At 45.3% G+C, this 529,291-nt stretch overlaps 4 protein-coding genes, 3 long non-coding RNA genes, 3 other non-coding genes and 2 pseudogenes across 14 annotated transcripts; 5 read left to right on the forward strand and 7 right to left on the reverse strand.

Moving 5' to 3' along the window:
* Nucleotides 1–39,038: 39,038 nt before the first annotated feature.
* NOL11 (nucleolar protein 11) lies at nucleotides 39,039–61,845 on the reverse strand. Its single transcript, XM_005887766.3, has 18 exons — nucleotides 61,667–61,845; nucleotides 57,452–57,565; nucleotides 57,287–57,343; nucleotides 55,732–55,880; nucleotides 53,998–54,055; nucleotides 52,236–52,380; nucleotides 50,701–50,889; nucleotides 49,295–49,371; nucleotides 48,019–48,142; nucleotides 47,423–47,511; nucleotides 46,871–46,945; nucleotides 46,241–46,425; nucleotides 45,999–46,124; nucleotides 45,486–45,716; nucleotides 44,974–45,052; nucleotides 44,134–44,226; nucleotides 42,397–42,504; nucleotides 39,039–42,251 (listed from the first exon to the last, which is right to left on the reverse strand). Exons 1-18 carry the CDS (start codon nucleotides 61,805–61,807, stop codon nucleotides 42,135–42,137), a joined length of 2,157 nt encoding a protein of 718 aa, XP_005887828.2. The 5' UTR covers nucleotides 61,808–61,845; the 3' UTR covers nucleotides 39,039–42,134.
* A 760-nt stretch (nucleotides 61,846–62,605) lies between these two features.
* Nucleotides 62,606–62,687, reverse strand: TRNAS-AGA (transfer RNA serine (anticodon AGA)). The gene has a single exon. It is a non-coding gene; the product is annotated as a tRNA-Ser (tRNA).
* A 25,889-nt stretch (nucleotides 62,688–88,576) lies between these two features.
* On the reverse strand, nucleotides 88,577–352,678 carry PITPNC1 (phosphatidylinositol transfer protein cytoplasmic 1). Its single transcript, XM_005887768.3, has 10 exons — nucleotides 352,488–352,678; nucleotides 220,642–220,790; nucleotides 202,744–202,832; nucleotides 201,688–201,695; nucleotides 175,317–175,388; nucleotides 128,870–128,965; nucleotides 105,360–105,515; nucleotides 101,826–101,889; nucleotides 92,363–92,481; nucleotides 88,577–88,719 (listed from the first exon to the last, which is right to left on the reverse strand). The coding sequence occupies exons 1-10, from the start codon at nucleotides 352,533–352,535 to the stop codon at nucleotides 88,714–88,716; spliced, it is 807 nt and encodes a 268-aa protein (XP_005887830.1). The 5' UTR covers nucleotides 352,536–352,678; the 3' UTR covers nucleotides 88,577–88,713.
* LOC138984011 (small nucleolar RNA SNORA43) lies at nucleotides 248,153–248,286 on the forward strand. The gene has a single exon (XR_011461372.1). It is a non-coding gene; the product is annotated as a small nucleolar RNA SNORA43 (small nucleolar RNA).
* Nucleotides 257,809–258,516, forward strand: LOC102281580 (coiled-coil-helix-coiled-coil-helix domain-containing protein 2 pseudogene; annotated as a pseudogene).
* On the reverse strand, nucleotides 299,584–304,150 carry LOC138992050 (RNA-binding protein 4B-like; annotated as a pseudogene).
* On the forward strand, nucleotides 327,698–327,815 carry LOC138983971 (5S ribosomal RNA). The gene has a single exon (XR_011461334.1). It is a non-coding gene; the product is annotated as a 5S ribosomal RNA (ribosomal RNA).
* A 10,746-nt stretch (nucleotides 352,679–363,424) lies between the features above and the next one.
* On the forward strand, nucleotides 363,425–385,747 carry PSMD12 (proteasome 26S subunit, non-ATPase 12). Its single transcript, XM_005887769.3, has 11 exons — nucleotides 363,425–363,614; nucleotides 371,743–371,802; nucleotides 371,890–372,018; nucleotides 373,325–373,432; nucleotides 375,103–375,207; nucleotides 378,132–378,281; nucleotides 378,364–378,498; nucleotides 379,512–379,624; nucleotides 380,259–380,433; nucleotides 382,214–382,291; nucleotides 383,213–385,747. The coding sequence occupies exons 1-11, from the start codon at nucleotides 363,507–363,509 to the stop codon at nucleotides 383,420–383,422; spliced, it is 1,371 nt and encodes a 456-aa protein (XP_005887831.1). The 5' UTR covers nucleotides 363,425–363,506; the 3' UTR covers nucleotides 383,423–385,747.
* On the reverse strand, nucleotides 365,955–391,237 carry LOC138992124 (uncharacterized). Of its 4 annotated transcripts, none has more exons than XR_011468016.1 (4): nucleotides 390,870–391,237; nucleotides 390,125–390,243; nucleotides 387,559–387,598; nucleotides 365,955–366,964 (listed from the first exon to the last, which is right to left on the reverse strand). It is a non-coding gene; the product is annotated as an uncharacterized lncRNA (long non-coding RNA). The 4 variants fall into 4 exon arrangements; XR_011468015.1 differs by having other exon boundaries at nucleotides 365,955–368,833; XR_011468013.1 differs by having other exon boundaries at nucleotides 365,955–368,869.
* A 99-nt stretch (nucleotides 391,238–391,336) lies between these two features.
* LOC106700951 (uncharacterized) lies at nucleotides 391,337–392,033 on the forward strand. Its single transcript, XR_001351548.2, has 2 exons — nucleotides 391,337–391,494; nucleotides 391,749–392,033. It is a non-coding gene; the product is annotated as an uncharacterized lncRNA (long non-coding RNA).
* A 90,219-nt stretch (nucleotides 392,034–482,252) lies between these two features.
* LOC138992031 (uncharacterized) lies at nucleotides 482,253–484,704 on the reverse strand. Of its 2 annotated transcripts, none has more exons than XR_011467836.1 (3): nucleotides 484,082–484,704; nucleotides 483,862–483,946; nucleotides 482,253–482,936 (listed from the first exon to the last, which is right to left on the reverse strand). It is a non-coding gene; the product is annotated as an uncharacterized lncRNA (long non-coding RNA). The 2 variants fall into 2 exon arrangements; XR_011467835.1 differs by having other exon boundaries at nucleotides 482,253–483,032.
* An 8,224-nt stretch (nucleotides 484,705–492,928) lies between these two features.
* METRNL (meteorin like, glial cell differentiation regulator) lies at nucleotides 492,929–508,217 on the reverse strand. Its single transcript, XM_070390115.1, has 4 exons — nucleotides 507,831–508,217; nucleotides 501,688–502,073; nucleotides 494,707–494,766; nucleotides 492,929–493,750 (listed from the first exon to the last, which is right to left on the reverse strand). Exons 1-4 carry the CDS (start codon nucleotides 507,989–507,991, stop codon nucleotides 493,428–493,430), a joined length of 930 nt encoding a protein of 309 aa, XP_070246216.1. The 5' UTR covers nucleotides 507,992–508,217; the 3' UTR covers nucleotides 492,929–493,427.
* Between the last annotated feature and the right edge of the window lie 21,074 nt (nucleotides 508,218–529,291).

Genomic DNA, 529,291 nt, shown 5'->3' on the forward strand with positions numbered 1-529,291 from the left:
TTGACCACTCTCCTCGGTTTCTTTTGTGGACTTATCTCCTTCCACCTCCTGGCTCCAATGGCATTATCCTCAGGCTTCTGTCCTACTTACACATTGCCTGGACACTCTCCCTGACTTCTGTGACTTCAGTCACCACCCAAGAAGCTCATGTTTTCCAAGCCATCATCTCTTGTCCAAACTTGTGCTCTGATCACCTCAAGCGATCATTTGATTAGTTTACTTACTTCCCTAGTACCAGAGATAAAAATCCTCTGAATTTAAACACAAATATTCTGCTCACCGTCAGTCCTCATTTAGGGAGGAACACAGCCTGGCTCCAGCTGAGAAAACAAATGTCATTTGGGCACCTAAATAAAATGCTTGCACCTTTGGAAGTATTCTGGGCATTGAGTTGGGGTCACCAAAGTGGGATCACCAACAAGATGGGGTCACAAACTTATCCCAATTTGCCAAGGACTTTCCCAATTTTAACACTTAAGAGTCTTGCATCCCAGGAAATCTCTCAGGTCCAGGCAAACGTGGTGGTTGGTACCCCCACCCCACCATGGAGGTATGCCCACTGTAAACAGAGAAGGTCTGGAAAGAATGACTGGGTCTATAAGTGTAGACATCTTATGAATACTGGAGTGGCTGGGGAAAGCAGACCTGGTCTAGCTACTCCCTAGGGCCCCTAGAACATTTGCAAAGGTCTGCAGGAGCAGGTGGGGGCAATGAGGCAGAGAAATTTGGGTACGAGTTAAACCCACAAGCTGGAGATGCCAGGGGACTTTTGGAATATAATTACATAGCCAAGATGACACCACATACACAATTTTGTCTTTTTTTTTTTTTTTGCCATGCAACTTGTGGGATCTTGGCTCCCTGACCAAGGGATCAAACCTGTGCCCCCTGAAGGGGAGGCACAGAGTTTTAACCACTGGGCCTCCAGGGCAGTCCCTGTCTAGGGCTTTTGTATCTGTAATTCTACAGTACACTTTCACAGTTTAATGGCTTCGTAATATTCCAAGAAGATTCTGAATTTTCTTCCATTTTTTTCCTATTACAAATAACACTTCGTGAATGTCTTTGTGCTAAAAGGGTTTTCTGTATTAAAATGTTTTTCAACAGTAACTTAAAATTATCATTGATGGAACATATACATTTTGAGATATTATCTCATTTAATCCTCTATATTAAAGCACCTCTGTGGAGCAGATATTCTTTTCCTTAGGTAGGAATTGGAGCCCAGAGGCTATGTCATTTGCCCACAGCCAGTGCATGATGAAGCCAGGACGCGAAGCCAGCACCACTCTACATCTTTTTAAATATGCTGCTGATGAATTTTGATTAGTTCAGGGCCACACTGTTGCTTGCCTAGGTGTGCTGCACTGAGCCTCCTGAGCCTTGCGTGTGTATCTCTTTATTTCTGGTTGTATGCGTTGCCCAAGTCATCACGTGTGTCTCTCCTTTGCATTTCTCCCACTGTGTTGATTTAATATTTACTTGTTTACACATTTGTTCCACCTGCAAGCGGGGGAAGCACACCCCGAGGGTAGAAATGCACTTATGTATCTCCTCCCAACGTACCCAAGCAGAATGGAGTAGAGACGAGAGATTTGTTGTTGAATGTGCAGGAGGAGAATCAGTTGTAGTTTAAGAGTGAAGGATTATTACAGGATTGAAGGGACTGGAACATCTTGATGGGTGAGGACTGGTGGTCTTGTATGTGCTCAGGGAAGGTGACGTCTCAGGGGCTGGGAGGGAGGGAGGAAGGATTTGATCCAGGCAGACTAGCTAACTGGACTCCGGGAACAAGGAAAGCAAATCTAGGGATGTGAGAAGGTCCATGGATGCCTTAACTTACTCAGTATTTACAGAGCACCTACTGTATGCCTGAAGTATACGCAGTACTACTTTGGGCGGGGTGGAAAAGGCTTCTGTGGGGAGGCAACATTTTAGTTCTAATCTGAACACTAAAGAAGCCATCTGCTGAAGATCCGAAGAATGTTCTGGACAGAGTCTACCCAGCATGTTGGGGAAACAGTAACAAGACTAAATGTGTAGGGGCAACTCTAATCTGGGGCAGGTTTCTTGATCTCTATTTGTCATAGGTAAAATGGGGATGATAACCCCACTGTACCCATCTCAGGGTGGTTATGAGTATTAAATAAAAGAATGCACACGAGGAGCCCAGTACAGTGCCTACAACTTGGCAAACAATGAAGCTTAGGAATAATAGTAATCGTTATGATCCTATAATTATTTATTATTCTGTTAATAGAAGAACACTGAGAAGTGCATGCAAAGTCACGCAGAATCGTCCAGTGTTAATACTCAGGAGTTGGTCGGGCCTGGATTCAGCCCTGAGGCCACGACATAACAGTGTAATTTGCATTTTCTTTTACTTCTCTAAGCTGTAGTTTTCTCAGCTGTGAAACAAAAATAGTACTTATTGCATAGGATGGTTTAAGGACTAAATGAAAAAAATACACACAAAGCATTTAATACAGGGCCTGGTCACATGAGTTCCCAGAAAGTCTGTTTTTGATTATTATCACTGAAGTACACGGAGGTTGACTCTCTATCATCCCATCATCTCCCAAGGAAGAACTCTGTAGTTTACATCAGCCCTGAGCCCTTCTCTGACTTAACCCATAAAATCTTTTACCTAAGTGAATAATCTCCTGTTTGCAGTAACAATGCCTTAGATAGGTTTTGTTCTTTACATTCAATGCACTTATTTTGTTAGTCATTTTATTAGTTATACGAGAAAAGAATTAATATGTTCTGATCAAATCAGCAATCCTAAAGAAATCAACCCTGAATATTCATTGGAAGGACTGTTGCTGAAGCTGAAGCTCTAGTACTTTGACCACCTGATGCAAAGAGCTGACTCATTAGAAAAGACCCTGATGCTGGGAAAAGATAAAAGGCAAAAGGAGAAGGGGGTGGCAGAGGATGAGATGGTTAGATAGTATCACCAGCTCAGTGGACATGAATCTGAGCAAACACTGGGAGATGGTAGAGGACAGAGGAGCCCGGTGGGGTACAGTCCATGGGGTTGCAGGGTCAGGCACGACTTAGCAACTGAACAACCACAACACAACCTGATTTAAACAAAACATTATAAAATTCAAATCTAAATCACAATGAGATCCACTAGGATGGCTGAAATTTTTATTTAAAAAAAAAGGAAAACAACAAGTATTGGTGGATGTGGGAAAATTAGAACCCTTATATATTGTTGGTGAGAGTGTAAAAAGGTGCAGCCCTGTGAAAAGACATTGGCAGCTCCTCAGAAGGTTAAACGTGAGTTGCCATATGACCCGGCAATTTGACCCCTAGGTCTATAGCCAAGAGAACTGAAAACATGTTCATGCAAAAACATGTACACAGATGTTTGCAGTCAAACATAATTGTCCAAAAGTAAAAATAACCCAATGTCCATCAGCTAATGAATGGATATATCCATACAATGGAACATTAGTCAGTCTTTTAAAGGAAGGAGATGCTGACAAATGCTGGAACATGGATGAACTTTGAAGACGTGCCACGTGAAACAAGCCAGACACAAAAGGATAACTGCTATTCAGTTCCCTAGAACAGTCGGATTCGTAGAGACAGAAAGTGGGATGGTGGTTGTCAGGGGCTATAGGAGGAGCAAAATTGAAAGTTAGTGTCTCGTGGGGACAGAGCTCCAGTTTGTAACGATAATAAAGCTCTAGAGAGAGACGGGGATGATGATCGCACAACTGTGTGAATGTACCTAATGCCAATGAACTCTTCACTTGAAAGATGGTTAAAATGGTTGGGGACTTCCCTGGTAGTCCAGTGGCTAAGACTCTATGCTCCCAATGCAGGGGACCAGGTTCAATCTCTGGTTGGAGATTAAGATCCCACATGCTGCATAACTCAGCCAAAAAAATTAAAAAAAAATTTTTTTTTAATGATTTATTTTTGGCTCTGCTGGGTCTTAGTTGCTGCGAGGGCTTTTCTCGAGTCGTGGTGCATGGGCTTCTCACTGAGGTGGCTTCTCTTGTTGTGGAGCACGGGCCCTAGGGTGCGTGGGCTTCAGAAGCTGCGGCTCCCCGGCTCTAGAGCACAGGCTCAGTAGTTGTGGCTCATGGGCTTAGCTGCTCTGAGGCATGTGGGATCTGCCTGAATCAGGGATCAAACCTGTGTCTCATGCACTGGCATGCAGATTCCTTCCCACTGAGCCACCAGGGAAGCCTCTGTGAATTTTTTTAAAGTAAATAATTGGTACAAGGAATGGGAAAAAATATGTATAGATGATGCTTTGTCTTCTTTAATTAGTTCTCCTTACCCTTTCAGCAACAAAGTTACTCTCAGTGAATACTATTATTATCAATTAGTAAGGTTTCTAGTCCCTTTTCTAACATTTACCTATGTACAGCTCCAGAGAAAATATGCAAGGTTAATTTTTATACTCTAAATTTTCTCTTTTAGTGTATCTGTGGTTCCACAACTTCCTTTTTTCCCTCCCCTCTATGGACTTTCCTTCTGCCTCATTTGGACTCTGCTTAAATTGACCTAGTTTCCTCTTTAATCAAATCTTCAGGAACCAATTCATTACCATTAAAATGATCTAACAAGCTTTATTTCGATCATTGCTAAAAATTCTTTTTTATTTTTGGATAACGCAATCACAAAGAATGTTACTTGACCAGTAAAAGACAACGCTTCTGAATAAAATTTGAAAAACATATGCCAGCAGGCTTACCTGATGATAAAGATGATTGCAGCTGAAAGCTGCATCTGCCAGACAATGGTTTTAGATTTTCTGTGCTCCCTGAAAGCCGTGAAAAATGTATCACCCGGCATCTTGATAAAGAAATCAATTACCTACCTCATTCTGAAGGAAGAGAAAGAGAGGATTAAAAAACAACAACAACCCAAAACGGTAAGAATAAAACAAACTGGGAAGAGACATATGTTTCAAGGTAGCATTGCATTTCCTGAAAATAGCTTTTATGCGTTCAGATATTCAGGGTGATTTTTATTCCTTTATTCCTGAGTCCTCGGAAGTCACTGGAAACATTTATCCTCGAAGCAGCTAGCTACCAACCTTCAACCACACCCAATGTCATTTTTCTTAGCTTGTCAGGACAGTTATCCAGAGTTGCCTCTGCCCTTCCCCACCACAGGCATCCCATTCAAGAATTCACAGCCCCTGCTGGCCTGGCAGTAGAAAATGAATTTAGTTTGCAGGAGAAAGCTACACATGATTTTTTTTTTTTTTTCCTGAACTGGGTTTCTATCATAGGAGTTACTCCTTTTGCCCCTCACTGCTCCCTGAACAGCCCTGGTAAACAGAAAGTGAAAAAAAAGCACAGGTTTTTCAAAGCTCCATTTAGTCTTCTTAACAGGTCATTTTCACCAAGCAACACAGGGATGGAAAATTTTTATTTCCTGATCAATTACAAGTTACCCTCAGTAATTTCAGCCATTTCATTATCTTCTCGCCCTCACAAATGCCGCCTTCCCGGCCAGGAGGCTATAAAGCCAACGTCTTAGGAGATTCAGAATTTTATTAAACATTTATTTGCTTTACTCAAAAGTGAATGTATGTTAGCTTGATCGTAAAACAAATGACCTTTTTTGGGGGGCGGGAAGGAACGTGGTAAATGAAACATGGGACTCATTTGCTAGCTGATGCTGAGGGCATGAAATAAATAAGAGGCTGGTGGTGGGGAAGCCTCTCACACCTTGGCTAGGAGAGTGCATCCATGGATTGAGAACTGAGGCTGGAAGGAGAGGATCTGCTTTGCCCTGCTCTGGGAACACACACACGCACACACACACACACACACACACCCCACACACACACTAACTGGATTGATCTCAAGGGTAGCCATGGCCACAATGCACCTAATTTCAGAGGCTCTGCCCTCAGCCAGGGCTACTGTAGTTTTAAAGCTGCCACCATCCAGGACAGAACCTTGCTTTACTGATTCTCTACCTTCTACCATGTTTAGAAAACTAGACCCAGGTCACAGAGGGAGAGAATAAAAGCTAGTCTTACAGACATGCCTCAACCCATTTGTATAGACTGAGTCCCCTGACTAGGACTGTGGCCCCAAAATGAATGAACAGAACCTGGAATGTAGCAAGAGGTCTCAGACCACCTGTATTTCTGTCTTCTACCTGATCCCTCCACTGGGGGACTGGTAATAGTAGCAGTGTTAGTTGCTCAGCTGTGTCTGACTCTTTGCAACCCTGTGGATTATAGTCTGCCAGGTTCCTCCATACATGGAATTCTCCAGGCAAGAATACTGGAGTGGGTAGCCATGCCCTTCTCCAGGGGGTCTTCTTGACCCTGGGATTAAACCTGGGTCTCCTGCATTGCAGGCATACTCTCTACAATCTGAGCCACCGGGGGACTGGGGCTCAACATAACTGAGGAGGGGGCTGGCCAGGCTCCTGGGCACGGGGTGACTAAAGTACCACTGGCTACTCAACCTGGTCCCACTTGCAACGCTTCCCTTAGTAGAGGTCAGACGTGTCTTTGCCCTGGAAACACCCAAAGCGCGTTTTGACCAGAAGAATGTTTCAGATGTGTCACGGAAGGATTTGTGGGAAAGCTACATTCAAACGTTTATGAAGAAACTGGAGTGTAGTACTTAAAGTCTATATCATTCTGGATTTGAGGGAATGGGAGTTAGATTTCAAGCTAAGCCTTGAGCAGTTTGAAGACACAGCAGTGGACTTAGGCTTGGGCAATGCCCCTGCTCTCTTCAGGAGGTGATGAAAAGGTCCAGCCTAGGTTTCTGGGCATCCTCTTCTGTTGGGTGGTATCCTCATTCTTTTTTTTTTTTTTTTTTTTAGCTGCACTGAGTAGCATGTGAAATCTTACTTCTCCAACCAGGGATCGAACGCATACGCCCTACAGTGGAAGCTCAAACTCCTAACCACTGGACCACCAGGGAATTCCTGACATCATCCTTCGGCCAGACCTGCAGAAGCCTTGGTCCAGCAGTTCCAGACCAACAGCAAGGGCGCCACCTCCAGGCCGATCTCCAGAACTGAGGTGCTGTGACCCGGACCGATATTCCGGGTCACGTTCATTCTGGGCAGTGTATCCTGGGCAAAGGATCCCGGCTTCTGGGTTGGGGACATCCTCCCCCATACAGTTCTAGAATCTAGGGTTTCTTGGGACTCAAGAATCTAAGTGGTTCATCCATACTTTGCCACCTTTTTTGACCTCTAAAAAGAGAGGAGTTTCCTCAGGTACCAGCCTCGCTGTGTATTTGGTTTCAGGGATTAACAACTTTTTGTTTTTAACTTTACTTTGGCTTTCCTGAAATTACCCTGGCCTGACATCCTCAAAGCCAACCGTTCCAGCCTGTTTCAAGGACTCCCCAGCCTAAGTGACTTCCTCCCTTGTGACCCCATGTCAAGAAATCCATGATGGCTAACATCAGTGACCTTGTGGGGAAGATGGAACTGCTAGGCAGCCATGTGGCCTTCAAGGAGGGGTGTCCTTCACCTGACAGCCAGGCGTGCCTGAGACACACTCGGCTCTTCTCACGCCTCATCACAGTCTTCAAAGGCTGGGATTCTCACATTGGCCAGCTGAATAAAACTGTTTAGCAGATATCCTGTCGCAAGAGCTGGGGAAGGCAGGGAAGTCCTACGCCCACAGCCCCACGGCCTGAGAACTTTGCAGCCACTCCAGGTTTGCTGCTGGTGGTCTAAACAATTCTGTAAGACCACCATACAGCTGGCTGAGATCCTAGTCTCCCCAAAGGTAAGGCAACAAATGCACAGGGTCCTCTTCCGCTTGAATCGCCATCGGTGCCCAGGCAGCGGGAACCTGCTGGGATCAGATGAGACACTACTCAGCACGCCGCTGATGGTCATTCACAATCCTGCACATGGTCCAGAAGAGCTTTTGGTGGGGCTTCCCTGGTGGCTCAGAGATAGCGTCCGCCTGCAGTGCAGGAGACACGGGTTCAATCCCTGATCCGGGAGGGTCCCACATGCCTCGGACAACTGACCCCATGTGCCACAACTACTGAGCCTGTGCTCTAGAGCCCGGGAGCCACAACAAGGGAAACCAGTGCAATGAGAAGCCCAAGCACTGCAACTAGAGAAAAGCCCGCATGCACAGCAACAAAGACCCAGCACAGCCTAAATAAATAAATAAAATTAATTTTTTAAAAAAGGAGTTGGTTTAAAAGAAAAAAAAAGAACTTTTGGTGGCCCTGCAGTCTGGAAACTGTCCCTGAAACCCTGAACTCTTGAGGTCACAGGTACTGTGGCTAGGATAGACAGCAATGGTCCTGAGGGCTAATATACCCTCTGCAGGCCCTTTAATGCCCATGGGCATCACATCATCATGGTGGACGAAGGGGATACCCTGACTACGTGGGTGACTTCGCCCTCTACACTGGACCCTTCTTCTGGGTTTATGGTGGAACACATCAGTCAAGCTCTAGAGAACTCTCCCTGCTCCCTGCCACAGGGAAACATGACTGTACCACCCACCTTCACTGTAAAATCTGCGGACAGTTCAGCACATTCTTAGGTCCAGAATACACAGGCACACAACTACCACAGCTTCCATTTCTTGAAACTTCTAAATAACCAATCATCTCACCAGCAAATGCTTAGGACCCCAAAGGCTTGCACCCTAGGGATGTACGTCAGAGTCACCGGAAGAGCTTTAGAAAAAAACAGAATTCCTGCCACAAATAGACATGTATGTGGTTATTTGATTTTCAACAAAAACACCAAAACAATCCTGTGGGGAAAGGAAAATGTTTCCAACAAATGTTACTGGAAAACTGGACATCCATTCCAGGTGAGAAAACAAGCAAACCTCTACCCCTTATCTCGTGTGAATATAGTCGCTCAGTTGTGTCTGACTATCCTGCAACCCTATGGACTGTAGCCTGTCAGGCTCCTCTGTCCATGGGATTTCCCAGGCAAGGATACTGGGGTGGGTTACCATTTCCTACTCCCAGGGATCTTCCCGACCCAGGGATTGAACCCACGTCTCCTGAGTCTCCTGCACTGGCAGGCAATTCTTTACCACTGAGCCACCTGGGGAGCAACCCCCCCACCCCCCGCTCCCCGCCACTTACCTCACTCCATACACAAAAATTACTCAAGAAGAACCCTAAACTTAAATATGAAAGCTAAAACTATAAAGCTTCTAGAAGAAAACAGGAAAATATTTTCATCACTTGAGTGTAGGCAAAAGTTTCTTAGGACACAGAAAGCAATAACCATAAAAGAGAGACAAATTAGACTGATCCAAATTTAAAACTTTTGCTCATCAAAATACATCATTAAAAAAAATACATCATTAAGAAAATGAATAGATGAGCCACAGACTGAGTGAAAATTATTCTCAAAATATATATCTGACAGAGGAGGTATCTTGAACATTCAAAGAACTCTTAAAACTCAATAATAGGGCTTCCCTGGTGGCTCACTAGTGAGAAAAAAATCTGTCTGCCAATTCAGGAGACATGGGTTTGGCACGCCCTGGAGCTATGAAGCTGGTACGGCACAACTATCGAGGCTGTGTTCTAGAGCCCGGGATCTGAACCCGCTGAACCCACATGCCGCAACTATTGAAACCTGAGAGCCTAGAGCCTGTGCTACACAAGAAAAGCCACCACGATGAGAAGCTTTGCACTGTACCTGGAGAGTAGCCCCCACTTGCCACAACTAGAGAAAAGCCCACGCAGCGATGAAGACCCAGCACAGCCAAAAATAAATAAATTATATATTTTTTTAATTCAATTTTTAAAATAGGCCAAGGATTTTAAAAGACATTCCACAGGGGAAAACATATGAATGGCCAAAACGTACATGAAAAAGTACTCTCCGACATTTAGTCATCTGGGAAATACATGTTAAAATCACAATGAGATACGTCTATACTCCCACCAAAATGGCTAAAATTCAAGACTGAAAACACCAAATGTTGAAGAAGTTAGTAGCGTAACCAGAGCTCTCGTACATTTTTTTTTTCCTCCAGTATATTTTTGGTGAGAGTTTAAAACAGCACAACGATGTTGGGGAAATGTGTGACAGATTCTCATAAGATTAAACACATACCTGACCTCAAACCCAGCGAATTTATTCCTATGTATTTACCCAAGAGAAGTGAAAACACGTGACCACACACAGACACACAGTTGTACAAAAACATTTATGGAAGCTTTCATTGCAATAGGCAAAAACTGAACATATTAATAGTTCAGGTGTCCAGGAGACTGACTTTAAAAAACTGGTGGATTTTCTTGTTTAGTAATCCAAACAATGGATTACTATTTACAGTAAAAAAGGGACAACTGCTGATCCATGTAACAATATAAACAAATCCCCAAAATATTAAGTTAAGCAAAGGAAGCCAGATACAAAAGACACGCCATTTCACTGAAATTTTGTTAAGTTCTAGGGCAGATAAATCTATGGTAAGAAAAAATAATCACAATAGATTTTTACCTCTGGGGAGATGAGGAAGGGACTGAATGAAAAAGGGACTGAGTGGTGATATTCTGCATTTCCAGAGCAGTTTGGGTTATATGGGTACATGCTTTGTTAAGGTCATCAAAGGGTATATTTAATATTCATGCATTCCATTGTATATGTTTGAGCTAAAATTTTAAATGTAAAATTCATAAGCAAACACACGACATATATGATGAAGTATATGGATGTTTGTAACACTTGACATGCATAAAAAATAAGATGGGTTGATGGATGAATAGACAGGTGGGGAGATGGATAGATATGTGATCAGACAGATATAGAATCTTAGGTACATTGGTAATTATTGCACATTTTTTTTTCAATTTGGGAAGGGTGGTAGGAACGATAAACTGAATATGGTGATTTTTGTTTCTTAAGTGGTAAATGTACATGGGGGCTTCCCTGGTGGCTCAGCTGGTAAAGAATCTGCCTGCAATGCAGGAGACCGGGGTTTGATCCCTGGGTTGGGAAGATCCCCTGGAGAAGGGAACAGCTACCCACTCCAGTACGTGCATGGCTGTTTGTTAGACTTTTGACATATTTTTGTTCTCAGAATGTTCCATAATTATAAATTAACAAACACATACATTAGAGTTACCAGGTGGTTCTGACACTCACTCCTGGCTGGGAACTGCTGGGCTCTGAGCACACAGAGGTCTTTGTGTGCAAAGTGCTGAGGAGCCACACAGCACTCACCTGGGGGGAAGAGATGAACTTCCTATTGCTGCAGGAACACCATAGATTCGATGGCTTAAAACAAATTAATTGGAAATTCCTTGGTGATCCAGTGGTTAGGATGCCTCTTTTCACTGCTGGGACCTGAGTTCGATCCCTGTTTGGGGACCTAAGATCCTGAAAGCTATGCAGCCAAAAAGAAAGCAACCCCCAAATTCTGCAATAAACATTCTTATTTAAATTACTTTAGTTTCCTCTTGGATTTCTAGGGACAAATTCCCAAATGTGAGATAACTGGGTTGAGGTGTTCATCTATTCCTGTTTTTGTCTGACATTCATCCTTCTCCACCGGGAGCATGCCCTCCTCCACTGTAGAGTTGTCATGTGCTTTTAAGCAAAAGTCCCCACCCGTCCTGTCCCAGGGGTGGGTGTTTGAGCCAATTTGTTCATGGGAGATTGGTAACGACAAAACACAAATCTCAAGTGGTTTAGCACAGTCAGCTTTTATTTTTTGGTGATAGAACTCTAATGGCAGAAAGTGAAGAGAAATTAAAGATCTTTTGATGTGGGTGAAAGAAGACAGTGAAAAAGCTGGCTTAAAACTCAACATTCAAAAAACGAAGATTATGGCATCTGGTCCCATCACTTCATGACAAATAGAAGTGGAAAAGTGAACGAAGTCATGGATTTTATTCTCTTGGGCTCCAAAATCACTGTGGACAGTGACTACAGCCATGAAATTAAAAGCTACTTGTTTCTTGGAAGGAAAGCTATGATAAACCTGGACAGTGTATTAAAAAGCAAAGACATCACTTTGCCAACAAAGGTCTGTACCGTCAAAGCTATGGATTTTCCAATAGTCATGTACAGATGTTAGTCACATACAGATGTGAAAGTTGGACCATGAAGAAAGAAGGCTGAGCACCAAAGAATTGATGCTTTCAAACTGTGGTGCTGGAGAAGATTCTTGAGAGTCCCTTGGACTGCAAGGAGATCAAACAGTCAATCCTAAAGGAAATCAGTCCTGAATATTCATTGGAAGGACTGATGCTGAAGCTAAAGCTCCAATACTTTGGCCACCTCATGCAAAGAGCTGATTCATTGGAAAAGACTCTGTGCTGGGAAAAATTGAAGTCAAAGGAGAAGGGGTCAGCCGAGAATGAGATGGCTAGATAGCATTACCAACTCAATGGACATGAATTTGAGCAAACTCTGGAAGATAGTGAAAGAGAAATGTAGTCTTCTCCTGTGTCTGAGAAGAAATGAACCAGTCCGGTCACCACATAACATGCTGCTGCTGCTGCTGCTATGTCATTTCAGTCGTGTCTGACTCTGTGTGACTCCAGAGATGGCAGCCCACCAGGCTCCCCCGTCCCTGGGATTCTCCAGGCAAGAACACTGGAGTGGGTTGCCATTTCCTTCTCCAGTGCATGAAAGTGAAAAGTGAAAGTGAAGTCGCTCGGTTGTGTCCGACTCTGAGCAACCCCATGGGTTGCAGCCTACCAGGCTCCTCCGCCCACGGGATTTTCCAGGCAAGAGTACTGGAGTGGGGTGCCATTGCCTTCTCCACCACATAGCAAAGTTTTTGTCAATTAGAATATCCCAAACCTGAACGTATGTTCACTGGAAGGACTGACGCTGAAGCTCCAATATTTGGCTATCTGACGCAAAGAGCCAACTCATTGGCAATGACCCTGATGCTGGGAAAGATTGAGGGCAGGAGGAGAAGGGGGCAGTAGAGGATGAGATGGTTGGATGGCATCACGGACTCAATGGACATGAGTTTGAGCAAACTCTAGGAGATAGTGAAGGATAGGGAACTCTGCAATGCTGCACTTCATCAGGTCGCAAAGAGTCGGACACAATCTAGCAACTGAACAACAATACCCGAATGTTAGGCTTCTCAGCGATGGGCATATGACCTAGGCAGACTGATTACTGTCCTTCTAGGGAATTGTTGTGGATAATGGGAGTCTCGTAGGACTAGAGATATGCAGCTCTCCTTAGCATAGCACTGGCAGGGCTTCTCCAGGACAGGGAAGGGAGGAAGGCTACCAGAGAACAAAGGCAGAGTCAGGGACGGTCAAGGAGCTCAGATCCCGAGGGCCCTGCTTTGAGCTTCTGGATCCAGAATCAGCTCCTTTGGATAAATTCCTTTTGTTTCAGCCAGTCTGTGTTGGATTTCTGTCACTGGCAACTAAAGAAGTCCTGACTAATAATGCATAGCCCAAGGGATAAAAAGTTTTACTAAAAGTGTTTGAAACATCTTTTCTAGATTGCTCTCTAAACTAACCTAGTCATGTAGGGCATTTCTATTTTCCCAATTAAAAAAAAAATTATTGTTTTTGGCTGCACCTTGCAACTTGCCGGATCTCAGTTCCCCAACCAGGGGTTTGAACCCAGGCCATGGCACTGAAAGCACCGAGTCCTAACCACTGGATCACTGGAGAACTCCTTGTTGTCCCAGCTGTTGTTTTTCATAACTTATATGTACTTCTTTCTTCTCAATTCCTATGTATTTTACTTTTCCTTCTTAGAAAACTGTGGCAAGTGTTTCTACTATAGCAAGCACTAAATTAAGTTACATTAATTAAACTATACTATATTAGGACATTTTCGTTTTACATTTTAAGAAATTTCAACATGTTTGAAAATTCAAAGCTTGCAGATAAAAGTGAAGTGAAAAGTAAAATCTTTCCTCCTTACCACCTCCCCCTCTCCCAAAAGGCAAACAGCTTTTTGGGCTTTCGTCCAGAAAAAAACAATAATTGTATATGCAAGAATGTGATTAATGTATGTGTGTGTATGTGTGTGTGTTTGCAAGCTCTTGATTATATATCTTTTTATAGCGGTTTTTAGGTATGATGATTCTAAGTGAAGATTCAAGGTGTGAGAGGCACTCCTTAAGCCCTTAAGCCATGAACAGATGGGAGAGAATGCATTCACCCCTCCAGAAGAGAGGCAGGGTGCAGGGGGTGGGCCTGGGGGTATCTCCCAGAAGGAGCCCTGCTTGAGAATTGAGCAGAAGGACATTTTAATGGATTGACACCACTGGTTCATGGTTATTTTGCAAGAATTCTGCTCTTTCTTTGCAGCCCATTATCCCTGAGTTAGGAAGATTCCCTAGAGGAGAGCATGGGCACCCTACACCAGTATTCTTGCCTGAGAAATCCCATGGATAGAGGAGCCTGGTGGGGTACTGTTGATGCGGTTACAAAGAGTCGGACACGACTGAAGCGACCAACTGTGCACAGCATGCTGGTTTTAGGTCCTCCTTAGCATTTGCCATTTCATCATAAACTGCTTTCTCGATGGTTGCATAGCCCCTCTTATCACCATTATTTCTTCTCTGATTAAAAATACGTATTGGCAGGACTTCCTGGTGGTCCTGTGGTTGGGACTCCATGCTCCCAATGTGGAGGACCCTGGTTTACTCCCTTGTCGGGGAACTAGATCCTACATGCCACAACTAAGACCCAACACATTCAAATAAATATAGAAACTTAAAAAAAAAAAAAAAACAAACAACTTATTGGCTAAGGGACTTCCCTACTGGTTCAGTGGCTAAGACTTGGCGTTCTCGTTACAGGGGACTTCGATTCGATTCCTGGCCAGGAAACTAGATCCCACACGCCACAGTTAAGAGTTCAGAGGCTGCAACTACAGACCCCGCCTGCCACAACTAAGACCCAGCCAAATAAATAAATATTTACAGAAAAACTCATTGGCTAACACGTGTTCCGGAGAAGGCAATGGCACCCCGTTCCAGTACTTTTGCCTACAAAATCCCATGGACGGAGGAGCCTGGTAGGCTGCAGTCCATGGGGTCGCTCAGAGTCGGACACGACTAAGCGACTTCACTTTCACTTTTCACTTTCATGCATTGGAGAAGGAAATGGCAACCCACTCCAGTGTTCTTGCCTGGAGAATCCCAGGGACGGGGAGCCTGGTGGGCTTCTGTCTGTGGGGTCGCACAGAGTCAGACACGACTGAAGTGACTTAGCAGCAGCAGCAGCAGCAACACTTGTTCACAAGTCTCGCTTTTTCTGTGATATTTTCATTTGGAGTTCCTTTCCAGCTTTCTTTCCCCTTTGTGGTGGGCGCCCTGGGGGCTTGGAATGCAGGGATGCCAGGGCGTGTACATCTGCCTGGAGTCTCGTTGCCCGAGTTATCTACTGGGAAAGAATGACTCCTGGAGGACGACAGCTTCAGGCAGACAAACCTGGCACCTGAGTGAGCTTCAGGTGGTAGGATGTGGAGGTCGTGCTTGTCACACTTACCCATGTCGTCCCTGACCAAGCCACCTGGAACCCAGGATCCCTGGCTTGAACTGTCTCAGTTTTTAGGCTCCATATGAAGAAATCTAGCAGAGCTTTTTCCAGTATAAAGTGTATAAGACATAGGACCGGATGCAATCATGTTCCCTCTCATCATGTCCATGTGACAAAGCGTGTTGGTGAAGTATGGAGAGTGGCCTTGCTCCCCACGTCTGTGTGCGCTTATCATGGAAGACAGCACGCTTCGGCCTGCTGAATTTGTCAGAGAACATGAGGTAGCTTTGGCCTTCTGCTCATCGATGGTGGTGGTATTCATTGTTGTCGTTTGGTTGCTCAGTTGTGTCTGACTTTGCCATCCCACGGACTGTAGCCCCGCCAGGCTCCTCTGTCCATGGGATTTCCCAGGCAAAAATACTGGAGTGGGTTGCCATTTCCTTCTGCAGGGGATCTTCCTGACCCAGGGATTGAACCTGAGTCTCCTGCGCTGCAGGCAGATTCTTGACCACTGAGCCACTGGGAAGTCCTGGTGGTATTCTTGCATGATGGTTATTTCCACCTATCAACCTGGCTAAGCTGTAGTACCCAGTTATTTAGCCAAACACTCATGTAGGTGCTCCTGCAAAGGTATTTTGTAGATGTGATTATTGAGTTTAAGTAATTGAGATTATCCTTGATAATCTGGGTGGGCTGCATTTAATCAGTTGAAAGGCCCCTAAGGACAGAAACTTGTCTGTGGATTGTAACAGCAGCTCCTGCTCCTTATCAGAGCTAAGCTGATTCCTGGCAGTAGATTTCTTTATACACCTTTCCTACTGGTTCTGCTTCTCTGGTAGAAACCCGATAGGTATACCATGGGAGGGGTGGTGCCAAGGGGAGGCTGTGGTTGGGGCATTTTGTGGAGTTGGCGGGGCCCATCTTGACTGTGGGTATCAGACAGCATGGCAAGAAGAGACTCCACACCTTTTTCACTGGCGGTGGGTGTCAGTAAAAACAGGGTGGAGAAAAGAGCAGACTCCTTGAGGAAGCAGATAGCACTTGCTGGTGAGCGTGAGCGCACACACACACAGTCTGAGGATGCTCGGAAAGACCCCCGTGAGACAGAAGCGGCTGGAGGCCCTTCCTCCTCAGCAGCGGTAAATGTGGAACCCAAACGAATGTTAGTCTTCTTGTGACCCCATTTGTAGCCTGAGGATGGGGTGGTGCCAAGAAACACAGTGCCTGAGAGTACAGGAAGCAGGTGGCACGCTCAAATTAGCACCGTGCAAGGGGGTCTGACAGACTGTCTACTCGAGGCTGGGCGGGATGTAGGGACACCACGAGGAGCAGCCCAGTACTCCCGGGCTGGAAAGAGTCCAGCTGTTACTTCCTCTGGGCTGATGGGACGAGATGAAAGATGCCCGGAAGCTGGAAGCACAATTGTGTACAGAAAGTTGTCCTGTGAGGAACCTTCCCTGGAGGGACAGCCAGAGCAAGGCAAGCTCTTAGGGAGGGAGCCGAGGAAATAAATGACTCTGATCTTCCTGTTTCTGGGTCTTCACTGGCTGTCCAGTGGTTAAGACTCTGAGCTTCCAATGCTGGGGGCAAAGGTCAATCCCTGGTAGGGGAACTAAAATCCCTCATACCTTGCAGTGTGGCTAAAAAAAGAAGAAAAACAACAAAAAAGACGATCTTAGTCTTTTTCCTCCCCTGGTCTCTTGTCCAGGGCTCTCCCGACCAGTAGCCAGCGTCCTAGGAGCCCATCTGTTTGGTCCATGTAGGTCAGCCTCGAGGCAGAGAGCAGGATGGAGAATGATGAAGAATGATCTGGAAGGGCAGAGAAATGCTGTCTGGCCCACACAAATTACCCTGGAATACTGAACCTGAGGGGATCTTTCCTGCCTTGGGAAAGGTGTTTTTTTTTTTTTTTAAAGTATTATGTTACATTTATAGTTTCTTTTTGTTCTGGTGATTCTCAAGCAGGGACGGCAGGGCTCCCCTGGAGGGTAATGGAAAGGTGTGTGGGCAGTTTCTTTTTTCTCTGCTTGTCTCAATGACTTGGGGTTATAGTTGGCATTTTCTGGGTGGAGGCCAGGAACACTAAGTGCTTTGCTGTGCTAAGGAAGAGTCCTGAAGAATGAAGAACTTGTTGAAAGCCCTGGAGAGTAGGTTGGGCTCAACCAGGGGAAGGAACCAGAAAGCATGGTGGCTTGAACTGGAGCATCCAAAAGAAAGCTGGCTATGCCTAAGGGTAAGATCTTGGGTGACTTATAGCTACATGGGCAGCTGGAGGTGCCGCCATGTATGAAAGAGACAGGTTGGAGGTCAGGAGCTGGGACTGACTCGCACTGCCCAAAGGAGACAAGATCCATGGGTTCAACAAGCAAGACCCTGGGAGCCTAGAGTCAGGCTAGTAGATGCATCGGGGACATCTGTGGGCAGGGTTGGCCTGTGGGTTTATACCATAACGCGAAGGTCAAATCCAGAGTAAGGAGGGCACTCTAGGTCCATATGGTGCCAGCATGGATGGATGCTGTCCTGGGCTCAGATGGAGACGGGCTTCCCTGGTGGCTCAGATGGTAAAGAATCTGCCCTCAACATGGGAGACCTAGGTTTGATCCCTGGGTGGGGGAGATCCCCTGGAGAAGGAAATGGCAACCCACTCCAGTATTCTTGCCTGGAGAATTCCATGGACAAGAAGAGCCTGGCGGGCTACAGCCCAGGGGGTCGCAAAGAGTCAGACACAATTCAGCGACTAACACACACACAGATGCGGACACCAGCTGTTTGTCTTCTCTGCTGTCCCTGTGGGGTTGTCCTCGTCAGGTGGGTTCAGGTAAGATGAGCTTTAGAATCTGACAAGACGGGAGGTGACAAGGAGGGTCAGGGGCTGGAGATCCCGCCCCCTTTATTTCTGTGTCCTTGAGTTGGGGATAGAGCGGTGGCTCTAGAAACGGAGGCAGCGTGAAATGTGCAGGTGGCGGCAGCAGGGGCCGCTACTGGGTCTTCTAGAGGTGGGAAATTGGCGAAGTCAAAGGGTTGGTTTTATATAAAGTATATTGAATATAAGATGCATCTCAACTTCAGAGATAATATATGAAAAAAAGAATGTCTTAGAATTGACAAAATACACAGTCCTTTTACTTGATTCTCTCGGTAACCTTAAGAAATGAACAGGGGAAGCCTGGAGTGCTGCAGTCTATGGCGTCACAAAGAGTGGGACATGACTGAGTGAACTGAAATGGATATCTCCATTTTATCAATGGAAAAACTGAGGCTCAGAGAGAGTGGGTAACTCCCCAGGTATAGGGCTTTAGTCTAACAGGAACATATGTCTCCTAGAATCCCTGGAGCCAGTGATGCTCTGAAATTTCTATCTAGCAGGGATTTGGGCACAGCAAGTGGGTTGGAAGGAGCCGGGAGCCAGCTTGTCTTGAGAGCTACCTGGGAAAAATTACACTTCTTGCGTGGCTTTTTGGAGGACAAATGGACATTATGGTTGTTGTTCCGTCAGTCAGTCGTGTCTGACCCTTTGTGACCCCATGGACTGCAGCACGCCAGGCTCCGGTGTCCTTCACTATCTCCCAGTGTTAGCTCAAACTCGTGTCCATTAAGTCGATGATGCCATCCAGCCATCTCATCCTCTGTCGCCCCCTTTTCCTCCTGCCCTCAGTCTTTCCCAGCATCAGGGTCTTTTCCAGAGAGTCGGCTCACTGCAGATTATGGTGAGCGTGCAAATCCCCCAAGCCACTCCCTCCAGCTGTCAGTGCTTAGAGCGGTGAGCAGTACTCCCAAGGTTTGTCTTGTATCCAGACACCATCAGCCCTGGATGGGGACTCGCCCCTTACCTGACCCTCGCAGCGGACCCCAGTTTGTCTGATGCCACTGTGCTCCCCAGCTTCACTGGAACCAGGTCCCAGATACCTCAGGGCTGTCTCGGAAATGCTGAGGGCTTGTGAGGGTGCCACAGAACCCACACAGCCCAGCCAGTGCCTGCTCTCTGCCTGGGGCCACTCAGAGATCCCGGGCAGGCCCCACGCCTCCACGAGGCCACTCAGTCTCCTCTGTAGCCGAGTTTAAAGTGTCTAAGTCAGGAAGCCAGGACCCTGGGCCTGGTCCCCACAGGCCCCAGTATCTCTGCTCAGAAGGAATTAGAGCTCCAGGCTCTGTTCTTTTGTCTTTAAGCTTTTTTTTTTTTTTTAATGTGGGCCATTTTTAAAGTTTTCTTGAATTTGTTACAGTGCTGCTTCTGTTTGACATTTTGGTTTTGTGCCCATAAGGCGTGTGGGATCTTAGTTTCCTGACCAGGAATTGAACCCTCACCCCCCGCATTGGAAGGCGAAGTATTAACCACTGGACCTCCAGGGATGTCCCAGGCTTTTGTTCTGGCCTCGTGTGTCACAGAAGTGTCTGCATGGATAGATAGATCTGAGAGAAAATCAAGGCCCAAGCAGGTCTCTCAACACAGATGCCTGTGCTTCTGACAAGGCTGCATGGGGCATCTTTTTCTTGTACAAAGAAAGTGTTTAGCCTCCATGGCTTATTTCCGGCTAAGAATCTACTTTAATCTAGTTTCAGAGACTAACACTTATTTTTAAAATATTTTTAAAATTTACTTATTTCTTCGGTTGTGCCCAGTCTTAGTTTCCGCATCCGGGCTCTTCACTCTTTGTTGTGGCCTGTGGTATCTTTAGTTGCAGCATGCGAACTCTTAGTTGAGGCAGGCAGAATCTAGGGAATTCAGGGAATGAACCTGGGCCCTCTGCATTGGGAGCACACAGTTTTAGCCACTGGACCACCAGCGAAGTCCCTCAGAGACTAATATTTAAGGAGACCTAATAAATTGGCCACCTAAACCATAAACTCCTAGTTCCGTGCTAAGTCGCTTCAGTCATGTCCAACTCTTTGCCACCCCATGGACTGTAGCCCACCAGGCTTTTCTGCCCATGGGATTCTCCAGGCAAGAATACTGGAGTGGGTTGCCATGTTTTCCTCTAGAGGATCACCTTGACCCAAGGATCAAACCCTCAAACACATGCATTTAGGGTTTAGGTTTCTTTATGATTTTGGAGGAGAAGGCAATGGCACCCTACTCCAGTACTCTTGCCTGGAAAATCCCATGGGCAAAGGAGCCTGGTAGGCTGCAGTCCATGGGGTCACGAAGAGTCGGATAGGACTGAGTGACGTCACTTTCACTTTTCACTTTCATGCACTGGAGAAGGAAATGGCAACCCACTCCAGCGTTCTTGCCTGGAGAATCCCTATGGGGTCACACAGAGTCGGACACGACTGAAGCGACTTAGCAGCAGCAGCAGCAGCAGCAGCGGAAGGGCTGGCCACCTTGCCAGTTCATCTGGACCATAAAGAAGGCAGAGCGCTGAAGAACTGATGCTTTCAAATTGCGGTGCTGAAGAAGGCTCTTCAGAGTCCCTTGGACAGCAAGTAGATCAAACCAGTTAATCTTAAAGGAAATCAACCCTGAATACTCGTTGGAAGGACAGATGCTGAAGCTAAAGCTCCAATACTTTGGCCACATGATGTGAACAGCCTACTCATTGGAAAAGACCCTGATGTGGGGAAGGATTGAGGGAAGGAGGAGAAGAGGGCAACAGAGGATGAGATGGCTGGATGGCAACACCGATTCAATGGACATGAATTTGGGAAAACTCTGGGAGATGGTGAGGGACAGGGAAGCCTGGCGTGTTGCAGTCCATGGAGTTGCAAAGAGTCAGACACGACTTGGTAACTGAACAACAAAAACAAAGCTCCCAAAGGCAACCTGAGGTTAGAGGAAGCCCAGTGGGCTTGGGTCTGGCATTGGAGAAAAGACCTGGAGCCCTGTGAGGGTCATGATCAACAGCAAACATCTGTTGAATTACTGGTGTTCAAGACAGGCAGCCAGAGTCAGGTCTGAGTTTTAAGAGAAACTATTCCCTGATCGGTCTGGAGGCCAGAAATGCAAAATCAAGGTGTTGGCAGGCCTGTGCTGAAAAGCTCTAGGGGAGGACCCTTCCATGCCTCTTTCAGCATCTAGAGGTTGCTGGCAATCCTAGACATTGCTTGGCTTGTAGACGCACCACTCCATACACACCTAATCTTCGCACGGCCTCCTCCATGCGTATCTGTGTCTCTTCTTCTATGGACACTTGTGATTGAATTTAGGGCCCATCCAGTATGACCTCACCTTAATCTCATATACCTCCAAAGACTTCTATTCCAAATCATGTTCAGGGTACTGGAGGTTAAGGTGTCAACAAGTCTTCTTGGGGACGCAAGTCAGCCCCCAACATGACATAGTATCCAAACAATGTCAGGAAATTGACAACCATCCAAAGGAAACATGTTCTCATTTTCTTTTGTTTCCCAGGTCAATGGAATAGTTTTCCTTGTCATACACTGTACTCCTTCCCTTTGCCTTTATTTTTTTTAAAGAGAATAGTGCTTTTCTTCATTATTCGGTTGGCCAAAAAGTTTGTTCGTGTTTTTCCATCGCATCTTATGGCAGGACATGACTGTTCATTGCAGAATATTTAGAAAACAGAAGTGCACAAAGATAATCCTTAATTGGGAAAAGAATCTAAAAAAGATTGGATTTAAAAAAAACAGAGTGGAGATATATATATACACACATATAACTGATTCACCTTGCTGTATGACAGAAACTAATACAACACTGTGAATCAACTATACTCCAATAAAAAGTTTAAAAGAAAAAAAAAGAGATAATCAAGTATTTTTCCATGTATAGTTTTTCTTTGGATAAACAGTATCACATTACATAAATTGTTTTGAAGCCTGTTTATTTTTACTCAATGTATCATATGTATTTTCCTAGCCAAATAGGAAAATATTTGGATATTATACAACATGATTTTTAATGGGTCTATAGAATGTCTTCTTATGAATTATTACTCCTCTATTATTGGCTATTAGCTTGTGTGTGTGTGTGTGTGTGTGTGTGTGTTTTGCTACTGTAAGTAACACTATGATGACCATCCTTTTCACATAGGTCTTTGTATATGTATCTGATAAGTTCTTAGAAATGCAACTGTTAAAGATATCCACAGGTTAAGGTTTTGGGTGCATATTGATAAACTGTCCTCCAGAGAGACTATACAACAACTGCATATGAAAATGCCAATGTTAAATCACATAGGGTCTCCCTGAAGAAACCTGTCCACTATATTTTGAGAGTCTTGTTAAAAATGCAGATTCTGAGTCTGTATACAGGTCAGGAGAGAAGTGAGGACTGCAGTTCTCCATTTCCAACTCCCTAGGGGTTGCTGCCACTGACAACCTGCTGACTATGCTTTGAACAGGATTTAGAGGACTTCCAAATCATACAAGTGGATTAAATGAAAAATGGCCTCGCAGTACCAGCAGATCCCAGGAATTCCTTGGTGGTCCTGCAGTTAAGACGCTGCGCTTTCACTGCCAAGGGCCCAGGTTCGATCCCTCATGGGAGAACTAAGATCCTGCAAGCCCAAGAAGAAAACTCTCTTAAAAAAACACCAGAAAATTCCAATCAACAGGCACTTGACTTATTCACCCGAATAGAAGACAGGTAAGGCACCAAGGTTCTCAAGGCAAGAATACTGAAGTGGATTGCCATTCCCTTTTCCAGTGGACCACGTTTTGTCAGAACTCTCCATGACCCGTCCATCTTGGGTGGCCCTACATGGTGGCTCATAGTTTCATTGAGTTAGACAAGGCTGTGGTCTGTGTGATCAGTTTGGTTAGTTTTCTGTGATTGTGGTTTTCATTTGTCTGTCCTCTGATGGAAAAGGATAAGAGGCTTATGGAAGCTTCCTGATGGGAGGGACTGACTGTGGGGGAAACTGGGTCTTGTTCTGATGGGTGGGGCCATGCACAGTAAATCTTTAATCCAATTTTCCGTTGATGGGAGGGGCTGTGCCTGTTGTTTGGCCTGAGGCCAAATTGACCCACCAACATCTCCATTTAGACTCCTGGACATTCACAGGCAAGTCTGGCTCAGTCTCCCGCTAGCCTCCAAAGTCAAGTTCCCTGGAGAGTTCTCAGTCTGTTTGCTGGGTGCCCAGGTTGGGAAATCTGTTGCGGGTCCTAGAACTTTCTTAAAAATGCGAGAATTTCTTTGGTATAATTGTTCTGCAGTTTGTGGGTCGTCTGCTCAGCGGCTCTATGGCGGGGCAACCTCCTCTAAGAGGGCTTATGCCACACACTGGGTGACCCAGGTCTGCTGCAGCCAGAGCCCCTGTCCCCATGACAGGCCACTGCTGACCCGTGCTCCCACAGGAGACACTCAAACACTCAAAGGCAGGTCTGGCTCAGTCTGGAGCTTAAGTTGAACAGTTTTATGATGACCTACAAGACCTTCTAGAACTAACACCAAAAAAAGATGTCCTTTTCATCATAGGGGACTGGAATGCAAAAGTAGGAAGTCAAGAGATACCTGGAGTAATAGGCAAGTTTGGCCTTGGAGTACAGAATGAAGCAGGACAAAGGCTAACAGAGTTTTGCCAAGAGAACGCACTGGTCATAGCAAACACCCTCTTCCAACAACACAAGAGAAGACTCTACACAGGGACATCACCAGATGGTCAACACCGAAATCAGATTGACTATGTTCTTTGTAGTTGAAGATGGAGAAGTGCTATACCGTCAGCAAAAACAAGACTGGGAGCTGACTGTGGCTCAGATCAGTTCAGTTTAGTTCAGTCAGTCACTCAGTCGTGTCTGACTCCTTGCAACCCCATGAATCACAGCACTCCAGGCCTCCCTGTCCATCACCAACTCCCAGAGTTCATGAACTCCTTATTACCAAATTCAAACTTAAACTGAAGAAAGTAGGGAAAACCTCTAGACCATTCAGGTATGACCTAAATCAAATCCCTTACGATTATACAGTGGAAGTGAAAAATAGATTCAAGGGATTAGATCTGATAGAGTGCCTGAAGAACTATGGATGGAGGTTCCTGACATTGTACAGGAGGCAGTGATCAAGACCATCCCCAAGAAAAAGAAATACAAAAGGCAAAATGGTTGTCTGAGGAGGCCTTACAAATGGCTGAGAAAAGAAGAGAAGCTAAAGGCAAAGGAGAAAAGAAAATACATACCCATCTGAATGCAGAGTTTCAAAGAACAGAAAGGAGAGATAAGAAAGCCTTCCTCGGTGATCAATGCAAAGAAGTCAGTTCAGTTCAGTCACTCAGTCGTGTCTGACTCTTTGAGACCCCAGGGACTGCAGCACGCCAGGCTTCCCTGTCGATCACCAACTCCTGGACCTTACTCAAACTCAAGTCCATCAAGTTGGTGATGCCATCCAACGATCTCATCCTCTGTCATCCCCTTCTCCTCCCGCCTTCAATCTTGACCAGCATCAGGGTCTTTTCCAATGAGTCAGTTCTTTGCATCAGGTGGTCAAAGTATTAGAATTTCAGCTTCAGCATCAGTCCTTCCAATGAATATTCAGGATTGATTTCCTTTAGGATTGACTGGTTTGAACTCCTTGCAGTCCAAGAGACTCTCAAGAGTCTTCTCCAACACCATAGTTCAAAAGCATCAATTCTTTGGTGCTCAGCTTTCTCTATAGTCCAACTCTCACATCCATACATGACCACTGAAAAAACCATAGCTTTAACTAGATGGACTTTTGTTGGCAAAGTAATGTCTCTGCTTTTTAATATGCTGTCTAGGTTGGTCATAGCACTGTAGGATATCTGGCTCCAGGTGAGTGATCACACCATCGTGGTTATCTGGGCCATTAAGATCTTTTTTGTATAGTTCTTCTGTGTATTCTTGCCAGCTCTTTTTAATATCTTCTGCTTCTGTTAGGTCCATACCGTTTCTGTTCTTTATTGTCCCCATTTTTCATGAAATGTTCCCTTGGTATCTCTAATGTTCTTGAAGAGCTCTCTAGTCCTTCCCATTCTATTGTTTTCCTCTATTTCTTTGCATTCCAAATCAGGAATTTCTTTGGTTCCAAATCAGGAAAGGAGAGTATCAAAGCTGTATATTGTCACCCTGCTTATTTAACTTATATGCAGAGTACACCATGAGAAATGCCAGGCTGGATGAAGCAGAAGCTGGAATCAAGATTGCCGGGAGAAATATCAATAACGTCAGATATCAGATGCTGCTGCTAAGTCGCTTCAGTCGTGTCCGGCTCTGTGCGACCCCATAGACGGCAGCCACTAGGCTCCTCTGTCCCTGGGATTCTCCAGGCAAGAACACTGGAGTGGGTTGCCATTTCCTTCTCCAATAGATATCAGATGACACCACCCTTATGGCAGAAAGTGAAGAAGAACTAAAGAGCCTCTTGATGAAAGTCAAAGAATAGAGTGAAAAAGCTGGCTTAAAACTCAATATTCAAATAACTAAGATCATGGCATCTGGTCGCATCACTTTATGGCTAATAGATGAGGAAACAATGGAAACAGTGAGAGACTTTATTTTCTTGGGCTCCCAAATCACTGCAGATGGTGACTGCAGCCATGAAATTAAAAGACGCTTGCTCCTTGGAAGAAAAGCTATGACCAACCTAGACAGCATATTAAAAAGCAGAGACATTACTTTGCCAACAAAGCTCCGTCTAGTCAAAGTATAGTTTTTTCAGTAGTCAGGTATGGATGTGAGAGTTGGACTATAAAGAAAGCTGAGCACCAAAGAATTGATGCTTTTGAACTATGGTGTTGGAGAAGACTCTTGAGAGTCTCTTGAACTGCAAGGAGATCAAACCAGTCAATCCTAAAGGAAATCAGTCCTGAATATTCATTGGAAGGACTGATGCTGAAGCTGAAACTCCAATACTTTGACCACCTGATGCAAAGAACTGACTCATTGGAAAAGACCCTGATGCTGGTCAAGATTGAAGGCAGGAGGAGAAGGGGATGACAGAGGATGAGATCATTGGATGGCATCATCAACTTGATGGACATGAGTTTGAGCAAGCTCCAGGAGTTGTTGATGGACAGAGAAGTGTGGCATGGTGCAGTCCATGGGGTCTCAAAAAGTCAGACACGGCTAAGTGATTGAACTGAACTGAAGGCACCAGGGGAGACATTGTAAGGTGAAGATGGTGGAGTAATCCTAGATCCATTCGTACTTTTGATGCAATTTATCTTCTGTGGTTCCTTCTTTCTTACAGCTGACTCCACATTAGTCCTCACCTCCAACACCTAGGCCAGTTCCCTGGTATCAGTCACAAACTCCATGAACACAAAACTGTTTCTTCCTAATGGAGTCACAGTGGTCTTGACTGCATTCCTGTGAGCCCTTGGCCCAGCCCAGCACCCTCATGTTGGGGTCCTCAGAGCATCTATCCTGGACCTGCCTTTATTGCATCAGCAATGCCTGTAGGTTCTCTCCCCTGGCCCAACCTCCCGCTATTCCTAGCTCAGTGAGAAGGAAATTTGTTGGCAATGAAAGAAAAAGGTACTCCTATGAGAAAAGGAATTTCAGCAAAGAAATTCACAGCCTTTGAGTTTCCTCTATCTGTGTTCCATGACTCCCTCCAGCCTAAGGGCCTGGGTGAATGCCCACTGGGAGAGTCCTCCATGCAGAACACCTTGGAACCATTTGATCCTCAGTCCCACCAGCAGTTTGCCAAGGCTGTCCTTGGTGAATTCAGAGAGGGCCTGTAGCATGAAGGTGGGCACCCCTAGGGCACTGCGGCACAGATGACCCCTTTGTGACAAAGCTGAAACCATTTATGACATTGCCAATCATCCTCTGAATCCTGCCAATGGCAGGAATGACACCGAGCAAAGTTCCAAGGACAGTCCTATTCCAGTGATGTTCCAAAGACATACTGAGCACAGTGGTTCAAGGGACCAGAGCTGTCTCTTAACCCTGGAAACCTGTGAGATGTGGCTTGATCGTCACCCTACAGATACATTCTTTTACTGACATTTACTTCATTCTCTCAGAGTCCCCTCTGAGACTCTGAGAGCTTCAGTCTCTCAGAGTACCCGTCTCATGGGGTGGGCTCCATGGAGGCAGCCCGGCCCCATGCAGCCCTGGAGTTGGGTTAGTTACCCTGGACAAGTCACTCGACTCATCCTGCGTGCTTCTTCATTGAGTTTTTTAGTGTCTACATTCCTCAAGGTGATAGGGACAGAGTAGGTGCTTAAACAGTTAATACCACTAGGGGATTATAAGTAGAAAAAGTACAGGAGACTCCTGTAAGTTAATGATTACTTAAGAAAGCAGGTTTGCTTAACCATAAAACCAACAGGCTTGCTTAGCAACAAAGCCATACAGCAGAAGTGTGAGACAGACCCCCAAACAATAAAAGAATGCTGGGATGAGACCCACATCCTGCAGAATGAGCTCGATAAGTTTATGATCTTCAGCACATGTGATCCCTAGGACACATCAATGAAGACACATTGCAGCCAAGAATAAAAAAAAAATTTTTTTAATTTAAAAAAGTAAGTCCTTTTATTTTCAAGTATCGAATCAGAAATCAACCTTCTGTTTCATAAGCATCATATATTGTTTAGGTTTGTTTGTTTAAATTGATACATCTTTTATGTCTCTCAGTTTATAGGTTACACTTCCCTCTATTATTTTTAATTTTTTAAAATATTTATTTCTATTTATTTATTTGGCTGTGCCAGGTCTTAATGGAGGCATGTGGGATCTAGTTCCCCAACCAGGAAACGAATCCAGTCCCCTGCGCTGGGAGTGTGAAATCTTAGGCATTGGACCACCAGGGAAGCCCCCCCTCTTTATTACACCCTTGCAATGTATTTGGTAGTGAAAACCTAAATTATATTTTTAAACATGCTGAATTAAAATTATCTTGAGATCATATGTTGGTCTTAAAGCAAAACAGTATCAGTCAGGAGGGGGCAATCATTCATACTTTCCACTCACTTTTGTAATTAAACACTGATTCCTTTACAAGGGAATACTCAGTAAGAAGACAGTGTTACATTGTAAATTCAGGTGCATGATGGGAATATCTCTTGAAAATTTTAAAAATTTTGTGAACCAGTGTTTAAGCAATCTAAACGCTACAGAGTTACTCTCTTCACTGGAGATTTCCAAAGGGAAAAATAAAATCACTGAGTCCATTTTCTGTGAAAGAACAGGGTACACAGTAACTGCGAGGGGCAGCACCCAGGGCACAGGGCAGAGAGTGTTCTGCAGGGATAAAAGCATGCAAGTGCATAAAGATCAGCTGCTCTTTATTAAGCGGCTCAAGGCTTTGGGGAACATGAAAGTTTATAAAGATACCTGGTTGTTGTGGCTGCACAAAGTAGAGAACAGAGACAATTCTCATTCACCTACAATGAGGAGAAGGGTTTGAGGGGCTGCTTACATCTCCAGAATTGCTTTAATTTTCCGTTATCGTTGCAGTTTCTGTCTCCAGCCTTGGCTGAAGTGCTGAGGTCCCAGGGGCTCATCTTGAGGGGCAGGGGGTGGGGGGCCAGGGAGAGGGCTTTCTTTTTTCCTCTCTTCTCTGGGCCCTTTCACCCCCTGCCCTTTGAGTCTTGCCAAGACACACCCTGCCCTGAGAGAGGGTGGTTCCTGGAGAAGAGCCGAGCGGCCGGGTGGCTGGTCAGAGGCGACTGGGTGTGGACTCTGGTGTGGACGACACCCGGGACCTTCTGGCCCTGGGAACGGAGCCAGGCTGAATTAGTTTTCTGGCTATTGCGGGTCTCAGTGTACATTCCCTTCTCTAGTCCAAGCTGAAAATTCCGTTGTACTGAGCATGTGTATGTGTGTGAGCACGTGTGTGGTACGAAGAGCATGTAAGGAGAGGCTGGAAGGACCCGTGTTTGTGGCCTCCTCGGCCCTGGGATCCCAGCCCTCATCTCCAGGGGCCAGGTCTCCGGACTTTCAGGAAAATTGGCCGTAGAGCAGAGAGAAGGGGCCCTCACTCCCCTCCAGGCTACCTGGAAAGGGCAGTATCACCTGACATTAAGTGAAAAAAATCACAATAATAGCAAACCTGATTAAAGGCTTATGACCATAGCTGGGCATTTTCTATGCATTAATCATTTCATTTAATTTGCACAGCAATCCCCCAGGTAGATGGGATTGGATTGGAACAAAGCAAGCAAAGGGAGCTTCGTGAGGCTGAATAACTTGCTCCAAGTTAAACAGAGTATGAAGATGTTTGGCTTAGTGCTTCAGCTAAGCTGCGACTCTAGGCCAAGTCATCTGGCCTCTCTGAATCTCAGTTTCCTCATCTGCAAAGTGGAAATAATGGGAACATCCACCTGGGGAAGTTAATTAAAAGGAAAAATGAGCTAATGCATGGAAGACCACAGGGTGAACTAGAGCATAATGGGAAAATATGGTAAGAATGTGAGAAAGCTGCTTGCTCAGCACAGACCCAGTTGTTTTCCTAGCAATAAGGCACACTTTCTTTGATGAAATTCTTCTAGTCAATAAACTAGGTTACCTCATTGTAAGAATATCTTGTCTCCTCATAGCATTCAGTACAGCTCATGTCATCTAGACAGAGAGCAGAAAAAAATGAAGCCTGTAAACACTTGAATTTTTCCTGAATGAGCCTTTGTGCTAAACGAGGGGAGCTCGCTGCTGAAGTGGTGCATTCCTCAGAGGCAGGCCAAATTTTACATTCTGTCACCAGCAGCTTTTAGCCAAGTCCTAAACACAAGTTAGTCTCCTGAGAAACACCTGCTTGACGTGTACATACTTTCTCCAGTTCCTGCCCATATGACCTTACATAGGTAGTATGCACGTTTTCCTCTATTACAAAGTTCAAAAAGAGGGTCCTGTATTCTTAACATTCAGAGCTTCATTCATTCATTTATTCTACACTCAAAATTTAGTTGCTGGGTTTTTTTTATTCATTCTGTAATTTTTGAGATTGCAGTATCCAGGCGCTGTGTAGGTTCTGGAAATACAGGACAGACTTGGTCCTGTTCTCATGAGCTCACATAGTTTAATGGGGGCAACAGAAAAACAAGCAAACAAGTAGATACTGCTGTGATCAGTGTGAGGAAGGAAGCAAAGAGCTGATGCAGAGATGGGGTGGGCAGATAAGGGCCCTCCACAGTGGAGAAGGAGCCAGTCCCGTGGTGGAGCTGGCGACAGAGCACCGGTGGGGGAGCAGCCCGAGCAGAGGGTGGAGGCAGGCATGGCAAGGCTGCGCGGAGCAGGCCTGCAGGCAAGGCTCACAATGTGAGCACGGGCAGTCAGGGGTCACCATGCAGGGCTTTGTGGACTATGGTAAGGAGTTTGATTTTAAAGACTGCACTAAGAAGCCATTGACAGTTTTTTGTTGTTGTTGTTAATTGTGGTAAAATTCATTTAACGTTGTAATTTGAATTTCTATTCCTCCCTCTACCCACCCCACCCCCACCTCTGGCCACTGCTAATCTGCTTTCTGTCCGTATGGATTTGCCAATTCTGGCCCTGGGTTGGGAAGATCTCTTGGAGAAGAGAAAGGCTACCCACTCCAGTATTCTGGCCTGGAGAATTCCACGGACTGTATAGTCCATGGAGTCACAGAGAGTCAGACCCGACTGAGCGACTTTCACTTTCATACATTAAGTGGTGGCACGTTTTCTAGGGTCATCCACGTCTGCCCTTTGTGAAGGGCAGTGTGAACCCATCTGACTTAGTTGTAGGATCACCTTCACTGCCATGGAGAGGATGGATAGAAGCCAGAGGGCAAGTGGGCAGATAACCTGCGATGGGGAGGGTGAGAGGAAATGGAGATGCGGAAAGATGGCTGCAGTGGAAATGGAGGGAGGGGGCGCTTCCAAGTCCCCAGGAGGTCCAGGCAGGGGGAGCAGATGTAGAGGGAAGCCAAGAGTTCTATTTTGAATATCTTAAACTTGAGGTATCTGAGATGTTAATTAGGCGATGAAAATGTGACTCTGGGAATTAGTAGAAAAGTCAGAGCTGGATGCAGATAGAATTTGAGGGTCATCAGCCAGGAGATTGAGGCTAAATCCAGGGGAATATGTGTTAAATTATGTGCATAATAACAAAGAGATTTCCACCCCCAAGGGTGACCAAGAATAAGGTCTGTAAATCGAATACTTCTCAGCTCCTAGCTAAAAGTGGAATAGTCTGCATCTGAATGAGTGCTCAGCATTTGCAAAGACAGAAGCTGGCATCCTCCGGTCTGAATTCAGAGGATTTTGCATCTCTATTGCTTCTGCAGTCAGTCAGCCCTAACAACCAGTAACTCCTGTTAAGGGTGTTAAGTGAGAGGATACTTGCCTTTCAATTAAGAAATCCAACCAAGGGTCTTCCCTGACGGTCCAGTGGTTAAGACTCCGTGCTTCCACTGCAGGGGGTGTGGGTTCAATCCCCGGTCAGGGAACTATGATCCCGTAAGCTGTGTGGTATGGCCAGGAAAAAAAAAAAAAAAAAGAAACCCAACTAAGTGGGATGTCTTGGCACAAGTTAAAAATGAATGCTTTGATCACTGAGGTCACTTAGATAGAAGAAATCAAAGTTGTTTTTCTCAAATTTTTGTCTTAATTGAAGGGAAACATATATTCATGTTTTTACATTGTTATGTTTTCAAGTATTTGACCTTCTCCGGATACACTGTACTGTTTGGTGGAGGATTTTCCTAATTGCTAACAAAAACTCTCTAGGAGGAATCCTGGAACCTACCAAGTACTGGACAACTTTTGCTCAAACAGGTGGGGAGGAGGGACGAGGTGTGTTTCAACAACTGTCCGTCCTTTGCTGCCCACACCTGTTCATTTCCATGACTGTAAAACAGAGATACCCTGTGACTGTTAGCACAGGTCTGAGGTGAATTAAGAAAAATTAGGGCAACATAACAAGTACTTCTTAAAGGTTAATTAGCAGAAAAAACTGCCAACAAAGGTCCATCTAGTCAAGGCTATGGTTTTTTCCAGTAGTCATGTATGGATGTGAGAGTTGGACTATAAAGAAAGCTGAGCACCAAAGAATTGATGCTTTTGAACTGTGGTGTTGGAGGAGACTCTTGAGAGTCCCTTAGACTGCAAGGAGATCAGACCAGGCAATCCTAAAGGAAATCAGTCCTGAATATTCACTGTAAGTGTTCCAAGAAGGGGGACCCCCTGCCAGGGCCCGAAACTGGGCTCTTGTCTAACACTTGGAAATGAATTGCCTGAGGAGACACATGTGCTGACAAAGCGAGAGATTTTACTGGGAAAGGGCACCCGGGTGGAGAGCAGTAGGGTAAGGGAACCCAGGAGAACAGCTCTGCCTCGTGGCTCGCAGTCTTGGGTTTTATGGTGATGGGATCAGTTTCTGGGTTGTCTTTAGCCAATCTTTCTGACTCAGAGTCCTTCCTGGTGGTGCCTTGTTCAGCCAAGATGGATGCCAGCGAGGATTCTGGGAGATGGTCAGACATGTGGTGTCTCCTTTTGACCTTTCCTGAACTCTTCCGGTTGGTGATGGCTTATTAGTTCCGTGTTCGTTACCAAGACCTCCTGTTGTAAAACAACTCATGCAAATGGTTACTATGGTGCCTGGCCAGGGTGGGCGGTTTCAGTCAGTGTGCTTCCCCTAACAGAAGGACTGATGCTGAAGCTGAAACTCCAATACTTTGACCACCTGATGTGAAGAACTGACTCATTGGAAAAGACCCTGATACTGGGAAAGAGTGAAGGCAGGAGGAGAAGGGGACAACAGAGGATGAGACGGTTGGATGGCATCACCGACTCGATGGACATGAGCTTGAGTAAGCTTCGGGAGTTGGTGATGGACAGGGAAGCCTGTTGTGCTGCAGTCCATGGGGTCGCAAAGAGTCGGACACGACTAAAGTGAACTGAGCAGAAAAAAAAACCTTGGCAACCTTATGTCAGATCCCAAAATCTTTTGGAAATTTTACTGATTCATCAAGGCCAAAGTTTGGACTGTAGACTTCTTGGTTAGAACTCCAGAAACACTGCTGGTCAGTATCACTCACACAGCCTTCAGGGGAACTCATATTGTAATCTGCTTTTGCTTTGAGGTCTCTCCCGCTGCATAGTAAACACATTTAACACAGGATTTTTTTCTCCCACTTTTTGTATTCCCCTTGCAGGTGCTCAATAAATATCTGTGGACATAAAGGCAACATCTCTCCCCACTTTTCTGACTAAAAAAAGGCAACTCTTCTGCCTTTTATGTTTAATAATTCCCTAAAAAAGTCTAAATTAAGAGTTGTGGGGTTTCAATACAACCTGTTTGCTCATGATGCCTGTGGGGAAAGGAGATGGGCTGAGCCTCTCTAGATGGATGTTGGCTTTCCCACCTGCAGGGAGATCAGGTGAGGAATCTCCTCTCAGGTAAAGTTCCTTTTATCTCCCCTAGGCCCCCAGAGACTTCAAGCATCTTTGTCTAACCAATGAATGCCTTGGTTCCTTACTTAGAATCTGGTTTTGAGGGAACTCTTCTTTCATCCTGTAGATATTTCTCACTCAAACTGTCTTCTCCAATCCTTCAGTAATCATTTAATGAGCATGTCCTCTGTGTCATCTTCCTATTTCATCTGCTAACAGCTTCTAGCTCAGGTCGATCCTGTGTCTCTTCCTGAACAATAATCCAATTTGCCCTGGCACCAGGGCTCAGCAAGGAAGGCCTAAGCCCTTTAGCCAGAACCTAAGGTCCTAACTGTTTTCCCCAGGCTTTCAGGATATTTGCACAAAACTTAAAATATCAATACTTATTTTTAAAAAGATCTAAAGGTTCCCTGTGGTCTTCTGTCTTTATATTAAGAAAAACTACAGAATTAGAGAAAAAAAAAAAAAAGCAGAGATTTGAAGAAAAAGTGACTAAAAAAATCTATAAAAGAGACCAGGTAAAAAATCTGTAATAGGAGATCAGGTAAGAAAACAAACATTTCAGAGACATTCCACCCTATAGCAAATGCAATCAGGCACTGCCAACAGAAACTATGTTAGAGAAATAAATACACAGCTTCAAGAATACAACAGGAAACAGTACCATTTATTAAACGTGTAGGTATAGACAAAATTTCCTTTGAAATCGTAGGGAATATAGTTTTTGAAAACATCAATTTAAACATACTTACCGTCATAGAAGTAAACTTACATTAATTTATAATTATGGTATCCTGAAATGGTTCAATAGCTTATTTAAAATTATACACTGGGACTTCCCTGGCAGTCCAGTGGTTGAGATTCTGCTCTTCTACTGCAAGGGGGCATGGGTTCAAATCCTTGGTGGGGATCTAAGATCTCACATGCTGCAGGGTGCAGTCAAACCAATTCAAAGGAACCAGAGTCTCATAAAGTTTTTATATCCAAATACCAATTTGGAGGAAATATGAATTCAGAAGAAAATGTGAAAAATGATACTATGAGGAAATAACCAACACAAGCCAGACAGGAAATTCTATAGGACAAATGACCTAATTTCACAAGAAAGAAAAAAACGAGAGATAGTAAGAAAATCTACAGATTGAAAGTCATGAGACATCAGTCACAAATATGCAAACATCACTTTCCTGATTCAAATAACTTATAAAATAAATTAATAACTGAAATAGAGATGAAAAGTATTTGATGGCTGGGATGAGAAGGGAAGTAACTAGAGGCACAGATAAAACAAGACTGGGAAAATATTGATAAATGTTGAAGCTGGGTGATATATGATGGGACTCAATTATACAGTTTGGTCTACTTTTATATGTGTGAAATTCTCCACAATACAAAGAAAGAAAGAAAAAGAGGAGGAACTTACAAAGTAAAAGCTTAAAACTTATAATCAGGTAGTTTTGTGAGCTTAAATTAAAAATTCATTGACTTTTCCAGTTGTCATATTTGTACCCACCTTTCCTGGGCGCAATTTTGTATTTCTGTTATACTTGCTTGTTCATTTCTCTTTGAGAGGCAATGTATAAATAAAAAACTTTACACCAAAATTACAGAAATCTTAAGCCTCTTGATTTCAAGAGAATCATGCACCAATCAAACTGATGAAGTGAAAGTGAAAGTTGCTCAGTTGTGTCCAACTCTTTGCGACCCCGTGGACTATACAAGTCCATGGAATTCTCTAGGCCAGAATATTAGAGTGAGTAGCCTTTCTCTTCTCCAGGGGATATTCCCAACCTAGGGATCAAATCCAGGTCTCCCGCATTGCAGGTGCATTCTTTACCAGCTGAGTCACAAAGGAAACCCAAGAATACTATGGTGGGTAGCCTGTCCCTTCTCCAGCACATCTTCCAGACCCAGGAATCGAACCAGGGTCTCCTGCATTGTAGGCAGATTCTTTACCAACTGAGCTATTAGGGAAGACCTCAAACTGAGGGAAATGGTACAAATTTCATTTGTGGAGTGTAAACTATTGTCTTTTATATGCTGCTGCCCAACCTAGTAATGAAACAGGGATGGTGCATATGGTCTGTGCAAATCCAAAAGGCTTTCATTGAGTATGTGGGCTAACCTGGTGGCTTAGACGATAAAGAATCTGCTTGCAGTACAGGAGACCTGGTTTCAATCCAAGTCAGGAAGATCCCCTGGAGAAGGGAATGGCAACCCACTCCAGTATTCTTGCCTGGAGAATTCCATGGATAGAGGCTACAGTTCATGGGGTCGCAAAGGGACAGACATGACTGAGTGTCTTTTCATCAAGTATGTACTTGGGAGTACTTGGGATCCAAGTTCATTTTAAAGTAAAATAAAACATCAAACTTAACTGATATACAGCGTAAAACATAAGACATTTAACAATAAGGCAATAAAATATCCAAATGAACCAGAAGGAATTGTAAGCCCTGTGGTCTGAACATATCCTAACAAGGCATAACAAATTTGGCGCTGACAACCCAAATCAAACAAGTTCATCCAGAAATGAAAAGTAGCCAAGGATAATTAGGTTAACATGAAATTACAGCTTTAGAGAAGAATTTCAATTTGTTAATTTATGAGGATTCTAGGAAACTCATCACTTCTCATATCAAGTTGTTTCTAGGAAAGCAAATCAATGTCATTTGCTTGCTAAGAACAGAATTAGAGAGGGAAAATACTTGAAAAATTTCTTTTTGGAACAATGTGCACCTCTCATAGCCTCCCTTCTCTCCCTCCAGGGCAGTATGGTTTTTGGTTTTCCACTTAACAAGTTGTCCAAGTTCTCTAACTTTTCCTGTATAAACACCACTACATTTTTTTTCTCTGACTCAAATCACTCTTTTCACCCTTAGACTAATGGAACTTTACTGGTCTGTGCCTCAATTTCCCCAACAGTAAATCCTACTTCATGGGACTGATAAGCGGGCTTAGGACTATTATCAATTAATATTTCTAAAGCATTTAGAACAATGGGTGGCACACAGTAAGTGCTATATAATCAAATATATAGTAGCTTATATGTTATCTATCATAAATTTAAATGGTAAGTATACAAATGTATGTTATTACTAAGTTAAAATACAAATAAAAAGCTTATATTCTAAAACTGAGCATAGAATGTCACAGCAACGCGGATGTGAAATGCATTAATATTATATATACACTAAACATCTAATACACAAAAGTCACAATTCTAATTATTGGCTGTGCTAATCTAGGTAGTAGTATGTGACCTGAAACTGAAAGGAGAACCTAATGAGACAGTTATTACACTGCTTTCTTAGGGATGAAAAGGCTCTGGGGAGGTTCTTTTAAATAACTCCAGTCTCTCCAAAAAAGCTGTTCAGAATTTTGAGTAGTTTTCTCCTTAAGAAATTTGTCTGTAGCAAATGAAAGCGATTCCCAAAATTCCACTGATGCGGGTATGTGCTTTAAAACGCATCCCAAATTATACTGATGATGATTAAAAGAAGTGCAAGAGTATAATCTAAAATCACATTTCAGCTTTGCTAAAATAAAGATGTGGGAACTGGCTAAGACACTTAATGTTTACGACTAAATTTACTGGTGAGCCTTCTCAGCTCTAGTTTTTTGAGACTGAAACTTCTATGAATCAAAACATGTTACCTATGTAAAAACATGTTTTTATGAAAATATTAAGTGAAAAAAGTAATCACACACTGTATACTCAAGTGTGATTATAACTATTCCATCTGTGGAATATTTCCATCCATTTTTATCTGCTCATCCATCTACGTATTTAGAAAGTAGACTGGAGAGAGAAGAATGGTGGTTACGTGGCACACAGCATTCCACTTCAGATTGATGCCGAAACAATTTTTACATTTGCAACCATAACCACCACCAAAATAATAATCGAGTCCAGCAAAAATTACCCACGGATTTAAAACCATCACTGGGGAAGAATAATATTCCAGAACAGGATTAAATACTTAGGTTACAAGAATGAGACAAGCTGGAAAACCCTAGCTTAACTAAGTGGTCCAATTTAGCATCACCAGTGATAACCCACACCAGCGCCTCCTGAAGCTGTGCCTTCTCTGTGGCGTTCTTGTCAGAAATGTCTAATCTGAATCTAATCATGTGGAACCGAGACAAACTGAGGGACATTCTATAAAATAACTGGCCTAGGTTCTTCAGAAATGCAATTATCTAGGAACTGTTCTAGATTAAAGGAAATTAAAGAAACATGGAGACCAGATGCAATGCATGACCCTTGAGTGGATTTTAGGGAGAAGAAAGTCCAATTACAAAAGACATTACTGGGACAATTGTGGAAATCTGGAGGAGGCCTGTAATCATTCTAAATAGTACTATATTACCATTAATTTCCTGAATTTGGTATTGCATTGTGGTTATGTAAAATTAATGCTCTTGTTTTACAGGATTAAGCTTAAGTATTTATTGGATTAAATTATGAGATTGAACTGTTCAGAAATAACCCTCAAACGAATGAGGAAAAAAGGAAAAAATATATAGTATAAAACTATTAATAACATGGCAAAATGTTACCAAAAGGCAAATTCAGGCTAAGGATACAGGAGTACTCATTGTTTTTCTTGCAATTATTTGAGGATTAAATTGTTTAGAAGAGATGGGGCAAAAAAGTCCATCTTTGTTTTAAAATTCTACACGATCCAGGATGGACTCCACTACAGTTTACAGTCACCTGAGACTTACTAAGAAGGCTAAAGAGGCAAAAAATCAAACAAGCATCTACTTTTACGTAGTAATGATAACCTGTTAGCTCACAGTCCCCTCAAAAACTAATACGTTACAGCAGAAAACTATTTCCTAGATGGAGAACTTAAGTTTAAAGAATGATTCTTGGGAATTCTCTGGCAGGACAGTGGTTAGGACTCAGTGCTTTCACGGCTGGGGCTGGGGTTCAATCCCTGGTCAGGGAACTAAGATTCCATAAGCTGCCCAGTGTGGCAAGAAACAATTACACAGATGTACTATATATAATCAGAAACAAATCCGAGGCAAAGTTTAGTTATAAAAAAATCAAAGTCTAGGGGCAGAAGATACACTGCCTAAATGTGAACATAGAGGATTTACTTGCCAGAAAAAGGAAATATTGCAAACCCTCAGAACCTATTACTCAGTAACTGTATTCAATAGTCATTACTGAACACTGACTATGTGCCAGTGGTCCTCTGCTGAGGTGCATAAAGCGTAAGACATAGTCCCCACCTTGAAGAACTCAGCCTGTAAGAGTCTCCTGTCAATTATACCTCAATTAAAAAAAAAACTCTTTATAAAATCCTTAATTTCTAAACTTAGTCTTAAGACTAGTCAACCTAAAGATAATTTGCAACTAGTATTTAAAAGCCATTAAAATGTTCTACTTATTTTAAAAAATGGTTATTTGCTTCCATAATATTGACAACCCAAATTATTTATAATAAAGGCTTTATAAGGACCCTATACAGAAGCTCCTTCGAAACAGACCCAAGTCTGAGGGCAGAGGAAATCTTTCTCTCACTCAAAGGCCTCTACTTGTTTGAACCCTGACCAGGCAAGTAAGGTTTCACTGCAGAACCTGTCTTCAAGTACAATTAACTCAGGAGACATGAAGAGTATACCACCTATAAATTTCAGTTGTATTCTCTGACTGAAAGAATTCTCAGTTAACTTGAGATTCATCTGTTATGGGTTCTTGTAAGTTAAATCATAAATAACTCAGAATCTAAAAACTGAATATCCTGAATAATCTTACCCCACCATAAAACGATCTCTAAATCATAATGGATGTGCTATTCTAAAGCTCAAAGTTTTGTTATTTGTAAAAATTTATTTATTTTTTAATTGAAGGATGATTGCTTTACAGATTGTGTTGGTTTCTGCCAAACATCAACATGAATCAGTAAGTAAAGTTCAGGAACCCACAATTTTATGTCTCAGTTCAGTTCAGTTCAGTCACTAAGTCGTGTCTGACTCTTTGCGACCCCATGAATTGCAGCACTCCAGGCCTCCCTGTCCCTCACCAACTCCCGGAGTTCACTCAGACTCACGTCCATTGAGTCAGTGATGCCATCCAGCCATCTCATCCTCTGTCGTCCCCTTCTCCTCCTGCCCCCAATCCCTCCCAGTATCAGAGTCTTTTCCAAAGAGTCAACTCTTCGCATGAGGTGGCCAAAGTACTGGAGTTTCAGCTTTAGCATCATTCCTTCCAAAGAAATCCTAGGGTTGACCTCCTTCAGAATGGGCTGGTTGGATCTCCTTGCGGAAGGGACTCTCAAGAGTCTTCTCCAACACCACAGTTCAAAGGCATCAATTCTTCAGTGCTCAGCTTTCTTCACAGTCTCTCACATCCATACATGACCACTGGAAGAACCATAGCGACTAGATGGACCTTTGTTGGCAAAGTAATGTCTCTGCTTTTCAATATGCTATCTAGGTTGGTTGTAACTTTCCTTCCAAGGAGTAAGCGTCTTTTAATTTCATGGCTGCAGTCACCATCTGCAGTGATTTTGGAGCCCAAGAAAATAAAGTCTGACAGTGTTTCCACTGTCTCCCCATCTATTTCCCATGAAGTGATGGGACCAGATGCCATGATCTTCGTTTTCTGAATGTTGAGTTTTAAGCCAACTTTTTCACTCTCCTCTTTCACCTTCATCAAGAGGCTTTTTAGTTCCTCTTCACTTTCTGCCATAAGGGTGGTGTCATCTGCATATCTGAGGTTATCGATATTTCTGGCAATCTTGATATCAGTTTGTGCTTCTTCCAGCCCAGCATTTCTCATGATGTACTCTGCATAGAAGTTAAATAAGCAGGGTGACAATATACAGCCTTGACGTACTCCTTTGATGTCTGTAATTCTTAAATGGTTCATAAAAAAGAGGATGAATATTTTAGAGACTTGGATTTTTCATTTCTGCTGAGAAGTTCTGTATCACTTAAACTGTCAGAGCAAAAGGTCCCACTATGTTAAGAGAACATAACTCTTAATATATGCTGTTATTTTTGGTACTGCTTTTCCCTCAGGATTCAAAGAGAAATTAAGAATGACTAAGGAATTAATACGACATTGTAAATCAACCAGACTTCAAAAAAAAAAAAAAAAAAAAAGACTAGGGAGACCCTGTTTGTTCAACTTCAATAGTTTTAACTAAACTTTATATAGAGTGCCTGACCTAAAACGAAGCCCTTATCTACTGAAAATTAAGTTAAGCCATCAGGATTCTGGAAATATGGGCTCAAGAACCACATGTGAACTTATATTTATGCATTAGAATTTATAGGTATTAAAAAATACACACCTATATTGCAATTCTTCAGTTTAAAACAGGTTTTAAAATGATTTACTCAATAATAAGAGACTTTCATAGCTCAGAAATGTTTTCGGGAAACTTAGTCCATCACTTGAAAAAGTGATTTCACTTTTAAGAAAAATAAATTTGAGCTTATTTTTAAGAAACAAAACTTTCTATTTCTTCTATATACAATCTTTTGTTTCTCCTAAACTCAATGAGTTAAAACAGGAAATTCTATGGTCAACCAAACTATAAAACTTTTTGAGAAGAAGACTATTTTTACTACCTAGAAATATTCAATACATATACTTAATTAACTAATTTTATCTTGGTTGTGTTAGGTCTTTGTTGCTGTGCACAGGCTTTCTCTAGTTGTAGAGTGTGGGCTTCTCCTTGCTGTGGAGCGTGGGCTCTAGGGCACATGGGCTTCAGCAGTTGCGGCATGAGCCTGTGGCTCACAGGCTCTAGAGCGTAGGCTCAGTAGCTTTGGTACACCAGCTTAGGTGCTCTGTGGCACGTGGGATCTTCCTGGACCAGGGATCAAACCCATGTCCCCTGCACTGTATCACCAGGGAAGTCAAAATATTCAATATAACCAAAATCAGCATCTCATCACAGAGGTAATGTGAGGGATAATGTTCAAGTCCTAGATACGTACGGTGGTACAACTAGGTAAAGAACTGGAGAAGATGCAGGAGATAAGCGCATGTGTGTACCAGGCCCCTCCCCAGCCTGCCCACGGAACTGCCTTCTTCTCTCCCCCATGAATGCAGATGAGGCGAGACAGCTTCTGACTCTGATAAAACTGTATTTTTCCTAGAATTACTGTTTCTCCAATGGTGATTTTTTTTATTAAAAGAACTATTCAAACAGGTGGTAAGAAATTAAACTTTTATCAATACACAAATAAGTTTACTTAAAAGCAGCTCAGTTCCGTATTTTAAAAAGTTTCAGGATCTCACCCCGCCAATGTCCATAACCTAGAAGAGGCTCTCGTGAAACCTGAAGCCCCACCTAAGAGCATCAGCCAGTGATGGTCTAGGTGCTTTCACATGCATCTGTCTTGTGATCGAAGAGAGAGTCAAAAAAACACATCTCTTGCCTGGCTGAGGAGGAAGAATCCACAAAAAAGAGCTTCATAAAACGTCCATGAAGGGAAACTAGTAACATCAGAAGAGTTCCAGCACTTCAATTGAGTATAATTCTCTATTATTCTTTTCTTGATTTAATTTCTGTAGCTCACGAAAACTTACTTCAATCTTGTTGAGCTCGGAACAAATGCTTATCTAAAGAAAAAAATTCCAAAATAAATTTTTACCATAACTTGTACAAATAAACCCTCCACAATTACTTAGAGCTATTCCAAGAAAAACTAATAATAATGCTTCTTGGTTACAAACAGAATTCAGTATATATAAAATAATAACATACCTGGGATTTCACAAATTTGTAAAGACTTAACAGTAGCCTTTTTGCTTCTGGTATCATTACCACAACAGTAAAATTAGCATCCAGAAGTAGACATATCCAATCCATAATCTGAAGATAAACAGTGAAAAGGGAAGTTAAGATTTTACAAAGTCTATGATTATATCAAGCAGTTATAAGAAAAATAAGCTTTCTTTACAGAAGTCTGAACATTTTAGTTTAGAGATGAAGGAATTTCTAAGCAATCTAAAAAGGCTCTTTTCTGCTTTCGTATTTACCATTTTACAAGCATAATTGTGTATTTTCCATCAGATAAAGTCAGTAAAAAGAAAGCCACAGTAGTATTTAATCCTAGGGAAAGTGAGCATATTTTATTTAAAAATTTTTTTTGATTTAACTACTGGCAGCTATAAAAAAAGAACCCATTCATCTCCTATTCTGAAATATACTACATACATTATGACGCAAAAATAGGGTGTCATGTATTATAGATGAAAGGCCAAGAACTAAAATAAAATTACTTTATACTTACTTAAGTATCCTACATCTTCAAATGGTGGTGTTAACATGAAAATATCATTCATGAAAAAGCATTAAGGAAATCAATTATCCATTTGCGGGAGGGGGGAAAGCAGATCCCTATATACCCTCTACATCAAAATAAATTTTATATGTATCAAAGAGTTAAACACAGGAAAAGAAAATAAATGTATTACAGAAAAACACACGGTGGCTATTTTTATACTCAGAGTGGGTAGGGCCTTAAACATGACACGGCCAAAAAGAAGCCACAAAGGAAAAGCTTAACAACTTTAACGGCATGAAAATTAAAAACTCATCTACGGTAGAAATGACATTAAAGAAAGTAAAAAGATAGTGATAGGAAACGAGTATTTGTAATACTTTGACAGAAACAGATGAGTATCTCAATAGACAATAAATAACTTACAAGTTAAAATGAAAAAGACAGAAAATGCAATGGAAAAATGGACAAAGAATCTGATTAGGCAGTGCAGAAAAAGAAGTATAAATGGGCAAGAACTGATGGTCTATCTTTCTCATTACCAAAGAAATGCAAATTAAAACACCCATCTGTTACCTACTGACTGGCCAAGAGTAAGGTCTCGGACCTTTGTGGCCATAGTACCTCTTGTCACAACACTTGGAAAGGCAGCCTGGCATGCTCAAAACTAAAAATACACGTACCCTTTATCCAGTAATTTCACTAATGAGAATCAACCCAATAGGTGTTCTCTCATAATACATAATACAATACAAGAATATCTGTATAAAGATGCTCACTGAAGGTTCATTTACAATAGCAAAAAACTGTTAACAGTTTAAACGCTGATCAACAGGGGACTAGCAAATTAAGATTTTCTATAAAATCAAATGGTGTGCAGGTATATATCTTGATCCACAAGATACACAAAGCGTAGTACTGAATGAAAAACCTGAACTGCAGAACAGCTTGCACCTTATGATCTAATTTATGTCAGAAAGATACAAGAAAGATAAGTTAGTGTAAAGACAGAAAATTTCTAGACTAAAAGCAACTCTGAGTATTACTTATCTTTAAGAGGGACTAGGAATAGATTATTCAGAGGATACTTATTATCACCCTCTCCCAATGAAGGTGAGGAAATGCTTGAAAAGGGTCACAATAAAGAATCAGAAATTGAAGTTCTAAAGATCTATCATTCTTCCCAGCACCAGATCAAAGTAAAAAGATTATCTCACCTGGCTCAAGGTTGGAGGGTGTGTTCCAGGAAGAGTCATTGTAGCATTTTCACTACACTTCAGATATAGGAAATACAAATACTGGAGAAACAGCTGGGCAGACGGAAAAAAAGACAATCACTTTCACAGAAAAATTTTCTCTGTAAAAAGCTAACAAAGAGACTGCAAAGAATTTTAAGAGGCTACTGAAATTAACTGTACATCAAATAAATATGCTATAGACATCAAGGACACAAAAAACAAATCAATGCACTTTCTGCCATCAAAGAGGAGTTCATTTGGTTTGGGAGAGGTGGGTGAAGAGCTTATTTTGTTTGCAAATAATAAGCAGAGAAGACAGACTCCTTCTCTGGGCAATTCCTTTTAGTTTCTGTGCTTGCTGTGCTTAGTCGCTCAGTCGTGTGTGACTCTTTGCAACCCCACAGACTGTAGCCCGCCTGGCTCCTCTGTCCATGGGGATTCTGCAGCCAAGAATACTGGAGTGGATTGCCATTCCCTTCTCTAGGCGATCTTTCCAACCCTGGAATCGAACCCAGGTCTTCCATATTCCATAGTATTCTTTACTATCTGGGCCACCAGGGAAGTCCTTTTAGTTTCTACTCAACTGTAACTTAGATGGATGAACCTAGACTTCCAGTTTGGCACCCGAATCATGTCAACCTCTGCCTCCTCCAGATCACTCTAGCCTCCTAGGCACAATTTTTCACCTTGAGGGCTGGGAAACCTCTTACTCAGATGAAAGAACTCTACAACCTTTTGAATGCTCTAAAAGCTGGGTACTGTTAAGCAGCAACATTTAAAACAGAAATAAAATCCTGTATGACCTGTAAGAACACTCACAGTGCTGTGCTGTGCTGGGATGTCCTTCAAATGAGGCAGAAGAAACGTCTCACTGTATGCTGAGTGAAGAACTGCATTTCTACTTAGGAATAAAGGAAAATCTTCAACAAATAAAGGCTTTTCAACTGAAATTACAAGTAACTCTCTTCCCCAGTGACATTTTTTCTAAATGGATACAAAAGTTCTACTTATCTAGAAGAGCTCTATCACGGAACATTCTCATCACTAGAGATCATCTTGTATGCTTCACTATTATAAATAACTGGTATTTATTCAATATGATAATTTTTAGAACTGACAAAGCTTCTATCTTAGTACAGCTTCTTAAATAAGAAGGTTTAAGTAAGTTGTTTAAACACAACATTGAATGGAATCCATTTTCAAGCAGAATCTGAAAAAAAAAAAAGAAAAAAAACCCACCTTAAACTATCTAATTACCCCTTAGTTTTTGCTTGGTATTGATTACATTCCTGGGAAAAAGACGATACGAGGCAAACTGTTTCAAAGGATACAAGAGCGCTGCTCTTTTCGGGGTAACGGGACACGAAGTGCTCTCGTCTGCTGTGGCCTGAGGCTTCTCCTTCAACTTCTGAGCACAGCTGTCACAGTTATCTTCCTCAGGACTGAAGCCATTCTGAAGAAATGCAGTTTGTTCTTCCATTTCCCCATCTTGCACAGGATCCATATAGTCAGAAACTGACTCCATATTGATATCTGTGTCTTGAAGAGTGTCATCACCAATGCTATCATGTTAATTGAAAGCAGGAAATAATTTTTATAAATACTTGAATTTACTGGCAAAATTTTCATTGTCAAAGTTTTAGAAGTCAAAAAATACAATAGACTAGAAAAGCAGTGAAAGGGAATTCTGTAGGGACCCAGTGATTAGGATGCCATGCTTCCGCTGCAGGAGGCACGGACTCCATCCCTGGTTGGCGAACTAAGATCCCTCACGCCACATGGTGCGGCTAAAAAATAAGGGGGGGTGGGCAGTGAAAGAAAAGGAGCATCAGCTTCTAACTTACCTCAAGAAAACTTTTAAGCAAGCGCAAGTGACTGACTCAGGGATGTCAGGGAACTGCTGTAGGCAGAGTTGTAGGATCTGCACGTCAGTCTTTTCTAAGGCAAACTCCATCAAGCCAGGGCACAGGCTAGGACCAAAAACATGAATTACTTTTATATATTAAGGAACTCTCAACTGCAAATAATTTACAAGGCTTTTTCAGAGTATGAAAATCAGAACTGTAGAAACCACAGAAATATTTACCTGTAAGAAAGCACGTGCGTTTGGACAAGCTGCATCAGACAGTTGCGGGGATAAAATGATGGCTCTGCTTTACATCTTCCCAGAAGTCCTATTATTACATCCCCAATAATGGTATGAAAGTCAGGGGTCCTCTTAGTAGCCAAAAACTTACGTAGTTCTACTTCGATATGTTTTTCTGAATCTTTCTGGAAGGGCAAAAGTAAACAGTTTAATACGGTACCAATTAATAAATGTCACTCTGTACTTGAAAGTTCCTAGCTCAGCATTTTCTTAAATCACTAACAGCATTCATGTATTCTTGTGAAACTGGAGTTGATATGACAATTTACTGCACAAAGACAAAATGCAAAGAAAAAAATAAAAACCACAAGGATTTAGACATCAAAACTTCTAAGAAACTAAATCACAAACATTTAATGCAAAATTGAATGAGATACGAGGCCACCACCATCACATTAAACTCACAAAATGCTTGGTGTGAGTCAAAGTATCACTTTGACAACCTCAACATACCAGACAAATGTTAGCCATAGCTCTAAAATGATCACAAAAGGAAGAAAGATAAAAAGTACATGGCATTTCTTTTAACTGTGAATTGATTTTCCATATTTCTAATATTTTAAAATTTACCTGTATGGTTGCTAAGAGTTGTGTGGAGGCAGGAACCTCTGGCTGTACACTCACTTCAACTTTTCTTCTCCTTAACTGGAATTCAGTAAATTGATTAGGATCTCAAAAATGATACAAAAGATCCAATAGACATTTAGAAGAAAATAAATGTCCCAAAGAGACTGGGACACTTTTGCTCTAATCACAAACTTTTTTAGGGTTTAGTTTTCTTAAAGTGAAAAGTGGGTCTATTTCAAATTTTAACTTAAATATCTTAAAGAGTTTAAGGTTTTCACTTTTTAATAAATAAAATAAAATCACTATGCTCAGGAAGGTATTATTACTAATTGCAAATTGGTCTGTTTTTACAGTTGGGTCTTATACACATGCCTAAAAAACTACTAGATGACATGTCATTTTTTAATAAGGGCTGTTAGGGTTCAAGCTTCAAATCACCCCATCATTAAGAACAAGCTGTAAGAAACTAGTACAGATATCAATTATTAAAATAATTCAGCCTTTTCTGGTTTTTAACATTTGTACTAAGATTTCTATTTAAACTACCAAACTTACAATTCTCTTTGACTGCTCTGAGTTCTGAGATCCAAGTCCACATCCCTGTGATGTTTCCCAGTTTACAAAATGAGGTGTGGCATGAATGCCTAAGAAAATACAAAACACACAATTTCTGGAATTTTTTGACCTATTGATATTTACTCAGCCAATCAATCAAACAAAGAACGCTGAAAAAACCACCACTCCGGCACAATCCAAGAGAGGCTTTATAGTCCATTTCATTCTACCAATAACAGATCAGTAAATGATGATATCCTAAAGGCCATGTGCCCACCGACATTAAGCCAACAGATGAGGCTACTGATAAACCAGGGAGGAAAAGGCATCACTGATTTTGTCTGCAGGACTTTCCCATTACCCCTAAAGTCAGAACACTGCTGTTTAAAACACAGTGTAGCTCTTTAGCCTGCAGCAGTATCTGCAACGTGGACTGTTTGCAAGGTAGCTTCCTAGACCAATGACATTTCAATGAACAGTGGCAAATTTCAACATTAAGAGCAGATTATGCAAACTGATAGCTGTGAAAACCTACATATCAAACTATAAGTTTATACGATGGTCTTTAGTTAATAAAACAACATTTAAGTTCCTACCTGGATCTTGACTATGTTTGAGTTTTCCAAGAGCACCTGCTAATGACGACACTTCACACTTGAATGGAACTACAGTTAGAAATTTTCCATGTAGCATGAACAGATTTTCCCCATAATACCAGAGCTACAAAAACAGAAGTTATCAAAAATATAAGAAACCCTTTTTCTAAGATCTGATTCAACAGAGCCATTTTTGTGGGGTAAGGAATCTTAATATGACAGAAAAGGATAAGGCAAAGGTAAGCAACTTTCTAGAATAATCTCACACGTTCAATTCATTAATTAAGGTAGGTTTACAAAGCTCTTACTTTTGCCCATGTGTGAATAGAGCATAATTTAGAGAAAATTTTCTTTCAACTCATAAAAATCTGATCAATACATATATTTAAAACAAGTGAATTGTCACTACTACACATCTGTTAACGTGAAACTCACGAAGGCTCCTATAACATAAGCAAACTGTTCTGATGTACTAAAAAGAAAAAAGTAGAATTTAATATTATTTCTATCTCATGATCTTAATTATAAAATTGTAAAAATGAGAAAGGTATAAGAATAAAAAGCTCACATGAAATCAAAAGTGAAGTCTGGAAAAAAAAAGTGAAGTCTGTTAAAATAGCAGAAGTGTGAAGTGTTAATTCTGTTTAAATATAAATTAGCATTCTTTGCTGAGAAATCTAGTCTCCTTATCCTCTAATTACAATGATCAACAATGTCCTACATCTTGATTTTCATGTATCTTATATCTTGATTTGAGTGAATATCTATTCACTGGGCAACCAGTACTTATTGAGCACCTGTTAGGTACTGGAGATATGATGAAGAACAAGAAAGACAGGGACCCTTGCCTCAGATAATTTAGTCTGGTCAGCTTAAGCTTTAATTCTTTTAAGTATTCTTATGTAATTCCATGATATGTTTAACATGTAATTTAAAAGACTAATTTATTAGGCAAAGTAACAGCCCTTAGATATAGTTCAAAATATGAAAGCAAAAGATCAAACAAAAGTGAGATTAAAAAGTTTTATTAACTAGGTAATTGTTCTCTCCTGATCTAAAATTAGCTTCTAATTTATCTTTTGAAAGTGACAAATGTAAGGAAACTGTTAAAACAATAGCCAAATTAAGTATAATCTTGTAGGTAGAAAATATTTCTTAATTTATTTTAATCAAAAACTGACAAATATTTAGATCTGTAGAGGTCTCTTCCCTTACAATATATTTAGCAAACACAAAAATAATTAAAAAAAAAAAAAGCCAAGGTGAAAAAACTTACTTGTCCGCTGGTCCCTTGTGGTAACTCTTTTGAAGTCTGCAGCGTTTGAAATTTTGTATTCCATACAGAGAGGCATTCTATAAGGTAAGACATACAAATTCCAAAGTTTTCCAAGTATAAGTATATGATGCTGGGTGGGGGGTGGGGTTGGTGGGGAAGGCGGAAAGTTATAGTTAAACACAAAAGTCTTACTTTAGTAAGTATAAAAACGAGTAACGAAGATAGAAAATCAAAGATGTGAGATCTCATGGTAAGAAGTGGACACGTGCAGGGAGGGGGTATATGGGAGTCTGTGTATCCTTCCCTCAATTTTGCTGTGAGCATTAAACTGCTCTAAGAAAATAAATTTTTTTAATTAATTTTCTAGTGAAGTATACTTGCTGTACAATATTATATGAGTTACAGGTGTACAATATAGTGATTCACTATTTATTTATTATAAAATACTGGCTATATTCCCATGTTGTACAACACATTCTTGTAGGTTATGTCACACACAGTACTCTGTACCTCTTACTCCCCTCCCTGTTTTGCCTGCCCCTCTTTCCCCACAGGCAACCACTAGTTTGTTCTCTATCTGTGACTCCGCTTCCTTTATCTTCACTAGTTTGTTGTACTTCTCAGACTTCACATTAAATGATGTCATACAGTATTTGTCTGACTTATTTCATTAATGCCCTCCCATTCCATCCACGTTGCTGTGAATGGCAAAATTTTCACTCTTTTTAATGGCTGAGTAGTATTTCATTGTGTGTATATGTGTATGTATGTATGTACACACACGTATCACTTCTTTGTCTACTCACCTGTTGACAGACACTTAGGTTGCTTTCATATCTTGGCAACTGTAAATAATGCTTCTATGAACATTTGGGTCCAAGTTTTTTTCTGAACTAGTTTTTGCTTTTTTTGGATATATACCTAGGAGTGGAGTTGCTGGGTCGTATGGTAGTTCTACTTTTAGCTTTTTTGAGAAATTCTGTACTGTTTTCCACAGGGGCTGCATCAATTTACATTCTTACCAACAGAGTACGAGGCTTCCCTTTTCTCCACATCCCTGCTAACATGTGTTATCTGATGACAGGTCTGAGGTGGTATCTCACTGCTATTTTGGTTTGCATTTCCTGATGATAGCAATGCTGAGCATCTTTTCATGTGCATACTGGCTATCTGCATTTTTTCTTTGGAAAAATGTCTATTCAGGTAGTGAGTGATATGAGGAAATGTTTTAGAGAAATTGATCAAGGTAAGATGAAGTCAAAGACCTATTTAAGAATTAAGAGGCTACAGTGGGAAGAGAATGATTTTGGGTGGTAATAAATAAATGAAAAAGAAAGAGGAGACTAAAAGGTACACTTTGATGGAAAAAATCCAAAGGACTTCTCAACTGACTGAATTTCAGTTACCCTTAGAAGCTGGCAGTGGTGCTCCCAGGACTGCTATGTGATCTTGATCCAGGATGGCGAGTGCAACACCATTTCGAGCACTGCCAGACACCACAGACTTGAGCAACTGCGACTGAACTAACCTCTGATTTTTTTCTGGTTTGCTCGGATGTATTGGTATCAAGGTTTCATATACACATCCATCAGAGCCTGTTGAAAACAAGTATTTATTGCTCATTATTGGATAAGGATAGTTCTATTATAGCTAGATGTACTAAGTTGTTTATAAGATTTTACCAATTTGATAGAGGATTTAACCAGAAAAATAAACAAATGTAACAATGCATTACTCTACAGTTTCCTATAAAGATTATACTACAAACTTAAAGTTGAGGAAGAAGAAATAGTAAAAATCTCAGTAAGAAATGGCATAATACCATGAAATGAAAATTTTAAGTATCCGTAATAACTTAAAACAGGAGGAGACAGCCACGAATATAGACAATCTAGTCAGTAAATGGCTATATCTCTTATTAGAAATTAATTAGCATTCTGAAATAACATTACATTTCTTATTACTCCATCACTCTGAAAACCCTATAAAATTGGCTGGGTTTTGCAGGTCAGCTGTTGGCGATTTCCCATGGTTCTAGCTATGTTATATGAAGATTTTATGACCCTTTGGTTCAGACTCCTTTACTTCAATGTTCAAAAGCTGAAACATAAGTCACAAACTTCTGTTCAACAATAAATATGTCCTATAAGCCAAACTTTAAGAAAACCTGTCCCTCTTAAGCAAAGGTAGTAAGCAGATTCCAATGATCCTCTAGACATGACAAATGATAGGAGCCTTTTTCTTAACAGCCAATGTAAAAATCTGCACATTGAAAAACTTCACAAAGATTTGAAACTGTGATAATAGGAAATGCTTCCTAAATACTGCTCTTGTTTCTTGCCCCCTTAACCTTCTCAAAACAACTTCAAAAGAAGCCATAAAGGATGCGGATGGAGAGAATTACTGCAAAGGCATTTTCCCCCCTAGATACAAGACTGAGATTAAACTTTAGAGGATTAGGTAAAGGTAAATTCCAAAGCAATAAAAACAACAACAGAAACTGTAAAATGCAGGCTGATCCAATACTGCTGTTAGTGCCCTTCTGTCTCCATCACTGTTCAAAGACGGGCACACCATACCGTAAGGCTGGAAAAGAGAAAATGGGAGTACCCACCTTAGGTACTAATTACAATATATCAAAAAACCTGGACTTACCATAAAACGTGATTTACCCTTTTTTATTGGTGTTTTATTATTACTTATTGCTTATGATAAATTTTAAGACATAAAAATTACCTGCAGAGAACTACTGACTTGCAGAGAACTATGACTACACGTGGCAAACTGCAAAAAGCGAGGGCATAAATGCTTGTTAAAAAGCATGGAAAGGCAAGTACTGCAATAGAAAACTGTAAAATCCAATGACTCTAACTTAAAAGGAAAATATTATCATGCAATATACTTTTATTTATAAACTCTGAAAGTTTAAAGAAATACTTACTTAATGACATTAGAGAGATGAATTTCCGACCTACAGATGTACTAAAACTCTGTATAACACATTTTTCTTCTTGACCAAGTAAAAGTGTGTATTTGCTTAGGATACGTGAGTTAAACTTTTGTACATAAACAAAGTAGTTTCCATGCTGCAAAAAAAAAAAAAAAAAAAAGGTTATTTTATTTTAAAAATATTCCCATTTTTACCAACTATATTTAAATGTTGAGACCAGTTGTTATCCCACTGTAATTACTTTAATGAATGCTTAAACTCTTCTCCAACTAAATCTTAGACATTATAAAAATGTTTAATTCAGGCATAGAAATAATGATCATTATAGGCTTTTTAGTATTTTAAAGATATCAAAGTCTTCTGAAAGAAATACCGAAGTCCAATTTTAGTTTTTTTTTTTTTCATTTGCTATTATTTTCTCCCATTCTGAAGGCTGTCTTTTCACCTTGCTAATAGTTTCCTTTGATGTGCAGAAGCTTTTAAGTTTAATTAGGTCCCATTTGTTTATTTTTTGCTTTTATTTCCAATATTCTGGGAGGTGGGTCATAGAGGATCCTGCTGTGATGTATGTCAGAGAGTGTTTTGCCTATGTTCTCCTCTAGGAGTTTTATAGTTTCTGGTCTTACGTTGAGATCTTTAATCCATTTTGAGTTTATTTTTGTATATGGTGTTAGAAAGTGTTCTAGTTTCATTCTTTTACAAGTGGTTGACCAGATTTCCCAGCACCACTTGTTAAAGAGATTGTCTTTAATCCATTGTATATTCTTGCCTCCTTTGTCAAAGACAAGGTGTCCATATGTGCGTGGATTTATCTCTGGGCTTTCTATTTTGTTCCATTGATCTATATTTCTGTCTTTGTGCCAGTACCATACTGTCTTGATAACTGCGGCTTTGTAGTAGAGCCTGAAGTCAGGTAGGTTGATTCCTCCAGTTCCATTTTTCTTTCTCAAGATCGCTTTGGCTATTCGAGGTTTTTTGTATTTCCATACAAATTGTGAAATTATTTGTTCTAGCTCTGTGAAGAATATTGTTGGTAGCTTGATAGGGATTGCATTGAATCTATAAATTGCTTTGGGTAGTATACTCATTTTCACTATATTGATTCTTCCAATCCATGAACATGGTATATTTCTCCATCTATTAGTGTCCTTTGACAAAATTCAACACCCATTTATGATAAAAACTCTCCAGAAAGCAGGAATAGAAGGAACATACCTCAACATAATAAAAGCTATATATGACAAACCCACAACAAACATTATCCTCAATGGTGAAAAATTGAAAGCATTTCCTCTAAAGTCAGGAACAAGACAAGGGTGCCCACTTTCACCATTACTATCCAACATAGTTTTGGAAGTTTTGGCCACAGCAATCAGAGCAGAAAAAGAAATAAAAGGAATCCAAATTGGAAAAGAAGAAGTAAAACTCTATTTGCAGATGACATGATCCTCTACATAGAAAACCCTAAAGACTCCACCAGAAAATTACTAGAACTAATCAATGATTATAGTAAAGTTGCAGGATATAAAATCAACACACAGAAATCCCTTGCATTCCTATACACTAATAATGAGAAAACAGAAAGAGAAATTAAGGAAACAATTCCATTCACCATTGCAACGGAAAGAATAAAATACTTAGGAATATATCTACCTAAAGAAACTAAAGACCTATATATAGAAAACAATTTTAGTTTTAATACTCATACTCTGAAATGTCACAAAATGGGCCAGGAATGAAAGATATCACTTACTTTTTCTGTAATGAAAATTAGCACAGGATGCCTAAATACCATGAAAAACTTTGTCCACCTAAAAAAAAGAAAAATTATAAAATGCCAAATGACCAGTTGAGAGAAACACATCTTCATCTAAATTTAAGAGTTTTTTTTTTTTTTTTTTATTAAATAGTTTCCAGAGCCAGAGAGAGAGCAGAATACACTTAATTCGGTGTTTCAAAATATCTACCACAGGAACCCAGGAGGCATTCCTCTGTTAATCATCCCTGGATTAAATCAAGTTGCCAATGCTTCCAGAGCTTTAAAGATAATAGCATGAATTAAAGGCGTATGAGACCAGACGCAGTGTTTTCTCAAACTTTTCTGACCTGTCTCGTTTTTTCAGGGTCATTTTGAGGACTGGTGTTATCAGGAAAATATTAGCATCTCACCTTTCTTTTTCAAGTGACGTTGGGAACTGAAGCACAGGGAGGGTAACAGCCTGAAACCAAAGTTGCACAACCATCTGGCAAAGTGGGGATTAGAACCCAGATTCTCTACCTGTATCTTTTTTTTTTTTTTGGGGGGGGGGTGGCGGCGGGTAGGCCTGTGCTGCAAGCCTTGTGGGATCTTAGTTTTCCCACCAAGGATTGAACCCGGGCCCACGGCAGTGAAAGCATGGAGTCCTAACCACTGGACCGCCAGATAATTCCTTTTACCTGTATCTTTTCCCCTAAAGATTTCCTCCAAATACAGTTGCTGACACTTCAGAGGCATTCATTAGTTCTAAGATTCCCTGATAGCTCAGTTGGTAAAGAATCTGCTTGCAATGCAGGAGACCCTGGTTGGATCCCTGGGTCGGGAAGATACACTGGAAAGGGGATAGGCTACCCACTCCAGTATTCTTGGGCTTCCCTTGTGGCTCAGCTGGTAAAGAATCCACCCGCAATGCGGGAGACCTGGGTTTGATCCCTGGGTTGGGAAGATCCCCTGGAGAAGAGAAAGGCTACTCACTCCAGTATGCTGGTCTAGAGAGAATTCCATGGACAGTCCATGGGGTCACAAAGAGTCGGACATGACTGAACGACTTTAAAAAAAAAAAAAGATATAACTGGTCAGGATCCACACCGTTCACTGACTACGTACAAGTCTTTGCTTGGAGTTTTAGATACTTAGTTTGTATCAGGTGCACCTGGAGGGGCAGCAAGTTAATTAAACAAGAAATGTGATGGAAGAATGGGGATTGGAAAGATATGAAATCAGGACATTTCCTTCTATCATTTTAGTGAGTCATTTTCCCAGTTTTATCCCAGACTTGGGAAAAGAGGAGGTTCCAAAGCACTACTGTGATTCCACTAACAACAAGCTGCCCATTTCTTCAAGGGAAGTGGGCTCTGACCTTGCAGTCAGGGCTATATGACAGAAGATTCCAATCTTGCGGGACTACTCACTTCAAGTTCAAATAACTGACTGACCAGTTGTGTCATTAGGACAGGACTCGTTTGGCCCGAGATTCCTCAATCGCTATCACACCAAAGGCTTTTGGAGGATGTCATTCTGGCTAAGGTTCTACAGATGGTTTTTAGCAAGTTTTTTTTTTGTTGTTGGTTTGTTTTTTATTTAAAAAAAATTTTGGCTGTGCCCCAAGGTTTGTGGGATCTTAGTTCTCCAACCAGTGATCGAACTCTTGCCTCCTGCATTGGAAGCTATGAGTCTGGAATCCCCAGAGTGCATTTTCCTTTAGTAAAAATTGTAAGTATTGGAACGTACTTAATCACTTCTTCATCAGAGATAACAGTTTCAATTTTCTGCTGGGGCTCTGCAAGCAAAGCTTCTAAACCACGAACTGCACCTTCCTTGAACAGCACCAAGGGTTCTGTTCCCTGTATTGAATGTATTCTATACACCTCAGCGGACAACTAGAAGAACATAAAAACATTTAAATTTTTATTACAATGCAATTGCCACCTAAAAGAATAAGGACAGTTAGAGAAGGCTTATCTTTAAGGTACTGATTTATTCTCATTTTGATTCACTTTTGTTTATGGTTCCAAAGTCAAATCTACAACATACAGTACATTTAGAAGTCTAACTTTTGCTCCCATTCTCTCCCCTGCTCCCCCCATAAGTAATCACTTGTATTCATTTTTGGCTTATCTTTCCATTATAAATACCGGAGGTTAGTTCACAAGCTGGGTCTCTCAAAATTGGAGGCGAAGAGAAGTACAAACCAAATCATTAATGCAGAGTTATAAGTGGTTCTGGTGTTAGAAAAAGACCGATGCCATACATAAATACATGCACGATGTAAAAAACTGACCTGCAAGCCCAAAACACCATACGGGGGATTAAAAAAAAAAATGTGTAAAATTCAGGGTCATGTTACTGCAGGGTAAACAAAAAGACTGGAGCCAACAGGCAGCACACATAGCTAGCTAGAAGTTTCAAGGGTCCAGGTGACAACTGCCATTATAACGGTATCAGCTCCATTGTGAACCACTTCTAAAATGTGCCAATTATATTGAGAATTCGGAGAAGGCAATGGCACCCCACTCCAGTACTCTTGCCTGGAAAATCCCATGGGCAGAGGAGCCTGGTAGGCTGCAGTCCGTGGGGTCGCTAAGAGTCGGACACGACTGAGCAGTTTCACTTTCACTTTTCACTTTCATCCACTGGAGAAGGAAATGGCAACCCACTCCAGTGTTCTTGCCTGGAGAATCCCAGGGACGGGGGAGCCTGGTGGGCTGCCGTCTATGGGGTCGCACAGAGTCGGACACGACTGAAGTGACTTAGCAGCAGCATATTGAGAATTAGACACTTAAAACCAGAATGAGCTTTTGAGATTAACATAGTTAAAGATCGTCATTTTATAAGAAAAAGTTAATTAACATACTGAAGGGTCATTGGGAGAAAAGGCACAGTTAGTTGATCATGGTGCTTTTTCATTTCATCATGTGCCACTCTTAAAATGTATAACTGCATGAAACGTGCAGAGTCTGTTCTACCTATTTCAAGAAAGGGATCAAGTTCATTTGTTCTTGCAAGGGACACACCACAAACATTTAAGTGCATGGAAATAACTATAAATGTGTCATTCGTTAATTATTTAAATTACTTCAGTATCATATGAAAATAACACATAACATTTTCTAACATACTCAAGTTGAGACATTTTACCAAGATATACTGTACAATAAATAGAATGAAAAAACGATTATAACATTCATGTCATGTTCACAGACCCTTTAAGATTAATAACTGCCACATTACAAATAATTCCATCTCACCAATAAACTAAATAAGTATGTTGGATCCAAAGACTTACTGTTGCTTTAAATACTTTATCCAGGTTGACGTCTTCATTATTCCATATTCTCAAGACCTTAAATTAAAACATACAATTTAAAAAAGCATTCCAATATCCACTTACATACAACATGAACAGTTAATAAATCAACATTTGTTTATATATATAGTTTTGAAAACTCACCTTATTATCATGTACAATAATATACTCGCCAGTTTGAAAGTTGCACACAGCTGGACATGTTATAATCTGCCCTTGTTTCACTGACCAGCTCCCCAAGGGTTTCTGATCAGAAACCTAATGAAATGAACATACGATATTTAAAAAGTCAGCTTCAGATTTTAAAGCAACTAAATTTACAATAGAAACAAAAGAAGAAATCATTAGAATGACAGCATTTAATAAAGCTCCTAAATTAAAAAATAAGAAGACAAATACTATATGGATTCCACTTAAACAGAAAGTAGAATAATGGTTGTCTGGGGTTGGCAGAATTGGAAATTTAATGGGAGTTTAATGGGTATAGAGTTTCAGTTGTCAGATGAAAAGAGTTCTGGAGACGGATGGTAATGACATTGTACAACAATGTGAATGCATAACCTGAACTGTGCACTTGTAGTCATTAAGATATTAAATTTTGTTATGTGTATTTTACCACACTTTAAAAGGTAGTTAAATTGAAAATATTAGTTTCCAAAATGCAAAATTAGTAACCACACACTTTGATAATGAACAATATTAGTACATTAAAAAAATTGATTTCATTGTGTTCTTGGAACAGAGGCATGAGAAACAAAGTAAGGATAGCTGGAATAATGCCAATTCCAATCAGCCACTCCACTCCTACGCAAAACTACAAAAGGTCCCCTTGACAGCCAGGTAAAAACCAATGGTATCAACAGAAGCATCAAAAAACAGTATAGGGAACTGTTGGCAACCTGTTCCCCAAACTTCAAAGCAGGCAGCTAGCTTTCTTTTTAAATTGAGGTATAATTGCTGCACAATATTATATAAGTTACAGGTATACAATATAGTAATTAGCAATTTAAAGGCTGTACTCCACTTACAGTTATTATAAAACACTGGCTATATTTCCCACGTTGTACAATCTATCCCTGCAGTTTATTTTATACAGAACAGTTTTCTCTCTTACCCCCCCACCCCTATTTGGCCCTCCTCCCTTCCCTCTCCCCGCTGGTCACCTCTCGTTCGCTCTCTGCATCTGTGTCTGCTTCTTTTGTTATCATCACTAGTTTGTTGTAGTTTTCAGAACCTAGTGCTATCAGATCGCGTTTGCCTTTCTCTGTCTGATTTATTTCACTTAATAAAATGCCCCCAAGTCCATCCACGTTGCTACGTGCTGGGCTTCCCAAGTGGGGCTAGTGGGTAAAGAATCCACCTGCCAAGGTAGGAGGCGTAAGAGACACAGGTCCCCCCTTGGGTTGGGATGATTCCCTGGAGGAGGGCACTCAACCCACTTTAGTATTCTTGCCTGGAGAACCCTATGGACAGAGGAGCCTGATTTTTGGCTACAAATGGCAAAATATTGTTTTTTATGACTGAACATTATTCCATTGTGTTTGTGTATGTATGTATAAATACACTTCTTTATCCATTCATCTGTTTATGGATCCTGAGGATGCTTCCTTACTTTGGCAATTGTAAAAATGCTGCTGCTATATACACCGGGGTGCATGTATCTTTTTGTGTTAGTGTTTTTGGGGTTTTTTAGATAAATAGCCAGGGGTGAAACTGCTGGGTCATATAGCTATTCTATTTTTCAGTTTTTTGAGAAATCTCCATACTGTTTTTTTGAGAAATTTCCAGCAAATTTGGAAAAAACAGCAGTGGCCACAGGACTGGAAAAGGTTTTCATTCCAATCCCAAAGAAGGGCAATGCCAAAAAATGTCCAAACTACCACACAATTGCACTCATTTCACATGCTAGCAAGGTAATGCTCAAACTTCTCCAAGGTAGGCTTCAACAGTACATGAACTGAGAGCACCCAGATTCAAACTGGATTTAGAAAAGGCAGAGGTACCATAGACCAAATTGCCAATATCTGCTGGATCATTGAAAAAGCAACAGAGTTCCAGAAAAACACCTACTTCTGCTTCATTGACTACATCAAAGCCTTTCACTGTGGACCACAACAAACTGGAAAATTCTTAAAGAGATGGGAATACCAGACCACCTTACCTGCCTCCTGAGAAACCTGTATGCCAGTCAAGAAGCAACAGTTAGAACTAGACATGGAACAACAGACTGGTTCCAAATTGGGAAAGGAGCACGTCAAGGCTGTATTTTGTCACCCTGGTTATTTAACTTATATGCAGAGTACATCATGAGAAACGCTGGGCTGGAAGAAGCACAAGCTGGAATTAAGATTGCCGGGAGAAATATCAATAACCTCAGATATGCAGATGACACCACCCTTATGGCAGAAAGTGAAGAGGAACTCAAAAGCCTCTTGATGAAAGTGAAAGAGGAGAGTGGAAAAGTTGGCTTAAAACTCAACATTCAGAAAACGAAGATCATGGCATCCAGTCTCATCACGTCATGGCAAATAGATGGGAAACAATGGAAACAGTGACAGATTTTATTTTCTTGGGCTTCAAAATCACTGCAGAGGGTGACTGCAGCCGTGAAATTAAAAGATACTTGCTCCTTTGAAGAAAAGTTATGACCAACCTAGACAGTATATTAAAAAGCACAAACATTATTTTGCTGACAAAGTTCATATGGTCAAAGCTATGGTTTTTCCAGCAGTTACTTATGGATGTGAGAATTGGGCCATCAAGACGGCTGAGGTCAGAAGAATTGATGCTTTTGAACTGTGATGTTGGAGAGAGCTTTTGAGAGTCCCTTTGACTACATGGAGATCAAACCAGTCAATCCTAAAGGAAATCAACCCTGAATATTCATTGGAAGGACTGATGCTGAAATTCCAATACCTTGGCCACCTGATGCTAAGAGCCAACTCATCAGAAAAGACCTTGATGCTGGAAAAGATTGAAGGACAGGAGGAGAAGGGGATGACAGAGGATGGGGTGGCTGAATAGCATCACTGACTCAATGGACATGAGTCTGAGCAAGCTCCAGGAGATGGTGAAAGACGGGGAAGCCTGGTGTGCTGCAGTCCATGGGGTCACAAAGAATCAGACATGACTGAGCGAATGAATGACAACAAAACTTTCAGTTTTATGAGAACTCTCCATACTGTTTGTGTCAATTTACATTTCTCGGATACACGGGTTCTTTATTCTCCACATCCTCGCCAACATTTACTGTGTTCTTTTTGATCACGACCATTCTGACAGATGTGAGGTGATATCTCATTGTGGTTTTGGTTCACCTTTCTCTGATAATCAGCAATGTTGAGATAGCGAGCTTCTTAAAGACAGAGAAAACTATGTTCAGAAGCTCACATAAACACACTTTCTACACGACCACTAAAAGCAAAGTTTAGGTGTGCTTTAGCAACCTAGGCCAGCACTTTCCAACCTTTTTGGCATCAGGGACTGGTTCCATGAAAGATGGTTATTCCACGGACTGGGGTGGGGGATAGTTTCGGGATGATTCTCATAAAGAGGGTGCAACCAGATCCCTGGCATGCACAGTTCAAGCTCCTTTGACAATCTAATGCCACCACTGATGTGACAGTAAGCAGAGCTCAGGCAGGAATGCCAGTGATGGGAAGCAGCTGTAAATACAGATGAAGCTTTGCCTGCTGGCTCACCTCCTGCTATGGAATCTGGTTCTCAACAGGCCACCAACCAGTCTGTGGCCCAGGGGTCGAGGACTGCCTAGGCTAGGCTGAAAAGGGGGCGGAGAGTGTAGCCTTCAAGGAAAGTAACCCAGAATTCACAGGGTGAACCATAGGTGGCAACCGACATGTCCCTCAGAATCAGGATTCCCACTAAGCTGCCCCCAAAGCAAAAAACCAAAACAAAACACCGACAAAACTTTCCTCCCTCATGAGCGGGTAAGAAGTGTAGTGATACACTGCTAAACCATTATTCTGGCAGTGACATCTCCCAACCAACCAATCTCAGTTCAACCCTTCAGCGGGCACCTGGGGTGACAGAGACCCCAGAAAGGGATACTTAGCAAGGCTATCTCCGGGAGATTCGAAGCGAAAATACAGGTTTCCTTTCCGAGTCTAGTCCACGTGCACATAAACGCTCTGCCGCCTGCAACTCGGAAACACGCCTCTCTCTAAGGGAAAACAACCCAGTCAAGTTCTAGACCTCATTCAGCGTCCCGGAGAGGCCACGCCGGCTCTCCGACGAGTCCCCTGCACGAGCTCTTTCTGAAGTTGTGAGAAATGCGAGGTTCGGGCTCCGAGCTCAAGGGACGAGACGGCAGCGGGGGCACTCCGATCCTAACGCTCTCACCTTATAGAGGATGACGGTCCTGCCGCTGTCCGTCACTAGAAACTGGTCGGTTTTGTCGCTTTGCTCCACTCCGAGGGGTCCGTCAGGCCCGGAACCCAGGGGTACCGCAGTCAACGCGAACCCTTCCTCCAGGTCTGCCATTTTGGCCCAACTTACGGACGGCCTAGCGTTGCTCCCGGCAGGCTTCGCGCTTTCTCTCGCGAGAACTAGGAGGCCGGCTGGATCTAGCACTCGGAAACTGGGATACCTGTTCGCAGAGCCTGCGACCTCTGCCGGGCAGAGATCGCTAGCGGCGCTGAGAAAGGCGTCGGGTAGGCGGGGCCTGGAGTTTGCGTGAAGGCTCCGCCTCCCAGGCCACTCCACCGAGTCCCGGATGTACCGCTCTGAAAGGGAAACGCTGGGCGGGACGGGGAGGTCTTACCTGTTAGGAACTTAATCCGCCGATTCTTGTGCTTGAGGGACTGAAGGGTAGGCGTGGCAAGTGGCAGAATATAAATAAAGTAAATCTTTTTAGTGGAAGTGAACTCTCTAGGAATTCCTACCACGGCTTCATGTAACGGTGTCTGCAAGGAAAATATTTTTCTGTGCAGGTTAACTACCGCTAACGTGCCGTGGGGTCGTGCTCAGTGTATCCCACTCTTTTGCGACCCAGGCTCCTGAACGTGGAACATTCCAGACAAGAATACTGGAGTGGGTTGCCATTTCCTCCTCCAGGGGAATCTTCCTGACCCAGGGATCAAACCCGTGCCTCTATTCCACTCCTGTATTGGCAAGCAAGTCCTTTACCACTGCGCCACCTGGGAATCCCTGAAATAAAGAGCGCAATTGGTACTCGTGGAGGCTTTCAACATCAAACATAAAGAGCCAGGCTGGAGAACAATCCAGTTTGTCTAAGGCAACAGCATTCTTCCTCAACTATGTCTCAATAGAGAAATGTGCCGTAGTCGGCAGGATTTGAACCTGCGCGGGGAAACCCCAATGGATTTCTAGTCCATCGCCTTAACCACTCGGCCACGACTACATACTGTACCCAACTGAAAAAAATGCTTAAGTCCCGCTACTTCTCAGAAAAGGTCGAGTCTCTGCAGCCTTTTGGGCCTCCTGGGTTGACAGACAATGTTGACAGGCAAACGGGGAAGACAGACAATGTCTCTCCTGTTTCGAGCACCCATGTAGAAATCTCTCCAGCCTATAAGAAATTCAAACTTGTCTGATGAAGCAGGTGATGTGAAAGGTTCCCCTGGGCAATTTTTTGGGGAAAAGACCATTTCCAGGAGAGATTTTTAAGATAAACATGACTGATTCAGTCAATAATGTATCACAAAAACTCAGAAAAGAGAAAGTGTATATGTTCTTAGGGAGAAACCATCTAAACAGGTAATTATTGAAATATGTTCTATGTGCTCCAAGACAGGGCAAAATACCTCCACATCAGTTTAGATTAAGCATCCACAGAGATCATCCCTTGTGTGTGTTTGCTTGTGGTCACAGCATTACAACATAGGAGAAAGGAGACTATGCAGCTCTCAAAAAAAAAAAAAAAAAAAAGTGAAAATCGCTCGGTAATGACCAACTCTTTGCGATCCCATGGACTGTCCATGGAATTCTCAGGTCAGAATACTGGAGTGGGTAACCTCTCCCTTCTCCAGGGGATCTTCCCAACCCAAGGATCAAACCTAGGTCTCCCGCATTGCAGCGGATTCTTTACTAGCTGAGCCACAAGGGAAGCTCAAGAATACTGAAGTGGGTTTACCTTCTCCAGGGGATCTTCCTGAACCGGGGTCTCCTGCACTTTAAGCAGATTCTTTACCAACTGAGCTATCAGGGAAGCCCAATGCAGCTATCATGAAAGAATTAAATACCTACTGTGAATTTTTTTCTTTTTGGCTGTGCTTGTGGGATCTCAGTTCCCCCACCAGAGATCCAACCTGGGCCATTGCAGTGAAAGCCCCAAATCCTAACCACTAGGTAACCAGGGAACTCCCCTACTGTAAATCCTTTCTGTTGTTGTTGAGCCAAACAAAAGTAGAAAGTCAAGAAATACCTGGAGTAACAGGCAAATTTGGCCTTGGAGTACAGAATGAAGCAGGGCAAAGGCTAATAGAGTTTTGGCAAGAGAATGCACTGGTCATAGCAAACACCCTCTTCCAACAACACAAGAGAAGACTCTACACATGGACATCACCAGATGGTCAGTACTGAAATCAGATTGATTATATTCTTTGCAATCAAAGATGAAGAAGCTCTATACAGTCAGCAAAAATAAGACTGGGAGCTGACTATGTCTCAGATCATGAACTCCTTTGCCAAATTCAGACTTAAATTGAAGAAACTAGGGAAAACCACTAGCCCATTCAGGTATGACCTAAATCAAATCCCTTATGATTATACAGTGAAAGTGAGAAATAGATTCAAGGGATTAGATCTGATAGATAGAGTGCCTGAAGAACTATGGACTGAGGTTCCTGACATTGTACAGGAGGCAGGTATCAAGACCACCCCCAGGAAAAAGAAATGCAAAAAGGCAAAATGGTTGTCTGAGGAGCCTTACAGATAGCTGTGAAGAGAAGTGAAAGGCAAAGGAGAAAAGGAAAGATATACCCATTTGAATGCAGAGTTCCAAAGAATAGCAAGGAGAGATAAGAAAGCCTTCCTCAGGGATCAGTGCAAAGAAATAGAGGAAAATAATTGAATGGGAAAGACTAGAGATCTCTTCAAGAAAATCAGAGATACCAAGGGAACATTTCATGCAAAGATGGGCTCAATAAAGGACAGAAATGGTATGAACCTAACAGAAGCAGAAGATACTAAGAAGAGGTTGCAAGAATACACAGAAGAACTGTACAGAAAAGAACTCATGACCCAGATGTGATCACTTTAGGTGTGATCACTCACCTAAAGCCAGATATCCTGCAATGCGAAGTCAAGTGGGCCTTAGGAAGCGTCACTATGAACAAAGCTAGTGGAGGTGATGGAATTCCAGTAGAGCTATTTTAAATCCTAAAAGATGATGCTGTGAAAGTGCTGCACTCAATATGCCAGCAAATTTGGAAAACTCGGCAGTGGCCACAGGACTGGAAAAGGTCAGTTTTCATTCCAATCCCAAAGAAAGAATGTTCAAACTACCACACAATTGCACTCATCTCACATGCTAGCAAAGTAATGCTCAAAATTCTCCAAGCCAGGCTTCAACAGTATGTGAACCGTGAACTTCTAGATGTTCAAGCTGGATTTAGAAAAGGCAGAGGAACCAGAGATCAAATTGCCAACATCCGTTGGATCATCGAAAAAGCAAGAGAGTTCCAGAAAAACATATACTTCTGCTTTATTGACTATGTCAAAGCCTTTGACTGTGTGGATCACAACAGGAAAATTCTTCAAGAGATGGGAATACCAGACCACCTGACCTGCCTCCTGTCAAATCTGTATGCAGGTCAAGAAGCAACAGTTAGAACAGGACATGGGACAACAGACTGGTTCCAAATCAGGAAAGGAGTACATTAAGGCTGTATATTGTCACCCTGCTTATTTAACTTCTATGCAGAGTACATCATGAGAAATGCTGGACTGGATGAAGCACAAGCTGCAATCAAGATTGCCGGGAGAGATAACCTCAGATATGCAGATGACACCAGCCTTATGGCAGAAAGCAAAGAAAGACTAAAGAGCCTCTTGATGAAAGTGAAAGAGGAGAGTGAAAAAGTTGGCTTAACACTCAACATTCAGAAAACTAAGATCATGGCATCCGGTCCCATCGCTTCATGGCAAATAGATAGGGAAACAGTGACAGACTATTTTCTTGGGCTCCAAAATCACTGCAGATGGTGACTGCAGCCATGAAATTAAAAGACATTTGCTCCTTGGAAGAAAAGTTATGACCAACCCCGATAGCATATTCAAAAGCAGAGACATTACTTTGCTACCTGAGGTCCATCTAGTCAAAGCTATGGTTTTTCCAATAGTCATGTGTGGGTGTAAGAGTTGGACTCTTAAGAAAGCTGGGTGCAGAAGAATTGATGCTTTTGAACTGTGGTGTTGGAGAAGACTCTTGAGAGTCCCTTGGACTGCAAGGAGATCCAACCAGTCCATCCTAAAGGAAATCAGTGCTGAATATTCATCAGAAGGACTGATGCTGAAGCTGAAACTCCAATACTTTGGCCACCTGATGTGAAGAACTGACTCATTTGAAAAACTCCTTGCTGGGAAAGCTTGAAAGTGGGAAGAGAAGGGGATGACAGAGGATGAGATGGTTGGATGGCATCACTGACTCAATGGACATGAGTTTCAGTAAACTCTGGGAGTTAGTGATGGAAAGGGAGGCCTGGTGTGCTGCAGTCCATGGAGTCTCAAAGAGTCAGACACGGCTGAGCGACTGAACTGAACTGAACTGTTGAGCCATGAAGCATTTGGGGTCTTAGTTCCCCAACCTGGGATCAAACCCATGCCCCCTGCATTGGGAGTCCTAACCACTGGACCAGCAGGAAATTCCTTATTGTAAAAAAAAATTTTTAAGGTGAAGGCAGCAACAGAGGATGAGAAGGCCTGCCAGGCTCTTCTGTCCATGGAATTTCCAAGGCAAGAATACTGGAGTGGGTTGCCATTTCCTTCACCAGGGTGTAAATTCTTAATAAGATTAATAGGTCTTTTATGTTTCAAAATGACTAATGTGGTTGACATTGGATTTGTGGCCCCTTTGTTATTTGGAAAAGAAATACAGTAAGATTCAGCATAGATATCCTGGCCTCTCCGAAACCTTTCTTTTCCTCCAAGCCTCTTTCAGCTTCCTTGGTGGCTCAGTGGTAAAGAATCTGCCTCACAAATAGGAGACTCAGGTTCAATCCCTGGGTTGGGAAGATCCCCTGGAGAAAGAAATGGCAACCCACTCCAGTGTATCTCGAAAGAGTTGGACACGACTTAGCTACTAAACAAAAACAACAAAATCAGTCTCTCTGCTGAACTGTGTTTTGCACCTACTACCCGTGTTTGAGATGCCAGCCTAGACACCTCCTCCTCCAGGAAGTCTTCTCTGACTCTCCGAGACTGGATCAAATGTCTGATTCAGGACACCAGTGTGATTGAAATGTTCAGAACGGGGATGTGCCAGTGACTTCTATATTTCCCCCATTATATGTATTTCTTTGAAGGGACTCTAGATCTGTCACAAGTGTCTGGCGTAGCGCCTGTCCCATAAATATTCGTGGGACTAATGAATTAAGAGTGCAAGTTTACTCATTCTTTTGTATTTGTGCTTTCCCTCATCTTCAGCCTGAAGGCTTTAAAACAGGGATTCTCAAACTTTGTGTTTTCAGGATTCCCTCTACACTCCTAGACATGGCCGAGGATTACAAAAAAACTTCTATTTTATGGGGTATATATATTGATAGTTACTATATTAGAAGTTAAAGGTGAGGAATTATGAAATATGTATTCATTTTTGTGTGTGTGAAAGTCATTCAGTCGTGTCCGACTCTTTGCGACCCCATGAACTATACAGTCCATGGAATTCTCCAGGCCAGAATACTGGAGTGGGTAGCTGTTCCCTTCTCCAGGGGATCTTCTCAACCCAGGGATTGAACCCAGGTCTCCTGAATTGCAGGCAGATTCTTTACCATCTGAGCCACCAGGTAAATAACAATCAATTCATTACATGTTAACATAAGTAATATTTTCATGAAAAATAATTTGAAAAAAACAATTTAGTGAGAAGAGGGACATTGTTTTACCCTTTTGCAAATCTCTTTAATGTCTGGCTTAATAAAAGATGGGCTTCCCTGATGGCTCAGGTGGTAAAGTGTCTGCCTGCAATGTGGGAGACCTGGGTTTGATCCCTGGTTCAGGAAGATCCCCTGGAGAAGGAAATGGGAACCCACTCCAGTACTCTTTCCTGGAAAATTCCATACATGGAGGAGCCTAGTGGGCTACAGTGCATGGAGTCGCAAAGAGTTGGACATGACTGAGTGCCTTAACTTTCACTTTAATAAAAGATAACTGGATGCTCATATCTGCTTCTGTATTCAGTCCCTCATGGAATCATATGTCATACCACACCAAAAGAGCTCCAAACTGTCCCCACCAAGGGAAAATAACATCTGGACAGTTTGTGTTCCTGAACTCCCTGAAAGGGCCTCAGGACTTCCAAGGGTTATACCTTGACTTGTACTTGAGGACCAAGCATAGTGATCAAGTTTACCTGCCTGGAAAGGGTGAGATCAAAGTTCCTGGTTCAAGAAAAGAGAAATAGAGCAACCTTTCCTGAGTTCTGGAGTCTGAAATGGGTGTAAAGACGCTGAGGGAGTCAAAATAAGAAGAAAATATGGGAGGGCTTTCACCTCAGAAGTGAAAACTAAGCCCCACCTTCCTGATGCCCAAGAGATCTTAGGATAAGTAACAGAACAGCTGCACTGGGAAGGCTACTGAACTCTTACAGATGCTAGAATTGGAACAACTTCTGACTCATTTTTAGCCCTAGAAATGATTATGAGACTGGAGATGTGCTAAGTCGCTTCAGTCATGTCCAACTCTTTGTGATCCTATGGACTGTAGTCTGCCTGGCTCCACTGTCCATGGGATTCTCCTGGCAAGAATACTGGAGTGAGTTGCCATGCCCTCCTCCAGGGGATCTTGCTGACACAGGGATCAAACGCATGTCTCCTGGTCTCCTGCATTGCAGGTGGATTCTTTACCCCTATCGACACTTGGAAAGCCTGGAGATAGATTTAAAATTTTTCTTTGTTTCTTCCTTTTTTTTTTTTGGATAGATGTCATTGGGCTGAATTGTCCATCCTCCATCCCCCATAATTCAATTTATCTGTTTCCTTTTTTTATCACAGTTTTTACCTATTTTAGTAATTTGTGGTGTTGGAGAAGACTCTTGAGAGTCCCTTGGACTTCAAAGAGATCAAACAAGTCCATCTGAAAGGAAATCAGTCCTGAATATTCATTGGAAGGGTTAGGGTTAGGGTTAGGTCTCCTCCTATACTTTGGCCACCTGATGTGAAGAACTGACTCCCTGGAAAAATCCTGATGCTGGGAAAGATTGAAGGTAGGAGGAGAACGGGATGACAGAAGATGAGATGGTTGGATGACATCATCAACTCGATGGACATGAGTTTGAACAAGCTCTGGGAGTTGGTGATGGACAGGGAAGCCTAGTGTGCTGCAGTCCATGGGGTGGCAAAGAGTCGGACAGGACTGAGCACCTGAACTGAACTTACCTGTTTTATCTGTTTGCTCACTCACCTAAGCTTTCCCACTGTATCATAAGTTTCTTGAGGGTAGAGGGGCCCTGCCTGTCCTATTTCCTTATGCATCCCCATTTCCTAGCACTTTGTAGACAATCAGTAAAAATGTGCCATTTGATGGAAATGAATGACTTTACATCTTTGTATTCATGGCACCAGCAGTTGTGTCTGATCCATATAAAGAGTTTCATATATGCTTGTTGAATAAATCATGCTTACATGGCAAGCTGTTGTAATAAATGGGACGTGCACTTGACCCGTTAGGATAAAGGAAGACTTAACAGATTGAGAAGCCCGGAACTGCCCTGGCATGTTTGTTCATAAATTTGAGTCTGAGTTTGGTAAGCAGTTAAAGGAGATTGTGGTCCTTTTTGGAAGGACACCAGCTGTAATGAATGAACTAGGAGTCTTTTGCAACCTAGCTTAAGATAAGAACGGGTCAAAGCATTCCTCTTCCAAGATGAATCAATCAAAGTCAATGAGCAAGAACAAGGCAGGCTATCCATCTCTGGTTAGAGATGTTTAAGAGTTGGTCTTCAAAGGCAGCTGTGACCCTGTACATTTTTATGTGAGCTGTGGATGTTCATTCTGTCTGGATTGCTTGTCATGTTTATGCTGCTTGGCTGCCTAGCTATGAAGGCTGGGGAAAAATATCGCCTCTCACATTCGATTCCTAGAATAGAATCAGGTGATAAATATACAATGAATAAGTCTAATTATACAGTAGGGATGCCTGCCCATATTCAAAAGGGAGGATGTTACCCATTATAGATTTTTCATGGAAGGTTGACAGTTGATGACTTGTGCATTGCATGAGTGGGATATAGTAAGTGCTTTGCCAAAGGAACATTTCTAGAAGCACCATTCTGGGAGCAGGATGGATGGTAATAGATATATTCTACCAAATCTCCAATGTTATATAGAAGCTGTAATGGTTCTTAAATCAAGATCTAAGATATCCTGAGATCTGTTTTCCAGTTTTAGAATCTCAGAATGCCTCGCGGTAAATGTCAAGACCACAGACGGGAGCTGGACAATATGACTGGCACTCAGGCAGGCACCTCTGAAGATGTTTACCACAGCAAATATCAGAGATAAAGGAAGAATCTAAACTCTTCTGTCATAATCTGTGTACATTTCAATTTCATGCTAGTGCCCTCCCTGTGAATGCCAAACTCCCAATGGGTGTGTTTGGAATTTGGGGTCAAGCCAGCACTTGTGATTTAATTGTAACAGGATACGGAAGTGGGAGAGAAGACCTGGGTTGAGGGGTTTCAGATAGGTGAACAGAGTCGAGTGTTCACAGAGCCCAACAATCTTCAGGAAGAGTTTGGGCAACTTGTCATCTCCAGGGGTCCAAGCTGAAGTCTGAGAAGCCCTGAGCAGTGACCAGAGCTCTGGAAAAGGGAGTACTTGCAGGTGAATGAATAAGCAACCCAAGAAAGGTCTGGTCACCGGAAGTAGTTTCCAGGCACCGGGCTGGGGATGAGGGTGAAGCAGGAGCAGGACAGAGCTTCAGATCTGGCTGGATACCACTGATACTTCTTATCCCTCGTCTCGAAGATCTAAACTGCTCCAGTGCATTTATCTATTTCCCGAGTGCTGATGAGTGCCTGAGTGCCTGCCTGCTCAGTCGCTTCAGTTGTGTCCAACTCTTTGCAGCCCTGTGGACTGAAGCCCCCCGAGCCCCTCTGTCCATGGGATTCTCCAGGCAAGAATACTGGAGTGGGTTGCCATTCCCTCTTCTAGGGGATTGATTCAGAGATCGAACCCGTGTCTCCAGCATCTCCTGAATTGCAGGCAGATTCTTTACCCACTGAGCCATCTGGGAAGCCTGATGATGTCTAGGAACTGTGTATTTTGCAGTGAAGGAGACAGGGGAAGTTCCTGTTCTCAGAAAGCTCACAATCTAGCGATAGGAGACAATCTGCTCAAGAAAAGTCTCCTGAAAGATGAGACCTTTCCAGGGACTTCCCTGGTGGCCCAGTGGTTAAGAATCCACCTTGCAATGCAGAGGACACAGGTCAATCCCTGGTCAGGGAACTGCCACAGGGCAACTAAGCCCACTCTCCTTAACTACAGAGCCCATGTGCCACAACTAACCTCTGACACAGCCAAATAATTTTTTTTAAGTCTCCCTAAAGATAAGATCTTTCCAGTGAGATTTGATAGACAAGAAGGGGTCAGGTAAGGGAAAGAATGAAAGACGATGAGGCTGAGAAAGGCAGGGACCTTTGATCTTGTAGGGCTCTCTGTAGGCTAGAAGAGGAGTTGGTATATTCTAAATGTAATAAGAAGTCACTGAAGGGTTTTAACCTAAGGTCTGATTCTGTTTTGAAAAGATCATCCTTGCTCCCAAGAGGAGAATGGTTTAGAGGTGAATAAAAGTAGAAAGAGAAATAGCAGTTTTGAGGCTCTGCAGTCTTCTAGATGCAATAGATGGTGGTTTGTGGTGGCTGATAACAGTGGAGAGAGAAAAAAATGGATCAGTTCAGAATGGGATTTAATGGGTAGAGTCAACAGGATGGAGGATGGATTGAGTGAGAGGAGAAGCGGAATTAAGGGTGTGTTTGCCTTGAAGGATCAGGTGAATTGGGGTGTTCTTTACTGACATGGGGGAGGGTGGGCAGGGGAGATGGTTTCACAGGGAGGCAGAGCCAGAGTTCTATTTTGACTGTGTTCAGTAGGAGATGCCAAACAAGTTGGTAGCCCATCTGAGCCTGGAATTCCTGGCAGACACTCAGGTTGGAGATGTGGATTTGGGCCTCATTCGCACTTGGAAGGTGTCTAAAGCAGTGGGACCTGAGTAGATCCCAAGTGCTACTGATTTTATCTTCTAAAAATCACTGCAGGGACTTTCCTGGTAGTCTAGTGGCTAAGGCTTTGCCCTCCCAATACAGAGCCCCAGGTTTGATCCTTGGTCAGGGAACTAGATTCCATATGTCAAAACTAAAGATCCTGCGTTCGGCAACCAAGACCTGGCACAGCCAAATAAATAAATACACATTTTAAAAACAATAACAAAATAATGACCACATTTGAAATTAAAACTAAGAAATTAAAAAAAAATTCCTCCAATTGCCCACCTCTCTCCTCCACCACCACTCAAGTCCAAGTTGGCCACTGTAACTGCTTGCTTGTCACCTGCTTCTCCACTTGCCCCCTTCCAATCTGTAGCCAGTATGATCTATTCAAAATTTGAATCTGATTATGCCACTCCCTGCTTAGCATCCTTTGATATTTTAATACCTTGGTCTCAGGATGAACCAGATCAAATCCTTACCTGACCCACAAGTAGGGTTGCCAAATAAGACACAGGATGCCCAGTTAAATTTGAATTTCAGATAACACATAATTTTCTAGTGTAAATGTATCCCATGCAATTATTCATTGCTTATATGAAATTAAATTCAACCTGGCATCCTGTATTTTTATTCACTAAATCTGGCAACCCTACCCACAAGGGCTTTGTAAGATCTGACTTTGGGCATCATCTCTCATCAAATGTCCTTTGTTCTCTGACTCAAGCTACATTGTTTTGGAACAGGCTATGCCCTTTCCCGAGGTTCCCTTGTGGCTGAGTGGTAAAGAATCTGCCTGACAATGCAGATGTGGGAGATGTGGGTTGGATCCCTGGGTCAGGAATATCCCCTGGAGGAGGACAGGGCAACCCACTCCAGTATTCTTGCCTGGAGAATCTCACGGACAGAGGAGCCTGGTGGGCTACAGTCCATAGGGTTGCAAAGAGCTGAACACGATTGAGCACGCATGCATGCATGCCCTCTCTCACCTCAGGGGCTTTGTACCTACTCTTTCTCTTGCTGGGAATGCTTTTAGCTCCTCCTAAATCAACTAACTGCCACTCACCTTTCACATCTCAGTCTCCACATCTCAGTCCTCTATCCTGAATTCTCTGCTCTTCTAGAATGATGTAACTCTCCTTCACTGACCCTGTATCGAGTAGCAATGACACATTTATTTGTGTGAATTGTAAGTACTATATATCTTTTCCACTAAACTACTAGGTGAGAGATCAGATTTATTTTTGCTCCCCTTTATGTCCCCTGTGCTCTCCTAGTGTCTGCTACATAACAGGCACTGTGAAAGGAAAGAAGGAATGAAAAGGGAGGAAAAGGATGAAAGACTGTATTAGATTATAAAATAAATTCTATCAGGATCAGAATGAGGACCAAACAGACTGGCTCTATGACCCAGTTTGCAGGGAGGGCTGGGAGGGAATGCAAGCGAAGAGAAAGCACTCAGGTCAGCCTAGGAAGAGGTTGACTTAATAGTCTGTGCCAATACATTGAGGGGGTGCGGCTGAGGAAGAGGTTTGAGGCTGCTTAAACCTTTTGAACTGTGGTGTTGGAGAAGACTCTTGAGAGTCTCTTGGACTGCAAGGAGATCAAACAGTCCATCCTAAAGGAAATCAGTCCTGAATATTCATTGGAAGGACTGATGCTGAAGCTCCTATACTTTGGCCACCTGATGCAAAGAACTGACTCATTGGAAAAGACCCTGATGCTGGGAAAGATTGAAGGCGGAAGGAGAAGGGGACGACAGAGGATGAGATGGTTGGATGGCATCACCGACTCAATGGACATGAGTTTGAGTAAACTGCGGGAGTGGGTGATGGACAGGGAAGCCTGGCGTGCTGCAGTCCCTGGGGTCACAAAGAGTCAGACACGACTGAGCAACTGGACTGAACTAACTGAAACCTTTTCCACCCCAATCTGTATTTGGTCTGGCAAATCGGGCAGCCTGGGGGCAGTACTGGTGAACTTCTTTGTAGAACTGCTGCTAAGGGGAAGGCCAAGTGGGCCTGGACTAGGGCCCTGTTCAGCTGTCTGGGAATTGTTCCCCTCCATGCCATGTTCCATGAGTAAGTATGAGGCTGTGTGTGGATTAAAGAAAAGCAATGTGATGCAATTAGAGACAAACAATGCACTAAACCCCTCCTTCTCAACCAGCTCTCCAAAATAATTTCATTTTTAAAATTATTTTTTTGGGGAGTCACATGGTGCAGTACATAGCATCTTAGTTTCCCAATCAGGGATCATACCCAGGCCCCCTGTGTTGGGAGCACAGAGTCTTAACTAGTGAACTGCCAGGGAAGTCCCAATTTCATCATTCTACTCAACCTAAACTTTTACTTGACTACCTTTTTTTGGTATAAAGATAGATTTATAAATTGCTTAAGTTTTGTCTTTGTGACAAATGAAGTAATGACGTCAATAGGAAGGAAGCAAGAGAGTTGGTGCTCTTGACAAACATTTCCATTTTTCTGCTACACATGTTGGGGGCTGTCTTCATGGCAAACGTTAGCTATACCTAGATCTTTTTTCTTTTTGTCATCTAAATTTTGATAACTGGAGATAAAATGGCTTAGAATTTTGCAGTTTACATAGTATTTTCATACCAGGAAATTATTTTTAATGGAATTAAATGAGATTAAATTCCTGTAAAATTAAATTCATTATCTCAAACAGTAGATGACTTCTTCCCTGAATTACATCAAATTAGTATCTATAAATGTTGTTACAAATATGCATATACACAAGGAATCCCCAAACTCTGGAAGAGTTGTGTTCCCAAAGGAAAAATTACTTTACAATGTTACAAAATAATTACTTTACAACTTTGAGGGTTGGTTGTTCAGAACGTGGTCCACATTTCCTCACGCTCTTTAGGGAAACCAGGCCAATCTCAGCGCAGCTGAAGGACCAGCAATATCACTTTATGTTAGTGTTTAAAACCCTAGTGACCGTGGTTCAGTAGGAAAATGTTTTAAGAGTTTGGGATGTCAGAGAGACATCTTTATCTGCTAGTGTTTAGACAGGGGTGGCGGTTTCCATTGTCTTGGGGGTTTGGGGGGTGGGGAGATGGGTTTGAGGGAAGGTCTTGGAGACCCAGTGGCCAGCATTACAGCAGGTGGGACTAGGATTAGAGAACCATTATGTGTATTGGTCATGAACAGGCCAGATGTTTGGGCTGGAGAGGAAAGTGAAATAGCAAAAGCCTTGGAATGGGCGAGAAGAGAATACCATATGAAATCTTAGGGGTCCCTTTACGGGTTTCAGTGCTTTCACTGGGAAGAAAGACTCTAAGATTGTCCACTCAGAAGATAGCGAGATGGTCTACTTTTTAACGCACCTTTCCTTGGTTTTCTTTTTTTAAAAAAATATTTATTTTTGGCTCTGCTGGGTCTTCAGTGCTGTGCAAGGGCTTTCTCTAGCTGTAGCGCTCAGACTGCTCACTGCCATGGCTCCTCTTGTTGTGGAGCACTGGCTCTAGGGGCTTGGGCTTCAGCAGTTGTGGCTCGCGGGCTCCAGAGCGCAGGCTCAATTGCCCTTCGGCATGTGGGATCTTCCTGGACCAGGAATGGAACCAGGATGCCTTGCATTGCAAGGTGGATTCTTAACCACTGGATCGCCAGGAAAGCCCAATATTTATTTGGCTGTACCTGGTCTTAGTGGCGGCATGTGGAATCTTTAGTCATGGCATGTAGGATCTAGTTCCCTGACAAGGGATGGGACTTGGGGCCCTCCCCCACCGCACTGGGAGCTTGGAGCACCAGGAAAGTCCTCCCTCTTCCTTTGAAGAATCAAGAAAGATGCAGAGAGGAGGGAAGGAAAGGAACTCAACCAAAGCAATGAAAATAGTTGACTCCTATTTGGATTCAGATTTGAAGATTCATTTTTAAGCTATGAATGCTTCTTTGGGTACTTTTGGTTCAATTTTATTTAAAAGGAATCACTGAAGAGTTTTAGCTGAGGTGCTGGTATTCAGCAAAACCAATTAAAGTCTTGGCCTTTCTTGGTTGAGTTTTTCTGTGTATTAATCAGATCTGACTTAAAAGTTGTTCATCAGGTTGGGGAAGGTCTCATTATGCTAAGAAGCTTTTTCATTTAGATCTAAATTACACCTGCAAATCAGAAAAAAGGGAACTTTTGGATATTTTTATATTCTGAACAGAAAACATATTGCTCAAAAGAATGTGAATACAACACAGTGTTAACCCACCGGATACACAGGTCAGTTTGCTGCTGTTGTTATTTAAAAAAACCAAGTGCCCTTTGTATCTAAAGTGGATAACCAACCAGGACATACTGTATAGCACAGGGAAGTCTGCTCAATGTTATGTGTCAGCCCGGATGGGAGGAGATTTCGGGGAGAATGGATACATGTATATGTACGGCTGAGTTCCTTCACTGTTCGCCCGAAATTACCACGACACTGTTAACCGGCAATATCCTAGTGCAAAATAAAAAGTTTAAAGTTGGGGGAAAAAAATCCACATACCCTCATTTAACCCTCTTTACTTGAGTAAAACAATTATTTTACAACTTGCACGCATGAAAATGAAGCAGGTTTTGCGGGTCCGGCTTCATCTGTATAGTTTTTTTTTTTTTTTGAAGCAGAAATGTCTTTCACCTTATTCTCGAAACATTTTCACTTGGGATGTTTTCAATGTTTGTTGAAGTCCTGGAAAGGAAACACAAATTTGCATTTCTTCCATTTGTTCCCTTTGGCAAACTTGTGTCTATAAAGGACATTTCAACCTACTTCCCAACTGCTTTTAGTCACCTCCTGTGGTTGAAAGGAAGAGACTCACTCAAAATAGACTTGAAATGAAAGGAGCTTCGCATAATGATGGAGCTCTAGGAAATGGCCAACGTCTCTTTCTCATGAGCTACCTCATCTTTCGCATGGGGCTTTTGTTCGAACTTGTTTGTACACTCTCTTTTTCTCATGGTTCTTCAGCAGCAGCTTCCACAACCAGGTGGCAATCTTATTTTTGCATACTTGCCATTGAGCTATAAAATATGCCACTTACTGTTACACTTAAAGAAAGGAAGGCTGGGCGGCCCTGGTGGCTCAGTGGTAAAGAACCCACTTGCCAGTGCAGGAGACATGAATTCAATCCCTGATGCAGGAAGATCCCACACGCCATGGAGCGACCAAACTCGTGTGCCACAACTATTGAGCCTGTGCTCCCCTGGGAACCGTAACTACTGAGCCCACGTGCTGCAGCTACTGAAGCCTGCATGTCTAGAGTCTGTGCTCTGCAATGAGACGCCAGAGCACCGAAACTGGAGAGCAGCCCTGACTCGCTGCAACTGGAGAAAAAGCCCTTGTGGCAATGAAGATGCAGCATAGCCAAAAATAAATAAACTATTTTTAAAAAAAGAAATGAAGGCTCAGAAAGATGAAGTGATTTACACAACATCACACAGCTTTAGAAAACTTCTGTTAAAAAAAAATGGAACACACGGGAAGGTGTGTTTATCAGCCTATCAGATATATTTCCAATAAAATAATCCTTTTAAAATGTCTGACACATGCTTTAAAATGAATGGAACTTGACAACATTTTGCAAAGTGATACAAGCCAAATATTGTATGATTCCATTTATAGCAAACATCCAGAACAGGCAAATTTATAGGGACAGGAAGTAGAATAGAGGTTATCAGGAGCTGGAGGGAGGAAGGATAGAGAGAGAGTTACTGTTTATCTACAGAGTTTCTGTTTGGGATGATGAAAAATTTCTGGAAATGAGTGCTGGTGATGCTCACCCAGCATTGTGAATATACTTAGTGCCACTGAACTATACACTTAAAGTAGTTAAAGGGATAAATCTTATGCGGTGTATGCTGCTGCTGCTGCTAAGATACTTCAGTTGTGTCCGACTCTGTGCAACCCCATAGATGGCAGCCCACCAGAATCCCCCTGGGATTCTCCAGGCAAGAACACTGGAGTGGGTTGCCATTTCCTTCTCCAATGCATGAAAGTGAAAAGTGAAAGTGAAGTCGCTCAGTCGTGTCCGACTCTTCGAGACCCCACGGACTGCAGCCTACTAGGCTCCTCCATCCATGGGATTTTCCAGGCAAGAGTACTGGAGTGGAGTGCCATTGACCACAATAGAAAAATAGCCTAATAGAAGTTTGAAAGCTGTAATGAGCGTGTTATAATAGAAAGAAAAATTGATATGGCTATTTCCCCCAGTGAAATATTGTCTTTGTTTTTAAAAGTTTTGTAGGGACAGGGTGAGGGGGGGGTGGCGTGGGGAGATGGGGCTTGCTTATAAAGCGACAGTATAGGGACTTCCCTGGCGGTCCTGTGGTTAAGACTCCGTGAGTCCAGTGCAGGTGGTACGGGTTGATCCCTGGCTGGCGAACTAAGATCCTACATGCCACTTGCTGAGACCTAAAATAAATAAATAAAGGGACAGAATGAGGGAGTTCTATAGTGATGGAGTAGTTCTGTGTACTGAGTGTGACAAGAGTTACATGAAGGCACACAAGTGATAAAACCGCATAGAATCATACACACACACTTGCACACACATCAACGAGTGTGTGTAAGGCTGCTGAAATCTGCATAAGCTTTATGGATTGTATCCCTGTCAGTTTCCTGGTTGTGACATGGTATGGTAGTTATATAAGCTGTTATCACTGCGGGAAGTTTTAGACCATCCATGTACCTTTCTTTGTAACGTCTTTTGAATCTGTAATTCTTTCAAAATAGAAAGCTGACATCAACACACAACACTGACAGCAAAAAAAGGAAAGACTGCAGTCAGATTCCAAACTAACCCGAGGCTTAATTTTATACCTTGTCCTTGTTATGAGTGAGAAATGGCCATCCTCCTTGAGAAAAGATTCTCTGTCCCTCCAGAAGGACTCTCACGTGGCTCACGAGAGGAGATGCACTGTTACCTTCCTTTTTTGGAGCACACGTGTAATCCATCATCACATTCTTTCCAAGTTAAATGAGAGACTTTGAAAGGACTCTGTTCTGTCCTTTAGGCAGGTTCTGTTAGAATCAGGAAATCACTAATTCTAAAGGAAATTTCACGTTTTTACTCCCTTGGTTAAACAAACAAACAAACAAAAAAAGCAAAAAAACTGGATGGCACATATATGGTGGTTTCCAGGAAATCCTCGAGTAAAAAAATGCATTCAGTGTTTGTCATCAGTGAAAAATGAAAACAAAATGGCTTTACATTTATGTTTGTTCAGAAACACAGTCACAGACTTTGGAAACAAACTTATGGTTACCAAAGAGGAAAGGCTGGGCGGAGAGATGAACATACAGACACTGCTGTAATATAGGCTCGATAACCAACTAGGACCTCCTGTGTAGCACAGGGAACTCCACTCAGCACTTTGTAATGACATATTGGAAAAGAATCTGAGAAAGAATGAATACAGGTATAGTTGGGCTTCCCTGGTGGCTCAGTGGTTAAAGAATCCACCTGCCAATGCAGGAGATGAAGGTTCGATCTTTTCTGGGTTGGAAAGATCCCCTGGAGAAGGAACTGGCAACCCACTCCAGTTATTCTTGCCTAGGAAATCCCATGGGCAGAGGAGCCTGGTGGGTTATAGTGTATGGGGTCACAAAAGAGTTGGACACGACGTAGGGACTAGACAACAGCAACAAGTAATCGAATCACTCTGCTGTTCATCTGAAAACTTCTATAACATTGTAAATCGACTATGAAAGAAAGCAAGCAGCAGGGTGAAAGTGCCAGTCACTCAGTCGTGTCCGACTCTCTGCGACTCCATGAACTGTAGCCCACCAGGCTCCTCTGTCCACGGAGTTCTGCAGGAAAGGATACTGGAGTGGGTTTCCATTTCCTTCTCCAGGAGAATCTTCTCGACCCAGGGACTGAAGCCGGGTCTCTGGCACTGCAGGCAGATTCTTTACCTTCTGAGCCACCAATGTATGTATATTATGCTCCAGTATAAAATCACTGATGTATAGAACAGTCTTATGGACTCTGTGGGAGAGGGAGAGGGTGGGAAGATATGGGAAAATGGCATTTAAACATGTAAAATATCATGTAAGAAACGAGTTGCCAGTCCAGGTTCGATGCACGATACTGGATGCTTGGGTCTAGTGCACTGGGAAGACCCAGAGGGATGGTATGGGGAGGGAGGAGGGAGGAGGGTTCAGGATGGAGAACACATGTATACCTGTGGCGGATTCATTTTGATATTTGGCAAAACTAATACAATTATGTAAAGTTTAAAAACAAAATAAAATAAAAAAAAATCAAAAATAAATTTAAAAATTGATGCGTTTATTCAGTTAAATGCAATTCCTTATGCTTTTGTTTCTATAGCGGACAATGTTTCTAAGATAGGGAAGCCACCGAATATCTAAATAAATCAGAGGACTTCTTTGTTAGGTTTGTCCTTCCTCACAGGAACACCCAGAAAGAGAGTATTAAAGATATTAAATGAACAAAGGACTTATGTGGGGAATGGATGCTTGCCACTGCTTAGCGAGTTGAGAATCGCAAATTTTTAAAACTGCAAATACTTGTTTAAAAAGACACATGTTCTCACTCATATATTGTCAGTGGAATTGTAAACTGGTAGAATTTTTCTATGGAGGAGATACTGGCAGAAAATACTCAAAGTCATAAAAATATTTATATCCTTTGACCCAGTGTTCAATTTCTGGGAACTTATCCAAAACAAATAATTAAAAAGAAGACATAACCTATATTACAAAGATGTTCTCAACAACCCTATATATAATAACAAAATCCAGAAAATAATCTATATGCCAAATAATAAGGAACTATTTAAATGACAGATTTCCAACCAAAGTGAAATATTACACAGCCATGAAAATGACGACCATGCTATACACCAAATGTAGTTTACAAAATAATTCAAAATTCTTGAAGTGTTTGGTAGAAAGATATGCATCTATGAGTTACCTTCCCCAGAAGGGCAAATTCCAAAGTACTTAATGAAGGTGAAAAGAAAATTCACAATCTGGGTCAAAATGCAAAGAAATGGAATAACGCCAAGATAGGAGTGGGAAAATTCAGGCTTGTAGACATACTTCTAAATTTTCAAATTGTGCTCTGGGAAGAAGCACAGCACACATTAATACTGATGATTGGCTTGAAGAACAGACTGGACAGAGAGCAGCAAGCTATCTTTGGACTGCTCTGAATATAATCCCCCTGTGTGCTGAAGATCACAGAACGATTCCCAAGGGTTGCTGAAGAGCAGCAAACTGCCAGCAGCTTGCATGCAGAATCCCTTGGGAGCAGGAAAGTTATTTCAGAATACGACTTTTTCAAAATCACAAAGGTCCAGATCTGGCTGTCCTTGAACACCCTTAAGTGACAGATGACCGAATCTTTCTATAAATTAAAAGAGGGGAAGTGAGGACTCCTGGTCGTTTGTGCCTGCCTTTAGTGCAGACGATTGTACTTCTAGTTAAACATGAGTATCCCCTAAATTCCGGGTGTATGATTCAGTGGTTTAATGTTGCTGTACCGAATGGCTGGACTCTCGTAGAACCTGAGGCCATGTCCAGTTTCTTTGGCTACTTATTAGCTCAAGTCCTCCATGCTTGGACCAGGGCAAGGACATTAAGGCAAAGTTCCAAGCTGTTTCTCCTTTTCCCAGGCGAAGGAGTAGTTAAATGTTTGGACTTGAATGAGACATCCTACTAGGTTGGATGCTGTAGAAAAGGGAGAATTTATGGGAGTGTGGAATAGCAGAGGGCTAATAATTAAGCAGAGAAAGTCAATACAACAAACTGGAAAACAGCTTGCCTGGGTCAGCCACATAAGTTACAGGCTCACACACACACACACGAACGTACATGTACACAAGGTTGATTGTTGTTTCAAAGCCATCAGAACTTCGGGTTTGACACTAACGTTTTTGTAAAGGGATATTTCAGATTAGGGCTGGAGAAACGACACATGATTTATCTTCAACTCAAAAGGGCAAGGTACAGTTGGAAGCTGGAGGCAAAAAATTCCAAGTGAATGTAGTGAAGTAAACAGGAAGTTTTAGAAAAGAACTTGGGTGTTCAGAAATGTAAGAGTAACACTCAAATGAGATAATGTCATGATTAAAAGCTGACCAGGAGAACTGGGGGTGTGATAAACATCTACGCATTCAACATCAGGCATCCAAATATTTACTCACCTATAGAGTCTGTGTGCGTGTGTGTGTTAGTCAGTTAGTTGTGTCCGACTCTTTGCGGCCCCACGATCTATAGCCTGCCAGGCTTCTCTGTCCCTGGAATTCTCTAGGCAAGAATACTGGAGCCAGGCTTCTCTGTCCCTGGAATTCTCCAGGCAAGAATACTAGAGTGGACTGCTTTGGCCCCAGGAATAAACAGCTAGCCTGCCTGTACCAAGTTGGCTTTCAGCCAGCAACTACATGTGGGAAGTTTATGTGCTTTGAAGAATGAATTAAGAGGCAGGGCAGGAGTGGTAAGTAACTGAATTAGTGTTACATAATTTGGGGAAAAATAGTCAGTCCTACCGGAGAAGGCAATGGCACCCCACTCCAGTACTCTTGCCTGGAGAATCCCATGGACGGAGGAGCCCGGTAGGCTGCAGTCCATGGGGTCGCATAGGGTCAGACAGGACTGAGCGACTTCACTTTCACTTTTCAATTTCATGCATTGGAGAAGGAAATGGCAACCCGCTCCAGTGTTCTTGCCTGGAGAATCCCAGGGATGGCGGAGCCTGGTGGGCTGCCGTCTATGGGGTCGCACAGAGTCGGACACGACTGAAGCGACTTAGCAGCAGCAGCAGCAGCAGTCAATCCTACAGGAAATCAACCCTGCATATTTACTGGAAGGACTGATGCTGAAGCTCCAATACTTTGGCCATCTGATGCGAAGAACCAACTCATTGGAAAAGACCCTGATGCTGGGAAAGATTGAAGGCAAAAGGAGAATGGGCGACAAAGGATGAGATGGTTAGACAGCATCATTGACTCAACGCACATGAATTTAAGCAAACGAGAGATAGTGAAGGACAGAGGAGCCTGCGTGCTGCAGGCCATGGAGTCGCAAACAGTCGAACATGACTTAGCGACTGAAGAACAGTCACAAATTTGGGGAAAATCCTCAGTGTAGTTGTGGTGTACTGTTAGAGGAAGCTGTGGCCTGACATGATGCAGAGATCAATGCACATAATGTGGATGTTCCTGAACATATGCCCAGAGAAAACCATAATTCAGAAACATAGATGCATGTCTATGTTCATGGCAGCACTATTTACAATAGCCAAAACAACCTCAGTGTCCATTGACAGATGAATGGATAAAGAAGACATAGTACTTACACACAAAGGAATATTACTCGATCATTAAAAAGAATGAAATAATGCCACTTGCAGCAAATGGATAGACCTAGATTATCATACTAAGTGACTTAAGCCAGAGAGACAAATACCATAATCAATATCACTTATATGTGGAATCGAAAATGTGACACAAACGAACATATGTACAAATAGAACTCACAGATATAGAGAACAGAACTGTGGTTGCCAAGAGGGCGGGGGGATGGCGGACAGAGGACTGGGAGCTGGGGATTAGCAGATGCAAACTATTATACTAATATACTAATATATGGATGGCTGAACAAGGTCCTACTATGGCACAGGGAACCCTACTCAGTGTCTCGTGACAAATCGTAAGAATATGAAAAACTGGAAAATATGAAATATGGAAAATAATATGAAAAAGAATATATATAATGGAATCGCTTTGCTGCACAGCAGACATTAACAACATTGTAAATCAACTACACTTCAACAAAATAAATACGGACATTGACATTTGTTACAGGGTTGAATAGAAGAGGAGGGAGAGCTCTGGCTAAGCTCCGAGGCGGCTATGGAACAAGGAGGGTAAAGCATTTCTGTGCTCACTCTTCCATCCCCAGAGGACCCTTCTGTGAACAACAGGAGCTACTTGAGTTGGAGAAACTCTCATCAGATCAGAGTGATTTCAGCTCAGCTCAAACTGGCTTGCTCTGCTGTGGAGAGAATCTGGTGTTCCCCTGGGGTGGTGTTCCTACAGATTACCTTGGGGAGATTTTTCTTGGTTATCACTCAAGAATGTTGCCTCATATTTGATGAGTGGGAACCAAGAATCTGTCGGGTGGTCCCACTAGGTTACAGACTCACTTCGGTGATTTTTTTAGCTGGATAGAACTGGCACCTAGGCATTTCCTACCAAGGGCTGAGCCCAGAAGATACCTATTAGACACTTCTTTGCATACAAGTCGCCTAAGAACCAGCCATTGGCTTGTTCTTTCTCCCTTGATAGCTTCTTTCCCCATCAACCCACAAATTCCCAATTTGTCAACATTCCCTTGGAAAGAGCTGAGAAAGAGAGAGAGGAAGATACACTTGGAAAGAAGATTGGTTTGTACTTTATTTACAACAGAATGTAAGAAAAAGTAAGTTATTATCAATAATAAATAACTGGGAAAAAAAAACACAAAACGGCTGCAAAATGACATAGGAGGATGGCTTCCTGGCACAGTTAAGATGTGTGAAGATCAACTTCTGTTTGCTTTGCTGTCTATCACACTGTGCATTCCAGAACTTGGTCCTTCAGCTGTGGCAGTGGTGTATTGACCATTTAACTAATCAAGATCCCAGTTCTCGATGTAAACACTAAAATTGACACTTGAAGCTACATGTAAGCAGCACAGGTACAACATCAGCTCAAACAGCCCCTCTTGGAGACACACAGAAACTGAGGGGAGACTTGCAACTCGACAGACAGGCTTTTGATTTTAAGCAAAAACACTGAGAGAGGCTTATCCTAAAGCGTTTGTTAACAACAAAATGATAATTAATAACAGCATCTGGAAAGGTCTCAACATATTCACATTCTCTTATTGCACTAACTCCTAAAAAGCTTAAACACTTACATTTCAAATGAAACAGACTGATTTGAAGGTAGAACACAGGAGAACCCAGTATGCATTGCCTCCATAAGCCATTGCTGTGCTCTTCTGTAACCTTTCATTTTCAGCAGGAAAGAATAGTTTTAAGCAGTCTATTTATGATCAGTTGCAGTTGTTGGACAGATTTTTTTTTTTTTAAAGAATTATGGCTCAGATGGCATATTGTCACCCAGCCTACTGAACCAGATGATCAGAAAGAGACTAAAACTATTTAAACAATCCTTCTGTGTTGGGAGTATCTGAATACGCATCACATATGGAGTAAAATTATACTCTGGCCCTTCTGAAAAGTACAACTGTTGTTGACCTATGCAAGCCAGTGCAAGTTGTCTTTGGGCCATGAAGAGGAGCTAAGGTGAGTAGGATTTAAAAGTACACATAAATTCATTAGCCATGAAATTTTCATGGAAAAACGATTTCTCGAGAAGTGTCAGAATCTACTCTTAGGTCACTGTTTATTATACTGTCTTGGAAGAAAACCATATAATAACACTTGGGAGTCCTGTTGTGTTTTTTAAGAGTCTACATAAGACATGCACAATTGCGCTAGTTAGAGATTTATTTTCACAACCAAAAATGTGGCTAATGCCTTCAAATAAATTAAAGCCATTTTCCCCACACCCAAATGCAAAGCCAAAACAGAAGGGTTTATAAATTAGTTCATGAATAAATGCATATTGTTTCAGTTACAATGTGGTAACTGAAGAAGGTCACGGACTCCTCTGTTATGCTTTTTTCTTTGCTTTGCCTTATTCTAGCTCAAAAGTAGGAAAATGAAAGGTCTTCAGAGCTGACTTCTGACAAAGTTTATGCAGTAAAAACACTGAGGCCTTCTTGTCCTGGAAAGGCACAGCTAAAGCAATGATCTGTTTGCCAGCCAATGAAAAGCACAGGGGCACTTTCTAATTTGAAGTCCATCCAAAGTAATGAAATTTATGTTCATCTTGATGGTCTCCACTAACACGAGAGACAAAGATGGGGTGAACATAAATGTTATTCTGTGGATTATTTTAATTTGGCTACTAGAGACTTAAAACTGATGGTGTTGGACTTGCCATACTATATTTATATATATACAGGTATAATACAATTTTGGTGAACAAAGTTGAAGGTTTCCACATTGCAGACAGAGGCACTGAGTTAAGATTCTATTTTTTCCCCAAAACATGCTTAATTAATTCAAGTTTCTGGTTTTTTTCTTCTAAGTTTCCATCATGCAGCCATTTAATTTCCATCCTTATAGGAATTAGTAATGTTCTATATACACATTCATTGCAGGCTTGTACCCCACAAAAAACAAATCCATGTATGAAGACTGTGAAATGACACTTGAAAATCAAGATAGATAAAATATTGAAGCCATTTATGCCTTGTGATGACTGGATTAAATATTCGAAGCAGCTAAAAGAATATTGGCACCCCTCCCCGCTTTGAAAATGCACGCGAACCACATGTAGACAGAAAAACTGAACATACTCTAAGACCACACATATTTGTTGGCTAAGAATCACACTATCTGTGGTAGTTTTGCGAGTAATGTCTGTGGTATTATACTGGCTATAGGAGAAAGAAAATTCACAGTAGGAAACCAGGAATTAGCTTTCTAAAGCATATAGAACTGTTGACTTTGATAGAGGAAGCTACTTTACAAAAATGGAAAATGAGCTATGGCATCGACAGAAAAACTAGGTGCCAGATGTGTTAACAACGTGCTCAAAACAAATCCATTCCATGCGAATATCATGATCCCACCCCATCCTGATTTCAGCTTGCAAATGTTAAGCAAATACATACGCTATGCAAGTGTCTTCTGAAAGGAGAATTTTGCTTCCTGAAGCCAGACATTCTTGTTAAGTACTACTGTGTTGAAAGGGAGCCATTGAGAAGTCCAAGAGCTCTGGATAAAAGACCGAGTTTCCCCACAAGCAAAAATCATGCTACCGTACCATGCAAAGAGGGCATCTTACTGTGGCACTATCCTTAGGGAAGAGATGCACTGTTGATCTAAGCTAGTTGCAATGGGTTTCCTTTGAGTTCTGGGTTTATTTATATGTTTATTAAGCTACGTGTCAACCTACAGGTTACGAAATGATCTTGACAACCTGACATACGACTTAGAACGCTTGGTGCTGGGCTCCTGGGGCCAGCACTTGCACCTTGGGAGAGTTTGTAACTTGAAGAACACTACGCAGAGTGCTGGGCACGAGAGAGAGAAGCAGGCAGGGCCCCCTGGCTGAGAGCCTGTGTAAGAGGAAGAGGACGCGCTCCTTGGTCTATGTGGTTTCCTTTGGAATCTGCGTTTGGGGAAAGTCCCTTTCCTGAGGTCGGAGGTTATGGTCAGGAAGGCTAGCTGGGGCCTTGGAGTTGCCCAATTACCTTGTTCTCTTCCTCCCTTGGAGGACAAAGGCTAGATTCTGTTTACTCTTCCTTCTATGTTTAAAGGCAGTGAGGTGCAAAGGTGGCAGGTTTTCTCTTTAGATTAAAAGCGAGTTCTCTTTCTGCCACTTTGGTGAATGATCTTGTCTCCCGTCAACCTTGAGTCTAATCCTGCATTACCAAGACCCTCAGAAAAGAAAGCTGGCCAGAGGGGCATCTTTTATAACTTCTTTTCACTCTATAAATAAGAGTTAGCCGTTCTGCTCACTTTCTCCTCCCACCTGATGGTGTTGACTCAACTTTTGCCATCTTCCTGATATTTGGATTTCAAGTAAGGAACAAGAGAATGACAATCTTTTCTAAGGTCCAGTGATGGTAATGTATTCCAGGGAGGTCCAGATATTATTAAGAATATCCCTGTCCCATTAAAGGGATGGAGACAAGTCTGACAGTGTTAAAGTCCAGGCAGCTTACTCTACCCTGAACTTCTCTGAATAAGCAGAGTCAGTGAATTCTACTCAATTAACTGCAAATTCTGAGAATCTTAACAAATGACGTAAGGCTCGTTGATACCTGTAGGGAAAAAAAAAAAGACATTTGCCTCACCTGGGTCTCTTGGTTCCTAAACCAAACCATTCAATATCAGTCTGTTATGGTCATATTTATCCATGTAATTCTTAAAGATTTCTGAGGCCACAAGGGCACAAAGGGGAAGTTATTAAAAGACTGAAACAAGTGGCATTTTTATTAAATTCTATGAAAGGTATCAATAAGTTATTGTTAATTGCACTTGGAGCCTCTACAAGTTGATAATTAAAATTTCCAAAAAATTTAAAGAGTTAATTAGGCCCCAAATCCTGAGTCAGACTAACCAAAATAGGAATCTTAGTAACTTCTGGTATTCAAGTATTGATAAGGAGCAGTTCAAAATTTAACAATTAGGTGTGTAATGCCTGAGAAAATTTTTGAGAATTCCACGTTTGATGGGAGGAAACTTAACTTCATTATTTTACTGTACCTTGTAACACAGTGGTGTAAAGTTTTCATTTATTTACCCTTGAAGTCCATGCCAACCTCATCAAATGCCCAATAAACAAGGCTTCCTCCCTGGCGACCAGGTGCGGCCACAGATCTCTTCTGTCCTTCGCAAGTCTTGCATTTTACATCTAACGTGACACCCTGTGGCAGACTTAGGCAGTCATATTCTATGTGAAATTACTTAATCACATGCACACTCAAGAGATCAAAGGGACATGTCTGAGTGACAAAGCAGTCTTTTTCTATATCAGAAGATCCTTAAAAACAAACAAATAAGACCCAAAACCGAAAATATAAAACCCCATGAAATATTCATGTGAAGTTACTCTGATTTGGGCCGACATGGCTTATCTGAAGAGTGGATGCCAGGTAAATTCAGGGTGGCTTTTTTCTCAGGGTCTGGAAGTGTGAGAGTTTCTGGGGCAGACTTTTTCCGGGGCCGATCTCTGGGAACTGACAGGAATTCTGGTGCGTCAGTGGACAGAGGAGTGGATGGAGCGCTTGAAGGGGCACTGCGGACTGAAGACGGCAGCAGGGGGATGCTGGAGATAGAAATGGCAGGTGGGAAAACGCCAATTTTCTTGTTGGTGGCTTCCTGAGTGGCTCGTTCAAATTCTCGGACTTCATCCATTGTCATGTCTTAAAGGCAAAAAATAGAAAGAAAAAAAAATGAGCACGTATTTGGAAGAGACACAAATGGATTCATCTCTCTGCCTTTTTAAAGGAGCTATTAGAATCCTATGATTAAGGGGGCTCTCCAGATTATTAGCCCAAATTAGCATTGAAATGCTAAACCCTGAATTTTTCCTTTTTACTGAGGCTGACCTCTGAAACAATATTCCTTTAGGAACATCCATCCAAGATTTTCCAAAGCACTTTCAATGAGTACTTTAAGTATTCTGAAGACGAGTTTATCAGGCGAGCACAAAACCACACCAAGCTGTGTGTGTCTGTACATCCGTGTGCTGTGGACAAGGCTGGTATATGGAGCTATTATTAGACCTGGCCATCTTTTCTACAAAAGGAAGGTAATTAAAGCAATCAGTGGCCCCAAATGATACATATTAACAACTACTTTAGATCATGAAAAGACAAGTTTACCTTTACAGGGTAAACAGACAGATGATCAGAATTTCTCAACATGTTATCCTCTTGTTCAATAAATATACTTTTTGCATTCTAGGAGTTACTTGTTTCCTAACTATGCATCCATCCTGAGATCTTTGCAGATGAAAAAACAAGTAAGATGGGACAGCAACAACAAACTTTTCTAATTATCCACAAACCAAGGAAACAAAACAGTTTGTCAAGGAAACATAAGAAGAAAAAGAGCAGAGAAGAAAAAGAGAGCAACACAAAATCAGTGCGAATTTCATTTAAAAGAAAAAAGAACTTTGGCATCCAAGAAATAAATTCAGTGACGCCTTATTTAACGGGCATTGTCAGATGATACAGACTTGCCAAATGTCCGAAATGTTCTTATGTGAGAAAGTTAAAAAAAAATTCTTTCAAAGGCAAAGCCTTCCCTAATGTAAATACATTAAATAATGTATTACACACTTACTACCAATTAGACATAATATATGGAAAGAATATCACTGTGCTCCAGTACAGTGGTGACTCATTTCTTAGGACTGATTTGCTTTATATAGTGAGGCATTTCTTCTCTCATTCTTAGGCACTCTATTATTACTCTCAGTCTGGCTATCCTTGGTATCCTTTGCCAATTTTGTTACTGGTAACTGGGAAACTAGGTAACTGGTCTTATTAAAAAAGCTCTGAGTGAAGGCCGACAAGCTTGTCCTGGTGTAAAAGGTGAAACCTGCTGACCATGGGCTTCTGTACCTGTTTTATCTTCCCAGAGACCCATGTTTTCACTTGTGTCCTTTCCCATGAACTTAGCTGGTGAGCTTTCATTGGATGACACTACATAAACCAGTATGAAGCATGCAGGCACTTTGGAAATATTAACTATGGAGTGAATATTCATAACATAGTATTAGTCATTAAGATAAATGACCTATAGTCATATCATAACATAAAGCAAACCAGAAATGTGTTTAAAAAAATCCTTAAGAGTATTTATTGGGAACAATTATTAAAATCTTCTGGAAGGGAAAAGTTTTTACAAAGGAAATTAAAAAATTATGCCCATGTTGATAGAATATAAAATTCAGAATATAGCAAGAACTGTATCTGTAAACTTACCACTTAGAACACTAAGGCTACTAGATAAGCTAAGAAATAAGATTAAGTTCTTTAAAGAGAGGTATTTCAAAATAAAACTGAGACTCAGCAAAGTTTCAGTGAATTTCAGCAAAGTTTATCTTTGAAAAATCAGGTTTTCTTTACAAGTGGCTGAATGGTGCACTACTCCACACATCCAGCAGGGGGCAGAAATCCCCCAAAGTACAGAATTTTGATTCTACACTCCTGTTCAGTCTCTTAGAAGTTCTCTCCCTTGAAATGTGTTGAAACTGCTCAGTTGAAAAGGAGACTGTTATTTCCTTATTGCTGGGGCCATGGATGTTCATTTTGCCCAGTTTCAATATAGTTTGTCTCTGCTCAGAAAGTACATCTAAATTTATTGAGCACCCATGTAATTTTGTGATGGACAGCAGCCTCTTGGTTTCAACTTTTTCATTATGATAGAGAAGAAAAATATGGAAAAATCAATGACCCTTCCCAATTTAATGGAATTTCAAAGAATAAGGCAAGTGTGGTATGCATTTAAAGATAACCACATTGTGTAACTTCTGAGGAGACGGGCATTTCTGACACTGAAGTTATGGGAAGGGCTCTGAGTTGCAGCCAGAGAATGCACGGGCTTTCCCGTGGGGAGACCCATTCCAGGTATCACCATCTAAACGGTAAACTGACTTTCCAACAGTAATAATCAGAGTAAAATGGAAAGAAAACCAAACTAAGAGTCTTAAGCTGTAAGCTGTAAAAACTTAGGCTGAGGAAAGCGCTGTGTAGTATCCTTCGCTACGTGGCATCTTCCCCCTTCCTCTGGTTTCCTTTGTCATGCTTATATAGGGAGCAGCTTTCAGACAGTGGCTGAGAGGGGACAGGTATCAACATTCCTGAAGAAAAGGTAACCGAGAGTGATGGAAATTTAAGGACGGTTTCCTTACGAGCACTTCTAACTTTAGAACGGGGAGAGAGAAAGGGGGAAGCCCTATAGGAACTGGCCAGCGTCTCCAGAGGAACACTTCAGTTAAGTCTGATCCAAACAGCTTCTGCAAATCCAATCACGGCATGCAAGAAGAGTTAGGGCCATTTCAGCCTCAAGGGCTGCCACATGCAGCCAGAAGCAGCACATAATGCCTGACAGGGCACACTCCCAAGACATGCTCTCAGTTCACTCGACATTTCCAAGGTGCAGCCAGAGGTCTTCACAAATCTAGAGCATTCACAACAAGAGCCAGCTCTCAATTTTCTGAAACTACCCTGTCAATTTCTTACATAGCTGATATGCATTATTCTGGGGCTGACAGACAAGCGGGCTCAAGCTGGCACCCAAAGAGACCACAGCTCTGGCCAAAGATACATGAAAATGACTTGGTGATTACATTTTCTTTGTTATCTGTAATTCTTCCTCATAAGCGTGGATGACTGATGGAACTATATTTAAGATGCTGGCATGTAGACAGCACACTGTCGGCTCCCAGTCACCAACGTGCCATTAAATACCCTTGGGCTCTCCGAGGCTTAGGCCCCAGCTGGACCTAGCTCACCCCACCTCACTGCTCAGCCAGTGTGTATGCGTGGGCAGCAGCCCCATCTGGACAGGAACCTAAGTAAAAAGGAACCAAGGGTAAGACAGCCATAAAGAGCCGTGGAAAGCATTTCAAAGCAAATGCAAAGAAACTGAAAATACCAGATGAGCCAATAGCCCTCCCTGAAACGAAGGACTGAACGTTAACTACGTCTTTAAAAGTTACTGGCACTGATGTTCTAGCTTTCGTGTGACATCCGTTTCTAGCCCTCTGTTCTTCTGTGGTGCAGGCCACAAAATGTTTCCATTCTCTATACTCTTGGTTTTATGACCAAGACAACGTAACCTCTGAGTCAAGCGGCTTTAAAGAATAGAAATGTCTGGAAGCAAGAGGTAACATCGCCCAGTTAAGACCCAGCTCAGGTTCTTCGCCGACAGCCTCTGGGCTACAACGCTTTTTTGTGGAAGTTTGAGAACTGATGCGTTTGAAGTCATTTCAAAGATCGGTTTATGGGTACGTTTGGTAAAGAGTGGGCAACATGTTTTAAAAATTCTACATACACTTGTTTGGGCCTGGCTCTCTATGTCATCCACAGTGGAGGAATGCTGATTGCAAACTTTTATGTTGGTTTGTTCATGCATGTTTTTCTCGTATTCCCGAACGTCATCCATTGTCATATCTGAAAGAAGGTCAAGACGTTGGCAACTTCCGTTATTAAAGGTGAACTTTCAATGGGGGAGACTTTAGGGGACGATGGCAGCTTAGCAGAAGCCAAAGAGAGGAGTAAAAAAGCGGGGAACTCACTAACTTTATGAAGAGTTAATCATAAAGTTAGCTAAACCAGCCAAAGGCGGAGTGAATACAAGGGAGTTAAGTCAAAACAGTCTTAGAGCTGAGAAGAATGGAGATTATTTAGGGGTGATTCTTGTACAGTGAGTTAGGTGGGTAGGAAGTATTAGCTAGGGTTACAGCCTGAGATCTCCTAAAAGCATGGTTAGAAGATCCCTGTAAGGGACAGGGTCAAGCTTGTGTGGTTTAATACTTACCTTTCATATACCTTTCAAAATAGATCTGGAGATTCTTTACAGCAATGCGTTCAACAACAGAAAGGACACTTTCATTGCTATTGTAAGAGACATGGCATTAAGGGCAGAGAAACGATGCCCACTGCTCCTGGTGAGATTTGGGTGCAGTGCTCACACGGAGATGTATTTTTGCACAGAACACATGGTGCCAGAGAGTGCAAGTCTACCCCGAACTTCAAGTCTAGCCTAACAGCATGAAATGGGCTGCCACTACTCCCACCCACACAGTTCTATAAATAAAACGGCACATGACATTATGACTTTTGGGCCTGATTCTGCAGATTTTTCAGGATTTCAGAATAATAATTTCTTAAATCCTGTGGTTCTAAACAGGGGACAGTTCTGGTTGTCACGACAGAGGTGGAGGTGCTACTGGCATGTGGCCGGGAGGTGCCAGGGATGTGGTAGCACAGGCCTCCTCCCTCCCCGACAAAGAATTATCTGGCCCAGAATGTCCGTGGTGCTGAGAAGGTTGAGAAACCTTGTCTAAATCCAAGGGATAAAAAACTTCAACAAAGAACCTGTTATCTTCGGTATGTGCAATGCATAAAAATAATAATTAGTGTCACTTTAAATGTTTCTGTTGCTTTATCCTGCACTCCCCACTCCACTCCTTGGAAATTTTACAACAATTCATTAGCAGTTTCCCCAGATGGGGATTCCTCTGCCACTCTCCTGGCGGAATTTAACTTCATGCCTCTTTACAATGAATGGTACACGCTCAACAATAGGTTAATCAAGCTACCATCTTGATCACTAATTAGCTTGGTGGGGATTTAGAGCGAGTATTTACAGCTGGAATTTTTCCCTTAGTATTTTCTGCATCATGTGGTCTGCTGTCTTTTTATATCAGCCCTTGTGTGTCACGTGAGAGTCTCTTCAATTCCAAAGGGCAGACTTGCGAGAAGTTTATGAATTAATTCAGTGTGGTCTGGGGCCAAGACGGAGGGCAGCTCTAAATCCAAACCTGGGTGATATTATTTAGCTGGTGACACCCCCACACCCTGAAACCGTTAATTAAAAATGCCATCCATAAGCAATGTAGGTATCAAGAATGCTAAGCAACAGTCTGGCCAAGCGCAGAGCATGCTTTTCTTTTAGAAAATCAAGGTAACTGCAAAGCAGTAAAGAGATGCTGCTTTGTGAATAGAACAAAACATCTTTGTTAACAATAGTAACATCCTTTCAATACAACCACTTTAATTTCAATGCCGGGTTATCAAAAGTTCTTAAACCCAAATATACCTGGAATGAATACTGAGATCATTTTAAATTAAGAGTTTAAAATTAAAGAAATTTCTTTATACATACGTTCATTAGACACTTTATTTCCCCCCTCACTGGCATGCTAGTGATTTTAAAAACAAAAACAAAGGAGGCTTCATTTCTTTGTTCTAGTGAATCTCAACGGAAATCATTCTTTACCTTTAATTAGCTCAATGTTAACAGGGGCTTAAACTGTGTGACTAGGGACTTTCAAAGATTTTTATGGATGTGAAGAAAGATTTAATAATGAAGATACTCATTATTAGCTTGTTCATAATAGTGAAAAATTGAAAACAACTCTGGGGCCTGATAGTATTATGCAGCAATTAAAAATGATGCATAAGAATATTGAACACTATAAAGAAATGGCTTTGGTATATTGTTAAATAAAATATTGGAGGTAAAAGAAATCATTTTTGCCAGAAAAAAAACAAATGGATACACTTCTAAATGTTAACAGTGATTGTTTTGAGGAGTTGAAATTTTAATTTTCTCCTTTTGCTTATCTATATTTTCTAAATTTTCTACATCAAATCTGAATTATTTCTGTAAGAAAGAAAGAGTGTTAAAGAAAAAAAAAGGAAAGAGAATGCTATTTCAAAATCAATTATTTGGGGTCCTTAGAAGATGGATACCATCAATTTGCACTTGTATAAGAAGATACACTTTAGAAAAGAGTATTTGCCGATTTTAGAATCATGATCCCCCCCTTTTTAAAATGAAGAGTTTAGAAACAGTAGCAGAAAACTTCATCTTAAAGAAAAAAAATCTCTCAATTAGACCACATAATAATGAACATTTCTAGGGAGTTTCCTGGTGATCTACTGGTTAGGATTCAGTGTTTTCACTGCCATGAACAGACAAAAAACAGAAAAAAGAATGAACCTTCTAGTACAGGGTGTTCTCTAAAAGATAATGATAATTTGGTCCCAGCCAATGCTGAAGGAAAATGTTTGTCTAAATCGTGAACTATCCTCTCATACCATGCATGCTTATGGAAATGATGTCAATATTCCTCAATAATTTATGGAAAGCCTAATCAAGTGAAAATGTTCTTATTCAGGTTATCTGATAGAATGCACTACATCTTGCTTCAGCAAAGTGTATTACCTTGAAATCTATAAATGAGTCAATTTTTTAGTAAATTCAATTACACATGCCCGATGATGGATTATACTTTTGGAGTTGATTCATCTTCATTACTAATTGATTTTCAAGGATCAGAGCGACTTCTCACAGTTTAGGTTCAGATCTCTTTGTCCCCAGCAAAACAGTGCTTATGTATATCAGATAAACTCTTAAAGGAATCCTATGTCAATTATTTTGCAAATAACTGAATTTAATTATCCCTTAATTTACAGATCTGAAAGGTCATATTTACTTTTTTCTTGTAGAGTTTCTTAAATGAAGTCTTCTTAAACATGTAATACTGGCCTAATGGCCTGATTTAAGAGACTACTGGACCTAGTTCCAAAGTTCTTCTGATAAGGAAGCTGTATCCCAGTATCTTTGACACTTGGCCATTAGAGGGTGACTGATCATCTGGCGGCATAAATATTCTCTTTGTTTCAAGACTTCCTGTCTTTGTCCTCTTGCAAGATCGTTTCTGTCCTTCTTTTTCTCACCCTCTTTCAGGTGAGAGAATAAGCAGACCCCAGTCTTCTATTCCAGCATGTGAAAGTGAAAGTGAAGTCGCTCAGCCATGTCCGACTCTTTGCGACCCCGTGGACTGTAGCTCACCAGGCTCCTCCGTCCATGGGATTCTCCAGGCAAGAGTACTGGAGTGGGTTGTGACAGTCACACTAAATTGGCCTGGGTAGAACCCTCTCCTCTACCACCAGCCCAGCTTTATTATAGAAGCTCTGGACTCAGAGGATTTGTTAAGAAGCTCCTTCAATTTCTTAAACCATGAACTAAGCAAAATATACCTCTGTATGAGTCTTGGTCTGCTTCAACTATTTTCTGTTTTGTTATAAAATGTGGATTTCAATTATTATTTACTTACTGAATCACTCAACTAATGTGTGAATTCTATTCCATAGAAATAATTCAAATAGTACTGGATTATATAGAGAAAAGAGTTTGATCTCTTTTAACTTCCTGTTTCCTATTCCTTCTGGATATAACCACTGACAGGTTTTTTCCTATGAATTTGCATGTGTTACACATGCACATTACACACACACATACAGTCTCATTTATTTTCACATTTATGGAATCATACTATAGTCTACTATATGATACAAGTTGATCTGGCTCACTTTTGCCACTAATGGAAAATGAACATATTTCCATACCAGTACATACAGAACTACCTCATTCTTTTTAACACACAATACTTATCATATGAGTGGTATCATAATTTACTTGACCATATTTCTGTTGAAGGACATTTACATGGAGACTAGATTTTAGCTCTTATCAGCAACACTACACTGAATAGCTTTGTATTTATATTCAGGAACATGTATGTGCATTCCTTAAGAATGCGTATCTAGAGCTGGGATTACTGGGCCACAGATTATTTATATTTCCCATCATCAGTTTTTATGGAAACTGTTAGTGTGTTCTCCCACCTATACAAAACTGGATTATTATCGCTCGTTTTAAATTTTGCTATCAGATGGGCAAATGTCATATCTTCTTGCTATTTTCATTTCTTGTGATTAGTAGAGAAGACACTGGTTATTTGCATTTCTTCTTCCATGGTTTACCTATTCAGGTTGTTTACCTTTTTTCTAGTGAGTGCTGGATTTTTGATTTATAGGACCTCTCTGTATATTGTGGATATTAGTCCTCCGTTGGCTACATATATCACAAATAGCTTCTCTTAATCGTTCAGCTTTGTTTATGGCGGCAATTTTCTTTCAATCATTTTATTAAAGATTTCACTGGAAGTGGAGGCAAGATTGTATATCTGAAAGGCCTTTAGGGTAGAAGTCAGCTGAATGTACAGAGATGCTCCAAATGCCACCAAACAAAATGTCTGCAGTCAGAAATTTTCCTTCATTATACAGTTTTAATAGAGAGTCAGATTCATGTTGATGTATGGCAAAACCAATACAATACTGTAAAGTAATTAACCTCAATTAAAATAAATAAATTTATATTTTAAAAAATTAAAAAAATTATATAACTTTCAAAAAAGAGTCATATAGCTTAATTCAATGACCTAGCCAATGGCATATTATATTTTATTTCCTTCTACAAATATTTTCTCTCCATTTCCAGACCTGTCAGCCTAAACAGAAGTAACTTTTTCTTTTGTTGGTGTTCTAGTCAAAATGGAAGTCTTAAACAAGTGGCTGGGTTAGAGGAAGCTCCAGCAATCAAGAATTATGTCTGATACCCCTTTGACTTCAACAAAATGGTGGCCCATCCTTTGGGAAGCGCTTTTTTTTTTTTAAAAAGGCTATAAATTCAACAGGTGCTTATTACAAACAATTTACTTTTTTTTTTTCCTGTAGTGAAAGTAGCTAATCCTCAAGGCTTGGTGTATACCCTTTCCTTGTGATTCAGATCACAAGATCTAGAATTGTAATCTACAGTTATGATTTTTCTGCAGTTCTTAATCTGGGGAGGTGGAGAGCAGAGTCACAGATCCCTTTGAAAATGTGATGGAGTACAACGGGTTCTTTCCAGAAAAATGAATGTAAGCAGATACACATAAAATGCTGCCTAAGAGACATGGGACTTAAATTCATGATTCAGGAAACCTGCAACCATTAAAAAACGCTGGCTTGGTGAAATCAACCAGCTAATGCTAGCCTTTGAGTCAGCTTCTTTCTCCAACTTCAGCTTGATTCTTTCACTGTTAGATTGCTCTTGGGACTCCAGAATGATCTCTAAGTCATTTTTGTGAGGGAGTTTCATCTGTACTAGCCAGAACAACCCCCTATTTTTTGGGAGGGTCAGGATTCATGAAATTCCACTCAATCACAGCCTCCCTTGGGCAACCCTCTGTGTTCCTCTCAAAATACTGTCAGATTTGTGAAGCAAAACCAAGCTTTGGTGAAGCTGGGCTGCCTATTTTTATTCACCTCTTCTTTTACCCCATCTTCTAAAATATGCAGTTGTTTTTTTCTGATCAATCAAGACCAATCAAGGCTTTGAAAACCAAACCCAACTACTCCAACAGTAGAGACGGTTGTACTTTAGGACAAACAAGAGCAGAATAAAATCTGTTTAGGGAAATAGTTTATTGGGACAGTCAAATGCTAAAATTCAGGAAGGATACAAAATTAATGCTTGGGCAAGAAATGATTACTGTCATTTATAGTGTCCTTTTTAAAAAAACAAAACAAAATACAACTCAGTTAAGCACATGCACTGGAGAAGGAAATGGCAACCCACTCCAGTATTCTTGCCTGGAGAATCCCAGGGACGGGGGAGCCTGGTGGGCTGCCGTCTATGGGGTCACACAGAGTCGACACGACTGAAGCGACTTAGCAGCAGCAGCAGCAAGCACTGGAGGTGGTGAGTTTAATTAGGGAGAAAGACATCATACAGGGCTGCCAGTGTATAAAGATATACAGTTTGGGCACTGTAGGAGCACAGCCCAGGGTCAACAGAACTAAAATTCAGCGCTCAGCCGACAGCACCTGCTGAATCTGCTTGGAAGGGGTGCCTTTTTGTAAGGTTTACAAGGCACCAGAGTTTAGCAGTTGGCCCTGAAGACATCTACCATTTTCTAGTCTAATTAAATTTGGACTGAATTAATTAAACTGTCCTTTCAATCTGATTTAAAGTTGTTCTTAAAACTTTTGGGACTTCCCTGGCGGTCCAGCGGTTAAGACTCTGCGTTTCCAATGCAGGGGGCTCGGGCTCAATGCCTGATTGGAGAACTAGTGCCGTGGCCAAAAAACGAAAACAAAAACCAAAAACCGAAAAACAAAAAAACCTTTGGGATTCACCTGGAGGGCTTGTTAAAACACAAGGGGGTGTGCCAGGCTACACCCCCAGAATATCTGATTCAGCAGGTTTGGGGTGGAGTCTGATAATCTGAAACAAGTACCCCAGGGATGCTGACGTTGCAGGCCCAGGACCTCACTGGGAGAGTAAGTGCCATAAGCTATAGGAAAGGGTTTCTTTACTTTGAAGCCTTTCCATGTTTACTAGTGAAAGCCTCACTGAGCCTGTATAGACCAAAGAAAAATAAACAACTTCAGGTACCCAAAACTGAAGGGCTGTGCTGGTGGGCGATGACACACCCGTTTACCTGAGAGGCTTGCAGTACACAGCATTACCTTGAATAAGGAAGAGGTTGTGGGCAGGGTTCTTAGCATTTAGTTGATTGAGTATCTGCATCTGTGTAATGAAGAAGCTACCACTTTCCTGGCAAGCCGCTCAGCTGGGGACAAGGATGCCAGTAATTTACATGAAATTGATGGGGCAGGTCTCAGACCCTTCGCGGAGTGAAAAGGCTGCTTGTTTTGGTTGGGGCTAGGACTGTATATACAGCGGGTGGAGGCCTTCTCCGGGGAGTACACGGCGCCCTGATGATCTACGTCCACTAAACCACATGCTGTTTTTCTGCACTCAGATACAGAAAGGGCTTTTTGTCAGTAGGCTCCTTGAGTTAATTCCTGTCTCCACCTCTCCATCTTAAGTAGGTGTTCTCTTTTTAAAGGCCTTCCTTTGATGCCTTATTCTAGCTTTGGGCCCTTGTAATAGTCTGAGATTTTCTTTTTTTTGGACTAAAAGTCTTTAAGTCTCTTGGTTGCTGAGGGCTTGGTTGAGATGGAAAAAAAATCGGCCCTTGTCCTCTGCACCCCAGCTGTTCCTTTACTAGAGGCCTGCCCACATTTTCTTGTCCTTTATCCTGCCTCTACTCAGACTCTCTTTTCTGGTCAATAGGCTTGCAGTGTTTTGTCTTCTTGGTTAGGGTGCAGCTACCCTTTTCCATGCTGCCTTTTCCTCGAAGGCCTCATGGTATTCCAGAGAAATCTATTACGTTGTCCTGTCTCCTGGTCTTCAAGATGGTCGAGGTTTGGCTCTTCAGGCTTCAGTTCACTGACCAAACTTCTCACCAGTTTGAGCCTATTATTCTTTGACTATCCTTTTGAAATTCCCTTAGGACGCCAAGAGCGTGGACGAGTGCAAGTTGGGGGAGACCAGCAGTTGTTAACCTTTGGGGTGTCTCTAAGAATCTGTGAAAAGCTCCCCAGAAAAAACAACCAGAAAGATCTGTTTAGTGATCTGGGGAAGTAATCACGGGAGACTCTCCCTCCTCCCATCTCACAACAGACAACCACAAAGAAGTGCTGGGGAGACTTGCGACAGTGTGGCCAGTCGGTGTAGAGCTGCCTGTGAACAGCATCCCGGGTCCTGGGGAGGTGTGATTATTGTTCTCTGGTTGCTGAGTCGTGTCCAGCTCTTTGTGACCCTATGGACTGTAGCCCGCCAGGCTCCTCTGTCCATAGGATTTCCAAGGAAGAATACTGGAGGGGGTTGCCGTTTCCTTCTCCAGGGGATCTTTCCAACCCAGGAATCGAACCCAAAGTCTCCTGGATTGGCAGGTGGATTCTTTACCACTGAGTCACTAGGGAAGCCCAGAGACATGTGATTAAGAGAAAGCAAATGGTGATCTTTCAAAAGCATCTCTTCTAGAGGTCTGCATTTGGGCAAGCCAAGGAAGAGGCAAAGATGTATTTGCTTTTCAGCAAATCTGGGAAAACTGTGCAAAAAAAGAAAAAAAAAAAAAAAAAGCACACCCATAGCCTACAAAACCCTATTTTGAAAAATATGGTTCAGAAACAGCTAACGGTCACTGTCTTTGTCTGTTCAGTCCACTGTAACTTTTCACTTTAAATTTGATGCCTTCAGCTAAGAAGAGAGAGGGCATTGGTGAAACAATGATACAAAGGCACCAAAATGCAATCGAGGTTATGCTGAGAACAAATTCAATGTGACTTAGGAAAAGGCCAAAGAGAAGAGCATTTTCATTAGGCAATCAGATCTGACCCAAGTCACCAACTGGGTGTGTTTGTTTCTTTTTATAGTCAAGGACTCAAGCCTCTGATGACTGATTCTGGGAATGTAGGGGATTCACGTGGACAAAATGATAGCACTGCAGATATGGAAAATGTGGTTCATCCATCATGGGATGAAACAAACCTTGTTTCTTTTCACTTACTGGAAATATACAGAACAGGTTTAATTCTTCTCAACTCATTTTTTAAAAGCTAGAACAACAGTCTCAGTTAGAATTAAGGGGTAACCAATTTCTTTGCCCTTGAATCCCTGCAGAGTCCTTATATTTTTGGTGAGGGAGTGTTTCAAAGGACTCAAGTCAAAGGACTGCTTTCACCTGATATGGTGCTTAATGACAAGATCAAGGCAGCATTGATCTTGAGGTCTGGGATAAATTAGAGGGGTTTGAAGCCAATCCAACAGAGGATCATAGAACCCTGCACTATCAAGCATGCAGGCATCAAACATATTGAGGTCCTACTTAGTCAATAATTAAGTGCTGTGGTTATTTTATACCAAGCTTCTATCATTACATTCTTCTTCATTATGTCCCACGGACAATGCTATTTTCAATACAGGAAGCAATAGCTCTGCCTTTGTTGTTGAATTTCTAGGTAGCAGTTGAAGCCAGATGGACTGAAAGTCCAAGCCAATGTGTTATGAAGTTGTTCTATAACTGATTTTGTGGGAGTTGACTTACCATACCACTCATCAACCCAAGCAAAAGCCTGTCTATGTCCAATCAGAAGAATATCTCGAACCACCTAAAAAAGCAAAAGAAGGAAGTTGACAGAATACCAGGTTTGATTAAAACGATCTGGAAAAGGAATGGTTTCCAATTCTAGGAAACCTGACAGTTACAAATTTCTGCATCCCTCTGTCCATATGGGATGACAATTAGAGGAAGACATACTTACTCTCAGCCCTTTCCCATGGTGTACACATACACTTGCTGTAAATTAATCTCTTTATCTTATTTGAAAGTTGGGCTGGAAGCTGTTCAAAATAATGACAACCACTTGGCAGTCACACAACAGTGACTGGAACGAGTCTCCAGGGCTGATCACCCTCGGATTTTTCTCTTCATTTATCTTTACCTAAAACAGGTTCTACTTTTCATTTGTGGAAGGGTGCATCTCACAGGCGCCAGGAGGTCATAAATGTTGGAAATCAAGCGCATTTGTTTGGACAGAAAAATCACTTCCAAGACCAAAGCACTTAGAACTCTCTCTTCTCTAGTGAAGTATCCTATATATTGGTAATTTTTTTTTTTTTAAGTAATTGAAGGTGTGGGATTCAAGATAAGTAAATATCTTTCTAAGCTTGGCTTTCATGTATTAGAAGTCACGGGAGGGAGCAGTTTAGTCAGCTATTATGTTAACTATTATTGAAAGTCATGAAATAAGGGACCTGAACCAGAGTAGAACCTAATGGGAATGATGAACTTGACTGGAGATGAAAGGAATGAAATTATTTCTTATGGTGGCACATAATGGCAATAGAAGATTAAGAAAAATAACTGTAAAGAGTTTGTGTGTTATACCATTTATGTGCTTTTATTTCATGGCATTCTTTTTTTTTTTTTGAAGTTTTGAAAACTTTTATTTTATATACAAAGAGCTAGTATTGTTTCCGCCTAAGGTTGATGTGCTGGATGAGCCATCTAAGGAAGTTTGGTTAGTCCAACTTAATGAAGCTGATGTCCTTCGCATACTGGCGGAAACGCTGGCGGCACATATTGAGGCCGTATTTCCGGATCAGACCGTGTTCATGGCATTCTTTTTTCGGCCTTCTATGGCTATTAATACAGCATGCCTTTTTACCTTTCTTAAATACTCAGTACTGTCCTTCCAACATTTCCTTCCTCCTGACAAACAAATCTAGCAATTGTCAAAAACCTCTTGTAGAAGGTTCGAGCATGTTTCAAGAAATGAAGGATTTTAATTCAGTGAATTTGCAGAAACAAGGGAAGCCTTCATAATGAAGTGTTTATTATTCCAGGCCTATGGATATCTAGTGAGGCTTTTATGATTTGGAAGGAGGAAACATATAATGAAACTAAGAAATAACATGAAGCCATGCACACTTGAGTGCTGAGTGTGTCAAATTCATGGGAATTAAAAGAACAGCATTGAGGCGTCAGTAAATACGCCCTATTGCATTAAGCACAACACAGCTGTCTGCTGGAAACAAGAATCCAATGATGTGCTAATGGCTCGCTTTCGAACATTTTTTCCCCCGTTAACTGTGAATAGATTCTTCAAAAACAAAAGGTGTTCCGAGAAAGGCATCCCTGGCACTTGAAACCCACGCAAATACGAGCCTCAGACTCTCATTAGTGGCTCGTGTGCCACAGCAGGTGTGTTTCGGGGGTGTTGATGACACTTCATTATATTTGGAAATGGGCGATGGGAATGCCTATTGCTAGAGTGTAATTCTTACAGGTATTTTAAAGAAACGGATTCTCAAAACTAGAAACACAATGACCCCTGTGGCAATCTGAATATGTTTTGTGAGAAGACGAGATAATGAAACATACTATGGTAGTGGCCCCAGTAAGAGGAGATCTTTCGGGGTTTTTTAAAAACAGGTGGGATGTTGTAGGAAGTCAAGAATATACTGCCAGAGACAGTCGCAGAGCTGAGGCTGGAAAATATTTACTCTTGGAGTCTGGACTTTCTTTCTTCTTAATAACTGGGACACAGCAGGAAAACAGCAGGTCCCAGAACTTGATTTCTATGCATGCCACTTGGCTCTCACCCCTGGCTGGGCAAAAACGGATTCTGGAGCTCAGCAGATTAGTACATTTCTCTGTCTCAAATTTGCTCCAGGCCCTGCTATTATCAGGAAAGCAAGTTCAATCTATTTCTTGGACCCAAATTCAAGATTTACACATTTTACTATCAATTGGCTCCCTAAGCTCAGTAGACAAATCCATCTAAGTAACAAACAGCTCAGTGCATTAAGGTTAAATTCCAGTGCCCCCAAAAGAATTTCAGAAAGCTATTCTTTATCAGTTTTTAAATGGAAAAATAAACAGATATCTAGCCTATCTGGAATGTAGAGACAACTTGGATAGTACTTATTCTCATGAAAATAGGAGTTACAAAGGGCAGTGCTCAGCACTGCATTTCCAATTAATTTCCATGAGGATAAGAGTTATGTTCAGTTCAGTTCAGTGCAGTCGCTCAGTCGTGTCCGGCTCTGCGACCCCATGAACCGCAGCACGCCAGGCCTCCCTGTCCATCACCAACTCCTGGAGTTTACCCAAACTCATGTCCACAGAGTCAGTGATGCCATTCAACCATCTCATCCTCTGTCATCCCCTTTCCTCCTGCCCTCAATCTTTCCCAGCATCAGGGTCTTTTCAAATGAGTCAGCTCTTCCCATCAGGTGGCCAAAGTATTGGAGTTTCAGCTTCAACATCAGTCCTTCCAATGAACACCCAGGACTGATCTCCTTTAGAATGGACTGGTTGGATCTCCTTGCAGTCCAAGGGACTCTCAAGAGTCTTCTCCAACACCACAGTTCAAAAGCACCAATTCTTCTGCTCTCAGCTTTCTTTATAGTCCAGCTCTCACATCCATACGTGACCACAGGAAGAGTTATGTTACAAGCACCCAATAAACTTAAATCATCGCTAAATGGGTTCCTGCTACAAAATTAACATGTTTAGCCAAAGGAGGTATACAACTAAAACCTGTGTTTTGAGCTTGCCAATAATTCTTTGGTAACAGAGTTATTAAAAGGGCAGAAATGCTGGGGTACATCATCTAATGGGACCACTGGGGTTTCTTCTGTCTCTTGGGGCATCTTTTACTTCAGGTGTCTGCATTTGCAGGATCTTTTGAGTGAGGGCTATCCTTGGGGGGACAGTGCACACGGATAAACCCTGTGCCTCTGCCTGGAACCTGAGTGCCCAAGCACCAAGTACAAGAACCTCTCTTTGAAACTAGGAGAGCCCAAGAGAACCATACTTTGAGAGCCCAACTTCCTGAGCATACTCACCCAGTAGACATGGAAGTCACAAAATGAGGGATGAAGTGCAAGATATCTGTTAGTAGAAGAAAGTTAAACAGTAGGCAAAATTCACTTTTATGGAAACAGTGTTTTCTAGATGCAGGTAACTTGTGTTGGTTCAGTGCCTATACATCTGTTGGGCACTGGGCACTCCGGCTCACAACAAAGACAGTTACTTTGCCCACAGCCCGGGAACTGCCAACCATTCACTTACCTTGTGTACAAATTGTTCCACTCTGGTTTGAAGCCCCCAGACCTCGAACTTCACGGTCACCAGCTTATAGGAACACATGATGGGCTGATGACTATCTCTCCAACCTTCCCTTAACTGTCCTCGTCCTGTCTTCTCTGACTTGAAGTGTTTAGGATCCTGGAGGAAAAAATATATCAAAGAAATGAAAACTTAAAAGTTCAACCATCATTTTTATGAAATAAATGAATACAGAAAGCTAAGTGAAAGAAACCAGTCACCATAATAAGTATCTCAAGGAAAAGAATGCTTCTGGGGAGGAAAGGGATGGTGATCTCGAGTGTGGCTCTGTAGCCATTTTTGAATCTTCAGTACCAACTGTGCCATGCTATCACCTGAACCAACCCAGGAACTGCCATTGAAATTACAGGTATAGGCCTGGGAAGATTACGAGGATAACGTTATATATGAAAAAAGCATAAGCGTAGAGTTTGGCCCATAGCAAGTGCTCAACTGATGTTGGCCATTATTGTACTTCCCAAGGCAGTCAGTGAAGCCTCTGATGCTCAGCCCTACAGTCCAGGGAAGAGACAGCAATGCCTTTCCAAAGCACCCTGGAATTGCTGGTAAAAGCTGATGTTTAAGACGATGGGACTGTTTCCTGCCTGACTTGTGTTCTTACACCACAAAATGCCAGCAGGAACAAAGAGAGGAGACCAATAAATCAAAAGAATACCACGAGATTATAGGAGATAACCTCCAAAGATGGCCCCCACTCACTCCCTCCCTCACTGTGCCTGCGTGTTGTTTCTCTCATCAAGTTGTGGAGAGTACTTCCTCTCCTCATGAATCTAGACTGGTCTGTGACTTGCTTTGACCAAAAGAATGTGGCAGAAGAGACACTGTGTCAGTTTGGGTCTTTAAGAGAAGCTGGAAACCAGAAGTCTGCCACAATGCAAAATGTCTTGTTTGATTATCCTGAGACCATGATGGAGTGAGGAAACCCAAGCCAAGCTTGCCACATGGAGGGCCACGTGGAGAGAGGCTCACTCATTCTGGCTGAGAAGCCACGCACATGAGCGATAAAGCCATCTTTAATATTTTAGCTCAAGCCTATACCATGAGGAACAGGAGATCCTGTCCAGCTAAGCCCAGTTGAGATGGCAGAATTGTGAGAACTACCACACTGTTGTTTTAAATCACTAAAGTCTGTTTTCCTAAATGGCTAGTCAGTCATCCTATTACTGGCTTATATATCTCTTCTTTTTTTTCCCCACACCAGGCCGCTTGTGAGATCTTAATTCCCCAACCAGAGATTGAACCCAGGCAGTGAAAGCACGGAGGCCTAACCACTGGACCGCCAGGGAATTCCCATAAGCTGCTAAATTCTGGGATGAACTGTTACTTAGCAAGAGAACAAAACAGAAACATCATGTGGATTCCAAGCAGATGTAATAACTGGATCTCCAAAGACAAAAGGGAAGGAATGCTGCTTTGTTCTTTCCCAGCACTCTCCAAAAGTTCGTACCATTAGCTACATCCATAAAAACTATACACAAGGAAATGCACACCTGCCAAGCCATTCCTGCAACTTCAAACACAAAAGCTGGAGTTAAACAGGGGACGCTGGTTTCTTTCCCCATCTGCCCTTTACTTTCCCACAAGAGGGACATGATGGTGAATAATGAGCTCACCACCAACTATCTGGAGGCTCAGAAGACATGGCTGCCACATGGTGGCCGAGCAGAATATACAAAGGCAAACCCTCATGAACCTGAGTGACGGTTGTCCTACTCCAGTTAGCAACTGGGTAAACAAAGGATAGTTGCAGAGCCAGCAAGCAGTTGGAAGCCAGAGGCCAAAGCTCCTGGCAACCCAGACATGTAAGGGACAAAGGACCCGCAAACAAAGCAAGTGCGGCTGTGGCCGGAGCTGCCTTCATTTGTCTCGGGTCCTGTGCAGTGGGCCTGAGAAAGGCCTGCAGGTGGAGGCCCCCGGGTCAGCTGGGTGCACCCCCACACTCGCCTTCCCAACACTAGTACCTGACTCATGGACTGGCCCCAGCTTGTTCCTTCAGCTGACCACTGCGGAACTTGAAACGATACCTATTGTGGAATCTTCGTGTAGATTCCAGACATCTCAAGAATAAAATAAGGCTCTGCTGTATTAAATGTGAAACACTGGTAGACTGCATTTCCAAAGTCGTTAAAACTTGTGGGGCCTCACAGCAAACTTCGGATCTGAGAAAGACCAGAAAAGTACTGCCTGCAGTGTGAAAACTATGGAGACACTTAAATTTGTGTGTGGTTCCTTTTCCTCGTGGAACTACAAAAGTGTACAATGATATCAGGCTATCATGAAATAAAGCTTCGGGCAAAGGTTAGAAGAGTGTATTGTATTTTCAAGATGCAGAATGGGATTTTTCAGTTGGAAGTGGTAATTTGACTTCATACCCTTGGTTTTATGGATAAGGATACTGAGGCCTCAGAGAAAGAAATGTTTTTTGTCCTCAAACCATAGGCGCTTAGTAACAGGTTTGGGACAAGAATACTAGCCTCCCCTAGTTCTAGCCCAATGTTCTTTCCACTACATTGAGTTTTAATATTAAACAGAAAAAGAGTGTTTTTGTTACAGCCAGATGCCAAAGAAGCAATTAACAATTGGGCTTTTTATGGCAACAGTGTGTTGATTTTTTGAGAGTCTGGTGTCACATCCACAGCCGCTGATTTCATCTAGTAAATCTCATACATGGCCTATAATTAGGGATTCACTTTCAAAGAGCTGGAGGGAAGTAACGGAGAAGGATTTACCAGAGGACTGCATTAATTCAAAACTCAAGATCAGAAATGAACATCCAGCTGAATGCCTCTGGATGACAATAAGCAAAATAAATAAATATACAAATAAAAAATTTTAAAATCCAACCCAAACACTAGGTATTTGAAGTATTCTGGTCACTGCAAATGTCCCCCTTTACACAGTTTTCCTACCTTTCCCCTAAGTACTCATTTCTCTTGAAATATTACCTTCGAATCTCATTCTCTCACTTGGGTTTGCGAACATGAATACCTAAACTGTCCCACTCATACAGCAGTTGACCTTTCTTACAACTTAACAAATTTTTTTATTTTTAAAATTTCTAGTTTGTTTCTTTCCATGGCTATAGTATTTTGTATTCTGATTGTATTTCGTATCATATAGTAAAGTATTTCGTATAGTATTTTGATTCTGATTCAAGCTCAGTTATATCATTTATTTTTTAATAAAATAACTGGATTGTTTTATGTTTTAAACTTTCATTTCCAGGTTTTTAAATTTTAAAATAAAATTTATAAACCTCCAGCTTCATCTTGATGCCGAAAAGTTGGCCTCTGTGCGACGGTGCTGAATCAAATCTTGCAGATAGTTTTGGGTGAAGTAGAAAAGAACAGCTTTATTGCTTTGCCAGGCAGAGGGGAGCAAAGCGGGCTTGTGCCTCAAAAATTGTGAGTTTCCAACCTGGGAGGATTTGGTGAGGAGTTTTATAGCAATGCTTTAAGGGTGGAGTTGCAATAAGGATGGGGTGTATGCAGAGCCCATAGTCCTTTAATCTGACCTTAGATAGTCTCCTGATGAGTTTCTTCAGTTCCTTTAATCTGGCCTCAGGTGGTCTCCTCCCTTGTTTCTGCATCCCCTCCCATTCCAGACTGTTGTTGTTCAGTCGCTCAGTTGTGTCTGACTCTTTGTGACCCCATGGTCTGCAGCAGGCCAGGCTTCCCTGTCCGTCACCATCTCCTGGAGCTTGCTCAAATTCATGTTCACTGAGTCGGTGATGTGACCCAACCATCTCATCCACTGTTGTCTCCTTCTCCTCCTGCCTTCAATCTTGCCCAGGATCAGGGTCTTTTCCAGTGAGTCGGCTCTTCACATCAGGTGGCCAAAATGTATTGAGCTTCAGCATTAGTCCTTCCAATGAATATTCAGGGTTGATTCCCTTTAGGATTGATTGCTTCCCCATCTATTGGCCATGAAGTGATAGGACTAGATGCTATCATCTTAGTTTTTTTGAATGATTTGCAATGGTTAGAATCTGCCCTTTGGGACTCAGGGAAGGTAATGGAGGTTGGAGTCTATTCCTTACACACAAGAAAAGGGGACAGAAAAAGGCCCCTCAAACCACGGAACTCCTGGAGCCAAGAGAAGCTAGAAGAGGCAAGAGGATTTTCCCCTAGAGCCCCACTGTCACTAAGAACTTCTGTTGTCCAGAAGTGTGAGAGAAACCTCAGAGGATGAGGAGTAAGGTTAAATCCCCATTGACTCTGATCAAATTTGTCTTGGGTGGGGTCTCTGCATCCAGCATTTCAGAAGCTTCCCAGGTGCCGAGTTTAACCACTACTCTCAGGTACAAATGTCATCTCTGTGCTCCAAACAAGGAGCCTGAAGTTCAGAGATAACAGCTGACATATCCACAGTCTAGGACTTAAGCTCAGGTCAAACTGACTCCCAGACCTGGGCTCCCTGCACCTAGACTATGAAGATTCTCATCTGAAATTCTGGCACAATCTGTCAGAGGGGAGCTTCAGTCTCCTCATCTGCATGAAGGTGTTAATACTAACTCCGCTGTGGGACTGCTGCAGGGCTTAAGTTGGATAATGTCAGGAAGTCCACAGCCCAATACCCAACAGGTGACGCATGAGACACAGGAGATGTCCCAGAGTGATAAGAAGCATATGATACTGAAACATCCTTGAGAAATAACACAATTCAATTTCCTCAAATCTCATGAAGCTCCTCAGAAGAAAGGAAACAGGAATATCTTCAGTGCTGTACGATTACTTCATTGTTATCCTGTGGTTGAGTGTATAGAAAAATGATTGCCAAAAAATATGGCTGTCCACCATCATGCTGGTGTCTTTGTGCCAGTGAGAGGCAGTTGGGCATTTCCATTTTCTGGAAGCTGTTGCCCATCAGTGTCCATAACAATGGTGGTGGAAGAAATCCCAAGAAAAGGGTTTTTGCTTATTGAATGCTTATGACTAGGTTCTGGGCCAAGTACAAATGACAGTCTTCAATATTAGAATCAATTCCTTTCCCTCTTTCTCTTATGTTTCAGGAACAAAGTTGACAAAGCAGACAGCAAGGGAGATTGCCCCACTGTAGGCTGCTCCCTTAGAGGAAGGGATTGTACTGATGGCACCAGGTTCTGAAACTACATGAGGGCACACACAGGAGATGGTCTATCCAAACTGGGAGCTTCCCTGGCAGGTGGACACCCTCGGCGGCTATCTCCCCATGTTGGGATGGGCCAGCCTTGCATCAGACAATCTGAGCATCCTCGGGGTTATTAATAGCTTTCCTCCTGAAGAGCTGAGAGCTACACAGAGATAAATGCAATCCTTTCCTTTCAGTAATCTTCCAGGTAGGGTGGAGCTTGTTTCCCTAACAGGGAACCCAGCTGTATGTAAGTTTGCTAAGGTGGCCGTTCAAAGTACCACAAACGGGCTGGGTTGAACAGCAGAAATGTACTCTCTCAGGATTCTGGAGGCCAGAGGTCTGAGATCAAGGTGTTGGTGAGGTCGGTTCCCACCGGGGGCTGTGAAGAGGAATCTGTCCTGCCCCTGTGCGCTAGCTCTGGTGGTTTGGTTTGCTGAGAAGTTTGGTGTCTCTTGACTGGCAGATGTGTACTCTGGTCACATGGTGTTCACTCCATGCGTCTCCACATCGTCTTCCTTCTGTGCATGCCTGGCTCTGCATCTAAACTGGCCCCTTTCCTAAGGACGCAGTAGTATTGGATTAGGCACAGCGAACCTCACTTTCACTTGATTATCTCTGTAAAGACCCTATTTCCACATAAGGTCACACTCTCAGGTATTGAGGGTCAGGACTTCAACATATCTTTTTTGGGGGGCACCCAGGTCAACCTCTAACACCGTCAGAGAAGTTTTCACAAGGGAAATCTAGGTTCCCCTCTGACTCCTCCGTAGCGTGTTCATCCACTTGGTCAATGCTCTTGCTTTGAGGGCTCCGCCCCACAGTTGGCTAGCTGGGAATGTGCCAGTCTGCAAGTTCCTCTGGGTGGGGGCTTCTAAATTCATCCACAGCAAGAGCCCTGGTTCTGAATCTCATCTGCGCTCCCTAGGCCTGGCAGATGGCAAATTGGACGCTTGTTGTTAAAGCCCATCTGTATGGAGGGACCTGAGCTGGTGCCAGGGCTTCTCCCCGGGGCCAGATGGACCATACTGGCCACGCTTTCTTCAGCGCGGGTGCATCTTCTTTAGAAGGCTTCCTCCTTCCTCACTCCGGAGGTCAGTCACACCTTCAGGTTTCATCTATCTCGCACTTGGACAAAGCAGAACAAAGATGACGCTAAGGGCTTTGATTAGTGCAGCCAACATGAAACTGTGTCCCTGCGTTTGTCAGGATCTGTCTCATACCTGGGAGGTGCAAGGAGAAACCCGCAGGAGGTCTCAGCCTGGATGGAGCACAGTTTGCATCTCCAAGGCAATATTATTGGCCGACATTCACTGAGATATAAAGTCTCTGTGATTAATTACTCTTTCAATCTGAACCACAAAGGACTATAGCCAACAGGGGCTTGCCCTGTTAATTGAAATTAGAAGTCTTTGATAAATGTTAAATGAAAAAGGGCTAAGCAGTCACTGGCTAGGAAATGCTACATTATGTAACTACAATGCTCAGCCCTCAAGTAAGGATGAACTAACCCATCTGAAAGACATCAGATTTTTTTCCTGCATTTGGGGAACTTTTCTTGAAGACTCCAAGGTGGTGTTATTTTCATTCCCCTTTAGTGAATGGCCCTTTCAATCAGGTTAAGATTTAGCCCCTAATTTGGACCAACATTTTTTTTGCACAGCTTGCAGGATCTTAGTTACCCTACCAGGGACTGAACCCCGGGCTCTTGGTAGTGAAAGCGTGGAGTTCTAACCACTGGACTGCCAGGGGATTCCCTGGACCAACATTTCTTGAATTTGAATCCTAAAAGGGATGCACCGAAAAATTAAAGAGCTTTCAAAGAAGTTAGTCCCCAAAGACCACATATTAAAGGCTTCTATTCATATGAAGTGTCCAGAACAGGGAAATCCAGAGACAGGAAAATTAGTGACTGCCTAGGGCTGGGTTGGGATTGAGGCTAAAAGAGTAAGGGGTGTGACAGCTAAAGCATACAGGGTTTCTTTATTGGGCTGGTGAACATGTTTACAATTTGATTGTGATGATGGTTACCCACATCTGTGAATATGCTAAAATCCACTGAATTCTATACTTTAAATGGGTGAGTTGTATGGTACATGCGCTGGATCTCATAAAGGTATTTAAAAGAAAAAAAACCCCAACAGAACTAAGGAACTTTCAGTGCACTTGAGAACTGACCAAAAACTTTACTGAAAGGTCACCTGCTATGCATCAGTTTAAAAAAATAAAACCCTAAATGCAAATTGTGGCCAGAAGCAGCCACTTCTTGCTTTGTTAGCAGTTAATACCTAAAGTGCTATTTTTAAAGCATTTGCTCTTGGCACTAGCGCGCACAGCACACACACAGTGATCTGTGCTAGTCCTCTGCAGAGCGACTCTCTTAAAGGAACTTGACTCAGAAGGTGTGTCTGACATGCAGAAAGGCAGAGAAAAAGGTGGCTGTGGTGGTGGGGGGAGTGTTTTGGTGGGTGTTGTGAGCCCTTCTCGGTTCTAATTCAGGGCCAGAAAAACTCAAGACTCTCTACTTGAAGAAGAGGAAGAGTGAGAATGGAAAATTTGAGCAAACCACAAAACCATTGAGTAGTCAAAGGCCTCTAGCCTTGAGGGTGATGCCTTTTAGGGGCTATGGAAAAGACGAAGGCAAAAGAGACCCCTGAGAGAGGTGGTCAGGAGAAAGTGGAGGATGGAAGGAGGGAAAAGTCACGAAACTAGTTAATGCTCATCAAATACTTGCTGGGAACCAGAGTCTGGATCCAGCACTTTGGGTACACTCTCTTATTTAATCTTTGTGATAGAAGAAATACATGTGAGGTGACTCAGGGTGCGGTCCCTAGATGGCCTCAGGATAGGGCTGGGTCTCAGAAAGATTGTTTAGTCGGCTGTCATGTGGGGTGGGGAGAAGAGAGAGGCTGGCGACTGAAATATACAAACGCTTGACAATGAGATCTGGAGAGCTTCCGGGTTGGTGAACACATCTCTGCTGGGGCCGCGGGTGGTGGGGGGCATGCCTGGAGAGGGCATGCAAGCTTGTACCTCCCTCCCTTATACTTGCTTGCCCTATGCATTTTATCCACGTGGCTGCTCCTGAACTGTAGTCTTTCTGAAAAAATGAGTAAATGTAAATCAACTGTTCTCCTGAGTTCTGTAAGCCTTCCCAGCAAATTCTCGAATGTGAGGATGATGCTGTGGGAGGAAGGGAAAAATAACCATAATGTTGTGGCCTTGGGCTTGTGACTGGCATCTGAAGTGCAAGTGGTCTTGTAGGACTGCGTCCTTGAACTTGTGCTACATGATGCTAAAGCCAGGAAGTGTCAGAACTGAACTGAATTATTGACACCTGGTTGGTATCAGAGAATTGGAGAATTTGTGGGTCTCAGAGCAAAGAGAAATTCCCTCACTACAAAACCTCTAAAGTAGTATGCTATTATCTTCATTTTGTATAATGTCCAAAAGAATGCCCCCTTCCTATTTCCAGACTCACTCTCCACAGCTCTGTCTCAGCGTCCTTGCCACAGGCTCCTTCCACAAGCCTCCTCCTTCAGAAATCTCCTGATGGGAAGCAGGCATCAATCAGTCTCTACGTTCCCCTACAATCTTCTAGGGCCACTTTGCAGCCTTGCCCCAGACTCATGAGATGGCAGAGTTGCATGTGGATCTGCAGGTCCCCAGCTTGGCAAATAGCCCTTTTTTTTTTTTCCCCCCCACCAGATACTCCATGGGGTTGCAAAGAGTCGAACATGACTGAGTGACTTTCACTTTCACTCCAATTTCTGTAATTAATTCTCTTGGAATACTCCCTTCACATGGCTTTGGGGTTAGGCAAGGATGCCCCAAATGACTCTGGGAATTCCCCTCCCCCATCTCCAAATACGGACTGGGAATGGGGGAGAGATGCAAGACAGGCGCCATGGCAAGAAGGCCAGCTGAGCCACCTGGGCCAGTCCTGGGGTACCAGACCTCAGTGATAAGCAGCTGCTGGGGAATGTGGAATTACAATTTCTCCTTGGCCCCAGCTTTGGGCCTGGTTCCCAATTCCAGAGCAACAAGAGATGGCTCCCTATTATCCTGTTACACAAAGCGAATCTGCTCCTTCAGGCAGAGATGACTTTTTATGTATAAGATCACCTCTAAGCAAAACCAGTAAAGTTATTCAAGGGCCCACCGGGAGAGGATCCCCTGCCTCACTACATGTGACAGTGAGAGGCCAGGCACCAGCTCTCCTAATAGCCTGGAAGCCAAACTCTTCCCAGAAAGGAGTGCCGTTAGGACCTGGCTCTGTTTGCAGACTTTGAGCTGGGACTGCATGTTGTGGACTGTCCGCGCTCACTCTCATCTTAGCTGTGCTCTTTGGACACATGGTATGAACATAACTAACCATATCATCTATCCATCCTGAGGATACACAATTTGGCCCATAGAGAGCATAAGTTCCTGAAATCAAAAGCTGATGATAGACTAACAAATATTCTTGATGAGTTGCAACATGGCAACAGTGATCAGCACTGGATTAACTGTCCCTGAATCTAAGCTTGCTCCTCATACACGGTATTATTTTGGGAAACCTGGACCTCCAACTTGTTGAACAGAAACTGGGGTAGAGATAGTGAATAAGCTCTGTATTTGGAGGCAATAAAAGATTCCCATTTTTAAAGCTGGAACAGATTTCAAACTTATTTTAGCTTTGGAACTCATTTTGTTTTTCAAAAGATCATATTATTTAGGGGACTGCCCTAGTGGTCCAAGGGTTAAGAATATGCCTTCCAATGCAGGGGATGCGGGTTCGATCCCTGGTTGGGGAACTAATATCCCACATGTTGTGGGGCAACTAAGCTCATACACTGCAACGACAGAACCCATGGGGTCTGGAGCCCACACACGACAGCTAGTGAGAGGCCCATATGCTGCAACCACGACCGGAGGCAACCAAAACTAATTAGCTAACTAAACAAAAAGCTACAAGCTGCAGCTTATACAAAACACTATTTGGAATCCCAATATATCAAGTAAAATCCCAATATATCAGGTAAAAATGAAGAGTGGATTCCTTGTACTATTTCAACCTTCATTATTTGAATTCCCTGGCGGCTCAGATGGTAAAGAATCTGCGTGGAATGCAGCAGACCCAGATTTAATCCCTGGGTCGGGAAGATCCCCAGGAGAAGGGAATGGCAGCCCACTCCAGTATTCTTGCCTGGAGAATCCCATGGACAGAGGAGCCTGGCGGGCTACAGTCCAGGAGGTCGCAGAGTTGGGCACGACTGCGTGCCCACCACTTTCACTTTCACGGCATTGTTTCCTGGGCTCAAGAAGCCCCTTATGGGGCCCTAGGTTCTGTGGAGCAGAACTGAATGGGGGACCAGAAGAGCTGTGGAATGAGACACCCATGGGGGAATTTCTGATTCAGCAACTACTACCTGGGTGAACCTGGGCAAATTATTTAACTACAGGACTGCTGTGGGGATGATAAAAATAAGAAGAGGAATGCTGCCCAAACTGGAAGTTGGTGGGTGTTTTCTTGAGGGGCTATGACTTTTATTTTGTCTTTAATGGGCTCCTGTATTATTCAATTGTGGGATGGCCAGGTTTTTTTTTCTTTCCAGACAAGGTCTGCTTTAATCACTATTATTTACCTATAAGATGGGGAGTCAATTTTCATGAAATCATTAAAGCTAAGGAGGGGGACTTCTCTGGTGGTCCAGTGGCTAAGACTCCATGATCCCAGTGCAGGGGGCCCAGATTTGGCCCCTCGTCAGGGAAATTGATCCCATATGCCACAACTAAAGATCCCGAGTGATGCAACCAAGACCCTGCATAGCCAAAATAAATAAATAAATATTAAAAAAAAAAAATTAAAGAGGATAACCAAGGGACTGGAAAGGCCCTTCCTCTTACTTTGTCTTTCCCAGCGATTCCCTACTCACTGGGTCGTTGAGATTTGGGGTTAGTGAATTACATTTCAGAAGGAAACAAATATCTAGACTGTTTTTTAAAGACAGACAACAGTGTCTGTACCTTCAACTTTGCCTGAAGGAGCCAGCTTGGTGGGGCAGGAGGAGCACAATCTTTGACATTTGAATCAAGGCTTCCTGAAACATTGGCAAACTACTGAGCCTTTCTGAGCCTCAGTTTCCCTATCTGTAAAATGGAAACAATATCTATTCTATTTTGTAGTTAGCATTAAAAGATACAATTGAATAACAACTTAGCAAGGACTTTTCTTTTTCTCGAAAGTTAGTTCCTGTCCCTCTGAAGTCGGGTTTAGCAATTCAGTGAGAAATCCATTAAAACTTCTAAGGCCCAAGTTAATGAGCTGGTAATTGTATGTCTTTCTTTGGGTCCCTTAACAGTAAAAGATGAAGACAAGCAACTTAATAGCACCTATTCTTTCCTGGATATTTTTGGAGCAGAAGCTGAACAGTTGTACTTGGAGTCTGCAAAAAAATTAGAAGTGGAGGAGGCAATCACTGGGTCAGGTCTTATTTCTCAAGGTAAAAAATACCACTTCCATCATCCCAGTCACAGCTCTTAGAGCTAGTTGGGAAATGGCTTGGGCTAGACCTAGCCAGAGGATCTGATGGACACTGACTGTTGTTTTTAATTAAAGAAAATAAATTTGGATGATCTGAAGACGGCCCCCAACTCAGAAGCAACTTAGGAGAAAACTGCACAAATGTATATTATAAAAACACTATTGGCTGGCAAGGAAGGCATTGAGTATGACTCTACAGATGACAGATGGGATCAGATTCTCAACAGATGGAATGAAATTCAAAGGTACTGACCCCTCCCTCGGTAGGGGAATGGGCAGTCTTCCAGGCTTACGTTGCTGTTTCCTTTTGCCTCTACAAAATTAAGTAACGATAAAATGCTTTTAAAATGTGAGCATGGTAAATGCGTCTCTTCTAGGCAGAATTTCCTTACCTTGAATGGATAATAGATGTGACAAGGTACTGGTTCCCTTGGTCCCTGGGTGAGAAGACTGGGCTTCCTGACCCTGCGGGTGGTCCTCTGTGATGAGGAGCTCCCGACATGCCAGTCAAAACTGATCATTTTCTATGTGCATCATGCCATGAAAAAGGCTGGGATGCTCTGCTCAGAGGGTTTCTTCCCCCCTAAACCTGGTGCATTTATCCTTGTTTCCCATCTTACTGCATCTGGTTAGGTGGGTCCAGAGAGGGTTCTGGGTATCTACATTTTTTGGAAGCTCCTAAGGGGATTCTAATCTGATTTGGGAACTCTGCTCTAAGGGTCAAGAAGTTCTGGTGTTTTAATAAGACAAAAAAATAGCAGGGGCTGATGTAGGTGACCCAAGTTCTGAGCAAGGTGTGGATTTAATGCTTGCTTTCTTGAAAGACTTCCCTGGTGGCTCAGACAATAAAGCGTCTCCCTACAATGCTGGAGACTTGGGTTCAATCCCTGGGTCTGGAAGATCCTCTGGAGAAGGAAATGGCAACCCACTCCAGTACTCTTGCCTGGAAAATCCCATGGACGGAGGGGCATAGTAGGCTCCTACAGCCCATGGGGTCGCAAAGAGTCGGACACGACTGAGCGACTTCACTCTTCTTGAAAGTACTCAGGCAGGTTCTCCGTGAGATGGGACTGAGGAAGAGCCTGGTTGCATCTGTTCACTTTTGGTTGAAAGCCTTGGGCCCTTTGGACTCTGCTTCCTTCTTTTAAAGTCTTAACTCTTATTCTCCTAAAATACACTCGGGGACTTCCCTGGTGGTTCAGTGGTTAAGAGTCCACCTGCCAACGCAGGAGGCATGGGTTTGATCTCTGGTCCAGGAAGATTCCACATGACGCAACTACTGAAGACTTCACACCCTAGAGTCCATGCTCCGCAACAAGAGAAGCCACCACAATGAGAAGCCCATGCACTGCACCTAGGGAGAGTAGCCCCTGCTCGCTGCAACTGGAGAAAGCTCACGTGCAGCAACAAAGACCCAGTGCAGCCATAATTAATTAATTTTAAAAAATTAAGTAAAACACACCTGGTAAAAGGCTTATGGCAATCAGTTGATAAAATGCTCAAACTGCCTTGGGAAGCATCCTGGACCCCAGGGCCACAGAGTGTCCTAATTTGGCACAACAAACAGTAAATGTAACCTCTAAAGTTTCTTAGGGGGTGAACTATCAGAGGCACATGCCAGTCTGAATTCAGGTTAAACAATAACAGAAGTAATAATAACACATTTTAAAAACAGCTGTACAAATGGCTGTACAAATGGCTCTATTTCCTGAAGGATCTTGCTATACATGCAGCAAACTCTGTCATCTTGTGAACTGGAGTGACTGACATCAACTCTCTGCTTCTGTTCTCCATTCATGCCAACAGGTAAAAAGCAACATGCAAACTGATGTCCACAGCCCCGCTCATGGCAGCCACTTTCCAAAGACACTTGGTTTCTGCTGAGCAACCACACCAGCAACACACCTGCAGATCTCAACGCCAGCGTCAAAACAGGGAGAAGGGAACACATTCGTTAAATGTTAACTATGTGCTGGGACTGGGTATGTTAATGCCTTGCCTTTCACATCATCTCACTGCATCTCATCTCATCTCTCCATCCATCCACTCATTTGAATGGAAGAAGAGATTCAAAATGGTGAATGATGAAGCCCAGTGGCTGTGATCACCTGGGAGGCCTCCCTAAGTGCATACCCACGGATACAACAATTTCACTTTTAGAAAGTATCCTACAGAAATATTAATACCAAAAAAAATATAGCATGAGGATGTTGCTGCAGTACTGTTAACAGCGAAAGGATGGAAACACTCTGAATGGCAATCAAACAGAGTATGGCATAACTGTATACTGGCACATTATACGGTTGTTACAAAGCCTGCCAGAGAGATGTGTGCTGCCCCAGAAAGACAGAAAGCTTATATCATTACTGAGAAAATGAATGTTGCAAAGTTGCATCCTATGAGCTCAATTTTATAAAATAGTGTTATGTTTAAGTATGAACACCACAAATACCAACTTCAACAACACCTAACTCTGTGATTAGGACACAGGACATTTGCTTTTCTGATGTTACACATTTATGTCATGTTGGGCTTTTTTTTTTGGCTGCACCCTGCAACTTGTGGGATTTTAGTTCCCCGACCAGGGACCAAACCTGTACCCCCTGCACTGGAAGCATGGAGTCTTAACTGGACTGTCAAGGAAATCCTGGACTTTTTTTTTTTTAAACAAGGATCATGAATTATTTTGTGAACAGATAAACAATAAAAGTAGACATTATTTAAAGGCCCAGTTCAGATTTCATTACTCCTATAAAGTCCCTCTTGACCACTTCTGTTTATGGGGCTGCCCCCTTCTTGATTCACGCAGAGATGGCAGAGCAGAGGAATTTTCAGGGCGTGAATCCCACATGGTGAGAAGGCCTTTCTCCTGCTGCCTGAGGCTAGGCTGTCATTTAGCCTCTTCAGCCTTTATCCTCTCAACCAGATCACGGGCTTCTTAAAGGTGAGGGTGTCCTACTTTTCATTGATTGTGTCAACACCCAAGGTCTCACATTGCGTCTTCACAGAGGATATGTTCTCGAAGATCATGGGAATGGCAGACTTCTCTGCAGCCTTGCTGGGACCAAGTCTTCCTGGCTAAGGTGATGGGATCACCACTCCCACACACAAAGGGAGCCACTCAAATATCATCGAAGCCTCCCACTGGGTGGGCTACCCATTGCTTTTCCAGTGCCATCCACCTGGATTAATGAGCAGGACATCATCCAACTTGCAAAAGGGAGGGCAGGGGGAAGGAAAGGCAGTTGCCCAGGAGACGACTCACACTGTCCTGCACAATCAGGAGGGCCCTTGTAATGACAACATGGTCAACACGTTGTTCTCCTGGGACCACTGGAGGCATTTGTGCTGTCACCCAGGCTTCGGAGGAAGCAGGTTAAAAGAAGCTCCACTGAAGAATGTTCTTTTCCCAGGGCTTTCCTTCTCATCTACTGCTCTGGCCACTTTCAGAGGCCTCCACAAGCTTCCATCTCTAATGGAACTGGCCTTATGGAGACCCTGTGATGCAGCAGCTCTGGGTGACCCTTACCCTGACCCTTTCCTTGCAGACTTCCTGCCCCAGCGTTGGTGGCTGGCATCAGGGAGCACTTTGGTGGCAGGGGCTTTGCCCCACACCAGTGAGGGCAGCCAGCTCTTATTCTCCCAGAGGTACCCAGCACTGGTAAATTGGAGCCCATCACCAAACAGCTGTGTTATATTCTCAGAAAGAAACAGATGAACGGAGGGAAAAGAGAAAAAATGATAATAACAATACAACAACAAACTGAACTGCACCATGCACCCCAGCGGGAGGCAGCTGTGTTAAATCTGCGCATTTGGAGATAACTGAAAACTCTGACCACCCTCAACCGCCAAGATGCAGACTGACATGAAAGTATTTTTAATTTGAGGGAGCAGAGTTATTCGAAAGAAGCACTTTGCACTGAAGGGTACAGCTATGTATGACAGTATTTGCTCATTTCATCTCTTTGTTCCCTTCTGGGGGCCCGTTGTACCCAGCAAAAAGCATTTAATCTCTCACCCTTGACAGTTATTGGAAAAGTTAGACACATCTCTGTTCCCTTCTCTCTCCCTTAAGAGACAACCCAGCAGATAAATAATTTACACCGGTGAGACCAATGAGCTGGCTGCCAAGGATTTCTTAGTTCAGAAAAACTCTAACCTAGGGGCCTGGAGGCTGAGTTCCAAAGAGCCCCCCAGTTAACCAACTCAAAGGGAAAGCTCTAAATCAAATCCTGCCTAAGACTCCCTGTAGCCTCCTACCTCCAATTATACCAGGGCTGCTTGCTTCTCAGACAGTCTCACATTCTCCTTCACTGATACCCAAGTTTAAAACACTGTGAGTTCCTTTAATTTCTCCATTAGAATTATGGTGCTCTTTATCACTGGTAAATGGAGACTTCTTTTACATCTTCCAAAAGGAATGAGAAATTTCCTTTTTCTATTAAAAAAAAGGAAGATCAAATTCAAACGGTGGTGGAGACTGGTGAGATTATGGCCTTTGTAGCTTCAGGGCCTAGCACAGAGCCTGGCACACAGTAAGCACTTAATAAATGCAAACGAGGGACTTCCCTGATGGTCCAGTGGTTAGGACTCTGCACTCCCAATGCAGGGGGCTTGGATTTGACCTCCGGTTGGGGGAAACTAAGATTCCTGCATGCCATGTGACAAGGCCAAAAAAATCAAAAATCAAATCAAATCAAAGTAAAAACAATTGCCGTGAATCGAGGAGGAAGAGGGTTGGACTTGAGCCAACACAAAAGCCTCTGAGTCAGAGCTCCCTAAGCCTGACTTTTGGAGATTGTCTAGGCTCAACCAGTGCTGGAGGCTGGTTGTCGAGATTTGCTCCCTCATCCCAAACGGCAGCTCAGCTTAGCAGGTGTGGGCTTGCTGCCCGTGTCCTCCGAGCGCGTGCTATGACTTATCGTCTCCAGTTCCTCCTTCCTGGGCTGGGATCTTCACCTTGAAATCTTGGCAGAGCATCAAAGGGATGGACATCTTGGCAGAGGAAAGAACCCACGTGTCAACCACATAACAAGTACAACCTACTCAGATGTTGGCTTCACTTCGTCTTTGCTGCTTGGGTGTGCGGAAGTGACTTGATCCAAAGAGTTTTATGATTCTAATGGGCTCAGGGCCTTGGCGGGGCTGCGTGGAGACTCATAGAGGTGCCCTCTGTGCCTGAGAAGTCACACTGATTTTTTAACAATGCAGCGCTGCCCTGCAAAGTCCTGCTACATGTAGGAGAGCAAAAAACTTGAGATTGAGAGGCTCTTGGGAGCTGCAGTTCAGGTCCCTGATGTGGCTGGGAGACAGTGGCACAATGATAATAAAGACAGAGCTGGGCTGGGCTCTCAGCGGATTCTGAGTCTCAAGTTCTGCTAAAACTCTGGTCAGTGGGGGCTCTTATGCCACCAGACAGAAGGCACCCTGTGGAAAATTTCCAGCTCCGGTCACCTTAATGAGAGAGGCATTCTTGCCTCTCATGTGGTTTGGAGGTTTCCAGGGACAAATGGAAAAAGAAGAGAAAATGCTTCAATCCCCTGCTTAGTCCTGGGTGGCACTGTGTATGTGAGAGAGAGAGAGGGACACACGGGAGCTGAGTGATGACCCAGATAACCCTGGTCTGAATGGATAAACCTCAAAAATCTCAGAACAGATTGAGTCCACCAGCATTTCAGCCTTTTCTGCAGAAAATGCGTTTCCTATTTATGATGCTGACATAGTCAACTTATAAAGATGGATTGGAAGAAAAAGCTCATAAAGCTGTAGACTTCAGATTAAAAAAATATATATATGGAACTGATGCACAACTGTTAGCTTAATGGCTACAAATGCATTTTCTTTGATAGCACTCATTCTGAGATTGTCACTGCTAGAAGAAAAAAAAATAAAGCCCATGGTTTTCACTCATTCATTCAACAACTGTTCTGTGAGCAGCTGCTATGCGCTGGTGCTATCCTATCTGCTGGGGTACAGTGATAAGGAAGACAGCCCTTGTTTTTGTGGAGCTAGCATTATCCAGAAACCACAGACCAAAGCTCTTGCTCCAATGGGTAGCGAGTGGGGTGCCCAGGAAGCCCACAGAGTAGAAGTCACGTTTGATGGAACTCTAAACACTAATGACTAGAAGATTTCCAATTGAGAGGCACAGAGGTGGTGAGGGTCAGAAAGGGGAGAAGGCAGAGGTCCATACTAAGGGATGGAACTTTTAAGCAGAAAATGACAAGGTTTGATTTCATTTTAGAAGGAAACTCTTGTGGTGGGGAGAAGGATGTTAATTATTTACAGTGTACAGAGGAGAAATTTGTTTGGATATGGTTTGACTTCTAAACCAGTTGTTTCCCTCATTCTCAGTTCAGTTCAGTCACTCAGTCGTGTCCGACTCTTTGCGACCCCATGGACTGCAGCACGCCAGGGTTCCCTGTCCCTCACCAACTCTCGGAGCTTGTTCAAACTCACGTCCTTTGAGTCAGTAATGCCATCCAACCACCTCATCCCTGTCGTCCCCTTCTCCTCCTGACTTCCATCTTTCCCAGCATCAGGGTCTTTTCCAATCAGTCAGTTCTTCGCATCAGGTGGCCAAAGTATTGGAGTTTCAGCTTCAGCATCAGTCTTTCCAATGAATATTCAGGGCTGATTTCCTTTAGGATTGACTGGTATGATCTCCTTGCAGTCCAAGGGACTCTCAAGAGTCTTCTCCAACATCACAGTCCAAAAGCATCGATTCTTCGGTGCTCAGCTTTCCTTATAGTCCCACTCTCACATCCATACATGACTACTGGGAAAACCATAGCTTTGACTAGATGGACCTTTGTCAGCAAAGTAATGTCTCCGCTTTTAAATATGCTGTCTAGGATGGTCACAGCTTTTCTTCCAAGGAGAAAGCATCTTTTAATGTCATGGCTGCAGTCACCACCTGCAGTGATTTTGAAGCCCAAGAAAATAAAGTCTGTCACTGTTTCCATTGTTTGCCCATCTATTCGCCAGAAGTCACGGGACTGGATGCCATGATCTTAGTTTTCTGAATGTTGAGTTTTAAGCTAACTTTCACTTTCATCAAGAAGCTCTTTAGTTCTTCTTCGCTTTCTGCCATAAGGGTGGTGTCATCTGCATATCTGAGGTTATTGATATTTCTCCTGGCAATTTTGATTCCAGCCTGTGCTTCTTCCAGCCCGGCATTTCACATGATGCATTCTGCATAGAAGTTAAATAAGTATGGTGATAATATACAGCCTTGACGTGCTCCTTTCCCAATTTGGAACCAGTCTGTTGTTCCATGTCCAGTTCTAACTGTTGCTTCCTGACCTGCATACAGATTTCTCAGGAGGCAGGTAATGTGGTCTGGTATTCCCATCTCTTGAAGAATTTTCCACAGTTTGTTGTGATCCACACAGTCAAAGGCTTTGGTATAGTCAATAAAGAAGAAATGTATCTTTTTCTGGAACTCTCTTGCTTTTTCGATGATCCAATGGATGTTGGCAATTTAATCTCTGGTTCCTCTGCCTTTTCTAAATCCAGTTTGAACATCTGGAAATTCTTGGTTCATGTACTATTGAAGCCTCGCTTGGAGAATTTTGAGCATTACTTTGCTAGCATGTGAGATGAGTGCAATTGTGCGGTAGTTTGAGCATTCTTTGGCATTGCCTTTCTTTGGGACTGGAATAAAAACTGACCTTTTCCAGTCCTGTGGCCACTGCTGAGTTTTCCAAATTTGTTGGCATATTGAGTGCACCACTTTAACAGCATCATCTTTTAGGATTTTAAATAGCTCAACTGGAGTTCCATCACCTCCACTAGTTTTATTTGTAGTGATGCTTCCTAAGGCCAACTTGACTTTGCATTCCAGGATGTCTAGCTCTAGGTGAGTGATCACACCACTGTAGTTATCTGGGTCATGAAGATCATTTTTGTATAGTTCTTCTGTGTATTCTTGCCACCTCTTCTTAATATCTTCTGCTTCTATTAGGTCCATGCCATTTCTGTGTTTTATTGTGTCCATTTTTTCATGAAATGTTCCCTTGGTATCTCGATCCCTCATTCTCAGTCCCTGGCTAATGATACACAACCCAACAGCCTTGGAAACTCACTCTCCCCCTTCTGGTTGGTTTATACAGCAATCTGGATTCTAGAAGTCGAATGATGGTGGGTTTGGGTTGCAAGGGAATCCCACGGAACACACTTTTCCTATAGTTTTATTGCAGTTCCCAATTATGCTCTTTCTTTTGTGGTCTAACTGCCAGAGAGAGTGAGAAGAAATTCTATGTGTAATATAGGTTGGTGACTGTTTGGGAAGCAGTGCTTGATAGAATCTGCAGGGTCGAGCCTTCTGGGGCCCCTTTTCTCCCACATCCATTAAGTAACCCTAAGATTCCAGGACAGGCAGGGGTGGCTCTGGGTGTGACAGCAAAATCCAGATCACCAATGAATGAATGAATGAGCGAAATCCAGACCTCCAATGAATGAAATCCAATTCATTTCCAATGACCTTTACTCTCAGGGCAGGATTTTCCAGCCTTGGCATACTGAGGGTTGGGATTCTCTGGTGGCTCAGAGGTAAAGAATCTGGTTGCCTGCAGTGCAGGAGACTTGGGTTTGATCCTTGGGTTGGGAGGATCCCCTGGAGAAGGAAATGGCAACCTATTCCAGTATTCTTGCCTGGAAAATTCCATGGACAGAGGAGCCTGGCGGGCTACAGACCACGGGGTCAGAAAAGAGTTGGACACAAGTTAGCGACTAAACAACTCTTGTTGTGGGGGCTGTCCTGTTCATTCTAGAATGTGGTTAGTGGTTGGTAGCACTCCCAAGTTGTGACAACCAAAAATGTCTCCAGACATTGTAAGCATCCTTGTGGGGTAAGGACGTTTTCAGTTTAGAGCCACTGCTCTTGGAGACAGTTTTCCATTCTTATCTTATTTGATTTCTCAGCAGCACTAAGCATAACCATTCACTCTCTTCTCTTGAAACTTGCATTCCTTGGTGCTCTCTTCTTGTTTTCCGTCTAATTCTCTGCCCAGTTCTTTCCAGATTCCTGGGGCCTCTCCATCCTCTCCCTGATCTCCAAACACTACTGTCCTAATGTGATACCAGGACCTGAACTCCCTTCCCATTTTACTTTATGCTTGTTCACTCTCATTCATCCTCAAAACTCTAAATTCTTCTATTTCCAAAATACTCCCCAATTTGTCTCCAGCCCAGATCTCTTATCTAAGCTCATTTCTGTTTGTTCTAGATGTCTCACTGGCATCACAATATCCATTCGTCTTTCTCCAAAACCCATTCCTTTTCTTCTCTCACCCCCATCCATCTGTTGTCCACACAGAAAACCTTAAGGTCATCCTGCCTCTTCCTTTTCTCTTATCTTCATACCCAGTTTATGACCAATCCCTGTCAATTCTATCTTCAATAGATTCCTCAGAACCCTCTGTTCCCAGCCGTCCAGCTCAAGTTACCATATAACCTAAATAACCAACAAAGTAGATAATTCCGATGACCTCAGTGGTTTCCTGACTTCCACTCTGCTCCTGGACAGTCCATTCTCCGCCCAGAGCAAACTTGAAAAAGCATAAATCAGAGCATATGATGCCCCAGCTTTAATTTCTTCAGAGGCATTCTACTGCAGGCGAATAAAATCTAAGCATCTTAACGTGGCCTCATCCTCTTTCCCAACCTCCCGTCCTTCCCTTCTTCCTTCTGCTGCTGCCGCCACACTGGTCTCTTTCGCTCCCTCACAGATGTCACAGTGGGACTCCCACGCAGGCTGTCACCTCCACCTGGAGCACTGACCCCAGCTCTTTTCTTCCTGCAGGTCACGTCTTCCCGAGCATCTTTCCTGATCCCATCATCTTATGTTCAGTTTCCTTATCATGGTCTCTCCCTGCAAACTTCCTTAACTCCACATGTTTATTACGGAATTAGTTCTTTATTGTCTGGCTCCCGTGCTAGACTGGAAGTGTTGTAAGGGAAGAGACCCTCTGTTCTGTTCATTCATTGCCACATCCCCATCTAAATATTGTCTGCGACACGCAGTGAGTACTCGGTACATATTTACTGGATGAATGACTATTCCTCTCTCATTTCTTGAAAATGTATCTTGAAAAGATACATCAACTGTATCTTGAAAAGAATACTTTATGGCCTGGGAAAATGAATGACAATGAAGCCTGAAAAAAATGTTCCTCGAATATCTGTGTCAATGAGGAAAAGCTTTCCAGTGGTGGTTCTTGGGAGCACAAAGCACAGGGAGATGAGTCAGGCACTGGCTGACTAGAAATGAGTCTTGCTGATTTTGTCATTAGTATTCTGTATCTGTGCTAAGACTTTCCACTGAATCAGGGGATCCCCGATGCCAGGCAGGACCACACTGAAGCCATCTAAGAGGAAGAGCTGAAATCAGTTCAGAGTGTTCTGGCAACACTGCCTTTCTAGAAGGCTTGAGCTACCAAAGGGACCAGGATGTTCAGGTAAGACAACAGCCCCCCAGCCTCAGGAAGCCACAGAGGCGACAAGGCAGTGGCTTCACCCAGTGCACTGCCTGATGCTTTCCCCGTCACTGAAGCCCCGGGAGTACTGGTGGCCTTGAGATGAAACCACAGAAAAGGAAGACAAGGGGAGGCCAAATTTCTCTTCTTGAGCAGGTCCACAGTTATGCAGAGAGCACTTTTCTTTGTTTTTCTGAAATTTCATGAGTGTGGCTGGCTGCAACGTATAATGTAAATGGATGACGTTCAAAGGCTCAGCCTTTGAGTCCCACCAAGAGTCATTCCCATCAGCCTCTCTCAAGATTTGAAGGGACAGCAGCTGCAGAGCACATGCCTGCAATTAAGCAGCTAAGCATTCGCTAAGACTGGGTTAGACTCTGACATCCAAATGAATCCCAAAAGGTGGAGGCAAAAAAAGTCTGAACCACACTCAGAGCCCAGCATCTGTCACGGTGGAATTCATTCTTACCGGGTTTATTTATTACATCTTAAATCAGCCTTAATGAAGCCGAGGAAAGAGTTTCAAGGTCCATGTGTTCCCGCTCAAGGACGAGAAGAGGGCCACGAGTCCAAACATACTGTGACTGGCTGCATGTTGCTCAACAACAAAACAGCCCAGCATCTGTCGTTGCAGGGCTGGGACGTTACTTACACGGGGTCACCCAAGCTCCATCAGCAGCCGTTAATAAAAATGCTAACAGGCCGTAAGTGGGGACATACACTAACAGGATAAACGTTTGCACCGAGGCAAACAGTGGATTCTGGTAGGTGGGAATCATATAGAAAGATACTCTCTTAAATTTATTCTCAGTCAAGATTAAAAAAAGAGAGGGCTTTATGCAGGTCCTTTCAGTTTTGAGACAAAGCTTCTGTGCAGACACAAGCTGCCCAAGTTTCAAAATTCACTCAGGGATGACTCATTGAGCGTTATCTTTGTGTTAGACCCCAAAGATATAAATAAAACACAGCCCCTGCAGAGGGGAAGACAGGCTAGCCCCAGGCCTGGCCAAACAGGAAGCCAGAGGTGGCCGCTGTGTTTTATAGGCCAGTTATCAGTTGGGTGGTTCAGCCTTGCGAGTTATTTTGCTGCCGAGAATGATGGCAGAGGTGGGGAGACTGAAGACTTCACTGAAACTGAGTGGCAGCTGGGGTTAATGATGGGCTCCAAGAAGTAGGAACTCCACTCTGAGACTCGCAGTAAAGAATTCAGTAAGAGGTAACAGCAAATTGAATCAACAGAAAGACAGATGGACATGCCCTGGGTCAGGGTGGACTTAGTAAAAGTTTGTTGAAAGAATAACTCTCTTCCACCTGACACCCCGTCTATTGCTCACCTCAGATTCTTTGTAGTAACGTTCTGGAATTTCATCACAGGCAATATCGATAAAGCAAACTTCTCTCTCCAGATCTTTGGCTTCGTTGTCAAAAATCTGAAAGAGCAGAGCAACAAATCAAAGGTTAGTGACGGTGGGTGAGATCCTCAAGGTGCCCGCAAGTTGGCCCAATGGTGCGTGAGGCAGAATAACTCCCCGCAGAGCATCTTCACATGGCTCAGTGCCCCTGGTGAGAGCTTTCCGCTGCCTCAGAATGTGCAAGAATCATGCGAAGCTTTTATTCATCGCTTACACTTTGTCACATCAGAGGCAGGTGTAGCATCAATCACCGCTTGGTGAGGGGAAGAAGATAAAACAAGCTGTTTTTAGAAGTTCAAGAGTGAAGAAATAAATCTCTTCCAAAAGTCTCTTCCAAAAAGGAAGTCTGCTGATTTTTGGCAGTTAATCTAAACAGGGAAAGGGAAGAGGCTAAAAAGGTTCTGGGTAGATAGGAGACAAAAAGCAGTGATACAGCCTGAGATTTAGAGAAGAAAAATAAGGTTTTTTTTTCCATTAAAGTGTTTACATATATTTAATTTTGGAAATAACATACACTCATTGCAGAAAATACAGATAAACAAAAAGAAGAAAATAAAGACTGTCCACAATTCCATTACCCAGTGTATTATTCTTGATCATTTAAAAGCACGATTTCTTTGGTACATACAGGGGTATGAAGGTGGAGCTTGAAAAAGTATTGAGATGCCTTCTTGTCAATCTAGGCTTGGTTCTACTGGCCCAGAATGCCCAACACTTGCAAAGAAATAGGTAAGAGAGCCACGTATACAGATATACACTCTGGTTCCTCTACTTTTCCCCACTGCCATTTTTTTCTGACCTTACAGGGATATCTTCTCATCACTTCTGAAGGATAGTAAAAAGTTTGCAAATCACTTCATCCTTGGAGAAAGTCTTAACCGTACCCCAATCTCACTGTTAAGCTGATTCCTACAAGGGAATCATCTGCTAACACTAATTAAACCTGACTCTCCAGAAGAGAACGAAATATTTTGGAAGAAGAGGGTGGTTGATGCCTAAGAACATTGTCTTGCCACAAATTTGGAGCCTATTAATAACACGTTCTCCCCCAGGATAGCATCTGGAGGGCTCTTTGCAAGTTGAAACTGCTAGTCCTTTCCAAATGCTTTCTGAATAATATTTGTGCTGGTAATTATCTGCCCAGGCTGCTGTTTGCTCTGCCACCAGTTTCCTTCTATAATGGTCAGATACTGGACTCTTCAGATCTGGTCAAGGAGACTGACTCTCCGGTCTGAACTGAGGAGGCCACTGCATTTTCCTAAAGGCAGAGGAAGACTGGTTCCTGGATCAGCTCTGATTCCGACCACGGCCCAGTGAAGTCAAGTGCATGTAGACACTCGCAAAGTGTTTGGGAGGGATAGGTAGATTGCTTTGAAATGAAATGAGGAAATGGTGGGAAAATAAGTTCGAGTGGAGAAATAAAACACGAAATGAAACACCGGGTCTCAGGGTGTTTGTGTGTTTCACTCTCTCTCTTTTTGCTTGAATCTCTTAAGTGTGTGCGAGAGAAGACGTGCCTCATTAAGAAAACAAAACAGAACGGAACACCCCAGAGGCAAATGAGCTGCTAGAGAGTAAATTACAAGAGAAGTTAGAGAGCTTTGACATTTATTGGTGGTAAAATTTATGGGACTGAAAGAAGGGGAAATGAACAGGGGTTAAGGGAGTTATTGACAGATTAGGTGGCTTTTCCTAATTTAATTCACATAGTTTTGGATCACCCATTATCACATTATTACATTATTGCCCTTCTGCTCCAAATTCACCCTTTAGTCTCTGCTCTAACAGACCAGACCCTGTAAGCACTTCTTGACAGCGAGGATGACACTAAGCCCGTGTATTAGAGGAACCCTGCAGGAAGAAGGGGGCTTCTCTTCCTGGTGTGAATCTTATTCATGCTATACAATCTGTTGGGGGGAGAGGGGAATGAAGTGCTGCTCTGTCCCAGTTGCATGTCCAGAGTGCACAGCTGCTTGGTGACTTTGGAGTCCTGGCCTTCACTGTGGCCCTTCTGATGTAGGTACCCCTCTGCTCCAGCCGCACATTGCCAATGGTGCTCTGACTCTACATTCTTGCCCACCAGTCTCATCTCACTTGTACCCAGAGGGAACTTTTCTGCCACCCAGCAACTGTGGACCACCTCTGATCCAGGAAACACAGCAAACTTCTCTGCCATCCAGTGGGCTATGATCACAATCTCTGCAAGGAGGTCAAGCTCCAGCCATGGAGATGGGCCCTTTCTGAGTTTGTTCTTCCTAGTGTCCACTTCTTCAGCCTTAGGTATGCTTTAGACTTCTCTTTACATCTTTATAATTACTCTTATCAAAGTTTCAGTTCAGTCGCTCAGTCGTGTCCGACTCTTTGCGACCCCATGGATTGCAGCACACTAGACCTCCCTGTCAATCATCAACTCCTGGAGTTTACTAAAACTCATATCCATCTTGTCAGTGATACCATCCAACCATCTCATCCTCTGTCATCCCCTTCTCCTCCTGACTTCAATCTTTCCCAGCATAAGGGTCTTTTCCAATCAGTCAGTTCTTCGCATCAGGTGGCCAAAGTATTGGAGTTTCAGCTTCAGCATCAGTCCTTCCAATGAATATTCAGGACTGATTTCCTTTAGGATTGACTGGTTTGATTGCCTTGCAGTCCAAGGGACTCTCAAGAGTCTTCCTCAACACCACAGTTCAGAAGCATCAATTCTTGGGCACTCAGCTTTCCTTATAGTCCAACTCTCACATCCATACGTGACTACTGGAAAAACCACAGCTTTGACTAGACGGACCTTTGTTGGCAAAGTAATGTCTCTGCTTTTGAATATGCTGTCTAGGTTGGTCATAACTTTTCTTCCAAGGAGAAAGCATCTTTTAATTTCATGGCTGCAGTCACCATCAGCAGTGATTTTGGAGCCCACGAAAATAAAATCTGTCATTGTTTCCATTGCTTTCCCATCTATTTGCCATGAAGTGATGAGACTGGATGCCATGATCTTAGTTTTCTGAATGTTGAGTTTTAAGCCAACTTTTTCACTCTCCTCTTTCACCTTCATCAAGAGGCTCTTTAGTTCTTCTTTGCTTTCTGCCATAAGGGTGGTGTCATCTGCATGTGTGAGGTTATTGATATTTCTCCCGGCAATCTTGATTCCAGCTGTGCTTCATCCGGCCCAATGTTTCTCATGATGTACTCTGCATATAAGTTAAATAAGCAGGGTGACAATATACAGGCTTGATGTACTCCTTTCCTAATTTGGAACCAGTCTGTTGTTCCATGTCCAGTTCTAACTGTTGCTTCCTGACCTGCCTACCGATTTCTCAGGAGGAAGGTAAGGTGGTCTGGTATTCCCATCTCTTTCAGAATTTTCCACAGTTTGTTGTGATTCACACAGTCAAAGGCTTTGGCGTAGACAATAAAGCAGAAGTAGTTTTTCTGGAACTCTCTTGCTTTTTCGATGATCCAACAGATGTTAGCAATTTGATCTCTGGTTCCTCTGCCTTTTCTGAAACCAGCTTGAACATCTGGAAGTTCACGGTTCATGTACTGTTGAAGCCTCACTTGAATAATTTTGAGCATTACTTTGCTAGCATGTGAGATGAGTGCGATTGTGTGGTAGTCTGAATATTCTTTGGCATTGCCTTTCTTTGGGATTGGGATGAAAACTGACCTTTTCAGGTCCTGTGGCCACTGCTGAGTTTTCCAAATTTGCTGGCATATTGAGTGCAGCCCTTTAACAGCATCATCTTTCAGGATTTGAAATAGCTCAGCTGGAATTCCATCACCTCCACTAGCTTTGTTCATAGTGATGCTTCCTAAGGCCTACTTGACTTCACATTCCAGGATGTCTGGCTCTAGGTGAGTGATCACACCAATGTGATTATCTGCACTGTGAAGATCTTTTTTGTATAGTTCTTCTGTGTATTCTTGCCACCTCTTCTTAATATCTTCTGCTTCTGTTTAGGTCCATAGCATGTCTGTCCTTTATTGTGCCCATCTTTGCATGAAATGTTCCCTTGGTATCGCTAATTTTCTTGAAGAGAACTCCAGTCTTTCTCATTCTACTGTTTTCCTCTATTTCTTTGCATTGATCCCTGAGGAAGGCTTTCTTATCTCTCCTTGCTATTCTTTGGAACTCTGCATTCAAATGGGTATATCTTTCCTTTTCTCCTTTGCCTTTCACTTCTCTTCACAGCTATTTGTAAGGCCTCAGACAACCATTTTGCCTTTTTGCATTTCTTTTTCTTGGGGATGGTCTTGATCCCTGCCTCCTGTACAGTGTCACAAACCTCTGTCCATAGTTCTTCAGGCACTCTGTCTATCAGATCCAATCCCTTGAATCTATTTCTCACTTCCACTGTATAGTCATAAGGGATTTGATTTAGGTCACACCTGAATGGTCTAGTGGTTTTCTACTTTCTTCAATTTAAGTCTGAATTTGGCAATAAGGAGTTCATGATCTGAGCCACAGTCAGCTCCCGGTTTTGTTTTTGCCGACTGTACAGAGCTTCTCCATCTTTGGACACAAAGAATATAATCAATCTGATTTTGGTATTGACCATCTGGTGATGTCCATGTGTAGAGTCTTCTCTTGTGTTGCTATGACCAGTGCTATGGCCATGCTCAGTAAATCTTTAATCCAATTTTCTGTTGATGGGTGGGGCCCGATTCCCTCCCTGTTATTTACCTGGGGCCAAACTATGGTGGAGGTAATGAAGATAATGGCAACCTCCTTCAAAAGGTCCCATGCATGCACTGCTACCTTCAGTGCCCCCAACCCTGCTGCAGGCCACCACCGACCCAGACCTCTGCCGGAGACTCTGGACACTCACGGGCAAGTCTGGGTCAGTCTCTTGTGGGGTCACTGCTCCCTTCTCCTGAGTCCTGGTGTGCACAAGGTTCTGTTTGTGCCCTCTAAGAGTCTGTTTCCCTAGTCTTGTGTAAGTCTGGCGGCTCTATGGTGGGGTTAGTGACGACCTCCTCCAAGAGGGCTCATGCCATCCCCAGGTCTGCTGCACCCAGAGCCCCTGCCCCTGCGGCAGTCCACGGCTGACCTGTACCTCCACAGGAGACACTCAAACACAGTTCGGTCTCAGTCTCTGTGGGGTCTCTGGGTCCTGGTGCACACAAGGTTTGTTTGAGCCCTCTGAGCGTCTCTGGCGGGTATGGGGTATGATTCTAAACGTGATTTCGTCCTTCCTACCATCTTACTGGGGCTTCTCCTTTGCCCTCGGATATGTCCTCAAAGTCGCTCCAGCACTGCACAGCTGCTGCTCCAGTGCCCATCAAATAATTCTAATTAATAATTAGAATAAATTAATAATTCCTTATATTACACTCTTCCTGTTCAAATTTTTTGTGGTGTAGGCCTCCTAATGAGGCCCTGATTTATACACTCAATTGCATATGAAATACTGCCCTTGGCTTTGAGGGCTGCAAAAATAAGGGTTGAGTTCCTGTTCTTCACAAATTATCATCTAGTGAGAGAGACAGACTGGGAAGCTATTCCCCAAAATACAAGGTGAATTAAATATTTGTTACAAAAGAAAGGACAGACTGTCAGGCCAGAAGAGGAGTCATTTATGTTGACTCCACAACTGTATGGTCAGGATAGTATTATTATTTCCACTTTTCAGATGAGAAAACTAAGGCTCAGGAGACGCAGGAGACGTGGGTTCGATCCCTGGGTTGGGAAGATCCAATGGAGGAGGAAATGGCAACCCATTCCAGTACTCTTGCCTGGAGAATCCCATGGGCAGAGGAGACTAGCGGACTACAGTCCACAGGGTCACAAAGAGTTGGACACGTCTGAATGACTGAGCACGCACGCACAGGAAGTAAAGTGCCTTGCCCGAGGTCACACTGCCTGTTGGCAGAGAAGCTCAGAGTCAGAGCAAGCCTCCAGGCTTCCCGATCAGACTCCTCCAGTGATAAAAAGGCTGCCTCTTGGCACCCGACTGAGAAGATAAATATCAATCAAAAGTGCTTCCTATTTCTTTCCAGAAAGATGAAACTAGAATCTGGTTCTCCTCCTGCTACTGAAAAATGTATGTCCTGAGTAACTGTTATTGGGAACTCCCCAATGACTTCGAGCTTTTCTGTTGAGACTGCAGTAGAATCTACTTAGGTAGTTTTTAAGTTCCAACTCTGGACTCTTTCTTTAATATGACACTTATTCTCACACCCAAGTCCATGAAATAACAAGCACTTCTGAAGTCAATGTTTCAGGGTGGGGTTCTCACCACCTGAACAAAGCTACAAAAAAATCACTTTGAGGACCTCAACATTCTCTTCAGGCTTGAGATTACAAAGTATCTTAATTTCCAATAAATAATTAATCTCCCAATGATTAGAGCTTTTAGAAGATGCTCATAGGTGCTCAATACATGCTGCTGAATGACTGGAAGACATTTAGCTTCTATCTTCCAGAGAATAATCTATGGCAGGAATATTGCTTAGTAATTGATGTTAGGTTCTTTTCATGAGTCCCAGTTCTATCTGCTGGTAAGCACCCTAACTTTCCATAATTCCCAATATAGACCTCAATGGAGAGTGGAAACCTCTTAGTATTGGCTGACAGGTCCCACAGTGGAAATCAGGAGAGCTGAGTCTGAACTGAGTTATCTCCCCTATGTGACCCTGGGCAAGACCCTGCATCTCCTTCGACTAGATGGATGGGTATCAGGGAACTGTGAAATATCCTGGAGCTGTACCCAACATCTGGGGAGATGCTTTCTTTCTGGCAACAGAGTTTGACCACTTTCACCTGATTTCAGAGAGATCTGTGGCTCTAATGAGGTTGAGAGCAAGTGACCTAGATGACCACTAGAGTTCTTTGCAGTTAACGTGTCAGTGATATTGAGTGACTTCCAGGTTTTGTTAGGCTCCTACATCCTGTTCTTTGCTCCTTCACCCCATATCCAGCTGATTTGGGTGGTGCACAGAGGGGAAGCAGGAAGTGGCCATGACATAATGTAATCAGAGGCCATGGCAGGGGTGAAACACTCTCATCTTCATGCTTAGCTTAGGGCACCATCCAGAATTAAGCCAACGCTGTTGCAAACAGAGGCTTAGCAAGGTCTCAAAGAAAAACAGCAAGAGTAACTATTCACTGGGGCTTCCTCAGTGGCAGCCGCCACAGCAGAAGCTGTCAGAACTCTGGTCCAACCACCAGCTCTTTGAGGTGGAATAAGAGCTCTGCTGAGACAGCTTAGGACCGAGACACATCCTCATGTTGGTGTGCATGTGTGCTACGTCGCTTCAGTTATGTCCGAGTCTTTGTGACCCAATGAATGTGGCCGCCAGGATCCTCTGTCCATGGGATTCTCCAGGTGAGAATACTGGAGTGGGTTGCCATGCCCTCCTCCAGCAGATCTTTCTGACCCAGGGATGGAACCTGCATCTCTGAGGTCTCCTGTACTGGCGAGTGGGTTCCTTACCACTAGCACCAACTGGGAAGAAGCCCCTTAATGTTGGAACATTAAGCCAAAGCTCCACCAGGCTGTCACCTGACACAGGTGCTAAGCGCCTTCACGTCCTTGGGAGGTTCTTGGGCAGCATTTGTCCCTTTCTGAGACGGGAGTTGGGTGTGGGACTCAAATGTGGTACCTTCTCTATACCTCCAATAATAATGCTCCCCTCTGTGGTTACTTATCAGACATATCCACCCACAAGTCATCTGTAGCGGGTTTCAGTGCCAATCTGACTGACTCTTCTGACCTCTGCCCCCTTCCTCCCCAACTAGGCAATGAGCACTCAGTAAACTCCTTCTTTTAATCTGAACTAAGCAATATTACCCAGAAGGCAAATTTCCTGAGTAAATACTATCTTACAGATTCCAAAATGAAAAGGGGGTAATTTTCTCTTTTTTGTAAGGCCTTATGAACATTAAATATCAAGTATTTTTAAAGTCTTCACATACTTTGATCTGGTGAACTTAAGCTTTGATAATTCATCTTAAGGATCTTAAATAAATGAAAAGCTTAACGCACAAAGATTTTCATTGCAACATTAATGTAATGGCAAGAAAAAACAGAGAGAAAGAGGGAGGAAAAAAGCAAACAGCCAAATTATTCCAGTATGGGAGAATGGCCAAGGAAATTATGATAAATCCATTCGATGAACCATTATGTGGCCATTAATAGCTCCATTCTTAAAAAAGATTTTTCCCAGGAGGGTAAACAAGGGTGTGGGTGGGATGCAGAAGGGGAGATGCCCCATATTTAATACAGACAGATGCTGAGTCATGTCGTCATAACTCACACAACTCAGAAGGGAAAGGTACGCTGATAAATGTGGAATGTGTTTTAAGGACACACTAGATTTCTTCCTTGAACTGCAGTCTCTTTCTAGATTTATTTATTTCTCATTTTGCTTTTAGGCGTTTCTAGATTTTGTGGTCTCTCTTGTGACTGTCCAGTCAGGGAGAGCACTGTGTACAGCAGCTTTTCAGAAATCCATGGTCCTGAGGATCATGGGTTTGTAGCCCCTTTTAGCCCCTTTCTCTATAACAGTAAGTTCTGTGGTTTATGATCCAAGTTTAGATGGGAACTGTCTGTACTTTCTGCACAATTTTTCCATAAACTTAAAACTGCTTTAAAAAATAAAGTCTAATATTAAAAAAAAATTGAGGTGGGGAGGGGGGGCAACCCAAGCTTCTTCCTGCCATCTGTCTGAACTACCAAGGATGCAAGGTAGGGGTGGCTAATCAGTCATCCTGTTTTATGCTTCACATATGATTTAAGGGACGAAGAATCCCAGTTAAGCCACTGTTCTGCTCTTTTTTCAATATACTTGGGAGGTTTCAGGGGGAGGCAATTGACTAAGACACACTAACAAAGAATAGGTTCAGTAAGGAGGAACACTGGAAGCAGAATTATTGTTTTAACATTGCTTTCATTTCAGTGCTCTGGATTTGCAAAGTGGCCATTTGGTTTGGTGCAGAGGATGTGGGTCCCTGGTTAATACGTTAGGCATATGGGGCTAGAGTTGGTTCATGATTTTTTTATTGATTATTCTCTAATGGCAGCATACCTGTAGGGAGAGCCTGAAAAACACTTATGGCCAGGAAAAAAAATAGTCCCAGTTATTGATGAAGACAACCATCATTTCATTACCCCATCTCTACTCATATTCCTACTAAGAACATTTTCATGCCCACGCAATTCAGTGGTGACCATTTCATGAATGTGTAAGCTAGATGATCCAACCTCAGAATATGCAACTTGTCTTCCCCATTGCCATTAACATACAGATTAAAAAAAAGGATGGTTTTCTTCCATCTCTTTAAAAACATTTCTGCTTCTTTCCAACTCCCAGAATAAAGAGCTGTTGTTTATTCTATTTTGTTATAGTGGAAAAAATAATTGCTGAAGGTGGACATACTTAATAACAGTTTTCTGAAGAGAAGAGACTAGGCTTCAGCAATCAACAAATCAGCAAATAATTACCAAGCATCTGCTATGTGGTCAACAGGGCTTCCCTGGTGGTTCAGATGGTAAAGAATCTGTCTGCAATTCAGGAGAATTGGGTTTGATTCCTGGGTTGGGAAGATCCCCGGAGAAGGAAATGGCAACCCAATCCAGTATTCTTGTCTGGAAAATTCCATGGACAGAGAAGCCTGGCATACTACAGTCCATGGGGTTGCAAAGAGTCAGACATGACTGAGCAACTAACACACATGTGGTCAACAATGTGCCTCTTAATGTGTGAGATAAGGTCCACTCTCAAGCAGGCTTATGATTTTGCAGCAAAGACTTGATTTGTTGCAAGATTTAATTAACAGCATCATGAAAGTGAAAGAAAAAGTGAAAGTGAAGTCGCTCAGTAGTGTCCAACTCTTTGAGATCCCCTGGACTGTAGCCTACCATGCTCTTCCGTTCACGGGATTTTCCAGGCAAGAGTACTGGAGTGGGTTGCCATTTCCTTCTCCAGAGGATCTTCCCGGCCCAGGGATCAAACCCGGGTCTCCCACGTTGTAGGCAGAAGCTTTACCATCTGAGCCACCAGGGAAGCCTTAACAGCATCATATAAGATATTATATCTGTTACTAAGTAATAAGTACTAAAAGCTACATATTATCAGACAAGAAGTACTTCACTCCGAATCCAGCAAGGGAGAATATATGTATATATATGTGTGTGTGTGTGCATGACATTCTTTTTCAGATTCTTTTTCATTATAGGTTGTTACAGGATATTAGATATACACCGTTCCCTGTGCTATGTAGCAGGTCCTTGTCGGTTATCTATTTTATATATAGTAGTGTGTATATGTTAATCCCAAACTCCCAATTTATCCCTCTCTTCCCCTTTCCCTCTGGTAACCGTAAGTGTTTTTTTCTATGAGGAGAGACAAAATTTTAAAAATAAACTTTATAGAAAAGCTAGAGCTTCCCTGGTGGCTCTGACAGTAAAGAATCTGCCTGGAATGTGGGAGACCCGGGTTCAATCTCTGGGTTGGGAAGATTTCCCTGGAGAAGGGAATGGCAACCCACACCAGTATTCTTGCCTGGAGAATCCTATGGGTAGAGGAGGCTGGCGGGCTACAGTCCATGGGATCACAGAAAGTCGGATACGACTGAGCAACTAACATTTCATTTCAGGGCCATCTCGTCATTCACACACACAGATACACACACACACAAAGACAACTCAGCACCTTTAGTAAGATGTTGGTCCTTGTTTTTTCAGACTCCCTGCCCCTGAAACCATCTTTTTTTAAATTGATTTCTGGGGGAATGCATAGTTCTATGAATTTTAACACATGTATAGATTCTTGTAACCACCACTCCAATTGAAGACTCAGATCAGTTTCACCACCCCAAGAAACTAATTTTTCATCACAATCTCCCTACACCCCAACTCCAGGCAACCACTCCTGTGTTCTCTAACCCTACAGTTTTTGTCTTTTCAAGAATGTCATACAAATGGAATCATGTAGGTTTTAACCCTGTGAGACTAGGTCTTTTTACTCAGGACAGTGCCTTTGAGATTTATCCTGTGGTTGTGGAAATCCAAGTGCATTCCTTTTTCTTGCTAAGTAGTATTCCACTGTATGAATGTATAGCAATTTGTTTATTCCCCTGTTTAAAGTTTGGGACAATTATGAAGAGAGCTGTTAAAAGTATTTGTGGATACATTTTTGTGTAAATACAAGTTTTCACTTCTTTAGGGTACATATTCAGGAGTGGGATGGCTGGGTTATAGGGTGTTATGTTAATTTTTCTTTACGAGCAGATGAATCAATACTCCTGAAACGAATTGACTAGTATCTCCCCCAAATTCCTGCCCACCCCAAACCTCAGACTGTGACCTTATTTGGAAATAGATTCTTTGCAGATGTTGTTAGTTAAAGATTGGTATGGACTTAATGTTTGTATCTCCCTGTCCCAAATCCATTGAAAACTAATGTCCAGTGTGACAGTATCAAGAGATGCAGCCTTTGGGAGAATGAGGGTAGAGCTCTCATAATGGGATTAGCACTCTATAAAAAAGATCCCTCAGAAAAAAAAGACTCCATAGAGGTCCCCAGTGGAGAAGGAAATGGCAACTTACTCCAGGTATTCTTGCCTGGGAAATCCCATGGACAGAGGAGGCTGGCGGACTACAGTCCATGGGGTCGCAAAGAGTCGGACACGACTGAGCGACTGAACAGCAGTAGCATGGAAGTGCCTAGACCCTTCTTCCATGTGAGGACAGAGGGAGAAGTTGCAGTCTGCAACCCAGAACCCAACCATGCCAACACCCTGAAGTCAGCCTGTCTTCACCAAGTGTCATGAACAACTGTTTTTTTAACATCGACCAGTGGTGGAGATTTGTCCTTTTCCTTTCTCCACCCACCTCAAAGGTTGCAGAAAATTCAAAACCAACAGGCAGAAATCTGACGACAACAGTGGAAATGAAGGAAAGGGTAATGTAGGGCGTTGCTCATCAGGGAAGTTCAAAGCCAAAAGCTGCTGATAAACACACCTGAGGCTGAGAACACAGAGAGATGTAAGAGGAAAGGATGCCTGGGGAAGGGGCTGGGCAGAGGCCTAAGGGTCAGAGGACATGACACAGTGGACAGGAACTCACAGTGTGCTCCCTTTGAATACAAGAACACTTCTTTCTGTCCTAGGACATGCATCTAGAAACAGTGCCAGCAAAACTAGTAGAGAGTTGAGAGCCATTTGGTTTTGTGACCTGAAGTCCCACACAGGAAACAATGGTGACCCCTGGTTCATCTGGGTGAGACAAAGGGTGAAGACAGTTCAAGAGACAGTAATCAAAGTGACACGGTGACTGCTGAGAAAAAGATTTGGACTGGCAAGACAGTGTTCTCATAAGGTGCTCTGATCACGGTAACTAATTAAGAAAGGAACAAAAAAGTACATTAAAACAACCCAGAAGGGTCACAAACGCTATGACTCAATTCATTTACTGAAAAGGCTTTAACGGCACAGAAACGCTTCTAAGTTACGGTTCCCAGGGCAGCTGTAACAAGGCTCTTTTTATAAGCTCCGTCTGATTTCAGCACAGAACAGGCTCAACCTGAATTCCTTCTGTGGCCACAGCCCCCTTTGGACCCACAGGCTGTGTCATGAGATCAAACCAGGACTTCACACGGGCACACATGGATGCTGGCTCCTGGCACCTGAGCACACACACGGGTTCCCTGCAGTATGATCAATAATGCTTCCTAAAACACGTCCCAGAAGCCGGGCTTAAAATAGCTTCAATTTCTCCTTGTTCCTTCCGATTTTAATTCACAGGGTGGTCTCCGGGAACTAGAACTGCTGGTTTTCCCACAAGTTGAAGTATGGCTATTTCATCTGGAAACACTCTGGGGCTCAAGATGGGCCAGCCTTCACTAGCCTCAGTGTTTGTCAAGGTGATGTTGATTCTGTCCTTCTTGAAACCTTTCTGAGCCAAACAACGAATCCTTTGCACAGAGAGGTAACATTCCTGATACGCAAAAACCACCTGTACTTCTTTTTTTTCACTGAGAAGCTACTAACTCAGCCTGGAGGGAAGGGACTGAAATGCTGAGGTAGATGGCTTGCTGAGGCCTTGTCTGGTCTGGCAGCCATACCCGGAAGTCAAAAAACAATGCCGAGAGTCCCAAGAAGGCTGCCAGGACTCTTACTCTCTAGAGGCCACAGTTTCCTTCTCTTGTTCCCAAAATGAGCGTCCTGAGGTACTTCAGGACCTTGTGTCTCTTTCTAGCTCATTCCTGGCATGCCTTTCTGGAGGCACAATGAAATGGGCACCAGCCCAAACGCACTGAGGAATCCTGATAGATCGCATCTACTGTCAGAAAAATCGAGGAACAAACGGTTACATTTTCCTGGTAGGTTGTGTTGTTTGGTTTTTCCTTTTGCCTGGACTGGTGTTAAATACCTCCCCCAAGGCAAAGTCGGGGTACGAGGCAAGGCTTCTGGCTGAGCTCCACAGACTTGCCCTGGGCGGCTGACCGGAAGGCTCCAGAAGGAGCTCACGAGGCGTGGGTAAGGCAGACAGGGGCCAGCAGAGCGGAGGGGGCTGCTTCCTGAGCACTGTTCCAGCTCATGGCGTAATTAGACCAGAGGCCCTCGATAGGGCCTGTCGTTCCTGTGTGCTCCTTTATTATGGAATACAGAATCAGAAAATGGTGGCAAGAGAAAATACATTGCAGTGGCGATAAGCCCAGACTCCAGAGTCGGTGGACTGGGCTCCATGGCTCGGCTGGGCGACCTGGGGGCGCTGCTGAGGGTGACCTGACCTTACTCTCCTCAACTGTGAAGGAAGGGCAGTGTTGGCTCCTGCCTCACCCGGCTGCAGCGAGGACACGATGACATAGAGCAGTGATGACAAATGGAAATTAAAATGGAATAACCGCAGTTAAGGAGGAGAAAATGGAGCCTGGTGGCCATGGAGAATCCGGTCTCAGACATGTCTCTGTACCACTGAGAACCTGAACTTTCTTTGAACTGTACCTGACCCAAGGACACTGCCAGCCATACTCAAAACAACACCTGCCAGCTGCAACCTTATGGTCTCAAGGTCTCCCTTTCCAGCCATGCAACAATTCAGATCTCAACCAATCTGTCCTTACCAAACATGCTTACTCCTTGCCGGCTCCAATTACAATTCTTGAGAAACAATTCATGTAAACTCACTGTAACCTTGCAGCTTTTTGCTTTCATAAGCCTTCCCCGTTTTGTAGTCTGGCGGAATACAATTCAAATACTTCTTTGAATCTGTGACTCCCAGGCTGAACTCCAATACATACCTTTTTATTTCAATCAGGTCTCTATTTCTGGAATTTTGGTTAATGGCAGGTAACACCCACTTTATTTTGACCTGGTGGTAAGTACCCTGGTGGTGTTAGATGTTAGTATCACTAAGAGGGGAAAAAAAAAATCACAAGGCTAGTACTCATTTTTAAGGTATCAATCACTTTTCACTATGCAGGTGTGGCATAAATGAACACTCTTTCACTATTAAGTGTTTAAGACGTTCCCTTTTTTGTCTTTTCTCTTTTTTTTCACACTGTTTATATTACAGTAAACACTTGTAATAAAATGTTAACCTTTGATTGCTAATGACCTAACAAATCTCTTGTATACCCCAGACACTATTACTGAATTCCAGACCTTTGGTATCAACTGACTATTGGGTACCAGTCTCTGGTTTTACTCAAAATTAATATATTCAAAATTATGAACTTATGGTTACCAAAACTCCAGGAGATAGTTCAGGAGAGAGAAGCATGGTGTGCTGCAGCCCGCAAGGTCACAAAGAGGCAGACATGACTTAGTGACTAAACAACAATGGTTACCAAAGACGAAATGTGTGTGTGTGTGTGCGTGTAGGGTAAATCAGGAACTTGGGGTGGACACGCACATGCTGCTATCACTACATATATAAGACTGACAACCAACAAGGACTTACTATGCAGCACAGGGAATTCAACTCAACATTTTGGGATAATCTATATGAAGAGAAAAGACTCTCAAAATATATAATGAATATATATATATATATATATTTTATATATATATATATAAAAAACTGAATCACTTTGCTGTATACCTGAAACTAACCACATTGTAAATCGACCACATGCCAATAAAATTAAAATTACCAAAAAATTAATGCAGTCAAAGTTACACTTATTGTCTTCATCACTACCCCCTTGGCTCCAAGATTTGAATCTGCCCTTCCTCTCTTCCTCTGATGGTCCTTGAATTATCCAAGGTAAAAACCTGGGTGCCATCCTAGGCTCTTCTTTCTTTCATATTCTTGCATCTAGTCAGGTAGTACGTGCTCAGAATTCTTCTATATCTGCCTCCATATCTCACCAATCCATCTCCCTGACAGACCTTTGTTCTCTATCTCACCTGGACAACTGCAGAATCCCTAATATCCTTTCTCTTGATATTCAGGTTTCCATCATCCATCCACCTACGTATATCTACCCTTGAGTTTTCTTCCCATTATGCTAGCATGGTTTCTTTGTTGCCCCTGGAACATATCAGTTTATTGTGGGAAGGGCAGACCCTAAGAATCAAAATATCTGGGTCTAATCCTGTTTTCATGAGTTGTGTCAGCCCAGAAGCTGCTTCAGACCTCCATTTCGTCATCCAGAAGTGAGCTCTCTCTGTGTCCTGCCCCTTCACTGAGCAGTCAGCACCAGTTAAGAGAAACAGGCATGAAAGTACTTTGCAAACTCCAAAATGTTACACAAATGTACGGAGTTGGTATACCTGCCTCAACCTGTCAACTCATGTTGTCTGGTGTTCCTCCTTTCTCTCATCTTTGCTCCAGGCATGCCCCACTCACCCCTGAGTGTCAAACTTCCTAACAACTCACTATTTCAACTTTCCACACCCTGGCTTTTGCTCATCTTTTTGCCCTAAGGCTCTTCCCCACCCTATCTGCCTGACTCACATCAACTCATCTTTCAAGGTCGTGCCAAGCCATACCAAGCCTTTCTTGATAATATTTTAGTAAAGCAATCACATGTATAATTCACTATTCTGCATAACATTTGGTTATGGTTAAATTCTAGGGCTCCCAGAAATCACGATGCATATCTCCTGACGGACCTGTCAGGGGAAACACTACTTCTAGTAAGCGGTTTGTCTCAGCTGTTGCTACTTTGGTTAAATTAGAAGCTCATAAGTCATTAACACTCAGGGCTGAACAATTATCTTTCAGCTCCTGGCTTTTGAAATCTCTCCAAGGAAAGCGAAATCAAGCAAGTGGCAACAGATTCGTTGTGATTTTTGTTTTAAAAAACCATTAAATCGGAGAATCCGGAGGAATGTCCTGGCTGCACTGTTTTAGATAGCTGTCTGGACATGGAAGATGAAATAAACTTGACAGGTGACAGCAAAAGGCTTTTATTTCACTGAATTCTACAAATAAGGATAGGTAGCACTCCAAAGACTCTGGTCCCTCTAACTGTCCCAGCACTATGAGCCTATGTGGTCTCCAAGTAGGCAAAAGGCTGCAGCAAATTGTATCTCATTCATCAGTGCATCCCTCAGTCTTTCAATGTCTCATATATCATCAAAGCTCAACAGTTAAGTTTTTTCTTATTATTTTCTCCTGTTGTGGAACTGAACTGTTGGTCTAAATACCACCAACGTTGAGTTTTAACGTTAGCATTTGTTTGCTGGTACTTGGTTCATTTTGTTGACTGCTAGCAGATCACATCATTTTAGCCAACGAGTAGTAGCAGATGTCAAAGTTTAGAAAAAAAAAAATTGTGCGAGGAAAAAGAAAAATTGAGAAAAAGCCCATCCATGAAATTTCCTTCTTTCTTGCGAATTGGAAAAAATAACTGCAAAATTTAATTTTAGACACTGAATCCCTTGATGAAAGAACAGTTTGAGATTCATGCCTCAAAACCAACAACAGCAAGAGCCTGAGGGGCAACGTAAGATCTTTCCAGCATATTCTAAATAGCACTTCCTGATGTGCATGTAAATTACCCGGGGAAACTTGCTAAAATGCAGGTCTGGTTCAGAAGGTCTGGGGTAGGGTCTGAGGTTCTAACAAACTCCCAGGTGATGCTGAAGATTCTATAAACATCTGATACTTGGGAAATAGTTTGAGACAGGGAGTATGAAATTAAGAAACCGTAGTGGTGAGATGGAATTCCATCCTGGCAGTGGAGGCCACTGCGACATGATCACATTTGGGGTCTAAATGGATCTTCCTCAGGCAGCTTTGTGGGAGATGGCTTTAGTGAGAGACTGTTCTAGAAAGAGGTAAGAAGCTAAATTAGGGTAACAGCAGGTAAAAAGGAGAAGATAGGGTGGACATACTATTTAGGAAGAAAAGCATCCAAATGGAATTCTCCAGCTCAGCAGCTTGGGTACAAAAGACAAATGGAGGGAAAGAATTTGGCCTCTGTTCCCTCAAAAACCATCAGATCCACTTCTGCTCTGAAGGAGCCTATTAGGGCTTCATCAGCGTTTGCAGAAGGTAGAGGTCAGCTCAGAAGTCCGTTGTTGCCCCTGCTTTGGGATTTTCCTGCTCTCTCTCTTGGGTCAGGCAGCCACAATTTCTTCTCCAGTCCTAGAAGGCATTAGCCTGAGCCTCGACCAATGAAGACCCCACACAGTTGCCCCCCAACTCCAGCTCCGTGATAAATACAGGCTGGAAAACTGAAAGAGGCCATAGTCTCCTCAAAGGCCAGAAAATAAAACAGGAAAATCACACATGTCAGGGAAGGACATTTTGAAAGTCCACCAAGACCCAACGTTGCTTCTATAGAATTTTCAAAAATACAAGTCCGAATTTAATCATGAGACCACAACTAGGAAAACCCAAGAAAGAAGGACATCCCCTAAAATGGCCTGTGTTTTTTCAAGATGCCAGTGTCATGAAAGACAAAGAAAAGTAGAGAAACTGCTCCAGGTTAAAGAAGTCCAAAGAAAATAACAACTAAAAGTAATGGGTGTGCTTGGATGAACACACAAATAGTGAAGGTTTTCTATGGTTGTTCACTATAAAACACATGACCAGGGCAATTGGCAGAATTGATGCTTTCGAGCTGTGGTGTTGGGAGTCCCTTGGACTGCAAGGAGATCAAACCAGTCAATCCTAAAGGAAATAAATCCTGAATATTCATTAGAAGGACTGATGCTGAAGCTGAAGCTCCAATACTTTGCTCACCTGATGCAAAGAGCCAACTCATTAGAAAAGATCTTGATGTTGGGAAAGACTGAAGGCAGGAGAGGAAGGGGACGACAGAGGATGAGATGGTTGGATGGCATCACTGACTCAATGGACATGAGTTTGAACAAGCTCTGGGAGATGGTGAAGGACAGGGAAGCCTGGTGTGCTACAGTCCATGGGGTTGCAAAGAGTCAGACACAACTGAGCAACTGAACAACAACAAAAATATGACTCAATATCAGATAATAGTATTGCATCAATGCTAAATTTCCAGAATTTACTGCAGAGTGACCATGTAAGAGAAAGTCCCTGTTCTTAGGACATGCACACTGAAGTCCTTAAAGGTGAGTGACGTTTGCAACTTAATCTCAGAGAATTCTGGAAAAAAAATAATAATGTGTTAATATTTAGGGAGAGAGACAAAGTAGATGTAGAAAAGCTTAACCATGGGTGAATATCTAGAATCGTTGTGCTATTCTTGCAACTTCTCTGCAGATCTGACATTTTTTAAAATAAAAAGTTTAAAAGAAAGTCATAACCAATCAATCATTTTGCTAGTTTGGAGAAAGCTGCTAAAATGCCAGAAGCAACTGCCAACAGGAAAACTGAGCACAGCACCCACTCTCAAGAGTTACTGTACTTGCAAAAGAGAACACCGGCCTGCCTGTCTGCATGCCCTGGATGGGGCTGGCCAGCCAGTCCCATGGATCTCTTAGAAAACGCTACCTCAGCTCTGCGGCATCATGAAACCCCAGGGCTGGCTCCATCTCCTAAAATCTCAAAAGGCGGCACCCCACAGGAAGCAGCTTGTTAGGAAAAAAGCTGTCTTACAAGTGATCTTACTGGGCCCCATGATTGAGGCTCACCCTTCTGGGGAGTCGCTTCCATCTCCTTCACATTTCTTACTTAGAGCTCTGCAGGGCAAGAAGGTAGCAACTCTGAATTTTTGCTCAAATGGAGCTTCCTCCAGCTCCAAGTGGAAAGTGGACCTTGCTGACCACTACTTCCCTCTGTTGGAGATAACATACCCCATCCTGCACACGGGCCAACCGAGGACAGCCAAGGGGGGCTGGTTGGAAGGGTTTCCGCCAAGACCATTTTAAGGTCAAGCAACTGCCAAGTTTTCAAACAAGATAGCGGTTTGTTTTTATGCTTATCTGGATACTGCAGGAGAACCACCTGAGAAAGGATTGCTAAATAAGAATTCTCCTGTATCCTTCCTCTTTTTTTTTTTTTCTTTTGGTTCTTTCTCTTTTTATTATTATTTGTTTAATGAAAAAAAAAAAAAAAAAAAACCTCTCCTGGCCCAGAGCCTAAAATCTCTTACTTGTGATGCTAATCTCTCCTCCCTGGCTCCAAGCCACTGCTGCTGGCTCCGTGCCTGTTTAATATCGTGGTTGCTGATAGCACGTTGTGTCAGCGTTTCCATTATGAAGCTCAGCTTCAAAAATATTTCTGAAATGGACATATAGTCTTCCAGGCAAAGGGTCCTTATTCTACACCTGGTCTTCCAAGTGTGGGCCAGGCACCTCCAGCCTGCATTTACATACCTTTTCTCTTCATGGCCACTTAGCAAAATATAAGGGTGCTTCGTTGAGCTTTTTAGAAAAGATGGTTTTCAATGCAATGCTTCATTCTTTAAACATCTCTTTGAAGGTATTTAAATTTGGTTATAAAAGGGTCACTTGTCTTAGCAATTAGAAAAGGAGAGAGAGAAATACCAAGTTGGGTGTTTGAGGAAAGAGTGTTTTTCTCCAAGGCTTGATAAAGAAAACATTTTTATCTCTTTACTCTCTTCTCTCATTTCTCTCAACCCCATTTTTCATGGCTTACGTAAGATCTGTTTACATATTGAAGACTTTTTTAACCAACTACTGAATAATTCCCTCATTTATCCCCCATCGTCCATTGTTCCATTAATTCAGAGGAGCCTGGTTAGGGCAGAAAGCTTCCATCTGATGCTTTCCCACTGAGGTCCACTCTGGCCCTAGGATCTGCTTCTTGGCAGCTGAGGTGGAGTGTGGAAAGAGCAAAGAACACACAATCAAAAGACTGGGGGGGACCTCAGTCTTGTCAGTTATTAATTGTGTGGCCTTGAGCAATTTATTTAAACTTCTCTCGGCAGCAGTGCCCTCATCTGCAAACTGATTATAACCATACCTACCCTTGAGATGTTGTGAATGTTCACTGAGATAATACCCTTTAAATGTCAGGTACCATGCCTGGGTGCTGGTACCTAATAGGAGCCCTATGAATGCCAACTGAACTCACCTGATTTCCTGGTAACTGCCAAAGCCATTTTTCTGTCTAGTGCTGGAGGAGTTTTCCGACCTGGTTTTAAGAGCTGTTTTCCTGCCCATTACTTATTGTTTTATTGTCCATTATGACTCCCAGGCACAGCCCAAAACAAACACAAGGACTTACTGTACTACCTTCATAACCATTAACATAATAGAGAAGGAATGACAGAAATACATGAGCCCACTAATGCAATTTCTCCTAACTAAAATCTTCATTAAGAAAAGACTGGGAGGTTTTCAGGATGAATATGCAAAACAGGGGAAAGTCACAATAAACCCAATGAAGACTCTCCAGCCTGGAGGGCAAGGTCTGTCCCCAGGCTGGATGGCGGCTGCCAGCTGGCAGGCGGCATATATCCAAAGTATCACACAGACTATGGAAAATCCATAAACAATTCAGGACAAAGGCTTTTGCAGAGCAGTCTCTCTCTCCACGTGGTGAGATATGCTGAGTAGGTTTGGCTGTGGGTATTTTGAGATGTCCTTTGGCACTTGATCTCAGCTGAGAAAGGCACGTGACTAAGGTAGGGACAATAAATTGTTCAGACACTGGGCTCTAGGAATAGAGTTCTTGGTTCAACTGTGCTTCTTCAAGGAGCCCTTGAGTTTATCTTTAACTGATTTCCTTTGCCTTTGTCTCTAGGGCCGGTCTCTTTCCCACCTAGATCTTCTTTTTCTCAGAATCTAGTCATTTTTATCCCTTTCTGTATGTGCCACCAGCATCTTTCTACTGGCTGAACATCCTGACCTTCTAATCCCAACGTAACTGATTGGCATGGCCCCTTTACAAGGATGACGTGCAAATTAGTGAAGCATTCCATAATTATTTTGGAGAAGGAAATGGCAACCCACTCTAGTATTCTTGCTGGGAAAATCCCATGGACAGAAGAACCTGGTAGGCTACAATCTGTGGGGTTACAGAGTCGGACATGACTGAGCATGCATGCACATCTGACTGGCGCCAGATTCGAGATGACCCAGCTCTGTCCCACCACTCATATTAGAAGATATTTTATACAAAAACTGAAGATAGGGTTGGAAAGCAATCTCTCTGACTATCCCAGCTGATAAACATGCCTTATTAGGCTCTAAACCTCTGAGAAAATTCCTACTAATAGAGTTTTTTAAAAAACTGAGATGACAAAGGATATCATTAACATGACAATTCCTTTCAGGAAAATCTACTGTTCTGAAAAACTTGGAAAGAGAAAAAAAGTTGTTTTTGGACACTGCTTCTGTAACATGGGAACAACTATTTCCCTTTCCTCACAGTGAAAATTTAAACCTTTAACCAGGCTTTAAAAACTCAGGGAGCAGATTCCACACACACAGTCTCCTAACTTATTTTTAGAGCCAAAGAGAGTATATTCATTATATGAGAGCTTTGAGACCAAACCAACCTAGAATCAAGTTCCAGGTCTGGCATTTGCTAGCTCTTATCGTGTGCAGACCACTTGCTCTCACGAAGCCTAAGTTCTCAGCTGTAAAATGGGGATAATAACACTTCTGAGGATTTAATAAGATCATGGGAGGTGTCCCAGGTGGCTTAGTGGTAAAGAATCTGCTTGCTAATGTAGGACACACAGGCGATGTGGTTTTGATCCCTGATTTGGGAAGGAGGAAATGGCAACCCACCCTAGTATTCTTGCCTGGAAAATCCCAGGGATGAAGGAGCCTGGAGCGTTGAAGTCCACGTGGTCACAAAGTCAGACATGACTGAGCACGCACACAGGCATCAGGACTCCTGGTCCAGTGCTCCCTTGACAGTAGGCCCTCTGCCTGAAGAACTGTGGATGGAGGATTGTGCTATCGTACAGGAGGCAGTAATCAAGACCACCCCCAAGAAAAAGAAACGCAAAAAGGCAAAATGGTTGTCTGAGGAGGCCTTACAAATAGCTGAGAAAAGAAGAGAAGCTAAAGGCAAAGGAGAAAAGGAAAGACATAACCATTTGAATGCAGAATTCCAAAGAATAACAAGGAGAGATAAGAAAGGTTTCCTAAGTGATCAATGCAAAGAAATAGAGGAAAACAATAGAATGGGAAAGACTAGCGATTTCTTCAAGAAAGTTAGAGATACCAAGGGAACATTTCATGCAAAGATGGGCTCAATAAAGGACAGAAATGGTAGGGACCTAACAGAAGCAGAAGATATTAAGAAGAGGTGGTAAGAATACACAGATCAGATCAGATCAGTCGCTCAGTCGTGTCCGACTCTTTGAGACCCCATGAATCGCAGCACGCCAGGCCTCCCTGTCCATCACCAACTCCCGGAGTTCACTCAGACTCACGTCCATCGAGTCAGTGATGCCATCTAGCCATCTCATCCTCTGTCGTCCCCTTCTCCTCCTGCCCCCAATCCCTCCCAGCATCAGAGTCTTTTCCAATGAGTCAACTCTTCACATGAGGTGGCCAAAGTACTGGAGTTTCAGCTTTAGCATCATTCCTTCCAAAGAAATCCCAGGGCTGATTTCCTTCAGAATGGACTGATTGGATCTCCTTGCAGTCCAAGGGACTCTCAAGAGTCTTCTCCAACACCACAGTTCAAAAGCATCAATTCTTTGGCACTCAGCCTTCTTCACAGTCCAACTCTCACATCCATACATGACCACAGGAAAAACCATAGCCTTGACTAGACGAACCTTTGTTGGCAAAGTAATGTCTCTGCTTTTCAATATGCTATCTAGGTTGGTCATAACTTTGCTTCCAAGGAGTAAGCATCTTTTAATCTCATGGCTGCAGTTACCATCTGTAGTGATTTTAGAGCCCAGAAAAATAAAGTCTGACACTGTTTCCACTGTTTCCCCATCTATTTCCCATGAAGTGATGGGACCGGATGCCATGATCTTCGTTTTCTGAATGTTGAGCTTTAAGCCAACTTTTTCACTCTCCACTTTCACTTTCATCAAGAGGCTTTTGAGTTCCTCTTCACTTTCTGCCATAAGGGTGGTGTCATCTGCATATCTGAGGTTATTGATATTTCTCCCGGCAATCTTGATTCCAGCTTGTGTTTCTTCCAGTCCAGTGTTTCTCATGATGTACTCTGCATATAAGTTAAATAAACAGGGTGACAATATACAGCCTTGACGAACTCCTTTTCCTATTTGGAACCAGTCTGTTGTTCCATGTCCAGTTCTAACTGTTGCTTCCTGACCTGCATGCAAATTTCTCAAGAGGCAGATCAGGTGGTCTGGTATTCCCATCTCTTGAAGAATTTTCCACAGTTTACTGTGATCCACACAGTCAAAGGCTAACAGAAGCAGAAGATATTAAGAAGAGGTGGCAAGAATACACAGAACTGTACAAAAAAGATCTTCACGATCCAGATAATCACGATGGTGTGATCACTCACCTAGAGCCAGACATCCTAGAGTCCAAAGTCAAATGGGCCTTAGGAAGCATCACTATGAACAAAGTTAGTGAAGTTAGAAATTCCAGCTAAGCTATTTCAAGACCTAAAAGATGATGCTGTGAAAGTGCTGCACTCAATATGCCAGCAAATTTGGAAAACTCAGCAGTGGCCACAAGACTGGAAAAGGTCAGTTTTTATTCCAATCCCAAAGAAAGGCAATGCCAAAGAATATTCAAAGTACCACAACTGCATCTCACATGTGAGCAAACTAATGCTCAAAATTCTCCAAGCAAGGCTTCAACATTACATGAACCGAGAACTTCCAGATGCTCAAGCTGGATGTAGAAAAGGCAGAGGAACCAGAGATCAAATTGCTAACATCCATTGGATCATAGAAAAAGCAAGAGAGTTCCAGAAAAAATCTACTTCTGCTTTATTGACTATGCCAAAGCCTTTATGTGGATCACAATAAAATGTGGAAAATTCTTCAAGAGATGGGAATACCAGACCACCTTACCTGCCTCCTGAGAAATTTGTATGCAGGTTAAGAACCAACAGTTAGAACCAGACCAGGAACAACAGACTGGTTCCAAATTGGGAAAGGAGTATGCCAAGGTTGTATATTTAACTTATATGCAGAATACCTCATGCGAAATGCTGGGCTGGATGAAGCACAAGCTGGATCAAGGCTGCTGGGAGAAATATCAATAACCTCAGATATGCAGATGACACCACCCTTATGGCAAGAAAGTGAAGAGGAACTAAAGAGCCTCTTGATGAAGGTGAAAGAGGAGAGTGAAAAAGCTGGCTTAAAACTCAACATTCAAAAAACTAAGATCATGGCACCCAGTCCAATCACTTCATGGCAAATAGATGGGCAAACAATGGAAACAGTGACAGGCTTTATATTCTTAGGCTCCAAAATCACTGCAGATGTTGACTGCAGCCATGAAATAAAAGATGCTTGCTCCTTGGAAGAAAAGCTATGATCAACCTAGACAGAATACTAAAAAGAAGAGACATTATTTAGCCGACAAAGGTCCGTCTAGGCAAAGCTATGGTTTTCCCAGTAGTCACGTATGGACATGAGAGCTGGACCACGAAGAAAGCTGAGCGCAGAAGAATTCATGCTTTTGAACTGTGGTGTTGGAGAAGACTCTTGAGAGTCCCTTGGACTGCAAGGAGATCAAACCAGTCAATGCTAAAGGAAACAGTCCTGAATATTCATTGGAAAGATTGATGCTGAAGCTGAAGCTCCAATACTTTGGCCACCTGATGCGAAGAACTGACTCACTGGAAAAGACCCTGATGCTGGGCAAGACTGAAGGCAGGAGGAGAAGGGGACGACAGAGGATGAGATGGTTGGATGGCATCACCGACTTGATGGACATGAGTTTGAGCAAGCTCTGGGAGTTGGTGATGGACAGGGAAGTCTGGCATGCTGTAATCCATGGGGTCACAAAGAGTCGGACATAACTGAACGACTGAACAGAACTGAAGATGATCATGGTTATAACAGGTTAGCAGGATGCTAGGTTCATGCTCAGTAATATTCCTGAGAATACACACAGAACTATCATCATCATCATCATCACTAGCCATTATCCACATGATTTACCTCACGATGATGAAGGTGACAATGATTACTATTACCACTACAGCCATTCATTCTTGAAGAAGTTATTTCCTAGTTGGGGTCTGCTGGTTAACCCTCCACCCTCTTTGCCTTCCTTCTGATGGGCAAAGGGGCATCAAAGAGCTGCTTTGTTCCACCTGTACTTTGCAAACGGGCCATTAGGTGGGGCCCTCCCATCACCCCCCCAAGTCAGCAAGTGGCTCTGATTCTAGACTTTGGAGCCTGAGGAAAAGGTTAAGAGGGCTACTGAATTCTGTGATTATTGCTTAGATTGGCCAAAGGAACCCACAGGCTCTGGTGGCTCAGACGGTAAAGAATCAGCCCGCAATATAGGAGATCTGGGTTCACTCAGTCCCTGGGTTGGGAAGAGCCCCTGGAGGAGGGCATGGCAACCCACTCCAGTATTATTGCCTGGAGAATCCCCATGGACAGAGGAGCCTGGTGGGCTACAGTCCATGGGGTCTCAAAGAGTCAGACATGGCTGAGCGACTAAGCACAGTACAGCACAGGATCTGTCACCCAGCAAACACCACAGCCCCTGTGGGTTGGCACATGTCTGTAATAAGCTGGGTCACCAGCCTGAAGTACAAGAGATGTGCTCCCTCAGGATACAGAGCTCAGTATTGAGGCAGTGTATTTAGAATCGCTAATACAGTCACTTTCAGAAGATGCTTGAGAGAAAAGTCAAAAGCACATTAAAATTTCTAGAGATTATAGTGGTCACTTGTAGAATGATTGGTGCTTTGTGTGTGGGGGTCCCCTCCTCCTTTCTAGCCACATGGTCCTGCTGACCGGTGTTAGTTATAGACCACTGATCTGAACACCCCAAGCCCCTCATGTCAGAGAACATCATGGACCACATTCCAAGTTCTGCTTTACCCCAACTCATGCCCACATCTATAATCTCAGTGTCCACATGGACAACCCATGCAACACCACAGGCTCAGCCTCCCAATTCCTCTTCCACGTCTCCTCCAATGACCTTTACCTCCCTTCGATCTCCTCCCCCACTTCCTCTCCCTCCCCAAGTCCCACTCTGGACTTGAATCGCCTGGAATTAGTCCACTTCTGAAATCTGAAAACTCTAGGTACCGCTTTCTTAAACTCAGACTCAATCTTTTCATTCCCAGGACCCTTCCTTCTTGACCTGGGTTAGTTCTCTGATCCCCGAGAGCCTCCACTGGACTCATGGTTCACAATGACCTTCACTTTCTCACTCCACTTTTCCATACCCTGCTGAACCCTCCCTGAAAGCAAACCTTGAGTCAATTTCACCATTTCCTCTGCCCTGACATGCAGGCTGCAAAGCACAGCTGGGAAAATAACACCAGTACTTAGGCTGGTGGCACAGCTTACTCAGAATTTCCCAGATCACCAGACTACCAAACTTTCAAGTGATCCTTTTTCTCTTCTGGAGTTGGCTCCTTTATCCACTTCCCTTTAAGGTTATCTTTGACCTTCATCCTCTTCTCTGAGTCCTTTTCCCTGTCTCCTTCCCTTTCCGTAGATGACCTTTCTTCTCACATCACTGGAAACTGGAGCCCATCAAGTGTGAGGCCACTGACTTTCCCTTCCCTGTAGACATAGCCTTACCTGCCCTGCTCTCTGCCCTCTGCTTTTTATTTTCTTTTTAGGGGCTCATGAAGACCATCCACCCTCTGACTTCTGGGAACAGGCCCTTCCTCTTCTACTTCTAAACTCTTATTCACCTTCTGGCTCCTTCCTCTTAGTATTCCACAGTCACGAGTTAATTTATAATATTTTATCAATATTGTTCTCCATAGTGATTGCACTGTTTGCTATTTATTTTTTAGAACTCTTTTATGTTTCTGTGCTATAAACTAGGTTGTATTCCTAAATACCACCTTCCAATTTATACTAATTATGTCTTTAGTTGTGTCTAGAGTTTATGTTATCTATGGAGCCTTTCATTTCAGTAACTGAGCTCCTAAATTTCTAATCGCTTCTTTTTCAAATCTTCATTTCTTTTTTGGTAAGTTTTGTTTCTTAATTTCTCTTTTATTTTTGTTTTTGGCCACCACATGGATTGCTTGTGGGATCTTAGTTCCCCAACCAGGGGTTGAACCCAGGCCCTTGGCAGTGAATGCAGAGTTCTACCCATTGAACTGCCAGGGAATTCCCTCATCCTTTTAAAATGGACATTAATTCCTTATTTTCTTCTTTGAGCAGCACAAACATATTATTTTAATCAGAGCCATCTAGAAAGTTTTAAAATTTGCACTCAATTCGTGTTTTGATTATTGATTATAGTGGCTATCTTACTTTAAAAAAATATATAGATGCATATTTCTTAAAAAAAAAAAAAATTTATTTGGCTTCACTGGGTCTTCATTGAGGCGTGCAGGATCTTGGAGTCTTTAACTGTGCTTTAATAGCACACGGGATCTGGTTCCCTGAAGAGGGATTGAACCTGAGCCTCCAGCATTAGGATCCCAGAGTCTTGGCCACTGGACCAACAGGGAACTCTGGCTATCTTTCTTAACAGTTGGTTTGGGGTCTTTTTGAGTGGGAAGCTTCTTTTCTTCTTCTTTTTTTTCTGGTTGGTGCTACTATCTTTCTCCATCTCCAACTCATCTCCCACTCTTCACATCAGTTGTTAGGTTTTACCATCGCCTTTTAAGCTGTGGCCCAGGAAGCAATCATAGAAATGCTTTCAGCCTCCCTTTTACCAAGAGAGATGCTTTCAGCCTCTTCAAACACTGAATCTGGCTCTCATTCCTTGTTTGTATGAAGCACTTTTCATCCCATTGTCTTATAAGATCCATAAACATCTGCCCCCAGACTCAGAGTCCAGCCACTCCAGGCATTCCAACCCTCCTGAATCTCTGTCCTGTTTCCATGACTTAAGTGTTTAGAACAGAGGAGAGGCATTTGAACATGAACATGACTTTCCACCAAGATGGGCTTCTCCCCTCAATCCTGAGTCTCATTCTGATTCAATTTCTTTTCTTCTTTCCACAGCTAACCATTTCAGAATTCCTCTTTGGTACAATGCAAGCTGGGTTCTGCTCTACCATTTCACTCATTTTCATAAAAGTCACTAATGACTGGCTTATTTCTCAATCTCAAAGTGCCTTTAAATTCTATCTTCCTGAACTCTGCTGCTACTATCATTGATGACACTTTCTTTCTTGACTCTCTCTTTCCTGGGCCTTTGTGACTTCCTGGCATCCCAATTCTCCTCCTATATCTCAGGGACCCCTCTTCTTACCCATCTTTATGGGATGCTCTTCCACTTCCTTCCCCTTACATGTCAATACTCCCACAAGCTCCATCCTTACCCCTCACATATCCTTTGGGTAATATTCTCTATTTCTATGGTTTTGAACTACCTCTGCTTTATGACTTTCAAATCTGTATCTCTCTGGATTTATAGGTCCAATTTCTCTCTCTCTCTCTATATATATATATATATATTTTTTTTTCCACTGCTCTGGGTCTTCGTTGCTGCCCTTGGGCTTTCTCTAGTTGTGGTGAGCGGGGGCCACTCTCTAGTTGCAGTGCTCGGGCTTCTGACTGTGGTGGCTTCACTTGATGGGGAGTATGGGCTCTGAGCATGTGGGCTTCAGGAGCTGCAGCACATGGGCTCAGTAAATGCAGCTCTTGGGCTTAGTTGCCCCAAAGCATGTGGAATCTTCCCAAACCAGGGATTGAACCTGTGTCCCCTACACATTGGCAGGCAGATTCCTAACCACTGAACCATTAGGGAAGTCCTAGATCCAATTTCTTGTTATTTTCAAATTTTCCATAAGCACTTTAGACTCACCTGGACCAAAACTGAACTCACCAACCTCTCCCAAACCACTTAAAACAATTCCTTGTCTTAGTTGGCGACACCACCACTGATCCATGACAAAACCTTGAATCGCCAGACCCCAGAGCCAGCTGTCCCCAACCCATTCCTATTCCCTCTTCCTCTTCCTAATTAATCCTCTCCTATTTCTTCTGTCAGTGCTTGCATTCTCCCTCTTCCTGATTAATCCTCTCCTATTTCTTCTGTCAGTGCTTTAAATTTTGGGCTGCATTCTCTCTCATCTGACCTATTGCAAATCTCCTGTTTTCTCAACTAGTCCCTCCTGGCACGACAATCCTGCCTTTCTTTTCAGTCTCATCCTCTACCCTGTGTTCTCTGGAGCACCTATCACATCACGCTGCTATGACAGTATTTGTCTCCCCAAACTGACAACTCCTGGTACAAAACAGATGCTCGATAAATGTTTCTTGTATGATGAATTAATGTGCTATTGAGATCATCCTCTCCTTTCAATGCAGAATAAAGGTTGTCTCGGGTTCCCGCTGGGAGGTTACGATGAAAGGATGGAGGAAGAGAATTGGTATTTACTAAACATCTATTACCTGGAGGAACTGGGATAGGTGGCTTATATCAAGTATTTGGTTCAGAACATTCATTGCCTTTCTTAAAACTGTTCCAAGGGAATAAGGAAAAGCCAAGGGCAAGAATCTTTAAAACATAAGAATTTACTAGACCTCTAGGGAATAAGGAACACCCAAGGGAACAGTCTTTAAACCAGAAGACTACACGTCCTTGTCAGTTTAGAATAATGACTGGGAACAACAAGAGTAAATCCAGATCTGTTGAAAACAGCCACAGCTCCTCTGTCTCTCGAGGCTGTTGCAGATTGTCCCCGAGACTCTTCAAGTTCATTACCCCACCTGTGCAGCAGGGAAAAACCTGTTGAAGTCTCTGAATGTTTTGACCCAAGAATCACTTTTTGACTTTGTCCAGTGTTACTCAACAACTGTTATCTGTAGGGCAATGGCTTGGTACAAGATAAAGCAAACAGATGGAAATGTGCTTTATGCTCGACATTCCTTTTTGTACACTGAGTAACGATACGTGGCACCCATTGTACATTCTGCCCCTCAACACCCCATGGTGCAAACTCACAAAGTGGGTACTAGAAGGCTGTGTTCAGGGCAGCTAGAGAACAAACCCGGCATAAAAACATAACTCTCAAAAATCTGTACCCAAAAGGAGTCACTAATTAATTTTTATCCTTAATTGAATGAAAGAATATTTTTCCCAGTAGTAAGATTTTTTTGAATAAAATGTTAGAAACTTTAGAAACAAGAAGCAATGGAATGATATGAACTCTTAGCCAAAACAGAATATTGAAGTTATCCTAGATATCCTAGTTTTTTTTTTTTTTTTTTTTAGAAAAGCAGTGTTTTCTATTTCAAACTATTACAAAAAGTCTCAACAAAAGCACCATGTGTGCAACTGGTGTAGCTGGTTTAACATCATCTATTTCAAGAGACCCAGATGGTTCTAAACAAATTTAGCTGGATGCTTAAAACAAGGCTTCACCCATAGATCAAAATTAAGTTGCTAGAAAAATCAATCTTTCCCGTGTCCTTCATTGCTGAGGTCCTTCCCTAATATGTTTCATATTTCATTTCAATATTTCACTCTGGTTTTGACATGCCAACCAAGGTGAAGTTGAATTAATAACAAACTCAAACTCATGACAGATTTCTGATTTCCTCTGAACTTAGGTATACCTGAGTGATAATAAAAGATTTCAGCACCAAAAAGTCAATTATTTGGTTCCACTCCCGAGTATCCACCCCATGATGTGGCATTTAGTTGATGCTTTTCAACATCTACTTAATAATCTGATGGGCATAGCCAAAGAAGATTAAAATTACTCCATTTAATGGTCTGCATATTCCAAAGGTATTTATGACTGTCTCCTTAAAGGGCTGGAAATAAGATGAAAGATTTTCAGATGCAGCTCCATGAAGTTTTTATTTACTAAGTTTATGTCCCAAATGGCTGTAAAGCCTGATGGACTATAAACAAGTCTTCAATAGGTATTAGTTGGGAAATGTGATTTAAATTTAATTTAACAGCTTAGTATTGTTCAGACAGAAGTACTATCAGTCTCAGAAGATCAAGTACAGAATTTGGTGGGCAACAGCTGACACACTGCTTGATTCAAATACAGAGTCTGTGTACACACGGAGGAGCAGATGGAAGCAATGCTTTTGCTGCATCAAAAGGAAAAAATTGCTTTGAAATCATGTCCACTGGAAATCATTAACTTCTTTTCTATAAGGTCAGCTCCTATCATCATCCCCTTGCAACACTTTTTTCCCCTAAAGGCTAAAATACTAGTGGAGATTTAGTTCTAGAAGGTATTCATCAGATAGATGACATCCAGGGATTTTAGAGAGAAATCTGTTTTATAAACATGACGGCTCTGAACCTAAAAGTGGGAAGATTCAAGTGCTCCTTTTTTGGATCTCTATCAAGTCCTTTGCATCATAAGGAAGCAGATCGGTGCCCTGGAAAAAGTTAACAAACAACCTTCCAGGCCTGGATGACTGAAGAGCTTATTTATTCAATGACTTTTCTTTGGCAGAATCTGGTACTGTGTTCACACTTTACATGCAAACACTCTTCATGGCTTAACTTCGCTCACCAGACATCTCAACATCCTGTGCAAGAAGAGGTCTCACGCTGAATTCATTGATTCTAAGACACAACCAGTTACATTTTCAAAAAAGAAAACTGCTGCCGCTGATCGTTGTATGATGCCATTGACAGTTACACGTTTCATTTTTAGAGTTGTTAAAACATAAAAAATAATGGCCACCTTGGAGTTGATATCAGTTAACAATAACACATTGAGTAGGACTGGGTGGACTACAGCACTGTTTTGAGTGCTTTTGAAGATTAATACATTCAATCTTCACAAGTACCCAATGAGTAAGGACTATTTTTAAATCCATTTACAGGGGCACGAAGAGCTGAGGAACATGCTGAACTAGCTGCTAAGTGGCTGGCCCAGGAATCAAACCCAACTAGTCTGACTCCAGTGCCTGCAGCCTTCATCTCTTCACCATTGTGCCTCTATCCTGATGGAAACACTGATGACCACCGTGAAACAACAGGACAGGTGGCGGTCACCTCTTGGGGCCAAGATGTGCCCATCAGGATTTCTTTAGGTCAGTGAGAGCCAAGGAAGGATGGTTTCTGAAATCAGAACTTCCAGGCAGGAGGCTAACTGGTGGAGGGTCCAGAGCTCCAGCCAGTGAAGGCCCCTCCCAAGTAAACTCAAAAGCCCCCAGAAATATGTGCCTTCCCAACTTATGTCTGAGGATGCCCCATTCCTGGATGATGGAAAAGGAGTAGAAACTACAGGCTTTGGAAATGAGAACTTAGCACCTTCCTTCCAAAAGAACTCCCCTGATTAACCTGCCCCCTTGCAGATCTTGCACTTGCAAGCATCTAACTCTTAAGTAGTCTCCACAAAGCATAACCGAAGTTAAAGAGAAGAAAAGAACGACTGTTATGGAGTATTTGACATGCACCATCTCAATGAATTCTCCCAATCATCCACTGAATGGGCATTGTTCTCCGTTTCACTGTCGGGAGGGAGTTCAGAACAATCAAGTCCTATTATCATTGAATTCCCAAGTTCTGCTTTGGACCCTGTTTGGTCTGAGGCTGGTGAGTTCTCTGAATCTAGTACAGCATCCTGCTAAATGGGCCTGGCCAGCTGCAAGCTTTTGGCAGGTTCCTAAGGTGTCCTCATTCAAATGGCTCCAAGATCCAAAGGTTGTTGGTCATCATCTGTTGTGAGCAATCCATTCTCTGAGGTACCAAAACTGGGCTCAACAAATGTCAACACAAAACTCTAGGTAAATAAATAGGAAAGCTGTGCCTTTTTTAAAAGTGAAGTACATGGTTTCCCCACAGTAATTAGGTATCTTATGAGGGGGAAGAAAAGCCAAACATTTAGGAAACAATTGCAAAGTGACGTGAACTGAGGATGGATTACAAAAAAAGAAGAGGTTTGAGTCTCATAGAATAGAAGAGTTGGATGATATAAACCATAATGTAAAAGAATATGAAAAAGAATATACATGTATACGTACAACTGAATCAACTTGTTGTACAGCAGAAATTAACACAACATTGTAAATGTATCCTGGGCTCTAACCCTTTGGAGGGTTGTGCACTTAGAAATCTAGTCTGAATCATGTCCACCTGCCTTTTCAAAACTTCACAACACAACCTAGAGTGTGAAATTACAAGAGAGAAACTAGGGTTTCTGCAATTCAAAAAGTCCCCTCTTTATAAACATCTTTTGGGTGAATGGACTCAGTGTTGATGCTGACATGGTGACAATATTTATGACTAGGCTAATTATTTTGCTATTTCACTAATGAAATCGGGATACTACCAAAAGAGAGAAGACTGAAAGCTTCTGCTTCATGACTACAAAACAACAACAACAACACACAACTCATTGTGTAACTTCGAAGTAAGTTATTTGACATTTCATTGCAACATGTGAATAGTTTCTTAATTTTATAAGATTTTTTTAAAGAAGGAAAAACATACACATATAAATGTCTTTTTGGCTGAACCATACGAGAGTTAGAGTATATTGCATGGTACTTCATAAATATGTCAGCATGCATCTCCTAAAAACAAGGAGATTCTCCTACATATCTGCAATATAATGATCGAAGGCAGGACATTCAATACTGACTCAATACCACACTGCACTAGTATCGAATGTATGGTCCAGACTAAAACGTCCCCAGTTGTCCTATCTTTTCTGTGTCCTGCATAAGCTACCCCTTTCCTTAATCCAGAATCTAAGCAAGGATTAGGTGTTAAATGTACTTGTCAAATTACTTTAGTCTCCTTTAATCTAGAACAGTCCCCCAGGTTTTTGTTTTGGTCTTTGGTGACAGTCTTCTTTGAAGAATTTTGGCTAGTTGCTTTGTGAAGTGTCCCTCGATTTGGATTTGTCTGATTGCTTTCTTCCCTGGTGTCTCAGACGGTAAAGCATCTGCCTGTAATGCAGGAGACCGGGGTTCGATCCCTGGCTCGGGACAATCCCCTGGAGAAGGAAATGGCAACCTACTCCAGTACTCTTGCCTGGAAAATCCCATGGATGGAGGAGCCTGGTGGGCTACAGTCCACGGGGTCACAAAGAGTCGTCGGACACGACTAAATGACTTCACTTTCTTTTCTCCTGATTGGATTCAGGTTAAATATTTTTGGCAAGGATGATCCATATCATGATTTGTGATGCTGCATCCTCAGATCAGATCAGATCAGTAGCTCAGTTGTGTCCGACTCTTTGAGACCCCATGAATCGCAGCACACCAGGCCTCCCTGTCCATCACCAACTCCCAGAGTTCACTCAGACTCACATCCATCGAGTCAGTGATGCCACCCAGCCATCTCATCCTCTGTCATCCCCTTCTCCTCCTGCCCCCAATCCCTCCCAGCATCAGAGTCTTTTCCAATGAGTCAACTCTTCGCATGAGGTGGCCAAAGTACTGGAGTTTCAGCTTTAGCATCATTCCTTCCAAAGAAATCCCAGGGCTGATCTCCTTCAGAATGGACTGGTTGGATCTCCTTGCAGTCCAAGGGACTCTCAAGAGTCTTCTCCAACACCACAGTTCAAAAGCATCAATTCTTCGGTGCTCAGCCTTCTTTATAGTCCAACTCTCATATCCATACATGACCACAGGAAAAACCATAGCCTTGACTAGACGAACCTTTGTTGGCAAAGGAATGTCTCTGCTTTTCAATATGCTATCTAGGTTGGTCATAACTTTGCTTCCAAGGAGTAAACGTCTTTTAATTTCATGGCTGCAGTCACCATCTGTAGTGATTTTGGAGCCCAGAAAAATAAAGTCTGACACTGTTTCCACTGTTTCCCCATCTGTTTCCCATGAAGTGGTGGGACCGGATGCCATGATCTTCGTTTTCTGAATGTTGAGCTTTGAGCCAACTTTTTCACTCTCCACTTTCACTTTCATCAAGAGGCTTTTGAGTTCCTCTTCACTTTCTGCCATAAGGGTGGTGTCATCTGCATATCTGAGGTTATTGATATTTCTCCCGGCAATCTTGATTCCAGCTTGTGTTTCTTCCAGTCCAGCGTTTCTCATGATGTACTCTGCATATAAGTTAAATAAACAGGGTGACAATATACAGCCTTGACGAACTCCTTTTCCTATTTGGAACCAGTCTGTTGTTCCATGTCCAGGTCTAACTGTTGCTTCCTGACCTGCATACAAATTTCTCAAGAGGCAGATCAGGTGGTCTGGTATTCCCATCTCCTTCAGAATTTCCCACAGTTTATTGTGATCGACACAGTCAAAGGCTTTGGCATAGTCAATAAAGCAGAAATAGATGTTTTTCTGGAACTCTCTTGCTTTTTCCATGATCCAGCGGATGTTGGCAATTTGATCTCTGGTTCCTCTGCCTTTTCTAAAACCAGCTTGAACATCAGGAAGTTCACGGTTCACATATTGCTGAAGCCTGGCTTGGAGAATTTTGAGCATTACTTTACTAGCGTGTGAGATGAGTGCAATTGTGCGGTAGTTTGAGCATTCTTTGGGATTGCCATGAAAACTGACCTTTTCCAGTCCTGTGGCCACTGCTGAGTTTTCCAAATTTGCTGGCATATTGAGTGCAGCACTTTCACAGCATCATCTTTCAGGATTTGAAATAGCTCAACTGGAATTCCATCACCTCCACTACCTTTGTTCATAGTGATGCTTTCTAAGGCCCACTTGACTTCACATTCCAGGATGTCTGGCTCTAGGTCAGTGATCACACCATCGTGATTATCTAGGTCGTGAAGATCTTTTTTGTACAGTTCTTCTGTGTATTCTTGTCATCTCTTCTTAATATCTTCTGCTTCTGTTAGGTCCATACCATTTCTGTCCTTTATCGAGCTCATCTTTGCATGAAATGTTCCTTTGGTATCTCTGATTTTCTTGAAGAGATCCCTAGTCTTTCCCATTCTGTTGTTTTCCTCTATTTCTTTGCATTGATCGCTGAAGAAGGCTTTCTTATCTCTTCTTGCTATTCTTTGGAACTCTGCATTCAGATGTTTATATCTTTCCTTTTCTCCTTTGCTTTTCGCTTCTCTTCTTTTCACAGCTATTTGTAAGGCTTCCTCAGACAGCCATTTTGCTTTTTTGCATTTCTTTTGTATGGGAATGGTGTTGATCCCTGTCTCCTGTACAATGTCACGAACCTCATTCCATAGTTCATCAGGCACTCTATCTATCAGATCTAGGCCCTTAAATCTATTTCTCGCTTCCACTGTATAATCATAAGGGGTTTGATTTAGGTCATACCTGAATGGTCTAGTGGTTTTCCCTACTTTCTTCAATTTAAGTCTGAATTTGGCAATAAGGAGTTCATGGTCTGAGCCACAGTCAGCTCCTGGTCTTGTTTTTGCTGACTGTATAGAGCTTCTCCATCTTTGGCTGCAAAGAATATAATCAATCTGATTTCGGTGTTGACCATCTGGTGATGTCCATGTATAGAGTCTTCTCTTGTGTGTTAAGGGAAGCACATGATATCATTTGTAAAACTTTCTACTGCTTGTAATTAATATATAATGTCTGTAGTGACACTTTGAGGCAGTGTGAATTCCTGTTCCCTAGTATTGTTTCACACTCAATGGTTTGGTATTCACTGACGACTCCTGCTTGAATGAACTGTTACTCAGGTAGCTATGAAATGGTCATCTAGATCTTGATACTTGGTACTGCTTTTCTGGCTCTGCCCACTGGTTTCTTAACCGTGGGATTCAACCTTGTCCCTCTGATTATGCCACTTTTGACCAGTTTGGTTAACTGTCTTCCGAAACCATTAGTACCAATAGGTCAGCACAGCCTGGCTGTTTTTAGATATACCACAGCACCAATGAGCCAGGCCTAGACAGAAAGCAAATACTACTTTAAGCTATACCTATTAATAATAATGATTATTACCAATTAGCTCTAGCTATCCAGAATGTAGAGATAACCTGCATAGTGACTCTCCTCAACCTGAAAGCTAGTCCTCATGCTGGATAGATGCTCTTCTTACCCACTCTTCCCCCCACTACATCCAACTCTCAGATGGCAAACTGAACTACAAAGAGCAAAGACAACATCTTAAGGAATCAAATATGATCTGTTTTCCACTGTCCTCAAAATGATACATTAGACACAGACTGAGTAAGGACACTGAATTTCCATTTCATGGGCCATTGTGGATAATAATCCTTTAAAACTGCAAATGGGGGTGTTTTGTGCAAACTTCTTAGCATTACCGACTACTTATTAGAGAAAATTGCAGATTTTGTAGGTGGCTGGTTGTAACAATCTTAAGGTTAAAAACAGAACAGTACATCAGACATGTCTAAAAATAAAGCAAATGCTTTTTTCTTTTTATAATCCTCAATTAGAAACCATTTAAAGAAAGGATAATCAGCTTGAGAGGCTTGTAAATATGGATTCTACAGTTCTCACTGGCACCCCTGCTTTACAAATTAATTTTAGAACATTTCAAAATGTGTAAATAAATTATTTTATCCTACATCTACCCATATTGCCCTCTTGATGTTCAAAATACTAATATCGCTAATGAAAGGAATTTCATGATGACTATAGCAATAACAAATCCTCAATAAATAGAGCTCTCCTTAGATGGTAAAATTCCCTCTTTGTTGGTTGTCGGTTGGTAACATCCAGCGGGAACTATTTGTGGTCAGGAGGAGAACTCTTGGCCATGTCTCCAAGGCAATGCAAGTTGAGACAAGTCAAAATACTGAAACTTTCACTCAATTCATCCAAAGAAGGCACCTATCCAGGGGAAGAGACTCAGTTTCTCAGGTGGACCTATGTAGTTGACTAAATGATTTAATCTAACTCCCTAAAACCAAGCACAACTCAGTGATTGAAAGTGACTTGGTCTTAACCAAGGTGATAAGAAAATAATCAGAAGCTAGATTGAAAGCCATGGGAAGGTCCTTCTCAGGACCAGGGTGCTCTCCATCCTGGAGCAACCATTAGTTTCTTTTCTCTGTCATTCCTCTTCTTAGATAACCTCACTTATTTCCATCTCTGAACCATGACTTTACACCTCTCCCTGAACACCATATTCATATATCCAACTCCTTACCTACCATCCGCTTGGAAGTCTCCCTGGTACCGCAAACTGACTGTGCCCTAATGGGGCTCTTGACTTCTTGCTTCTCCTGCACTATTCCCCACTCCCCACTAGGGTCCATGGACAAATCTAGAAAGCCTGCTGCTCCCTGCTAAGTTGCTTCAGTCATGTGCAACTCTTTGCGCCTCTATGGATTATGGCCTGCTGGGCTCCTCTTTCCATGGGATTCTCCAGGCAAGAATTCTGGAGTGGGTTGCCATGCCCTCCTCCAGGGGATCTTCCTGACCCAGGGATCATCTGGATGCATCTCTTACATCTCCTGCATTTGCAGGCGGGTTCTTTACCACTAGCACCACCGGGGAAGCCCAGAAATCCTGAGGTCACCCTTACTTTGCTCCCATCTAATGCATCAATACCTAGTCAGTCTGCTTCCAAAACACACTGATCTTTATCCATTGCCCTCTCTCCAGATGAAGCCACATCATCTGTGAACTGGATTCTTGCCCTTGCTGCCAGCTGGAATACCTGCTTCTATTCCTTCTGTCCTCCCATCACTCTTGACAGAGTGGCCAGAGCAAACACTGAAAAACATGTCACCCAGTGTGATATGGTATCCTAAAATGGACACTGGGGGACTTCTCTTCCCAGTCCAGTGGCTGGGACTCTGTGCTCTCAGTGAAGGGGCCTGGGTTTGATCCCTGGTCAGGGAACTAGATCCCATATGCTGCAACTAAAGATCCCGCATGCCGTGACGAAGATGGAAGATCCCTGTGTGCCACAACTAAGACCTGGCACAAATAAAAAAAATTTTTTTAAGTGGTAAACTGAATGCTGGAACAGAAAAAGGATTTTGGTCATCCTCATGTGGTTTGTTCTCTGTGTGTGCACATCCCTAGTTTTGGGTATTCAAGTTTTCTCTTCTTTGAAGGATACCAATCAGCTTAGATTTGGCCCCAGCTTCACAGCCTCCTTTTAACGTGGCGGTTTAGTTGCTAATCATGTCTGACTCTTGCAACCCCACAGAATGTAGCCCACCAGGCTCCTCTGTCCATGGAATTCTCCAGGCAAGAATACTGGAATGGGTTGCCATTTCCTTCTCAAGGGGATCTTCCCCACCCAGGAATTGAACCCTGGTCTCCTGCATTGCAGGCAGATTCTTTACCGATGAAGCTACAAGAGACTCCCCTTTTAACTTAATCACCTCTTTAAAAGCCTTATCTTCAAACATAGTTATAGTCTCAGGTACTCCAACATATGAATTTGGGGGGATACAACTAAGCTTACAACAGTCCCCTTGCCTGGACAACCCTTCAGAGGGTCGGCTCCTTCCCAGCCTCAGGTCTCACCAGATTTGTCACCTCTTGTGAGAGGCCTTCCTGATCATATGGCTTCTAGCTGAGCTCTCCTCCACCCTATTTATTGCCTTTTCAGCACTTCCCACAGTTGGAATTCCTTGTTTTCTTTCTTATTATATGCTTTTCCCCATTCCATGAGTAGTGAAGACTTGTCTATCTGATTCCTGCATCCTCATTGCCTCTTGCAATGCCTGACACATAGTAGGTACTCAAAATTTGCTGACAAGAAATGATTTATTGACAATTCAGACAAAAGAAGAGTCTCATTAGAAAATCCTCCATAATGCAGTTAATCCCAAGGTAGGACCGTAACTGAAGCAAAACCTACAATTTGTATAGCACTTACAGTTTATGAAGTGCTTCCAGGTTATGAATTAACCTGGATGAATCCTCCACACTGTGATGCAGACATTATTTACTCTGTTTTCTTGATAGAGAAGCCAAGACCCCATAGCTTAAGTCATAGAGCTGGAGATTCAATATGAATCTTTTCATTTCACAAAGAACAACTCTGTGTTTTCCCATTATAACATAACTGAACTAGAAACTAAATTATCAATACTTCTTCTAGGCAACTTCGAAGGAGAGTTCTGTGAAGAACAGAACCTCGCTCTTCAAGGAATTAAACTGGACATTCTTTCCATCTGATCAGAGAAGTTTTGTTGCTGAGGAATAATGGCTAATGAGAAGAAATATGGTTCCCTCAGGCCCCTTCATTGTGTGTGTGGGGTGGTGGTGGTCGTTATAAATATGTTTTGTAAACTTTTATGTTTTCAGAGGTATGAAGAAATGAAGAAATTTGGAGAACCTGATTTCCTAAGGGTTCACTTTGTTAGGTAGGCAGAATAGGGAAAAGGAGTACAAAATGGCGGTGGCTAAAAGACAAAGAAGAGAAAAGCCCATGAAAATAGAACAAAAGAAGGTCCACGGACTGGAGTGAGGACCTCAGGCAAAACAAACAACACTCCTGGCTGGCCCAATTTACATAGGACAGGCCCAGGGAGAGATAAACATATAAAAAGAGGAGCCAAAGCTCTCTCTCTCTCTCTCTCTCTTCCCCCGTGCGCTGGGGCGCTCTTCTCTTTGCGTCTTTGGATCAATGTGCCCTCACGCCTCAGAGATGGATTTTCCTGCTATCTTCTAAATAAAATAGAGCTGTAACACTGAGCTGTAACACTGATTTGTCTAAGAGCTATAACATGGTCCTTTCAAGACCTGAGAGCTATAACATGGTCTATCCAAGACCTGAGAGCTGTGACACGCCGAGGGGGCTTTAACGTCCGTCACTCCAAATCTTTGTTGTGACGAGACAAAGAACTGAGGAACATACACTCGAGTGACAACTTGGTTTGGTTTTACATAGCACTTCATATGGAGAAGGCAATGGCACCCCACTCCAGTACTCTTGCCTGGAAAATCCCATGGATGAAGGAACCTGGTACGCTGCAGTCCATGGGGTCGCTAAGAGTCGAACAACTGAGCAACTTCACTTTCACTTTTCACTTTTATGCATTGGAGAAGGAAATGGCAACCCACTCCAGTGTTCTTGCCTGGAGAATCCCAGGGGCGGGGGAGCCTGGTGGGCTGCCGTCTATGGGGTCACACAGAGTCAGACACGACTAAAGCGACTTAGCAGCAGCACTTCATATTTTCTTTAAATCTGTAGTTCTCAGCCTTAATGGCTCTTAGGTTACCCTGAGGAAGTGCAACAAATCCCAGTGACTGGACCCCCATCCCAGATAAATGAAATCAGAATCCCGGGGAGTGGGATAGTGGCATCAGGGAATCTAAAGCTTCCCAGGTAACTTTACTCTGCAGGCAGGACTGAGAACCAGTGGCCTAGATCCTCAAGTGGGGTGGGGATGGCCTATCTTATACCCTCCAAAGAGAATGAATCAGGTTTGACCAGAGGGTAGACTCTACAAGTCCACACACTTGTGACTGGCAAACTCTGTATTCCTAGAAACACAGTGTAGGAAGCACTGCCCTAGACCAGTCTGCTCCCAGGACCAATTAAATCAGAATCCCAGGATGGGCAGAAATCAGGCAGGAGCTAGGGTTAGAGTTTCTGAGTCCAAGATGCAGCCAAGGCTGAGCACCACTGCTTTAACTGGTACCTGCTTTGTTTGAAGGAGGAAGTGAAGGCAGGCCTGCCCCCCCGTTAACTGCAGGGAGTGACAGTAACCTGGCAGCGGCCGACACTTGAATGATAAGCACTGACTCTCCCAGATCTAGATTTATGGCCTTGGACAAACAACAGAGCCTTACTTTGGCATGGTGCCGTCCTCCCAGCACTAATTAAAGCCTAAATAGTTCTCATCAGCGGGTGCATAAAATAAATGGGCCTCAATTTAAGACAAGTTCCCCATTGTGTCCTGGTTAATATAAGCACGGTTTATAGGTTTTCACATTCATAAATATACTAGCTTTATTTTAACAAGGAGAAATTATTTAAATCTAGATATACCGATTTCTATTTTTTTTTACCTGTGGTATTGGGTCACGTAAAAAGATGACATAGGTGGTGATTGATAAGAGGATAACAACATGGACTCTATTCAATCAGTAATCAATATGATTATCAGTAGTGTTTCCAATTTAATTATTGCTTCTTATCGTCATCCATTTCATTAAAGTTCTGGCAGGTAGGGAGAGAAACAGGATGCAGATAGCAGTATGAAGAATGGTAGCTGAATGATAAGACTATATACCTAGAAAATGCAAAGAAATGGCCTGAGTTTATTAAATACTTTGGCAAAGCAGTGAGACAAGAGAAACATCCACCACTGCACTGCTTTCTTTAGCAATTCTGCCTCCCACCAGAAACTCTATACTCATCCCTGGACAGAAAAGAGCATGCCAGCACACGCCATCTGCTTAAGGCTCTAGCTTTGAACCCCTGGACAAAGCGATCTTTTAATAAAGTATTATTACATAAATACATATTCCTCATGTTCTGATTTGGAAACGTTAACAAGTGTGAATGAAAACCAATGAAGTCTTCCTTTTCTGCCTCCAGGGACCAAGCTTGAACCAGCTGGGTGACCAACAGCTGCTGCTGAATATGGAAATTAGAAGGCGGCAAACTGGCAAAGAAGTCTAATTGAGCTGGAGCTGGCTTGTTTGGTCCAATGGCTCAGAAGCGAGACCTGGGGATATATGGATCAGAGCCAGGCCGAAGCTGGGCAAAAACACTTAGTGAACTTGGACTTGGGCAAGGTGGGTGCCATGACAGAGATACAGAGCTGGCTGCATGGGCAGTCTCAGAGCCAGCAAGTTGGGGAGAAGGAGGCAACACAGGGTGCGATAGCTGGCATTTCTCCCAGAGGAAGCAAACTGTGCTGACAAGGACTGCTCACAAGTGCTCCGGGGTTCACTGCTTTTCTTGCAGGCTGGCCTAAGTCTCAGAGAGAATTGGGCTTTGGCTTGGGTAGAGAATGCTGGCTCTAGGCATAGGTCCTGACTTTAGGATGGCTCACTTGGTATTTTAAATTCCTAGGAGAGTAGTGACAAAGCTAAATTCCTAGGAGAGTAGTAAAAAAAAAGACCTTAGCGCCTGCCAAAAATGGGACACAAGACAATAAATGATAACCATGTGATTTTTTTTTTTTTGGTTAGACTTGAGCAGAGGATAAACCAGAAGATCACACTGGTCCTACCAACCTATCAGGCTCATGGTGGGGCCACACATCCATTCCAAACCTCTACAAAGGGAGTGGGTTATAACTATCTGTGAAGACAGGGCAGCACCATAGAGAAAAAGAGAAAGCAAGACAATCTGTCTAGAAAGACTAAAAGATGTTTTAACCCCTATTGCTTCCCTCAACCCCATGTTTTTAGATTGTGCCAAGAAAAGCAATTAAGGCATGTTTGATCTCTATCATCCTTTTCTTGATGGTCTATGCTGCTACTGCTGCTGCTGCTAGGTCACTTCAGTCGTGTCCGACTCTGTGCGACCCCATAGATGGCAGCCCACCAGGCTCACCCATCCCCGGGATTCTCCAGGCAAGAACATTGGAGTGGGTTGCCATTTCCTTCTCCAGTGCAAGCAAGTGAAAAGTGAAAGTGAAGTTGCTCAGTTGTGTCCGACTTTTAGCGACCCCGTGGACTGCAGCCCACCAGGCTCCTCCATCCATGGGATTTTCCAGGCAAGAGTACTGGAGTGGGCTGCCATATGGTCTACAGATCCATCAAAATGGTCATACCCACTCCCATATTCAGTGACTGGCAATTGTTTAAGGAAATACATTTAAGTAGGGAATGCAGGGTAGCTATTAAAAATTACTGGGAAGGATATTTTGTGACATGTTAAAAACAGGATGTTGTATGATTCAATTTTAGTGAAATTGGTTGAAAAGTAAATGCATTAATATTTTGCAGGATGAACCAAAATGCTAACAGCAGTCATCTCTGAAGCATGAGATTACTACTACATGGTTTTGCTTTACTTCTTTTTTGTTTTCCCCAAGTTTTAAGAATCATGTGTTAATTTTCCAATCAGAAAGAGTCATTACTTTACAAGAGTTCAAGTTACACTGTGCAACACTACTTTAGACCACAAGACTTTGCTGGAGTTGGCCCCAGTGAAAGTGAAAATCGCTCAGTTGTGTCTGACTCTTTGCGACCCCATAGTCCATGGAATTCTCCAGGCTAGAATACTGGAGTGGGTAACCTTTTTCTTCTCCAGGGGATCTTCCCAACCCAGGGATCAAACCCAGGTCTCCCGCATTGCAGGCAGATTCTTTACCAGCTGAGCCACAAGGCAAGCCCAAGAATACTGGAGTGGGTAGCCTATTCCTTCTCCAGGGGATCGTCCAGACCCAGGAATTGAACTGGGGTCTCCTGCATTGCAGGTGGATTCTTTACCAACTGAGCTATCAGGGAAGCCTGATTTCAGGCTATAGACAAGGAGATGGGACTAAACGTTTCCTCTGAGGTCACCCATCACCAGGGGACGCTACCCACTGACGCTCCTGAACTCATGGGGGGACAAGCACCCTTGAGGGGAGCAGTCTTTTCTTCTCTGGATAGTTTCAGGAACTCTGGAGTTGGCATTCACCTGGGACAGATCTATCAAGTGGTCAAATCTGGAGACCTGGTGGGTGCTGTTCTGATCTGAGTCTCTCTAACCAGGCAGGGGTTAGAAAACTTTTTTTCTGTAAAGGGCCAGAGAGTAAATACTCTGGGCTTTGTGAAGCACATAAGTTCTGTTTTAGGTACCCATTCTGCCACAGACGAATGAATGTAGCTGTGTTCCAAAATACTGAGTGGATGAACCAGTGTCCTCTTTCCCACGCTGGTGTGAATTGTATCAATAGTTGTCGGGTGACCCCTCCTGGGAACCACTCAAGCTCTGGTCCAGCAGACTCCACCTTGATTGGGACCATCTGAGTGCTGCACAAATGCATCCATGTCTTCTAGAAGAATCTGTTCTTGCCAAGGGGAGGAACCTTCTGGAAGATGTTTCTAGAAGCTGTTAACATGATGAAACACAAAGTAGGCCTGGCCAAAGCTGTAAACTGACAATGTTTATGTCGGACATGACTGAGCGACTTCACTTTCACTTTTCACTTTTATGCATTGGAGAAGGAAATGGCAACCCACTCCAGTGTTCTTGCCTGGAGAATCCCAGGTATGGGGGAGCCTGGTGGGCTGCCGTCTATGGGGTCGCACAGAGTCGGACACAACTGAAGTGACTTAGCAGCAGCAGCAAGAGAAGTTGGCAAAGTGACTAAGCATAGCATAGCATAGCATGAGCCCTTAGATACTTCTTTCTGGCACTTAGGCACCTCCAAAACCTCCTGCATCTTGTTTTGTATTTCCTTAGCTCAGTGAAGGCACCAAAGGGGTCACTTTGTCTGGAGACTCTCTCTCGTTCATTTCGATACAGCCTCAATTTTCATTCACTCTCCACAAATGCAAAACATGTAATTGAGGCAGAAATAAACAGGTGAAGCCTTGCAGCTTCTAGATACAGAGTCTTCCCTCATGGGTCCTGACTGAACCCACAGCTCAAGGTCAGAGTGAGGTTGCTGTAGGTCACATCATCCACTCATAAAGGGAAGGGAATTTAGAAATGTATTGTTCTGACAGAAAGAGGTGGGGTAAAAGCCAGGTCAGAAGTGAAGTTTAAGCAATACTAATCAACAAAGTTCTTGACTGAAATTTAGCGACAGTCAGAATGCTTCATGAGGAAAACATTCTTGCAGGAGGGTTACACTGATTTTTAAAGTGGGATTTGTGGGCACGTCTGAGTGTGTGTATGTGAACATATGCATAGCCCAGAAAATACGTACAGCATGCACACACACATCTGATCGTATTCATCCTTCTAAGTAAACGTCAATTGCCATGGAGAAAATGTGTGTTCAATCCAATGGCCAGAAATCAAATTCTAGACTCTGAGGTCCCCCTCATCCCTCTTGATCCCCGACAACAATCACTCCAGGTGACAGAGATTTCTGCATAGAGGCCCAGAGAAAGTACATAAAAATGAGAAGAAAAGCCAGAGGTTCTCTGAGGTCCCAGGCACAGATGGTGGGGCTGGCTCCGTCCAGGGGGGGAGAACACAGTGTGGACTGGGGCGGGGGCGGGTGGGGAGAGCAAGGGGGCTACTCACGCTGTCGTTGCTTCCTTTGTTGTCCTCATACTTCGTTTCTATGTGAATGGAGAATTTCGGCAGAAAGGAGCACTATGGGAAAAGAGAAAGGTTTCATCAGCATACCAGTTTTTTCTCTCTTCACATCTTCAGCCTAGCCTCTGCATGCTCTCCTGGCCTTCTGGTTGTGACCACTGTCCGAAACCAGAGATGTTAAGACACTAAGTCCATATCCAAATGTAAGCAAAGCTACTTTTGGCGATGTGAACACAATTTCACCCAGGAATCAGGCCAGAGAGAATAACTAGGCAATGAGATAAGTTGGCTGGAGAAGGCAATGGCACCCTACTCCAGTACTCTTGCCTAGAAAATCCCATGGATGGAGGAGCCTGGTGGGCTGCAGTCCATGGGGTTGCGAAGAGTTGGACTCGACTGAGAGACTTCACTTTCACTTTTCACTTTCATGCACTGGAGAAGGAAATGGCAACCCACTCCAGTGTTCTTGCCTGGAGAATCCCAGGGATGGGGGAGCCTGGTGGGCTGCCATCTATGGGGTCGCACAGAGTCGGACACGACTGAAGTGACTTAGCAGCAGCAGCAAGAGAAGTTGGCAAAGAGGACATTTCCTAAAGGAGTATATTCTGTGAGTCCGACCACAGGCTTTATAGAAAACCAACCCCCTGAAACAGAGACAGTCCCAATTCCAGGGTGCTTCCCTTTAGGGAGCAGCTACCACGGCTGGATACCTGGGGGCCAGCCTTAACCATTATATAAATATTCATAATAAGCTGGAGGTGGTAGAGTAGAGCTTTACGGTTATAAATTATTCAGGTCAGACAGACCTGGCTTTTAGTTTGGGGTTTATCACTTGATAGCCATGTGACTTTGGACAAGTCATTGAACTTATCTGAACCCCAGCAATATTGAAACAGAGACAGCAATGATTACTTAGCAGTGACATTGTGAGGGTTAAATGAAACCATGTGCGTAAAACATATCAGTTCTGCATATCGAGCAAACATTTAACCAATCAGTATAAGGCTGCATGTGAACTTGACATGAAAGACAGTCTGTCTTTCTGCCGGCACGGGGGAGAAAAACCCCAAATGCACATCACCCTGACACCCGCATCTCACTGAGCCCATTCCACGTATTCAGTAGATGAAGGATTAGCATAGCTTGAGAAGAGGATTTTGATGGAGGTCGATGTGGCCTTCCTCCTGCTGGCGTTGGCCCTGAGCTGGGCATTAACCTTCCTGACCTCCAGAGATAGGATCACAGACTACAAACTAAAAGGACCCAGCAACCCCACTGGGAGCTGCAGGTATTGGAGGAGTAAGGCTTGGGTCCACATGCTCCCAGTTCCAAGAAGTTGCCTCTTTTATTTATCCAATGTACATAGACCCGGCACTGGTCTCAGTGCTTCCAAGTTCTAATTCATTTATTCCTTCTAACTATCCCATGAAATAGGAACTATTATCATTATCTTTTTAAAAAAAAAATTGGAATATAATTGCTTTGCAATGTTGTTTTGGTTTCTGCTGTACAACAATGCAAGGCAGCCATAATTATTTGTATATCCTCTCCTTCCAGAACCTCCCTCAGCCCTCCCATCCCACCCCTCTAGGCCATCATCACAGAGCACCAAGCTGAGCTCCTGGTGCCATACAGTAGCTTCCTGCTAGTTCTCGATTTTACACATGGTAGGATACAGACGTTAATGTGACTCTCAATTCAATCTCCCGGCTATGTCCCCAAGTCTGTTCTCCATGTTTGCACCTCTCTTCCTGCCCTGCAAACAGGTTCATCAATGCCATTTTAATAGATTTCGTATATGTTTTAATATACATTTGTTTTGCTCTTTCTGACTTACTTCACTCTGTATTGACAGGCTCAACTTTCATCCACCTCACTACAACTGACTCAACTTCATTCTTTTTATGGCTGAGTAATAGTCCATTGTATATATGTGCCACCTCTTCTTTATCCATTCTTCTGCTACTGGACATCTAGGTTGCTTCTATGTCCTGGCTACTGGTTAAGTACAGGGCCCACGACCACACGGCTAGTAAAAAGTAAAGTCGTGATTCAAAGTCTGGTGGCCTGATCAGTGTCTATGCTCTTGATGAAGACCTCACTGGTTTTCAGGATGAGATTGCTGAACCTGTAGCAGCAGCACCCTGGAACTTCTAAGAAAGGCAAATTTCTGGGCCCAGTGCCGGACCCACTGAATCAGAAACTCAGGGGATGGGGCTCAAGCATTTTTCTTTGTCAAGCCTTGCAGCATGCTACTGCAGGTGTAAGCTGGAAGACCACCCCACTATATCACGTATGGGAAGGAAAGAGAGAAGATGCATTATCTAAAATCCCGTGGTCCACCATACACACCCTTGCCCCACTTGGTCATCTCATGGTGGCCGTGATCCCCTTTCAGCTCCACTGAGTTCCCCCAAGTGGCATCTGTTCAAGAAAGCAGAGGCCTTCGATGTACCATTGATAATTCTCCTGACATCACATGTCTGTGTGCATTCAGCGTTCATCTGTCTTAATCCGAGTGAAACAAGCAAGCTGAACCGTGACTAAGGAAACATGGAAACAATCAATCCCAGTAATTGCCTTTATGGAGAACGAAGCTGTGCGATCATTCATTAACACCTTCTTTGCTGTCTCCTCTCAAACCTCTCGCTGCACAACTGCTGCCCTCACATCCAGACCCAGGGAGTTCTAAGGAGGGGCCGCCTGTCATGAGCCAAGAGCCCCACCACAGAGCTCTCAATAGCCTTGTGAACTTGAGAACATGAACCTGCAGAGACTTTTCAAAATAACAAGCTTCAGGTGAACCTATTTGTCCTTTTTTAACCCATCATTTGGCTTCTCCAGTGGCTCAGCCAGGGAAAGAATCCGCCTGCAACACAGGAGCCACAGGTGACATGGGTTTGATCCCTGGGTCAGGAAGATTTCTTGGAGGAGAGCATGGCAGTTCACTCTAGTATTCTTGCATGGAGAATCCCACAGGCAGAAGAGCCTGGCAGGCTACAGTCCATAGGGTCCCAAAGAGTTGGACACGACTGAAGTGACTTAGCATGCCTGCAACCCAAAATTCATGAGGCTCAATCCAACGTGTGCACAGTACCAAGCAGCAAAAGAACAGAGCTGTCCAGGGTGGGAGGTGGGTCTAGGTGAGTCAGAGTGGAACCTGTAAAGAGTTTTTAATCAGCTGAATCTCTAAACCACTTAACTAAGGTCAAACAAGTGAATTTTAGCCTTCAAAATTCAAACAAGTGAATTTTGGATATTAAACCCAAAATACGAAATGCAAAACTCTTATGCAAATTAACAGATGTTGTTATTTTTGAGTCAAGGGACTTAGGTTATTTTCATGTCAGAATGGCAATCCTGCAAGAGGCTTGAAGGGTACTTGGTTTTGGCAAGGCAATGGGAAGACACGGACAGGCCAGCCCCAGGCTGCTCAGCTCTATCTCCTTCAGCAGTGGTTTGGGACTGATAATCCCCTTAGGATATCAACGGCTGATTCTCAGAGCCCTGTAGTATACATTGCTTCATGTTAAAATCTGAAGCGTCTCTGGCTTGGGGCATTTTTGACACTATCACTAAAATCTTTCCAACTAGATGTCCATCTTGAGATCAACTCCTGCTTCTCCCAAGTAGGTTAGCTTCCCTAAAAATCCTAATCCTCAGTCAGTCAGTTCAGTCAATTAAGTCACGTCTGACTCTTTGCGACCCCATGGACTGTAGCATGCCAGGCTTCCCTGTCCATCACCAACTCCCGGAGCTTGCTCAAACTCATGTCCATTAAGTCGGTGATGCCATCCAACCATCTCATCCTCTGTCATCCCCTTCTCCTCCTGCCTTCAATCTTGACCAGCATCAGGGTCTTTTCCAATCAGTCAGTTCTTTGCATCAGGTAGCCAAAGTATTGGAGTTTCAACTTCAGCATCAGTCCTTCCAATGACTATTAAGGGTTGATTTCCTTTAGGATGGACTGGTTGGATCTCCTTGCAGTCCAAGGGATTCTCAAAAGTCTTTTCCAACACCACAGTTCAAAAGCATCGATTCTTCGGCGCTCAGCTGTCTTTATAGTTTAACTCTCACATCCACACATGGCTACTGGAGAAACCATAGCTTTGACTAGACGGACCTTTGTCAGCAAAGTAATGTCTCTGCTTTTTAATTCACTACCTAGGTTGGTCATAGCTTTTCTTCCAAGGAGCAAGTGTCTTTTAATTTCATGGCTGCAGTCCCCATCCACAGTGATTTTGGAGCCCCCCCAAAATAAGTCTCTCATTGTTTCCATTGTTTCCCCATCTATTTGCCATGAAGTGATGGGACTGGATGCCATGATCTTAGTTTTCTGAATGTTGAGTTTTAAGCCAATTTTTCACTCTCCACTTTCACTTTCATCAAGAGGCTCTTTAGTTCTTCGCTTTCTACCATAAGGGTGGTGTCATCTGCATATCTGAGGTTATTAATATTTCTCCCAGCAATCTTGATTCCAGCTTGTGCTTCATCCAGCCTGGCATTTCACATGATGTGCTCTGCATATAAGTTAAATAAGCAGGGTGACAATATACAGCCTTGACATATTCCTTTCCTGATTTGGAAGCAGTCTGTTGTTCCTCTAATCCTAATCGAGTTTAAACTGTTGAGTAAGGCTTTTTTTCCTTTCTCCCTAGCTGGCTCCCTATTGTATGTCACCACTGAGGTTATCTTAAACCCCTTCCCTTCTCAAGACCCGTGCTTGGCTTCACTCTTCCTTCCTTGCAGTTGATAATTTTGGTTCATTGTTTAACAACGACACAGATCAAGTGACAGGAACACCTACTTTTTCCCTCTCCTCCATTGTCGCAAATCTTCTTCTTTATGCTGCTTCCTATTCTTTGTGAATCAGAGAAAGATGCTGCCTTCTTTATCCCAGTGGGGGAAAAAAATAATATAATGATCAGAACTGAGACACAGAGGAGTCATCAGACCTGAGATGTATCGACTTGGGCAAATTATTTTCCCATCCCCAGCAGGGACGATTTTTTTCTACTCTGTAGGTGTGCTTAGAAGATCAGTGAGGATCATTCAGGTAAACCCAGCACAGTACCTGGCACAGAGTAGGTGCATGGTTAAATATATTTGTAAGCTTCTCTGGAAACTTGTTTCATTGATTATTTGCATCCTCTCCCTGCTTCCTTCCTACTGCCTAAACATATAATGAAAAGGGTCATACTCTTAAAAAACAAACAAGCATCAAATAACCTCAGTTATGTTTCTTCTGATCTAAAACCAATCCCACTCCTCCTTGTCTTCACAACCAAACTCTATTGAAAGAATAGTTGATGCTTGCTGGCTCTACTTTTCCACCTCCTATCTTTTTTCTCAAGCAGCGCAATATGGTATGGAAGGACTGATTACCAGAGAATTTTCAAAGCAGCACTGCTTCTCCGTCTACACCCCGTAGGCCTCCCTAAACTGTTTTCTGTGTGTGTGTGTGTGTGTGTGTGTGTGTAAGTTGCTTCAGTCATGTCCGACTCTTTTCGACTCCATGGACTATAGCCCTTCAGGCTCCTCTGTTCACGGGATTCTCCAGGCAAGAATACTGGATTGCCATTTCCTCCACCAGGGGATCTTCCTGACCCCGGGAACGAATTCGTGTTTCTTATGTCTCCTGCACTGGCAGGCAGGTTCTTTACCACCAGTGCCACCTGAGAAGCCCACTGTTTTATACGACTCAGCAATTCCTCCAGTGACAGCAGCTCTCGTCCCTCCTCTGGTCCTTCAGTGAAAGTGGTCCCTCAGGTTCTGCCCTCCACCCTATTACTTGCTCCAATTGAGCTCATCTGTTCCTGACTTTTCCATGACCCATTTTTATGAATCCTCCGTAACTGACATGTCTCACCCGGCTGCCCTTCTCACAGGTCCAGATGCCCACTGGCTGTCCCCGACAAGGGTCCTCTAGGCACATCAAACTTGAAACATCCATACTGAATCTGAATGTTCTGCACTGTACAAGTTTCCCAGAGCTGTCGAATTACCATGAATCTGGCGGCTTAAAACAACAGAAATGTATCTTCACGTGGTCCTAGAGTCCAGAAGTCTGAAATCAAGATGTTGGCAATGTTGTGCTCCCTCTGAAGGCTCTAGGCTTCCAGTGGCCTAGCTTCTCCCACCTCTCCCAGCTTCCAGTGGCCCCAGGGGCTCCTTGGTCTGTGGCTGCAACTCCAATCTCTGCCTCTGTCTCCATATCACCTTCTTCCCTCCATATGTCCCTCTGTGTCTTCTTATAAGACAACAGTTATTGGATTTATCCTACCTTAAATCTAGGGTGATTTCATCTCTCATCTCAAGGTGCTTAACTAATAACACCTGCAAAGATTCTACTTCCAAATAAGGTCACACTTGAGGTTTTGGTGGACATGAATATTAAGGGGGACATTATTCCACCTACTATTTGATACACTCACCCATCACAAACAGTGAACTTCTGGGTCCTGCTGACTCAGTTTCTCTCCTTGAGGGGAAGACCTGGAGTCTTCTGCTTCTGACCTGAATCTTCTTTTCTGGCTTTGCCTGGTATTCATCCCATAGCCCGTCACAGAAGATCACTTCCCATTTCATTAAACACTCTGGCTGCCATGTTTTTTGCCCACAATGCCCTTAGCTTGATATTTCTTTCCTAAATCTTACCATTTCAAACACCACTTCAGAATGATTATCTGGTGTATACAGGTAGCATCCTGTTTGTATTTTTGTCACAGCATTTACCTCCTTTTCCATCACCACATTGAGCTGTCTGTTTGTCCGGCTCACCAACCAAATGACAAACTCCAATGCTATTCCAGTAAAAGGATCCCTCCCCTACAACCCGCTGCATTAGGAATGGTGGGAGTCACTGTCTCCTCAGTTATTCAGGCATCAAAGCATCTATTTTACCTCCAGGTTGCCTGCATCTGCTTTCTGCGACAAAGGGCTTTGCTTCAGCTGGGAAGATACCACCTAACCTAGTCATTTTCAAATATCTAGGGGGTGGGGAAGGGAGCACCCCATCTTCCAACCATGGACTTTCTCAAAATACATGCTATCCCCTAGGGATTTGGACACATTTCCCAGAGAGGGGGATTCCATATCACTGAGGCAACTGTCAGAAGTGTGGGAGTGGGAAAAAAGTTGGGAATCCTGACATAACCAAACTTGCATGATGCAAGAAGAGATTATCAGGAGTGTCACTCATTGGCTAAAACTGTCTATCAGATCAGATCAGTCGCTCAGTCGTGTCCGACTCTTAGCGACCCCATGAATCGCAGCACACCAGGCCTCCCTGTCCATCACCAACTCCCGGAGTTCACTCAGACTCACATCCATCAAGTCAGTGATGCCATCCAGCCATCTCATCCTCTGTCATCCCCTTCTCCTCCTGCCCCCAATCCCTCCCAGCATCAGAATCTTTTCCAATGAGTCAACTCTTCGCATGAGGTGGCCAAAGTACTGGAGTTTCAGCTTTAGTATCATTCCTTCCAAAGAAATCCCAGGGCTGATCTCCTTCAGGATGGACTGGTTGGATCTCCTTGCAGTCCAAGGGACTCTCAAGAGTCTTCTCCAACACCACAGTTCAAAAGCATCAAAAACTGTCTAAGGGATTCAGAATACTCCTATGTTCTCCATGTCCCTTGGTTGGCCCACAGCAACATGGTGGTTGTTGTTCAGCTGCTAAGTCGTGTCTGACTCTTTGTGACTCCATGGACTACATGTAGCACACCAGGCTTCCCTGTCCTTCACTATCTTTCAGAGTTTGCTCAGATTCATGTCCAATGAGTTGATGATGCTATGGAACCATCTCATCCTCTGTCACCCGATTCTCCTTTCACCTTCAATCTTTCCTAGCATCATGGAGAAAAGACTAAAATACTCATGGTAGACAGAGTTCTAAGATGGTCTCCAAGATTCCCAGCGCCTGGTATAACTGCACATCTTGCATAATCCCTCCCCTTAAGTGTAGATGAGACCTATGAATAGAGACTTCCCTGGTGGCTCAGACAGTAAAGAATCTGCCTCCAGCAGGGGAGATCTGGGTTTGATCCCTCGGTCAGGAAGATCCCCCAGAGAAGGGCATGGCAACCCACTCCAGTATTCTTGCCTGGAGAATTCCATGGATGGGGTAGGCTGGCTGATTACAGTCCACTGGATCCCAAAGAGTTGGACATGACTGAGTGACTAACACTTTCACTACTCTTCTGAACAGATTACCGTGGGGATCAGATAGTGTGGAGTGAAGTCGCTCAGTCATGTCTGACTCTTTGTGACCCCCTGGACTATAGAGTCCTTGGAATTCTCCAGGCCAGAATACTGGAATGGGTAGCCATTTCCTTCTGCAGGGGATTTTCCCAACCCAGGGATCAAACCCAGGTCTCCCACAATTCAGGCAGATTCTTTACCAGCTGAGCCATCAGGGAAGCCTCCTGGGGATCAGATAATGTTGCATTATATAAGACTTCATTTTAGAAGCAGATCTTTTCTTTTATTTTTTTTGCTATTCTGGGTCTTCACTGCTGTGCTGGCTTTCCCTAGTTGAGGTGAGTGGGGGTCACTCTTCATTGTGGTGTGCGGTCTTATCTTGTGGCGCATCGGCTCTAGGGCATTCAAGCTTCAGTAGATGCAGCTCGCAGGTTTAGCTGCTCCACAGCATGTGGAATCTCTTGGACCAGGCATCGAACCCACATCCTCTGCACTGGCAGGTGGACTCTTATCCACTGTACCAACAGGGAAGTCCAAAGCAGCTTGGTTTTGAGGAAGTAAGCTGCTATGTCCTAGAGTGCCATGTGGCTAGAACCTGAGGGAAGTGTCTAAGAGCCAAGAGTGATGCCTGGAGGCCAGCCAACTAGAAAACCAGACTTCAGTCCTACAACCACAAGAAACGGAATTCTGCCGAAAACCAGTAAGCTTGGAAGAGGACCTTGAGAGTCAGATGACATTACAACTATGGCTGAGATTTTGATTTCGGCCTGATGAGGCTCTGAACCAAGGACTCAGTTAACCTGAGCCCCAGTGGAAACACTGAGAAAATAAATTTGTGAAGTTTTAAGTCACCACATTTGTGGGGCATTTATTATACAGCAATAGAAAACCAATATAACACACAACCTCAAGAATACAACCACTGCTTCCCTTCCTAATCACTCATTTGGCTCTCATCTAAGTAAAGTGTCACGGACTTTGAGATTTGAACATATCTAGGAAAACGGGATTGGGGAATTTGTACTCTTTCTAACTTAGTTCCATCTGTAATATCATCCCCTCTGTCAATGGCCACTGCTAACTGCCCAGGGTGATATTTGCTAGAAACTGATGCCATGAAACTTGCCACTGATTGTTGTCCAGATGCAGCAGTGTGCACCTAGCCCACAGGGGGCAAGTGCGGTTGCTCAGTAGAAAGAATACAGGTTTTGGAGTGAAACAACATTTAATTCAAACTCCGGCTTCTTTTCAGAAGAAACTGAGACCTTCGGCGAATTCCTTAATCACTCTGAGCTTAAGTTTTCTCGTCTGTAAAATGGATACGATACCAATCTCTTAGCTGTGGAGTGAGATAATAAACGTCCAAAGCCAGGCCAAGGTCTGGCTGAACAGATACTACAGAAACGTTGGTGTGCCTCATTGTACTCCTCTGCATGAAATCCCACGGCCCAGATGGGGACTAAATAGAGATGGCATGTGTGTAGGGAGACTCCTCCACTGTGTGTGTGTGTGTGTGTGTAAGGATGCCTTGGGAGGCTGTGAATTTGTTGAAGTGGCAGCAACAGTGTTCACCTGATCAGTCCTTCCTGTGACATGGATGGCGGCAGCTAAGCCAAGGAGCAGGCTTGGGTCCTTCCAGCCTTGCTCTGACCCCTAACTTGTTGTATTTTGAGGACACATCAACACATCTTCCAGGTCCATCCTTTTTACTGTCTTCCTTTTCCTAAAGCAGCTCCTCTTTCTGCACAGGGGCCCTTTCCTTTCACCTCTTCTCAGACTTCCTTGACCCCTTTGCCAATTTCACACAGGGAAACAAGAATACTACCAGAATTTCCATGAGTTACTAGATCTTAAAGCTTTATGCCTGCTGGTTCACTTAGCCTTATTTTAAAAAACTGAGGCTGAGAGAAGCTAAGAAATAGCATCAAAAGACAGCATTTGGGAGCCCCAGAGGGTCCCATGAGATGAGCCTGCTCACAGGCAGAGGGCTGGGGCAGTGATTGCAGAGCAGCACAATGAAGCAGAGAGAGGGCCGTGAAATAGCCTCATCCCTCAGAGTCTAGGGGACATTAATGAGTTCATTTCAGCCCCTCCTCTGCCCTCTTCCTCCCCTGGGCCCATTCAAGATCTAGAACCTTCTCCCTCATGAAAAATCTCTTTCTTTCTCTTGTTGACTAGAAAAGCAGCTTGGCCAGAGGATCGTTAACAAATATTCCCTTTATTAGATCCAGGGTTATTTTGCCTCTGCTGCTGCTGCTGCTGCTAAGTTGCGTCAGTCATGTCTGACTCTGTGCGACCTCACAGACGGCAGCCCAATAGGCAACTCTGTCCCTGGGATTCTCCAGGCAAGAATACTGGAGTGGGCTGCCATTTCCTTCTCCATTGCATGAAAGTGAAAAGTGAAAGTGAAGTTGCTCAGTCGTATCTGACTCTTAGCGACCCCATGGACTGTAGCCTACCAGGCTCCTCTGTCCATGGGCCCCTAAAAATAACACAGGTATCATGGAGAAATCGGGGAAAGGAGGAAAAAAAACTCTTGTCATCTCCTCTTTGATTTTCTAGCTTAGATCCTCCTAAGCCAGAAGAATCTTACTAGTGTTGCTCTCATCTGCTCCCCGCCAGGACTAACTTCCTTTGTACCCAGCATCTGAGCATCCTTAATTTGCCTTCCAAACACAATGTGATCCACTGGAATGAATCTCTTACTGGAAAGTGATCATCAGGTAGCTGTGAAATCGCCAGCATCTGAAACCGAATGTGCAGGAAAGTGATGCTCCCTGTTAACATTAAAAACATGTACTTGTATCTCTTGGAAGTGATAGGGGGGAATCTGCAGTCAGGAAGAAGAAATCCAGGAAAGATGAGTGAAGTACCTGGGCTCCTTGCAAGAATAATTCCCAGACACAGACACACCCCAGTTCAGTGTCAGGAAAGGAAAGCAGCATATGCAAAATGCACGGCAGAGCTCAATTTTCTATTCACTACAGACATGCTTTGGAAAAAAAAAAAAGAGCTATTTTTAGTCCAGTGATTGATTAGGGTTGCTATGGCAATAAGAATCACTTACAAGAAGGAAAGTGAATGTAAGCGAGTCTTAAAGTGAAACAGGCAAGTGCACTGGAAATTTTATAGTCGGTTTCTGGGTGGTGCTGGGAGCCTGGCTGCATTGTCCACACCTGCCGAGGGAGAGAAGGGATGGTGGCTGCAGAGAACAGGCCAGGGAGACAAGTCTGAGGCTCTCTGGGGGCTCCATACTTCAAAAACATGCAGACGTGAAACTTCTGGAAGACCTGCATTATCCACTTTGAGATCATCATTATTGTCATACTATATCCCCCACACTGCCCAGTACATGGTGGAAACTGCAAGCTAAAGGGTACTAATCCCTCCCATACCAGTGAAGCAAAAATCGTATTCTAAAAGTATGTTTCTAAAACTTCACCTCATCTGGTGGGGTTGTTAAAAACAGATCCCAGACTCCTTTCCTAATGACTTGCTTTCAGAAAGTTGGGAGTCCCAGAGCCCAGACCTGAACCTAGAACTTGATTTTTCTTTTTTAAAATAGCTTTATTCACTCCCATGTTATTCTCTCATTTCAAGTGTACAGATCAGTGGTTCTTAGTCTATTCATAGAGGTGTGCAACCGTAACTACAATCTAATCTTAGACTATTTCATCACCTTAAATAGAAGCCCCATACCCATTAGCAGTCACTCCAACCTCCTCCCCTACCTCACACCTGAAGCAACCACTGATCTACTTTCTGTCTCCGATTTGTCTATTCTGGACATTTCATATAAATGGAATAACATAGTACGTGGTCTTTTGTGTTTGGATTCTCTCAGCGTCCTTTTTATGGCAGAATAATATTCCATTGTATGGATATACCATTTTAAATGTACCCATTCATCAGTTGATGTGCACTTGTGTCCACTCTTTGGTTATTATGAATAATGCTGCCACGGACATTCTTGTAGATGCTTGGTGTGAACATGTCTTTTTGTTTCTCTTGGGTATATACTTAGAGTGGAACCATTCATCATATGGTTATGTTTAACTTTTTGAGGACCTGCCAGATGCCATGGCTGCACCATTTTGCATTCCCACCAGTCGTGTCCGAGAGCGCCAGGCTCTCCATAACCTTGTCAGCACTTGTAATTGCCCAGTGTTTCTCAATCCCAGGAAGTTCTGGAATAACTTTGGGTCAAAATGATGATCCGAGGTAACCATTCCTCAGTCCAATCTGAGACACACAGACATGACTCAACACTGAGGTAATAATGTCAAAACTATGGATACTGTACTATCATCAGGCGCTGTCTCAAGTATTTGGTATATAATAATTCATTTATTCACTCCTTAACCCTCTCATACAACTCTGTGAGGGTCATTTTACAGACAAGAAAACGAAGGCAGGGAAAGGTTGAATAGTATGCCCCAAATCATACATTTACATGATGGCTCTGGAATGGACTAACTCAGGCTGTCTGGCTCTGAGTTCAAGCTCATGACTCCACATCCTGCTGCCTGTTGAGTATTAGGAAGGCACATGAGTGTTTCCATTGGAGTTTAGGTGCTCAGTTGCGGGTAAGGGTGGTTAAGGTCCCTCAGTATGTCCTGTGGCCAATGACAGCAGATAAAACATGTGTGTGTGTGCATCCATCTAATGTTCAGTTCAGTTGCTCAGTCATTCTGACTCTTTGTGATCCCGTGGACTGCAGCATGCCAGGCTTCCCTGCCCATCATCAACTCTCGGAGCTAGCTCAAACTCATGTCCATCAAGCCAGTGATGCCATCTAACCATCTAATGATAGATGTGCCTACTTTAAATAAGCCCAAAGAGGCTTATTCAAATAGGAGGCACCCAAAAGATATATTGGGGAAATAATTAATAATTTAAGAAATTTACAGTGGTACTCCTTTAAAATGTCAAAATATCCTAGTACCTTTAAAATACAATCATTTTAAAAAATTCAAATGTCAATATGATGACTTAAGATAACTCCTACTGTGGAAGTGCTCTTATTTTAAAAAATTCTTTTTTGGCCATGTGGCTTGCAGGATCTTAGTTCCCTGACCAGGGACTGAATCCAGGCCATGACAGTGAACACACCAAGTCCTAACCACTGGACCTCCAGGGAACTCCCCTGGAAGTACTTCAAAACTACTTGCCCAGAACCAGGAAGGGCATGAATTCTCAGGTGTGAAAAAAATATTACAGGTGAACAAATTTTCATTACTGCACCGTTGGTCCTATAAAGGACAGGGAAACAACCCCAAAGTCCACCAGTAGAATGCTGGTTAAGTACATTGCCGTGAACTCTGAAGGTTTTTAAAAAGCAAAGAGCAAAACAGAACAACCTCATTTTTGCAAAAAGCGGGGGAAAAAAGCATGTTAGCATATGCACAGAAACAACAGAGGAATAGATATCAAAATATTTTCATAGAGGAGAAAAGTTAAATTATGGGCCCCTTTAATTTTCTGTGATACAGTTTCTTGTAGGACTTGAATTTTATAATAAATATCTACTTTTTCAGTAAGCAGAAAAAAATCAAATCCAATTAAAAAAGTACATAAACACATCCATGATATCCCAAAGTGACTATATTATCTCTAATGGAAGTCACAAGATGACTAAAAATTTTCACTGTTTCAAGTGGTTCCTGTATCACACTTTTATGGAGTCTTAGAATGAGGTGGATCTGAGAGGTGATACAGTTCAGTAGTTCAAACCACTTTTTAAATGGCATCGAGTTCTTTCTTCAAATAATATGTTAGGTAAGTATCCGGTGGCTAGTGAAGCATATTCATGGAACTTCCTGGACCAAAAGAAGAAAAGTTTGGAAATCGCTGACTGAGCCCAGTAATACAATGCTTTATTTCTGGTTACCAGCCGAAATTCTTCCATGTCTGACAGCCAGCATTTTACAAGGAGGCTTGGAGTCAAGAAAATTAAATGTAAGAGTTGAGACTCTGGCTTGGGGCAGATAAAGTACTTATAGGCTTTTAAAAGATCATTTCCTTTTAGCATTTATCTGGAATTCAATGCATTCCTCTCTGACCATCTTGTTCCGAAACTCTATCAGACTTGATCTTCTCTCTAATGGAACCCCCATGAAGACATTGATTCTCTGGTACTATATTCTGTATTATCATATTAAATATACTCCAAGGCCATAAAGGGAATTTCAGCTTGAGAAGGGATCATTCAAAAAACTGAACTTGCAAATGCCTCGTCCTTTCAATAACAGGAGACTTACGTTCAGATTGTTCCAGTGAACCTAGTGAAATAAGCCTAACGGTTAAGATTTATTATCTTCTAGGAATTCAGAGCTGGAGCCTGTGCTATTTGTAAAACAGCAGACTGTGGGTGGTGAATCTGTATGTAGAGGCAGTAGACAACCTAGATTTTAAAGTACCTTTCAACTTTTAAAATTCTTCATTGGAAAGTTTTTACCCTTTCATTTTGACTGAAGATTTGTCCCATAGTTGGAAGGTAATATAAACTCTTCTGTGCATAGAAAATCTTTAATAGACACAACAGTTTCAAGAAGGTGTATGTCTGGCTGTCCCACATCTATTCAGAATCTCAGTCATCCTGCAGGGACTGATATAAATAAAATAAGGGAGATATTTGAGCTTTCTTGGCTGTTCTGGGTTCCCAGGGTCATGTATGACTATACAATCTAGGTGGGTGGCCCTAATGACAGAGTTAGTTAAAAAAAAATTGCAAAGAAGACAGGTCCAGAAAAATGAGAAGGGGAACCCAAGTGGAGAGAAAAGTAGAAGAACGTTAAAGCAAAGAGAAGGCAAAAAGGAACAGTATGTAAGTAAGACTGATGAGGATGAACTGGAGAGCGGTTTCCCCAATATAGGCTGCATCAGGAGAAAAATGTGGCCAAGACGAGCAGTGGGACCTGAAAGAGAAGTGGGGGAGGGTGAGAGAGAAAGGGGGTGTGTGGAAGGCAGAGCATGGAAGTACAGCAGGAAAACTGCTGTTTGTATTCCAGCCCACAGTGAGGAAACGAACGCCAGCCTCTCCGCGGCTTTTCACTAGCCTGCACCCTACACCGAGGCTTCTGTTCCTTCATTAGTTCCTCCACTGATGGAGCCCCGTCCCTCTTCTGATATGCTGAGTAACAGCCACTCACTGGAGAAGCAAGGCCAAGAGGGAGAGGGAGCAAATGCATGAATGAAAGTAAGTTTTCTCAATGGGAAATGGTTTGCTGCTGGCGCTTCTATGAAATTGAGGAGGGAAACTAAATTCAGGCTCATTCAATCTACAGTTGGACCTGCCAAGGCAGAAATAAGCAGAGGATGATGGTGAATACCAACAGCTACACATGATAAAGGCAGGACAAGGAGCTAAGGAGCAGGTGGAAAGCAACTGCATGTAAATGAAAAAGAACTGTATGTAAATAAGAGATTGGAACAAATCCGTGACTCCCCATATACAGGCTGGCATACGGCCAGGTAGGAAGCTTTCATATTACAAGCCTTCCCAGTTAAAAATGGTTAACAATCACCCGCTCTTAACCAACTGGGCACATTCCTCACCTAAATACATACTGTCATGTAGTTCAGGGTATCTTAGTGATTAGAAAGGCCGAAAGATGTGGGGACAATTTTGATTCACTTTATTTAACCACTGAAATGTACTACTTCAGTGTATCCGTACTTATATGTGTTTAATTTTATTTTTGCAGAAAGAAATCTGCCCACAAAATCTTCCCGGCTGTATTATTCTGATCGCACCAACTTGAACTGAACACAACTCCATAGACATCAATAAACTGTATTAAAAGAGAAATCTGATTTTCAGTATAAGTAGAAAATAGAAAAGAAGGAAAAGAGTATGTCTTAGGGAAGTCTTCTTTGGAAAATGCCTTTCAACAAATATTTTTTCCTTTGGTGATTGTCCTCTGTTAAGTCATTCTTCTGGACCTAGCGATTACCATACTAAGTAAAGTAAGTCAGAGAAAGATAAATATCATATGATACTGCTTACATGTATAATCTAAAACAAAAATAAAAACAAAAAACTTATTTACAAAACAGACTCACAGACACAGAAAACAAAATTATGAGGACTTCCCTGGTGGTGCGGTGGATAACAATAGGCCTGCCAATGCAGAGGACACTGGTTCAATCCCCGGTCTGGGGAGATTCCACATGCCAAGGAGCAGCTAACCCTGTGTGCCAAACTACTGGGCCTCTGCTCTAGAGTTCGTGAGCCCCAACTACCAAGCCTGCGTGATGCAACTGCTGAAGCCTGAGAGCCTAGAGCCTGTGCTCTGCAACAAGAGAAGCCACCAAAATGAGAAGCCCATGATCCGCAATGAAAAGTAGCCTCCATTCACCATTTCTTTTAGAGAAAGCCCACACAAAAGCAACAAAGACTCAGAGCACTCAAAAGTAAAATAATAAATAAAAATTAAAAAAGAAAACAAAATTATGGTCACCAAAGGGGAAAGGGGGGGATAAATTAGAAGTCTGGAATTAACAGATATACAATAGTATATGTAAAATAGATTAACAACAAGGTTCTACTGTATAGCACAGGGAATTATATTCAATACCTTGTAATAACCTATAATGGAAAAGAATCTGAAAAAGAATATATATATATATATACACACATATATATCGGAATCATTTTGCTGTACACCTGAAAGTAACACAACGTTGTAAATGAACTATGCTTCAATTTTTTAAAAAATGCAAATAACTTTAAAACACTACCTTATGGTAAAGAAGCATATTTTAGTTTCTGCTCTCCCCCCACTGCCCCATACCCAAAAGTAGCTGAATCAATTTTTGTACAAAGAAGAGACTGGGAGAGCTAGAGAAAATGGAAATGGGATAAACTGGACAACAACGCTGGTTGTTCCAACGTGCCTGCTTCCCCAGGTGCCAAGTGATTGGGGTGCTGAGATGTGGAGACAAGTATGAACCCTGAGCAAGGACTGTAGCACATCTGCGAATAAAGCTGGTTTGTAACGGGGTCACTCGTACAACCAGCTCATTTTCTAAATTGAAATAAATCAGAATGCATAAACTCACTGTCATCCCCACGTACTGCTGCCTTGGCTGTTTGGTCTAACAGAACTGATTTTGCTTGAAAAGGAAACTTGCAGGTTCTGTGTTGCTTGATTCTTCAAAAATCCATTACAGTTGGGAGCTCTTAAAAAAACCTCTGGTGTTTTAGTCACAGTAATCTTTAGACAACATATTAACCCACTAAAACTTAAGAGAAAAGTAACATTGACTGAAATAGAATTAATCCAGTAGTCTATTTCAGTTCAGTTCAGTTCAGTCACTCAGTCGTGTCTGACTCTTTGAGACTAGTCTATTTAGTGGGCACGTAATAGCTCTGACCCTGAGGGAAGCTTCTGGAGCATCTCTAAGTTTTAGAAGACTGGCTTTGCAAAATCCAAGGTCCTATGGACAAATAAGTGTGGGAAGTATTATATACTACGGCTCCCTTTTGGAGATTCACAATGTAGCTATTCTGTAATGACAAGATCTATTAAAATCTGTATAACCAGGTGTTTCCCTTACTTAAATGGCTATGAACCATCTTAGTGGTGGTTATGAATGGTTCTAGACTGTATCCAGCTAAGCTGAAGCTCTAATACTTTGGGCACCTGATGTGAAGACCCAACTCATTGGAAAAGTACCTGATGCTGGGAATATTGAAGGCAAAAGGAGAAGGGGGCGGCAGAGGATGAGATGGTTAGACAGCATCACTGATTGAATGGACATGAATTTGAGCAAACTCTGGGAGATAGTGAAGGACAGAGGAGCCTGGCATGCTGCAGTCCAAGAGGCCGCAGAGTCGGACATGACTTAGCGACTGAACGACAATAACAATTCTATCTTAGCTTACATAGTAGCTTAGATGGCCAGATTGTCTTCTAATTGCCTTCCAAACAAGACCAATTCCAGGGTTCAGGTATAATAATGTACCTTCCTTAGACTTGTAACTATTTCCTAGTTATGTAATTTTGGGGTTTCTACTACCCTTGGCTGGGACTCAGTGAAAGGTGGGGGAGGAGAAGCTTAAGATGGATGAGAGGACTTGAGAGGAATGTACACACAGCACCCATCAGCTCTTTCATTTACTGGAGAAACTGATGAGGTCAAGATAGAAAGTGAAACTCCTATCCAAGACAGTTTGCTGCTTTCAGAAAAATCCCTCAGTCTCCCTAGTGCTACACCTGGGAAGATAGGAGTTCATCCTGGGTGACTGATGACCCAATTATGAGTAGCCCAACTCTCTTCCCTGGCTGGACTAACCCAACTTGAACAACTCTATTTCTCATTGTGGCTCAGTGCTATTGGAGGTTCTCATGCAACACTCATTTCCTACTCCCTGGTCTGTTATAATTGACTTTTTCTACCTCTTCAACTAAATAAGTAAAATGTTGGGTAGCACCGGACAGCCCATTATTATCTTTGGGGAACAGTCAGCCCTTCCAACTAAGAGAAAAGGTGCTTTGCATTTGTCATCACCTCTTCTTCAGATTCTTATTAAAAGATGTTTTGGTGGAGTGGGTGGTCACAGTAGCAAAATATATACAGCAACTGTATATTCTAGGTCACGGCTATTGACTTACTATAGGCTTAAGTTTTCAATTTCTTACAAATGAGAAGAAAGTCCTTTTTTCCCCCTGCTTCATTACTACCAAGGTTGAATTGATGCTGCTGAGCTATGTTCATACTCTAGAGTGGCCTTTTTTTAGCCCTAGAAAAACAAAATCGGCCACTTTGGAGAGCAGCCAGTCTCCTCGGGCACCTTCCTCTGTGACTTTATAAACTTCAGAAGAACCGGCAGGTTTTGAAGAACTGGTTAGATGATCTGTCTTCTGGAAAATTGTCGTCATGTCATTCTTTGTTTACTGTATAATTAAGATTTCTTTTTCCTATAACTGAGCTAAAGATATTTTTTTCCACTTCCTGTGCAAACGGCATTTTCACATAATCCTAAACACACACAGTCACTCATAGTGATGAAAAAGCTTTTACGTCTTAATAACTGTGATAATACTGAGGCCCGAGATGACCCTAAAGACAAAGTTCTCTTGGCTGGATTTCTCACAAATGAGGGCAGCGTGAGCTCTCAATAATAGGCTGGGCAGTCAGAAATAAGACCCAGGGGATCCTAGGAATAGACATACACTGCTCTGGACTAATCCTATGAGGAAAGACACCTGTCTGGAGTATTATCAAGAGCCCCTCTGCCTCCCTGAGCAAGGGTGGAGTGTGGTGACCCCAGTTGGGAGTTTGGCTTTGGGGTAGCTTTGCTTTGGGGCACAGACAGGAAATATGGGTCTTGGAATGACATTAAGAAAAGATATTCAGGATTAAAAGATCAGGGGATAAAGAGCCCACTGAAAACGCATTTAAAACAGGCGAAAAGATGGAGACAACTGAAAGCATCTGTCCTAAATCCTGGGAGCAGACCCTGTCATTAGAGAGAAGAGTGGGCTCTTCCTCCCAGGCAGAGAGTGTGAGAACATGGCTGAGTCTTAGTCAGGAGGAGGGAGGCAGCTTCAAAATCAGAACTGTGGGCCTAAAAGTATGCACCTGCAGCCAGAGAGGAAAAAAGCCAGAGATCCTCACTGGGGAGATGGAAAGAAAAGCTGTGCTATATTTGGGATGGAAAATAAAAGTGGACTAGCCGGGAACAATGTTGCTTCCCTACGGAGAACTAAACCCAGACCTTGCCCTGAGACTCAAAGCTACCATGACCTGCCCTCCATGTGTCTGGGGAGCCAGGATCCAGAAAGATCACTTGCCCACTGAGCCTGGAAAGACCAGGTGGTGGACTGAATGTTTGTGCCTTCCCTATATATGCTGAATCCCTAATTCCCAAATGTGATGGTGTTTGGAGGTGGGGCCTTTGGGAGGTAATGGGATTTAGATGAGGTCATAAGGATGGGGCCCTAACGATAGGATTAGTGTCCTTCTAAGAAGGGACCAAAGAGCTTGCTTTCACTCTCTCTCTGCCATATGAGGACACAGCAAGATGCCTGTCAGCAAATCAGGAAGAGAACTCTCATCAGGAAATGAACCAGCTGATATCTTGATAATGAACTTCCCAGACTCCAGATCTATGTAAAATAAATGTCTGTTGTTTAAGCCACCCAGTATACGGTGTTCTGTGATGCAGCCCAGGCAGACTAAGAGCAGGTGTCTGCAGGTGGGGGTTCCACTCTCCCCATGGTCCAGCTCAAAGTGCACCTGCTCCATGAAATCTTCGCACCTTTCTCCCAGGCAGAATTTCTCTCTTTTTTGCACAACTCTCTGTTTGCACTTTGACTCTAACACTTAGCCGTAGTCTTCCTTGAAATACTGACAGCTATGTATTAATTTGTTCTCACCTTATTTTCCCCTGCTCAAGTCGCTTCAGTCGTGTCTGACTCTTTGTGACCCCATGGACTGCAGCCTGCCAGGCTCCTCTGACAACGGGATTTTCCAGGCAACAACACTGGAGCGGGTTGCCATTTCCTTCTCCAGGGGATCTTCCTGACTCAGGGATCGAACCTGTGGCTCCTGCAGCTCCTACTCTGCACCATTTAGTCCATTTCACTCCCTGAGCCAATCCTAACTGAGGCAGGAAGTACTAACATTGTCCTAATGTGTCACTTAATTGGCCCTAACATGAACGTGGCCTGTCAGCTGCAGGATAGCTTCCGGGTTTCAGAATTCTCTCTCCTCTCTTTTCCTTGGTTTATCAATGTGCCCCTGTTCTTATAACCTGAGTTTTGTATATTAGTTTCTGAGACCACTTCTGCCCCACTGTCAGCCCCGCCCCATAACAGGTCTGCCAGATAAAATATGAGATGAGCCCTCTTTTAGGATAAGTATAGCCCGTGCAATATTTGAGACATACCAAAAATTTACTTGCTGTTAATCTGAAAATTCAAACAACTGGACATTCTGTATTTTTCCTTGCTAAGCCAGCAACTTTCTCACCCTAGCAGCTCATGACCAAGTAACCTGTGTAAGAGGGGAATGTTGTCTTCTTGCCTGTACATCTTCTTGAGGACCACAGTCCTGTCTATGAAGCTTATGGCCCCACTCCAGGGGCCAGGACTCTCCTTTTCACTCTGTAGTTGCTTGTCTGGCTGGATCCCAGTGCCATTCATTCTGCCTGTTGGTCTGAACCTCTGCCGTGAGCTCAGTTCAGAGCTCATCCAGGTCTGAGCGTCAGCCTGTCCTCTGAGCTGTTGCGATGGCCTGTCCCATTTTGCCTTCAGAAAACTCCACGACTTGCAAATGATTCCCAGGATTTAACTGGAATATCTAACTATTTCCCACCAGACTGTGACTCCCCCAACGGGCCAGGGATTACTGTTTAATGAAACCTAGCACATGGCATGATGCTTTACACATTGTTGGTACTTCATGATACATTACTGTTAATCTAAAGTTAAAAGATGGTGTTATAGGTTAAATTGTGTCCCCCCTAAATATATGTTGAATTCCTAACCCCAGTTCCTCAAAATGTGATATTATTGGGAATTAGAGTTGTAGCAGATGTAATTAGTTAAGATGAGGTCAAACTGGCATAAGGCAGGTCCTTAATCCAATATGACTGATTCCAAAGAAGAAAGACTTCCCTGGTGGTACAGAAGATAGGAGTCCATCTGTCAATGCAGTGAACACAGGTTCGACCCCTGGTCCAGGAAGATTCCACATGTCACAGAGCAACTAAGCCCATGGGCCACAACTACTGAGCCCGAGCACCTAGAGAAACCACCACAAGGAGAAGCCAGCACCCTGCAACAGAGAGCTGCCCCCGCCCGCCTCCACTAGACAAAGTCCACACACAGCAACACAGACCCAGTGCAACTAACAGTGAAGAAATACAATTACACAGGATGCTCGGGGCTGGTGCACTGGGATGGCCCAGAGGGATGGTATGGGGAGGAAGGTGGGAGGGGGGTTCAGGATGGGGAACACGTGTACACCCGTGGCGGATTCATGTTGATGTATGACAAAACCAATACAATACTGTAAAGTAATTAGCCTCTAATTAAAATAAATAAATTAAAATAAAAAAATAAAACAACCTAAGTTAATAATAATAACAAATACAATTATAAAAAAGAGAGACACACAGCCAAGAGGATGCTAGCGAAGACACGGTCACACAGAGGGAAGACAGCTATGTGAAAATGGAGGCAGAGATTGGAGTCGTGCTTCCACAAGCTGAGGAATGCCAGAGGCCACCAGAAGTTAATAAGAGACAAAGAAGGACTCCTTCCCTACAGGTTGCAGAGGGAGCACTGCCTTGCTGACAACTTGATTTAGACTTCTAGTCTTCAGAACTGTTATAAATTTCTGTTGTTTTAAGTGACCCAATTTGTGATACTTTGCTACGACAGCTCTAGGGAACTACCTTAAGGATTACATTATGGACCCAAAAAATGAGAGTCTAGAAGAAATCAAATAATACTAGAGAGTTAGAAGGGGCTGACTATGAGATTATACAACTATAACTTCTTTATGCGTTGTCTCCAAATTTCCTCAAACAGAAACATCATAATTTGTGTTCCTTTAAAAATCTGAACCATATGATTAGAACTACATGAGTACTATGGGTCAGAGGTTGGGCAGAAGTAAAGGCTGTGAGTCCCTCAGAAATCCTCCGTGGTCTGCACAGAGGTGGGCACAAGAGACCAAGATCCACGGTGAGAGAAACTGGCAAGAAAGGTTTGGGAGGTATATCCCTGTGGGGTGGCTTTGTCAGGAACCACGGTTTCCATTCTGTTGCCTTCTGTTTTCAGAACCTCAGTACTTTAATATACACACTTAAAAAATGAAGACAATATCACTAAACATTTTTCATACTTCATTTCTTTGTTAATTATTCCCACATTTCATTAGCAGTGTCATGAGTTTATGAAGAATAAGTGCTACTGGTTGGGTCAAGCCAGAGTGACCAAATTCTAAGGCAGCAAATAACTATCTCTGTGTAGTTATAGGGACAAGAATTCTCTTGGCCATGCAACTATGGATTACATTTCAAATGAGAAGTCCATGCACAAGCTTTTGGAGATGTAGGAAGTGGAATAACACCAGCTACCAATCAAATCAAATCAAATCTTAGACAATCCTAATGAGCCCAGTCTGCACTGAGACACACCAAGATATAGTCCAATTTATTTGTCCATAGAACTTCCATGGACCTTTCATTCTAGCACTGTATGATATATGATAATTTGTGCATCTTCAGTCATGTCCAACTCTTTGCAACCCTATGAACTACAGCCTGCCAGGCTCCTCTGTCCATGGGATTTTCCAGGCAAGAATACTGGAGTAGGTTATAATTTCCTGCTCCAAGGGATTTTCCTGACCCAGGGATAGAACCTACGTCTCCTGCATTGGTAGGCAGGTTATTTACCACTGCGTCACCTGGGAAGCCCCATGTTATATAATAATAATGATGTTTATGGCACCCCACTCCAGTACTCTTGCCTGGAAACTCCCATGGATGGAGGAGCCTGGTGGGCTGCAGTACATGGGGTTGTGAAGAGTCAGACACAACTGAGCGACATCACTTTCACTTTTCACTTTCATGCATTGGAGAAGGAAATGGCAACCCACTCCAGCGTTCTTGCCTGGAGAATCCCAAGGATGGAGGAGCCTGGTAGGCTGCCATCTACGGGGTCGCACAGAGTCGGACACGACTGAAGTGACTTAGCAGCAGCAGCAGCAGTGAGTAGTCACCATGCACCAAGGACTAGGCTGAGAGTTCATATGGATTATTTGATAAAATCTTCCTATCACCCTCATGAGACAGGAAAGAGAGACTTAAAAGGAATTAATCTGCACAACTGTTAAAAGGAGGCAGGATTCAAAAGTTTCCAAAGTCTTCCTCTTGAAGACTGTACAATTGATGGCACTGGGAGTCCTGCTGGCGGGGAACCATTTAATTTCCTGCTCTTTACAGGCAATATGCTAACAGTCTTCCATCTGCTAGATCAGGGGTTGATAAACTATAGCCTGGGGACCAAATATGCCCATGCCTATATCTCTACATATAGTCTCTGGCTGCTTTCTCAAGGACAGAGACTGTTCAGCCCACAGACAGAAAGCATTTACTATATGACTCTTTACAGAAAAAGTTTTCTGATCACTGTGTTAGATCGCTGAATCGTTTTATTAATACTAACAGATCTATTAAAAAGGGATTATCTCAGTTTTAGAGATGAAGAAACTTAGGTTCACAGAAGTTAAGCTCTTGTTCTAGAACAGTGTTTCTCTGATTTCCAAAATATAAAAGTTGTATTTTTCCATAGAATTGCCTTTTGTCTGCCAAAGATTGGAGATGGTGCTAAATGTGTATTCCTCCATTTCATGAAAGAAAAGACATTTTAATATCCAAGAATGAGCATTCTAATTACCAACAGTTCTTTTAGTGGAATAAATTTAATTTTATGAAAAGCTTTTTCTCACCCCATTTTGTAAAGGGTGGGTGAGAGTGCAGTCATGGACCAGCATGAGTTCAAGAACTGGCAATTGAGGGTGACTTCCTTAAGAAACTCATCTAGTAAGTGGCAGAGCCAGAGGTCTCAAAACAGGTGACACTTTCGTATCCGTTGGGACTGTCCATCTACCTCTGACCCATGCATTTCTTCCGTCTTCACTAGAGCGGGGAACCATGCTCACGCCAAGGGAGTCATGCATCATTTTTCTCCATGTCTTTCTTACCATCTCTCTTTCCTCTGGCTGATTTTTGTTTGTTTTTGTTTTTGGCTGTACTACACTGCATGTAAGATCTTACTCCCCCATCCAGGGATGTGTGGAAGTGTAGGGTCTTAACCATTGGATTGTGAGGGAAATCTCAACCTTTGGCTGTTTTGATTAAAACTAAACACTCAGGACTTCCCTGGTGGTCTAGTAGTTAAGAATCCTCCTGCCACTGCAAGGGACATGGACTTGATCCCTGGTCCGGGAAGATTCCCACATGCCTTGGGGCAACTAAGCCCCTGTGCCACAAGTACCAAAGCCTTTGCTCTACAGCCCGTGCTCCACGACAAGAGCAGCCCCCACAGTGAGAAGCCTGTGCGCCGCAACTAGAGAGCAGCCCTCACTCTCCACAACTAGAGAAAGCCTGAAAGCAGCCAATGAAGACCCAGCACAGCCAAAAATAAGATAAATAAGAAAATATGAATCTTTAAAAGAGACTCAGTCTTTTTAAAATTAAAGTAAAAAATACTCAGTCTTTGTTCTTTAATAAAACAAATAAAAAATAACCCCCGCTTATTTTTTATCTTGCTTTTCCCCACTTTTTAAACTTTTTATTTTGTATTGGGGTATAACTGATTAACAATGTTACAATTTCAGGTGAACAGTGAAGGGACTCAGCTGTACATACATATGGATCCATTCTCCCCTAATCTCCCATCCCATCCAGCCTGCCACATAACATTGAGGAGAGCTCCATGTGCTATACAGGAGGTCCTTGTTGGTTATCCATTTTAAATACAGCAGAGTGAACACTCTGAAACCTGACTGAGCTCAGTTAACCATTTTCTTTTTATGACAGTTTGATCTGTTTGCCATTGAGGAAAATGATCCATATGAAAATACCAACACAATGACATTACAGACTTCTTTTTTAGTGTAAGCCACGATGCTAGAGGCTCTTAGGACAGGAAGAAATTAAACGACTTTATCAAGCCACTGAGACTGTCCAATCTGAGTAAAATAGTTTGAATGTATGTCTTTCTAGTTTCAAGGTCTTTCTATAAGGGATCAGATCACAGACTATAAGGAAAAGCCTCGACCTCCATCGATAATTACCATCATCTCTTTAATACCACATTGCTAGAAATTGTTCTATTATAGTGAACTACCACAAGTAGAGCAGTCAAGCTATTTAAAAATACAAGCAAAAGTTAATAATGTAAAGTGACTATGAAGGCATTTTAAATTACATTCATATTCTTGAACAAATGAGAACATTCAAATTATTGCACTGTATATAACTATATAATGGCATATATTTAAATATTTCTGATTCTGAACTATTCCTCTATTTTTTAAATTACATTAATAAGATGAGAAGTACAAGGGAAGTTCCAATTACTCCTCTGATCTTAGGCTGAATATTTTTAAATGACTAAATGAAACTTACTGTGTATTCTGGTCCCAGACGTTCATTTGGGCAAGACGGAAAAGAAAAAAGAGAAAATGATGATTAAGACCACACTTATATCCAATATAAAGCCACAGAACTAACAAATATTGCTGAATTATAATTATTAAAAATGTGGCAAAGAAACCTTCTGAGAATTAAACTTTCATAAACACTAAGTGTCTCCATGTTTGCTCTTGAAACTCTTTCATATGATACTTCTGCGGTTGGGTAGATAAGGAGTGTAAGACAAGATTCAATTAGCCTATAGGTTTGTGGCTAATTAAAAACTAAAGAGTTGGCCTTAGAAAAGCAGAATTAAAGACTAATAATTCCAGTAGAGCATTTCATTAACCACAAAGGAAATCTTTTAAGTGGAAAAGCAGCTTTTAAAACCAATAAAAATAGCTTGTTAGGCTGATATTCAAATGGGACCTTGAATTTTCATGTGTTTGAGGTCAGGAACCAAACCTTTTAAATTTTTTGGCCAGTTTTTAGCTCAGTATCAACATTTTGAGTGTCGTTATTACTCCACTACAAGTTGAGGAGGAAACTGATTTTCATATTATCTGATTGCAAAGGAAGTGGTTTGGAGCAGAGGGACCCAACAGAACCTTTTATATAAATTATAAAAATAGTCAAGTTTTGTTCTGTGTGTGTGTGAGGGGGAGGGTGTCTGTAAAGCAAAGAAGTCAAAATAAACAACTTGATTGTGAACAAACCACACCTTAAAATTACTTAGGGATTATTGAGAAAAGAAGGAGAAATAAGGATAATGAAACCTCTAGAAATGTCACTAAGTAGAGCTTCCTTTTTCTTCTCTATATGCTATTTACAATGATCACTTCAAGAAGGAAGATAGAATGGTTTAGCTTAACCCCTACAACCTCCTGCTAGGAAGAGTGTTGACTTAAAAGTATGGAGACAAAGGGTCAGGGAGGTGTCACAGGGCTCCTGTGAGTCCCTGCTGGGATAATCCATGCTCAATCAGTGAATCTGAATCCCCCTATGTCCTTGCATGGATGCTTGTAACATATTGGGTGTACAAAGACTTACCCGTAATTGTGTAGGGATAATAGTTCCACGCCTTCTCTGTTACATAAAATATTTTGGGAACAACAGCTCTAGCCCAACTAGGCAGTTTGCTAGGAGGAAAGAAAGAAAACGACAATTAGAGTCTGTCCAGTGCCTCACCCTGCTACCATATCTTTCCAGAGAAATTGACTGCTAGAGAAATCAGAGGACTTTTATTTCTGCTCTCTCCACAGCAACTTGGTCCCTATCTCCCTGGTCTTCATCACGGTTAAGCTGTCCTCTGTTGGTATTAGTATTTAGGCCACGTAGGATGACCATAGACAATAGAAGGCAGGAAAGAGGTTCAGAACAGATTGGTTCCCCAGAAGGAACCAACACTGCCAATACCTTGATTTCAGACTTCTGACCTCCATCCTGGGAGAGGATTAACGTGTGTTGTCTTAAAGCCATCCAGTTCACCGCATTTGTTACTGCAGCCCCAGAAAACTAAGGAAACGACAGAGCCATTTCTCTGGAACAGGGACCCGGGCAGCCATTTGCAAAAAACATTCTCAAAACAAGGAAAACCCTAGGGCACAGGTCCCAAGACCATTAGTAACCGAGGACTAATTAAGTTTTGCTTTGCTTCATTCTGTTTTCCTTCTGAGGCAAACTTCACAGCTTTCTGCAGGCCCAGAAAATTCCTTAAATATTCCTGTAATATGTTTCCATGATTTCACTGCCCCCCACACTCTACTCTGGGGCTTTCTGTTTTTCCGGCTGCTACTATCTGGTTTTTCTCCTGTGCTGGTGCCCACAGCTAAGTGTCTGGGACACCAACGTCTAGCAGTACGTCAGACCCAGAGAGAGGACACAGACTCTTGGCAGTTGACAATAAAAAACATCAAGAAGCAGTTGTGAATTGCAGGCTGATCTAGCTAAGAGAGTGGGGACCCCAAGGTAACAAACCCCATATCCCCTTCTTGGACACGGGGTTTAAATGACATCCAGAGCCAGTAAAATACTGTGCACCTTGTATGTCTTCCCAAATTGCTTCTCTTCTTTCTGACAGTACCCAGGACCTGCTTTTTAAAACACAAATACATATCTCTGATGGTTGGCCAGACCTAACTCAAAGAAAGCTCTGAGCCGTTTATCATGGTTAAAATAAATGGGGAAATCAGAGGCCCCCCCTGAAGCCGGGTGGGCATCAGTTGAAGGACACTGTTCATAGGTGCGCTGTGAGAGGCATGCAGAGCAGCATTATAATTCACAGGCGAGTTCTTTTTGCTGCTGTAATGCAGAATGTCTCACTCTCATAAAATCGTTTCTGCAGTAAATGCTCATTTACCTTCCCTTTGCTCCACTAGGAAGGAAGAGACGTGCTTCCCAACAGAGGATTTTATAGCTTTTGCCTAGGATTTATTCTTTCAGTCACTGAAGCTGGAGGGTAACTGGGATTGATGTTGAGAGTGGGAAAGTAGCGCTGGGCTGGCTTGTGGGAAGTGGTCACGATCACCAGGTCCCCGGGTCCCCTCCTGCTTGCCTCCACACACCAGTGTGATATGCCATTGTGTCAATCAAGGAGATGTTGATTCTACTCATAGGCAAATTGGTTTCTCGTGCTTTCAATGGATTGAAATGGGATTGTAGAAGCTCCCCAAGGTAAGCTAGGCATTGTTCAGCTTAGACCAAGTACTTTTGTCTCCCTTCAAGCGTTAGAAACCATTCTCCACTGTTCCGTCTACACTGCACACCCCCCACACCCCGGACTCATCAGCCTCTTGATAGTACTTTGGGGTCCAAGTCTTCCTCCCTTCATAACTCATTCCCTGTATCATTTAAAAAGCCTCCCAGCAGAACCATATTCCTAAGCAACAATCATTTTCTGGAAGGAAGATGACAAACACCAGTCATTTTCCATTCATGTTGAGACTTGTCCTATTTGTAAATGATCAGGACTACAGGCTGTAGAATCTTTATCTTAGCTGTCTCATCTGCCAACGTGTGCAGAATATGCCACACTATCATCAAATACCCTTTCTAAGGCACCCTAAAACAACATTTAGCCAAGATGGCTGATATGATTTTATGTGACTCTTCTACATAGTCTGGGAAGCAGGCCCTTCTGGAATAAGCCATTTATTAGGGCAGGCACAGGAGGCATTGGAACAAATTCCACGATATGTCATTTAAATATTTTTAAGCCTACTACAGACCTTCTCTTAGCCCCTGACTTCCCCAGAGCACATCATTACTCAAATCGTTTTTGTCTGAGAAAGTAAAATTCATTTTTCCCTGCAGCAATGATTTATCAGGGCTGCAAAGGAAATGGAATTAAATTAGACTCCACTGCTGCTGTCACTTTTATGATGTATACTGCCACACAGCCTACAATTCCAAGGAGAAGCCTGTCACTCAAACTTGCTACCTGGCGTCAAACAAGAATCTCTCTGCTGGAAAGCCGGCATGACTTGAATCACGTTCTGTTCGTCTACTGGCAGAGATCAAACCCCCCAAAATCATCTCACCATGGCTCAGGCTTGAGACACTGAGTAAAAACACAAAACTCTAAAATACTGCGTTTCTCTAAAACCTTTTCCATGTCTCCCAAGGACAGACTTTTTATATTGTTTCATTTCTTATATCTTTATTTTGCATGAAATAGAACATATCAATGACAGCCAAGTGGTCAACTCGCCCCGGGTTACACGGGACTGTCCTGGTTTTAGCAGTGAAAGGTCCTACATGTCAAATTCCTTGATCATGAGCAAAATGGGAAGCTGGTCATTCTAGAGCAGTGGTTCTCATTTCAACAGGAAAGAGGTGAGGGAATTTCCCCCGCCAGGGGCTATTTGGCAAAGTCTGGAGACATCCTCAGCTGTGAGAGCTGGGGGGTGGGGATGGGGAGCAATGCTGGCCTGGCATCTAGTAGGAAGAGGCCAAGGATGCCCCAAGGCAGGCATAATCTGAATTTGCCTCAGGTTAAGAATGTTCATCTACTTCATAAAGAGTTTTTGGAACTGAATCCTAAACCATCTCTCCCTTCTATGGTTTTACAATCCAGATTATCACCAAATTCTCCAGCATATCTAACCTCATTTTGCAATTTATGTTCATTTGGGAATATTTTTTGGCTTCAGGGGTTCTTGAACATCATCAGGCCAAATGTGGTCCAAATGGAGTCTAATTTCATTTTCTCAACAGGGGTCAGAATTATGACAGTCTCAACTAGACACTTTGAACTTAAACATTCCGGGCAGGGAGTCCTTCTGAGTTCACAAAATAACAGTGCTTTGGGAAGAACTTCCTGGGGTCCAGTGGTTGGGATTCAGCATGTTCACTGCCAGGCCTGGGTTCAATCCCTGGTTGGAGAACTGAGATCTTGAAAGTCACGTGATGCAGCCAAAACCCCCACCCCAAAACCAATCAACACACAAACAAAAAAACTGTGCGTCACACAAGATTTTCTGCCGAACCGCATATCTGAAACTAGCCACTATCTATGCTAAGATTAGGCTCAAAGAACTGCAGTTCATTTAAGTGACTTTTAAAAAATAATTTTATTTATTTATGGTTGCACTGGGTCTTCACTGCTGCGTGCGGGCTTCCTCTAGCTGCAGTGAGCCAGGGCTCCTCTTCGTTATGGCTGCTCTCGTGGTGGAGCGCAGGCTCTGGGCTCGCTGCTTCAGTAGCTGTGACGCACCAGCTTAGTTGTGATGCGGCATGTGGATTCTTCTTGGACCAGCAATCGAACCCATGTCCCCTGCATTGGCACGTGGATTCTTATCCACTCTACCATCAGGGAAGTCCCATTTAAGTGTTTCTTAAAAGGTCTTAGCTACCTTCATACCTCCATTTCCCACTGGTCCAAGACGGATATTCTGATCTTTTCTTTTTTGTGCCCAAATCTGACATTTAACAGTCGTTTGATAATAATCAATTGTCCCTCTCCAGTTGTGTATACAGTGATTTCTGAGGTCTTTAAATTTCTTTTCCGCTGCTATGACTTACTCATTTGCTCCTTAATGCATTGGTTTCTGGCTGGTCTTTTCGTTCTGATCTTAATGTAATTCTTTATACTGTAGCAAAGAGATGAACAGAGTTTCTGGACTACAGCCATTACCTGTGGGAGATAAGGCTGCTGGGGCATCACCCACAGAAGTTCCTTGAACTTGGACACTGCTGCCACTCTTCCTATAAAAGGATGGTATGTTCTGGATTCTGGGAAAAGAAGCCTACCTTGTGTCAGTTCTTAGAAGGCTCCGTGTGTGAACAGCGGGAGGCTAATGTGGCAGGGGTGCTGGGGAGCACCTAGGGGAGTCGACCACATGTGTCGGCATCACTGGGTAGGAGCGTGGCAGAATCACGGTGGAAACTGCTTGACAGAATGACCCTGAAGACCCCAACCAGGCCGAGACATCCCGCTTCTGTGGCTTTTCCATGGGCGTAATCAAAGGGACAGAAGGCATGGGGCCCGGCAGCATGAGAATGCCTGATGTGTTCTTAAGGATTGAGATGGGGACCAAATGAAGAGCGTGGACTGAAAGGTACGTCTGAAAGAGGGCCCTCACGTGTTCTATTTTTTCTAATGTATATTAAAAATACTATTAATTTATTTAATATTATATGCAATAGACATGAATTGAATATTTATTTAGGATATATGACTAAGCATTCTAAAATATATTATGTTCTTATACAGATGGCTATTGTGTACTGCCTGTTACCCATAACTAGAATGCAAGTCACACCAGGGTACAGATCTTTGTCCTCTTCACTGCTGCTCCCCAAGCCAGCACCTAAAATGATGACTGGCACACAGCAGGTGCTTAATAAATATTCTCTGAATTAATGAAGATCATCTCTGGATATTCAGAAATCAATAATAACCATGAGGAGTCTTTCAAAATAGCGTGGGAATAAGCTCTTAGGTCAGAATCTCTGGCTCCAACACTTCCTCTATGACCTTTTGCCTGGGCAGTGGGCTCTCCCACTGCCACATGAACTGTGGCTCTAGGCTCTTACTTTGGGGGAAGATCTGGGAGAACAGGAAGAAAAAATGAGAAAGAAAGACCCAAGCCACAGCATCAAGGCTCTACCAATGAGCTGGTAGGTAAAGTGACCATCTGGTGGCTTTGCTTATCCAGGTAAACAAGATTCATGGCATAGGGAAGCTGTCCCCTTTTCTACCCAGAGCCACTAGAAGCCAGGAGAGGTTGCCCTGGAAGGCAAGAGCCATGTAGTGGGAGAAAGGTCTTCGCCATGCAAATCATTTCAGGCATTAGGCGGAATCACCGTTAGAAGCTGGCAACCCTCCCTGACTGGCAGCTGCCAGCACAGCCTAATTAATCCAGCAGCCATAGTGGAGAAGAACATGACACTTCATGACTGATAAACAAGCCTAAAAATAGGCTCCATCTTTTCTCCAATTCCCCTCCACCCCCATCTGCTTCTCTCGTGAGTTTCAGTGAGAGGGGACCGGAGTGAAGCTAGGAATGAGGTGAAAATGAAAGGGGACAAAAGAAAAGCTCCATCCTCGTAAGATTCTGGATGATAGGTTTTATTTAGAATCACTATTCCAGATTTGTATCTTGACTCTTTTCCCCAGACGCCAGTTGAAATCAGGATTTTTGCAGACAAGCCAAGAAACACCACTTATTTGGTTGACTGAACTGGACTGAAGGCCCAAGGACAACCACCAGATGTACTAATGTATTAGTACTAATGTAACGTTCTAAATGCATTAGGGCAGCCACCCAAATGTATTACGCACAACAGTGTATCAGACACTATAGGAAGGGCCAGAGAATGGAGTAACCCCACAATCCAGGGAGCTAAGCGACAAGAACTAAAAGGATAAATGGCATTTGAAAAAGACACTACACTCAATTTAAAAATGGGCAAAGGATTTCAATAGACATGTCTTCGAAGAAGACATATAAATGGCTAATGAGCACATGAAAAGATGCTCAATATCATTAGTCATTAGGAAAATGCCAATCAAAACCCAAACAAGATACCACTTCAAACCCACTAGGATGGCTGTAATCAAAAAGACAGACAATAACAAGTGTTGGTGATTATGCAGAGAAATTGGAACCCTCATACATTGCTGGAGGGAGTATAAAATAGTACAGTCACTTTGGAAAACAGTCTGGAAGTCCCTCTCCCCACTCACTAGCAGCCAGGCTTGACCTGGGAACTCAGTGGGATGTTTATGCCTGGAATTTTATTTTATTTGGCCATACTGTGCATCTTGTCAGAGAAGGCAATGGCACCCCACTCCAGTATTCTTGCCTGGAGAATCCCAGGGATGGGGGAGCCTGGTGGGCTGCTGTCTATGGGGTCGCACAGAGTCAGACACGACTGAAGTGACTTAGCAGCGGCAGCAGTGCATCTTGTGGGATCTCAGTTCACCAACCAGGGATTGAACCTGGTCCATGGCAGTGAAAGCCTAGAATCCTAACCACTAGACCACCAGAGTTATTCCCTATGTTTGGCATTTTAGAACAAAGGCTAGAAAGAAAAAATGGACAGCTCAGGCCTACCCACGGCAGCCATGATGGTAATGGCAAAATGAAAAGGTCAGTTTCACTGAAGATGGTTCATCATTGTTGTTCTTGGCTTCTTGGAGCTGCCCTGAACTGATAGCTATCCAATCTCAAGCTTCCAGATAATTCTGTGGACCACTAACATCCTTCCATGAAATGTCCTTTCTGATCAAGACAGACCTGGGGAGGAGGCCCTGATGACACAGCCATTGAGTACTTCCAGTGCTCCAGATAGTTGCTCTGGGTAATAAATCGATAAAGCAGTTTCTGAATGTGATTTGCCTTGCCATACACATTGATGTAAAGAAGGGAATCTATTACTTTTGCCAGATCATGAGTTCAGGTCCATAGGACATTGATATTTCTGAGCACCGGAACAACTTAGTAACTTCCAGTCCAACTTTTAGAACCCACTTACCTGTGGTCAGTGAGGGGGTCCACAACACGCTGCAGTGACATCAGCATTATTTGAGCTGAAGACATTTGAGAATCCAACAGTTGCAGGAAGACATTTTTTCTGAATTCTGCTTATCCTCATAAAAACAGAGCCTCCCAAAAGAATTCAACTGTTATAAATCCCCTCTCCAGGAGTTTTGCAACCAGAGAAGATTGACTCCTATCACCAGAGACAAGAAGTAAGCACAGGACAAGAAAGCACCTAAACAGACATTGTCACAAACCTATCTTCTCTCTCCTGTTCTCCTGAGGCCCCATTTATTTTTCATACAAGACACTTCTTTTCCCATAAGTCCCTTTTCTCTCCCTCCCCTATTAAAATGGTATATAAGCCCCAAATTCTAACCACTCCTTTGAGTCATATTTTTCTGGATGCTCTTGCCTATGTACATGGATAAAAACGTGTCTTTTCTCCTGTTAATCCATCAGTTTCAGTTTAATTTGCAGGACCCGAACCATCAATATGAAATGGATTACAAACAGCTGAGAAAAGAGAATCGAAAGGCCAAGGAGAAAAGGAAATTCCCATTTGAATGCAGAGTTCCAAAGAATACCAAGGAGAGATAAGAAAGCCTTTCTAAGTGAACAATGCAAAGAAATAGAGGAAAACAACAGAATGGGAAAGACTAGAGATCTCTTCAAGAAAATTAGAGATACCAAGGGAACATTTCATGCAAAGATAGGCACAATAAAAGAAAGAAACAGTTTGGACCTAACAGAAGCAGAAGATATTAAGAAGAGGTGGCAAGAATAAACAGAAGAACTGCACAAAAAAAGGTCTTAATGACTCAGATAATCATGATGGTGTGATCACTCACTGAGAGTCAGACATCCTGGAATGCATCCTGGAAGTCAAGTGGGCCTTAGGAAGCATCACTACGAACAAAGCTAGCAGAGGTGATGGAATTCCAGCTGAGCTATTTCAAATCATAAAAGACGATGCTGTTAAAGTGCTGTAGAAGGGAAGGGCAATCCACTCCAGTGTTCTTGCCTGGAGAATCCCATGGATGGAGGGGCCTGGAGGGCTACTGTTCATGGGGTTGCACACAGTTGGACACAACTGAAGTGACCTAGCACAATATGCCAGCAAATGTGGAAAACTCAGTAGTGGCCACAGGATTGGAAAAGGTCAGTTTTCATTCCAATGCCAAAGAATGTTCAAACTACCGCAAAATTGTACTCATTTCAAGTGCTAACAAGGTCATGCTCAAAATCCTACAAGCTATGTTTCAACAGTACGTGAACTGAGAACCTCCAGATGTACAACCTGGATTTAGAAAAGGCAGAGGAACCAGAGATCAGATTGCCAACATCCACTGGATCATAGAAAAAGCAAGAGAATTCCAGAAAAACATCTACTTTTGCTTCATTGACTATGCTAAAGCCTTTGACTGTGTGGATCACAACAAACTGTGGCAAATTCTTAAAGAGATGGGAATACCATACCACCTTACCTGCCTCCTGAGAAATCTGTATGCAGGTCAAGAAGCATCAGTTAGAACCAGACATGGAACAACAGATTGGTTCAAAATTGGGAAAGGAGTGCATCAAGGCTGTGTATTGTCACCCTGTTTATTTAACTTATATGCAGAGTACATCAAGCAAAATGCCAGGCTGGATGAAGCAAAAGCTGGAATCAAGATTGCTGGGAGAAATATCAATAACATCAGATATGCAGATGACACCACCCTTATGGCAGAAAATGAAGAGGAAATAAAAAGCCTTTTGAGGAAGGTGAAATAGGAGAGTGAAAAAGTTGGCTTAAAACTCAACATTTAAAAACTAAGATCAAGGCATCTGCTCTCATCACTTCAGGGCATATAGATGGGGAAACAATACAAACAGTGACAGATTTTATTTTCTCGGGCTCCAAAATCACTGCGGATGGTGACTGCAGCCACGAAATTAAAAGACGCTTGCTCCTTGGAAGAAAAGCTATGACAGACCTAGACAGCGTATTAAAAAGCAGAGACATTACTTTGCTGACAAAGGTTCGTCTGGTCAAAGCTATGGTTTTTCCAATAGCCATGTATGGATGTGAGAGTTGGACCATAAAGTAAGCTTAGCGTCCAAGAACTGATGCCTTCAAACTGTGGTGTTGGAAAAGACTCTTGAGTCCCTTGGACTGCAAGGAAATTGAACCAGTCAATCCTAAAGAAATCAACCCTTAATATTCATTGGAAGGACTGATGCTGAAGCTGAAGCTCCAATACTTTGGCCACCTGATTTGAAGAACTGACTCACTGGAAAAGACCCTGATGCTGGGAAAGACTGAAGGCAGGAGGAGAAGGGGACGACAGTGGATGAGATGTTTGGATGGCACCAAACATTACCAACTCAATGTCCATCACCAACTCAATGGACATGAGTTTGAGCAAGTTCCAGGAGACGGTAAAGAACACGGAAGCCTGGTGTGCTGCAGTCCATGGGGTCGCAAGGAGTCAAGACGTGACTGAGCGACTGAACAACAAAAAGTGGATGGAAGAAAAGTTTTTCCTCCTTGACACCACTCATAAGATGGACAGCTGGACTTACAAATAATGAAATCAGTTGACCTAGGCCCTACTTTGATCAGAATACAAGGACCATGTCTTACTTATTAAGAGATTCTTAATACCAGAACAATTTGTTACATATTGTCAATTTCAATAAATATTCAATTAATGAATTACAATTATAAAGCAGCCTCACCATAATGAGAGTCCCAAGATCTCTGCATGCAGGATATGTGTTAGCCTGAGGTGGGTTAACTCTAGTTCGTAACTACAAAGTAGTGAAAAGTGTTCGTTGCTCAGTCATGTCCTATTTTTTGAGACCCTGTGGACTGTAGCCCGCCAGGTTCCTCTGTCCATGGGATTTCCCAGGCAAGAATACTGGAGTGGGTTGCCATTTCCTCCTCCAGGGGATCTTCCCGACCCAGGGATTGAACTTGGCTCTCCTCCATTGCACATGGATTCTTTACAGTCTGAGCCACCAGGGAAGACAGTTTACTTTTATGATTACGAAAATAGGTATTTTATAGTTATGTCAAGCATCAATTTTTTTCTTTTTTGTTACTAAACCATAATCTTCCTGGTTCTGAGATAAAATAACGGACTTACTTAGATTTGTGCAAAAGGAGCTAAAAGTACTTTTTCCTGTGCTTTGTTGGTTACTCATTTACGTGTGCTGGAGGAGAGTTGGAGTAATGTCTGAAACATACTTCAAGCGTAGAAAATTAGGATTCAAAAGGATCTGAAACGCTATTTTAACTGCCTACTTGATGTCTGAAACTGCCTGAGAAGTGAGTATTCTACTATGCTCAAACACTCCCAGCAACAGCACAATGTACTATATAAATCACCCTACTATGTTTTCTGATGGCTTGAATACTTAGATTTCTTCCTTAAACTGAGCCTAAATCTTTCTCCTGGCATTCTCACCCACTGGTCTTAGTCTAATTGGTCCTCTTGAGGTCACACAGAATACATGGGCCTAATTATTCTTCCACCTGATCACACCATTATATGCCCTAATATAGCTTTTCCAGGTTAAATGTCCTTGGCTTCGTCCAGTATTCTTCACATCACTGGGGTTTCTAATCCTAAGATTCATATGAAGAATTTTGGAAAAGTTCAGTAAGTAGGAGAGACTTACCCTACCAGACATCAAGACTATTTATAAAGCTATAGTAACTGGGAATTTTAGGATTATATCCTTAAATTCTATCTAAAAACAACCTTGTTGGCATTTTAATTAGATCTACTTTAAATTTATAACGGACCTGAAAATTGATTGGAACTTTATAATGCAGCATGTCCCATTCATGAATACTCTCATTTGTGCAGGTTTTTAAAAAATGTCCTCTGTTAATTGTTCATATTTTCTCCAAAAAGATTTTGTGTATCTGTAGATTTTTTTACTGGGTACCTTAAGTTTCCTTTTCTCTTATAAACGGAATTTTTAAAACTTATTTTTTCCACTTATTGCTCCCATTGTGTAATAGTGCTATTGATTTTTCTATTATGAATTTTATACCCAGCAATCTTGTCAAATTCTCATATTAATATTAATGAACAAAATCTGATCAAGTCATGAATTATTATTACTATTATGCTGCTAAGGCTCTTCAGTCATGTCCAACTCTGTCCCATAGATGGCAGCCCACCAGGCTCTGCCCTCCCTGGGATTCTCTAGGCAAGAACACTGGAGTGGGTTGCCATTTCCTTCTCCAATGCATGAAAGTGAAAAATGAAAGTGAAGTCGCTCAGTCCTGTCCGACTCTATGTGACCCCATAGACAGCAGCCTACCAGGTTCCTCTGTCCATGGGATTTTCCAGGCAAGAGTACTATACTCTGAAGTATTTGATTAGCTAAAGTTTCATGTAGGATTTTCATGTCTACATTCTTAATTGAAATTGATCTGTTAAGTTTCTCTTTGTAATGTTATTGCTCAGTTTTGTTATCAAGATTCATGTAGTAGGCACTACTTGTTGCCTTCTCAGCCATCACCATGTGTTCCTCATCCCCTTTCTTAGAAACACCTTGAATATCTTACCCTTTTTAATCATGGAGGAAAATCTCACATCTCATTGGCTGAACTAGGTTACACGTCATCCCTAGCTGCAAAGGTGGCTGGGAAATTAAGTATCTTATCTGACATTTTCAACCCATTAAATGCTTAGAAACGTTTATATTTCTATATGTTGTGGGAGTTCACTTATTGTTTTTAGTTCAGTTCAGTCGCTCAGTCGTGTCCGACTCTTTGAGACCCCATGAACCGCAGCACACCAGGCCTCCCTGTCCATCACCAACTCCCAGAGTCCACCCAAACCCATGTCCATTGAGTTGATGATGCCATCCAATCATCTCATCCTCTGTCGTCTCCTTCTCCTCCTGCCCTCAATCTTTCCCAGCATCAGGGTCTTTTCCAATGAGTCAGCTCTTTGCATCAGGTGGCCAAAGTAGTGGAGTTTCAGCTTCAACATCAGTCCTTTCAATGAACACCCAGGACTGATTTCCTTTAAGATGGACTGGTTGGATCTCCTTGCAGTCCAAGGGACTCTCAAGAGTCTCTTCCAACACCATAGTTCAAAAGCATCAATTCTTTGGCGCTCAGCTTTCTTCACAGTCCAACTCTCACATCCATACCTGACCACTGGAAAAACCATAGCTTTGACTAGATGGACCTTTGTTGGCAAAGTAATGTCTGTTTTTTTAATATGCTGTCTAGGTTGGTCATAACTTTCCTTCTAAGGAGTAAGCATCTTTTAATTTCATGGCTGCAATCACCATCTGCAGTGATTTTGGAGCCCCCCAAAATAAAGTCAGCCACTGTTTCCGCATCTATCTGCCATGAAGTGATGGGACAGGATGCCATGATCTTAGTTTTCTTAATGTTGAGCTTTAAGCCAACTTTTTCACTCTCCTCTTTCACTTTCATCGAGAGGCTTTTCAATTCTTCTTCACTTTCTGCCATAAGGGTGGTGTCATCTGCATATCTGAGGTTATTAATATTTCTCCCAGCAATCTTGATTCCAGCTTGTGCTTCCTCCAGCCCAGCATTTCTCATGATGTACTCTGCATATAAGTTAAATAATCAGGGTGACAATATACAGCCTTTTCCTATTTGGAACCAGTTCCTATTTGGAACCTATTTGGAACAAATTGTTCCATGTCCAATTCTAACTGTTGCTTCCTGACCTGCATACAGGTTTCTCAACAGGCAGATCAGGTGGTCTGGTATTCCCATCTCTTTCAGAATTTTCCAGTTTATTGTGATCCACACAGTCAAAGGCTTTGGCATAGTCAATAAAGCAGAAATAGATGTTTTCTGGAATTCTCTTGCTTTTGATGATCCATTGGATTTGGGAATTTGATCTCTGGTTCCTCTGCCATTTCTAAAACCAGCTTGAACATCTCGAAGTTCACAGTTCACGTATTGCTGATGCCTGGCTTGGTGAGATGAGTGCAATTGTGCGGTAGTTTGAGCATTCTTTGGCATCGCCTTTCTTTGGGATTGGAATGAAAACTGACCTTTTCCAGTCCTGTGGCCACTGCTGAGTTTTCCACTCATATGCTGGCATATTGAGTGCAGTACTTTCACAGCATCATCTTTCAGGATTTGAAATAGCTCAGCTGGAATTCTGTCACCTCCACTAGCTTTGTTTGTTGTGATGCTTCCTAAGGCCCACTTGACTTCACATTCCAGGATGTCTGGCTCTAGGTCAGTGATCACACCATCGTGATTATCTGGGTCGTGAAGCTCTTTTTTGTACAGTTCTTCTGTGTATTCTTGCCACCTCTTCTTAATATCTTCTGCTTCTCTGTTAGGTCCCTACCATTTCTGTCCTTCACTGAGCCCATCTTTGCATGAAACGTTCCCTTGGTATCTCTAATTTTCTTGAAGAGATTGCTAGTCTTTCCCATTCTATTGTTTTCCTCTATTTCTTTGCATTGATCACTGAGGAAGGCTTTTTTATCTCTCCTTGCTAATCTTCAGAACTGTGCATTCAAATGGGTATATCTTTCCTTTTCTCCTTTGCTTTTCGCTTCCCGTCTTTTCACAGCTATTTGTAAGGCCTCCTCAGACAGCCATTTTGCTTTTTTGCATTTCTTTTTCTTGGGGATGGTCTTGATTGCTGTCTCCTGTACAATGTCATGAACCTCTATCCATAGTTCATCAGGCACTCTGTCTGTCAGATCTAGTCCCTTAAATCTATTTCTCACTTCCAATGTATAGTCATAAGGGATTTGATTTAGGTCATACACTTATTGTTTTAGCAATTTCTTATTGTCATGCTTTGAAATCAGCCAATAGCACCTACATGATATCAATTTTCTAGTATTTGAGACTGGTTTCTGGCCTACTTTGTATTCAGTTTTTATATACTTTCATGTGTGTTTGAAAGGCATGTTGGTTCCATGGTCTATTAATATCCACTAGGTCAAGCTTGTAATTCAGTTGTTTATATCTTCTTTATGCTTGTTATTAGTAAGTTGTCTACTTGCTCTATCAGTTTATTAAAGAAGTAAGTTAAAATCTCCCATTATAACTTCAGGGCACTTGTGATTTTGTTAGTGTTGCCATATCTTTGTTGAGCTAGGTTCAGGTTTAGGATTTAACACATTATTGTGATTAGTGATATATTTTGATTTATCATCTGACAAACACAACTTATGTTTTCTATTTACCATACGTTTTTGTAGACTTCTCTTTGTTCTTCTTCTGCCTTCTATTGGATTGATCATGCTTTCTAAAACCGTGCATGACCAAAACATATTATTTTACTATTCTTTTAGAGGTTACTTTTACATTTTGAATAGGCATATTTGCTTTACATTTTTAAAATTAATAAGCATGTCTTTCCTCTTTCTAGATATTATTAGCAACTTACAGCATTTCGTTTTTACTATGCCTACCGACTCAATGGACATGAGTTTGGGTAAACTCCAGGAGCTGGTTATGGACAGGGAGGCCTGGCATGCTGCAGTCCATGGGGTTGCAAAGAGTCGGACACGACTGAGCAACTGAACTGAACTGAACCGAACATCTTCTGTTATTGTTATCTGAATTATTTAAATTCCATGCGTATATTTCCAATTACTCGTTATTCATATATTTGCAACATTCTATGCTTATTCAGATTTGTCCAGATATTTACTATCTCTTCTAGATTCCCTCCTCATTCTTCTTGGTTTCAACTTCCTTTTACTTAAAAATACAGCCTTCATTAGTACTTTTTGTGGCTACACTGGGTCTTCACTGCTGCGTTCAGGCTTTCTCCAGTTGTAGCAAGCAGGCGCTACTCTTCACTGTGGTGCATGGGCTTCCCATTGCAGTGGCTTCTCCTGCTGTAGAGCACAGGCTCTAGGACACACCAGCTCACCAGTTGCAGCTTGAGGGCTCAGTAGTTGCAACTCGCTGGCTCTAGAGCACAGGTGGGCTCAGTATCTGTGGTGCACGGGCTTAGCTGCTCCACAGCATGTGGAATCTTCATGGACCAGAGATTGAACCTGTGTCCCCTGCACTGGAAGGCTGATTTTTATCCACTGTACCACCAGGGAAGTCCAGTAGTACTTTCAATTACTTAATTATTTGGTTTCAGTATGCAGAATCTTTGATCTTCATTGAAGCATGTGGGATCTAGTTTTCTGACCAGAAATTGAACCCAGGCCCCTTGCACTGGGGGAGAAGGCGGTGGCACCCCACTCCAGTACTCTTGCCTGGAGGGTCCCATGGACGGAGAAGCCTGGTGGGCTGCAGTCCATGGGGTTGTGAAGAGTCGGACACGACTGAGCAACTTCACTTTCACTTTTCACTTTCATGCATTGGAGAAGGAAATGGCAACCCACTCCAGTGTTCTTGCCTGGAGAATCCCAGGGAGCCTGGTGGGCTGCCGTCTATGGGGTCACACAGAGTCAGACACGACTGAAGTGACTTAGCAGCAGCCCCTGCACTGGGAGCAGAGACTCAGCCACTGGACCACCAGGGAAGTCCTAGTAGTTCTTTCAGGGTGCATCTCTGAGTAGTAAGTTTTCTCAGTCTTTGTCAAAAACTTTTTTCTTTTGCATGATTGTTAATCACAATGCCCCATTTACAGGCACTGAGGCCTCACTTCCTGTCCCTTTATGGGAGGTAAAGGATCTGCCTGCAATGTGGGAGACCCGGGTTGAATCCTTGGGTCGGGAAGATCCCCAGAGAAGGGAATGGCTACCACTCTACTATTCTTGCCTGGGAAATCCTATGGACAGAGGAGCCTGGTGGGCTACAGTCCATGGGGTCACAAAGAGTTGGATACGACTAAGCAACTAACCCTATGAGCATTACACCCCCGACCCCTGGATGGCAGGGCCCACACTCAGTTCTGACATCCGCAAGCTTCCCTAGCATTAGCTCATCTGCTTTCCACTCCTGTTAGAGTCTCTTTATTTGTAGTATCTGAGGATTTCCCTTTCTTTGGTTTGAATTCAGTTTTATATGGTTATATTTCACCCTGTGTTTGTCATACGAGGTGCAGGGGGAAGGTCTATATTAATCTTTTTAGTTATTATTACTGGAAGTCCAGATATTCTATTTATAACAAGTTTCCCTCCTACTAATGGTTATTATTCTCCTTTAAAATAAATGTCATATATTTTGATAAAGAAAACACACATGACAGAGACAGCTGGACACCTCTTGTTCTGTTTCAGGAAAAGTTATAAAGTTTTCTAATTTCTTAAATTTCATACATAGGGAACATTCCCCAGGCAATAACTTGGGAAAATGCAATTGTCTGGTGAGAAATGGAATTTTCTGTAGGTTTCTATCTATTTTCTCGCACTCTCCTCACTTCTCTTTGCTCTACAGAGGTGAGTGATGCTCAATATTTTATTTACACCCTTAGCACTAAGAATGTCAAAGCAGCATATTGAGAAACCTCTCTGTGAAGGAAGCCATCCTCAGACTAGACTTGGAGCTCAGCTACTCCTGCAAATCAACGGCTGATTGCAGGCTGAACTGGTTCCAAATCCTGGGAACTCACAGCTACTAATAGGTGAACAGGATAGATCTCATTTGCATTTCATCATGACTCAGGAATTCCCTGGTACTGCATCCTTGGGCTGATTAAAATGTGTTGGTTAATCAGCCCAAGGCCTTCAGTGTCAGGATATTGACCTGAGAGATTTCCAAACACTCTATTGACAGAACACAAACACTCCCGTCAAGAAGAAATAGTCCCCTTCAGCCTGTTGGAAGGTGGAGGTCATGCAAGAATGAGAGACTCCAAATATGGCTCTCTCAGGAACATCTGTTTGTGGTCAAAGCACTGAGAATGGAGAAATATTCACAAATGTCAGTGGATAAAATGGGGACACAGTCCAACTATTATGTTGGTAGTGCTTTCTGAATAATGAGAAATGGGCTAACAGGGAGGCCATAGATGGTAGTAGAGTATTCACGGAGAGGATAGCAAAGACCGGAATGGTCACACACTGGTTCACTAACATAGACTGTTAGTTTTAAGAAAATATACCCCATATGGCATGTGACTACAAATGTTCTGACCCAGTAAAGTAAAAGGAAGAAAATGACCTAGAAGGGAGTGTAAGGTAGGGAGAAGATCAGACAAGCCCCAGTAATCAATTATGTCATTAGTGATGAGAAAACAGAAAAGATTAAAAAATGTATTTTGCAAAACAGAAATGGCAGTCCTGATCAGTGCTGGTTGATCATCCTTGAATTTTTACCCTTCCAAAGGAGAGATGACATCCTTCACCTTGGAAGAATGGAATTATTACTGAAAGTCCAGATATCCTATTAATAACAAATTTCCCTCTTACTCATGTTTATTACTCTCCATTAAGATAAATATGAATATTTTGATAGAGAAAACAGACATGACTGAGACAGCTGGCCACTTCTAATTCTGCTGCAGGAAAAGTTATAAAGTTTCTCAAGTGGTTGAGAGATAGAAACCACCCACACACTGTATCTTACTTTGGTCACAGGTGACTGTTAGTTTTGTCAATTCCCTTTGGGGACACTTCCACCAACAGGAAGTGGAGATCTTACTGAGTTAAGACCCCATTGGTACACGACTATCTTCAGCACTTACTTCTCTACAACTTACAGGCAAAGCTGCCTCTTTCCTTCTGCTAATCCCAGATCCAAGGGAGAAGACAATCCTTTAATCCTTAAGATCTGATTTCATCCTAACATGTGGTGGAAGGGTTGCGAATGGTAAGAGGAAAGCTTCTCCTGATGAAAATGCATTTGAGGACTATTTTGCAGAATGCAGGGGGAAGCAACTAGACTGGTGGTTTTGGAGGGTGGATATGAAGACTTTCTAACTCACCTTTTCATCCCAGACAGTCACAGCCTCTACTGAGTGCCATGAGGCCAGATGGGAGGGATTCCTGGACAGGGAGGGTGCCTGGAGGTGGAGCACCAGCTGCCAGGACTTACCTGTTGAGATATACTCGCTTCTCTGTGAACTGTCCATTGCCATGGTGAGGGTCCTCGAAGGGTTCATTCTGGACGACCTCCACCCCTTCTCCTCGGTCACTCTGTTCGTGGCTGTGCTTGCTGATCATGTACAGCTGTCCGATTCTGTACTACAAAACACACCGATGCAGACAGGTCAGCCCCACTACTCACTTTTAATGACAACCCCTCCCAACGACGGTGCCGCAAGCAACTCATGGCATCAGCACTTTCTGTTGAGAAAAGCAAGCAAGCACGTGGGCCTGATGTTACTTTTCCTCAGGAATAAGGAGGAGAACTAATTGTGAGTAGAATGCAGAAATGGCTTGTTCCTGTGAACATTTTGCATCACCTTGGCGAATGTTCACCAGGGGAGTGACGGTCTTCAAGGTTTGGCAGCCAATCAACCAACCATAGTTAGTAGCAGGGAGGTGGGCACGCTGGAATCTCCCTTTTCACACTGGCCTTACAGGGTTAGGTGGAGCTAAATTCCTATTTTGCTTGGCACAAGACAGACAAGGGTGTGTTATTTCTGTCCATTCTTTCTGCCTAATTAACTGCATTGCTGGGCACAGAGGATTAGATGTCACCTGTTTCTTTTGCTGCCTCTCTCAAAGTGTTAAAACTCTTCTGGAGGTCTCTGTCCTCTAGAATAGTGGTTCTCAAAGTTGGATGGACATTAGAATGACCTGGAAGCTTAAAAAAAAAAAATCCAGATGCCCAGACTCCCCCTTGAGTGGAAACTGTGAACCCACCATTAGGCTCGTCCACAAGGGAGAAAATCTATACAGTATAAATCCTTTTCAACCAATTCCACTAACAGTGTGTGGCCTTCTAGCCTGAGGGCCCTGGAGCCACATGTGCGTATATGAAAGTGATAAAATAGAACAACATGTAATGTGAATATTTTCCATGTTGTCTGCTGTTTTGAGCTGTTCCAGTCTCTTTCTTGCCTCTCTGAAAACCCTGGAGCCAGCATGCATCTCTTCACCCAGTGAACTTCCGAAGTGACAAAAGCTAATTTAATGGAGGGGAAAAGAAGAGAAAGAGAGAGAGAGGCGAAGGAGGGAGTAGAACAACTTTTGCATGAAGTCTGCTCAGAATCAGAAGGCAGGGTGATGAGACCCTGCTGTGGTCCTTCTTGCAGATTCGGTGTGAAACAACAGTGTCAGCATCATCGAGGCCCATGGGATGGGGACAAGGGACCTGAGTCTGCAGCTAGCTAATGATGGCTCTGGGTTATCCCCAAAGAGCCAAGGTCAGCAGGGATGCAGGTCTCCTGTCTATGTGCATAAGAGAAATAGATTTTAAATTAAGGGGGCAAGGTGAAATGTACAAACCAACAGTGCAGTCAGTTCTAAAGCTGAGAGGACTCACATGTCTGAAGGTCCCTGTTTTATTCTGAGGCACGTGCAGGGAGGGGAGTGTGAAGAGAATGGAAAAGACTCTGGTGTGAGGTCAGCCCAAGGGACCAGGCCCAGTCACCATGACAATGGAAAGAGCAGTCAGAGTCTGGCTCTTCTCAAAGGGCAGAGCTTCCTGTGCCACGCTCCTCCCCAGAAGGGTGTGCATTTAAAATGCTTTTAATGTATCTATGTCTGTGCTGAGGATGAAGGGAGTGAGAGGAGAAAGGAAATCAAAGATAAAATGTATTTTTAAACACATTTTGGGATTAGAAGCTTGTCTTGGCTTCCCCTTAGTAAGTCCTCTTTCCTTTGCTCATAAAGACTAACTAACCCTCTTTCCAGGAGGAAGACAGTGAGAAAAAGGTTACACCTGTGAGATCAACACTCCACCTTATGTGGATAGGCACACAAGCCTAGGACACAATGCCCAGCTGCCCGGGGGATGGAGATTTCACTAGAAGTTGCTTTGTACTTGGTGTTCAAAGAAAACATGTTTACTTTCAAAGGAATATTACTCTGCCATAAAAAGGAAGGAAGTACTGATACTGCTTCATGGCTGTTAACCAGTTGAATAGTGTTTCCCAAAAGTCAAATGTAAGTCCCAGTACTTCAGAATATGACCTTATTTGGAGACAGGCTCCTCACAGAGGCAATCAAATTAAAATGAGGTCACTGGGATGGGCACCAATCCAACAGTGCTGGTTTCCTTATGTGCGTGCTAAGTTGCTTTGGTCGTGTCTGACCCTTTGTGACCCTATGGACTGTAGCCTGGCAGGCTCTGCTGTCCATGGGATTCTCCAGGCAAAGAGTACTGGAGTGGGCTGTTATTTCCTCCTTCAGGGGATCTTCCTGACCCAGGGACTGAACCCAGGTCTCTTACGTTTCCTGCATTGGCAGATGGGTTCTTTACCACTAGTGCCACCTAGGAAGCCCCCAAGGGGCAAGATGAACATAGAGACCCTCAGGGAAGAAGATGTGGTGAAGTGATGCAGGAGGATGGCCATTTACAAGCCAAGGACTGACCCAGAAGAGATCCTTCCCTCCCAGCCTTCCCAGAGGGAACCAACCCTGACTATTGACACTTGGTCTTTGATTTCCACCATCCACAACTGTCAGCCCTTACAATGCTGGTTGGTTAAGCCACCCATCCTGTGGTGTTTGCTATGGCAGCCCGAGCCAACCAATTCAGTGAGTACGAGGTTTCCATCTGGGGTGATGAAAGGTCTGGATCTGGTTAGAGGTGGTGGTCGTACAACGTGGTGAATGTACTTGATGCTGCTGAATTGACTTTAAAATGGTTAACTCTGTGTTATCTGATTTCCACCTTGTGGAAAGAGAACGTTGCTGCCATTACAGTAAACAAAGACTATTTGTCTGCCATCATGCCATCAGCCACTGTAGCCTCTTGACTCCAACCCACAACAAGCCTCAGTGTTGAGCCCTGAGGAGAATTCAGGATGGAGAAAAACAGGTAACATTCTGTGTTTTGGACACTGGCCCTGATGCATACCTAAGGAAACATTTCAGAGAACCTAGACTCATGAACCTTCCCATTCATGGAAAAAAAAAAAAAAAAGCACTAAAATCATTACCTTGAGATGTATGGTTTTTTTGTGTGTGTGTGATTAACATATCTTTTACTGCTACATGGTATTTTTTTTTTTTTTTTTTTTTTACTGTTTGACTATGTGGTGTTTTTTCCCCCAGCCAAAACTCCTATATATCCTGGCTCCTCCCTTCTCAGAGCTCTCTCTAGTTCTCAGTAAGCGCCGCAAATACAATTTAACACATCTTTTAGGTTGCGAATTTTTCTTGAGTTGACAACTTCAATGTTTTTTTTTAAAGTGTTGACCCCACTTCTGAAGCGTATACCCTTAAACCAAAATGCTGTCCAGGGCTTTGGTCAGGGGCGGGGATGCAGAAGGGATATCTATTCCTGGACCATCTCCAGGAGCTCCAACCCACTCACGCATGGAAATGCATGGGACCGAGGACAATGCATGACACAGAAAAGCCATTAGCCAGACTCGAGTCAGCCTGGCTGTGCTCAGCTCAAGTGCTTCCTGCTCTGTGTTGAAAGCAAAGGGCCAAGGCAGCCAGAGGCTGATTCACCAGCAGCCGGAGGAGGGCCTGGCTGCCCAGCCTCATTGATCATTCCAGCAGCTCCTGAATGAGCCATCGCAGGGCAGACACCAGAGTTAGCTCACTAAGATAGCGTCAGCCTGTGGGCGACCGACAGACACTGGATTCAGTCACGTGGGTGACGGTGCTGGGGGTGGCGGGACACTCAAGCCCAGACACCGAGATGATCAAGGGCTCTGCAGCTGTCGCTTTCTTTGCTCTCAAGCAAATCAGGACTGTTCTGCTTGTTGTGGCCATCTGAGAAGGGCCATCCAGAAGTGGAGGTTTTAAAACACAAATTCACTCAAAGACACATACATCCAAAAGTTTCTCAACTGGAGGGGACAGGACAAAACAGAGAGTCTTTGAACCATATCTCAGAATCACCAGAGATGCTCCTAAAAATGCTAAATCCTGGGTCAATTCCAGCCCATGTTACACTCGCACTGTGACATACAGGGAGTTTGGGATCTTACTCAAACACAAGCTAAAAGCTGAGAACCACTTCAGCAGAGGGTGAGGAAGGTATTCATTCACTTGCTCAGTACCAGATGGAACCAAGACCAGAATGTTCCATTTTTAGAGGGCCTGTTTCTTCTTTCCTCTTTAACACTGCTGCTGCTGCTAAGTCGCTTCAGTCGTGTCCGACTCTGTGCGATCCCACAGACGGCAGCCCATCGGGCTCCCCCGTCCCTGCAATTCTCCAGGCAAGAACACTGGAGTGGGTTGCCATTTCCTTCTCCAATGCATGGAAGTGAAAAGTGAAAGGGAAGTCGCTCAGTCATGTCCAACCCTCAGCAACCCCATGGACTGCAGCCTACCAGGCTCCTCTGTCCATGGGATTTTCCAGGCAAGAGTACTGGAATGGGGTGCCATTGCCTTTTCCGTCTTTAACACTAATTTCTCATAAAGCTTCATCCTTAAGTTAGATGAAGACCACGAGCTTCAAACTAACTTTTATGTAAAGTGAAGGCTGCAAAATCCATAGACTCAGAAGGACTGTGAAGATGTTAAAGCCAGAGAATCAATAACAGGATTGATGATGGTGGTGAAGGTGATGACAATGATGGTGGTGGTGAAAACGCTTCACTGACTGCCTATCGGTGTGAGGCACCAATTAGGTGCTTTATATTCATTTCTAAGACTCACAATGATTCAGCCAGGTAGGTGTTTACAGATAAGGGATCTGAGTCTCTGAGAGGCTAGAGACTTTCTCCTGCCATGTGGCTTCCAGGTGGCAGAACTGGGATCTGAACACCACAAGCCTGTACTCTTTCTTCTCCACCCAAGTTCAGCCCTTATTTCTCTAACAGGTGAACTGCTTTAATAAACCTGACCTCACTATGAAAAACAAAGAGGGATGGTTTGGAGCCACTGCCTTTGAACTTCACTATTTCAGAAGATGAAGAACAAAAGTCTGATATCATTCAAAAGATCAAAGATGTTTAAACTGTGTTCACATACGGAACGGCGGAGTAATTATGCTCTAACTTTGTAAAATCTATTGTTATAATTCCAGAGTTTGGGGTAATCATTACAGGCAATCACGATTAGAGACAGCTCTGCGCTGCAGGGCTGAGCCTCTGTGTGAGCCATCATCAGAATAGCTACCCCAAATAATTATCTCTGTAGTCAAAAAAAAAAAAAAAAAAAAACCCATCATGGGGATGCAGATCTTTCCCACTTGCTCGCAGCACTGAACATTTAATAGAGCTGCAGAACTTGAGGCAAGGCAGAGTTGCATAATGTGCCTGGAAAAACCAAGGAGTTTCATCACCTTGTACTTTGCAAATGTGACCACTCATGATCAAGATACTTAATTCAGTTCAGCCTCAAACCCTGATTTTAGAAAAGGTAACCCCCAAGTCAAAACTCCTGAGTATGTTAAGGGATTATTAAATGACCACCACCACCACCTGAACATCATTCTTGCCGGAGAAAGTTTTGGACCTGAAGAGTTAGGTTCAACAGAACCCCAAACTATGACTGATTTTCACTTAACTGCCCCTTCCCCCAGTTGCTGAGCTTCAGAGATCCCTGCAAGGCCAGACTCCTGTATTTCCCCCTCCCTAAAGAACCATGGGGTGTTATCTTTCTTCTAATCCCTCCCTTCCTGTCCCTTTCTCTTCTCCATTAGTACCGATACCATTTTCAAACATCATGATGTGAAAGCTGGGGACCATTGCTTTGCAATAAATATTACCTAGTCTGGATGGATTTATTCCCTGATGATATCACTACTTCTGCCTTTAACATCAAAATGAATGCATGCCACATAATATCATAACCATGGAGAAATATCTGTCCGTCTGATTTAACATGATTATTGTATATGTTTCCACCTGTGAAGTGGGCATGATTCCTGCCTCTCTCTGGCTGTGTGGAGAGAGCATAGAGGGTGGTATACCCTGGTGTTCCTGGGAGTTTCACACATTATTCACATCACCCATAATGCTTTTATTGGCTTTTTTTACCCCAAGTTTTCTCCATTGTCAATACACAGACCTCAAAGCACTGTGAAGCAATTGCCTCCCTATGCACAAGGAGCGCCCCGAAGAGTGTGTCTCAAAGATGAAACATCACCCAGGACTCCGGTGCATTGCAGTCTTCACACCAAGTGATGCCAAAGTTGTAATTACACACTGGAAAGGGGATACAATGGAGCCAGGTTTTAACAACCTCATCTCAGAAAACTAGAGGCTAGAGCAAGCTGTGTTCTAGACTCTCACAGCATGGGTGAAGCAGCAGAACAAATGCTTTAGTCCAGCAGTGGGCAAACTATGTGGCCTGGGGCTTGTTCTGTAAAATAAAATTTTATTGGAACAGTCATACTCATTCACTCTGTGGCTGCTCTCATGATATCAGAGTAGACTTGGGTAGTTTCAACAGACACCATGTGGTTTGCAGAGGTGAAAATATTTGCTATCTGGCCTTTTAGGGAAAAGGCTGCTGACCCCTGTCTAGTCCAGTGCTTCTGGGCCCAGTCTGGGGCAGCCTTAGCCGCTCACCTAACCAGTGCTGTCCAGGGTGATGGCCACTCGCCACATGTAGCTTATGAGCATTTGAAATGTGGCCTGTGCAATGGAGGGACTGAATTTTAAATTTTCCTTCTTTTTAATTAAATTTTAAAACGGATACTCAATTCAGCTATAAGAAAACTTTTCCATATATGTGAGACACCTTCAGCTATATCAATCTACTGTTTCAACTGGAAATTTTTATGAAATCTCAATTCACATCAGATACCTCTGATAAAATTTTAGCATCTGGCTTGAGATTGCTTAAAAGTGTAAAATGGGTACTTAGTAACAACAACAAAAAACTTGACAATAACAAAAAAGTAATATAGCTCATTAATTTTTAAACTGATTGCATATTGAAATAATTTGAAGATATGAGGTTAAGTAAAATGCATTTTTTTTTTGGCTGCACCCCATGGCATGTAGAATCTTTGTTCCCCAACTAGGGATTGAACCCAAACCCAATGCATTGGAAGTGTGGGGTCTTAACCCACCAGACTGCCAGTGAAGTCCCTAAAATGTATTCTTAAGTAACTTCACCTGTTTCTTTTACATATGTGGCTTACATTTGTGGCTCACATATTTCTACTGGACGGTGCTGGACGAAGCCCTAAACTGGGCCATCAGTGACAGAGAGTCAGGCCTTCAGTCCACACCAAGACTTTGGAGGCTGGTTTGTCAGGCCAAGGGTTTCCATGTGTTTCCAAGCTAGTGAGGGAGAGCATGGACAGTCAGGGATACATTTGGAGGAGCCTCTCTTTTCTGAGGGCTGGTATTGCGTGGACCTCCAGAGAGGTGATAATTGTGCACAGTGTGTTATGGTGGGAGGCACTGCACTTTTAAAATTGAAAACTGGCGGCCAAAGTCCCGATTCTGCTGTTGATGAGTTTTGTAGCCCTAGACAATTTGAACTGAGCCACAGTTTCTCATCATTAAAATGGGACTAAGCAAATACCTCATAGGACGGTGAGAATCAAGTGAGAAAAAAACTTACAAATTAATATGCTTCATTAAAATGTAAAACTACACTAAGTAGTTATAGCTCCTGTTTGGCAACACATCTGACTGGGAGGTGAAGATCTGTTTCATTTGTTTCCACTTGTCTATAGTTCTATGAAGGCTAAAGAACAAGGCATCCGCCATACACACCACTATGATGCAAAATAGTGGAAAACCTGACAATCAGGAAAACTGTTTGTGACAATCAGCCCAAGACCATCGTTTCCTCCTGTAAAAGTTTTCTTAGATGGAAGTCAGATCAAACATCTCCCAAAATATTATAAAAAGCTTGGGAACATCCACTTATATGACATCCCTAGTCAAATTCACAGAGACTGAAAGTAGAATGGTGGTTGCCAGGGGTGGGGAGTTAGCGCTCAGCAGGACAGAGTTTCCCTTTGGGATGATGAAAAAGTTCTGGGGATGGATGGATGCTGTTGATGGTTATGTAACAATGTGAATGCACTCAATGCCACTGAACAGTACACTTAAAAATGGTTAGAATGGTAAATTTTATGTGATGTATATTTCATCACAATTCTTTAAAAAACCTGGAACATGTCATTTTGTCCCTGAGTGCGACTTACTTCACACCTCAAGGTGGCCATCTATCAGTGATTCTATTTTTATGATTATGCAAAAGTTTTTTCTTTCTTTCTTTTTTTTTTTAAGGCCAGGGACTTTTATATTTGCTGGATCTTTGGTTTAGAAGCTTATTTGAAGGTGTTAAGCCCAGGGGACAGAATTATAAAATGACTTCCTCTAGAGACAATGCTCTGCAAGATGCCAGATTTCTGCCACGCAGGAAGAGATGTCTGGCTCGCTCTGCCCTAAACTTAAATGTCTTTAACATTAGCATTCCAGAGGATTCTTGTTGCTGATGTTCCCAAGCAACACAGTACTGACAAAGACCCTGACAGAAGGGAAAGAGTGATTAACCGAATACAAACTCACCCTAATCCTGCCGACCTTGACGCAGGTCACTGAGGACACCAGCTTCTTATTGAACAGGACTGTCACAGTTCAGAGCCCAACTCCTCCATTTGCCTGGGAGCGACTCTGCAACAAGCCCAATTGCAATTCCTTTTTTCCAATGGGAAGGTGAGGTGTGTATTTTTACTTCTGAGGGCTGAATCTGATTTGGGCTCTGCAAAGACATGAGTGGCTAGCCCCATCAGTCTTTCTGGCTCTGTGATTCAATGTTCAGATTTCTCCATGTAGACAGAGAGGTTTAAAAGAAAAAAAGTGTAAAGTTCTTCGGTGTTTCATCAGCTCTCTCCCTGCCAGGTCAATAAAGCACGAAAACCAATATCCGATGCCACAAAGAAAATACAAACCTGCAGCTCATATTTCAGGATATCAGTGCATCATCACATATTTATCTTTTCTCCCGGATCTTTATAAGCAGCCCTCAGAGGTGCCATGTTTACGTAATACCTGTGTCATTATGCCAGGGTGCAGGAATGAAAAAGCTGATAAAAAGATTTAAGAAGGAGCTGGGTTATCGACATTTAATTCAAAAATCCCCTTTTCATGACAAACTAATATAAACAGCATCATATGCTGGTGCTTAACCCATCCTAAGTTTTGGACTGAACTGGATAGAAATAGAGCAACTTAATGCCAGGGGAAGGGCTCAGGGTATGCTTTGTGCTGGTGCAAGCAAGCAGAACTCTATGCTTATAACTGTGCAAAACTGCAAATCGTTTCCAGTACACTGGGAGGTCCAGGAGCATGATCCACTTGACTGAGTACAGGAGAGTATAGTATATGAAAAATAAGAGCGCATACTTTAACTGCTCCTTCCAACACAGACTTATCCTTGGGGGAGGTATTCTAGCCTTGAGAACTCACTTAATGCACAGATTTAAAAGCCAAAATGATAACTATCAGCATATAGAGGCTATTTTATAAGCATTAGCTCAAGTGAGAGGTATCATTCCCCAGTATTGATAAATGAGAAGCTGAACACATTAGCTTTTAGAGAGCAGCATGTGAAACCACAGAGCAAAGACAGGAACTGCCAGGACTCAGTTCAAAACCACAAGGGTAGTCTGCCCTTGGGGCAGAACATGGGATTTCTCCAGGCATGGGTTGGGGGACACTCTGGGTGTAGAGTCCAGTTCCTTCTGGTTCATGCATTGAACTAACAGAGTACACTAGGCCCTATAGACACTGGAGGTAGAGCTATAAACAAGGTTGACCTGGTCTCCACCAAAGAGGAGTGTTTCCTGAGTTCCATCTCAAAGACACAAGGCTGATAAGCCCAAGAAACTTGAGGCTGACATCATAGCCATTGAACCATTTTTCAACAAACGTGAAATCAAATGCAACTCAAGTAAATGGAGAGGTTTGGTGACAGGGCTGACCTTTACAAAGCAATCAAGTCTCTTTGTTTACTACCAAGCAGAAACCCACAGCCAATCACAAGACCAAAAAGGGAGAAAACTAAGATAGTACTTTCCTGGGAAATGTATCCTGTGCCATCTTCTTGCCACACCCCCTGTGTCACTGCTCACCTCCTTAACCTTGGCCTCTCCAGAAGCGATTCTAGGAGAGAGGTCTATCCTTATGGAGGTAACAGGCTCTTTCCAGAACTGGAAAAGCCCCTGTTTCTGAAGCCTATTGCACCCACCCAGTGGCATCAAAGGATGCTATTGTTTTGGTTAAAGCTAGAAATACTTGTAGGAATGACAGCAATTAGTTTCAGTGTCTTTGAGACCTTCTGAGAACAGAAGGGCACTCTGAATGCAAAGAGTAGCCCTTATTGCTTCATGTACAACTGAACAATGAACAACTTAATGTTTTGAAAGAATTATTCAAGCCACTTCAAGCCTAGAACAACACGATCTCAGTAATATTTGAAGGTCACTGAACCTCTTTGCTTGCTTAAGTGCTAGCTGGCACGGCAAGTGGTTTCAGCACTCTGCTAACTATCTAGCAATGAGGAGAGAGAGTTATGACCAAATTAGACATGTGGATCAAAGTTGGGAAAATTCTAGCATCCGTCTTCACCCCACTTTGGGGGACTGACCCCAGGTTTCACTTGCCTGCAACGGCGCCTGTAGCCCATAGATGCTCATAGGGTATGTGGTTGGCTGCAGGGAAGGTACCATTTTCCTAAGCAATCGCATCCTATAGGTGTTTCCTCCTTGGTAAAAGGAAGCAGATGACTGATGGAGAAAAGTATATGGTCGTTAACTCCTGCTCTCCACAGACAGTTAATGAAGAGAGGCAAAACGGAGTAAATTGGGTATATTTCCAGAAATTACTACATTTAAAAATCTATCATTCTGAGATACACACACCCCAATGTTCATAGCATCACTATTCACAATAGCCAAGATACAGAAGCAACCTAAATGCCCATCGACAGATGACTGGATGATGATACGGTATACACACAGACACACATACAAATACTACTCAGCCATAAAGATTGCTGGGAGAAATATCAATAACCTCAGATATGCAGATGACACCACCCTTATGGCAGAAAGTGAAGAGGATCTAAAGAGACTCTTGATGAAGGTGAAAGAGTAGAGTGAAAAAGCTGGCTTAAAACTCAATATTCAAAAAATTAAGATCATGGCATCCAGTCCCATCACTTCATGGCATATAGATGGGGAAACAATGGAAACAGTGACAGACTTTATTTTCTTGGGCTCCAAAATCACTGCAGATGGTGACCACAGCCACGAAATTAAAAGACACTTGCTCGTTAGAAGAAAAGCTATGACAAACCTAGATAGCATATTAAAAAGCACAGACATTACTTTGCTGACAAAGGTCCATCTAGACAAAGCTATGGTTTCTCCAGTGGTCATGTATGGATGTGAGAGTTGGACCATAAAGAAGGCTGAATGCCGAAGAATTGATGCTTTTGAGCTGTGGTGCTGGAGAAGACTCTTGAGAGTCTCTCGGACTGCAAGGAGATCAAACCAGTCAATCCTAAAGAAAATCAACCCCGAATATTCACTGGAAGGACTGATGCTGAATCTGAAGCTCCAATACCTTGGCCACCTGATGCGAAGAGCCGACTCACTGGAAAAGACCCTGCGAAAGATTGAAGGCAGGAGGAGAAGGGGACGACAGAGGAATGAGATGGTTGGATGGCATCACTGACTTGATGGACATGAGTCTGAGCAAGCTCCAGGAGATGGTGAAGGACAGGGAAGCCTGGTGTGCTGCAGTCCATGGGGTCGCAAAGAGTCAGACGTGACTGAGTGACTAGACGACAACAACAAATAAAGACTGAAATGCTGCCATCTGCAGCAACACGGGTGGATCAGGAGATGATCCTACTAAGTGCAGTAAGTCAGAAAGAGAAAGGCTTTAAAGACAGAGACTGTATTTGCCTTTTTCAAACATATATCGCTCATGAGATCTATGAAACTAAAACAGACTCATGGATGGAGAACAGACTTGTGTTTGCCAACGGGGGACGGTGGTAGAGGAGGGATGGATTGGGAGTTCGGGATCAGCCATTGCAAACTCTTATATTTAAAATGGATTAAAAAAACAAGGCCCTACTGTATAGCATAGGGAACTATATTAAATAACCTGTAATAAACTGTAATGGAAAAGAATATGAAAAAAATATGTATGTGTGTAACTGAATTACTTTGCTGTACATCAGAAACTAACAGAACATTATAAATCAACTACACTGCAATAAAATTATAAATAAATAAATAACTTTCTGACACATCTCAGGCTTATTCTAGTGACCTGGAGAGAGATTCTATCAACTGGTATTTTAAGGCTGAGTGGTGGCCCTGCTCTTGCTCTCTAGGCAGTTGGTAATCCTTTCATCTCTCTGCATATCCTGCTAAGGGAGGCAATGCCACGATAAAATATAGTTCACCGTGTATTCAAAGAGTGGGGAGAAAAAAGGACGTAGAGACAAAATGATGAACCAGAATGTTATTCTTCACAGGATTCTTTTTTTCATCTTTTTAAATTGTGGTATATAAATACTTAACAAAATTTACCATTTTAGCAATTTTTAAATGTACAATTCAGGGGCAGCAAGTGCATTCACAATGTTTGTGCAACCATCACTACCGTCCATTTCTGAATTTTTTCATCATTTCAAAAAGAAACTCCATCCCTATTAGAATAGCAATTTTCATCCTCCACCCAGTTCCTAGTAACCTCTAATCTACTTCCTGTCTATGAATGTGTCTATTCTAGACACCTCATATAAATGAAATCATACAATGGGTGTCCTTTTTTGATTGGTTTACTTCACTTTAGCATCATGTTTTCAAGGTTCATCTATGCTGTAGCATGTGTCAGAATGTTATTCATTTTTAAGGCTGAAAAACATTCCATTGTATGTGTATACCATGGATACTTCTTCATTCATCTACTGATGGGTATTTGGGTTGCTTCCACCCTCTGGCTATTATTGTGACTAATGCTGCTATGAACAGTGCTGTACAAGTATCTGAGTCCCCGCTTTCAATTCTTTCGAGTTCACACTTATACGGGGAATTGCTGGATCATATGAAAAGTTGGCTTAAAGCTCAACATTCAGAAAACGAAGATCATGGCATCCGGTTCCATCACTTCATGGGAAATAGACGGGGAAACAGTGGAAACAGTATCAGACTTTATTTTTCTGGGCTCCAAAATCACTGCACATGGCGACTGCAGCCATGAAATTAAAAGACGCTTACTCCTTGGAAGGAAAGTTATGACCAACCTAGATAACATATTGAAAAGCAGAGACATTACTTTGCCAACAAAGGTCTGTCTAGTCAAGGCTATGGTTTTTCTTGTGGCCATGTATGGATGTGAGAGTTGGACTGTGAAGAAGGCTGAGCGCCAAAGAATTGATGCTTTTGAACTGTGGTGTTGGAGAAGACTCTTGAGAGTCCCTTGGACTGCAAGGAGATCCAACCAGTCCATTCTGAAGGAGATCAGCCCTGGGATTTCTTTGGAAGGAATGATGCTAAAGCTGAAACTCCAGTACTTTGGCCACCTCATGTGAAGAGTTGACTCATTGGAAAAGACTCTGATGCTGGGAGGGATTGGAGGCAAGAAGAAAAGGGGACGACAGAGGATGAGATGGCTGGATGGCATCACTGACTCGATGGATGTGAGTCTGGGTGAACTCCGGGACTTGGTGATGGACAGGGAGGCCTGGCATGCTGTGATTCATGGGGTCACAAAGAGTCGGACATGACTGAAAGACAGATTTGATCTGATCTGATCTGATGATAATTCTATGTTTAACTTTTTAAGGAACCACAAAACTGTTTTCCACAGCAGCTGCACCATTTTATTTCCAGCAGCAATGCACAAGGATTCCAATTTCTCTGCATCCTTGCCAACACTGGTCACTTTCTGTTTTTTGTTTGTTTGTTTTTCAATAATAGCCATCCTAACGGGTGTGATGTGGTCACATGACATTTTAAAGTCAATGCTCATTTCTTTCTTGTATCTCACTCTTGAAAGGCTCATTTTAAGTGGTGCTTGGGCACGTGAAATCGGTCTTCCAAAAAAAAGCACTGAGCCAGCCCTGGGAGAGATTTCAACTCTACCATTTATTTACGTCAGAAGACCTTTCTGATAAAGCACTGATGAACTGAGATGGTTACTTTTCAGGGGGTTGGAGGGTGTCCCTTTGAAATGCTCTGTCTGCAAACAGAAGATGAAAATGCAACAAATCCCTTTAAGTCAAAAAGGCCCCAACATATTCACAATAGTTACATCACTCTATAAGGGCACCACAGAGAAGCAGCTATGAATTATTACCTTAGGGAGTCTGGGTGTGGGGGGTGGTGGGCATGACCTGAAAAGGCACTTCTATTTCTGTTATAGAAGCTGCATACAGCATTATTTAGATGGCCCAGCCAGGAATGCAGCAAATTACAGAATCACAGTGTAGAAGGCAGCAAACAGTCCTGTAGAACTTACTTACGAATCAGATGTGTATGACTTATAGTCAAAGATTTGAGGCAAGAAAAAAGCCATTCTTGGTAATTTGCCTTTATTGTGTTTTTCTTACAGTTTAAGTCACTCTTTATTTTATTCTAGGTGACAGCTACTCTTGAAAAAGTAATCCTGGAAATGACTTTAAACTCTGCAGTAGATTTAAGTAGTTTTGTGTACTTGCTAGTTGTTTTTTTTAAGTACACAATTCGGTAGTTTTTAGTTTATTCACAAGGTTGTGCAACCGTTGCCACTATCTCATTCCAGAGTATTTTCATCATCCCCAAAAGAAACTCCACACCCATTATTGCTAACTCCCCATCCTCCCCTCCTCCCAGCTCCTGCAACCACTAATCTACTTTCGGTCACTACAGATGTGTCCATTCTGGACAGTTCATATAAATGGAATCGTACAATATGTGTGACCTTTTGTGACTGACTTCCTTCACTTAGCGTACTCTTTCTTTCTAAATTGAAGGATAGTTGAGTTGGGCTTCCCCCGTGGCTCAGCGGTAAAGAATCCACCTGCAATGCAGGAGACACAGGAAACAGTGGGTTCGATCCTTTGGTCAGGAAGATTCCCTGGAAGAGGGTATGGCAACCCCCTCCAGCATTCTTCCCGGGAAAATCCCATTGACGGAGGAGCCTGGTAGGCTGCAGTCCATGGGGTCGCTAAGAGTCGGACACGACTGAGCGACTTCACTTTCACTTTTCACTTTCATGCAATGGAGAAGGAAATGGCAACCCACTCCAGTGTTCTTGCCTGGAGAATCCCAGGGACAGCGGAGCCTGATGGGCTGCCGTCTATGGGGTCGCACAGAGTCAGACACGACTGAAGTGACTTAGCAGCAGCAGCAGCAGTATTCCATATAGCGCATTTGCTTTATCCATTCATCTGTCAATGGACATTGAGGTTGTTTCCATGTCTCGGCTATTGTAAACAGTGCTGGCATAATGCTTTTGCGATTCATCCATGTTGTACCATGTATCAGTATTTCCTTCTTTTTTAACTACCAAATAATATTCCACATGTGTTCATTTATCACTTGACAGACATTTGGGTTATTTCCACTTTTGGGCTATTAACGAGGAATGCTGCAATGAATGTATGTGTACGAGTCTTTGTGTGGACTTGTTTCCATGTCTTGGGTAGATACCTAGGGGTGGACTTGCTTGGCCATATCTATGTTTAACCTTTTGAGGAACTGCCAGACGTCCAAAGCAGGTGCACCATTTTACATTCTCACCAATAATGTCTCATACTTACGTTAAATAATTTTAAGTTACTTGTGGAAATAAGAAAATCAAACAATTGACTTCAAAAACCAAGAGTAAATTATGGGACAAGTATGGCCTTGCTTGCTCATGTCACCACATTTGACACCTGGGCACATTCAATCAACAGATACCCTGGGCAACTCTCCAGCCTGACGGTGTCTTTTCATTACTCTGGTGGGACAACAAAGAGCCAAACACGACACTACAGACGATTAGGAGCTAAGATAGCAGATCAAAGCACTAATTATATAACACACGTGGAAAGCGTGTGAGGGTCAGAAAGGGAGTGGCATGGGCTATAGATATCCAGGAGGGCGTCACACAGAAAATGGGGCTTGGCCTGTATGTGGAGAGACATTAGCCTGTTAAGAAGGAAGCAGGAGGAAGTCACAGCCTGCAAATAAATTCTGGACATTTACTTGCTCACAGCAAAACTTCACTATGTTCCAGGACCTTTGAAGACAGATCACAGAAAAATAAATCTAATTCAAAAAGATACATGCACCCCTATTTTCATAGTAGCACTATTTACAATAGCCAAGACATGGAAGCAACCTAACTGTCCATTAACTGATGAATGGATAAAGATGTGGTGTGTATACACACACACACACACACACACACACACACACACACACAGGAATACTACTCAGCCATGAAAAAGAATGAAATGCCATTCATAGCAACATGAATGAACCTAGAGATTACCATACTAAGTGAAGTAAATCAGACAAAGACAAATATCATACAATATATGTGGAATCTAAAAAAATGATACAAATGAAGTTATTGATGAAACAGAAATAAACTCACATAGAAAACACACTTGTGGTTACCAAAGGGGAAAGGTGGGGGATAAATTAGGAGTTTGGGATTAACAGATACACAGCTAATACATGTAAGATAACTAAGCAACAAGGATTTACTAGTGTAGCACAGGGAACTATATATTCAATATCATGTAATATTCTTGTAAGAAAGAATCAGAAAAAACTGAATCACAGAAATGAACACAACATTGCAAATCAACTAAAAAGGTGGTTGTTTGGGGAAAAAAAGAGAGAAAATGCTGCTACACAGTGCTAGCTAAGGCTGGGTAAAAGGACCCTGGGAAGTAAAGTGACTTTCCTCACTCCTTCATGCTGCTGACAGTTTTAGGTAGATGTTAGGAGTTTTTTTTTTTTTTTTTTTCCCAAAGATGTGGGAGATAGCAGTCTCAACAAGAGCAAGCAGAGACGAACGAGGTCACGGGGGAAGCTACCAGGGGGTACAAAATTAGAAGCTAAGAGTACAAGGGTTCTCACTCTACTCCTGGAAACTTCCTCCTACACAAATTCTGACACATGGCAATTAAAGGAAGCATACACACCCCTACAAGTCCTTGAGGTTTTAAAGTAAAAATTAATGAGTCCATCTAATTTGGACTCAGAAAACAGGTGGGTGGAAGAAATTCCTGCAGCTGACAGCTGATGTGACAGTTATTTCATGAAAAGGAAAAGAACTTCCCTGCCTGCCTTCGGATCTGAATGTTTCCAAAAGTGACTCTAAACCTTAGCCTGAAACTGATACACAGGACAGGCGCTGAATATAGATATTCTGTGGAGAAAATCCCTTCAGCTTCCCCAGTGAAGATGATGTGAGGGAAAAGGAGATGAAACATCCCCTTCTCTTCAACCTTCTTGAGAGCCCAAGAAAAGCAGCAGGCTCCTTCTCTGCTCAGGCACTCTTATCAGTTGAAATCAGACTTGTAAAGGCATTGTGGAAAATAAGAATCGCACACTGAAAGGTTTCATTAAGCTACTGCAATTATCTGAATCTAAATACACTAAAGTAATAAATGCTACCCTACCTTGTTGGCTCCCTCTCTGCCCAAGAAATGCAAAATCTACGACCTCCACGTATATCCTAGTGGACTACCTTAAAGGGCAACATAAGGCAAACCACAAACTCCTGTGCTCCCTCCTAGAGTGAGGTGGACTGTAACATTGAAAAATTGCATCTTTTCTGGTTTTCCTCCTCTCTGGCGAGCCTCCTCTCCATTCCCAGAGGAAGACATTTCCAGAACTGCTGACAACCCCCAGAGGAGGAAGGCCTTCCTTCCTCCTCTTGGGCAGATGGTATTTGCATACTGACATATTGTAAATCTAGTCACCCAGGTAACCGGCTCCGGTTAGCAACAGCGCGATGAAGGTCAGCTTGATTCCTTCTAAAATTAGAAGTCAGACCAATTGGATTTTTAACTGTTCAAGGTAGGATGCCCAGTTAGATGGCAAATCTGATTCTGAAAGTGAATTTTTCAATTGGGAGATTCAGCACTAGTTAATAAAGGTAAGTTGGGGGAGGGAGAGGAAAAAAGGCAAGTTCGAGCATTTCAACATGATAATAACATAGGTTTGACATGTAGAAGATTTCAGTTCTGTGATTTTGCTGTTTCTGTGAATAATTCTTCTGACTCCAGACTCTGTTAGTAGAGCTGTTCATGGCCTTGGATCTCCCTTAACCGTCATAGGCGATTGGTCATTAAGGACTGGTAATTCCATGCCTGCCCTCTCAGGCCTTCTACAGTTGGCTGCCCCCAACTGCACTGTGGTCCCTTCTCTCTCTGCCCCATCTGTTCTTCCTTCAAAGTCAAACAAACCCTTTTTTCCCAATCTCTTTTTTTTTCTGCCCACATGGATCCCTCCTAGCTGGGATTTGCCCCCTTCTCTTCTTGTGCTCCCTTCTCTTCAACAATATGTGAACCGAGAACTTCCAGATGTTCAAGCTGGATTTAGAAAAGGCAGAGGAACCAGAGATAAATTGCCAACATCCACTGGATCATTGAAAAAGCAAGAGAGTTCCAGAAAAACATCTACTTCTTCTTTATTGACAATGCCAAAGCCTTTGACTGTGTGGATCACAAAAAAGTGTGGGAAATTCTTCAAGAGATGGGAATACCAGACCACCTTACCTGCCTCCTGAGAAATCTGTATGCAGGTCAAGAAGCAACAGTTAGAACCTAACATGGAACAACGGACTGGTTCCAAATTGGGAAAGGAGTACATCAAGGCTGTATATTGTCACCCTGCTTACTTAACATCTATGCAGAGTACATCATGCGAAATACCGGGCTGAATGAAGCAAAGCTGGAATCAAGATTGCCTGGAGAAATATCAGTAACCTCAGATATGCTGATGACACCACCCTTAGGGCAGAAAGCAAAGAAGAACTGAAGAGTCTCTTGATGAAAGTGAAAGAGGAGAGTGAAAAAGTTGGCTTAAAATTCAACATTCAAAAAACTAAGATCATGGCATCTGGTCCCATCTCTTTATGGCAAATAGATGGGGAAACAATGCAAACAGTGAGACTTTATTTTCTGGGCTCCAAAATCACTGCAGATGGTGACTGCAGCCATGAAACTAAAAGACACTTGCTCCTTGGAAGAAAAGCTATGACAACCTAGACAGCGTATTAATAAGCAGAGACATTACTTTTCCAACAAAGATCCATCTAGTCAAAGCTATGGTTTCTCCAGTAGTCATGTATGGATGTGAGAGTTGGACCATAAAGAAAGCTGAGCGCTGAAGAATTGATGCTTTTGAACTGTGGTGTTGGAGAAGACTCTTGAGAGTCCCTTGGACTGCAAGGAGATTAAACCAGTCAATCCTAAAGGAAATCAACCCTGAATATTCAATGGAAGGACTGATGCTGAAGCTGAAGCTCCAATACTTTGGACACCTGATGGGAAGAACTGACTCACTGGAAAAGATCCTGATGCTAGGAAAGATTGAAGGCAGGAAGAGAAGGGGACAACAGAGGATGAGATGGTTAGATGGCATCATCGACTTGATGGACAAGAGTTTGAGCAAGCTCTGGGAGTTGGTGACGGACAGGGAGGTCTGGCATGCTGCAGCCCATGGAGTCGCAAAGAGTTGGACCCCACTGAGCAACTGAACTGAACTGACCATGGAGAGCGATGCTGGATGGGCTTCAAGGAATGCATGAAGTGTTCACAATTTTCCCCATCCCCCACTGTTAACTTCTCAAAGGATCCACATCTCCTAAAATGTTAAGAGTCACTAGCTATCTAATTACAGATGGTGGGAATTCCCTGGTGGTCCAGGGGTTAAGACTTTGCACTTCTACTTGCAAGGGAGTACAAATTCAATCCCAGGTCAGGGAAGTAAGATCCAACATTCTGTGTGGCGAGGCCAAAAAAACAGTAATAATAATTACAGATGGTATCTACATCAGTATTTCCCAGAACGACTTCAAGGAATGTCAGTTCCATAGGATGCTAAACAGTGGGGAGAAAAAGAGTTTCACACTCACAAAAGCTTGGGAAACACTAGGCCAAGCAAAGTGGAACAGGTGTTTCTAACATGGGCTTTCTTTGCACCTTAGCTGTACTGATGTGTACTGCAAACCACTGATTTCAGAGAAAACTCTTTCTCAGCAGACACTTCTCAATGCCCGCTCGGTGGACCCAGGAAACCCGGGCTTTTCTTCTAATCACAACTACCAAGTCATGCACTGCTTTGTGTTGGGTCTTTCATTACTCTTTTGAGCTCTTTATTTTTTATTCCATGTTTTTAACAACCTTTAGAAATCCTATCACTGTACTTATCACCTTATGCTGTACTCACTTTATATCATTTTATATCCATCTCTCCTTAACTGAAAGCCGCCTACGAGTGGAGTACACACCTGGATATCATATCCCCAATGCCAAGCTCCAGACTTAGACACTCACTATATGCAAATGACTGACGATGAATGAATGACTGATTGAGCTTATCTGCCCAACTGGATAACAAGCTCCTTCAGAATATAAGCTACACTTTAGACCTCCCTGTGTTGCATTTAGAAAACAACTTTTCATATGGCAAAAGAGTCAATAAAATTATGAAAATTTAAATCCATTCGAGAATATTTACCAAACTTATGCCCTGGGCACGAAGGATATTAAAGTGATAAAGTACAGCCCCTGCAATCAAGGCGCTTACATTCTGGTAAGGGAAATAGATATATAAACAAAAAAATGATGATAAAATATAAATACTCAAAAAGGAAGTGCAAGCTGCCTGGAACACAGGATGGAGCCCTCAGATACATGTCTGCCTGTGGGAAGCCAGGAGGGGTCAGCACTGTGATGAGGAATCTGTCATCCGGGCCTGACCACCCAGGTCCTTGTCTGGTCATTTTGGGGGGAAATTGGCCAAGAGGCTGCTCAAGTTGAGGTAGTGTTCACCCTAGCTATGGTCTCAAATACAAGAGGGGTTCCAACTCGCCTCCTCAATTGAAACTGGTGGGCCCTGTTGCCCAGGGGGAGCTGTACGAGAGCCAGGCAGGCAGTCTGCCTCCACTGTCCGCACCTCCACAGTCCATCAGGGTCTTTTCCAATGAGCCGGCTCTTCGCATCAGGTGGCCAAAGTACTAGAGCTTCAGCTTCAGCATCAGTCCTTCTAATGAATATTCAGGGTTGATTTCCTTTAGGATTGACTGGTTTGATCTCCTTGCAGTCCAAGGGACTCTCAAGAGTCTTCTCCAGCACCATAGCTTGAAACCATCAGTTCTTCAGCACTCAGCCTTCTTTATGGTCCAACTCTCACATCCGTACACGACTACTGGAAAAACCAGAGCTTTGACTATATGGACTTTTGTCGGCTTTTTAATACGCTGTCCAGGTATGTTACAGTTTTCCTTCCAAGGAGCAAGCGTCTTTTGATTTCCTGGCTACAGTCACTGTCTGCACTGATTTTGGAGCCCAAGAAAATAAAATCTGTCACTGTTTCTACTTTTTCCTCTTCTATTTGCCATAAAGTGATGGGACTGGAGGCCATGATCTTAGTTTTAATGCTGAGTTTAAGCCAGCCTTTTCATTCTCTCTTTCATCCTCCTAAGAGGTTTTCTAGCTCTTCTTCCCTTTCTGTCACTAGAGAGGTACTATCTGCATATCTGAGATTGTTGCTATTTCTCTAAGTAATCTTGACTCCAGCTTGTGCTTCCTCCAGCCCAGCATTTCGCATGATGTACTCTGCATAGAAGTTAAATAAGCAGGGTGACAATGTACAGCCTTGACGTACTCCTTTGCCCATTTGGAACCAGTCCATTATCTGATGCCCAGTTCTGTTGATTCTTGACCTGCATACAGGTTTCTCAGGTGACAGGTAAGGTGGCCTGGTATTCTTATCTCTTTAAGAATTTTCCACAGTTTGTTGTAATCCACACAGTCAAAGACCATGGACTGCAGTCCACCAGACTCGCCTGTTCATGGAATTCTCCAGGCAAGAATACTGGAGTGGGTAGCCATTCCTTTCTCCAAGGAATCTGCCAGACCCAGGGATAGAACCTGGGTCTCCCATACTGCAGGCAGATTCTGTACCATATGAGCCACCAGGGAGGCCCAGATGCCTGTTAACATTTCCATTACTCAAGAAAAGCTGGAAATCTAGATTTTTATATTAACATCCTAACTTCTAAATGCTGGCTGAAATAAAAAACAACAACAACCTACAACACTCTATAAATATGAGAAATTGAAATATTTATCCACATTAGGTTGTAACCTCTGATTATGTGTAACTCAGTTACAATAAAGAGAGAAAACAGATATGCACAGAATAATATTGGCAAGTGTTATCTTCAGAGCCAAGCTGTCTCATTCATGTTTGAGTCCCAGGACAATCATGGCAATAGAGAAGGTATAAGAACACAGTAAATGTTTTAGCATAGCTCCATTTTCAAAGGCTTTCTCCATATCCTTCACCGTCTCAGTAGTGATACTGGCCAGAAAGCACAAATCAGAAAACAATGAGTACACTTTATTAGAGCAATAATAATACTAGTGTTTCCTGAATGTTTAGACTAAGAGCTTTACATAACAACTATTCCATTTAATCCTGAAGGCAACCCTTTGTTGTAGACAATTTTACCAACTCAGTTTTCAAATGAGGAATCTGGGGCATAGAGAAGTTAGGAAAATTATCAGAGGTCACACAAATACATGGAGCAATTGGGAGTCACCCCAGGTCTTTGCCACCAAGAGTCCTGGGCTGGGCATCACTCTAACTCTGAGGCAGGAAGGGGTGGTCAGCACAGGGTCTGGAGGGAAGCAACAGATTTTCCATCCTGGCAGGTAGAGCTCAGAAATGAGGAATTAAAGTGCATAACCAAGTAGAAGTCTGGGAAAGAATTCAAAGAAATACAAATGGCTGATAAACAAGTGAAAAATGTTCAACTGCAAGTATTCGGTATGACTCCAGAATTTTGCAATGGGAAGACAGGTAAAAAAATTTTTTTTCACACAAACTAATACATTTCACCTATTAGATTAGTAAAGATGAAAAAGGCTTGCCAGTGTTGGTGAGGTGGAGGGGACAGATCCTTGACCACACTAGTGGGAGAGCAAAGGGAGAAGATGATTTTGTCTGTTAAATTTTAAGATGTTTGTTATCATTTGACCTAGTTACTCTATCTAGGAATATATCCTAGAGAAACTCTTTTGCATTTGTGCAAAGATTTACATGCTTCAGATTATTCATTGCTCCATTTATGCAATAGCACAAAGCTGGAAAAACTCCAATTGTCTATCAATGGGACCAGTTAGATAAATCAAGGTAGATCCAAATAGTGAAATACAATACAGCCATTAAATCATGAAATAGATCTCTATTTGCCAAAATGGAAAGAGGCCCCAGATGCATACTTAAGTGAAGAAAAAACAAAGTGAGCTGCAAACAGCAGGTAAAGCAGAAGTTTCAGTAAAATGCACGTGCATGTACTAGTATATGAATTGGTAAGAAAAATTTTAAAAATTATCTGTCAGTTGTTAATGATAATTACCCAACAGGGGATTGTGGGAAATGTACTTCTGGTAAGGTTTGAAGTTTTTATAAAAAGCATGTCTTTTTCAATTAAAGAAAGAAGTTAGTATGGAAAGGGTGACCCTATGTTCAAATTTTGAGGCAGGATTCCAATTCCTGGGGTGGACAATAGAAAAAGGAAGCGACTTGAGGGTGTTTCTGGGAAAGGGCAGCTGCACAGGGTGTGCACTGCACAAGAACACCCTCTTGAGTTGTACAGGGCTTGGGGCTTTAGATAGGCTCTTAGTGGCTCAGATGGTAAGGAGTCTGCCTGCAATGCAGAAGACCCGAGTTCAATCTCTGTGTGAGGAATATCCCCTGGAGAAGGGAATGGCAACCCACTCTAGTATTCTTGCCTGGAGAATTCCATGGACAGAGAAGCCTGGCAGGCTACACGCCATGGGGTTGCAAAGAGTCCGACATGACTGAGCAACTAACTGTTAACTGAAACAAGAACTCAGAAAGGTAACCAAAGCAAAAGTCTTGATATCTATTCAGGACAGGTTATTAAAAGGCGGCCCAGAGAAGAGAGGGTAGAAGTTGCCCCAAATAGGCAGAACCTCCTATCTTTTCAAAGTAATTTGCAAAGTTCTGCATAAAGTGTGATTGTGTCTTATTGAAGTAAATCTACCTTCAATTTGAGTGGATTGGGTTCTAGAATTTCCTTTTCAGGTTAAAGTGTTTTAAAGCTCCCACAGAAATAACGTCACTAGGTCAGGCTGGGAAAGACTAACTGATCCATAATTTTCCTAAATAAAAGCCCAACCACCATTCTAATAATGTTTTTAAAGAAATGTACTGAGTTACAACAGGGGGTGAGGAAATGAGGAACTTAATTCCTCTTCCCTGCCCCCAGGTAAGTGTGAATGTTCCCCAAAGTATGTTCTTCTTACAACTAAAGGATGTGAATATATGTTCTACTTTAAAATATTTTTTCTTTTGATCAGAGAGCTCCATAATCAAACAAGTCTGGGAAAAATTGGTTCAAACCAAGTTGAATAGGTTTTATTTACTTTTTTTAGTTCTTAATTGTGGTAAAATATTCATCACAGAAATGCATTTCCTGCATTGGCAGGCAGATTCTTTAACCAATGTGCCACCCGGGAAGCCCACGTGTCATTCTTTCTGTGTATCTGCTATTGATATTTTGCCCTCCGTTCAAGGCCCCGCTTCCATTCCACCTTTTCTGGGAGGTGAAAATAGATCTTTGAAATGGGGATGATTGGGCCCATCCCCTTGAATCCTACAGAGCTGGGCTATATCCTTAAAAAAACAACAAAATCATATTATCATCTAGTTATTAAGTTGATTTGTTTTTCCTATAAAAAAATTAGAATATGTAAAAGTTTTTTTTTTTTAACTCATCTAGAAGTAAACAATAGTAACATTTAGGGACATATTCTTTTTAGTCTTTTGAAATCTTTTTAAGCTAAATTAAATTGAATATATCACTTTGTAAAGTGTTTTCTAACTTAATATATTATTGTCAGCATTTCCTATATCTTTAAATATTCTTCAAAATATTTTTGGAGAAGGAAATGGCAACCCACTCCAGTATTCTTGCCTGGAAAATCCCAGGCAGGCTACAGTCCAAAGGCTCACAAAAACACAACTGAGCACACCATGCATTCTCCAAAAATTATTAATGGCTGCATAAGGTAGCCCGCTGTACGGACATAATTTAATGAATTCCCAACTACCAAAAAAGAATTTAAAATTTGTTTACTCCAGTGCATTACACATAGTAAGTATTCAGAAGATATTTGTTGAATTGAATTTTATTATCAATAGCAATAGCCAATTCCTCTGAACTTACTCCAGCATTCAAATAGCAAATAAATTATTTATTTATTGGCCGCAATGTGAAAGCTTGTAGTCCTAACCACTGGGAAACCAGGGAATTCCTGAAAATAAATTATTGAAGTGGAAAAAAAGTTGTTTTAAGCTTCTTTGATAACATGGACTCACAGAATTTATAAACTTTAGTCTGAAAAGCAAATTAGAACTGAAGAAAGCACTGCTTTCCCCAGCCCACGATGGCCACCACATCTTCTTCCAAAGACTGAAACCCATAAGTAAGGCAGTGATGTGAACAAAACCAACAATATCGTAAATCTACAGAGAGACTGCATGTTCAGAAAACGTCTATACATCTTCAGTATCGCCTAATCTAGAAATTTGTGAAAATCCTACTTCATCTTTTTTCATTTATCCTTTCTTCAGTATATCTCATCACATTAAAATATACTGACTTTTTTCAGTTGGTAAAAGCTAGTTAAATTGCATTTATGTACTTGCTCACAATCAAGTGAACTTTCAGTATCACTAATTAATCCACCTGTCACTTAGTTGTATCTCCCAAGCACGATGATTTAAGGAAGGAAGGAGAGGAAATGGAAAGGAACTGAATGGGACTGAGATCAGCCCAGTGCCCATGAGGGCAGGAAAGGGGCTTCAAGGATGGGCTAACAACAGAGGGCCAACGACTGGACAAGGCAAAGGGCCAAACAAGCCTTGAGGGACGCCCCAGTGCTAATTAGGCAAGGAAGTCGCGTTGCTGGCCAGAATACAAAGAAACAACAGCAAATAAATTTGGGAAGAAACGTTACTCCACAAGTTTACACATGGCCCAGCTGACATTTGTGTGAAAAGGTACATATGCAGAGGTTCAACCACATCCTTTTCTTCAACTACTATTTGAAGATCTCCTCTAGAAGCCTAAGAAGCACCAAAATTAAGAGCTCAAAACAGGATAAATCAAGGTAGAAAAGATCTAATGGTATACATGGAAACCAGCAAAATAGTTATGTCTAAGTAATGGAAGTACAAAATACTGCCTGAAAATAAAAATTGTAGCAGACAATGCCAAAAGTACTAATAATTTTCTGAGTGCTACATATTATAGTAGGTGATAGTGGCTTGAAGAAACATAAATGAAGAAGGGGAGGAAGAAAAAACGTACTGCTCCACGTACTGATTACACTGACTTTGGTAATCAGAAAAAGCAAAGGTTGAGAATGCTTTTGCAAAATTTAAAGGCAGAATTAAAACAGGATGTGAATTTTCAAGTCACCAGAGAAAATATAGTGCATAGAGCAAATAGCCAATGTTAAAGGATAAGTAAAAATAAAATAAGATGAACTAAGATCATACTATTAATTTTAAGAAGATACTATACTTCCATATTTAAAGGAAATAACTTTCATACCAGGTTGAAAAAACACAATCCAGTGACACTTTGCTTATAAGAGACAGGACTAAAAGAAAAATGGTTTCTAGACAGAAATGGTCACAGTAAAAGGATGATCAATGATTTGGCAAACAACGAACAAAATGAACTGACTTCGATTCATTATAACAGAGGCTATATTTTCTTTTTATGTGCTCATGGAACATTTATAAAAAACTAACCATATAGTAAACCACAATAAAACCTACATAAATTCCAAATGGAACTACATTGGACTCACTGTCACACCTTCCCTCATCCTCTAAAAAACTCACTTAAAACAGCAGAAGTCTAAATCAAAACCGTAATTCTTGGAAACTTAACAAAATCCTTTTTGATAAACTTTCGGTTATGGTAGAAATGAAAACTACAGCCAAGAACAATTAAAAAATAGAAAATAACAATGAGAACACTACATATTAAATATTAGGTAATACAGGAAAAGTTGTTATCAGAGGCAAGATAAACCGATGGGAACATGACTATTATCTAACTCTTAGGTTGCTTAAAGCAACCTAAATCCAAATTCAGATGCCATTTAAATACTGTATGTATTCACTGTGTGTACATACAAACATATACACATTAGAGAGAGAGGGGAAGGAAGGGAGGAAGGGAGGGAGGAGGAAGAAAAGACGCTCCTACTGCCCTGCAGATGCCGGATTTGCCGGCACCACGGGTGCGGCCGCCCTGCTGCGCCTGTGCCGTTGGGGCAGAGAGGAAGCGGCTATTTCTACGCTCAGTGCTCAGAACCGTGGGCACTAAGAATGGTTTGTAGCTGAACATCAGTGGGAAAAAAAAAAAAAGACACTCCAAAATATTGAGTGAAAAAAAATTTAAAGAGTAGCATCTCTGGGTTGTGGAATTTCTTGCTTTCTGAGTTTCCTAAATATTCTCAATGAGAATGTATCACTTTTATAATCAGAACAAAATTAAACAAAAGCACAACAGAACATAATTTAGTCACTGGAGGGTAGGAACAAAACAAAACATCTTGCCAAAATAATCCAGGCACTTAAAATTATCTCCTTTTCTTTGACTTTTAAGCACTAGCCTGTTGATGGTTATTACTAGCCTGGTTTTATTGTTTCAGCACAATTCCATCCTCCGGTCTTGTGCCTGAACCTGTATGGTGTGCACAGGTTGACAACTCCTAACCACTGCTGCCTATTTAAGGGAAGTCAAGTGTTCAGAAAAGTGGGAAACCACAGACAGTCCACTGACTGCTATGTTTTAAGGTTAACAGTGTGACAGGACAGCACCTGCATTACAGAATTGATGGGAAAAAAATAAATGGCTGAAGAGAATTTCCTCTTTTGTTAAGTGTTGTTTTGGGGTTTTTCGGTTGCTTATTTGTTTAAAAAAAACAAATAGATGGGAGTTAATGTAAATGACACTTCAAATATCAGAAGCAACCCCAGGCAGCAATTCAAATCCACATAAAAAAAAGTGTCAGTAAAGGTAATAATGTAATTTAAAAAATAGTACAAACACATATTTTTCCTTTCTTAACTGATTTAGTGCAGGATATAGATACAGATATAGATATATGTATAGTTACAGATATCTTCTCAGGTGGCAGAGCAGTATAGAATCTGCCTGCCAATGCAGGAGACACAAGAGACACAGGGTTGATCCCTGGGCGGAGAAGATCCCCTGAAAAAGGAAATGGCAACCCACTCTAGTACTCTTGTCTGGAAAATTCCATGGACAGAGGAAACTGGTGGGCTACAGTCCTTGGGGTCTCAAAGAGATGCACATAACTGAGCAAGCACTCATGCATAGAGATATACATGCAGATAGACAGACAGACAGATAAAAGATAGATGTGTGTGAGCTCAGAAGTATCGAACCCACTGCAACCCTCTGGACTGTAGCCTGCTAGGCTCCTCTGTCCTTAGGATTTTCCTGGCAAGAATCCTGGAGTGGGTTGCCATTCCTTCTTCCAGGGGATCCTCCCAACCCAGGGGTCAAACCCACATCTCCTGCATCTCCTGCGTTGCAGGCCGATTCTTTACCACTGAGCCACCAGGGAAGCCGTGTGTGTGTGTGTGTGTGTGTATACTTCGCTTTGCTGTATACCTGAAACTAATACAACATTGTAAATCAACTACACCTCAATAAATTTTTTTCAGAGAAAAGCAGTAGTATAAAACAGTATGTCTAGAAGTGTACTATGTTGGGTCTATAACAGAAATGTAGTATATTTGACAATAAGTGCACAGAGGAGATGAGTATGAACAAAGCTATATGAAAGTAAGGAAATGGTACCAGATGGTAACTCATATCCAAGACACCAATGAAGAGAGCCAGAAACAGTAAATAAGTAGGTTACTATCAGATCAGATCAGATCAGTCGCTCAGTCATGTCCGACTCTTTGCGACCCCATGAATCACAGCACGCCAGGCCTCCCTGTCCATCACCAACTCCCAGAGTTCACCCAGACTCATGTCCATCAAGTCAGTGATGCCATCCAGCCATCTCATCTTCTGGCGTCCCCTTCTCCTCCTGCCCCCAATCCCTCTCAGCATCAGAGTCTTTTCCAATGAGTCAACTCTTCGCATGAGGTGGCCAAAGTACTGGAGTTTCAGCTTTAGCATCATTCCTTCCAAAGAAATCCCAGGGCTGATCTCCTTCAGAATGGACTGGTTGGATCTCCTTGCAGTCCAAGGGACTCTCAAGAGTCTTCTCCAACACCACAGTTCAAGAGCATCAATTCTTCGGCACTCAGCCTTCTTCACAGTTCAACTCTCACATCCATACATGACCATAGGAAAAACCATAGCCTTGACTAGACGAACCTCTGTTGGCAAAGTAATGTCTCTGCTTTTGAATATGCTATCTAGGTTGGTCATAACTTTCCTTCAAAAACGTTTTTATTGAAGAATGGTTTATCTACAATATTGTATTAGTTTCTGTTGTACAACAAAGTGAATCAGTTGTACATATTTATATATATGCATTGTTTTTTTTAAGATTTTTTCCCATATAGGTCATTACAGAGTATTGAGTAGAGTTCCCTGTGCTATACAGTAGGTTCTTCTTTTATACGTCAATTTTATATAGTAGTATGCATATGTCAATCCCAATCTCCCAATTTATCCTTCCCCACATTTCCCCCTGATAACCATGCTTGTCTTCTACATCTGTGACTCTATTTCTGCTTTGCTGTAAGTTCATTTGTATCATTTTTTAGATTTCACATATAAATGATATCATCTGGTATTTGTCTTTGTCAGAATTACTTCACTTATATGATCATCTCTGTGTCCATCCATGTTGCTGCCAATGGCATTATTTCAATCTTTTTTATGGCTGAGTAACATTCCATCATATATAAGTACCATATCTTTATCCATTCATCTGTCAATGGACATTTTGGTTACTTGCACATTTTGCTTATTGTAAATAGTGCTGCTATGAATACTGGAGTGCATGTATCTTTTCAAATTAAAGTTTTTTCCACTTATATGCCCAGGAGTGGGACTGCTGGATCATATGGCAGTTCTAGTTATAGTTTTTTTAAAGGAACTTCCATACAGTTACCCATAATGATTGCACCAATTTACATTCACACCAACAGTGTAAGAGGCCCTTTTCTCCACACAAAGAGGGACAATTTATAATGATAAAAGGGCCAACTTCTCAGGAACATACAATTATAAATATGTATGCACCTAAAAGAGCTCTGAAATACATAAAGCAAAAATTAATTGGAGAAATAGATTAATATTTGAAGACTTCGAAACTCCATCTCAATAATGGACAGAATCGTTAGGCAGAAGTTCAGCACGGAAACAAAAGACTTGGAACGCCAAAAATCTACCAGACCTAACATAACCACAGAACATTCCACTCAACACAGCAGAATACATTCTTTTCAGTGCAGAAGGAACAGTCTCCAGAAAAGACCAAATGGTAGACCACAAAACAAGCTTCAATACATTTAAAAGGACTGAATTCATTCAAAGCATGTTATCTGACAACAATGGAATGAAATTAGAAATTCGAGAAATTCACAAATAGGTATGAATAAAACAACTCACTCTTAAGCAACCAATGGGTCAAAGAAGAAATCACAAGGGAAATTAGAAATAAAAATTAAGACAAAACATATCAAAAAGTATAAGATATAGTTAAAATAGAGAAAAGCAGCAGAGAAAAATCAATGAATCCAAAAGTCGGTGCTTTGAAAAGATCAACAAAATTGACACTCTTTTAGCTAGATTGACCCAGAAAATAGATGACTTAAATTACGAATATCATTAAACACTGCTTTGCTAGAATATGTTTTCCAGGTCCTTTTGCCCCAGGGTGGAGAATGAGTTCTAGAAAGATTTTTAACTATTTCCTTATAACTTTTTAGCAGAGGCTTAAAATTGTGTTCTTCAATAGTTTTGCGCATGTAGCTGCCAGTTCCTGGAACAGCAAAACAATTATTACCTCTGTGCCTTTTTAGTTGCTTTAGAAAAGACCTGTTTGGCACCAACCTCAGAAAACAGGAAGAGACAAGTGACTTTTTTGTGTTTTGTTTATACTGTGTTGTCATGTTTTCATTTCTGTAAACTTCCAGGCAGATACAAAGTAAAATAAAAACAACTTATGTTGAATAGAGTGGTCAAGTGGTCCTATTCCTCTGGGGACAGATGCTCCACAGACTCCTAGATTGAAGAAAATACCAGGGTTGTAAAAAAGTTACCAGAAACCCTTTTCCTTTCAAATCAGAGTCCATTCCCTTTGCTAAGCTTTCGTACACTCGTGAGTGAGAGGAAGTGGTTCAATGTATGATAATTTCTCCCAGTTCCTGCCACCTTCTGTCCAGTTCTACAAATGGGAAATCCAAGGTGTCATCTTTTATACCTCCCTACTCCCCAGCATATCCCAGAGATTTATTTCTCAATAACTCTCACCTCCACTGATTCTCTTCATCCCACAGCTGTCGCCCTGGTCAAAGATACAACCATTTCTGGACCCCATAATAGCTTCCAGAAAGGAGTGCTTGAATCCACTCCTGTCCCTCTCCATTTCTTTCCCCTCACTATAAATCTGTTTCTTTTTTTTACCACTCCTGTCCCTCTCCATTTCTTTCTCCTCACTATAAATCTGTTTCTTTTTTTAAAAAATTTTATTTATTTATTTTAATTGGAGGCTAATTACCTCACAATATTGTAGTGGTTTTTGCCATACATTGACATGAATCAGCTATGGGTGTACATGTGCTTCCTATCCTGAACCCCTCACCCACCTCCCTCCCTGTCCCATCCCTCAGGGTCATCCCAGGGTTGCTTCCCAAGACTAAACCCTTCAACTGCTCTTGGAATCAATCCCCAGGCTTCAGCGTGGCCCACGACAGATGCCCACCCTGATGGACTGGGTACCTCCTCTAACTGGAGCCTGTACCCTCCTCTCCTTTATAGTTTTGTGTTTGATATACTGGCTTACTCCCCTCCTCCTAGGAGCTTCTGAATGCGTGGTTCTCTCAATCTCCTTCCCTTTGAATAGTTAACATTATCTGACTGAGCTCACCAAACTTCTCCCTGAGTGCCTAAGACTAGATCCATTCTCCCAGTCACAGCCTCCTTACAACCTACTGTCCCTTCCTTCTTGAGAAAAGGTTAAGGTGGGACCAGGATTGACAAATGCACCAGCTCTCCAGTGGCAGACATCACTTACTGGTCAACAGCCAAACTGCCCCCAGAATCCTCTTCAATGGCCCCTAAAGATTGACCAGCCTGATGGTTTTATGTTTTAGTGCTTTTGTACCTGAGCCAACCTACTCCTTAAATATTCAATGTCCTAAATTTTTCAAACTCCTTAAGTAGTTTGCATTGTTACTCTCTCAAGCTACTTTCATAGATTTAAACCAAATTTGCATTACAATTTAAAGCCGGTTCCTGGAAAAGATTGTACTTTACTAAATTCCAGAGAGCTGAGAACAGCCTAGTGACTCTTAAAAAAAAAAAAAAGCACAAAATAAATCCTACAACACTGATTATGAGTTCATAAAAAAAAGAGAAGAAAAACACTAAGGAATAAATATTAATAATTCACAAGCCTATGATGCAGCTATGGTAATAGGATTATTTACTTAATCACACAAACTTTCATCTTATTACTTTACTGTTAGTCCATACAGTGTTTTCAGAGTGCTGAACGCTATGGTTCATCTAAGGGCTTCAATTACAACATTAAGGGCTAATGTTTACTGAACAAATTTCTTAATGTGCCAAAGACTGTCTAACAGCTTTCTGCACACTAATTCATTTAATCCTCCTTAATAACTCTGAGACAGGTGCAATTATGATCACCCCTACTGCACAGATGAGAGAACTGAGGCACAGGCAAAGCAGAAGACCAAAATTAGGATATTTTTAGACATGCTAGGATTGAAAAAGTTTCTCTCTCTTACACATTTTCTTACGAGGAACTTCCAAGAGGATATACCTGTTAGGGGAAGCACACTGACTGAAACTGCCCACCCTGGCCAGGCACCATAGTAATTATTTGCATGAGTTGTTCTACAACAGGAGGTCCTGGTAAGGAACACGGAACTAATAAGCCACCACCAACCAGAAGAGTTCAGGAAAGGTCAAAAGGAGGCTCCACATGTCCGACCACCTCCCAGAATCCTTCTCTCTGGCATCCATCTTGGCTGAACAAGGCGTGCACCACCAGGAAGGACTCTGAGTCAGAATGATTGGCTAAAGACACCCCGGAAACTAATCCCATCACCATAAAACCCGAGACTGCGAGCCACGTGGCAGAGCTATTCTTCTGGGTTCCCTCACCCTACTGCTCTCCACCCTGGTGTCCTTTCCCAATAAAATCTCTTGCTTTGTCAGCACATGTGTGTCTCGGACAATTCATTTCTGAGTGTTAGACAAGAGTCCAGTTTTGGGCCCTGGAAGCAGTCCCCCTTCCTGCAACATACCCATTCAAGAAGCTACAAAATAAGGGAATGGAACAAAAAGAGGACAAGAAATTCAATAAAATGATGAGCCAAGGCAATGAAATGATAAGGACACTGACTAGTGACTTGGGACAAAATGATGAGGACTCTGGGAAGTAAGAGGATGTCCTTTAATCACATAATGTGATGGAAATACATTATTTTTTGCCCACATGAAAAAGAAAGATAAGTAGAAACTCCAGGAAAACAAAAAAGCTGTAGTGGATAGTACAGAAAAGAGAATTCATTTGGACCCTGATACATGAATACTGATTTTTTTAAGTGGTCAGTGCGTTGTGGTTTTAATGACATAGAGAAAATAATATAGCCCTTGTGCCTGGATCTGCAGTGAAAATGTTTACACAGAAATAATCATATAAATGTTACTTACTGGTGTTCAAGTTTTAGAAGCAACCTAAAGCTACTTTAATTGAGACAGAATTCACAGATGATAAAATAACTCTGCTCCCTCCCGCCTCCAGCTTGAGGGATCTTAGTTCCCTGACCAGGGACTGAACCCAGGAACCGCGACAGTGAAAGTGCGGTATCCTAACCACTGGACCACCAGGGAATTCCCAAAACTAACTCTTTTAAAATACTAATTTCACTAGTTTTGAATACACGTACACAATGTTGTATAACCATGACCCCTGTCTAATTTCAGAACGTTCTCATCACTCCCAAAAGAAGTCCCACACCCATGAGCACTTAATTCCTACTCTCCCTAGCCTATGGAAACCAGTAATCAGTCTCTGTCTCTTTGGATGTGCCTGTTCTAGACATTTCATTTAAATGGAATCACACAGTGTGTGACCTTTTTTTTTTAACATGTGGCCTTTTGGGTCTGTTTTCTTACACTCAGCATGATATTTTCAAGTTTCTCCCATCTTAGAGCATGTATCAGTACTTCATATGTTTTCATGGCCAAATAATATTCCACTGTATGGATATGCCATATTTATCCAGAATGTCAGCAGGTAAAAATGAGAGAAAAGGTACTCAACATTATTAACCATCAGGAAAATGAAAATCAAAATCACAATGAGACATCATCTCAAACCCTTAGGATGGTTACTATCAAAAACACAGAAAGTGACGAGTATTCACAAGAATGTGAAGAAACTGGAATCCTTGTGGTGGGAATGTAAAATGGTACAGCTGCTATGGGAAACAGTATAGAAGAGAGGTTCCTCAAAAAATTAAAACGACCATATTCAGAAGCAATCTCACTTCTAGGTATATATCTAAGAGAACCGAAAATACAATCTCAAAGAAAAAAAAATTATTTCGGCTATGCTGTGTGGCTTGTGGGATATTCGTTCCCCAATCTGGAGTCAGACCTGGGCCCCCTGCGGTAGAAGTGCAGAGCCTTAACCACTGGACTGCTAGGGACTTCCTTCAAAGAAATATCTTACACCATGTTCACTGAAGCATTATTCACAACAGTCAAGACATGGAAGCATCCATCCAGCAATCCATGGATGAAGAAAATGTGTGAACATACAATGGAGTTCTATTCAGCCTTAAAAAAGCAATTTTGCCATATGCTATAATATGGATGAATCTGAGGACATCATGTTAAGTGAAATAAACCAATCACAAACTAGATAAATACTGCATAATTCCACTTAAATAAGGTATGTGAAGTAATCAAACACATAGAAGCAGGAAGTAGAATGGTGGACACCAGGGTTACCAGAAAATTAGTTGTCGTTTAGTAGCACAGTCATGTCCAACTCTTTTGTGACCCACAGACTGTAGCCTGCCAGGTTCCGCTGTCCACGGGATTTCCTATGGATCTTCTCTAAGGGATCTTCCCCACCCAGGGATCAAACCTATATCTCCAACATTGGCAGGTAGATTCTTTACCACTGAACTAACCACCAGGAAAGCCCACCCAAGAATGAGTACAGAGTTTTAACCATGCAAGATAAAAAAGTTCTAGAATTGTTGTACAACAACGTGCATAAAGTTAGTAATAGTATGCTGCTGCTGCTGCTGCTGCTAAGTCGCTTCAGTCATGTCCGACTCTGTGCGACCCCATAGACAGCAGCCCACTAGGCTCCTCTGTCCCTGGGATTCTCCAGGCAAGAGTACTGGAGTGGGTTGCCATTGCCTTCTCCGTAGTAATAGTATACTATATACTTAAAAAAAAAAAAAAAAAAACCCCCTTTTAAGAGGGTAAATTCAGGTTGTGTGTTTTACCACAATTAAAAAAAAAGCTGACAGAGGGGAGGACATATAGGGCTGAAGCAGGCATGGCTGTTAGTGGTGGGGAAATGGGCCTCGTGCTCAGCAGGGGGGCAGATCTTGAAGGAAAAGGAGAGATTAGGATCTTGTCAAAAGGATCCTTCTGGCCACCGTAAGGAAAACAGAGTTTCCCAATAGTCTTTCTCAATCACTAGAAGGTAAGTTCCTTGAGGAGCAAGTGGGGTCTTGTCTCTGGTATTAGCTAAGCTGGAGTTGTCAGGTTCAATGAAGAAAACTACAGGACATCCAATTAAATCTGAGTTTCAGACAAACAACACAAATTTGTTTAGAATCAGTATCTCTCATGCAACACTTGGGGCATATTTTTACTAAAAAAAATTATTTTTTCTCTGTAATTCAAATTTAACTGGGCATCCTATGCTTCATCTGACAAATCTATGGATAGCCAGTACATAGGGCGAATCAAAGAGAAGGAAACAGAAACAACTGGGAAAAAACAGCTCATGGAACACTGCTGGTAGGACTATGAGGTGTAAAGTCTTCTGGGAAGGCACGAAGGCAGTGTCTTCCCAAACTGAAGATATGCGTATTATGGAACAGCAATTCCACTTTAGGAATCCATCCTGGGAAAATGTTCACAACTGCACCAAAGACATAAAGAAACACACAAATGAATTTATGGAAATAGAGATTTATCTTATTTGCAATAAGCAAAAAACGGAAACTTCTAAAATGTTCCTCATTAAGGGAAGAGTTACATTTTGTCATCTACCTGATGAACTGCTGCGAAAAATAAAGTGGCAGATAAAAGTGTACCTGCAAAAAGACTTCCATTATAAATAAAGTTTTTAAAAAAATGAGTTTATCACAATGTGTCTTGTGTGGACATTCACATTAAAAAAAAAAAACAAAAACCAAACCTAGGTAAGTCTTTACTCCCAAGTTTGTAAATGCACAGAATAAAGTCTGAAAGGATAAACAGCATGTTTTTGATGTCAATAAACTCTGCAGAGAGGGACAGAATTGGTAAGGTTGAAAGAAGACTTTAAATATACATGGGAGCTCCCAACTTCCGCTCTTGCTCTTCGCAGAATCCGCCAGGGTCTCAGAGTCTCCCGCCTGTCGACGTTGTTTGGCAGTGCAATCAAGATGCCTCGTGGAAGCCGAAGCCTCACTTCCCTTGTGGCCCCTCCTGCCAGCCTCGCGCCTCAGATGAGAGCAGCGCCCAGGCCAGCGCCCGCAGCTCAGCCACCAGCAATGGCTCCACCATCTGCCGTCGGCTCCCCTGCTGCTGCTCCCGGCAGCCAGGTCTGATGGCCGAGGTGGCAACCACTGCTGCTGGTGTGGCTGTGGGTTCTGCTGTCGGCCACACTCTGGGTCACGCCATCACTGGGGGCTTCGGTGGAGGAAGCAGTGCTGAACCCTCAAGGCCTGACATCACTTACCAGGAGCCTCAGGGAACCCAGCCGGCGCAACTGCAGCAGAATGGCCCCTGCTTCTATGAGGTCAAACAGTTTTTGGAGTGTGCCCAGAGCCAGGGTGACCTTAAACTTTTCGAGGGTTTCAGCGAGGTGCTGAAACAGTGCAGATTGGCCAACGGATTAGCTTAATCAAGAAGTTCCAGTTGAAGACATGAAAAATCACCTCTCGTGACCATGTTGATTTAGCATTTAAAGTATAATTAGTAGTGAAGATGTGAAGTGTGAGACCACCCGTTAAACCTCTCCTTAATCATTAATAGCTTTTGTGCTTCATGATCGCAGTGGAAGAGAGCATTGTCACTATATAGAAGTTCACTGAGATGGTATTGAGTTTGGGATTGGGCAGAAGAGGCGGTTGTGGCCTCTTAAGTATGCTTTTCTGATGTTATTGTTTGTGAAATGATTAGAATAAAATGATTTTCTTTCTAAAAAAATAAATAAATAAATATACATGGGCTATTTGTGTTTCACTTTCAAATTAAAAAAAAAAAAATTACCCACTCATCCACTTTTGACATTATCACCCTCAACCTTCTCTTCTTTGTTCTAAACAGAAATAATTCTGCTAATCTCCTATGAAACACAAACTCTTCCAATCACCATGTATGAGTCTGTGTTAAAATCACTCAAGAAGTCTAACAGAAGTGAAAATGTTTTTTTTCCTAGAATGAATTGCACCTAACACTTTCAGGAGGGCTCAACCAGAGGGGAACAGTGAGCATTTTCCAAGTATCTTGCTGCTGCTGCTGCTTAGTCACTTCAGTCGTGTCTGACTCTGTGCGACCCCATAGACGGCAGTCCACCAGGCTGCCCTGTACCTGGGATTCTCCAGGCAAGAACACTGGAGTGGGTTGCCATTTCCTTTTCCAATGCATTAAAGTGAAAAGTGAAAGTGAAGTCGCTCAGTCATGTCCGACTCTTAGCGACCCCATGGACTGCAGCTCACCAGGCTCCTCTGTCCATGGGATTTTCCAGGCAAGGGTACTGGACTGGGGTGCCATTGCCTTGTCCATCCAAGTATCTTAGTGAACTGGAATGCAAAGGTTGACTCAGAAATTCCACAGTAAACTGGGGGAGATTAAGGCTCAATTGTGGGGTAAGACTAGTCAAGAATGGACCCAATCTATCTTGGTTTTTGCAAAAACAAGCAATAACCTTTATATGACTCAACTCAAAGCAAGCAAGGAATGGGACTTAGATGCCTCATGGAACTAGTTAAAAACCGACATATTTGATTATGTAGTTAGAGGACTGAAAATATTTTTTTGTATAATTTTCATGGGGAAATTACCACATGCAAAAATCTGTAGTTCAATAGTAGGAGGAAATAGAGAAAAAAAATAACGGGGAAGGGGAAAGGTCTCCCTCAGAAAAGTATTTGTTAGAGGGGTGGTATTTTGAAAATTTGTTCTTTTTTTTCTCCCCCAATTTAGGTTGTGCTCTTTGGTATTTTTTTCTCTATGCTTGGCAGGACTCCAAAAACACTCTCTATAATTCCTACAATGTTTTCTTCTCAGAATTCAACTCCCCCACAACACCAACAATTCATTTGTATTTCAGAATTTCCAAATCTGAAGCATAATAATTAAATGAAAGATAGTCAATACACCAACAGGCATATGAAAAGATGCTCAATCATTAATTATTAGAGAAATGCAAATCAAAAATACAATGAAGTACCATCTCATACCGGTTAAAATGACCATCAGTTAAAAAGTCTACAAATAATGAATGCTGGAGATGATGTGGAGAAAAGGGAACCCTCCTATGGTGTTGGTGGGTCTGTAAATTGGTGTAGCCCCTATGGACAATAGTATAGAAGTTCCTCAAAAAACTAAAAGTAGAGTTGCCATATGATTCAGCAATCCCACTCCTAGGCGTATATCTAGAAAAGACAAAAACCCTAACTTGAAAAGACACGTGCACCCCAACATTCATAGCAGCACTGTTTACAAAAGCCCAGACATGGAACCCATCAACAGATGAATGGATGGAGAAGATGTGGAATATGTAATCAATAGAATACCACTCAACTGTAACAAAGAGTGAAATAATGTCATTTGCAGCAACGTTGACGGGCCTAGAGATTATCATACTAAGTGAAGCAAGTCAGACAGAGGAAGACAAATACCACGTGTATCAGTTGCACGTGGAATCTAAAATGTGACGCAAATGAACTTACTGATGAAACAGAAACAGACTCATGGACACAGAAAACAAACTTATGGTCACTAAAGAGGTAAGGGGGTGGGGGAGGGACAAATTAGGAGTTTGGGATGAGCAGACACAAATGACTACATAAAAATAGATAAATCACAAGGTCCTACTGTATAGCACAGGAAACTATATTCAATATTCTGTAATAAATCATAACAGAGAATAACATGTATATACATGTAAACTTCAATTAAAAAAAATGGCTGATACAGAAAAAACTATCCCATATCCAAAGACATTCATTTCATTTTTTTTTTTTTAGACATTCATTTCTAAATGCTGATTATATGTGTCCAGTTTTTTAAAATACCAACAAAAACTCTACATCAATGTCACTTTGACAACATAATAGAATTAGCTAGAAGGGTTCTCCCTGAAGGTTGCTATATGTTACGCCTATAGCTGCATCAGTCGGGGTTGGTTTGTAACTTGACTGACCAACAGTCAGTGTTGTCTGTAATCCTGTGGTAACAAAGAATCCTAGTATCTCCATGGCTCAAAACAGCCGACGTTTACTTCTTGCTCAAGAAGGTCAACAAAGCTGCTCTGATCCTCCTCATCACCAGGACAGGGCAGTCACCTCCTTGAACTTTGCTGGTGACCATACAAAAGGGAAACAGAGAATTCTTCAAGTGCCCACACCAGTAAGGAAACATAGAATGTGACACTATGTCGCTCTTGTTACAGCTCATTGTCCAGAACTAGTCACATCGCCTCACTCAGCCACAAAAGACCAGGAACACGGTTCTCTTGTATGTCCAGAAAGAGAGTACTAGAAATATTTGAAGAATAGCAACAAACAATATGGAGAAGGCAATGGCACCCCACTCCAGTACTTTTGCCTGGAAAATCCCATGGACAGAGGAGCCTGGTAGGCTGCAGTCCATGGGGTCGCTAGAGTCGGACACGACTGAGCGACTTCACTTTCACTTTTCACTTTCATGCACTGGAGAAGGAAATGGCAACCCACTCCAGTGTTCTTGCCTGGAAAATCCCAGGGAGGGGAAGCCTGGTGGGCTGCTGTCTCTGGGGTCGCACAGAGTTGGACACGACTGAAGCGACTTAGCAGCAGCAGCAGTAGCAACAAACAATAACTGATAGCTTTTCAAAAACACTAGAAATAAGACTATAAGATAGGCTTGGATTTTTTTGTTTTGGTTTTTTGTTTAATGTAATTCTGTTGTCAAAGTGGATGTAATGTTCTGGAATTCCATTTGGGTGACAATACCAAAATGTCAGCCTCTAGGCTGAGAAAGCTTTATCCCCCATCGAGGTTGTCTTTACAAGTTCAGGTTTGCAGCCCAGCTCCACATATCATTCTATCTTTTGTAAGCATTTCTTGAGGCCTAATAAGTAAAAAAAATAAACTTTCACTATTTGATTTTTGATAGAGGTTTGCTTTTTAAGAAGGAAATGTGACTAATTATTAGGATCTGCTGCATTAGTAGTAGTACCAACCTTTTCCTGTTTTATCTCATTATTTTGGCATAACAGGATATCAAGCCAGAGAAATGTCTAGCTTTTCAGGTTATCTAAAACAATCTGAGCTAAAATCCAGATGCATTTAGCCATTAATTTTTTTAAAATTAGAAATGTGATTTGCCAGTTCAGTCAAATGTCTAAATGGAAAGCAGGCAGCTGTTGCCTGCTGTTATCTAAGATATCATTCTTGCTTTCTTAAGACAGAGTTTATGTTGATCAATATATAGTTACAAACTTCTAACTCACATTTAATTACATATCAGTGTATGCAATGTACAGTCCCCCAAGTCATTGGTCAAGAGAGTCACTAAAAACAGGTCACATCATTCTAGACTTGAGTTCCCTCATGTTGGAAGAATTCTATAGATATATGTCATTAGATTGTCTTCTCCTTTTTCATTTGTCTTGAGCAGCTAAATGACGGGACCAGTCATCTATCTGACTCATCACTATGAGTAAAAGTCAAGGTCATAGCCTTGATTCTGACATGGGCTAGAGCTTAACATGTGTTCTCCCCAGTAGTTGATGATAAAATAAGAACTCAAGTGCAAGCAATTTATTTGGGAGGTGAAAAGAATGGAAAAGTGATATATGGAAGGGAAGATATAAGATAAATGGTGTGTTTCAAGCCAATTACTACCCTGGGCAACTGAGTTGAACCTCACTAGCAGAACCTGCAAAAACTACGTAGATGCACACCTTAGACTCACCCACTCCAGAGGTGAGGGAGCTGGGGTATTTATATACCAGTCCCTGTCCGTCATTGTCTGGGCTGCTCCTGGGAAGCAAGTATTGCTTCAGGGGCAAGGCCAGAAAAATCCTCAGGCCAAGAAACGCAAGTTCTGTAATTCAGAAGTCAGGCCAATGAGCATTGAAGTGGTAAAGATGAAAGAATATGGGCCAGGTACCAATCACATCTGCTATAGGACAGTATTAACCCATCAGGCAATGCCCACCAACTCTGAGTCTAACTCCAGGCAAATGCCTTGTTATTGGTCACTAGAAGCATCAGTATTGAGTCATACATGCCTGCATTTCCAAAGGTCAACTTGTAATGTTAAAATAGTGGCAGTCCAAGATGAATATATTTTTAATACACTTTGTAGTAATAAAATTAATGGTGAACCATCAAGAAGGGCTTCCCAGGTGGCTCAGCAGTAAAAGATCCAAATGCCAATGTAAGAGATCCCTGGGTCAGGAAGATTCCCTGGAGAAGGAAATGGCAACCCACTCCAGTATTCTTGCCTGGGAAATCCCATGAACAGAGGAGCCTGGTGGGCTATAGTCCATGGGTTCGCAAAAGAGTCAGACACAACTTTGCAACTAAACAACAACAGCAAGAAAGAGTTAAAATGCACAAAGAGTAAATTGCCAACATCCGCTGGATCATCGAAAAAGCAAGAGAGTTCCAGAAAAACATCTATTTCTGCTTTATTGACTATGCCAAAGCCTTTGACTGTGTGGATCACAATAAACTGTGGGAAATTCTGAAAGAGATGGGAATACCAGACCACCTGACCTGCCTCTTGAGAAATCTGTATGCAGGTCAGGAAGCAACAGTTAGAACTGGACATGGAACAACAGACTGGTTCCAAATAGGAAAACGAGTACGTCAAAGCTGTATATTGTCACCCTGCTTATTTAATTTATATGCAGAGTACATCATGAGAAACGCTGGACTGGAAGAAACACAGCTGGAATCAAGATTGATGGGAGAAATATCAATAACCTCAGATATGCAGATGACACCACCCTTATGGCAGAAAGTGAAGAGGAACTCAAAAGCCTCTTGATGAAAGTGAAAGTGGAGAGTGAAAAAGTTGGCTTAAAGCTCAATATTCAGAAAACGAAGATCATGGCATCCGGTCCCATCACTTCATGGGAAATAGATGGGGAAACAGTGTCAGACTTTATTTTTGGGGGCTCCAAAATCACTGCAGATGGTGACTGCAGCCATGAAATTAAAAGACGCTTACTCCTTGGAAGGAAAGTTATGACCAACCTAGATAGCATATTCAAAAGCAGAGACATTACTTTGCCAACAAAGGTTCGTCTAGTCAAGGCTATGGTTTTTCCTGTGGTCATGTATGGATGTGAGAGTTGGACTGTGAAGAAGGCTGAGTGCCGAAGGATTGATGCTTTTGAACTGTGGTGTTGGAGAAGACTCTTGAGAGTCCCTTGGACTGCAAGGAGATCCAACCAGTCCATTCTGAAGGAGATCAGCCCTGGGATTTCTTTGGAAGGAATGATGCTAAAGCTGAAACTCCAGTACTTTGGCCACCTCATGCGAAGAGTTGACTCATTGGAAAAGACTCTGATGCTGGGAGGGATTGGGGGCAGGAGGAGAAGGGGACGCCAGAGGATGAGATGGCTGGATGGCATCACTGACTCGATGGATGTGAGTCTGGGTGAACTCTGGGAGTTGGTGATGGACAGGGAGGCCTGGCATGCTGCAATTCATGGGGTCACAAAGAGTCGGACACGACTGAGCGACTGAACTGAACTGAGCTGTTTTATATCAAAAGCAACATTTCCCAAAGTGAAAACACTCAAACCCCACTCTATCACATCATCTTGTTTTACTATCTTTTCAGCTTTTATCACTATCAGAAATTACTTACTCATTTATTTCATGTATGGATTTACTTGTTTGCAGTTGTTTCAACCACTTAGATGTGAAAAGAGAGACCTTGTCTGTCCTGTTCACTAGTATAATCCCAGGATCAACCAGCACGTGTATGTAAATGTGTGTTAGTCGCTCAGTCGTGTTCAACTCTTTGCAACTTTAGCCCACCAGGCTTCTCTGTTCATGGAATTCTCCAGACAAGAAAACTCAAGTGGGTAGTCATTCCCTTCTCCAGGGGATTTTCCTGACCCAGGAAATTGAACCTGGGTCTCCTGCATTGCAGGCAGATTCTTTACCTTCTGAGCCACCAGGGAAGCCCTGGACCCTCAATAAACAGTAGTTAAATGAATAAAAGATTGCCTTTCCAGAGAGATCCCAAAGCCCACAGGCATAGCATAGGCTCTGAAAAGTTCTTTATCATAGGACATAGTTATTTAACCTAGCACATCTCAAATTTATTTAACTATGGAACTTTTTATTTTTTGGGCCGCACTGCACAACTTGTGGGACCTTAGTTCCCTGACCATGGATTGAACTTATGCCTTCACAGTGAAAGTGCAGAGTCTTAACCACTGGACCACCAATTCCCAACCATGGAACTCTTTTATCCTGGAAATTAATTTTCCCTGGGAATAATGATAAATGCTAGTCAAGAGATGACAAAGCCAGCAAGACTTAGAATGACTTTAGTGAGTGTGACATGGTTAATAAACTGAGGGATACACTAGAAATATTCACTGCAGGAAATTCAAGAGACTGAAGGAAGTAAAGGCCACTCCTTAAGAAACAGAAAAAATTCACAATATATGGAAGTCAAATCATTATACTATTCACCTTAAATTTACACAGTGCTGTATGTCAATTATAGCTCAATCAAATTGGAAAAACAAATAAATAAGCAAGAGTCTGGTCTTCCATCAAAAAAAATAAAATATCTCACGTGGCTACCAATGGGGGCTTCCCTGGTAGCTCAGCTGGTAAAGAATCCGCCCGCAATTCAGAAGACCCAGTTCAATTCCTGAGTCAGGAAGATCTGCTGGAGAAGGGATAGGCTACCCACTCCAGTATTCTTGGACTTCCCTGGTGGCTCAGACAGTAAAGAATACCAATGGCTAGACATTTCTAGACAATGTCAAAGTACAAATTCCATAATAAAAGGTGCTCAGGTAAATTTCAGAGAAGGCAATGGCACCCCACTCCAGTACTCCTGCCTGGAAAATCCCATGGACAGAGGAGCCTGGTAGGCTACAGTCCATGGGGTCGCTGAGGGTCAGACACGACTGAGTGACTTCACTTTCACTTTTCACTTTCATGCATTGGAGAAGGAAATGGCAACCCACTCCAGTATTCTTGTCTGGAGAATCCCAGGGACGGGGGAGCCTGGTGGGCTGCCATCTATGAGGTTGCACAGAGTCAGACATGAATGAAGTGACTTAGCAGCAGCAGCAGCAGCAGGTAAATTTCATCCAATGGTAACTCTTGCTCTGACAAAGGCTCTTTTATGTTTCAAATTTTCATTTTCTATGATTTGATTTGTTCCAAAGCAAACTGGGGGTTTCCCAGGTGCTACACGTGGTAAAAAATCTGCCTGCCAATGCAGGAGATGCAAGAGATACAGGAGATGCAAGAGATGCAGGTTCAATCCCTGAGTCGGGAAGATGCTTTAGAGAAGGAAATGGCAAGCCACTCCAGTATTTCTTGCATGGAAAATTACATGGATGGAGGAGTCTGGCAGGCTACAGTCCACGGGGTTGCAAAAGAGTTGGACACGACTGAGCATACACACACACAAAGCAAAGTGAGCCTAGAGACAGGGCAGGCTGACTGACTACTGATAACAGCAGACTTCTCACCGGCAGACGTTTAGTTCGGGTTTTTTTCAGTGATAAATCTACAGAAGTTATACAGAATACCTGATACCACGGAAAGAGGTTAAAAGTATAGTTTAGTGGGAGAAAGCAGCTGATGATAAATGTGTGCCAAATGATCTCATTTTAGTATTTAGTATTGTATATATAATCTCCCTGGAATGTCAGCTCCATGCAGACGGGGGCTTTTGTCTGTTTATGCTCTATCCCTAGGGATGGCACATGGCAGGAATTCAATCAATATTTGTTAACTTCAGAAATAGATGTTTGCATAGAATGGAAGGTTTATACACGCAGTGTATATGCAAATATATTCAACAGTGGTTAACTCTGGGTATCAAGTCTGTGGGTACTTTCTGGGAGACCTGTATTTTTCTCATTCTTATAAGGAAGATACATTGCTTTTGGAGTCAGAAAACAAAGACATTTTTTACAGTGATGGCTCGGCTGCTGCTACCACATCTTCCTCCCCTTTTCAAGCCCCATTTCAGTACTTTAAGGTCACGCTCACCCTCTCCTAGCTCCACAGAGTCTAGAAGCATCAGGCAAATGAGAAGCTGCCTCCACTTTAGATGGGTATGGACCTGCATTTTAATCTAGCTTATTCCACTACACCAGTACTCACTCTACAGATTTATCAAAGCAGGATATTTAGAAATTCTGCATATCATTTGATCACTCTCTAAGTTATAGAGCACAGAACTACACTTGAAAGCTGTAAAGGTGACTTAAAACTAGAGCTCTTATGAGACTGCACATTCGCTACTGGGACTCAAGGGGAAGGCACTGACGTTGCGCCATTCATCTTTCCAGTGACGGGTGAAGAGTATTTAGAATTCACAGTTGGTAGTTTTGCACCTTCTCTGATTCTCAAAAACTGGGGCTCTAATACTTGCCTTCTTGTGATGGGGTCTTCTGACTCATGGAGTATTCCTCATTGAGAATGCAGAGCTCCCACCTAAGGAAGAGGGTCCTTGTTCCTAGAAAATCCTATGTCCAACCCTTGGATCTTACAAAACATCCACATTAAAGAACAGCTATTGAATTCCCCACTGGGCTCTCTTTTTAACAAAAGGATTCCAAATATGATTGGATATTTTAAAATGAACTGTAAAACTGGCAATATCTACTAAAGCTGAATATACAACATTTCAACTCCTGAGAATATCACCAACAAAATACACAAGATGTTCCCTAAAGGCACTACTTGTAGTAACTCCAAACAGGAAGCTACCCCAGGTCCCCAGAAGAAGAATAAATAAATTGTGGCATCTTCACACCATGAAAGACTACACAGTAATGGGAACGATCAAACATACAACAACAGGGCACGTCTCACAGAGACAGTGCTGAGTGGAAGAAGCCCGCTACAGAAGATCACGTACTCATGATTCCATTTAGTTAGGTTCTCAGGGCGTAAATTCTGTCTACAGTGTTGGAAGTCAGGACAGTGGTTATCCTGGGGTGATGAGAAGACAGGAATGAGGCATAAGGATCCTATTTCTTAAGCTGGGTGTTGGTTATCGTTTTAATTTCCATATCAAATTGCTACAAACTTGGTGGTTTAACCCAACACAGATTTATTCTCTCAGTTCTGGAAGCCAGAAGTCAGAAATCAAGATGTCTACAGGGTCAGGGTCCCTCTGAAGGCTCTTTGGGACCATCTGTTCCTTGCCTTTTCTAGCTTCTGGTGACTCCAACTGTTCCTTGTGGCTGTATCTTTCAAATCTCTATATTATCACGTGGTGTTCTCTCCCGTGGCCTCTTCTCCTCTTCTGTCTCTCGTAAGAACACTGGTAATTGGATTTAGGGGCCACCCAGGATGATCTCAAGAGCCTTAATTTAATCTCAAAGACCCTTTTCCAAATAAGATCACATTCACAGGTTCAGGAGGACATCTCTTCCTGGGAGCCATCATTCAACCACTTCAGTTACTTGGGTGTGAAATTTTACCCAGTGATGTATACATGCACTTTTCTGATTGTATGTTATATACCCACATGAAGACAGCTTTTAAAGACAGCTTACAACTTCTAAGAAATACATTTGTTATTCACCATGAGGCTTGCACACATCTAAGGAAAAAGACCACAATCCCTGGCATTTCATTGGCCACAATGCCTGCAGAACTTTTGGCTTTTTACAACCTCCCATCCCACTTCTGGTTCTCAGCAGAATGTACAGAAACCTCACAGCAACTTCCATGTATGTTTTTTATTAATTGACTCCCCCCCCATCCTCCACTACCCAAAGTGGTGAAATCTTTTAACAAATTATAAGCCAGGGGCCATCAGAAGGTCTGGGTTCTGCACTGTGTCATCTCAGGGAACCAGGCTGTCATTTTAGACATGTTCATAAACTTGGGGATTCCTGGTGTGTGGACTTGGGTACCTCCAACCCCAGATGGCAGGGGAAGCAGCCAGTGTTCCCTGCCCAGATGACCCAGAAAACGTTCTTAATGAACCGTCCAGCGTGACTCACACTGGCTCCCACATCTGGCAGATCTGGGTTACATCACTCTTAGTCCTCAGTGTCCTACGGGTTCCTGGGAACGCACTGCCCAGAGTCAAGTGCACCAGCTGCAGCAGCTGGCTGCATTCACACGCCTCTCTGCGTCATCCTGACGGCCACACACCATGGGGCTGGCTCCAGCTCCCTGTTCCAGAGGCTGAGTCGGCTGCCCCCCAGGAGGCCGCCTCCTCTCACTTTCCCATGGGCCTAAGAAGTCACCATGGAAGTAAAATTCCATGCCAGAGGTGTCCAGGGGAGGACTACATTCTCTGCTTTTCTACACTAATAGCTCCTGGCACTATAATTCAACATTAGCTGTGTTAATCTGGAGAGAGGAAAAAACCAAACATAAAAAACCAAGCCATTCACATTTCTCAAATAGGATTAGAAGAGAGAAGTAAGTATAAACTTTGAAAGAATTTCCAAGAAGAAATACTGATTTAAATAGCATGTAGCACAAGATAGATGGTGGCAAAGAGGTGACTATTTTCATGGAGACGGGGGCTTCTGAGTCCTGCTACGTTCTCTCCATCATTTAAAAAGCCCCAAGACTCTCTCACAGTCTACCTAGCAAGACATTCCTGCTTTCTGATTAACTACAGAGCTTTTGAGATCTTTATTTTGTATCCTTTTAGTAACTGATCAGAACTGCCCTGAGGCTGCTCCTGGGACAGAACTCACAGCAGCACTGTGTGGGGAGGTTCTTTATTCTCTTGCTCATTATGGCTAGAATATGATGTAATTCACACTTATGGAACTACAGTCCAAGCCTGTCTCACTCCCCACCAATTCCACCTATTCATTTAGAGTCATGGCATGTTAGAGCTAGGGAGAACTTTTTTTTTTAACAAAATCTTTAATTTCATTCTTCTAACTGGTTTGCCAAGCCATATTCTAATTTTAAAGCCAAAACACAAGAAACCTGTGATCCTGACAAGTTAAGTAATTCATCAGCCCTGTTTAGATAAAGTCAAACACAATATACGACCCAGGTCTCTTCACTGCTGGTTTCAAAATTACATCATAAGGCCTCATTAATGGGGGGGAAAAAAAAGTCTATTAAAAGACTCAAATTTGGGTTGAGATTTACAAATCTGCAGATGTGTTCTAAAGAAATAACTAAGAAGAAGACAGAAAGAAAAGGATGGAGAAAATATTCACTTATATTCAGTCATTCACCTGATGCTTTAGAATCCTGGCTGCCCAGTAGACTCACCTGGGGGCTTTCCCAAATCCCCATGCCCAGATCAGGCTTCAAACGAATTAAATCAGAATCTCTGGATGTGGGGTTTGGATGGCAGTAGCAACCAGGTGACTCCAATGTATAGCCAACTTGGAGTGCCACTGATATACTGGAGGTTAGACCAAGTATCGGAGAAGGCAATGGCACCCCACTCCAGTACTCTTGCCTGGAAAATCCCACGGATGGAGGAGCCTGGTGGGCTGCAGTCCATGGGGTCACTGAGAGTTGGACACGACTCAGTGACTTAAATTTCACTTTTCACTTTTACTCATTGGAGAAGGAAATGGCAACCCACTCCAGTGTTCTTGCCTGGAGAATCCCAGGGACGGCAGAGCCTGGTGGGCTGCCGTCTATGGGGTCACAGAGTCGGACACGACTGAAGCGACTTAGCAGCAGCAGCAGCAGATCAAGTGTGGATGTGAGAGCTGAACTATAAAGAAAGCTAAGCACTGAAGAATTGATGCTTTTGAACTGTGGTGTTGGAGAAGATTCTTAAGAGTCCCTTGGACTGCAGGAGATCAAACCAGTCAATCCTAAAGGAAATCAGTCCTGAATATTCACTGGAAGGACTCATGCTGAAGCTGAAACTCCAATACTTTGGCCATCTGATGCGAAGAACCAACTCACTGGAAAAGACCCTGATGCTGGGAAAGATTGAAGGCGGGAGGAGAAGGGGACAAAAGAGGATGAGATGGTTGGATGGCATCACCGATGCAATGGACATGAGTTTGAGTAGGCTCCAGGAGTTGGTGATGGACAGGGAAGCCTGGCGTGCTGCAGTCCACGAGGTCACAAAGAGTTGGACATGACTGAGAAACTGAACTGAACTGAACTGAGACCAAAATCATAGAATCATAGTTTTCAAAAGAAGAAAGAGGAAAGAAAAGAAAAAGGAAAGGAGGGAGGGGTCGTTTATATGATATGATCTTCAACTTACTTTGTCATCCTCTGTGCTTCAGAAGGCTAAGTGGATGTGTGGTCAAACCGAGAAGATTTACATTGGTGATCTCAGCCTGGGACAAGGTCACCTTTCCCCACCACGCCTGTGACTATAGAAGCATGCAGGCTACAACTGGAGAAAAGGGGGACATAGCAAGCAATCAGGTCCTGTACTCCTCACAGGTTCTCATGATACTTCTTCTCTGTAAAAAGGGCACCTATTACCATATGATCCAGCAATTCCACACTTTGATATATACCTAAAAGACTAAAGTGCAGGGAATCAAACAAATGTCTGTACACTCAAGTTCACAGCAGCCAAAAGGCAGAAGCAATCCATCCATCTATCAACAGAGGAATGGATGAAGAAAATGTGTTCTATACAGATAATGGAACATTACTGAACGTGAAAAAGGAAGGGGCATTCTGACATAGGCTACAACATGGATGAACCTTGAGGACGTTACACCAAATGAAATAAACCAGTCACAGTACAAATACTGTATGATCCCGCTTATATGAAGCCCTAAGAACAGTCAAATCATAGAGACAGAAAGTTGAATGATGGTTACGGGGGGTAAGGAGGACATGGAGTATTATTGTTTAATGGGCACAGAGTGTCCGTTTTGCAAGATGAAAGCTTGCAGGGATGGTGGTGATAGTAGCAGAACAATGTGACTGTGCTCCAGGCCGCTGAATTGGTTAGACTGCTTAAGATGGTATATGTTTTAGCAAGTGGGGGGGCACCCAATGAGTGCCTCTCATTTACTTCTCTCAGGTGTTGGCAAAGGTTATTGAGGACAAAATCACAAAGGTAGATGTGTCATCTATAAAACGGTGGAGTCTGAGGTTCATGTCCAACATACCCCAGGCCGCTGAAATCTGTTTCGCAGGACTGACTGACTCAAGAAAGAGTTAGAGAGCCTCGTGACTCCTCCAGGGACACACTGAGGGCCAGCTGGCAGGCCTTGCGTTTCCTTTTATATAATCACTAAGTTGCCAGTTTCCAAACAAGACGAGGTTAATTCTGATGTGCTCTGTGTCTATTAGGTGTCAACTGATGACTAATTCCCAAATAACTTTATCAAGGAGCCTTTTTCTAATTCCCAAAGGCAGTACTGCCATTTATTTGTTAGTTGAGAAATCTCGTTTCCTTTGGTGGGCTGACTCAAATGCATTGTGAAAGAGGGACTTATTTTCCATCTTTTCCTTCCTTTGGCTTGGTATTCTAGGGGCAAAGAACATATTCAACAAGGAGAAAATTCCGTCGCCAATGGCTCTTTCTGAGCTGCTCTGTAATCCACAGCTTTCAAGTGAGTAAGCTTTCTCCTTGACTAACATCTCTGCGGCAGACAGAGAAGGAAAAAATGTGCAGCTCTTTTCTGATCAATGGTCCTAACCCTTTCCTTCAGCCTGTGAGGACTCTATACAGGGGAAGACCTGTGAAGACGTTTTCTAGGGGAAGTCACCTGGGCCCTAGAGGCTGGTCCCCAAGCCAACGTGTTTGAGCTCTTGGCCAGGCATCTGAAAAAGCTTGTCATGCTTCCCTAGCCTCGGACCGGCAGCCCTAGAGCACCACTCACACTTGACCCAGAAAGTCTGTCCCAGTGATTCATCAGGAAGCCCAAAGTTTGGCAGCTGGAAAAATGTAAACTTTCTGCTTTAAGAATTTGCAAATTAACAGTTCTACCAGAAGTCAATCACTCAACAGGAGTTGGATTAAGTACTTGGACATCCTTCTACTGAGCTCAAGACACAGTGAAACGCTGACTTGTTTCTTTGGCATAATGTTTTGCAAGACAAGATAAATTTCCCTACATCTGAGCAATAACAGAAAAGGGGAGAGGTTCTTGTCCATGGATGGAAAAGGAAATCTAACTTAAACAATATGACTTATTTGTGATAAGTTCTAACCAGTGTCCATATTTTTATGGGTTCTTTTCATATTGATATTTATGAATCAGTTCCATAATACTCCATAATATAAGACATGCCACCCTGGGGCCTCCAGGAGACAGCCTGAAGAGCAAAAGGGAAGCCGCTTTACGAGGTGTTCCTAATGGCTACCACCTGCTCAGAATGCATAGACATTTTTCAACTATATTCCTCATTACATATCTGAATTCAGACACATAAGCGTAACCTTCCTGCCTCCCCGACTCCCACCTCAGGTTTGCCCCATGAATGGAAGGGAGAAGATCCCCCTTGCTTAGACAGAAAGAAAAAGACTCCCTTGCTTATAACTGCCATGGGTGCTTCATGATTTCCACAAGGCTCTCTGGAGTCGACAGAACTCTGGAACTATGAAGTGGTCCATTGAGTATGTGGACAGCAGCATCCCAGCCATACATACCACCCCAGATCAATGTCATCTTCTTGGGTCTCTATGTGCAGACGTAAGGCTAGCAAAACTATTACACATATTGACATGGGAGGAGGAAGAAAAGGTGTATTTTTAAACCGTTACTCCTTAAAAAGCGCCCTAAGCACTGTATGTTAACTTAACAGCCGATTCCTTTCTTTGCCCGTAAGACAGAATTCAGCTCATGAAATACCACCATCAATTGATATTGAGTGTTCATTATACATACAGCCCAACAGTGAGATAATATACTGTGTTTCAAAACACTGTTAAGGCTCTCACTACATTCTTGGGCTCACTGAAATAGTGGAATGACCATAAATCGTGTAAAAGGAGAAATTTCTTTGTACATTCCAGAATAAATAAAATAAAACCTCTACCAGCAAAATTTAGTGCTTAATAACTCACATACTGAAGTTTCCGTTTAATCAACTGTGACTTTTGTTATTTTATTTAATATATCTAGAAAGAATCACCAAAAGAGGAATTTTAATATTGCTTCTAAATTCAATTAGAATGGTTACGTTTTTATGGTAGAGTAACATTCACAGGGCCATTCTTTAATACACAAGTTATTAAATCCCACAGTCCCTTAATCCACACTGCAGACTAATCTAATACATTTAAGCTGTCCTTGAGAAGCCATCTCACAGCACAGGGCTCGCAGAGTGTGATTGCTTTCGCTTTTCTGACCCAAGAAGTCATTTTTTTCCCCTCTTGACATCTTACGAGTCATCTTTAATGATGTTTTTTCTGTAGTTCTCATGTCTCTCAACTCCTGACATGCCAGACTGACTTGGCAAGTCTGTTCTTCTCCCCCAGAAACATCCATCAACTGCAGCTATTGCTGACTCCCAGGCACATGGTCTGGCAGATACCCTATTATGAAATAAACCCACAAAGCCAGATGAAAAGCCAGACGCTTTCTGGCATGCTCCACACACTTCCCACTGTGCCTGTGACAGATGCTCTTGGTAGCCTGAGGACAAGGAAACTCACATACACACAGAATCTGGCCGAGTGGGTGGAAGTAGGTAAGTCACCGTGTCTGTCTGAGCCTGTCTTCTTCCCCTATTTGTAAGATGGGACTACTGATTTTATCTACCTTCGTTAACGCAATGACCAAGAATCAAAAGACACTCTGGTACTTAGGGTGGCATGTGAAGTTTTTATCAAAATCTTTAGTCTGATTTCTTAGGGAACTGGACTAATTTTTACAAGTCCAGACAAATAGGCAAAGCAAGCACCAGCAAGTTCTAAATCAGGGTTCTACTGCTTTAAATATTTTTTTCAGAACAAGGTCGGATGTAAATTAACAATGACAGCAGCCCCTAGAGGATTAAGCCAGTTTATCTGGTAACTGAACTAAAGAAGAATTCTTTAATACAAAGTCAAAATGGTCCCAATTTAGAATGACAAGATAGTTCAACAAAAGCTTATGCTTTTAATCTGGAAAAAGTTGACTATAAATGATCTCAAGCTTAACAGAAATCGAATTAGGCGAAGCTGGACAGTGAGAACTAACACAAGCATCTACCTCATATGCACTTTCTGAGCTAGGTATTATGCCCATGTTTCAAGCAAGGAAACTGAATAAAGAAAAGGGTTAATAGGGCTAAAGGGAGAATGGCTATTTTATGACAATCAACAATGTTGGCTACATTACATTACTCTTCCATAACTAAGACAGCTATATTTTGAAAACTAAGATCTATATGCTATTCAAGTAGAAAAATCAAAGTATAAAGTACGAAGTCTGCACAGGTTACCCACCAATTCAAGCTGTTGGTACTTCCCTGCAAACTTTCCATTCTGCCCTCAGACAGGTAGGTAGGTGATGGACAGATGACAGATGGATTTATGGTCTTTGAAATCAAGCCTATAGGTCATAAAACATTTTCCATAACATTTGTACCAATTAAACCAGAATCACACCCCCAAAGACACAATTCATCTTAATATTGATCAAAAAAGAAAAAGAAAATTATTTTTAAAGATGGAATAGCTTTTTAGCTCTTTGACCACTTTACAACAAGAAGAAAATCTTTTATTTTCATAGTCACTGTGAGATTTTAACTCTCAGTGCTCAACTTTGAAATTTTTTATGTGTTGGGCAATGAAACTTCTTTTTAGAAGAGCTATAATTTGAATGGAACTCTTAACAATAATTTATCATTTAAAAAATAAACTTTAAAAAATAGAGTTTTAAAGTTTTAAAATATGGTTATCTGGAGTAGGGTATTCTAGACTTCTGTGGAAATACACTATAGATAAAGAGGGCTTTTTTCTCCTTTGGATCTATGTGTTGGCAATGAAACTTCTTACAAAATTGGCTTAAAGTCTGATTTCTGCCCCAAATGTGTTCATTTAGTACTATGAATCCAATATATCTCTGCAGATGTTCAGTAGACAAAGCATCAAGAAAGGGGCAGGGAGAGCTGGGGTATAAGCATGGTGCCCTCACGCCCACTTCATCCTGATGCCAACCCATCAGTCCCATGGGCAGGAGCTGTAAAATTATTGCCCTCTCTTCACTGCAGTTTCTATCTGAGGCTCTTGTCACTGGTGGAAAGCAAGCTGGCAATCCACAGAGGCATAAGATAGAGAGACATGGCATGGTGTGGGACACGGTGACTTGAGGACATAAAGTCAAAGCCATGGTTCTGAATTTTGCCATAAATGAATGATGTGACCTCAGTAAGTGACTTGACCTGTTTGCATTTCAGTTCCTCATCTGCAAAATAAAGCAAGTGGATCACCCAATTTTTAAAATTCTTTCCAACTGTACAAATCTTTATTACAAGGGTAAGTACAATTTACAAAACAGCAATTTTCAAATCTGGGCCTCATTTGCAACAATTCTTGCCTACGGGGCTTCTGCAACCTGAATTTCCTGAAGCCAAACAAAACAAAAAACCCCAAAGCACCAAATGATTCTTAATGTCTTCCTTCAAACATTTTGTTGCATCTCATGAACTACGAGGGAAGTATTAATGCCAAGTCACAGGCATATGGATTCCAGTATGTCTTAAGGGGCCATATTTGGGATAGATTAAAGAGACTAACAGTAAGGAGCTACTATATAGCACAGGCAACTATATTCAGTCTCTTGTAATATGCCAAAATGTGAATATAAATCACTCTGCTGTACACCTGAAACTAACACCACATTATAAATTATCTACACTTTAAATAAGAAAAAAAGAGACTAAAACCCACCATTTGACTTTCAGAAGTTTAATATGTAAAACCAGAACATTTTTTCAGCTTTGTTAGCCTAAATGAAACAGACTTGAAAAATCTGATGCTAGGTAAAAGATATGCAAAATCTGATCCTGTTGTAAAGGAGGTAATGTATCTTTGATTACTAAAAATAATGATAGAAAATTTTCAAACCAAAGGAGGAAAAAAAAACAACTCCTTATAGTATACTTCTGCTTTGCTTTCCACACAAGTCTAGAAATATTCTACTCCAGATAACCATATTTTAAAACTTTAAAACTATTTTTTAATTTATTTTTAAAGTAACTGATAAATTATTGCTGCTGCTGCTAAGTCACCTCAGTCGTGTCCGACTCTGTGTGACCCCATAGACGGCAGCCCACCAGGCTGCCCCGTCCCTGGGATTCTCCAGGCAAGAACACTGGAGTGGGTTGCCATTTCCCTCTCCAGTGCATGAAACTGAAAAGTGAAAGTGAAGTCACTCTGTCGTGTCCGACTCTCAGCAGCCCCATGGACTGCTGCCCACCAGGCTCCTCTGTCCATGTGATTTTCCAGGCAAGAGTACTGGAGTGGGGTGCCATTGCCTTCTCCGAATTATTGCTGAGTTCTGTTCAAATTGTAGCCCTTCTAAGATATTCTGTGTTAAAGATCACTACAGATTTAACAAAGACTTAAAATAAACAACAGCTAACTGATGGTCAATCAGTACCTTATTGTTAGGTCAGTAGGAAATGATTCAGATCCTCTAAAGTGTAAAGGGGGAATCACAGTACTGTAAAATGTCACAAAACACAAATAGTTTTACTTCTTCCAAAGGTACAAGTAATCCTTGTAGTTCAATGAAGCAGAATTGCAAACTTTTCAATTCACCCTAAGCCTTATTCCAAGATCCTAGCCAATTTTCTCCTCTGCATTGATCTGGCTCCTCTTTTGGCCCTTTCCATGTAAGTCTTTGAATTGTTATTGGCCTGGTTACTGTATAGAATTGTAAATCCCTTGAAGGCGGTATCCAAATTTTATACTTCCTTGGTAAAGTTTAACTCCTAAATGAACTGCCCTCTGAAGACACCCAATTCAAAGTTTTATCCCTTTAGGAAAAAATTATATTTTCTTATACAGGTGATATCTTTAGCAAAGACTGAAAACTTTTCAGCAAAGTCATTTTCTCCTTCCTCCACAGATTAGCACTGTCACTGGCCACTTAGATACCTATCAGGATTTTGTTCCCTGCCTGCCTTGTGGTTGGCAGTTGGGAGTAGCTGTGTGACTGTTTCTCTGGTAAGGGGTGTGAACTGAAGTGATATGTGCCACTTTGGGAGCAGAGTCTCTTCCACTCCCCTTCTTCCTTCTTGTGACAGCACCCAGCCTTGACCATGTACAAGAGGACAAGGCCTTGGGGAAAGAAGGAGACATAGGATAGAAGGAACCCAAGTCTGTGAATATCTGAATGGAACAGAACTCCCTTACATATCTGGAATACCTATGTCAAACTGCTAAATGAGAGAAATGCACTGTATCCATACTGTGGATTTCTTAGCAGTCTGGATTTTTACTCTAACTAATACATGTCAAAGATGGAAAAGCTCTATACAGTCAGCAAAAACAAGACTGGGAGCTGGCTGTGGCTCAGATCATGAACTCCTTATTGCCAAATTCAGACTTAAACTGAAGAAAGTAGGGAAAATCACTAGATCATTCAGGTGTAACCTAAATCAAATCCGTTATGATTATACAGTGGAAGTGACAATAGAGTCAAGGTATTAGATCTGATAGAGTTCCTGAAGAACTTTGGACAGAGGTTCATGACACTGTAGAGGAGGCAGTGATCAAGACCATCCCCCAAAAAAAGAAATGCAAAAAGGCAAAATGGTTGTCTGAGTAGGCCTTACAAATAGCTGAGAAAAGAAGATAAGCTAAAGGCAAAGGAGAAAAGGAACAATATACCCATTTGAATGCAGAGTTCCAAAGAAAAGCAACGAGAGATAGGAAAGACTTCTTAGTGATCAGTGCAAAAAGTAGAGGAAAACAACAGAATGGGAAAGACTAGAGATCTCTTCAAGAAAATGAGAAATACCAAGGGAACATTTCATGCAAAGATGGGCTTGACAAAGGACAGAAATGCTATGGACCTAACAGAAGCAGAAGATATTAAGAAGAGGTGGCAAGAATACACAGAAGAACTGTACAAAAAAGATCTTCATGACCCAGATAACCATGATGGTGTGATCACTCACCTAGAGCCAGACACCCTGGAATGTGAAGTCTAGTGGGCCTTTGGAAGCATCACTACGAACAAAGCTAACGGAGGTGATGGAATTTCAGTTGAGTTATTTCAAATCCTAAAAGAAGATGCTGTGAAAGTGCTGTACTGAATATGCCAGCAAATTTGGAAAACTCAGCAGTGGCCACAGGACCTGAAAAGGTCAGTTTTCATTCCAATCCCAAAGAAAGGCAATGCCAAAGAATGTTCAAACTACTGCATAATTGCACTCATCTCCCAAGCTAGCAATGTAATGCTCAAGATTCTCCAAGCCAGGCTTCAATAGTACATGAACCATGAACTTCCAGATGTTCAAGCTGGATTTAGCAAAGGCAGAGGAACCAGAGATCAAATTGTCAACATCCACTGGATCACTGAAAAAGCAAGAGAGTTCCAGAAAAACATCTACTTCTGCTTTATTGACTATGCCAAAGCCTCTGACTTTGTGGATCACAACAAACTGTGGAACTGTGGAAAATTCTGCAAGAGATGGGAATACCAGACCACCTTATCTGCCTCCGGAGAAATCTGTATGCAGGTCAGGAAGCAACAGTTAGAACTGGACATGGAACAACAGACTGGTTCCAAATAGGGAAAGGAGTATGTCAAGCCTGTATATTGTCACCCTGCTTATTTAATGTCTATGCAGAGTACATCATGCGAAATGCTGGGCTGGATGAAGCAAAAGCTGGAATCAAGATTGCCAGGAGAAATATCAATAACCTCAGACACGCAGATGACACCACCCTTACGGCAGAAAGTGAAGAAGAACTAAAGAGCCTCTTGATGAAACTGAAAGAGGAGAGTGACAAAGTTGGCTTAAAACTCAACATTCAGAAAACTAAGATCATGGCATCTGGCCCCATCACTTCATGGCAAATAGATGGGGAAACAATGCAAACAGTGAGAGACTTTATTTTGGGGGGCTCCAAAATCACTGCAGATGGTGACTGCAGCCATGAAATTAAAAGACGCTTGGTCCTTGGAAGAAAAGCTATGACAACCTAGACGGCATATTAAAAACCAGAGACGTGACTTTGCCAACAAAGGTCTGTCTAATCAAAGCAATAGTTTTTCCAGTAGTCATGTATGGGTGTGAGAATTGGACTATAAAGAAAGCTGAGCGCCAAAGAGTTGACGCTTTTGAACTGTGATGTTGGAGAAGACTCGAGAGTCCCCTGGACTGCAAGGAGATCCAACCAGTCAATCCTAAAGGAAATCAACCCTGAATATTCATTGGAAGGACTGATGCTGAAGCTGAAACTCCAATACTTTGACCACCCGATGCAAAGAACTGATTCATTGGAAAAGACCCTGATATGCTGGGAAACATTGAGGGCAGGAGGAGAAGGGGACAACAGAGGATGAGATGGTTGGATAGCATTACCGACTCAATGGACATGAGTTTCAGCAAGCTCCGGGAGCGGATAAAGGACAGAGAAGCCTGTTGTATTGCAGTCTATGGGGTCGCAAAGAGTCGGACACGACAGAGCGACTGAACTGAACTGAACACATGTGTATTTAGAGTGGAAAGGATGAGAAAATACGAGAAGCAGGAGAAAAGCCACCTGGACCCTACACCACCTAATAATTATTAACCTCTTGACTTTTCTGTGTATCTACAGAAGAACCACATACATGTATTTTTCTACAGAAATACAGCCTCTCTTACTTCATATCGTCTTCTATCTATTAATATTTTTCTTTCTTGTTTTTGGCTGCACCTTGCAGCTTGCAGGCTCTTAGCTCCCTGACCAGGGATTGAACCCAGGGCCCCAGCAATGAAAGTGCGAATCCTAACCACTGAACCACCAGGGAATTTCCTAATATTTTTCAGTATCAAAAATATATACGTTTAATCTTTTTTAAAAAAACTTATTTTGTATTGGGGTATATAGCCAATTAACAAACAATGTGATAGTTTCAGGCAAACAGCGGAAAGACTCAGCCATACACACAGAAGTATCCATTCTCCCCCAAACTCCCCTCCCATCCAATTGAGCAGAGTCCCACATGCTATACGGTAGGTCCTTTTTGGTTATCCATTTTAAATATAGCAGAACATACATTTAATCTTAATGGCTATATAATATTCTACTGCTTGGATTTATCAAAATAAACTCAGCTAACTTTTCATTGTTGGCCATTTGCATTTTTTCCTCTTAAAAATTCTGTTATAAACAACACTGCAGAGAACATTTTTGCACACAAACCTTTACATATCCAACAGGTTTCCCCCTCCTAGGTCTCTCTATTCTCAGCATAAATCTGCAAAGATGTTCCCTCTTTCTCAGGGCCTGCATTAAATCATATGTCTGATAAGTATTTATAAGGCTGCCTTCATTCATTATATTTTTGAAAAAAACTCCTATTTATGTTTTGTCAACCAGAAAAACCAAACAAGGTCCAGCTCCCGCTCGGCACCTGGAATGAATAATTGACTTCGTGCACATATAAGACAAACTCTCCCTGTACAATGTAGTCCTGGCTAGTAACACGCACGAAAAGGAAAGCAGTAGTAGACCCTGTTTCCTGCGACAAACCTTGATCTACATCTGTGTTGCCAATTACTTGTTCAACAAACCTGTTACTTTTTTGGAAATAATAAATAATTCAGAGAAAGTCGTTTTGAATCCTCTGACATCTGTTGCTTGTATGACTCTGAATTATTCATCAGTGAGCATAAACAGCATTAATTAAAGAAAAGGACTGAGGCAAACCATGGAAATAGAAAAACGAACACTACAGAAGAAAATGCCTTTACTCAACCCATGCTTCACTTGTCACTGACAAATATCCAAAGAGCCCGCCAGTCCTTGTAATTTAAAGGAACTGGTACACTTAAGAATCAGAAGGCAGGATCTAAATGAGGAACACTATTTCATGTTTCATGCTTTTTTCCCTCCTTCAGAAAAATCACCTTCTTTGATTTGGTCTCTTTCAGCACTCTGCCTGCTCATTCTCTGGGTCTGAAAGAGTGCTGTGGTATTCAAAGGGAAAGGAAATTTACTAATTGAGGTGCAAAAGAATTGCAAGAAGGGTCCCAGATTAAGTCATCCTATTCTCATTTGTACACTGAGATTCAAAAATATTAATGGTAGAGGTCCCCCAAATTAAGAGCAGCTCAATTCATCTGGCTGCCACCACCTGATCATTTATTTCCATGACGACACTGGCACTTCCTCTCAACAAAGCACTTTCTTGTGGTAAAGAGCAAAAGAAAAACCTTACAGCCTGGCTGCCTATTCTACCCGGGTGGCCCTGGGCTAATTCTTCCCCTAGTCTGTCTCTCTGCATCGGGAGAGTGATGTTAGATTCAGTAACATCCTCCTCTGTAGAAAAGCCTACGGACTCTGTGTGTGGAGGGAATGTGTGAGCAGACAAGAAACGTGTTAGAGAGTTTACGCAGCACTGTTGGTCAACATACGCCTCCAGAGGTGGGGCCCTGGGTGTCTCGGTAACTGGTTTTTCGGGGACCAGAAGAAACAGGCCTCTCTGGAAATGCAAGGTGGCGGTTGCGGGGAGCTGCAGAGGCTGGTTTCAGTCAGAAATTTTCAGAGAAACCTATTCCTTTGTCTGGCTCTGGTGACTTGCTCAGTGAGGTTTTCTTGACTCCGAGGTAACCTGGCCTCCTGCTCCCCTCGCTCTGGTACCAACTGCTGGGGTTGTTGTGGGCAACAGAGGAGAAACACTGAGCAGAGAACAGAGCGGCCGGAGAAGGAAGGGGGAGAAAAAAAAAAAAAAAAACTAGACTGAAAAAGTCACAAGCCCTGTTTAGGGTCTTTTCAAAACCTCTGAATTCAGAGGCATGACAAGCAATTGGCAAGGTCTTCTTGGTGGTAGCCACTAATGAATGGCTTCTGTGCAGAAATGACCACTCCAGTCTCTCCAGATTGGGTGCACAGAGACCTCCCAAGGCTTCCAGAAAAAGAGAGACACAGAAACCCTCCATGCACTTTTGAATCCTCTTTCAGTAACACCCTTTCAAAGGATGTCACAAATAGGGACAAACCTCCCTTGTTTTTTCCCAGTTTAGTTTGTTGTTTTGTTCCTGCGAGAAGGAAGGTTGGAAGAGGGAAAGGAGATGGTGGGGGGAGTGTAGAAGAGGGGAGAAACTGCTGGCTCTGTCTGGCTCGGAATGGCCCTTCATCAAAGGGGGCTTGTTCTTAAAAACGGCAGCGGACGGGTGGAAAAGAAGCCAAGATGCTCAGTTTCCCAAAAAGACTTTGAACAGGGACTTCTGTGTCTCTTTCAGGCACTACCCAAAATGCAACTACGGATTTAGAAAAGATCACTTAAATAGCACTGGATTTGAAGAAATGAACTAAAAAAAGATGTCTTTTAGAAAGACAATAGATGGATTTGCTGGGTAAGAGGTCCTTCCACCGAAATCTAAAATCCAGTTAGGATGGATGAAGCCTGTTTGTAATGTCAAAAAGTTTCCCAGATGCCCACACAGGCTTTATTTCATTCAAATATTCAAAAAACAACACTGACCCAGAGTACTTTCTCTTTTGGAAGGGAGGGGGCGGGGGAAGGGCGCTACCTCCTTCCTTTCTAATCCAAGCAGGCTTTAAGCTAGAGGTAAAGTGAGAGTCTTAGGGATGAATACAAGGTGATGGTTTCATCACAGCCGGATGCCATAGCTCTTAACAGGAAGAGCCTGGAGGCACCCAGACTGGAGTCTTGGTTTGGTGATGATACTATGATGCACCTCGAAATTGGGAGTTGTCAAAACACTCTACATGCAAGTGCTGAGAAAGATTTTAAGGGGGAGGAGGGGAGCACCAGGGTTCTCAATCTAGGAGAGCCCACAGGGCAGAGGGAAGCCAGGTCACCCAATCCTTGAATGCTATCTGAATGGTAAAAATAACACCTGGAGTCACCAGTGGAGATACCAACAGGCAGCTCAGGAAACCTTGCCTCAGAGGCAAAACCCAGTGTTTCTAAACTTTACCTGGGCATCTCGTTACATTGTGGGTTGTGACTCAGAAGTTCTGGGATGGGGCCTGAGATTCTGCATTTCTAACAAGCTTCCAAATGATGCTCTGCTGCTGGTCTACAGACCACACTCTGAGTTGTAACAGTTCAACCCAGGCAACACATTAGAATCACTGTAATTCTGAAAGAGAAACCCCTGACCCAGTCCTTCCCATGACCAATTAAATCAGTATATGTGGCAGTGAGGCCAACCACTGGGATTTTTTTTTTTTAAGTTTCCCAGGTGAGTTTTATATGCAAGCAGGGTTGGGGACCCACTAGCTGGACTATTCTGACTCTCCTTATCAACTAGGTATGTGGACCCAGGAAACTTAATCTCTAGGAATCTCAGTTTGATATCAGAAAAAGGGGATACGCTGGCCGAAATGGACTGGTATAGAAACAAGTGTTTCTGAAAGCACTTTGAAAGAAGAAAAAATATAATACTTTATTCGAGTTCTTAATTTCCTTGATTGGAATGAGTTCATAGTCCCTGACTAATCAGATTTCACAAATATCAGCTGCGTGCTAATTCTATGGAATAGAATGGTTTTTAGCTGAGATCTCCCTGTTCTGTTAATGCCACAAAGCCCAGTGCTTTGGGATTCCTTCTTAAATGACAATCCCGAGCTCCCTGGGTGCAAGAAAGGTCTTCTGCTGCCAATTTTGGACTTTCTGTGCAATAAACAAAGCGTCGAAGGGCATCAGTTCTGCCAGCCACCAACAGATGGCATCAGTGGTCGTGCAAGGTCCTTTCAGCTTTGGCCTTGGCCTTGTTCCTTAATCTCTGTCACGTTTGCTGTCTATGAAATGCAGTTTCTTGTTAAAAACTAACTGAAAGTTAGAAAAGAAAGAAGAAAAAGAGTCAAAATGCAAGTGTCTTTGGATAATAACACAAGAGTTATAAAGGAGTAAGAGACCTCGACATCACTAACTCACTAAGAAAACAATTTTACCAGCAACAGGTACCCAAGCTAAGGCTAGTGTCATGTTGGATTTAGAACAAACAGGCTTGCAGAACCCCATTAGTGAGAAGAGCCTCTTGTCCCTCGCTGATATCATACTGAAGTTGCTTCTCAAATCCACACAGAAAACAAAACAACCCACGACCATAAGGCAAGGCTATAACCTCAGCAACACTCACCAGAACAAAGACCCTCTGAGAACCAGAGCTCCGTTTCCTCTGTGAGCTGAGAATACCATCAGCTGTTCCTAAGAACCTCCCACCCCTTATCAACCATGGGCACACTGATGTCCACATCAGGGCAGCTGAGTTCTCTGTGCAGGAACTAGAATGAATGCCATCGTCTTTCAAAAGTAACATTCAGGAACCCTGTGCATGGCCAGAATGGTGTATGTTATTTAAGATCCGTGGTTCTCAGCCAAGGGTGATTTTATTCTCCAGAGGACATCTGGTGGCACTGCTTCCACTTGATGGCACAGGAGACATTCTGGGGGTCACACTGGGGAAAAAAGGGAGGATGCTACTGGCATTTAGTGGGTGGAGGCCAAGGATGCTGTAAGTGCTCTACAAAGGACAGGGCAGCCCCTCACAATAAGAATGAGCCAATGCCAATGGTGCTGTGGTTCAAGAAAGCCTCCTCTAGAGGCCAGGAATTTCAGCCAAGAAAATTTAAATTCCAAAAGTCAATTTCCTACTGTCGTCACCAAAAAACATCCTGACTGGGAAGACAAAAGCTAATTAATGGGAACTCCCTCCTGGAGACAAAAATCAACCCTCCCAAGCTTTCTTTGTCCCTGTTTTTAAGTACAGAGTGTTCTTGTTTTTGCCAACCTCCCCTCCTTCTGGACCTCATTCTCACTGGTCTTCTCAGGAACTATGCTCCCTCCACCATGACCTATTCTTGAGCATCTACCCTCTCCCTCACCACCTCCCTCTATCTGGTTCAGAGAGGCTGTTTCCCCCTCTTACCTAGAGAATAAAATAAACAGGACTCAAATACCTGTTGAGCCCATACGGATATAAACAAGTAATTGGATAAATAAATAAATGGAAGAGAAGGAACAAAACATCCTCACAGAAGAATTCCAAGTAATAAATATAGAAAAGAATGAAAAAAAATAGAAAACCACTAGCAGAGCACAGTGGTAATAACGGCTGCTGCTGAGATCCACTGGTTAAAGTTCAGTTTTTAAAGGAGAAACAAGATACTTGCACAGCCTCAAAGCATCTCTCCAAAAGCATTTATCAATCACTTTGGGGCTTTTAGCACCTGTGAACAACCTTGTTTTCATACTCCTCTCTCTATTGGGTACAGCTTTCATTACCCTCCCCTTGAATATAGGCTGGATTCAGTGACTCACTACTACTGAATGGAGTAGGTCCCAGGGACAGCTTTCTAGAATTTACAATGACTTCTGGCAGATCTTAGAGATCAATGAGATATCTTGACACAATATCCAAATGCATCACACACCTGGGTGTGGCTGGCAGATGGCTTTGTTGCACAGATAGCATAGCATTCACCCTGAGTGACATTAATCTGCAGAGCAAATCTGGCTGGGGCACAGGCAAAGCAAACCTTATAACATGCCTCAAGTGACAGGTTGGTGTAGCAAAAGAACAATAGCTGGTTCTCAAATTCAGAATTTTTTTAACAGGCATTCACTTACTGACCACAACCATTTCAAAAGCCTTGGTGACAACATCCATTAAATTAATACCCCAGTCACTCTGCAGCAGAGTAAATATGAAACAGGTACAACTGAAACCTCTCCCACCAGTCCACACCTCCCTCCCCCATCTTGTATCTGGAAATCTGAAGTCAAGGGAAAAAACTGGATGCCTCAGAGTTCTTTTCAGCTAAAATGCAAATAAGAGCAGGTTCAAGAAGCAATCAAATGAACCTTAGCACAAGAATGCCAGCTTGTTATTTTGCAAACAGTAGGGTCAAAGCCCTGTTAATAGGAGGAAAATTATTGGGGGCAGAAAATTAATATTCACTGCTGAGTCCTATTTGCCATGAGTTGACTCTGGAAGCAAGCATTTGAAAGATGGATCAGGATGAAAGCATTATCATCTCCCATTCTACCAACACCAGGGGCCACCACTCCTCCCAGAGCCAGAGAACCCCCAGTGGGGTCCAACTAAAGCCACAGCTACCAGAAGGCACAGGCATCTGATTCGTCTTTCTGGTGTCCAGGAGTAGGTTTTTCAAGGGAGCAGGCTGAGGACACTGTATTTGGAAGGTCAAAGGGGTGCTTTGAAGAGGGACACTTGGAAGAGTGGTGAATTGTGTTAAAGAGTACGAGTAAGAAAAGGCGGATGCCTGGCCCTATTCTCTGCTGAGTAAGGCCAGAGCGCCCTACATATGTGCCTCTACCGGGTAAGGGTTGCTCTAAGTGCTGACTGCTAATGGGTCCCATCTGGTCCCCTAGTCTGTAAAACCTCCTTTGGGCTACAGGAGTATCTCCACCTGGAAGGTTATACCTACCCTGAGGGAGGCCCAGAACCAATCAATGGCTGACCTGGGAGAGGGGAGCAAAAAGCTGACCAATGGGCAGCTGGCAATGGGAGACAGAGCTCCTCAACAACCCAGCTAAAACTCACCTTTTCCCCACTGCCCCGCCACTCTGTGCAGGGCTTAGTTGCTCAGTCATGTCTAGCTCTTTGCAATCCCATGGACTGAAACCCGCCAGGCTCTCATTCCATGGGGATTCTCCAGGCAAGAATACTGAAATGGGCTGCCTTGCCCTCCTCCAGGGAATCTTCCCAACCAAGAGATCAAACCCAGGTTTCCGGTATTGCAGATGGATTCTTTACTGTCTGAGCCACCAGGGAAGCCCCACCCTGCCACTCTGCCCAGCCCCAATCCCTAGGCCAACACATCATCTCCATGCAAATCCCTTGACTTCTAAAGAACCTGACCCAAGATACTGGGAATTAAGCTTCCTTGAAGTTTTGGGGCGGGGGAGAGGTTTGGTAGATCCTGGGAAGAGAATTTCCAGTTCAAGGGCTCCAGCTCTCCCTTGAGGACAACTAGGCAGAGACGACTAAGACCCAAGCCCACTGATGCCCCAAACACTAGAGAGAAAGCTTGTGTCCTGGTGCTTCCTTATTGCAACTGGACAAAGGCTATCAGGAGGAGATGCATCCCCCATATCTGGGTGACAGAGCCATGTCCTAAAAAGATCCTACAACAAAAGGCTGATTTTGCTAGTTACTGGACACCATGTACCCAAGCTGGGAAAAACTAAATACTGGCAAATCCAATCTCACAGATCACTTATAAGGCAAAAAAGAGTTATGTCAGCTATCAAGTCTTTTTCAACAAGGTATTTAAAATGAGATTTCGCACTGGTGCTAGAATCGCAGCACAGATGATCTTTCCTTAGTGTTTTCCAAGGCTGTTTTCTCTTTACAGGATCAGCAGGCAACTTTCCTTTACATATACATACACTCCCTCCTGTCTTCCCTCCTTCACCTTTCTTCCTGCCCTGTGCTCCTCTTGGGGCTTCCTAGGATTACCTCCCCAGTTCTCATCTTAGGGCTGACCTCTGGGGGCCACTCTAGACAGTGTACATCCAGCAATGTAAAATCTTAAAATCTTAATTGGTTCCAGAGCTCATATTCTAAGTGAACAGCCCAAGAATGTAACCTAACTAGTTGTAACTTGTAAAGTACTTGATTCTTGGGCAAAGTAGTTAAAAGCCAGAGAGTTGTAAAGAGTGGTCTGAAACAACCTAAGAATTTTTTACAACTCATAACAATGTGCTTCTTTGGTGCAATTTTAAATTAGCTTTTAAAATTAGCTTTCATAAATCTTGCCTGCTCCATTATATTTCAGATGTTGAATTTAGGACAGTGTTCAAAGATTTTTATGGGGCCAGTTCATGGTTCTAATTCCAATTTACCATTAATCCTTTACTGACTTTGTTTTGGAGTTCTCCAGCATATGGGTCCTTAAGGACTAAAGAAACCAATGGTTTAATCAAAGAGAAAATGTTCTGTTTCCTCCATTTAGAAATTCATTGAAATAAAGATGAAGTCCATCCTGAACAGCAGGACGTTCTGAGAAAGCCATCAGTCTAAATGCCTTTATGAATAACTATTATGTTAGAAACTCAAAAGATCTTACATCTCAGCCAGATGAATAATCACGCCACTAGGGAACACAGGGAAGAAAATTAATATAACGCGGGTCTACACATTTTTTTTCTCTGCTTGTCTGAACACATGAAATATCTCTTCACTTTTACTACCAAATACATATTCAGGTAGCTTCCTTGCTATCAGTGATGCTTCTCAACTCTAAGTTAAGGACTTCTGGAGGCTGAATTTGCTTCCTCTGACCTCCAAAGCACTATGAGCATGCATGTGTGCTAAGTCGCTTCAGTTATGTCAGACTGTGCGACCCTATGGACAGTAGCTTGCCAGGTTCCTCCGTCCATGGGATTCTCCAAGCAAAAATATTGGAGTGGGTTGTCACACCCTCCTCCACGGGATCTTCCTGACCCAGGGGTCAAACCTGCGTCTCTTACGTCTCCTGTATTGGCAGGTGTGTTGTGTGTTCTTTACCACTAGCACCATCTGGGAAGCCCCCAAAGCACTCTATAAAGTACAAAATTATTATAGGATGAATACAACAACATCCTGCTTAACTTGTAAGAACTGATGGTATGGGCTCAGGGAAAGCTGAATTGATATTGCCATAATTCAGGAAATACATGCCACAAATTCAATTAAGAAAGTGATTAAACAGTATTGTAACCAAGTATTGAAAAAAAAAAACAAAATTAACCCAAATCCAGCTTTCAGTTCTCTCTCTCTACCTGTTAATCAGAGGTACAAAGAGAAAAATAGACGAGTGTTCATCTCTTTAGCTACTATAAACTGTCACTTGCTATGCAAAGGCATTTATAAGTCCAAATTACTATCGTCTTAAAAAACACAAATGCTAAATACAAGTAGTATATTACGTTATATATGTGTGTGTGTGTGTGTGTGTATATATATATATATATATAACTACAATCTATGTATTTGACTATAATTATTCAGTGACAGGGAAGCCTGGCGTGCTGTAGTCCGTGGGGTCACAAAGAGTCCGACCCGACTAAGTGACTGAACTGAACCGACAGATTAGGTGATCCAACTAGTGTTTTTTTCCCTGTAACATGCTATTTAGAATACACTATTACATCATGTAAATAATTTTCCTGGCTCCACCCCAATTGCATAAAAGCAGTCAATGGCAACCCACTCCAGTATTCATACCGGAAAAATCCCATGGACAGAGGAGCCTGGCAGGCTACAGTCCAAAGCGTTGCAGAGTCGGACACAACTGAGCAACTAAAGCACAGCACAAGCACAGTAGTCTCTTTTCCAGCACAATGTGGGTTTGGAAAGTGCCTGCTATGTGGTGTTCTTGTCCACATCACCACATTTAAGCATGCAACAGAAAAAAAGGAAAAAGCAAAATTGTAACTAAGCTCCCTCCTCCCAACTCATAATCAACAAAACACTTTCTTGTGAAAGGACCAAACACATGAACTTCAACGATGAGAGCTGACAACAACACAGTGATCTTTAAATTCAAGCAGTACACTGTGAAAGCGCATGGAATGTTACCCAGTGAGAAGTGGAAGAGAAACTCCCCAGGGACAGCGATGGGCAGGAAATCCAAGGACCAGGTTGAGTGTTGACTGTGTAACTGACTAGTTCTGTGATGATGAGCAAGTTATAACATACTTTGTGGCTTCATATTTTTCATCTACAGCTAAAACACTTGATTAAATGGTCTAAGGTCCATGCCAGTTCAAAATTCTAAGATTTTTAAGGCTATTTCTTTAATACCTGCTGCTGCTGCTGCTGCTGCTGCTAAGCCACTTCAGTCGTGTCCGACTCTGTGCGACTCCATAGACGGCAGCCCGCCAGGCTGCCCCGTCCCTCTTCAATACCTAGGCATGGCTAAGACTCCACGACACTGATCCTGACGCCCAAGGCTGCACTGTGGTTGCTGGAGAGATTTTGCTTGTCACTCTCCAACACAATGGGATAGGTTTGGAGAAAAACAGGAAAGACATGTCCTGAATGACATGTGTGTGGTCCCCTAAGTGAAAAAAATTACCTATTTTATGTGTTCCCAAAGGGTATGGAGTATCTTTCTTCTAAGACAGACCAGACTAACTCAGGCACTGCCCTGATAGCTGCATACTATCCTGTGTTATTCTACTGACACCTCTTATCTATTTGACTCAAGTAGGAAAATTTTAGAAGCATTTTCAAAATGAGAATACAGACTATGTTTTACTTCTAATTTGAGTAATTTGAGGTATCCATGGGATTTGCTCTTATACACACAGTTTTAGGCAAGAGAATGAAAGAGTTCCAAGCCCTAGAACACAAATAAAGGCTAACCCCTGCAGCAGGGTGCTGAGGCTGGAAAATACCCTGGCACCTTAAACTCCTTACTCACCTCTAACAAACAATGGCAATCCAGAGGCTGACAGAGAAAGTATGGAAAATCAACAAGTACTAACTTTGACAGGCAATTCTGGGGGCAGAATACCTGCCACAGGTAATAAATCACTTCATTTAGGTTTATCTTTTTAGCAGTGCACAGTGGATTATACCCATACATCACTTTGGCCTCTCTTTTCTGCCCTGTTGACAAAGGACAAATTGAGAAGGATGGTGGGAAAACTGGGAGAAAAAAGGGAGGAAAACAGAAGAGCTCTGTCCCTTGGCCTGTACAGTTTAAGAAATAATGATGATGATGATGGCCATGTACAGTGCCACTGTTTTCTAAGTATCAGCTCCATCTGTAAAATCTTACAGCACTTTCTGGATGTACCAATGAAGTGACTACGGGTTGGAAAATAAAGTTAGCTTTCTTCCCAAATCCCTTGGCACACACTATATATCTACAGTCTCAACAGGATCACAAGCACTTGGCTTTTCTAACAATGGGTGAGTTTATGGGTTTCACCAATGATACTGTTTAGAAACTGGTATCCTGAGAAGCACTGCAGCACAGAACTGAATATGGTAACGGGGACTTTCTGGTGCAGCGTTACGGTGGCAAATTAAGACAATGTAAAAAAAAAAATTTCTCACTACAAATATTTAAGAACTGGGTAAAATATGAAAAAGGAAAAAGCCAAGTGAGAGCATATGAGTGGATTCTGAGACTGCTTTGGTAACTTACAGACTTGCATTTTAAAACCCAAGTGGATAAAGGAGTAAAACCGTGAGCTGCCATGAGGCAGAGAGTTGAAACTAAAACCCTTTAGGAGAGGCAGGATCCTCAACGGTGGCTTCCTCAATGAAGACTGGGGGAAAGCTCACCCCCTAGGAAAGGGATCCAACAGGACAAGCCTGTGTGTCCCTGAACTCTGAGTGAAAAAGAAAAACCAAAAAACCCCTCTCCTCTGAAATACAGATATCCAGACCTGAGCCTTGAACAAAATAATCCAGAAAGTTCCAAACTAAAAAATTAGCAGAAACATTGGCCCCAAACCAGGGATATTCCTGAGAGCTTTAGAATAAGTGATGTAAATTGTTCTGGAGGGGCTCTGTTATCAGGCCACATGAGATTCCCACACAGAAAAAGTAATCCCCACTCAAGATCAGTTTATAAGAAAAATGTAAAATTACAGTATACCATAAGCAGAAAACAGCAACCACAACAAACAAAATTGTTAGAATGCCAGAACTTGGGACCATAAAACTCAAATCTGAAAAAGAGAATACAAAATACAAAATAAGTATGTCTAAAACTATAAAAGACATAAAAGTAGGGAATAAGACCCTGGAGGGAAAAATATGAAGAACATTCAGATGTAAAAATAAGCCAAACAGAGCTTCTAGAAATAAATATTATAATCACTGAAAGTAAAGTCAACAGATTAGGTTAAACAGATTAGACACAAATAAAGAGAAAATTAAGTAAAATGGAAGACAGATTTGAGGAAATTGCCAAGGTGGATCACAGAAATAAAAGAGGCATGAAAGAATAGCTTGATTCCAAAAGCATTTAATGCAAGATTCAGATGATGCAAATAGACTGTGTCAGTTTGGACCCTCTAATAAGCAGATGCCAAGAAAAAATGTTGGGAAGAGAGGGATAGGCAAAGAGAAGCCTCAGACCATGATGCAGGGGGGACCTGTGAAAGGAAAGGGAGAAAGAAGGAGTGCTGGATAGGATGAGACACAGAGTAAAGCTCAGTTCTAAGAAAATTCTGGTCATGCAGCGGAGACACCTTGAGCCAAAGTCATGCATTAGAAGAGTCCTACATCCTGACGAAATGGGCCAGCACTAGTACCCACGTCTTACTAAGCCAGCAACTGGGAACAGCCCGGAGCAAGTGTGGCTTTTGAGTAAATCTTGAGACAGGGCATCTGGGGTCTCTCAACTATGCTTCACAAAGCAGAAGACCTGGAAGGCATATTTTCATGGTTGCCAAAATGAAGGGGAGCAATATTTTAAGAGATAATAGTTAAGGATTTTACAGAATTGTAAAAGCCATATATCCTCCATGTAGAGAATAATAGCAAGTTCCGAGCAGAATAAATCAAAGCAAATCTACACATGCGATAGTTAAATGGTAGAATATCAAAGGCTATAAAATGCCAAAAACAAGGAGCAATTTGAACTAAATGAAAAGAAAAGAAATTGGTAGTAGGTAGGATAATTGGAGTTAATTTCAGACTGCTTTCTAAGAACACAAATTTAAGGATAACAAATCCAGCAGAAGGAAAACGGGAGGAATTGATAAAACTCAATTCAGTAAGAGATAGGAAAGGAGAAAAAGAAAGCAAAGGAAAACTATGGGAAATAGAGAACATGAAGTAAGAGAAATAATTTAAAATATCTACAGTTACTATAAATGCAAACAGATTAAAATAGCTGGTTAAAATTTAGCCACATGCTATTTATAAGAGGTTCTTATAAATAAAAACCTCTTACTTACTTTACCACTAAGTAAAACCAATTACTGGTTCTTACACAAGACTTACGGATCTCATCAATGAGATGAGATCCTATTCTCATCTGTAAAATGGTATGATAATGACAGACTTATTTTTGAGTCTATAATACACTTTTCTTAAAATAACACAAAGAAGTGAAATGAAAATGTTAATTACTCAGTCATGTCTGACTCTTTGCAACCCCATGGACTGTAGTCCACTGTAGCCCCCAGGGCTCCTCTGTCCATGGAATTCTCCAGGCAAGAATACTGGAGTAGGTTACCATTCCCTTCTCCAGGGAATCTTCCCAACACAGGGATTGAACCTAGGTCTCTTGCATTGCAGGCAGATTGTTTACCATCTGAGCCACCAGCAACACAGCAAAAATGTTAACATTTGTGTAATCTTTCTGGTGGGTACATAGGTGCAAGTTTCATTATTGTCTGTATATTTTAATCTATTTGAATTGTTTCAAAAATAAGTGTTGGCAGTCCAGTGGCTCCCACTGCAGGAGGCATAGGTTCAAGTGCTGCTGGGGGAACTAAAATTCTGCATGCCATGCAGCATGGCCAAAAAAGAAAAAAAAATTTAACTGTTTAAATCTATTAAGTCCAATAATCAAGTAAAAATATAAGACCACAGTAAATGACAATGTTCTTATACACCATTTGGGAGGGTATGAACTATACACCTTTCCTAGAAAACAATTTAAAAATGTAGATACTCTTTAGCCCAGTGATTCTTGTAATTTATCCCAAGGAATTAATCAGAGGTGTGTACAAAACATGTATGTATTAGTTTATAACTGAGTTACACGTAATGGTGAAAAATTCAAACAACTTTAATGTTGTTGGGAATTGCTTCCCTAAACTGTAATGCATCTGTATAACAGAATAGGATGCAATCATTAAAATTCAGGTTAAGGTTATAAAAGATTGCTAATGACAAGTATATATTAATAAGTGAAAAAAGAAACAAAGCATTAGGCACAGAATGAGCTTGTTTTAATTAAAAAAAACAGATGTGTATATACGTAAACAGACAAAGGACCACCAGGGAAGCACTTCTGGATGGTAGAGACTCTGAATGACTGTTTTCTTTGTGCTTTCCTCTGTTTTCCAAATCGTCTGCAGTGAGCAGACGGTGCTCTGCAGTTAGTGGGGAGGCGGGGGGAGGGAGCAATCATTATTTCTAAAGTAAGTGGCAATAATTCCAGTTTTTACTCTAATGCAGGGATCCACAAACTATATCCTGCAGGCCAAATCCAGCCTGCCACCCTGCCTGTGAGTTAAGAATGGTTTTACATTTTTAAATCCTTGAAAAAAATCAAAAGCAGAATAATATTTATAATTTGTCATTCTAATATTTGTATTCAATCTATACAACAACACTGTGAAGTTGGTACTATAGCCTGTTTTATAGATCAAAGAACAGAAGCTCCAAGATTGGTCAGGTAAGTAGTCAAAGATCTCATAGTTACCAAGTCTGCGGAAATTCAAACCCAAGGAGTCTTACCCCAGACTTTACCTAACCTGCTCCCTCCATGTGAAAAATCCTCCACCACTGTGAGGGCAGATCTGCATGGGTGAATCTCAGGGTGGAAGAGCACAGTGTTTCAGTGAAGCTTCGTTTGAGAATGGGCCCTGCTTCTACCATGATAATGTGCTGTGCTCAGTTGCTTCCTTCGTGTCCAACTCTTTGTGATGCTACGGACTGTAGCCCGCCAGGCTCCTCTGTCCATGGGATTCTCCAGGCAAGAATACTGGAGTGGGTTGCCATGCTCTCCTCCAGGGGATCTTCCTGACCCTGGGATTGAATTCACATCTCATATCTCTTGCACTGGCAGGCGGGGGTTCTTTACCACTAATGCCACCTGGAAAGCTCATGATGACAGGAAACACAAACTCTGAACTTCAATTAACCAAAATGTCATCCTCCTCAAAAGAATTCCAGGGCAAAAAAAAGAATTCAAGCACTTCTCTGGTGGCCGAATGTTAAAAAAACGCCTGCCAATGCAGGGTACACGGGTTTAATCCCTGATCCAGGAAGATCCCACATGCTATGGAGCAGCTACGCCCATGCACCACAACTACTGAGCCCGCACTCCTAGAGCCTGCGCTCTGCAACGAGAGAAGCCACCACAGGAAGAAGCCTGCTTACTGCAAGACAGAGGAGCCCCCGCTCACCACAACTGGAGAAAACCCCCATGCAGCAGTGAAGACCCACCACAGACAAAACATTACATAAACTACAAAAATTTTTTTCCATTTTTTCATAACTAGACCTGCATTACAGAAAATTGTACCCTTTCATTATTATTATTGTTTTCAATTTCATCAATAAAAAGTTGTGGAAGTTTATTCAGTCTCATTATGTAAGGGCATGGCAACCCACTCCAGTATTCCTGCCTGGAGAATCCCCATGGACAGAGGGGCCTGGGGGGCTACAGTCCACGGGGTCACAAAGAGTTGGACATGACTGAGCAACTAAGCACACGCACACCTGGAACCACAGAGTAACCAAGAACCCTAATGGTTCTCTCTTTCAAGCTATTCTACAGCTCCTTCTACTGCTATGTCTCTCTCTCTATATTTATCCATTACCTCCCATCAAAGGGTGCACTAAAAAAGAAAGTAAAACTTAGTCCAGTCAAGGTTATTGCTTCTAGCAAAAATTTGTTCAAGGGAAGAGATTGACTTTTATGTCATTTCTGAAGTTAACTTATCTGAGTTTTTTTGTTACCAAAATAACTGAGAATTTGGCCCATCCTGGGTTTGTTCATTCATTCACTTAACAAACCTTAGCATAGCTTACAGATCAGAAGATACATATCAATACAACAAAACACATTTTATAATAGAAAGCAGTTTTAAATGACTATAGGAAATACAAATTAAAACCACAGTGAGACATCACCACACCCATTAAAGTATCTATAATCAAAAGGACAGATAGTACTAAGCATCAGCAAGGATGTGGAGAAAGCAAAACCCTCATACAGTGCTAGTTAGAACATAAAACATAAAATGCAACGGTAACTTTGGAAAATGGCCCAGAAGTTTCTTTGCAAAGTTAAACATAATGACTGAAAAATTCAACTCCTAAGTATCTACCCAAGAGGAATGGAAACAGGCATCCATACCAAGATGGGTAAACAGATGATCAGAGCAGTATTTTCATAATAGTTCCAAACTGGAAAGAACTCAAATGTCCATCAACTGGTAACTGGATAAACAAAACGCGGTTTATCACTTGGATAAATGGAACACAATGGAACACTACTTAGCAATAAAAAAGGACCAACTGTGATACACTCAACAACATGGATGAACTCAAAAACAGCATGCTGAGGGAGAGAAGCAAGTCTCAAAAGACTGTATACTGTACGCTTTTAAAAGGCATTTCTAGAAAAGACAAACTATAGAGACAGAAGCAAATCAGTGGTTACCCAGGATTGGGGTGAGAGCAAGGATTATCTATAAACAGGCAAAAGGGAACTTTGCAGGGTGATGCAAAGTTCTACAACTGAATTGCGGTTGTGATTGCAAACATGTATGGATTTACCAAAATTCATCAGTACACTTATGGGTGGACTTATGGCATGCAAATGAGGCTTCAATAAAGCCATTTAAAACAAAACCACAGGAGCAAAGGGGCAGCTATCTGCTTGAACTGGAAAAAAATGTAGGAAAGCTTCAGAAGAGAGAAATTTTGAGGTAATATTCTGATAATGGACATTTAACTGAAACAGGGATTTAACAGTATGCAGAGGCTGGAACTGGATGGTATGAAAACTTAAGTAGGATTTAGAGAAAGAAAAGAAAGAGGTGATACTAAAAGTTAGGCTAAACTTAGGTAAGTGAGAAAATAGAAAGGTGGTAAGAAGTTCGTACTTCGTCTCACAGGTCACGGGAAGTCATTAAGAAATTTCAGGTCGGGGGTGAGTGACTTATCACATCTGAGTTTTAGAAGGAACTGAAGGAAATGTAAAAGGGAAAAAAGCAACAGGCAATGTCCAGGTTAAAGACATAGAACCAACTACTTAGTTTCCAATGAGGTACTGGGAAAGAAGACAATTTCTAGGTGTCACTAAAACAAATAAGGATGAGTGCTGAGTGCTCAGTCGCTTCAGTCGTGTCCAACTCTTTGTGACCCCATGGATTGTAGCTCACCAGGCTCCTCTGTCCATGAGATTCTCCAGGCAAGAATACTGGAGTGGGTTGCCATGCTCTCCTCCAGGGGATCTTGCCAACCCAGGGATCAAACCTGTGTCTAGGTGCATCTCCTGCATTACAAGTGAAATCTTTACCACTGAACCACCAGAGAAGCCCATGATAGGAGCAAAAGCAGGTTTGGGGGAAAGAGATGACATAAATATTGTCTTAGGTTGATTGTGTGATGCTGTCAAGATATTCAAGTACAAATATCCAGCATACAAACATGCAGAAATGGAAAGACTGGAAGTGATGCTGTGGCTTGGAGAAACCTTAGCAAAGAAATAGTCACAGAAACCAGTGAACTAAGATTCCTAAGGACTCAGACAAACAGCAAGAAGTTATGGCTCAAAATCAAAAAGGCTAATTACAGAGAACTCCTTGGTGGTCCAGTGGTTAGGACTCTCACCTTTGGCAGCCTGGGTTTGATACCTGGTGGGGGAACTACGATCCTCACAAGTCTGAGGGCCAAAAAAAGGCTAATTATAGCGTCTACTCTGTCCTCCTTACAAAGACATTAAGAAAATGCTTTTCCTTCTCCTGTTATTTTTTTTTAAGGGTTAGAAACATTTATTTGTCAAAATATCTTTTAGGAATATGGAAAGAGTGGAGTAAAACAAGGCTAAGTTTCAGCTAACGCTGTACCACAACCATAGGTCAGACATAACACAACAACCCAAATCCCAATGGTCCTAGTAATTTCAGAAGATTGGCTTCAATGTTAGAGTCCAGAGCTAACAGAGCAAAGTAAAAGGTTGCTTGCCCTCTCACAGCCATTTTAAAAGGAAAGGAGAGGAGTTCCCTTGTGGTCCCCTTGGTTAGGACTAGGTAGTTCCCAGTGGTTAGGACTCTGCTTTCACTGCTGGGGGTCAGGTTCCATCCCTGGTCAGGGAACTAAGGATTCCTGCACGCCATGCGCAGGAGCTGAATGAAAAAAAATTTTTTTCATTTCAAATTTTAAATAAATAAAAATAAAGGGAAACTGACATGTTGCAGGTAGACAAGGAGGAGAGTTCAACTCCTAAGGAGAGTAAGATGAGAGGGATTCCACTGCACAGGAAAAAAGGGATGGCCAGTGTCATCCTTACCTAGGGCAGCTCAGTGGCTGAGAATATACAGAACGGATCAAAAGGCTATAGAGACTAGTATCAGGAGGAAAGAAAAGTCAACTTAGAAAAATTAAATTAAGAAAGAAAAGATAGTTGGTCACAGACCCCTTTTTTTAACCTAAACATGAAGGAATGGAACCATCTCAGCAAAAGGGGCCTTATGGAATAAGTTCTCCTACAGGACTGCAGCCCGAAGGCTGTCTGCCATTGTCCTACCTCCAGTTTGTAAAGGGCTGAGTACCACTCCTCGGTCCACATCCTGCTCCGGCTCATACCGGGCCACGTCATACAAAAAATTCCCCGCAGCTGGTGAAGCCTGAGACAGCGCACCCTCCGGCCCATTACAAAGCCCTCTCCAGCTGTGGGAGCACAGCTGCGGCAGGAACGGGGGAGGTGGGCATCCTGTCCCTTTCATAATAGAATCTAGTGATGGCAGTGGCAACAGTCATAGCACCTGAGGTGGCAGCTGGGTTTGAGTTTGGCTATTGGGGGGTGGGGGTGGGGGTCTGTCCGGGAATCAACAGGAGAGAAGGGACTTCCCCGCTGGTCCAGTTGTTAGGATCCTGCACTCCCACTGCAGGGGACACAGGTTCGATCCCTGGAGAAGCAACTAAGATCTGGCATGCGGTGCAGTCCAAACAAAAAACCCTGGAGTTGAGGTGACTGGTCACAGCTGTGCTCTGGTCTTGAGGCACATGGGACACGTAGCTGTACAAGGAAGCTGCTGCCGCCATTGCCTCCTGAAAGCGGGCTCCATATGGGCTTAGCCTAGTCAGTAGCCGAGTGCTCCCAATGCATCCTCCTCATACATGGATTCCCTATAGCCCAATGGGGTCCGCTCCATATTTCTCATTGTACTACTCAGTAAAGTCGGCCATGATATCCCTTTGATCTCTTTTGACCAGTGCTCCTCTTTTCCACAACCGATAGCAGCCACCCTTCTCCCACATCAGGGGCGGTTGGAAGCTGGCTCGTGTACAACGCCACGCAGCATTCATTTGCCTTCAAACTCTGTGAGTCAAGGTCCTCTGCCCGTTCCACATGTAGGAAGGCATAATCTTTCACGACGTCACATTTCATTCCACCACTTGACCATACTCCTCAAACTTGACCCGAAGCTCTCATTTGGTACAAACAGGACATACGATGCCTGTTTGCAGCTTGGTGACGCTTTGTTCCTATTCTTGCCGTCTTCCTCATTAATGTTCACTCCCTGCAGCTTTACTGGGGCAGGTTGCATATGGCACACTCAGCTGCATCTTTTTCTTTATGTCCACAAAGAGGGTTTTGTTTGGTTGCTGTAGTTTTGTTGTTTTGGCAGGGCTTGCGGGATCTAACGGAGAAGGCAATGGCAACCCACTCCAGTACTCTTGCCTGGAAAATCCCATGGATGGAGGAGCCTGGTAGGCTGCAGTCCATGGGGTCGCGAAGAGTCGGATACGACTGAGCGACTTCACTTTCACTTTTCACTTTCATGCATTGGAGAAGGAAATGGCAACCCACTCCAGTGTTCTTGCCTGGAGAATCCCAGGGACGGGGGAGCCTCATGGGCTACCGTCTATGGGGTCGCACAGAGCTGAACAGGACTGAAGCGACTTAGCAGCAGCAGCAGCAGCAGCGGATCTAAGTTCCCTGACCAGGGATGGAACCCGGCCCGTGACAGTTTGCTGGCCCTCACTGTCGGCGCAAGCGCAGCGCCCTTTCTAACCACAGGACCCACCGCCAGCGCATTCCCAAAGACATAGTACTTAATGATGTCACATTCTAGCACCTTCCCATGCTGCTCAAAGAGTGAATGGATCTCTTGCTCTTCCTCCCAGAGCAGGTTTCCGATGAACAGCGTTACCACCCTGACAAGAGCCTCACGAATGCAGCAGTGGCGGCGGTTCCTTCGTCAGAGAAAACTCTACAAAATGGCGCCCTGCCCTCGAGCCTCGGTGGTGTGACGTGAACGTCTTATGCGCCAACTCACGTATGCGCATGCGCCAGTCCGCACTGGCGCCCCTCACCCTTGCAGGAGCCGTGTTGCTGTTCTTCAGTTGACACCCAGCTGACCGCCAACCGATTTTTGCAGTTAGAGATCACAAAACGAACAAAGCCAAAGATGATGCCCCAACTGAGGACAGATATATAGATTGGAGAGCAGAATGCTGAACATATCAGAGGCAATCTGGACCATATAGAATCTGCTATCTAGAAAGCAACGTGCATGCTTTAGTTGTTTCTGAAACTCTCTTACTGTGACTATGAGTACTAATCTGCTCTTTCAAGTTAAGGGTAGGTGGTTCAATCCATCTATTGCACTAAGCTCATCTACACCAACCAAATGCACATCAGTTCTACTGTCTTGTCAATATATTGTGCAGGTTGGTACCTTGGAGATCTACTTGAACTTCCCAATGCTCCCAAACGGCTAACACATGGAGAGGACAAAAAATTTCACAGATTGTTGAATACAGGGTACTAGGAAATACAGACAAAAGAACAGTAGGCTAAATGCTAGAAGATCCAGATTCTATATTCTTCCACCATGGACAAGTTAATTATATTCTTTTTTATGTACAGGTGGGAATAGGATGCACAAATCAAATTTTGAAAATGTGTTTCATAATACATGGTAATACTGCTTGAAAGTTAGTCAGTACCACACACAACCTCCTGTCTATTTAGGGGGCAAAGGAGTTAAAGTTGTGCTCTATTATTTTAGGAGAGAGGTGTCTTTGATGATAAAACTTGAAAATAATTTACAAGAAGTCATGCCTAGAGGTGGACTACTGTAATATATATAACAGATTCTCCTTCTACACATGACCTTTAATTCTGTTCACATATATCTCTAGCCTTTTGGGTAAGAGAATTTAGAACATGGCCTAGAGGACTTCATTCCTCAGGCCCCCACCCACAGTGGATGTGGCCCTTCTCCAGCACTGAGTCACCCTCTTCCCCATGCCTTCTGCTTGGGTGGCAGCCCACCAAGCCTGAAACCCAGTTTCATGGTCTGTCTTCCTGGCCAGACAAAAAGTTCTCTGCATGCAGGGTAGAGCTCATTTGTCCCTGTCTTCTCAGCACATGGCATCATGTAGGGTTCAAAAAATGATCCCCAAGTGAACGAATAGCAGGAAATTAGGAGAAAAGATGCCAAATGGCACATATTAAAAATAATTTTTATACTATCCTATTTTTTAAAGTAAAAATTGTATACACTTGGGAATTCCCTGGCACCAATGGACAGGACTCTGTGCTTCCACTGTAGGGACCCAGGTTCAACCCCTGGTTAGGGAATTCATATCTCACACATATACACACACACAAACTTAGGGTGTATGAGGTGATGCTTTGGGATACATATACACAGTGAAATGATTACTACAGTCAAGCTCATTAACATATTTCCTCTTGTGGTTACCTTTTTGTGTTTGTGTGTGATGAAAGGAAAAATTAAATTTTAAAAGGCTCCTGTGCATTAAGCCACAGATAAGTGGATACACAGCATGTGGTACCTACCTACAATGAAATATTATTCAGCCTTCTAAAGGAAGGAAATTCTGACAGATGCTACCACATGGATGAAACTAGGAAGCATTACGCTTGGTGAAATAATCCAGACAAATTATTCCACTTATACAAGTAGCTTGAATAGTCAAATTCTAGAAACAGAAAACAGAACGGTGGTGTGAGGGGATATGGGGTGTTAGTGTTTAAGGGGTACAGAGCTTCTGTTTGGGTTGACAAAAAAGTCCTGGAGATGAGTAGTGGTGATGGTTACACAGCATTATGAATGTACTTAATGCCACTGAACTATACACTTAAAAAAGGTTAAAATGTAGATTTTATGACACATCGGAGAAGGCGATGGCACCCCACTCCAGTACTCTTGCCTGGAAAATCCCATGGTCGCTAAGAGTCAGACACAACTGAGCAACTTCCTTTCACTTTTCACTTTCATGCATTGGAGACGGAAATGGCAACCCACTCCAGTGTTCCTGCCTGGAGAATCCCAGGGACAGGGGAGCCTGGTGGGCTGCCGTCTATGGGGTCGCACAGAGTCAGACACGACTGAAGTGACTTAGCGGCATGACACATATAACCACAGTATTTTTAAGACTCCTATGCAGTATTCTAAGGAAGGATACAGGACTGTGGCCTCTGGCCATTTTTAGATGGCTATTTCTTCATAAGTTGCATTCTTAAATATCTAATTGATAGCAAAGGGAAGAAAACACATTAGGCATTCACACACCTCAGTGTCCAAAGGTCCAAAGTCATTAATCTGGAAAACTACCACAAAACTCGTGAAACTGATTCAAAATTTACTTCTAAACCATGAGAGCAAAAAAAGAAGTTGATTTTAATTCGGTTTTCTGGGCATGCAAGTGTTGTCTTGGTTGACTTGTTATTTTAATTGTTGGTAATCACTGGCTACCAGTAACAACCTCACTGCCAGAAAGATAAACATTTAAGCAATTAAAACATTCAAAACCAGAACTAGCAGAGAAAAAAAGTTTATGTTTCTAACACTTTCCTTTTAGCATCAATTGTGATTCATGTATCAAAAGACTAACCTTTTAAAAGGAGATGAATTGGCTTGCATATTTGACTATTTTGGTAACCAGCTGCATAGAAAACTATTTTATCATCCCCCTTTCCCCACCCCCAGACAGAGAAATTTGTTGAGCTTGAGATTTCTAGATTATAATACTAAAGTTCTTGATGTTAGATGTCCTGTCAAGGTAAAAACAGGAAGATTTTTTCCTTTGATATCTGTCAAGAAAATATAAAGGTATAGTTATTACTTTCTTTAAAAAGTTCTTTTCCCTTTAAAGAAAAGTGTGTTTATTCCAATCGTGGTTTAACAAATAATCACATGTCCTCAGCAAGCCTTCAAAATGAGTGATCAGAATGTAAGAAGCTGACAGACTCCAAATTAAATCGACACTACCTAATCTAAGGCGTCAAAAGGTGTGTATCAGCATCGTCCAAATCAAGTCTTTGGGGGTCACTTTTAACTTCTTCCAAACACCAAGTCTTTCCAAAATCAAACATGGCGGCGGAGAAAAGGCAAGAGAAGGGGCTTTGCTATGTCAATGTGGACATTCCTTAGGAGGTCAGTGCAAATCGAAGAAATACAATCAAATGGTTTTAATTGTGTGGGTGACAAGGCACAGGTGACAGGTGGGAAAGAGCGAAGAGATAAAAGTGTTAAGCGCTTAAAAGAGGTGATGCACCCACCTTTGCAGTTCAGTAAACACAGACTAATGGTAATTTTTGTCTTTGGGTGGTGAGACAGGACTGCACCAGAAGATCTTATCCCTTGGGAAGGATGAGAATCACAGAGTCACAAAAAAGGGCAGAATGACCCCGCGGCTCTAGACAGATCCAGTGGAAGGGAGAAACAGAGGTAACATGAAGATGTGAGTAAAGCATGCAGGAAGCACCTACAAAGGGCAGCTTCCTGGGTCCTGGAGAAGCCTGGTACCCTCTTACACAAGTTGGGGTAGCCGCCCTCCCCATACTGGAAGCATCTGGTTCTGGAAGAGAAAATGACTTCAATCTGGGTGGAAGAACCACAGACAGACACATAGTCAGGGACACACAAAGACCAAGGTGATAAAAAGAAAATACCCAGGTTAAGCCCATAAATCATTTTCAATAAGCCTTTCCAGAAAAACATTGTGGTGAGACAGTAAGTCCTGAGGATGTGACATACTGGCATGGAGAGTGTGGGTAACAATATGCTATTGTATTTGAAAGTTGCTAAGACAGTAGATCTTAAAAGTTCTCATAAGAAAAACAAAAACAAACCTAAAAAACCAAAAATAGCCATGTATTTTCAGATCCCAGGTGAAAATTTCAGAAAATAGACACCTTCAAAAAAAAAATGAGACTTCTCTCTGTGGTTTTGAAGACAGAGTTTCACATCCACTACTCCAAAGACCCAGAAAGACTTACTGTGCTGGGCAACTGGGGTGTGCAAGCTTTGAGACTTACACAAATAATCAAGTCTCCTTTAGAGATCCTGAAGTATCTTTTTAAGAGATTCTATGCTTCTATTTCTCCCAGTTTTTTTTTTTTTTTTTTTTTTTAATCTTAATCGGAAACGAACTTTTCTTTACCAAAGACTCCAATTCTGTGTGATATCCTGCTTAAGCTTGCTCATTTTTTCTCTATTCTATTTTTTGGAACTCGGAAGAATTTCCTCCTTCTCTAAGCTGAAAAGCCTCCAGAAAAGGGGTTGGTTGTGCCCTAGTTTTAGAAGGTGATGAAAAGGCAAGTCGTTAAAGCAACATGGAGAAAACTACTACTTGTGGACTCAGGGAGGAAAGAAAAAAAAAATAGAATCAGTCAAACAAAGATACCTGAAGTCTGACTGGAAATTCTGGGGCAATCTAAGCCTCATCTCCAAATGCCTAAACAATAGCCTCTATTTATGCACAGTTCAAAGGGACTCATTGCATCAGAAGGCACCTTGCGAGTAAGAGTGCAGCTAATTCTCCCAGCAGTAGAAATCCACTCCCATGAATAACAAAGCTTCGCTCTGTTATTCATAATAAGGATTAAGCTCAGTGGGATAAAATACACAGTTGCCAGGTCATCTTTGCCTAGGGCTGAGTGTGGAAAACCAAGTTCCCATTTCTTCTCCACTAAAGCCTGGTGGGTGGTACAGGAACCAGTTCTTTAAATGTTCTGTGACAATTTCTTTCGCTGTTTAAGGAGAAATCAGTTAACAAAGAAAGTGCTTTGAGAGACAACTGAAGGGCACTAAGCCAATATTACTACTGTCCTCAGCCCCACTTGTGAGCACAGACCTCCAAAGGAACACCCTGTTACCTTTTAACAAGAAGATCCCACAGTCCATCCCCTCACCTGCAGGGCTACCTCTAAAGCATCAAGGGCCTGGTCCCCTATCTGTTCCACACCTAGGTTTTCCTTCTTGTTCCCGCTCTCTGCCCTGACCCCTGTTTCAGCAAAAACTATATGCTGACACCTTGTGCACACATGACTTACAGCTTCCCACTTAACAACTTTCTTTGCCAAAGTCTATATTCATCCTTCAAGGCTTGCTTTAAAAGGGCTTTCCCATGACCCCAACCCACTGGCAGCTCTTCCTTGCATGTTGATGATACTGAGTTTGCACTCAATTAAAAGTTTAATGTTCTTATTGAAGTAATTCTATGTGGAATAAATAATATGTGATCTGGGATTTGCTTCTAAAACAAAAAAAATCCAAGAATAGGAGTGGAGGGTGAGGTATTACCAGATACTAGATTAGCTATAAGCTGACTGCTGTAGTTGCGGGGTGGGCCCATGTGGGTTCATCAGAGGGGTCTCTCTACTTTTGTTTCTGTTTGAAAGTTTCCATAGTAAAATATGAAAATATTTAGTGTCACAAAGCTAGCTAATGACAACCGACATTCGAAACACAGGATCGCCTGACGTTAAGGGCTGCTAAGAGCAGAGCCTCTTGACTGTGCTATTGTTTTTCATGAATTATTTCATAGTTGCTGTTACTGCTTTTGTTACTGCTTTCACTGTATCCAATTGTATTCATTATTCATTTGACATGAAAAGCCCGGCTGCTCTCCTCAAGGAGAGCTGGCAGTGTAACCCGGGACACAGGTAAACAGATAAATCACAGTGGAATCGTAAGTGAAACAGCCAGGACAGAAATCGAGTGGAAACAAACGGGTTTCTATGGGAAAACAGAGCAAGTAAGCCTGCTTTAGGGAGCTCAAAAAGGCAGTGCAGCCAGGAGGTGGAACTCAAGAGCTAAGCAGGGACGTACAAGGTGAATGAGTCTGGGGCCAGGAGTACAACTCTGACAGAAGATATGGCCTGGACAAAGACGTAGTTCTGAAGCGGAGTGGTGAGGAAGGAACAGGGTCAGATGTGGAAGATGCCCTGGCAGGGTAAGTGGGGACCCAGACTGTCAAGACTTCCCTGGTGACTCAGATGATAAAGAATTTGCCTGCAGTGTAGAAGACCTGGGTTTGATCCCTGGGTGGGGAAGATCCCCTGGGGGAGGGCATGGCAACCGACTCCAGTATTCTTGCCTGGAGGATCCCATGGACAGAGGAACCTGGCGGGCTACAGTCCACCGGGTGGCAAAGAGTCGGACACGACTGAGCATGCATGCAGACCAGAAGGGGCTTCTAGCCAAGCCAATGGGGCCAGATTTCACCTCTTAGACAATCAGGAACAAATGCGGAAGTAACATGATCGTTGTTGGTCTATTGGGAAGGTCACTGTCAGCTGTGTGCCTAACAGGTTGGCATGGGCTTTTGCAACAGACCAGAGCCAGGCTTAGGGTGACTGAGTGAGGTACAAAATTTACAGGGACACCAAAGAATTCAGCGATCCGGATGAATATTATTTTAATGCAATTTTCTTTTTCAGAAATCAAAAGTAAAGCCAAAAAAAATCCACGAGGGAAAACAAAATCCAAATTGTAGGTAAAGACAGAATGTTGCTGTTTGTTTTACCACCCTGCCTTATTTGTAATGGAAAACACCACCCCCACCTCCACAAGCCCCACCCTCCACCATGCTGGGTGGGTTTACAAAGGTGCACAATGATACAGGAACAGATTGGATATATATATATATAGTATATAATATAGCTGTATTTGTTTTGTCATTGTTGTGGAGCTTTTTATTAACTTTTCCTGCTCGGTTCTCAATATGGAAGGATATTTTGATAAGTGGACATGGGGCGCACAGTTTCTTTGTCTGAAGGCGCCTGTAAGAGCTTGGCAGGGCTCTGCCATAGACTGGGTAGTAAATGAGGATGGGCAGCCCTGAAGCAAGAGCAAACGCCCAGAGGGTGAAAGAGGAAGAGGCCGGATTCAAGCAATGTTTCTAGAGCAGAAATGAGAGAATGTACAAACACAGTAGGAATATAAGCCTAAAGGCTCAGCTGGAGTATAATGTATTCTCCCCAGCTACATCATAGACACTTCAGGGGCAAAAATTCCATTCTCCTAGCTTTTTGTATCATATTGTGCCCAACTCAATAAATTCCTATTAACTAATTAAGTGGAAAAGAAGAGCTTAAGTCCAAAGCACACAAACTGCCTCTCGCTGAAGAGCAGGGTGTAGTGATGAATCCCCATTCATGATAACTAAGACCCCCAAAGTCTGATAAGCTTTTTGAGTGACATTCTCCTGTCGTTCTCCCATCTCATTTTGTATCCTTAGGACTAAGGAGGAGAGTAACTGAAATGAGGGCTCTGCTTTGTTATCTCTGCAGCTACGATCAGATTAGAAGAAAGGCTGAAAAAATGGTTGCTTACACCTGGCTGGGACAGTGGGAGAGAATGGATGGGGGGAGGGAGCTTTACAGTTTTGTATCAGATAGTAACCAGATTCCCACTCCAACCTTCCTGCCCATGTGATTTCCACTTGCCCCATATTAGCTTCAGTCCTATGTTATGGAATATATCCTCTTCTCTGTGGAGCAAATCAGAGGCCATTCAGGATCATGGATACGTTATCCAGATAAATCACTAGGCGTGGAAATGGGCTCAAGAGAGACTCAATGATGGAGGAGGTTTTAATAAATAGAAAGCTGCTATGAGACTTTCCTGGTGGTCCAGTGGTTAAGACTCTGTACTTCCACACCTGAGCAAGTGGCTTTGATCCCTGGTGGAAGAATCACACAGGCCCAGAGCAGCCAGAAAAAAAGCTGCTGTCAAATCTAACTTCTGGATGGTTTTGGAAGGCTATCTTGCTATAAGAGGGAGGTACAGAGATATCAACTTGCTGCCCATGTCCCAGCCCAGGCAAAGAGCTATGACTAAACAGGAAACTGGTTACTTAGCTGTTGAACGGATGTATGAGCGTTCAAAGCGCAGGCACCGGGCTACACTCTGAGACATCCTATGAAGTGAAAGCACAGCTGTGTTAACCCTGACAGATGTGTAAAAGACTCGTGTAAGAGGCAGGACCTACTAGGGTCGCCTGAAGAACTGAATTCTCTGTGAATAACTATGAATTATTTCAAGCCATGGTTTAATGGCCATCTACCGTGCACCCAGTAGCCTCACAAGTATAACTTTAAGCCATGCCAAAGTCCTGCAAAGGAAAGCGCTATTTTTTTCCTACAAAAGGAAGCTCTGAGACGTCGAGTCCTGAGCTTGAGGTCACAGAGCTGGTCCTAAAGGAACTAGAATTTAAACCCAGAGCAAAGCCGGGCTTAGAGCAAGGAGAAACTTTTCCTTTTCGGCTCTCGGTAACTTACTCTCGGTTAGTGGGAGGTGAATAAGTTTGAGTTCACCAGTGCAGGGTCAGGTCCTGCACTCAACATTTGGATATTTTATTCAGCATAGGATATTTTATATTAATGATGTTTTTACAATATATCAGATTAAAAATATTATTCATCATGATTATTGAGTTTGGGGGGGTTCCCCCTCAATTTGGGGTCCCAGGGGCATGTCTCACTGGCCTCACCCTAGCTTTGGCTGCCATCCAGGCTACGGGTGACCTGTGATAACCTGAATACAGCCTACAGACGGCTCTCATTTTAAGCAGATATATCCCTCTTCTCCAGCCTGCCTGATAAGTTTTACATTCAAAGGTATTGCCTACTGGGAAAGAGGTTTTCAGTGCTGTGTGTGTGTGCGTGTGTGTTTTTTACTTACTTGTTTGTTTCGTTTTTTCCCTGTTTATTTTACTTCTTCCCTTTACCTTCTTTCTCTATTCACCATTGACACTGACTGGGATACTTACAACCAAGAAATGTGGCAAAAGGTGATAAATTGGATAACAGGATGTAAAAAACTCTACACAACCCATGAACATATTCAAATGTACTCAAAAGGGAAGCATCTTAGAATAATGGTCTGTCCAAGGCCTCTGCTGCTGCTGCTGCTAAGTCGCTTAGGTCGTTTCCAACTCTGGGAGACCCCATAGACGGCAGCCCACCAGGCTCCCCCGTCCCTGGGATTCTCCAGGCAAGAATACTGGAGTGGGTTGCCATTTCCTTCTCCAATGCATGAAAGTGAAAAGTGAAAGTGAAGTCGCTCAGTCGTGTCCAGCTCTTAGCAACCCCATGGACTGCAGCCTACCAGGCTCCTCCATCCATGGGGTTTTCCAGGCAAGAGTACTAGAGTGGGGTGCCATTGCCTTCTCTGTCCGAGGCCTCAGAGTATATTTATTTCTACAAGAAATTAGCTTCCATAAGGATCAGCTCTTCACACATCTGCCTCACAGAATTGTCTCTGAGCCCTATTACCAGACACAAAATTAAATAAATACTATGAGCTGAGGCTGTGGGTTGTACTGGTAACTGGAGAGAGAAAAGTCATCCTTATTCTTTCTAAACTTTTGTTTCTACAATGCGGTACTGTTGTGACATAACATGAATATGAGGAGGATAAAGGCCACGCCAACAACAAACACAGCTGTTTTGAATCCTAGTCTGTATTTTTTTAATTAACTAAATACAGTGCTTGGTTTGTTTTTTTTTTTTTTTTAATCAACATTAGGAAGCTCATCAATTACACAGAGAAACTGACATAGAAACTGACACTGTCCAGGTATTCATGCCTAACCAGTTTTGCATTTCAGCCCCGGTTTAAGTTAAAGAAGCACTCATTCAGGACCTGCTGTGTGTTCAGACAGGACCAGGAATTTATATCACAAAGACAAAGGGCCAGGTTTCCTGGGAGAGGCTGATGCTCGGGCCAGGGCATCACTACTTGGATCCGTGTTTTATGGAAGAGAGGCCAGTCCATTAGTTTAATTAAGAAAAAAAAAAAAAGTTTGATCGATGTCCATGTATACTTTCTACAGGACCGGGCAAGAGAAATTTATAGGAGCAGAGGGGGTAGGCCTCTGGCAGGATTACAATAAAATCAAATCTTTGTGTCTTGGAGTTTCCTCTCCTTTTTCAGCACTTTCAACCTCTGAACAAAACAAAACAAAAACAAATAGTAGCAATAAACCATCAGCGGGACTGCTTTTTGTTGCTGGGGTAGAGAATTATACTTCTGGATTGCTTCTCCAGTTCTCCCAACTTGACTCAGCTAATAAACATTTAAAAGGGAGGAAGGGAAAATACCTCTCAGCTCAGAAAATCAATGTTAAGGGTCCAGATTCTAAAATCCACACAGTCTATGCATTAGAGAGGTACTTAGGCCATCACTCAGGAACTCGGTCTCCCCATCCATATTCTAACACAGATTTTTAATTAATCTGGTATTTCAACCTGCAGGAGCTTAGGAGGTACATAGCAAAGGAGCGCCCACACACTGTCCATGGCTGCTTATAATTATCACGACGGGGGCTATTTAATTACCTCCAGGGCAGACAAGACCCTATTCATTCACAGACAGACCTATTCATTCACTCACTTTCATTCACTGATTCAACCAGCCCTGCCTCCTCAGGGCTACTAATGCTCACTCAAGTTCTTGGTAATACCACCCTCCCTGACGTTAAGGGAGGTTTACAGAGCTGCTAATGTTCCTGTAAGACTCCCACTCTCTCTCTCTCCCAGTGAAACCTCCTAAGAGATCAAAGATTCTTAGGAACCGCGTTAGTTTCCTGTAGCAGCAATGAGACAGTACTACCAACCATGTCACTTCAAGCAATAGAAATGTTACTGTCTCACGGCTCTTGCTTCCCTTGTGGCTCACCTGGTAAAGAATCTGCCTGCAATGCGGGAGACCTGGGTTGGGAAGATCCCCTGCAGAAGGGAAAGGCTCCCACTCCAGTATTCTGGCCTGGAGAATTCCATGGACTGTATAGTCCATGGGGTTGCAAAGAGTCGGACACAAGTGAGCGACTTTCACTTTCACTTTCTTTCACGACTCTGCAGGTAGAAGTCCAAAATCAAGGTGTCATCAGGGCTACACTCCCCCTGAAGGCCCCAGGGAAGAATCCTTCCTGCCTCTTCCAGCTTCCAGTGGCCCCAGGAGATCCCTGTGGCTTCATATCCCCAATTTCTGCCTCCACTTTCACAAGGCCATCTTTGTGTCTGCGTCCTCTTTTCTTATAAGGAAACCGGTCATTCTATATCCAGAATGATTTCATCTCAAGGTTCTTAACTTCTTAACTGACTACATCTGCAAAACCCCTATTTCCAAATAAGGTCACATTCTGAGGATCCAGACAAACATGAATCTGGAGGAGACTACTGGACCCCTACAGAAGGCTATCACTAAATAGCCTTGATAACTGAGTATCCCACCTCTACAGAAAGGCCATCAGCATGAATCCCTGAACCTCAACATCCCTGAAGTCCAAGGATCCCTGGTTCCCTTTTATCCCCACTCCTCCTCTTGCCTTGACTTTCCACACATCAGAAAAGTGTTAGTTGCTTAGTCATGTCCGACTCTTTGCAACCCCATGGACTGTAGCCCACCAGGCTCCTAGGTCCGTGGAATTCCCCAGGTAAGAATATTGGAGTGGGTAGCCATTCCCTTCTCCAGGGCATTTTCCCAACCCAGGGACTGAACCCGGGTCTCCTGCACTGTAGACAGATTCTTTACCACTGAGCCACCAGGGAAGCCCTCCACACATCAGAGACAGAAATCAAATTATGTTACTCCCCTGTTTATAATTCTCAGTGGCTCCCGCAGTAAGAAGGCAACATCCGAAACTCCTGGCCAGACCCCCAAAGCCCTGTATGGTCTGCCCTCTGCCTTGGTCTGCTCCATCTCCTCGGAGAACCAGTTTCTGTTCTGAGCCCCAGTAGCAGTGCCACCTATGGTCTTGGCCCCTCTGCCCCACGTTGACAACACCCACGCCCAGCCTGTGCTGTTCTGCTGGCCGTCAGACTCCTCTTTGGGAGCATCTTCTCCTGCAGCTAGGTGGTCCCACTGCCCAGGGCTGGCTGGCCCTCTGATGATGCACCTGCCTGCAAGCTTGGTGGATCATAGCAGCCACCACACTCGCATGTGATGTCACCCGTGTGTCCAGACCTGCTTCCGCAGCTGGAGCTAAGTCCTTTGCCTTCCCTACTGCACACTTGCCGTTCTGTCTCCTCTCTAGATCTGGCTTCCGTTGGTCTGGCTCAAGCAAGGAGGAGACAGGAAGACTATAAAAAGCAGGAGAGGGAGAACCATTTAGTGCAGAAGCAACTGGCTCTTTTGCCAAATATCTGCGAGGCTTCTTCCCGTGATTCATGCAGGTCTCTGCTCAGATATCTCATCAAAGGCCTTCCTCATCACTTTTCCCATCCCCACTCCTTGCTTCTTTATCCTGCCTTTTTAAAGTCTCTACCTGACATTATATTTGTATGTTTATACATTATCATCCAAAGAGCCAACTCACTGGAACAGGCCCTGATGCTGGGAAAGTTTGAAGGCAAAAGGAGAAGGGGGCGGCAGAGGATGAGATGGTTGGTTAGATAGTGTCACCGATTCAACGGACATGAATCAGAGCAAACTCCAGGAGATCGTGGAAGACAGAGGAGCCTGGTGTGCTGTAGTCCACGGGGTAGCAAAAAGTCGGACACAACTTAGCAACTGAACAACAACAACATTATTATCTGGGTCCTCCCATGCAGAAGGCAGGACGTTTCTAGTGGTGCCAGGCATTCCGTGACTTGTGGTTGCACATCCCTAGTGCCCAGAGTGGTATCTGACACATAATAACTACTCAGTAAATAGTGGTAAGCTAAATGAGAACAATAGTAAGGCAGAACTGAAATCCATAGGATACACTGTAACTGCTGACCTTTACAACAGATCTCTCAAGCAATCAAGGCAGAAATGTATTTATTTTTTTCTTCTGATTAAATGAGATGTTCTGGAAGCCTTTAATAAAGTTTCTAGAACATAGAAAGCCCAGCAAAATGTTAGCTATTATGATAGAAAATATTCTAGAAAAATGTACATGATTTTGTTAAACCTTCCTTATCAGGCACACCCAGCTTGTTTCCTGAGAGTTTCAGACAGCTAGAACTTTCCCGGAGGGTTAATCCATTGGGGAAATACAGGGGTGTGGTTGGTACCACTTAGAAACTGAAAATATCTGAGCCAAACAGAGGACATTTTAAATATAGGTATTGCTGATGAAATAAACATACAGCCCCTTGACCAAAAAAAGTCACCACTTTAAAAGATAAATGAAGAAAAGGTTTCAGACTGATTCACGTGGAGCCTTTGAAGACATAAAATGTGTGAAAATGTGTGAATTATGCATTTCTCGGGATATATGCTTTTAAGATTAGTAAGGGACAAATCTGCATTAGTATTCAAGGCCACAGAAACCAGTCTGTTTTACAAATTACCATGTAATTAAACAGAAGGCTCACAAGATCTATTTTAAGCACATCCTTCCCTTAGTCTTAGTATTCTGCTCACCATCTAAGTCCCCTCTAGCCAAAACCACAACTTAAAAACTGCAAGCTCATGGCACTGTCAAGGAATATTTTCTAACTGTCCCCTAAAACTGCCAGACGAGCCGTGTTCCCATCATGAATAAGGGTATCAAGAGGTTGACAGGAGGTTAAAAGATGGGAAAAAATATAGTAAGAAGGGTAAAGCTTGAGGGTGAGACAAGACAGGAAACAAACAAAAAAAAGTGTTATTTATATTAATGATAGTGAAAGAGGCAGTTCATCATAAAATAGAAACATCTAATGAACGTCTTTAAACCTTCCAAGTTTTTTAATAGTACAGAGCAGCAGAAAGAGTTAAAAGTTCTGAGATGTTACCATTTATAAACTCCCCTGCATCTGAAACTATCTTAAACTCTATATAAATCATATCTTTACACCTGTGAAAGGTACTCCTTTTACAGGTGAGCAGAATGGGGTTCAGATCAGAAAAGTTAAGTGATTTGCTCCCAAGTAGTGGGGATGCAGAGCTGCAACTGTGTGTTCCAAAGTGGGACTCTTTTGGCTGCACTGATAATTCCTCAATGATTCTCAAGCGCTCTTGCGTCACCAAGTTTGCACAGGTTCAATGCCAAACGGAAAAAAACAAAGCCAGTGTAGTCTGTTCTCATAAGGCTAAATTTACTCACTGTTTAAATCCTGAAATCGTTTCATGTTCAAACATACTTCCATAAAATAAAGGATATTTCAACGTGAAAATTTCCCCCAATCATAAAAAACAAATTTTAACATGAAAAATTAATGAAAAGAATAGCAGAAGTTTTTTAAATAGCCTTACTCTGCAACATAAAAAGTTGATCTTGCATCAAGTGCCAAAATTTCTTTTGAAATTTTACTGACCCATGAAATAAAAGACTGGCACTATTGCACAATAGTCAGTATTTTTCAATTTACCCATCAGGGGTTTATGAGGTCATTTTAGTTGGTCAGTGCCTGCACTCTTTCTTTCTATGTCAATAAAATAGAGTAAAAAATTGAAAACACCAGGAAATAAGGACAGGTAGCACAAAGGTTAATGAATGCTTCATGAAATGCTTGTTTTAATTGTATACATAAATGCATGCTTGTACTGAGTTAGGATGTAAATTTTACTTCTTACTGGGGGTCACAGTCAAAAAAACTTTGAAAGCCTTTGTACTGTTTTTCTTAGAGTAATGCATATTCTTTATTGAACATCTGTAAAACAGAAAAATTGTACAAGAAGGAAGTTTAAAATCATCTATAATTCCATCACTCACAAATGACTAGAATTAATAGCTTTATCTCCTAAGCATGTTTTTATATTACACAAACACTAGCTGGACACACAAACACTAAATATTCCTAAGTCCTCTAACATGGCACCATGATTTAAATAGAAGCCTGATCCTCAGTGGCTCTGTGCCATAAATGAGGGAGAACACACATTTTTTGTTTTTATCTTGGCTGCAACATGTGACTTGTGGGATCTTAAGTTCCCAACCAGGGATTGAACTAGGGCCCATGGCAGTGAAAGCAGCCAGTCCTGACCACTGGAGCACCAGGGAATTCTGGGGAGAGAGGAAACACTCTTAAACAAGATGAACTGGTGTGATTTTGGATGCTGAGGCTGAGGCATCTATCAGTTTCTGTGATTACATCAATTGATAAGGGGGAATTGATTTCTATCTACCTGCTCACAGAAGGAATGCAATCTTCCACCTTAAGTGAAAGTCACTCAGTCATGTCTGACTCTTCGACCCCATGGACTCTTCAGGCCAGAATACTGGAGTGGGTAGCCGTTCCCTTCCCCAGGGGATCTTCCCAACCCAGGGATCGAACCCAGGTCTCCTGCATTGCAGGAGGATTCTTTACCATCTGAGCCACCAGGGAAGCCCAAGAATACTGGAATGGGTAGCCTATCCCTTCTCCAGTGGATCTTCTGGACCCAGGAATCGAACTGGGGTCTCCCGTATTGCAGGCGGATTCTTTACCAACTGAGCCATCAGGGGTAATCTTCCACCTTAAAAGTCAGCATTTGACTCCACCATGAACATTTTCAACAAGGATTCAATCAAAGCAGATTATATATTTGCTTGGAATTTGGCTTCCAAGTGTTAAATATGGTATATTTTTAGCCTTGGGAGTGATGGGATTTGTGTTAACAGGTCGTGGTGAGAGTAATCAGTTCACAGCCAAGCTCCGGGTGCAGCCAGTGTTCACGTGCAATAGAAGATGACTTTGAAACTCTGGCAAACCTGGCTCACATGCTCTTGTGAGAGAAATCGGAGGTTTTAATAGTGAGAGACTGTAAATTGTGGGAAAGTAGTACTGTAGCCAGGATCTCACAGTGCCACAAAGCCTTACGTATTAACGTGAACTATGACCAGAAGAATTTCTCCCCGCAGGAATCAAGACTAGGAGAGTGGTCCGGTATGGCACCTCCAGAGTGGACCCCATGCTTGCATTTGCTACAAAGAAGAGACACCCGGAACCCGGAACAGGGTGCGGAAAACGTCACTGGCAAGTAAAAGTGAACTTCACCATGAATAGGAATTCCAACATTATCAATTAATTTGTTTCCTATCAAACATGGGTGTCCTTACCAAGCAATGAAAATGAGGAATCCAATTTTGAGGCAATGAATGTGGAATGTTTAAATAAAAACTAAGTAAGTTGTAAGAAAACACTGTGATACATCAATAAGGAAACTCTAAACACAAATTTATATTCAAATGAGTTTTTTTACTCCAAAGTGTAATTTTCACACTCACAAGGTTACAGGAAGTTTATGATGATCTATGCAGATGTCAGCGAATCAGGGGTGGCAGGCCAATGGCCTATTTGGTAAATAAAGTTTTATTAAAACACAGTCACACTCATCCCTCTCACCTACTGTTTATGGCTACTTTTGAGCTATGACAGCAGCACTGAAGGATTGTGCCAGAGACCTTGTGGCCTGCAAAGCCAAAAAAAAAAGTTATTTGCTGGCCCTTTAAGAAGAAGTTTGCCTAATGTCAGAAATTCTGCTGAAGCAATGCAGGTTTTGAATAAGCTGTGGCCAGTTGAGGGCTTGGTCCTCCTGAACAATGATCACAACTAGTGATCCTTCTTTCTCTCCAGAGATCATTTATTAAAGGCCATATAAATAGCTGTAAAACATAACAGGAACACCAGTGGGGTTTGGATTGGTGTTAAAACCAATTTCAGAGAAGTGTGACTTTCAGGGTTGCAAGGAACCTACTCAAAACCTCTTCTGTGAAACTGATCCGGATGTTTCAGCCCAGAGTCCAAATAAGGACAAAGACACTCAAGAAGGAACATTGCGACTCTCTGCATGTGAGACTCCGACGATATCTTCCTTCCAGGCTGGAGGATACCAATCTGGAGCCTGCTTTTGAAGGCACGATGGAAACATTCTTCGTTTAACAACTTTCTTTCACTTGTCCTTAATCCCAGAACCACAGGATGGAAACCCACAGAGATACAGTCGGGCACACACTCATCTTGTTCAATGCAGGTAAACCACATAACCCTATAAGTTGAAAGTATTAGTGACCATATTTCACCAGCTCTCTATATCAAACCCATATCCTCACCTTTAGAAAAGAAAGTCGTGCCTGCTAATTGGGGGTCAGGGTGCTCCAGGGGAATATTACCTCCCCCAGGCAAAGCCCTACAAGATGATGGAGAGTATTTCCGCAATCCATCATGGTTCTTCAATCTGTCAGAAGAAAGACCTATATTCAACTTGTATTGCTTGATTCGAAAGCCAAACTCAAAATCTCAATGCCGTTCTGACAATATTTCTATTAAATAAAATCCTCCCATGTTGTTGGGGGCTTTTAAATCAATCTGCCACAAAAAGCTTCTGAACAAGTTAATAACACAGACGCTGACTCACACTCTCCAGCAGGCTCTCCTCCATGAAGAATCAATGGACTTTGTTCAATCTATCAAAACAGTTAGCAGTTGAGCAGTAAAACAATTAAAACGCAGCTCTTCTTTGTATTCTTTCTCACTTGAAAAAAAAGGCAAGGATGCTGAAGTCTTGGGAGCAACAGAATTAAGACAGAGCTGCCGAGTTCAAATCAGAGCTTCATTCCTTAGAGCAGAGCTCACATTTACTAAGTGCTCAGGACACAGCAGGCATTGAGGCGCGTCTACACGACCACTCTTTCTCAGTCCACTTTTTAATTTATATTTATTTATTTGTGTTTATTATGGAAGCAGAGTTGATTTACAGTGTTCAGGTGTTAATTACAGGTGCACAGAAAAGTGATTCCATTATATATACATATATATATATGTATATGTATATATACACATATTCTTTTATAGATATATATTCTTTTTCAGATTTTTTCCATTATAGGTTATTACAAGATAATGAATACAGTTCCTTGTCTCAGCCCACCGTTTTGAAATTTCTTTTTAATTTTTAAAAAATTTTATTGAAGTATAGTTGATTTACAATGTGGTGTTAGTTTCAAGTGTACAGCGAAGTGAATCAGTTATACATGTATCAACTCTTGGTAAGATTATTTTCCCACATAAGTCATTAAAGAGTACCAAGTCAAGTTCCCTGTGCCCACTTTTAAAGATGAGCACACTGAAGCTCAGAGGTTGAAGTGACTTGTCCAAGGTCAAGCACCTAGTAAGAAGTGGCAGAATTGGGATTTAAACTCAGTCTATATCTGAAGCCTTATTTTTTGTTTTGTTTGTTTGTTTTGGCCTCACCACATGGAGTGCAGGCTCTTAGTTCCCCGACCAGGGATAGAACCCTCACTCTCTCTACTGGAAGTGTGGACGCTTAACCATTGGACCTCCAGAGAAATCCCCTTATTTTGTTTTCTCCTCCCAACTCTATGTAATGGTAGCTGGACAATGTCAAAGGTCTATGAGCTCCTCTCTTCCCAGGACAGGCCAGGGGACATGCCGTTTTGTTTTTTTCTCTGCCTTTCGAAGCATTATCGGTACAGCCTTTCTTCAGATGATTTTCTTTAAGCCTTCTTCATTACATTCACAAGTGAGTCATACTTCCTGCAAGTTACACCAGCTCACCTTTCTGGGTTCCAAGCGTTCACAGATATTAAGCTCATCTCTTATCCTGTGAATCTTAACTACAATTTGAGGTCATTTCCTGTTGGCCTCGTGTATCATCGATATGTGGAATTCACCACTCGATATTATCTCTGAAAGGTCTCTAATTGCCTTGGCCCTACTAGACTATGATTCCCATCAAGGAAAAATTTGCTGGCTCACTCACCTCTGTATTTCCAGACCTTGATAAATACTGACTAGATCAATGGACAGTGTAACTTTGCCACATTTCAAGGCAGTAGAGAAACTAAGGCACAGGAAGATTAAGATAGCTTCTCTAAGGTCACAAAAAGACTGGGACTTCACTTAAGGCGATTTAAGAACTGCCATAACCTGGATAAGGTGTCATCTGTTAGAGCAAGCTGGTTTTCCCCCTAATATCACACTACACAAAGAGGTTAGGAATAACATAAACGGATTTTGAAAGCTACCATCCTCTTTTCCCAAGTCTTTGGCACCAAGATAAAAAGGCTTTCGATCCTACATACAGGCTGTATGTGTGACTGTATCCAACACAGGGGGAAAACTAACAGTTCTTTTGCCACCTGCCAAGTCTTCACAGTGCCATAAAGAAGAAAGCCCACGCTCAACCTGCCTGGAAGGGGAAAAGCCAAGGATGGGTGTGCAGAGGTCTCCCAAAGTGCCGTCTTCCCCTTTGTATCCAGAAAGACCTTAAAAGAGCCCCAGCCAAAGAGACTGGAGCTGAGTATGTTCTAGTTAACATCATGGATAATGCATTATTCATGGATGATAAAATTCTCATCATTGGGATAAGAATGGGCACCCACATGAGGCAGTTCTGATCTTCCTTCAACTACATACAGACTATGTAAGTGAAGGATTACTGATTTTTTTCTCCACAGGCACGTGTGATCCTAGCTCCCCCACCAGGGATTGAACCCATACCCCCTGCATTGGAAGCAGAGTCTTAACCACTGGACTAACAGGGAACCCCCGAGGACTACTGATTTGATTAGAAGAAATATTGGAAAATATGTCTGAATATTAAGGCACTAAGTGCTTCTCTGGGGAGAAAATATATTAAATGTCAGGAAATGCAATGGGAATAAAAACACAAGTAGAAAATCGAACGGATTCATGTCGTGGGTCTCCAGGAATTTAGAAATCTGGCTACACATTGAGATTTTTTTTGCTCCATTGCTTCTGGCTGCATTCAGAGGCGTGCTGACAGGCCGTGACTTAATAATTCCTGAGAATCTTCCTTTGAAGGTTTTCAAATCGCATTTAAAACAAAGCATGCCATTAAAAAAGACTCACTGATCACTGATCAATAAAATATATTCCTTTCCACGGAGAGCCTTTTTATAGCTCCAATGTGAAAAGCATTGCTTTCCTGCTACCCCCTTGGGGATCAAAGGCAGACTGATGTCAAGCGCTCAGAGCACAAAGGGAAAAAAGGTCTCCGATAACTTTGTGCTTTATGTACAGCCAGAGGTGGATCATTCTGGTATAAAAGGATTTTTTTTTTTTTTTTTTAATGAATCCATTGACTCTGTAATGCAGGAAAAAAGAGGGTCTTCCCTTTCTCAGAATTCTCCTGATCCCATATTTAATGTCAAAACTAGAAAGTATTCCAAATAAGGATGAAAGACTGACTTCACTCTTAGCTCTAAAACATGTACTGAATCCACAAAACTTGAGACAAGGACGCAGAGAAGGCTCCACGAGTCTGGCACGGCAACTTGAGATGATGTTTGCTGGATATAAATCTGTCTTTCCTAGGAAATACACCCTATCTACGCTCTAAGAATTAGGAAACTTCTAGAATCTGTGCCAGTGAAGCAGAGCTGACTGACCAAGTTGGAGAAGCGTCTACTTCTCCACCACACGTAGCTATCTTCTCCCTCACCCTTTGCACCTGCTGCCTGTCTTTTCCCACCTCCTGTTGCCATCTTTCTTTTTAAAAAATATTATTTATTTTTATTTGTTTATTTGGCTACACCAGATCTTAGTTGTGACATGTGGAATCTTCAGCTGTGCACACAAACTCTCAGTTACGGCATAGGACTTCCCCGACCAGGGATCGAACCCAGGCGCCGTGCACTGGGAGCATGGAGGCTAAGCCACACGGGAAGACCCTGACAACTTTCTTGTTTCCACCTTTTTCCTCTCCTTTTCTCCTTCTTCCTCAAAGCAAGGTTTTACTCGTGGTTACAAGCCACAGTAAAGTCTCTGCTTAAATTCACTGACATCAATCTAGTGTTAATCTGGGCAAAGAGGTGCTGTCCTCTGCTCCTTACTGATCAGCTGGCATAAAAAGAACGGGTTACTCAGTAATGCCAAGCTAGAGCCAAGTAGCATGAAGTTCCCACAGGCTGATAGACCTCCGAACACAACCCAGGGCATCAGTCATGCCTGTTTTCTCTGGTCAAAGGCATTCATTTTCATCATGCTTATATTAAGTAGAGTCCCCAAAATGACTGCCATCCCCAGTTGCTAATGTCTTTCATTTTTGCTTCCTCCTCCTCCAGCAAGACTTTTTCACAGAACATGCAGAAATCTGCCTACCTAGCCAAAGAATGAAAAACGTGATGCTCTAGTGATAGGAACTTTTTTTCATGAAACACTGAAATCCCATTTCCCTGCATTGTAATTTCTAGGTCATTACTTACTAGGCAAAGTTAGAATATTCCATTTAAATGTAAAATTGTCTTCTCCTAGGAACAGCAGAGCAGCGCTGCCATAAACAAACCAATTGAACAAGTTAGAAATTTAGTCTCTAATAAAAATAGGTATGGGCTTCCCTTGGTGGCTCAGACAGTAAAGAATCCGCCTGCAATGCTGGAGACCTGGGTTCGATCCCTGGGTTGGGAAGATCCCTGGAGAAGGGAATGGCTACCCACTCCAGTATTCTTGGAGAATTCCATGGACAGAGGAGCCTGACAGGCTACAGTCCATGAGGGTGCAAAATAGGTATGGGGGGCTTTACAACTGTCTATAAGGTAATCAGTTCAGCTCAGCTCAGTAGCTCAGTCGTGTCCGACTCCTTGTGACCCCATGAATTGCAGCACGCCAGGCCTCCCTGTCCATCACCAACGCCCGGAATTCACTCAGATTCACGTCCATCAAGTCAGTGATGCCATCCAGCCATCTCATCCTCTGGCGTCCCCTTCTCCTCCTGCCCCCAATCCCTCCCAGCATCAGAGTCTTTTCCAATGAGTCAACTCTTCGCATGAGGTGGCCAAAGTACTGGAGTTTCAGCTTTAGCATCATTCCTTCCAAAGAAATCCCAGGGCTGATCTCCTTCAGAATGGACTGGTTGGATCTCCTTGCAGATCTTAATCTACTACCCAATCATCTCCTGATAATGAGGTTATGTGCTTGGTAGCCTTAAGATTCAAATCATCTCTTGGTGAGATTTATCATACCACTTCCCAAGGGAAGAATACCCTAATATGTTGCCTCTTTCCATTGACTAAGCTGTTGGAACCTCCATGTCTACAGGAAACCAGAGAGAACTTTTCACAATACTGAGTACAAAAGTATCCTCTTAGCAGGACAGTTGATGAGAAGTTATTTTTAAAGTGTACAAATGGGTTTCCCTAGTGGTTCAGTGGTTAAGAATCCACCCTGCAATGCAGGGGACACAGGTTCAATCCCTGGTCCAAGAAGATCTCACATGCTGCAGAACAACTAAGCCTGTGACCACAACTGCTAAGCCAGAGCTTAAGAGCCAGTGAGCTGAAACTCCTGAGCCCGTGTGCCACAGCTACTGAAGCCTGAGTGCCCTAGAGCTCGCGCTCTGCAACAAGAGACGCCACCTCCGTGAGAAGCCTGCGCACCCCAACTGGAGAGTGGCCCCCACTCACCGCAACTAGAGGAAGCTCACGCAGCAATGAAGACCCAGCACAGCCATAAATAATTAAAATTTTAAAAGAGTGTGGTACAGCAAAAACTGAACTTTTCACATATTCATGCTCATGTTAGTCGCTCAGTCCTGTCTGACTCTCTGCGACCCCCTGGACTGTGGCCCACAAGGCTCCTCTGTCCATGGAATCCTCCAGGCAAGAATGCTGGAGTGGGTAGCCATGCCTTTCTCCAGGGGATATTCCTGGTTCAGGGATCAAATCCAGGTCTCCCGCATTGCGGGCAGATTCTTCACTAGCTAAGCCATTTTCAAATATGGTAGGACCCCATCCAGGTATATCAGCATCTCGGTACCAAGAGGTAGGGGGCTGAAGAATCTAGGCAGAAATATACTGTTATCTCGCCCAGCTCCCCATGACTATTTTGTTTTCCCTAGGTTTAAGTTATCTATAGCTGCAACCATAGGTTCTTAATCTGACAGTGACTGAAATTATACAAAATTTCACTGTAAATAAAATAGCATTCATATGAACAATGAAAAGGGGTGCACACTTACACACAGAAAGGGGCAAAGCATTATTTGGAAAGTTAAATGAGTTTTTTAGAGTTAGTACCTGTGTTCCTAAGAGTCCAGTCACTGTCATACTATTTCACATAAACATACATGACACTGATATTGGCGTGCCTTCAATTCTGCAATCATTCTTCAACACGCAACTGAGAGCAAAGAATAGCAGTATTTTTTACACATGAGTATAAAAAACATTCAGGCTTGTTTTTCAAGGCAAGAGTCATTTTTAAAAGTCAGTGTTTTCCTTCCAGAAGACGTGACTATTGCGTATTTATCCTATCTAAGTTGGGACTTTATCATTTTCAACCAAAGTTCCTGGCAAATCAGTCAGAAGAAAGAAGAGGACAACATGATCTTCAAAAAATGTTATAACTCTTCAAAGAGAATAAAGTTTGAATGAGTTTCTGGGTTCGAAAAGATGTAACATTTTAGATTTCATTTATTAAGGGCCTTGTAAGGCCATTACATAACCATGTTCATAGAACTGTAATAGCCAACATTTCATTAGCTCTGATTTTTCAAGAGAGCCAAGGCAATAAAAAGAAGAGATATTAAAAGTTAGCTACATAGTACATTGGGGGACCATAATTAGTTTGATTTGGTCAAAGGATAGGACAGGGGCAAAAGATGAGGCTGGGAGAAGTCTGCCCTGGAGGACTTTAAATGTCAGGCAAAAAGGCTTAAACTCACTGTAAAAGAGGGTGTGTTGACCGTAGGGATTTGGAGAAGAATGAGACATGAGTCTTAGTATTAAGAAACTTCATATTTAATGGAAGTGACACCCAGAGAGGTTCCCGAGCTAAAGAAAAGCAAGAGATGGAAATCCCCTGGTGGTCCAGTGGTTAAGACTCCACGCCTCCAATACAAGGCCTGTAGGTGCAATCCCTGGTCAGGGAATTACGATTCCCAGGTTCCCAGCAGCCAAAAGAAACAGAAAGGCAGGAGAGAAATGAATTATGGCTGAGGAGACAGGAAACCTTCTCTGAGAATGTGGCATCCCATCTGACCTCTGAGGGGCAGGCAAAATTTTGATACCAGTGGATGGCAACAAAAGAGCATAGTAGATGGGGAGGCCAGGCAAAGACTGGGAGTCAGAAACACATAGAGGAGAACTAGAAAACGATGAGAATTTCAATTCGGCTGTACATGAAGATGCACGGGGAGCACCCTACAGAAAGAGGTTCCCCTGCGGTTCTTTATGGCACAGCATTCCTCATGACCATGTCATTATTCCTGGCCATTTGCGTTTCTTTTCTGTGGTTTTCTGCCTGTTTCTAACTCCAGACCAGGGAGTGATAAACTTAAAGAGCAAGATAGCAAATATTTTAGCATGCAGACACTGTCATACTCTGCCACTGTAGTAAGAAAGTGGCTATAGATAGTGTGCTAGGGAAGCAATGAGACTGTGTTCCCATAAAACCTTATTGATTAAAAAAAACTGAGTGTAGTTTGCAGACCTCTGCCCCAACTTGCATGGCAACTGACAAGGGCTGGGGCAGTCTACATACACAGCCTGGTGTGGCAGCCAAGGAATGTCTGAATGCAGAAGACAACCAATAGGGCTGCAAAGTTGAGTTGAGAGTCCATCCTACAAGGATATGTGCTAGGGAGTTGGATTTATTATTCAAAGTAGTGGGACAACCTTCAAGGTGGTCTGGGTTTGTTTATTTGGCTGCGCCGGGTCTTAGTTGTAGCATGTGGGATCTAGTTCCCTGAACAGGGATTGAATCCAGGCCCCCTGCATTGAGAGCTTGGAGTCTGAGCCACTGGATCAACAGGGAAGTCCCTGGGGGTCTCTTTTATAAGCATGCTAATCCCATTCATGACGCAAATCTACCCTCACAACCTAATCACCTCTCATAAACCCCATTTCTAAATACCATCACATTAGGGATTAGGTTTCAACATACGAATTTGGGAGGGACATAATCATTCAGTCTATGACACTAGGCATAACATCAACTTATTCCTGAGATCAAGTTGTCTCCTTGTATTAGAGTTTCAGTTTCTGGAATACAAGGTCTGATGAGCTACTCGAGTGCCCCTAGTGTTGGGGCATCTTACCAATCTCCTCTTCCCTCACTCCTGCTTTGTAACTGACATCCTGTCCCTGAGCCCCACTCTGACTTGGAGCACATTCCCACATGTTTCTCTGATGCTGCCAGGTCAGCTGCCTGCATCTCCCATCTGTCTGCCTTCCAAAGGCCCTTCTTCACCTTCTACATGGCCATCCCTGTTGACACCCATCTACCTGGACCACACTGGTGGTCCAGTATAGAGCCTGCTGTGTTTTCCAGGTGTAACTCCCTGTAATCACAAGGAGAGAACACTTTCATCTCCTTCAAGGTTCTAGGTACCACCTACTCAACTTTGTCAGTCAATTTTCGCATAATGCTATAGGATGAGATAGGGTATGGTTCTCATCACCATGGACACAGTTTGGTCTTAGCATAGCTATTCTGCACTAATATGCAGGCTCCAAGAAAGGGAAGCCTCCCTCCTCTACTCTTGGTGCCCTGATTCTGCCAACTGCTATACTATAGTCGCTCCAGACCCTATATAAGAGAGTAATAATAGGTTGGTGTGATGTCACTTTAATGAACAAACACACACTCTTATTTACTACTAGCAAAAGCTTCATCATCTCAACCAGATAAAGATCTGTTTAAGCCTCACACTAATATTTACAAATTTATAGAGATACTAATTGGATACTCAGTTCTCTAGCTCTTGGCCTTTTGCTTGTTTAGAACAATTCTTGCTAATAAAATATCAGAAGCCCTAAGAGGCACATTCCACTTGCAAATTTTACTACTTCTTTCCTTTAGGTAATGACTTTTCAAAGAGACACTAAACAAATAGAATATTTAAAAACTGAATTTTTCCAAATGTAAACTCTTCTACATTGCTCATAGGAACATAAATATTACAATTACTTTGGGGAAACATGTGCATAACTCTACACTCCTAAGCATATTCCCCAGAAAGACTCTCACACGTGGGAAGAAAAACACATGCTCAAGTATGTTACCAGCCACAGTGTTCAGAAAAGCAAAACTCTGGAAACAACCCACTGTGCATGGATAGAAGAATGAATTAAATACATCACGGCAGATTCATATGAAGGATACTATACAGCCATAAGGAGAAGGCAATGGCACCCCACTCCAGTCCTCTTGCCTGGAAAATCCCATGGATGGAGGAGCCTGGTAGGCTGCAGTCCAGGGGGTCGCTAAGAGTTGGACACGACTCAGTGACTTCACTTTCACTTTTCACTTTCCTGCATTGGAGAAGGAAATGGCAACCCACTCCAGTGTTCTTGCCTGGAGAATCCCAGGGATGGCAGAGCCTGGTGGGCTGCCGTCTATGGGGTCGCACAGAGTCGGACACGACTGAAGCGACTTAGCAGCAGCAGCAGCAGCAGCAGACAGCCATAAGGGCTTAGCTTCCCAGGTGACTCAGTGGTAAAGAATCCACCTGCCAGTGCAGGTGACACGGGTTTGATCCTTGGGTCAGGAAGATCCCTGGGAGATGGAAATGGCAAACCACTCCAGTATTCTTGCCTGGAGAATCCCATGCGCAGAGGAGCCTGGCAGGCTACGGTCCATGGGGTCACAGAGTCAGACACAATTTAGCGAGTAAACAGCAGCAGCAGCAGCAGCATACAGCCATAAAAATGAATGAATCAGGGCCATGTGTTTCAATTTCAGGATCAAAATGTTGAGTAAAATAGATTGAGTTCTGCAATATAAGGGGGAAAATAGTCTTTTCAAAAATGATGCTGAGTCTATGGCCATACCACCCTGAATACACCCAATCTCATCTGATCTTGGAAGTGAAGCAGGATCAGGCCTGGGAAGTACTTGGATGGGAGACCACCTGGGAATACTGGTGCTGTAGGCTTTTAAAAAATGATGCTGGGACAAAATGGGTATCCACATGCAAAAGAATGAATTTAGATCACTACTCTATATCACATTCAAAAATCTGGCTCAGACGGTAAAGAATCTGCCTGCAGTGCAGGAGACCCAGGTTTGACCCATGAGTCGGGAAGGGAATGACTACCCTCTCCAGTATTCTTGCCTGGGGAATTCCATGGACAGAGGAGCCTGGTGGGCTACGTCCATGGAATCACAAAGAGTCGGACATGACTCAGTGACTAACACTTTCACTTCATCAAAATGGACCAAAGACCTGAATGTAAGAGCTTAAATGATAAAACTCTTAGAAGAAAACATAAGTATAAATCTTTGTGACGTTGGATTAGGGAATGATTTCTTAAATATTACACCAAAAGCACAAGAAATCAAAGAGAAAGTAGATACCTTGAACTTAATAAAAATTTAAAACTGTTGCACTTCAAAGGACATTATCAAGAAAGTGAAAAAGCAACCCAAAGAATGTGAGAATATTTTTGCAAATCATGTTACCTGATAAGGGTCTAACATCCAGAATACAGAAAGAACTCTTAGAACCCAACAATAAAAGGACAACGTAACCTGAATAGAAATTTCTTCAAAGATTCACAAATAGCCAATAGGTCCAAGAAAAGATGTCCAGTATTACTCGTCATTCAGTTCAGTTCAGTCGCTCAGTCGTGTCCGACTCTTTGTGACCCCATGAATCGCAGCACGCCAGGCCTCCCTGTCCATCACCACCTCCCGGAGTTCACTCAAACTCATGTCCATTGAGTCAGTGATGCCATCCAGCCATCTCATCCTTTGTCGTCCCCTTCGCCTCCTGCCCCCAATCCCTCCCAGTATCAGAGTCTTTTCCAATGAGTCAACTCTTCGCACGAGGTGGCCAAAGTGTTGGAGTTTCAGTTTCAGCATCAGTCCTTCCAATGAGCACCCAGGACTGATTTCCTTCAGAATGGACTGGTTGGATCTCCTTGCAGTCCAAGGGACTCTCAAAAGTCTTCTCCAACACCACAGATCAAAAGCATCAATTCTTCGGCGCTCAGCTTTCTTCACAGTCCAACTCTCACATCCATACATGACCACTGGAAAAACCATAGCCTTGACTAGATGGATTACTTGTCATTGCTGCTGCTGCTGCTGCTGAGTCACTTCAGTCGTGTCCGACTCTGTGCCACCCCAAAGATGGCAGCCCACCAGGCTCCTCTGTCCCTGGGATTCTATAGGCAAGAACACTGGAGTGGGTTGCCATTTCCTTCTCCAATGCATGAAAGTGAAAGTGAAGTCGCTCAGTCGTGTCTAACTCCTAGCGACCCCCATGGACTGCAGCCTACCAGGCTCCTCCATCCATGGGATTTTCCAGGCAAGAGTACTGGAGTGGGGTGCCATTGCCTTCTCCATACTCGTCATTAAGGAAATGCAAATCAAAACCATGCTGAGCTCTGACTGCACACACACTAAGGATGACTAGAATAAAAAAGACAGAAAGTAGGACCTTTCCTAGGGGTCCAGTGGTTAAGAATTCGCCTTGCAATGCAGGGGACATGGGTTCCATTGCCGTTTGAGGAAATAAGATCCCACTTCCATGGAGCAGCTAAGCCTCTATGGTGCAACTACTGAGCCGGAGCACCACAACTAAAGTTCACGAGCCCCAACCAAAGAGCCCACATGCAGCAAGCAAGACCCCACACAGCCAAATACATAAATATTTTTTAAAATTATATTTTAAAAAAGAAAGTAACAAGTGTTGGCTAGGATTCAGAGAATCTAGAACACTCATACACCACTGGTGGGAATGTGAGTTCAGTTCAGTTCAGTCGCTCAGTCGTGTCCGACTCTTTGCGACCCCATGAATCGCAGCACTCCAGGCCTCCCTGTCCATCACCAACTCCCGGAGTTCACTCAGACTCACGTCCATCGAGTCAGTGATGCCATCCAGCCATCTCATCCTCTGTCATCCCCTTCTCCTCCTGCCCCCAATCCCTCCCAGCATCAGAGTCTTTTCCAATGAGTCAACTCTTCACATGAGGTGGCCAAAGTACTGGAGTTTCAGCTTTAGCATCAGTCCTTCCAGGACTGATCTCCTTTAGGATGGACTGGTTGGATCTCCTTGCAGTCCAAGGGACTCTCAAGAGTCTTCTCCAACACCACAGTTCAAAAGCATCAATTCTTCGGCGCTCAGCTTTCTTCACAGTCCAACTGTCACATCCATACATGACCACTGGAAAAACCATAGCCTTGACTAGACAGACCTTTGTTGGCAAAGTAATGTCTCTGCTTTTGAATATGTTATCTAGGTTGGACATAACTTTCCTTTCAAGGAGTAAGCGTCTTTTAATTTCATGGCTGCGGTCACCATCTGCAGTGATTTTGGAGCCCAGAAAAATAAAGTCTGACACTGTTTCCAACAGTGCATCAACTGTGGAAAAGACTCTGGCAGTTCCTCAGTAAGTTAAACAGACTTTCCATAAGACCCAGCAATTCCACCTCGAGGTATATCTATCCAGCAGAACTGAAACCGTGGAAACAATCCAAAGGTCCGTCAACTGATAACTGTAAAGACAAAATGTGATATATCCCTACAATAAAGTAATATTCAGCTATAAAAAAGAATGAAGTGCTGACTCACACAACATGAAGGAATCATGAAAACGCCATGCTAAGGCAAAGATGCTGACACAGAGAGCCATGTATTGCATGATTCTATCTGTATGAAATGTCTGAAACATGCAAATCTGTAAAGATAGAAAGTAGATCAGTGGTTGCCAAGGGCTGGGGAGGTGATTACCAGTGGGTACAGGGTTGCTTTTTGAGTGGTAGAAATGTTCTGGAATAAGAGTGGTGATGGCTACACAATTTTGTGAATACACTAAAACTGCTGATCTGTACACTTACTGTAAGAGTGAAGTCTATGTTATATGAATTATATTTCAAGGCAAAAAGTTAATAGAGAAAAACCCCAGCAAGCTGTTAAAGACTACCTCCTCTGGGATGCCACGTGTATGGAGAGCCTGGGATCAGTTGGGGGCACACAGAGGGCTAAATGAACTTGCTATCATTCTACTTATTAAACTGGGCAATGAGTAGATGGCTGTATTGCTTCATAACTATTCAATAAGAAACAAAACATTTAAAAGAGCAATTAATATACCCTTTTCCTGTTTTTCAGACCACAATCAACACAAAAATTGGATCTGAATTTATTTTATTTTTTAACTGGTGGATAATTGCTTTAGAATATTGTATTGGCTTCTGCCATACAACAACATGAATCAGCCATAGGTATACACACGTCCCCTCTCTCTTGAACCTCCTTCCCCACTCCCAGTCCATCCCATCCCTCTAGGTTGTCACAGAACACCAGATTTGAGCTCCCTGCGTCATACAACAAATTCCCACTGGTTATCCATTTTACGTATGGTAAAGTATATGTTTAAATGCTACTCTCCCAATTCATCCCACCATCAGCAGATGAATGGATAAAGAAGTGGTACATACATCCACTGGAATATTACTCAGCCATAAAAAGGAACACATTTGAATCAGTTCTAACGAGGTGGATGACTCCAGAGCCTATTATACAGAGTGAAGTAAGAAACAGAAAAGCAAATATCCTATTAAAACACATATATATGGAACCTAGAAGGGTCATACTGATGAGCCTGTTTGCAGGGCAGCAATGAAGATGCTTCCCCAGTGGCTCAGATGGTAAAGAATCGCCTGCAGTGTGGAAGACCTGGGTTCTATCACTGGGTTGGGAAGATCCGCTGGAGGAGGTGCATGGCAACCCCCTCCAGTATTCTTGCCTGGATAATCCCCATGGACAGAGGAGCCTGGTGGGCTACGTCCATGGGGTCTCAAAGAGTCGGACATGACTGAGCAACTAAGAACACACAATGGAGATACAGACATAGAGAACAGACTTGTGATCTGAATTTAAATGACCATAAATTCATAGTCAACCTTAACTAAGAAACCACAGTGTGCAAAACACCATTAAAAAGAAAGAAAAAGAGGGAGAGTTTTTTAGAAAGAGGCATGACAATCACCATCCTCCAAAGAGCTTATAATCTAAAGCCACCAGCTCCAGGGAGCCAAAAAACCAGCTTTCTCATGGAAAAACTTCAGCAAGGGTTTTGTCATTCCCAGCACCAGCTATAATTATAGAATCAATTTCATACAATTAAAATATCAATACTTTTAGAGTTTCAAATTTTTATCCTGAGAAGTTGTTTCATCTCCCTTTTATAAATCTGCTTTTAAGGACTCAGGCTAAGGAATTAAGAGCAAATGGAATTGTAAAGAACTTGTTTCCAAGACTTGTTTTTCACTTGAAGTAATGTATTTTTAAGCCCCAACGTAAATGATATCTATAGATTATCACATATTTTTATCTAGATTCTATTAGTTTCTGAATATTCATATAATGACATCTTGAAATGCCTTTTTTACAAGGTACAGTCTAGATAAACACAGAAGCTTTCTAAAAACAATTAAGGCTTCCCTCAAGATTTATATCACTGTAAGGTTATCGAAAATTGAATCTAGTTTCCAGTTTTACCTAAGATCGGCGAATGCAAGTAGTTACAACTTGAACATACTCTTTCCACTAAGGAGGTGAATATTTTTATTTTATATCACAGTTTCTACAGATATATACTCCAGAAATATATCATTCCAGTAACAAATTCAGGAACATATATCCCTTTTAGGATCAACTATCTAAATTAACACAAATAACTTGATAAAGAATGAGGGGCAACCTCTTTTTGGCTGTGGAAAGCAAATGGAAATTTGTAGCCAAAGTGCTGTGCATCAGAAGCCAGCTCCACCACTGATTCTTTGGGTGACTTTGGCAAATCCAGTGAGCCTCAGTTTCAACATCTATAAAATGTAGATAAAAGGATCCACTTTGAAGGATCTCGGAGAAGGAAATGGCAACCCACTCCAGTATTCTTCCCTGGAGAATTCCATGGACAGAGGAGCCTGGCGGGCTGCAGTCCATGAGGTAAAAAGAGCCGGACATGACCGAGCGACTAATGCTTTGAAGGATGACTGCAAAGATGAAATGTGGTAATAAACACAGTGGTCCTGGCATACTAGAAAGTTCCATAAATGTTGGTCCCTCTGTTTTCCCTTCTCCTGTGAAAAAGCAAAGCCTTGCTAAGTAAATGTCCCCATAGACAGATATATGATTTTATTTATTTATTTTTAAGTATATATATATATTTATTATTTGGTTGCACTGAGTCTTAGTTGAAGCATGTGGGATCTAGTTCCCTGACCAGGGATCAAACCTGGGCCCCCTGCATTGGGAGCCCAGAGTTTTAGCCACTGGACTACCAGGGAAGTCCCAGATATATGATTTTAATTAAACGTTTGTACACTAAAAAAAAAAAAAAAAAGGCTTCACCATTTACTAAATTTTCTCCTCTGCATGGTAAATTATAATCGTGGTTAAACTGTTTCAGAAAATATCTCATGAGAACCTTATTTAAAAAAATTAAAACTAATGAGGAAGTAGGGAATAATCCATTCTTAATCTTATTAATATAATTGAGGGCTTCATCTCCATACCCAAGTGCTTACTGGTTTCTTCAACCAAGGTAAGTAGTGATGACCTATATTTTAGGATGTGGATGTGACTGAAAAATCGCTGTGCTGTTGGATCAAGACAGAAAGCCATGCTTATCACATCTGGCACTAAGTTAAGAGAACTAGCTAACACAGTAAATAACAGAAGCATGAACCAAAAACGTTTTGTCAAACTTGAAATCAGCAGATGCTGTTCATCACATTTACATTTCAAAGTCCTACGATAATAGTTGTTGTTGCTATCAGGCTGCTTGTTTTTGTAGATTTCAAACAAAAATCTGGATGCAGAGACAGCTTTGCCAGGAGGTCACGTGGGTAAGACCAGGCTGAACCGATCACCTTGTCGGTCAAAACTGATGCCGCTTCCAAAACTGACGATGCTAATACTCAAGCATCAACAGAGCACAAGGTGATGAAGTAACTACTTTCCATATTTTCAGCACTGCTCCTCCAATATCTTGAGCCCAAGCCAGCCCACACCTGTTGTTGTTGTTGTTGTTTAATATTTATTATTTATTTATTTAGCTGCACTGGGTCTTGGCTGCAGCACGTGGGATCTATATTTTTTTCACCTGTGGCATGTGGGATCTACTTCCCCAACCAGGGACTGAACCTGGGGCCCCTTGCATTGGGAGCACAGGGTCTTAACCACTGGACCACTAGGGAAGACACCCAACACTGTTTTTATATGACCCATGAGCTATGCATGGGGTGAAAAAAGGCAAGAGAAAAATATTTCATGACATGTGAAAATTACATGAAATTCAGATTTCAGGGTCCATAAATAAAATTTTACCAGAACACAGCCATACCCATTTACGTACTCTCTGCCTGCTTTCATGTTGCAGGGTCAGAGTTTAATTGTTGCAACCTTATAGCCTGAAACTCTAAAATATTTCTATCTGGCCTCTTATAGAAAAAGTTTACTGACCCTTGCTCTAGAGTACGTGTTCAGTATTTTTGAAAGGTCAGTAACAGAGGAAGTCCACGGGATTGGGAAGGAAGTCTGTGTATACAAATATATGTGTATATACACGTGTGTGTGTGTGTGTATTAACATATATATATATATCAATCGCATATTAAAAAGAGGTTTATTTAAATAAAGAGCACATCAACTATAAAAAGAATCAGATTTAAAAAAAGCAGGATTATTTTTAGGAGGAGGGTTCCAATTACACAAAATAAGGAAGGGACAGCCATGGCTAAATAAAATGAGCTGAAATCTTGCCTTGTGTTACTACAGGAAATCAGCTTGGTGCTGCTTGATAAAGGGGAAAGGTTATACATAAAACGGAAAGAGGAAGAATGTGTTACGACAAAAAAAAAAAAGAATGTTCTAAAATACAAAATACGGTAAAGGGCACAGTTGTGTGATTTACTCTCATTGGACTTCATAAAATAGTTTTACAAACAACATCACAAAGCGCAGCCACCTGTTAAGCTGTTATTTTGGCCCATCTATTTCCAATGACAATCTTGACACCCAAGCAAGAGACACACCACCATAGCAACACAAACATCACGATGTTGGAGAATAAAAATTTAGGAAGCAATTTATAGCCTCTGCAGGGCTGGAAATAAACTAATCCTTAAGCATTTGTTACTATGACATAACGTTTCCACAGGACAAACTTGGGTCCCCCTGGACACCTCAGGATTCTTTCCCACGGGCTATTTGGAAAGTACAGACTCCAAAAGTGAATATTGTACTAGATGGATTTCTAAAATAAAGGTATTTAAAGGTAATGAGACCATGTCATTTCATGCACAGCTCAGGGAATGAATGATCACCAGGTGTTCAGATAGCACCCACACAGGGACAATGATTATTGTCTCTTACATTTGCCAGATGGGCTTATATGTCACGTGATCAGACCCTCGTGGAGGCAAAAAGACGAGTATGGGAATACTACTGAGCCATAAAAAAGAACAAAATCTTGCCATCTGCATCAATGTAGATGGACGTGGGGGGCATTATGCTAAGTGAAGTAAGTCAGAGAAAGACAAATACTGCATGATATTGCTCACATGTGGAATCTATAAAATACAACAAACTGGTGAACAAAAGAAGAAGCAGACTCACAGATACAGAGAACAAACTAGCGGTTACCAGTGGGGAGGGGCAACACAGCAGTGGGGGAGTGAGAGGTACAAACTAGGGGGTAAGAGTTAGGCTCAAGGACGTAGTGCACAACAGGGGGCATATAGCCAATACTTTGTAATAACCATAAAGAACTGTAACCTTTAAAATCATATGAGAACGAAAACATTTTAAAAGAGGGGTATTGAGAATTGAGGAAACTGAGGCACAAAAAAAATCCAGTCTTCTTAAATCAATTCATGACAATCAAATAGCAAAGCCTCAACTAGTCCTTCTAACTCCACACCATACCACAACACCCTAAGCCAGAAACCCCAACTTAGGGCAACAGAAGGACTCTAGCTGCAGGAGATAAATGCAAAGTGAAGGGTAGCAGAAAATGAAAGAAAAATCACGTTTGAAAGTGATGCCTCATTTTAGCAATGTTACCCATTGTGAGAGGCGGCGCAATTACCAGGACTTAAAACATGAACTTTGTAAGGTGTGGCTGGGCTGCCTTTCAGAAAGACCCAACCACAGGGAGAGAAAGCTGATCTTCCAGTTTGAAGATGAGACACACCCAAAAGGTACGTCATGGGGCTCAGGGTGGCAGCAAAGTGCATCTCCATCAGGGTGAACAGGTTCTACCCCAGCCTGGAGATCTGAGAGACACCCAAGGTGGACACTGAACCCAGTGATCAAAACACTGGCCTGGCTTCCATCCTGGAACCACAATCCATTAGCCCTGGCCACCACTCCTAACTCTTTTTTTTCCTTTGCTCTTAAGCATTCTCAAAGAAAGATGCCTGCAAGGTGCATGGGCCGTGCCTTCTCCAGATCCACAGAAAAGACTGTCCAGAGGCCCGGACGACACTGGATGTAGCTGTTCTGCAGATGAAAAACAGATGACTCTGGGATGAACTTCTGTGAAGCTAGGGATCTGGCTGCTTTTGACATAAGAACCATTCTTGAACCCCTTTGGGGGCTTCCCAGGTGATGCTAGCGGCAAAGAACCTGCCTGCCAGTGCAGGAGACGTAAGAGGTGCAGGTTTGATCCCTGGGTCGGGAAGATCCCCTGGAGGAGGGCATGGCAACCCACTCCAGTATTCTTGCCTGGAGAATCTCATGGACAGGGGAGCCTGGCGGGCTACAATCCATAGGACTGAAAAGAGTTGGACATGACTGAAGCAACTTAGCACACATGTACCTGAATCCCTTTAAAATATAAGACAGTTTCTGACAGACATAACCAACATTAAAAAAAAAAAAGCTGATTAAAAGAGCTTAGGCAGAAGGCTGAACACTATGTAAATAATGGCTGATTTTAAATATACTTGACCCTTCTGGAAGTGTGTTTCTTGAAAAGGCTTAAGGGGGATTATTCCATTTGGACAACTAATAGCCTAATTACTATTTTTTAAGAAAACAACAACCAAACTCCTTTTCAGCCAATCTTGGCAAGAAATCTCTAAGAAACACCCATCTCTGCAGTACCATAAGTCATACTGCTGAAAAACATAATTACACTCAGCTGCATCCAAGTTTCCATCAGACGCAGTCCAAAAGAGGTGAACTATTGAATCCTGAATCTAAAGGTTTTTCATTTTGGGCACGATGCCTTTTTAAGAGCAGGAAAAACTTAACATCAAAAAAAGGTATTCATCATAACCTTCAATAGTCCAAGATTTGGGTCTCCAGCGTACACAGTACACTCTGTACCCCAGTGATTAAATACAATTCTAGTTACCACACTCTTTGCACTTGGGGGATTAAATAACTCTATTTCATATCTTTAAACGTGTTGAGCAAAAGTACGGTCTATTTTCACAGCACTTTTCGGGTATTGAGAACACCACTTTTATCCCCCATGTCACTTTTATGGAGGCTGAAATAGTCGGGAATGATGATAAATGTTAGGTGACATGAATGGCTTTGTCTTTTCAGCTCCAGCATCATCATCATCATTATTTTAGACCAGGGTAAGCTCAGCAAAATGTTCCTGATGTAGGCACAAGTCACAGGGTTACACACCATAGGGAACTTAACACGTTTCAGAAGACATGCCCAGGGGGCTCAAGTTCAAACTTTAGACTTCAGTGATAACGCCTGTTCCCGGAACTACGTGTCCACATAAGCAGGTGATTACAAGTCTTGTTTTCTCAAGCATCTATCATGTTTTTTCTTATTTGGTTAAACTGCTAATTACTACTTTAACAAGAGTTATTTTCTGGGTTTTCAGTGCACTAGAGATTAAACAGACATCTGTAAGGTGTCCCAGGCACACTGCAAAATTCTCAGACTGAAGACCAAAATTTTTATACCCACCATTACTGTATTTTTTTAAAAAAAGTTTTGGTCACACCTCATGGCATGGAGGATCGTAGTTCCCTGACCAGGGATTGAACCCTCACCCACTGCCGTGGAAATAGAGTCCTAACCACAGGACCACCAGGGAAGTCCCAACATCCCACTCCTTTCTTGGACAGTCCAACACACCAACTGCTCCTTGAGAGCAGCAGGACCATAATCTTATAAAATCGAATGAAATCCAGGTTGTTGGCTAGTGATTTTGACATCACTAAATGGATTGACAACAATGAAAATGTTATAAAGGTAACTTACTGATAAGCTGTCATAATGACAATTTTTTTTCTCCTGAATTAAACATCGTCTTTTTTTTAAAAAGAAGCTAACATTGTAACTATACTTCTTTATTTAGAAAAAGTGTCCAATTCAGGTCTGTTTCTACCTGGTATAGGAATAAAGCATTATTATTAGTCAACTATTCTACCTTCTACTTTAATAGAACACTTGTCAGTGCCAACTCTGTTGCAAATACTTCTAAAATATGCCAGTACTTTTTCCTTCCATAGCAAGTATTTCAAACAAAAAATGTGATTTCTGTGTTAAGTTACAGTATAGGAGGACTCCTGAATTAAAACTGTCAAGCCCTTCAGATGTCGCTGCAAAGGCATAGGTCACTAATCAAGTCATTAATGCCACCCCAAATATGGACACAGGTCCATCTTGTCAATTTCCTCCTTAGAAAGCAGAATTCCAAAAAAAAATTCTAGTTAGCTTCCGTTAATTCAAGTTTTATTGAGTTTGTTTCAGGAAATGATATGTGAGTTTAATGACAAAGTAATATAACCAATGCTTTAAAGGAAAGAAAAAAAAAAATGCTGACCAAATCCCTGGAGTAGTGAGCGCATAAACAGAAAGAAGAAAGGTGGTTGCCATGGGCTGGGGAGAAGTGGATGGAGAGTTATTGTTTATAGGTACAGAGTGTCAGTTTCACAAGATGAACAGTTCTGAAGATTAATGGTGGTGATGGTTGGGCTACAGGGTGACTGCACTTAATGCCGTCACACTCTACACTTAAATAAAATGGTCAAAGATGGCAAATTTTATGTAATGCATGTTATACCATAATTTAAAAAAATTATTTTAAAAAGATTGACCTGAGTGTACACATCCAATTAAGTGGTGCTGTGCTGTGCTGAGTCACTGAGTTGTGTCCGACTCTTTGTGACCCCATGGACCATAGCCTGCCAGGCTCCTCTGTCCATGGGGGTTCTCCAGGCAAGAATACTGGAGTGGGTTGCCATGCCCTCCTCCAGGGGATCTTCCCAACCCAGGGATCAAACCCAGGTCTCCTGCATTGCAGGTGGATTCTTTACCATCTGAGCCATTAGGGAAGCCCAAGAATACTGGAGTGGGTAGCCTATCCCTTCTCCATGGGATTTTCGCAAACCGCGGTCTCCTACATTGCAAGCGGATTCTTAACCTGCTGACCTACCAGGGAAGCCCCCAATTAAGTGGGGTCCCCTTCAAATGGTTCATTTTAGGGCATTCCATGTTTATTTCTCTGGTGTCGATATAGAGTGAAACATGCTTGAATCTCTGCTGTGGAACGTAGGTCTGTTTGCATTTTTTTGTTCATTATTTTGATGATGGTAAACGTCTCTGGAGGACAATTTTTAATTTTGAAAAGAATATTTTAGAGCTCCATTGTCAAAAAAAAAACCAATCTTCTCAAGTTGGAAAATTCATCTGAGCCCCCACAGGAGGTGTGACACTAGAGTAACAACATGAATTTGTGCGTGTGGTTTGTAAACTGCCTCCGAGGCAATGCTGGCAGAGGCAAGACACACGTTTCCAAGGGGCAGCCATCTCAGCAGGCAGGGAAAGTATACCACACAACACATTTCGATCATTTTTCATACTCCCTGATTTGGTTACCTCCATGTGAAGGGTTTTAGGTGTTCAATGAAATGTGCCAGAAGCATGGTGGCTCTTGTCTGTTCCCACTGTTATTTCCAGACACTAATTTTGAGAAACCCACAGGAGCCCATCAGTGAACATCTCTGCTGCTGATGTCTATGAAAAGCCAAAGGTTGTCACTGCCATTAAAAGGAATAATTTCTGAAAGTGTAGGGGTGGTTCTCTTTTTAGAGCATGAACTATAAAAGTTATTTTCAAAGAGGAGTGTGATTCATTTATCAAAGTTAAACTGGGGAATGTCGCTTGGTTTAATACTTGGGTAAAGTTGATTGTTCAATAGGAGATAAAACTTATGGATCACACTGTTAGCTCACCTGGAACAAGAAAACTACCTTATCCCAATTATCTCCTTTGATAATCTTGAACAAGTTATTTAATCTTTAAGAAATGTGTGTGTGTGTGTGTGTGTGTGCTTATTGGGATAGAACTAAATAACCTCTAATGCTCCTTCCAGCTTTGGGATTCTGGAGAAGGCACAACTGGGAAAGCAAAGACTCTGGGCTCTGCATGTCTGACCAGCGTGGGCTTGGATCCAGGTCTGCCACTGACTAGCCATGCAAGCATCCATAATCCACATCTGTAAAATGGGATGATAATATCCAACTCACAGGACCATTACAAGGACTAAAGTAAGAAAGCACTTGATATATGTAATTGCTCTCTTTGCCTCCTTTGCATGTGGAATGTGACTGTGAGCAATCCAAGCATACAAAACTGAAACTGACTTTTTAAACCTCTTACTTTCCACACGAAAAGTTTCATGGGGTATGCATTGCCAAGCCACAGAGTGCTATTTTATTACGTATGTAAAAGCAAGGTGACTGTCAGGTCACATTCAGCCAAGATCTTGTGACACAGAGTGACTGCCCAGCTCCTCACTGCTGCGATTGAGAGGTCAGGACAAGCAACTTTCACAATCTGTCTAAGATATGAAGACGGAGATGGCTCAGATAGGCAAAGCGAACAGTGCAATTCTGCACTTTCTAGGGACTCTTCAGTCCTCCATGATACTTTTTAGGAAGCATAGGCACAATATTCATTAAGAGGCCCTACCACCATCTCTATAAACCATCTACACCAGTTGGAAACACTCTCTTAAGAGTCAAAAGATAAGTGAAACTTGGCCACTTTAAGAATAAGTAAGTATTATTAAATCCCATCATGATGGTTAAAACTAGAAAATATTGGAGAGCTTTGGAGAACTCTAGATAATCCAGCAAATAAGACCCCAAAGCATTTGAAGGCTTCAATAACTTAATTACGGGTCTGTGCTAAGTCGCTTCAGTCGTGTCTGCCTCTTTGCGACTCTATGGACTGTAGCTCACCATTCTCCTCTGTCCATGGAATTCTCCAGGCAAGAATACTGGAGTGGGTTGCCATTCTCTCCTCCAAAGGATCTCCCCATTCCAGGGACTGAACCTGAGTCTCCTACATCAGCAGGCCGATTCTTTACCACCAATGCCACCTGGGAAGCCCCACCTTAATTATATTAGCATACAAGTTCATGGTGACTTCTCTTTCCCTAGTTGGTACATTTACTTCTGAATAAATACACAGATCAGTTAATTGGAGTGTAAAAATACACAAACTAATGCTCAGAAACACCTGGATCTGACCTTAATACAGCAAGTATAATCAGACCTAAACTCTGTGTGTGTGCGTGTGTGTGTGCGCGTGTGCAAGTGTAGGTGACATAGGGTGGGGAGCAGCCTTTGGAGATTAATTGCTTAAATTAAGTGCTTAAACGGCATTCTTACAGGTTGTCATCAAATTACATTTGTTTGGCCAATCTTACTTCTCTAGATGATTCATTCTGGGAAAGAAACAACACCCTGAAGATTGTCAGATTAATTCTAAAGAAATTAAAGGATGATGATGTTTTCTCTTTGCTCAGGAACAACAGGAATTCTAGAAGGCCATGCTTCAACCAAACTTAAAAGAAGCAAAAAATATATATATTTTTTTTTTTTAAAGTGAAGAACCCTTAGGTAAATCTGATCAAGAACTTATGTTAGCTAACTTGTTGAGATGGATGAGTCGACTTCCACTAAAGTCTAAAAAGGAGTTTTAAGAGCTGGCGCCTTTTGTCAGTGTGCTGGGAAATGAAAAAATGACTCACTTTATACTTGATGTCAAAATCTTGGTGAGCTCCGGCTTTCGTGTTTCTGAATCAACAAACAGTACTGTATAATGTTGCTCAGGCCATTAGCCAGGAAGTGGCTGGTGACCCTCAACTCCTTTCTCTGTCATGGGTAAAGCTAGTGTGTCCTGGGCAGAAAGGGGTTCCTTCTAACTCTCTGTCATCTTGAGAGACTTGCCCAGCCTCACATGGCACGACAGAGACTACTGACACACAGTTTAAACAACCATTTAGCCTGTTTTATAATGAAGCCCAGGATGGAAAGTCTTAAGGATATCTGCCAGAGATGAATAAAGCAGAGGACTCAACTCCCATCTAGAACCATCTCCTCCAGAATGCGTGGTCCAGGATTCATTCTGCCAACACGTCACTTTCCGCCCAACATGCAGAGAAAGTAGAGGAACGCACTTGGAGCCACAGCCCAAGAGGCCACCTGGTACTGACTATTCCTTCGGTTCATGATGGCCGATGCCAGCCTCTGTCCCCTCTTCGGGGCAGAGCGGCTGTTCCTGAAGATCATGAAGTACGTCGATGATTAGCCCTCGGTACCCTAAAGACCTGCTGCTACTCAAGTTGTGATTACTATTTTTTCCCATAAGAATAAAATTCTGACCTAAATTGTGGTCATTCTAGTCCACACCTGGCAGGCAGCTTTTCCCCCGACCCTGCTGCAGAAGAGAACAGTCTCCTTTGGAAAGGTATCTAAATTTAGGATAACCAGAGTCATCTTGCAGACAGGGACCATAACTTTTCACTGTACACATTCATAATTCAATTTCCGTACTATCAATGTCTCTCTCTCTCTGAACATAAACGTCTATTCTGCTGGAAAAATCCATAGATATCTCTTTAAAAAAATGGCTGTATTGAGATGTATTTTATGTATCAACTCAATGGTTTTTAACGTATTTAATAGTCACACAGAGTTGTGCAACCATTGCCAATATCCATTTTAAGATGGCAAGGAAACCTCTCCAATGTTCTCTGGACTATAAGCTCTAAGAGGGTAGGGATCGTGTCTGCTTTGCTTGCTCCTCTATCCTGGGCACCTGGTCTGACATCTGGCCAAGCACCTGGCAGAGTAGGAGTTCAGTAAGTGTTTGTGATAGCAACACTTCTATGCTGCCCCAGTGCCAACCTGAACCTTCCAGATTTCTAAGTTTCCCAGGTATGAAAAATAGCTACTTTCCTCCAACAGAAACTATTTTTTAAACTTTTTATTGCATATTGGAGTATTGGAGTATGACTGATGAAGGGCTTCCCTGGTGGCTCACCAGTATAGAATCCGCCTGCAAAGAGGAGCCGCAGGAGACGCAGGTTTGATCCCTGGGTCAGGAAGATCCCGTGGAGAAGGGCGTGGCAATCCACTCCAGTAATCCTGCCCCGAGAATCCCATGGACAGAGGAGCCTAGTGTGCTACAGTCCATAGGTCGTAGAGTCGGACACGACTGAAGAGACATAACACGCATGCATGGCTGATTAACAATGCTGTTTCAGGTGGACAGCAAAGGAATTCAGCCATACATATGCATGTATCCATTCTCTTCCAAACTCCTGTCCCATCCAGGCTGCCAAATAACATTGAGTAGAGTTCCCTGTGTGTACAGTAGGTCCTTGTTGGTTATCCATTCAAAAAATACCAGTGTGTACCTGTCCATCCCAAACTCCCTAACTATCCCTTATGCCAATCCTTCCCCCCGACTCTAGCAAGCATAAATTCATTCTCTAAGTCTGTGAATCTGCCAACAGAAACTTTCAATTCAGCTCATTTCCCTGTGGTAGGCAGAATGGTCCCTAAGGTTCCTACTCCTTGGCGTATACACCCTGTATATGCACAATTCCTTCCCCCTTGAATGGGGGTGGGTCTGACCTTATCAGGCCAGTCTTTCTGAAAAAGAGTAGATGTCAGAGACAAGAAGTCAGAGATTCAAAGTTGCAGTAAATACTCTCCTGTTGGCCTTGAAGGGGCAGACAGCCACAATGTGGAGGGGGTCCCATGTCAGGAAATAGCAGGTGGCCTGTAAGAGCTGGCTCCTAGCTGACGGGCAGCAAGAAAGCGAGGACTTAGTCCTGCAGTCACAAGGAACTGAATTCTGCCAACTACCATGTGACCTTGGAAACTCCAGGTTCCAGGAGAAAATGCAGCTTGATATCAACCCTGGGAGACCCTCAGCAGAGAATCCGGTCACACGGTCTTCTGACCCACAAAGACTGGGAGATAATAAGTGGGTATTGTTCGAAGCCACAGAGTTTGTGAAAATTTGTCGCACAGCAATAGATACTGAGTATACACTCCTCCAAGAATTAGGAGGAAGGCAGACAGATTACATTAACTCCCAGGAATGACCAGCCTCAAATTTCTAAGAGGCACTGCTGTGGAATTTTAAAATGAGGAGGCTTTTTAATAAAAAGGAATCTCTAGTTTGCAACATTTCAAGAGGTACAAAGCTGACGTGGAAAAAAAAAAGTGTGAAGGTAAACATCGAGGGTCAGATTTCCTAAAAGGTTCCTATTTTTCTCAGCTTCTTTTATCTATGCATGCAGCAAGCATTTGCTGTGTGCCAGACCCAAGGTTTAAGCACCAGCGTTGCCCTATCCAATATGCCAGCCACCCGCCATATATGGCCTTTGAGCACTGTAAAGTGGCTACTGCGGACTGAAATGTGCTGCTAATGGAAAACACACACCAGATTTCAAAGACTTTACATGAAAGAAAAATAAGGGATTTCCCTGGTGGTCCAGTGGCTAAGACTCTGCACTCCCAAAGCAGGGGGCCTGAGTTCAATCCCTGGTCAGGGAACTAGATCCCACATGCTGCAACTAAAGATTCCGCATGCCACAACAAAGATCGAAGATCCTGAGTGTTGCAACTAAGAGCCAGCGCAGCCAAATAAATAAAATAATTAAATATTTTTAAAATTTTAAAGAAAAATAAGTTAAAAGATCTTGTCAGTATTTTCTTCCGTGGCTCACATGTTGAAAAGACAGTGAAGGAGATGGATGACAAAGAAGTAAAGAAATAAGTACAGATTAAGATAAATGTAAAAGCAAAAAGATAAACACTACAAAGGAAATATGTGTGAAGATAGCGAATGAGAGGGGAAAACTATTTTATATGGAGTGGACAGGAAAGACATCTCTAAGGAGGTAACATGCCCACTTGTAAACCTGCAAGACCACCAAAACCTCTCAAGCACGACAGCAACAGGGTCTGAGGACTTTGAGAGGACTAACAAAGGGAGTTGGTCAGTTGCAGGGTCATCACATTACACTATACCCATTAGGTTCCATGGAAAGTGCGTCCCCTGGACATGTGCGCCCCTGAGCTCCTGTTTGTATAAATTGTTAATAAGTTTTTGTCAGGCTTCCCTGGTGGCTCAGATGGTAAAGAATCCGCCTGCAATGCAAGAGACCTGGATTCAGTCCCTGGGTTGGGAAGATCCCCTGGAGAAGGGAACAGCTACCCACTCCAGTATTCTGGCCTGGAGAATTCCATGGACGGAGGAGCCTGGCAGGCTACAGTCCATGGGGTTGCAAACAGTCAGACACGACTGAGCGGCTTTCTTTTCAAGCTTTTCTAAGTTGGAGGGTGTGTATGTGCTCAGTCGTTTAGTTGTGTCCGACTCTTTGTGAACCCATGGACTGTACCCCTCCAGGCTCCTCTGTCCATGGGATTATCCAGGCAAGAATACTGGACTGGGTTGCCATTTCCTCCTCCAGGGGATCTTCCCTACCCAGGGATCAAACTCAAATCCCCTGGGGTTCCCACACTAGCAGGTGGATTCTTTACCACCGAACCACCTGGGAAGCCTAAGTTGGAGGGTGGACAGTATGAAAAATCAAACTTCCAAGATAATTCTTTCAAACTTTACGTTTTCCAGATACAAACTGTCTTCCAGTTTTAACAGCTACAGCACACTTGGACTCCGTCTGCCCTGTAGCCTACAAAAAATCTCCACTTAGGAATACAACATAATTCCTGATTTCAAGCACGAGACACAAAGGCCAGACAGTTGGCCATCTGCAATCTGAAATTCTTTTTTTTTTCATCTCCCAGTGAGCTGAATTTGCTAAAGATTTGTAAAACCTTCTGACTTCCTGCTACGAATCAGCTGTTTTCTGTATCTGTCTTTTTCTCTGAACAGAGGCAGAAGTGTTAGATAGTTTTCAAAAAAATGTTCTGAGTTACTTGACTACACAGACCTCCAGGCAACAGAAAGCAGGGCAGAGCCCAGAAAGGCTAGCCAGGGCACCTGTGTCCTCACTCAGGCACCTAAAGCAATGAAGCTCGACGTACTTTTCCAGTAATTGCCGCCCCTGAAAAACACATTTACTGCCTGTCACTGTGCACACACTTTTATATTTTTTAAAAAAAACCATCTTTGTGAGCCCTCCACCCTACACACACACACACACACACACACACACACGTGTACACATACACACGTGTACACAAACACTTCCCTGATTGACACTCTGGAGCAAGGAAGTGTTGAAAATAGACTATTTAAAAAAAAAAAAAAAAAAAAATAGTATCCTCCATTCACCTGAAATGAGAGGCTTCTGAAATGAAGATGCCTCCCTTTCTCTTAATATCAGTTATACGCAATCAGACACAGGGCTCTGAAGTTGATTTTTAAGAGCCTTCGGAACTCGCCCCATGCCTTTGTAATGAACAGTAAAAGTTAATTACTACCCACTTTTAATAGGGTTTTGTTAACAACAGCATGCTATTTTTTTTTCTTTCAAGGCCCAGAATCTGTTTCATAGGAGGCATTCACGCTCAAATCACAGGGAAAATGCAGTGTTCTTTCTCCAGAAAATCACTTACACTGACCAACCAGGAAGAGAGCATCTGCTCCAGTCGCCTGTGCCATTAGTGGTGAAAAAGGTTTGCACTGATCCATTAACCACCTCCCCCCACTTCCTGGGTGACCCTCACGACCAAGAAGGGAGCTTCAGGAGACAGCTGGGCCGCCATGGTAGCTCAGACAGTAAAGAATCTGCCTGCTAATGCAGGAGATGGGTTTGATCCCAGGGTAGGGAAGATCCCCTGGAGAAGGAAATGGCTAGCCACTCCAGTATTCTTGTCTGTAGAATCCCATGGACAGAGGAGGAGCCTGGTGGGTTACAGTCCGTGGGGTCGCAAAGAGTCAGACACAACTGAGCAACTAAGTATGCACCCACTGGAAGCCACTAGCAACATGATTCCCGAACTGTGAATTAGGCAAGAGAAGCTACCAAGATAGCCCAGAAATCGACCCTGACCTGGGTCCCTCCCAATGAAGCTAACGGGGGAAAAAAAAAAGTCAAAATAGTGCTCATTCTTAAAAAATATTTTTTCCAAAATTATGTTTATGAGGAACCTTGGAGAAGGTCTATGAGATTAATCCAGGGGGTCTTTCTCCTTTACACTTCAGGGTACCACCTTGTACAGAAGACAAAGTGTCGATGAAAATATCGCACTTAAAACCTCTTTTCTTAAAGAATTTCTGCCCCAATAGGTTTGCAGATGCATTTCACAAAAATCCTTTAAAACGGAGCGAAAGGAGCACTGCTGGTCATTTTGGCATCTTCATTTATGTCATTCCAGAGACGGCACCACCCGGATCCCAAATCTGTTCTCAGAAATGTGCGCAAGAAGATTCTCCAGGGACTTGGGGGAGCCTGGATAAAGTGCACTGGCTCCCTGCCAGGACAAAGAACACAATGATATTCTGTTAAAAAGCTAAGTGCTTTTTTCCCCCCCTCTCTCTCTCTCTTTCTTCTTTCTTGGAGGGGTTGTTGTTCAGTCTCGCTAAGTCGTGTCCCGGAGAAGGCAATGGCACCCCACTCCAGTACTCTTGCCTGGAAAATCCCATGGACGGAGGAGCCTAGTGGGCTGCAGTCCATGGGGTCGCTAAGAGTCGGACACGACTGAGCGACTTCACTTTCACTTTTCACTTTCATGCATTGGAGAAGGAAATGGCAACCCACTCCATGTTCTTGCCTGGGGAATCCCAGGGACGGCAGAGCCTGGTAGGCTGCCGTCTATGGGGTCGCACAGAGTTGGACACGACTGAAGTGACTTAGCAGCAGCTTAGCAGCAAGTCGTGTCCTACTCTTTGCGACCCCATGGACTGCAACACTCCAGGCTTCCCTGTCCTCCACTATCTCCCAGAGTTTGCTCAAATTCACGGAGAGGGAGTTTTTCATTGTGCATCAAATCCCTGAAGACCACAAATAAATCCCAGACATTAATGCTGATGCAGTCAGAACAGGAAGTGTTAACACCAACATGAGCAATGAACTTGAAAAGATTCCCGCTTTAGATCATACTGGGATGTGCTTAGCTCTTGGAAAATGCTTATCTTACTGATAAGGACCTGTCAGGGAGGAGTGATCAGACTGTGTTCCACGGCGTCCTGAAGATGGGGATCCATGTCAGATGCTGGGATCAGTGGCAGCATCCAGGAGTGGCTTGGGAGGGAAGGCCTTGAACTCCACCGTAATCTCCATCAAGTCACACATTCAAATAAAAGTGCAATCTAAGGAAAACCAGCGGGCTTATGATACAAAAGCAGCTTCAAAGAGAGCCGCTGGACCCTTTTCCAGGCAGCTGACGAACTCCTAAAATTCCCCTAATGAGACAACGTCTGAGTCTCCAACCCACCTTTCCCACTACAGACTGATTCACGCATCCAGTTTAGGGATATTTCCTTCCAACAAAGAATCCCAGAGGGGGAAGTGAGAGAATCCCCGGCTTGTAACAAAAAGCTTTGCTCTGAGTTCTGGCCTGGACCTTGACCTTGGCTATGAGATGGGCAACTAACTGACGGCACCTTCTAAAGCGCCAGTCTTCTTTTCCACAAAATGAAATGGGTCAACTCTAGACCATCTGTAACAGCCCTTCCAAGTCTAAAATTCTACAATCTCTATCACCAAATAAACACAAAGACAACTGTCTCTTTACAGGCAACTATTGGCCCCTAGGGACCTCTGCTGTTTAGAACTTTCCAACAGGCTTATATTTAGTTCAGAGACAACAACACTGAACATAAATGAGGAGAATATTCCAATGAAGTGGGTTTTTTAAGTTAAAATGAATCTATGGGATGCTACTTCTTATAGTTCTTTACTCTGAATATGAATGTCTAAAAAACAAAACACCAACACTCTGAGCTAGACTGTAATTCAGCTGTATTTGCTTGATCTCTTAGAGCTATTCTTCTTTCCTGGAACTAGGGAACATTTTATGAGTCAAAATAAGGTGAGTGAAACAGTAGAAACCAGTATTCTCTATACTCGTTTAAAAGGCCTTTGGTTTTTCATTTAGTTCAAAGTGCTAATTTTCAAGAAATTTTTGTTTTCTTTTTGCTGGATTAAATATGAGTAACAGACAAAAAGCTGAGTAAGGAGAAACAAACACTAATTTTTTTTTTTTTTTTAAACCATGGTCTGGTTTTAGCTTGGCTAGTAACTAGCTGTGTGGCCCGGCACATATTACTTAGCCTTTCTGAACCCTGGTTCACTCATCTGTAAAATGCGGGCAACACACCAGTCCACCTTCCGCTCCCTTCTACCAGAAGTTAAATGAGATAAGGCCAGGGAAAAAGAACAGACATATAGTGTTGGTTCTTCTGATGACTTTCCAAAACAGGGGCATGTGCCTAATTTTTTAAAGTATGGACATTGCTACTAATTAACTGGTGGTTAGAACAGAGACAAGTCCTAAAACATAGGCTGAATCAGCCCAAAGCAAATCAAGAGTTGTAGCAAGGGGACTTCCCTGGCAGTCCAATGGTTAAGATTCCCCCGTCTGATGCAAAGGGCACAGGTTCAATTCCTGGTCAGGGAACAAAGGTCCCAGGGCATGTGAGATGAGGCCAAAATTTTTTTTTTTTTAAAGAAAAGAGTTGTAGCAAAAGTGAGGCTTCCAAACGTCTATTAAGTTGGTGGCAATTTTCTTCTTCTTTTTTTTTTTTTTTTAATATATTTACTCATTTATTTTTGGCTGCACTAGGTCCTCATTGCTGCAGGTGGGCTTTCTCTAATTGTGGAGAGTGGGGGCTACTCTTTCCTGAGGTGCGTGGGCTTCTCATTGTGATGGCTTCTCTTGTAAAACACGGGCTCTAGGCAAGCCAGCTTCAGTAGTTGAGGCCTGTGGGCTCTAGAGTGCTGACTCAGTAGTTGTGGCACGTGGGCTTAGATGCGCTGTAGCATGTGGGATCTTCCCAGACCAGGGATTGAACCTGTATCCCCTGCACTGGCAGGTGGATGCTTCACCACGGGACCACCAGGGAAACCCCAACAATTGTCTTCTTTGAAGACACGTCAGTTGCTTCCCCAGTTTTCAGTTTTAAGGTTAGGAAGACATAGTGCTAAAGTGGATGGTGGAGATTGTGGGGTTCACTACAGGTCAGACCTTAGAGGTCTAACCTCTGGTAAGCTGGGCCTCCTGTCCTCACGCATCATGACTTGGTTAATCTGAATCCTTCCACGTGGAAACCTCTCTCAACCAAAACCACCCTCTGTTTCTCTAACAAAGAAGAAAACTACTTTGGAATATGACCTTTCAGATACTGAATCACGCTTTGGTCCAAATGGATGATACATTAAGTAAGCTATAATTATACATTATGTTACAGGCCTAGCCTCATTTCATTTGCCCATTAAGAAAAGAAGGGCCTCCACCTATACCACTCAAATAAGATTACTTCACACCAAAACTGTAGTTATTTCAGTACAAAAAAAAAAAAAGTGTACAAAGAGTGGTGGTGCCTGAGGATTCAAGAAAGTCTGAAAAGGGAACCAACCAGAATAAAGAGACGTTGCAGGTGGTATAGATGATTCCAGAGTTGGTTACTTTCTTGACTATCACCTGCCTCGCTGGGCATTTCATGCCATACCAGCATTGCCCGGAGATCCCAAACTCCTCTCAATAAATAAAGTCATTAGGAGGAGATGGAGTGGAAGCAGACACACCTCCAAGCTGAACTACTCCAGCCTAGCGGCTCAGGGGTGGGAAGATCTCAACAATTCCTAAAATTGCTTTGGTTAACCAGTTTCATTCATTTGCTGCCCCATTGTCCACAGAGCCGGGTGCTGCTTCTCCACAGGATTTACACGGTCTGCCTACCCACATGGCATCCATCCTTCAAGGACCTTGCTCAAATGCTGTCTCCTCCAAAGTCACAGAACCGCGCTGCTCGAGTGTTCACTGGATGGGGGGGCTGATCTCTTTTTGGCAGTCAGCCTCCCTCGGATACATTTTGCAAACGCGGAGCTACTTTGATCTTGTCCTGGATTGTACTGTGGGTCTTAACACTTGCTCCAGATGACACATGCAGACAAGTCCCTTGGGAGCACAACCACGTTCTTAGTTAAAAATCTTTTTCTCTCCCAAAGCACCTTGCCCCTTCCCCAAAGCAGTGGCTCAAGAACATATCGGAGAGATTAAGGGCACTGTATTTAAACATAAATACGGTTTGGGTCGCCGGTGTCACGTGTGTTGTCACACCAAACCACACTAGGTAAGTTTCAAACTGCCCTGAACGGCTTCAAGCTCCCTCGCAGTCCCTGGACAGGCGCTAAGCAATTGTGAAATCACCAAAAAGGTAGGGAGGCAGAGGGGGAATAAAGGGAAGCCGGGCCTGAATAATCCTCACTGAGTCATCGTTTCCTGAATGATAGAGCTTGCCGCTTGGCGGGGACGAGGGGTGCGGATCCGGAGAAAGCAACCTGAGCGGCCGGTAGAGGACGAGCCCAGGAAGAGTCCCCCGCCCCTTGCCCTACAGCTGGGGGACCCGAGAGCCGGGGGGCCCGGCCGGCACCCGCGTGCTACAGCGCCCCTCTGTGGCCGCGCCGCAGTCCCCGCCGCTCCCCGCTCGCCCGCAGACCGCTTTCCCCGCGGCCCAAGAAACAAGACACGCACAAAGTTTCCGAGCCAGGCGGTTAGAGAAAGGTCGAGGCCAGGTTCCCGAGCCTCGAAGCACGGGCGTGGCTGGAGCGGTGCCCAGGCTGGCGGCGATGGCAAGGGGTCTGAGTCCAAATGGACTTCCCCCCTCCCCAAGGATTCCGAGATGCCCCCAAGCGGGACCCGGGCCCTCCAAATCCCGAGGGCGAAGGACTGCTTCCTTACCCCAACCTTCTAGCGGTGGGCGGGAAGGGAACCCGGGTCCACCAAGGGAACGGAATGCCCACCCCCCAGGGTTGCGCTACCAGGGTGTGCTTGGAGCTCTTGGGTTTGCTTTTTTCATTTTCTTAATTGGAGGAAGGGGACGACCAACTCCCTTTGGCGCATTTTGATCCTCAGCGATCAGAATTCTGGATGCCCCCAAAGAACCCACCTGCAGTCCACCGCCCCACCCAACGTTACTCTCCTTGCTGGGGTGACAAGTGGAAGCAGCAACTCCCCTCCTCCTCCCCCTCCAGCCTCCCGGTTTGGGAGGCAATGTTCCACCAGGGTTTTCCCCGCCGTCCGCAGTGGACCCGCTGGCGGGAGGCGGTGGTGGGGAAGCGGCGCCCTGGAGCCTGGGACCGGCAGCTGGCGAGGCCCGGCCCGGCGCGGCGCTTACCTCGTCCACGGTGAGTGGCATGCAGATCCGGTACTCCTTCAGCAGCATGGTCCTGCCGGCCACGGACCTCCGAGGCGGGAAGCGGGCGGGGCAGGGGTGGGGGCTCCCCCAGATCAACAAGGCTGCCGCCCAGGCGCAGAACTGAGCGCCGGGAGCCCCGTGCTTGGAGCCGGTCGGCGAAGCAGCCCCCCGGGCGGTGCGCTCAGTTTCTGGCTTCCTCCTCTCCGCCGGAGAGCATGTCAAGGTTTGGGTCCGGGTGTTCGCTGCTCCCCCGCCTCCTTCCTCGCCGAGGTCGATCCGCCTGGAACGCGGTGTTGCAAAGTCAGGAGGGAGGGAGACCCACGGGAAACCAATCTGATCGGCAGCCCCGGGCAGCAGGAGCGGAAGCCAGATCAGGACATGCCCGTCGGCGGGCGAAGGAGGGGAAAAAAAAAACAAAACCCACGAGGTTTCCAAAAATTACACGGAATACACAAAAGTCACCCTCTCGATCCGCCTCTGAAACCAGATCTTAACCTGGCGACTCCCTCCCACCCCCTTTTCCGGCCGGTCTGCCCAAGGCGAATGTCACCGAGCACACATTGCAGCCAGAGCCAGAGATGCTGACTTTTCAGACAAAGGCTCGAACGGCTGTGCTCCCCGGCGGTAAACAAGATTTCCTTCTCTTTTTAGGGCCGGTCGCGGAGGCGCTCCAGGGTCTCGCTGGGTGAGAAAAGGGAAGCCTCCGCCGCCGCGGCCGCTCGGCTTCTGCGGGGCTGGGGCCCCGGGTTCCTCCGACCTCGGCTCGCGCCTGAGAGGGGCGGGCGGACGGGAGGAAGCTGGCGCCTTCCGCGCGCGTCCCCTCCCCCGAGTCCGGATCCCCGAGCGCCCTGCGTGCCCGCGAGTTTGCAGCCACCTCGCCGGGGCCGGAGAGTCGGCGCCGAACTGCGGTGTGCCTCGGGCCGGGGAGGTGGGTGCGGGAGGAGCAAGCGCAGCTGACATCAGCAGCCGTCGCGGCGGGGAGGGTAGCCCCATCCGGCCAATGGGGAAATGGCAAAGAATGTGGAGGATTTAAACAAAACAGCATGTCTCTCCCGGGCTGCTGCCAGACGGCGGGGCTGCCCCGGAGAGCCCAGGCCGGCCGGCGCTGGGGAGGATCGGAAAAGAGGGGGCTCCCGTCGGCTCCTTGAAACCCTTTGAGTCTTGTTCTCAGATGTACCCCGGGTGCCACGGTGCTCTGTCCAGCCACTATGGGTAGCTTCTGGGTCCAAGGTACAGGAGTGTGTCCCTTGACCTTTAGAAACGGTTTTTGTGGGGTTTTTTTAAACAAATGCCCACCCGAGAGCGTTTTCACTTTGGTCCAGTAAACAAGTCCAGCGCTGGAGAGGCAACGGGATTTGGGAGCAAAAGAGCAAACCCGTGCCTGGTTTCCTAACTGGTTTCAGAGCAGGAATGCAGAAACTGCAAAGTGCAACACGGTAAATGAAAATGAAATCCACACGGAAAGACACACAACCCAGGGGGAACGTGAACGAGGACATAGCCTTTTCCCTCTCCTGGCCCAGCTCTGCAGTCTGACTGCAGGCTTCGCAGAGCAGCAAGAATAGGTTTTCCTGTCAGCACTCCCAAGTTCAAAAAGTCACAATGAAATGTCAATGAAAATGCCTGGAGTGTTGGTATTTCATCCATATTAAACAGATCCCTCATTTTAACCACAAGAGGCACATTCTTCAGTTACTCAGGAAGCTGCATGTAACTGCTGAAGTCTGTTTTTCATTTGTCTGGTATTTTTAAGCTTGTTTTTCTGAAAAGTGCTGGATGAAAAATGCATCAGTTGCCTCTTTGCAGAATAACCTGCAAGCATCATCTTTTCTTGGAAAAGAAAAAAATACTCGTGTTCTAAGATCCTGCAGCTCCTCACAGGGCTTTGGATGGCAATGCAGATGGCTTCCATATTACAGTATTTAAAATTATGAGCAATAAGTAATTAATTGCTATGGTGGGCTGTGGCTAAAATCATCCAGATGGCTGAAGAGAATTTCTGTGTGAACATGATAACAAAGGCTGATAGAAAAATGACATCCTCTATCCAGCTTATATTCTAGGGAAAAACTATTTTCTAGATAAATGCTTCCCAGTATTGGCTCAGAAAGATTCACAGCAACTAATTAAAGCTAAACCAAATTCCTCGAGGTGGAAAAATCTAAATCTGATGCTGTACTGCTGAATAATAACACACGAAAGCCTGCGATACGCAGAGGAAGCTCAAGCTGTTATTCTTTTTCCTGCTTCTTACTAAAACAAGTGTAGTGGCTTCACTTATAGCACCTAAAACTCTTCCCGGAGGCAGCTAGGGGATGCAGTGGCTAGCCGCATACCTACACAGGACATTAGCATACATGGACATATTCCTAGCTTCCCAGCCGTTCCTGACACCAATGCTATAACTAAGTATTTCACTGATGAATATTATGGTTGAAGAATTACTTCTCTGCATCTGTTGTTGTTCAGTCGCTCAGGGTGTCTGACTCTGCGGTGTCGGTGGACTGCAGCACACCAGGTTTCCCTGTCCTTCACCATCTCCCGGAGTTTGCTCAAACTCATGTCCATTGAGTCAGTGATGCCATCCAACCATCTCATCCTCTGTGGCCCCCTTCTCCTCCTGCCCTCAATCTTTCCCAGCATCAGGGTCTTTTCCAGTGAGTCGGCTCTTTGCATCAGGTGGCCAAAGTATTGGAGCTTCAGCATCAGTCCTTCCAAGGAATATTCAGGGTTGATTTCCTTTAGGATTGACTGGTTGGATCTCCTTGCAGACCAAGGGACTCTCAAGAGTCTTCTCCAGCACCTGGCAAACTGTAAATAACCACAGATATGCTTCTGCCCTTTCCTTCTCTGTTAAGCTGCCTTCTCCCCTCAACTCTTCCTTTTCACTCAGTTCGCATGCCTGGTCACATTACCCTTGTTCAAGCACAGCTGTAATCCTGCCACCATCAAAACCATAGTGACTCTCTGTGGTCTAACTGAGCAAGCTGAAATTCCTTGGCGGAAGGATCAAGGCTCTGAATCTATCATTCCTATGGAGCCACAGCATCCTTTTCCAGCCCTACTCCAGCCAAATGAAAAACATCTCTTGTCTGGAGAAGGGCTCCACTTACCTGGATCCGTCTGCTCCTGCCACTGCCTTCACAGAGCCTCTCCTACCCACTCCCTCAGGACCCAGCAGACAGCAGGGCACTGACAATGTGTGTTTTTGGAAAGTGACTCTGATGGCAGTGTGTTGAATGGCTTAGAACAGGATACTAGACAGAGGCCAGAGGTTATTGCATTACTGTAATTCTAAAGCAGACAAATGGAGAGAGCCTGAATTAGCGAATGAAGAAGAAAAGATGATGGATTTAAAAGATTCAGGCAGTACTTGGGAACCGAAGGGTTTTCGCTCCAACGGCGCTTGGGGGAGGGGAGGGCAACGGGAGCGCGTATTCATTCATAACTCACTCACACAAAAGGAGGAGGGCGCCATCTACTGGTCACCTTGCTTTAAAATGTTTCAAGTCACCGTCAGCAACAGTCTGGCGAGAGTTGTCTGTTTCAACCAATGGAGTCTGCAAGGTTCATTTCCAAAGAACCTTGAAGGTGTTGCTACCATCACTAAGGATGGTAGCGATGTTCCACTAACAACGTACACTCTACAGTTTACGGGATTATCATATATTAAAACGTGTGGATGGGGACTCCCTGGTGGTCCAGTGGTTAGGACTCTGTGCCCCTAATGCAGGGGGCGCAGGTTCAATCCCGGTTAGAACTAGATCCCACATGCTGCAACTAAGACCCACCGCAGCCAAATAAAAAAAAATTATAATTTTTTTAAAAAGTGTGGATGGGGTGTAAAGGGCAAAAAGAGGAACCGAGAGTAAAGTTACCAGTGGTGAATAATACTACCAAAAGGAAAAAAATATAAGCCTACACATGTCTATGACAGCATACAGTCTCAGGCGGTGTGCTAAGTCACTTCAGTTATGTTCAACTCTTTGCAACCCCATGGACGGTAGCCCGCCAGGGTCCTCTGTCCATGGGGTTCTCCAGTCAAGAATACTGGAGTGGGTTGCCATGCCCTCCTCCAGGGGATCTCCCGACCCAGGGGTTGAACTCATTATCTCTCAGGTCTCCTGCATTGGCAGGCAGGTTCTTTACCACTAACACCACCTGGGAAGCCCCGTAGTATTCATTAATCTTATCTAAATGTGTAGATACTCCAAAGAAGCTTTTGAAGAGATGGACTTTCAATTTGTTTTAAAGCTCAGGAGAGAAGGAACAGAACAAAACTGTTTCATCATGGTGCTATAAAGCTGTCCCCTTCTCATCCCCATGCTCTGATTTCTATTAGCAAAGTGGCCCTTGGTAAAGGCCTTGACTTTCACCTTGATCATTTGATTAAGGTGATGTCAGCCAAGTTTTTCCGTTGTAAAGTGACTAGTTTTTTTCTTTCCATACTCTATCCTTTGGAAGGTAGTCATTAAGAACAATCATGGCACAATGGTAAAGAATCTGCCTGGGGAGGCTAGAGACGCGGGTTCTATCCCTGGGTCGGGAAAATCCCCTGGCAAGCCACTCCAGTATTCTTGCCTGAAAAATTCCATCGACAAAGGAGCCTGGCAGGCTACAGTCCATGGGGTTGCAAAGAGTCCAACAGGACTGAGCACACACGCACACACACACACAGACACACACACATTCAAGGGAGCAGAGCTAAGCCCCACCTCCTCGAGGGAAGGGTACTGTGGCAACCTGCAAGATGCGTCCTTTGCCCCTCATTTGTGTGTTCATTCAAGTATTTATCCATATCTGTGTGGACTCGAGAATATTCCTTCCCTTCTTTGTAATTCAATACGTTATTTTTGTTGTTCAGACTGTTCCAGCTTTGGCCATTGGTAGCTCTTGCAGGATCATTCTTGCGTCCTTTTGACATGCTCTCCTCCCCTTTAAGGGCAATTTTTGAAAATCAAAGTTATACTTTGCAATTAATTTTTGTTTTACTAAACATTATTTAATTCCAGCTAAAGCTATGTCTACATATTCCTCTTTATGCGTCTGTGTGTATGGGTCTGTGTGTGTGTGTGTGTGAGTCTGTGTATGTGTGCGCGTTTTAAACACTTGTATGCTGATCTTGTTAGATCCTAAGCAAATGTTAAATTCATTCTCAATAAAACTACATAAAGCAAGTCCCAGAGCAATTCTTATGTGTAGACCCATTTATCAGGCCTCTATTAAATACGGAAAATGCCTTTGATGTGGGATTGCTTACAGCCGTGCAGTAAATGCTCATAAAATAAAAATTAATTGAGAGTGATGTGGTACAAATTTCTTTACATAGGGAAAAAACCTGGAGGTTCCATGGCCAAATGTATCGCTTTATCTTTTTTTAAAATATTCATTTATTCGGCTGCTTTGGCGGCACACGGGATGTTTTAGTTGTGGCATGTAGGATCTAGTTCCTGGACCAGGGATAGAACCTGGGCACCCTGCATTGGGAGCATGCAGTCTTAGCCACTGACCACCAGGGAAGTCTCTATCATTTTTTTTTTAATAAATAAGCTAGTAATAAATTTTATGATGTTTTCATTTTTTATTGCATTACCTGTTTTTACAGCAGTTGGCAAAACACTGGAATATTTTGAGATGAATTATGAGAGGATCTGTAACCTAAACCCACTGGAGAGAAATTTTAGTGATGAAAGAAGATGCTGTCCTTGATCCTGAGTGTCCTTTAAAAGGAGGTAAATGCAACCATAACTTATGGGAGCTCTCTAATGCCAAAGTATACTTGACCTAGTATCATCAGATGATGTCAACACAGATCCAGAAATAGGATTTCTTAGCTATGTGGTGCCACACAGACGTCATGGAATTTGACTTTTTGTGGAACATTTTAAATGTCCCCAGAGAGAAGAAGGAATTGTGGTTGCTATTAAGAGTATGTAATCATTTATATCAAAACCTCAGTTTAGAAATTGCTTAGGTGACTATTGGAGAAGGAAATGGCAACCCACTCCAGGATTCTTGCCTGGAGAATCCCATGGACCGAGGAGCCTGGCAGGCCACAGTCCATGAGGTCGCAGAGAGTCAGACACGACTGAGGGACTAAGGATAGGTGCCTATAGTGAGGCTGAGTAATGGCCCCCAAAGATATTAGGTCCTAAGCCCCAGAGCCTGAAAATGTCACCACATTGGAAAAAAGGGTCTTGGCAGGTTTGATTAAGTTAAGGACTTTGAGATGAGACTATCCTGGATTATCTGGGTGTTCCTACATATAGTCACAACTATCTATATAAGATACTCATATTTGGGGTATTTCAGATACTTATATACCCTGAATATTCATTGGAAGGACTGATGCTGAAGCTGAAGCTCCAGTATTTTGGCCATCTGATGCGATGAGCTGACTCACTGGAAAAGACCCTGATTCTGGGAAAGATTGAAGGCAGGAGGAGAAGGGGATACAGAGGATGAGATGGTTGGATGGCATCACTGATTCAATGGACATGAGTTTGAACAAATTCCGGGAGATGGTGAAGGACATGGAAGCCTGGCGTGCTGCAGTCTGTGGGGTAGCAAAGAGTTGGATACAACTGAGTAACTGAACAACAACAACATCTGTATAAGAGGGGCTTCCCAGGTGGTACTAGTGGTAAGGAATTCTCCCGACAATCCAGGAGACATAAGAGACTCGGGTTTGATCCCTGGGTCAGGAAGATCCCCTGGAGGAGGGCATGGCAATCCACTCCAGTATTCTTGCCTGGAGAATCCCATGGACAGAGGAGCTTGGCGGGCTACAGTCCATGGGGTTGAAAAGAGTAGGACACGACTGAAGTGACTTAGCACGCATGCATCTATATAAGAGAAAGCCAGGTGGACATCCGACAAACACAGAGGAGAAGGCAACGTGACCATGGAAGCAGAGACTGGAGAGATGAGACCACAAGCCTACGGATGCCCACAGCCACCAGACAAGGCAAGGAACCACTGGACGAGGCAAGGAACAGAGCCTCCAGGGAGAGCATAGCCCTGCCATACAGTGATTTCAGCCCACAATGACACTGATTTCAGACTCCAGATTGTAAGAGCATTAATTGCTTTTGTTTTAAACCACCAGATTCATGGTTATTTGTTACAGCAGCAAGAGTAAATGAATACAGTGACTTAGGTATGCCTTTCCTCACCTGAGATAAATGCACTTGACAGGAAGTAATTCTAACCCAGGACCAAGAGATTTACTCAAAAGATAAAACACAGCATATTTTCCTTGATCAAGTGCTTCACAACAGACTTGAAAACATCAAGTTCTCCCATTGTCTTTCTTTCTTTCTTTTTGACATAGGACAGCATATGGGATCTTAGTTCCCTGACCAGGTACCAAATCTTCAACCCCTGCAATGGAAGTGTGGAGGACCACACTGGACTGCTATGGAAGCCCCTCCCATTGTCTTTAAAATAAGCAATTTATAAAAACAAATATTGGGGGAATTCCCTGGCAGTCCAGTGGTAAGGACTGGGTGCTTTCACTGCCAGGCCAGGGTTCAATCCATGGTCAAAAAATAAATAAATAAAAACAAATATTTTACACACAGGTCAGGAAGTGTTTTATAAACTAAGCCCCATGACTTTCAACACCATCAGTATGTTATTGCCTCCTAACTTAAATCTCTAGCCCTAATGACTCCCTTTAATTTACACTTGAATATCCATTTGCCTTCTCATCATCACTTGGATATCCAACAGGCACCTCAAACGTTAACATATCCAAAAGTGACGCCTGTCCTTTTTTCCTCTGACTTGCTTGCCCCTAGTCTGCTCCATCTTGGTAAGTGGCAACTCCATCCTTTCGGAGCTTGATGCAGACATGCTTCACCCTCCCCCCAACAACCAACTACCTTGGCTGTGTTTTCAGATTATATCCAGGATCAAACCACTTCTTACCACTTCTACAGCCTCCACCCTCATTTTTCTCCCAGATTATTGCTGAAACTTTCTAACTAGTCCCCCAGCTTCTGCCCAACAGAAGACAACTTCTGCCCCACAGGAAACAGAGTGATTCTTTAATTATACTATGTAAATTAACACTTGCCATTCTGTTGCCCCAAACTCCACTGGCTTCCCATCTTACACAAATTAAAAACCAAATCCTGAGACTTCCCCAGCAGTCTGGTGGTTAAGACTCTGCCTTCCAATGCAGGGGGCACGAATTCGATCCCTGGTTGGGGAACTAAGGCCCCACATGCTGCTAGGTGTGGCCAAAAGATTAAAAACAAAATAAACAAACAAAAAAAAAACCCCAAGCCCTTCTAATGGTCACTGCCCTAAATCTCATCTCCTACAACTCTCACCCTCACTCACTCTGGTTTTCACACAAGCCAGGCATGATCTGATTGCTCTCAGCTCAGGGTTCCTGCTGTTGCCTCTGGCTGGAATCTCCATGCCCCAGCAACCTGCTCAGGTCTTGGCTCACTGGCCATGCCCTCCTCAACCACCTCCCAAGCACTATCACACCCATCATGTATTTACGTGTCGATTTTCTGTCTTCCTCCCCATTAGAATGTTTGTTCACTTCACAAAGGCAGGAACTTTGGGTCAGATAAGTGCACAGTCAATAAGCTGAAAGTGCCAGGAATGCCAGATATGAAAACAGACACACCAGTGCAGTAATTAATATATAAGCACATTATTTTCAATAATTAGTATCACAATATGCATTACTGTGATTCTTTCTGGACAAACGTTTTTTTCCAGTCTGTATTTCTCTCTCCATTTTAAGTACCTTAGTCTTCCATTGCCAATTTTTCTCTTCTGAAACCAAATTCTTTATTACAAAGCCACAAATTTAATCTCAGGCTCACTCAAATAATAGATTTATAGTGTGTCTATAATACAGTACTTTTACCTATTTTCTCTGCCCATTACTCAGACTTTTATTGATTTCTTTCTTTAGTATTTATTGATTTACTTGGCTGTGCTGGGTCTTAGTCATGGCATGTGGGATCTTTAGTTTTGGTATGGAAACTCTTAGCTGTGGCATGTGGGATCTAGTTATCTGACCAGGGATCGAACTTGGGCACCCTGCATTAGGATCGTGGAGTCCCAGCCACTGGACCATCAGGGAAGTCCTTGGATTTCCTTCTTTATTTACTTCACTTGAATTTTTTGGTTTCCTTTGCCAGCTTTTCCTTAGATTTCAACTTGCTTTTGTTTTCACTACCTCCAAGCCTAGCAAGGAAGGGCTTCAGTTTGGTGTGGAGCCAACTAGACTTTTCTCTACCTACTTGGCTCCTCCACACTCCTATTTTTTGAGTTCTGTAAACTATAAATTTCTTTAGCCCATCACACCTTTGTTACTTTTTGTCTTTTCAAGCAAAGGATAGGCCTCCAAATCCTTTTGTCTACTCTAGTCAAACCAACTGCCCCCCAAATGCAGAACCAGAAAACATCTTACCTAGTATGTCTCAGTGGGTGTTAGAGTGTGGTTTAGAAATCTCCAAGGGAATTTGGGGTTGCCACAATCGCTGGGGAGGAGGACGATATCAACATGTAATTGTGATGCTGAACAACCTCAATGCAACAAACCTACACAATAGAATACAATCCCACATTTCATCAGACTTTTTGACATTCTGCCAGACCCTTCCTTATGTATCCGAGGCATAAACTCTTAGCTCCATTATGCATATGTCAAGCTATTTTTCATTTTGAAGTTTTAACACCCACTAAAAAATTTCAAAGACTTCTATGTGAAAAACAACGTAAGATTATACTTTGATATAGACAGAACTTTACCAAGACATTGTATACTAGGTTGGAAAAATCATGCTTGAGGAACCAACAGAACACACCTGTGGCAGCTGTAACGTTTGTATTTAGTTATTGTGTTGTATATGTGTACAAGCAAATGACTACTTCTTTGTATTCTATGGTAAACATTTTTTAGCCTTTATATTTTGAAATATATCATTATCTTGCTATTTTGCAATGTTTCTCCTTTACAGCTAGGATGTCTTCTTGATTTTTTTTTATAGTTATGTGTGTAGATGGGTTATATTATCCATAATTTTCATTATAGAACAGTAGGGGAAAAAAGGTCTATTCAGCATATATAAAGAGAGGTTGGTGCTGATGAAACTGAGAATCACTAACATAACTGTTGACCACTCAAAGATTTCCCATTTGCTTCCCAGGCTACTGTTAACACTTGTACCATACCACACAGAACCTCTTTCTCACTTTCAAGGATCTTAAGCTTTTTTTTTTTTTTTTTTAAAGGGATCCAGATGGTATGGATGATAGTAAAACTAGTATGCTCCTTAAGAATTGGAAATCGACTCATGTTTATAAACGCGATCTCATCTGATGCTCAGAAGTGGGAAAGAACAAATAAAATGTCTTTCTAAAGATTCTGCTTACCAACATAATATTTACCGATTTTACTACCGAGTCACTCCCATACCTTCTCTTACGAGCTTTAAGAGATCCCACAGATTGATTAAGTCACCAAGATTTTCAACCAGATGAAACCTGAGAATTTTTTTCTTCAGGGTTTATTTCAGCTTGCTCCTGTAAGACAGGAGAAAACCGAGATCCAAGAAAACGTTAAGTGATTTGCCCGTGGCTCTGAGAAACCATAATATTTCAAAAGAGAAGTGCAAGAATATGTATCATAGTCTATTCGGTTATACTAGCTTTTCTCACCGCGACCTGTAGATGAAAAGTCTGCCACCAAAGGCAAAATCAGACGGGGGCGGGGGTGGTGGGTGTAGGGGTGTGTGTATATGTGTGTGTGCGCGCGCGTGCACGCTCGAGCCCCGCCCCCCCCAGCTCCGCCCCCCCGAGGCTGTCCGCGGCGGTGCCTGACTGGCGGCCAGCGCAGGGGGCCTCGCGGGGTCCTTCGCGCGGGCTGCCGACGCATTGCCTGAGCGGGTGCGCCGGCGGCTTCCGGTGTGGGTGACGAGTGGTGGCCGAAGCAGGGGGACGTCAAGGGACGCTCAGGCGGGGACCATGGCGGACGGCGGCTCGGAGCGGGCTGATGGGCGCATCGTCAAGATGGAGGTGGACTACAGCGCCACAGTGGATCAGCGACTGCCCGAGTGCGAGAAGCTGGCCAAGGTGAGGGGAGGCCGGCTGGCTGTTGGCGGGCGCCAGGGGCTGAGTCACGGCGCCAAGCTTGCTTAGGCCTCAGGGGGCCTCCAGGCTGGAGCGCGCATCCCGCTGTTGTCTGTCCGGCCCGAGTTAGGCCTGCATAAGCAGGACATCCCAGGTCTGCCTGACCAGGAAGACCCCGCAGTGGGAGTACCGTAGTACTTCCAGCTTCCCAGACCCTCCCCAGGACAGATGGTCACTTCATTCCCGTAGAAGTTGGGGCTCCAGTAGTATTCTTTGCCTTTTCGTGGATACCGTTTCCAGTTTTCTTTAGTAGTTCCTCAGGGTTTAAGGCGGCTTCAGCATTCACGGTGGATCAGAGAGTTTAGTTCTATTGCTCTTGCCCAGTCAGTTTCTCTTGTTAAGTTGCGGACGGATCGTGGCGATGTGCTTGGCCTTTGGCCAGGAGAAGGGACGGAAAAGTGATAGTACGAAGGGGATTAATTCAGGACCCCTGTCCTTAAGGAGTTCGTGTACACAACGAATTAGACGAGTCGCACACGCTCGTGAGTGCCATATGAGTATGAAAGTGTTACTGAAAAACAGAAGGAAATTGTTCGTTCTTACTGATGGTTTAAAGAAGGATTTTTCAGAGAAGCTGACGTTTGTATTATATCTTGAAGAATGAGTAATTCTGGAATGGGGAGGAGTCATCCTAGGAGCGGGAACTTGGCGAGTAAAGACAAATAGGCACCGAAGTACAGAATAACATGATTAGCGGAGGTCTTGAACTGTAGTTTAGCCCAACTCCTTATCTCCCATGAAATAGAAATTTTACTTGATCCAAGCATTTATCATGTCCCCACTACTGTGTGTCAGCCAACTTTGTGTATGTGTGTAAAGAAACCAAGGCTCAGAGTTGTCTGTCGATGGTTACAGTTAGTAATAGGTGGAACCAGGGATTTAAACCTAGGTTTGCCTGACGAGGGCTTCCCTTGTGGCTCAGCTGGTAAAGAATCCGCCTGCAATGCAGGAGACCTGGTTTCGATCCCTGGGTTGGGAAGATCCCCTGGAGAAGGGAAAGGCTACCCACTCCAATATTCTGGCCTGGAGAATTCCATGGACTGTATAGTCCATGGGGTCACAAAGAGTAGGACACGACTGAGTGACTTTCACTTTGCCTGACTAGGGTTTGGATGGTTGTTGCATCAGTTCCATTATAGGAGGTTGTTAAGGATTATGCTCAGGCCTCCTGAAGTTCTTTGATCAATCTATCCACAGTCATTTATCCCAGTTCATCTGGGATGCATTCACTAATAGAGTTGTTTTGTCTATTATGGAGCTTTCTATCTAAGTACATTAAAACAATAAATTCAGGGGCAGGAGGAGTGTCAAATAATACTTCACCTTTAGTTTTTAGAAAGAACCCTTTTAATGCTTCCCTTGTTCCCAAAAAAAGAATGTAGTAGGGCTTTAGAAAAGTCAGGGGTAGGAAAAGATGATGAAGTTGATAGACCTGTATTTCCTAGGTTTAGTACCGTAAGGGGAAGGGAACCACAGATTCATCTCTGAGCTTTCTAGCTGCTAGTGTAAAGAAACATCACCAGTTACATAGACGTTGGAAAACTCAAGACACCTCCAGAGCCGGGCAGATAACCGCTGACGTTTACTGAGTGCTTTCTGCAGTGCCAGGTCCTCTTCTAAGTGTTTGTTTACACCGATTACTCATTTGATCCTCACCATAGCCCTGTGAGGTCCACATTGTTATCATTCGTATTTCACAGACAGGAAAACAGTCTAGGGGAGGTTAAGTCACACGCTCCAGAGTCGTACCGATAGTAGAGTGATGGATCCAGGATACGGACCCAGGCACGCTGACTCTAGAGTTTCTGCTCCCACTGAGCTGTCCTGCCCCGTGAGCAAAGTGTGGTGAAAAGCGGAACTTCTGAGCACCTGCACTGGGAAAGCGGGCAGGAACTCTGCACTTAGGTTCAGCTTTGCCAACGGAGGGTGAAGGCCAAGCCTGTCAACTCTGCTTATTTGTGGGAGTGACCAGAGTATGGGCTTTTGTATGAATTGGCTCTGTATGTAGAAACTGGACACTAAACTGCTTTGAAGCACTGTTTGAGGCAATACCACATAGATGAAACAAAACATATGTTCAGTCCAGAGTCAGCCCCAAAACCACCTCTTTGGAATTATAGTGTCCATAAAGAAGAAGCTAATTGCTTTAAAGGAGTACAGCTATTCGTAGAACTAAGATGAGTGTGAAAGAAAACCTTCCCCTTACCAGTCTCTTCTAATAGCCTACTGTGTGCAAGACCCAGTCAGTGCTAGACACTGTGGAGAGTATCAAGATGAATGGATAAAACTCTTGCTCTCTAATCGCTTATAAGCCAGTAAGAAAAAAATAATGTTGCTGCTACAGTTGTTTTAGTGGTCAGTGTATGGCATTTATTTACAACATTGTGGTTATGTTCAAGATAGTTGAATAGATTTGCAAACTCAAATGCCAACTGATTTTTTTTAGGTATCAAGTTGATGGATATGTTTGAAGCCGGGAATGTTGGGACCTGTTAAACTTAAAAAATTAGAGCCATTTTGGTGTTTCTTTTAAGCCACTGTGCCTGTTGAACACAACAAAGTGTAGATGTGAATTTTCTTTGTGGGGAGGTGGGACAGGGGAAGAGGGCTGGGGCATGGAGGGTAGAAGGCTTCTTTTAATACAGACCACAGTTTTCAACTTTTGGATAAGATAGTTGTCTTAGTTTTCTTTAGGGTATGTTTCTCTGTTTTGCTTTTTATTCATCATTTTATATTCTAAGCATTCTGCTAATCATGAAAAACTTAAAGCACTACATTTCTGCATTGGAATGCATGGAATATTTTAACATACATTCTTTAATATAATTTTATTATATATATTTTTTGGCTGTGCTGGCTCTTCGTAGCTGTGTGGGCTTTTCTTTCAGTTGCAGAGAGCGGCAGCTACTCTCTAGTTGCAGTGTGCTGACTTCTCACTGCGGTGGCTTCTCTTGTTGCCCAGCATGGGCTCTGGAGCCCATGGGCTTCAGTGGTTGCAGCTCCCGGGCTCTGGAGCACAGGCTCAGTAGTAGCGGCTCTTCAGCTCAGCTGCTCTGCGGCATGTGGGATCTTCCCAGATCCGGGACCGAAGCCATGTCTGCTGCACTGGCAGGTGGATTCTTGACCACAGCTCCACCAGGGAAGCCCTAGCATACATTCTTTTGTTTTTCATTGTGAACCCATTAATAAAACTGAAGGAAGTTTTGTTATCTTCACTTCAGAGAAAACTAAGGCTCAGGTAGATTCAGCAGTTATCCAAGGTCTAGAGAAGAGTCAGGTCGAGCTGAGGTCTCCTGGCAACAGGTAACAAGTGTTCTTTTTGCTATGTCCCATGGCTTCTTTAAGAGACTGTCATGTCTGTGTTTAAGACATTTTATAAATATGGAAGGCAACTTAAGATAAAAGATTATGTGTGTAGAGAATAAGAATGTATCAGGTGAGAAAACCACATACAGCAGAAGCCTTCAAAAGTCCAACTGAAGTCTAAACCCAGGTGGTAAAATTGCCAGATCTAGGCCTTTTGTATCTCTTACAGTTGTGACCTAGTACAATTGTGTTTCTGTGTCCTAACACTCACTCAGCAAGCAACAACAGTAACTAATAATGTTAGCTGTTATGTTGATGGTAACATTCATACATCTGAACGTTCAGGCATACCTTCATGGGTATTGCTTCAATCCTTACACCGACTCTCTGCGGTAGGAACTATTATTACGCTCATATCACCGAAGAGAAAATTGAGGGTCAGAGAGGGTAAGTGTCTTGCCTGAAGTAAGACAGTGGTAGATCTGGAATTTCGACTCAAGGAGACTGGCTTCAGAGCCTGCCCGGGTTTTTTGTTTGTTTTTGTTTTGTATTTTGGCCACTCAGGATCTTAGTTCCCCTGGACTGAACCCCTGCCCCCAATGGAAGCATGGAATCTTAACCACTGGACTGCCAGGGAAGTCCCTGCAGAGCCTGTTTTAAACCTTACATTCTACTGCTTCTGTGATTGGTGTTTGAGGACCCTATATGAGATTGGTTAGATAATAAAAGTGATACTAGTTTGTGATAATCGTTGTTGTTTCACTCTTTCATTCAGGACTTAAAAATTAGTCTGGGAGGGCCTTTTCTGAACTGTGGAGATATAGCGTTTAACAGTTCTGGCTGTAGAAGGTTCCCCTCCTACCGCGTCCCACTTTTGGATCACTGTGTATTTGACACCTGGGTGTTTAGGGACTACTTGCATTCCTAAATTAAATATATCCTTTGTTTCTCCCTCCTCTTAATGTCTTTTCATTTCTTTTGGTTACCTGCAACTTCTTCTCATGGTTAATACTAAAAATAAAGAGGAGGTGAAATGAGAGAGTTTACTTGATTATCAGTGGCTTGGACAAAAACCTCTTCAAGAAATAGGTCATTTAAAAGCATTAGATTGGCATTTCACTTCAGTTATTTGTGGTTAACATGTTATTAGCCTTTTCTTATTTGGGTTGTTTAAGGAGACATTAAAAGATCAGGTCATTTAGGAGTTAAAGGACACAAACATATAGAGCGTGCAGATCCCCAGCATGTATTGATGCTGAACAAATTCCTTAGTCATTTACCTCACTGACAAGGATTATTTTAATGAGAAAACAGAGTCATAAGAGTCACATGTTCTAACAGGTTGCTTTTGGTAGCTCTAACCGTCTTGTTCCTCTGCACTGAAAGGCAGCATCGAGGAGGTAGGATTGCAAGGATGACATGTGAATAGAGAGGAAAAGGAGGAGGAAGATGTTTAGCCATAGGATTGAACGTGGAAGATTGGGTGAAAAGTGGGATGGTTTGAGAATTGGGAGCTGCATTTAATGAAATTGATGATAGTGTCCCTCAGCACTGAATTGTCAGCTATATAATTTGTCACATTCTGCTTACTGTAACAGTAAGAATCAGGAATTGTAAGCCGAGATCAAATGAATAGTTCAGGTCAACGTGGGTTCATTCGACATATGCTATGCGCAAGTTGCTGCAAGGTATACAATCAAACAAGGGTATATGTGTCCAACTCTTTTAAGATCTCACGGGATTGTAGCCTGCCAGGCTCCTCTGTCCATGGGATTTTCCAGACTGGAGTGGGTTGCCATTTGCTTCTCCAGGGGATTTTCCTGATCCAGGGATTGAACCTGAGTTTCCCGTGTTTCCTGCATTGGCAGGCAAATCCTTTACCACTGAGCCACCTGGGAAGCCCCAATCAGACAGGTGTTAGTCACTGAGTTGTGTCCGACTCTTTGCAACCCCATGGACTGTAGCCCACCAGGCTCCTCTGTCCATGGAATTCTCCAGGCAAGAATACTGGAATGGGTTGCCATTTCCTTCTCCAGGGGATCTTCCCAACCCAGGAATCGAACCCAGGTCTCCTGCTTTACAGACAGGTTCTTTACTCTCTGAGCCACCAGGGAAGCCCCAATCAAACAAGGTCTAGCCCTAAAAGAACTTACAAAACACTTTGGAGACATGGATATTAATAACTATGTACAGGTGTAAAGGGGTGCACCAGCATGCCTTCAGAAACACCACTGTAAGTTTGGGTAGGTGCCGAGCACTGAGCTAGTGGCGAACAGTACAGACACAGCCCCCTGCTCTTACTGAGTACATTCTAGTGAAATTAGACGGTGAACATGAAGATGGAAAAGAGTTTGGGGTTATCAGCTGAAAAAAAATGCACAGCCTTTAAGTTGAGAATTATTTCTTAATTTGGGGCATTCCTGAGGACTGTCGCCCAGGAAGGCAGCCACTCAGATATCTCTGAGAGCCTGTTCCAAAAAGTTAAGGGAGGAATTAGAACGTATAGGAGTTTTGGCTGGGGAAAAAAAGAAAATCAAACATGTAGTTGAACATCAAATGATTATTTCTAATCACCAAAACAGACAGGTCAAGTTAATGGTTTTAGATTTTTTCTTTGTAGGGGAAGATGCAGGAATCTGAGCTTATTGAAATCATTCTTTTGATACGTTATCTTATCTAGGGCCAGTATCCTTTAGTTCAGGTAGGTGCCGGTCTTTGTCCACAGAGTCATTGCAGACCGCAAAGTCAGCGGGCTGGAGTGTTACAGGGGGTGCTGAGTGACTGCTGACTTTAGAGAGCAGTATCAAAGAGTGCCCTTCTGAGACGGTGACAGTGACATTTAATGTCCCATTGATACCGGTAGACCTCAGCCCTAGAATGGTGTGTGATTCCTTCCTATATATGGCACAGTTCTTTAAAACCCGTATTTTTGAATTAAAATACCACATGTGGTAAACTCTATTCTGTGAATCAGTCGTGTGACTAATGGTAATTACAAAAGTGACAGGAGGGTACCATTAGTAAACAATACTTTGCATTTTAGCTGTTCTTGCACTGCGTTTTGTTGCCAAATAGTAACCATTTCCCTGTGGAAACTACAGTTGACCCTTGAACAACACAGGTTTAGATTCTTTGATTTTTATGATTTATTGGCCTTTAGCTTTGGAGAATTTATAGCCCTGTTCTTTGTTCTTCTGCTCTGATGGACAGAAGCATTTAGCCAGCATTTATTGTGTACAATAAATGTACATGAGCCTATATAGCTTTCAGAGCTGGTCTCCCTTTTGCATAGGAAACTTTGTTAAAATGTTAGTAATTGTATATGTTTCAGATTGAATTAGTAAATTCATACAGTGGCTATACAGTACATTTTCTGTGTTGCATGGAAAATTCATATGGAAAATATGGAAACAACATTTTGAAAAGTTTAAACATTATTTGTGCCCTTAATTCACAAATTGTTTAGTTTCTTTCCTTCATCAGTAAGAGTAGTACTCTGGCTTCCCTGGTGGCTTAGAGGTAAAGACTCCGCCTGCCAATGCAGGAGACGTGGTTTCCATCTCTGATCCAGGAAGATTCCACAGAGCAACTAAGCCAGTGGACCACACCCCTTGAGCCTGTGCTTTAGCGCCTAGGAACCACGTGCTACAGCTACTGAAGTTCGAGCACTCTAGAGCCCGTGCTCCAAGACAAGAGAAGCCATTGCAGTGAGACGCCTGCTCGCCACAGCTAGAGAAAAGCCTGCACAGCAGCCAAGACCCAGCACAGCCAATAAAAGAAGAAAAGGGGATAGTACTCATGCATCATCTGTGAATGTCATTAACATAAAAATAAATTTCCTTACGGTTAGAAAAGCAGTTTATAAATGAAACCCTCCTCATCACTTCTAGTTTATTCAGTGTTATTAATATCATTACCTTAAATAAATGCAGTCTCTGTGTTGTGGGTTGGTCTTGTTTTTACCAAAATGTGTGTTTCCTAATATGATGGCTTATTTTAGTCCTGGTGTATGATTATCTAGGTTTATATTATTTGAATTTTATTATTCTCATTTCTTAATGTATGCCCCAGGGAGAATGTTTTGTGTTTTTTTTTTTTTTGAATGTTTTGTTTTTACATGAGACAGAGGTTACTATCAGTTCATGACTTGGTATAGCATGCATACCAAGTGGGTATTACTTGCATTGGTATTACTTGGTATAGCATGCATTACCAAGTGGTAATCTCAGGTGGACTTCATTTTCTTTAAGCACACTTTATTTCTAAAGTCATTTAAAAATTAAACCAGGGTTTCCTATCTTTTTACCACCAAATACCCTTTTTATTTCTCCTCAGAGCTCTGTGTTTTAAAATATTTTTGATGAATTTAAGGCACAGGTGGCTGCCAGTTAAGAGTCTCTGTTCAGAACAAGATAAACAGGTGTTACCACTCTGAAATGATGAATTAGAATCCAAAACAAAGACTTGTTGTTTTTCTTGGATGTTAAATCATCGCTTTACTAGATTCCATTTCTCCTAGGCATTTTGAAATGTTAAAAATAGCTTGTAGGCCCCAAGTTGGGAACCACTGACTTCTGGAACCCTCTAGAGAAGCAGGCAGTATCATGAAAGGGAGAAAAAACACAACACTGTGCAGGTGGTCTCTGTCCTCTAAGATAGACTATTGACTTTGTCTTTACTGTTTCAGAAATGCCTATGTTAGACTAAATTATGTGGCTTTGCGTTGGTGGTGGTGTTTTTATTGTTCATTTACCTTTTGTTTTAGGAAGGAAGACTTCAAGAAGTCATTGAAACCCTTCTCTCTTTGGAAAAACAGACCCGAACTGTGAGTAGATTATAATGAAAACCTCAATTGCCATTAATTTCATTTGACATTGTTCCATTAACTTAAAGTGTATTTTCATTCTCACAGGCTTCTGATATGGTGTCCACATCCCGTATCTTGGTTGCAATAGTGAAGATGTGCTATGAGGCTAAAGAATGGGATTTACTTAATGAAAATATTATGCTTTTGTCAAAAAGACGGAGTCAGTTAAAACAAGTGAGTTCAAGATTGGTCGAAAATAAATACATTCAAATTTGAATAAGGACTTTTAGAAAAAGAAAACCTTTCTATGAATCTATTTTAAACCTAATAATGTTAAGTCAACATTACAGCATTTAGAGAGTTTTAAAAAATTCTGTCCATATTCTCATGACAATTGCTTTTATTTTTTTTCTTCTAGTCTTTATGTAGTTGCATATTTTTACAAAATTGCTTTGAGAATGTTGATGCAGCTCTTTTCTAGTTCCATGTAGCTCCTTCATAGTTATTTTAAATGGCTGTGTTATAAACCATCAAGTTGATTAATTATAATTTAGTTAATCATGTCTTTTATTTGACACTTAGTATTTATCTTATTTTTGAGGCAAGATATTTTGTTTACTTTTCTGCTATCTTTAAATATGCTGAATATAACATTTTCCTGATGACAAGAGTCTTGATAAGTGTTATCAATGGTTATGCTGTGCCATTTAGAATCTAGATTAGGGGTTGGCAAACTATGGACCAAGGACCAAATTCTCCCTGCCACCTTTGTAAATAAATTTTGGGGGCCGAGCCACACCCATCTGTCATGTATCTGTGGAGTTACAAGACAGAGCAGAATTGTTGCTACAGAGACCCTTTGGCCCATAAAGTCTAAAATACTTACTGTGTAAATGTTAATAAAAATATACAGAAGAGGTTAGCTGACCCCTGACGTAGATCATAGACTCTTAGAGCTGGAAAAAATATAGTCTAGCCTGCTTGTATTACTTGTCTGGGAACTATGGGCAAGAGATGCTATGCTTTTCAATGTCACATTTTATTGGGGTGAGCATGGCTGGCTGTGGCTCCTTCTCTCCACCCAGATGATGGAACTGTTTTATCTTCTGCTTCTGCCACTGACCCTTTTTCATGGCTTCGTTGCTATCACTGCTACTGTGAAATTGTGGTTTTCTCTTCCCCACACCTTTAGTCTGTTGCCGCTTCTTCCATACTTTTCTTCTTGGCTGCAAGAAAACTAACTAGGCAGCCTTCTGCTGGACATGGCCAGACATGCCCCTCTCACCTGGCCTTCTGTGTGATCAGCTCACCAGTTATCAAGGGGGTAAAGTCGTTGTGACTGAAGTTTTCCTATCCTTTATTGATTTGTTACTGAGTATTCAGTACTTCTTAGCTAAGGGAGGGTTTTTTTTATATATAGGCATTGCAATATATAGTTTTTTGGGAGACCAGATTTGACCACAGCACTTCCATAAATAAAATATTTCCTTTTCCTGTGTGAGGAATGAATTTAACTTGTGAATGGATTTTTTTATTTTAGGCTGTTGCAAAAATGGTTCAACAGTGCTGTACTTACGTTGAAGAAATCACAGATCTTCCCATCAAACTTCGATTAATTGATACTCTACGAATGGTTACAGAAGGAAAGGTGAGTTTTCTATTAGTATAACTCACAGTGAGATAAGTACTGTCTTACCTGTATTCAGAGATACTTATGTATTTAAACATTTTAAGTACACATGTATGTACTTTTGAGATCAAATGCACAAAATGCCATCACCTTAATCTAACCCATACCTTTGTACATCTAGTGTCTTCCCACATGCCAGTGAATATAAGTGACAATCTTAGTATATCCAGATTTTTCTAAAAATTAGTCATCTTATCCCAATTTTACATTTGCTGATATTAAACATAAGGTTATTTCTTCACGTCACCTAGATATGCTTGAGAAATCTTTGTTTGGTGTAGCAGAGGTTTCATAGAGTGTTGCGGTGTGAGGTTAGCTTTCAAAATTTCACTCTCTTTAAAATGCATCTGTATTTTTTTTTGATACCCCCCCGCCCCGCAACCCAGTCTGTGTTTCTCTAAAAAGGGCAAGCATGAAATGGTGACTGTGGTAGATACATTTCTTCCTAGGTAGATTTTTATGGTTTGAAGACAAAAACTTAGTTTTGTATCTAACTTATTACCTCTCTGACAGTTTAGTTCATTAAATGTTTATTGAGCACCTGGCTGTATTGTGCGAGGTGCAAAACAGGCAGGACACTGATCTTAACGTCAAAAGAAGTGAGTCGTAGAAACAGTCACTGTGCTGGGCACGACAGCAGCAGTGTCCCTGCAGCACAGAGGTGAGGATTGACTGGCTGCGGACCTCAGGAAAGCCTCAAAAGAGTTGATGGTGGCTCACCTGGCTTTTTAAGAATGAATACTAATTCTGGGACTTCCATGGCGTCCAGTGATTAAGACTCCATGCTTCCACTGCAAGGGGCGCAAGTTCAATCCCTTGTCAGGGAACTAAGATCATCCCCCATGCTGTGAAGTGGCATCCAAAAAAGAATGAATACAAGTTCTATTGGGCCAGGATGTAGGGAGATGGACATTTTAGATATAGGGGAAATTATATGCAGAGATAGCAAGTGAGAAATGCTTCATACATTTAGGAAACTGTAAGCATTTTGTTATCATTTGAGAGAAGGTTTTGGGAGTGAGTGGGGAAAGGGGTTGTTGCAGAGAAAAGGCTAAGCAGGTCAACAAGCATGAGCATGAAGGTTAGTCCCCTAGCCTCTGTTAGGCTACAGTTATATTTTTAATGCTTCATTTGTTGGAAATTATAAACTGAACATTACATATAGCTATGAAAAATGCTAGTAGCTTTTAATAGTTTACAAGATCAGATATTTTTAGAGAAAGTAGCCTTGCATTTAAACAAGTCAGAATGAGAGTATTGGTTGAATTACAGTTACTGGACTGCCTGTGCTCTTTGCAGAGTGTTATTTTTCAAATAATTCTTTTAAAGGTGCTTTCTGTGGCTGTGCCATTCTGTGGCACTGTCTTTGCTGTTTGGCCCTGTTATTTGTTAAGCACAGTGGTTTCCTGCTTAGGTTCTCAAATGGAAGCTGAAAAATATGGATAATGTTTTATAGAGATGTCTTCTTTAAAATTATGTGAGTGTGAAATGTAAAATGTTCATATGAGGAAGATAAGTGCATGACAGCTGCAGAGAAATACCTTGTTTGATGATAGTTCAGTTTTGCCGTTTCAATTTTAACATGTTTCTGTAGGAATTTGGATAATATGAATTTCTTGTATTTGTAGATTTATGTTGAAATTGAGCGTGCTCGGCTGACGAAAACGTTAGCCACAATAAAAGAACAAAACGGTGATGTCAAAGAGGCAGCCTCCATTTTACAAGAGTTACAGGTAAGGAGCTGCATTTTAGGGTATGTAAAATTTTCTATTCAGTCAGCAGTATTTTCTTATAATTGCTTTTTTGGGCACCTTATTGCTTTTTTCTGAACCACCAAGATTAAGAGTGAGTACTGTGGTGTGTGAGGTTATTCAAGCAGCTGGAAATTGTGTAATTATGGCCCCAACTGAAAACTTAAGATCAACAAATTAGTCTTAACTTTATGCTATTATTTGAACATTTCAATTCTCTTTAGAACTTAAACCAGTAATTCATGTACATCTCGCTGTGCCTTAGAAATTTACCATTAATCACTGGCTTCATTTTTAATGAATATCTGATTGGTGGTCAGTTTCTAGGCTACTGAGTCAAAGGAGTTAAGTAACTATAGTCACTGTCCAGAAGCGGTTGAGTTTGGATTCACACTAATTCAGTTTGACTTCAAGTCGCCCACCCCCCCAACACACGTTTTTCTTTTCAATTAAAAGACTTTATTTTTTAAAGCAGTTTTAGGTTCACAGCAAACTGAGTGGGAAATACAGAGATTCCCCATGTATCCACTGCCTCACACCACACACAACCTCCACTGTATCAGCATCCCAAATCAGAGTGGTACCTTGTTACGTCATTGACCCTGCACTGATACGTCGTTAGCACCCGGAGAGCATAGTTTTACGTTAGGGTTTACTCTTGGGGTTGCCCACTCTATAGACTTGCCAAACATAATGGCAGGTCTCCACCATCATGTCGACAGTGTCGTACAGAACAGTTTCACTGCTTGTGAAGATCCTCTGGCTCTGCCTGTTTATCCCTTCCTTTCCCTAACCCTTGGCAACCACTGATCTTTTTATTCTCTGCATAGTTTTGTCTTCAAACTCTTTTCCAAGCAGGAGAATTACATGCCTCATGATTCAACATCCCTTGTGAAGTATCTGTGCCCCCAAAATTAATCTCAATTATACAAATGTTTAACTACTAGTTTTTAAGGTATACCAGGGACAGAGGAGCCAGTTAAATGATACCACAGGAATGCACTCCACAAACCAGGGACAGAGGAGCCAGTTAAATGATACCACAGGAATGCACTCCACAAACTCCAGACTCTAGGGAACTATAGGATGATTGACTTGATTTCTTCAACAAATAAATGGCAAGGAAAAAAAGAGACATAAGAAACATATCTATAGATTGCAAAGTATGAGCCTTACTTGGATTCTGAGTTGATTAAAAAGTAAATGAGACTATTGTAGAGTGACTAGATATTTAATGATACAAAGAATTTTTATGTAAGAATTTTTTTCAGGGTTTATCTTTTAGAGATACCACATTGAAATATTTATTGTCTGAGATTTGCTTCAAAGTAATTGACACAGAGAGAGTGAGTGAAGATGTAGAAATGAAACATTAATGGTTCACTGTGTGTGTGTTTACTTTCCTTAAGAAATTACAAAGGAGAATTGGTGTATGTAGAGTGCTTAGCGCAGTGTTGAATAACTAGTTTTAGAATTTACAAAGGAGAAGCAGTGAAATAAAAAAATTTTAGACCAAATTATAGGAATAACAATAGCCTTACTTCAGTCTACTTTGTAAAAGTGTCATTCTAGATTTTATAAATCATTTATAGTGTATGTGTGCCAGATATTATATTAGGAACTTTTTCACAGTACTTGATATAATTGATTCTCTTGTATCATGTATATCTACTTCTACATCCATAAGGGGTCACATCGGACTTGTTATCTGAATTTTAAAAAGACTGATGCCTCTTTTTTATGTAATAGTTTCAACTATTATATAGTTAGCTTGCTACTGACATCTTTTTCATATTTAGAATTGTCATTTCTTCATTAGCCGTTAGGAAAATGCAAATTAAAACCATGATGAGATACCACTACATGCCTATTCAGTTCAGTTCAGTCGCTCAGTTGTGTCCGACTCTTTGCAACCCCATGGACTGCAGCACGCCAGGCCTCCCTGTCCATCACCAGCTCCCTAAGTTTACTCAAACTCATGTCCATTGAGTCGGTGATGCCATCCAACCATCTCATCCACTGTTGTCCCCTTCTCCTCCTCCTTCAATCTTTCCCAGCTTCAGGGTCTATTAGAATAGCTAAAATTAAAAACTGATAGCACAAAGAGTGGGTGGCGATGCAGAGCAACTGGAATTCTCACAGATCGCTGATAAGAATGCAAAATGGTGCAGCCACTCTGGAAAACAGGGTGGAGGTTTCTTATAAAGTTAAACTTATGTTTATTGTATAACCTAGCAAACCTATCCTTGGGTACCCAAGAGAGAAAAACTTATGTTCACAAAACTCTTTCGCTAATGTTCAGAGTAGCTTTATTTATGATAGGAAAAAGATGGAATCAGCCCAGATGTTTTTCAGCAGGGGAATGGGTAAACTGGGGTTCATCTATGCAGTGGAATACTACTTAGTCATAGAAAGGATTGAACCGTTTGATTTACACAACAGCTTGAATGAATCTTATTTAAAGCATTATGCTGAGTAAACAAAGATAGTCTCAAAAGGTTGCATATTTGACATTCTTGAAAGGACAACTCTGTAGTGTTGGAGGAGAGATCATTGGTTGTCGGGTTATGAGTAGGGGCAGTGTGTGACTGAAGGGGTACATCAGAGTTATTCAGGTAATGGAACTGTTCTAGGTTTTGATTGTAATGGTGACTGCAGAAATCTGTACATGTGTTAAAATTTATAGAACTTTACACCAAGAGGAAAACATCCATTTTACTGTATAATAATTTTTTTTAATTGTAATTTCCTGAAGGAAACTAGCTTTTTATATCATCAGCAGCACTCTCCCAATATGCATGAAGTTTCTTATTATTTATCAAGTGTGAATTTTTAATGACTGTTTAACTTTGTTGCAATTGTAAACTATTACTAAACATTATAAACTTGGGGATTTACTCTGGTAGGTGGAAACCTATGGGTCAATGGAAAAGAAAGAGCGAGTGGAATTTATTTTGGAGCAAATGCGGCTCTGCCTAGCAGTGAAGGATTACATTCGTACACAAATCATCAGCAAAAAAATTAACACCAAATTTTTCCAGGAAGAAAATACAGAGGTAAGCCTATCTCTTACTGTAAATTTACTTTGAAAATGTTTGGGAAAAAATCCATAAACCCCATTTTGTCGATATTTTACAGAAATTAAAGTTGAAATACTATAACTTAATGATTCAGCTGGATCAGCATGAAGGATCGTATTTGTCTATTTGTAAGCACTACAGAGCAATCTATGATACACCCTGTATACAGGCAGAAAGTGAAAAGTGGCAACAGGTAAGAATATATTCTTTTTTTTAAGATAGAGTCTTAAACTTGATGTTGAAACTTATCAGAAAGAATTTGCATTTTTAATTTATTTTGAAATAATTTTAACTTCAGTAATTACATGCAGGTGTGTGGTCTGCTTTCTGTTCATTGTGTTGATAGTTCACTTTAGCATTACTGACTCAGATGAACTGTGGCAATACTCTATTTATGACCTTTGAAGAAGTGTAGGCTTACTATTTAAGACATGTGCAGCCATTACCTTCTAACTGGGGTCATAGATAAAGATCCAGCATTACTTTGGAAAATTATTTTGTAAAACTTGTGAACAGTGTACATGTGGATTCCACCTTTTTATTGCTAACTTGTTATAAGGACTTTTTCTTTTATACATTTATTTTTTAAAATGTTTGGGGGAGGGATAATAATTTAGGAGTATGAGATTAACAGATACAACCACTATATATAAAATAAACAAGGATATATCATATAGCATAGGGAGCTATATTCAATATCTTGTAATAACCTACAATGGAAAGGAAACTGGAAAATAATACATATATTATATATATAACTGAATCACTTTGCTCTGTAACTGAAATCGTGCTCAGGCGCTCGGTTATGTCCGACTCTGTGACCCCATGCACTGTATCCCGCTTGGCTCCTCTGTCACAGGATTTTCCAGGCAAGAATACTGGAGTGTGTTACCATTTCCTTCTCAAATACCTGAAACAAACACTAACTAGATCACTAAACTTCAATTAAAAAAAAAAAGCCAACCCAGGTAGTAATTCACATTACAAAGATTCACTGTATTTGTTTTATAATAGTTTTATGAAAAGTAAATATTACCAAAAAGCCCTATGAAAAGATCAATCTGGTAAGATTTTTCCCCTAAGACTTTTGAATATACTATTAAAGATGACTGTATACAATTATTCCATGAATTTTCACTTTCTGCCAGAGTTTTCATTTTGTTTCTAATCTTGCCTATATTCTGTTGAATTGCACAACTTTTTTAGGCCCTGAAAAGTGTTGTCCTTTATGTTATCTTGGCTCCTTTTGACAATGAACAGTCAGACTTGGTTCACCGAATAAGCGGTGACAAGAAGTTAGAAGAAATCCCTAAATACAAGTAAGTACTTTTATAATTAGTGTAGTATGTCTCAGTAGAAGTACTATTTTGAAAGACTGGTTAACAAGTGTATGCTTCTTAATTGATGGCTGATAGATCATATTAGAGAATAAACTCAGGGAAAGTAAAGTGGTTTTGTTGTTGTTGTTAGGACTACATTAGAAATTAACGTAATGAGATTATAACATACTCTATTCTAAGCCACTTATCAAGAAGAAGTTTTTATTTCAAGCTCACTTGAGCAGATCTTGTTTAACTATTCAGTCAGTTTTATCATAGTAAATGTTTGGGGCTTTGTGATTTTTAGAAGTACATGCTTCTGAAAATCTGTTATATAAAGCAGACATGGGCTTTATGCGCTTCTTCTTTTATCTGTTTCATTAGTAAGTTTACAGTCAGTTAGTCCAGCAATTCGCAAATATAATATAGGAGAGAGCAGAATGATAAGTAGGAGAAGGCACTTTCAGAATTACTGTGGGAAAAATGGTAGCAAAGTTGGTAAAATAAATAATAATCACCTCGTGTCTTGTTCTACAAAGCTTTCTAAAAAATCATCTTTGATATTTTAAAATTTGCTATTAGATGAAATGCAATCTTTACAGATTTGGAATAGTAAGTTTTCTGTAATTTACAGGGATCTTTTAAAGCTTTTTACCACAATGGAGTTGATGCGCTGGTCCACACTTGTTGAAGACTATGGAATGGAATTAAGAAAAGGTTCTTTAGAGAGTCCTGCAACTGACGTTTTTGGTTATACAGAGGAAGGTGAAAAAAGGTGGAAAGACTTGAAAAACAGAGTTGTTGAACATGTAAGGATCTGGCATGTTGTAAATAACAATTTAGAAGCAAACTTTGGCAAATTTGAGCTTAAAATTTTATTTCTCAAATGTTTCTTTTAGATGTTATATCTTTAATTCTTCACTTCAGGATTCTTTTTTTTTTCCCCTATGCCTAGTGTGGTAGTGATGTAAGTTTGTTGTTCAGATATTTATTGTCTTATTTCCCAAGCACATCAGAATTATCTTATCCCCTTGTCATTTTTCCCCCACCTTTTTAGCTTTTCAAAAAAGATATCTACGTGTTACCATGCTGCATTTTGAGAGCACCCCTCAGGAATACAAACTTTTATAGTAAATAAAGCAGAAGGAATTTCTTAAGAATGTGAGGGATGGATGGATGGGGGTGGTTTCTCACTAGTACTGACTTGGTAGTTTTGGAAACAGGTAACATGTTTTAAACCCAACCTCTGATCTTCTTGGGTGTCACTACAAATTGAATTATGTCAACCTTCATTCACAGAACAAAAGTTGTGAGCCTTCTGTGTGCTACACTGTACAGAGTGCTGGGACACATGGGAGAATAAGACATGCTCTCTACCTTCCAAATGTTTAAAAATGTATCACAGTGCAAGAGGCACTTATAAATTATGTATTATGGTACAAGTATACATGGATGAGAGGGGAGCATAAGGAGAAAGTTGATTGGTTCCACCAGGTAGAATGGTCAAGCTGGACTTACAGGAATTGATGGGTGAGGTAAGATTTGTGAGAAGGGTATGTAGGTTCAGTGGGCAGGACGGGAGGGCCGTCCCTGTAGGCAGATGGGTTAGTCTGTGCTGGGTCACAGAGGCAGACCAGCCGGGGAACTTGGGGACCTCCAAGGAAAGGGCTCAGTGAGAAAGGGCTTTGGAGATACGGAAAAGGTCTTGGTCATAACAAAGTTTGTACATCCAGTAGTAAAAGCTGAGAGGATAATGACCAGCTTGTATTTTATAGCGATTCCTCTGGGAGTAAGTGTGAAGAGTGAATTTGGAGAGAGAAAAGACTGGAGATAAGAAGACTAGCTAAGTGAGAGGGGCTTTGGGGGCTTGAATTGAGTGGATGGAATGGAATTAACTATTTTAAAGAAGACAGACAATCGAGTTTGGTCATTGATGAGAGGATGAAGGAAAAGCAGGAAGTCTTGAGTGATTCTTATTCTTCCTGAGAGGTTGGTGTTGCCATCGACCCTGATTAGTGATGGGAGGAAGTGCAGCTTCTTCAAAGATGAGCTCATTTTTCCTTGTGAGTGTGGCTCCTTGTTAGTAAGGTTAACATTAAGAATACTCAAAGGGCACCTCTAATTTTAGCATCACTTCCAGTGAAAATTGGGAAATTTAATCCAGGTTATCTTTATGTAGTTACAGTGATGATAGTATTTTGAGATGATCTTTTTAAAATTTTAGCCTTTTAAACATTTGTATCATAGTTAGAAAAACTTAACATTCAATTCTTACATTTAGCAAAAATATTTTAGTACAGTTACAACTTTTAACAACTAATTTAGCTAAGCCTGTGTTTTAACTATATGTATTTTAAAAGAGTTGTGGAGTGCACTCAGAATAACTTAAAAATAACTGCAGAAGCCAAAATATTGAAATATTTAGTTTTGTTGTGGACATTTAGAACTGGCTTCATTCCAGTGGCAGACTACAGCAGAATAAAAGCTCTGAGTCTTGACGTTTTAATTAAACCTACTTGGATAGGAAAACAAATGAGCTTCTGGCTTTACTGACAGCTGTGTCCACCACGCCCACCCTTCTTTCCTCAGAATATTAGAATAATGGCCAAGTATTACACGAGGATAACAATGAAGAGGATGGCGCAGCTTCTGGATCTGTCTGTTGATGTAAGTAGTAAATACCATTGTTTGTAACCATTCATTTTGAAAATCAATTGACTTGTAAAAATTGAGTGAGCAAATCAACTTCATTTTATTATTTTAAGTTTAGGTGATAGAAGGTTTCCCCAAGCTATCTTGAACACCAAAGAGTAGCCTAAATACCAAGTTATAGTTATGTGAATATTATACTACTTAACATCTCTATTTAAATATGTTAGTTTTACACTGATTAATCTGAATCTAAAGTATATATTTCTATAATAAATACATCTAGGTTCAAAAAGTGAACTGTAGAAATAAACCATATGAGGGAGACTTGACTGCAGTTCCCCTGGAAAGTTGCTAGGACATGTTAGGGGAATATTGTATTCAGGTCTGGGTTTCATGTTGGTAAAATATACACCACCAAAGAGATAGGAGTTAGGCAAAGTGTATAGTCAACAGGAGGTATCCTGACAGTTTAACTGCAAACGAAGAATCTTGGAATAGTTTGGGTTAGAGGGCTTGATCCTTGGTTAGTTCATTAACTCTTCTCGTTTCTGGACAAGGCCGCCAGAGGCCTTAGAAGTAAAGTGCCTTTCCTTGGCTACCTAGTTAGCAAGTGGCAGAGCATATATTCTAACCAGTATTTCTGGAAACAAACTGTATAATACTGCTTTTGTTGGGAAACATTGTAGAAGGTAGACCAAGTTGCTGTTGACAAAGGCTCTTGAACAGTACCCACAGTATTAAGTTTGTGGGGAGATTCAGACTGAGCCCTAGACTCTCAGTAAGGTAAGTACATTATTGCAGGAAATCAATTTCTAACTGTTAATAATGAATTTTAGCCCTGCATATTCTTGAGTGAAGATAATTAGAAAATGCTTTCCTTAAATTTTATTATCTAAATTATCATGTCTTAAACCAACTTGTCTTTCTCTCTTGCAGGAGTCAGAGGCTTTTCTCTCAAATCTAGTAGTCAACAAGACCATCTTTGCTAAAGTAGACAGGTTGGCAGGAATTATCAACTTCCAGAGACCCAAGGATCCAAATAATTTATTAAATGACTGGTCTCAGAAACTGAACTCATTGATGTCTCTAGTAAACAAAACCACACACCTCATAGCCAAAGAGGAGATGATACATAATCTACAATAAGGGTCTCCATGCCCTTAATGCTTTTAGAAAAGAGTTAAAATTGGAAGTCATTAAAAAAGAAAGACTTTTATGGTGTATATGTTGGGTTTTGTTTTTTTTTTTCTTTTCTATTCTCAGCTCTTTTGTCTAAAATTTAAAAGATAGTGAATATGTTTGAGGCCCCTTTTGACCTTTTAGTACCTTAATTTCATTGTTAACTTTGCATTTGGTGCAGAAATACACAATACATTTCATCATCTGAGTACTCAAAAAATTGTCATAACTTACCTAAATACATTTTTCTGTCATTTGAAACCTTTTTAGCTACAATTTGTTTTCATTCAGCTAACAACCGTAATTATTATAATAAAAGCAGTCTATGCACGTTTACTTTCCATGGTTACCGTGTTTCTAAACATTTTGTGGGATAGTGATTCAAATGTGTTTTTTAAAATAAAATAAATTTTGTTGTAAAGCTATTGATTATTTAGTAGAATTTAAAAGCAACATAGAACCTGTAAGAACATTTGGGATAAAGTTGTGATTTGTGAAGAATCTGTATTTTAGTATTGTGGCAGAAAGTCTCTAGATTGTGTACAGAGCTATCTGGTAGGCTATAGACTCTTTTTTTATTTTTTTGAGTCAGGCTGTTTGAATCGCAGTATTTTCCCTTTCCCTGACTTGGCCAGTTGTTGAACTAACTGTATTGACTAAGTTTAATACACAGTCATTTTTCTAACTCCTTGTGGCTTTAACCATGTCTAATTACCTCATCAGTGCTCCAATTTCATTCTCTCCTCATAGGAGAGAATTCCATTATATGCACACTAGGTAACAAGCTAAAATGCATTAAAAATGACCCCAAAAGACTTCAGGGCACCCTCTTGGCAAATGAGATAGTCTTGACAGTTTTTAAAAAACTATTATTAAACAGAAGTAGTTTTATTGTCAAAAGAAACATCTGAGATCACTTACTATGAGCAAATTTTAGAAGTTTTAAAATTTGATTTCAGAGAAAATGGAAAAGGTTAGGTTATTTAAAATGTATCTAAAGAAAGTAAAAGGTCTTTTTTTCTTAATACAAGTGAAGAGGGGAGGGGAAAGACATTCTGGAAACAACAGTTTTCATAATTCCATTTTCCATTTAATGGTCACTAAATTATTCTATTTCATGATCCCAGGGCTGGGAACAATTGTAGAATCTCTGTTATTTTTGTTGAGTCATCAGTGAATAATAACAATATCAATCTAATTTTATTCTTTAGAAATTTAATGTATTGGCCACATTAATAACATTTGTTATCACATATAGCTTAGATGGTAAAGAATCTGCCTGCAATGTGGGAGACCTGGGTTGGGAAGATCCCCTGGAGGGCATGGCAACCCACTCCAGTAGTATTGCCTGGAGAATCCCCATGGACAGAGTTGGATGACTGAGCGACTTAAGCACAGCACACAACACATCTTTAAAAACTAACCAAAAATATGCCAAGCTCAGAAACATTAGCACTAAGAATATGGTTTTTAATTTTCTTTTCAATGGAAAGGATGGAAAATAAAATCATTTTGTATTGTTAGTTTGTAAACTGAATTGGAACTAATTTGAATATCTTTTCACTAACTTCATCTTTCTAGGGACTCATTCCCCTCGTACGTGCCAAACCTTGACTATTTGGCCAAATATGTTGCTATAAAGATCTCAAGTGCTCCTCTCCTTTGCTTTTATTTTAACATACCTTCAGACTAAGCTTTTTGTGTGTTCTCATTTGGGGCCACTTTAAGTGTGCCCCAGTGACTAAATCCCACTTGATTTGGTTAACTGCTCATCCATTTTTTTGTTTTTTCTGTCCAAGCAAACAAGAATTACTACCAATTTCTTAGTGTTAAAAAGATCCATTAGCCTAAGGCAGTAAAATATTTGGGATGTTTAGAACCTAAAATCCTGCCCCCCCCCCCCGCCCCCGCCCTTTCTGACCTAAAGCTGCATGGAAAGGATAGAACCACTTGGTTTTAATACAGAGAATACTTGCCTTACTGCTTTCATTAGGTTACTAACCAGCAAGAGAGGTAACAAGGGACTTTTTAATGAAACACCTTTCACCCTTTTATTTCTATATGATTTATGCTTTCAGTCATTATTTCTGTAATTTCCATATGCTTTTTATTGAATCGAAAAACTCATCTCTAAAATTCATACCGTTCCATTCTGTCTCTTACAAGTGTTAAATGTATGATAAAAGAACATATTTTAAATTGTTTTCAGCTTCTGGATATAGCTGCAATAAAAGCACTAATTTGTGGTATTTAAGAAAACCTGGAGAATAAAACTCATACTTTAAAAGATCATTTCTTTTTTCAATTCTTTTACTGTTTATAACAAAAAGCCACAGATAATTACCTTTTTTCTTTCAAAATCATGTTACCTTTCTAATCCTGTTTTTAAGCAATGAGAAGACATTTTGTACATTGCAACTGGTTGGCTTTTCCCCCTGGATTCTTCCTGATTTGGGGTTGGTGACAGGCTGTATCTTAATTGTGTTTTGACTAAGGGGTTTCTCACTTAGCACACCTGCGAATCACCTGTAAGGCGTGTTCCAACATGGATTGCTGGCCCCACCCCCAGAGTTTCTGTGAAATTTAATCTTACAGTTCCAGTGAATTTTAATTTCTAATACGTTCTCAGGTGATGCAGATGCTGCTGACCCATGCACTACGCTTTGAGAACCGATCCTTGACCACACTTACAGTAAATGCTAGAAAAGAACCATGTTAGGAATGCCGATATATACTGTGGTGAGGAGGAACCTTGAAATGTGCCAAGTGAAAATAAGTCAGATAGGAAAGATCATATATGGTATGATTCCATTACATGAAATACCCAGAACTGGTGAAGCCAAGAGAAAAAAAGCAGACTGGTGCTTTGCTGGGGTGGGGAAGGAGGGAATGAAAGTTACTATTTAATGGATAAGGGGTTTTAGTTTGGGGTGATAAAAATGTTATAGAACTAGATCCATGTGGTGATTGTATAACATTGTGAATGTACTATTTTCTACTGAATCACTTTAAAATGGTTAATTTTGTTATGTGAATTTCAACAGGTTTTTCTTTCTAAGGTAAGATCATGGCGTGTAAATGCAAAGTATGCATATCAAAGATTCTATTCAACTTACAATTAATAAGGGAACCAATCAGATGTTAAAACCAGTTCAAAGGGATACTTATATAAGAATAAAACTGCCAGACACTTCCCCGGTGGTCCAGTGGTTAAGGCTCTGTGCTTCCACAGAAGAGGGTACAGGTTCAATGCTTGGTCAGGGAACTAAGATCCCACATGTTGCGTGGCATGGCCAAAAAAAAAGTTCTTCTAGCAGAAGAAAATTTATTTAGTTCAGAAACTTAGATCTACATCAAGACATGAATAGCACCAGTGAGAAATTTTAGAAGGATAAAAAAATATTTTCTTATTCTCAAAGATAATTGTTTATTAAAAACAATAATAATGACAACATACTGGGTGATCATAGCATATGTATAAGTGAAATAAATGACGGCAATACCACAAAGGGTGGGAATACTCTGATGTAAGTTACCTGTGCTACGTGTGCAGCAGGATCTTTTTATTTAAATGTGCTGTTGGTGCTGCTAAGTCGCTTCAGTCGTGTCCGACTCTGTGCGACCCCATAGACGGCAGCCCACCAGGCTCCCCCGTCCCTGGGATTCTCCAGGCAAGAACACTGGAGTGGGTTGCCATTTCCTTCCCCAATGCATGAAAGTGAAAAGTGAAAGTGATGTTGCTCAGTCGTGTCCGACCCTCAGCAACCCCATGGACTGCAGCCTACCAGGCTCCTCTGTCCATGGGATTTTCCAGGCAAGAGTACTGGAGTGGGGTGCCGTCGCCTTCTTCTTTAAATGTGCACTTAATTTAAAAATGTATACTGCAAGCTCTAAGATAACGACTAAACTGTTTAAAAAACATATAGTTAATGTCCTACAAGAGAGAAATGGAATCGTAAAATGCTCAGTTAAAACCAGAGATGGCAGAAGAAGGAAGATAGAAACAACAAATACAAAGCATAGAAAACTAACAAACGTGTTAAAAGTACAGAGGTGGAGAAAGACATGCCATGCTAACACTAACCAAAAGCAAGCCGACTTACCTTTTATAAATTTCAGACAAAGCAGACTTCAGGGAAGATACTAAGGGATAAGAAAGAAAGAAAGTGAAAGTAAAATTGCTCAGTCATGTCCAACTCTGACCCCGTGGACTGCAGCCTATCAGGCTACTCTGTCCATGGGATTTTCCAGGCAAGGGATAAGAAGGGGCATTAAATAATGATAAATGGGCTAATTCTCCAAGAAAATAGTCTAAATCTCTATGCACCTAACAAAACAGTGTCAGTATGGGAAACCTAAAATATTACCCAGTGTTTCACTTTATCCCAGGAGTACAACATTCCTAGATTCTAATTGTAAGCAGAAGAGTGGGTGGCATGGGTAAGAGACATATGACCAAAATGTAAAGAGTGGATCATGAAAGGATAGAGTAGTCCACGAAACAGTATCATTAAGATGACTAATGTGTGAAGCTGCTGATGTCTGATCAGGATTGAACTGTTACCAGATGCTTTTCCACGTCTCACATTTAAAGGGTTTCTCTCCAGTATGAAGTCTGATGTTGAGTAAGATGAGTGCTCTGGCTAAATGCTTTACCACATTTGCTGTGTTCATAAGGTTTCTCTCCAGTATGAATTCAGTGATCTTCAGTAAGGGATGAGTTTTCAGGGAAGTCCTTCCCACATTCACTGCATGTATGGGGGTTTTCTCCAGTGTGAATCCTTTGGTGTTGTGTAAACACTGAGTGGGCACTGAATGCTTTTCCACATTCATTACATTAATAAAGCTTTTCCCCAGTATGAATTCTCTGGTGTTGGGTAAGGTGTGCACTTCATCTGAATGCCTTCCCACAATCACTACACTTACAGGGTTTCACTTCCATGTAAATTTTCTGATGTTGTGTAAGAGATGAGATATCAGTGAAGGACTTCCCACAATCAAGGCATTCATAGGGTTTCTCCCCACTGTGACTTCTTTGATGTTGAATAAAGGATGAGTAGTCACTGAAGGTTTTCCTATATTCATTACATATATAAGGTTTCTCCCCAGTGTGAATTCTCTGATGCTGAACAGATGAATTTACAGTGAATGCTTTCCTACAAATTTACAGGGTTTTTCTCCAGTATAAGTTCTCTGATATTCAGTAAGACATGAATTCTGGATAAATGCTTTTCCACAGTCTTCACACTTATGAGGTTTTTCACCAATATGAATTCTTGATAAAAAAAAAGTTTGAACGGTCACTGAAATTTTTTTCCAAAGTCACTACAATTATGCTTTCTTTTTAGAAGTTCTTTGACTTTTAACTGGAGATAAATTCCATTTGACATTTTTCCCAATTGGATCAAGTATATGTAGTTTTTCTTCTGAACAAATAATATGTTTTGGGATAAGTTTAGATCTTTGATCAAAACTTCTCTCAAATTCATTAAAAGTATGCCCATTTTCCTCACAAGATAGTTTTCATGGGCAACTATTATTGGCTAAAAACCACTGGTTTGGGCAAAAGATTTTTTTGTTGTTGTTGAAATTTTGCCTATAGAGTTCTCTTTTCGCTTTTCTATCTTGGCCTCAAATTCACAGATTCCTTCAAATAAATATTCTTTGGACACAACTCCTCTGAGCCTTTCAATGATGACAGAAATGTTGCTGCTCACTCAAAAGTATATTCTACTGATCTCTTTGGTATCTGCTCTGGTCTTCATATCTGAGGGGAATAAAAAATTTATAAAAACATTTTCTGTGCTGGGGAACTGCACTCAGGATTTAAAAAAAAATAACCTTACTAAAATTAGAATGCATGTTTACAGTCTTGAAATCTGGGAAAATAATAAGCCAGTGCAGTAGAGATAAATAGAGGCAGAAGTGGTAGGAAAGAAGCTGGCTCAATAGGCAAAGACTCTGAAAGCTGAAAAAAAATGTTTTAAAGATGTAGAACTTTAACCTTCTCATTTAAAGATAAGCAAGTTTAGAACTAGAGAGGTTATGTGATTAACCTAAAGATACAGAAGTTATTAATGAGATGGTCAGATATAGAACTTAGGCTTTGTCCACTATACTACCACAGTATCTGGAGACTGATCGGAGCTTAAATGAGAGAATGGACAGGTACCTCTTCAAAAAACAAACAATGAAGGGGATGCGTAACAGTATTAGAAAATGCACAAGAATGATGCCGTCAGAGTGACAGCACCTGGAGAGAAGCCAGTAAGGCATGTAAAAACAGCACCTGAAAAAGCAATGTACCAAGGGATAACTGAGGAAGGTCTAAATCTGAATAGAACAGAATTTAAGGCATTAAGGAGAGCCCCTTGCACAACATTTTTGAGATTGCATTCCTAAACATTCACCCCTAAGTTGCACATACAGATTTATCCCTCTCTGAATAAGTGCCTCTCAAGACATCAATATCTCCTGATGCTGCCGCTGCTAAGTCGCTTCAGTCATGTCCGACTCTGCGACCCCAGAGACGGCAGCCCACCAGGCTCCCCTGTCCCTGGGATTCTCCAGGCAAGAACACTGGAGTGGGTTGCCATTTCCTTCTCCAATGCATGAAAGAGAAAAGTGAAAGTGAAGTCGACTCCCAGCGACCCCATGACTGCAGCCTACCAGGCTCCTCCGTCCATGGGATTTTCCAGGCGAGAGTACTGGAGTGGGGTGTCATTGCCTTCTCCTTAGATATCCACAATTCTTTCCTGGGCTGAGACTAATTTCAGAAACTGAGAATTCTGCTAATTGGAAAAGAAAATATGCAACAAAATAAAAACTGTCATTACTTAAACATTGTGAAATGTTTCAAGCATTATTAGTTTTTAAAAGGATATAACCTGAATTTCCCAAAAAGTCTGTGTTGAAGGTCAAAGACTGACCTCCAGTCAACAGAAAAGACAAGATACCATACTAGAGAAGATACAGAGTCTGAGGAGGTGTTATCAAACTGGTTGAAAATGGAAGGGCAGTATGACAAGGTGATCTAAGATCACAGTTAACATTTGGGTGGAATCATTAACTAGAGACAAGAGCATTTTCACCGATCATAAACATAAGAGATGTTCTGGTATCAAGAGAGGTAAGGCACTAGAGAATTGTTCCTTTCTCTCTCTCTCTTTTTTTTTTTTTTTTAACAAATACAAACCTCTGAGAAACCCAAATGAATAGTCACTTAAATTGTGGAAGTTACTTTGCTTCCTTAATTAAAGATTTGCATACTCAATTTTCAGCAAGTGTTAAGAAATCTTGGAAAGGTGTAAATTATAGTGTAAAGATAAATGCAAGTCCTTCACAAGGCCTCCAAAAAAACACTGCTTCAAGTCAAATTTGGGGTTTCCAAGCAAATATTTTGGCAAAGGCTCACCGTCTAGGGGTTGCAGGTTGCAGTCCTGAGACTAAAATCTGGCCCACTGCACCAAGGCTGCTGTCACAACCAGGAAATTCTGGGTCCGTTCAGATCTCCTTTTAAGCACTTGGCTTTCCTTTCCCTTTCCACCTCTGCTCTTCCCAAGCCGAGCGGGTGCCCTGGGGCTCCGCGGCTTCTGAGAGACCTGGGGTCCAGCTCCCCGCCAAGCCCCAACGCCGAATGGCCGCTGCTCCCGGTCAGAGTGGAGGCGGGACAGCAGGGCCTTGGGCCGCACCGACCTTTCGTGAAACCAAGCTCCAGGCAGCCTTCCGGCGTCTGTGGCTACTCGCGCGACGCTCCCAGACCGCTTGGCCTGAGGGCACAAGAGCCCCAGACAACTGAACTGCAACTCCCAGAACGCACCGGGCCAAGCCGCTTCCGTTTCCGTTCTCAGGGACTTCCCTTTCCCAGAAGTCCCTGTGAAATCTCCGCTTCTGCTTACCTCTCTCCCTGAGCTGAGCACAGGGGGCGGTGTCGGAGGCGTCTCAGCCAACCAGGGCCGCAAGCCAGAATCTCCATGGTAACCGCCGAAGCCCACTCACTTTGGCGATGCTCCCAGTGGAGGCAGGAGCTTGCATCCGAGGTATGGGGTCTGGCCGGCGCTCCGCTTCTGGGGATTGGTGTGCGCTTGACAGCGGCCTCACCGCGCTCAATTGAACGGGCCCTGGGAAGAAAAGACAAAGTAGAAACTTTACAGACGTTAGAGGACGCTGTGGTTCTTTGGATACTGTTTCTAACAAATTGTAAAAAGATATTTTTGAGAATCGGGGACAATGGAAGGAGGAGCTGGGTATTAGATAACATTAATGAATGAACGTCACTTTTGGCATTTCTCAGCAGATACTTCAAAAGCCATCCAGAGGTCGACTGAGTTTGTTTTTAATCTGCCAAGAGCTCAGGCAGCCTGGAATGCTGAGTAAAGAATATGTGGCGCGGAAGAGATCCACGAAGTACTTCAGCTCCTGAAAACAATCAAGTCCCAGTGTCAGGGCCTTTGCAGCAGTAACAGTGGGGAGTCCTGTCCTGCTGTTTATTTTCTCATTTTCTCTCTCTGGCCAAAGAGCATGATAGATCCCTATTGTAACTGCGAATGTTTGTTTTCTGATTACAAATGTGACAGCATGTTCATTGTGCAAATTTTGAAAAATGCAGAAAAAGTACATATAGAAAAAAATACCAGGAAGAAATACTATTTTGGGCTGCAGGGATTATGGGCTTAAAAATGTTTTTTATCTTCAGTTCAGTTCAGTCGCTCAGTCGTGTCCGACTCTTTGTGATCCCATGAATTGCAGCTCACCAGGCCTCCCTGTCCATCACCAACTCCTGGAGTTTACCCAAACTCATGTCCATCGAGTCAGTGATGCCATCCAGCCATCTCATCCTCTGTCGTCCCCTTCTCCTCCTGCCCCCAATCCCTCCCAGCATCAGGGTCTTTTCCAATGAGTCGACTCTTCACATGAGGTGGCCAAAGTATTGGAGTTTCAGCTTCAGCATCAGTCCTTCCAGTGAACACCCAGAACTGATCTCCTTTAGGATGGGCTGGTTGGGTCTCCTTGCAGTCCAAGGGACTCTCAAGAGTCTTCTCCAACACCACAGTTCAAAAGCATCAACTCTTCGGCACTCAGCTTTCTTCACAGTCCAACTCTCACATCCATACATGACCACTGGAAAAACCATAGTCGTGACTAAATGGACCTTTGTTGGCAAAGTAATGTCTCTGCTTTTGAATATGCTATCTAGGTTGGTCATAACTTCCCTTCCAAGGAGTAAGCATCTTTTAATTTCATGGCTGCAACCACCATCTGCAGTGATTTTGGAGCCCCCCAAAATGAAGTCTGACACTGTTTCCACTGTTTCCCCATCTATTTCCCATGAAGTGATGGGACCAGATGCCATGATCTTAGTTTTCTGAATGTTGAACTTTAAGCCAACTTTTTCATTCTTTTTCATTCTCTCACTTTCATCAAGAGGCTTTTTAGTTCCTCTTCGCTTTCTGCCATAAGGGTTGTGTCATCTGCATATTTTTTATCTTATGTTTTTCCATATTTCCCAAATTTTCTGCCATGAATTAGAATTACTGCTGTGTCATAAAAAGTTTTTAAAATACATACTTTGCAATTTATAGAAAGGTCATATGGCAAGCATTACATCTACTCACAAAGTTAGGCATAGGGCATAGAATCAGGTGATGCTTCAAAGCTGATCACAAACAACTTCACAAACAGCAAAACTGGTATAAGATACAGAATATGGTATGCCATGAGTGACACTAGCAAGATGAAAAAAATGGGAGAGTGTAGTGCAGTCAGTCAATCCTGGCACTTTACTGATGAGAAAAAGGGAACGTGCCAATTGTTAAGATGCTCAGGTGAGCTCAGAAGAAGTCAGCAAAATCACTGTCCTGTTGAGCAAGCCCCAATTGTCTACCCACAGAATCGTGAGCAAATAAATGACTGCGTTAAGCCACTAAGATTTGGGTTAGTTTGTTAAGGAGGAAAAGCCGAACTCAGTTCAGTTCAGTCGCTCAGTCGTGTCCGACTCCGCGACCCCATAAATCGCAGCAGGCCAGGCCTCCCTGTCCATCACCAACTCCCGGAGTTTACCCAGACTCACGTCCATCGAGTCAGTGATGCCATCCAGCCATCTCTTCCTCTGGCGTCCCCTTCTCCTCCTGCCCCCAATCCCTCCCAGCATCAGAGTCTTTTCCAGTGAGTCAACTCTTCGCATGAGGTGGCCAAAGTACTGGAGTTTCAGCTTCAGCATCATTCCTTCCAAAGAAATCCCAGGGCTGATCTCCTTCAGAATGGACTGGTTGGATCTCCTTGCAGTCCAAGGGACTCTCAAGAGTCTTCTCCAACACCACAGTTCAAAAGCATCAATTCTTCGGCACTCAGCTTTCTTCACAGTCCAACTCTCACATCCATACATGACCACAGGAAAAACCATAGCCTTAACTAGATGGACCTTTGTTGGCAAAGTAATGTCTCTGCTTTTGAATATGCTGTCTAGGTTGGACATAACTTTCCTTCCAGGGAGTAAGCATCTTTTAATTTCATGGCTGCAGTCACCATCTGCAGTGATTTTGGAGCCCAGAAAAATAAAGTCTGACACTGTTTCCACTGTTTCCCCATCTATTTCCCACGAACTGATGGGACCGGATGTCATAATCTTCGTTTTCTGAATGTTGAGCTTTAAGCCAACTTTTTCACTCTCCACTTTCACTTTCATCAAGAGGCTTTTGAGTTCCTCTTCACTTTTTGCCCTAAGGGTGGTGTCATCTGCATATCTGAGGTTATTGATATTTCTCCCGGCAATCTTGATTCCAGCTTGTGTTTCTTCCAGTCCAGTATTTCTCATGATGTACTCTGCATATAAGTTAAATAAGCAGGGTGACAATATACAGCTTTGACGTACTCCTTTTCCTATTTGGAACCAGTCTGTTGTTCCATGTCCAGTTCTAACTGTTGCTTCCTGACCTGCATACAGATTTCTCAAGAGGCAGGTCAGGTGGTCTGGTATTCCCATCTCTTTCGGAATTTTCCACAGTTTATTGTGATCCACGCAGTCAAAGGCTTTGGCATAGTCAATAAAGCAGAAATAGATGTTTTTCTGGAACTCTCTTGCTTTTTCCATGATCCAGCGGATGTTGGCAATTTGATCTCTGGTTCCTCTGCCTTTTCTAAAACCAGCTTGAACATCAGGAAGTTCACGGTTCACATATTGCTGAGGCCTGGCTTGGAGAATTTTGAGCATTACTTTACTAGCATGTGAGATGAGTGCAATTGTGCGGTAGTTTGAGCATTCTTTGGCATTGCCTTTCTTTGGGATTGGAATGAAAACTGACCTTTTCCAGTCCTGTGGCCACTGCTGAGTTATCCAAATTTGCTGGCATATTGAGTGCAGCACTTTCACAGCATCATCTTTCAGGATTTGAAAGAGCTCAATTGGAATTCCATCACCTCCACTAGCTTTGTTCGTAGTGATGCTTTCTAAGGCCCACTTGACTTCACATTCCAAGATGTCTGGCTCTAGATGAGTGATCATATCATCGTGATTATCTGGGTCATGAAGATCTTTTTTGTACAGTTCTTCTGTGTATTCTTGTCATCTCTTCTTAATACCTTCTGCTTCTGTTAGGTCCATACAATTTCTGTCCTTTATTGAGCCCATCTTTGCATGAAATGTTCCTTTGGTATCTCTAATTTTCTTGAAGAGATCTCTAGTCTTTCCCATTCTGTTGTTTTCCTCTATTTCTTTGCACTGATCGCTGAGGAAGGCTTTCTTATCTCTTCTTGCTATTCTTTGGAACTCTGCATTCAGATGTTTATATCTTTCCTTTTCTCCTTTGCTTTTTGCTTCTCTTCCTTTCACAGCTATTTGTAAGGCCTCCCCAGACAGCCATTTTGCTTTTTTGCATTTCTTTTCCATGGGGATGGTCTTGATCCCTGTCTCCTGTACAATGTCACGAACCTCATTCCATAGTTCATCAGGCACTCTACCTATCAGATCTAGGCCCTTGAATCTATTTCTCACTTCCACTGTATAATCATAAGGGATTTGATTTAGGTCATACCTGAATGGTCTAGTGGTTTTCCCTACTTTCTTCAATTAAAGCCGAACTAGCAAAAACTTATCCCGACACTGTAAAGTCATCTGCCCTTTCTCCCGTGGATTTCAAGTCTCTCCAATACATCAAGTATGTTTTTATAGAATCAGGGATCTGTTCTTGGATTTCTGTTGTGGTCCCAGTCCAGGCTGCTTTGTAACCCTCTGAACACATCCTGATTCCAGGTGCCTTCAGTTGCAATGTTTTGCTCTTCACACCTGGACCTCAGGAAATCAAGGATTTGATGGCCATAGAGTACAAACAGCACTCCTGATTTCAAATTTAAATTCTGAAAAGGGAGTTCTTTATCTAGCATCCTTGGCATACCCCTACAAGTGTTTTCAAAAACTTGGGCATGTGCATTTTCCTGTGTGATTTCCCCACATTTAAGAAGATTCTCAAAGGGTTACTTGCCCTCCCCAAAATTGTTGAGCTGAGGCTAAAGGAAACTGGTGTGGTTTCTGGTCAGCCTCTCTTTGGGGGCGCTGGGTGGCAGCAGAGGAAAGAGCAAACCCCAGCTCAGACTCACTCAAAGGCTGGGGAGGCCCCCTGCGTTCTTTCTGTGCTACAGATCTTAGCTGTGTCTGGCTGTTTTGCGGTTTATTGGTTTGTGTTGTCTGTTTCTCTTGCAATGAGCTTCATCAGGAAAGGCTTTGGACTCCAACACCTGGCTTTAGCAAAATGCCCCGAGCCTGGAATTAGAAGTGGGTTTAACAGAGGCACCCGACCACTGGGGTGTGGTCAGCAGCCGTGCATGGAATTCTGTGTGAGTTACTTAGTGCCTTAGGGCTCTGGGGGATCAAGGTCCCTGACAGGCAAGATCATTAACACACACAGGACCTGTTGCAAGGTGGATGACTGGCTATAAAAACACAAATTCCTTTCCCTTCATTGTAACCCCCTTCCCCGAGGGCCACACAGTATTCCTCCCGGAAGTACGGCCGGCACAGGAGGAAAAACACGAACTCACCAACAGGCTCCAGGAACTTGAACTCTTGGGGTGCGGTGAGGGGTGAGAACCCATTGGACAGTAATGAGGTGTTCACAACATGCCGTTTGTGCAGAAGCACCACAGCCGGTGTCAGTGGCCTAAGTAGCGCACAGTGTCCTCGGAGCTGCAGGACTCATCACTCTCAGGCACAGGCTGGCAGAAGCACCCTCTTGGCATTTGCCAGCCAGGACTCATACCTCTTTGTGCATGGGGCCGCTGCTTTCGGCTTGATGAACACAGCAAGTCACCGGGGCAAGGAGTGGGCAGGGGGCGCACAGAACACCTGAGGCAGTCAGTCCCATGGCGGGAGGCCCGTTTCCATCAGTGCTGTGCTTGTGCTTAGTCACTCAGTCGTGTCCGACTCTTTGAGACCCCATGGACTGTAGCCCACCAGGCTCCTGTGTCCACGGGGATTTTTCCAGGCAGGAATACTGGAGTGGGTTGCCATGCCCACCTCCAGGGTATCTTCCCAACCCAGGGATTGAACCTAGGTCTCCTGCATTGCAGGTGGATTCTTTACCTTCTGAGCCATCAGGGAAGTACTGGAGTGTGTAGCCTATCCCTTCGCCAAGGGAACTTCCTGATCCAGGAATTGAACCGGGTTCTCCTGCATTGCAGGTGGATTCTTTACCAGCTAAGCTACCAGGAAAGCCCAGTGAAGCCCAGTGAAGGCTGGACCCATGAGGAACTTTGCTGCTGCCTGGTCAATACCGCCCCTCAATCACCCAGCAGGTGTCTAGGAGCCAGGTACAGCAGGGAAGACCTCCCCCTTTGGAAAAGGGTGCCAGTTCATGCAATTCTACTCTGAACTTGTCTTAACACTAGCCCCTTGGCAGAGCTGCTCCAGACTCCCCCCAACCCCAGACACAGCAGTGATGTGGAGGACAATCAGGTGAGCTTGGCCAGGAGGTAGAAGCAGGGTTTGAATGGAAGAAAAGAGGGTCTGTGAAGAAGGCAGGTGGGGCTGCTCATACAAAGGTCAGAGAAAGCAGCCAGGTGGTCTGTATAGTTGGGCATGGGCAAGGGCTGAGTGGGGGCTCAGAACACATCCCTCCGGGCAGGACACAGGCTCCAGAGCACCCCCACACTGTGGCCCTGACCATTCACTAATTTATCCATAACTCATGTTACTGAGCATCTCCAATGTGCTGGCCATCACCCCAGGGCCTGGGAAAACAAGAGGAAAAGATGTTCCATGAGCCCTGGGAGCTTCAGTTCTTATAAGGAGGCAGATGATAGACAAGTAAGATGAGCTTTGGTGTAAATTAAGTGGGATGGGCCATGCACATGCCTGTGGGAAGAGCTTTCTAACAGATTGATGGGACGTGCAAAGGCCCTGAGGCATGGGTGCTTGTCTGAGGAGAGTCAGAGCCCAAAGTATCTGCAGAGCAGTGAGAATAGAGGGGACAACCAGGTTATGAGTATCCTGAAGCTTTGGATTTCATTCTAAGTGAGATGAGAGAAGAATGTCATAACCTGGAAGACAGCAGGAGAGGTTGGGAGACTGTTTACCTTAATCCAGGCCCTGGTGAGGTAGTTTAGACCAGCGGGAGGCAGGGTGGTGGTGCTGTGTGATGTTGCTATTCAGTCGCTTAAGTTGTATGCGACTCTTTGCAACCCTATGAAGGAGCACGCCAGGCTTCCCTGTCCTTCACCATCTCCTGGAGTTTGCTCAAATTCATGTCCATTGAGTCGGTGATGCCATCCAACCATCTCATCCTCTGTCATCCCCTTCTCCTCTTGCCCTCAATCTTTCCCAGCATCAGGGTCTTTTCTAATGAATCAGTTCTTCACATCAGGTGGCCAAAGGATTGGAGCTTCAGCTTCAGCATCAGTCCTTCAATGAATATTCAGGGTTGATTTCCTTTGGGATTGACTGGTTTGATCTCCTTACAGTCCAAGGGACTCTCAAGAGTCTTCTCCAGCATCACAGTTTGAAAGCATCAATTCTTTGGCAGTGATGGGAGTGTGTGAGGGGAGTGCTGGGTTTGGAATACATTGTAAACTAAGAGCAGGAAGAAATCAAGGAAGGATGTGGGATTTGTGAGAAAGAGCCAAGAGGAGTTGACACTGCGATTTGGCCTGAGCATTTAGAATAACACGGCCTCTTACTGAACAGGAAGCCTGAGGTTTCAGGATTGAATGGAGGGCTCTTCTTTGGATGTGACATGAGAGAGGTGACCTCAGAGTCTTCAACAGAGGAAGCAGCTGGAGCTGGGGAGAAGAGGAGCTGTGGGGAGATATGGGGGAGAAGTATAGGGGAAGAGACCACCCAAGGAGGTGAGCCCAGGGGCACCCAGCTTCCAAAGGTGGGGGTAGGTACCTCCTGCACAGGACCCTGAAGAGGTGCCGTGAGCAAGGTCCTGAGACCAGGTGAGCAAGTGTTCAGGGGCTTAATGCTGCGCCATCAGGCTCTTATGTGCCCTGCCCCCACCTTCTCCCAGCACCATGCACAGTCTGGGATCTCTTGTTTGCCTCCCCTCCTCGCCCCCTCCCCTCTGCTTATTGGGTTTCTGGCTGGAGTCCCCAAACAGGACAAGCAGGAAAAACTGGCCTGGTTGGGGGGGAGTTGGGGGGAACGTCGGTTTCTACTTGGCTACTGGGCTTTGAGGAGGGGAGGTTCCTGGGCCACCCTCTGGGATGTGGAAGTTTCAGGTGTGACCTCCAGGAAACTATCCCCCTGCCTATTATTTGAGAGCCTCTGTCTGCAGGGGCTCAGCTTCCTCCAAGAAACCCTTCCTCTAGGGGCCACAGGTAGAGAGATTCCAGCAGGGCACAGTCCATGAAGGGCAATTAATTTTGTCATTTGGATTTTTATTTCAAGAAAGAAGAGATAAAGCGTTGTACTTGTCACCTTTAGAAGCAGGCCCACAGCACAGAAGCACATTGTATGATGTACACAGCCTGATCAGCAGATCTGTTTTGGGCTGTGGTTGGTCCGGGTGGGGCGTGGGGCTCAGGGTTAGAAATTCTGTGGAGGCGTGGAAAGGGAGGCGGACAGGGAATGTGGCAGTGGAGAGGGGGCGGGAAGACAGCAGCTCACAACTGCCCAGAACGTCGGAGCAGAGGCTAGTGAGAGGCAGAGAGAGAAAGGCGGGCCTGGGACGGAGGGAAAGAAAACCAGAGCCTGAAGTGCAAAGCGACACACTTGGGAGGAGACTCACCTTCTGAGTCTTGGCACATTAGATGTGGCATCGGTCTCCAGCTTTGGATCTGTCGACCACAGTGGGTCCTCTCCTTGGAGGGTTCCTATAAAGAAAGTTGAGCAGCAAAGAATTGATGCTTTTGAACTGTGGTGTTGGAGAAGACTCTTGAGAGTCCCTTGGACTGCAAGGAGATCCAACCAGTCCATCCTAAAGGAGATCAGTCCTGGGTGTTCATTGGAAGGACTGATGCTAAAGCTGAAACTCCAGTACTTTGGCCACCTCATGCAAAGAGTTGACTCATTGGAAAAGACTCTGATGCTGGGAGGGATTGGGGGCAGGAGGAGAAGGGGATGACAGAGGATGAGATGGTTGGATGGCATCACCGACTCAATGGACATGAGTTTGGGTAAACTCCGGGAGTTGGTGATGGACAGGGAGGCCTGGCGTGCTGCAGTTCATGGATTCTCAAAGAGTCGGACATGACTGAGCAACTGGACTGAACTGAACTGAAACTGTTTCTAGACCCCAACCTCCACTTGAGGGGACAGGGACATTGGGGGTGGGCAGAGCAAACTCAGGCCTGGTTCCCTGGCTCCTCTTCTCCTCCAGGCCTCATCCTGGGCCTGCTGAGTCCCGTCCCAGGCAAGAATCCCCCACCCTTGAAGCTAACCAAGTTCCTCTTAGTAAATTTGCATTTGCATCTTCACCTGGCCTTGGGCTATAACTCTTCACTCTGTCTCTGTTATACTGGGAGTTGAAGTCAGTTTCTTCCCACATTTGACAGAGTCTTGAATAAAGTCTCTCTTGCACTTTCTAACAAGTGTCCAGTGAATAATTTGTCCTTAACAAGGGTTGTGAGAGGGCAGCCGTGAGTGTCTAGGGGGGACCTGGCGGGAGTGAGAGCTGTGTACACAGTTGTATATATTTCCTTGTGTAGCCAAAGAAGTGGTGGCACAGGTGAGGGTCAGCCCCAAGGCATGAACCCCAAAGCAGGGCACCATACTGGAGCACTGGGGGATGCCCAGAAGTGGCACTGGTTGAATAGGCACTATGGGAAGAGCAAGAGGCCTGCTTGGACAGGAGGAGCAGCATCTCAGGCAGGGTGGCTGGTGGAGTGACACTGGGGTCCCTTGGGAAGCACCACTGACTCCAGTTCTCAGAGGGGCTGCAGGAGGGCAGCGTTCACAGCCTGTCTCCCCTCTGCTCCTCCCTTCTTCCTGGTTCTTCCCTTTCAATCTCATAACAGGGAAATCATGTTTTGCATCCTTTGCCAGGATCATTTGGAGTCAGGTGCCTGACTTTAACAGAGAAGGCTATGGCACCCCACTCAAGTACTCTTGCCTGGAAAATCCCATGGATGGAGGAGCCTGGTGGGCTGCAGTCCATGGGGTCGCAAAGAGTCGGACACGACTGAGCAACTTCACTTTGACTTTTCACTTTCATGCATTGGAGAAGGAAATGGCAACCCATTCCAGTGTTCTTGCCTGGAGAATCCCAGGGACGGGGAAGCCTGGTGGGCTGCTGTCTATGTGGTCGCACAGAGTCGGACACGACTGAAACGACTTAGCAGCAGCACCAGCAGCAGCCTGACTTTAAAGGTGATGCAGGAAACATGCTTCCTGTCACTCAGAAAGTCACCAACACACATCCTTCCCAGTGATGTGGCCTCAAGTGTTTTCCCCTGGGTTTCTGGACCTTGGAGGCAAAGCTGGGTCTCCCCCTGTCTGACCTCTGATGTATTTCTGAGGCCCGGAAACTTAGGGAGAGTGTGACGGTCTGAAGCATGTGTCTGGTTAACCCCTCATTAACATGTCTGAAATGCAGTGTCTTGGAGCCGCCACATCAGCCATCACAGGCGTCCACCCGGCCCACCTGGCTCTGGCCTGCCTGTGCCTGGGGTGGGCTCTCCTCCAGGAGTCAGCTCTGGACATTGCTGGACGGATGGAGCACCTGGGCTTCATCCCTGTTCTCCTCCCCTGTTCAGCCCCTCCCCAGGGTGTGAAATCTGGTATTTTTCAACTCCAAGCGGCAATCCAGGTAAGGCAAAAAACTGTTCTCTGGAGCTGGGTTGAGAAACAAGTTGGGTGAAGTAATGAGTTGAAATGGACTTGACTAAGTGCCAAGTTGTAGCTGAGTGTCCTGGAGACTAGAGATCTGGTTCAGTTAAGCTTTAATGTATTTTTTTTAGGTGAACTGTTAACACTCTTGTATTTAGTTAAGAGTCAGCTTTTACAAAGAATGACACCAGGCTCCTGAATAACAAAGGAGCAAGACCCAGGAACACCCCCAGTGTGTGTGTGTGGGGGGGGTAGGGCGGGGCTGCTGTCACCTGGGTGTGGAGGAGCTGTGCAGCTGAGCAGAGGCAGCGGGAATGCAGAAGCCCAGAGGCAGAGAGATTGTGCAGCTTGGTGAAAAGGCAATGCACTATCTCGAGTGGAATTAGAGGTACACACTCATAAGCCACACAAAACTTGCAGCAGTTTCCCCCAAATATTCTTTCGCACCCTTTGCAGCCTGTTCGCTGACTTGGGGTGTCCTGCCAAGGGTCACTTCTTGAACTAGAGATCAGGCCATATCCTTGGAGCTCTGGGTGCGTCCAGGAATCAGCTGACCCATTCCATGAGAGCCTATGTCCTTACCTGAACCCTGCTTTATCAAGGAGATGCCTCAGCTCTGGGGCCTGCAGAGGACTGGGGCAGGGAGCCACGGTCACCGTGGCTCAGCGTCCAGCCCTCCTGCGCTCTCCCATTTCCAAGAGGAAGTCTGGGAACAGAGCCCAGCTCCTGGCGCCAAAGCTTTGCTTCTGCCCTTCCTGACTTGAGAAATTGGGGGCCAGGTCCCTGGCCTTGCCAGCCTACACCCCTACCCACTGTCTTGAACCTGTTGGGGGGCTCCAGGAACCTGGGCTAATGCCCAGGGCTTGTGCCGGGCGCACACCGAGGCTCCTTGTGGCCAGCAGGTGGCGATGCAGGAGCGCTGGAAGGGCAGCGGGCTGGGCTTCATCCCCATGGGACCCCCACTCCCTGCAGCCTTCGCTGCAGCCCCAGCTGGTTGCTGAGGCTCCCCTGCTGGCTGGGGAGTGTGCGCTCAGGGTGAGCGGTCAGGCTGCAGTGCTGGGAGGGCTGGGTGAACTAACGCAGAGGCCAGAGCTCTGGGAAACCCTCTATCTCATCCCCGTGTTTTCTGCCCTCCGTGTTTGATGCTTCAGGGGTGGATCCACTTAAGCAACCTGGTCAGCCCTTGATGCCTGCTTCATGGATGAGAGAGTAGAGGCTCAGGTCAGGGGCAGGACCCAGGGTGCACACATGGCGGCCCTGAACGGGCCGAGGCAGAAAGTCAGCATGTTCTTGCCATTTCTGTTCTGAGCCCTGGAGTCTCAGGTCGGCCTGGGGACCTCTGTCTCCAGCCTGTCCATCAGGCCAAGGGTGTGTGCAGGGCTGGGAGGGTGGTGTCTATGAGCGTGCAGGGGTGTGAGGTGTGGATGTGTTCCCTGTGAGTGAGTGTCTGGGTGTATCTCACAGTGTGTGTGTCTGTGTATATGAGTGTGCAAGCAGTTCCTGGGTCCTGTAAGCTTCATCTCTTCCTCGATCTAAGATACTTAGACAAGTTGTCTCACAAATGCATCCGCAAAACGGGTCCAAACCATTTCCTCTGCTCAAAGGGAGCACCCAGTGTCTGCAGGTGGAGATGTCCCCACCCTTCATGTGACTTCAGTCAACCCTGTCCCCGCTGACCCTGGAGGTGCCCCCAGGATGGTGACCATTCTAGGAAGGAGACGCTCGGTGAAACTCATCAACTCCCCGTTGCTTCTAGGAAACAGTAGTAACTTTGCTCATATTCAGCAAGTCCGAGTTGCCTCAGCTTGGAGGTCATGCGGCCAGGCTTCCTGGTGCCAGCGGGTGACTCAGCTCGAGAAGGCACCCCACCCAGCCACAGCCCTCAGAGGCTGGCCATATCCCGCCTCTGCAGGCCCAGCATGCGGGTTCTGTTCCCTGGCTGCGTCACCCAACCTCCTGGGGTACATCTCACCTCCCACTACCCTATCCTGGGGATACATGGGGTGTGGCGGGTGGGGCCCACAAAGCCCCCCAGTAGCTGATTAAGACAAGCTGGGCACTGGTAGCAGCTGACTCAAGGAGCTGAGCAACTTGAGAAGTGACAGCCATCAAACACGCCAATGGCCCCGGGCAGGTCGAAGGATGAGAGAAGAAGGCTGGAGGGCTGCAGAGCCGGGACTTGGGGGCCATGGGGCCTGGCCACCTGCTGGCCTCTCCTGGGATTTCCAATGTCCGTTGGCATCCCTGCAAACCTGTGTGGGAGCAGGAATGCTGAGTCACAGACCCTTGGTCAGCTTGTAGAGATGTTTCAACACGTGCAACATGAAAGATCCTGCTAAGAGAAAGGGCCCGGGGTGTGTGCATTTTGTTGACAGAAAGAGGCTCGGTGGGGACAAGGGGCCATGAGCAGAAACCTGAGGGGGCCCACAGGTCCCACCAGCGTGCCTATAAAGTCAAAGTCTGGAGGTGCTCCCAAGAGTGCCCTATCTGTGCCCAGTTAGACTGCCCAGAATGTCCCCTTGGGCAGCGAGCAGGTCCCCAGGCTTGAGTGCCCTGTAGACATGCTGTGAGGCCGTCTTTCCAGACAGTGAAACTTACCTGCTCTCAGGGCAGGGCTGAGCCCCAACCTACCTGTTCTGATCATTCCAGGTGAGGGTCCAGAGCTCCCACAGGCAGTGTGTGAGTGGGGTGCGAGGCCTTGCCCAGAGCACCCACCCTTGGTCCAGACCCTTGTCACTTACATGTCTTGTTGCCCAGACCCCTGCCCGCACCCTCCCAGGAGGATTCTCAACAATGGTTCTTGGCTGCATGTCCCGTGTTCCGGCTCAGCTTAGATGTGCCCCAACCACATCTAACCAGGTGGCGCTGAGCAGGCTGTTCTCCAGGGAATGCAGGAAGGGGTGTCTGAGCCCAGAGTATATACCCTCCTCTGTACAGACGAGAAAACTGCTACCCCACTGGTGCAGTGCTCTGCATTCCTTGGACTTAGGAAGCCTCCTGTGATCCTGGTTGCCCCAGTTGTTCCCTTCTGGCCTCTAGAAAGATCTCCCATACTCCCACTCCACCCCCTGCCCTTGTTGTTCTTGTTTAGTCACTAAGTCATGTCCTACTGTTTGCCAGGCTCCTCTGTCCATGGGATTTCCTAGGCAAGAATATTTTAGAGTAGGTTGCCATTTCCTTCTCCAGGGGATCTTCCTGACCCAGGGATCGATGTCTCCGGGTCATTGATATCCATTAGCAGGACAGATCCATTAGCATTAGCAGGTGGATTCTTTACCACTGAGCCACCAGGGAAGCCCACCCTCTGCCCTACTGCCAGCCAAAGTCCACTCAGGGGGGCCCAAAGGGATGCTCAGCACCAATACCATCTCCATCAGAATAACAGAAGTTGGTGCTGATGGCCTGCCCTCTCTTGCAGAAAGATGGGTGGGGGTACTGGTGAGAAGCGAACCCTTTGGTTTCCATTCAAAGCTGTTTGGTCCACACGAACTCAGCAGGAACCAGCTGCATTCTTGTTCACAGCACAGAGAGAGATGCCCCAGGGCTGATGCCCTGGGGTGAAGGAGACTTCACCTCCAGAGATTCCATCCCCCTGCCCTGGTAGCAGTTGAAGCCCACACACCCAGGCTGCTCTGGTTTTGAGGGTCCCTGGTAGGTTCTGACGGGCCTCAGCCCTCGAGGGGTTGGGGGCCCTGCAGAGGAGGGTGGGATCAGCACTGGGAATCCTGCTCCTCTGTCTTGGGTCCATGAGAGCTGAGACAGCAGAGGAAGGGAGAGGCTGAGGGAGCTGCTTGTGGACTGGGCCGGCCGCCCCACTCCAACCTCCCCACCGCTGGCTGCCGCCTTGACCCACTGCTGCCCAAAGTCTAAGGCCTCTTTGTTGACAAGCCGCCATTCTCTTGCTCCAGCCCTAATCCAGCTCCAATTAGAGAGAGAACATGTGCTTTGGCTGAATGGCCTGGCTGGTGGCAGAGCCCGAAGGCCTGCTCACCCACTGGCCGGCTGGCCTTGCACAGGGGCCCTGCCTTGCTTTGCGGAACGTGGCTATGAGAGCTGTGGCCACTCCATACAGAAACCAGAGTGCCCGAGGTGCACCTCTGCAGCCTCCGGGCACCGCACCCTGTCTGCAGCCAGAGAGAAGGGGATGGAAGGAGTGAGTGTGTCTGCAGGATGGAGGAGGGTCAGGTCACACCAGCTGGCGGGTCAGGAGTGGGGCAGCCTCTGTCTCTAGGCAAGGAGGACTTGGAGGGGCTCTGCCCAGCTTGCCAGGAGAGGGTCTCCTCGAGCAGGAAAACTGACTTTTCAGTGAAGTTGTAGCTTCTGGAGGCACAAGTTGGGGAGGAGGCAGTGATCATCAGGGAGGGGTCATGCTAGGGTCTTATCAATGTCATCACAGCCTCGCCCACCCAGAGCACCTAACATGATGCTCCCAGCCACTCTGGGTGGGCTGGGCCCCCCTCACATTGTCTACCCCTCACATTGGCCAGGAGGCAGGCAGCCCATCTTTTTCAGGATGCCAAGCTTGCCCTGCCCGAGCCTGTCCTGCCTTGATGGCTTCTGTGGCATCTCATTCGCTGCTGTGTGGCATCAGGCAAGTTCCCCAACCTCTCTGTGCCTAAATTTCTTCACCTGTAAAATGGGCACAATTGCAGGACTAGCAGCCCAGGAACTGTTGAAGGCTCTTCCTTCCCGGAGCCAGGCCAGTCCATGAACTCTGTGGCATGAGCCCAGGAGGATGAGGAGGTGGTGGCCAGCTGTGGCAGACATACATTCCGCTAAAGAAGCCTTTGGGGAGGGCTCCTTCCACATTCTGAGCTTTCTTCCTTTTGTGCATTAGCAAGTTGGCACAGAAATAGCCAGAGCTTCCTAGACCTATGTAATGTAGGTTCAGAGCCTTAAATGATGGGCTCTGGGGCAGAACTGAGCAGCCTCTGAGGTTCAAGGATGAACCCCCACATAGTGAGTGTTCAGCCTGGGGCAGACAGTTGAGGATGCACTGATTGAGAAACAATGGAGAAATAGATGACAAGGGAAGAAAGGGATGGGGACAGGCTGGGTGGACACTCAGCGCCCCTGGGTAAGGTTGTCACCAATACCCAGAGGGAAGGCCAAGGCCACCCCCAGCTCTAGCCTCTGTGGCTGCCCAACCCGGTTCTGGTGGCTCCAGTTTGTGTGTTAGTCGCTCAGCCGTGCTGACTCTTTTCGACCTCTTGGACTGTAGCCTGCCAGGCTCCTCTGTCCATGGGATTCTCTAGGCAAGAATACTGGAGTGGGTTGCCATTCTCTTCTCCAGGTGATCTTCCCAACCCAGGGATCAAACCCAGGTCTCCTGCATTGCAGACAGATTCTTTACTGTCTGAGCCACCAGGGAAGAAGCCCTGCTTGGAGTCTGACCTTATTAAAATTCGTGTTGCTTAGAGATCCTCTTCAGGCAGTTCCATGAACAGAGTCCTGAACTGTGAGGAACAGCCTCATAGGCTCAAGATTCAGGTTCACAGAGACTGGCTCTGACCAGTGCACTGGTCCCCTCTGGGGGAGCTGGGAGCCTGGGGAAGATTTTCCGTTTCTAACTGTGTTCAGATGCTGTGCCTTGCCATTAAACACTTTTAAAAGAAATCCAGCTATTCCAATATTTACCATCTGGTCAAGTCCATGGCCAGAGAGGGCAGCATGGACAGGCAGGAACTGGGCCTGCAAGATAAGAAGTTCGAGGCTGAGCCGAGAGGCCTCCAGGTGGACGTTGATGATGCTTGACTGCTTCCATCACTTAAAGCTCTGCATCCACTCACGGCATCATCACAGGCTTGAAAATAGCAAGACATTCTGCAAAACTCAAATGCACACTGCATTGCTGGGTCAGTGAGGGCAGGACTGGCTCTTTGCTGAGCCCAAGAGGGGCCGTGGGAGGTATGGACTGGGGAGGGCTGGCCAGGATCAGATCCTGGCATCTGCCCTGCCTGGCACTGCCCAGCAGGAGGGACTGGAGGAGATGGTGACCCCATGGGAATGGTTTAGCAGTCAGACCCAGATGCAGGGGTCTCGGTACCACCCAAACACTGGCTGACCAGGGACTGACCCCAACTGGCCAAACCCTGTGCCCACTCCCAGAAGCACTTCCCACCCAGTGTCTCTAGCCTGGATCCAGGTACCTGGGCTTGTTATGGTAATGTATGTGTGCTCAATCATGCCTGACCCTTTGGGACTCCATGGCCTTTAGCCCGCCAGACTCCTCTGTCCATGGAATTTTCCAGGCAAGAACACTGGAGTGGGATGCCATTTCCTTCTCCAGGGGATCTTCCTGACCCAGGGATCAAACCTGAGACTCTTGTGTCTTTTGCAATGCCGAGTGGATTCTTTTAAGAGAAATCACAGCCCTGGCCTCGTGACATGCCCTATGTCCGGTGGACGCCCCACAGGTGTTTGTTTGGGGGATTTCTGGGGAAGGGCGTGTTCCCAAACATAACTCCTTCCCAGCCAAGGTTCCTTCTCCTCTCCCTTCATCCCCGCCACCCCAGGACCCCACCCAGCCACGGGGCAGAGAGATGTCCTGACTCAGGCAGAGCTGGGCCAGCTCAGCTCCCCCACCAGCTTCCTGCCGAGCTGACCCGGATGTCTGGAGCACTGCCCGTGATGACCTGGACCCCTGAGCCACCTCCACAGCCACGTGCCTCAGGCCTGGGGCTGGGGGAGGAGGTTTAGCCCAATGTAGGCCCCCAGGGAGGTGCCCCCACCCCAGGGAACGGGGGTAGAAGGCACAGGGGACTTCCTCAGCATGTAGAGCCTTTCAGTCAACACTGAGCTGAGTTTTCTTCTCAAGTTCACATTCAACACAGTCTTAGGCTCACAAGGCAAATGATGTCCCTGCCGGCGCTGCAGCTGCCAGCTGGAGTAGGGTGGCCCTTATCCTCCCTGGGTTCTTCGCTCTCCAGCCCCAACCCTGTAAGTGAGAAGCCTGTGTCTAGTTAGTGCTAAGGTTCCTCAGGCTCATATTGTGAAAATGCTCGGTGGACTTCAGCCCCCAAAGTCACTTGCGGCCACACTGGTCCGTTCCCTCTAAACTGTCCCTGGCCTCCAGGGTCAGAGCCTTTCTCCATAATGAGGTCCAAGGCCTCAGTCCGCACCTGCTCCCCTGACCAGCAGAACCACAGCGGTTACTGTCACTGCAGCCGGGGGTGCTGACCTCCTAGGCCTCTAGCAATTGTATAGATCAGGTGAGAAATTTCTGCTTATTCGTGCGAACACACAGATGTGGCTCCTCAAAAGAAACCAGAGGCCTTGTTGGTGCCCAGGCTCTGGGGGTGACACTCACCATTCCCCACCAGGTTGAAGGCAAGGGGGGACGCGGGTTCTGTCCCATGTTCAAGCAGACCAGCCTGAAAATCCACCCGCTGTGCTCTGTCCCCAGGGACCAGGGTCCCTGGCAGGGATGACCCAGGAAGCACTTGTGTGTGTGCCACTGGTTGGTAAGGTCCTGTGGTTGGCCAAGAAGTTCTGAACCAAGAATGAACACCAAGCAATTAACCACATGCGCAGAAGTGCAGCCAGCTCGGGGGAGCTGGGATCCTCTGCCTGGGCCGGGTGTGCGGTGTGGCCCGAGTGGCCTGCCTTGCCGAGCCCCGCGAGGAGCAGCCCAGGGGCCACGGACTCTGCCTCTACCCTCCTGCTACCGGGGACGAGTCTGACTCATGTGTTTCCTGTGACAGCCGCTACATCATCACATCCGCTCCGAGAACTATTTTTAACTGATTTATGTATTTCTTATATGAGGAACACATCGACTTCTGTTTTAGTCCGTTTTACAGGAAAGTGTTGCAACCATGCTCAGCTCAGCAACATTCATTGCCACGGAGCGGTAGGGGAAGGCCGTCTCCCCTCCACAGTGTCACAAAAATTAATAAAGTTGGAAATGTGAAGGCAGGTTCAGATGAAAAGGGGAAAACTCAACAGTTTTCCCTTTCTGTGGAATTTAACACGCCTATTTCGAAAAGAGCACGCTGTTTCTTTCCATTCCTGTGGCAGGTTCTCAGGGCCTCTGCCATTGCTGCCAACGCTCCCAGACTGACCTCCCCGAGGTGTCCTATCAGGAAGGCCCAGCCCCCTAGGTACCCATCCTTGAGGTGGTGGCCCTTGCGCGGGCAGTGTGGGCATCCAGCACAGCCCCTTCTCTGTCAGACGAGACACTCTGGAGAGAGAGGTCCCACAATGGTCACTGAGGCGGTTTGGTTCTGTGGCTCCTGTCTCCTGGCCGAGCTCCGTCCCTCAGTGGCACAGGTCACCTGGCTGATGGTGGCCTGCGAAGGGTCCTGACTCAGCTCCCACTCTCAGCCAGGCCACTCTACTTCTTGGTTTTGTTAACTGCTCCCCTTACATCCCTTTCTGGCTTTCAGGGCCTCCATGGGCTTTGTCAAAGCCTGGCTGGACATGACCACATTGTGGCCATTTTCTCTCCAGAGGCCTCCCAGAAGCCTGGCAGGGCCGTCTCCACCCTGAGGTCACCAGGGGGAGGGACACCCCACCGAATGTAGGTGTTGGTCTCACTCTGGCGGAGTCACTTTGGGGGCTGGGGATTTTCTTCCCCTTCTTGGCCCTACCTTCCACCCCTCTCTTCTAGAAAAAACAGGAAGAGGTGGGGGGACCCCAGGCAGGGGAACCACTTGGAAGCTGTGGAGTCTCCCAGGACCATTTGGTCTCCCGCAGACCACCTGGCTCACTCCTGTCATTCACACACAGGTGCTCATTAATCTGCACAGGAACCTTCTGGAGAAGAAGAAACTGAGGCTCAGACCGGCTCAGCAATACAACCCCCTCCCGCCCTGCCCAGCAGTGAGGGGCAGGGCATGGATTCCAGCCTATGCTCCGTGTCCCCATGCTATAATTTGTGTCCTCCAGGGCTCATGATATCTAAGACTTAATGTGGAAAAACAGTTCCACTCTGTCTCACCCCATACCCCAAAATAAACCCAGATAGATTAAAGGCAAAAAGCATAATTAAAAAAAGCACTGGAAGAAAATACAAGAGCATATGTGCGCATTCTCAGGAAGGCAGGCAAGAGGCAACATCCAAAGGAAACAATTGACAAATCTGACAACATAGAATTTAAGGACATCTATGTGATGAAGGGGCTTCCCATGTGGCAAAATGGAAAAGGACCTGCCTGCCAGTGCAGGAGGACGTGAGAGATGTGGGTTGGATCCCTGGGTTGGGAAGATCCCCTGGAGAAGGGAACGGCAATCCACTCCGGTATTCTTGCATGGAGAATCCCATGGACAGAGAAATCTGGAGGCTACAGTCCAGAGAGTCGGATATGACTGAAGTGACTTGGCATGCAGCACACACATGTGTGACAAAAAAACAAACAGACACGACAACCCACTATTAATAAGGTAAAATATTAAGCAACAGATTAGAAACAAATATCTGCAGGGTAAATACATGGGCTGATATTCATCACATATAAAGAATTCCCACCAATCAGTAAGGAAAAAACCAACAACCCAACTGAAAAGTGTCAAAGGAGAGAAGCAAAAAGGAAATAAACACACCTTAATGAATACAACAGAATAGTCATTCTCCATATTAATCACAGAAGTCAGAAGCTGAAGACTACTTGATGACAAGAGCCAGTGTTGGTGAAGTGAGAAAAAGGGGGTCATTCACAAACCATATGCATGGGCATGAATCAGAACAGCCTTTTTTTACAAGGTGACTTGGTGATTCCATCAGAAATTTAAATACACCTTCCCTGTGACCCCTGCCCTGTGGAAAGAGTCTGGGCTGGGATGTTAGAGGCCACAGATGGAAACAACCCCTGAGGGATCGAGCCCTGAGCTTTCACTTTCCAGGAAAGCCAGTTGTCATGGAGAACTCAGAGCCGTGTGGTGGCCAGTGGGCTGGGAGTCTGGTAGGGAGGCCATCTTCACCCCCAGACCCTGTGCTGGCTATATCTGAGGGGCTGTGGACATGTGGCCGGGACCTGTGGCCTGTCCTGGACTCTAAGGGGTCACCGTCAACCCTGGCAGAGACACGGGCTGGGTAGCAGGACCAGGTTCTGGGGATGAGGAAGTAGGGCCTGACTTTCCAGGTCTCAGGGAGGTGCGTGTCCCTCTGCGGCACCCCACTACCAGGACAGGTGTTCAGGCTCCCCACCCCACTCCTCCCTAATTTGTTTAAGGGTCCCTTAGCCCTCCAGGTCTGGCTCCCATCCTGGCCTTTCACCAGTGGTCTCACCATCGTCTCCTCCCTCCAGCCTCCCTGTGCACCCACTTCGGCACTGTGTATCCCGCACCCCTGAAGTCCTGGACCTTCCCGGTAAGCCGCCCTCCCCTCACCAAAAACACAGATCCAAGATTCACCGCTAGGGTCAGTCTCTGCTGGATTCTCACAAAACCTGAGGAAGAAAAGGAGGCCCAGAGAGGGTAAGAGACTCAGCGAGGTCACACGGCGAGCAGGGAGTGGGGAACACTCAGGGTCTGGCTCAGGGTACTGACTCAGTCGTACTCTGCAGGCAGGCCCGTCTGCCCACCACGTGGCCTGCCAGCTCGGGACGAGCTCCTCCCCCCACTGGTGGGCTGTGCAGCCACTGAGGCCATGCTGGTGTGGGCGGCCCTGCGTCTCTTCTCTCTGGGGTGACTTTGAATCCCAGGGAGCCACAGCCCCCGCTGCGTACGCTGCCTCGGCGTGAACTGTGCTGACCCTGCCTTGCGGAGAGTTCCAAGTCTAATTCATACTCGCCATCAGCCAGTTATTTGATCCAGATGCCTATGAAGTGCGCTGTGCGCTGGGAGCATCCTGGACGGGGGTGTGTGTCCCGGGCAGGGTTCCCGTCTCATGACTCAGGGAGTGGGGTCTTGGGAGGGGTGCATCCCCTTTCCTGGGAACAACCTAGGACTTGTTCCAGGTGCTTTTCCCACCCCCGCACCTCGGGGCCCAGGGGAGGCACAGAGGAAGGGCGACTGGCTATGGTGGGGGGGCTGAGGCATGCGGGGGTGGGGGGTGACACCTCCCCACCCTTCTGCCCTTATGCAAGTGCCCTGAGGATCAGGTATCACCCAGGAGGGGCCCTCTGCCCACCTAGGGACTGAGGCCACGGGCCAGCAGAGACCTCATTCCCCCCCGGGCAAAGTACTCAGAGGTAGCCAGACGTGGGGTGGCCCTGAGGGTACCTGGGGGGCTTGGTCACCTCGGGCCCTCCTGCCCCTTGGGAGCTGAGGCTCCCTGTGTGGGACCCCTGGGGCCTGATGTGATGCTGCAAGGACACCCTCTGCTCCTGCTCCCCCTCCATCTCCAATCTGGACCTTGGGACTCTTCTGGAAGTCACCCCCTCCATGGCCCAGCCCATCATCTCCTCCTGGTGGCCCCATGGAGTCTTCTCCATGGGGACACTTGGTCAGATGGCACCCCCTCTGCCGGCTGCCTCCCTAGGCTCCCAACTGAGAGTCAGAGCCACGTCCCCTGTGGCCCACAAGGCTCCCTCTCACCACCTTACTGAGCCAGGTCAAGAAGGACAGGCTGAAGGCCGCTTGCTCTCCTCGTTCCAGAGGCCGACCCCAACCCCATGTGGGTCTCTCCTCTTGAGCACACTCGCCAGCTGGGGTTTGGGGTGGCAGAGGCCCTGAGGGGGCCCAGGGTCCCGATTACCTGCTGAAGCCTTGTTCCCACCCTCTCTGGATGCCTCCCTTCTTCCTCCCAACGTTCGCCCAGCTCACCCTCCAGATGGGACTTGCCCCCTCCTCACAATCAGCCCTGTCGTAGGGACGCGTTCCTAGCTCTGGAATGATCAGCTGCAGCCTGGCTTGCCCACCCTTGGGGTGACTCTCTGGACAAGCCCCTGCAGGCCCACAGTGTGTGCATACCTGGCCAGAACAAGAAGGCCTGCGCGCAGAGCCCAACCCAAGGCTGCGTGGAGATCCCCTCGGGGGCCAGGGCGTCAGAAGGGACTGGGGGACTGGATGCCCCCCAAGCGCATCCTGGCCCTGCCCAGAGGAAGGCATATTCCTTCCCTCTGAGTGGCACCAGGTCTCAGCCTCTCTGCCAAGCAGCTTCAGTGGGTGGGGGGTGGTTGGCCTCCTGCCCACCCCCAAGTCATGGTGGCACCCCAGGCCACCTCACTCGGGGGTTCTCAGATGAGCCCTGAGTCTCAGAGCCACCAATGGCAGGGAGGACTGGGCCTGGCTTCAAATATGACTCTGGAATTTTAAGAGCAAAAAACTAGTTAGGTCAACATGGGCCAGGGCCTATTTCCCACCCCAAACCAAGGTCCAGGGGGACCTCTCATCCCCAGCATACCGGGTGTGCCTGCAAAGAGTGACCACAGACCAGAGTCATGTCCAAAAGACACACACTCCGGCGTCCTCCAGGGCCTGGGGGAGGGGCTGGGAAGTCTTGGGGAGGCCTGTCTGCAGGACACGGCCCAGGCTAGGAGCAGAGCATGGGGCACACAGCGTGGCCTCCGGTCCAACCAGGGTGGGGTCCGGGCCTCTGAGGACCGCAGAGCTGAGAGTCTGTCCGTGTGGATCTCACAGAGGCTGGGAGTCCCTGTGGCGCTCATCCTCCCAGCGCACAGGCTCCAGGTGGGCGGTGGGCCTGGGCCAGCCCCGCCCCGCAGGAAGAGCCCATGCCAGCAGCCCCGCCCAGGCCAGGCCACGGTCAGGTCCCAAAGTCCATCAAAGAACAACAGACTGACGTTCCGGCTGAATTCAGCCAGCCTAAGTTTCCACCCTGGTGCCCACCTCAGCTTCCCTGTTCCTAGAGGAAGATGCTCGCCCTGCTGTATCTTCTCCAGGCTTGGGTCAGAAACACAGATGCGGAGCTGTCGGGGCCCCACTCCCAAGGCCCCTCCTGCCCCTCCTGTGGGCCTTGCTGTGATCCACAAGTTTCTCAGGAGACCCAACACAGCCTGTCCCAGGAAGCAGGTCTTCCACCTACCCATTCCTGCAGACCTTGCTCCTCATGCCCAAGGTGAACGACCCCCCCGCAGCCCCATGAAGAGTGCTCACAGCTGCAGCCCTGTCCCAGTCTGTGGACTCCTCTGCTGCCCCCCAACTCCGAGATCCCCAAGAGGTCTCTGTGAAGCCCCAGCCTCCTCCTTCCTCCGCCTTTGCTCTGTCCTGAACTCTGAATCCCGCCCTCTCTGGCTCCCACCAAGAGCTGTCTTTAGGCAGAAGCTGACTCACCTGGAGGTTTGCAGGGTGGTTTGGGGACATTCCCTGGTGGTTCAGATGGTAAAGAATCTGCCTGCAATGTGGAAGACCTGGGTTTGATTCCTGGGTCAGGAAGATCCCCTGGAGAATGGAATGGCAACCCACTCCAGTACTCTTGCCTGGAGAATTCCATGGACAGAGAAGCCTGGTGGGCTACAGTCCATGGGGTAGCAAAGAATCAGACAGGACTGAGCAACTAACACTTTGGGGACATGCACAAGCAGAACCATAGGGCCCGTGAGTCCTTCCTGTTTGTGGTAAGAGCTGGGGTCTGGACACCAATCCCCAGGGCACAGAGCAAGGCCTGACTGACCACAAGGCAGCCTGATGCAGGAGAGTGTTGGAGCCCCCCGGGGTGATGTGAATAAAAAATATTGGTCCTGAGGCAGGAGGGCCTCCCTTGACAGCCTTCGCCTTCTGACTTGGGTAGCACCAGATCCCCTGGGATCTTCTCCTCGGAAGATCCTAAGAAGGGGTTCAGGGAACCCAAGGAGTGAGGAGGCCAGGTGGGCCTGAGGCCCATGGAAAAGACCACCCTCTTCAGAGGCTCCACCTATGAAGCAGGGCAGACCAAAGATGGGGTGTTGGTCCTGGGCCTGTGCACCCACTCTCTGTGGGAGTCAAACAGGGAAGGACGGAGCCCATAGCCAGGGAAGCACCCCCATCTCCAGGACAGCAGCTCAGGAGGGTTTCAACCCCAGGATACCTGCTCACCCTCATGGGGCCCTAACAGTTTTTATTTCAAGACATTCGCATGTGTTAAAACAGGAAATAAAGTAGGTGAGAAGCAGCGTCCCCCACACTCTCCTGGGGTAGCAGGCTCTTCCTGTGGCCTCAGCCCCACCCGCCCCCACACAAGCCTGGGAAAGACCCCCCAGACACAGCCTACATCCCGTCCAAACCCTGCATTCCCAGCTGCTGTTTCTCTGAAGCATTTTGACTTCCTTGTGCATGTGAGCACACACACACACGCGCATGCACACGTATGCCCACACACAAGTACACAGGCACAGAACTGGGCTCAGTGGCTCTACTAGGTGACCATGCTGTGCACTGGCAAAGGGGAGGCATTTGGAGTCCGAGGACAAAGCTCCACGGAGAGAACGTGCCTAGCGGACACCTGGTAGGAAGAGGGAGCACCCAAATCAGAAACAGCCTGAAAGGCCTTAGTGACAGCTGCTCAGTAGTATCCGACTCTTTGCAACCCCATGGACTATAGAGTCCATGGAATTCTCCAGGCCAGAATATTGGAGTGGGTAGCCTTTCCCTTCTCCAGGACATCTTAACATCAAGCAAAAAAATGGCTCTACTTTTGCTTTTTGCAAGGCAGTTTCTGCAGCAGAAAAGTGGAGGTGCCTCCCTGCCAGGAATGACGCTGATTTTTGTTGTTGTTCAGTCACTCAGTCGTGTCCAGCTCTTTGGGACCCCATGGACTGCAGCATGCCAGGTTTCCCTGTCCTTCACCATCTCCCAGAGCTTGTTCAAACTCATGTCCAGGGAATTGGTGATGCCATCCAACCATCTCATCCTCTGTTGTCCCCCTTCTCCTCCTGCCTTCAATCTTTCCCAGCATCAGGGTCTTTGCATCAAGTGGCCAAAGTATTGGAGCTTCAGTTTCAGCATCAGTCCTTCCAATGAATATCCAGGGTTGATTTCCTTTAGGATTGACTGGTTTGATCTCCTTGCAGACCACGGGACTCTCAAGAGTCTTCTCTAACACCACAGTTTGAAAGCATCAGTTCTTCGGTGCTCAGCTTTCTTTATGGTCTAACCCTCACATCTATACATGACTACTGGAAACACCATAGCTTTGACTAGATGGACCTTTGTGACGTTGACTTTAGAAGTTTATTATAACAAAGATATGGCTGAAGTCACATGTCCATATTTTAATCCAGCTGGGGGAGGCCCCCCCTGTGGCTGCCCTTAGAAGGCCTCGCCCCCAGGTGCCACTATGTCGGTCACCTGTAGTCCAGGACTCAGGCCCTCGGGTGCTGTGACAGCTGAGCCAGGACCGGGAGCAGGACTCTGTCCATCAGAGTCCTGACCAAAGGTAGAGGCCCCTCTCAGCCTCCACGCTGTTCCTTTACCACCACCTTCAACCTCACTGCAGGAGTAAAATTGGAAGTAAAAGGCCTTATCCTTTCAGTTTCTGTAGATAAGCAACACCTCCACCCGGGGTGGGGGTGGGGGGCCAAGGGGAACTTCCTGTTGGCGATGTTACATGGCTTGGGGTTGATGATCTCTGTGATGTCGACAGGCAGGAAACGGGCACCAAGGAGAAGTTCTTTGAGAGGGAGGCCTAGCCCCTCTGTGGCAGTGGGGCCAGCACAGAGGGGACACAGCCAGAAGAGCCAGGTGGGGGGCTCTCCCGGGGGCAGCAGGAATGGAGCAGAAGACCTGGGGCTGTCCATTGAGGGCTTGAGCAGATGCAGGGGGTAGGCTGGCCTGGACGAGAGGGGTGCTGATACACTCAGGGATTGAGGGGTGGGTGTGTGTGTGCGTGTATATCTGGTTGTGTGATGGATGGATGCATAGAAAGATGATAGATATTCAACAGATAGGTGTGTAGAAGGGTAAGTATAGGTACAGAGTGGATGGCTAGACAAACAGACGGGCTTCCCAGGTGGCGCTAGTGGTAAAGAACCTACCTGTCAATGCAGGAGATGTAAGAGATGTGGGTTTGATCCCTGGGTCGGGAAGATCCCCTGAAGGAGGGCATGGCAACCCACTCCAGTATTCTTGCTGGGAGAATCTCATGGACAGAGGAAGCTGGCAGACTACAGGCCCATAGGGTCACACAGAGTCGGACACGACTGAAGCGACTTAGCACGCACGCAGACACACAGAGGGACAAAAGGGGAGAGGCAGATGTGTGTGGAAACGTGTGCGTGTTAGGAGGCTGTAGGCTCCGAGAAGGCAGTGTCTATGGGGATTGAAACTGACAGAAATTGGGTCCAGCATCAGGGCCACCCATTACTGGCCATTCAACTATGAACCTAAGTGACCCCTCTGTGTGCTGTAAGCGGGTATTCATGTAGCACCAGGACCCACGTGTGGAAGGTCACTGTGAGTGTGAAATGGCCCTGGAGCAGCACAGTAAAGGACTGAGGTTTGCTACCTGGCTTCTTATTCTGGTCTGATGGTGGGCCAGCCATGGTTCTAGGGCTTAGGACATGTCCATAAGAGATGGACTCAGACCCCTGCCCACCTGTCTGTAGCAGGGAGGCTGACAGCACAGTCATGAGGTGTTTACAGGTGCAGGTGGGGCAGGGGTCAGTCAGCAGGTACCAGCTGGCCTCAGCGAGAAGGGCCTGGAAGAAGAGCGGGGAAGAGCATTTGCAGTTCTGGGCTCTAGTGAGTGAGGAGCCAGCATGCAGACGAGAAGCAAGGAGGCTGGGGGTGTGGGTCGGTGGGGAGGAGCACAGGGTCCTGAAATTTCTCAAGACCAGACAGGGGGCGGCCCCCTCAAGGGCCCAAGACTCACGTTTCCACCATCCCAGGGGAAACGGGACTCCAAGTTGGCCTCAGCTTGATTGAAAAAAACAAAATAAAACAAAAAGCTATGACACGTCTGACCTGCTGCTGATGTGGTGAGAATTGCCCGGAGGAGGCACTTGAGGAGCTTGGAGAGGGAGAGGGACCACCCTCAAGGCTCTCAAAGGCGATGAGCAGGACCTCTCAAAGGAAGGCCAGGGCTTCTGACCCCAAGAGGCATGATGCTTTGGGGAACACAGACCCCTGGGGACCTGACAAGCTGGCTTGGAGCTGCTGAGGAGCCTGGGTTCCTGGGTTCTCACGGCTGGTCTCTAAGGAGAGCGGGGGCAGGGGGGGCGTTGCTGACACGCGGGGCAGGTGGGGCCTGTTTACATCCGACAGGCCAGCGCGGCCCCACTTGAGTCAGAGTGTGAAACATCCATCAACAACGCTTCAGAAACACAGCTCGACGGCAGCTTTCATGGGCTGTGACCAACAGTCCCAAACCTTATTTTCCACAGGCACCAACAGATGTTTAAAATTGGGGCGGAATCTCTAGGACCCAACATTTCTCAAGCGGGGCCCTGGAGCAGCTCCAGGGAGCTGGGCCCAGGGCCCTGCTCTGCTGTTCTAAAGCCGCCCTTCGCACGTCAGGAATGTCAAACAGAGCTGACCTCAGCGCCGTCCTCTCCAGCAGCAGGCGGGCTCCGGGGTGTTTGTCTAATTAAAACAAACTAGTTGGGCGGTATATTATTTCTCCAACCAAACAATATTGAAGCTGCATGTGCGATACATTACTATTGCTTCCTGCTGGCTCCGGGGCTCCTGGGTGAAGCGCACTCATTTTCAAGCCTGCTCAGCACATTTAGCAAGTGAAAAAGAGAGACGATTGTTTCCTATTTCGCTGAGGAAATTGAAGCAATCAGAAAAGAACTTCCATGTGCTCCCACCACTGCCATGGCATCTCCTGCCTCAGCCTACCCCCATCCCATACTCCCACCCCCAGCCAGCCAACTCTGCCGGGTGCCCTGGATCTAGCCCCCCTCCCCCTACTCAAGGACAAGGCTCCCCTCCGTGAGTTTCCTCAGGACCCAGTCCTTCTCCACAGCACTCATGCTGCCCTACTCTGTGGGCCAGTGGCACCCTAACAGCTCAATATCTTTCTGTTTTTCACCATAAGCCCCTCGGAAAAGAGCCTAGCCCCCTACATCTCCTGTCTTAGTCTTTCTTATTGTTGCTGTTCAGTCGCTAAGTTGTGTCTGACGCTTTGCAACCCTGCGAACTGCAGCATGCCAGGCTTCTGGGTCTTTCACTATCTCCTGGAGTTTGAGCAAACTCACGTCCATTAAGTTGATGATGCCGTCCAACCATCTTATCCTCTGTTGCCCTCTTCTCCTCCTGCCCTCAATCTTTCCCAGCATCGAGGTCTTTTCCAATGAGTTGGGTCTTCGAATCAGGTGGCCAAAGTTTTGGAGCTTTAACTTCAGCATCAGTCCTTCAGTGAATATTCAGGGTTGATTTCCTTTAGGACCAACTGGTTTGATCCTCTCCAATTCTTTTCTCTCCCCTCGTCCACCAAAAACACTTTTGCTGACCTCCACTTTGCTAAATCCAGGGCTACCCTAGTGGCTCAGTGAGTAAAGAATCCGCCTGCAATGCAGGAGACACAGGAAACGTAGGTTAGCTCTCTGGGTCAGGAAGATCCCCTGGAGGAGGGCATGGCAACCCACTCCAGTATTCTTGCCTGGAGAATCCCATGGACTCTCATGGCCAGAGGAGCCTGGTGGGCTACAGTTCATGGGGTTGCAAAGAGTCAGACACAACTGAAGTGAGTGAGCATGCATGCATCTTGGAAGATCAGCAACAGCCAGAATAGAGCATTGTTCCCCTTGGGGAAACTCCTTCTTCCTGGGATTCCTAGGACCCCCCAGTCTCCCGGTGCTCCTCCTCCATCATTGACTGCTGTCCTCCACTTTGCCGTCTCCGTTATGGACTCTCCTTGTCATCATGGCCCCTGTATTAATTTCCTATTGCTGCTATAATAAATTGCCTCAATTTTAGTGGTTTAAAGCCACACATTTTTATTGTCTTACAGTGCTGGATGTCAGAAGTCCAAAATGGATTTCTTTGGGCTAAATCAAGGTTGTCAAAAAGATTGCCTTCCTTCTGGAGACTCCAGGGAGAGTTCATTTCCTTGCCATTTCTAGCTTCTAGAGGCTGGTCTCTTTCTCCAGCTTCAAACCAGCCAGCCACCTCATCCTTCTGATCTCGTTTCTATGTCACATCTTCTCTAACTCCAATGTTCCTGCCTCCCTCTTATCATGACTTGTGATTGCATTGGGTCTACCTGGATAATACAGGCTAATCTTTCCATCTCAAAGTTGTTAGCTTTCTTTTAAAAAAATTTATTTTATTTTTGGCTGTGCTGGGTCTTCACTGCTGTGAGCAGGCTTTCTCTGGTTGCAGTGAGCAGGGGCTACTTGCTAGTGGCGGTGCCCAGACTTCTCATTGCTGTGGCTTCTCTAATCGCTGAGCACTAGGGCACTCAGGCTCAGCAGCTGCAGCTCACAGGCTCTAGAGCACGGGCTCAGTAGTTTTGACACACGGGCTTAGTTGCCCTTGGCATGTGGAATCTTCCTGGACCAGGGATCAAACCCCTGTCTCCTGCATTGGCAGATGGATTAACCACTGGACCACCAGGGGAGTTCTCAAAGTCCTTAACTTAATCACACCTGCAAACTCCTCTTGGAGCTATGCGAGCAGGTTCACAGGTTTGGGGAATTGAAATGTGAATATCTTTGGGGGCCATGATTCTGCTGATCACAGTCTGCCCTCTGGCCTCCAAAGGTTCACAGGCAACATCCCGTGTGTAGAATACTTTGACTCACCCCAATATCCTGGGGCCCTGGGGAGTGGCATCCTGAGTCACGTTCCCAGTGGGGAGCTGTAGCTCCAGAAAGTGGCCCACTGGGTCAGGTTGTGAGAGCAAGTAGGTGGCAGCACCAGGCTGGCCTACTGTGTGCTCTGTCCTTCTCGCTTTACCGTGTCAGCTGAAGGAAACCAAGGGTTTCAGAAGCAGAGGGCCAGGGGCAACTTTGAGGCCATGTCTTTGTTAACTTTGCCTTGGTCCTTTGGCCAGTCCTATAGCAGACGGCATTGTCTGCTCACAGGTCTTCCATCTCTCCTGCTCCTGTGTCACAGCCTGGCTTCGTGTCCAGCTATGAACAGTGCACCATGGGCAGTTCTGCACAGAGGTCTCAGAGACAGGACAGACAGGACCCTCTGCACCCCTGGGCTGCTCCCCTCTTCCATCAGGGTCCCGGGATGAGAGCTGAGAGGCAGACCTGACCCCACCTCAGCCTGAAGCAGATTCTGCCATCAACACACAAGCATGAGTGAGGAATACACATTTGCTCCTAAACCACTGAGACTGGCGAGGTCTCTTGTTACACGGCATTGTTGCAGCGAAAGCTGACTAGTAGAGAATTCGGTACTGACCGTGGAGTGCTGCCATAATAAAACCTAAGATAGATAGCTGATAAACCCGGTGGTGAAGAAACTGTTTTAGAAAGTTGGAAAATGTCAACCTATGTTATGTAATGGTGGGAAAAAAAAAAGTCACTCAAACTGATTCCCTCAATAAGCTAGTAAACAGGAAACATACCTAACGCAATTCTGGGGAAGAGCTTTCCAAGCAAAATATCTCTGGAGTGGATTAGGTGTTAGTGCTGCGTTTGATCAAGTACCTCAAGAAAAAAAGATGAGCTCAGCAAAGAATGGACAAACCTGCGGCAGAATTGAGAGGAAATACAGGGAGCCCAGAAACTCCAGCCTTTGCAGGATTAAGAATCGAGCCTGTTCCTTCTACCAATAATGAACAGAATTGAGTAGCCACCTTGAGTCCGAGAAGGCTTTTAAGATGCCTGGAGTTGGGCATCCCAGCACAGACCCTGGCACCCACATCAGTCTATTCAGCACCAGATCTCTGTGTGGCAGCCAACCACCATCCAAAATGACTGGAAACAGGGAGACCCACTCTCCAAGCTCCAAGGACACAGCCTCGGGGACCTCTGCTGCCACGGTGCTTATCTCGATGTTTTCAGTCTTTGGAACAGCCCCACGGTGGCTGCCATCCTGTTATGAAGGAAATATGCTGAGGGAAAGGGAGTGGGAGCTCGGACAAAGACAATAAACAGAGGTGTGCCAGGAGGGAAGCATGGTGCTCAGGGAGGCTCCAGCACTGCCCACAGACACCACCATCCTTGCCCTGAGCTAACCCTCTGTTCTCCACCAGCCAGGGTTTTGACTTCAAACTCGCCTTCGTCAGGTTGCCCCAAAGCAGGATGGGGCAGAAGGGTATTCGCTCTGATCCCAGGGCCCTTTGCCCCCTATTTTTGTACAGGGTCGCCTTGTGGCCTCGGCCCCCAGGACCTCTGCCCAGAAGCTGGTGTCCAACACCTTTGCCCAGCTGGTCCTGTGAACATGGCTCTTCCTGGGAAGACAGATGTGGTCACCGACTGTAGCCTGAGAAAGCCTATGTGATAAGCAAAAGGAAGTCTGAGATTTGGAGCCAGATCTGGTTCAAGTCCTGGCTCTGCCCCTTTACAGCTGTGTGGCCCTGAGCAAGTTTCTTAACCTCTCTGAGTCTCGACATCCACATATGTGAACCAAAACTACTACCAAAACCAATCTCAGAATGCGATGGAGAGGGGGCATTCCCCAGAAGACAGCCTGAACAACAGAGGCACCTTAAAAGCCTCCCTGGTGGTGATGGGGGAAGCAGAAGAGGTGATGAAGACCATGACAATAGTATTATTAATATCAAGGAAGTGAGACCAGTGCCCACAGAGCCTCTGCTTGTCCGTGCGCATGATGGCATTGGGGGGACCCTGGCCAAAGCCTGGCAAGGCGCTGGGACATCTTGACACAACACTGATGTTTTCACAGCAAGAGGCTTTGCCAGGATAAAGGGGAGACTGGAAACCAAACGGTAAGAAAAAGCACAGGCAGGCCCAGGAACCAAACCCCGAAGATACATGGGGCTGAAATGATGAAAGAGGCTGTGTCAGGATGCATTTGAAGAAGCCCAGTTCCGTCCTTTACGTGACAACAGCAGCATCAATTATCTGAATGAAGAAACACAAAGCCTGCTTTTCCCGAGCGTCACTGTGCTCACAGTGCAGCCAACACTTCTCCCTGCTTGGCCGATAGGGTTTGAAATCAGTTTGGATGCCAGCAACACAAGTTTTTTTTTAACTTTATCATTTTGCATAGCAAATGTATCCTTCTGCTTCTCTTACGCAAAATGTGTCCCTCTTATGCCAAAAGATAAACTCCAATCTGATGCAAAGAGCGGACACATTAGAAAAGACTCTGATGCTGGGAAAGATTAAAGGCAGGAGGAGAAGGGGACAACAGAGGATGAGACGGTTGGATGGCATCACCGACTCAATGGACAAGCTCCAGGAGATGGTGAAGGACAGGGAAGCCTGGTGTGCTGCAGTTCACGGGGCTGCAAAGAGTCGAACACGACTGACTGAACAACAACACTTCCGTCTAAACTATCACAAATTCAAGTAGAAGTAGATAGTCTTTACATTAATAGGACTGTCATTTTTCCAGGCTCGCTTCTCCAAACGGTAGACACCCCTCCCCCCACCTCCACTCACTGTGTGACTTCCCTTTGGACTCACGCCCTCCCTCAGGGCTTAGCCAGGGGGCCTCCACGAGGGGTGTGGAAGCTGGAAACTTCAGTAAACACAGAGGCCAGCCGGGCTTGGACTGTCGTGAGCCAGTCACATCACTTCCTGTTTGTGTACAGGGCTGGACCTCAAGGAGACCACAGGCTCTGAGGCTGTCTGCCGTGGGCTGTCCTGGCCCCAGTTGGAAGGATAAACCTGATCCCATCGGCTCCCAGACACTCCCCGTGCGCCCTGGGATGGTCATCTCTGCCTGGATGAAGGCAGAGACCAGTCTGCCTCACCTGAGTGGACCCTTGTTCAGGCCACATGGGCCTTCTGAATTCCTTCCTGTTCAGCCATGAGCTGAGCAATGGTGGCCATGAGCATTAGGACAAGGGCTTCTTCCTATTCTCTCCACAGCAGGTGGGAGCTTCAAGCAAAAGGGGTCTGAGCTCCTTGTCGACAGTTCTAGGTCAAGGTGGTCTGAGTTGGCCTCTCCACCCTGTATGCATTTCAATCCCACCTCCACTCTTCTCTCCAGCACAAAGGCAATTGTTCTAACCTTTAATACATTATACTTGCAAGGGCTTCCCAGATGGCTCAGTGGTAAAGAATCTACCTGCCAAGGCCAGAGGCTCAGGAGATGTGTGTTTGATCCCTGGGTTGGGAAAATCCCCTGGAGGAGGAAATGGCAACCCACTCCAGTATTCTTGCCTGGAGAATTCCATGGACAGAGGAGCCTGGTGGTCTACAGGGGATCTATTATGTTTTGGGGTCTCCAAAATCACTGCAGATGGTGACTGCAGCCATGGAATTAAAAGACGCTTGCTCCTTGGAAGAAAAGTTATGACCAACCTAGACAGTGTATTAAAAGCAGAGACATTACTTTGCCAACAAAGGTCCGTCTAGTCAAAACTATGGTTTTTCCAGTAGTCATGTAGGGATGTGAGAGTTGGACTATAAAGAAAGCTAAGTGCCTAAGAATTGATGCTTTTGAACTGTGGTGTTAGACAAGACTCTTGAGAGTTTCTTGGGCTGCAAGGAGATCAAACCAGTCCATCCTAAAGGAAATCAGTTCTGAATATTCATTGGAAGGACTGATGCTGAAGCTGAAACTCCAAAACTTTGGCCACCTGATGCGAAGAACTGACTCATTTGAAAAGATGGAAGGCAGGAGGAGAAGGGGACGACAGAGGATGAGATGGTTGGATGGCATCACCGACTCGATGGACATGAGTTTGATTAGGCTCCGGGAGTTGGTGATTGACAGGGAAGCCTACCGTGCTGCAGTCCATGGGGTCGCAAAGAGCTGGACACAACTGAACTGAACTGAACTGCCCACTTTCTGTCGTGGTTCTCATCTTTGCCTTGTAAGGGATTTCTGGTACATTCAAGATATTAGTCCCTAATAGATTTTAGAACTTTAAATGCCTGTCCCAATCTGTGTTGGCCAGTGGGTTTTGTAGCAACACTTCCACAAGCACCCAGTGTGATCCCCAAGAATAAATGAAGTAGGCACTGTTTCCAAGCCTGCCTTGCTGATGAGGAGATGGGGCTCAGAGGGGCTAAGCCCCTGCTCCAAGTTCTCTAGTCAGTGAGGGAGGCAGGGTTCAGACACTGGCTCTCTGCTGTGGCTCTGCACGTCTCAATTCTTGTCCTTTTTCCATGGGACTTGACTCATCAGTCTCCCAAACTAACAGCAAATGCCAGGATCTACAGGGCCACTCTGGCCACTTCATGTGAATCGTCTACAGGAGAGATCAGTGTTTACTGAATTCAATTTTTGATGTCGTGAAAGGGGCTTTTGTTTTCACTGAAAGGTTCAAAAGGTTAAAATCAGTGAAACCACTTTAGAATGTTCTACCTGATGTCATGTGAGCAGCTGGACCAAGCACTTCAGTTTTCATTCTGACTCTGCAGCCTTGGTGACCTGCCCAGCAGGCTAGTGGCCTGCCTTGTGGCCCACAGCAGGGTCTGTGCCCCCACCTTCCCTGGGGAGTCTGGGAAGAGCTGGGTGTCAAGAAGACACCCCCCGCAACCCGCCACCGGGCAGACAGCCAGGGTGCACCCTGTCTGACCTCTGGCGTTCTGGCCAAGCTTTGGAGCAATCTGCTCCACGTGAACACCACTGGGAAAGCCGGCTTTGCATTGGAATGTTGCTTCCCTCCGTCCTTTTGCCCACAGCCAGGCACCAAAGTGAGTCCTGATCCTTTGCCCCGATCCCATGCTTAGGGAGGGAGCCATGCCAGGCAGCGGCTTGCAGGGTGTGCGTGGGGCAGTCAGCGCAGACTTGCACTTTACCGACAGTGGACAGCTGGACATGGCCCTCACAGGGGAGAGGGAATCTTCTGGAATAACTCAAGCCCCTTGAGACTCCTGACCCAGATGGAGCCTCAGGCTGCAAAGGACTCAGGCCTGTCTGGACCTCAGAACCAAAACCAGCTTTCCTGTCCTGTATTCTCCAAAGATTGGCTCTCGAAAGCAGGGTCACCTCCCAGAAGGCAAATGTTTTCCACCACGCTGACAAAAAAAAATAACGAGTCTGGCACCCGGGTCTGTGCTGCTCCTAGCCGAGTCGCTCGCTGGCCTCTGTACCCGAGGTCGACTGAGGAACCAGGGCTGGAGCGTTAACACGGAAGGCGGCTGCCAAACATGGCACCCGGTGCCGGGCAGAGCTGGTGGGGGGGGAGGGGGCAGGGGGAGGGGGGGAGGGTGCCGGGGGATGTTGTTTTTCAGACTATTGTCAAACAGTTTTTTCCAATAAAAAATAAAAAGCCTTCCAAGGAAGAGAAGAGAGGAAGCTGGAAAGCCTCTACCTCATCCATCCTTATACAGTTAGAAAAAAGAGACCAGAAGTGGAGGAAACCAAAAATAAAAACACTTTGGAAGCAGCACACTGTGCTGGCGTTTCTGCCCGCCCAGCTCCATTCTGGAGACGTTTCCCCGGCTTCACCCCCAACTCCTGGAGACTTTGGATGGGTTGCCATATCCCAGAAACTCAATTTCTGAAGCTGAACGCACAGAGCTGTTTTGGGCTTGAAAATACAATCCTGGGACGTCGTTTTGTACTACTGCTCTGACTGCTGTTGACTGCGAAAGGGGCTCCCCTTCTTCACCCTCCTTAAGGGGGATCCATGCACAGACCCGGACGGGTTTGGAAAACTTGTCCCAATTTCTCTCTCCCATGTTTGACTCGGGCCAAACCCAAATTTCTTTGGCCCAAACCCTCCTCACCTCCTCCAATGTCAGACCACGTGCTTCCAAGAAATGAAATCCACGTGTTTCTGAATCATTTCCACTTAAGTCATCCAGATGAAGCTCAAGAAGCAGGTTTTGTCCAGGAGACGCCTTCCGAGTATCCCTGCATGCCTTGCCCAGTCTCCCTGAGTGACAGGAAGCTCCTTTTGGCCAAGGAACTTCCTTCTACCAGCTTCCAGAAAGGCTCCAGCAGAGCTGAGGTGACGAAGGTCCTAAGTCTGATGGCCACAGCACCTGGACGTTCAGAACCCATGGAGCTCGCCCAAGGGGATGGTGGGTGACCTGGACATAGATGCTCGTAGTTACATCACCTCCACATGCGATTTCCTCACCAAAGCCACTGAGTATTTTTCAATAAGGCTGCGGGGTGAGACCCTAGTGTCAGTAGCAGATTCCTCCCTGAATGTGATTGCAGATGAGATCTCCCCTAAATATAGAAGCAGATGCCACTTGGCAGGAGCATCCTCAGCCTTCATGTCCCTGTCCAGCCAGTGAAGACTTTACTCACTTGCATTGCCAGACCAAGAGCTCTGTAAATAAAATTCTCCCTGGATGTGGAGCCCAGCCTGGGTCGATGTAAAATTTGATAGCCTCAATGAAAGGGCCTCTATTAAAAAATGTCTCCTCTCACCGGCTGGTATTTTACCATTAGAGATTCATTCCTTTGGCTGAGATGTGTTGCTAACATTTCCTATGAAATGCAAGTATCTGGATGTGGAGGACACCAGTATGTTATCAATCACCAGATCCTCTGTGGGCTTTGTTTGGCTGACACCATGCCGTGGAGAAGGAAGCCATTGCAGAGATGGAAGGAGTGGAATGGTGGGTGATAGGATGCCAAATGGTCAGTGCAATTGGCAGAGAATAGTGAGAGCAGTAGACACATTTGAGATCAGTAGAGAGACCCCTGTGAATGTTAAGTCGCTTCAGTCATGTCTGACTTTTTGTGACCCTTTGGACTGTAGCCCACCAGGCTCCTCTGTCCATGGGGATTCTCCAGGCAAGAATATTGGAGTGGGTTGCCATGCCCTCTTCCAGGGGATCTTCCCGACCCAGGGATTGAACCCACGTCTCTTATGTCTCCAGCCAGGTTCTTTACCACTAGCACCGCCTGGGAAGCCCTAGAGGGACCTCCACTGGATAGTAAAGAGGCACAAGTTAGCTGTGGGTGCACCAGGCAGGGAAGGCAGGCAGAGCCAAGAGATATTCGTGTACCCCAGTTCTCAGCCCTCACTGCAAGGCATCTGCACACCCAAGGCTGCCAAGACTCCCCAGGGACCCTTGCTCAGCTGACAGGAGGTCACAGCCAAGTGGAGGCATCTGGCTACAGCTGAGCACACTCGCTGAGCCAGCGCAGGGTGGGGGATGGGGGGCTCTGATGGCTGGAGGAGGGCGGGCATTTAGAGTGTGTAGGGCTTTAAGGCAGCCAAAGTAAACCCACGTGTGTGCAGTTACATAACCTGCTCAGCCAGCCTGAAACAACCTCCCACCCCTGCCCCATGACAGCAGGAGCCAGGACCTGGGCCCCTGCAACTTCCCCTGTGAGCAGGCGAGGGGGACTCAGGCCCTTCTCGGGGTTCGATGCATGAACAGTGAGGCTGTGGGGGATCCATGGGCTTCTGGAGAGGGAAAATGCTAGATGAAGGCCAGAGCATGCAGTCGGTTCCAAGAGGGAGCTGATGACGTGTCAGCAAGCCCAGGTGAGGGGCTGAGTGGCCAGTGCCAGAGGCCGGGGCCCACGCCAGCCAGCAGAGCACCGGACGCCCAGTTCTCAAAGCCCACTGTCCTATATATACTGAGAGAGTCCTGCAGACAATCACACACGTGTGAGTACACACACACACACACATACACATAGAGAGAGACACAGGTGGTTGTGGGGGAGAGACCTAACCAGTCCAGAGTGGTCCTGACTCACTGGTCTGAAGTGCTTTTTTGCTCGGGGGACTCAGGTTTTTGGACTCACAAAGGACACACTCGGGGACCTCCCTGCCCCCTCATTGTAGTTCTGACCCCCATTGACTGCACCAGTCCCGGAATCAGAGGGGGTTCACCGATTGCTACGCGACACGGTCCGCCTCAGCCCCCGAGGGACCTGGTACTGGGAGACGTGTGATGAAGGATACACCTCCCCGCCCCGCCCCATTCCCCTCACTGCTCCCTCTCCAACCCCCTCCAAGCCCTTCCCAGGCCCCCCAGGCCTTCCTTGGCCCCTCCCAGCCCCCCTCAGCCCTTACCTCAGCCCTTACCTCAGCCCTCTCAGCCCCTCCTCAGTGCTCTCACCTGTCGAGGAAGGTTCTTTTTCTAGGGAGCAGGACTATTGCCACAGCCTGGGAGGCTCCAGCATCATGAACCCTTCCTCTTCACTTGCTGGTCGGCATTTCTGAGCCTCCAGGTGACGGACCCTGGCTGGCGCCTGGACTGGGCGGAGGGGAAGCAGCAGACATGCTACCCCAGCCTTCCTCCCCGCTGACCTGCAGGCACAGCCAGGCAGAGTGTCGGAGGGGCCCATCCCACTGGGGCACATGCACCCAACTCAGTCCCAGCCCGGCCCTGTCGAGGCTTTCTGCACCTTCAGCCTGGCCCACCATCTACTCCAGACTCTTCTGTCCCAGGAGGGCGTCAGCGTACTATTCGAGAGTATGTGGTTCCCCCTCAACTAGGCTGTAAGTAGATACAAAGAGCATTTGAGTGAAGACCCCCGCCCTGACATCACCTCCAGGGGCCACAGGCTGACCGTGGCCGGCACATCTTGGAGGCCCCGAGTCTGCGTTGAACTGGCTCCCCAGGCAGACAAAGAAGCCAAACAGCACCTTCTCTGCTTCTGACTCCAGAGCCACGCCTGCTGGTGTCCGCACCAGGCCTGAGCAGCAGGGCTCATCGCCTAGGAGAGAGACCTTGTGGAGGGCTGAGACCACCCACCCCCTCAACTCCTGACAATACCCAGCCACCTGAGTTTCAAGGCAGGAGGGGCTGAGGCAGAGACACCTGGCCCAGCAGAGAGCAAGGCCTTGACAGGAAGGCCAGGAGGTGGCCATGGGGAATGGGCAAAATGGCCTTCAGCCACCCCTTCCCTCTGCGGTCTAGCCTCTTCTAACCTTTTGTTCTGATACGGGCAAAATATCTCTTCCCTCCTGTCTTCTCCAGCATTCACAAAGAAACTGATGTTACTCTATTCAATGCCAAAGAGCAAATATTTATTCAGTAAACATTAAGTACTTAGCATGGGAGAAAACAAAACAGTAACTCCCCACGTGCGGTGAGAGCTAGGTATGCCAGGTGCTTCCTTCTGTCCAGGAGAGATTGGGAGAAGGGGACCATGGGCCCCACCTTGGGCCTCAGTGTGGGGATGGGTGGGCACTGGAGGGACAGGTGAGAGCAGAGTTGAGGCTGACAAATTGGTGGGGCCAGAGCAGGCCCATGTCAGTTAAGGAAAGAAGGGAGTGTAGCTTTGGGGGAGCAGGGGTAAAATGTTAGTGACACATTCTAACCAAAGGAATGAATCTCTAATGGTCAAATATTAGCTGGTGAGAGGATATTTTTGACCAGAGGTGCTTTCATTAAAACCATCACATTTTAGGCTAGGGTGCAGTCAGCGAGTATAGCCAAGAAGTCAAAATTAGAGATCTGGGGAGTTGGTAATCCTCCTGTGATTACTAGGATGTGGAGCTAGACTTCAATTCCACAGATAGATAAATCAGAGATCCTGGGGCAGGGCAGGTGCAAGCTAGTGGGACTTTGGTGCTGTAAGAGGCCATGCTGCAAGGGGAGGGGCAGCAATTCAGGCTGGAGGAGCCCAAGCAGGGGTGGAGGCCTAGAGGAGAGGTGCGGCCAAGGGTGTGGACAGGTCAGATGGATGGGTTGAGGAGGGGAAGGAAGAGGCCAGAGCAACTTTACAGCAACACTAAGAGACATGAAACTTGGTTCGGTAAGGTCAGTTTTACACTAAAACTGCACTTTTATTCTGTATTACAATCACTTATGATACAGGACAGCACAGCAGGAGCCCGCAAGCCTGCAAGGGGTGGGGGTGGGGAGGGTTGCCCAGGGAGGCTGGGGCAGCTGGGGGCGGGGCTGTGCCCATCTACTCAGTTCCATCTGTCTATGAAACAGGGCCTGGCTTATTGGTAGATTTTTTTTTAACCTCTTACTGTTTTAATTAAACTCTCCCCACACCCACCCCTGGTTATAGAGTTTTTACCTGCCTTATTTGTTGCCTAGGGCTGCTGTGACAAATTATCACAACCTGGGGGGCTTAAAACCACTGAAATTTACCCTCTCACAGTTCTGGAGACTCCTTTGTGTCCAACTATTTTGCAACCCCATGAATTGCAGAGCGCCAAGCTTCCCTGCAGCAGCACACCAAGCTTCTAAAATCACTGCAGATGGTGACTGCAGCCATTCAAAGACACTTGCTCCTTGGAAGAAAAGCTATGACCAACCTAGACAGCATATTAAAAAGCAGAGACATTACTTTACCAACAAAGGTCCATCTAGTCAAAGCTACGGTTTTTCCAGTAGTCATGTATGGATGTGAGAGTTGGACTATAAAGAAAGCTAAGCCCCAAGGAATTGATGCTTTTGAACTGTGGTGTTAAAGACTCTTGAGAGTCCCTTGGAATGCAAGGAGATCCAACCTAAAGGAAATGAGTCCTGAATGTTCATTGGAAGGACTGATGCTGAAGCTGAAATTCCAATACTTTGGCCACCTGATGCGAAGAACCAAGTCATTGAAAAAGATCCTGATGCTGGGAAAGATTGAAGGCGGGAGGAGAAGGGGACAACAGAGGAGATGGTTGGATGGCATCACTGATGCGGTGGACATGAGTTTGAGTAGGCTCCAGGAGTTGGTGATGGACAGGGAAGCCTGCTGTGCTGCAGTCCATGGGGTCGCAAAGAGTCGGACACAACTGAGCGACTGAACTGACACTTCCCTGTCCTTCATTATCTCCCAGAGTTTGCTCAAACTAATGTTCACCGAGTCGGTGATGCCTTTCAACCATCTCATCGTCTGTCGTCCCCTTCTCTTCTTGCCCTCAATCTTTCCCAGCTTATACTTGATAGCCATTTGAATTTCACAGCTCTGAACTACCCATGTTTGACCTTTGCCCATTTATCTATTGGCACAAGATTGTGCTCTAGGGAAAGGTAACTGCGATTCCCCAGAAGAGGAAACTGTCCCCTGAGCTGTACCCTCATTGTCACCAAGGCCTGGGAGCTGCTCCACTGCTAGACCCGGCCCCAGGCATCAGGATGGGCTTCACTCACCCCTCCAGACACCTCTGATCAGCTCCTCCAGTTTAAGGTGGAGATAACACTGCTTGGCTGCTTCTCATGAGCCATCCACTGAGAACAACATTTTTAATGCAGGAGAGACTTGACCTTGAGCGCAAAGAAAACAAGAATGCAAATTTGCTGTCAATGTGACAATTGAATGCTGAGATCCTCCCTGATTAATTAAGCTGCAAATCCAGTATTTGGATACCAGGACTCTCCTCCCCAGTCCCCAAGCCGCATAACCACCATGTGGAAACTGCTGGATGATGGATTGTAAACAGCTGGTGGGATCACGCCTTCACTGCCCAAGGAACTGCAAACCAAAAAAATCCACATGTTTAATAAACAGTTGATGATTCAGAATGTGAACGGAAAAAAGAGATGTGAGCACTGCCTCTTGGATCTAGAGCTGAGCTGGCTGCGGGCTTGATTCTCGCCCTCCGGCGCAGGACACCAGACACCCTGCTTGCATGAAGCTTCCCAGGGTCAGAGCCACAGTCCATCCTGAAACAATGTGGATGTGGGCACCCCCCTCTAATAGAGGCCAAAGTCACAGAGAGCAGGGCAGGGGGTTTTAGGGACACTAAGCACCTAGTCGGCCCTGAGAAGGAAATCAGCCCAGCCCCCCCAGCCCAGCCCCGCCAGCCCCGCATACGGTGCTGCTTAATAAACATTAGCACATAGGATGGGGTCAGCGGTCACTGGGGCCAAGATGGGAAGCTGGAATCCAGGTGGGGCCCCTCTCAGAACCACCGGTCTCATCTTCTGTCCAGGTGGGCGTGCTGCGTGTCCTGGGCAATCACCTGGAGACTTTAGGTGTGCTTAGGAGTGCAACCCCCAGGGAAGGTGAGAGGGGAAGGTATTGAGAAGCAGGGTGAGGGACGAGGGAGGGTGGGGCTCCGAATACCAGGACTGAAGGGCCGCAGAGGGTTGCTGGGCCCCCGTGGAGAGAGCCGGGACAAAGAGATGCAGCCGGAGCTGGAAGCGGTGGCCGGTTGGGGACAGAGGTGAGGGTGGCCGTCTGTGGCAAGGAGGACACGTGGGAGTCTGGCCAGAGGACTCGGGGAGGCGAGGGCCATCGCTGGGCTGGGCGGACCTGAGCTGTCTGCAGACTGAGCTTGCAGGAATGGGGCAGCCGCTGCAAACAAGGGCGGGGAGAAGTGTCAGAGACAGAGGGGACTGGTGGGGGTGGGCAGGAGGCGGGTGACCAGGGCCACCGAGAGAGCTGCAGCAGTCAGGAGGGATGCTGTGAAAAGAAGTCCTTTATTTTTTCATTTTTATAATTCTGTCCTGACCATTCTGTTTAAAGTATAGCCCTCATCTCATCATCACCCTATATTCTTTTTTTTTTTTCCAAAAACACCCAAAGTTTATAGTCTCTCTCTCACTCCAATGCGGGGTTAAGGAAGGCAGCTGTTTTTGTCAGTGACATTTTTCCATCTCCTAGAAATTTCCTGACATATAGAAGGTGCTCAGTAAACACTTACTGGGCGAGTGAATGAAGAACAAGGCAGAAACGCGTACCCTATAGGGTTATCTAGACCTGTGATCAGTCTCAGGGTCAGGATGGTGTTGGCCAAGGGGGCAGAGCCCAAAAGCAGATGGAAGCTCCAGTGCAGACCAGTGAATGGTGCCAGGAGCTGGTTATGCATATATATAAAAAAAGTGAAATTGGATCTGTATCTTGAACCAAACACAAAAGATTGCTTCCAGATGGGTAAGCACTTGTGTTTGAAAATCCAAACTATGAAAGTAAAGCTACAGGACAGGATCTTTAGGTCCTCAAGGATGGGAAGGGTTTGTTAAGATAGGAAAGGGAAAAAGCACAGGGGGAAAGGCAGACAGATTCCCACCGCATCCCAGTTAGGAACTACATCAAAAGACAAAAGGCAGGAACTTCCCCAGTGGACCAGGGGTTAAGAATCCATGCTTCCACTGCAGGGGGCACAAGTTCGATCCCTGACCGGGGAACTAAGATCCTGCACTGTTGTTCAGTCACTAAGTCATGTCTGACTCTCTGTGACCCCATGAGCCGCAGCACTCCAGGCTTCCTGTCCTTCACTATCTCCCTGAGTTTGCTCAGACTCAAGTCCACTGAGTCGGTGATGCCATCCAACCATCTCATCCTCTGTCATCCCCTTCTCCCCTTGCCCTTAATCTTTCCCAGCATCAGAATCTTTTCCAATGAGTCGTCTCTTTGCATCAGGTGGCCAAAGTATTGCAGCTTCAGCTTCAGCATCAGTCCTTCCAATGAATGTTCAGGATCCTGCATGCCATGGCCAAAAAAAAAAAAAAAAAGACCAAAGGGTGGAGGGCAGAGGTGAGGAAAGGTCTGTGCAGGAACAGGGCTGGGAGCCCACTTGCAGAAGAGGCTACGGACAGATGCAGAGCTCATTATCTCATTAATAATCAGTGAGATCTCAATAAACCCCGGTGAGAGACCAGGCCATACCACCCGTTTCCCTCACAAGAGCAGACAAGCACAGAGGACATGAGCAGTTACTTTTGCCTTGCATGTTTCTTCCCTGACCAGGCAGGTGGGGGCAGAGCAAAGTGTGTTTGTTCTATTTTCCTTTTTTTAAAAAATTGAAGTATAGTTGATTTAGTTGAAATTAGTTTTAGATGTATGACATAGTGATCCAGTTTTGTTTTTACAGTTTATACTCCATTAAAAGTCACCACAATACAAACTATTAGGTATAGAATCATCTACAGGGATATATTGGACATGTGGGAAATATAGCCAATATTTTACAATAACTATAATTGGAATATAACATTTAAAAATTGTGAAACACTATATGGTACACGCGTAACTTATATAATATCGTAAAGGGGCTTCCCAGGTAGCTTAGTGGTCAAGAATCCACCTGCCAAAGCAGGAGACACAGAAGACATGTGTTCCATCCCAGGGTCGGGAAGATCCCCTGGAGGAGGAAGTGACAACCCACTCCAGTATTCTCGCCTGGAAAATTCCATGGACAGAGGAGCCTGGCAGGCTACGGTCCACAGGGTCACGAAAAGTTGGACACAACTAAGCACATACACACACACAGCAACTATATTTCAATAAAAAAAGTTAAAGACACTAAAAAACAGTTACCATAGTGATTATAATTTGGTTTTCTTTAAGCTCTACATGTCTTTTGGAACATACTATTCTTTCTGCATGTATGACAACTTTTTAAGGAAATAGAAGTTTCCATCCTTTTAGTTAGAGAAAAATAATTTGAAAAATAGGATTCAGAACTCCAATCTCTGTAGATTTTACCTACTTTGTGCTCTGCTTTTCCTTAAAGATCAGGATCATGTTGTGTTCATACTTTTATTCTTGGTACTTACTGCGTGTATGCCTGTGCGTGCTAAGTTACTTCAGTCATGTCCCACTCTTTGTGAATAATAGGTGTTAAATAAACAATTAGAGGTCTTTAAAAGAATGGAGAATAAGCTTCCCCAAAGGCTGTGTCCCCAGGAACCCTGTAACTCTAGAGAATTCCAGGGGGTTCAAGGGAAGTAAGTCCAGGATTGAATTAAGCTGTGACTGAAGAATTAATAAGAATGATGCTTTATGTGTGTGTGTGTGCTCGGTCATATCCAACTCTGCGACCCCAGGGACTATAGCCCGCCAGGTTGCTCTGTTCATGGAGTTTTCCAGGCAAGAATACTGGAGTGGGTAACCATTTCCTTCTCCAGGGGATCTTCCTGACCCAGGGATTGAACCCACATCTCCTGCATTGACATGTGGATTCTTTACCACTAGTGCCACCTGGGAAGCTAATCTTTATACAGATGTTCTTTTTAAAACACCAGGACTTCCCTTGTGGTCCGGTGGCTAAGACTCTGTTCCCAGAGCAGTGCCCTGAGTTTCATCTGTGGTCATGTTGCAACTAAGAGCACTTGCTGAAGCTAAAGACACCATGCAATGCGACTAAGACCCAGAGCAACCAAATAAATATTTTTTAAAAACCCACTTACCAATATACATCACCTCTTACTACAAAGTTTTCTTATTGGTTATACTTAGCTATTCCATGGAAGAGCTTCATGTATATTTAATAAGAATCATGCTGATCTGAATCTCAGGTGAAATTTGCCCCAGGAGAAGGCCCAGTTGCCTTGTGTGAGTCCTGGATGGAGATGAGGGTCTCTGAGGAGCAACAGGGGACACCCCGGGGACTGCACTCAGGTTCGAGCTGATGCTCAGCCTGAATGTTCACAACAGTTCAGTTCAGTTCAGTTGCTCAGTCATGTCCGAATCTTTGCAACCCCATGGACTGTAGCACGCCAGGCCTCCTTGTCCGTCACCAACTCCTGGAGCTTACTCAGACCCATGTCCATCGAGTCAGTGATGCCATCCAGCCATCTCATCCTCTGTCGTCCCCTTCTCCTCCTGCCTTCAATATTTCCCAGCATCAGGGTCTTTTCCAGTGAGTCAGTTCTTCGCATCAGGTGGCCAAAGTATTGGAGTTTCAACTTCAGCATCAGTCCTTAGAACGAATATTCAGGACTGATTTCCTTCAGAATGGACTGGTTGGATCTCCTTGCAGTCCAAGGGACTCTCAAGAGTCTTCTCCAACACCACAGTTCAAAAGCATCAATTCTTTGGCACTCAGCTTTCTTTATAGTCCAACTCTCACATCTATACATGACCACTGGAAAAACCATAGCTTTGACTAGACAGACCTTTGTTGGCAAAGTAATGTCTCTGCTTTTGAATATGCTATGTTGGTCATAACTTTCCTTCCAAGGAGTAAGTGTCTTTTAATTTCATGGCTGCAGTCACCATCTGCAGTGATTGTGGAGCCCCCCAAAATGAAGTCTGACACTGTTTCCACTGTTTCCCCATCTATTTCCCATGAAGTGATGGGACCGGATGCCATGATCTTCGTTTTCTGAATGTTGAGCTTTAAGCTAACTTTTTCACTCTCCTCTTTCACTTTCATCAAGAGGCTTTTTAGTTCCTCTTCACTTTTTGCCATAAGGGTGGTGTCATCCGCATATCTGAGGTTATTGATGTTTCTCCCGGCAATCTTTATTCCAGCTTGTGCTTCTTCCAGTCCAGCATGTCTCATGATGTACTTTGCACGTAAGTTAAATAAGCAGGGTGACAATACACAGCCTTGACGTACTCCTTTTCCTATTTGGAACCAGTCTGTTGTTGCATGTCCAGTTCTAACTGTTGCCTCCTGACCTGCATACAGATTTCTCAAGAGGCAGGTCAGATGGTCTGGTATTCCCATCTCTTGAAGAATTTTCCACAGTTGATTGTGGTCCACACAGTCTATTGTGGTCCACACAGTCAAAGGCTTTGGCATAGTCAATAAAACAGAAGTAGATATTTTTCTGGAACTCTCTTGCTTTTTTGATGATCCAACAGATGTTGGCAATTTGATCTCTGGTTCCTCTGCCTTTTCTAAATCTGGCTTGAACATCTTCAAGTTCACGGTTCACATATTGTTGAAGCCTGGCTTGGAGAATTTTGAGCATCACTTTACTAGCATGTGAGATAAGTGCAATTGTGCAGTAGTTTGAGCATTCCTTGGCCTTGCCTTTCTTTGGGATTGGAATGAAAACTGACTTTTTCCAGTCCTGTGACCACTGCTGAGTTTTCCAAATTTGCTGGCATATTGACTGCAGCGCTTTCACAGCATCATCTTTTAGGATTTGAAATAGCTCAACTGGAATTCCATCACCTCCACTAGCTTTGTTCATAGTGATGCTTCCTAATGTCCACCTGACTTTGTATTCCAGGATGTCTGGTTCTAGGTGAGTGATCACACCATCATGATTATCTGGGTCAATCATACCATCGTGATTATGTGGGTCAAGAAGACCTTTTTTTGTATCGTTCTTCTGTGTATTCTTGCCACCTCTTCTTATATCTTCTGCTTCTTTTAGGTCCATACTGTTTCTGTCCTTTATTATGCCCATTTTTGCATGAAATGTTCCCTTGGTATTTCTAATTTTCTTGAAGAGATCTCTAGAATTTCCCATTCTATTATTTTCCTCTACTTCTTTGCACTGATCACTGAGGAAGGCTTTCTTATCTTTCCTTGCTATTCTTTGGAACTCTGCATTCAGATGGTATATCTTTCCTTTTCTCCTTTGCCTTTCATGTCTCTTCTATTCACAACAATTTGTAAGGCCTCCTCAGACAACCATTTGGCCTTTTTGCGTTTCTTTTCCTTGGGGATGGTCTTGTTCCCTGCCTCCTGTACAATGTCACGAACCTCCATCCATAGTTCTTCAGGCACTCTGTCTGTCAGATCTAGTCCCTTGAATCTATTTGTCACTTCCACTGTATAATCATAAGGGATTTGATTTAGGTCATACCTGAATTATCTAGTGGTTTTCCCTACTTTCTTCAATTTAAGTCTGAATTTGGCAATAAGGAGTTCATGGTCTGTGCCACAGTCAGCTCCCAGTCTAATTTTTGCTGACTGTATAGAACTTCTCTATCTTTGGCTGAAGAGAATATAATCAATCTGATTTTGGTATTGACCATCTGGTGATGTCCATGTGTAGAGTCTTCTCTTGTGTTGTTGGAAGAGGGTGTTTGCTATGACTAGGGCGTTCCCTTGGCAAAACTCTATTAGCCTTTGCCCTGCTTCATTCTGTATTCCAAGGCCAAATTTGCCTGTTACTCCAGGTATTTCTTGACTCCCTACTTTTGCATTCCAGTCCCCTATAATGAAAAGGACATCTTTTTGGGGTGTTCATTCTAGAAGGTCTTGTAGGTCTTCATTGAACTGTTCAACTTCAACTTCTTCAGCATTACTGTTCGGGGCAGAGACTTGGATAACTGTGATATTGGATGGTTTGTCTTGGAAACAAGCAGAGATCAGTCTGTCATTTTTGGGGTTGCATCCAAGAACTGCATTTCAGACTCTTTTGTCAACTATGAAGAAGAGACAGAGCCAAGCAAAAACAACACCCAGTTGTGGATGTGACTAGCGATAGAAGTCTGATGCTATAAAGAGCAATATTGCATAGGATCCTGGAATGTTAGGTCCATAAATCAAGGCAAATTGGAAGTGGTCAAACAGGAGATGGCAAGAGTGAACGTCGACATTCTAGGAATCAGTGAACTAAAATGGACTGGCATGGGTGAATTGAACTCAGATGACCATTATATCTACTACTGTGGGCAAGAATCCCTTAGAAGAAATGGAGTAGCCATCATAGTCAACAAGAGAGTCTGAAATGTTCACAACAGATCTGGGCTAAAACAGGGGCTCACACACCAAAGATTGCCCAGACCTCACCTGGCCTTGAGGGGTCGGAGGGCACACGGGGAGTAGAGGCAGGGACCCCAGGGTCACCTGGTGTTGGAAGGACCTCTACTGGGAGGACAGGTCTGGGCACCTGGATGCCCTGCAATGTGGGCAGTTCCTGGGGGCTTCGGGGTTCTTCAGGTGAGAAAGGTGTTTCTCATGAAGGAACTGGAGGGTTGACTGGGGGACATGAAGGGAGGGTGAAGCACAAACGGAGGGAGGTGGGATTAAAACCCATCTGTCCTTCTCTAATGCAGAGAACATCACCTGGGCCCTGTGGGTCCCATTAGTCCCTGGGAGAGGGCTGACAAGATTCAGGGGCTCACAAGATCCAGGTGATTCTCTGGACCGAGTCCCAGAGGCCCCAGAGGCCCCTTCAGGCTCCTGAACTCTGGCGACTCCCAGTATGTGGCCTGAAGTGGACCTGTTGCAGGTGTAGAAAAGGGGGATCCCTTTGGAGCAGGTTTGGGAAGAGTTGGTAGAGAGATGGGATGGGTGGCCCAGATCCACTGATCCCCCCTGCCGCCCCCAGGCTGGAGAAAGCGCAGGCCTGACCACATCCAGCTTTGTGTCCCCTGGGCCTCCGCTCACCCTGAACCTCAGCGGGCAGAAGACCCCACAGCCACGAACCCTGTCCAGGCTGGATGTCTAGGGAAGGAGGCAGGACAAGCGGGGCAGTCACTGGTGCTCCAAGGAGGGCCCCAGGGGATTGAAACCAGCAGTGGGTGGCTGGGGGAGCCCCAGGGCAGCATGTCCCCCCGTCTGGGTCCCCACTGAACTCCCAGGAGTGGCAGGCACCTGCAGGAAGGTGACCTGCCATGACCTCAGGACCCTCGCATCCTCCCTCCTGCCCCGAGGGGTGAGGACGGGGGTACAGATATGACCCAGGCATCAGGGGCCAGCCACTTGTAAACATACTTTAAAAATGAGGTGTTCAATTATAATTTTTTAAAAAGCGCCAGGCCAGACTCAACCAGAAACAGGACGCAAGAAGAAAGTAAAAGGAAGAAGCAAACTGAAGAATCAAACCCAAACTTAAGAAGAAGTGGTGAGAAAACAGGGAACAGAGAAAGCGGGGGTGGGACCCAGCATTTGTGTTTCCAATTAGCCTATTGCGGTGATGCTCCGGGGAAAAGGGCTGGTGACAATGAGCAAAACGTGGCTGGAGGAAAAGGAGCTGGCCGGGTGGCGAGCAAAGTGTGTCTCCCAAATGCAGTGAGTTGTTTTCACAAGTAAAACCTCTCTCATTTCAGATCACATGGGAAAAGTCTTGGATAGCGGCCTGTCTGATGGCCCTGGGGCCTCGAGTCACACAGCCTTGAAGGTTGACCCCAGTGGCCCTGCTCCGAGCTGTGTGCCCCTAACTGTACTCTCGCCTGCCCCTCCCTACACAGATGGGGGTCTCCTCTCTGGTTCTGACCCAGTTTCCTCTCCAGGGACCTGCCTGGTGTTCAGTGCAGACGAATTAGGTCAGACTTGCAGCATCACTCCTTCCTGTCTTTTGTAAAGGCCCGGGGGACCTGGAACCATCTCCTCCTCACGCGAAGCTCCCCACGCGCCAGCCTCATCCCCAGGACTGTTCCTTCTCCATTTGCCTCCCTCCCACTCACTTTTCTGTCTGGATGTTCTGACCCTCTACCCTTTCTTCCTCACTTCTAGTTGCGGTTTCCTGACCTCGCCAAACAGCCAAAGCACAGTCACCTTCTCGGGTGCTTCCCCAGCAGGGCTGCCCCAGGTCTCCTTTTCAGAGGTCCATTCAACAAGAGTAGGTGACCAAGACAGGGTATGTCCCTGCCTCCTGGCCAGACCTGGAGAGAGGGATGAGCCTCCTACATCCACATCTTCACCCCTGAGTAGAGGGAGAGTGTGCTGACCATCCTGAGACTGTGGCCAGGCCTGTCAACCCTGCAGGTCCGCCTGCAGACACCCTCCCCTCGGCCCTCCAGGATCCAGATTCCTCACTGCCTGTGGGAGCAGGGGATGCCATCACCTCCCAGGTCAACTGGCGTCTGTCTGCACCGTAGTCTGTTCTGTCCGCGGCCCTCAGCGAAGCCCCATGGATGATGGGGGTGGGTTTTGAAGCTCCATGCTGGTCTGTGCTCCCAAGTTCCCAACAATTTAAGGAATGCCGGAGGTCTGGGGTCAGAATGTAAACAAGGCATCGCACAGCATCAGCGAGGGCAGTGACCTCGCCGTGAACCGCAGGGTGTCCCTCACGCCTCAGAGGGCCGTTTGTGACTTCGGTCTCACGAAAACACAACAGCTCAGCTCTTACAAGTGTGAAGTTCAAGTCTGAAGTTAACCAACTTTCAAGTTCCAGAAAAATTGCCTACTTGTTATTTTTTCTCATGGAGTTTTTTCTCTTCTTAGGCGTGTGGCGTGGGTCAGCAACCCTCACATGGACCATCTCAGCACTGCTGCCCGGGTTGCAAGAGGATCAGCCCAGAGGGCAGCTGCAGGGCCAGGACGGGACCAGTGTCTGTCCCCGAGAGACCTCACTGGCCGGCCCCAGAGGCAGAGGGACAACAACTCTGAAAGGGGCTCCTCTGAGGACAAGGCTGCAGTGAAGAAAAGGCAGCGTGCAAATGTCAAGGGGGAGGGAAAGAAGCTGGCTTTGTAGGAGGATATTCCCGAGGAAGAAAGCGGGGATTATTTGAGATCTGATGATTCTGCCATAAGAAACAGAAGCTCTGATAGGAAAATATATACACAAGGCCACGCCGAGGCGGGGTAGGGTGGGGGCGGAGGTGGGGGCGGGGGAGCGGCACCCACGTCCTGAACTTTCATACTGTTTCCATTTTCTGAGCTCGCTTGTGCATTATTCGTAGAAAAAAGTGAAGTTGCTCAGTCGTGTCCAACTCTTTGCAACCCCATGGACTGTAGCCTACCAGACTCCTCTGTCCATGGGATTCTCCAGGCAAGAATTCTGGAGTGGATTTCCATTTCTTTCTCCAGGGGATCTTCCTGACTCAGGGATTGAACCCAGGTCTCCTGCATTGCTGGCAGACACTTTATCGTCTGAGCCACCAGGGAAGCCCAGAAAGGAAAAAAAAAAAAAAAAAACAAACAACTGATATGAAGAAAGTTATTTGGGAAGGACTGAAGCCCGTGGATTCTGGGTAAGCAGGGCAACTTATTATCTCCGCAAACCCAGGTCACGGCCCCAGACACCGCCTCCCAGGCTGCGAGTTGGACAGTACCGAGAACATCAGGGTCACCTCCTTAGTCCCCGAGAACCTGCAGGCTCTGGAGCTGCAGCTGCGCCCTGCCCTCCCGGTCGCTGCCTCTGGTGCGAGGGCTGGGGGACTCACAGTATCAACCTGTCTGAGGATGGATTTCCCGGATCCCAAGAGGAGCAGTTGTTCTAAATCACAGAATTAGTCTGACACAAGAAAAGAGAGGGAGTAAGAAGAAAAGTGGGTTCTAGAACAAAAGTCATGATTCTTTAACGTGGCTCAGGAGACGCAAAGCCAAACCCCTACCCTGCTCGAGGGTTAGGATTGCGCGGTTTTTGCAGGATGGCCCCTTCATGGACCACTGCCTTGTGGTTCATCTGGCATGCTGCAGTCCCTGGGGTTGCAGAGAGTCAGACACAACTTGGTGACCGAACGACAATGACTTGCAGGATGGAGAGGCGCCCTGGTGGGTCCAGCCCTGTCCTTTGGGAGGGTCCCGGGGCTCTGACCACTCACACCTGGACTTCTCTGGGCAGAGCAGACACCTGGAACCCCCAGCGCCCCGTGTCTGATTTCCTCTGAGTCTCTAGAGGGGAGGCGGGTTCACCTGGAGCTGGGCCACCAGTGGGGAAAGAACAATCCTGAGATGAATCCAGAATGTTCCAGCCGCTCTAGCAGGAAGAGGGAGGGCTGGGCAGGTGGCCAAGCCATGTCTGGAAAGCCACAGGGCCTGTCACAGTGGCCACCACACGAGGGACACACGGAAGCTCTGCCTCCTTTCCCAGAGACCAAGGCCAGAGGCTGCAATGAGGAGCCGAGAAGGGGACTCACTTCACAGTTGGTGTGGGCCCGGTAGGACAACGTGCCTTCCCTGCTGGGGTCCCTGGGCACGGAGCAGAGGGCCCTAGAGGGTGAGGGAACCAGACCAGCCTCTGCTCACTGACGACACCACCAGGAGCTCAGCCAGGAGGATGCCCCAAGGCTGTAATTTAGAGTGCCTATGGCCTGGGCTCCTGGTGTCAGGACTTGGACAGGCCTCTTGGGGTGTGTCACTAGAACTGGCAGGGTTCTGAGCCAGACTCTGGAGAGGAGCCAGTAAGACTCCCCCAAATCTTCACAAGCAGCTCTCAAAAGTTGGGGGGAGGACCCTGCAAACAGTGCCCGGTCAGGACCCACATTCACTGCTTTTAAAACAAAGCACTTCTCTGCTCTTGCTGAAAAGATCACATGAGCCCCCCAGGCAAGGCCTCCTAACAGGCCATCAGGATCCCCTCATCTGGGGAGTTCCTGTCCCACTGTTTATGCTTAATTGGTTTAGATAGGAATAAAAATGTTAACAAGGAGGGCAGCAGCCAAAACCCACATGGTTCCAACCAATGAGCAAGAGTCTGTAGGCATGTTTTCATCTCTTACTAGCATTTATAACTAGATTGTATTTGACTCCAATAACATTTTTCATTATGGCTCCTTAAGGGAGAGGAAAACAGAAATGCCAAGAAGGGAGGGTCTGTCTGGGTGGCCCTTGTTTGTAAAGTACATCTCCCAGATCTGACTGGGATCCTCAGTGCAGCCACTCCCCATTCCAGAGGCTGGGGTCAGCAGGAGCGAGTCGGGGCCCCAGTTCAATGTGGCCTGGGGCCGACACAAGGAGGAAGGGAACACAGACACAGCAGCGGTAACTGGCCAAGCCCGCCCTCCAACTTCCACCCTGCCCTACCCTTCCCTGGCTCTAAGCTGTGCCCCTGGAGGTGGGATCCCAGCAGGCTGTCTACGCTGACACACTCCAGCCCCAGCCCCGCTCCAAGCATCACTCTTTGTAGGAGACACAGTAGAGAAATGCCGAATACTGAGGAGTCTGGACTCCAGCACACTGAGGGTTTGTCTTTCCTGTGGTGGAGGAGGGCATCTCTGCAGTCAGACTGGCTGCCCTCCAGCCAGCATCGCAGGAAAGAGGTTGGAACTCTTGTATCCAGGCCATGTGGGGAGTTCACCAAAGTCCAGATAGGTTCAGGGTCAAGGAAAACAAAAAAGGGAAGAAGCTAAGGTTTACGGAGCCCTAGTTTCTAATGCCAGCCATGTACCAGGTGCACAGCTGTGTTATCGCACGTGACCAAAAAGCCCAAGTTAGACGACCACCCAAAGGGAGCTACTGGGCATCAGCTTAAGAGGGAGGGTCCAAGGCAAGGAGCAGATGCTGTGAAGCAGAAGCAATGTGAAGGGGCAAAAAGGACAGGAAATACCAAAATCAGGAACAAAAGAGGAGTCGGTTACCACTGACCTTACAGACATTAAAAGGAATAAAAAACAACACTATGAACAACTCTATACCAATCAGTTAGATTGGACAAATTCTGAGAAAGACATAAATTACCAAAACGGACTCCAAAAGAGATAGAATCTGAACATGTAAAGACAATCAATTAATAATATCATCCCACAGGAAAAACCAGTTGACTCCATTGGTGAATTCTACCAAATATTAAAAGAAGAAATGACACCAATCGTTCACAAACTATTCAAAAAATAGAAGTGGAGGGAACACATTCTCGATTCATTTGGTGAGGTCAGTATTATCTTGATATTCTAACCAAAGACATCACAAGAAAAGAAGACTATAGCCTAGTAAGCCTCAAGAATAGACACAATAGACTTCCCTGGCAGAACAGTGGTTACGGCTTCACCTTCCAATGCAGGGGGTGCAAGTTTGATCTCTGGTTGGGGAACTAACATCCCACATGCCTCGTGGCCAAAAAACCAAAACATAAAACAGAAGCAATATTGTAACAAATCCAATAAAAACTTTAAAAATGGTCCACATCAAAAAGAATCTTAGACAAATACTGTATGACATCACTTAGATGTGGAATCTAAAAAATAGAGCAAACTGATGAATAGAGCAAAAAAGAAACAGAATCATGGATACAGAGAACAAACTAGGGGTTACCAGTGGGCAGAGGAAAGGGGCGGGACAATAAAGGGGCAGGGGATTAAGAGGTACACAAACTGTTATGTATGAAATAAGCTACAGGATATAGTATACAATGTGGGGAATATAGCCAGTACTTTATAATAGTTATAAATGGAATATAACCTTTCAAAGTTGTGAATCACTGTGTTGTACACTTGTAATATATAATATTATACATTAGACTTTAATAAAGCAGTTAAATGTATTTAAATGTATAGAAAACTGTACTAAGTACCTCACGTTTGTGTGTGCGTGCTAAGTCACTTTAGTCATGTCCAGCTCTTTGCAACCCTATGAGCTGTAGCCTGCCACGTTCCTCTGTTCGTGGGTTTCTTCAGGCAAGAATACTGGGGTGGGTTGCCACGTCCTCCTTCGGGGGAACCAGGGATTGAACCTGCATCTCCAGCAGCTCCTGCATTGCAGGTATATTCTTTACTGCTGAGCCACTGAGGAAGCTCTAAGTACCTCACATATTCTGTTCTTTAATAAAAAATTTTAAAAAAGTAAAAAGTTGTCAATGGCTTTAAGCACATGAAAAGATGTTCAGTATCCTTAGTCATCAGAGAGCTGCAAATTAAAGACCACAATGAGACACTACTCATATCCACTGAAATGACTATTATCAAAAAGACGCAAGAACAAGTGTTGGCCAGGACACAGAGGAACTGGAGCCCTCAAACATTTCTGGTGGGAAAGAAAAAGTGGAAGAGTTATGTCAGAAAACAGTTTGGCAGTTTCCTTTAAAGTTAAACTTACTGTTAAGCTTACTTGGTTAAACTTACTGTTTAACCAAGTGATTCCACTCCTTAGTACCAGTCGTGGAGAAATGAAAATATGTCCTCACAAAGACTTGAATGTGAATGTTCACAGCAGAATTATTTATAATGGCTGAAACCTGGGAACAATTCAAATGTTCATTAGCTGGTGAATAAATAAACAAGGTGTGGCCTATCCACACAATGAGATTCAATTCAGCAACGTAAAGGAACAAACTACCAATGAATCTCAAAACAAAAGACCACCTATTTTTTGATTCCATGTATAGGAAATGTCCCTAAAGGGCACATTTATAGGGACCGCAAGCAGATTAGTGGTTGCCTGGAGTTGAGAGGGCTTTGGGGGATTGACTGCTAATGGGCATGAGGAATGTTTTGGGGGCAATGAAAATTTTCTAAAACTTTCAGGGTTACAGTGATCACTACACAATTTATAAATTAGCTAAAAAGCATGCATTTTACACTGAAATGAGTTTTATGCACATTATACCTCAGTAAAGCTTTTTTTTTTTTTTTAGTAAAGCTATTTGTAAAAAGCAACATCAGGGACACTACAGACCAGTGTTGCTGCAGTTTGAAAGAAGAGTACACAATGAGGACAGGAGAAGGCTAGAAGGGTGCCCCTCTCAGGGGACTGACTCACAATAACCAAACCCCTAGATACTGATGTACAAACCCAAAATGCTGACGCTTCAGTTTACTGCTCATATGCTAACTGCTAAGTCACTTCAGTCGTGTCCGACTCTGTGCGACCCCATAGATGGCAGCCCACCAGGCTCTGCCGTCCCTGGGATTCTCCAGGCAAGAACACTGGAATGGGTTGCCATTTCCTCCTCCAATGCATGAAAGTGAAAAGTGAAAGTGAAGTCACTCAGTCATGTGCTACCCTCAGCGACCCCATGGACTGCAGCCCTCCAGGCTCCTCCGTCCATGGGATTTTCCAGGCAAGAGTACTGGAGTGGGTTGCCATTGCCTTCTCCAGCTGCTCATATGCCCATCAGTATTTTCTCATTCAGTAGGCAGCAAATCAAAGGAAGCCAAGTTATAATCAGAAAATTAACAGAGAATCAGTACTAGGGGAATAGACAAATGAGTCCAAGAGAAGAATTGTTAATATATAGTGGGAATGCCCACCTCCACCACAGGACTGTGCCTCCCATGAAGTTCTGAATCCCACATTCAGGGCCAAAGCACCCTCCTTCCAAGCAATGCTGAAGAACAAAGCCAGATCTGTCTTCCTGCACTCCCTTTTCTAGGTGCCATACAGACCACACCCAACCATTTATACATCTTCCCTTCTCCAGGGGATCGTCCGGACCCAGGGATCAAACCCAGGCCTCCTGCATCGCAGGCAGATTCTTTAGCATCTGAGCCACCAGGGAAGCTCCACTTTTCAAGCAGAGCAATACAATGCCTTAGAGAGGCACTTCTGTATCAGCACATATAATGTAAATACCTCACTGCTGCTGCTGCTGCTAAGTCACTTCAGTCGTGTCCAACTCTGTGCAACCCCATAGACAGCAGCCCACCAGGCTTCCCCGTCCCTGGGATTCTCCAGGCAAGAACACTGGAGTGGGTTGCCATTTCCTTCTCCAATGCATGAAAGTGAAAAGTGAAAGTGAAGTTGCTCAGTGGTGTCCGACCCTGTGCAACCCCACCTACCAGGCTCCTCCGTCCATGGGATTTTCCAGGCAAGAGTACTGGAGTGGGGTGCCATTGCCTTCTCCGAAATACCTCACAGTCAGAGCCAATCTGTTAGGCCATTTCCCAAATGGTTCAAATCTTACATTTGGATTCTCCTTGACCTCATTCATTTGGGGAGCATTATGTGCCAGTCTGGGTCAGCATCCCTGCTTCAGGATCACTCTCCCTGGCCTGGGCTGTGGATCTTCAAGGACTCGGCATTTCTCTGTTGGAGTTTCTCCAGGCGGTGAGCCAATAGCGCCAAGGAGGTCACTACATGACAGCTTAGCCAGTCCCCAAATTTCTCAGGGACTCTGTGGTGTCCAATGAGCTAAAACACACACGCCCCCCTGCCCAATCCTCCCCCAGACTCCTGTTCTAACACAAAGGGTTACAGACCAAGCAGAGTATGAAAGACGTCCAAGCCTCCACACCCAGACTCCTCTGCTTACTCCTACAGCAGGAGTGTTGAACAACGCTTCTGTGATGGACTGGATAAGTGGCCCAAGTAAGTGGCCCAAACAGGAAAACCCCAGAGTTGGGGTAATTGGGTGGTGGAGCCCTGGGCTTATCTGCTGTGTGGTGGGTAATGGTCCCTGGACCGCTCGCCCAGAGCAGCTGCAAGGATGGGCAGCTGGCTCCACTCCTGCCAGGGCCACTGATGCCCTGGAACTGTGGCTGTGTGTGTGCTGGGGTCCGGAGCTCCAGAAGCCCAGTTGGTCTGAGGCTTGTGAGCACCATGTTGGCACCTCTGGGAGCTGGGCGTGGTGTGGATTGCCCAGCGGCCAGCAAGCCCCACAAAGGTGCCTGCCCACGTAGCCTGGCAGCAGCCAGCTCTGCTAGGCAACTGCAGCCTCATCTCCTGGTGGCCTCTGCTTCTTAGCTTTGTGTTGCTGGGGGCAGCCACTCAGGGAAAAATGCAGGCATGACCCGAGTCAAGCCATGCAGATTATGCCTCCCCGGTGCTCACAGAAGAGTCTCCAAGCAGTGTTTACTAATAGCCAAAGGCAGAACACAGAACTGCCAGCTGGGGCTCCCAGGTCCCCTCTAAGCTGGAAGGGAAAGGCTACACCCCAAATGCCTGGGAGCACGGACAGCTCTTGCCTCCTAGCCGACTGTCCAGCCTGCTGTGAGGTCACTGAGAGCCATCAGCCTTCCTGGCCTCTACCATGGAGGCAGCGAGGCCAACAGGAACTTTCCCGTGGGCGGCCCCGTGCCTGGCAGCGGGGGTGTGAAGTGAGGGCCTGGCTGCACTTTGCTCAGCAGCTGCACCACTTCCTGAGGGTGACATGGGGGATCTGGAGAGGGGATTAAAGTCTTCTTTTAATTAAAAACACAGAAAACTTCTAAAATACATACAACAAACACTAAAGACCAGCTGAGGTGGAGAGATCAAAGGAAAGTGGAAAAGAAAAGAAAAAAGTAATGGAAACAGAGAGAAAATTGGCAGGACGGGGAAAGGAGGAAACCAGCAGGGAGAATGAGCAGAAATTGCAGGGACCAGGGCAAGTCAGGGAGTGTCCACAAACCAGCCCGTCCCACCTGTGTCCAGCCATACTCTGCAACCCTTGAAAGGTTTACCCCAAGGGTTGATCCTGGATCCCTAGCTCACCAGTTAGCTGAGCTGTGGCCAAATTCACATCCAGTTAGCTTTTATCAAGCACTGAATATGTAGAGCTTTGAACACACAGTTCTGCCCGGGCAGATTCTAATGGAAGGAGCCCTGGGAGGTGATGATGGGAGACGTGTTTTGTTCTTAGAAGTCCCGTGGTTGACTATGCCCTGCGGAGACCCACACCCAGCTGGCCGGAAGCTCACCTGTGCTGTCCACTCAGCTAGGAGGTGGGGACCCTTCTACGGTGAGGAAACTGCTCCTTAGCGTAAGGATTCATACAACCAAGGTCACAGACAGCAGGCTGCAAGAAAAGATCCCAGTCCAGGTCTTCTGACCACATTCAGGGATTTCAACTGCTCTACATGAGGAGCAGAAAGGATCAGGCTATAGCCCAGACCAGCCCAAGGCCTGCGGCAGACTCTCACCTTGGGAGAGGAGATCCAGCAACGGCTTTTGGAGTGTCTAAACCTGAGTTCGGTGTGAAAGTGTATGGCTTTCTGGGAAGAAAATCTAGAGCTTTGAAGATCTTTTCCTCTTTTTTTTTTTTTTTTGAAATTTCCCTTTACTTAAATGCACATGTAATTTTCAATAAAATGTCATCCAGTGTTATCACATTATGAGTCTGTAGTGTTTTGTTTCCTCTTCCTTTTTTTAACTTTTAATTTTGTATCGGAGTACAGCTGATTAACAATGTTGTGACAGTTTCAGGTCCACAGCAAAGGGACTCAGCCATCCATACGCATGTATCCATTCTGCCCCAACCTCCCCTCCCATCCAGGCTGCCACATAACATGGAGCAGAGTTCCATGTGCTATACAGTAGGTCCTTGTTCGTTATCTGTTTTAGATATAGCAGTGTGTACGTGTTGATCTCAAGCTCCCTGACTATCCCTTCCTCCCATCCTTTCCCTCCTCCTCTGTTTTTGCCCTGCTGATCCTTCTTTCTTCCCCTACCACACCAACCCCAAGCGCTTCCTAGGTAACCCGAGTGAACAAAAAACTGTGTGCACCCCATGTTTAACTTCATGTTTATATACATCATATGCAAATGCACAGTGGCTGAGAGAGACAGGAAGCAGTGGCAGCTGTACCCGCTGGCAGGGAGAAGCGTTTTATCACTAACAGGGTTTAGAATGGCTGATGCAAGGTGATACTAAAAAGGAGACAAACTTCTAGGCACTTGTATTAGTGCTTTAAGATTCTCTACAGACAAGGTACCCAATTATGGTCTGCGCCTGCGACAGACCGCACCATCTTCCCACCTTGGTATCACTGGAAACACACACACAAATGCAGACAAATAAATGAGAACTCGTCACCCCATTTTTGTACAACTGTCAGCCCTTCCATGTCAACATTGTTCTCATTCATGTCTTTGTGTGAATAAAAGTACATGTTATATTTGATAGATGATCTATTGTTTCTCAACTGTGTCGCATTGATGGGATCCATATTGCTTTTAGTGTTTATTGTTTCTTGAAGACTATTTTCTCTTTCATCCTGTTTCCCAGAGCAAGCACTCCCCACTGGGTCCCTACTCCTTGGAAGACTGACCCAGGGAGGCTGAGTTTTTTCCCCTCATCTCCAGCTCCGAGATCACAAGCCCAGGATGCCTGCAGCCTTTAAAGCCTCTTGAAGATACCATTTATACTTGAGCCTCTTCCTTGAACTTTTACAGCCTGCAGATCTTTATCAGCAAAGTTGATGTTGTTGTTTAGTTGCTAAGTTGTGTCCAACTCTTTTGCAGCTCCACGGACTGTAGCCTTCCAGGCTCCTCTGTCTATGGGCAAGAATACTGGAGTGGGTGGCCATTTCCTTCTTCAGGGGATCTTCCTGACCCAGGGATTGAACTTGCTTCTCCTGCATTGGCAGGTGGATTCTTTACCACTGACTCACCACGGAAGTCCTTACCAGTAAAGGGTTTTAGGTAATTCTCCCTTTTCACATTTTTTTCACCTTTTATTCTTAAAACAATGAGCTTCCACAGGACGCAACCTTAAGAAGAGTGTGTGTTCCAAGCAAAGATGGGGTGCCCTCTCCTTCCCCCATTCCCAGAGTGGAACCAATGGAAAATCTCCCAGTGACATTTCCTCTCTCCACAGTGGATCACCCACCACATCTCAAGATGATGGGTGTCATGCCAAGGTTGGCCTGAAAATAAAGGCTGAATGTCCCTTTGAAAAATAATTGACCTGGAAATTTCAGAAGAGACACAGTCCACAACCTGCCATCACTCTATCCTCCTGAAGAGCTTGTGGGTTTCCAATACATCTCACATCTGTTCTCTCCATGAGCTGAAATACGACTGTACTACACGGGAAACCTAGAACCGGACCCAATCTTGGAGGCTGTTTGCACCTCCCGTGCCCACGAGGGCCTCATTTCAGCAGCGTGAACTTCCCTTGCCTGGTTTCTTCCCTTTCCTTTTTTTTTTTTTTAAATTAAAAGTATTTTTTCTTTCTTCCCTTTCCTTTTCTTCCTCACTTTCCCCCATCATAACCCATGTGGTCTTCCCCCCAGGTTGTTCAGTGAAAATTGCAGGGTTTGGAGGTTGCTACCAGCACAGAGCTGAATCCAAGCAGGTCCCTTAAGATGAAATTGTACTTTAGAAGGCGAGGAGTCAGGGCGCTGGAGCCGAAGCCCTGGTCCTGCTCTTCCTGGCTCTGACATGAGGATGGTCTAAGCATCACCTTCTTCCTCCAGAAGCCTCCTTCTCACCGCCGTCTCTGGATGGGGGAGACTATATAGGCAAAGCAGCCACAGTGTTAACACAAATCAGGTGGTCAATGAACTTATCTACAGACTATAAAGCCTTTTCCTGTTTTTATAATGTATTATATTCAATTTATAAAACTAATAGAAAACACTTTATGAGACAGTAAGCTGGTAGTGTGGAGACCAGCGATCTTTGATGGACACTGTGGGTGATGCAAAGACTTCTCAGGGGACCCCTGCACACGTCCTCTGCTCCTGTCCTTGTCCTGCCTGGCTGATCCCAACCCCAGCCACCATGCAGGTCCCTCCCTCCACCCCAGGGCTCCAGCCACCTCCTGGGGCCTTGCTGTGTCTATGAGTTTACTCTCTCGGAGAGCAATGTCGCTTGATTCGAGTGGATGAGGCCACCACAGGCAGCCAGCTCCTAGGAGAAGCTGTGAGGTCCCACCCAGAGGGATGAAGCTCTCAAGTAACATGAGAGGAAGAGGAGAAAGTGAACTCAGAATAAGCTCCACATGATTCTGTGGGTGAGGTATTAAGGACCCTTGAACAACCCAGACTAATCTCTTTCATTTGCTGGGATCCTATTCAGGCGTTCTTCGGGGAGAAAGTCATACAGAAGAGTATTAATCACCAGGAAAAGTGCATCCCGGTACATCCTGATGTAGTTCATGTGTAGCTACATCTCCCCTCCAACTTCCCTTTCACTCCCTGACATCTCACCACGCAAATAACAGAACGGGAAGTGAGAGTGAGGGACGGGGACCGGGGTGGGGTTTCCTGCTTATGATCTGAGCCACCCTGAGGGGACCTTCCCCTGCCCAGGACAAATCCCCATTCTTTCATCACCGCCAAAACCCCAGCATCACAGGTGGAAACTTCAGAATTCGTCGTCACTCATTACACCATGCAGCTTGGTATTTTGACTATGCCTGACATATAACTCCCTAGCAAGATAAAACTATGTGAGGTGAAAGCTGCTCCATGGTGTCTGACTCTTTGCAACCTCATGCACGATGTCCCGCCAGGCTCTTGCTCCATGGGATTTTCCAGGCAAGAATACTTGAGTGGGTTGCCATGCCCTCCTCCAGGGGATCTTCCTGGCCCAGGGATCAAACCCAGGTCTTCTGCACTGCAAGCAGATTCTTTACTATCCGAGCCACCAACATGAAATCAGTTATCACAGCATGTAACACTATAGCTTCTCTTTAGATTTCCCGTCATTGTTGCCTCCTTCCACCGTGCTCCAGGGCAGTGAGACAGCACCAGGGCACAACCGTCCTGACTCTGAGGTCACAGGATCCTCTCGCTGTGCTTATCAGGGATGCATTTTATGGAAGTAACTTACTCGAGTGACCATGTCTCTGGAGATAGCCCCCACGTGTGCTGGAATGTGCCTCCATGCAGGGTTCTAAGGCCGCAGCCTTCAGGCCTGGCATCTCCTGGTCTGTGCGCTAGATTAGTGACCCGTGGACATCAGGGTTTCTGTGCGACCTTTGGGAGCAGGTAGATGAGGACGGCCTCTGTTAGACTTACAGCCTTTCTCTCACTGACTGCGTATGATCCAGGCCCCCAGGCTCATCAGGGGATATTCCACAGCCCTGACCGAAGACCACGGGCAGACTTCAGACACCAGGGTGGGTGGTGTGCCTGGGTTACCCCAGGCAATGGGGTGGCTGCAGCCACCGTGGTGCACATGGATCCAGTGGGGATGTGGGCTTGCACCGACCCGTATGGACCCGTGGCTTGATCACAGCCAATCAAGATGGAAATTGTTGTTGTTTTGTCGCCAAGTTGTGGCCAACTCTTTGCAACCCCATGTACTGTAGCACGCCAGGCTTCCCTGTTCTTCACTATCTCCCAGAGTTTGCTCAAATTCATGTCTGTTGAGTCGGTGATGCTATTTAACCTTCTCATCAACATGGAAGGTAGGGGTGCAAAGGACTGCATACAGCTCCTGGAGGGCCTCACACCTGCTTGTCTCAGCTCAGCTGTCTGAAGCTGGCTGGGCAAATGAGTCGGGTGGAGGCACTTACTGATTTTCTAGAATCTCCTATCAGAATACCCATATCCCTAGGAAGGAAAAGCCTCTAAGGTCTAAGTTGAGACCTCACACATTCAAGGGATTTGCAGACCATGAGTTGGGGGAAAGGGAAGGAAGATGCATCTGAGGGGTATCAGGAGGAGAAAGATGAGCTTTGGAGAGAATGACTGATTTACTTGCTTCGTAACTTGCCCAGTAGGGGCTTTGGTAGGTAGGGTGTGGGCACACAGGAGTACAGGGACAGTGCGGGATAGGAACTCAGGATGGCCACACAGACTTCCCCAGTTCTAGAAACTTCTGTGCTGTGACCGAGGATCTTTGCTCCGTGGCTACAGAGAAGTCAGAGAACCAAGGCCATATACTGCTAAGCACCAAGGCACACGCTGCCTGGTTTAGAACTCAAACAGCTGTACATACACGCAGCTTGTCCTAGGCTGAAATGAATATTAGCAATTCATGAACTATCCTAAAACCCTCAACACCCCTCAATTCACTTCATGAGCCCTTAGGGCTAAGAAGAAACTCCCAGCCCTGACTTCCAGGAGCTCAGAGCTCAGATAAAGACAAGCAAACACTTCCCTGAAGTTTAGGGATGATGCCTGGGAGGCAGAGTGGTCCAAGCAGGATGCGGTCACTCTGCGTGGGGAAGGGGAGAGGAGTCAGGAAAGTCTCACCTGAGCAGGTAACACATGCTCACAGATGAGAGACAAGAAGGCTTCCAGCAGGGATCGGGCAGCCTTGCCCACACACAGCTGGGGAGGAGGGAGGAAGGACTGGGAGCTGGCACCATCTGAACTTCACTCTCAGGTCAAAGAGTGATCTTGTGAAACCCTAACAGAACCTTGTTCCTCTCTGAGACCAGTATTGTGGCCAGCGGGCTGCATGGCGCCTCTGTGAGCCCCAGATAACATGGCAGCTTCTGAGATCTCAGCACACAGATAAGGAACCTGGACATTTGTCTTCTGGTCATTCCTGTTTAACTCACCCCCCGGGGCGGGTGGGAGGATGGGGGAGTAAGAAGAAACCCTGGTGAAGAAACAGGCTGGCAGAGCCACCCGCCCAGGGGATCTTTGGAGGATACTACTCCCCGGGGCCTTGATGTTCTAATCAGCAAAACGGGACATGACATGACCTGCCTCCTGAAATACGCCTAGCCAGAACATGGAACAGAACAGAGGCCAGAACAGGGGATGCTGCTGTGTGTAAAGGTGGTACCAACAAGACGTTATGAATAGATGCTCCTCGAACAACAAGGGAGACACACGAGTTACACACACACCTCTCACCAGACACCAGCATCATTCCGAAAGGATCAGAAATGTAAAGGTAAAGGCAGGAAGATCCTAAGAGTACTAGAGGAAAGCATTAAAAAAAAAAAAAAAAGCACCTTTCATCACCTAAAAAAAACAACCCAGAAACAATAAAAAATGAAAATGTTTTAGTTAAAAAACTTTTTTAATGGCCAAAATACTACGACACAAAGTGCAAAGATGAATGATACCAGGCTATTCATACTATGTAGGAAGGACTAATCTTTATATTCTAAGAGCTCTTACAGACCAGTGAACAAATCAGATCAGATCAGTCTCTCAGTCGTGTCCGACTCTTTTCGACCCCATGAATCACAGCACGCCAGGCCTCCCTGTCCATCACCAACTCCCGGAGTTTACCCAGACTCACGTCCATCGAGTCAGTGATGCCATCCAGCCATCTCTTCCTCTGGCGTCCCCTTCTCCTCCTGCCCCCAATCCCTCCCAGCATCAGAGTCTTTTCCAATGAGTCAACTCTTCGCATGAGGTGGCCAAAGTACTGGAGTTTCAGCTTCAGCATCATTCCCTCCAAAGAAATCCCGGGCTGATCTCCTTCAGAATGGACTGGTTGGATCTCCTTGCAGTCCAAGGGACTCTCAAGAGTCTTCTCCAACACCACAGTTCAAAAGCATCAATTCTTTGGCGCTCAGCCTTCTTCACAGTCCAACTCTCACATCCATACATGATCACAGGAAAAACCATAGCCCTGACTAGACGAACCTTTGTTGGCAAAGTAATGTCTCTGCTTTTGAATATGCTATCTAGGTTGGTCATAACTTTCCTTCCAAGGAGTAAGCGTCTTTTAATTTCATGGCTGCAGTCACCATCTGCAGTGATTTTGGAGCCCAGAAAAATAAAGTCTGACACTGTTTCCACTGTTTCCCCATCTATTTCCCATGAAGTGGTGGGACCGGATGCCATGATCTTTGTTTTCTGAATGTTGAGCTTTAAGCCAACTTTTTCACTCTCCACTTTCACTTTCATCAAGAGGCCTTTGAGTTCCTCTTCACTTTCTGCCATAAGGCTGGTGTCATCTGCATATCTGAGGTTATTGATATTTCTCCTGGCAATCTTGATTCCAGCTTGTGTTTCTTCCAGTCCAGTGTTTCTCATGATGTACTCTGCATATAAGTTAAATAAACAGGGTGACAATATACAGCCTTGACGAACTCCTTTTCCTATTTGGAACCAGTCTGTTGTTGCATGTCCAGTTCTAACTGTTGCTTCCTGACCTGCATACAGATTTCTCAAGAGGCAGGTCAGGTGGCCTGGTATTCCCATCTCTTTCAGAATTTTCCACAGTTTATTGTGATCCACGCAGTCAAAGGCTTTGGCATAGTCAATAAAGCAGAAATAGATGTTTTCTGGAACTCTCTTGCTTTTTCCATGATCCAGCGGATGTTGGCAATTTGATCTCTGGTTCCTCTGCCTTTTCTAAAACCAGCTTGAACATCAGGAAGTTCACGGTTCACATATTGCTGAAGCCTGGCTTGGAGAATTTTGAGCATTACTTTACTAGCGTGTGAGATGAGTGCAATTGTGCGGTAGTTTGAGCACTGTTTGGCATTGCTTTTCTTTGGGATTGGAATGAAAATTGACCTCTTCCAGTCAAAAGAAATACAAATGTAGCCCCTTGAAACACATGATATGCTCAAACTCATTCATGATAACAGAAATAAATTTCAAAACGATATCAAGAAACCGTTTTCCATATATCTGATTAGCAAAAGCCTAGAGTTTAACTGTACACTGGTGGGCAGCACAGGAACACTTACGACCCTGCTGGGGCTCCAGGGCAGGAGGGTGGTGAAATGGTGCAAATTCCAGTAGAGAGGGCTCTTACTCAGCAATTTCACTTCTAAGAGTTTATCAGATCTATGTAAAAACTAATGTTTGAGAGGAACTGATCACTAAATAGCGTGTTTGGAATCTACACCATTATTTGAGCCTTACTTTTTAAATATCTCTGAACAGTCTTAAGCTTTGTCAATATTATCACTTACTGATATTTATATTTAAAATATGGCATTGTATATTGCATTACTGCCTTTCACAGTAAAGTTACAATGAGAAGATGAATTTGTTCATTATTTTTCCTGATGGTAGATGTGAAATGGTGCTTCAAAAAATTGTCTTTATGTATGTCCATGTGTGTGAGTGTGTGTGTACTGGGACATACGTTTTAAGTATAAACTGGCTCTTTCAAAATAGCGCTGCCATCTGAAAATGGGAAATTGGGATCTGAGACCTGCTAGGGTGTAGAAGAACTTGATGGAGGGTTTTTTTAAAAGCCCTAGTGAAGTTAATAATGAATTTAAAAAATATATGTTCAAAATTCATGTATTGGTTTTGAAAACTTTATTAAAATTAGGAGAACAATCATATGTACTCACATTAAAAATAGACCTAATGTTTGAAAAATTATGTATGTTCACATTTGGAAGACGTAAGTTAAATTGCCAGTTGGTACTATGCTCCAGAGTAAAAATCTGGGTGTTTAAAAGCCAAATTAACAAAACAAGATGAAGTATTAGGCTAAAAATATAGGATAATATATCTATAATTCTGGGATAGGCAGGCTTTTTATGTCTTTAGTTTTAAAACTCTTTATTTTGAAATAATCTGGAGATGTTACAAAAACAAAGACTTACCAGATTCCCTAGACAGTTAATATTTTAACACAGTTGCTTTTTCTCTCTCTTCCTTTCTCTCTCATATATATGTGATGTATATAACCATGTATTTATTTGTATGCTGTGCCCTTCACAGTGTATCATATTGAGATAGGCTGGGACCTGGGATCCTTTGCTTGAACTTACATCTGTCTCCTGGAGCAACAGAATACAAAGAAACTACAAGGGAATAAAAGTAACTGCCTACCTGCTCAGTTGGGGTCCAATCACGAACAAGATACAAAAAGGCCACAAACCAACTGTCATTTCTGAGGGGCCAGAGCAAAAGCTAGGTCCCCCACAGGATCTCTGCACACAGCATCACCAAGAGGGTGGACCCACCACCTAAGCGCCCCCTCCAGCCCAACCCACTGATCAGCCCCCACTCTCACACCATTTAAGGAACCAGCTCACTCTCCTCAGAGAGCAGGCAAAGGGCACCTGTTACTTATTTTTATTCCCTAGTGCTGCAGGAGTCTCAGTGCAGCTTTGTCTGAATTCCTTGTCTGGCTTCTCAACAATTTTTATTGATTCAAGAGCTCAAGGACCCTGGTCTATAACAGTATCAAGAGGGAAGTGATATCTATTTGTCTCATTACAGATAATGTCAACTTGGATCACTTGCTGAAGGTAGTATCTACTTGGTTTCCCCACTTTTATTCTTTTGTAATTAATAAGTATTTTGTGAGAGATAATTTGAGACTATTAAATACACTGTTGGGCACTAAGTGTGCCCACACTTAGTTGTGATCCACACTAAGCCTTTGACTGTGTGGATCACAATAAACTGTGGAAAATTCTGAAAGAGATGGGAATACCAGACCACCTGACCTGCCTCTTGAGAAATCTGTATGCAGGTCAGGAAGCAACAGTTAGAACTGGACATGCAACAACAGACTGGTTCCAAATAGGAAAAGGAGTTCGTCAAGGCTGTATATTGTCACCCTGTTTATTTAACTTATATGCAGAGTACATCATGAGAAACGCTGGACTGGAAGAAACACAAGCTGGAATCAAGATTGCCAGGAGAAATATCAATAACCTCAGATATGCAGATGACACCAGCCTTATGGCAGAAAGTGAAGAGGAACTCAAAGGCCTCTTGATGAAAGTGAAAGTGGAGAGTGAAAAAGTTGGCTTAAAGCTCAACATTCAGAAAACGAAGATCATGGCATCCGGTCCCACCACTTCATGGGAAATAGATGGGGAAACAGTGGAAACAGTGTCAGACTTTATTTTTCTGGGCTCCAAAATCACTGCAGATGGTGACTGCAGCCATGAAATTAAAAGACGCTTACTCCTTGGAAGGAAAGTTATGACCAACCTAGATAGCATATTCAAAAGCAGAGACATTACTTTGTCCGCAAAGGTCCATCTAGTCAAGGCTGTGGTTTTTCCTGTGGTCATGTACGGATGTGAGAGTTGGACTGTGAAGAAGGCTGAGCGCCGAAGAATTGATGCTTTTGAACTGTGGTGTTGGAGAAGACTCTTGAGAGTTCCTTGGACTGCAAGGAGATCCAACCAGTCCATTCTGAAGGAGATCAGTCCTGGGTGTTCTTTGGAAGGAATGATGCTGAAGCTGAAACTCCAGTACTTTGGCCACCTCATGCAAAGAGTTGACTCATTGGAAAAGACTCTGATGCTGGGAGGGATTGGGGGCAGGAAGAGAAGGGGACAACAGAGGATGAGACGGCTGGATGGCATCACTGACTCGATGGACGTGAGTCTGGGTGAACTCTGGGAGTTGGTGATGGACAGGGAGGCCTGGCATGCTGCGATTCATGGGGTTGCAAAGAGTCAGACATGACTGAGCGACTGAACTGAACTGAAATACACTGTTTCCCATAAAACTTCTACATCCTGGTTTTTAAAAAATTATGCAAGTTCAATATTCTTTACATCCTAAATGTATACTAAGGAGAAAACTGGTCAAATTAGTGATGGCAGGTACACACAGTGGAATACTATGCAGGCGAGGAAAAGAATACAAAGTTCTTTAGTAACAAAAGGAAAAGCTCTTCAAGAAACAGCAGTGAGGGACTTCCCTGGCAGCCCAGTGGTTGTGACTCCATGCTTCCACTGCAGGGGGCACAGGGTTCTATCCTTGGTCGGGCAACTAGAATCCTGCAAACCACATGGAGTGGCCAAAAAAAGAGAAAGAAGCAGCATTAAATTAGAAAGAATTGTGCATCCCTTAAATGTGGGCTGTGGCAGTGACTTCCTAGGATGGAAAGGGAGAGAAAAAGGAACCTGTCTCCCACATGCTCAAGAATTTGGGGGTGGGGGTGGGGGCAGGGCCCCAGGGGTCAGGCTGGGTGGTCACCTGAAGCGCTGGCAACCCTGCGCCATCTCCCGAGTCCCTTTGTGATGACCAGGGTCCAAGAGCCTAGTGGCTGGGGAGAAGGACAAGTGCAGTGAGCAGAACAGAGAGTGAAAGGCTCAGCACACGGGCACCAACATACATCTTCCAGGGATTCTTTCACTGTAAAATCCACAGCAAAGTGTCCTTGGCAAAATCACAGATCCGTTGGTAAATCCTGAAGCAAACGTGGTCACCATGTCAGACATCTGAGACTTTCACGGTGAGAGGACCGCCCACTGGGCTCAAGGGCCCCTAGACTCGCTCAGAGCCGGATCCGCCCCGTCTCACTGTGGCTCCTCCCTTTCTCACCGTGGCCCCGCCCCTTCTCACCGTGGCCCCGCCCCTTCTCACCATGGCCTCTCCCCCTTCACATCATGGCTCCTCCCCTTCTCACCGTAGCTCCTCCCCCTATGCTCGGCTTAGGCTGCTCAGTAGTCGGAAACCCAGAGAAGCCTTGATGGCCTCGAGCAGTATGACGTTAGCCTCAGGAGACGAGTAAACAGAGGTGGTTGTTGAGGTATCCACTGCCGGACACACATGCTCAATCATGTCTTAAACTCCACAGACAGGTGAAATGCGCACATGAGTCACAGGATGGTCCTGGAGCCCCAGAAGGTCTCCAGGACCCTATGTCCGTGGGGTTTAGGACTACCCTAGGGAGGGACACCCCCAGCCCCTGCCCTCTCAGGGGAGTGGGGTGGAGTAGAGATGTGGCTGAGCAGGGCCCCCTCCCTCAGATGGGCTACAGGGGAACGTCTTTCTCTGTGGGGTTGGGGGGTGGGACTTCTGTCATGACCACAGTGTCCCTCCAAGCACAGTTGTGACTTTTTCCATCAGAGAGAGAGAGGCCTGGCTCCCACCCACCCCAGAGGAGGACACATTGTGGAGTGGCTTTGGGGAGTGGGCCCCTGAGTGGGCAGCAAAGGGAGTGACCAGTGACAGATGTGACCACGGTCTTGCCCAGGAGAGACTAGGCAACCTGAGTCATTGCAGGCAGCCTCTTGAAGGACACAGCACCTGCCGCGGGTCCTTTCCTTATACCTCTCAGTGCTCTGAGGTCTCAAGGGACCTCAACTTGTCAGTGACCTGGTCAGGGAAGCGGGGCAGAGTCTTGAATGTCTGTGCCGGTGAGGACTGACCACCACTGCAGTGAGCAGTGTCTTTTACTCTGCAACTTCCTCCTTCCTCATTTCATTCTCTTAAGTGATGACAGTGGTGACTTTTGCAGTTGCTTTATTTTTAATTTGGGGGTGGGGTGGGGATCAGGCAAGACTAAGTCAGTTTGATCAGTCCTCAGACTTGGGGGAGATCCTTAACTGGTCCCTGAAATTCAGAGCTAAAATGTTGGTTTGCTAGATTCTGGTTGAAGCTTGTTCTCCTTGAGGAGCCAGATCTTGTGCAGCTGTGAAATAGACCAAGTTATGAATCACACAACATAAGTATCCGAAAACCACAAACAGGCTATTTCCATAGACGCCCAGGCATCCATCAGAACGCACAGCATCACTTAGAGGAGAACAGGCCCTGGGAAGCCAGCCACCTCGGATGAGGCCAGAGCCCTCCACTCTCTTCACAAACACTCCAAACAGTAAATCTCACTGTGGTGTGAGATGAAGTGGGATAAGCTCCAACCTTCTGTGTGAACTACGAAACCCAAGCTAGCTGGTGTGGGTGGTGGCAGTTGTCCCTGGTCCTGACCTCTGACCCTCACTGCCACCTGCTCTGAGCTCCAGGAGGTGAATTCTCAGTGACTGTCCATGGCAAGGGGTATAGTTAAAGGGACTGATGGCTGTCAGCTTATTACAGAAACCTTGGGTCAGAGGTGGCGGTAAGCCCAGCTGAACCGTGGAGCCCTGAGCTGGCCCAACCTCGCCAAACGCTTCACCACCTTCCCCCAGTTTCTTGTCTATGAAACAGGGACAAGGAGCTGTTTTGAGGAGGAGACCCCACCTGGCCACACCGCCCAGGCCTGGCTGCCTCCACAGCTGTGGGGCTGTCATACTGGACAGCCAGCAGCACCAGTGTCCAGCAGCACCCAGGGCTCAGAGCAGGAGCCTAGGGTGTTTGCACGGGAGCAGATGGACAAGACAACCTAGGGATGAGCCCCAAGATGCTGCCTTAACAGGAAGTTTTGCTCACCGCCCACGAGGGGCTGATCCTCCTACCAAACTCACAGGGAAATAGAGCTTCCGGCAGGCGCCTGAGCCCCCCTGCCCGAGTGGAAGGACGGAGACCAGACCTGAGTAGCCCACCTGGGGTTCCCTACCCTCCCCACTCAAGCTCCACTGCAGGGACCCTCCTCCCCAGGCCAGGTCAGGCTGGGCTCCACCTGCTGTAGGAGCCGTGTCTGAGGGCGCGGGACTGTCTCTCCTGGCAGCCCATCCCCACCCCACGCAGATGTTTCCTGCTGATGCTGCACATTTCTGCTTTAATGCGAGGCCTGCCCAGCACTGAGCACGTGGTGGAAATATGCCGACACAGCCATTTATCTCCCTGTGTTGCAATTCACCCTCTCGGGGCAAAGTTCCAGCTGATGCCTCCAGAGGCGCCGAGGCTGAGCTAGAATCTCGGTTCTCCAAGGACCCAGGCGGCCAGGAACCCAGGGCGCGGCAGGAAAAGTGGTTGGGAGTGACGCATCGTGGGCCAGGGGAGCCGTCTGACCACAGCCGCTCAGAGGATGTGAGACATGAGGGCACTGCAATAGCCCCGCGCCTGCAACAGGGGGACGAGCATGGCTGGCCCTGCGGGGGCCACTGCCCCCACGCAGGTGGGAAGCAGCTAAAGGACCTGTCCCAGAGCCCTCGGGCTGCTGCTTCATCCTGAAGACTTGGAAGGTGGCGGCAGTTGCCCCCTGGGTATTGCCAGAGGTGAGAGTGTGTGGAACAGATCGCAGAGCCAGAGGAGGAAACTGCCACCATGGGGGCGGGGCCCCAGCGGGCAGGTTCCCCTGAGTCTGACCCCTAGGGTGGCATCCGGGTGACGCTCTTCTTCCTTGGGCTTCTCAGAACTTAGCCCTACACGCCACCACCAGCCCTGGGCCAGCCCTATTTGCTCTGCCTTGTTCACCAACTTGACTTCAGTCAGCTGATCTGCACCCTTGGTCTTGATCAAGCCCACAGATGGTGGTACACTTGCCAAGCCTCTGCCAGGGGCTCCACATCCCCCCCACCTGACACCCAAGGTCTCTCTAGGATCCTACCCCTCCCCTTGGATGGCAGGCTGCTCCTTTTGCAGCCTTGGCCTTGGATGTCCAACTCCTTGACTGGACTGCTCTTCACCCCCACCCACCCCTATCTCCAGTCACTTCCTCAGTGAGACCCGCCCCACAACTTAAATCGTAACGCCCCCTACACCTACCCTCCCTCCCCCTTGAATTAATACACGGTGCAGCATTCTCACTTATCCGCCTCACAAACACGCACAGCAAAGCCAGTCTGTAAGCTCCATGGGGGCATTGATTTTTAAAGTTTTTACTATGGAAAATTTCAAACATAAATGCAAAAGTAGACAAAAACAGTATGATGAGCCCAACGTCCCGTTACCTAGTTTCAGCAACGCTCAACCCTTGGCCTGTCTTATTCCGTCTCTGCCCCACCTTCGCACGTACCACATTTGCCTGTAAATGCTGCCAAAATAGATGCACTTTTAAAGAATTTAACCACACTACCATTATCACCTAAAAATTTAGTAGTCTTGAAACCAAATAAACGGCCCATGTCCAGAATTCCCCAGTTGTCTCATTTCATACAGCTGTTGTTTTTAAACATCAGAATCCAGAGTCTAAAAAAGGCAATGTGTTAATACACCCCAAGCTTTATGAATAATACTCTCCTTCGTTTTAATTTCTTGTTGAAGCAATTTCTTGTTGCTTGCCCTGTAGAATGTACCACATCCTGGCTCCAGCGGGCTGGGTCCCCAGGTTGCCTGGCTATCCTTCTGTGCCAATATTTCCTGCAAGCCTGTAATAGACACAGAGATTGCTCCACGTCAGGTTCGCTTTCAGAGAAGGCAATGGCACCCCACTCCAGTACACTTGCCTGGAAAATCCCATGGACAGAGGAGCCTAGTGGGCTGCAGTCCATGGGGTCGCTGAGGGTCAGACACGACTGAGTGACTTCACTTTCCCTTTTCATTTTCATTCCTTGGAGAAGGAAATGGAACCCACTGCAGTGTTCTTGCCTGGAGAATCCCAGGGACGGGGGAGCCTGGTGGGCTGCCGTCTATGGGGTTGCACAGAGTCGGACACGACTGAAGCGACTTAGCAGCAGCAGTAGGAGCAGGTTCGCTTTTCAGCAAGAGCACATCCTCACTGGGCTTCCCGGCATGTCTCCTGGGGGCTTCCTCAAGGATGTTGCCCTTGACCAAGGGTCCAGGGCTGTCCAAGGCTGCTTTTACCTTCCCTACCTCCCTGTATCTGTCAGCTGGGTGTTTCTCTAAGAACCTTCTTGACTGTGTGGTTACTGTTCATTCAGGAAAAGCAGGATAAATGACTGCTGCTTTCCTTTCCTTACCCATTTTTTTGAGTAACGAGTTGGTTTCCGGCATTTCCCAAAGGTTACTGAGAGCTCCTTATGTTTTTTTTCCCCCTCCAAGTTTTCATTATTTTCTGGATAGCCGTGGACTCATGCATTGTAATTTATTTATCGTGTTTCAACCCATTTTAGTCACTATACTTCCTGATGCTCTCCTGTCCCGCCTGTGGCCAGGGGGGTCCCTTCCCATCAGCTGCGTGTCATTGGACAAGAGTCAGGATGGCCCAGTCTCACGTGGGTGCCCAACCCCGGCAGCCCAGGCCCCAAAGAAGGAAAAGGGCAAGAGTGGGCTGTGGCCCCGAGGGGACAAGCACACGTGAGAACCTCGTTTCCAGACAAAGCCCCGTGCTCCTGCAGGAGCTTGTGAGGGGCTCCTGCAACGCTCTTTTTTCTGGAGGTAATAATGCTTGCTCTCAGCCCCTCAAAGCTCCCCTCTCCCTTTTCAACCTGCTGTGACGGCCCCTGTCCTGTTTTCCTGGTTGTTACAGGGTTTTTGGCTCCAAGGGCTCCACAGCTTCCCAGCCCGGATCCCAAGGCCCGCAAACCACCCTCAACACCTGCGCCAGACCGCACGCTCCATGCTCCCTACTTCTGAGCTTCCGAAATGTTTCTAAAAACCAAACAAAACCAGACACTGGCCCTGGTGCTGCCTCCTTGATGCCATCCTGATGTGTCAATTCACTCCTCCCGCAGGTGCCATGGTTTCAGTCACAGGGGCGCCTACCCTCCTCCGCCACGTCCCCCCTACCTCCAGATTCCCATCACACTGTCAGCCTCCAAGTCCTGTCCCAGGGACCCTCCTCCGCAGGTATGTTGGGCATGCATCTGGGTGGACCCCTCGCCTCCTGTCTGGGCCCCCTCCTCCTCCATCAATTCCTCCACTGTGTCTTCCTGGTTTGGGAGTTGCCTCGGTCACCACCATCGCCACCATCACTCAATCCAAGCCATGCGCTTCACTCCATCAGTCCACAGACCTCTGGGCCGCCAGCCCCACTCCCATCCCCTCTTCCCAAATAAAGCAAAAACAATTCGCATCTCCTTCCAGCACCACCTTTGACAGGACACATTGCCGTCCGCAAGCAGTTTTCCCCACTTCGCTTGTGGGAAGGACGTACCCATTCAGAAAGCAGACCTTTCTGCCTCCTTTTTTAAATCCAAAATAATCTAAGAAAAGAGCTGGGCTCCAAGGAATAGTTTCCTAGCACCCTTATCGTTAAGGGTTAATGGTTAAGCAAAATGCTCCAACACACACGTGTGCTCCCTTACCTGCTGGCTGGTGAGAAAAGCCCAAAGCTGTCTTTTGTGCAGAAGCAGGCTCTCCGCTCCCTCAAAGTGAGGCTGTATCAGGTGAGGCTCATTCCCTACAGACACGGGCCCCATTTGGCACTTGGGTGAGATCATTTACCTGCGGACGTGAGCACTACTCTGGTGAGGCTGTTCACCTGCAGCACGGGGTCCCCCCTCAGCACTTGGCATGGCTTCGTGGCATCTAGGTCCCACCTTTCTGTCTGGAGCGGCCCATCTACGTGGATTCTTGCCCTGCGTGTTCCTCTTCTCCTTTCCCTTGATATCTGCCTCTCCTTCTTTGTCAAACAGCTTCATTGAGAGAGAGCTCACACACCATACAACCTGCCATCTGAAGTGTATAATTCAGTGAGTGGTCTTCAGCCCATTCACAAGGTTGTGCGACCAGCACCTAATTTCAGCACATTTTCATCACACACCAGAGACCCCACACCAGCAGTGGTCACTCTCAGTCTCCTCCTCGCAGCCCCTGGCAAACACTCATCTCTTTCTTTCAGTGGATTTGCTTTTTCTGGACATTTCACATAAATGGAATTGTGGCTCTTTTTCACTGAGCATCACGTTGTCAGGGGTCACGCACGTTGCAGTCTGGTTGGCAGTTCATTCCTTTTCTGTGGCTGAATAACTGTCCACCATGTGGACAGACCATATTTTGTTTACCTGTTTGTCCACTGATGGACATTTGGATTATGTTGTTATTCCTAGTGGCTTCCCAGATGGCACCGTGGTAAAGAATCTACCTGCCAGTGCAGGAGACGCAGGTTCTATCCCTGGGTTGGGAAGATCCCCTGAAGGAGGGCATGGCAACCCACTCTACTGTTCTTGTCCAGAGAATCCCATGGACAGAGGAGCCTGGAGGGCTACAGTCGCAGAGTCAGACGTGACTGAAGCAACTGAGCACACACACATACGTTACTCCTGACAACACTTTGGGATTAATATGAATAATGTCATGTACAAGGTTTTGTGTGGATGTAGGTTTTCATTTCTTACAGGCTTACTCCTAGGAGTGGAATTGTTGGTACCATGGTCACTCCATCTGACACTTTGAGGAGTTGCCAGACTATCTCCCACGGCAGTGACCAGGGCTCCCGTTTCCCCGGCTCCTCCCTCACCAGCGCCTGTTATCCTCTGTCTTTGTTTGTAGCCAGCAGACTGGTGAGGACCTGCATCCACTCCATGCTGCTCTCAGAGGCTCCCTCTGCACTACCCAGCTGTGCTCAGCCTCCCGAGCCCAGGCCTCCACCTTGGGGAGGCCGGAGCCTCCTTGCCTCTCTGCCTCCCCATGGACCTGCCCCTCTGCTTCCACTGGGGCCTCAGGATGCTCCTTTCTGCTGCCTGTCCTGTGACCCCTGCCCCACATAGCAAACTTTTCCACTTTTCTTTGTTAAAATAATTAAGCATGAATATTAAGAACATGTTTTTATGTCAAGTGCGCTGTAATGACAGTTGATCGGGGGGGAAGGCTTAGCGCTCCTCTGAATCCCAAGCTTCACAAACATGGTCTCCCAGCACCACTGGGGACTGAGGACAGGCCTGGGAAGGATCACCTTGGGTCCAGAACGTTCTCCCCGTCCGGCTCTTGCTGTCCCGATGGCTTCTCCTGCTCTTTCCTGGTTCCTCATCTTGATGTTCCTTGTACCTCCCACACCTCCCCATTTCCAACAGGACAAAACCCAAACCTGTTGCTACAGGGCTTCATGATGGCTCAGGTGTAAAGAACCTACCTGCCAATGCAGGCGACCCCGAAGACATGGGCTTGATCCTTGGGTCAGGGAGATGCCCTGTAGGAGGAAATGGCAACCCACTCCATTACTCTTGCCTGGGAAATCCCATGAACAAAGGAGCCTGGCGGGCTATAGTCCAAAAGATCGAAAAGAGTCGGCCGTGACTGAACGGCTAAGCATACATGCTGCAGAACAAGAATTAGTGACTTAAAACACTAAGAAGCACTTACTAGCCTCATAGATTCTATGGATCAGGAATTTGGAAGCCACAAAGCTGTGTTGCTTTGTGGTCTCAGCCCATCTCACCTGAAGACTTGACTCGGGCTGGTGGTTCCCCTGCCAGGGTGGCCCTTCTCATGGCTGGCGGCTGTTGCTGGTCGTTGGTGGAGGCCCATTCCCCTAGGACAAGCCTCAGGCTGCTAGAACGTCCTCTGACCATGGCAGCTGGCTTCCCCCAGAGTGTATGTTCCTTGGGAGAGCGGCCCTTCCTCTGGCCAAGCCCCAGAGAGCACACAGCATCCCATCCTCCACTTTCTGCTGACTGGTATCAGACCATGAAGTCCAGCTTGCACTCAGGGGCAAGGGATTCGTCCCCACCTTCTTTACAGAGTAATGTCAAAAACTTGCAGGTGTTTCCACAACCATCATGCCGACATCCAAGGCCCCACAGCTGGTCCCGCTGCTTAAGGAGATTCACAAGAAATACAGGCTAAGGTTTCTGACAAGTCCTCGCTTGATTTTTGTTCAATTCCAAGGTCTCTAAGGAAGGACAGGCAGGACTGGGGTGGGGCTTGTGTGGGCCAGCACTCCCCAGCCTCCACGGGAGATGGTGCCCACCCTTGGGAGTGAGCGGGCACTGCCCTAGCCAGTGCTGCCTCCAGTCAGCACAGGGTCCAGTGAGAGCTGGGGTCGGCGTTCATTCTGTTTGCCCTTCTTGGCCTTTTCTCAGGCTTGGTGCCTCCTTTTTTTCAGTTTGGTCAACAGTCCTCCGCTCCCATCACAATTTTCTCAGTGTTTGCCCACCAGGGCTGCCTGTCAGCTGTAAGAGGGCCCATAAAGCCACCCGGCGCTGCAAGGCCATAGTCGTCCAGGGGCCCTGGCTGCCCCCACACATATTCTTCACCTGCCTTTAATTTACTTTTGACACTGGGGGTCTGAAGTCTCCGGCCCCAGAGGCCCCTCGGGTCCCCAGCTCCACAGCAACCCCACATGGGTCCCTGAGCTAACAAGAGCTCCAGAGTGGCATTGGGAGGGGCCGCTGCCGTGGAGACAGCCGGCAGTCACCCAGATACTGCGACGGCCAGCCGCACCCTGGGTTGGCCGAGGGAGTCATCTAGAAATATCCTGCTCATCTTGTTTGCACCGAAACTCTGCAGTCAAAGCTCTGCCCCTGAGCTAAACCCCCACAGCGTCACACAGAAGGTCTGAACCAAGCCCCTTGCCCATCTCCGCAGCCAGAAGGCCTCCAAGGCAGGCCCCTCCCAGTCCCTGACATGCCCTGAGCTTGGAAGGACCCACAGAGCTTCAGGAAGGGGAGGGCTCAGGGCAGCGTGGACCCTGGATGGCAGGGCGACGTCCTGAGGGCTGGGACAGGAACCCACTGTGTCCTGTCACCCCTGACCCATCTCTCTTCAGACCCCACCATGGAGAGACGCATGCCCTCCCCTTGCCAGCCTGGCTGCCCCCACCCCTGGGCCACAGTGCCCCTGAGGATGGCACCCTTCTGTCCACATCAAGGCCCCTCAACCCCCTCCCCTCCCAGCAAAAACACCTTCACACAGGAGTGAAAGTGGAAACAAGGAAGCAAAGGGAGCTGTGTGATGAAAGCCCACTCTATGCCCACCTTCTCTGCTCCCTGAGGAGCCCAGAGAGGCCAAGAAACTGGCCTAAAGTTGAACAGCCTTGAGTGGCAGCCCTGATGTGAGCTGAGAACCTGCCTTTCTGACTCACTGTCCCCAAGGAGAACATTTAAGGAAGACAGATGCCTGCCTTAAAGGGACAAAACAGAGGACAGTCACCCACTGGAGTGCGAGCACGCTGCTGTCCTTGCAGCTCCAAGATTCCAGGACAGGCTGATTCCTTGAGTCACACAGGACAGACACCAGCAGCCTCTGTGGTGCAGTGCTCAGCTCTGCTCAGGGTTGGAGGCATCCCCCCCTCCACCTCCTGCCCCAAGATGCCGTTGAGAATGAATGAGAGCTAGCTGCATCTCAGGGAGCACCCCACTGGACAGCAGGCACTGGATGTAAAGCTTCCAGGGTCCTTGTGTGTCCGGGTTTTACTGTTGACAGTGGAGCGTGGGAGGCATGCCAAACCTGCTCACCCTTGAACTTCCAGCAAGTTCACAACACAGCTCATGACCCCGGGTGTGTGTGTTGTGGTGGGGGAGGGGGTGGGGGTGGGGTGGAACGGAACTGCCCAAGCTGAAAAGACTTTCTCCAACACTTTCACACACCTCCCCATGTTTAATGTCACTGTACAAATACTGGACAGGGACTTGGGACTAGGACCACCCAGCCCTGAACAAAGATTCAGAAAAATTCACAGAAAACGCAGACCCCTGAGTTTGCCTCCACCATCCAGGCTTCTTCCTGCACTCAAGCCTAGACTGCTCAGATTCAAATGGCATCTGATCGGCGCCCCCACGCCACCCCCCGCAGCCCCAGAAAGTCTGCCTTGCCTCAAACTCCCAACATGATAGGGCTTGAGGAAGATTGACAGGAAGGCAGACCAATGCCGCCCCACCCTCAATGAGGCACACCCCTCTCCTCCCTTCCTGCCCATCTCAGATTTCTTGGGGAGAAAACGGTGGAAATGTCTAGAGATAATTCCTGTGAGGCTTTTGGTTTTGCGGGAGGCATTGGTTTGTGGGATGAACTCTTCTCTTTTGCTGTCTCTCCCTCCTCCTCATCCTCTTTGTGAACCACAATACAAAAGAAACATGATTTTTCGGAAGACTGGAATTCACAATGGCACACAGTATTGCCTACAAGACCCTTTCGCAGCTTCCTATCGAAGCCAACCCTTGGCCAGCGTGTGTATGTCTGGGGTGAAGGGGGGCTGAGCATGGAGCCTGGCGCTCAGGACCGAGGCACTCGCTGCCACCGGGAAATCTTCGCGGCTCATATCGTCAACACTTGTCACTCAGGACTGTTGGAGTGTGATGTCACTCTTCCCGACCCTCACCACCTGCTTCTCTCCAAATGGATGGCACTCTCCTCCCATGATGGTCATGGAGACCCCCGGGCTCCTCATGGGTGATGTCTGGAGGAGGCGGAGGAGGAAAGTCCTTGCAGAGCCACCTGGGTCCTCAGCCCAGGGCAGTGCTGTGTGTAGCGCGGGGTAGGGGGGTGGTGGTTGTCGACCCACAAAACACGGATGGAATCACTGGTGTGCCTGAACTACACAGGCACTGAGAGGTGTGTTCTTTACCAGAAACGAGAGGAGTTCTTGAGCATTGTCCTATGAGTGATACAGTTGATCGGTTGTTCAGTTCAGTTCAGTTGCATCGGTTGTTAAACATCTAAAAAGCGGTCTGCTGGGTGTTAGGGACCCATGGTGTTTGGACCCTGAGTCTCCAGCCTCCAGCTTAGCCAGGACACAAGCCCAACCTGCTTGGTCTCAGGCCAGCGGCCAGAGGACAGGGGTGTCTGTCCGACTCATCGGCTTGCAGTTTGCTAAGCTGCACCCTGCTGCTCGTTTCAGACATGAAACCCTCTTCACGGGGAGGGCTGTGCAACCCTGAGGAGAAGAGGGAGCTGGAGGAATATCTAGTCTTCAAGCTGCAGTATTTCTCATCCCGTTGGACGTGACTGGGACTCCCCAGACTCTTCTAGAACTCTGCAGAAGGCTCCATACAAACCAGAGCGGTGTTGATTATCACCCTATGCTTATCGTTTGGGTCGTGTCCAGGTTCTTGTCACTTCGCAGCTAATTACAGGGCAATGAAATGGTGCTGGCTGTACTTTGAATTTGCAAGCTCAGAGCCAAAGTCCTGATTCCTCTTGTGTCCCTGGCCTGCAGCAGGACATGGTGCCAGCAAGAGGAAGAAGCTGCAGGGCCTGGCTTTTTAGCCCAAACAGCCAAGGCTCTCAAAGGTAGGGACACGTGGTGACCCATCCCCTAAAAGGGAACCCAAGGGAATCCGACATCAAAAAGAATTCCTCCCTCTGGAATGCTGGGCAGCAGGGGGCTGTCATGACCTAAGCTGACCCTAGGCTTTGGAAGTGACTCAGGCTCAGCCGCCAGCCCTAACCCACAGGGTCCCCGCCACTTTCCAGGATTGACTACTTTTCCCCGTCTCTTCTGAAGACCTTGGCTGCAGCCCTGGTCCACCTGGCCCTCCTATGAATCCCACTCCACACCCTTGAGATTTAATCATGTCTGATCGGGGGACACATTCTGAATGATTTCCCTGGACTGCCATTTTACTCCCAGAACTTTAAACTCTGTGTGTGCCTCTCACAACCAATCAGCTCTATTTGTGTGAGGGCCGTGCCTAAGACACAGCACTGGCACAGCTTAAAATCTCAGAAAATGAATGCAGATGAACAAACATGCTTTAGTTATTCTTAATATACTTACTCATGAAAACAATATTGCATAAACTTTTAGAAATAAGACAGATAGTTTTAAACCTAGAATATTTTTACAATGGGGTTTCCCAGGTGGTGCAGTGGTAAAGAATCCACCTGCCAATGCAGGAGACTCAAGAGACGTGGGTTTGATCCCTGGGTCTGGAAGATACCCTGGACTAGGAAATGGCAACCCATTCCAATATTCTTGCCTGGAAAATTCCACAGACAGAAGAGCCTGGTGGGCTACAGTCCATGGGTCCCAAAGTTGAATATGATTGAGTACACACACACACACACACACACACACACACACACACGTGCGTGCATACACATATTTTATAGGCGACATCTAATCCGAGTTCCAAACCTTTCTCGTTGCTTTGGCTCCTCCTTTTCCTATCCTGGCCCTACCTCCTCCCATCCTGGCTCCACTTCTTCCCAAGCACCCAAGTGCCATTGGGAGGGTCAGTGCTGGAGGGGAAGGGGCACATTCCAAGGTCACACCCTGAATCTGAGATTCTTTCTTGTTCGGTCGCTCAGCTGTGTCTGACTCTTTTCCACCCCATGGACTGCAACCTGCCAGGCTTCTCTGTCTTTCACTGTCTCCCCAAGTTTGCTCAACCTCATGTCCTTTGAATCGATGATGTCATCCAGCCATCTCATCCTCTGTCTCCCCAATCTCCTCCTGCCCTTAATCTTTCCCAGAATCAGTTTCTCTCTAGTTTCCAGTAAACAAAGGTGTGCAGCCCTGGAGGACTTTGGGCCTCTGGCCTCAGGGAATTCTCAAACAGCTTTTTTTTCTTTCAATTAAGGTAAAAATCCACATAGAAAATTATTGAGTCCTTTCACAATGTTGTGAAACCATCACCTCTATCTAGTTTCAGAATATTGTCATCACCCCAAAAGGACATCTTGTACCCGTTAGCAGTCACTCCCCATCCTCAGCTTTATGCAGCCACCAATCTGCCTTCTGTCTGTAGGTCTGACTGCTCTGGATGCTTCGTATCAATGGGATCATAAAAGGTACAACACGTGGCCACATGTCAGCAGCGGGTTCCCCAGGTTCCTTGTGCTGTAGCGCGTACCGGTGGGCCCTTCCTTCTCAGGACTGAACAGTGCTCCATTGTGCCCACCCACTTGGCCCTTTCTGAGTTTCTGGCCCACAGGCTGCTGGGTTGTCCAAATTAGGGAGTGTCCAGAGGGACCCTGTAGGAGCTGGGCGGGCAGGGAGTGTCTGACCATGAGCATCAGGGCATTGGATGTCCAATCGTTTTCCTGTGCAGCCACTGACTACTCTGGAGGAATGTGATCCATCTAGAGAAAGGGGAACTGGTATCCAGTTCTCAGGACTGACATTATGGGGATGGCCAATACTCGGCAGGAGAACAAATGGACCAGAACCTGTCCGTGCTCAGCCCCAAATAAAGGACAAAATTGTACACTTAGTTTGTCTATGTAGGAAAAACGGGCTTCCCTCGTATCTGTCGGTGAAGAATCTGTCTACAATGCAGGAGACCTGGGTTCAGTTCCTGGGTCGGGAAGATTCCCTGGAGAAGGAAATGGAACCCACTCCAATATTCTTGCCTGAAGAATCAACCTGACAGAGGAGCCTGTCAGGCTACAGTCCATGGGGTTGCAAGAGTCGGACAGGACTTAGCGACTAAACCACCATGTAGGAAAAACAGTAGAGCAAAAGCTTCCTAAAATACACACACAGACACGAGAGAGAGAAAACCAATGTGGAGGCCCTTCTAGATCAGACAGTGATCTACAAGAGGGATTCCTGCCCCCCATGCCTGTCGGTTGGTACGTCTCTAGCTGCACGAGAGGAGGGAGATGGAGAATGTGTTTGCCTCCCTGAAGGCGACAACACACACCCAGGCCGCACACCCTTCCTGGTCACCTGCCCAGGGAGCCCCTTGCCGGGACCACGTGCCTCAGCTCTGGGGTTTTCACCCACTCCCTGAAAGCCCCATGAGGTTCCTGGGTCTTAAAGAGATGCATGCCAGCCCAGACCAGCCCCCATCATGAGAAACAGGCAGCACCTTCTTGCAGAGAATGAATCTCCATCTGTTTCACCTCCAACCAGCTTCTCCCTCTCAGCCAGCCTTGGACACCCAGCAGGCGTCCGTCGTGCAGGCCCCTGCTGCCCATGGAGGGGGAGTTGTATTTGAAGTTGCCCTGAGCCAGATGAATAAGCTTTTCATGGTCCCCCCCACCCACGCTGGACTCAGCCAGAATGTCAAATGGTAATTAGCAGCAGACCCGGCTCTGTCCCAGGCGATATTATCATCAGACTTCTTGGGTTTCAAAGTGAGCAGCCGACATGAAACGGTAGGCGGACTGGTCTCCAAGACGGGCTTGGTGGGGCCCGAGAAGTCTTGGAACCAGGACAGGGAGGAAGTCCCCCCACCTGTGGAGCAGGCCTGAGGGTCTGCATGGATGACAGTGGCCAGTGTGATGCCCTTGAGCTCTCAACGCCTGCATTCCTGGGGCCCTGCACACTGTGCCCCCCACCCCTTGACCTTTGGCCCTGAGGTCACAGAGATCAGCCACCATGGCCTCTCGGGCTGGCCAGTGAGCGGGACTCCCTGGGTACACTCTCTGATCCTAGCCTTCTTGAAGGTGGTGGGGGACAGGCTGGTGTCCACACAGATGGGCTGTGACCAGGAAGGGGAAAAGACTCTGCAGGAGAGAGAGGGGCTGGGGAGAGGAGGGTCTGGCCTACCGTGAGGCGAAGCCTCCTCTTTCCTTCTAGAACCTTCTCTGTACCAGGAAAGGGCTTTGTATCTTAGAATGCAGTGAACTTCCCGGTGTTCAGGGACAGCAACAAACTCCACACCCTCAATGGGCCTGGAGCAGTAGGACCTCAGGAGCCCCCTGCCCTGTGAGCCAGTGGCTAGGGCCTGGGGGGGGGGCAGGCACATCCTCTCACTCCAATACTAAGCTGCCTCTCTGTTCCCCAAGCTAACACTTCTGGGAGTTTGTGCGAAGGACAGAATGAGAGAAGGATCAGATGGTCACCATGGCCTTCCTTATCATTCAAGGAGAAAAGGGAGACTTAAACCCTAAGTGTCCATCAACTGTATTTGCAAAATAAATCTGATGCAATTATTAGCCTTCATTTGTGGTCATGGAAATCTGTCTGCAAGACATTACATTTTAAAACTCAAGCCAGAAAACAGTAGATATAATGTGATCCTAATTTTGAAAAGCCTGAAAACATACCTGTGTGTATTTACAAGTGAAGAGAACGATCTACACCAAAGATTAAATAGATGATTCTGGGGTGTGACCCCAGTGGCTATTTTTTTTTACTTATTTTTTTTTAAGTAGGAGAACAATAGTCATTTTGTGGTTTTATCTATTTAAAATTTTTTAAAATATATTTTTGGCTCTGCTCAGTCTTTGTTGCTGTGCATGGGCTTTCTCTAGTTGTGGAAAGCAGTGGCTACTCTAGTTGCAATGACCAGGCTTTTCACTGTGGCGGCTTCTCTTTTTATGGAACACTGGTTCTAGGTATGCGGGTTTTTATAGTTGTAGCTCGCAAGCTCTAGAGAGAGTTCAGAAGTTGCAGTGCATGGGCTTGGTTGCCTGCAGCCTGTGGAATCTTCCTGGACCAGGGATCGAACCCATGTCCCCTTCATTGGCGAGAGGATTCCTAACCACTGGACCACCAGGGAAGTCCCATTTTGTGATTTTAAAAAACAAGCCCCTCAAAATATGTTCTCAAAAGTGTTGAAGAAGGAATCTCACATCCCCTGACTCAGGGAAGGCCGAGACACATCCAGAAACAAGTATCACTCATTGCTGGAGATTCCCTCGGGCCCACTCCTATGCAAACCAGAGCTAGGGTGCAGCATCTTATCTCGCAGGAAGCAGAAGCCTGAGGGAGGGACAAGGACCCCCTCTGAGGCTCCACACAGGTTCCTCCAGGGCGCCCCTGACTCTGACGTCTCCTGGGGACTCACAGGTTCCTGTACCCCATTCTCATCAAGCACTTCCCCCCATGCAGACCACCATGGGCCTCTCCCGAAGCCCTTCTGCAAACCTTCTCCTGTCCAGCTTCACAATACATCTTGTAAGTTCTCCTGTTGGTTAGACTTTGGTCTAAAGTCTAACTTCTGCTATTATCTGGTTACTTCTATCTCAACGTTCTGCCTGACCACATTCCTTTTCGTAAGGAAAAAAGGAAATGAATCCTTCACACAATCTATCCTCATGAAGAACTCACTGCCAGAGTGCGCAGGCGCTGGAGAAACAAAAATGACATAGGGACCAGCTACGCTGAGGGCCCAGGCCCTAGATCGGCCGAGGCCCCTTCCCTGCAGGTCAGGCTTGGCAATCCTGTGCCTGTCTTCCCTCGGGAGTCCCAGCAGAGGATGGAGCCCTTACCCTCCTCCTCTCTCGCTCTCAGAGAGCAGAGAAAGCATCAGATGAGGAGGGGAACCCCAGCACCCTGCATTCTGTCTGGGAGTCTGTGGGCCTAAAGTGCCCAAGGGCAGAAGTGGCATCTCCAACCAAGGAGCAGAGTTTGTAAGCCCAGCCGTCATGCTGTCAGAGTTAACTGGCACACACGTTTATCGTCAGAAGAAGAAACAAAGAAATAGACTCAGGCTGGCGGTGAGGCTGGAGAGAACTTGACCTCCAAACGTGAAACCCTGAAGACCCAGGATATCGTGGGTTCCAAGTGCGCCACTTCTGCCAATTCCTGGGTCCCTGGGATGCGACAGGAAACAAGAACATTTTGGAAGAGAGGAAACGTGTTTTGTTTGAAACAAAACATTTTACCATATTTACACACCCATGTTCATAGGGTAATTCACAGTAGACACAATGTAGAAACAGCCCTAGAGTCCATCGATGGAGGGATGGGTAAACAAAATTTGGACAATGAAATATGATTCAGCTTTAAAGAGGAAGGAAATTCTGGCATACGCTACAGCGTGGATGAACTTTGAGGGCACTGCGGTCAATGAAAGACAAATAGAGTGTGATTCCACTCACATGAGGTCCCTAGGGTAGATGAAATCATAAAGAGAGAAAATTAGATGGGGGGTGGGAAAGGGGAATTGGTGTTCAATGGAGACAGAGGTTCAGTTCGGGAAGATGAGAAAGGTCTGGAGACGGACGGGGGCTCTGGCTGTCCTGCAGTGTGAAGGTCCTTAATGTCACTGAACTGTATACATTCGAATGGTAAATTTTAGGTTGTGTGTATTTTACCACAATAAAATAAATGTTTAAACATATACATGACCCCTGTCATGGGAATACACTCACGCATGCATAAACACACACAGAGACATATGGTTTAAGCGATTCTGAAAGAAACGTACCAGCAGGCTGACGGTCGTCAGCTCTGCTAGTGAGACCTCGCTGCTTTCCCTGACTGATCTTTGCTGTGATTTCCAAGTTTGCACAATGGAATAGAGGTTATCAAATGCACATCTTTCCCCACTGAGCCCGCTCTGCTGGCCTTTCAGCCTCCACACAATGGGTCATTCAGCCGCCCTGCCCACTGCCCGTGCACTCGGCCATAAATCAGCCTGACGCTGAGCGCCGCCCGCGGCCCCTGCGGCCTCTCTCCTGCCTCCTCTAGGGCCGCAGCAGGGCCCCGTGTCACGCCCACCTCCCTCCCACGCATCCCCCACCCCCACCCCCAGGCCGCCCATACCCAGCCCCTGGAGGACAGTGACCCACATCAAGGCGGGTGCTGGGTACCCGCCAGCATCTTTCATCTCCTTGAGGGGAGAGACGCTTTCCCAGCTGCGCCACTTTGCCGTCGCCTGGGCTCTTGGTAAAATAAACAGAACCGGTGGCATCTACCGGGTTTCTTACGCATATTCCCCAAACGCATAATTATCTTTCTACGAGACACATTCTTGGTGCATTGCCATGCCTCCATGCCAGAACCCCAGACTGTCTTCCTGCATTCCTGGGCCATGACACCACCACGCCATGGCCTGCTGTGCTCGGCCAGATGTGTGCAGAGTGCCTGCCACGCCGGCTTGGCCACGCAGGCTCAGCTTGGGGCAAAGGGACGCTGCAGGTGGGCACCGCAGCCACTGGGGTGAGGGGCTGCCCAAATCCACTGCTGGTGGATCCACGGCCCGAGCCCGGCCTTGACACTTCCTGCCTGCTGCAGGACCTGGACTCGTGGTGGTCATTGTCCCGCCAGCCCCGGGGTGACTGCCCTGTTTCCGGTTCTGCAGAAGAGAGGGCCCACTAGGTCTGAGATCCAAGAGCGGTCAGCAGGCTTGGGGAGGACCTTCCCTTCTGACCCCGAGCTCTGCTGTGAGTGGCCAGCCAGGGATGCTGTAAAGTGAAGCCAGATGGGTCAAAACAGCTTTCAGTCTGCTCCAGCCAGCTGGACTAAGACCTCTGGGTTAAGAGACCAGTGGGCCAGCTTGGAAGGGACAATTGGACCCCACAAGCACATGAGGGGTCCACAGGCCAGGACAACACTCACTAGAGATCACCCCAGGAGCCACTTGGAACAGCCCAGCCCTGGGGCCTGGCAAGCCAAGGTCATCTTCCTCTGAGCTGCTGAGGAGTCCGGGAGAGGGGAGACCTCTCACCACAAACTCACCGAGGGCAGCAGAGACCTCAATTATTAGAGTCGATCAGGCTCCATCACAACCATTATGTGTACAGTACCTGTTGTGAATGTTGCCTGAAAATTCTGAGTTACTTCCTCAGCTGTGTGGCCTTGGACTAGTGGCTCACCCTCTCTGTTATGGTTTCTTCACTTGTCAGTGAGGACGTGTGTACATGTGTGTGTGCTCAGTCGCGTCTGATTCTTTGCAACCTTGTGGACTGTAGCCCGCCAGGCTCCTCCCTCCATGGGATTACCCACGCAAGGAGAGTGAAGTGAGTTGCCATTTCCCAGTCCAGAGGATCTTCCCAGTCCAGGGATCGAACCTGAGTCTCTTATGTCTCCTGCATTGGTGGACAGGTTCTTTGCCAACTGAGCAAATGAGTATGACAATAGTGTATGTTTCATTGAGTGGCTGTGCCGTAAGCAGAATGCAGGTTCCGGTGTGTGCCCTGCACACGGTGTTTCCATCGCACAAATGAAGCTCGGATGATTGAGGAGGTTCCCCTTGGCCAGGAACCTCACAGCCTCCTGATCCCCGTGCTTCCCAGCCTTGCAGCCCAGGCCCCTCCACCCCCCACCATCTCCCACACTCGCCTCATCCTCCTTCCAAAACCCCAGCCTTGTCACTAAATCCCCTGTTCGGAAGTCTTAACCAGGAAGCACATGGGCCACAGGGATGAGGGTGCCCAGAGCCACCACTAAACTGGCTGCAATTAAATGTCATCAGCGTGACAGGTGATGGGGTGATGGCTCATTTCTCTTATTTTTACGACTTTCATGTTTCTTTCATGGCACACTTTTCACATTTGTTTAAGACTATAAAGGCTTTGTTTTTAAATCCTCAGCACTGGCCCTCTCCTTAGTACATCCTCTCTGCTCTGGTCAATTTGACCCAGGCCCACCCCCACCTCTGCCCGGACTGCCCACCACCTACCTTCCCTTTAGTGTCTCATGTTGCCCCCACCCACCTCACACCCTCCGTCTGGGGGCTTCTCAGCACAGCTGAGCCCACCTGGACGTTCCTCATTTTCCACGGGGCCCCCTGGAGGGGCGACAGGTGACGGCAAAAGAGGGAAACCGGACCTGTGGGAAACTTCATCCCTTCCCATGCCTCCCCTCCTTTGTGACAGGGACATCCATCACCACTGGCCATGGGACCTGACTCTTCTGGACTCTGTCCTTAGGAGGAGCCCCGGGAGGAGAGCTGGGGAGGAGTTTTGGCAGGAACCCTAGGAGGGGAAGAGTCCTAGGAGAAGAGTTGGGGGGAGGACTAGGGAGGACCCTCAGGAGGAGGATTAGGGAAGAGCTCTGGGAGGAGCCCCAGGAGGAGACCTCGGGCTGGGTGGAAAGAATGAGGGGAGGGGTCACCTGAGGCTCAGGTCTGTGTCCCAGACAGCCTCTCACCTGAGGGGAGATGGAGACAGGGTACCCTGCTCCCAGCAGTGGGTCTCACCAGAGCTCCGGGCTGGCTACAGACCCAATTAGGTTTCTGAGGTTCCGGAGTCAGAGGACTCAAGACACCGTTGTCCTTGGTCTTAAGGCTGGCAGAACCACAGAGGTGGCCGCTTCACCATGCCCTGTGCACAGCTTCTGGGGTGACCTTGGAGTCTCAGGGTTGTTCTGAAGTTCGGGGGTGCTGCCTTTGGACTCTGAGCTGCCTGGAGTTGCCATGGACATCCCAGGCACCCATGGATGACAGGCCCATGCTGGGGGATAGGAGGCAGGGGCCCACTGTCTGCTCCCCCCAACCCCTGAACTGTACCAGGCTGACCAGCCCAGGGACAGGAAGTGTGCACTGTCCAGCCCACCTCCTGAGACTCCTGCAGCCTCAGCAGCCATCCACACTGTCCCAGCCCACCGTGACCTCCCCTTCCTGACCCTCTCTGCCCCTCTGTTCACACTCCACGAAACTGCGCTGAAGGGATTCAGTTCAACAAAAATGGCCCTTGAGCCTACTCCAGGTTATCCAAAGATGCAAGATCACTTGCTCCCCACATCCACTCTGCACGGACCATCTTCATCTTCCTCCCTGACCCTGGACTCCCTGCAGTTGCCAGTTCACCCAGCCCAATGGCCACATTTGCTGACAAGGTTCTGTATATATCAAAGCTATGATTTTTCCACTAGTCATGTATAGATATGAGAGTTGGACCATTAAGAAGGCTGAGCAGCAAAGAAGTAATGCTTTCAAACTGGTGTTGGAGAAGACTCTTGAGAGTCCCTTGGACAGCAAGGAGATCAAACCAGTCAATCCTAAAGGAAGTCGGCTCTGAATATTCATTGAAAGGACTGATGCTGAAGCTGAAGCTCCTGATGCGAAGAGCTGACTCATTTGAAAAGACCCTGATGCTGGGAAAGATTGAGGGCAGGAGGAGAAGGGGACGACAGAGGATGAGATGGTTGGATGGCATCACCAACTCAATGGACATGAGTTTGAGCAAACTCCAGGAGACAGTGAAAGACAGGGAAACCTGGCATGCCACAGTCCATGGGGTTGCAAAGAGTCAGACACAACTTAGCTACTGAACAACGAGCAACAACAATGACCAAATTCCCTCCTGTTTCCTCCCATGTCCGGGACCAGCAGTGCTGGCCCAGCCAGGCCAGGGCCGTGACAGCCAAGACCGCCCACAGCTGCCCTCAGTCCAGCAATTGTCTCCCCAAAGGATCCAGCGAGTTTGTTTCAATTGCTCTGATTTTCATTTCCTTCACAAGGCCCTTTAAATCCAGATTTTAAAATCGCTCCAACATTTGTCATCCTGACAGATGCCAGGAGCAAACACGAACCAGGCCTGAAGTAGGGCATCCTGTGGGCTGAGGGTCTCCACCCAGGACGGGTCTGGTGTCTCGCAGGCAGGGGTGTTATCCACTGTCCGGTGCCAAGACCCCAACAAAGCTGGGTTTAAATCCTGGTGAGAGAGTCTGATTGTCAGGCTCAGGTCATCCTCTGGTCCTGGTGGCAGGCGGCAAGGGTCTCAGGCAGCAGTGTGGGCAGGTGCCTGGAGGAACATCTTCATGGGTTTGTCATGCTTGACCTCATCTCAAGGCCAAATCCAAGAGCTCTCTGGCCAGAGTTGACTGCTCACAGACACACCCTGCTGTGAACTGAACAATTAGTCCACCCACCTCTTCAGCCTTTGAGGACCTGAAAATGAACTCAGGGAAGGGGCCCAGCAAGGGTTTTTTTTTTTTTTTTTTAACATTTATTATTAAAAACAATTTTTTTAGCCACACTGTGTGGCATGCAGGATCTTAGTTCTCTGACCAGGGATCGAACCTGCACCCCCTCCAGTGGAAGTGTGGAGTCTTAACCATTGGATCACCAGGGAAGCCCCTGGAAAAGGCTTTCCTGAGAGGAGAAGCCTGGCGTCCCAGAACCAGGAGGGAAGGTGAAGAGTTCCCATGAACTCAGTTCCACCCGTTTCCGTCTGTCCACAGTCGCTGCTCAGGCTGGTTGGGCTCATCGCCCCGGGATGGGCTAGGGAGCTAGACTTCAGTCCGGGTGTGCTGGGCTGAGGGGCAGGGGGACTCCAGCCCCAGGCCCACTAGTATCAACACTTGTGAGTCTGGTGAGATGGAGCGGGAGAGGGCGGAGGCCCTGGGAGCAGCAAGGACATGGGGAGCGAGGCAGTGGCCACCTCTCTGAGCCGCAGACTTTCTGGGCTGAGGGTCATCCTTCAATCCTTGCACTTTGGCTAAGATTCCCCAGGCATGGGCCCTCCTCCTCCCTGGGCGGGACAGTTTGCCAGGTTCCCCCCCAGGGCCTGATGCTGGTCCCCAAAGTGCCTCGGGCTAGGCTCAGGTGTCACCACTTAGACAAGGGACACAGAGGAGTCTGTCGTCCCTCTTACCAGCAGGGGCCTCTGGGGGGGAGTCCCATCTCCTATGATCCCCCCATGATTAGACCTTCAGGGTCTGCCCCACCTGGATCAGCGCGGACTCCCCCTGAATCTGCAGCCAGTCCATGCGGAGGCCCTTCCAGAGGTGGAAGGTAGCTGCCAGTGCCCAGCTGCCAAGAAAAACAGGGATGGTGGGGTTCATGTCCTCAGCCCTCCACCCCCAACCTCCCCCCAGAGGCCAGGCCAGTTCACATAGGACAGGAAGCCACGAGTCTGATGGCTGGACCGGCTCCCTCACATCTCACCAGAATGTACTCGCTATCTCATCAGGAAACGCAGGCCGGTCCCGGGTTCGGCCTCTTCTACGTGGGTGGAGGCAGAGGCTTCTCGCAGGCCCTGGGGGCCCTAGAAGGAAAGTGCTTCCACCTGGGGCCAAGGGGCCGCCCGTGGGCTTGGCTGACCTTCCTTCAGCCTTGGGAGCTCGCCGCTCACTGAGTGGGATTTATAAGCTCATAACCCCGCGATGATAACGACTTGCACATGTGTGATCAGCGTGTGTCCCGCCTTTCCCTTTGATTCGGTGTCAAATGCTAGAGGAGGTGGGCGTTTGGTGGCAGAGGACCGGCGCCGGTGAGCGACAGCCTCCTGTGGGGGCTGGGGGCAGAAGTCACATGGTCTTTGCTATGAATGGCGTGATCACATCGAGTACCCCTGGCCTGGGATGTGTCTCCTCTCCTCTGTGTCTGAATTACACTGAGGTGGACCAGGCAGATGCCCAGGTGGAAACAGAAAAGATAGGGTTGGGGGGAGGTGCCTGCCCGACACCAGTTACCTGTGATCAGGAATGTGCCCTGGACTATTTTTACTTCGTCTGTATTTTCTTTATTTCCCTCTTCTGGTAGAGCTCCTTTTGGACATTTGGTCCAGTTCAGCAGAGCTAAAAGGGAAAGAGGGGTGAAGGCCCCCGTGCTTCTTCCCACGGTAGGATGCTGGCATGGGAACGTCCTTCTGCACTGCCCCCAGCCCTGGCCCACAGGACCACCGAGGACGCAGCTCAGGGAGCTGCAGAGGGGCCGTGGGGCCCCCGGCTCTGACACTGCAGGGGTCTAGCTGGGACCACAACACACACACACACACACACACACACTTGCCTTTTCTGGGTTCAGGTGTGAGGGCCATAACACAGAGACAGACAGACAGACAGACAGATACACACACACACACACACACACACGCCTTTTCTGGGTTCAGGTGTGAGGGCCATAACACAGAGACAGACAGACAGATACACACACACACACACACACACACACAGAGACATACACATACACACCTGCCTTTCTGGCCCTGAAGTCTTGTTTCTCTGCCTTCCCCTCTCCATCCCTCACACAAAACCCACAGAGGCTTTTTTTTTTTAAGCATTTTTTTCTTCTTACCCCAATCAAATTGATGACCAGGAAAGTATGTGGCTTGGTAAGCAAAATTCTTGTGAAGACGAAATTCCAAAGCCCTTGGCAGCCGTGACCTCACCGCACGGATACGCGGCAGATCACGGCTGTTTTTATAAATCGCCGCCCGCCCGGGGGCAGCACACAATGGCCAGTGTTGACACCGGATTCCTCACGTTCCCCAGGCCCCCACTCTACGTGCTGCTGCTCGGGGTGCGTCCCCTGTGTGGCTCCGCGTCCGTCCCCAGCCCTGGAGCCCAATCTGTCCTTGGGTGGACGCTCACCCGTGACTGCATGAGGAAGGACAGGCTGCACCCTGGGGCAGGTGTAGCCCCAGGAGCGCTGGCCATGGCCCAGGAGGGATCAGCCCCACTGGGAACTGAGGTCCTGCCCTCCTCCCAGGGCTCAGAGCCTCCCTGGGAGACCCAGACCTGCATCCTGCATCGCCGGCTGAGTTTGTCCTGGTGGGAAGGTCTGGGGAGGGGAGATGGGGGTGATGGGTGTTCAGAGTGCTCAGGGCTATGGCTGCATGCCCCTTGCCCAGAGGACTCTCAGGACCCCTCGAGGTGGCTTCCTTTGGCCTCTGCCCCAGCACAAGCCCCACAGACACCACCAACCCCCTACTACCATGTACTGATTTTTCACAGCACTTAGCCACCTGCCATCCGGAGTGGAATCGCCAAGCAGGCAGGGACTCTGGATCGTGCCGGCACAGAGCAGGCTCTGCTCAGAGTGAATGTCAGCTCACACCTCTGGGGGGTCTCACCAGCTCTCTGGGGGCCCCCGCCAACTATGACCACACAAAACAGCCGCTCAGAAGGGCGGCCTTGGGGGAGGGGACGGCACCCAGGCCTGCATGACTGATCTCACGGATCCTCTGTCACATGACGCCCAGAACCACTGCTCAGGCAGAAAGCTGCCCCAAATCTTACTCCGCAGAAGGGAATGCTGACAGCCTGGCCAGGCCAGTTCCCACCACACAGGCCTGAATTAAACAGTTTAATCAATTAGTGAGATGGAAGCCTCTGTGTCAGCTGCAGCTCTAATGAGGGGCTCCCTGCCCCCACCCGTGGGACGCATCAGCCTTCTCCCTGGGCGCCTCGACAGGGCCGGATTCAGCCCAGGTCCTCCCCAGGCGGTCACAGCCCCAAGAGCCGGTCTGGGAGCCAGGCCCCAGGGCCTCAGCTGGATGCTCGGCCACACAGGGCCAGGCCCTCCCTGCAACCAACTTTCCCTCCACAGCCCAAGCAGCAGAGCCAGGAAGGCCTGGGGTGGGGGCAGTGGGGGCGTGGGGGAGAACTACGGAACTGTCTCCGTTTGTGGATAAGGACACAAAACTCCTGGGGACCTGGATGTGGCCCAGTGGGACTGAGGTCACAGGGATGACAGGTGGACGAGCCAGCCCACCCCGCTCCCTTCCCATCGTTTCTTAGCCTCGAACACACACACGCACCACAGGTCCATGCACAGACACACGAGTAGACGCACACGCATCTGCACGCACGGGCTCCCAGGCTGCAATCTCCCAGTAGTTTCAAAGTGTCGGCACAGGACCCAGGCACCCTGCAGAGACTCAGGCCTGGAACCTCCCCTTGATCTGTCCAGGTCAAGGCGTAGGGTCAGGGTCAATGCCAATGTACATGTGTGATCATGTGACATGGTGGGGGCATGTCTCTCTGTTTCTGCCTACCCCCACCCCCACCTCCCAGCATCCGCAGTGTGAGGGACTCTGGGCACTGACTGCACCAGCCTGCGTGTGTCCTTCTGACAATCAGGTTGGACTTTTCTCAGTGAGTTAGAGATAAAGCTGCCAACCCGCTCATGATCACTACAAAGTTCCTCATATATTTGCAGCGAGGGGGCTGGACATTTCAACGCTTGGCTTCAGTGAGCAGGAAAGGCCAGCCAGAAAGAAAGCAAACCTCAGCCCAGCCCAATGTCCTCCGACTTCCGTTCTAAAAAAGACTGGGGCTGTGGGTCGCTGACCTCGCACAGGGACTGGGCAATAATCTGGTGTAAATCTCTTTTCTTCTCTGGGCGCTGACATGTCCTGGGATGTAAGCCTGCCCTCAAGCGTGGGGTCAGGCTGCAAGCCTATCTGGCAGGGAGACCCTCACCCATACCACCAGGCCCTGGGGTAGCTAAGGAGACGGCTAGGGAAAAGGCCATTTAACATCCAGGACAATCTCCGCTCTCCACAGAGGGGACCCTGCAGAGGGACACAGGAGCCCAGGCTCACACATGCCGGCTGTGGACTCCAAACCCCGACACCCCAGCACCGCTCACCTCCACACACTGTCCTTTGTCCACTGAGGTGTTGAGCGGTGGTCCCACCTGGGGGTCCCAAGTGGGGGTCCGGTACTGACATATCCACCACAAGGATACAAGCAGGACAGCTGTTGTGCTGCTGCTGCTGATAGCTGTTAAGTCGTGTCCAACTCTTTTGTGACCGCATGGACTGTAATCCACCAGGCTCCTCTGTCCGTGGGATTTCCCAGGCAAGAATACTGGGGTGGGTTGCCATTTCCTTTTCCAGGGGATCTTCCCAACCCAGGGATCAAACACACGTCTCCTGCATCTCCTGCTTGGCAGGTGGATTCTTTACCACTGTGCCACCTGGGAAACCCACATATCCGTGTCATGCTCAAAGTCACCGAGGGCCGTGCAGGCCGGGGTGCAGGCTTCCTCAGCTTCTGGGAGCTGGGGACAGATCCTGTAGTGAGAGCCCTCCACCAGCCTCCTGGGTGCTGAGCACAGTGGACACAGGGACCAGGGAGCCCTCTCAGGGCAGGGAGGTACCGTCCCACTCTGCCCTTCTTCCCCTAAGGCTGTGGGGAGGGCAAAGGACAGAGGGGCCTCCGGGAGGGGCCTTCTCTTGGAAGTGCCTTGGCAACACTTTGGAGCACACTGAGGGTCATCTTGGAGGGTAAGAAAATGCCACCCATCCATTCAAGGTGGCAGGACGCAGTGTTTGATGGGGAAAACCCTGGGCTGGCCTTCCTACTTACTGTACTTACTCCCATCTCAAAGTGGGCCCACTCCAGGGGCAAAGCCATCAGAGGCCATGACAGGACTCCCGTGGCCCAGCGAGGAACCAGTGAGTCCAGACCCGCCCCACCCCCAGCTGTGCCTGCAGCTGTCCCAGCGAGACTGTCCCTGCCCTTCTGAGCCCACCCTGTCATGCCACATCTGTGTCAGCTGTGCAGGTGAGTGGAGCCCAAACACAGGGCAGATGGGGCATCTTGCAGGGCGGGGCTGGGGGGACAGGTGAGGTCCCAAAATCCAGCCAGAGAAGAAGAGAAGCTGGGGAAGATGGGATGGGCAGGGGGCGGAGGGGGGCAGCGGTCCGCAGACAGGACAGGAGAGAGCAATGGGGAGGAGGCATGTGCAGGGCTTGAGAGGGGCCACCCACAAGGAAGAGAGGCCCAGGACACTGGGCAGAGGGGGGCTGCAGGTGGGCCTGGTAGGCGGTCTCTGGACCACCGGGGCCCGTCATCACCCTTGGTACCTGGGGCAAGAAGGTGACTCAGGACAGGCAGTGCTGGAACCACACCTGGACTCTCCTGGCAGTGAGCTCAAAGGCAACCAGTTACAATGTAGCATCGGGTGGCGGAGACAAGAGGGAAGCACCTGGGATGGGGGGTGGAGGGCAGAGAGAGAAGGAGAGACAGACAGAGAGACGGACGGGATGGGGATGTCCCTTGCATCAAAAACCACACCTGCCCCGTGGCTTCCGCCTGCACGGAATCACTGAACTCTGAGAGTCAGATACAAGTTGGGGGCCAGTTTTCTAAAAACACAGACACAGGCACATTCACGGCACGCTGCACACAATTTTAGGGGGAATTCACAAGCACTCAGGCTGCCTGGGGACCCCGCCAAGCCCCCTTCATCCCAGCTAAGGAGGTACCTGGGTGCGTTTGTCTCCTATAGATGTTGCAAAAAATTCCCACAAACTTGTTGTGGCTTAGAAAGCAGCACAAGGTTATGATCCCCTGGCTCTCGAGTGTTGGGGGTTGGTTCTGTCTGGAGAACCCTCCTCCACCTCCACAGCCAGCACACTATGTCTCTCTGGTTCTCACTCTTCTCACTCTCTTCCTTAGAAGGGTTCTTTTACGGACCCCTGTGATGATAATAGGCTTCCCCGGTTGCTCAGCGGTAAAGAATCTGCCTGCAATGCAAGAGCTGCAGGAGCCTCAGGTTTGATCCCTGGGTTGGGGAGATCCCCTGGAGGAGGGCATGGCAACCCACTCCAGTATTCTTGCCTGGAGAATACCATGGACAGAGGAGCCTGGAGGGCTACAGTCTGTAGGGTCGCAAAGAGTCAGATGCAACTGAAGCGAGGCCCACATGTACATAATGACAGTAGGCCCAGCAGAATAATCTCATCTGATTAGCAATCTAAGTTCCATGTGTGGCTTTAACTCCCCTTTGCCATGTCAGGTAACAGGGATTATGTGGATAATTATTCCAGGGATCCCAATGGGACACCTTTGGGAGCCACTAGTCTGCCATCCCCGCCACAGTAGGTGAAGACAACAGACAGGATATGGACCACATTCGTGGAAACATGGCCCAGCCAGCAGGCAGTTGAAACGAATTGTCTCCAGGAGACCCTGCTCCTCCTCCAAAACCGAGTGGTTTCCTCAGTGCCCAGGAGACAGACAGCAAAGGGAAAGGTCACGTGGTGTTCCATCACTGTCCCCGCCCACCGCCCCTCCCTCCCAGGCCTGTTTGCTCCTCCCACACACCAGCTCCCCGCTTCCTCAAGGCCTGGCTCAACCCCGACCTCAAACACCTTGGATAAAACGGCAGTTCATCCGCCTCTGCCCCTCCACACTGCATCCCAGACCCAGCTCTGCCCTTTGTTTCCCTCCGCACCAGCGGTCACCTCAGTGTGATTCAGCATCTGTCAGTTTACATATTGACAGTCCCTCAGCTCTGGGGCAGCCTCCTGGTGCTGGAGCTGGAAGGGAAGCCCCGCAGGTGCATCTGACTCTAGGCTCCACTCTCACCCAGCAAAGAGGAGGCTCAGAGCAACAGTGCATGTGTCAGGCCATCCAGTCTGGCCTGGGATGTCCACAGGGGCCCTCACCTGGGGGCCAGCTGGCCTCTGGAGGCCAGGACAGGGACTCCCACATGCAGCAGTCTGGAGGTTTCCCTGGGTCCCAGTGGACCACACAGGCAGGTGTGGGTCAAGGGTAAGCCCTGGTGAGCACACGGCCCCTACACCTGGGGTCCATCCCACCCTGGCTCCTCCGGGCAGGCACCGATGGTGCTGGAAATGAGGTCTGGGGCATATGATGAGCAGCCCCCAGCTGGAGGTTGCAGGGGCAGCCTGACTCCTCAGGTGGTCGGGACAGGGGAGAGGTGGGTGGTCCCCTTGCATTGGGGTGCAGGGGCCTGAGGCTTCAGGAAGCCCAGACCAGCAGCAGGAGAGGGCCAGGGACCCATATATGTCCTAGGAAAGCACAGACTGGAGAGGAGGAGAAAGCACCCTCAGCATACGGGCACCATCAGGAAGCAGGAGAGCTGATGCCCACAGACGCCATGGTGGCCGAGAGGCTCAGAAGGTGTTTCCTGACCTTGATGTTATTGGGAAGCCCAGGACCTGGGGCTCCCACCAGCATGCCCAGTGTCACAGGGGCCAAGAGAGTAGGGATCTCATTTAGGGTCTGCCAGGAGGAGGTGTTTCTTGGGTGGTTCCTGGGCTTTGGCCGACCGGTGCAGAGTGTGCAAGATGGGAGAGAGTGGACACGAGGGGTGGGGGTGGGGGGCACCACTTGGCAGGAGGGAGGTGGGATCCAGGGGACCCCGGGCTAGGACTCAGGGCTCCTCCACGCCTCCCCTTCAACCTCTGGATGGAGGCACAGGGGGCTGCCGGCCTCTCCATCCACAGAGAGACGGGGGTTGCCCGGAGCCAAGACAGAGACACTGGGCCAAGGGCCACTGGTCAGTCATAAGGACCCTCCATAGAGCCTCCAGGTGCCTATTCCCCTCAGGGCTCCACAGTGTTGAGGGGCAGGAGTTCTGTTAAGAGAGTGGGCTGGTGCATGCGGGGGCCTCAGACCCCACAGTAGCCCCTGGGCAGCAGGAAGGCACAGGTTGGATGGAGGTGGGGGCTCTGCACCCCTTCAGAAATGGTGACCTTTCCAGCCTCTCCCCAAAACCCAGCGGCCCTGGACTACTGCCAGGGCTCTGCTTGGCCAAAGAGAGAAACCTCCCACGTGCCGGCACCAGGCACCCACCTGCGGGGCCACACTCTCAGCGCCAAACCCCACCCTCTCCCCAGCCTGTCCAACATGCTCCCTCCAGCCTCTCGCCAAGAGGCCTCCACCCCCAGGCACTTCCTGCAAAGCTTCAGCCTCACGTGGAGGAAACGCTGCTGTCCACCAGACATCAGCACATGGGGTCAAGGCCCCAGATCCTCCTGGGGCAAATCCCGGCATCCCTGTATTGACTGACGTGAGGGACGCCAGCCCAAAGCCCGACAATCTGGTTCTGCAGCATCCGCATGCCCAGCCAGCCCAGAAAACCCAATGCGTGAACCCAGGAGCGGGTCAGCTCCTCCCCCGCCTTGGGCCAGGCACGTCTGCTGCTGTTACAGGCGTCCTCCTGGCGTAACACATCCCAGTGACTAGCCACAGTGGGCCCTGTGCCCGTCACCAGACCTGCTGCTTCAGGTCATCACCCTGCTTCTTGCTGGGCAGGTATTGAGCACCTGCTTCTTGTTGCGACCTGCAGGAGCCCACAGGCCTGAGCCAGGGCACACCTGAGCTGACCCACACAGGCCTGAGCCGGCAGACAGCCACTCCTCATGGTGTGCCTGAGTTTTCTGTGCAGCTGGCTGGGTGTTCGTTGATCGGTGTCAGCCTCTCCCAGGTCCCTGGCGTCTCGGCAGTTGCTTGGGAAGAATCACAGCCTGGGGTCTGATTACATGAAAAACCTGTTAAGGTGAAGCCCTTAACAGGATGAACAGAGTATCTCCTGAGATTCTTATCTTACCCAGCACCTGTGCATGTGAACTCATTTGGAAATGAAGTCTTTGCAGGTATGATCAAGATGAGGTCTTACTGGGTCAGGGTGGGCCTGGGTCCAGCAATTGTTGGGCGTATAAGTGGAGGGACACGTGGACAGAGATACTCAGAGGGAAGAAGGCCAAGGGACAGCAGAACAGAGACTGTGATGTGTCCACCAGATCAAGGACCAAGGACTGTTGGCAGCACCAGAAGCTGGAAGAGACAAGGAGGGGTCTCCCCCGGCGCTGTTGCAGGGAGTGCACCCCTGCCCACACCTTGATTTTGGATTTCCGGTCTCTCAAACCATGTGAAAATAAGCACCTGTTATTTAAGCTCCTGGGTTGTGGTCATCTGCTTCGGCAGTTGTAGGACACTGACATCCTTGAGGATCTGGGGCTCAGAACAGCCCCTGGGTATCTAGACACTTGCCCTGGGATCAGGCATTTGGGGGAAGCTGAGGTCAAAGGGCAGCATCTGGGTTAACAGGAAGGGGGTGGGGTTGGTCCACCAGAAAGGCAGGGGTTGTAAGTATGGAGGTAACAGCCTCATTTAGAGTTGGGTCCAGTATGAAAGGTCCCTAACGCCAGGGCTGGCGGTGGGGGGCACTGACCCCAGGAGAAGATCTGACCTGGACCCCCAGCTAAGGGCCACACAGCCCTGACCAGGCCCGAAGACAGACGCGCCATTGATCCGTCAGAGGCTGGTCTTTATTCCCTGGAATGGAAACAGCCTGCAGTCCCAAAATGATGGTGGCTGGCAAAGCCCCCCCTTTAAAAATTCAAAAACAAAATGAAAAACCATTAGGTGTCTGGCTCCATAAATTTCCATCATAAGCAACAACTTTGAACAGTACCCAAGCCTGGTGTCGGGCGTCCGCAGTGGGCTATGGCCCCCACACTTCACCCAACACACCAGCCAAACACAGTGACTTCAGATGCTCAGAAAACAGTATGAAACGAACACAAAGGCATTTTACGACACGGGAGTTTGCTTCCTATGGACATTTCTTTTTTAAAAAAAATATAATAACTTAGTTGGCATGTTACAGCATCTCCGATCAATCTGTCAGGGAGTCCTTGGCTGGAACCTTGTGGGGCCACATGCAGCGTGTGCCTACCCAGCTGGAGCGCCAGGCACCCAGCACAGTGTGAGTGTCCACTGCTGCGGCCGCGGTCACCTGGCGCTCACTCCGTGCCCATCTCGCAGGGGTTCAGCCCCCTCTCCTCAGCGTCCCTGTACATCCTTTGGAAATCCTTGAAGCGTGGGGCGCAGCCAAGCCAGGCCTCCCCAAAGTGCATGTGGCCGGTGAAGAGAAACTCGCCGTGCCCAGGCCGGACGCCGCACTCCAGTAGCGTGGAGACGCGCCCCCGCCAGCCGCCACCCTCGCCCTCAGGGGCCGGCCGGAACACCCTGCTCTTCTGCCGGTAGAGCCGGCTCACGTTCAGGTGGATGGCCGACTCCTGCCGCTCCGGCTCGTGGGTGACTTTCTGGATGGAGCCTCGGACAACTGCAGAGGAAGGAGATGGGGGTCAGCAGGGTGCTCACCAAGCCAAGAGCACACCCTGCACCCCGCAGCAAAACTGGGAACTGATCCTGAATGCTGCCTTCCAGAAATTCTCATTAAAAAGTGCAATCCACACCCAAGAGGCTGCCTAGGGGCTGCCCAGCCACTCACACTGTCGGGGGGCCAAGATGTACTTCTCTCAAGGTCCAGTCACAGAAGTGGAGGAAAACAGAAGGTACAAACCTCACTGTGCACCAACTTTTCAAGTTGGAACAAGAAAAGTGACTGCAGTTAATACCCAAGATCTGCTGTGATCCTGCATCAAGATCGGACAGAAAGGGTGAAGCTTGGAGGAGAGGGAGGTGACAGGAAGAAGGACAGAGCAGGCACAGGCTTGGGGACCCTTAACCCAGCCCCAGATCCCCTCTGTGTGGGGCCAGAAAGAAGAAGGGGGGTTGCACTTCCACTCCCCAACTGCCCTGGGGGCCTAGAGGGCAGAGTCAGGTCCCGCTGGGCCGGTTCCAGCAAACTCATACTGAGTGTTGCCACCCTTAACCCGAGAATGTTTGTGCCAATGTCATAAACAGGCGGAGGCTGAGTCCCTGACCTCAGCCCTGGCCCCGCCAGTGCCTCTAACTCCCTCTTCGGAGCCTGCAAGGGACCTGGGTGTGGGTGGGGCACCAGGACTTGGGCTCAAGCACAAAGCAGGAAAATGCTCAATATCCCCTCAAACAGGAATTCCCACCTTAAAGAGGAATTCCCAACTCTCGCCCGGCCCTGCACACAGGTCCCTTCCCTTGGGCTGGGGCTAGGGTCACTCTAAATGAGTGGAAAGGAAGGCATTTTCCCATGACCTGCAATTGGTGATGGAAGGGGGGGCCAAGCCCAGTCTTCAGGAGAGTCTCTTCCCCCCAGGGGGTTTATTTCTCCCACATGGTGGGACCCTTCAGCATACTCACCAAAGTCGCTGGTGCAGACGGCCAAGAGAACCTCTGTGTGGCTGCAAGGGCGGCACGGGGCTGCAGGGAGAGGACAGAGCCAGGTGTGGGGTCAGATGGGGCCTGTGGAAGCTCGAGGAGCACCGACCCTCCCGCCGACAGCTCGCAGGCCATATAACATCCTATAAATCCTCTGCTATCAGCGGCAACTGTCTAGACCCAGGGGCCTCTGCCATCAAGGTGCCAAGAGAGCGAGCAGGCGGGACCGTGACCTCTGCCTCGTGGGTGGGGAGATGTCTCTAGGAGTTCCAGGCTCACCTAGGCCGCCTGCGATGGCATGAAAATGAAGGGCAAGTGGAGTTTTGTGCTGGACTGCACTCAGCTCATGTCTGCAGTCACACTTGGCAAGCAACCATTGGGCTCTAAGTCGCTTTTCGGTGCCGAAACCAACCCGAGCTCATCTGAAGCCGCATTCCTGACACCAGCCTGGCCAAGAGCCTTACATGGCCTCGGTGGTCAGGCCTGGAAATGCCAGGGCCTCCCACTCACACTGCCTGTCCCCACAGTCCCATCTGCCACCCGCATTCCACAGGAGGTCAAAGCACTGTCTAGAAGCGCCAGGAGGCTGTGGCCCTGCTTAGCGCATTGGTGGGAGTGAGAGACGTGTCCACCTGCTTCAGTGGTGGGGGCCTTGTCTAACCAATGGGACCGGGTGACCACCTCCAAACCCCTCCAGACACCTTTCACAGCAAGCTCAGTTCACAGGATCCCCTCTGAGATCCCTAGATGTTGGAGGAGGCTGATTCCTCCAGACAAACCAGTCCCTCTCGGTGGGCCTCTGCCCCGGCTCAGTCCTCACCCTGCCCTCCACCTACTGACTCAGATGGGCAGGAGCCCTCCAGAAAGGCTGGGGACGGGGTAAAGAGAAACCTCGAGACTCAGGGGACCCCCAGGGACCACGGCGCTCCTAACTCAAGAGTGGAAGTGGGGAGACACGAGTTTATTATTTGGCTCTGATGTTGCACTTTTCCTCACCTGTTTCTATGGGCCCAAACTCCCTAACAACAGAAACATTAGGTATGAACGCTCACCAGGACAAGCTTCCCTCGGCTCTTTCACATTCTAAAGGCCCCACAGGGTCTCCAGTCTTGACGCTCACTGGGCCTGGACAAAGCTACAGCTGTCTGCCTGCCTGGCTGTGAACTGGGCTGAGCCATCACCTGCCCAGGGGCTGCAGTCACTCGGGGCCCTGGAGGAGACAGGGAAACGCGGAGGAGAACAGGAGGGGCCTCTGGGACCCAGAGTGTGTGTGGGGGCAGCCAGAGATGACCCTGGAGTCTCCAGTGTCCTGGGACCCCCTGAGGATGGACATGACGTGTCCAGAGCGCTGGCCTTCCTGTCCTGCCCCCAGCGGGGGTGGGTGCACGCGTCCCAGTCCAGTCTGGCGAGTGCATGACTCACGGGCGTGTCTGTCAAGTTATCAGGAAAAAAGAGAAGCCACAGAACAAGAACAGCCTGTTGGAGCGTCGGAAGCATCTGAGAGGACTGAGCGCCTCCTGCCCTAGCTCCAAATCCCGTGCCTTCTGCCCACCTGTGGCTGTTTGTCACGAGTGTGGACCCCCAGCCTTGAGGGCCTCCCCTAAAAAAGAGGGTGGTCAACTGGGGGGTCCCCCACCTCTAGCCTGCTGGGGGTCTGCTGCCCACAGTGGGCCTGACAGAGGTCACTATGGTGAGGAAAGTGGGTTGCACGGCCTCACGTGCACTGGGGGACTTGCATCTTATGAGAGGCAGCTCATGGCAGTGGGGAGACTTCCCATCCTGGCGGTGTCCCCAAGGGACAGAGGCCCCCACCTGGGGCCCCGGGGCCAGGCCTTGCAAGCTCCAAGGGCAGGGGGATGAGAGGTGAGGTCTGCACAAACTCTCCAGAAGCTGAGATGGGCCCAGGCCACGCACCCTGGTTGGACTGCAGGCCTAGGTATGTGTAATCACCAAGCCCTGGAGCCTCACCGTCTGTGGGTCATAGGCTCCAGGACCTTGGCTGATTGCTGGGGAGAAAGGTGGCACGAGCTTGTCCCGGGCCCTGACTCAAGCCCAGTCCCATGGAGGATGTCCGAGGACCCGGTGGCCCCAGGGGCAGGTGGGCAGCAGCCTGCAGACCCTCCTGTCAAAGCCTCAATGAGCTGGCGCCACACAGACAGCTGGAGCTAACAAATCCCGCACCCCCTGCGACTCTCTATGACCCTGAGCTTTATGAAGTGTAGGCACCTTCGTGGAGAATCCAGGCTGCAGATGCTAACAGCAGCAGTCTGGAAACAATTATTAATCGGAGTCAGGCTTGTAAAGGCAGAGTGGAATGTGCTGGTTCCTGACACATCGAATCTCGTTTCCTTGCGGGGAAGGTGGGGAGGGGGTGACCCAGGGGCCGGGTGGAATTCTGGCCTGTGGTTCTCGGAAAAGGGGAGGGACAGGGGAGTGTGGACGTGGAGCAGATTACTCTGGAATGTGTATAAAATGAACTGAATGAAGTGGGGGAAAAAACAGGGTCGAGGAGACCAGCCTGGGGGTGGCAGGGACGCAGGTGAGAATGGCAGGTACAGATGGGAAGGGCAGCCCCCTACTGTCAGGCTCCGGGCAGCCCGACGCCCAAGGAGATGTTTGCAGATGGTGAGATGCTGGTTCAGCAGGTGGGACGGCCGAGGTAAGGATGACTGGGGTGGAGATCTTGTGTGAGACGCCCTCTGGGGTCTCCAGCACAGCCTCGCCAGGTGGGGAAACGCAGCATTTTAACAGGGAGGAAAGTGCAGATGGCAATGTGGCCAGTGTTCCCTAAGCTGAGAGCCTCCTCTGATTGGCACGACAACCCCGCGCTCACCCCAACTCCGGGCTGCAAGGTAACATTGCCCCACAGGACCCTGAGGGACCGAACTCAGGCTGGTCGCCCCCTGTAGAGGCCCCACAAGCACAGGGAACTCTCCCCTCACCGGCCGTCTCCTCCACACCTGCTCTCCTCCCTTCCTTTTCCTGGTGAGCAAGGAGTCACACCTTCCACCCCAAGAGCCCGGAGTTGGATAAGATGAAAAGTAATCTTAATAATGACTCGGGGAGCTGGAGAAGCACTGGTGCCAGAAACTAAATTTTCAAGGAAAAAATTAAGTTCTGTTTGCAGGAAATAACCAAGTTTCTTCTCATTTCTGCATGCTGTTGTTTACCTCCCATGGCCCCTCAAGGCCACTCCTATATTCTAAGGTGCCTGAGGTGGGGAATCTCAGCAGGGACCCCCGCAAAAGGGTCATTTGCCTCTGACTCACCAACAGAGCGGTTTCAAAGAGGAGGGGAGGTGAAGCCCATCAGAAACTCTGGTACCCAGGCCGCCTCACCCCACCTGACACCCACAAGCAGCGATGGGTGCCACTTCTGAGCCTTCCCGGCCGGCACAAGGGTGAGTCCTCCTGCCCCTCCCCACCCTCCAGCCGTGGGTCTGAAACACCACTGCCGTCCCCCTTCACCTGCACACAGGGGGCCAGCTCTGGGTGGGCATCACACACAGCCCTCCCCTGCTTCTCAGCTCCCTAAGCAGGAAAAGAACAGGCTGGAATCAAGGGTCCCAGAAGAACCCCAAAGATGGGGTCTGCCTCTGTCCCTTAGAACCAGACCGAGTAACACCCCTGCCCTCCCTTGCTGGCCACCCCAATGGGTCCCCCAGCCCACTGGGCCACGGGGGTACTGCCAGTGCCCGTTTACCCGAGTGTACTGGGACCCTGCGGAAGATGGTCGGCCGGGGCCACAGTGAGGCCTCGGCACACGGTCCAGGCGTGGCCTGGAGCTTCTTCCACTAGTGAGCTGCATCTGGCTGCTCGCCTGCCTTTTATATCCCGCCAGACTTTTCCAGCACCAGAGGAGAGAGTGCTGGCTTCCTCAGGCGCCCGGCGAGGCCCTCGTGGGAGGGGGAGGGGAGGGGCCAGGTCCCCCCGCTCTGGCCACTCGGCAGCCCAATCCCGAGTCCCCCGGGGCTGAAGGACCCCTGCCGCCCGCCTACCCCTCTGTCTCCGCCTGCCTCTCTGTTCTGGCCTCTTCTTTGGCTGTCGGCACGTCTCAGTTCATACGAGGCAGCCGATTGTGCAACATGATGAACACGAGGCTGACACGCTCGCCGTAAACACGCCCGGCGGAACCACCCAGAGCTGCGGCCGGCGAGGCTCATGCACACCTCCCCTCCTCTGGGATCCCAGCCCACAGGGCCTCTACTTTTCATGTCAGCACAAACTGGAACTCGTGACTCATCCGCGAGGGAGAAGGCTTGTCCACCTCCGCAGCAGGTTGCTTCCTGGGCTGCTCAGCCCCAGGACATGCGCTGGCCTCCACAGCCCACGCACCAGGGATCTGGCTTCACCGGGGTCTCCCAGATGGAGCCAGGGCCAGACAGGAGGGCACTGCCCTCTGAGAGCCCGCCCAGTCCCAGGGGAGGTCACTGCTGCCAGATGGCTGGGACCAGCATTCCACATTACGTACCCATTCCTTTGGCATTAAAAGCTTAGGGATGCATCCCTGGGGAGAAGGGATGGACCAGCCTCCCCGGATCCCTGCTACCCTCGCCTCCTTCAGGACAGAGAGGTGCTGGGCCCACAGCTGCCAGACCCTGGGAGCATCTTGAGTCCCCGTCTCAAGTTCTGACAGTTACTGCATATATACTGCCCCAGGCCAGCGCCCCAGCCACTGGGCAGATAGATGGACACTCACGCCCCATTACCCCCAGGGTCCCTGGGATCCCTGCAGGCCCCAGATTTAAAGTGACACTCCAGGGCCAGGCAAGCATATGGCTGGGAGTAACAAGGGCACCCCAGCAGCTCAATGTCCAGTCGCAGCCATGCAACCAGTGTGGGGCCCTGGCTAGTGACCAGATGACCCACCCCATCACATGGGGCCTCCTCTCTGGGACCCCACAGGGCTCTCCCAAATCCACTTACTGCCCTAGCCTGGAAACATGGACCTGGGGTCTGGGGAAGCTCAGATCCTGGCCCCAGAGAAGGCGAGAGAAAGTCTTGGGTCCCCAGGGCTGAGTCACAGGCTGAGTCACCCCAGGTTGCGACCACATGGTGAATTTTCCACCAGAGACTCCAGTCTGTGCTGACCAGAGCACCCAGGTGGCATCACAGAAAGACCTTTACGCCACGGCCTCTGAGAATCTGGTGGGAGCCGCACGGCAAAGAAGAACAAAGTTCCAGCCGGAGAGAACAAGTGACCAGTAGCCCAATGGTCTCAACCCATCAACATTTTAATCAGTAAAAGGAATGCTGGCGAGTTCCTAACATCTGCCCCCTCGGCCAACCATCGCCGTGGTCAGACACGTCAAATTTGGTGACTGGGTTTTTCCAGATTTTGTTTTTATGGCGAGTTTATCTCCAGTGGCTCCCCGCTCCATACGTATACACACCAGAGCGAGCCCCGGTGATCACTTGCTGGTGATCAAGATAAAGGCTGTTGTGGTTAAAGTTTTATTCAAGTCCTGGGGTTTTATAGCCACTTTCAGCATTCCTGACAGGGTCCTACCCAGTCAGGCCCTGGGGGGAGGGGTCCTACCTGGGCAGCCATACACTGAAGCTCTATAACAGACCAGTTTAGGTTGAGAGAGAGTGAAGGTTTTGGAAAATCATGGGAGTCAAGAACAATAGGACAATATACTGGAGATTCACATGCAGGAGAAAAGTCTACATTTCAAATCCTAGGAGGTCTGAGTTTTCCCAGTGGAAGATTTTATTCCCTAAAATGTGGAGACTATACTATTCTTGGGGCTGATCCACCCCTCACACCAGGTGTTTCGACCTCAGCACTGCTGACGTGTGGGACCAGGTCATCCTCCATGGTGGAGGGACCATGCCAACACTTGGGGCCAGCTCATTCTCCGTGTTGGGGCTGCCCTATGCACTATGGGGTGTGAGCAGGACCCCTGTCTCACCTCCATTACTTGATGCCAAAGCACTCCCCAGGGCCCATCATCTCAGTCAGTCACTGAAGAACAGCTGCCTGGAACCTGCCCCCAAGATTATCCGAGCTCCCACCTTCCCCTTGGGAGGCATCTTGCTACCGACTAGTTTTGGAATTGAGGAAGATGGTGCAGATGGCGCACCAAGTGCTGCCAGCCCCCGCCCCACACACTTGGACCCTGCAGAGCCATCTGTGTCTTGGGGCTAGAGCCCCCGGGCCTGGTTGTCCCTGATGAAACGACAAAGACCCTGAGTTTGCCCTGTGTGGGAGCTCTTGGGGCCACACACTCCTCTCTGCCCACAGAACTTTCCAGAGATCAACACTGCTCTCCCCACAGGGTGCAGCAGAGCTGTCTGCTGGCCTCAAAGAGAAGGAAGGAAAATCTGAAGCCAACACACCGGCCCTCAGCCACCCAGAGACTCCCTTGGGGACCTTGCCCGGAGTCCCCGGATTGTCACAGCCACTCAGCCGCCCCGCCTGGCACAGCGCTGGTGCCCTCTCTCCACACGGACGAGTCCTCACTGACACCCACACATAAATCGGCTGGGAAACCCGGGATCGGCTCATGATTCAGGACACCTCAGCTCGGGAACGGGAATCAGCCTCAACTCCCACCCAAAATGTTTCAGGGGCTGCAGCCGACACCCAGAGCACCTGACCGACTCGTGTGTCAGGAGAAACTTTGGAGGAGTTTGGATGGTAAAAGCACCCATTTCAAATTGCAGTCACAGCTGGTCCAGGGGAGAAGAGTGTACTGGGGGCCAGGACCATGTCTCGGTTCTGTTCTGACCCATGGCCATCGTCCTGAGTCCAAACTGCCCACAGCACTCCGGGGGCAGCCTCGGCCGCCCTTGGGCAGACCCACCAGGTCTGAAGCCCAGACTCGGGTAGCGTGTTCTTGCCTGGAGATTCTTCCTCATGAGAGGAGATGGGGGCAGGAGATGATGGATGGGGGGCAGGCCCAGCAAACAGGTGAGGAACCCCCCGAGGCCACCCCCGCACCCTGCATGCCACACTCACCCAACAGGGCGTGCAGGTCCGGCCCCGTGCGCCTGCTGGTCAGCTCGTACTGGAAGCCCGTGGTCCTCCTGCTGATGTCTTGCTGTGGCGTCGCCTCCACAAACAGGCCCCCCTGCTCGAAGCCGAAGCACGGCGCCTGGCCGGGCCCGAGGTCCCCGTCCCTCACCAGCAGTTTCAGTTCTCCAGTCTTTTCCAAATAAATATTGGCTCCCGAGGAGCCCCTAAGGGGCTTGATGCACAGAGTCAGGTTCCGGGAGGGCGAGAAGGTGTTGGGCCGTAGGTTCACGATGAGCGCCCCGGTCGGGTACATCCACTCGACGGTGCCCGCCGAGCAGCGCAGGTAAACTTGCTCCACCTCCTTCCTGTGGGCCTCGTGTGTCAGCCCGCTGCGGAGGGGGAGAGACGTGTCAGTTGGGAGATGCACCTGAGCACCGCGGTAAAGAATCTGCCTACAGTGCAGGAGCTGCAGTAGACATGGGTTCGATTCTCGGGTCAGAAAGATCCCCTGGAGGAGGGCACAGCAACCCACTTCAGTATTCTTGCCTGGAGAATCCCCATGGACCAAGGAGCCCGGCAGGCTACAGTCCATAGGGTTGCAAAGAGTTGGACAATGACTGAAGCAACTTGGCAGGGCATGGCAGCACCCCTCACCCACAGACAGGTGGGTGCTGTCGCCACCATGCAGCTGAGGGTCCATCTCCAGGGAGGGGGTGCGGCCACGTGCTCCCACCCATCCACTCTGAGCACTTTGGTACATGTGGGAGCTCCTGGCTCCTCTCAATACCCCAACACTCCGCTGGCCTCTGAGCCCAAGTCCTTGGGGTCTCTCCCTGAGCTGGGATGGTGACAGGTGCAGCGGAGGTGGGAAACATGGAAGGGATGGATCTTCCAAAAAATAAACAGGGAAACACCAGCAAGACGTTGGCACCAACCCAGGTTCCAGATGACCAAATGAGGGTCAGGAAGCTCATTTGATGGGAGATTCCCATTGAGTGGAGTGGAGACCAGGGAGCAGATTCAAGTGACAGGAAGCAGGCTGGAATGCCATGCACAGACAATAAAGAATGCACTCCAGGGAGCAGCTTTTAAACCAAAGGGAACATTAGCAATTTGGTTGGTGGGGGGGAGGTTGTTGGTAAGTTTTGTCTTTAGGGTCCCCATTAGACACAATGTTCCTATTGTCTTGAAGGCAATGATGTGACCGCTTTGTCATTCATTTGTAAACCTGAAGACCCTGCATTGCCGATCGTTTTTTTTTTTTTTTTCCAAAACAAACTCAAATATCATCAAAGCAAGATACACAAGTCAAGAAAAGGTCCTCCATGGGGAAACACAGGAGGGAACTGTGGAAAAAACCACAAAAGATCTGTGGATGCCTGTCTTCCCGATGGGGACTGCTGAGGAGTTCAGCGGGTTTCAGTCCTAATAAATGCCAAACAGGAAAAAATGAAGTGTGCTATGCTCTCGGGGTGGCAGGTCTTGAGTAAGTTGTAACGCTATGTTTTCGAGAAATTGAAACCATCAAAAACGTTCAAGTTTCCCCTACTCAAAACTTGTAATGTAAATGTCAGCTTGTGGTGACGGTTACGTCATGACCACCGAGCAGCCCTGGAACTCAACCCAGTGACTTCAACTAAATGTTTTATTACATGAAATTTGGTTCTGATCAGATCTCAGACAGGTTCACCCACATTCTTAGGATTTTTATGTGAAATAAACAATGCTATATTCAGAGCCCTGGCCTGAGTGAGTTACCAGAAACCTTTTCTGCAGAGGAGAAAACACATAACATATGGTTTGCATTTACTGTTGGTGACTCATGCTCTGGGCCCCGAAAAGCCTCGCTTTTCATACGACGGCCAGCTGCAGGCTGGGGCTGCACAGTCACCCTGCAGACCACATCAGAAGGAGGTGTCAAGGAGGTGAACTCCCTCCTAACCCCACTCCCCACCCCCAAGGCCTTGGGTCATAGGCAGCCTGGCCTCAGACGCCTACCGGGGCCGCACACGCAGAACAGACTTACAAATTACAGCCACATAAAACTCACACGAGCTCATCTGACACACAGGAGGGGATGGGTGTAATTACAGTGCTGGGCGACAAAATTAGACTAAATGGTGTGTGGTTGCCACAGATGACTATAATCAGCCCTGCTCTTATGCAGCCAAACAAACTTTATCACAGTGTCCCTCCTCTCCTGGCTCCAGCCTCGAGGGGCAGCTGGACACTTGCCCCATGCCCAGGAACCAATCCTCAACTCTCTCTCCCACAAAAACCATCCCGTTAAAGGCTTTGCTTCCCTCTCAGTGGGAAGAGGGGACCCTAGGGGTCGAGGGAGTGGAGAACCCATGGCAGAGGCTGTGGGTACCTCTCACTAAGTTGCCTTAACCTCAACAGTGGAGGGGGAAAAAGGGGTGAGCTTACCCTCCACCCACGTCTTGGCAGGGGTGAAGGGGGCCCTCATGGGGACCGATGGTCAGCCCACGCTGCCCAGGGGGAGGTGGACCCGAGGCCCCGGGGGCTGCCACCACCAGCCTGTGCCCATGACCACATGCATCCATTTACTCGCAAGTCACTCGCCACCTAAAAGAGGACTAGGAACAAAAAGACAGTGGACAGACAAGAAATCACTTGGCGCCCATCACTTTACCCTCTAGCAGGTCCACCCCATCCCCAGAACCTGCACAGGCTCTGCTCTGCCTCTTCTCTCTTTTTAAAAAGTTATTTATTTTTATTTACTTATTTGGCTGTGCCAGGTCCTACTTGCGGCACACGGGGTCTGCCATCTTCGCTGTGGCACACAGGACCTTTAGCTACACCATGTGAACTCTTAGTTATGGCATGCGGGACCTAGTCCCCTGACCAGGGATCAAACCCAGGCCCCCTACATTCTGAGCACAGAGTCTTAGCCACTGAACCACCAGGGAAGTCAGCACCTCTGCTGCTTCTCTCTTGTTTTACTAAAACATCAGGACCAACAAGACTCCCACTAGGCACCCAACACAGGAGTGTCCACGGTCACTTCACAGCAAGAGCTCCATTCAGACAGACATCTGCTCCGTTCAGCCTGGGGCCAGCTGAAGTAGAAGACTCGCGGTCTACCTAGTACCTACCGGAAAATCTAGTCACCACTGAAAGACTGAAAAAAACTTCTGTTAATGCAAAAGTGCTGGAGATGCAAACACACAACACATGGGTAATGGTCACTGGTGATGGTATTTAACGATTTTCATATGACATGCAAATGACATCCTAACCAAACAAAAATGAAATAACTATGCCCTGATGTGATGAAGCTAAAGGATGCAGGAAAAAAAAAATATGGTTCTATTCAGCCGTAGGAAACTGAGAAAACTCATTTGATCTTGGATTATTTTAACTGAATTAATGCATTAAAAAGGCGGGGGGGGGGGCAGGGAGTTGGGAAGTGTCACTCCCCAGGAGGACACACACCCGTGGAGCACCTTTATGGGAAAGATGGCAAATTCCAAGTTGCTACAGCGACTCTCTGACAGGGTCAGTGTGGTGGCAGCAGAGCCCACACCACTCATATCCACAGCTTGGTCCAAACCTTGAGTCACCAGAAGGAAGTGATGGTCTCTGGTTGACTAAAGTCAGGAAGAGCTTCAGATCAAGGGCGAAACCAAAAGGCTCTGCTTCCTGGAGTTACCTTTCATTTCCCACCTCGCAGGAGAGACAGCCCAGGTGTGACATACTGGCAGTGCCCAGCCCATCTCAGTGGGAAAGTTCATGGTCCACCTTTATGAGCAGGGCCTAATAAAGATAGGACGCATCCTGCCCTGGCCGAGGGAGAGGGATTTCAAAACCTACTTAATTGTTTGGATACACCCAGAAACACATCCAGCCTGTCAAATGTGAGTGGCCAGTGTCATAAAAAAGCAACTCCCTTCGTATCAGGGGATCAGAAACCGCCCGGCGCATTGGGGCTTGCACCACCCTGTGCTGTCTTTAGAACAGCTCATAAAAAGTCATAAACACTATAGAATCAGCAGGCAAAGCAGTGCACCAGGGTAAGAATCTGTCAGCTGATCTGTGAAAAAAAGGTAACTGGAGGGGCAGCGATTACAACGCTGGCGTGGGGGGAGGGGGGTCTTATGCTCCTGGAATGTGACTTGGACCTATCTCTGCTCCGATCCTGCCCATAACTTCTACAACCACTGCAGCCACCCTTGACAAGTTTCTACCTTTAGGGTGAGTGGAGGACATTGGAGGGTGTCCAAGACCAGGGGTTCATTAGCAATGATGGAGGGAAAGGGGGTACAGGCAAGTGGCTCTGTTTCTCCAGGTAGATAAGAGGATGCACAGGAAGAAGAAGGGATTCCTCTACTCCCTACAAACACCTATATGGTCCCCAGCTCCCTCGGGTCTCCAGGGGAGGCATCCTCTGCACACTTGTCCTCTAAGAATGTGAAAAGGGTGTCAGCTCCTCCTCTGGAAATTCAAGCTCACAGGGGTGGGACTGGGTTTCTGTTTTTGATCTGCTGAAGCAGGACACCCCAAGGCCTCATTTTGGGGATGCACTGATTCATCTAGCAGAGGCTGCAAAGCAGGGAGTTTAATTACCAGCGAGGGGGGAAAGGGCAGCCCCAGAAGAGTGTGTCAGAGTCAGAGGCTCCCAGCCAGCTCTGTGCTGGCGCCAGCATTCTCCAGGCCAACCCTCCCCCAGAGCTCGGATCTGCTGCACAGGGCCCAGTCTCAGCTCCACCAACCCCTGCTGCCGGGAGACCTTCTGTAGCCCGGAGGGCGGGTGACACCAGCCCAACCTCAGGAGCCCGGGACCTTCACTCTGGGATGGGTGGGAAGTAGAGAGAAAGGAGCAACGTAATTGCCAATTTCCACAAAGAACTGCGGGCTTCCCGGGTGGCTCAGCAGTAAAGAATCCGCCTGCAATGCAAGAGACCCGGGTTTGATCCCTGGGTGGGGAAGATCCCCTGGAGGAGGAAACAGCAACCCACTCCAGTATTCTTGCCGGGAAAATCCCACGGAGGAGCACGCACACTGGGTCTGGACATATCCAAGATGACCAGCAGCTGCCTTGCTGACGCACAACCCAGCACCCTGGCACAACCATGCCCTTCTCGGAAAAACCGTATTCACTCAAAATAACCCCATGACACCCCCACAGCATGAGGTGTCTGCCACGGGAGTCTTCCAACCAGAAGGCAGGGTTTTAGGGGCCCTGCAAGGTGGGACGCCCGGACACCCAGCCCCCAAGGGAGTCCCGGCCCACTGTTTTCGGAGAAGACGCCGCTAGCATCTCCCTCCCTCTGCAAACTCTTGAACCCGCAACTTCCGAAGCACATGCCGTCTTCTCCGACAGCGAGGTGCCGGGCTCTGGCCGGCGCCCTGGTAGACGACTGTTCTCGTCCTGAGTATCTGCGCTCTCACCAACCACCCCCCCTCCCCGCCCACGCTTGTGACTTGCCTGTCACACTGCAGTTAAAAAAAAAAAAAAAAGTCCTCGGCTGCCTGCCTTGGCGGAGGGCGTGAAGGGGGGTCGCCGAGCCCAGCGCGCGCTGCCAAGGGCGTCCTGACCTTCACCGGGCGGGGCGGGGGGCTCGACCAGGCCCAGAACTCGCCCGGCGCAAGGTGCCCGCCCGCGCGTCTCCGCCCGCACCGACGTGGTCAGCGCGCGGTCAGCGCCAGGGCCCCCTCTCCGACCACCGGAGCCGCCGCTCCCTCCTACCGACCCGTCAGTCCCTTCCCGCTCGGCCCTGAGCGCAGGCCCGGCTCCTCCCGGCCCGGGGCGCGCAACTCCTCGCCGAGGGCAGAGCCCGGGAAGGGACAGAGGGCTGACCCCCGATCGCCTCCAGTGAAGGGTCGCGGGGTCCGGGCTGCGGCTCTCTGGGAACCGAGTGGCGACCCGCGCGATCCTGCGCCGGGAGAACGGGCTGCCAGACGGAACCGACCCCACCGCGCTGCAGGCGCGCCTTCCCCTGGGCGTCCTCTGGGCCGGGGGACCGGGACGCCGCGGGCTCTTTTGTTCTAGAACCGGGGGCGGGGGAGGGCGGGGACCGCACTCGGCCTGGAGAGCTGGCCCCCGGGCCCCCGAGCCCCCGCGCGCTCGGCCCGCGCGGGAGGGGAGTGGACGCGAGGGCCGGGCTCGCGCCGCGCGGACTCACCTCCCCTTCCAGCTGCACAGGTCGCTCGAGTACTGCGCGCCCGCGCCGCCCAGTAGCACGGCCAGCAGCAGCAGCAGCGGCGGCGGTCCAGGGCCCGGGGCGGGGGGCCTCGGCCACAGCTGCCCCGCGCGCCCCCCAGCCGCCCGCGTCGCGCCCCGCATGCTCTGGCTCCGGCTCGGCCGCCTGTCCCGCGTCCGCGCCAAACGAGCAGACCCTCGACCCGGCGCGGCCGGGCGGCCGGGCTCCGAGTCCAGGCGGTCAGGTCGCGCACCCCCCGCGCCTCCAGGGCGGCCGCCCGCCCATCCCCGCCGGAGTCGGGGCCACCCGAGCCGCTGGACCCGTGCGCACAGATCCGCGCCCGCCGCCGCCGATAGAGCCTCTGAAGTCTGCAAGTCCGCGGTCCCGGTCCCGGCTCAGCTGGGGGGCGGTGCCCGTCCCGCCGCTCCGCCCCCGCTCCGGGTCCGCCCCCGCGCGCCGGAACTCCGCCCCTTGCGCCCGCGCCCCGCGCCCAGTACGCCCAGCTGGACGCGGCGGATACCCGAGTCTGCGGCGTGGCTGGGGCGCGGAGCGCCGGGGGCGTGTGGCCCAGGGGTGGGACAGGCTAGGCCGCCGCGGAGAGGAGAGGGCTGCGCGAGGGACGGGGAGGAGGGCCCGGGAGGGAAGAGCCAGGTTGGAAAGTGGAATTTCGAGCGGGAGGGGGAAGGGCAGCAGCGCGTCCCAGGCTTGTAAGGTGCGGGGGCGGGGTAGAAACCCGAGACCCGGTGTCTGTGCAGACCCTAGCCGAGCGCCTGGTCGGCAGGTCCTTCCCGCGGGCAGACTGCGTCCGGAATGGCCTCTGGGATGTAGCAGGGGCGCCTGGCCGTGTCACTGCTGTGTGACCAGCCTGAGGCCCTCAGGGATGTTCCTGGCACCCACCCTCCACGGGATTTGAGTGTGCTTTGCGGAAGTTCAGACTGCCACTGGGGAGCGAAGGCCCGGCTGTGGCCGGTGATGTGGCTGACTCAGAGTTGAGTGTGCGGTGGACCCTGGGACACCCATTCCACAGAAAGGCTCTGGATTTGCCGGCCAAGGTCACCGCTCCTGTGCATCCCTCCCCCTGGTCACCCGCCGCCCCATCCCTGCTCCAAAGTTAGTCTCCTGCCCAAGCTTCACGCTTGATTTTCGTGGTGGGGACCTTCTTGTGTACTGTAGGATTTTAGCAGCATTCCGGAGTAGCAGTCCCGCACTGCCAGGCTTGGCAACAAGACCTGTCTGTTTCCAGATACTGCCAAATGCTCTCTGGGTGCAAGGTTTCCTTCTGAGCTCCCTGTTTTCCCAGCACCAGCCTCCTGAGCACAGCATGAGGAGAGCCGCTGCCTTCCCCAGCTGGTCACTGGGGCCAGCAAGTGCCTGACATCCAAACAGGAGGACAAAGGCAACTCAGAGGACCCTAGCCTCTGGAAGGATAAGGATCTACCAGGTGGAGGGAGGGAGCCCTGGCACGCCAGCCAGCCACCCCAGGAATCAGAAGCAGGTTTTTCTGCTTCCTCAGACTCGGGTGTTGATTTGAGTTCCAGAGTCTGAAACTCCATCAAACAGTAGAGAAATCTGACCTGGTTTTAGCATTTCTTTTCTGGCCAATATACATTTCAGTAGGAATTCCAAATGACTTGTGAGGGAGGGGAGTTACTTCCTATTATTTTTGCATTGCACCCTTTCATTTGGTTAGAGTTTGGAACTCTAAGTCGCTTGTAGAGATGGAATTATTACCCTCTGGAGAAGCCAGAGGCTGCAGGGTCCACAACAGATGAGTCTGGGAGACAGCCTCTGGAGTGCTGGGGCAAGGCTGGGGGCGTGGTTCACCCTTGAAGGGGGTTACAGTTGAAGAATCTGCTTAAGGCAGCCTCAAAATAGCAGGTCAACCCACCCAGCCTAAGCCTGGAGCAAGGACCTTGCCTGGTCATAAATGGTGATGTCATCCCAAGACCCAAAGTCAGCTTTGAGGCTGGAGGACTCTACAGCCTGCTGCACCCCTCACCACACCCCCTTGGAGTGTCCACTCCCCCGCTTGCTGCAGGTACCAGGGTGCAGAACTGCGCTGAGAAGTGAGTGAGCCAGTTGAAACTGCCACCCAGGCGCAGGGGTGAGGGTTCTGCTGCTTGCAGGTCTGGAAACTGCAACCACTTCTGTGCACGCCGAGCATGTCTGCACAGCAGCACCTCTCACCCAGGGCACTTTGGGTGGTAAGGAAAGGCTATACAAGCAGCCTGGCCCAGCTCATCGACCCCTGAAGGGCCTTGGGGCTGGTCAGGGTCCAGGTCTTCATACAAAGGAAGGTGTGGGTTGGTTTGAGGGCCCCTTCTTGTTACAGATGCAGAGACTGAGTGCTGTGAGCCTGAGTGATCTGCTCAGGGTTTCAGAATTCCATAGTGACCGCTGGACCAAAGAGGAGAGCCGTTTTGCGGGGGGCAAAGTGGAGCTGATTCCTGTCCCAGGCTCAGGACTGTGACCTGGAAAGCTGCCAAACCACCTCTGCCCAGGTCCACTTCCCTAAAACAAGCTCTGCACAATGATGCTTGCCGGACCAGTGGAGCAGCAACCAGGAGCCAACTCTACAGCATTCAGTTAATAATATATCCACATTGGCTCAGCGATTATAGCACCAGTGCACATTAACGCAAGATGTCAGTAAGAGGAATCGGGCAGGGCAGGGAGTATATCGGAACTCTCTAGTATCCGCTTAGCTTTCTGTAAGCCTAAGAAATTTAAGACAATTGATTAAAGACAAAATTTCTAGCAGCGTTCTTGGGAGAATCTGATAGGCTCTTGGGACTGTCCAACCTAAGTCTCTGTGACAGGCCCTCACTTCTGGGAACACAGGTACCTCTGGATTCCTGGAGGGTCCCTGAAGCAGGAATTTCCAGATTTCCCTCCTCATGGCAAGCGCCAGCCTTGGGGTGGGGCCACAGCAGCAGAACTGGTTCCTCACTCACCTCCGGGCCTCCTGGGCACCTCTTTGTCCTGCAAGATGGGGCTGATGACCCCTCCTGGCCATGCAGAGCCACCTCCTGGTGATCATGGTGTCAGCTCTTGGGGGGCATGTGATGGTGGGGGTCAGGACAGCACAATGCAGTGGGTCATGGCTGGTTGAGGCTCCCCAGCAAAGACGACCTGCCCCGCTTCATCACCCCCTGCCCCACCAAGCGGGGAACAGGGAAACCCTGCAGGAGTCCAGTCAGAGAAACTTGGGGTGTGTAAGTCCACGGATGGCTGGGGTCGGGGAGCACTTCCCAGTGAGACTTTCTCCCGGTTAAACCCAGGAAGGTGGTGTGCCCACCCCACCCATAGTGAGAAAGAAGATGAGTGTTGTGGCATCTGAGAAAAGCTGGGTGCTGCATTCATGGTCCTCCCAACACCAGCATGCCCACTGGAAGGCAGAATGGAGGATCAGACCCACTGTAGTCAGAGAGCAAAGCTGCCCATCCATACACCCGGGTGACAGCCCCACCGTCCTGCCTGAGTTCCTTCCACGGCCCCATGAGGCCAGAGGAATAGGGCTCAGCAATGACAGAGACCACACAGCACAACTCAGCGTGCCCTTGAGGTGCACACCTCTGCTGGGCCTCGCCTCTGCAGTGATGCAGGGCACTTAACCACAGAGCCGCCTGTCCCACCTACTGGTCCACGCAGAGCACGTAATGACGGAGTCCACGGCCCAAACTCAGGTCAGTATCAACCTTCATTCCTGATCTGTCCGTTCACTTAAAGAGATATTTCCCAGGCGCCTGCCTGGCACATCTCTGGGGTGAGTTCCAGGGCCGCAGCCCCGGACCTGGGCCAGGCTGAGAGGCAGCAGCGATGGCCTCCAGTGAGACCATGACGATGGTTATGGCCGGATAATTGCAGCTCTGAAGTGTCCACCTGACCTGCAAGCTCCCGTGTACTCCAGCCTCTCTAGTTGTTCCTTTTAAGTGCGGCAGGGACCCACCACCTGAGGAAGGAAGCTCGCTGGGGTGGGATCTGTGGGGCCAGACATGCTTTACCAGCCTCTGAATGTCAGGGTGCAGCAGGCCCTGCGGGTGGTGGATGGACCACAGACATGGGCTCCGATGTGGCACCCCTCCATGGGTCACACAGGTGGTGGAGTCAGGTCTGTTTCTGAGTCTTGTTACCTGCAAAGTAGGTGGAATCTTGATTCTCAGGGGGATATAGAGTGTGTCACATCATCACACAAAGCCTTATATAAGGTGGGCATGATAAACCTCAGCTCCACACAGATGCTGATTCGGGGGTCAAGGTGCCACCCGACTCTCAGCAGGGCTCAGGACCTCGTGGGGAAACCCTCTCCCCAAGCACCACCCCACTGCTTTCATTGCATCGTGAGTTCTTTGAGCCAGTAATGCTCAGTCCCTGTAAATGCTTTCATTTTCTGCCCAGTCTTGAGGTTTTCAAATGTGTACTGATGATCATTCTATCATGCATAATGTCCAGTCACTTGAGTCTGCTCATTGAAGAATCAGCTTCCTCCCCTAGAAACTGGACACTTCCAGAAAAATGTTAAAAGTTTTCCCAAATGTGTCCAGGGAATTCATTCTTTGGCATTCGAAAAACACATGTTGTTGTTGAAGTTGGTAAGTCATGTCCGATTCTTTGCAACCCCATGGACTGCAGCACGCCAGGCTTCCCTGCCCTTCACTATCTCCTGGAGTTTGCTCAGACTCATGTCCATTGAGTCGGTGATGCCATCCAGCCATTTCATTCTCTGTCGCCGGCTTCTCCTCCTGCCCTCAATCTTTTCAAGCATCAGGGTCTTTTCCAGTGAGTCAGCTCTTTGCATCAGGTGGCCAAAGGATTGGAGCTTCAGTTTCAGCATCAGTCCTTCCAGTGAATATTCAGGGTTGCTTTCCTTTAGGATTGACTGGTTTGGTTCACATGAAAACACCCAGACCCCCATCTGCCAAGGGAGGTTTACACGTGGACCCAGCACTGTCCCTCCTCAGCCCCTGGATCGCTGTCATTTCTGCCACGCCGCTTTCCCATTCCAGGTCATTTTTGCTGACATAATTATTGTAATCGTGGTGAAATGATGGATCATGAGCAAACGCTTGTAATTTAACATTTAGCAACTGTAGCCAGCAGTGTGTAATTACAATGTGAAACAGCCAGGAGAGTGCTGGCTGGCCCCAACCCAAACACCTTCACCCAATCACCTCTTTAACCTAATTTACTGGCATGTTTGCCATCTGTGAGGTTGAGAAAACTGGGAGGGAGAAAGTGAGGGGCTCCTGCCAGTCAGCCAGGTGTGTGCATGGGTCAGCAGCGAAGGTGGTGTGATTATTCCTGTGCCCTCATTGCCGTTGTTTGCAGCGGCCACCTTGGTTCAGCCTGGGCTTGGTAGCATCTCACTCTGCCTGGCTGTCAACAGACCACACAGTGGTGATGTCTGGTGACCCCACGGCCGTCACACTGGCAGGAACGTCTCTGTTCTCTGAGTGCCTTGAGGCAGCACCCCACAGGGGAGAAGGACCCCCACCCTGGCACCACATATTCAGTGAGTACGTGCTGCCGGTGGTCTTACAACCCTCCTCCTCACCCAGCTCAGACGTCACTTCTCCTGGGGAGCCGGCTGAACTCCATCTCAACGACTCTGTCCCAGGCAGCTACGGGCCAGGCCTGGCAGTGCCCCCAAGCAGGTACACATTTCTACAATCCAGCGGCTGCACCCGATTGGTCATCAAGGCTCCTAAGCTGGGCTGGGATCATCCTAAAGGCCTGGCGACCCCAGGGTGGTAACACTGAGAGGGCGGTGTCCTGGGTGCTGAGGGTGGCGTGCCAGGGAGCCAGGTCCAGAGATCCTGCTTCTGTGCATGGACGCTAGCCTCACTGTTTGCATCCTCACCCTCGCCAGGCTCACCGCCCCCTGGAGCTCCCAGGTGTTCCCAGGAGATGCTCCTGTATCCTCCGGTTGCTGCTCGCGTGTGTCTCCTGGTAGGTGTGCCACGTGGGCTGCTCCCCACTCAGCCACCCCGCTGGACGGCTTCTGAGGAAGGACTCAGAACCACGCTGTCTCCCTGAGGAGCAGAAGTTTCTGATACAGCAGTTACCAATGTATATCCCAGTTGGGCATTTTCAAACGTCTGAAGCTGCCCAAGTCAGGTGCCACGCGCCCAGCACCACACGCCCTTTGATTCACCCCCTTTCAGCTCGGGCGCATCTTTGTGTGTCTCATGTATGCACATTTGTTCATTTTTTGCTGGGCCCTTTATGAGTGGCAGAGGTCATGAGTTTCACCTTTAAATTCTGGAAGAAGAGTCGCTTGCTCCCTGGATGGTGCCGACACCACTGTGGTTCCGATAGCAGGTGAGGAGCTCACAGGGAGATGAGATCCCTCTGAGGAGAGGTCCGAGTCCCCGTTTTCTCCTTTGTCCCCAAAACATCCAGTATGAGGGACAGAGTCTTTCTCTGCCCCTCCCCCAGCCAGCAGCCCTGTGCTGGGATGCACCAGTGGGGCAGGTAGCCCTGGGGTGTGGCACATATGAATTCCCAGCCACACCTGTTGATAGCTGGACACTCTTGCTGGTGGTGGCCTGTCTTACGTCTCTAGGCCCAGGAATCCAGGCGTGTGGCATAGAGACAGTGACCAGGGGCACTCTGGCCTTCAAGTAACCAGGTGTGGCATCCCCTTCCTGCCCAAGAAAGGAGAAAAGGACAAGGCAGATCCTGCAGAAACTCCATGTGCACTCAGCGCTGCCCCCCCCACCCCAACAAGCTCTCCTCCCCCAGGTCCCACGGGTGCCAGCACACTCGGGGACCCCTTTGTGGTCTCAGCCGGGAGCCCCAGCGACAGGCTCCTGAGTCAGTTCTGGGTCACCTGCACCTCTGTGACTCAGCCCGGGCAAGCAGGCGGGGGTGGCTGTAAAACACGCTTGTCTGGAGCCTGGGGGGGTGGGGCCTCATCCCTTAGCTTCTCTCTCACTTGTCCTGCCCTGGGGAGAGGCCACAGCAGGCTGGACAACTCAGAGCTGCCCCTGCTGGAGGGGCTGAGGGCAAGCCTGCGGGCCCTGCCGTGGTGTGGGGGTGGGGGGACGCCCCAGTTACTGGAGAAGGCCAGAGGTTGTCACTGCAGCCGTGGGCCATCATCCACTTGCCCAGAGGGTTCCATCTGGATGGACAGTCCCACCCAGAACCAGGAGAAGCAAGGAAGCTAGCTTGGGAGGACAAGTGAGGGTCACTTGCTGAGTTAGTGGTCTGTGCCATGCAGATGTGCTGGGATGTCCCGTGTGCCAAGGGGGCCTCACCTTCCCTGGGCCCCAGAACCCCGCAAAGGTTGGGTGTGGAGTGTGGGTCCTGGGGCCTTGGGGGAGTCCGGGGGGTGATCACATGGGTTGGGCAGACCAGGAGACAGGCAGACAGTGTGAGGAGGATGATGCAGGAAGGGGTGGGGGAGGGGAGGGACAGGTGCTGGGACCTGGGGCAGAAGGAATGTGGGGGCAAGGCCGGTGGCGTGAGGAGGGTCAGGTCGGGTCACTGGTGTGCTCCCCCAAAATTGGACCTAGATGAGCTCACCAGGTAGTGAGCTGTTTTCATTACAGACTCGTTCTTCTGGCCTCTGAAGTCATAGTGGATGTGTCCAGTCCTTAGAGAAGGCAGAGGAAACCTATTCAAGAAAACACAGGACAGGAGCTGGGAGGCAGGCCAGGGTGATAGTTTGTCCCAAGTTAATGAGAAGATGTGGGTGGGGCACTCAGCACCCAGCCCCGCAGGTGGGCCTCTTTCTCCCAGAGCAGCACCCCCGATGTCAGCCTCTCCCCCCACTTCTGAAGAGGTCAACCCCACACTGCCTGGGTGACCAGTGTCGGCCTCCCCTGAGGCTACCGAAGGTGAGTAAGAGGGAGGTGTGACCCACGAGGAGGAGGAGGGCTATGCTCCCAGAGAGGGGCTTGAGTCTTCTGATTTATGGGAGCAGCAGCCCTGGACAGAGGAGAGTATGGGATACAGTGGGGGGAAGATCAAGTTGTCGGCCACGGGCCCCACTGAGTGGAGGCTGCAGCGGAGGTCGTGGTGCCGGGGCAGGAAGGGCTCTAGTGGGCTGTTTGGCTGTGAATGAATTGGAAATGCAGGACTTGCCTGTTTCCTGCAGGAGGGGTTCAGAGGCTGGGAGATGGCCCGTCATTTGAGACCTGCTCACCCACGTGGGAGGATCCAGAGACACAGCTCTTCCCACAGCGGTGAGGAATAAACCTGAGAGGGGAGCCCTGGCACCCCTGAAGGGCTCCAATCACTCCTCTGTGGGCCAGAACTTATAGTGGGAGCCACGGCCACTCAGTCTGGAAAACGGAGTGCCATGGGAGTGACTGGCTCCTGGGGTGGTTGGCTCCAGGGCGAGAGGGGTATGGTCACCACGGTGGACAGCAAGGAAGCAGGCCACCTGGCTCAGACCATGGCCTTGGTCTTCCTGGGAGTGAGACGGATAGGAAGCCTGTTGGATTCTTACTTCATCTGTGTAAGCAGAGAAGTTCTAGGTCAAGTAAACAAAAGTCTAACCCGATTCATAAAAGCAGCCTCATGGCTTTCCATCACTTCCCAGACAAGAGCCAGTTTACAGACTTCAGAAGCCCCCAAATGAAGGGGAGGCCAGGTCCCCTTAAGGAAGAAGCCCAGTAGAGTGCCAGCAATTCATATTATTACTCTTTCTCCTCATATTCTCTGAGGGACTTGAGACCTTTCACCAGGGTAACTGTGCCTTTAGAAAATGTAACTCTTTTGGGGAATGACTGCATGCTGCTGACTCTGGACTGACCCTGATTCCAAGACCTGAAACATCATAGTCAGAGTGGGGCTGGTGGAAGTCACGTGGTCAGTGGAGTCTTCACTCAGGTCCACCTCACAGTGAGTCCAGTAGGTCCTGGAAACCATCCTGTGTTTATTTCCCCAGTTTCAGGCTTGACTGGAATAGGCATTCTCAGCAACCAGCAGAATCCCATGTTCCTTCCCCAACCTGTGCAGTAAAGGCTTTTCTGGTGGGAAAGGCCAGGTGAAGCCACTATAATAGCCTCCACCTAGTAAACCAAAAACATCTGCTTTATTGACTATGCTAAAGCCTTTGACTGTGTGGATCATAACAAACTGTGGAAAATTCTTAAAGAAATGGGAATACCGCACTACCTTACCTGCCTCCTGCGAAAACTGTATGTAGGTCAAGAATCAACAGAACCGGAGATGGAACAACAGGTTCCAAATTGGGAAAGGAGTACGTCAAGGCTGTATATTGTCACCCTGCTTATTTAACTTATATGCAGAGTGCATCATGCGAAATGCTGGGCTGAATGAAGCACAAGCTGGAATCAAGATTGCTGGGAGAAATATCAATAACCTCAGATATGCAGATGATACCACCCTTATGGCAGAAAGCAAAGAGGAACTAAAGAGCCTCTTGATGAAGGTGAAAGAGGAGAGTGAAAAAGCTGGCTTAAAACTCAACATTCAAAAAACGAAGATCATCGCTTCCAGTCCCTGCTTCATGGCAAATAGATGGGGAAACAATGGAAACAGTGATAGACTTTATTTTCTTGGGCTCCAAAATCACTGCAGATGGTGACTGTAGCCACGAAATTAAAAAACACTTGCTCCTTGGAAGAAAAGCTATGACAAACCTAGACAGCATATTAAAAAGCAGAGACATCACTTTGCTGACAAAGGTCCATATAGTCAAAGCTGTGGTTCTTCTAGTAGTCATGTATGGATGTGAGAGTTGGACCATTCCGAAGGCTGGACACCATGGAATTGATGTTTTTGAATTGTGGCCTTGGAGAAAACTTTTGAAAGTCCCTTGGACTGCAAGGAGATCAAACCAGTCAATCCTAAAGGAAATCAACCCTGAATTTGAAGGACTGATGCTGAAGTTCCAATACTTTGGCTACCTGATGCAAAGAGCCAGCTCATTAGAAAAGGCCTTGATGCTGGGAAAGATTGAAGGCAGAAGGAGAAGAGGATGGCAGAGGATGAGAGGGTTGGATGGCATCACTGACTCAATGGACATGAGTTTGAGCAAACTCTGGGAGATGGTGATAGACAGGGAAGCCTGGTGTGCTGCAGTCCATGGGGTTGCAAAAAGTCAGACATGTTAGCGACTGAACTACAACTTGGCGGAAGACAATGGGTCTTGGAAAGTGACAGTGGAGTGTCATAAACTTAACCAGGTGGTGATTCCAATTGCAGCTGCTGTTACAGCTACGGTTCCACTGATTGAGCAAATTAACACATCCCTGGGTACCTGGTATGCAGCCAGCGATCTGGAAAATGCCTTTTTATCCATCCCATTCCATAAGGCCCACCAGAATCAGTTTGCCTTCAGCTGGCAAGGCCCATGACACACCTTCACTGTCCTAATCCAGGGGTACACCCCTTCTTTAGGCCCACATCACAGTTCAGTTCTCAGGGAATTTGAGCCATTCCCTTCCACCAGATAGCACATTGGCCCTCTGCCTCAATGACATCATGCTGATTGGAAGTAGTGAGCAGTAAGGAGCAATTAGACTTAGTGGTCAGACACTTGCATGTCAGAGTGGGGGAGTTAAATTGGACTAAAATTCAGGGCCTTCTCCCTCTGTGCGTGGGACATGCTGAGACATCCCTCCTAAAGTGAAGGATGTGCTGCTGCATCAGCCCGTCCCAGAACCAAAACAGAGGCACAAGCCTCGTGGGCCCCTTGGGATGTTGAGGCAACCTGTCCCTCATTTATGTGTGTTACTCTGCACCTTTTTCTGAGTGACCTGAAAAGTTGCTGGTGTGAGTGGGGCCCCGGGCAGGAGAAGGCCCTGTAGCAGGTCGTTCTGCCCTGCAGATACACTGACACATTCTCTCCGTGTTATTGGGGGAAAACCATCTTTGCTTCGATTTACCATTCCCCATCTGTAAACGGATGGGCTTCCCAGTGCAGTGGTAAAGAATCCACCTGCTGGTCAGGAAGATCTCCTGGAGTCGGATATGGCAACCCCACTCCAGTATTCTTGCCTGGGAAATTCCATGGACAGAGGAGCCTGGTGGGCTACAGTCCATAGGGTCACAAAGAGTGGGACACCAGTGAGCACACGCACATCTGTCAATGGACCTGATGAATTCACGGTGTGTATTCTGCAGGGGCTGTGGGGGCCCAGTTGGTCTGTGCCTAGGTTCCAGGGTGGGTGAGGGTCCCATTTTCCTTTGTGATTCAGGAGCACTGACCCTCCCCTTTCTCATCCTCCCTGCTGTCCAGTCCTGACCCCCTCTTCCTAGGGTGGCAGCGTGACCGCTGGAAACTGCTGATGTCAGTTTCAGCCTGGAGGCTGGAGGGGCTGATTCTGGGTACCCTGGGCCTCTTGCTCGCTCGTGGCTGGTGGGGACGTGCCTTCCCACCACCCTTCGACTCTGCCGAGTAGCCGCACGTGTGATGGAGAAAACAAGGTGAAAGATCATGATTGAGTCTAGAAATCTCATTGAAATATTTACAGTCATTCTTCATTTTGAAAGTAAATACACTTACTGAAAGAAAGGTGAATTCTTCTGGAAGTACGGAGAGAAAAGGAGGGGTTTCCCCTTGGTCCTCCCGACTATGCGGCACAGTTGGTGTGTTTGCCAGTGTCCTCCGTGTGCTGCAGGTGTGTGTGTGTGTGTGTGTGTACAGGGATTCGGCAAAGTAAGGAGCATCCACAGTGGGCCCATTGCAGCTTCAGCCCTGGCAGGAAATCTGCAGGGCACTGTAGGGGCCACCCGTCTGGTTCCTATGTCTGTGGGGCAGGGTCTGGATTTCCAGCCCAATTTTAAAGAACAAATCACCGCGCCAAGCTGTGGCTGACGGCGTGACTTTCCTTCTTGTCTTCTCGTGGTCGTGTTGTCGCCTGGGGGACGCAGTGCCAGCCGGGGTGCCGGCGTTGGGGTGCGAGGAGAAAAGACTTAAGCCTGTTGGTGTCAACAGGAAGCCCTTTTGTTGGCGTCTTTGAATTCTGCCTGTTCTCACTTCTTTCAAGTCCGGCCGAGGGCGGGCAGAGCGGCTGCCATCTCCCTGGGTGACCAGCCTCTGAATGTCCACAGTCTCCTTTGCTGGCGACCGCCCAACCTGCCCACCCCACAGTCCCCCCTGACCCTTTCTAGGGTCTCAGACCCCCCCCCGCCTCAAGGCCACAGCCAAAGGCAGGGATGTGACATGGCCCTTGGGGTGTGGGCCTGCTGAGCCCGGTCCCTCCTGCCCACCCCCAGCCCCCACCACCTCCACCCAGTGAAGGTCCCAGGCGGGCCCTCCCTGGGAGGACGTCAGACTGCCATCCTCAGGGTGGTGGTCAGGGCACTGCTACCAGCTAGGGAGGTGGGAGCCCGCAGGCCCGGCTCCCTGAGGTACCATGTCTTACCCAATCACATACACAGTAGGTGTTCAACAGGACTTTAAACCAGTGAGGTGTTCTGACCTCAGCAAAAGTGTACTTGAAAGGCCTGGGGCGACATCAGTCTCCAAGACATCCTCGGGGGAAAGTGTCCTGCATAGGAGCCTGTGGCTGTTGGGTGTCTGCTCCTCGTGACGCATTGCTCAGGCCACGTGGGGCCATGACCCAGACATCCCCCATCTCCCTTGTCCTCGGCGCTGTCTCCCAGAGGGTGTGAACTCCAGCCCAGACCCTTCATGTGGCCCAACTTGGGAGGCTGACTCCAGCCTCCGACACCTCCTTCCCTGACTTGAAAGAGAGGCGAGAAGTCCCTGGACTAACTGGCATGGCTTGTGTGCCCGTGAACGAGGGCCATGAAGTGGAAGGAGGAGCGGGCCCTGATCTCAGCCTCAGGTCATGATCGATCCTCCAGGGCTCATGCCACACCCACATTAGCTGTAGGGGAGGGAAAGGCATCACCTTCCAGAAGGGCCTTCTCTGGCTGGCTGAGGGTCCCAGGGCCAGACCCCATCACCAGCATTCACTGCCGAGGGCTTGCTGCCGAGAGCATGGTGGGCAGGCGTGGCTCATGGCCTGGTTCCCTGTTCTCAGCTCCACTGTGGGGGCCGTGACTCTGTGTCCCCGCGCGTGTCATGCGGCTGACGATGGCGGCCCCTTGGGGTGACCCCAAGAGCCCCCTCCCCCCCCGGGATCAAGCTGGTGTGCAAAGCTATTCGCAGTGACACACTTCCGTGCTCTCTCGTTTTGTTTCGTTCTCTGCATTCCTGTGCTTACAGGGGTGGTTTCTATGGATCATCAGTGGCTTTGCCCATTTCCTAATACATCGTCATTTTGGTAAACTGCGAGGATTTTTCCTTCAGAGGAAGCCGAAGTTAGAAGGGATCCTCGAACTTCCTAGCAAAGCAGTGGTGCCCCGTCCAAGTCCGATTTGGGCTTTTGTTCTCCGTCACCTACGTGTGAAGGGCCTCAGCCCCACTGGGCACACTCCCTGTGGAAGATGAAGGTTTCGGAGGCCCTTTCCCTAAGTCAAACCCCATGTGTTTCCTGTACTTCCAAAAATGTCCAAGCAGGAAGGACTAAACCTCAAAAGGCAAAAATAACTGTGTCTCTCCCGCCCGAGATGGCCCTCACGGCCACAGAGCACCGTCTGGGTTGCTCGCACTCTTAGGTCCTGGGTAACGTTTCTTCTCATTTTAAATCTGAGCCGAGCCGACCTAACCTAACCCCACCCCATTCTCCCAAAGACTAAAGTTTGCTTTTCTTAGCCAGCTCAGAGGCCTTTATCTATGGCCTGTCTCACTGAGACAGGCTTCCCTCATGGCTCAGATGGTAGAGAACCCACCTGCAATGCAGGGAGACCTGGGTTCGATCCCTGGGTTGGGATGATCTCCTGGAAAAGGAAATAGCAACCCACTCCAGTATTCTTGCCTGGAGAACCCCATGGACTAGAGGAGCCTGTAGGCGGGCTACAGTCCATGGGGTTGAAAGGAGTTGGACATGACTAAACGATTAACACTTGCAACTTGTCTCAGTGGGGTCCCCAGGAATCCCTGCAGGGCAGCCACAGAAAACACAACTGCAGATACTCGAGCAGAGGGAAGGGAGTGCGGGGCTCAGGCCTAGTCAGTGCGGGCTGTCCATGCCTCCCAGGCCTGGGACCAGGAGCAGCCAGTGTGGTCAGCTGGATGTAATGGCTGGGCTCAGAGTGTCTATGGGGTGAAACAGCTGTCCCGGGGATATTAGGGGGATCTGAGAGAGGCCTGGCCTGGGGCCTCATGGTGACCCTCACCCCAGCCAACATGGCATTCTTGTGCTTTTTGTAACGTTTTTCCACTTGAGGGCTGACGAGAAGCCAAGGTGTGAATCAGTGAGGATGACAGGTGACTCAGTGTCACCCTTCTCAGAGGCAGCCCACCGGTTTGTGCCCTCACTGGGCCCTCCTTTTTCAGTCAGGAAGCAGGCTCTGCGTCCCACAGGCTGGCTATGGGGAAGCCGGTTCCCCCCTGCAGCTCCGAGGGGTCCTCCTGACCCAACCACCAGCCTCCCCTTGGGTCACATGAGGCCTGGACTGTGACAGTCAGGACACACACATACTGTCGTTGGGGCAGGACCTGGGCCAGGCAGTGACTGGATACAGGGGAGGGCAGAGCTGAATCTGGGCAATGACCCACCACTGCTGTTGAAATTGTTCTTGTATTAATACTTTCCTGATAGAAACGGATAAAATGGAGAGGAGGAATTCCCACAGGAAAGGGCAGCCTGGTGACATTTCAGGGTGTCCTCACCAGGGTGGGGATGGAGGGACCGTGGGAGAATCCCTGGCTGTGAACTCAGGAGCTCCTCACACTGGACATGGCCCAAGATGCCCAAGACTGTGGTCCCTCAGGAGAGCATGGCATCTGTCCCCGGTGGTGTGGTTAGTAAGGCAGATAATTTGGGGTGTCTACAGGCAGGGCTGGTGCTGCAGGGGTGCTGACAGCCACAGATGGTCAGGAGTCCTAGCCTTGTTACCTCCCGGAGTCATCCTGAAACATTCTGGGCCAGGAAACTCTCCCAAGGTGAGCCGACCAGGAAGGGGTGACTGGGTTCCCGACACCCTGGGGTGTGAGAGCATCCTTGTCCCCATCTACTGGGGGTTGGGCAGGCCTGCCTGGGACGAGGTACCCCTCCCTCTCATGGGCCCCCGTGTGTGCCCCCAAGCGTGTGCTGTGCCCAGGTCCTGTCGGCCAGACACTGGTTCTTGTTGGAGCTTGATGACCAACAGTCCTGATTTTCTGGGACTAAGGGGGTCCTGGGACATGGGACTCTCGGAGTTAAAACCAGAACAGTTTTAGGTAAACTGGGATGAATTGCTCAAGGCTGATTCTGCCGAAGCTGGAGGGAGGAGGGCTCTGACCTGGGTGCCCACACTGGAAGCTCTGCTACTCCTGGTCACGCAAGCCTCTAGAGGACAGTGGGGCCCATGAGCCAACAGGGGCCACATCCACTGACAATACTGGCAGGGCACGGACTCAGCTTCCCTGACACCAGCCTTACCGGGACACTGACAACCAGCCAACCCTATGATTTTTTGTTTTTTAAATTAATTTATTTTTTCCTGAAGGATAATTGCTTTACAGAATTTTGTTGTTTTCTGTCAAACCTCAACATGAATCAGCCATAGGTATCCCCAACCCTGTGTTTTTTAAAGTCAGGAGTTCTGATTCACACATACTCCAAACTCATGCGTTGGGTGATGCCACAGAGTAAGGTCAGCAGGAAATCTGAAAACCAGATTTGGGCTCCGTGAGAATGTTCCTCGAGGCTTTGTGGACCACACCCCATCTGGACATTTCCCCTTGTCCCCTTGCATGTCCCCGTGACAGCTCCAGCAAGGGCCCCATGTGGACACTTTTCTCTCCAGCTACCCCTGCAGCTCCTCCATGGTCTCCCTGCCCCAACCCCTCCCTTGGGTCCTTCGCATCACTCAGGGATACAGACATTATTCGTCTGCTTTGAAGGCAAGGACGTGATGCTGAAGGGAGGCTGTGACGAGCTGAGATCTGCATTGCACCTCGGTGTCCGCCCAGCACTCTGTGTGGGCCAGGACCTGGCTGGAAATGCTACTGCCCTGGGGTGAGATGATTCCGGGGTGCCAAGCAGTCAGAGCGTGCCTTTCTCCACGGCCAGGCCACTCCAGGGTGGCAGGGCTGAGGCAGGACCTGAAAGGCCATGCAGAAGCCGGGCAGCTCCCAGCTCAGCTAGGGGTAACCGGGGGCATCTCAGAGGCACTGCTGTGGCCACTGGTGCAGCCCTCGACTCCAGGGGGAGTGAACAACCCACCAGTTGAGCATGCATGCTGTCGCTTCTGTTGTGTCCAACTCTTGGCAACCCCACGGACTGTAACCTGCTGGGTCCCTCTGTCCACGAGGTTTTCCAGGCAAGAATACTGGAGTGGGTTGTCATTTCCTCCTCCAGGGGATCTTCCCAACCCAGGGCTCAAACCCGGGTCTCCTGCATCAGCAGGCTGGTTGTTTACCGTCGCATAGAGTCGGACACGACTGAATCGACTTAGCAGCAGCAGCAGCACCACCACCTGGGGAAGCCCCACTGGCTGAGAGTTGAGGCCAAAAACTCTTCACCTGTTTATGGCTTTGTGGTTTGGGCTCTGCATAGTTCTTTGTAAAGACCCCTTGCGCTTCCTCTTTCTTGGCCTCCTGCAAGTCACCAAGACTTACCAGTCTAGTCAGCATCCAGATCCTCGTGCCAGGAAACCTGCAATTCACGAGCATCAGCACACAGTTTATGAGCAGTGCCTCTCATTCCAGTTACTAGATCTCCGTATATTTTGTAGATCTTCTCAGGAGAAAACCTTGACTTATCTTTCAGCCGGTCGGCTGTGGGCCGGCGGAGGACTGATGTAGATCTCTCGGCAGGCTGGTTGCAAACTTGGGATTTGTTGAATCGCTGGTTGGAACACCAATCATTAGACTGGGACAGACTGGCAAGAGTCAGTGTTCTGGGGCCAATGCTCCTTCCTTCCGAAGTTTGGCAATGCTCGGTGTTGCTGGTTATTATTTCTTGTTTTTCCGTATCATTAGTTCAGGAAGCTCAATAGTCATGCTGACAGGCACAATGGGCAGTGCAGAAATGCCAGACATGGCCTCAAGGGACAAGTTTTGCTTTAAAATACTCTTACATTTGAGTGTTTTTTTGTTTTTTTGTTTTTTTAATTAAATGCTCCTATTTGATTAGGGCTCTATCCATTTTAATAGAATTTTAGAACTTTACAGTATGTACAGAAGTGATGCCAAGCGCCTTACAGAGAGATCTTCCTGCTCGGGAAAGGCAAATAAGTCACGGACATCGGTGACCAGTGAGGGGGCTCGACTCGGGGAGGGGTCCTCAAAAACTGCAGCTGTGATGACGGTCCACTCACTTGTCCTGGGCAGTAGGGCCTGGGCAGGACATTCGAGAGAAGAACCCCCACCCAGTTCCCAATGTGGATTCCAGCAGGGGACGGCATGAGCCCAGGGTTGTCAAACAGTCCAGTTCTAAGAGAAGCCAGGACCCAAACACTATGGGACTGCTAAGAGGCTGGATGTGGCTACGGGAGTGGGAGGCTTGTAGCCCCACCCACAGCCTTGAAACTGGACCATGTGAATTCCAGGAGAGCCTGAGTTATCAACTGACTTTACTGACCACACCAATCAAAATAACCAGCTGTTTATCCAGACAGAATATACCTTGTTCAGTCGCTAAGTTGTGTCTGACTCTTTGTGACCCCATGGACTGCAGCACTCCAGGCTTCCCTGTCCTTCACCATCTCCTGGAGCTTGCTCAAACTCAAGTCCATTGAGTCAGTGATGCCATCCAGCCATCGCATCCTCTGTCATCCCCTTCTCCTCCTGCCTTCAGTCTCTCCCAGCATGAGGGTCTTTTCCAATGAGTCAGCTCTTTGCATCAGGTGGCCAAAGAATATAGCTGGGGTTGGGCAATTTCTACACTGACCACATGAAATTTTGAGTTATTTGATAACATTATTAAGGACTCTACCTGGGCTCCCCCAGTGGCACTAGTGGTAAACAACCCACCTGCCAACATAGGAGACATAAGAGGCTTGGGTTCGATCCCTGTTTCAGGAAGATCCCCTGGAGAAGGGCATGGAAATCCAGTTCAATATTCTTGCCTGGAGAATTCCATGGACAGAGGACTCTGAGGGGCAATAGCCCATAGGGTCACAGAGGGTCAGACATGACTGAAGCGACTTAGCACAGAACTCTAACTAGATCCAGTGTAGGCACATCTCATTTTCTAGATTTTATTATAGGTAGACTGTCCTGCATGTATTCACTTATTCTTTCCTTCCTTTTTTTGTTCCTGGTCAGGTACCCTATGCCGTTCTGTTCTGAGTCAGAGGCTCCAGTGAACAGCTGAGCAGTGTTTTCATGGACCTGGCCTCCCAGAGCGAGTAAATCAACTTGGGGATTTCAGGGACAAGGGTGAGTGGGGAGCAGGGCCGTGCGCTCTGCCTGGGGAAGCCCCCCCACCTCTGCTTCACCGGGCTGCGGACTGCAGGTGTGCAGAGCCAGACAGGGGCTCGCTCTTGGGAACCAGCTCCCCCATTTCCCAGCCTCCCATCCTGGCCCCGCATCGGCAGCCGGCTCACGTGGCTGCTGGCCTGTGCCAGCCGCAGAGAGCTGGCAGTGGACAAAAAGACGGTCCCTGCCCCCACCAAGGCGGCAGCTTAGAGGGAGACAGTGCAGTGAGCACTTAGCGTAAGGACCCACGCAGATGGGCCAGGGGGGTGCTGGGGTCTCTGAGGAAGTGAGCCACGGGGGAGGCCCGAAATTGAGAAAAGATAAAAGTGCGTCAGTGTTGGTACTTGCCCCGTCATGCTGGGGTTTTGTGCGCTGATTTTCCTCCCTGCCTTTCATCGGCCGGGACTCCTCAAGCTGGTGGGTCCAGGGCAGGTCCCTGGAAGGGAGGAGGGGGTTGTGAGGGTGGGACGCTGCCCAGAACCGTGAAGGAGTCAGAGCTTTCCCTCGACTTCAAGCTAACGGGATGGCCAGCTGGTCACATTCTTCAGGTGCTGACTGAAATACAGGCTCCTGTGCATATTTTGTGTGTGCGTGTGTGCTCAGTCATATCCAACTCTTTGTGACCCCATGGACTATAGCCTGCCACGCTCCTCTGTCCATGGAATTCTCCAGGCAAAAATACTGGAGTGGATTGCCATTTCCTCCTCCAGGGGATCTTCCCGATCCAGGGATTGAACTGGCATCTCCTGCATTGGCAGGTGAATTCTTTACCACTGAGCCACCTGGGAAGGCCCAAAGGAGATTATTACTTGCAGGAAAAGCAGTGGTCAGAGGGTCAAGATTAGCACATGTGTTCCTGGAGCCTCCGTTCTCCCAGGGGTGACACAGTGGAGCCCTGATGGACACTGACGTGCAGGGGGAACAGGATAGAGGCAGCAGGCAAGCCCACTCTTCCTCCTGTAGGGCACCATCACCTCATTCCTCAAGGCTGCTCAGGAAACAGCCCAGGTAACCAGGGCACCCAGCTGAGGGGGCAGGAGCTTGGGAGACCCATGCAGGAGTATCTCTCAACAAAGGCCAGTTAAGGAAGCTTTGAGATCCAACCTCAGGTCTCGGGGTTCCGGGAGGCAGTGCTGAGGGCCAGACGATGCGTCCTCAGTTCACATACAGGCCACCGATTCCTTGGTGGCTGCTGGATGCCGTTCCCTCATCAGGGTCACGGTCCTGCCTACCTCTTAGGCCTGATGATCTGTGTGCGGGCAGCACCCCGGTGTGGAGCCAGCCCTAGGAAGCAGGAGGCCTGGCTGTGGGCTGAGGGGACAGACAGCTCCTCATGGGGAGGGCTGGCTAACGTTTCCCTCTTTGCATCCTGCAAACTCTCACTCTGCCCCATAAAAGGGGAAACTCACTGCTGGACCTGGGCTTCCCAGGTGGCTCAATGGTAAAGGATCCACCTGACAATGCAGGAGATGACGGAGATGTGGGTTCGATCCCTGGGTTGAGAAGATCGCCTGGAGGAGGAAATAGCAACCCACTCCAGTATGCTTGCCTGGAGAATCCCATGGGAGGAGGAGACATAGGGTTGCACAGAGTTGGACATGACTGAGTGACTGAGCACACACACAGGCACTGCTGAATCCAGCCCCACGGTGCACCCCACTTCTGGGGTGGTCTCCTCACTAACAGCCTGGCCCTGGCCTTGACAGTGACGTCAGCAGCACTGGCAGGTGGCCCCTAAAGCCTCTGGTGTGCCTACTCTTCCGCCAAGTTCTATCAGATGTGCATTTATCCAAGCCTCTGCTCCCACACATGACATTTTCCTGTTAATATTTAGGAGGAAGATGTCTGGTTGGCCTCTCCTGGCCTTTCACTGAATACCCAAGGGCCTCAGGCACTAGCACCCTGTGCTGTGCACGTAGCTCCCGCAGGCACCTGGCACCCACCCGTGCATCATCCCAGATTGGAAGAGCAGTTGCTAAAATCACTCCAGAAGGATCCACATGTGCTAACTGTACAACAGGGCGGTTGGAGGGGATGCTATTTTGAGTTTCCATCTGCCTTCCTGATCGCACATCAGGCTCCTCTGGCCCCTTGTTCCACCCTTCCTACATTCCTCGTCCTGACTCAAGTCCAGCCACTGCACACAGTTCTGGGCAGGTCTCACCTGGCCTACAGCGTGCTATGCACACCAGCGCTGAGGGCCACCTGTGGGATCCTGAAGTCACCCCCCAGAAGAGTAGGAGAGGTAAGGTTTCCTTCCTTCTCGCTCAGGTGGTCAGCTCTCCAGGTCTCAGGAAAGGTCTAGGGGCTCAGCTCCAGTGTCCATGATGGGGGCTGCCTCAAACACAGCATGCTGGTCCTGGACTCTCTCCTCCCCTGTCTTACTCCCCTGCTGCAACTTCCTGGGGACAAAAGCCCAACTCAGGCTCCGCGTTCTGGGCTAAGGGGGTTGGCATCCAGGACGCACAAACATTCTATGTGATACTTGAACGTTCCTGTCAAATCCATACCAAACATTTGCTCAACTATTAGTTGAATGCTTCCTGTGATGGGAACCTCATTACTTCCCACAGCTGGTAAAAAGTCCAGCTTCAGTTTCTTAACTCAACACAGTGAGTCTCAACTAGTCATTAAAAAAAAAAAAAAATGAGAGAGGAGAAGACAGGACACTGGTGCGCATGACAGTCACACGCTGGCTGCTCTGCTGTGAATGGATTCATTATCAGGGCACTTTGGCCACCACAGGCAGCCTGTCTTCACCCATTCAAGTGCACTGTCCTCCATGGTGCTGGGCAGTTCCTGACCTCCCAGCAGTATTACTGCCCAGTAGAGGTCCAGCTGGAGCACTGTTGGGGTCTGTCCCCTCAGGAAACTTGGACAGGATGCTTGCTTGGTGGCCTTGCAGTGTGGGCTGTAGGGAAACATCCAGCGGCTGGCTTTAAAGCTTGACTTCACTCTTCATGGGCACGCCCAGGGCAGACACATTCTGACTCTGGGTCCGGTGTGGTCAAGCCTAGACCTCTTTGCTGCCTACACCCACCTCATA

Source organism: Bos mutus, chromosome 19 (genome assembly GCF_027580195.1).
Source record: "Bos mutus isolate GX-2022 chromosome 19, NWIPB_WYAK_1.1, whole genome shotgun sequence".
Taxonomy (NCBI): Eukaryota; Metazoa; Chordata; class Mammalia; order Artiodactyla; family Bovidae; genus Bos; species Bos mutus.

Excerpts from the sequence above, each read along its gene's own strand:
- PSMD12 (XM_005887769.3), top strand. The coding sequence starts at position 363,507 with ATGGCGGACGGCGGCTCGGAGCGGGCTGATGGGCGCATCGTCAAGATG. Across the intron at positions 371,803-371,889 it reads TGGAAAAACAGACCCGAACT|GCTTCTGATATGGTGTCCAC; the intron begins GTGAGTAGATTA and ends TCATTCTCACAG. Across the intron at positions 373,433-375,102 it reads GAATGGTTACAGAAGGAAAG|ATTTATGTTGAAATTGAGCG; the intron begins GTGAGTTTTCTA and ends TTGTATTTGTAG.
- METRNL (XM_070390115.1), bottom strand. The coding sequence starts at position 507,991 with ATGCGGGGCGCGACGCGGGCGGCTGGGGGGCGCGCGGGGCAGCTGTGG. Across the intron at positions 502,074-507,830 it reads CTGTGCAGCTGGAAGGGGAG|CGGGCTGACACACGAGGCCC; the intron begins GTGAGTCCGCGC and ends CCCCCTCCGCAG. Across the intron at positions 493,751-494,706 it reads CGTCTGCACCAGCGACTTTG|TTGTCCGAGGCTCCATCCAG; the intron begins GTGAGTATGCTG and ends CTTCCTCTGCAG.
- NOL11 (XM_005887766.3), bottom strand. The coding sequence starts at position 61,807 with ATGGCAGACCTGGAGGAAGGGTTCGCGTTGACTGCGGTACCCCTGGGT. Across the intron at positions 57,344-57,451 it reads TTATTGTACATGATAATAAG|GTCTTGAGAATATGGAATAA; the intron begins GTGAGTTTTCAA and ends TTTTAATTTAAG. Across the intron at positions 45,053-45,485 it reads CCGAAAAGAGCAGCGCTCTT|AAATGCAGTTCTTCACTCAG; the intron begins GTATCCTTTGAA and ends ATTCCTAAGTAG.
- PITPNC1 (XM_005887768.3), bottom strand. The coding sequence starts at position 352,535 with ATGCTGCTGAAGGAGTACCGGATCTGCATGCCACTCACCGTGGACGAG. Across the intron at positions 220,791-352,487 it reads TGCCACTCACCGTGGACGAG|TACAGAATCGGACAGCTGTA; the intron begins GTAAGCGCCGCG and ends TGTGTTTTGTAG. Across the intron at positions 202,833-220,641 it reads AAGCGAGTATATCTCAACAG|CAAACTGCCTAGTTGGGCTA; the intron begins GTAAGTCCTGGC and ends CTTTCCTCCTAG.